The 547,374-nt window shown below is 40.9% G+C and overlaps 55 protein-coding genes, 3 long non-coding RNA genes, 192 other non-coding genes and 8 pseudogenes across 266 annotated transcripts; 229 read left to right on the top strand and 29 right to left on the bottom strand.

Moving 5' to 3' along the window:
• Positions 1-2,289: 2,289 nt before the first annotated feature.
• On the bottom strand, positions 2,290-4,992 carry LOC108081512 (mucin-2). The gene is made up of 2 exons (XM_041777150.2): positions 4,927-4,992; positions 2,290-4,867 (listed from the first exon to the last, which is right to left on the bottom strand). Exons 1-2 carry the CDS (start codon positions 4,934-4,936, stop codon positions 2,424-2,426), a joined length of 2,454 nt encoding a protein of 817 aa, XP_041633084.1. The 5' UTR covers positions 4,937-4,992; the 3' UTR covers positions 2,290-2,423.
• An 18,638-nt stretch (positions 4,993-23,630) lies between these two features.
• On the bottom strand, positions 23,631-26,678 carry Muc96D (Mucin 96D). Its single transcript, XM_041777029.2, has 3 exons — positions 26,609-26,678; positions 24,154-26,544; positions 23,631-24,123 (listed from the first exon to the last, which is right to left on the bottom strand). The coding sequence occupies exons 1-3, from the start codon at positions 26,622-26,624 to the stop codon at positions 23,696-23,698; spliced, it is 2,835 nt and encodes a 944-aa protein (XP_041632963.1). The 5' UTR covers positions 26,625-26,678; the 3' UTR covers positions 23,631-23,695.
• Positions 26,679-54,434: 27,756 nt separating this feature from the next.
• Positions 54,435-59,384, top strand: LOC138928152 (arginine-glutamic acid dipeptide repeats protein-like). Its single transcript, XM_070284702.1, has 2 exons — positions 54,435-54,991; positions 57,106-59,384. The coding sequence occupies exon 2, from the start codon at positions 57,506-57,508 to the stop codon at positions 59,204-59,206; it is 1,701 nt and encodes a 566-aa protein (XP_070140803.1). The 5' UTR covers positions 54,435-54,991; positions 57,106-57,505; the 3' UTR covers positions 59,207-59,384.
• A 16,289-nt stretch (positions 59,385-75,673) lies between these two features.
• LOC108086193 (uncharacterized) lies at positions 75,674-177,644 on the top strand. Of its 2 annotated transcripts, none has more exons than XR_011444652.1 (2): positions 75,674-76,315; positions 176,194-176,388. XR_011444652.1 is itself a non-coding variant. In XM_041777031.2 (2 exons), exon 2 carries the CDS (start codon positions 176,743-176,745, stop codon positions 177,547-177,549), a length of 807 nt encoding a protein of 268 aa, XP_041632965.2. In that variant the 5' UTR covers positions 75,674-76,315; positions 176,543-176,742; the 3' UTR covers positions 177,550-177,644. The 2 variants fall into 2 exon arrangements, 1 of the variants encoding a protein (XP_041632965.2); XM_041777031.2 differs by lacking the exon at positions 176,194-176,388 and adding an exon at positions 176,543-177,644.
• LOC121503023 (5S ribosomal RNA) lies at positions 78,408-78,526 on the top strand. The gene has a single exon (XR_005991216.1). It is a non-coding gene; the product is annotated as a 5S ribosomal RNA (ribosomal RNA).
• Positions 78,880-78,998, top strand: LOC121503035 (5S ribosomal RNA). The gene has a single exon (XR_005991220.1). It is a non-coding gene; the product is annotated as a 5S ribosomal RNA (ribosomal RNA).
• LOC121503046 (5S ribosomal RNA) lies at positions 79,347-79,465 on the top strand. The gene has a single exon (XR_005991231.1). It is a non-coding gene; the product is annotated as a 5S ribosomal RNA (ribosomal RNA).
• LOC121503057 (5S ribosomal RNA) lies at positions 79,818-79,936 on the top strand. The gene has a single exon (XR_005991242.1). It is a non-coding gene; the product is annotated as a 5S ribosomal RNA (ribosomal RNA).
• On the top strand, positions 80,289-80,407 carry LOC121503069 (5S ribosomal RNA). Its single transcript, XR_005991254.1, has one exon. It is a non-coding gene; the product is annotated as a 5S ribosomal RNA (ribosomal RNA).
• LOC121503074 (5S ribosomal RNA) lies at positions 80,760-80,878 on the top strand. Its single transcript, XR_005991259.1, has one exon. It is a non-coding gene; the product is annotated as a 5S ribosomal RNA (ribosomal RNA).
• LOC121503075 (5S ribosomal RNA) lies at positions 81,227-81,345 on the top strand. Its single transcript, XR_005991261.1, has one exon. It is a non-coding gene; the product is annotated as a 5S ribosomal RNA (ribosomal RNA).
• LOC121503076 (5S ribosomal RNA) lies at positions 81,694-81,812 on the top strand. Its single transcript, XR_005991262.1, has one exon. It is a non-coding gene; the product is annotated as a 5S ribosomal RNA (ribosomal RNA).
• LOC121503031 (5S ribosomal RNA) lies at positions 82,161-82,279 on the top strand (annotated as a pseudogene).
• On the top strand, positions 82,632-82,750 carry LOC121503018 (5S ribosomal RNA). The gene has a single exon (XR_005991211.1). It is a non-coding gene; the product is annotated as a 5S ribosomal RNA (ribosomal RNA).
• Positions 83,101-83,219, top strand: LOC121503022 (5S ribosomal RNA). The gene has a single exon (XR_005991215.1). It is a non-coding gene; the product is annotated as a 5S ribosomal RNA (ribosomal RNA).
• LOC121503008 (5S ribosomal RNA) lies at positions 83,570-83,688 on the top strand. The gene has a single exon (XR_005991201.1). It is a non-coding gene; the product is annotated as a 5S ribosomal RNA (ribosomal RNA).
• LOC121503077 (5S ribosomal RNA) lies at positions 84,042-84,160 on the top strand. The gene has a single exon (XR_005991263.1). It is a non-coding gene; the product is annotated as a 5S ribosomal RNA (ribosomal RNA).
• On the top strand, positions 84,512-84,630 carry LOC121503078 (5S ribosomal RNA). Its single transcript, XR_005991264.1, has one exon. It is a non-coding gene; the product is annotated as a 5S ribosomal RNA (ribosomal RNA).
• On the top strand, positions 84,980-85,098 carry LOC121503079 (5S ribosomal RNA). Its single transcript, XR_005991265.1, has one exon. It is a non-coding gene; the product is annotated as a 5S ribosomal RNA (ribosomal RNA).
• On the top strand, positions 85,451-85,569 carry LOC121503032 (5S ribosomal RNA; annotated as a pseudogene).
• LOC121503080 (5S ribosomal RNA) lies at positions 85,922-86,040 on the top strand. Its single transcript, XR_005991266.1, has one exon. It is a non-coding gene; the product is annotated as a 5S ribosomal RNA (ribosomal RNA).
• On the top strand, positions 86,394-86,512 carry LOC121503033 (5S ribosomal RNA; annotated as a pseudogene).
• LOC121503019 (5S ribosomal RNA) lies at positions 86,865-86,983 on the top strand (annotated as a pseudogene).
• Positions 87,336-87,454, top strand: LOC121503021 (5S ribosomal RNA). The gene has a single exon (XR_005991214.2). It is a non-coding gene; the product is annotated as a 5S ribosomal RNA (ribosomal RNA).
• On the top strand, positions 87,805-87,923 carry LOC121503015 (5S ribosomal RNA). The gene has a single exon (XR_005991208.2). It is a non-coding gene; the product is annotated as a 5S ribosomal RNA (ribosomal RNA).
• LOC121503081 (5S ribosomal RNA) lies at positions 88,274-88,392 on the top strand. The gene has a single exon (XR_005991267.2). It is a non-coding gene; the product is annotated as a 5S ribosomal RNA (ribosomal RNA).
• On the top strand, positions 88,746-88,864 carry LOC121503020 (5S ribosomal RNA). Its single transcript, XR_005991213.2, has one exon. It is a non-coding gene; the product is annotated as a 5S ribosomal RNA (ribosomal RNA).
• LOC121503029 (5S ribosomal RNA) lies at positions 89,213-89,331 on the top strand. Its single transcript, XR_011444728.1, has one exon. It is a non-coding gene; the product is annotated as a 5S ribosomal RNA (ribosomal RNA).
• On the top strand, positions 89,680-89,797 carry LOC121503082 (5S ribosomal RNA). The gene has a single exon (XR_005991268.2). It is a non-coding gene; the product is annotated as a 5S ribosomal RNA (ribosomal RNA).
• LOC138928249 (5S ribosomal RNA) lies at positions 90,151-90,269 on the top strand (annotated as a pseudogene).
• LOC138928231 (5S ribosomal RNA) lies at positions 90,622-90,740 on the top strand. Its single transcript, XR_011444727.1, has one exon. It is a non-coding gene; the product is annotated as a 5S ribosomal RNA (ribosomal RNA).
• On the top strand, positions 92,721-92,842 carry LOC138928251 (5S ribosomal RNA; annotated as a pseudogene).
• LOC138928250 (5S ribosomal RNA) lies at positions 93,195-93,316 on the top strand (annotated as a pseudogene).
• LOC138928230 (5S ribosomal RNA) lies at positions 93,665-93,783 on the top strand. Its single transcript, XR_011444726.1, has one exon. It is a non-coding gene; the product is annotated as a 5S ribosomal RNA (ribosomal RNA).
• On the top strand, positions 94,136-94,254 carry LOC138928246 (5S ribosomal RNA). Its single transcript, XR_011444744.1, has one exon. It is a non-coding gene; the product is annotated as a 5S ribosomal RNA (ribosomal RNA).
• On the top strand, positions 94,607-94,725 carry LOC138928229 (5S ribosomal RNA). Its single transcript, XR_011444725.1, has one exon. It is a non-coding gene; the product is annotated as a 5S ribosomal RNA (ribosomal RNA).
• On the top strand, positions 95,078-95,196 carry LOC138928232 (5S ribosomal RNA). Its single transcript, XR_011444729.1, has one exon. It is a non-coding gene; the product is annotated as a 5S ribosomal RNA (ribosomal RNA).
• LOC138928228 (5S ribosomal RNA) lies at positions 95,545-95,663 on the top strand. Its single transcript, XR_011444724.1, has one exon. It is a non-coding gene; the product is annotated as a 5S ribosomal RNA (ribosomal RNA).
• Positions 96,016-96,134, top strand: LOC138928227 (5S ribosomal RNA). Its single transcript, XR_011444723.1, has one exon. It is a non-coding gene; the product is annotated as a 5S ribosomal RNA (ribosomal RNA).
• Positions 96,486-96,604, top strand: LOC138928226 (5S ribosomal RNA). Its single transcript, XR_011444722.1, has one exon. It is a non-coding gene; the product is annotated as a 5S ribosomal RNA (ribosomal RNA).
• Positions 96,957-97,075, top strand: LOC138928225 (5S ribosomal RNA). The gene has a single exon (XR_011444721.1). It is a non-coding gene; the product is annotated as a 5S ribosomal RNA (ribosomal RNA).
• On the top strand, positions 97,428-97,546 carry LOC138928224 (5S ribosomal RNA). The gene has a single exon (XR_011444720.1). It is a non-coding gene; the product is annotated as a 5S ribosomal RNA (ribosomal RNA).
• LOC138928223 (5S ribosomal RNA) lies at positions 97,896-98,014 on the top strand. Its single transcript, XR_011444719.1, has one exon. It is a non-coding gene; the product is annotated as a 5S ribosomal RNA (ribosomal RNA).
• On the top strand, positions 98,365-98,483 carry LOC138928222 (5S ribosomal RNA). Its single transcript, XR_011444718.1, has one exon. It is a non-coding gene; the product is annotated as a 5S ribosomal RNA (ribosomal RNA).
• On the top strand, positions 98,833-98,951 carry LOC138928221 (5S ribosomal RNA). Its single transcript, XR_011444717.1, has one exon. It is a non-coding gene; the product is annotated as a 5S ribosomal RNA (ribosomal RNA).
• On the top strand, positions 99,302-99,420 carry LOC138928220 (5S ribosomal RNA). The gene has a single exon (XR_011444716.1). It is a non-coding gene; the product is annotated as a 5S ribosomal RNA (ribosomal RNA).
• Positions 99,771-99,889, top strand: LOC138928219 (5S ribosomal RNA). Its single transcript, XR_011444715.1, has one exon. It is a non-coding gene; the product is annotated as a 5S ribosomal RNA (ribosomal RNA).
• LOC138928218 (5S ribosomal RNA) lies at positions 100,243-100,361 on the top strand. Its single transcript, XR_011444714.1, has one exon. It is a non-coding gene; the product is annotated as a 5S ribosomal RNA (ribosomal RNA).
• LOC138928217 (5S ribosomal RNA) lies at positions 100,712-100,830 on the top strand. The gene has a single exon (XR_011444713.1). It is a non-coding gene; the product is annotated as a 5S ribosomal RNA (ribosomal RNA).
• Positions 101,181-101,299, top strand: LOC138928216 (5S ribosomal RNA). Its single transcript, XR_011444712.1, has one exon. It is a non-coding gene; the product is annotated as a 5S ribosomal RNA (ribosomal RNA).
• LOC138928248 (5S ribosomal RNA) lies at positions 101,653-101,771 on the top strand. Its single transcript, XR_011444746.1, has one exon. It is a non-coding gene; the product is annotated as a 5S ribosomal RNA (ribosomal RNA).
• LOC138928245 (5S ribosomal RNA) lies at positions 102,125-102,243 on the top strand. Its single transcript, XR_011444743.1, has one exon. It is a non-coding gene; the product is annotated as a 5S ribosomal RNA (ribosomal RNA).
• LOC138928215 (5S ribosomal RNA) lies at positions 102,596-102,714 on the top strand. The gene has a single exon (XR_011444711.1). It is a non-coding gene; the product is annotated as a 5S ribosomal RNA (ribosomal RNA).
• Positions 103,068-103,186, top strand: LOC138928244 (5S ribosomal RNA). Its single transcript, XR_011444742.1, has one exon. It is a non-coding gene; the product is annotated as a 5S ribosomal RNA (ribosomal RNA).
• On the top strand, positions 103,539-103,657 carry LOC138928214 (5S ribosomal RNA). The gene has a single exon (XR_011444710.1). It is a non-coding gene; the product is annotated as a 5S ribosomal RNA (ribosomal RNA).
• LOC138928213 (5S ribosomal RNA) lies at positions 104,011-104,129 on the top strand. Its single transcript, XR_011444709.1, has one exon. It is a non-coding gene; the product is annotated as a 5S ribosomal RNA (ribosomal RNA).
• LOC138928212 (5S ribosomal RNA) lies at positions 104,482-104,600 on the top strand. The gene has a single exon (XR_011444708.1). It is a non-coding gene; the product is annotated as a 5S ribosomal RNA (ribosomal RNA).
• On the top strand, positions 104,950-105,068 carry LOC138928211 (5S ribosomal RNA). Its single transcript, XR_011444707.1, has one exon. It is a non-coding gene; the product is annotated as a 5S ribosomal RNA (ribosomal RNA).
• LOC138928210 (5S ribosomal RNA) lies at positions 105,416-105,534 on the top strand. The gene has a single exon (XR_011444706.1). It is a non-coding gene; the product is annotated as a 5S ribosomal RNA (ribosomal RNA).
• Positions 105,888-106,006, top strand: LOC138928209 (5S ribosomal RNA). The gene has a single exon (XR_011444705.1). It is a non-coding gene; the product is annotated as a 5S ribosomal RNA (ribosomal RNA).
• LOC138928208 (5S ribosomal RNA) lies at positions 106,357-106,475 on the top strand. The gene has a single exon (XR_011444704.1). It is a non-coding gene; the product is annotated as a 5S ribosomal RNA (ribosomal RNA).
• On the top strand, positions 106,826-106,944 carry LOC138928207 (5S ribosomal RNA). The gene has a single exon (XR_011444703.1). It is a non-coding gene; the product is annotated as a 5S ribosomal RNA (ribosomal RNA).
• LOC138928243 (5S ribosomal RNA) lies at positions 107,298-107,416 on the top strand. Its single transcript, XR_011444741.1, has one exon. It is a non-coding gene; the product is annotated as a 5S ribosomal RNA (ribosomal RNA).
• LOC138928206 (5S ribosomal RNA) lies at positions 107,770-107,888 on the top strand. The gene has a single exon (XR_011444702.1). It is a non-coding gene; the product is annotated as a 5S ribosomal RNA (ribosomal RNA).
• Positions 108,241-108,359, top strand: LOC138928205 (5S ribosomal RNA). The gene has a single exon (XR_011444701.1). It is a non-coding gene; the product is annotated as a 5S ribosomal RNA (ribosomal RNA).
• Positions 108,713-108,831, top strand: LOC138928242 (5S ribosomal RNA). The gene has a single exon (XR_011444740.1). It is a non-coding gene; the product is annotated as a 5S ribosomal RNA (ribosomal RNA).
• Positions 109,933-110,051, top strand: LOC138928204 (5S ribosomal RNA). Its single transcript, XR_011444699.1, has one exon. It is a non-coding gene; the product is annotated as a 5S ribosomal RNA (ribosomal RNA).
• Positions 110,404-110,522, top strand: LOC138928203 (5S ribosomal RNA). Its single transcript, XR_011444698.1, has one exon. It is a non-coding gene; the product is annotated as a 5S ribosomal RNA (ribosomal RNA).
• On the top strand, positions 110,872-110,990 carry LOC138928202 (5S ribosomal RNA). The gene has a single exon (XR_011444697.1). It is a non-coding gene; the product is annotated as a 5S ribosomal RNA (ribosomal RNA).
• On the top strand, positions 111,341-111,459 carry LOC138928201 (5S ribosomal RNA). Its single transcript, XR_011444695.1, has one exon. It is a non-coding gene; the product is annotated as a 5S ribosomal RNA (ribosomal RNA).
• Positions 111,809-111,927, top strand: LOC138928247 (5S ribosomal RNA). Its single transcript, XR_011444745.1, has one exon. It is a non-coding gene; the product is annotated as a 5S ribosomal RNA (ribosomal RNA).
• On the top strand, positions 112,278-112,396 carry LOC138928200 (5S ribosomal RNA). Its single transcript, XR_011444694.1, has one exon. It is a non-coding gene; the product is annotated as a 5S ribosomal RNA (ribosomal RNA).
• LOC138928199 (5S ribosomal RNA) lies at positions 112,747-112,865 on the top strand. The gene has a single exon (XR_011444693.1). It is a non-coding gene; the product is annotated as a 5S ribosomal RNA (ribosomal RNA).
• On the top strand, positions 113,216-113,334 carry LOC138928198 (5S ribosomal RNA). The gene has a single exon (XR_011444692.1). It is a non-coding gene; the product is annotated as a 5S ribosomal RNA (ribosomal RNA).
• On the top strand, positions 113,688-113,806 carry LOC138928196 (5S ribosomal RNA). The gene has a single exon (XR_011444691.1). It is a non-coding gene; the product is annotated as a 5S ribosomal RNA (ribosomal RNA).
• LOC138928195 (5S ribosomal RNA) lies at positions 114,160-114,278 on the top strand. Its single transcript, XR_011444690.1, has one exon. It is a non-coding gene; the product is annotated as a 5S ribosomal RNA (ribosomal RNA).
• On the top strand, positions 114,632-114,750 carry LOC138928194 (5S ribosomal RNA). The gene has a single exon (XR_011444689.1). It is a non-coding gene; the product is annotated as a 5S ribosomal RNA (ribosomal RNA).
• On the top strand, positions 115,099-115,217 carry LOC138928241 (5S ribosomal RNA). The gene has a single exon (XR_011444739.1). It is a non-coding gene; the product is annotated as a 5S ribosomal RNA (ribosomal RNA).
• Positions 115,570-115,688, top strand: LOC138928193 (5S ribosomal RNA). The gene has a single exon (XR_011444688.1). It is a non-coding gene; the product is annotated as a 5S ribosomal RNA (ribosomal RNA).
• On the top strand, positions 116,037-116,155 carry LOC138928192 (5S ribosomal RNA). Its single transcript, XR_011444687.1, has one exon. It is a non-coding gene; the product is annotated as a 5S ribosomal RNA (ribosomal RNA).
• On the top strand, positions 116,509-116,627 carry LOC138928240 (5S ribosomal RNA). The gene has a single exon (XR_011444738.1). It is a non-coding gene; the product is annotated as a 5S ribosomal RNA (ribosomal RNA).
• On the top strand, positions 116,980-117,098 carry LOC138928191 (5S ribosomal RNA). The gene has a single exon (XR_011444686.1). It is a non-coding gene; the product is annotated as a 5S ribosomal RNA (ribosomal RNA).
• LOC138928190 (5S ribosomal RNA) lies at positions 117,451-117,569 on the top strand. The gene has a single exon (XR_011444685.1). It is a non-coding gene; the product is annotated as a 5S ribosomal RNA (ribosomal RNA).
• LOC138928189 (5S ribosomal RNA) lies at positions 117,919-118,037 on the top strand. The gene has a single exon (XR_011444684.1). It is a non-coding gene; the product is annotated as a 5S ribosomal RNA (ribosomal RNA).
• LOC138928236 (5S ribosomal RNA) lies at positions 118,387-118,505 on the top strand. Its single transcript, XR_011444733.1, has one exon. It is a non-coding gene; the product is annotated as a 5S ribosomal RNA (ribosomal RNA).
• LOC138928188 (5S ribosomal RNA) lies at positions 118,854-118,972 on the top strand. The gene has a single exon (XR_011444683.1). It is a non-coding gene; the product is annotated as a 5S ribosomal RNA (ribosomal RNA).
• LOC138928235 (5S ribosomal RNA) lies at positions 119,320-119,438 on the top strand. The gene has a single exon (XR_011444732.1). It is a non-coding gene; the product is annotated as a 5S ribosomal RNA (ribosomal RNA).
• On the top strand, positions 119,787-119,905 carry LOC138928187 (5S ribosomal RNA). The gene has a single exon (XR_011444682.1). It is a non-coding gene; the product is annotated as a 5S ribosomal RNA (ribosomal RNA).
• LOC138928186 (5S ribosomal RNA) lies at positions 120,258-120,376 on the top strand. The gene has a single exon (XR_011444681.1). It is a non-coding gene; the product is annotated as a 5S ribosomal RNA (ribosomal RNA).
• On the top strand, positions 120,725-120,843 carry LOC138928185 (5S ribosomal RNA). Its single transcript, XR_011444680.1, has one exon. It is a non-coding gene; the product is annotated as a 5S ribosomal RNA (ribosomal RNA).
• Positions 121,196-121,314, top strand: LOC138928239 (5S ribosomal RNA). Its single transcript, XR_011444737.1, has one exon. It is a non-coding gene; the product is annotated as a 5S ribosomal RNA (ribosomal RNA).
• Positions 121,667-121,785, top strand: LOC138928233 (5S ribosomal RNA). Its single transcript, XR_011444731.1, has one exon. It is a non-coding gene; the product is annotated as a 5S ribosomal RNA (ribosomal RNA).
• Positions 122,139-122,257, top strand: LOC138928184 (5S ribosomal RNA). Its single transcript, XR_011444679.1, has one exon. It is a non-coding gene; the product is annotated as a 5S ribosomal RNA (ribosomal RNA).
• LOC138928183 (5S ribosomal RNA) lies at positions 122,610-122,728 on the top strand. Its single transcript, XR_011444678.1, has one exon. It is a non-coding gene; the product is annotated as a 5S ribosomal RNA (ribosomal RNA).
• LOC138928238 (5S ribosomal RNA) lies at positions 123,083-123,201 on the top strand. The gene has a single exon (XR_011444736.1). It is a non-coding gene; the product is annotated as a 5S ribosomal RNA (ribosomal RNA).
• LOC138928182 (5S ribosomal RNA) lies at positions 123,554-123,672 on the top strand. The gene has a single exon (XR_011444677.1). It is a non-coding gene; the product is annotated as a 5S ribosomal RNA (ribosomal RNA).
• Positions 124,025-124,143, top strand: LOC138928181 (5S ribosomal RNA). The gene has a single exon (XR_011444676.1). It is a non-coding gene; the product is annotated as a 5S ribosomal RNA (ribosomal RNA).
• On the top strand, positions 124,497-124,615 carry LOC138928237 (5S ribosomal RNA). The gene has a single exon (XR_011444735.1). It is a non-coding gene; the product is annotated as a 5S ribosomal RNA (ribosomal RNA).
• Positions 124,968-125,086, top strand: LOC138928180 (5S ribosomal RNA). The gene has a single exon (XR_011444675.1). It is a non-coding gene; the product is annotated as a 5S ribosomal RNA (ribosomal RNA).
• Positions 125,435-125,553, top strand: LOC138928179 (5S ribosomal RNA). Its single transcript, XR_011444674.1, has one exon. It is a non-coding gene; the product is annotated as a 5S ribosomal RNA (ribosomal RNA).
• Positions 125,906-126,024, top strand: LOC138928178 (5S ribosomal RNA). The gene has a single exon (XR_011444673.1). It is a non-coding gene; the product is annotated as a 5S ribosomal RNA (ribosomal RNA).
• LOC138928177 (5S ribosomal RNA) lies at positions 126,377-126,495 on the top strand. Its single transcript, XR_011444672.1, has one exon. It is a non-coding gene; the product is annotated as a 5S ribosomal RNA (ribosomal RNA).
• Positions 126,848-126,966, top strand: LOC138928176 (5S ribosomal RNA). Its single transcript, XR_011444671.1, has one exon. It is a non-coding gene; the product is annotated as a 5S ribosomal RNA (ribosomal RNA).
• LOC121503028 (5S ribosomal RNA) lies at positions 127,319-127,437 on the top strand. The gene has a single exon (XR_011444734.1). It is a non-coding gene; the product is annotated as a 5S ribosomal RNA (ribosomal RNA).
• On the top strand, positions 127,790-127,908 carry LOC121503030 (5S ribosomal RNA). Its single transcript, XR_011444730.1, has one exon. It is a non-coding gene; the product is annotated as a 5S ribosomal RNA (ribosomal RNA).
• On the top strand, positions 128,262-128,380 carry LOC121503084 (5S ribosomal RNA). The gene has a single exon (XR_005991270.1). It is a non-coding gene; the product is annotated as a 5S ribosomal RNA (ribosomal RNA).
• LOC121503016 (5S ribosomal RNA) lies at positions 128,733-128,851 on the top strand. The gene has a single exon (XR_005991209.2). It is a non-coding gene; the product is annotated as a 5S ribosomal RNA (ribosomal RNA).
• LOC121503085 (5S ribosomal RNA) lies at positions 129,205-129,323 on the top strand. The gene has a single exon (XR_005991271.2). It is a non-coding gene; the product is annotated as a 5S ribosomal RNA (ribosomal RNA).
• Positions 129,676-129,794, top strand: LOC121503012 (5S ribosomal RNA). The gene has a single exon (XR_005991205.2). It is a non-coding gene; the product is annotated as a 5S ribosomal RNA (ribosomal RNA).
• LOC121503086 (5S ribosomal RNA) lies at positions 130,147-130,265 on the top strand. The gene has a single exon (XR_005991272.1). It is a non-coding gene; the product is annotated as a 5S ribosomal RNA (ribosomal RNA).
• LOC121503087 (5S ribosomal RNA) lies at positions 130,619-130,737 on the top strand. Its single transcript, XR_005991273.2, has one exon. It is a non-coding gene; the product is annotated as a 5S ribosomal RNA (ribosomal RNA).
• Positions 131,090-131,208, top strand: LOC121503088 (5S ribosomal RNA). Its single transcript, XR_005991274.1, has one exon. It is a non-coding gene; the product is annotated as a 5S ribosomal RNA (ribosomal RNA).
• LOC121503089 (5S ribosomal RNA) lies at positions 131,557-131,675 on the top strand. Its single transcript, XR_005991275.1, has one exon. It is a non-coding gene; the product is annotated as a 5S ribosomal RNA (ribosomal RNA).
• On the top strand, positions 132,028-132,146 carry LOC121503090 (5S ribosomal RNA). Its single transcript, XR_005991276.1, has one exon. It is a non-coding gene; the product is annotated as a 5S ribosomal RNA (ribosomal RNA).
• On the top strand, positions 132,499-132,617 carry LOC121503091 (5S ribosomal RNA). Its single transcript, XR_005991277.1, has one exon. It is a non-coding gene; the product is annotated as a 5S ribosomal RNA (ribosomal RNA).
• Positions 132,970-133,088, top strand: LOC121503092 (5S ribosomal RNA). Its single transcript, XR_005991278.1, has one exon. It is a non-coding gene; the product is annotated as a 5S ribosomal RNA (ribosomal RNA).
• LOC121503093 (5S ribosomal RNA) lies at positions 133,441-133,559 on the top strand. The gene has a single exon (XR_005991279.1). It is a non-coding gene; the product is annotated as a 5S ribosomal RNA (ribosomal RNA).
• Positions 133,912-134,030, top strand: LOC121503095 (5S ribosomal RNA). Its single transcript, XR_005991281.1, has one exon. It is a non-coding gene; the product is annotated as a 5S ribosomal RNA (ribosomal RNA).
• Positions 134,383-134,501, top strand: LOC121503096 (5S ribosomal RNA). The gene has a single exon (XR_005991282.1). It is a non-coding gene; the product is annotated as a 5S ribosomal RNA (ribosomal RNA).
• Positions 134,854-134,972, top strand: LOC121503097 (5S ribosomal RNA). Its single transcript, XR_005991283.1, has one exon. It is a non-coding gene; the product is annotated as a 5S ribosomal RNA (ribosomal RNA).
• Positions 135,322-135,440, top strand: LOC121503098 (5S ribosomal RNA). The gene has a single exon (XR_005991284.1). It is a non-coding gene; the product is annotated as a 5S ribosomal RNA (ribosomal RNA).
• Positions 135,789-135,907, top strand: LOC121503099 (5S ribosomal RNA). The gene has a single exon (XR_005991285.1). It is a non-coding gene; the product is annotated as a 5S ribosomal RNA (ribosomal RNA).
• Positions 136,261-136,379, top strand: LOC121503100 (5S ribosomal RNA). The gene has a single exon (XR_005991286.1). It is a non-coding gene; the product is annotated as a 5S ribosomal RNA (ribosomal RNA).
• Positions 136,728-136,846, top strand: LOC121503101 (5S ribosomal RNA). Its single transcript, XR_005991287.1, has one exon. It is a non-coding gene; the product is annotated as a 5S ribosomal RNA (ribosomal RNA).
• On the top strand, positions 137,199-137,317 carry LOC121503102 (5S ribosomal RNA). The gene has a single exon (XR_005991288.1). It is a non-coding gene; the product is annotated as a 5S ribosomal RNA (ribosomal RNA).
• Positions 137,667-137,785, top strand: LOC121503103 (5S ribosomal RNA). The gene has a single exon (XR_005991289.1). It is a non-coding gene; the product is annotated as a 5S ribosomal RNA (ribosomal RNA).
• Positions 138,138-138,256, top strand: LOC121503104 (5S ribosomal RNA). Its single transcript, XR_005991290.1, has one exon. It is a non-coding gene; the product is annotated as a 5S ribosomal RNA (ribosomal RNA).
• LOC121503106 (5S ribosomal RNA) lies at positions 138,605-138,723 on the top strand. Its single transcript, XR_005991292.1, has one exon. It is a non-coding gene; the product is annotated as a 5S ribosomal RNA (ribosomal RNA).
• Positions 139,077-139,195, top strand: LOC121503107 (5S ribosomal RNA). The gene has a single exon (XR_005991293.1). It is a non-coding gene; the product is annotated as a 5S ribosomal RNA (ribosomal RNA).
• On the top strand, positions 139,548-139,666 carry LOC121503108 (5S ribosomal RNA). The gene has a single exon (XR_005991294.1). It is a non-coding gene; the product is annotated as a 5S ribosomal RNA (ribosomal RNA).
• Positions 140,020-140,138, top strand: LOC121503109 (5S ribosomal RNA). The gene has a single exon (XR_005991295.2). It is a non-coding gene; the product is annotated as a 5S ribosomal RNA (ribosomal RNA).
• LOC121503110 (5S ribosomal RNA) lies at positions 140,497-140,615 on the top strand. Its single transcript, XR_005991296.1, has one exon. It is a non-coding gene; the product is annotated as a 5S ribosomal RNA (ribosomal RNA).
• LOC121502952 (5S ribosomal RNA) lies at positions 140,964-141,082 on the top strand. Its single transcript, XR_005991144.1, has one exon. It is a non-coding gene; the product is annotated as a 5S ribosomal RNA (ribosomal RNA).
• On the top strand, positions 141,435-141,553 carry LOC121502953 (5S ribosomal RNA). The gene has a single exon (XR_005991145.1). It is a non-coding gene; the product is annotated as a 5S ribosomal RNA (ribosomal RNA).
• On the top strand, positions 141,902-142,020 carry LOC121502954 (5S ribosomal RNA). The gene has a single exon (XR_005991146.1). It is a non-coding gene; the product is annotated as a 5S ribosomal RNA (ribosomal RNA).
• Positions 142,373-142,491, top strand: LOC121502955 (5S ribosomal RNA). The gene has a single exon (XR_005991147.2). It is a non-coding gene; the product is annotated as a 5S ribosomal RNA (ribosomal RNA).
• Positions 142,844-142,962, top strand: LOC121502956 (5S ribosomal RNA). The gene has a single exon (XR_005991148.1). It is a non-coding gene; the product is annotated as a 5S ribosomal RNA (ribosomal RNA).
• Positions 143,316-143,434, top strand: LOC121503034 (5S ribosomal RNA). Its single transcript, XR_011444700.1, has one exon. It is a non-coding gene; the product is annotated as a 5S ribosomal RNA (ribosomal RNA).
• LOC121502958 (5S ribosomal RNA) lies at positions 143,789-143,907 on the top strand. The gene has a single exon (XR_005991150.1). It is a non-coding gene; the product is annotated as a 5S ribosomal RNA (ribosomal RNA).
• LOC121502959 (5S ribosomal RNA) lies at positions 144,262-144,380 on the top strand. The gene has a single exon (XR_005991151.1). It is a non-coding gene; the product is annotated as a 5S ribosomal RNA (ribosomal RNA).
• On the top strand, positions 144,735-144,853 carry LOC121502960 (5S ribosomal RNA). The gene has a single exon (XR_005991152.1). It is a non-coding gene; the product is annotated as a 5S ribosomal RNA (ribosomal RNA).
• LOC121502961 (5S ribosomal RNA) lies at positions 145,207-145,325 on the top strand. Its single transcript, XR_005991153.2, has one exon. It is a non-coding gene; the product is annotated as a 5S ribosomal RNA (ribosomal RNA).
• Positions 145,680-145,798, top strand: LOC121502962 (5S ribosomal RNA). Its single transcript, XR_005991154.2, has one exon. It is a non-coding gene; the product is annotated as a 5S ribosomal RNA (ribosomal RNA).
• Positions 146,153-146,271, top strand: LOC121502963 (5S ribosomal RNA). Its single transcript, XR_005991155.1, has one exon. It is a non-coding gene; the product is annotated as a 5S ribosomal RNA (ribosomal RNA).
• LOC121502964 (5S ribosomal RNA) lies at positions 146,621-146,739 on the top strand. The gene has a single exon (XR_005991156.1). It is a non-coding gene; the product is annotated as a 5S ribosomal RNA (ribosomal RNA).
• LOC121503025 (5S ribosomal RNA) lies at positions 147,088-147,206 on the top strand. The gene has a single exon (XR_005991217.2). It is a non-coding gene; the product is annotated as a 5S ribosomal RNA (ribosomal RNA).
• Positions 147,559-147,677, top strand: LOC121502965 (5S ribosomal RNA). The gene has a single exon (XR_005991157.1). It is a non-coding gene; the product is annotated as a 5S ribosomal RNA (ribosomal RNA).
• LOC121502966 (5S ribosomal RNA) lies at positions 148,030-148,148 on the top strand. The gene has a single exon (XR_005991158.1). It is a non-coding gene; the product is annotated as a 5S ribosomal RNA (ribosomal RNA).
• Positions 148,498-148,616, top strand: LOC121502967 (5S ribosomal RNA). The gene has a single exon (XR_005991159.1). It is a non-coding gene; the product is annotated as a 5S ribosomal RNA (ribosomal RNA).
• Positions 148,970-149,088, top strand: LOC121502969 (5S ribosomal RNA). Its single transcript, XR_005991161.1, has one exon. It is a non-coding gene; the product is annotated as a 5S ribosomal RNA (ribosomal RNA).
• Positions 149,443-149,561, top strand: LOC121502970 (5S ribosomal RNA). Its single transcript, XR_005991162.1, has one exon. It is a non-coding gene; the product is annotated as a 5S ribosomal RNA (ribosomal RNA).
• On the top strand, positions 149,915-150,033 carry LOC121502971 (5S ribosomal RNA). The gene has a single exon (XR_005991163.2). It is a non-coding gene; the product is annotated as a 5S ribosomal RNA (ribosomal RNA).
• LOC121502972 (5S ribosomal RNA) lies at positions 150,392-150,510 on the top strand. The gene has a single exon (XR_005991164.1). It is a non-coding gene; the product is annotated as a 5S ribosomal RNA (ribosomal RNA).
• On the top strand, positions 150,865-150,983 carry LOC121502973 (5S ribosomal RNA). The gene has a single exon (XR_005991165.2). It is a non-coding gene; the product is annotated as a 5S ribosomal RNA (ribosomal RNA).
• LOC121502951 (5S ribosomal RNA) lies at positions 151,339-151,457 on the top strand. Its single transcript, XR_005991143.1, has one exon. It is a non-coding gene; the product is annotated as a 5S ribosomal RNA (ribosomal RNA).
• On the top strand, positions 151,812-151,930 carry LOC121503063 (5S ribosomal RNA). The gene has a single exon (XR_005991248.2). It is a non-coding gene; the product is annotated as a 5S ribosomal RNA (ribosomal RNA).
• Positions 152,280-152,398, top strand: LOC121502974 (5S ribosomal RNA). Its single transcript, XR_005991167.1, has one exon. It is a non-coding gene; the product is annotated as a 5S ribosomal RNA (ribosomal RNA).
• Positions 152,748-152,866, top strand: LOC121502975 (5S ribosomal RNA). Its single transcript, XR_005991168.1, has one exon. It is a non-coding gene; the product is annotated as a 5S ribosomal RNA (ribosomal RNA).
• Positions 153,219-153,337, top strand: LOC121503026 (5S ribosomal RNA). The gene has a single exon (XR_005991218.2). It is a non-coding gene; the product is annotated as a 5S ribosomal RNA (ribosomal RNA).
• On the top strand, positions 153,691-153,809 carry LOC121502976 (5S ribosomal RNA). Its single transcript, XR_005991169.1, has one exon. It is a non-coding gene; the product is annotated as a 5S ribosomal RNA (ribosomal RNA).
• Positions 154,165-154,283, top strand: LOC121502977 (5S ribosomal RNA). Its single transcript, XR_005991170.1, has one exon. It is a non-coding gene; the product is annotated as a 5S ribosomal RNA (ribosomal RNA).
• LOC121502978 (5S ribosomal RNA) lies at positions 154,633-154,751 on the top strand. Its single transcript, XR_005991171.1, has one exon. It is a non-coding gene; the product is annotated as a 5S ribosomal RNA (ribosomal RNA).
• Positions 155,105-155,223, top strand: LOC121503027 (5S ribosomal RNA). Its single transcript, XR_005991219.2, has one exon. It is a non-coding gene; the product is annotated as a 5S ribosomal RNA (ribosomal RNA).
• LOC121502980 (5S ribosomal RNA) lies at positions 155,577-155,695 on the top strand. The gene has a single exon (XR_005991173.1). It is a non-coding gene; the product is annotated as a 5S ribosomal RNA (ribosomal RNA).
• Positions 156,049-156,167, top strand: LOC121502981 (5S ribosomal RNA). The gene has a single exon (XR_005991174.2). It is a non-coding gene; the product is annotated as a 5S ribosomal RNA (ribosomal RNA).
• Positions 156,527-156,645, top strand: LOC121503001 (5S ribosomal RNA). Its single transcript, XR_005991194.2, has one exon. It is a non-coding gene; the product is annotated as a 5S ribosomal RNA (ribosomal RNA).
• LOC121502982 (5S ribosomal RNA) lies at positions 156,995-157,113 on the top strand. The gene has a single exon (XR_005991175.2). It is a non-coding gene; the product is annotated as a 5S ribosomal RNA (ribosomal RNA).
• Positions 157,466-157,584, top strand: LOC121502983 (5S ribosomal RNA). Its single transcript, XR_005991176.1, has one exon. It is a non-coding gene; the product is annotated as a 5S ribosomal RNA (ribosomal RNA).
• Positions 157,933-158,051, top strand: LOC121502984 (5S ribosomal RNA). Its single transcript, XR_005991177.1, has one exon. It is a non-coding gene; the product is annotated as a 5S ribosomal RNA (ribosomal RNA).
• Positions 158,404-158,522, top strand: LOC121502985 (5S ribosomal RNA). Its single transcript, XR_005991178.2, has one exon. It is a non-coding gene; the product is annotated as a 5S ribosomal RNA (ribosomal RNA).
• Positions 158,875-158,993, top strand: LOC121502986 (5S ribosomal RNA). The gene has a single exon (XR_005991179.1). It is a non-coding gene; the product is annotated as a 5S ribosomal RNA (ribosomal RNA).
• Positions 159,347-159,465, top strand: LOC121502987 (5S ribosomal RNA). The gene has a single exon (XR_005991180.2). It is a non-coding gene; the product is annotated as a 5S ribosomal RNA (ribosomal RNA).
• On the top strand, positions 159,821-159,939 carry LOC121503083 (5S ribosomal RNA). The gene has a single exon (XR_005991269.2). It is a non-coding gene; the product is annotated as a 5S ribosomal RNA (ribosomal RNA).
• Positions 160,292-160,410, top strand: LOC121502988 (5S ribosomal RNA). The gene has a single exon (XR_005991181.1). It is a non-coding gene; the product is annotated as a 5S ribosomal RNA (ribosomal RNA).
• On the top strand, positions 160,764-160,882 carry LOC121502989 (5S ribosomal RNA). Its single transcript, XR_005991182.1, has one exon. It is a non-coding gene; the product is annotated as a 5S ribosomal RNA (ribosomal RNA).
• Positions 161,236-161,354, top strand: LOC121502991 (5S ribosomal RNA). The gene has a single exon (XR_005991184.1). It is a non-coding gene; the product is annotated as a 5S ribosomal RNA (ribosomal RNA).
• Positions 161,709-161,827, top strand: LOC121502992 (5S ribosomal RNA). The gene has a single exon (XR_005991185.2). It is a non-coding gene; the product is annotated as a 5S ribosomal RNA (ribosomal RNA).
• On the top strand, positions 162,181-162,299 carry LOC121503094 (5S ribosomal RNA). The gene has a single exon (XR_005991280.2). It is a non-coding gene; the product is annotated as a 5S ribosomal RNA (ribosomal RNA).
• Positions 162,652-162,770, top strand: LOC121502993 (5S ribosomal RNA). Its single transcript, XR_005991186.1, has one exon. It is a non-coding gene; the product is annotated as a 5S ribosomal RNA (ribosomal RNA).
• Positions 163,123-163,241, top strand: LOC121502994 (5S ribosomal RNA). The gene has a single exon (XR_005991187.2). It is a non-coding gene; the product is annotated as a 5S ribosomal RNA (ribosomal RNA).
• Positions 163,594-163,712, top strand: LOC121503105 (5S ribosomal RNA). Its single transcript, XR_005991291.2, has one exon. It is a non-coding gene; the product is annotated as a 5S ribosomal RNA (ribosomal RNA).
• Positions 164,066-164,184, top strand: LOC121502995 (5S ribosomal RNA). Its single transcript, XR_005991188.2, has one exon. It is a non-coding gene; the product is annotated as a 5S ribosomal RNA (ribosomal RNA).
• On the top strand, positions 164,540-164,658 carry LOC121502957 (5S ribosomal RNA). Its single transcript, XR_005991149.2, has one exon. It is a non-coding gene; the product is annotated as a 5S ribosomal RNA (ribosomal RNA).
• Positions 165,013-165,131, top strand: LOC121502996 (5S ribosomal RNA). Its single transcript, XR_005991189.1, has one exon. It is a non-coding gene; the product is annotated as a 5S ribosomal RNA (ribosomal RNA).
• LOC121502997 (5S ribosomal RNA) lies at positions 165,485-165,603 on the top strand. The gene has a single exon (XR_005991190.2). It is a non-coding gene; the product is annotated as a 5S ribosomal RNA (ribosomal RNA).
• LOC121502968 (5S ribosomal RNA) lies at positions 165,957-166,075 on the top strand. The gene has a single exon (XR_005991160.2). It is a non-coding gene; the product is annotated as a 5S ribosomal RNA (ribosomal RNA).
• Positions 166,428-166,546, top strand: LOC121503017 (5S ribosomal RNA). Its single transcript, XR_005991210.2, has one exon. It is a non-coding gene; the product is annotated as a 5S ribosomal RNA (ribosomal RNA).
• On the top strand, positions 166,900-167,018 carry LOC121502998 (5S ribosomal RNA). The gene has a single exon (XR_005991191.2). It is a non-coding gene; the product is annotated as a 5S ribosomal RNA (ribosomal RNA).
• LOC121502979 (5S ribosomal RNA) lies at positions 167,371-167,489 on the top strand. The gene has a single exon (XR_005991172.2). It is a non-coding gene; the product is annotated as a 5S ribosomal RNA (ribosomal RNA).
• Positions 167,843-167,961, top strand: LOC121502999 (5S ribosomal RNA). The gene has a single exon (XR_005991192.2). It is a non-coding gene; the product is annotated as a 5S ribosomal RNA (ribosomal RNA).
• Positions 168,316-168,434, top strand: LOC121503009 (5S ribosomal RNA). The gene has a single exon (XR_005991202.2). It is a non-coding gene; the product is annotated as a 5S ribosomal RNA (ribosomal RNA).
• LOC121502990 (5S ribosomal RNA) lies at positions 168,788-168,906 on the top strand. Its single transcript, XR_005991183.2, has one exon. It is a non-coding gene; the product is annotated as a 5S ribosomal RNA (ribosomal RNA).
• Positions 169,259-169,377, top strand: LOC121503000 (5S ribosomal RNA). Its single transcript, XR_005991193.1, has one exon. It is a non-coding gene; the product is annotated as a 5S ribosomal RNA (ribosomal RNA).
• Positions 169,730-169,848, top strand: LOC121503002 (5S ribosomal RNA). Its single transcript, XR_005991195.1, has one exon. It is a non-coding gene; the product is annotated as a 5S ribosomal RNA (ribosomal RNA).
• Positions 170,197-170,315, top strand: LOC121503003 (5S ribosomal RNA). Its single transcript, XR_005991196.2, has one exon. It is a non-coding gene; the product is annotated as a 5S ribosomal RNA (ribosomal RNA).
• On the top strand, positions 170,668-170,786 carry LOC121503011 (5S ribosomal RNA). The gene has a single exon (XR_005991204.2). It is a non-coding gene; the product is annotated as a 5S ribosomal RNA (ribosomal RNA).
• On the top strand, positions 171,140-171,258 carry LOC121503004 (5S ribosomal RNA). The gene has a single exon (XR_005991197.2). It is a non-coding gene; the product is annotated as a 5S ribosomal RNA (ribosomal RNA).
• LOC121503010 (5S ribosomal RNA) lies at positions 171,608-171,726 on the top strand. Its single transcript, XR_005991203.2, has one exon. It is a non-coding gene; the product is annotated as a 5S ribosomal RNA (ribosomal RNA).
• On the top strand, positions 172,079-172,197 carry LOC121503013 (5S ribosomal RNA). The gene has a single exon (XR_005991206.2). It is a non-coding gene; the product is annotated as a 5S ribosomal RNA (ribosomal RNA).
• LOC121503005 (5S ribosomal RNA) lies at positions 172,551-172,669 on the top strand. Its single transcript, XR_005991198.1, has one exon. It is a non-coding gene; the product is annotated as a 5S ribosomal RNA (ribosomal RNA).
• On the top strand, positions 173,022-173,140 carry LOC121503006 (5S ribosomal RNA). The gene has a single exon (XR_005991199.2). It is a non-coding gene; the product is annotated as a 5S ribosomal RNA (ribosomal RNA).
• On the top strand, positions 173,494-173,612 carry LOC121503014 (5S ribosomal RNA). The gene has a single exon (XR_005991207.2). It is a non-coding gene; the product is annotated as a 5S ribosomal RNA (ribosomal RNA).
• On the top strand, positions 173,966-174,084 carry LOC121503007 (5S ribosomal RNA). Its single transcript, XR_005991200.1, has one exon. It is a non-coding gene; the product is annotated as a 5S ribosomal RNA (ribosomal RNA).
• LOC108086249 (uncharacterized) lies at positions 174,934-175,783 on the top strand. Its single transcript, XM_070284780.1, has one exon. The coding sequence runs from the start codon at positions 175,196-175,198 to the stop codon at positions 175,562-175,564; it is 369 nt and encodes a 122-aa protein (XP_070140881.1). The 5' UTR covers positions 174,934-175,195; the 3' UTR covers positions 175,565-175,783.
• Positions 177,645-179,666: 2,022 nt separating the features above from the next.
• On the bottom strand, positions 179,667-181,459 carry LOC108086181 (ctenidin-1). Its single transcript, XM_070284490.1, has 2 exons — positions 181,370-181,459; positions 179,667-180,490 (listed from the first exon to the last, which is right to left on the bottom strand). The coding sequence occupies exons 1-2, from the start codon at positions 181,448-181,450 to the stop codon at positions 179,846-179,848; spliced, it is 726 nt and encodes a 241-aa protein (XP_070140591.1). The 5' UTR covers positions 181,451-181,459; the 3' UTR covers positions 179,667-179,845.
• An 8,989-nt stretch (positions 181,460-190,448) lies between these two features.
• B4 (imaginal disc development protein B4) lies at positions 190,449-234,876 on the top strand. Of its 5 annotated transcripts, none has more exons than XM_017183159.3 (7): positions 190,449-190,566; positions 192,305-192,571; positions 205,913-206,031; positions 221,269-221,743; positions 224,217-224,572; positions 224,681-225,152; positions 230,725-234,876. In XM_017183159.3, the coding sequence occupies exons 4-7, from the start codon at positions 221,461-221,463 to the stop codon at positions 232,929-232,931; spliced, it is 3,318 nt and encodes a 1,105-aa protein (XP_017038648.1). In that variant the 5' UTR covers positions 190,449-190,566; positions 192,305-192,571; positions 205,913-206,031; positions 221,269-221,460; the 3' UTR covers positions 232,932-234,876. The 5 variants fall into 5 exon arrangements, with proteins under 5 accessions (XP_017038648.1, XP_017038641.1, XP_017016316.1 ...); XM_017183152.3 differs by having other exon boundaries at positions 221,266-221,743; XM_017183166.3 differs by having other exon boundaries at positions 190,465-190,566; positions 192,175-192,571; positions 221,266-221,743.
• Positions 198,352-199,293, bottom strand: LOC108070391 (uncharacterized). Its single transcript, XM_017160844.3, has one exon. It carries the CDS (start codon positions 199,291-199,293, stop codon positions 198,361-198,363), a length of 933 nt encoding a protein of 310 aa, XP_017016333.1. The 3' UTR covers positions 198,352-198,360.
• Positions 199,459-200,173, top strand: LOC108070412 (uncharacterized). The gene is made up of 2 exons (XM_017160868.3): positions 199,459-199,747; positions 199,826-200,173. The coding sequence occupies exons 1-2, from the start codon at positions 199,459-199,461 to the stop codon at positions 200,137-200,139; spliced, it is 603 nt and encodes a 200-aa protein (XP_017016357.1). The 3' UTR covers positions 200,140-200,173.
• On the bottom strand, positions 200,157-201,549 carry LOC108070401 (uncharacterized). Its single transcript, XM_017160856.3, has 2 exons — positions 201,090-201,549; positions 200,157-200,726 (listed from the first exon to the last, which is right to left on the bottom strand). The coding sequence occupies exons 1-2, from the start codon at positions 201,379-201,381 to the stop codon at positions 200,221-200,223; spliced, it is 798 nt and encodes a 265-aa protein (XP_017016345.1). The 5' UTR covers positions 201,382-201,549; the 3' UTR covers positions 200,157-200,220.
• LOC108070427 (uncharacterized) lies at positions 205,226-205,869 on the top strand. The gene has a single exon (XM_017160894.3). The coding sequence runs from the start codon at positions 205,361-205,363 to the stop codon at positions 205,679-205,681; it is 321 nt and encodes a 106-aa protein (XP_017016383.1). The 5' UTR covers positions 205,226-205,360; the 3' UTR covers positions 205,682-205,869.
• Positions 206,996-207,619, bottom strand: LOC108086171 (uncharacterized). Its single transcript, XM_017183036.1, has 2 exons — positions 207,233-207,619; positions 206,996-207,175 (listed from the first exon to the last, which is right to left on the bottom strand). Exons 1-2 carry the CDS (start codon positions 207,617-207,619, stop codon positions 206,996-206,998), a joined length of 567 nt encoding a protein of 188 aa, XP_017038525.1.
• Positions 207,823-221,267, bottom strand: LOC108086160 (uncharacterized). The gene is made up of 4 exons (XM_017183025.2): positions 221,136-221,267; positions 208,442-208,525; positions 208,056-208,373; positions 207,823-207,987 (listed from the first exon to the last, which is right to left on the bottom strand). Exons 2-4 carry the CDS (start codon positions 208,499-208,501, stop codon positions 207,823-207,825), a joined length of 543 nt encoding a protein of 180 aa, XP_017038514.2. The 5' UTR covers positions 208,502-208,525; positions 221,136-221,267.
• On the bottom strand, positions 209,072-209,704 carry LOC108086151 (uncharacterized). The gene is made up of 2 exons (XM_017183016.3): positions 209,307-209,704; positions 209,072-209,245 (listed from the first exon to the last, which is right to left on the bottom strand). Exons 1-2 carry the CDS (start codon positions 209,682-209,684, stop codon positions 209,072-209,074), a joined length of 552 nt encoding a protein of 183 aa, XP_017038505.2. The 5' UTR covers positions 209,685-209,704.
• On the bottom strand, positions 210,351-210,959 carry LOC108086143 (uncharacterized). The gene is made up of 2 exons (XM_017183004.1): positions 210,573-210,959; positions 210,351-210,506 (listed from the first exon to the last, which is right to left on the bottom strand). The coding sequence occupies exons 1-2, from the start codon at positions 210,957-210,959 to the stop codon at positions 210,351-210,353; spliced, it is 543 nt and encodes a 180-aa protein (XP_017038493.1).
• LOC108086134 (uncharacterized) lies at positions 211,455-212,226 on the bottom strand. The gene is made up of 2 exons (XM_017182991.3): positions 211,669-212,226; positions 211,455-211,610 (listed from the first exon to the last, which is right to left on the bottom strand). The coding sequence occupies exons 1-2, from the start codon at positions 212,056-212,058 to the stop codon at positions 211,455-211,457; spliced, it is 546 nt and encodes a 181-aa protein (XP_017038480.2). The 5' UTR covers positions 212,059-212,226.
• Positions 212,494-214,311, bottom strand: LOC108070422 (uncharacterized). The gene is made up of 3 exons (XM_017160880.3): positions 214,171-214,311; positions 212,799-213,199; positions 212,494-212,717 (listed from the first exon to the last, which is right to left on the bottom strand). Exons 2-3 carry the CDS (start codon positions 213,177-213,179, stop codon positions 212,550-212,552), a joined length of 549 nt encoding a protein of 182 aa, XP_017016369.1. The 5' UTR covers positions 213,180-213,199; positions 214,171-214,311; the 3' UTR covers positions 212,494-212,549.
• A 7,456-nt stretch (positions 234,877-242,332) lies between the features above and the next one.
• Positions 242,333-244,424, top strand: LOC108086256 (granzyme M-like). The gene is made up of 5 exons (XM_070284381.1): positions 242,333-242,795; positions 243,433-243,639; positions 243,693-243,744; positions 243,808-243,953; positions 244,012-244,424. The coding sequence occupies exons 1-5, from the start codon at positions 242,333-242,335 to the stop codon at positions 244,422-244,424; spliced, it is 1,281 nt and encodes a 426-aa protein (XP_070140482.1).
• Positions 244,425-249,199: 4,775 nt separating this feature from the next.
• On the top strand, positions 249,200-250,742 carry LOC138928093 (serine protease grass-like). The gene is made up of 5 exons (XM_070284380.1): positions 249,200-249,662; positions 249,730-249,948; positions 250,007-250,058; positions 250,122-250,267; positions 250,327-250,742. Exons 1-5 carry the CDS (start codon positions 249,200-249,202, stop codon positions 250,740-250,742), a joined length of 1,296 nt encoding a protein of 431 aa, XP_070140481.1.
• A 3,493-nt stretch (positions 250,743-254,235) lies between these two features.
• Positions 254,236-256,105, top strand: LOC138928092 (G-protein coupled receptor Mth-like). The gene is made up of 7 exons (XM_070284379.1): positions 254,236-254,278; positions 254,363-254,807; positions 254,880-254,998; positions 255,068-255,244; positions 255,326-255,577; positions 255,647-255,812; positions 255,877-256,105. The coding sequence occupies exons 1-7, from the start codon at positions 254,236-254,238 to the stop codon at positions 256,103-256,105; spliced, it is 1,431 nt and encodes a 476-aa protein (XP_070140480.1).
• A 6,570-nt stretch (positions 256,106-262,675) lies between these two features.
• LOC108086222 (uncharacterized) lies at positions 262,676-353,590 on the bottom strand. Its single transcript, XM_017183092.3, has 8 exons — positions 353,284-353,590; positions 316,010-316,206; positions 290,519-293,120; positions 267,991-268,098; positions 267,162-267,360; positions 266,920-267,098; positions 265,372-265,531; positions 262,676-265,265 (listed from the first exon to the last, which is right to left on the bottom strand). Exons 3-8 carry the CDS (start codon positions 291,710-291,712, stop codon positions 264,160-264,162), a joined length of 2,946 nt encoding a protein of 981 aa, XP_017038581.1. The 5' UTR covers positions 291,713-293,120; positions 316,010-316,206; positions 353,284-353,590; the 3' UTR covers positions 262,676-264,159.
• LOC108086213 (uncharacterized) lies at positions 308,840-309,396 on the bottom strand. The gene has a single exon (XM_017183079.3). The coding sequence runs from the start codon at positions 309,287-309,289 to the stop codon at positions 308,942-308,944; it is 348 nt and encodes a 115-aa protein (XP_017038568.1). The 5' UTR covers positions 309,290-309,396; the 3' UTR covers positions 308,840-308,941.
• Positions 311,250-312,050, bottom strand: LOC138928066 (uncharacterized). The gene has a single exon (XM_070284347.1). The coding sequence runs from the start codon at positions 311,713-311,715 to the stop codon at positions 311,380-311,382; it is 336 nt and encodes a 111-aa protein (XP_070140448.1). The 5' UTR covers positions 311,716-312,050; the 3' UTR covers positions 311,250-311,379.
• On the top strand, positions 312,459-314,385 carry Hsp60D (Heat shock protein 60D). The gene has a single exon (XM_017183068.3). The coding sequence runs from the start codon at positions 312,574-312,576 to the stop codon at positions 314,263-314,265; it is 1,692 nt and encodes a 563-aa protein (XP_017038557.1). The 5' UTR covers positions 312,459-312,573; the 3' UTR covers positions 314,266-314,385.
• Positions 317,417-318,953, top strand: Hacd2 (3-hydroxyacyl-CoA dehydratase 2). Its single transcript, XM_017160920.3, has 4 exons — positions 317,417-317,586; positions 317,661-318,012; positions 318,080-318,425; positions 318,498-318,953. Exons 1-4 carry the CDS (start codon positions 317,506-317,508, stop codon positions 318,835-318,837), a joined length of 1,119 nt encoding a protein of 372 aa, XP_017016409.1. The 5' UTR covers positions 317,417-317,505; the 3' UTR covers positions 318,838-318,953.
• Tehao (tehao) lies at positions 326,467-331,021 on the bottom strand. Its single transcript, XM_017160907.3, has 2 exons — positions 329,809-331,021; positions 326,467-328,640 (listed from the first exon to the last, which is right to left on the bottom strand). Exons 1-2 carry the CDS (start codon positions 330,855-330,857, stop codon positions 327,299-327,301), a joined length of 2,391 nt encoding a protein of 796 aa, XP_017016396.1. The 5' UTR covers positions 330,858-331,021; the 3' UTR covers positions 326,467-327,298.
• Positions 336,321-337,298, top strand: LOC108086243 (uncharacterized). The gene is made up of 4 exons (XR_001771117.3): positions 336,321-336,459; positions 336,908-336,964; positions 337,036-337,096; positions 337,185-337,298. It is a non-coding gene; the product is annotated as an uncharacterized lncRNA (long non-coding RNA).
• A 2,492-nt stretch (positions 353,591-356,082) lies between the features above and the next one.
• Positions 356,083-356,507, top strand: LOC108077376 (uncharacterized). Its single transcript, XR_001770800.3, has 3 exons — positions 356,083-356,146; positions 356,226-356,283; positions 356,347-356,507. It is a non-coding gene; the product is annotated as an uncharacterized lncRNA (long non-coding RNA).
• Positions 356,508-357,555: 1,048 nt separating this feature from the next.
• On the bottom strand, positions 357,556-357,954 carry LOC108077380 (uncharacterized). Its single transcript, XM_017170674.3, has one exon. It carries the CDS (start codon positions 357,790-357,792, stop codon positions 357,556-357,558), a length of 237 nt encoding a protein of 78 aa, XP_017026163.1. The 5' UTR covers positions 357,793-357,954.
• An 8,693-nt stretch (positions 357,955-366,647) lies between these two features.
• LOC108077377 (uncharacterized) lies at positions 366,648-367,478 on the top strand. Of its 2 annotated transcripts, none has more exons than XM_070284273.1 (2): positions 366,648-366,806; positions 366,868-367,478. In XM_070284273.1, the coding sequence occupies exons 1-2, from the start codon at positions 366,706-366,708 to the stop codon at positions 367,421-367,423; spliced, it is 657 nt and encodes a 218-aa protein (XP_070140374.1). In that variant the 5' UTR covers positions 366,648-366,705; the 3' UTR covers positions 367,424-367,478. The 2 variants fall into 2 exon arrangements, with proteins under 2 accessions (XP_070140374.1, XP_017026160.2); XM_017170671.3 differs by having other exon boundaries at positions 366,688-366,806; positions 366,865-367,478.
• Positions 367,479-367,701: 223 nt separating this feature from the next.
• On the bottom strand, positions 367,702-368,791 carry Flad2 (Flavin adenine dinucleotide synthetase 2; the record flags this gene model as incomplete). Its single annotated transcript, XM_017170620.2, is given in 2 exon segments — positions 367,702-368,431; positions 368,433-368,791. Coding segments are annotated over 2 exon segments (825 nt in total), but the record flags the coding sequence as incomplete, so codon positions are not given.
• Positions 368,792-370,803: 2,012 nt separating this feature from the next.
• On the top strand, positions 370,804-371,308 carry Vm34Ca (Vitelline membrane 34Ca). The gene has a single exon (XM_017170656.2). It carries the CDS (start codon positions 370,862-370,864, stop codon positions 371,222-371,224), a length of 363 nt encoding a protein of 120 aa, XP_017026145.1. The 5' UTR covers positions 370,804-370,861; the 3' UTR covers positions 371,225-371,308.
• A 1,157-nt stretch (positions 371,309-372,465) lies between these two features.
• Positions 372,466-381,054, bottom strand: LOC108077442 (ciliary rootlet coiled-coil protein 2). Of its 4 annotated transcripts, XM_017170761.2 has the most exons (7): positions 380,919-381,054; positions 380,423-380,853; positions 376,136-376,267; positions 375,592-376,019; positions 375,451-375,523; positions 373,062-374,303; positions 372,466-372,966 (listed from the first exon to the last, which is right to left on the bottom strand). In XM_017170761.2, exons 2-7 carry the CDS (start codon positions 380,849-380,851, stop codon positions 372,835-372,837), a joined length of 2,436 nt encoding a protein of 811 aa, XP_017026250.1. In that variant the 5' UTR covers positions 380,852-380,853; positions 380,919-381,054; the 3' UTR covers positions 372,466-372,834. The 4 variants fall into 4 exon arrangements, with proteins under 4 accessions (XP_017026250.1, XP_070140126.1, XP_070140127.1 ...); XM_070284025.1 differs by lacking the exon at positions 380,919-381,054 and having other exon boundaries at positions 380,423-380,860; XM_070284026.1 differs by lacking the exons at positions 380,423-380,853; positions 380,919-381,054 and adding an exon at positions 380,155-380,260.
• A 915-nt stretch (positions 381,055-381,969) lies between these two features.
• RpL24 (ribosomal protein L24) lies at positions 381,970-382,813 on the top strand. The gene is made up of 3 exons (XM_017170712.3): positions 381,970-382,103; positions 382,159-382,234; positions 382,302-382,813. The coding sequence occupies exons 1-3, from the start codon at positions 382,099-382,101 to the stop codon at positions 382,686-382,688; spliced, it is 468 nt and encodes a 155-aa protein (XP_017026201.1). The 5' UTR covers positions 381,970-382,098; the 3' UTR covers positions 382,689-382,813.
• A 353-nt stretch (positions 382,814-383,166) lies between these two features.
• On the bottom strand, positions 383,167-394,807 carry LOC108077332 (general transcription factor 3C polypeptide 1). Of its 2 annotated transcripts, XM_041777162.2 has the most exons (6): positions 393,238-393,416; positions 392,618-393,170; positions 388,746-389,487; positions 386,597-388,666; positions 385,115-386,511; positions 383,167-384,186 (listed from the first exon to the last, which is right to left on the bottom strand). In XM_041777162.2, exons 1-6 carry the CDS (start codon positions 393,320-393,322, stop codon positions 383,223-383,225), a joined length of 5,811 nt encoding a protein of 1,936 aa, XP_041633096.1. In that variant the 5' UTR covers positions 393,323-393,416; the 3' UTR covers positions 383,167-383,222. The 2 variants fall into 2 exon arrangements, with proteins under 2 accessions (XP_041633096.1, XP_070140650.1); XM_070284549.1 differs by lacking the exons at positions 392,618-393,170; positions 393,238-393,416 and adding an exon at positions 394,697-394,807.
• Positions 393,643-395,487, top strand: Ing5 (inhibitor of growth protein 5). 2 transcript variants are annotated; one of them, XM_041777164.2, is made up of 5 exons: positions 393,643-393,799; positions 393,874-394,230; positions 394,288-394,454; positions 394,733-394,891; positions 394,957-395,487. In XM_041777164.2, the coding sequence occupies exons 1-5, from the start codon at positions 393,763-393,765 to the stop codon at positions 395,056-395,058; spliced, it is 822 nt and encodes a 273-aa protein (XP_041633098.1). In that variant the 5' UTR covers positions 393,643-393,762; the 3' UTR covers positions 395,059-395,487. The 2 variants fall into 2 exon arrangements, with proteins under 2 accessions (XP_041633098.1, XP_041633097.1); XM_041777163.2 differs by having other exon boundaries at positions 394,288-394,496.
• Positions 395,488-395,556: 69 nt separating this feature from the next.
• loqs (loquacious) lies at positions 395,557-400,019 on the bottom strand. 2 transcript variants are annotated; one of them, XM_017174534.2, is made up of 5 exons: positions 399,858-400,019; positions 398,963-399,749; positions 398,622-398,907; positions 396,965-397,102; positions 395,557-396,214 (listed from the first exon to the last, which is right to left on the bottom strand). In XM_017174534.2, exons 2-5 carry the CDS (start codon positions 399,691-399,693, stop codon positions 395,966-395,968), a joined length of 1,404 nt encoding a protein of 467 aa, XP_017030023.1. In that variant the 5' UTR covers positions 399,694-399,749; positions 399,858-400,019; the 3' UTR covers positions 395,557-395,965. The 2 variants fall into 2 exon arrangements, with proteins under 2 accessions (XP_017030023.1, XP_017030024.1); XM_017174535.3 differs by lacking the exon at positions 396,965-397,102 and having other exon boundaries at positions 399,858-400,018.
• Positions 400,020-402,461: 2,442 nt separating this feature from the next.
• On the bottom strand, positions 402,462-408,317 carry beta'COP (coatomer subunit beta'). Its single transcript, XM_017174537.3, has 4 exons — positions 407,830-408,317; positions 407,047-407,666; positions 406,383-406,965; positions 402,462-403,912 (listed from the first exon to the last, which is right to left on the bottom strand). The coding sequence occupies exons 1-4, from the start codon at positions 408,182-408,184 to the stop codon at positions 402,720-402,722; spliced, it is 2,751 nt and encodes a 916-aa protein (XP_017030026.1). The 5' UTR covers positions 408,185-408,317; the 3' UTR covers positions 402,462-402,719.
• Positions 408,318-408,971: 654 nt separating this feature from the next.
• Positions 408,972-411,124, top strand: LOC108079985 (protein disulfide-isomerase A5). The gene is made up of 3 exons (XM_017174551.3): positions 408,972-409,801; positions 409,860-410,471; positions 410,615-411,124. The coding sequence occupies exons 1-3, from the start codon at positions 409,138-409,140 to the stop codon at positions 410,875-410,877; spliced, it is 1,539 nt and encodes a 512-aa protein (XP_017030040.1). The 5' UTR covers positions 408,972-409,137; the 3' UTR covers positions 410,878-411,124.
• An 847-nt stretch (positions 411,125-411,971) lies between these two features.
• On the bottom strand, positions 411,972-413,985 carry LOC108079986 (stAR-related lipid transfer protein 7, mitochondrial). Its single transcript, XM_017174553.3, has 2 exons — positions 413,010-413,985; positions 411,972-412,938 (listed from the first exon to the last, which is right to left on the bottom strand). Exons 1-2 carry the CDS (start codon positions 413,661-413,663, stop codon positions 412,306-412,308), a joined length of 1,287 nt encoding a protein of 428 aa, XP_017030042.2. The 5' UTR covers positions 413,664-413,985; the 3' UTR covers positions 411,972-412,305.
• A 165-nt stretch (positions 413,986-414,150) lies between these two features.
• Positions 414,151-416,742, top strand: Bdp1 (transcription factor TFIIIB component B'' homolog Bdp1). The gene is made up of 3 exons (XM_017174549.3): positions 414,151-414,317; positions 414,403-415,845; positions 415,932-416,742. The coding sequence occupies exons 2-3, from the start codon at positions 414,526-414,528 to the stop codon at positions 416,673-416,675; spliced, it is 2,064 nt and encodes a 687-aa protein (XP_017030038.1). The 5' UTR covers positions 414,151-414,317; positions 414,403-414,525; the 3' UTR covers positions 416,676-416,742.
• A 1,170-nt stretch (positions 416,743-417,912) lies between these two features.
• Positions 417,913-418,659, top strand: ND-B22 (NADH dehydrogenase (ubiquinone) B22 subunit). The gene is made up of 3 exons (XM_017174543.2): positions 417,913-418,100; positions 418,179-418,318; positions 418,384-418,659. Exons 1-3 carry the CDS (start codon positions 418,003-418,005, stop codon positions 418,578-418,580), a joined length of 435 nt encoding a protein of 144 aa, XP_017030032.1. The 5' UTR covers positions 417,913-418,002; the 3' UTR covers positions 418,581-418,659.
• A 153-nt stretch (positions 418,660-418,812) lies between these two features.
• LOC108079980 (DET1- and DDB1-associated protein 1) lies at positions 418,813-419,658 on the bottom strand. 2 transcript variants are annotated; one of them, XM_017174544.3, is made up of 2 exons: positions 419,504-419,658; positions 418,813-419,426 (listed from the first exon to the last, which is right to left on the bottom strand). In XM_017174544.3, exon 2 carries the CDS (start codon positions 419,408-419,410, stop codon positions 419,087-419,089), a length of 324 nt encoding a protein of 107 aa, XP_017030033.1. In that variant the 5' UTR covers positions 419,411-419,426; positions 419,504-419,658; the 3' UTR covers positions 418,813-419,086. The 2 variants fall into 2 exon arrangements, with proteins under 2 accessions (XP_017030033.1, XP_017030034.1); XM_017174545.3 differs by having other exon boundaries at positions 418,813-419,455; positions 419,504-419,632.
• A 2,645-nt stretch (positions 419,659-422,303) lies between these two features.
• On the bottom strand, positions 422,304-423,679 carry Tap42 (immunoglobulin binding protein Tap42). The gene is made up of 2 exons (XM_017174542.3): positions 423,454-423,679; positions 422,304-423,397 (listed from the first exon to the last, which is right to left on the bottom strand). The coding sequence occupies exons 1-2, from the start codon at positions 423,586-423,588 to the stop codon at positions 422,366-422,368; spliced, it is 1,167 nt and encodes a 388-aa protein (XP_017030031.1). The 5' UTR covers positions 423,589-423,679; the 3' UTR covers positions 422,304-422,365.
• Positions 423,680-430,577: 6,898 nt separating this feature from the next.
• LOC138928108 (uncharacterized) lies at positions 430,578-431,556 on the bottom strand. The gene is made up of 2 exons (XM_070284487.1): positions 431,483-431,556; positions 430,578-431,421 (listed from the first exon to the last, which is right to left on the bottom strand). Exons 1-2 carry the CDS (start codon positions 431,541-431,543, stop codon positions 431,168-431,170), a joined length of 315 nt encoding a protein of 104 aa, XP_070140588.1. The 5' UTR covers positions 431,544-431,556; the 3' UTR covers positions 430,578-431,167.
• A 1,827-nt stretch (positions 431,557-433,383) lies between these two features.
• Positions 433,384-435,217, bottom strand: LOC108079969 (zinc finger protein Paris-like). The gene is made up of 2 exons (XM_017174533.3): positions 435,066-435,217; positions 433,384-435,005 (listed from the first exon to the last, which is right to left on the bottom strand). Exons 1-2 carry the CDS (start codon positions 435,173-435,175, stop codon positions 433,643-433,645), a joined length of 1,473 nt encoding a protein of 490 aa, XP_017030022.1. The 5' UTR covers positions 435,176-435,217; the 3' UTR covers positions 433,384-433,642.
• A 482-nt stretch (positions 435,218-435,699) lies between these two features.
• On the top strand, positions 435,700-438,939 carry Sec61alpha (SEC61 translocon subunit alpha). The gene is made up of 4 exons (XM_017174541.3): positions 435,700-435,857; positions 436,074-436,141; positions 437,022-438,113; positions 438,210-438,939. The coding sequence occupies exons 1-4, from the start codon at positions 435,851-435,853 to the stop codon at positions 438,471-438,473; spliced, it is 1,431 nt and encodes a 476-aa protein (XP_017030030.1). The 5' UTR covers positions 435,700-435,850; the 3' UTR covers positions 438,474-438,939.
• Positions 438,940-439,881: 942 nt separating this feature from the next.
• Positions 439,882-442,492, top strand: LOC108079984 (transmembrane protein 115). 2 transcript variants are annotated; one of them, XR_001770894.3, is made up of 4 exons: positions 439,882-440,701; positions 441,060-441,416; positions 441,623-442,188; positions 442,265-442,492. XR_001770894.3 is itself a non-coding variant. In XM_017174550.3 (3 exons), the coding sequence occupies exons 1-3, from the start codon at positions 440,178-440,180 to the stop codon at positions 442,080-442,082; spliced, it is 1,341 nt and encodes a 446-aa protein (XP_017030039.1). In that variant the 5' UTR covers positions 439,882-440,177; the 3' UTR covers positions 442,083-442,492. The 2 variants fall into 2 exon arrangements, 1 of the variants encoding a protein (XP_017030039.1); XM_017174550.3 differs by having other exon boundaries at positions 441,623-442,492.
• Positions 442,493-444,685: 2,193 nt separating this feature from the next.
• Positions 444,686-450,671, top strand: mmy (UDP-N-acetylglucosamine pyrophosphorylase mmy). 2 transcript variants are annotated; one of them, XM_017174546.3, is made up of 3 exons: positions 444,686-444,818; positions 446,229-446,615; positions 449,178-450,671. In XM_017174546.3, the coding sequence occupies exons 2-3, from the start codon at positions 446,279-446,281 to the stop codon at positions 450,290-450,292; spliced, it is 1,452 nt and encodes a 483-aa protein (XP_017030035.1). In that variant the 5' UTR covers positions 444,686-444,818; positions 446,229-446,278; the 3' UTR covers positions 450,293-450,671. The 2 variants fall into 2 exon arrangements, with proteins under 2 accessions (XP_017030035.1, XP_017030036.1); XM_017174547.3 differs by lacking the exon at positions 444,686-444,818 and adding an exon at positions 445,710-446,030.
• A 677-nt stretch (positions 450,672-451,348) lies between these two features.
• HemK1 (HemK methyltransferase 1) lies at positions 451,349-452,836 on the top strand. The gene is made up of 3 exons (XM_017174539.3): positions 451,349-451,772; positions 451,840-452,360; positions 452,418-452,836. The coding sequence occupies exons 1-3, from the start codon at positions 451,587-451,589 to the stop codon at positions 452,656-452,658; spliced, it is 948 nt and encodes a 315-aa protein (XP_017030028.1). The 5' UTR covers positions 451,349-451,586; the 3' UTR covers positions 452,659-452,836.
• Positions 452,837-452,952: 116 nt separating this feature from the next.
• Rchy1 (Ring finger and CHY zinc finger domain containing 1) lies at positions 452,953-463,319 on the top strand. 2 transcript variants are annotated; one of them, XM_070283695.1, is made up of 6 exons: positions 452,953-453,100; positions 454,402-455,385; positions 460,994-461,155; positions 461,949-462,107; positions 462,416-462,694; positions 462,756-463,319. In XM_070283695.1, exons 2-6 carry the CDS (start codon positions 454,729-454,731, stop codon positions 462,873-462,875), a joined length of 1,377 nt encoding a protein of 458 aa, XP_070139796.1. In that variant the 5' UTR covers positions 452,953-453,100; positions 454,402-454,728; the 3' UTR covers positions 462,876-463,319. The 2 variants fall into 2 exon arrangements, with proteins under 2 accessions (XP_070139796.1, XP_017030027.1); XM_017174538.3 differs by having other exon boundaries at positions 452,964-453,100; positions 454,595-455,385.
• On the top strand, positions 458,276-458,770 carry LOC138928168 (uncharacterized). Its single transcript, XR_011444656.1, has 3 exons — positions 458,276-458,379; positions 458,481-458,514; positions 458,574-458,770. It is a non-coding gene; the product is annotated as an uncharacterized lncRNA (long non-coding RNA).
• Positions 463,320-464,145: 826 nt separating the features above from the next.
• Positions 464,146-466,490, bottom strand: frj (membrane bound O-acyltransferase domain containing farjavit). The gene is made up of 6 exons (XM_017174554.3): positions 466,187-466,490; positions 466,004-466,124; positions 465,744-465,939; positions 465,471-465,622; positions 465,042-465,418; positions 464,146-464,851 (listed from the first exon to the last, which is right to left on the bottom strand). The coding sequence occupies exons 1-6, from the start codon at positions 466,396-466,398 to the stop codon at positions 464,431-464,433; spliced, it is 1,479 nt and encodes a 492-aa protein (XP_017030043.1). The 5' UTR covers positions 466,399-466,490; the 3' UTR covers positions 464,146-464,430.
• A 29,683-nt stretch (positions 466,491-496,173) lies between these two features.
• On the bottom strand, positions 496,174-496,429 carry LOC108081328 (large ribosomal subunit protein bL33m-like; annotated as a pseudogene).
• Positions 496,430-517,547: 21,118 nt separating this feature from the next.
• LOC108081848 (phospholipase A1) lies at positions 517,548-519,097 on the top strand. The gene is made up of 2 exons (XM_017177088.2): positions 517,548-517,736; positions 517,799-519,097. The coding sequence occupies exons 1-2, from the start codon at positions 517,691-517,693 to the stop codon at positions 518,929-518,931; spliced, it is 1,179 nt and encodes a 392-aa protein (XP_017032577.1). The 5' UTR covers positions 517,548-517,690; the 3' UTR covers positions 518,932-519,097.
• Positions 519,098-519,237: 140 nt separating this feature from the next.
• LOC108081861 (dynein light chain roadblock-type 2) lies at positions 519,238-519,789 on the bottom strand. Its single transcript, XM_070284300.1, has 2 exons — positions 519,771-519,789; positions 519,238-519,679 (listed from the first exon to the last, which is right to left on the bottom strand). The coding sequence occupies exon 2, from the start codon at positions 519,677-519,679 to the stop codon at positions 519,386-519,388; it is 294 nt and encodes a 97-aa protein (XP_070140401.1). The 5' UTR covers positions 519,771-519,789; the 3' UTR covers positions 519,238-519,385.
• A 1,922-nt stretch (positions 519,790-521,711) lies between these two features.
• LOC108081855 (uncharacterized) lies at positions 521,712-522,387 on the top strand. Its single transcript, XM_017177096.3, has 3 exons — positions 521,712-521,894; positions 521,954-522,126; positions 522,184-522,387. Exons 1-3 carry the CDS (start codon positions 521,844-521,846, stop codon positions 522,302-522,304), a joined length of 345 nt encoding a protein of 114 aa, XP_017032585.1. The 5' UTR covers positions 521,712-521,843; the 3' UTR covers positions 522,305-522,387.
• A 940-nt stretch (positions 522,388-523,327) lies between these two features.
• LOC108081860 (uncharacterized) lies at positions 523,328-524,129 on the top strand. Its single transcript, XM_017177099.3, has 4 exons — positions 523,328-523,539; positions 523,593-523,849; positions 523,908-523,975; positions 524,043-524,129. Exons 1-4 carry the CDS (start codon positions 523,462-523,464, stop codon positions 524,087-524,089), a joined length of 450 nt encoding a protein of 149 aa, XP_017032588.1. The 5' UTR covers positions 523,328-523,461; the 3' UTR covers positions 524,090-524,129.
• Positions 524,130-539,081: 14,952 nt separating this feature from the next.
• Positions 539,082-540,336, top strand: ttm3 (tiny tim 3). Its single transcript, XM_017177092.3, has one exon. The coding sequence runs from the start codon at positions 539,178-539,180 to the stop codon at positions 540,198-540,200; it is 1,023 nt and encodes a 340-aa protein (XP_017032581.1). The 5' UTR covers positions 539,082-539,177; the 3' UTR covers positions 540,201-540,336.
• Positions 540,337-547,374: the final 7,038 nt, after the last annotated feature.

Genomic DNA, 547,374 nt, shown 5'->3' with positions numbered 1-547,374 from the left:
TACCCGCTTCCTTCCGATCCTTGGTATAGAAAATTAATAACAACATTATGAAGGATATGGTATAGCCCATTGAGAGGTTTTATTTAATACGAATCGGTTTTTAATGATTTTAGAAAAACTCGTTCGGTTACATGCTGGTCTGTCATACGACTACGGGAGTCACTAACAACACACTTTATGGCAGAAGCAAACCGTTCAGATGAAACCGAACTACCAGTAGTGATCAGGCAACTTAATGCCACCTTCGCTAGCATGGACATAGTTGTCATTTGTGAGATCCAGAATTCCATAGGCTTTGTTTCCCAACTACAAAATGGCATACTAAAGAAAAGCTGCTTCCTTTCTTTCGGAACTCTTGACTACAGAGTCTCGAAATTCTATAGTTCTGTTGTGCAGATCTAGAAAACTTTCCTGTATGCTTAAAGCGATTATATCCTCTTCTCCGCAATCCATTTCTCGTTCAGGCGAAGGCAGTATTTCTGTTTGTTTATTTTCAAGAGGCATATCGAAGTACATTTTTTTTAACGAGGATCAAGCATCGTAGCTTTCATCAGTATGTGAAGCAGCAAATCTCAAACTCAATCGCTTTTCTGATACTTTTAGAAGGGTATCTTATGTTAGGATGCCTTTAGCAGTAACCATATTAGAAATTTTTTACCGAACTCATTTTAAGCACATCCATCTTTTCACTTTCTGGCTTAAGATTGACCAAACATAAAATATCGGAAATATCATCTCAAAAATATATCACTATCGCCTATTTTTTTGTAAAAAAAATATCGCGATGATAATATTTTTTTTATCGCGATGATAATATTTTTTTTAAGACAAAAAATGTCGATATATTCATATTTTTATATATTTCCGACATCCCTACTGCGGACTCATTTAGCTGTGTAATTTCAACAATACGGCGACGTTTTGTCCTTTGGGAGCATTCTGCATAATTAATCCTAGGCCGACCTCGATTTTGAGATGCTGCTGTTTGCAAGCTTAAAGAAATGTCATCTATTTTGGAAAGCCAATCCGAGTATTTCCGAGCAATATAGTTTTTATTCCGTCAACATTTGTTGTAAAACGAAGAAATTCTTTTTAAATTACATTTGAGTAAAGTTTTTGCTAATTAAAAAAAAAATTTCATTGGAGGGCGAAGTTGGCAAAACAACTTTTACCTTCTCTGAAAATTTATGTTTTTTTAGGCTAGAAACGAACAATAAGGGTTAATACACATATATTGTTAAAACATTTTTATTAAAAAATTTAATAAAAATTACACAAAAACAACGTGAATACCTTCAAATTTTATATTAATTTTAGTTTAATCAATTTATTGTTTAAATACTGAACGTCTTAAGTTTATGATGCGCACGCTTGATGTTTATCACTTGGTTTGCGCTCGCTCTTTACCCGCTATTTTCTTCGCGAATGTGAAAAGCTTATCAAAACAAATAATCGATATTCAAACGGTAGTTTATTGATAACTAAGTGCGGGAAGTTTGAACTCAAAATTCAAACATTAAATTTTCTATTTTTGGCCTATGGGACCGACCACCGACCAAGCCAGCATCGTTGTAGGCTTTCATTTTTCCCATTTCTTCGTCGGCATTTTATTACAAATGCATTAAATTGTTAATAGAAATATACAAAAAATTATTTTAAACCAAACCCTTCTCTCCACCCGAAATTATTTAAATGTGTCCTGTAGCAAAAAACTGGATTTTCTGCCTTTTTTTTATCGTTACTTGAAAATGCAAGCTCCAATCAGAGATAATAAAAAATCATATTTTACACAGAATTCATTAAGCTTCAATTCCGCATACTTGATTTTGTTTGTAATAAGCTGACTTACCTACGAGGGTCAAAACTAAAATCTTGGGGAGTATCGTATAATTGTATAGTCGTCTGATTTTTATAAATTGAAAATTGAAATTCGGAAATAACAAAAAAAAGGACCATATCTCGAAGTAATGAAAATATGTTGAAAAACAGCGATGTTATAATTTTGTTTTCTAAACATTTTTCTGAGGGGACTATTTGTAAAGTTCATTCAGAAAGCCCCAAAACTGAGGTACTAGTTTGCATAGGTACGGACAGATGGACCGACATGGCTAAATCGAGGTGGCTGTGATCAAGAATATATATACTTTATAGACCCGGAAATATCTCTTTCATTCTAACTCCTTCACTTCTAACTAAAATTGTAATACACTGCAAGCGTATACTACAATTTTGTATCAACGGAGTATGGTATGACCAGTTTAAGGTTTAAGCAGGTAAAAAAAACTTCACTCCAAGGCCATAAAATATTTAATACTTGTTAATATTTTAATGCAGTTGTTTATTGATTATGTGGTTACTGTTGGTTAAAAATAGAAGTTGCAATGCAAGCTCTGGCCTTAATCCAGTTAAATCAACTCAGCGCATCAGTTACGCTGGGCCGGGCAGTTCAACACCAAGTTGCGGGCACGGCACTCTCCTGCCTCCGAATCGAACCAGAGACCAGCACGACACTTGCGCAACAAGCGGCGACCGGAGCGGCACTCATAGTACCTCCTGCAGTGGTTCGGGTCCTGGACAATGCTTCCCTCAGCGCGACCACGACACATTGGGCTGGTTCCGATCACAGTAGGAGCGTTGGTGGTGGTGCTTGAGCCTGTGAAAATTTCCTTGATGTGAGCAATAATACCATCATTCTGTTGTTCAGCTCCACAAGCCGGTGTGGTCGTTTCATCGCAAGGAGCTGGAGTGGTTGTTGTGCGCTTGCAAGGTGGTGGATTGGTTGTTGTGCACTTGCAAGGTGGGGGAGTGGTTTTCTTCGGCTTGCATGATGGTTTTCGTGTTGTGGTTGTCGAACAGGTTGTTGTAGTGGTTGTCGTCGTTGTTGTTGTAGTCGTTGTTGTTGTAGTCGTTGTTGTAGTTGTTGTTGTTGTAGTCGTTGTTGTTGTTGTAGTTGTTGTTGTAGTCGTTGTTGTAGTTGTTGTTGAACAGGTGGTTGTCGTTGTTGTAGTGTCTTCATCAGGCTGACAAGGACTGTCCGGAGCTGGGGTTACTGGTTTCTCCGGGGTTTGGGGCTCATCAGGCTGGCAAGGACTCCCTGGAGTAGGAGTTACAGGTTTTTCTGGAGTTTGGGGCTCATCAGGCTGGCAAGGACTCTCCGGAATAGGAGTTACTGGTTTCTCCGGCTTTGGGGGCTCATCAGGCTGGCAAGGGCTCTCCGGTGTCGCAGGAGTGGGGGTTATGGGCTCTTCAGGCTGACAGGGCTTCTCCGGAGTTTGAGTTGTTGTTGTTGAACAGGTCGTAGTTGTTGTAGTGGTGGTTGACGTTGTAGTAGTGGTGGTAGTTGTGGTTGTAGTAGTTGTGGTTGTAGTAGTTGTGGTTGTAGTAGTTGTGGTTGTTGTTGTGGTGGAACAAGTGGTGGTTGTAGTTGTTGTTGTGGTGCTTGTCGTAGTAGTGGTAGTTGTGGTTGTTGTAGTCGTCGTTGTTGTTGTGGTGGAACAAGTGGTGGTTGTTGTTGTAGTAGTAGTGGTAGTTGTGGTTGTTGTTGTTGTAGTCGTCGTTGTTGTAGTTGTTGTTGAACAGGTGGTTGTCGTTGTTGTAGTGTCTTCATCAGGCTGACAAGGACTGTCCGGAGCTGGGGTTACTGGTTTCTCCGGGGTTTGGGGCTCATCAGGCTGGCAAGGACTCCCTGGAGTAGGAGTTACAGGTTTTTCTGGAGTTTGGGGCTCATCAGGCTGGCAAGGACTCTCCGGAATAGGAGTTACTGGTTTCTCTGGCTTTGGGGGCTCATCAGGCTGGCAAGGACTCTCCGGTGTCGCAGGAGTGGGGGTTATGGGCTCTTCAGGCTGACAGGGCTTCTCCGGAGTTTGAGTGGTTGTTGTTGAACAGGTCGTAGTTGTTGTAGTGGTGGTTGTCGTTGTAGTAGTGGTGGTAGTTGTGGTTGTAGTAGTTGTGGTTGTAGTAGTTGTGGTTGTAGTAGTTGTGGTTGTTGTTGTGGTGGAACAGGTGGTGGTTGTAGTTGTTGTAGTAGTGGTAGTTGTTGTAGTGGTAGTTGTGGTTGTTGTTGTGGTGGAACAAGTGGTGGTTGTCGTTGTAGTAGTAGTGGTAGTTGTTGTAGTGGTGGTTGTCGTAGTAGTGGTAGTTGTGGTTGTTGTTGTTGTAGTCGTCGTTGTTGTTGAACAAGTGGTTGTCGTTGTTGTAGTGTCTTCATCCGGCTGACAAGGACTGTCCGGAGCTGGGGTTACTGGTTTCTCTGGAGTTTGGGGCTCATTAGGATGGCAAGGATTTTCCGGAATAGGAGTAACTGGTTTCTCCGGCTTTGAGGGTTCATCAGGCTGGCAAGGACTTTCCGGTGTCGCTGGGGTAGGGGTTATGGGCTCTTCAGGCTGACAGGGCTTCTCCGGAGTTTGTGTGGTTGTTGTTGAACAGGTCGTAGTTGTTGTAGTGGTGGTTGTCGTTGTAGTAGTAGTTGTGGTTGTTGTTGTAGTAGTTGTTGTTGTTGTGGTTGTGGTAGTTGTAGTTGTTGTAGTGGAACAAGTCGTTGTTGTAGTTGTTGTTGAACAGGTCGTAGTGGTTGTTGTAGTTGTAGTAGTAGTGGTAGTTGTAGTCGTTGTTGTTGTTGTAGAACAAGTGGTTGTTGTAGTTGTGGGAGTAGTTGTTGAACAGGTTGTTGTTGTTGGAGTGGGCGTTGTAGTCGTCTTTGTGTCTTTTTCACAGAGTGGGGGCGGAGTTGTTGTCCGCACACAAGGAGGCCTGGTGGTTGAGGCTAGGCATGGCTCCTTGGGAGCTTCTGGTTCAGGCCTGCTGATTCTGTGGGCAGATCCGGCGCTAACAGCGACCGATGCCACAAGGGCCAGAAGGAAGAGGCTTGCTACAATGATAGTCGTTAGCGAGTGTAGGATATTTAATACTCCATAGGAGGACACTTACACAGATTCATTGCAAAAGGATAACTAACTACTGTTGGCTACTTTATCACTTTTGCTTCAGTGCTCTGACAACTGACCCATCTGCTGCGTCTTTTTATAGCTCTGGCGTATTGGTTTTCAAGTGGCTGGCATGTTTTGGACCACCAGGTTACAAGGAAGTTACCTTATTTCTCCGATATATTTAACTAATTTAGAAAGTGCAGCTTCAACTACCTACAATAAACGTTCAAAAAGTTTTCAGATTGTAGAATGCTACACATTCTCCGTTATCGTCATTAAAGTATTGTACAATCTTTAAACATTTTGAACCACGGTTGTCGTAAGCAGTAGAAGCTGCACTTTGTCAATTAGAAGTTATCAGGGGAATGACGTAACTTTCTTGTAACACGGTTACCCAGAACATGCTAACCACTTGAACACCATACGGCCGGCCAGGCTATAAAAAGTAGCTGCAGATGGGTCAGTTGTCAGACCAAATTCGTCAATGAATAATAACGATACATAAACCACAGATCTGCGACGGGTATGATCGAATCATCTTGACCACCATGCAAAAATGTTTGCTTAATTCAATTGACAGCTCTGTTGTAATATGATCGTTCATGATGCATACCCGAAGCTAGAGCCGAATAATAATCAGGAACGAGTAAGAACATTGATTGCCTGCTCGTAGATCACATCGGATCGTTTCGGAACGATCATTTAGAGCTTCGTGAACGAGTACAAATAATGATCGTAGCTAAGAGCGCGTCGTCCTGAAAAGAGCATACATGTTTTAATTTCTGTGTGTGTTGCGCAGGGATTGATCGTGCAGTACTCGAGTTCATCGGTCTCAAATGAGCTCGAATTTATGGATTTTGTGTGTGTTACGCAGGAATAATAAAGTGCAATACTTATATATTGAAATTACATCATAAGGAATAATAAAAACTTATTTTGATTTGTTTATTACTGTTTATTAGCTATTTAACAAAATTCATATTCTCACTTTTTCATAGCGAAACGAAATTAAAATTAACAATTCTTCATGGTTAAAGACGTTGCATGGGAGATCGAGTTAATGTTCGAATTCTTTTCGTCAACTGTTACATTAAAAGAAAAATTCGAGGTCGTAAAAAATAAAGGTGTGGATATACATAATGATCCACCTTCTACAAGAAATGGAGCGTCGGAGTTATGCGAGAAGCGCATTTTTATAGACGGTGGGTAAAAAAATATGAGCTTTTTCTACATGTCCAAACTTGCGATTCAATCATCAATTTTTTAGGAACATTGCTTTTTAAAATCGAAATTTATCTTCCGCGTTTGGCTTGCAAACAGTTTTTATTTTTTAACATAAAGACGGAGAACTGCAAATTTGGAATTTTTAATTATAATTTCGAAGGTCTCGCACATTGAAACATTGAATTCTATAAAGAGACTGTCAAGTTTTTTACGTAAATGTCGCTTTTTTAAATCCATTGCTTCATCTATTTCAGAAACGAACCTAAATATACACTCAGCTGCATATCTCTGCGTACACCCGATACAAATTTTAAATTCAAATTTCAAACACAAACCCTTTGACCATTTTCCAACATTAAAAAAAAGTTATTTCTTTAAACATACAAAGTATGTTTTTTAAACATCAAAAGTATTTACACAACGAACAATATTTTGCTTATCCAAACATATTTTAGTTGTTATTCTTTTTGTTGTTGACCGATTTCCCTGAAATAGTTTTTATCGCGTAGCTTAATCTACGCAGAAGCTGCCAGAATGATAACGCTACATGGGACAATGATAACGCAAAAGAGTAGAAGCATGTAAATTGTCAAATGTATTTTTTTGCGTTATGTTTACACATAAATTGTTTTCTTTTAATTTTAATTCTGGTCAATTTTAATATTCTTTTTAGCTAATATCTCGTAAGTTACTCTAATAATATTTAGAAAAAGAAAGGAAAATAACTTCGGCACGCCGAAGTTTGTATACCCTTGCAGATTGGTTTTGATGTTTATATTATGGATTTAAATGCTGAAAACAAACAGAAAACGGAGTTTCATTACATTTTACCTATTCTTATTATGTTTACAGTTTGGCAGTTACAGTTTTACATTCCCAGCTTTACATATTTTATACATTTACCGATCGTTTCTATGGCAGCTATATGATATAGTTGTCCGATTTTCATAAAATTTTTACCAAAATTCTGAAATAATAACAAAAGCTCATATCCCAGAGTATAGGAAAATACGTTGAAAAACAACGCAGTTATAATTTAATTTTCTATTAATATCCCGATCGTTCCTATGCACTATGGGCAAAAAATCAGAAATGTTGGCATTTAAAAATTTTTTTTGTTGTTTTGTATTAAACAAAAAACTATTTCACCTGATTAAGAATACTTTCAGGACCCCAAATATAATTTTTAAACATTTTTAAAAGTTATTTTTTAGTACTTTTAACGATGTCGAAAGATTAACATCTGGTCACACCTTAAAGAAAAATCGCGAAAACGTTGTTTATCTTTGCAGTTTAATAACTTAACAATTCTGAATTAAATTAAAACTGTTTAATATGGAATCTAATAGTCATGGTATGTCAAAAAAGTTATAAGCTCGAAAATTTTGTTATATTTGTTGTTTTGTCCAATATTTCAGTGTGTTGTTGCTGTGTTTTTATGTCCCAACTAAAAAATGTAGATGTGTGTTTCGTGGAATGAAACTTACAAGTTGACGAGGGTTAGCGCAAGGTGGAAGCTGAAACTTAACAAGTAATATTATCTGAACACAATAACATAAAGCTCTTTTGCTCCTTTTTGTTCCATTTCGCAATAATTTGATATGTTGCCGTTGCATTTGAGTTTTGCCATTCACGTTGCTTGATGTATGGAATGACAACAACAGGCAACAAGCTCCAGTATATAACCTTATAATGGAAAATTTGAACGAAATCGTTTTAAACGATGCTCAGTGCAGATTGATTAAACAAAAACTGAAGCAGATCAATCATAAATTGGCGAAATGCAACAGAAATCTAGACCGCTTCAAATCAAAACATCCACAGTGGCTCGCGTCAAATTTAAAAATTGTTGTAATGAAAAAGAACGTGACCCATGATAAACCTGGCCGAAAATTCTTGACGTATGCTGTGCCAGGTCCAAGACTGAAACGAAAATTACCATCTGAATTCGCCAAAGAAAAAGAAAATGTGCCATTATTGTCGCATGCTGCTTCAGTCTCGGCAAAAAAAAAACCAAACAAATGGATAGTGCACTTTCGCTACGAAACGAAAATATTTGCGGAAATGTAAAGAAACCTAAGCAGAATGCTGTTATAAAAATGAGTCTTGATAAGGCAATACATTAACTTAAAAGCCATATCTCAGCATCATGGATGCGATATCTATTCACCGTATTCTGCGCTTACTCAAATAAAAACAAGAAAGGAAGCTAACTTCGGCACGCCGAAGTTTGTATACCCTTGCAGATATTATTTCTTTAAATTTTACCTATACTTATTGTTTAGAGTTTGACAGTTACAGTTTTACATTCCCAGTTTTACATTTTCTCTACATCTACCGATCGGTTTATATGGCAGCTATATGATATAGTTGTCCGATTTTCATAAAATTTATACCAAAATTCTGAACTAATAAAATGAGCTTATATCTCAGAGTAGATAAAAATACGTTGAAAAACAACGAAGTTATAATGTTTTTTCTATCAATTTCCCGATCGTTCCTATGGCAGCTATAAGATATAGTCGTCCGATTTTCATGAAATTTTTACCAAAATTCTGAAATAATAAAAAATGGCCATATCTGGTGCATGGTGCAAAAATGTTGATAAACAGCCAAGTTATAATTTTTTTTCCAAAAATGTATCGCTCATTTGTATGGGAGCTATATGATATAGTTGTCCGATCCGGCCCGTTCCGACATATATAGCAGTGAGAGTATATAGAAGACTATATGCAAAGTTTCATTCAGATAGCTTTAAAACTGAGGGACTAGTTTGCGTAGAAACGGACAGACGGACAGACGGACAGACGGACATGGCTAGATCGACTTGGCTGTTGATGCTGATCAAGAATATATATACTTTATAGGGTCGGAAAGGTCTCCTTCACTGCGTTGCAAACTTCTGACTGAAATTATAATACCCTGCAAGGGTATAAAAAATATATATGAAAATAATAGATCCCTTCTCAGGGTATTATTAACTTAAACGTATTAATTATTATGATTTCAGTTGCATTAAAAATTTATCATTGATTAATTCAAAGAGCTTTATCTCGGGCTTTCTACATAGGCATTAAAAAGGCTCTTTATCCAGCTCGACTTGACGCGACAATGGGTCACACAAACAGTCTTTGAAAACGGGAAACTGACCACAAAACAATTGTCGCCAGCTGCCAGGACCAGACGGTCTTTTAAATTTGTTGGCCAAATGCCCAATAGCACAAAGAAATTGCTGTTAATATTGGCAATTCCGTCTTTCCCTTCCGCCTTTAAGATGATTGTTATTTATTTGATGTATCGAAAATATTTGCAAACAAGAAAGAAAGCTAACTTCAGCAACCAAGTTTGGATACCCTTGCAATTTTCAATTGGATTATTAAGAATCGAGCAATTCTAGTTCAATTAATAGAAGAAAATAAAAGGAAATATATAAAATTTGTACATTTATACATAGCATATCATAATTTGGTTTTGATATTCATATTATAAATTTAAATGCTGAAAAAACACATAGCAGAGTTTCATTACATTTTACCTATACTTTTTCTTTTTACAGTTTTACATTCCCAGCTTTACATTTTCTTTACATCTACAGATAGTTTCAATGGTAGCTTTATGATATAGTTGTCCGATTTTCTTAAAATGTATACCAAAATTCTGAAATAATAAGAAATGCCCATATCTCAAAAATTATTAAAATATGTTGAAAAACAGTCAAGTTGCAAGTTTTTTTCTTAAAATTTGTCGATCATTTGTATGGGAGCTATATGATATAGTCGTCCGATCCGGCCCGTTCCGACATATATAGCAGTGAGAGTATATAGAAGACTATCAGGCCTGCTCCGGTAATCGAAAACGGCAAGAATTTTTCGTTTTCGTTTTTGAAAACGAGAAATTGGTGCTCCGGTAATCGAAAACGAAAGATTTTTTCGATTTGAAAAACGGGCACCTTTTTCTGGCCGGTATGAAAAGTAAGTGGCTTTTTTTATATGAAATCAGATCTTATTTACAAAAGGAAAAAAATAGTTTACTCAGTGGTCTATTGATGTTTATTCCACACCACCATAAGATCATTCTGGCAGGTAGTTATTTTATAAAAAATTTATTTCTGACCCCACCTCAGATTTGACAACAAAATTTTTGCCGTGTTCAGCCAGTTTTCTCGGTTTGGCGATAGGTCGATAAGTTCACCGCAAAAAGTTATCGCCAAGGTTGCCATATTGTTGGTGGAACGAAACATTCAGTTAAAAATACTTATAAAATATAAATGAATACATTAATAACTTTAAAGGACCGCCAAAATGGTTGTTTATAAATAATGCTATTTAATGTGATTACTTAAATGGTCCAAATTAACCAAATAATTATTTGAGACCACCGGAATTAAAACTGTGAAAAGTGTGGCAGCATCTTAGGTGCCTGGATTTGCTTAATTCTACCATTTTTTGCCTTTTTCTGGCTTAGAAAAAGGGCAATTGTAAATATAATAGGCAGTACTTTACGTTGTTTTCGTATTACCAACAACACAAGTTAGCTGCTTGAGCAGTGAGAAACGATGAGAAAACGAAACATCCGATAGCAGAAATTTGCCGAAAACCGGAGCAGCTAAAAACGAAAACGGTTCGTTTTCGCCCAAAACGAAATCGAAAAAATTTTACGATTACCGGAGCAGGCCTGTATATGCAAAGTTTCATTCAGATAGCTTTAAAACTGAGAGACTAGTTTGCGTAGAAACGGACAGACGGACGGACGGACAGACGGACGGACAGACGGACAGACGGACATGGCTAGATCGACTCGGCTGTTAATACTGATCAAGAATATATATACTTTATAGGGTCGGAAAGGTCTCCTTTACTGCGTTGCAAACTTCTGACTGAAATTATAATACCCTGCAAGGGTATAAAAATTATAGCTTCGTTGTTTTTCAGCGTATGTTTATCTACTCAAAAATATAAGCTTTTTTTATTATTCTAGAATTTTGGTATAAATTTCATAAAAATCGGAAAACTATATCATATAGCTGCCATATAAACCGATCGGTAGATGTAGAGAAAATGTAAAACTGGGAATGTATAACTGTAATTGTCAAACTGTAAACATAATAAGTATAGGTAAAATGTAAAGACACTCTGTTTAGTGTCTGTTTTCGGCATTATAATTTATAATATAAATATGAAAACCAATCTGCAAGGGTATAGAAACTTCGGCGTGCCGAAGTTAGCTTCGTTTCTTGTTAAACTATGAAGAACTCCTGAATGATCCCAATATATTCATTTTGTATAAAACAGTTAAACCTATTACTTAAGAAGATTAAAATATTAATAAATATGTAAAATATATATATATATATATATATATATATATATATATATATAAATGTAACTAAATGACGTATAAAATGATGTTTGGAGTGCATACCGAATGAAAATCAGTATGCATGTGTTCCAGACACCTACAAGTATGTTATTTTTATAACAATTTAACTTTAAGAAAAATGAATTTACTCGTGTATATGGCTGTGGCGATTATGCAAATTAGCGAAAACAAGTGTTAGTCACACCAAAGTTGCATCAAAAATCGCAATGCAGCCCTACTATTTCTCCGGCGTCATTTGTGATTGTGTTTTGCGGAAGTGAATTAAAAAAAAAAGGTATGTTTAACTAAAACTATATATTATTATAAGTTTAATATGACCTACAGCTAATCTAATATATGCCTTAAACATTAACAATCACTAGTAGTTATTACAATACTGTATTCAACTGTCATTGCGCCATCGACACCTACGGGGCTACCAATACCTGAGCATGTCGTATAATTCTGTTGCAATGGCAACAAGCATTCCAAATTTGCACTTAGCAACCTTAGATTTTAATGAACCTACCTGATTACCTATTTAATATTTATATTCATTTATTTATAAGATATGGACCGTTCATTTTCACTGGAGGCTCATGGGATATCATGCCCTGGTTGGAAGAAGCATGCATGTAAGTATAAAAACTATAAAACAAATATATATTTAAGAACAAAATTTTTAATATATACATGTCGGAGATAACCGTTATTTAATTTAACCGTAGTCGAGCCAGCGAGTTCTGTCCGCCTGCGCACTCAAAACGTATCTGACTTCACGTCACTTTTCCTTTAGCCTTTTCACATTTACTTACTTTTCACTCAAACGTCAATCCTAGACAATCTCTAGCTGTCTCTTTCACTCTTTCCTATTGTTGCGACAGACGAACAGACCTCACTCAGTAACAGACAGTCTACTGTCCTTTTCCTGTTACCGACTCAACTGTCATTGCGCCTGCGCGCCAGCGACACCTACAGGCTACCAATACCTGAGCATGCCGACTAATCCTGTTGCCATAGCAACAAGCTTTCCAAATTTGCACTTAGCAACCAACTCGCCGACACGGCCATCCTGACATTTCACGCGTCCTCGCGTGACGTGTCTTCTAATAGCTCTAAACATAACTGTCATTTTCATTTATCATTCTCTCTTGTTTCTCTCTTTGGTCTCAACTTAACATTTCATTTTATCTGTTTTATTCATGTCAAATAAGCTTTACTTTTATTTCTTCTCGCCACTTCATTCTCTTCTCGTACCAAATCTGTATCCTCTTTCTCTACTCGTACCACAACTCTTACTCAACATCTCTTCATCAATTTATACAGGCTCTTGCTGCACACTTTGCAACGCTCACACGCACCTCTTGCGTCACGGTCTCTCTGGACCCTCATAGCCTTATAAATGATTCCACCAACAAGAAAGGAAGCTAACTTCGGCACGCCGAAGTTTGTATACACTTGCAGATTGGTTTATATTATAGATTTAAATGCTGAAAACACTCACAAAACAGAGTTTCATTACATTTTACCTATACTTATTATGTTTACAGTTTGACAGTAACAGTTTTACATTCCCAGCTTTACATATTTTATACATTTACCGATCTCTTCTATGGCAGCTATAAGATATAGTTGTCCGATTTTTATGAAATTTATACCAAAATTCTAGAATAATAAAAAAAGCTTATATCTTAGAGGAGATCAAAATACGTTGAAAAACAATGAAGATATAATTTTATTTCTATTAATTTCCCGATCGTTCCTATGGCAGCTATATCATATAGTCGTCCGATTTTCATAAAATTTTTAACAAAATTCTGAAATAATATAAAATGGCCATATTTAATTGTGTAAAACTGTTTAAAAACAGCAAAGTTATAATTATTTTTCTATAAATTTATCGAACATTTGTATGGCAGCTATAAGATATAGTCGTCCGATCCTGCCCCTTCCGACATATATAGCAGTGAGAGCATATAGAAGATTATATGCAAAGTTTCATTCAGATAGTTTTAAAACTGAGGGACTAGTTTGCGTAGAAACGGACAGACGGACAGATGGACAGACGGACAGACGGACATGGCTAGATCGACTCGGCTGTTGATGCTGATCAAGAATATATATACTTTATAGGGTCGGAAACGTCTCCTTCACTGCGTTGCAAACTTCTGACTAAAATTATAATACCCTGCAAGGGTATAACGAGTGCCTCAGTCGGCGATCTCTCGCTTACACTTCTAGTGTCTTCAAATGTTAGTTTAGCGGGATAACCTTTCGAAACCATAGAGTACAAGCTCTCTTCCGCACAAATCCAACATCTTCAAATGTTAGTTTTGCAGGATAATCTTTCGAACCTATAGAGTACAAGCTCTCTTCATATTTCAAAAGGCTCCGCTTCACATATTCTGACCATAGGAATAAAGTAGGCCCTGTTTCATGTGATCCGACACGGCCTTCCTGACAAATCACAAGTCCTCGTGTGTTAACTTTAAATCACAGTATTCTCAAATTTCGGTACTCGTTACATTTTATTGTTAACAAACATTTCATCATTTCATTAATTTTCTAAACATAAGTATTGAGGCATTTAGACAAAATAAGCATATTGGTTTCATGATAACATGATAACATAACAAATTACATCTTCATTTTAATCATAATTTACAATTCAGACTTCTCTAATTAGATAGCTTTATCAACTGGTGTATTTCCTTTTACACCCACATACTGACCCCCGCCATAACAATTCCTTCTGTTATGGTGCGGTCTCCACTGACCCCCGCCATAACAATTCCTTCTGTTATGGTGCGGTCATTATATCCCCTCTTGGGATTCCAAGGCATCAACCGTGCCATCCATATCATCATTCCCCATATGGGAATCAGACGCATCTCCACTTGAGTCATCTAAACCTTTATCAACGTCAATGCTTATTTGTCTATTTGGCAATGCCCTCAAAAACTCATGCGCATACTTATAAGTTCTTTTGCTTGTTAAGGATTTTAACATGTACCGATCTCCATCTTCATTTCTTTAAATCTTTTTCTTTCTCTTCTCTCTCATTCGTAACAATTTCAATTTCCAATTTATCCATTTTAAGTTAATCTTGCCTTAACATAATTTGTGCTCTTCCTTCTATAATTTTACCGAACCGGCATAACGTAACTTTAAATTTCTTTCTCTATACTTTTCTCTGTGTCATGTGGTGGTATCAAGCCCAAAGGGTGGGTCGGATTGGCATCTCTTAAGGGCTTGCATTGGTTGCACTACTAACTGTGCAGTTCGCCGCAAGTTGCACCCCGCCAAGAGCATCTTGCCATCACCTCTGCGGTCCTGGTATCCAGCCAGATGACTACTTTAAAACTTTACACATGATACAACCTTCAACAATCTTTAAACTCAGTCATTTCCAACAATATTGATAAATCTTGCTGAGTCTATTTTTTTTTCCACTCAAATACATAACGGATTTATAACCTTGATTAATAATCAACCAAATTTAAGGGACACTACTGGCAGATAACATTGCCTCACACCTCTCTGTGTACTTCAATACTCCTCTTCGTAACTCAATTTAATTTCAATTATCTTCAGTTGTTTATAAACTATATCAATAAATTCTGAATCCTGATGTTGATCAGTCATTCATTTGAGATTTCTATTCTAAGTTCACACGTTTTTCCGTCACTTTATTTTTATTTATCGGAGTTGAAATCAATCACGTGAATTCTGCACACAAAAAGAATTCTACATTTGCCTTGCGCTTTCTCTTCCTCTACTCTATTTTAAAATCATACGATTTCAAGTATGTCCATCAATGTTCAGATAATTTTTTTTTTTGAAATGATTACATTTGCAATAAATATAGACTAAAAACTCTCATCTGAATGAAAAAATGCCAATAAATTTCAGAATAATTGCACGCCAACCAATATTTCCAATTCGTATAAAGATAGATATCAAGACACATAATTCTCCCAATATATCCACAAGAGCTTATATCTGTTTCAAATTTTATCGGATGTTGCGAACCAACAAATAACGATTACAGGCTCACTTGTAATAATATTAAAAACGTTCGTTCCAATTTCTGAATATCGTCATTTCACTTAAAGATACTTGAAGCCGAAGAATATGTCTCATGATCTGAGAAAATCGAGGCACACGTTTTTGAAAATAAGGCACCAATTCAATAAATGGTCTTACGACGGTCTCTTAATTGCACCGATTAAAAGGACGGACCTTTAACGTAAGGATTTTCTAGGAATTGGGTCTGATTTCTCCACCGCACACCTCATAGCTCAGATACTGCGTAGTAGGTTCAAGAAACCCACATTTGGTAACGTTAAATGACAACCCTGGTACAGTCAACACATTTAATACAACCTTCAGCCTTCTTCCTTTTCTTCCGAGTTTGCCATGATTAACACGTCATCTATGTAAACTATCGCAAATAATCATGATAAATTCCAAACGCCTTAACAATTGCATGATGAAGGTAGAAGATGCACTCTTCAAACCAAACGGCACGGCAGACCAAACAGACGGCAACTCGTAATTTTTTAAATTAATTATTTTTCAACAGAAACATTTTTCCTTCACAGGTCTGACATAAGCGGCAAAGGCCACTGTCCGAAACCATTTTCAAATATTGCTCCCGATAGTCTAAGCACATCCTATCGCATTACACAACATTGCAATCAAACACTTCTCTATTCCCATCTTTAACCAACAACTTTATGTCCAAACCATGTGTGTGGGGACACTCTGCACTATTCATGTCTACTAGGCGAATTTCTAAAGCACCAGTATATAAGCACGCTAAATTTTGGAACTCGACACATGAAGCCATACACAAAACTGTTTAATATTTCCTTCAGGCAACATACAACTCGCTGTTATTGTTAATCACATATTCCAGCTTTCATTTCGTATTTTATTAATTACTTCAGCCCCTCAGAGAGCAAAGCGCTTGCTTGAATCAACCAGCCACTACTCGTAGGCAATCTTCAATAATTACATGAAATAGAATCCTCAAGCTGAATTTAGAAGTCTGTATTTTTGCCAACTTTTGCAAATTGCTCTCAACCGAATTCAGCTCCCAAATCAAAGAATAGTTGGAAAGGGCTCACCCGATACTGTCAATGTTAAATCACACAAATCAACTCGCTTCTACATGCAGCTGCCGCTGCCGCTCGCAGCCGCTGATACCCATCTCGTGCACAGAGATGCAATGTGACCACTGTTATCACGCCTGAAGCGCGTCACTCCAGCTCTTAGCACTTCAGCCGCAGTTCCGCCAGTGTTCTGGTGTTGTTGTCTTCCATTCATCCCCAAATTTTCTGGCCGACAATGATGACACTTGCAACCGTCTGGCTCAACACGCGACCAGTGCATTTGACTGCCTATCACGACTCCGGTGTCTCGCTCCACGCGGCTGCGCAACCTTTCGATGCGCTACTGAATTTAATATCGACCGAAAATCACTTTATCAGAATGTCCGCGAGGCTATGGTGAATCCCACTTCTGATGTCGGAGATAACCGTTATTTAATTTAACCGTAGTCGAGCCAGCGAAGATTAATAAATAAACAAAAAAATATAAGAAACTAAACTAATTTTACTCTTCTCGAGATCTTGTTAAGTCTGGACTCCTCTTCCGTTCTCTATAATGTTAAGATTGGGACTTTGGGGTCGCCAATCTAAAGATTTTAGTTCCAGCCAATTAAATCTATAAACAATAAATTCGGCAACTCCACTCTCTAGCGATGTTTTCGAATTCATTTCCGAGTGGAAACTTTAACAGCCCTGAATGTCCTCTCAAGAAATAGCCAGATTGGCACCATTTGGATTAAGAGTAGGCAACACCGGACAAAGGACGATGGTGTTTGCCAGGCTCCTGGACAAAATGGAGTCTACATCCACTGTTACTAAATTTGAGCGACTTAACTTAAGTGTGCCATTTTTTGTAACTGTTGATGCGCTCCATTTCCATAAAACCATTACAAACTTTGCTTCCTCACTGATGGCGTTTTCCAACACTTCATTATTAATAAACACGTGAATAGATATGGATTTGAAAATGTTTCATGATGTCCATGACCCTACTATGAAAACGCTAGAAAATGTAGTGTTAAACGTTTTGGTAAGTTTGTTTTTGAACTGGCCACGACCAGTGACGATATCCCAACTGGCCTTCCTTGCGATCGATTAAGGAGATCTTACAATCCACTAATTTTATTTTATTTATTACCAATAAAGGGCCAACGCCGCTTCTCCTGGCTCTCTTTTAATTTCATGAGATCCTGTGATTGCTTGTCCAAAGTCGACATTAGCCGTTGTTCCGAAATGGCAGCTCTCAATGAAAATGCTGGAGGCCACTCAAACCTTGCTGGTTGAGGTTAACGAAGAGTTTTCCAGGGAATCAGTGGAACTGAATGCCCAAAATAACGCCCACAAAGAAACCATTTCTAGCCTAATGTCGACTTTGGACAAGCAATCACAGGATCTCATGAAATTAAAAGACAGCTAGGGTATCGTTCGTCATAGAGTTTAATTTGAGGACCATGGCCTCAAGTTTGGACCCTCGGGGCTCTATTAAACAAGGTGGAATGGTATTTCGATATAAAAAAATTTCCATTTCCGCACCAATTATCGGGGACACCACCGTTCCGGAGCACACCGCCCAGTCCGGCCAACCAATGTCGAACAACGGCCGAACATCTATGGTGTGGCCCTCTTTATATAGGGCCTGTCGAGGTTTAGTGTGGCCGCCACTTTTGTACGCAATTATATCTTCTCGGTGTAACCGTCGCCAGCTTGAGCAAGTAAGATCGTAGGCGGGCGCGCCCATCTGATTTGAATTTGTGTGGGAGAATTTAATTTTTAAATTTCTCAAAATCTGTCGGATAGAATTCAATAAGATTTAATTTGAAATTAGAGCAACATTTTTTCCCTTCGATTAGTATACCGTGCAGTTGGCACATTTGTTGAGCATTGCAAACAAATTTTTGAAAGTTAGCGCCGAATTTAGATGGTGGGTTTAGTTACCAGGAGTGCGTAGTAATACCGTCTTCCTCCCCATAGAGTATAAAAATTGGATTTTTGACGGAATTTCCCCTCCCAAGAGAGTATAACAAATAGGATGTACGAAGACGCCGTCGCTGCTCGGGTGAGGAAGAAATTCTCGCCTTTTGATGGAATACTTCCTCCCCAGAGAGTATAAAAAATTTGATATTGGAAGAAATTCTTCCTCCCCAGAGAGTACAAAAATAAATAAAATAAATCATTAAAACTTGTTTACAAATAAATTTTGTTTTTATTTTTAATTATAGTTTATAGGAACGCGTTTTGTTTTTATACATATTATATAAAATAAGGAACGACATTCAAATCTTAAAATAAATTAAAACTAAAAAATAAGAAAAACACAAAAAAAAAAAATCAAAACTTATTCCGAGTTCGGGATGTTGGGCTAAAATTTTTTTGCATTCGACGTGGCCTGTTTGGCTTTTGCGAAGGCGTCGGGTTCCTTTTTATTCATAGTCGCCAAAGCTGCGGCCCTCTGAGCTAGAAGATTCTACAAATGACAAAAACACCATTTATAAATAAATATAATTAATAAATTCATATAAAGATAGTTAATACGTACCAAACAACGCGTCGTTTAAATGCGAAAATTCTGATAACGCAATTTTATCCGGACCTCCTGCGTAGTTCATTTTCTCTGGCAAAAAATCGCTCCAGATTTTTTACGAGTCCTTCCGGTCCCACCATTTTCCTAAAGGCATCGATCAAAAAGTAAATATTATTTAAAAATTTGAAACACACTTAATTTATTATTATACTTACATAATTGGATAGAGTCTCCTTAATTTTATTAATCAGCTGGGCCATTTCCTCCTCAGTTTTGAGGGGAACACCATTTTCGGAGACACCAAATGAGTACGAATACCCTCTAAATGGGAAAGTATCCTGGCATTCATAGCCGTCGAGGTTCCTAAAAAAGAAAGTTTATTAGATCTGGTAAACGGTGGAATATTTTTCTATACTAGCTGCCATAGGAACGATCGGGAAATTAATCGAAAAAAATTAAAACTTCGTTATTTTTCATCGTATTTTAATCTAATTTGAAACATGAGCTGTTGGTATTATTTCAGAATTTTGTTATAAATTTTATTAAAATCGGACGACTTTAATTCCGGTGGTCTCAAATAATTATTTTGTTAATTTGGACTATTTAAGTAGTACAATTAAATAGCATTATTTTTAAACAACCATTTTGGCGGTCCTTTAAAGTTATTAATGTATTCATTTATATTTTATAAGTATTTTTAACTGGATGTTTCGTTCCACCAACAATATGGCAACCTTGGCGATAACTTTTTGCTGTGAACTTATCGACCTATCGCCAAACCGAGAAAACAGGTTGAACACGACAAAAATGTTGTTGTCAAATCTGAGGTGGGGTCAGAAATAAATTTTTTATAAAATAACTACCTGCCAGAATGATCTTATGCTGTTGTGGAATAAACATCAATAGACCACTGAGTAAACTATTTTTTTCCTTTTGTATGTAAATAAGATCTGATTTCATATAAAAAAAGCCATTTACTTTTCATTCCGGCCAGAAAAAGGTGCCCGTTTTCAAATCGAAAAAATCTTTCGATTTCGATTACCGGAGCACCAATTTCTCGTTTTCAAAAACGAAAACGAAAAATTCTTGCCGTTTTCGATTACCGGAGCAGGCCTGTATATCTTATAGCTGCCATAGGATCGATCAGGAAATTAATAGGAAAACAAATTTTAACTTCGGTGCTTTTCAACGTATTTTCATCTACTCTGAGATATGAGCTTTTTTTATTATTGTAGAATTTTGGTATAAGAGCGATCGGTAGACGTAGAGAAAATGGTGAATGTAAAACTGTAACTGTCAAACTGTAAACATAATAAGTATAGGTAAAATGTAATGAAACTCTGTTTTGTGTGTTTTAAGCATTTAAATTTATAATATAAATATGAAAACCAATCTGCAAGGGTATACAAACTTCGGCAAACCGAAGTTAGCTTCCTTTCTTGTTTATTTTGAATTTATTAAAGCACTGATTTGAACAAAATAAAGTACCAACATGTAAACGATTAAATTTTCTAATGATTTCTATTGGTTTTGGGGGTATTAGAACTTTCGATCTATTAAAAAAAACCTTTGAAGAATCGCGTTTACAGTTTTCTTCATATCTTGGCTCACAAAACGTGTTCCGAAATCTTTCAAAGGTACTTGATACACTTGAGACTACTACGTGACAAGTATATTCTAAAACATCAGTGACGATATCATTATTCCAATAACTTATGGTTTTTCACATACTTTGGAGTCCATAAAGTACGGACTGAAGTCTAGTGACAACATTATAACTTATGAAAACTATAATTGATTATATAATTGACCCTAGGTTAAACAAACAATCAGGCCTGCTCCGGTAATCGTAAAATTTTTTCTTTTTCGTTTTGGGCGAAATCGAACCGTTTTCGTTTTTAGCTGCCCCGGTTTTCGCAAATTTCTGCTATTGGAATGTTTCATTTTCTCATCGTTTCTCACTGCTCAAGCAGCTAATTTCTGTTTTTGGTAAAAAGCAAACAACGTAAAGTATTGCCTATTATATTTACAATTGCCCTTTTTCTCAGCCAGAAAAGGGCAAAAAGTTCTAGAGTTCAGCAAATCTAGGCATCTAAGATGCTGCCACACTTTTCACAGTTTTAATTCCGGTGGTCTTAATTAATTATTTCGTAAACTTTGGCCATTTAAGGGGGTGTTCTTATTCAAAACCCGTTTTGGACCCTTTTTAAAAAAATTCTTTTTTAAAAACGGAAAAAATAATTGTAAACTTTTTTTTTATTTATTGTATTACAAAAGGTTCAAAGTAAATAAAGAAAATTGTTTGTTCAAAAAGTAATGAGACTTCAAAGTTGGTGGTGGAACAAGAGGTGTCGTCACGGCGGCCACGATTCCGGGTCTCCGGGGCGTTTGAAATGAAAAAAAACTCGGCAATAATTTTGTAATTTTTTTTGACAAAATGGCGGCCATTCACACAAAAAATTCAATTTCGGGCTTTTTTTTGTAGTTTAGTGTAAACAAAAAATAATAACATTTTTTTTTAAATTAAAATCTTCTGTCACCCGAGAATGGTGACAAATCTGCGTCGATTCCACTTTGTTTTATGAAAATCGGTTCAGTTGAACTGGAGATATCATGGCCGCCAATTCGAAAACTCGGATATGGTTTTAATATCACCCAATGATAACGGAAGTGGAGCTGTCGGTGATTCAAGGAGTACTTTACCAATGTAGGCGTTTAGATTTTTAATTTAGATTTGATTTTTTCATTAAAAATGCGCTCTTCCACTTTGTAGCCACTTCTTGAAAAACACCCAATGAAATTGGTACATTTTGCGGCTTTTTTAATTTCGCAATTACATTAGTGCTTGATTTAGAAAAGGATACTCTAAGTTTACATTTTATTAGTATTTAATTTAAACTTGGCAGCTTCAAAACTTCTTGAAACAGATTTTTGTATCACACAATGTGTGAAGAATAAGAGCTGTCGTTGGGGGCACGGACGGAAAATTTCTTAGCCAGTCGTCCTTTCCTGAGACTTGCCAGTGAAAGAATTGTCGAGACCAATTTGAAGAACTCAGAAAAAAAAAAGCATGCGGCAATGATGATGGCGGAGGACTCTGCTTTAGGAAGACAGAAATAAACATAAAACAAACAATTAAAATAATAATCTATAAATTTAAAATGTATATGCAAATCAATAAGTATTTATTGGAAATGTACGCACAACGCTTGCCTAAAGCGTTCAGCACTTTCGCTTGCATTTCCTATACAAGTTTCTTGATCAGGTTGTTCTGTTCCTCCTTATTCTTTTTACATATACATAAATGGCTTTTTGCGGGCGTCTCGACAATTGAAGTTGTTCTCACCTAATACTCTGCGCACTGTATCAGCACTACATTTCTTGCCCATTTCGTGCTTTATCTCACCGGAAATTTTGGAGCAGATGGTTTGGGTTTTTCTTAACTTACCGAACAATACGTCGCGCCTCATGTTCGTTGTAAATCTTATTCGGTGCATTTCGACCCTTATCTTCAGCCCGATATTCCCAGATACACCGGTTGGATTTATGTACTGTACTTGGACTGAAGGACACAATTTCCGCAGTAACACGTTGACTCTATCCCTGTTTTAAAATAATTAAGAACTAATTCTCGTTGCTCAATTGTTCGCGGTTTTGTAAAATTATTGTTTTGTTTTTTTTTTTTAATTAAGAAGATAGGGAGGGGAAGTTTGGTATCCTCTGTTGCTGTCGTGTTATTTACGTTTGTGTCGCGTTATTTACGAGTTTTCAGGTATGTCGACTTGACATTTTTAATTTAACGCAAAGGAACTCCTTCGGTGAATGGTGAGGCACGTGTGCCTTCGGCACAGCGACGGTAAGGCACAGCCTTTGGGATTAAGCAGGCATTTTATGGGCAGGCACAGACATCGGTATCTAATCCGAGGCCAAAACTAGCTCCAATTTTTCCAGTAGGCTCCAACCCTTCGATAAGCCTTAAAGCGCATTGTGGTCAGCTTTGGTGCCTGCTGTGCTCTGCATCACATTGGTTTTGGGTCCAGATCTTGACTTTAATGGGATGTGGGGGTCTAAAAGGAGTCAAAAGCCCAGGTGTCTTTGAGCCGAATATTATTGGCAGATATGGTTTGGATATATGATGATGATATATTTATACCAGGTGCGCAAAGGAGACAAGTGTACAATTCCTCAAACCAAACTAGGAATGTAACTAACAGGCAAAGGATATCTTTAGATCCACCAGATGGCCAATGATCTGCAAGATTCGAACGACACGAACGCTTAAGGTTAGGGAAAGTCGACGTGACTTTAGGCAAGACCTTCTTGACCTTCTCATGCACATTTCCCTTGTTTTTACCCCGTTTTGATTCTTTTTAAAATTTAAATTTAAAATATTTCAATTTTTATAGCTTGTATTAGCTTTTGCATCTATTATGACATTTATAAGATATAATATTTTAGGACTCGATCGGACACGCAAGTCAAGGTGGGGTCGGAGGCTCAAATCGTGGTGTTTCTATCAGGGAAGTCGAGCAGAGTTAGAATCTGTTCTTTCCTTAGGCCTGGGGCTGCACGCATCGGGTGTTCTCGGGCAGATCGCAGATTCCCTTGAGCGCGTTGAAGTACTTGTCGCCGCAGCTCACCTGCAGGGGTTTTCCGTAGCGGCAGACGTAGTAGTCGGAGCAGCTCTTCAGCGAAGCCAACATGAAGCCGTTGGGCTTATTGCGGCACACATACTTAGTGTAGGTGGCGATGCTCAGCTCCTGAGGTTGCTGGGCAGCCAGCTGTGCGGCCTCGAACAGAGTTAATTTAACCGGTCGGATAGGTCTAGCAGGGCGCACCTTCATGGAGGAGACTTGAGCCTTAGCGGCAGAGCTTCCGCTGCAGGCAGTGGTTACTTCCACACAAGTGGTGGTAGTTTCTGGAGATTGGGCACAGGTTGTTGTAGTCTCCGGAGATTGAGCGCAGGTTGTCGTAGTCTCAGCTTGTATCGGAGTGCAGGTTGTTGTTGTGCATGTTGTTGTTGTGGCGGTTGTGGTAGTGCACGTTGTTGTTGTAGCGGTTGTTGTTGTGCATGTTGTTGTTGTGGCGGTTGTGGTAGTGCACGTTGTTGTTGTAGCGGTTGTTGTTGTGCAGGTTGTTGTTGTGGCGGTTGTGGTAGTGCACGTTGTTGTTGTAGCGGTTGTTGTTGTAGCAGTTGTTGTTGTGGCGGTCGTGGTGGTGCACGTTGTTGTTGTAGCAGTTGTTGTTGTAGCAGTTGTTGTTGTGGCGGTCGTGGTAGTGCACGTTGTTGTTGTAGCGGTTGTTGTTGTAGCAGTTGTTGTTGTGGCGGTCGTGGTAGTGCACGTTGTTGTTGTAGCGGTTGTTGTTGTAGCAGTTGTTGTTGTGGCGGTCGTGGTAGTGCACGTTGTTGTTGTAGCAGTTGTTGTTGTAGCAGTTGTTGTTGTGGCGGTTGTGGTAGTGCACGTTGTTGTTGTAGCGGTTGTTGTTGTAGCGGTTGTTGTTGTAGCAGTTGTTGTTGTGGCGGTCGTAGTAGTGCACGTTGTTGTTGTGGCGGTCGTGGTAGTGCACGTTGTTGTTGTAGCGGTTGTTGTTGTAGCAGTTGTTGTTGTGGCGGTTGTGGTAGTGCACGTTGTTGTTGTAGCGGTTGTTGTTGTAGCAGTTGTTGTTGTGGCGGTCGTGGTAGTGCACGTTGTTGTTGTAGCGGTTGTTGTTGTAGCAGTTGTTGTTGTGGCGGTCGTGGTAGTGCACGTTGTTGTTGTAGCGGTTGTTGTTGTAGCGGTTGTTGTTGTAGCAGTTGTTGTTGTGGCGGTCGTGGTAGTGCACGTTGTTGTTGTAGCGGTTGTTGTTGTAGCAGTTGTTGTTGTAGCGGTTGTTGTTGTAGCGGTTGTTGTTGTGCATGTTGTTGTTGTGGCGGTTGTGGTAGTGCACGTTGTTGTTGTAGCGGTTGTTGTTGTGCAGGTTGTTGTTGTGGCGGTTGTGGTAGTGCACGTTGTTGTTGTAGCGGTTGTTGTTGTAGCGGTTGTTGTTGTAGCAGTTGTTGTTGTAGCGGTTGTTGTTGTAGCAGTTGTTGTTGTTGCGGTCGTGGTAGTGCACGTTGTTGTTGTAGCGGTTGTTGTTGTAGCAGTTGTTGTTGTGGCGGTTGTTGTTGTAGCAGTTGTTGTTGTGGCGGTCGTGGTAGTGCACGTTGTTGTTGTAGCGGTTGTTGTTGTAGCGGTTGTTGTTGTAGCAGTTGTTGTTGTGGCGGTCGTGGTAGTGCACGTTGTTGTTGTAGCGGTTGTTGTTGTAGCAGTTGTTGTTGTAGCGGTTGTTGTTGTAGCGGTTGTTGTTGTAGCAGTTGTGGTTGTGGCGGTCGTGGTAGTGCACGTTGTTGTTGTAGCAGTTGTTGTTGTAGCAGTTGTTGTAGTAGCGGTTGTTGTTGTAGCAGTTGTTGTTGTGGCGGTCGTGGTAGTGCACGTTGTTGTTGTAGCAGTTGTTGTTGTAGCAGTTGTTGTTGTGGCGGTTGTTGTTGTAGCAGTTGTTGTTGTGGCGGTCGTGGTAGTGCACGTTGTTGTTGTAGCGGTTGTTGTTGTAGCGGTTGTTGTTGTAGCGGTTGTTGTTGTGGCGGTCGTGGTAGTGCACGTTGTTGTTGTAGCGGTTGTTGTTGTAGCAGTTGTTGTTGTGGCGGTCGTGGTATTGCACGTTGTTGTTGTAGCGGTTGTTGTTGTAGCAGTTGTTGTTGTAGCAGTTGTTGTTGTAGCGGTTGTTGTTGTAGCAGTTGTTGTTGTGGCAGTCGTGGTAGTGCACGTTGTTGTTGTAGCGGTTGTTGTTGTAGCAGTTGTTGTTGTGGCGGTCGTGGTAGTACACGTTGTTGTTGTAGCGGTTGTTGTTGTAGCGGTTGTTGTTGTAGCAGTTGTTGTTGTGGCGGTCGTGGTAGTGCACGTTGTTGTTGTAGCGGTTGTTGTTGTAGCAGTTGTTGTTGTGGCGGTTGTTGTTGTACAAGTGGTAGTAGTCTCGGCTGGTGTTGGAGTACAAGTGGTAGTAATCGTCTCGGCTGGTGTTGGTGTACAAGTGGTCGTTGTCTCTACAACGGAAGCACAAGTAGTAGTCGTTGCCTCGGCACAGGGCGATGCAGAATCTGCAGCAACTGCCATCGAGGATGCAGACTGAACCTCAATGCAGCCTGTGTTATAATTGACACATCCCTGGACCTTGGCATCGAAGAAGCGGGAGCAGGTGTTCACCACGGCCACTGCGGACTGACACTCGTAGTACTGGGAGCAACTTCCCGGAACGAGGACACGGAATCCATCAGGCTTGTTAGCGCACACATAACGCCTGTAGAGCTGATTGTTGATTGTCTTCGCAGCGGGCTGCAGACTGGCTGCACTGGTGCTCGCCACCAAAATGGCGACGCAGGCAAGCACTGGAAGAGGGAGACGGGTTAGTCTTCGTTCGACCTGGAGGGTCCGAGGTCCTTGAGTTCATACCTATTGCACTGTTCATTCTGTTGGCAGCTATTCCTTCGTGTTGCTTCTGGAAGCTGCGGTAGACTTGTAGGGAGCAATGGGCTCGAATGACGGTTTCGCAAGAGTCGCCAGTTTTTATATGAAAGCCTCTCTCAGTTGATATGGATGTACCTCTACTCCATTTACTGGCCTTATCAGTATTTCTGTTGTATAGAAAGTGCACTTACTCTGCCTTTGGCGGCGACCTTGATTTTGGCTGGGATGCTGATTTGATGGAGTGCGTTATCTCTTGGATACTGGTGCCTGCCCGAAAGGTTTTAATTTCTTTAATTGTTTGCGCACGTCGGAACTGGAAACATTGATCATGAGATTGCAGTACGGTTTGTCCCAGACCAATAACATGGCAGTTCGCAGAACTCGTGCAGTCTCGTCCAAGGATGTGGGAAGAAGCTCAAGCTCCCTTCACGCAAACTCCACCGGACTCGAGTTCCCCCTTCCCTTCTCTCTATCATGCGTGTTTGTGTGCGGTCAGGCCTGGTGACGTTAATTTGTCAAGGGAATTTACAATTGTTTAATTAATTAGATGCCTAATACAGGTGTACAAATGCCTTTAATGCATAGTCAGCGTACCAACCAGCAAATAAGCGAGCCATGTTTTCATTTGCACATATCTGACATCTCTGTCTTGCGTCTATTAATAGGAATGTACCACATTTCATTCCCTTTTCAGCAATCAGTTTTAATATACTAATGAGTATTTATCAACTTTTTTTACTATCAGAAAAATGTTTCTCTGAGCTAAATTGTAAATTCCTAAAAATAGCTGCTAAATATTACATATACATGTGGGATTGGAGTAGTGTAGAGTATTAGGGACAGCCTTAATAAACATGGAGTGTACACACTAATTCCTATTTCACCATAACCGCCACTATTTCATCAGCAAAGGAGTGCAGTATTGTTGTCCCACTCCAAACTTTGATCTGCCATCACTCTTTCTTTCATAATGTCCATAACCCTAAATTCGTAGAGTCGAAATGAGTCGCTGTAGAAAACTGAACGAGGCAAGTCGAGTGCGTCCATAGTGCGGAAGAATAATTTTCCATAAATAATTTAAACATTTATAATCTTGTGAACTTTACCCTAAAATAAAATAAACTTAATTTGTAGTAACCCTACATACATATGTCGCAGATTATTTTGTTAATTCAAATTATAACGATTTTTGTGGGTACACACTTGTTTAATTTATTATTGACTCTCTGTTCTTTCGTGCGAGGCATACACTGTTTTGCCAACGTAGCCTGGGCGTGGGTATGAAAGAGACGGATATTGTTTTCTGAGAACTCACCACACCTGCGTGTGTGTTGCAAGGTAAAGAGGAGTTGAAAATGAATGACACAGCGTTTTTTGAGTGGCAAGCAGATTGGTTGAATAATTGAGGAATCATGCCACGCGCCAGGAAACGTTTCGCAGAAAGTCCAGTTGAGGACTCCGATGCTGGATCGTCGTCATCAGAAGTGGGATTACCTCCGCGTCCAGCCAATGATGCAAATCTTCTAACAATTCTGGAGCTGCAAAACCGTAATTTCGTCGAGTTAATAAAACAAGTACAGTGCTCTCGAAATGAACCAAAAGACGCAAAAACCATTGTGCTGCCAAAGTTCAACCCTGATCGGGCAGGATCAGACGCGCTGTCCTGGTGTTCAACAGTCGACTACATATTGTCTGAAAACCAGCTCGTGGGGAGCGCTCTTGTAATGGCCCTCAGCAATTCATTGGAGGGCACCGCATCTCACTGGCTCTCGCAGACATGTTTTCCCGGCATTACATGGACGCAGTTTCGAGAATTATTTTTGCAATATTTTTCCGGAACTGAGACTTTGGCCGCGACTGTTATGAATTTGCTAAACGCACGCCCAAATGAAGGAGAGTGCTTGTCGTTATATGGGAGCAGAATGGTCACCTCACTAATGGCCCGCTGGAAGTCGCTCAGCGTTGAGCAGATTGCAGTATCCGTCACGTTGGCACATGCAGCTGGCATAGATACACGGTTGCGCCGTTTGGTTTTTACGACGGACATCAAAAGCCGAAATGAGCTGCATCAGGAACTCAAAGCCTTTTCGTTTGACGCCGGACAGAGACAGCATTCGAGTGACAACGTATCGGCACCAGAAGGAAAAAGAGACACGTGTTACAACTGTGGCAAACCCGGCCACAAGAAGGCGGAATGTCGCTTTAACAAAGAGACAACTCATTTGGAGCAGCCCCGCAATCAACAATCTGGATATAAAGGAGCAAAAGATCTATCATCCGTGATCTGTTATAAATGTGGAAAATCTGGACATGTTTCTACGGTATGCCCGGATCGTCAGAAGCGTTAACTGGTCACGAGCAATACAATCAAAGATGCGAACATATGCACCGTACTTGACCCATAGGAACGTTGCTGCAGTTTGGTGAGTCGTTCCAATTTTACTTCGACTCCGTGTGTCCGCTCATCGAAGAGACTGTGTTCTCGAGATTATTAAAAATAAACAACAACAATATGTTTTGATTTGTGAGCGTTATTTTGATGTCTTATTTTACGTAGCTCTACGTAGTTCATATTAAGTACGACGCTCCGATTGGTTGCGAAATTTTGAGTAGGGGCATCGGTGTAACAATTACATCAAGCGCACTTATGGTTAATGAAAAAAAAAATAGGAAGAGGACCGTTTTAAGTGACAGAAATATTAGGAGATTGGTATAGACTTGAGGAATTAAATAATAATTATTGAGACATATGCCTGAGAAGGGGATTACCACGGAATTTGGTGGTGATGAAGAGAATTGGATGAAGGTGGTGATGGAGAGACCACGGAATTGAATGATGAAGGTGGTGATGAAGAGACCACGGAATTGGATGATGAAGGTGGTGATGAAGAGACCACGGAATTGAATGATGAAGGTGGTGGTAAAGGTGCCACAGATCAAGCCGGTGAGGGCTGTGATTTTGAAGTAGATTGAAGACGTGTCATGACACGCTCGAATAAGTTCCAGGTTTCAGAACTTTCTGTGCAGGTGGGTGCCCGAGTTATGTGGTTCGCCATTTGTTGCAGGAAGGCTGAAATTTTGGTAACGTTCGATGAATTGTTATTTGGCCGGCCTGTGGGCTAAATTCCGAGCTATTTCAGATGGCCGGTTTGTCAGGATATAAGCTGTGGGCTAAAGTAACTTAATAATTGACTGGCCAGTTTATCTTGTGGATGACTGTGTGCTAGTGGTTGGCATGATGTTTGAAAACGAATGAATTGTTTGGACTTAAGTTGGTGGTAATCCGGATCTCATGGCATAAGTTGTTTAAAAGTAAGAAATAAGAAGTCTAAGAGAAAACTTTAAAATAGTTTGTTTGATTCTGATTCTGAAATGATCTAAGAAAATGTAATGAAGAAAAAAGAAGAAATGTAATGAAGAAAGAAACTTGAATGAAGATAAGAGAATGAATTTGTAAAACCGTTATGTTATAGACTCACGAGGACGTGAGATATGTCAGGAAGGCCGTGTCGCAGATTATTTTGTTAATTCAAATTATAACGATTTTTGTGGGTACACACTTGTTTAATTTATTATTGACTCTCTGTTCTTTCGTGCGAGGCATACACTGTTTTGCCAACGTAGCCTGGGCGTGGGTATGAAAGAGACGGATATTGTTTTCTGAGAACTCACCACACCTGCGTGTGTGTTGCAAGGTAAAGAGGAGTTGAAAATGAATGACACAGCGTTTTTTGAGTGGCAAGCAGATTGGTTGAATAATTGAGGAATCATGCCACGCGCCAGGAAACGTTTCGCAGAAAGTCCAGTTGAGGACTCCGATGCTGGATCGTCGTCACATATATCTGTCTGATCAATGGATCGAAATTGCTTGTAACATTTAATGTATTAAATCTGCTATAACCTTTTCCTCTACGAATGACGGGTATAAACAGCTGACTATCGACAACAATCAATGTAGTACGCATAGACACCAAATGTACATATGTATATATTCACGAAACCACATTTAATTTTGATAATGACTCAAGTTTAGTGCACGAATTGATCATATCAGTTTTCTGCCGGAATCCGTTGTATGCATTTACAAGCCTTCTAAAAAGATATACAATTTCAGAAGTCAATAGCTTCCAGGGTTGACATTGACTATAAATTATTCTTTTGAATAACTAAATTATATACCATATATTTTTAATATTAATAAAAATATTAATAAATATTAATATTAACATTTACTATTATTATTATAAAATATTACCTTTTATTTAAGATTTTAATTAATTATAAAATCAGAACAAAAAAAGTTTTTGTGCTAATATTTTTTAATAAATTAATTCTATATTCTGCATTTCTTTATGAAACGCTAATTACTTTGTTGGGATGGTAAAGAAGGGAGGTATTGCGGTGAAGATAAACAATGCGATATATTTTTTAATTTCAAATTAAAACTAATTCCTCCCAACTCATAACAAGATAATCCTGTAGAATAACATTATAATAAACAATAGTAACAAATTTGTTAACCTATAGGTCTTAAAAATTATATAAAATTAACAAAATAAAATCAGTAGCATAAATATACTATATATTACTTGTTTCAAGACACTTTTTCCGCTGAAATGTTCAGTGCTAAGCCAATTTCCTACCTTGCACTATGGTCCAGCCGACCACTTTCGTTGGCCAAAATTAATAACTTCTAAACGGAACAAGATTTTTTAATTCGGTTTTTTGTTTTGGGTAGATATAACATATAGAAAGTCAAATTATGAAAAAAATGGGTGTGGCACCGCCCCTATTTTTAATAATGCGCTTTAAAGATACAAGTGGTAAATTTAATTTTTTAGAACATTTCTATTATGATCTATTTTTTTGTGTTCATATTCTATTTTATGATTGTGAAAAACAAAATAAAAGTAAATTATAAACTTTTCAGCATGAAATTAAATATAAATAACAATAAAACCAAGCCATAAAACATAAATGGTGACGCATGCTAAGTCGCTTTTCTCGTGGGAATCTGTAAAATAATATATTAAAATTAAGCCCAAGTTTACTGAAAATGCTAAACCATTATAAACACACTTATATGTGTTCAATCCTCTAGCTCCTCACTTTCTAGTTCCATTTAATTGCCATCCCAAATTAACTTCAAAGTCATCAACATCATCGTATTCAAAGTTTTCTTCTAAGGGGCTGACTTCGCTTGACAGCATTTCTAAAACTTCTTTTGGGAGTTGCATTTGCTGTTGCCTCCGAATACGCCTTTCTAGGTTTACCGACGAGATAATAGGGTCAGATGTATCCATTGCTCGGTGGAAAACATTTGCAAAATATTCTACACGTTTAAATTTACGTGCATGATTTAACCTATCAGACTTATATAGTTTATTTCGAGCTTGCTATATTTATAGGCAGTTTGCACGAAAGACATATACATAAGTATAATTCTTAGATTTTGTATAAGCTGCTCATCAATGCCCGTTATTTCCGAAAATCTTTTCGGTTCGCTAAAAGCACGTCGAGCTGTATTGCCATCGTTTGTACTTCCAAAACCGCTAGTTCTCGGCCGATTTAAAATTAAAATTATTTTAAATTATCCCAAATCGGCGAGAACTTTTCGCCGGAAAAATTTGTATTGTTTAAAAAATGCATAAGAAGTTGCACCACATATAGGACAGGCATATGTTGACTTTGTGCCTGTCAAGGAATTCAGAACTATGTCATCGACGACAATGAGGTATACATACATATACAAAAAACGATTCTAAGTCGATTAACGTAGGTGTTTTTTTTTAGCTTCAAAAGTAATGTTTCATTTAAAAATTTAGTGAGTCTCTAGAACTCTTTTGTGTTAGAAAATATTTATGAGTGTTGAATCGAACTTGAATGGAAGTAATATAAAAATACTTGTTCCAGGGATTTACGCATCTTTAATTTGCTACTTTTGTTCTTCAAATATAATAAATAATTAAATGTTTCTTTTTTAATCACTAACCCAAAAACCACTGAAAACTCATTAAACTCTTTTAAAGCAAAGCACGTACGTCGTGCTTTGCTTTCCAAGATCTGCGATGCGATCTCTAGTCTATTGTGATGGAGATTTATCTGCGTTGCCCCACTTTATTGGTATCGGATTGATTTATAAGATATCAGCAGATGGACAACTGACCCGACGGCTTCATATTCTCCTTTTGCTGATATGGCGGAGTATTTTAATTAAATAGAGAGCTCCAAGTTTCCAAGAGTCTTTGAGTCTCCGGTTACCAAATGCCACACACACAGAATATATCAAACTTGGCCACTGGACTCCTCGCTGACACCGCAAAATATATGTTTTCCGGCGTCTATTGCTTCAATTTGCTCTCCCGGCAATTGGTGGCAACTGTGTTGTCCGCAAATATTGTAGCCACATCGATCGATTGTAGCACAAGGCCAGCCTCCTCTTCGGTTTTCAGAATGCCATACAATAGCTCCACATCCAAGACATTGGAAATGTTCTGGATGAAAAAGGGATTATGTTAGATTTATCCTTAAAAGTGGTAGCTTGAAAACCTCTCCCACCTTGCCTGTATTTTTGATCAGCAATTTATACAATTCCAGGTTCTCCTCGTTTAGTTTCTAGAGTTCCGCCGGCGGTGCCTTGTAGAGCTTCTGCAAGATGTGGTCATACTTCAGACAGGGTTTCTTTTGGGCCAGCAACTGTAATGGAAATATTTAACTATGTTAATGATGATGACTTTCACTCGTTTTATGGATATATTGCACTTACAATATCGTCATTTCGAGCCAGCATATTCACGGCCACCGGCTGCCAGGGTATGGGCAACACATTATTGTTCTCCAGCGGCGGCATCATGCCGGTCAAGACGCTCTGGGCGCTCATCTAAAAGATAACAAACAAACGGCCAATTGATTAGGACTCCCCCATCGCGGACAGATAGCTACAGCTATGGAATCTACTAAATATGCTTTTATAGTTATCGGAACGATTGATATTTTAATTTAAATAGTTACTCGACACCAGCTGCAAATTTAATCACTCCATGGTAGAGGTGGGCGCGGGCCGGCCTTTTTTTCGTGGCCCGCGGGCTTACACAGGCCCGGACCGGGCCGGGCCGGGCCCGGGCCTTTAAATTAAGATTCGTGCGGGCTTCGTGCGGGCCCGGGCCTTAACAAAAAGGCCCGGCCCGTAAAAGCCCGTAAAAGCCCGAAATAGGCCCGAAAACAAGTTTGATTTGTTCGCGATATTTTTGTTATGCTCAAGTTAGAAACGCCATTTATCGCATTTTAATTGTTTATCGATACTACTATCGATGTGCTTACACATATTTTACTTGCTTGGACACCACTAATTCAAAGTTGGCGTCTTATTGTGAAATTGATTACTTTAAAATATAAAATATGTCGCGAAAAACCATTCAGGACGCTGTAAATAAAAAAAGTGAATGTGTAAAGCTAACACAAAACGGAAAGGGCAGGAGTGACGTATGGAAGCTGTTCGATTGCGTTAATTATAATGGCAATAATGTCGATTTTGTGTGCTGCCGAAGCTGTAAGCAAGTGCTGGCGTATAATTCAAAACAAGGCACGGGCACCCTCAGCCGCCACAAGTGCACGTCTCAACAAGACGCGCTTAAGTCACAGCCCACATTGGACAGGTTCGGCAAGAAAGTAGTTTCGACGCGATTTCGGGATTCGTTAGCTCGAAAGCAGCTAGCCTTAGTTGCAAAAGACTTGCACCCTTTCAATATTACCGAAGGTAAGTTCTATTCCCATTGCACGTGTTTATTGATTGACTCTTTTTTTTTTTGTGAATTGGTAGGTAGCGGCTTCCGTGAATATAGCCAAGCGCTTCTCGACATAGGAGCAGAATTTGGAAGTCAGTCTATTAATGATTTGGTTATATCCCGTAAAGTGTTAAGCACTACCATTATGGAGAAAGAGTACGAATCTTTGAAAATTCAACTTATCTCAAGTTTGAAAGACCAAGAACTGGCATACACGACCGACATGTGGAGTGACGACTACACGCAGCGAAATTTTATATCGCTGACTGCTCACTATGTGGATGATGACTTCCGACTGAACGTCGCTCTTTTAGGTACTAATATAAATCAATTTGTATATATTTATTTATTTATTTAATGCTAACTAATAGTTATAAGCTAAAAGTTAACAAAGGATAATGAGCAATGGCTACCGAGGCCTTCCGCTCTACAGTGTATTAACAAAGATATGTGTGTGGAATATGTTATAATTAAATTTTATGTATGAGATTCATTTTGTGTAGAAAGTATATAATTTTATTTGAGTTTGCTGCTGTTGGATTCGCAAGGAGATGGATTGGGTTATCATTGGAAAAGCAAATTGTTCTAACATGTGAAAGTGCAGTGCAGTCTATTAAAATGTGTTGGATGTCTATCGCTGAGGTGTTGCAAAAGGGACAGATACTTGTTAGGGATCTATTCATATAATGGGCGTTTGTGAGTTGTGTGTGTCCTAGTCGTAGTCTATTTATTATAATTTGTTGTTGTCGGTTGAGGTTTGTGGTTTTGAAAGAGAAGTTTGCTGGGGTGTTTAGTAAGATCTGTTTGTACCATTGGGTAGTTTGTGATTGAAGACTGTTCAGTTTATCGGTATAGTGTTTTTTAAGGAGTTGTGTGATGTCTTTGGTGTTGAAGTTGTCTGTAAATATTAGAGGGTATTTGTGTGTTTCTTTAGCTGCTGTGTCTGCTCTCTCATTGCCTTGTATACCTATGTGGCTAGGGATCCAAATTAGTCTGATTTTGGGAAAGAGTTTGGTAATAAGTGATCTTATTGTATTAGGGTAGTAAGAGTAATTGTTTATGTTTGAAATGGATTTGATTGAGGAAAGGGAGTCCGAGCATATAGCATATTTGCCGGGTGAACCAGAGCAAATTTTTATAGCTTCATGGATTGCAATTAACTCACTAGAGATTACAGAGGAGTACTGGGGAAGGAGGCCATATTTGATTATGTCAGTATTGTTGGTTACACTGTAGCTTACAGTGTCATTTGTTTTTGAGCCGTCTGTGTAAATGAATTTGTGATCGTGTAGGGAGTTTTTAATAGAGTGGAAGAGCTGGTGGTATGTTATAGGTGAAGTTGTGTTTTTGTTGTATAGGGAAAGGGAGGTGTTTGTGGCTTTAAGAATTATTCCCGGATTGTATTTTTTTGACGTGTAGAATTTGGCGGGAGAGAATGGAAGGGAAAATGATTTGCAGGAGTCGATGATTCTGTCTAATGTGCTAGGGTATCTGTAGTTTCTTTTTGTTTTGACTATGGATTTGGATAGTTTGCCTATTGGGGAGTTATGAGAGAGAATAAGTTTAGTTCCGAGCTTGCTTGTTAAAAGTTTACATCTGTTTTCTAGTGTATTAATTTTAGCTTCAATTAGCAGGTTATAAATAGGAGTTGTTCTAAAGGCCCCGAGGGCTGCTCTTATAGCAGAGTTTTGGGTCGATTTAAGGCAGTTTAAGATGGTGGTGGGAGCTTTCCCGTATATAGGTAGGCAGTAATCAATTTTTGAGATGAGGATAGAGTTTACAATTTGTATGAGGGAGGTTGTGTTGCAGTTGTATTTTCTTGAGGAGAGGTGTTTTATGATATTTAGGGGACGGGAGAGGGATGTTTTCAGGTTAGTAATGTGATGGTTCCAACTGTATCGTTTGTTTATCGTGAGTCCTAGGATTTTTGTATGATCAGTGGTTGGGATGTTGATGGAACCAGTGATGATGTTTGCACTGCAACTTCTTTTCCGGCATATGTGGAGTAGTTGACATTTATCAATTGAAAGTGAAGAACCTGAGTAAGAACACCATTCTCCGATTTGATGGAAAAGAGTTGAAAGGTTGACTTGGGGATTGTTGTTACGGTTATGTTGCAGTATTAGATGAAAGTCGTCAGCATAGGCTGTAAAAGAAAGATTATTTGGGATGGAGATAATGTTAGTTAGGGAGTTGTAGGCGATAAGGAAGAGGATAACGGATATAGGGGATCCTTGAGGGATACCATTATCTAGTGGGAAGTTTATGGAGAGAGATGTGCCGTTTTTAACTATTATTTTTCTGTTCGTCATGAAATTCCATACGTATTTTATAATTCGGGGACCAAGTTTCCATTTTTCTAGTTGGTGAATGAGAGAATGAATGCCTATTTTATCAAAAGCTTTTGCAAAGTCGAGAGAGATAATAGAGATGTGTTTTTTTAGAGACAATGATCTTGTTGCAAGGTGGTCCACATAAAGTAGACTGTCTAGAACTGATCTGCCACGCTTAAAACCAAATTGATTATTATGAATTAGTTTATTTGAAAGGACAAACCACCACAATCTATTTGCGACGACTTTGTCTAGGACTTTGGCTAAGCATGGGTTAAGGGAAATGGGACGGTAGGAGTTGGGGTTGGTTTTGGGTTTATTGGGTTTAAGGATTGGTAACACAAGGCTGAGTTTATAGGATTGGGGGATGTGGGAATCAAGAATGTCGTTGAAGTGTTGTAAAATTCTAAATTTAAATGAGATGGGAGTGTTTTTAATCATGGAGTAAGAAATACGGTCTAGTCCTGGTGTGTGTCCCTTAAGTGAGTTAATGGCAGAGTTTAGTTCTATTAGATTTATGTTTTTTTCTATTTCTATGGCTGTTGGGGTTGGGGCATATGTATTGTGGGGAGTAATAAGCATTTTGTTAGTGCGGAATTCTGGGGAGAAGTTGGAGTCTTTTGCCTGTTTTGACCATAGGTCTCCGAGTGTGTTAGCTATCTCAGCTGGGTCTATTGTTGTTGTTAGTGTTATGGGGTTGTGGATGCTGTGTATATGTTTAGTTGGATAGATACCGCAAAGTCGTTTAATGTTTGCCCACATTTTTGCAGGATCAGAGTTAGGCTGGATTTCGGAAGTGAAGTTTATAATAGAGGCTTTTTTAGCATCTCTAATTGACCTCCTGAATATGGCGTTAGCTCTTTTATATTCAATCATGTTTTCTGTATTGATATTGTTTCGAAGGTTTCTCCATTTGAGGTTTTTTAATTTTTTTAAGAGGGTTAGGTTTTGGTTCCACCAGGGAACTGTACGCGGGAGAGAGAATGTCGTGTTTTGTGGTATTGATAGGTGTGCACTTTGGATCAGTGTTTTTTTAATATAAGCTGCTTCTTTGTTTGTGTTGTTACTGGAACGTCTGAGTGGGGATAGTTTTGTAATGTGCTCTCTAAAGAGGTCCCAATTTGCATTTTTTAGTTTGAATGACGGTTTGGATATGAATGTTGGGGGGGAAGGGTTTGGGAATATTGAGATTAGGATAGGGAAGTGGTCGCTTCCGTGTAGATCGTCTAGGATTTTCCAAGAGATCTCTGGGGATATGTTGGCTGTGGCAAGAGAGAGGTCAATATGAGTTAGTGTGTTGTGTGTTGAGTAGTGTGTAGGGGATTTGTCATTTAGTACGGTATAGACTGTTCTGTCAATGAATTTAGCTATTGTGTTGCCTCTGGTATTGGCTCTAGGGGAGCCCCAATATGGATGCCAGCTGTTGAAGTCGCCAAGGACGATAGCATATGGGGTAGATGGGGCTAAAACATTTTCAAGATTTTTTAGATTAAATTGTTTTGAAGGAGAGATGTATGCTGATATGAGATCTATATTTGTTTTTGTTTGAATTGAGATTCCAACGGCTTCAAAGTCCGTGTTGAGAGTTTTTTGTGAGTGGGAGATAGAGTTATGTACTAGGAGGGCTGTTCCTCCGAAACTATTGGTGGTATTGCTGCAGTATAGGGAAAAGTTAATGGGGATTGTTAATGAAGTTAAATTGTTAAGGTGGGTTTCTTGAAGTGCTATGATTTGTGGGTGGTATTGATTAATGAGGATTTGTAATTCTGGGTAGTTGTTTCTATAACCTTTGATATTCCATTGGATAATTTTTAACATATTAAATTAAAGATAAATGAGTTGGATGTAAATTACGAAATGTCCATCTCCTCTGAATCGCTTGAAGTGTCAGGGTTTAAGAGTGTTTTGAGTTTTTTTGCGTCTTTTTTTATGGAAGTTATTCGTTTTGATATGTCTAGTGATAGTTTTTTGGTGGTTTTAGTTGGGGAGTTCCTGGTTGTTTGTGGAGAATTGTTGTCGGTTGAGGTTTTCCTGGTGCTAGGATAAAGGTCCGCATATGATGTGGGAGCTGGTCTGGAAGTGGATTGATCATGATTGGAGTTACCGGGTTCGGGTCCTTTGAGTAGATGAGGTCCTGTTGTATTGTTCGATTTTTGAAGATTTGAAAGCTCTTGGTGCGTTTTTCCGGGTCCTTTGAGTTGTTGAGGTCCTGTTGAATTGTTGAGTTTTTCAAGAATAGATTGTTCATGGATTGAGAGTCTGGGTTCTTTGGGTTGTTGAGGTTTTGTAGAAATGGATTGTTGGGAATTTGAATTCTTGGCGATGGATGAGTATAATTGTGAAGTTTCCTTGGAGAATCGAGCGTTGAGGATTGTATTTGCCGTTTTGTTGTCACATCTGTTCGTAGTTTTAATGGCTTGGAGTTCTTGTTGTTTCAGAAATACGGGACATTTCTTGCTGGTGGAGTTGTGAGGGTTTGCTAGTTGTTCAATGTTGCAGTTAATGCATTTTTGCGGTCTATTGCATTTGATGTTAGAGGTCGGGTCGATATGGTGTTCTTCTCCGCAGTTGTAACAAATTTTATTATTTTTACAGAATTTGTGGAGATGGCCGTATTTGAAACAATTGTTACATCTCATGGGCAGTGGGATATAAACTCTGACGGAAGTCCGCTGGTAGCCGATCATTATGTACTCAGGAAGATTGTGTGTGTTGAATGTAATAATTAAGAGTCCTGTTTCCTTTAGTGCGCCGTTGTCTCTTTTAAGAATTTTACGAACTTCTGTTACTTTTTGGTTTGCTAGTTCTTGCACAATAACGCTTTCTTCTAATCCTCTTAGATCATTAGAGTAAATAACTCCTTTAGATGAGTTTAAAGAGTTATGTACAGAGACAGTAACGTTAATGTTGGGAGCAAATGCTTTAAGTTTCATTAGTTTACAAGCTTGAACAGCAGTTTTAGTTTTAACTAACAGAGTGCCATTACGAAGAGTCTTGCATTCTTCTATTTCACCATCACACGTAAAGTCGATTTGTTTTTTAACAAGGAATGGATTGATGTTATTCAGGTCGAGTCCAGGGTCTGTTCTGGAGATGGTTAGATATTTTGGTCCGGGAGATGTTAGTATTTGGTCTGTTATGGCTCTTAGTGGGCCACGGTCAGGGGGGTCCCCCATCACTACGTTGCAATGCTGATCTTCTTTTTTATTTTTATTTGAACTTGATATTAGTAATGAACGGTAAGGGTGAAAAGGGTTAAATTTTGTCCAGAATAAAATGTGGTTCTTTGGAAAACAAATTTATATACTTTTCAGAGAGCGAAAATAATTTTTATTATTATTTTTTTTTTCAGAGAAAAAATTTCAGTACACGACTAGTCCGTATGACAGAAAATTCGAGACGAATTTGTATATATATTTGTATGTACGATCACATGTAATGTATATTTTTATACATACATATTTACATATTTATTTAAAAATGTTTATGAAGCTTTTAACTTATTTGTGTATCTTTTACAGGAATCAGGGAGTTCTTGGATGAGAAGAAAACTGGAGAAAATATTCTCAAAAATGTTCAGGACATTTTGCAGGATTTCAACACACTTGAAACTATCGATCGAGCTGTTTTTGTTACGGACAATGGTGCAAATGTCGTTGCGGCATTTAAGAGCTTCAAGCGCCTATCTTGTGCTTGTCACAATCTAAACCTTGTCATGGATGACGTCGTTGAGAAAATCCTCTTGCGGAAGTTAAGGCTTTAATCGATTGCTGCAAATCATTAGTTAAATATTTTAAACATTCTCAGCTTAACAGTAAGCTCTCAAAAACGCTGAAACAGCAAGTTAAAACACGCTGGAACTCTACATTTTTTATGCTCTTGAGTATATTTGATGTAAAAGAGGAAATAAAAACTCTTTTACTTAAAAAAGATGAGCTACAGCGAATTAGTAATTTAGATTTTTCATTACTTGAAAACATTTTATGCTTCTTAAAACCTTCAATGCAAATATTTGCATTGTGGTCAGAAAAATTATGTAAACTTTGCAGAACTAGCACCCTTGATTCCCAAATAATAAGTGAGTTTAAAACAATGACACTAAGCGCATTAGAAAAAAGGTTTCTTCCGGCAATCGCTCATTTGGTGGGGCTTTTCTTGAACCCTCCTTATAAAGAGATGAATTTCCTCTCAGAGGAAAAAAGAGATACTGTTTTAGCTACGGTAAAAGCAATGCTCTCCAAATTTATAGGGAATCATGATTATAGTAGCTTTGTTGACTCAACTAATAACATAAGCCCAAATAATTCCGACAAAGGAATGTTAGCCGAATTTTTAGATTTAAGCTATGTAAAAAATCGAAAAGTTGAGAAAAACCCTATCGACATAGAGATTGACAAATATTTGGCCTATCCAGCAGTTCCTGGCACACATATTTTAGAGTTTTGGAAAAATGCAACGGACTTAAAATACCTTTCCAAATTAGCTCGAACCATTCTGGCTATTCCCGCCAGTTCGTCTACGAGCGAAAGACTATTTTCAACATCGGGCCATGTTTTAAATGAAAAACGAACTAGGCTAAAAAGCTCAAATTTGGAAAAAATTTTATTTTTAAATAAAAATATGATATGATTTGATTTATGATTTACCTTAATAAATATGTACTTATATATACCTATAAATTGCATGTCTTTTAAATTTTCTTATATGTGTAAATAAGTTTCGTGCGGGCCGGGCCGGGCCCGGGCCTTGGTGGAAAAGTTTCGTGTTCGTGCGGGCCGGGCCTCTTAAAAAAGAGTTCGTGTTCGTGCGGGCCCGGGCCTCAAAATACAGGCCCGCGCCCACCTCACGACCGTCCACTGTGCACTGGCCCAAAAAGAATCTGGGCACACCAAATGGCAAATTCCTCCCAGTCGTTGGTCACACTTAACCTCGCCAGGGCCCTATATAAGACGAGCCCCAGCCCTTGGGAGCTCATTTAGTTTCGGCCGGCGATCAGTCAAGTCCTCCAATGGAGCAAGGAGCCATCATCAGAGGAAGCGCCGAGACAAGTAAGATATCCTGGTAAAGTGGTAGTACCTCCTCGGACCCCGAACATATCTTACGTCTCCAACCCATTTCTCATTATTGGAAGACCTTCGGGTCTCTACCCACTTCTTATTACTTGGAAGAACTCAGGGCCTCTGCTAACCCTCCCCGCTAACTGGAACAGAGACAGGGTCTCTGCTAACTGGTAGACCTTAGGGCCTCCACAAGCTGTTCTCACTCTAGGAGATCTGAGGCGCATACGCGCATCGGCGTTTTACCGACACTGTCGACTCGAGCGAGAAGGATATACGTGACCTTTGAAGTGCGGCGTTCCAGAGCGGCTACCGGCAGCAGCAGACTACGCACAATCTTTCTAAACCGTTGCAATATTCGAGACAATAAACATATAATTATAGTTACGGCATATTTCTCGGCGTTCTACTCTGGGACCGGGTCGGCATCTCTTTCAGCAACATCCTCTAACTAAAACTACAAATTTCTGAGACGAACCCTGGCCATCCCTGAGCCACCGGAAACGACAAACCGTCACAATTTTTAATACAAACTCGAAAAAGCGGTTCCAAGCATGTAAAGGACTGATTCCACATTGAAGAGCGAGTGCCTTAGCCATAAAAGCCCTCCAGTTTATGTCATTAATGTTGCGCAATTGTTTTGGCTTCGCTTTACAGATTGGGCAAGACTGCCAAGAGTTGGGGCCTGTCAATATGTTTAAGACTTTACCATCTATTAGTGTCATGTAACCAATATTCTCGATATCTATTTTTTTCTTTAAACTTATACAAATATATTTGCTTGTTGCGAATCTGGGCATCCAAATTTTCATGTTCTTTTAATATTTGAGAGGTAGTTTCCTTAATGAATTCAATCTTCAATGGGCGGCAAAATCGAACAGATTGCTGAGCCCTATTGAGCCAAATAATTTGTTGCGTTTCATTTGTCAATTTCAATGAGACAATTGCAGTAACAATCAAATTGAAACAAAATGCTAGTTGCCCAGTACCTATATTACCCAGACCAATTAAGTTACAGTTATGTGTTTTTATGGTTTGATGTTTTGTATTTTGTTTAATTTATATTTGATTACTTTGCGCACACGACCAGCCACGTTGAAATCAAAAAGTTAGAGAGAGGTCTAGCCAGTGTGACCGTACACTCCTTATAACAAAATCCTTATATGATCATTTTTGTTTAACATAACATTAGATATGGATTTAGCTGTTATATCCAACAGTTTTAATTTAGAATTAAGAACGGCCGGGTATATATCACATCCGTGTTTTTTTGCATTTTGTTGTATATTTATATACTGACGTTTTGTAAATCCATTTTCCATTAAAAATGCAAGGGCACTGTCAGCTGACATTTCTTTTGGGATCATCTGCAAAAAGCTTCTTTTTTATATCATTAATGCTCTCAGAACTCGCAGTTGCTTTTAAAACAACAGCAAAGTCTTTTTCGTTCGAATTTTAAATGAAACTGAGTAAGGCAGATAAATTGTTATTCTCCTCTGAAAGTTCCGCGTCGAATTTTCTTTTCAGACGAGGACCAGCGCTTTCGTAATCACATTTTGGCGACCCACTTTATTTGCCAATGCATTATGACCAATGATTTCTATGAACATGCTTTTCCCAAGCCATTTTGCGTGCTTTTCCTTAAATCCTTATTTAAATAACTGACAAAGCCTTTCACTTTGTCATTAATCGACTTTATGGTTTCGTTATATAAATGTTTTTGTGCGATCACTCTCAATATGTGCTGTTGTACGGCGTATCCTGAGCGATTATTGTTGCTCCCAATGTCAACCAGCTCAGCACGACTGAACACATTGAAAACGTGTCGATTCGGACTAAAGGGGTAAGTTTCTCATTAATCTGCACACTTTGGTTAATAATTTTCACTTACAACTTTTTGCCATGCTCTCCAAATGATCCCATAGATGCTCTATGGGATTCAAATCTGGCGACTGAGGAGGCGAATGCAACTGGTTTTTCGTGGTGTAGAGCAACCATAGCTTTACATTGTGGGCTGTATTATCTTGCTGGAACCAAAAGTCCCCAGCTAACCCTAATTTTCTGGCGCTTTCGTGCAAATTATCCTTTAAAATTTGCAGATAAGACTTGTGATCCATGGTCGACTCGATAAACACGAGGTTTCCAACTCCACTTGGCGCTATACACCCCCATACCATCACACCGCCACCACCATGCTTTACTGTCGGAGCAACAGCACGTCCAGCGCGGTACCGCTCTTACGCCACATAAGTTTTCGCCCTTTTATACCCAAAATGCAGAATTTACTTTCGTCGCTGAATAGGACATTGTTCCAGAACACTGCAGACTCCCAGACAAATTTTTTTGCAAATTCCGTTCGCTTTCTCTTGTTTGTCGGCGATATTAAGGGCTTCTTCCGCGTCCTTTTTTTTTAAATCAGGTAGGAGTATATTTTTGCACTGATCGGAGACAACATACCATAATAATAAAAAAACATTACTTTCTACTATGATCGACACCGGCAGCGCCATTATTTTTATTCCAGCGCATAGCTATACCCTACAATGAGCTTAATGACGTATTGACACCGACAGAATATTGTGGTGTTAATGGAGCTCAAATCGAAAATTTTGGAAACATTTTTATTAGACTTAACATAGAAGAAGAAATTGCTTTATTTGTTGTACCCGACAATTCCGTCGTAACTAGTGTTCTCTTAGGGCGTAGGTTTTTTTAAAAGTTTGGAATAAAATTGATTTTTGAAGATAAAATTAGAAGAGAAGAAGAAATTATTCTATTGAATATTGATAGTGACCCATTGAATATTGATATGGGTGAATATCGATAGTGACCCTAAAGAGATAGTGATGACAGCTTATCATTCATATATGTATAGTATTGATGTATTAAAGGATGATGAAAATTTGGACATTGATCCGAAGTTAAATGATAACAACCGTGAACTCAATAAAATAACAAGGTTAAATTATTTGGATTTATCCAGTGATCCAACATGATTATGAAATGAGGCTGAGACTTAAGTCGGAAGAACCTGTACGTTCTGTTCCAATAAGACTTTCATAGGAGGAAAAGAGGAAAAAAAAAAGTAAAATTGATGATCTGTTGAAGGAAGGATTTATAAGATAAAGTAATTCGCCTTATAGTTTAGCTAACTACAGATAACTATTCGTAACTATAATATTTCATACTTTTAGATTTAAAATGCGGATATCACCAGGTGAAAGTAGCAAACTCAGCAAATGAAGACTTCTTATTTGGAGCTCTTTCAATTCGATACGAAAATTTAGAATATTGAGAACCCAGAACAGATTGTAATGCAGTAGTCCTATGTTTAGGAAAGGGACGCCTTAATTCGAATATTGCCAGATGGGCCTTAGAATTAGCGAATTATAACTATACGCTTAAGCATCGTAGTGAAAAATATATGACCCATGTTGATACGTTAAGTAGATAACATTCAGCCCTTAATCATTTTTTTTTTTTTTTTTTTTTTTTTTTTTGGCATAACTTTAAACGTTGATCAACCAACCTAATGGCTATAAAACGTTGGTTATAAATATGAACAAAACAATAACATGGCACTTAACAGAAACGGAAACAAATTAACAAATTTTTAATGACAAGTGGAAAATGCTAGTTACTGCTTTAATACTCGCGAGATATGTCTTCCTCTTGTCCAGAGATCGGCGGGATGTCTACGTTTGAGCCTTCTTCTGACTGACGTGTTGGCCAATGAAGCCGCTAGGCGATTGGTGTGAGCCGTGAGACGTTCGTTATACCGACTTGAATGCCGGTTGATCTGCTCCCTGATAGAGGGAATGTGGAGGTCACTTGCCAAGGCTTTATTTCTAACGTACCAGGGGGCAAGCCCTTAATCAAGATTTTGAATATGAACCAGTAGTAACAATACACGAGTGTGACAACAAAGATAAAATAGTTTCAGTGATTGATAGTAATGACATAAACCTTGAGCTTTAGACAACGCAAAATAGAGATAGCTTCATAGTAAAGTTAAATGAAAAGTTACAATTGGGATCTGTAAAGAAGTTTGTATTAAGCGATGGAATCGTTTATAGATTGGGAGATAATGATATCGAATTGTTATATGGGCCACCTGAAATGGAAACCCATGTAATAAGGAGAGTTTACGAAAGTTTATGTCATTTAGGTGCAGACAAATGTTTAAATGAAATGAAATGGTTTCCGGATAAGGTAGAATCGTTTATTGGAAAATGTATCATGTTATTATGCAATGATTATAACGCTGCGCAAGCACCTGTTCTTTTAGAAAGTGAGCTTGTCATTGCAGCTCAGCAAATCGCGAAACCCATTGTGGAATTGGAAGCTACAACTTAAAAAAAAAAATTTTATTTTTTGATTTTGTTGAAATGAAAGCAAATGAAAAAACCACCAACCGAAGTGATGTGGACATCGAAGTGCTTGTGGAGGACAAGGAGGACAGTCGGTGGGTTGCAAGTGACCTATGTATGTACATCCACCACGTGGAACCCCAATGCGCTGCGCAAGGTGTACTTCCGGCCGTTAAGCTCACCGTGTCCTATTGGCGGGACCACAAGTCGGAGCTGTCCCAGCGACAGCTCAAACAGGACTATCGGTGAGTAAAGAAACATAACCTGATTGATCGTTGTAGTTATAAATTAATTCCAAGAAGATCTACGTGCTTTTTTTAATTAACTAACTTTCTTCCTTCAATAAATAATTTTTCAATTAATGCATTGGTATGTAAACCCCTTAATTTTCTTTCTTGAAATTTATTTATTTATTTATATTATTTATTTATTTAATGCTAACTAATAGTTATAAACTAAAAAGTTAACAAAGGTTAAAGAGCAATGGCTACCGAGGCCTTCCGCTCTTTTATATATTTATACTTATATATTTATTATTATTACTTATATATAATTAGATACTTGCGTTATTCATAAGTTAAAAAATTATAAACTTTATTTAACTGAATATTGGTTTTACAAGTTATTTTTATTTTGAAGAACACCAACCTAAATCTTTTAGGTCTTAAACTGAACTCTGTTAATTGATCTGGATAGATTGACGTTCAAGCCTCGGTCTTGAGCTTTTAGATATGGATTTAAACTTTAAAGTTCTGGAGAGGATTTAGGAGAGAGCTTGGAGTTGATAATTAATCTTCTCTTAGATTCAAGTGCATTCGCTCTTGGATATAAGTGCTCTTTGATTTTCGATTGTTTATTGAAATCTAATATTTTTGTTTTCGACTTTGGCGAGTCCGAACTTTGAACGTGGGAACGTGTGATGACTTAAGTCATAATTGTTTAGTCTACAGAAGGGACTGTCTGGAGTTTGTTTAGAGTTTCAGATTGCATCCTTTGTGTAAAGCCTGGGTTTATTCCGCTAGTTTTGGCTTTGGAATTCTTATAAACATCCGGCGGTTGCTATCTGATGTGTATGGATATAAGCTAGGGTAGCAAAGGGTGTATTGGGCAAGTGTGTATGTGTTAAAGGGTATTACAATATTGTGTATTGTGTGGTGTGTAAAGTAGGCGTAGACAGAGTCTATGGGACTGTGGATATGTCACTCCCCCAATCGTTGAATTTTGCCTGTCCTCAGGAATTTAAATTTGGGTACATTAAAATATTTTCTGAAGCTAATGGTTCGGTACTGATTTGGTTTGGTGTTTCCTCAGGTTTGGTGTATTTTACAATTAACTTCTTAGGAATATTCTTAAATTTATAAATTAAATACAGGATAAGACTGGTTACTGTAATTACAAATGTGGTTATGCATATTATTTGGAATGTTGGGTAGTATTTTACATGGTTGTCAATTAGTTCTTTGGTCTCCAAATAAACTAATGGTTCTATTTTGGTGATATTGTTGTTTATATAAATTGTTTGTGTAAAATCAGCAAAACTGTTGGAAATTAAAAATTCATCAATCTGGATAGTACAATTTTTAATTTTGATCAAGTTATTTCCTATTATTGTGACTTTACTGTTGGTGCAATCTTGGTTTACAATAGTTTGTGGAAGATTCCATGTAATTAAAATATTGGGTTCAACGTAGTTGAGTTGGAAATTCTTCTGTGTTTTAGTGTATTTGCACTCTGTGGTCTCTTGTTTAACAATTCCAATAATGCATTTGTCAAATATTATTTGCCCTGTATTCTTATTATAAACCTTATCATCATAGATATAAAACTTATCGAATAGATGTTCCGTCAGGATATAATTATGTTCGTCTGGGTATGGAATGATTTCGAAAACTGGCACTTTCGTAATATCGTTGGGAATATGTGAGATAATCAAGATTTCGTTAGTATCTGTTTTAAGCCAGGTAGAAGTTTTAATTTTTAGTATCTTTTCGGAATTAACTTGTTTTAGGTAATCGTGTTTTAGTAGTTTTGGGTTAAAGATTCCTAATCTGGTTAGTTGCATGCCAAGTTCTATGTCTTCGATATATTCCGTGAACTGTTGTATATTAAACATCAAAATAGCTAAATGCTGATCCCTTTCTTTCTCCTCTTTGAGCTTATTAATAATGTCTATCCCACTATTGATAACATCAATAATCATGTTCAAGTCATGGTTTTGGACTGAACTTTCTGACAAATTATTAATTCTTTCCTCTAGCTCTTCTCTGTCATTTTGGTCTAAAGTACCGAATAGATATTTATACGCCGTACCTACTACATTAAGGAGACCTCTTTTGTTACGCTTGATAATTTTTATACCGGTTATTTCCCTCTTTAATTTTTATACCCTTGCAGGGTATTATAATTTCAGTCAGAAGTTTGCAACGCAGTGAAGGAGACGTTTCCGACCCTATAAAGTATATATATTCTTGATCAGCATCAACAGCCGAGTCGATCTAGCCATGTCCGTCTGTCCGTCTGTCCGTCTGTCCGTCTGTCCGTCTGTCTGTCTGTCTGTCTGTCTGTCTGTCTGTCTGTCCGTCTGTCTGTTTCTACGCAAACTAGTCCCTCAGTTTTAAAGCTATCTGAATGAAACTTTGCATATAGTCTTTTATATGCTCTCACTGCTATATATGTCGGAACGGGCCGGATCGGACGACTATATCATATAGCTGCCATACAAATGTTCGATATATTTGTAGAAAAAAAATTATAACTTTACTGTTTTTCAACATTTTTGCACCATTTTTTAGATATGGCCATGTTATATTGTTTCAGAATTTTGGTAAAAATTTTATGAAAATCGGACGACTATATGATATAGCTGCCATAGGAACGGTCGAGAAATAAATAGGAAAAAAAATTATAGTTTCGTTGTTTTTCAATGTATGTTTATCTACTCTGAGATATAAGCTTTTTTTATTATTCTAGAATTATGGTATAAATTTCATAAAAATCGGACAACTATATCATATAGCTACCATATAAACCGATCGGTAGATGTAGAGAAAATGTAAAACTGGGATTGTAAAACTGTAACTGTCAAACTGTAAACATAATAAGTATAGGTAAAATGTAAGGAAACTCTGTTTTGTGAGTGTTTTCAGCATTTAAATCTATAATATAAACATCGAAACCAATCTGCAAGGGTATACAAACTTCGGCGTGCCGAAGTTAGCTTCCTTTCTTGTTCAACTAAATATTGTATTTGTAAAATACTCGGGAACTCTTTTGCTTCATTTAACAGGTTGTCGAATATTAGCATGGTCTTCGTCAAATTTATACTCAAGTAGTGATATTCGTAATTTATTGGGATGTCCGTGGTTCCTGTTTGGAATACCAGATATCCATTCCTTGCACTTATTGGGTTTATTTCGATGTTACTCCCTTGGACCATATGAATCATGGGAATCATACATATCAGCAAGATTGGAAGTATTAGCCGTTTACATTTCTTCGTCGGGTCTGGAAGTATCGTATTTGCTTTTGTTAAAATTCTTTTGTCTTTTGAATTTAGATTTATAATGAACGATTTTCCTGCCGCGATTAGTTACTTCGAAATGTTTATCATCCACTTGTTTTATCTGTCCTGTCTTTTTGAACGGATTAGTGACTTTACTTTTTACAAGTGGGGCTTGCCTATACTTTGTATTAACCTCAAACTCTTTTCTTTTCTCGTTGAGCTTGTTAATCCGGTCAATTTTATTTTGTTGGGTATTAAAGTCAGGGGTTCCTGCATAGAGAAAGATATCTGCTGGGGTTCTCTTGGTAGTATTATGTTTTGTTTTGTGATTATAAACATATAAGATGGACTCGAATTTCGTGCACTTGTCCTCTATGTTCGTTTCACTACCAATGATCCTAAGTTTTTCATTAACAGTTTTGTGGAATCTTTCTATGTCAGACACTCCGTTTTTGCTTGTGGTTACAGAAATATTTACACCTTCAGATTTTAGCCAGTTCTGTAGTGCAATGCACATGAATGCTGAATCTTTGTCTGCTTTGATTTCTTGGTGTTTTCCCATATCATTGAATACCTTCATAATGGCCCTTTTTGCTTCAAGCCAGTCTCTACTTTTTACTTCGACGAGCGTCGCAAATTTCGAGTAGATATCTATGCAAGACAAGAAAATCTGGTTTCCCGTAAGATAAAAATCAATTACGTATTTTTCACGAGCGTTCAATATTTCTGGTGTAGTTTCAAACAGCAAATTTGTATTTCTATGTTCGGTTTTGGCAACATTGCAGATTTCGCATTCGTTGATTATATTTTGAATCAGCTTCTGACTATCCGGATAGTAGTATTCTTCTTTAAACCAGTTGATAGTTTTTTCTATTCCGGGATGTAGAAACTCCTTATGCTTCTTGAGGATCAAGTCTTTAAATTCAGCATAAGTTAAAACATCAATCAATTTCCTAGTACATCTCAACAATTTGGTTAAACTGTTGGGGCTTATAATTTCGGTATATGCCCTTTGAAATACTAAGAAATCCTCGTCATTTGGGAATAAAAGGGCGCTCTTCTTTGTGCACACATATTCTTTAATGAGGGATTTAGCTAATTCATTAGTCATTTCTTTATATGTTATCTTGATTTTTAGTTTTTGAAAGAAATGATTAATTTCTGCCTTTTCTATCTCGATCTGTCGAGAATAGAAATTCAATGGTCTCTCAGAGATGGATATGTAGTTCAAATTATCTTCCCCTGCACTATGGATAGTGGCATCATTGCTGTTTGCAATTTCACCGAGCATTACTTCCTCAATTTTTGTTCTGGAGAGGGCGTCTGCTACATAGTTTTCTTTTCCGGGTAGATATTTTATTTTGTAATCGAACTCATTCAATTTAATCTTCCATCTTTGGAGTTTCATGTTAGGTTCCTTGATATTGTTCAGCCATACCAGTGGTTTATGGTCACTTTGTATTTCAAATGGCCTGCCAAATAGGTATGACCTGAAGTACTTAGTTGCCCAAACTATTGCTAGCAATTCTTTTTCGATTGTAGCATAGTTAATTTCATGCTCATTTAGCGTTCTACTGGCATAACATATGGGTTTGTGATTTTGGGATAATACTGCCCCTATCGCTAAGTTACTTGCGTCTGTTGTAAGGGAAAAGGGTTTTGAAAAATCAGGGTAGATCAAGATCGGCTCTGAGGTTATCAATACTTTTAACCTTTCAAATGACCCAATGTAATCTTTGCACTTGGTATCGATTACAGCTCCTTTCTTCAACTTCATCGTCATTGGTTTGACGACCTTTGCGAAGTTGGGAATGAATTTCCTATAGAAGCCACAAAGTCCCAAGAATGATTTAATCTGTTTTGGGGTCTTTGGCAATGGAAAATTTACAATAGCATTGGTTTTGTTTGGATTAGGTTTGATACCGTCTGTCGTGACAACATGTCCCAGAAACTCAGTTTCTTTTTTCATGAATTCGCACTTGTCTAGCTGCAACTTCAAATTAGCATCCCTTAACTTTCCGAAGACTTTCCTAAGTGATAAGATATGCTCCTCCAATGAAGTGGAGTAGATAATTATATCATCTAGGTACACTAAGCAATCTCTGTAGATCAAATCTTCAAGAAGATTGTTCATGCATCTCTGGAATGTTGCAGGTGCATTTTTCAAACCAAAAGGCATACGTGTGTATTCGTAATGCCCATGTTTGGTCGAAAAGGCTGTCTTTGCAATGGAATTGTCATCCATTTGGATTTGATGGAATCCTTTAGCTAGGTCAATCGTGGTGAAATACTGGCAACGACCAAGTTTGTCCAGTATCTCATCCATTCGTGGAATGGGAAATTTGTCATTTACAGTGATCTCATTTAGATTCCTGTAGTCGACGACTAACCGAAATTTCGGTTTCCCTGAGGCATCAGCCTTCTTGGGGACTACCCAAATGGGAGAGCAGTAAGGAGATTTCGATTTACGAATTATTCCCTGCTCAATCATTTCTTTTATTTGTTTATTTACCTCCTGATCCACGCTTTGGGGATACTTATAGGGTTTTCGGTAAACTGGGTCCTCATGTTGAGTTTGGATAACGTGTTTGATAGTACTTGTGAAAGTCAAATTTTCACCTTCTTTGTACTGAATGTCCCTATATTCATAGAGAACCTTCTTCAAACACTCAACCTCTTCAACATTTAGGTGTTCGAGTCTATATTTATTGCATATATCGTTGTCAACGGACTTAGGGTCAATTTTGTTTTCTTTCTGGCCCTTTAAGTCTTTAACTGGAGTAAGGCACTTTGATGGTGCGGTCTTCTCCTTCTTTGATTTGGATTTTGCTCCTTTTGTAGGTGCAATTTTATCCATGAGCTGTTCTGCAGATGCAAGCTAATTTTTAAGTTTTGGGTCGAGGCATTTTGTAGATGCGGTCTCGCCCTTTTCTTCCTCGAAACAGAACTTATAGGTTTTGGACCCCAAAGTTACTGTCTCCTTCTCGTAATCAATTTTTGCTTTGGTGATTTCTAGATAAGGGCGACCTAACAGGAAATCATAATTTTCGGAAAAATTGTGCACATAAAATTTTTGTTCGGACGGACACACAGCACTGGGTTTTAATTTGATGCTTTTTACCAATTTTATTGGCCCCATTATAGTGTATACCGATAATTTTTCTGTACTTTCTTTTACTTTTGCAAAGTTTTCCTTTATGATATTGATGGAAGACCCTGTGTCAACCATGCCCTTATAAAGCTTATTTTCATATGTAATTTTTAAAAATGGACCGACCCTTCCTCTTCTAATTCCTGTGTCTCCGAGGCAGCTTGATGAAAATTTACGTCCATGCGGCTTTGTCCGCTTGAACTTTCCCTCTGCCTCTTGACACCTCCGCTATTATTAGCGTTGTTAGACGTTAAAGGTTGGAAATTAAGGGGGTTGTTCTGCCTAGCCTGAGTTAAACCATCTCTGCATGTATTAAAATTTCCCCTTTGATTTGGTGGAATAGTTTGGTTACTCGGGTTAGTATTACGAGAATTGTTTTGATTTTGATTATTCTGGTTAGTGTTTTGTGTAGAATAATTTTGGTTAGTAGAATTGTGATAATTACTGGGGTGATTATATTTATTATTATAATATCTTTGATTATTCTTCTGATTCTTATTCCCCCCGCTTTTGCGACCTTGCCAGCTCAATTTCGAAAAACTATCCATTGGATTTGAGTCGTAAAGACCCAACTCCATTGTGGCTTGTTTTAATTTAGGAATGGTATCTATGTCTTTTCTTGCTAGTGACATGTACATCCTGTCCGGAAGTTTTCTATCGATTGTCGTTTTTATTGTGGTTTTTAGCATTTCTGAATAATTGGACTTTGCCACAGGGTCACTCTCCAATTCTAGCTTATCAAATATATTTCTAACCTGACTTTCTAAACGTTCAATAAACTTACTAATACTGCCTGGATAGGTAGTCTCCTCCAGTTGTTTAATCAAGGTTACGTATGGACGATGATCCTTGAATGATGTCGCCAGGGCTGTCCTCATATCGGTCCACGCTGTTGCTCCTGCTTGAGTTATTGCCTCTAGTGCGTCATCAACGATGACTCTCCTGATTGCTCCGTAGATTACGTGTGCTTGGCGTGCATCTTGAGTAGGGTAAAGCGACAATAACTGGTCCACCTGGCTAATAAAGCCAGACAGCTTTCCTGGAGTTCCATCGTAGTAATGTAACTCCTTTATTTGCGCCAGCAATTGATTTAGGTGTACTTATATATATATATATATATTTTGTTGGTTGGTAAGTTTATTGATTGGTTATATTATTTATTTGCAGAATTTATTTTCTGACCTCACGGGATTTTCAGTTTTTCTCACGGAATTAAATAATTGTTGATTTTATTTTTCCGACCGCACGGGATTTTTTTTTGACACTTTGAATCACGTAGATTCTTCTGCGGATCACTAATTTTTAGAATCACTATTAAAATTCGCTAGTGTTAGGACTGCTAGTCATATAGCATATCCTTTTTAGTTACACCAGTACCGTATTTTAAGGACTCTTTTATTTTAGGATCCTACCGGCTGCGCCAATTAGATACTTGCGTTATTCATAAGTTAAAAAATTATAAACTTTATTTAACTGAATATTGGTTTTACAAGTTATTTTTATTTTGAAGAACACCAACCTAAATCTTTTAGGTTGTGACGAAGTCACAAAACAGATGTAAATAGTGTAAATATATATAATGTAATTAATATTAATCCTAGAAGTTAGCATATTTTATAAGTTAGAATTTAAGTACATACACCCACACACACCACACACCACACACACACCGCACACACACCCACACACCGCCGGAGTTATTTTGCCCAAGAAGGGCCAAATTATATTTAAGACTGCAACGAACGTAAACATTTTTCAAAGACAGACTGTAGGGACCACGCTGAAGACATTTCCCCTCTCCGCTGCCGACGCGAACAGCGGCAGAGGCAGCGACATTTCCCCTCCGACGATCGTGCGTGTTTACGTTTTGATCGTGCTTATTTACATGCCGATCAAAACATAAACAATAACAATAACAAAGCCGACGGCCGAAAGCTGCGCTGCCCGGACATTTTTGGCAGAGACGAGGTGACAAGGGCTTTGCAAGCTGCGACCGCGATCTCTTCTCTGGCAGCTTCGAACGCGATCGTTACACATCTCTCCCGCCGCGGGCGGCAAGTCCTCAAAGGACACGTGGTTTTCCCCAAACGACTAAGTCCCAAAAGGGACACGCGAGTGCCCTTGCATATCCTGGCTGCAGGACACGTGTCCCAGTCCACCGATAACAGCGGGTGAGCCGGCTGCGAGCCATGTCAGAGTAGCGTTTACTGGAGTGTGGCGTAGGGCCAGGTTAGGGACGGCAGTCATAGGTTAGGAAAACGTAGACAATAATTAATTAATGTAATAAAGCACAGAAAATGAATTCAGAAATTTCATCGTCTTTCTCCCTCGCACCCACTTAAAACTCCGCGTTGTTAAAATTAATTTCTTATCGTGACGCGCGCCAAAGGGTTCCCCTCCCGCTCACTCACTCGCCGAGCTGGTGGCTGGGTTCTCCCGCACCAACTCCGCGTGGTCGCTGGGCAAGCTCCGGGCCAGAGCAGCGGGACGGGAGCGGGATTTGTCGCCGCTGGGTTCTCCCGGGCACAGATCTGGCGTAGGGCATCGGGGCTGCTGGGCTTTTCCCGAGCTACGAGTTCATCGCCGCCGGCACGTGTTCACAGATTTCCCCCTCTTCCCTCTCCTTTCCCCTTCCGATCTGCATTTTGCCCGCCATAGCCGCTGGGTTATCCCGGGCGGCAGAGATTTTGCCGATCGGAAGAGTCGCCGCTGCTGGGCAACCGGGCAGGCGCCGGAAACGGAGGAGCACCTGGCCATCGCCAGGGTGATCGCGCGTTTTGTAGGTTTCCCCTTCCCCCTCTCCCTTTCCCTTTCGATCTGCATTTTTGCCCGCCCTCGCCGCTGGGTCATCCCGGGCGGCGGAGATTTTGCCGATCGAAAGAGTCGCCGCTGCTGGGCAACCGAACGGGCGCAGGAAAACGGAGGAGCACCTGGCCATCGCCAGGGTGACCGTCCAAGATTCCCATTTTCCCGAAGCCAGAGTTCCCCTTTTGAAAACGAGCCCCTTTTCGCTGCCATTTTGCCCCTAGAAAATTCAATAAAAATTCGGCGTCCATGTCCTGGCCGTCTCTAAAATATAAATATTTCTGGAGAGGAATCCTGGGCCGCTGAGGTTTACCCCGGCCTAAGACACATCCTTACAGATGGCGCCCGAACAGGGACCGGTCAGGACAGCTAGGATAATTTTTTTCAGTGGATTAAAGCCCCACTGGCCGAAAACCAGAATTTTCTAGTAGGAAAAAAAAATATAATATAAATTTTTCGCGAAGGCAAAAGCAGGGAAATTTAGTTTTCTAAAGGACGAGGATAGAAAATTTAATCAGGAAATATATTACATAAACATATTTCTCGATCAGCGCACATTTGTTTTGCGAGTGTAAGAAATTTTCGTCCCACGTGTCGCGACATACGGTCGCCGGCAAAAATCAGCAAAGTACAGGAGAAAAGGGAATAGAAAAAAAAACGCGTGGTAAATTTCCATCGGTGCATACGCATCGTCGCCAAAAACAAGCGGTACAGTCACGCCAGAATTCGTAGGCAACGTCACTGCCAGCGTCAACGCCGGCAGAGGGACGCTTCGCGCAAGCACACACACACGTGGCCCACACACATCTCCAGTTCTGCTCTGCCCGCGGCAGCAGCGTCGGCTAGCTTAGGCAGCAATATATACAGGGGACCCTCGCTAGGAGGGACACTCCGCAAGATCATCTCATTACATACACATCGCTCGTAGACACTTCGGAAGATAAGCTCATAGAATACACCTCGCAGAACCACCTCGTTGAACCCTTTGAAATCAACTCGTCGCACTCATCGTCGTATCCTTTTACACATCGGGAAGATTTTCAAAATCCTTCAACCACGTCGAGGACACCCGCAAACCCTCAAAGAATCCTGCCGCCGAGAACATAATAAAAATTATAAAAATAATAAGGATTCAAATAAATAAATAATCCAAATCATAACCCGAAATAATAAAAATTAAATAAGCCAAAATATAATAAAAATTAAATAAACTCAAATATAACAATAATTAAATAAATCCAGACAGGATAATAAACCAATAATAAAATAAATCCAGGAATAATTTTATTTGAATAAAATAAAATAAAAAAACAATAAAAATTAAAATGAATCAATAAAAATTAAGATAAATCAATAAAATTAAAATAAATCGAAATAAAATGAATAAAATGGGAAAAAAAAAAAAAAAAAAAAAAATCAAATTTAAATAATTCCAAGTAAAATAATCAAATAAAATAAAATAAAATAAATACAAATATAGGGCAGACCCTCCGACTGCGAACGCTCTGACCAGCGAAGACCAACAACAGAGCCACGCTCTGACCAGCGAAGACCAACGACAGAGCCACGCTCTGACCAGCGAAGTCCAACGACAGAGCCACGCTCTGACCAGCGAAGACCAACGACAGAGCCACGCTCTGACCAGCGAAGACCAACGACAGAGCCACGCTCTGACCAGCGAAGGGAGCCACGCTCCAACCCACGGGACCAGCCCGCAGAGCCACGCTCTGACCAACGAAGAACGACGACGGAGTCACACTCCCACCACGAAGAGCCATCCCCGGCACATCACTCAGAGCCACGCTCTGAGCAACGAAGCACATCGACGGAGCCACGCTCTGCCCAGCGAAGTACAACGACGGAGTCACACTCCAACCTCGATGAAGAGCCACCAATGGCCCACCATGCAGAGCCACGCTCTGATCAGCGAAGGACGACAACGGAGTCACACTCCAACCTCGACGAGAAGCCACAGACGGCAGCCCAAGGAGAGCCACGCTCTACCCATCGAGGGCAGCCAAGGGAGCCACGCTCCGAACTCGAAGACCAGCCAAGTACCTCACCTCGAGCACAGTTTCGAGACAGCATCACCAGCGACGGAGAACCAGCCGCCCTGTTGGAGACAGGCTTTGCCCGTGGCAGATGCCACAGCCGCGCAACGGAATCCCTTCCGTACCTCCACAAAACGTGTCCGCTTCCAGGATCACGTCGAGGAAACGCCGGAGCCAAGCCCGCCCCTATGCGGAACCGTCAATTCGGTGAGTCACCCCACAGAGGATCAAGTCTCATTCCAGATAGAGGAATCCGAGACGCCGGATTACCCCGAGCCTTGGGTGAAGGAGTTCCTGGACCAGGAACTGGCCAAATTTGATACTCTCTCAGGGGTATCACACATCGCAGAGCATCGCATCTTCATGCGCACCGATCGACCCCTCAAACAGCGACAACCGCCTTCAGCCCGCCTACCACAAGGCACGACGAGCCACGCGCTGCACAGATTCCGCCCCCACCGAGGCCCACCAGACGATGGACGGACAAGGCCATCCGCCGACTCCCGCCCCGGCGCCACAGGACACCGCATGGATGTACGGTGCGGGCGACGAGCTCCTACAGGCGCTCCACGGCGCCGGCCAAGCCAGCCGCTTCCCAGCGACAGCCTCGCCGACCCCTTCCGGCCACGGGCTCTACCCATCGAGGGCACCACCATCGACGACGACAACGTGGAGGAGGCGAACACCGGCAACCACGCCGGGCCCCGTCGGCCCTCTACCGAGGGGATGCCACCATTGGCGTCCCAGCACACCAGCCCCATCGGGCCATCACTGCTCCCTCTGGAAGTCGCCCACCACCGTGGCGATGAGGAGGAGGGAGTGAATCCGGATGAACACGCTAGACTACGGCCATCATCCGCAAGGGGAATGCCGCCCCTAGTGTCCAGGCACATCGGCCCCATTGGGTCACAACAACCCCCTCTGGAAGTCGCCCACCACCGTGGCGATGACGAGGAGGAGGTCCACCCGGGCGACACCATACCGCGTCCAGCACCCTCAAGGGGCATGCCGCTCCAGGCACCCCTGCGCACCGGCCACATCGGGCCGCAGGCACCCCTCCGGAAGTTACCCCTCCTAACGGCAATGATGAGGAGGAGGTGCCACCTGACCACCGCTTCGGACCCCTGCGGGTCAACCTCACGCCGCCCCAACGACGCGAGGCTCCATCCGGAGACCACGCACCCGCCGCCGACGCCGAGCACGGCGCCGGAGCGCACCATGGGCAGACAGCCCGACCAGTTCGTCCGACGAATCATCGCTGGACACCGACGAGGGAGCCCTCAGCCCTCCCCGCTGGGTGCCTGCCCCGGCGGGGGGGACCACGCCGAACGGCACGTTGCCGGCCGCCCTGCTCCACCGGATCCAAGGCCGACTCGAGACTCCTCGACGACGGACGATTCGAGTTCTGGAGGAGGATGTGAATCAACGCTTCCGCGTCCAAATAAATCGGAACGGCAAGGTGATCGCCACTCTCCAGCCCTCCCGAAGATGGGATGGAGTGTGACGAAGTCACAAAACAGATGTAAATAGTGTAAATATATATAATGTAATTAATATTAATCCTAGAAGTTAGCATATTTTATAAGTTAGAATTTAAGTACATACACCCACACACACCACACACCACACACACACCGCACACACACCCACACACCGCCGGAGTTATTTTGCCCAAGAAGGGCCAAATTATATTTAAGACTGCAACGAACGTAAACATTTTTCAAAGACAGACTGTAGGGACCACGCTGAAGACATTTCCCCTCTCCGCTGCCGACGCGAACAGCGGCAGAGGCAGCGACATTTCCCCTCCGACGATCGTGCGTGTTTACGTTTTGATCGTGCTTATTTACATGCCGATCAAAACATAAACAATAACAATAACAAAGCCGACGGCCGAAAGCTGCGCTGCCCGGACATTTTTGGCAGAGACGAGGTGACAAGGGCTTTGCAAGCTGCGACCGCGATCTCTTCTCTGGCAGCTTCGAACGCGATCGTTACACATCTCTCCCGCCGCGGGCGGCAAGTCCTCAAAGGACACGTGGTTTTCCCCAAACGACTAAGTCCCAAAAGGGACACGCGAGTGCCCTTGCATATCCTGGCTGCAGGACACGTGTCCCAGTCCACCGATAACAGCGGGTGAGCCGGCTGCGAGCCATGTCAGAGTAGCGTTTACTGGAGTGTGGCGTAGGGCCAGGTTAGGGACGGCAGTCATAGGTTAGGAAAACGTAGACAATAATTAATTAATGTAATAAAGCACAGAAAATGAATTCAGAAATTTCATCGTCTTTCTCCCTCGCACCCACTTAAAACTCCGCGTTGTTAAAATTAATTTCTTATCGTGACGCGGGCCAAAGGGTTCCCCTCCCGCTCACTCACTCGCCGAGCTGGTGGCTGGGTTCTCCCGCACCAACTCCGCGTGGTCGCTGGGCAAGCTCCGGGCCAGAGCAGCGGGACGGGAGCGGGATTTGTCGCCGCTGGGTTCTCCCGGGCACAGATCTGGCGTAGGGCATCGGGGCTGCTGGGCTTTTCCCGAGCTACGAGTTCATCGCCGCCGGCACGTGTTCACAGATTTCCCCCTCTTCCCTCTCCTTTCCCCTTCCGATCTGCATTTTGCCCGCCATAGCCGCTGGGTTATCCCGGGCGGCAGAGATTTTGCCGATCGGAAGAGTCGCCGCTGCTGGGCAACCGGGCAGGCGCCGGAAACGGAGGAGCACCTGGCCATCGCCAGGGTGATCGCGCGTTTTGTAGGTTTCCCCTTCCCCCTCTCCCTTTCCCTTTCGATCTGCATTTTTGCCCGCCCTCGCCGCTGGGTCATCCCGGGCGGCGGAGATTTTGCCGATCGAAAGAGTCGCCGCTGCTGGGCAACCGAACGGGCGCAGGAAAACGGAGGAGCACCTGGCCATCGCCAGGGTGACCGTCCAAGATTCCCATTTTCCCGAAGCCAGAGTTCCCCTTTTGAAAACGAGCCCCTTTTCGCTGCCATTTTGCCCCTAGAAAATTCAATAAAAATTCGGCGTCCATGTCCTGGCCGTCTCTAAAATATAAATATTTCTGGAGAGGAATCCTGGGCCGCTGAGGTTTACCCCGGCCTAAGACACATCCTTACAAGGTCTTAAACTGAACTCTGTTAATTGATCTGGATAGATTGACGTTCAAGCCTCGGTCTTGAGCTTTCAGATATGGATTTAAACTTTAAAGTTCTGGAGAGGATTTAGAAGAGAGCTTGGAGTTGATAATTAATCTTCTCTTAGATTCAAGTGCATTCGCTCTTGGATATAAGTGCTCTTTGATTTTCGATTGTTTATTGAAATCTAATATTTTTATTTTCGACTTTGGCGAGTCCGAACTTTGAACGTGGGAACGTGTGATGACTTAAGTCATAATTGTTTAGTCTACAGAAGGGACTGTCTGGAGTTTGTTTAGAGTTTCAGATTGCATCCTTTGTGTAAAGCCTGGGTTTATTCCGCTAGTTTTGGCTTTGGAATTCTTATAAACATCCGGCGGTTGCTATCTGATGTGTATGGATATAAGCTAGGGTAGCAAAGGGTGTATTGGGCAAGTGTGTATGTGTTACAGGGTATTACAATATTGTGTATTGTGTGGTGTGTAAAGTAGGCGTAGACAGAGTCTATGGGACTGTGGATATGTCACTATATATATGTCGGAAAGTACAGAGGTTGATAAGTGCAAATTTGGAATGCTTGTTGCCTTGGCAACAGAATGATTCGGCATTCTCTGGTATTTGAGTCCTGTTAGCTTGACAGGTGTCGCCGGCGCGCAGGCGCAATGACAGTTGAGCATGTAACAGGACAAGGACAGAAGACAGTCTGTTACTGAGTGAGGCCCGTTTGTCTGTCGCAAGAGAGAGAGAGAGAGACAGGTAGACATTGCCTAGGATAGTCGTTTGAGTGAAAGTTAGAAAAAGGTGAAAGGGTAAAAGGAAAAGTGGCGTGATACACATTCTCTTGGAGACGGCGAAGACGAACGGAACTAACTAGCTCAACGATGGCTGAGGAGATTATTCGTTCTCCGACATATACTATTATTTTAGTATATAAGCATGAATAGAAGGCATAAGTAGAATCCTTAATAGAAAGCAAGTGTGCCATTTTAAGTAACTGTTGATGCGTTCCATTTCGGTCAGGAGCAATGCCTCACGGTAATGGTCTTCAGCTGCTTTATGATCCTTCTCGTGCTCGAGAGCAATTAGCTTGGTTTCCTTGTTCTCGAGGTCCTCTTGCAGGGCGATCATCTTATTCATGTGCTCCTTTAGTTCATCCTCGTACTTTTCCTTAGCAGCTGCCAACTGATTGCCCATCTGGTTCTTCTCATCCTTGAGGCTGGTATTAACCTTCCTAAGCTCATCAAGTTCAGCCACAAGACTTTGCATCTTCATCTTCGCTTGCTCAGCACTCGATGCTCTGTTCCTGTGTTCAAGTGCAGTTTTGAGGGCAGTTATATCGGCCTGATAACGCTCTTTTTCGCCATCCAATTCAGTTTTTAGCCCCAGACTTTCGTGGGTGGCCTTGGCTAGCTTTTCCTGCTCAGCCTGCAAGGCTTGACCTTCATCCTTCAGCATGTGTTGCAAGCTTTTGATTATTTCCTGCAACTCCAGGTTTTGAGCCTCGCACTTTTGGAGCTCTGCGCTGTGCAGGGAGGCCTGCTGGAAGTTTGCAAATTCGAGCTTCTCCTGGCTCTATTTTAATTTCATGAGATCCTGTGATTGCTTGTCCAAAGTCGACATTAGGCTAGAAATGGTTTCTTTGTGGGCGTTATTTTGGGCAATTAGTTCCACTGATTACCTGGAAAACTCTTCGTTAACCTCAACCAGCAAGGTTTGAGTGGTGAAGAGCTGGTGTTGTTGAACAAGGAAATGACAGCTCTCAATGAAAATGCTGGAGGCAAACTTGCGCCCATGGGCCTCAAATTAAACTCTATGACGAACGACACCCATTATGTGGTAAGAGACGTTTTTTTTTTTTTTTTTTTTTTTATATTCCATTTATTAACAACATTAAATCCTTAGTAATATACAAATAACAACAAACAGAAAAGAACGAAGACTGCAAATTGTTTGATTGAAGGCTGCTTTGATTTACGGTGTAGAGGGCCTTGGTCGCGCGGTACCGCCGCTAGGCATTGCTTCGCGCGAGGTACGGGCCACCTACTCTGCACGCATCCTTCTCTCCGTCTCCAGAGTTCTCAGCGTTTTCATGACGCTTGCCACAAAAGTGGCAGTCGCGTCCCAGGCCTTCTGGCTGCCAAGCATAGTGGGGACCAGAATGTCAGCTCCGATGGCAGCGCCCACAACTTCCTCCAGTGCCAGCCGCTCGTGGTGAAAACGATGGCATTCGAAAAGAACGTGGTGAGCGTTCTCTTCGACTCCGGTCCCGCATTCCGGGCAGTGGTCCTCTGGGTCGTGGCCGAAACGTTTTAGGTAGCTCCGAAAACAACCGTGCCCACTGAGCGCCTGTGTCAGGTAGAAGTCTACCTCGCCGTGCTTTCGGGTGATCCAGCTTTGGATATCAGGGATCAAGCGGTGAGTCCAACGGCCCTTTGTGGAACTGTCCCACCGGGACTGCCACCGGGCGATACTACTGCTTCTGGCGCTGCTCCTGACCTCACGCCTCGCCGAAGAGTTTCCCGGCTCGCGTGAGAGGCGGGCTTCCTGGGCTTCTCGAACCAGCTCACATATCGGCACCTGCCCCGCTATGACTAGGGCCGCGTCGTCGGAGACAGTCCGGAAGGCGCACGCTACTCTTAGAGCGCATAGGCGGTACACCCCTTCTACACCCCTCACATAGCTCCTGACTTTCACAGCCTCCGCCCAGGCTGGGGCTGCATAGAGGAGTTGCGACGTGACGACGCTCATGAGCAGCTTCCTCTTGCACTGCTTGGGCCCCCTGGTGTTCAGCAGGATCCTGGAGAGGGACCTTGCGGTTTCGCTGGCCTTTTTATGAACATACTCTAGGTGTTCTCTGTAGCAGAGGCCTGTGTCCAGGATGACGCCCAGGTACCTCAGTGCACGCTGGGAGGTGATTGGAAGTCCACCTACCCGGATCTCCGCCGTTTCCACTCGCTTCCTGCTGGAGATCAGGACTGCCTCGGTCTTGTGCGAGGCCAGTTCGAGGCCGGCGACTGCAAGCCAGGACTCGACCGCACGGATCGCGCTATTTGCCGCCATCTCCGCATCTGCCAGCTCCTTCGCCACTACCACCAGCGCCACGTCGTCGGCAAAGCCAACGATAGTGGTGTTCGAGGATAGCGGGAGGTTTAGCACCCCGTTATACATCGTGTTCCAGAGCAGTGGTCCCAAAACGGAGCCCTGCGGGACTCCGGCTGAGACCTCGTGCGTTCTGGTACCCTGGGACGTGTCCACGATGAGACTCCTCTCGCTGAGGTAGCTGCGGACTATCCTCAGCAGGTAGCCCGGGATGCTGAAGGCTTCCAGAGCCTCCAGTGTCCGCCTCCAGTCCGCAGAGTTGAATGCGTTCCGGATGTCAAGAGTAACAACCAGGCAGTATTCCTTGGCGCCTTTTTTCCATCTCGCGCCAGCGATAGCGTTCGCGGCCAGGTTTGTGACCGTTTCAATGGCATCCAGGGTCGATCTCCTCTTCCGGAAGCCGAACTGGTTTGGCGCGAGCCCACCAGCGCGCTCTATCGCTGCCTCCAGCCTTACAACAATCATCTTCTCAAATACCTTCCCAATCGTATCCAGCAGACAGATGGGTCTGTACGAAGATGCCTCGCCCGCTGGCTTCCCCGGTTTCGGGAGAAGAAGAAGCTTCTGGCGCTTCCATCTCACTGGGAACGAGCCTTCCGCCAGGCACTTGTTGAACAAATCGGCGATCGCTTTGGCGTGCAGTGTGAGCAGCAGTTTGGCCGCCCTGTTAGGGATTGAATCAGGGCCTGGCGCCTTCTTGTTTTTGAGCGTCCTCGCTGACACTAAGATCTCCTGCTCCGAGACCGGGCATATCTCCATGGGCTCCCTGCTCACATGGAAGTTGAGCGGTTGCCCAGTCGGAAATAGCACCCGGACTATGCCTTCGAGAGCCTCAGGGTCCGTTGGCGCCTTGCTGCCAGCGCTCACTCGCTTTACGACTTTCTGGTAGGCCCCGCCCCATGGGTCCTTCTCCACGTCGTCGCATAGCTTAAGAAAGCACTCTCTCTTACTGGACTTTATCGCCTTCTTTAGGGCCGCCCTTGCGGTTCTGTAAGCCTCGCTGCGGGCTGGTAAGTTCGGAGAGCCGCGCGCTCTCTGGACTTTCCTCCTGGCTCGGAGGCAAGAGGAGCGGAGGTTTGCGATGTCATCGCTCCACCAGTACACCGGTGCGTGATGCTTCCGGAAAGATTTCCGCTTCTGCATACTTGCATTGCATGCACGCTCGACCGCGGCCGCCAGTTTGAGCGCAGCGTCGTTAGCGCTGTCCGTTTCGTCTGTGGCTAGGCCCGCTAAGGCGCTCGAGAACGCTTGGGCGTTGAGCGTGTCTTGCCGATATGCCTTATTTGCGCTGGGCGGGATCGTCCTGCTCGGTGAGTTCTCGCCGAGGGAGACGAGGATGGCCTCATGATCGCTGGCTGTATAGATCTCGCTGATCCTCCACCTGGCTAGGCAGGCTAGTGCACTGCTAGCGTAAGTGAGGTCTATAACGGACCCTGCTCCCGCTCTGTTGAAGGTATGCTGGGTACCCTCATTCAGCAGAGCAATATCCAGGGAGGCGAAGGCCTCCAGGATGATGCGGCCTCTGGCGTTGGTTGAGGGCGCCCCCCAATCCTGGGCCCAAGCGTTGAAGTCGCCGCCCACTAGTGTGTTGCTCCGTCCGCGGATGTCATCGCTGAGCTCGTCGATGATGCTGCTGAAGGCCTCCAGGGTGAGGCTTGGTGCCAGGTAGCAGCTGTACACCCACACCCCGCCTACTCTACCGCGAACGAAGCCATCCGCCGATCTGACGTCGGACATGTGAGCGGGTTCCCGCCCGCACATCCACAGCGCAGCTTTGCCAGTCCGGTCCATGGCCCAACCATGTGTGCTTGCAGCCTTGTATGGCTCGCTGAGCACCGCCACATCCACGTCCAGGTCGCGCACCGTCTGCATCAGCAGATCATGCGCTGCCCTGCAGTGATTCAGGTTCAGCTGAATCAACTGCATGGCGCGTTACGGGGGAAGGCGCCACTGCTACTGGAGCTCCTGGACGGGCAGCTTTTGCTGCCTGCCTGGTGCCTCGTCTCCTTCTTGCCGGAAGCAGCGCAGAGGAAGCATTTCGCCTCGTTGGGACACTTAGCGGCTTTGTGTCCCCTCTCCCCGCATTTTATGCAGCAGCCGCTCCGGTCGGTCGCGCTTCTGCAGTTTGCGGCCAGGTGGCCAGCCTCGAGACACCGGTAGCATCTTGGGGGGCCTGTCCTCTCCCTGATCGTGCAGGAAGTCCAGCCTATGCGTAGAGAACCTCTCTTAAGCACCGCCTTTGCCAGGGGGCACGGGAGGCTAATTACTGCCGTCTGTGACTCGGCATAGCCAGGGCGGAGGCTTCGCACTTTGACCTTGGCCCCATCCAAGCTGAATTGCTCCGCGATCGCGGCCACAATCTCGGGCTCTTTGGCTAGGGCGTCCAGCTCTCGGATCTCGAGCACAGAGACCTTTGAGTCCTCTGACATCGCCCGAACCTCCGCCGTTTCACCAAGCACCTGCGCTATGCTCGTTCGCATTGACGCTGCGCTCTCAGCGCTATTCTTCGCCACCTCTAGCAGAAGGTTTCCGTTGGTGGTTCGTCTAACCTTTTTGACGCAATTACCCAGGCCTGCAAGCTGGCTGTCGTCCCTTCTGGTGACCATGGCCAGGATTTCACTGTATGTCTTCCCTTTCGCAGCTATAATGACTGCGTCCGGGCGGGATCGATGAGGAGCCTCGAGTTTCTTGCGCCGCTTTTTCCTCGTGTAGGTTTTCCAGGCGCCTCCCTCGGCTTCTGGGCCTTCAGTCGCTGGGCCGGTTGGCTGCGGCGGGTTGGGTGCCCTGGATTTGGGCGCGCTGGCCGCGGGTGTCCCTCTTGCGGAAGTTTTCCCCTGCTTAGCAGCTTCAGCCGGCGTGGGGGCGCGCCGCAGGTTCTTCGCGCTCGAGTTGGCCGCCGTTACTTGCGATTTCTCTGTAGTGGTGGTCGGGGCTCGCCGCGCCTCCGTCTGTGTTGCGCCGTCCTTGCTCCAGACCTTGGGCGTCTGCTGTGCTGCGTCCCGCCTCTGAGTGCTCTCAATCTTGTTCCCGCCCTGGGAACAGTTGTGGCATGCTACTGCAGTTTCGGGTCGGTCCGTCTCCTCAGGTTTCCGAGCAGAGTTGAGCCACTCCCCTATGTCGGCTTGCAGGTCCTTCACCCTCGCCAGCTTGGTCTTCATAACCAAGGTTATGTGTCGGACCTGCTTGTTATTGATGTCGTCGAGGACATCATCCAGGATCTTTCCCAGCTCCGCAATGTTTTTGAGACACTGCGATTCCCTGCATCTCTTAGGTGGCGTATCTCGCTGAGAGCCTGCTGGGCTGGCGGCGTCCCGTGCCCTTTTGGGAGTTTGGGAGTCCGCATTCTCTCCTGCTGTCGGTACCGGAGCCTTGCTCGCTGGGAGGAGCGGGGATCTTAGAACCCTGCTGCTCCTTCTAAAGGCCATTGGACCGTCATCTTTCTCGTCGTCTTGGCTTGGCGTATTAACTACCGTGGCGGCCAAGTCAGCCACCGCCACGTCAGTGCTTGGGGGAATGTTTTTTAGGGCCTCCAGAATCCTTGCCCTGGCCGCGGGTTCTCCCGCGGGTGGATTTCCACATGTGTGGCTGCCACCTGGAGTATTCTCGTTTTGCGAAGACATTCCAATTTTGTTTGCATTTTGGCCCAATGCAAGGGCTGCATTTTATACCTCCTGCCAGGTATGTTTAACTGCCGGCCAATGTGGCTCAGACGCAGACCAGGTAGCCGCCCAATGTGGGTCAGACGCTGCCTGGGTTTGGGAGATTTGATGCAGCTAGAGCCTGCTGCCAGGTTTGTTCTTCTGCCGGCCAATGTGGCGCAGACGCAGATCACATAGCCGCCCATTATGGGACAGACGCTACGTGGAGGAGTGTGGAGGAAAGGCGAGTGCACTTATGGGGTCCCTCGATGGTCAGGGGTTTCCCCGAGACTTAGCAGGTGGGGGTTATACCGCCCCTGCTCGGTCGCCAGAGCCCCGATTTTAAAGGTGGACCGCAAAGCGGAGGGGTTGGCTGATGGTCGGCTCCTTGACCTTTACCACCATTTAATCCCCTGTGCGGGCCTTGATCACGAGTTCCGTGATGATCCCACTTCCTCGAGCCAAGGATCAGGAGCAGCAGCCCTAAAAGGTATGCTACCTCCTGGATCGGTGTTTGGCATGTACGTGCTGTAGCATGCAGCTTTCGTCAGCTAAGGTTTGCGCACCAGCGCCAACTGCTGGGTGGATCCTCTCAGCGCCACCTGGCGGCGGCGATGGGTTGCCAGACCGCTGCAGAACTGGGGGCTACCCAACACTGGATCGCAGCTGATCTGTCCATCAGCTGGCGTGACTGGCATGTGCTGCGGGGGCAGCCACATTTGCCGTGGAAGGAATATTGCACTGGACTGGAGGAGGCAACAACAATGGGGCAAGAAACTGGAAGGAATGCTCTCACCACTCTCGCCGCCGGCCCAAATCACAGGATTTGTAATTCGGATTTACTTGGTCATCCGTGGACATCCAAGGCTTGCCGCTGCAGGTGAGTGTTCCCCACTGCCTCACTCGTCCGGCCTGCACCCAGGTTCGTTGGGGACATGCCGCAGCTCACACACAACGCGGATTACGCGGGAGCGCCTCCGCGGTGCATCCGTACTCGGCAACTTCACTTTTACTCCCCCTGTGGTAAGAGACGTGACAGAGGCGGTACGGGTATGGACCCTCGGGGCTCTATTAAACAAGGTCGATATAAAAAAAATTTCCATGACACCACCGATCCGGAGCACACCGCCCAGTCCGGCCAACCAATGTCGAACAACGGCCGAACATCTATGGTGTGGCCCTCTTTATATAGGGCCTGTCGAGGTTTAGTGTGGCCGCCACTTTTGTACGCGATTATATCTTCTCGGTGTGACCGTCGCCAGCTTGAGCAAGTAAGATCGTAGGCGGGCGCGCCCATCTGATTTGAATTTGTGTGGGAGAATTTAATTTTTAAATTTCTCAAAATCTGTCGGATAGAATTCAATAAGATTTAATTTGAAATAAGAGCAACATTTTTTCGCTTCGACCGTGCAGTTGGCACATTTGTTGAGCATTGCAAACAAATTTTTTAAAGTTAGCGCCGAATTTAGATGGTGTTAGTTACCAGGAGTGCGTAGTACTACCGTCATCCTCCCCATAGAGTATAAAAATTGGATTTTTGACGGAATTTCCCCTCCCAAGAGAGTATAACAAATAGGATGTACGAAGACGCCGTCGCTGCTCGGGAGAGGAAGAAATTCTCGCCTTTTGATGGAATACTTCCTCCCCAGAGAGTATCAAAATTTGATATTGGAAGAAATTCTTCCTCCCCAGAGAGTACAAAAATAAATAAAATAAATCATTAAAACTTGTTTAACAATAATTTTTGTTTATATTTTTAATTATAGTTTATTAAGGAACGCGTTTTGTTTTTATACATATTATATAAAATAAGGAACGGAATTCAAATCTTAAAATAAATTAAAACTAAAAAATAAGAAATACAGAAAAAAAAATCAAAACTTTTTCCGAGGTAAAAACCGGAAAAAAAATTAAAACTTATTCCGAGGTCGGAATGTTGGGCTTAAATTTGTTTGCCTTCGACGTGGCCTTGTATACCCGCTGTTTGGCTTTTGCGAAGGCGTCGGGTACATTTTTTCATAGTCGCCAAAGCTGCGGCCCTCTGAGCGAGAAGATTCTACAAATGTCATTATCTTGCTGAAACCAAAAGTTCCCAGCTAACCCTAATTTTCTGGCACTTTCGTGCAAATTATCCTTTAAAATTTGCAGATAAGCGTTGTGATCCATGGTCGACTCGATAAACACGATAAACACCATCACACCGCCACCACCATGCTTTACTGTCGGAGCAACAGCACGTCCAGCGCGGTACCGCTCTTACGCCACACAATTTTTCGCCCTTTTATACCAAAAATACAGAATTTACTTTCGTCGCTGAATAGGACCTTGTTCCAGAACACTGCAGGCTCCCAGACAAATTTTTTGGCAAATGTACGATTACCGGAGCAGGCTTGATAGTCTTAATCAGGAAGTTCCTATAATATGGAACAGCGCGTATTATATAATAGACAGGATTTTGAAAACGCTATCGGCAAAGTTTTTCTAAATACATCAAAAGCACCACAACCTTTTACTGTGGACGAATTAGAAATCCTTTTGGATCTAACAAAGTTACTTGCCCCATTTGATACTGCTACGTGACAAGTATCTTCTAATACATTACTCCCCAGCCTCAGGTCGTGCATGGACTGGATCAATGTGGAGTCTTTGTACTACAGGGAGGAGCACCTGAAGTGCCACAAACAAGTTCTGGAAGCCATGAACAAGCATACGCGTTATAATGCAGGCCACGGCCACTATATCCCCGCAGTTGCTGAGCCTCATACTCAAACCCTTCCTGCGCTTTCGCCAGACCTGCTCGGTGCCTGTAGTGCTCAATAAAAACGTGGCCAGCAATGGCTACCTGAGTCCCCAGAAGCTGCTTGCCAGGCTCAAGTCCAACAACGAAAGCGAATGCAAGACGGAGCTGCGCAGCTGAGTTTTTCCGACAATGGCCTGGCTTCAATTCAGGAGAAGCGCAACTATCAGGAGCAAATTAAGCGCTTGGAGTGGAAGTACCTGGAAAATAAATCAGCTGTCCTGGAGGCAGCTCTAACTGCCTACGAAAGCAAGCTTTAGGAGCTGCAACGGCTCGAAGTGGCCGCAGTGGAGCACCACCAGCCCACACAGCACAATGCCATGTGGAACAAGGTGCCAGAAAATAATGATAAAGGAGCTCGAGGCAGGGGCTTTGGCTTCTGAGGGTCTACTTAAAAGTAAGTAAAAACAAGAAAGGAATCAAACTTCAGAGTATTTTTTATGTTTTCATTGGGTCGCTTGCTCCATGGTCTCCGATTGCTGCGGGGGCTCTGACGGCTCCAGGGGTTGAGGTTGGGGCTGCGGACGAAGCGCCTCCATCACAGACCGGCGGACTGTGCGTTGTTGGTCCACCGGGTAATTTCTCGCCACCAAAGCCACCCCCTCCCGCCGATTGGGGCCCTGTCCGCGTCCTCCCTCCTGGCCGCCACGACCAGCTCGGCCGCCACGGTCACGTTGGACGTCACGACCGCGATTTCCGACACGACCACGTTGGCCACCTTGGCCGTCACCGCCTTGTCCACCAATTGTTCAAAATTTTCATCTTAAAGAAATTAAATAAATAAAAATATCTTACCTTCGCTAGTAGGTAAGATTTAACGGCAACAGGAGTTTTGGAATGTTGCCAGAGCGGCGACAATTACACTTGTCGATCAGTCAGGGCTGCAGAAGGATATGAATAAAATTGGAAATAAAAAACAAATTTTCTTAACATCTACTGGCCTAATAGGGTCTTCCCACACAACATTAAAGCGCATTTAGCATCCGTTGAACAAATGCTCCATAAGGTTTTGCCGTTCCGAATTTTCCCAAATGGGCCGGCGCACAGTAGCGCCTCTCGAACGAAAGCTGTTGCAAAAATCGAAAAACTCATAATCTCCAAATCGATTTAAACCATAAGAAATCGACAGAGAATTTCCCAAGGATTCCGAATCTGTAACCAAAAAAATTTTCAAATTTTTTTTGAGGAAGATATGAGCATTCAAAGTCGAAATTGTTTTCCGTGTATGCGTCATACAACACTATGACTACGCACTGCGTGTATCTTTCCTGAATCAGAATCCGTTTAGAAAGTCTGCGTCCAGCTGCGACTCTGGCATTGCGAAGCAAAACACTGAAACAACTCAGGGTAAAATATACCAAAATACGGACACAATTTCATACAAACCACACTGGTCCCAAAGTCCAAAATTTGTGCAGTAATTAGAAAAATGGAGATATACGCTTGAAACTTGGTACAGTTAATGGTTGTTGGATATAAAAAGCCTGTGGAAAAATTTTTTGCGATCGGGCCACGCCTTCCTTACCTCCCCTTATAAACAACAAAATTACTCATACGTCCGTTTGTCAATTGATATTGCTTTCAGTTTTACATGGCTTATATTTTAGTTTCTTATCAGAAAATAAATATTTTAAATGAAAAAATAACTAAAATAGGAAATGAGGAAAGTTTTCGGCTAATTTTATTTATTTTTTTTATCACATATATTTATTAAATTAATCATTTTCTACATCTAAATCAAAAGAATAGTCATTAGTAAATTCAGTTGTGTCCAAGTCATCTCCATCATCAAATCATCAAATGTATCTGGTATACAATCTTCAAAATATTGTTTGTACAAACTTTGGCCAGTTGAACCGTCAAATCCATAACTGGCAATTAATTTCATATTACAAATATTTGGATAAACATCAAATATGTCTTTTTGTAATTGTAATATACGTTCGACAGTGTGATTAAGCATGTTTTGTAGTGAAACAGAAGCGACAGACTCCGTAATATTTATTCCTTTAGGCCTGCACTTATCTTTTGCAGCGATAATTTTTTTGTAGCTCGGATAAATGTCGCAATTCCTGCATTTACTTTGCAGCCTCATGCTCATATACTGTTTTTTTGTAAAGCCGTTTTCAATTAAAAAGTCTAAGGCTTCTTCTGGAGTGAACGGTACAGGCTCTGCTTTGGAAGATACTTCCTCATCGGTCAATCGCGCCTATTTTGCAGCCAAGTTTGCTGCATGAGCAAGAAGATTAACGTCGTTATTATTTTTAGATGAAAGATCGGCAGCTAATCTTTGCTTTAATCGGCAACTTCCTGCATCATAGTTTAGTCGTGGGCGTCCTGCATTTTTGGGGGCCTCTTCCATAAAATCAGATGGTAATAATTTGATTTTGAAACGTAATGCGAGCCAATTTTCATGCTTCTTCTTAAGTCTTGAAACATCCCGGTTACAATTGTCTAACCGTGTTTTTAATGCAGCAAGAAAGTTTGCTATTTTCTTGTCTATTGAGTTCTTTATATGTTCCTTTAATGTTTTAATAATATGCTGCAGCACAAAATCATAAATACTTTTATTTTCACGACCATTTGCCAGCCAAACCTCTACCATTTCAGCATAGCTCAAATCGATGTTGTCTGTCAAAAAACAATATTTCATGGAATCGGGCAAAAACGGGCAAAAAAAATTAGTGTAATCAAAAAATATATATGTTAAAGATAACATCTGTATCAATAGTTTCTTAAATACGATTAAATACTATATACCTTTATTCCACGGAACACGACAAAAGTTAGTTATTAATAAAGAAATTACACATATAACAAATATTGCAATATTACATAATATTTCACATACTTGCACAATTATCATCCATTTTTAATTATTGCAATCGAGATATTAGATTTTACACAATTTGTTTTCAAACTTTGCATTAATTTCACGAGAAAGCAATGCCAAAGTTTGCGGTAAACGATTAGCTGATTTCCAGGGCTGCCAGCGATCGCAGGGATGCAATTTCAATTGAAACTCTATTATTTTCAATTGCCCTGAATATTACTCTATCGCAATAAAATATTGTTTTTGCCCAACTCTTAAAAAAAAAAATTGGATTCTTGCACAAATTTTGTACTTTGGGACCAGTGTGCAAACCAACAAAAAAAAAAACTAACTGTAGCGCTCACGGTTCTGTGGCGGTTAAACATAGAACAAAAAAAAATTTTTTTTTTCAGTTTTCAAATTATTTTTATTTAAGCAAATATATTAAAATAAAGATAAAAAATTAAATAAAAAATATTTTTAAAAAATTGTCTTCATTGAGAAAAAAATATTTCTTCACTTTGATACCCTTTAAAAAGGCGAATGAGTGGGCGTGGCAGATTTTCCAATACATATGTTAATTTTACAATAATTACCTATAAAATGGCGTTTAAATTATTTAGTTATCTTGTTTTGTTCAAAAGTTATGATTTTTGCAACGTAAAATGAGAAAAGGCGCTACTGTGCGGCGTTAGTTCAGCATTAAAATCTAACCACGGTTTGTTTGGCGATAGTTAGGCGATAGTTCTTCGGTGCAACTCTGAAAATTTGACCATCACTACGAAAATGTATACACACTTGGCGAGAAACAAATGAGACATGGAATTTAAAACGTGGCGCCAAAGCTAAAAGCATGCCCAAAATAGATGTTGGCGTTTTTTCTGTATATTCTTGCCCCAATATGTCCCCAATTGTTACTATTTAATATAAACCGCCTACCTCTACCTAATTTAAAGATTTTGGATGCCTATACCACCTATAGACACTCTTCGGGGAATTTGCTCTTTGTTAGAGAAAAATCATTAGAAAAACTAAAATTCCTTGTCATTTAATTCATTTAAATTTATTGCGGATAAATTCTGACGCAATCTGTGCCTTTTGCTGTTGTACAACAGCCAAAATAGTTGGTAAATGCTCCGTTTCAAATTTGCAACTGCCAATTCGACCGCCTTTGTTTACGTTTTCATGAGCCACAGCTGATCGATCAGTTGTTCGGATGCTAAATGCGCATTAATGTTGTGTGGGAACACGAGTTTCACATTTGTGAAAAATCCCAAACGTTCCTCACAAATGCGCTGTGTGGGAAGACAGTATAAACGTTTGGATATTTTTACCAAAATTACTTTAGAATTTTCGCTGTGGCTCAGTGTACAGTGTGTGTTGGTACACGCCCAAAAAAAGCGCTACTTGTACCCAAATAATAATCGAAAAAACAAGAAAAATGGATTTTGTGCTAAACGACCGAACGGATTTTGATGAAATATGGATTAAAATATTTAGAAAAACGATGTCGTTTATGAAACAATCTTCCTTTTGCATAAGTCGTACTCGTACCATAAATATATAATCAAATTTAATGATATATAGGCAGCCAGGGCTGCCGTATACATATATTATTCGCTTGGTGCATATATGTAAATAAATAGAAAAAAGGGGTTTTCTCCTGAACGACTGAAGGGAATTTGATAAAGCACATACCAATTTTTGTAGAATGACAATGTCGTTTATTGAGCATTCATAATTAATACTGTCTTCCCACACAGCGCATTTGCAGAAACGGTAGGCCTCACAAAATCTCTAAAATAAAGCAGAGGTAGGCGTTTTATTTAAATAGTAACAATTGGGGACACTTTGGGGCAAGACAACTATTTTGGGCATGCTTGTAGCTTTGGCGCCACATTTTAAATTCCATATTTCATTTGTTCCTTGCCAAGTTTGTTTATAGGGTCTTCCCACACACCGTCAAAGCGCATTCACCGTCCGTTGAAGTAACTGCCCATAAGGTTTTGCCGTTCCGAATATTCTCAAATGGACCGCGGTTAGAACGCATTAAAATCTAACCACGGTTTGTTTGACGATAGTTAGGCGATAGTTTTTCGGTGCAAATCTGATTTCTTCTTCTTAACTGTGCAAATTTGACCAACACTACGAAAAATGTAAACAAAGTTGGCGAGGAACAATTGAAAAATCAAATTTAAAATGTGGCGCGAAAGCTACAATCATACCCAAAATAGTGGTTGGTGTTTTTCTGTATATTCTTGCCCCAAAATGTCACCAATTGTTACCATTTAATATAAACCGCCTTCCTGTTCCTTATTTTAAAGATTTTTGATGCCTATACCACCTATACACACTCATCGGGGAATTTGCTCTTTGTTGGAGAAAAATCATTAGAGAAACTCAAATTCCTCGTCATCTAATTCATTTTAAGTTAGTGCGGATAAAATCTGACGCAATCTGTGCTTTTGCTGTTATTAAACAGCCTAAATAGTTGATAAACTATTCATTTTACTCCCACATCGTCCGCTTTAGCCATCTTTGTTTACTTTTTCATGAATTGTAATTATTGGGAATTTATGGGAAATTTAAAAAAATTTCTTGTTCATGACAAAATCCATAATTTCAAATGTGCCAAGAAACTTCAAGAGAGAGCGAAAGGCAAACAGTCGAGAACTTTTTTTTGTATTCCGTCTAGCACCCCGCTCAGGAAATACTAAAAGTGTGCCCTCACATAATCCCCTAACGCCATGTTATTTTCTAGTATTTTATTTTTGCGTCTCCGTACAGACATTTAAATCAGTGCTTACGAACAGCTGATTCTCGCTCTCTCTCACTGTTTTAAGACAGTGTTTGGTCCTCTTATACCGTGCTTAAAACCAAAACATCTAGATAAACCAAATTAAGGGGAAATTTAATCTTTTTGAGATTTTTTAGGAGGAACCCTATTTTACATCTGACAACACTGGGCTCAACGCTCACTGGGTTATTGTGCAGTCTCGTAAAAAATAACAAGGAACAAAAAACAAATTGGTCAAACTTGGACTTTATTGCTTTGCAAACCAGATGAGGTATGTGGAATGTGTGACCTTGTAAACAAGTTTCCAGCAAAAGAAAACCAAAACGTTGTGGACATGGAAGTGCTTTCGTCGATCACATAAGGAGACTTGGGGTAAGTCTGTACATATGTACATATGATTTTTCATACATACGTATGTACATACATGTATGTATGTAGCTTGAACAATAATAGTAAATGGTGTCTTATTTTGTGATTCCTTGAAACTCGAATCGCATTGATTTCTTTTAACAAGTTGTTGTGTGTGTGTCAATTGGTATTCTGCCAGTTTTTACAATTAGATAAACTTATATTTTTATTGGATTAGAGAAATAGTGCATATGCATGAATTTCTAGAATTTTCTTTTAATAGTGTATGTTTATATGTACAGTGGTTTACAGCTTATTATACCTACACCTAATTTCCGATTTAAAAACGCTATAACTTCCGAGCCATAAGTGCAATTGACAAAAATGGTAAAAATATAGTTAAGTGTTAGTTAGTTATAGTGGTAAAAAATATAGTTTCATTTATTCATTTTGGCCAACAACTTCTAAAATAAATAATAAAAACTAGGAATACTGCTTATTTCAATGTCACAGCTTTTTTGTGCCAGGTCTTTGATTAATTAATAGAAAATTATACAACGTTTTTTTTTAAATTTTAATATTTAGTATGTCCGCCCTTTTGATCAACAACAGATCTAAATCAATACAGAATTGATAAATTTTTTTTTTTTTTTTTTGTATTCACTGTGTACATAATTCTAAATTAGGCTTTTGGTTTCTGATGGGATTTTAGCCCGTTCCTCAAGTAAAGCCGTTGTTAAATCATTTCTTTTTTTTCAAATTTTACGTTCCCGAATTTGGAGTCCATTGTAGACTTGCGATGATCTTATGAACTGGCCAATTCACTTTTCAATTACAATTTTCTTCATTATGACATTAGCGTATTAATTAGAGATTTCATTAAGGATTTGACAGCGCTATAGCGTTTTACACAACTGCGAGCAAGATGACTATATGTCACTTTAATGCATTAGTCGGACGACTATATCATTTAGCTGACATAGAAACGATCGGAAAATTAATAGAAAAAAATTATAACTACGTTGTTTTTCAACGTATTTTAATCTACTTTGAGATATGAGCTGTTGGTATTATTTCAGAATTTTGGTATACATTTTATGAAAATCGGACAACTATTTATATCTGCCATACAAGCGATTGGTAAATTTAGAGAAAATGTAAAGCTGGAACTGTAAACATAATAAGTATAGGTAAAATGTAATGAAACTCTGTTTTGTGTTTTCAGCATTTTATTTATCCTATGTATAGATATACAAATTTTATATATTTTCTTATTAATTATTAAACCAGAATGGCTCGATTCTTAATGATCCAATTGCAATCTGCAAGGGTATACAAACTTCGGCGTGAACAAGTTAGCTTTCTTTCTTGTTTAAACCAGCGATGGGCACGAGATCTAACGGTTTGAGCAGCAGCTCGCTGAAAAAAAAAAAAAACAACAACAACCCCCAGCGTTGCGAACCGTCGCACCCACGCGACACACAGAATGTGCGAGCCGAGAAAATACACTGACAAAAACTTTTTGAGTAGATCAATATCTTCAGCCATTTTTACGTGCATTTATGTCCGCCTAAGAAAAACGACTGCAAAAGAAATCCAAACTTTTTTCTTTAGTGCAGAAGTCAACGCCAGCCGCGCAGGTCCCTTTAAAATTGTTCTTGTTTTTGGGACGATGTGCGAGTTCGGGTCGCTTGTGTTTTGTTGTTGCAAACTCGGGATCGCGGCGATGGGCTCGCTACCTGCGCCAAAGGTCAGTGTGGTTGTTTTTGTAAATCTTCACGGTTCGCTGGTCGCGAGCACTGCACTTGTGCGTCTGCAATTGTGCGACATGCTGGCGCCTCCGAAAAAAGATAACGGTTTGAGCAGCGTGAGCAAATTGAGCCACTGCGTGCCCATCGCTGGTTTAAACCATAAAATATTTTTGCTCTGAGGGTGAAATATACATTTTGGTTAAGCAGCAAGCAAAACAATGAATTTCCCCCTATCCCAAAGCAAAAGGGCCACCCCCAGCCCTGTGTGTGAGATACTTGTCTTAAAGGTGCAGATACAAATAAATCGCCTTCGAGTAGCATGGCCGAAAGGTGCCATAAGGGTCCAGTTAAGACCTGCGACTTTCGCCAACGACCATACCACGCTGAATACATCGGTTCTCGTCCGATCACCGAAATTAAGCAGCGTCGGGCGCGGTTAGTACTTAGATGGGGGACCGCTTGGGAACACCGCGTGTTGTTGGCATCGTCAACAACTTTTTGCCTTTTGCCGCTTCTCCGCACTTGCGCTTTTCCCTCGCAGGGAGTATCTTTTATTTGTATTTTTCTAATTTATACCAATTTCTAAATATTATTTCGCAACAAAAAAAAAACATTTTCTTTGCCATAATCCATAAAATATTTTTGCTCTGAGGGTGAAATATACATTTTGGTTAAGCAGCAACCAAAACAATGAATTTCCCCCTATCCCAAAGCAAAAGGGCCACCCCCAGCCCTGTGTCTGAGATACTTGTCTTAAAGGTGCAGATACAAATAAATCGCCTTCGAGTAGCATGGCCGAAAGGTGCCATAAGGGTCCAGTTAAGACCTGCGACTTTCGCCAACGACCATACCACGCTGAATACATCGGTTCTCGTCCGATCACCGAAATTAAGCAGCGTCGGGCGCGGTTAGTACTTAGATGGGGGACCGCTTGGGAACACCGCGTGTTGTTGGCATCGTCAACAACTTTTTGCCTTTTGCCGCTTCTCCGCACTTGCGCTTTTCCCTCGCAGGGAGTATCTTTTATTTGTATTTTTCTAATTTATACCAATTTCTAAATATTATTTTGCAAAAAAAACATTTTCTTTGCCATAATCCATAAAATATTTTTGCTCTGAGGGTGAAATATACATTTTGGTTAAGCAGCAAGCAAAACAATGAATTTCCCCCTATCCCAAAGCAAAAGGGCCACCCCCAGCCCTGTGTCTGAGATACTTGTCTCAAAGGTGCAGATACAAATAAATCGCCTTCGAGTAGCATGGCCGAAAGGTGCCATAAGGGTCCAGTTAAGACCTGCGACTTTCGCCAACGACCATACCACGCTGAATACATCGGTTCTCGTCCGATCACCGAAATTAAGCAGCGTCGGGCGCGGTTAGTACTTAGATGGGGGACCGCTTGGGAACACCGCGTGTTGTTGGCATCGTCAACAACTTTTTGCCTTTTGCCGCTTCTCCGCACTTGCGCTTTTCCCTCGCAGGGAGTATCTTTTATTTGTATTTTTCTAATTTATACCAATTTCTAAATATTATTTCGCAACAAAAAAAAACATTTTCTGTGCCATAAACCATAAAATATTTTTGCTCTGAGGGTGAAATATACATTTTGGTTAAGCAGCAAGGAAAACCATGAATTTCCCCCTATCCCAAAGCAAAAGGGCCACCCCCAGCCCTGTGTCTGAGATACTTGTCTCAAAGGTGCAGATACAAATAAATCGCCTTCGAGTAGCATGGCCGAAAGGTGCCATAAGGGTCCAGTTAAGACCTGCGACTTTCGCCAACGACCATACCACGCTGAATACATCGGTTCTCGTCCGATCACCGAAATTAAGCAGCGTCGGGCGCGGTTAGTACTTAGATGGGGGACCGCTTGGGAACACCGCGTGTTGTTGGCATCGTCAACAACTTTTTGCCCTTTGCCGCTTCTCCGCACTTGCGCTTTTCCCTCGCAGGGAGTATCTTTTATTTGTATTTTTCTAATTTATACCAATTTCTAAATATTATTTCGCAACAAAAAAAAACATTTTCTTTGCCATAAACCATAAAATATTTTTGCTCTGAGGTTGAAATATACATTTTGGTTAAGCAGCAAGCAAAACAATGAATTTCCCCCTATCCCAAAGCAAAAGGGCCACCCCCAGCCCTGTGTCTGAGATACTTGTCTCAAAGGTGCAGATACAAATAAATCGCCTTCGAGTAGCATGGCCGAAAGGTGCCATAAGGGTCCAGTTAAGACCTGCGACTTTCGCCAACGACCATACCACGCTGAATACATCGGTTCTCGTCCGATCACCGAAATTAAGCAGCGTCGGGCGCGGTTAGTACTTAGATGGGGGACCGCTTGGGAACACCGCGTGTTGTTGGCATCGTCAACAACTTTTTGCCTTTTGCCGCTTCTCCGCACTTGCGCTTTTCCCTCGCAGGGAGTATCTTTTATTTGTATTTTTCTAATTTATACCAATTTCTAAATATTATTTCGCAACAAAAAAAAACATTTTCTTTGCCATAAACCATAAAATATTTTTGCTCTGAGGTTGAAATATACATTTTGGTTAAGCAGCAAGCAAAACAATGAATTTCCCCCTATCCCAAAGCAAAAGGGCCACCCCCAGCCCTGTGTCTGAGATACTTGTCTCAAAGGTGCAGATACAAATAAATCGCCTTCGAGTAGCATGGCCGAAAGGTGCCATAAGGGTCCAGTTAAGACCTGCGACTTTCGCCAACGACCATACCACGCTGAATACATCGGTTCTCGTCCGATCACCGAAATTAAGCAGCGTCGGGCGCGGTTAGTACTTAGATGGGGGACCGCTTGGGAACACCGCGTGTTGTTGGCATCGTCAACAACTTTTTGCCTTTTGCCGCTTCTTCGCACTTGCGCTTTTCCCTCGCAGGGAGTAACTTTTATTTGTATTTTTCTAATTTATACCAATTTCTAAATATTATTTTGCAAAAAAAACATTTTCTTTGCCATAATCCATAAAATATTTTTGCTCTGAGGGTGAAATATACATTTTGGTTAAGCAGCAAGCAAAACAATGAATTTCCCCCTATCCCAAAGCAAAAGGGCCACCCCCAGCCCTGTGTCTGAGATACTTGTCTCAAAGGTGCAGATACAAATAAATCGCCTTCGAGTAGCATGGCCGAAAGGTGCCATAAGGGTCCAGTTAAGACCTGCGACTTTCGCCAACGACCATACCACGCTGAATACATCGGTTCTCGTCCGATCACCGAAATTAAGCAGCGTCGGGCGCGGTTAGTACTTAGATGGGGGACCGCTTGGGAACACCGCGTGTTGTTGGCATCGTCAACAACTTTTTGCCTTTTGCCGCTTCTCCGCACTTGCGCTTTTCCCTCGCAGGGAGTAACTTTTATTTGTATTTTTCTAATTTATACCAATTTCTAAATATTATTTTGCAAAAAAAACATTTTCTTTGCCATAATCCATAAAATATTTTTGCTCTGAGGGTGAAATATACATTTTGGTTAAGCAGCAAGCAAAACAATGAATTTCCCCCTATTCCAAAGCAAAAGGGCCACCCCCAGCCCTGTGTCTGAGATACTTGTCTCAAAGGTGCAGATACAAATAAATCGCCTTCGAGTAGCATGGCCGAAAGGTGCCATAAGGGTCCAGTTAAGACCTGCGACTTTCGCCAACGACCATACCACGCTGAATACATCGGTTCTCGTCCGATCACCGAAATTAAGCAGCGTCGGGCGCGGTTAGTACTTAGATGGGGGACCGCTTGGGAACACCGCGTGTTGTTGGCATCGTCAACAACTTTTTGCCTTTTGCCGCTTCTCCGCACTTGCGCTTTTCCCTCGCAGGGAGTAACTTTTATTTGTATTTTTCTAATTTATACCAATTTCTAAATATTATTTTGCAAAAAAAACATTTTCTTTGCCATAATCCATAAAATATTTTTGCTCTGAGGGTGAAATATACATTTTGGTTAAGCAGCAAGCAAAACAATGAATTTCCCCCTATCCCAAAGCAAAAGGGCCACCCCCAGCCCTGTGTCTGAGATACTTGTCTCAAAGGTGCAGATACAAATAAATCGCCTTCGAGTAGCATGGCCGAAAGGTGCCATAAGGGTCCAGTTAAGACCTGCGACTTTCGCCAACGACCATACCACGCTGAATACATCGGTTCTCGTCCGATCACCGAAATTAAGCAGCGTCGGGCGCGGTTAGTACTTAGATGTGGGACCGCTTGGCAACACCGCGTGTTGTTGGCATCGTCAACAACTTTTTGCCTTTTGCCGCTTCTCCGCACTTGCGCTTTTCCCTCGCAGGGAGTATCTTTTATTTGTATTTTTCTAATTTATACCAATTTCTAAATATTATTTCGCAACAAAAAAAAACATTTTCTTTGCCATAAACCATAAAATATTTTTGCTCTGAGGTTGAAATATACATTTTGGTTAAGCAGCAAGCAAAACAATGAATTTCCCCCTATCCCAAAGCAAAAGGGCCACCCCCAGCCCTGTGTGTGAGATACTTGTCTTAAAGGTGCAGATACAAATAAATCGCCTTCGAGTAGCATGGCCGAAAGGTGCCATAAGGGTCCAGTTAAGACCTGCGACTTTCGCCAACGACCATACCACGCTGAATACATCGGTTCTCGTCCGATCACCGAAATTAAGCAGCGTCGGGCGCGGTTAGTACTTAGATGGGGGACCGCTTGGGATCACCGCGTGTTGTTGGCATCGTCAACAACTTTTTGCCTTTTGCCGCTTCTCCGCACTTGCGCTTTTCCCTCGCAGGGATTATCTTTTATTTGTATTTTTCTAATTTATACCAATTTCTAAATATTATTTCGCAACAAAAACACAATTTCTGTGCCATAAACCAGAAAATATTTTTGCTCTGAGGTTGAAATATACATTTTGGTTAAGCAGCAACCAAAACAATGAATTTCCCCCTATCCCAAAGCAAAAGGGCCACCCCCAGCCCTGTGTCTGAGATACTTGTCTCAAAGGTGCAGATACAAATAAATCACCTTCGAGTAGCATGGCCGAAAGGTGCCATAAGGGTCCAGTTAAGACCTGCGACTTTCGCCAACGACCATACCACGCTGAATACATCGGTTCTCGTCCGATCACCGAAATTAAGCAGCGTCGGGCGCGGTTAGTACTTAGATGCGCGACCGCTTGGGAACACCGCGTGTTGTTGGCATCGTCAACAACTTTTTGCCTTTTGCCGCTTCTCCGCACTTGCGCTTTTCCCTCGCAGGGATTATCTTTTATTTGTATTTTTCAAATTTATACCAATTTCTAAATATTATTTCGCAACAAAAACACATTTTCTGTGCCATAAACCAGAAAATATTTTTGCTCTGAGGTTGAAATATACATTTTGGTTAAGCAGCAACCAAAACAATGAATTTCCCCCTATCCCAAAGCAAAAGGGCCACCCCCAGCCCTGTGTCTGAGATACTTGTCTCAAAGGTGCAGATACAAATAAATCGCCTTCGAGTAGCATGGCCGAAAGGTGCCATAAGGGTCCAGTTAAGACCTGCGACTTTCGCCAACGACCATACCATGCTGAATACATCGGTTCTCGTCCGATCACCGAAATTAAGCAGCGTCGGGCGCGGTTAGTACTTAGATGGGGGACCGCTTGGGAACACCGCGTGTTGTTGGCATCGTCAACAACTTTTTGCCTTTTGCCGCTTCTCCGCACTTGCGCTTTTCCCTCGCAGGGAGTAACTTTTATTTGTATTTTTCTAATTTATACCAATTTCTAAATATTATTTCGCAACAAAAAAAAAACATTTTCTTTGCCATAATCCATAAAATATTTTTGCTCTGAGGGTGAAATATACATTTTGGTTAAGCAGCAAGCAAAACAATGAATTTCCCCCTATCCCAAAGCAAAAGGGCCACCCCCAGCCCTGTGTCTGAGATACTTGTCTCAAAGGTGCAGATACAAATAAATCGCCTTCGAGTAGCATGGCCGAAAGGTGCCATAAGGGTCCAGTTAAGACCTGCGACTTTCGCCAACGACCATACCACGCTGAATACATCGGTTCTCGTCCGATCACCGAAATTAAGCAGCGTCGGGCGCGGTTAGTACTTAGATGGGGGACCGCTTGGGAACACCGCGTGTTGTTGGCATCGTCAACAACTTTTTGCCTTTTCCGCTTCTCCGCACTTGCGCTTTTCCCTCGCAGGGAGTATCTTTTATTTGTATTTTTCTAATTTATACCAATTTCTAAATATTATTTCGCAACAAAAAAAAACATTTTCTTTGCCATAAACCATAAAATATTTTTGCTCTGAGGTTGAAATATACATTTTGGTTAAGCAGCAAGCAAAACAATGAATTTCCCCCTATCCCAAAGCAAAAGGGCCACCCCCAGCCCTGTGTCTGAGATACTTTTCTCAAAGGTGCAGATACAAATAAATCGCCTTCGAGTAGCATGGCCGAAAGGTGCCATAAGGGTCCAGTTAAGACCTGCGACTTTCGCCAACGACCATACCACGCTGAATACATCGGTTCTCGTCCGATCACCGAAATTAAGCAGCGTCGGGCGCGGTTAGTACTTAGATGGGGGACCGCTTGGGAACACCGCGTGTTGTTGGCATCGTCAACAACTTTTTGCCTTTTGCCGCTTCTCCGCACTTGCGCTTTTCCCTCGCAGGGAGTAACTTTTATTTGTATTTTTCTAATTTATACCAATTTCTAAATATTATTTTGCAAAAAAAAACATTTTCTTTGCCATAAACCATAAAATATTTTTGCTCTGAGGTTGAAATATACATTTTGGTTAAGCAGCAAGCAAAACAATGAATTTCCCCCTATCCCAAAGCAAAAGGGCCACCCCCAGCCCTGTGTCTGAGATACTTGTCTCAAAGGTGCAGATACAAATAAATCGCCTTCGAGTAGCATGGCCGAAAGGTGCCATAAGGGTCCAGTTAAGACCTGCGACTTTCGCCAACGACCATACCACGCTGAATACATCGGTTCTCGTCCGATCACCGAAATTAAGCAGCGTCGGGCGCGGTTAGTACTTAGATGGGGGACCGCTTGGGAACACCGCGTGTTGTTGGCATCGTCAACAACTTTTTGCCTTTTGCCGCTTCTCCGCACTTGCGCTTTTCCCTCGCAGGGAGTATCTTTTATTTGTATTTTTCTAATTTATACCAATTTCTAAATATTATTTCGCAACAAAAAAAAACATTTTCTTTGCCATAAACCATAAAATATTTTTGCTCTGAGGTTGAAATATACATTTTGGTTAAGCAGCAAGCAAAACAATGAATTTCCCCCTATCCCAAAGCAAAAGGGCCACCCCCAGCCCTGTGTGTGAGATACTTGTCTTAAAGGTGCAGATACAAATAAATCGCCTTCGAGTAGCATGGCCGAAAGGTGCCATAAGGGTCCAGTTAAGACCTGCGACTTTCGCCAACGACCATACCACGCTGAATACATCGGTTCTCGTCCGATCACCGAAATTAAGCAGCGTCGGGCGCGGTTAGTACTTAGATGTGGGACCGCTTGGCAACACCGCGTGTTGTTGGCATCGTCAACAACTTTTTGCCTTTTGCCGCTTCTCCGCACTTGCGCTTTTCCCTCGCAGGGAGTATCTTTTATTTGTATTTTTCTAATTTATACCAATTTCTAAATATTATTTCGCAACAAAAAAAAACATTTTCTTTGCCATAAACCATAAAATATTTTTGCTCTGAGGGTGAAATATACATTTTGGTTAAGCAGCAAGCAAAACAATGAATTTCCCCCTATCCCAAAGCAAAAGGGCCACCCCCAGCCCTGTGTCTGAGATACTTGTCTCAAAGGTGCAGATACAAATAAATCGCCTTCGAGTAGCATGGCCGAAAGGTGCCATAAGGGTCCAGTTAAGACCTGCGACTTTCGCCAACGACCATACCACGCTGAATACATCGGTTCTCGTCCGATCACCGAAATTAAGCAGCGTCGGGCGCGGTTAGTACTTAGATGGGGGACCGCTTGGGAACACCGCGTGTTGTTGGCATCGTCAACAACTTTTTGCCTTTTGCCGCTTCTCCGCACTTGCGCTTTTCCCTCGCAGGGAGTATCTTTTATTTGTATTTTTCTAATTTATACCAATTTCTAAATATTATTTCGCAACAAAAAAAAAACATTTTCTTTGCCATAAACCATAAAATATTTTTGCTCTGAGGGTGAAATATACATTTTGGTTAAGCAGCAAGCAAAACAATGAATTTCCCCCTATCCCAAAGCAAAAGGGCCACCCCCAGCCCTGTGTCTGAGATACTTGTCTCAAAGGTGCAGATACAAATAAATCGCCTTCGAGTAGCATGGCCGAAAGGTGCCATAAGGGTCCAGTTAAGACCTGCGACTTTCGCCAACGACCATACCACGCTGAATACATCGGTTCTCGTCCGATCACCGAAATTAAGCAGCGTCGGGCGCGGTTAGTACTTAGATGTGGGACCGCTTGGCAACACCGCGTGTTGTTGGCATCGTCAACAACTTTTTGCCTTTTGCCGCTTCTCCGCACTTGCGCTTTTCCCTCGCAGGGAGTATCTTTTATTTGTATTTTTCTAATTTATACCAATTTCTAAATATTATTTCGCAACAAAAAAAAACATTTTCTTTGCCATAAACCATAAAATATTTTTGCTCTGAGGTTGAAATATACATTTTGGTTAAGCAGCAAGCAAAACAATGAATTTCCCCCTATCCCAAAGCAAAAGGGCCACCCCCAGCCCTGTGTGTGAGATACTTGTCTTAAAGGTGCAGATACAAATAAATCGCCTTCGAGTAGCATGGCCGAAAGGTGCCATAAGGGTCCAGTTAAGACCTGCGACTTTCGCCAACGACCATACCACGCTGAATACATCGGTTCTCGTCCGATCACCGAAATTAAGCAGCGTCGGGCGCGGTTAGTACTTAGATGTGGGACCGCTTGGCAACACCGCGTGTTGTTGGCATCGTCAACAACTTTTTGCCTTTTGCCGCTTCTCCGCACTTGCGCTTTTCCCTCGCAGGGAGTATCTTTTATTTGTATTTTTCAAATTTATACCAATTTCTAAATATTATTTCGCAACAAAAAAAAACATTTTCTTTGCCATAAACCATAAAATATTTTTGCTCTGAGGTTGAAATATACATTTTGGTTAAGCAGCAAGCAAAACAATGAATTTCCCCCTATCCCAAAGCAAAAGGGCCACCCCCAGCCCTGTGTGTGAGATACTTGTCTTAAAGGTGCAGATACAAATAAATCGCCTTCGAGTAGCATGGCCGAAAGGTGCCATAAGGGTCCAGTTAAGACCTGCGACTTTCGCCAACGACCATACCACGCTGAATACATCGGTTCTCGTCCGATCACCGAAATTAAGCAGCGTCGGGCGCGGTTAGTACTTAGATGGGGGACCGCTTGGGATCACCGCGTGTTGTTGGCATCGTCAACAACTTTTTGCCTTTTGCCGCTTCTCCGCACTTGCGCTTTTCCCTCGCAGGGATTATCTTTTATTTGTATTTTTCTAATTTATACCAATTTCTAAATATTATTTCGCAACAAAAACACATTTTCTTTGCCATAATCCATAAAATATTTTTGCTCTGAGGGTGAAATATACATTTTGGTTAAGCAGCAACCAAAACAATGAATTTCCCCCTATCCCAAAGCAAAAGGGCCACCCCCAGCCCTGTGTCTGAGATACTTGTCTCAAAGGTGCAGATACAAATAAATCGCCTTCGAGTAGCATGGCCGAAAGGTGCCATAAGGGTCCAGTTAAGACCTGCGACTTTCGCCAACGACCATACCACGCTGAATACATCGGTTCTCGTCCGATCACCGAAATTAAGCAGCGTCGGGCGCGGTTAGTACTTAGATGCGGGACCGCTTGGGAACACCGCGTGTTGTTGGCATCGTCAACAACTTTTTGCCTTTTGCCGCTTCTCCGCACTTGCGCTTTTCCCTCGCAGGGATTATCTTTTATTTGTATTTTTCTAATTTATACCAATTTCTAAATATTATTTCGCAACAAAAACACATTTTCTGTGCCATAAACCAGAAAATATTTTTGCTCTGAGGTTGAAATATACATTTTGGTTAAGCAGCAACCAAAACAATGAATTTCCCCCTATCCCAAAGCAAAAGGGCCACCCCCAGCCCTGTGTCTGAGATACTTGTCTCAAAGGTGCAGATACAAATAAATCACCTTCGAGTAGCATGGCCGAAAGGTGCCATAAGGGTCCAGTTAAGACCTGCGACTTTCGCCAACGACCATACCACGCTGAATACATCGGTTCTCGTCCGATCACCGAAATTAAGCAGCGTCGGGCGCGGTTAGTACTTAGATGAGGGACCGCTTGGGAACACCGCGTGTTGTTGGCATCGTCAACAACTTTTTGCCTTTTGCCGCTTCTCCGCACTTGCGCTTTTCCCTCGCAGGGATTATCTTTTATTTGTATTTTTCAAATTTATACCAATTTCTAAATATTATTTCGCAACAAAAAAAAAACATTTTCTTTGCCATAATCCACAAAATATTTTTGCTCTGAGGGTGAAATATACATTTTGGTTAAGCAGCAAGCAAAACAATGAATTTCCCCCTATCCCAAAGCAAAAGGGCCACCCCCAGCCCTGTGTCTGAGATACTTGTCTCAAAGGTGCAGATACAAATAAATCGCCTTCGAGTAGCATGGCCGAAAGGTGCCATAAGGGTCCAGTTAAGACCTGCGACTTTCGCCAACGACCATACCACGCTGAATACATCGGTTCTCGTCCGATCACCGAAATTAAGCAGCGTCGGGCGCGGTTAGTACTTAGATGGGGGACCGCTTGGGAACACCGCGTGTTGTTGGCATCGTCAACAACTTTTTGCCTTTTGCCGCTTCTCCGCACTTGCGCTTTTCCCTCGCAGGGAGTATCTTTTATTTGTATTTTTCTAATTTATACCAATTTCTAAATATTATTTTGCAAAAAAAACATTTTCTTTGCCATAATCCATAAAATATTTTTGCTCTGAGGGTGAAATATACATTTTGGTTAAGCAGCAACCAAAACAATGAATTTCCCCCTATCCCAAAGCAAAAGGGCCACCCCCAGCCCTGTGTCTGAGATACTTGTCTCAAAGGTGCAGATACAAATAAATCGCCTTCGAGTAGCATGGCCGAAAGGTGCCATAAGGGTCCAGTTAAGACCTGCGACTTTCGCCAACGACCATACCACGCTGAATACATCGGTTCTCGTCCGATCACCGAAATTAAGCAGCGTCGGGCGCGGTTAGTACTTAGATGGGGGACCGCTTGGGAACACCGCGTGTTGTTGGCATCGTCAACAACTTTTTGCCTTTTGCCGCTTCTCCGCACTTGCGCTTTTCCCTCGCAGGGAGTAACTTTTATTTGTATTTTTCTAATTTATACCAATTTCTAAATATTATTTTGCAAAAAAAACATTTTCTTTGCCATAATCCATAAAATATTTTTGCTCTGAGGGTGAAATATACATTTTGGTTAAGCAGCAAGCAAAACAATGAATTTCCCCCTATCCCAAAGCAAAAGGGCCACCCCCAGCCCTGTGTCTGAGATACTTGTCTCAAAGGTGCAGATACAAATAAATCGCCTTCGAGTAGCATGGCCGAAAGGTGCCATAAGGGTCCAGTTAAGACCTGCGACTTTCGCCAACGACCATACCACGCTGAATACATCGGTTCTCGTCCGATCACCGAAATTAAGCAGCGTCGGGCGCGGTTAGTACTTAGATGGGGACCGCTTGGGAACACCGCGTGTTGTTGGCATCGTCAACAACTTTTTGCCTTTTGCCGCTTCTCCGCACTTGCGCTTTTCCCTCGCAGGGAGTATCTTTTATTTGTATTTTTCTAATTTATACCAATTTCTAAATATTATTTCGCAACAAAAAAAAAACATTTTCTGTGCCATAAACTATAAAATATTTTTGCTCTGAGGGTGAAATATACATTTTGGTTAAGCAGCAACCAAAACAATGAATTTCCCCCTATCCCAAAGCAAAAGGGCCACCCCCAGCCCTGTGTCTGAGATACTTGTCTCAAAGGTGCAGATACAAATAAATCGCCTTCGAGTAGCATGGCCGAAAGGTGCCATAAGGGTCCAGTTAAGACCTGCGACTTTCGCCAACGACCATACCACGCTGAATACATCGGTTCTCGTCCGATCACCGAAATTAAGCAACGTCGGGCGCGGTTAGTACTTAGATGAGGGACCGCTTGGGAACACCGCGTGTTGTTGGCATCGTCAACAACTTTTTGCCTTTTGCCGCTTCTCCGCACTTGCGCTTTTCCCTCGCAGGGAGTATCTTTTATTTGTATTTTTCTAATTTATACCAATTTCTAAATATTATTTCGCAACAAAAAAAAACATTTTCTTTGCCATAAACCATAAAATATTTTTGCTCTGAGGTTGAAATATACATTTTGGTTAAGCAGCAAGCAAAACAATGAATTTCCCCCTATCCCAAAGCAAAAGGGCCACCCCCAGCCCTGTGTCTGAGATACTTGTCTTAAAGGTGCAGATACAAATAAATCGCCTTCGAGTAGCATGGCCGAAAGGTGCCATAAGGGTCCAGTTAAGACCTGCGACTTTCGCCAACGACCATACCACGCTGAATACATCGGTTCTCGTCCGATCACCGAAATTAAGCAGCGTCGGGCGCGGTTAGTACTTAGATGGGGGACCGCTTGGGAACACCGCGTGTTGTTGGCATCGTCAACAACTTTTTGCCTTTTGCCGCTTCTCCGCACTTGCGCTTTTCCCTCGCAGGGAGTAACTTTTATTTGTATTTTTCTAATTTATACCAATTTCTAAATATTATTTTGCAAAAAAAACATTTTCTTTGCCATAATCCATAAAATATTTTTGCTCTGAGGGTGAAATATACAGCTGTGTTCACTGAAATAGCAGTGCGACAGAGGAACAACTTCAAAACGTTTTTTTGTACATATTCCTTTTTGCAAGCTGATCTATTGCACATTGTTTTTGTAAAATAGAACATAAAGATAAGAATCGAGAAAAAATTCCGTTAGATTTGCTCTATTTTTATGTTTTCTTGATATTTTTTCACATATGCAGCTCGTTTTGGCCGATCACTGAAATAGCAGTTTTTAATTTTCTTTCGCAAAAAGTGCCGAAATTTCTTTTAATTTTGTAAAAAATGACTTTAATTAAGGTCGTTATTATAGTTTATACTATAATACACCTTTACAACGCAAAAAAAATTATTTTAGTGGCCGCAGGACCTCACTGCTCCATGATAGAAAGATATCAAAAAATTTAGCCTAGAAAGAAGGGCAAAACATGTAAAGAGTCTCTAAATCTTTCAAATTGTTCTTTTAAAATAGTTTATAAGTCATAAAATATGAACCGAACCCAAAAAAACCGAGGTACGATTCGCAAAACCACAATTATACAGGCTCGACGCGTACTTCGCTTCAGCAAAGCTCGTCCTTTTGCATCCTCTAGGGATATATGAGCGGGAATTGGCATGGGAATCAGTCATGGGACCATTCACCGGGGACTTATTGAATAAATTTTAGTTTCGCGAAGTCCATGGAAAATGTCACTGCTTGGTTAAAGGCATATCAAGGCCAGATTGGAGTTCGCCAATAGCCACTTGAACTGCCACTATTCAAATGGCGTAATATCCTTTGGACAAATGACTCCAAACTGGTTTTATTTGGTGGAATAGGACAAGACAAGACCTCCAAATAGATAGTACCCCCCAAACCATACGCTGAAGACAGTAAAACACGGTGGCTTAAAAATCATGGTATGGGTATACTTTTCATACAACGTTCTAGGTCCCGTATATATGATCGGTGGGATCAAAGACCATTATGTTTATGTCGAAATATTGAAAACTGTCTTGCAGCCGTATCCTGATGAAAATATGCCATTAATTTGGACATTTCTGCAGGACAGTGACCCTAATCATACCAGCAAGGTGGCCAAGAAGTGGGTTCTGAAAGAAAAGGTGGATGCAATGCCATGGCCTGCACAGTCCCCGGATATAATTCCGATCGAAAACTTATGGGAGACATCAAGGGCTACGTATTAAAGAAGTTTCCGACTTCTAAGCCGCAGCTTTGGCGATTTGTGCAGGAGGAATGAGACCATAATCCCCTCAAGCGTTGCTAAGACTTGGTGGACTCCTTGCCACCCAGGTATGAGGCTATGATAGCTTCTAAAGGCTATTTAACAAAATATTAGATCATAGTCAATTAGAATTTAAGAAGAAATAGGTTTCTTATACGATATTTTTAAATTTATGAAGAATTTTAGTTTTTCACTGCTATTTCAATGAACGGCATAATATAGACCTTTTTTGTTGTTATTAGCTATATCTTCTAAAGGGTTTATGTTACCTAAATTAAATGATTGTGGTATTGTTAATAATTAAATATACTAAGCTTTTATGAAAAAAAAATTTATGAAAATAGTGTTTGTAACAGGATTTTCCGATCTTAAACGTGCAGGTCGTTGGGCACTGCTATTTCCGTGAACACAGCTGTACATTTTGGTTAAGCAGCAACCAAAACAATGAATTTCCCCCTATCCCAAAGCAAAAGGGCCACCCCCAGCCCTGTGTCTGAGATACTTGTCTCAAAGGTGCAGATACAAATAAATCGCCTTCGAGTAGCATGGCCGAAAGGTGCCATAAGGGTCCAGTTAAGACCTGCGACTTTCGCCAACGACCATACCACGCTGAATACATCGGTTCTCGTCCGATCACCGAAATTAAGCAGCGTCGGGCGCGGTTAGTACTTAGATGGGGGGGGACCGCTTGGGAACACCGCGTGTTGTTGGCATCGTCAACAACTTTTTGCCTTTTGCCGCTTCTCCGCACTTGCGCTTTTCCCTCGCAGGGAGTATCTTTTATTTGTATTTTTCTAATTTATACCAATTTCTAAATATTATTTCGCAACAAAAAAAAACATTTTCTGTGCCATAAACCAGAAAATATTTTTGCTCTGAGGTTGAAATATACATTTTGGTTAAGCAGCAAGCAAAACAATGAATTTCCCCCTATCCCAAAGCAAAAGGGCCACCCCCAGCCCTGTGTCTGAGATACTTGTCTTAAAGGTGCAGATACAAATAAATCGCCTTCGAGTAGCATGGCCGAAAGGTGCCATAAGGGTCCAGTTAAGACCTGCGACTTTCGCCAACGACCATACCACGCTGAATACATCGGTTCTCGTCCGATCACCGAAATTAAGCAGCGTCGGGCGCGGTTAGTACTTAGATGGGGGGGGACCGCTTGGGAACACCGCGTGTTGTTGGCATCGTCAACAACTTTTTGCCTTTTGCCGCTTCTCCGCACTTGCGCTTTTCCCTCGCAGGGAGTAACTTTTATTTGTATTTTTCTAATTTATACCAATTTCTAAATATTATTTTGCAAAAAAAACATTTTCTTTGCCATAAACCATAAAATATTTTTGCTCTGAGGTTGAAATATACATTTTGGTTAAGCAGCAAGCAAAACAATGAATTTCCCCCTATCCCAAAGCAAAAGGGCCACCCCCAGCCCTGTGTCTGAGATACTTGTCTCAAAGGTGCAGATACAAATAAATCGCCTTCGAGTAGCATGGCCGAAAGGTGCCATAAGGGTCCAGTTAAGACCTGCGACTTTCGCCAACGACCATACCACGCTGAATACATCGGTTCTCGTCCGATCACCGAAATTAAGCAGCGTCGGGCGCGGTTAGTACTTAGATGGGGGACCGCTTGGGAACACCGCGTGTTGTTGGCATCGTCAACAACTTTTTGCCTTTTGCCGCTTCTCCGCACTTGCGCTTTTCCCTCGCAGGGAGTATCTTTTATTTGTATTTTTCTAATTTATACCAATTTCTAAATATTATTTCGCAACAAAAAAAAACATTTTCTTTGCCATAAACCATAAAATATTTTTGCTCTGAGGTTGAAATATACATTTTGGTTAAGCAGCAAGCAAAACAATGAATTTCCCCCTATCCCAAAGCAAAAGGGCCACCCCCAGCCCTGTGTCTGAGATACTTGTCTTAAAGGTGCAGATACAAATAAATCGCCTTCGAGTAGCATGGCCGAAAGGTGCCATAAGGGTCCAGTTAAGACCTGCGACTTTCGCCAACGACCATACCACGCTGAATACATCGGTTCTCGTCCGATCACCGAAATTAAGCAGCGTCGGGCGCGGTTAGTACTTAGATGAGGGACCGCTTGGGAACACCGCGTGTTGTTGGCATCGTCAACAACTTTTTGCCTTTTGCCGCTTCTCCGCACTTGCGCTTTTCCCTCGCAGGGAGTATCTTTTATTTGTATTTTTCTAATTTATACCAATTTCTAAATATTATTTCGCAACAAAAAAAAACATTTTCTTTGCCATAATCCATAAAATATTTTTGCTCTGAGGGTGAAATATACATTTTGGTTAAGCAGCAAGCAAAACAATGAATTTCCCCCTATACCAAAGCAAAAGGGCCGCCCCCAGCCCTGTGTCTGAGATACTTGTCTTAAAGGTGCAGATACAAATAAATCGCCTTCGAGTAGCATGGCCGAAAGGTGCCATAAGGGTCCAGTTAAGACCTGCGACTTTCGCCAACGACCATACCACGCTGAATACATCGGTTCTCGTCCGATCACCGAAATTAAGCAGCGTCGGGCGCGGTTAGTACTTAGATGGGGGACCGCTTGGGAACACCGCGTGTTGTTGGCATCGTCAACAACTTTTTGCCTTTTGCCGCTTCTCCGCACTTGCGCTTTTCCCTCGCAGGGAGTATCTTTTATTTGTATTTTTCTAATTTATACCAATTTCTAAATATTATTTCGCAACAAAAAAAAACATTTTCTTTGCCATAAACCATAAAATATTTTTGCTCTGAGGTTGAAATATACATTTTGGTTAAGCAGCAAGCAAAACAATGAATTTCCCCCTATCCCAAAGCAAAAGGGCCACCCCCAGCCCTGTGTCTGAGATACTTGTCTCAAAGGTGCAGATACAAATAAATCGCCTTCGAGTAGCATGGCCGAAAGGTGCCATAAGGGTCCAGTTAAGACCTGCGACTTTCGCCAACGACCATACCACGCTGAATACATCGGTTCTCGTCCGATCACCGAAATTAAGCAGCGTCGGGCGCGGTTAGTACTTAGATGGGGGACCGCTTGGGAATACCGCGTGTTGTTGGCATCGTCAACAACTTTTTGCCTTTTGCCGCTTCTCCGCACTTGCGCTTTTCCCTCGCAGGGAGTAACTTTTATTTGTATTTTTCTAATTTATACCAATTTCTAAATATTATTTTGCAAAAAAAACATTTTCTTTGCCATAATCCATAAAATATTTTTGCTCTGAGGGTGAAATATACATTTTGGTTAAGCAGCAACCAAAACAATGAATTTCCCCCTATCCCAAAGCAAAAGGGCCACCCCCAGCCCTGTGTCTGAGATACTTGTCTCAAAGGTGCAGATACAAATAAATCGCCTTCGAGTAGCATGGCCGAAAGGTGCCATAAGGGTCCAGTTAAGACCTGCGACTTTCGCCAACGACCATACCACGCTGAATACATCGGTTCTCGTCCGATCACCGAAATTAAGCAGCGTCGGGCGCGGTTAGTACTTAGATGGGGGACCGCTTGGGAACACCGCGTGTTGTTGGCATCGTCAACAACTTTTTGCCTTTTGCCGCTTCTCCGCACTTGCGCTTTTCCCTCGCAGGGAGTATCTTTTATTTGTATTTTTCTAATTTATACCAATTTCTAAATATTATTTCGCAACAAAAAAAAACATTTTCTTTGCCATAAACCATAAAATATTTTTGCTCTGAGGTTGAAATATACATTTTGGTTAAGCAGCAAGCAAAACAATGAATTTCCCCCTATCCCAAAGCAAAAGGGCCACCCCCAGCCCTGTGTCTGAGATACTTGTCTCAAAGGTGCAGATACAAATAAATCGCCTTCGAGTAGCATGGCCGAAAGGTGCCATAAGGGTCCAGTTAAGACCTGCGACTTTCGCCAACGACCATACCACGCTGAATACATCGGTTCTCGTCCGATCACCGAAATTAAGCAGCGTCGGGCGCGGTTAGTACTTAGATGGGGGACCGCTTGGGAACACCGCGTGTTGTTGGCATCGTCAACAACTTTTTGCCTTTTGCCGCTTCTCCGCACTTGCGCTTTTCCCTCGCAGGGAGTATCTTTTATTTGTATTTTTCTAATTTATACCAATTTCTAAATATTATTTCGCAACAAAAAAAACATTTTCTTTGCCATAAACCATAAAATATTTTTGCTCTGAGGTTGAAATATACATTTTGGTTAAGCAGCAAGCAAAACAATGAATTTCCCCCTATCCCAAAGCAAAAGGGCCACCCCCAGCCCTGTGTCTGAGATACTTGTCTCAAAGGTGCAGATACAAATAAATCGCCTTCGAGTAGCATGGCCGAAAGGTGCCATAAGGGTCCAGTTAAGACCTGCGACTTTCGCCAACGACCATACCACGCTGAATACATCGGTTCTCGTCCGATCACCGAAATTAAGCAGCGTCGGGCGCGGTTAGTACTTAGATGGGGGACCGCTTGGGAACACCGCGTGTTGTTGGCATCGTCAACAACTTTTTGCCTTTTGCCGCTTCTCCGCACTTGCGCTTTTCCCTCGCAGGGAGTATCTTTTATTTGTATTTTTCTAATTTATACCAATTTCTAAATATTATTTCGCAACAAAAAAAAACATTTTCTTTGCCATAAACCATAAAATATTTTTGCTCTGAGGTTGAAATATACATTTTGGTTAAGCAGCAAGCAAAACAATGAATTTCCCCCTATCCCAAAGCAAAAGGGCCACCCCCAGCCCTGTGTCTGAGATACTTGTCTCAAAGGTGCAGATACAAATAAATCGCCTTCGAGTAGCATGGCCGAAAGGTGCCATAAGGGTCCAGTTAAGACCTGCGACTTTCGCCAACGACCATACCACGCTGAATACATCGGTTCTCGTCCGATCACCGAAATTAAGCAGCGTCGGGCGCGGTTAGTACTTAGATGGGGGACCGCTTGGGAACACCGCGTGTTGTTGGCATCGTCAACAACTTTTTGCCTTTTGCCGCTTCTCCGCACTTGCGCTTTTCCCTCGCAGGGAGTATCTTTTATTTGTATTTTTCTAATTTATACCAATTTCTAAATATTATTTCGCAACAAAAAAAAACATTTTCTTTGCCATAAACCATAAAATATTTTTGCTCTGAGGTTGAAATATACATTTTGGTTAAGCAGCAAGCAAAACAATGAATTTCCCCCTATCCCAAAGCAAAAGGGCCACCCCCAGCCCTGTGTCTGAGATACTTGTCTCAAAGGTGCAGATACAAATAAATCGCCTTCGAGTAGCATGGCCGAAAGGTGCCATAAGGGTCCAGTTAAGACCTGCGACTTTCGCCAACGACCATACCACGCTGAATACATCGGTTCTCGTCCGATCACCGAAATTAAGCAGCGTCGGGCGCGGTTAGTACTTAGATGGGGGACCGCTTGGGAACACCGCGTGTTGTTGGCATCGTCAACAACTTTTTGCCTTTTGCCGCTTCTCCGCACTTGCGCTTTTCCCTCGCAGGGAGTAACTTTTATTTGTATTTTTCTAATTTATACCAATTTCTAAATATTATTTCGCAACATAAACACATTTTCTGTGCCATAAACCAGAAAATATTTTTGCTCTGAGGTTGAAATATACATTTTGGTTAAGCAGCAACCAAAACAATGAATTTCCCCCTATCCCAAAGCAAAAGGGCCACCCCAGCCCTGTGTCTGAGATACTTGTCTCAAAGGTGCAGATACAAATAAATCGCCTTCGAGTAGCATGGCCGAAAGGTGCCATAAGGGTCCAGTTAAGACCTGCGACTTTCGCCAACGACCATACCACGCTGAATACATCGGTTCTCGTCCGATCACCGAAATTAAGCAGCGTCGGGCGCGGTTAGTACTTAGATGGGGGACCGCTTGGGAACACCGCGTGTTGTTGGCATCGTCAACAACTTTTTGCCTTTTGCCGCTTCTCCGCACTTGCGCTTTTCCCTCGCAGGGATTATCTTTTATTTGTATTTTTCTAATTTATACCAATTTCTAAATATTATTTCGCAACAAAAACACATTTTCTGTGCCATAAACCAGAAAATATTTTTGCTCTGAGGTTGAAATATACATTTTGGTTAAGCAGCAACCAAAACAATGAATTTCCCCCTATCCCAAAGCAAAAGGGCCACCCCCAGCCCTGTGTCTGAGATACTTGTCTCAAAGGTGCAGATACAAATAAATCGCCTTCGAGTAGCATGGCCGAAAGGTGCCATAAGGGTCCAGTTAAGACCTGCGACTTTCGCCAACGACCATACCACGCTGAATACATCGGTTCTCGTCCGATCACCGAAATTAAGCAGCGTCGGGCGCGGTTAGTACTTAGATGGGGGACCGCTTGGGAACACCGCGTGTTGTTGGCATCGTCAACAACTTTTTGCCTTTTGCCGCTTCTCCGCACTTGCGCTTTTCCCTCGCAGGGAGTAACTTTTATTTGTATTTTTCTAATTTATACCAATTTCTAAATATTATTTCGCAACATAAACACATTTTCTGTGCCATAAACCAGAAAATATTTTTGCTCTGAGGTTGAAATATACATTTTGGTTAAGCAGCAACCAAAACAATGAATTTCCCCCTATCCCAAAGCAAAAGGGCCACCCCAGCCCTGTGTCTGAGATACTTGTCTCAAAGGTGCAGATACAAATAAATCGCCTTCGAGTAGCATGGCCGAAAGGTGCCATAAGGGTCCAGTTAAGACCTGCGACTTTCGCCAACGACCATACCACGCTGAATACATCGGTTCTCGTCCGATCACCGAAATTAAGCAGCGTCGGGCGCGGTTAGTACTTAGATGGGGGACCGCTTGGGAACACCGCGTGTTGTTGGCATCGTCAACAACTTTTTGCCTTTTGCCGCTTCTCCGCACTTGCGCTTTTCCCTCGCAGGGATTATCTTTTATTTGTATTTTTCTAATTTATACCAATTTCTAAATATTATTTCGCAACAAAAACACATTTTCTGTGCCATAAACCAGAAAATATTTTTGCTCTGAGGTTGAAATATACATTTTGGTTAAGCAGCAACCAAAACAATGAATTTCCCCCTATCCCAAAGCAAAAGGGCCACCCCCAGCCCTGTGTCTGAGATACTTGTCTCAAAGGTGCAGATACAAATAAATCGCCTTCGAGTAGCATGGCCGAAAGGTGCCATAAGGGTCCAGTTAAGACCTGCGACTTTCGCCAACGACCATACCACGCTGAATACATCGGTTCTCGTCCGATCACCGAAATTAAGCAGCGTCGGGCGCGGTTAGTACTTAGATGGGGGACCGCTTGGGAACACCGCGTGTTGTTGGCATCGTCAACAACTTTTTGCCTTTTGCCGCTTCTCCGCACTTGCGCTTTTCCCTCGCAGGGATTATCTTTTATTTGTATTTTTCTAATTTATACCAATTTCTAAATATTATTTCGCAACAAAAACACATTTTCTGTGCCATAAACCAGAAAATATTTTTGCTCTGAGGTTGAAATATACATTTTGGTTAAGCAGCAACCAAAACAATGAATTTCCCCCTATCCCAAAGCAAAAGGGCCACCCCTAGCCCTGTGTCTGAGATACTTGTCTCAAAGGTGCAGATACAAATAAATCGCCTTCGAGTAGCATGGCCGAAAGGTGCCATAAGGGTCCAGTTAAGACCTGCGACTTTCGCCAACGACCATACCACGCTGAATACATCGGTTCTCGTCCGATCACCGAAATTAAGCAGCGTCGGGCGCGGTTAGTACTTAGATGGGGGACCGCTTGGGAACACCGCGTGTTGTTGGCATCGTCAACAACTTTTTGCCTTTTGCCGCTTCTCCGCACTTGCGCTTTTCCCTCGCAGGGAGTAACTTTTATTTGTATTTTTCTAATTTATACCAATTTCTAAATATTATTTCGCAACAAAAAAAAAACATTTTCTTTGCCATAATCCATAAAATATTTTTGCTCTGAGGGTGAAATATACATTTTGGTTAAGCAGCAAGCAAAACAATGAATTTCCCCCTATCCCAAAGCAAAAGGGCCACCCCCAGCCCTGTGTCTGAGATACTTGTCTCAAAGGTGCAGATACAAATAAATCGCCTTCGAGTAGCATGGCCGAAAGGTGCCATAAGGGTCCAGTTAAGACCTGCGACTTTCGCCAACGACCATACCACGCTGAATACATCGGTTCTCGTCCGATCACCGAAATTAAGCAGCGTCGGGCGCGGTTAGTACTTAGATGGGGGACCGCTTGGGAACACCGCGTGTTGTTGGCATCGTCAACAACTTTTTGCCTTTTGCCGCTTCTCCGCACTTGCGCTTTTCCCTCGCAGGGATTATCTTTTATTTGTATTTTTCTAATTTATACCAATTTCTAAATATTATTTCGCAACAAAAACACATTTTCTGTGCCATAAACCAGAAAATATTTTTGCTCTGAGGTTGAAATATACATTTTGGTTAAGCAGCAACCAAAACAATGAATTTCCCCCTATCCCAAAGCAAAAGGGCCACCCCTAGCCCTGTGTCTGAGATACTTGTCTCAAAGGTGCAGATACAAATAAATCGCCTTCGAGTAGCATGGCCGAAAGGTGCCATAAGGGTCCAGTTAAGACCTGCGACTTTCGCCAACGACCATACCACGCTGAATACATCGGTTCTCGTCCGATCACCGAAATTAAGCAGCGTCGGGCGCGGTTAGTACTTAGATGGGGGACCGCTTGGGAACACCGCGTGTTGTTGGCATCGTCAACAACTTTTTGCCTTTTGCCGCTTCTCCGCACTTGCGCTTTTCCCTCGCAGGGATTATCTTTTATTTGTATTTTTCTAATTTATACCAATTTCTAAATATTATTTCGCAACAAAAACACATTTTCTGTGCCATAAACCAGAAAATATTTTTGCTCTGAGGTTGAAATATACATTTTGGTTAAGCAGCAACCAAAACAATGAATTTCCCCCTATCCCAAAGCAAAAGGGCCACCCCTAGCCCTGTGTCTGAGATACTTGTCTCAAAGGTGCAGATACAAATAAATCGCCTTCGAGTAGCATGGCCGAAAGGTGCCATAAGGGTCCAGTTAAGACCTGCGACTTTCGCCAACGACCATACCACGCTGAATACATCGGTTCTCGTCCGATCACCGAAATTAAGCAGCGTCGGGCGCGGTTAGTACTTAGATGGGGGACCGCTTGGGAACACCGCGTGTTGTTGGCATCGTCAACAACTTTTTGCCTTTTGCCGCTTCTCCGCACTTGCGCTTTTCCCTCGCAGGGAGTAACTTTTATTTGTATTTTTCTAATTTATACCAATTTCTAAATATTATTTCGCAACAAAAAAAAAACATTTTCTTTGCCATAATCCATAAAATATTTTTGCTCTGAGGGTGAAATATACATTTTGGTTAAGCAGCAAGCAAAACAATGAATTTCCCCCTATCCCAAAGCAAAAGGGCCACCCCCAGCCCTGTGTCTGAGATACTTGTCTCAAAGGTGCAGATACAAATAAATCGCCTTCGAGTAGCATGGCCGAAAGGTGCCATAAGGGTCCAGTTAAGACCTGCGACTTTCGCCAACGACCATACCACGCTGAATACATCGGTTCTCGTCCGATCACCGAAATTAAGCAGCGTCGGGCGCGGTTAGTACTTAGATGCGGGACCGCTTGGGAACACCGCGTGTTGTTGGCATCGTCAACAACTTTTTGCCTTTTGCCGCTTCTCCGCACTTGCGCTTTTCCCCCGCAGGGAGTATCTTTTATTTGTATTTTTCTAATTTATACCAATTTCTAAATATTATTTCGCAACAAAAAAAAAACATATTCTTTGCCATAAACCATAAAATATTTTTGCTCTGAGGGTGAAATATACATTTTGGTTAAGCAGCAAGCAAAACAATGAATTTCCCCCTATCCCAAAGCAAAAGGGCCACCCCCAGCCCTGTGTCTGAGATACTTGTCTCAAAGGTGCAGATACAAATAAATCGCCTTCGAGTAGCATGGCCGAAAGGTGCCATAAGGGTCCAGTTAAGACCTGCGACTTTCGCCAACGACCATACCACGCTGAATACATCGGTTCTCGTCCGATCACCGAAATTAAGCAGCGTCGGGCGCGGTTAGTACTTAGATGAGGGACCGCTTGGGAACACCGCGTGTTGTTGGCATCGTCAACAACTTTTTGCCTTTTGCCGCTTCTCCGCACTTGCGCTTTTCCCTCGCAGGGAGTATCTTTTATTTGTATTTTTCTAATTTATACCAATTTCTAAATATTATTTCGCAACAAAAAAAAACATTTTCTTTGCCATAAACCATAAAATATTTTTGCTCTGAGGTTGAAATATACATTTTGGTTAAGCAGCAAGCAAAACAATGAATTTCCCCCTATCCCAAAGCAAAAGGGCCACCCCCAGCCCTGTGTCTGAGATACTTATCTCAAAGGTGCAGATACAAATAAATCGCCTTCGAGTAGCATGGCCGAAAGGTGCCATAAGGGTCCAGTTAAGACCTGCGACTTTCGCCAACGACCATACCACGCTGAATACATCGGTTCTCGTCCGATCACCGAAATTAAGCAGCGTCGGGCGCGGTTAGTACTTAGATGGGGGACCGCTTGGGAACACCGCGTGTTGTTGGCATCGTCAACAACTTTTTGCCTTTTGCCGCTTCTCCGCACTTGCGCTTTTCCCTCGCAGGGAGTAACTTTTATTTGTATTTTTCTAATTTATACCAATTTCTAAATATTATTTCGCAACAAAAAAAAAACATATTCTTTGCCATAAACCATAAAATATTTTTGCTCTGAGGGTGAAATATACATTTTGGTTAAGCAGCAAGCAAAACAATGAATTTCCCCCTATCCCAAAGCAAAAGGGCCACCCCCAGCCCTGTGTCTGAGATACTTGTCTCAAAGGTGCAGATACAAATAAATCGCCTTCGAGTAGCATGGCCGAAAGGTGCCATAAGGGTCCAGTTAAGACCTGCGACTTTCGCCAACGACCATACCACGCTGAATACATCGGTTCTCGTCCGATCACCGAAATTAAGCAGCGTCGGGCGCGGTTAGTACTTAGATGAGGGACCGCTTGGGAACACCGCGTGTTGTTGGCATCGTCAACAACTTTTTGCCTTTTGCCGCTTCTCCGCACTTGCGCTTTTCCCTCGCAGGGAGTATCTTTTATTTGTATTTTTCTAATTTATACCAATTTCTAAATATTATTTCGCAACAAAAAAAAACATTTTCTTTGCCATAAACCATAAAATATTTTTGCTCTGAGGTTGAAATATACATTTTGGTTAAGCAGCAAGCAAAACAATGAATTTCCCCCTATCCCAAAGCAAAAGGGCCACCCCCAGCCCTGTGTCTGAGATACTTATCTCAAAGGTGCAGATACAAATAAATCGCCTTCGAGTAGCATGGCCGAAAGGTGCCATAAGGGTCCAGTTAAGACCTGCGACTTTCGCCAACGACCATACCACGCTGAATACATCGGTTCTCGTCCGATCACCGAAATTAAGCAGCGTCGGGCGCGGTTAGTACTTAGATGGGGGACCGCTTGGGAACACCGCGTGTTGTTGGCATCGTCAACAACTTTTTGCCTTTTGCCGCTTCTCCGCACTTGCGCTTTTCCCTCGCAGGGAGTAACTTTTATTTGTATTTTTCTAATTTATACCAATTTCTAAATATTATTTCGCAACAAAAAAAAAACATTTTCTTTGCCATAATCCATAAAATATTTTTGCTCTGAGGGTGAAATATACATTTTGGTTAAGCAGCAAGCAAAACAATGAATTTCCCCCTATCCCAAAGCAAAAGGGCCACCCCCAGCCCTGTGTCTGAGATACTTGTCTCAAAGGTGCAGATACAAATAAATCGCCTTCGAGTAGCATGGCCGAAAGGTGCCATAAGGGTCCAGTTAAGACCTGCGACTTTCGCCAACGACCATACCACGCTGAATACATCGGTTCTCGTCCGATCACCGAAATTAAGCAGCGTCGGGCGCGGTTAGTACTTAGATGGGGGACCGCTTGGGAACACCGCGTGTTGTTGGCATCGTCAACAACTTTTTGCCTTTTGCCGCTTCTCCGCACTTGCGCTTTTCCCTCGCAGGGAGTATCTTTTATTTGTATTTTTCTAATTTATACCAATTTCTAAATATTATTTCGCAACAAAAAAAAACATTTTCTTTGCCATAAACCATAAAATATTTTTGCTCTGAGGTTGAAATATACATTTTGGTTAAGCAGCAAGCAAAACAATGAATTTCCCCCTATCCCAAAGCAAAAGGGCCACCCCCAGCCCTGTGTCTGAGATACTTGTCTCAAAGGTGCAGATACAAATAAATCGCCTTCGAGTAGCATGGCCGAAAGGTGCCATAAGGGTCCAGTTAAGACCTGCGACTTTCGCCAACGACCATACCACGCTGAATACATCGGTTCTCGTCCGATCACCGAAATTAAGCAGCGTCGGGCGCGGTTAGTACTTAGATGGGGGACCGCTTGGGAACACCGCGTGTTGTTGGCATCGTCAACAACTTTTTGCCTTTTGCCGCTTCTCCGCACTTGCGCTTTTCCCTCGCAGGGATTATCTTTTATTTGTATTTTTCTAATTTATACCAATTTCTAAATATTATTTCGCAACAAAAACACATTTTCTGTGCCATAAACCAGAAAATATTTTTGCTCTGAGGTTGAAATATACATTTTGGTTAAGCAGCAACCAAAACAATGAATTTCCCCCTATCCCAAAGCAAAAGGGCCACCCCAGCCCTGTGTCTGAGATACTTGTCTCAAAGGTGCAGATACAAATAAATCGCCTTCGAGTAGCATGGCCGAAAGGTGCCATAAGGGTCCAGTTAAGACCTGCGACTTTCGCCAACGACCATACCACGCTGAATACATCGGTTCTCGTCCGATCACCGAAATTAAGCAGCGTCGGGCGCGGTTAGTACTTAGATGGGGGACCGCTTGGGAACACCGCGTGTTGTTGGCATCGTCAACAACTTTTTGCCTTTTGCCGCTTCTCCGCACTTGCGCTTTTCCCTCGCAGGGAGTAACTTTTATTTGTATTTTTCTAATTTATACCAATTTCTAAATATTATTTTGCAAAAAAAACATTTTCTTTGCCATAATCCATAAAATATTTTTGCTCTGAGGGTGAAATATACATTTTGGTTAAGCAGCAACCAAAACAATGAATTTCCCCCTATCCCAAAGCAAAAGGGCCACCCCAGCCCTGTGTCTGAGATACTTGTCTCAAAGGTGCAGATACAAATAAATCGCCTTCGAGTAGCATGGCCGAAAGGTGCCATAAGGGTCCAGTTAAGACCTGCGACTTTCGCCAACGACCATACCACGCTGAATACATCGGTTCTCGTCCGATCACCGAAATTAAGCAGCGTCGGGCGCGGTTAGTACTTAGATGGGGGACCGCTTGGGAACACCGCGTGTTGTTGGCATCGTCAACAACTTTTTGCCTTTTGCCGCTTCTCCGCACTTGCGCTTTTCCCTCGCAGGGAGTAACTTTTATTTGTATTTTTCTAATTTATACCAATTTCTAAATATTATTTCGCAACAAAAAAAAAACATTTTCTTTGCCATAATCCATAAAATATTTTTGCTCTGAGGGTGAAATATACATTTTGGTTAAGCAGCAAGCAAAACAATGAATTTCCCCCTATCCCAAAGCAAAAGGGCCACCCCCAGCCCTGTGTCTGAGATACTTGTCTCAAAGGTGCAGATACAAATAAATCGCCTTCGAGTAGCATGGCCGAAAGGTGCCATAAGGGTCCAGTTAAGACCTGCGACTTTCGCCAACGACCATACCACGCTGAATACATCGGTTCTCGTCCGATCACCGAAATTAAGCAGCGTCGGGCGCGGTTAGTACTTAGATGGGGGACCGCTTGGGAACACCGCGTGTTGTTGGCATCGTCAACAACTTTTTGCCTTTTGCCGCTTCTCCGCACTTGCGCTTTTCCCTCGCAGGGATTATCTTTTATTTGTATTTTTCTAATTTATACCAATTTCTAAATATTATTTCGCAACAAAAACACATTTTCTGTGCCATAAACCAGAAAATATTTTTGCTCTGAGGTTGAAATATACATTTTGGTTAAGCAGCAACCAAAACAATGAATTTCCCCCTATCCCAAAGCAAAAGGGCCACCCCTAGCCCTGTGTCTGAGATACTTGTCTCAAAGGTGCAGATACAAATAAATCGCCTTCGAGTAGCATGGCCGAAAGGTGCCATAAGGGTCCAGTTAAGACCTGCGACTTTCGCCAACGACCATACCACGCTGAATACATCGGTTCTCGTCCGATCACCGAAATTAAGCAGCGTCGGGCGCGGTTAGTACTTAGATGGGGGACCGCTTGGGAACACCGCGTGTTGTTGGCATCGTCAACAACTTTTTGCCTTTTGCCGCTTCTCCGCACTTGCGCTTTTCCCTCGCAGGGATTATCTTTTATTTGTATTTTTCTAATTTATACCAATTTCTAAATATTATTTCGCAACAAAAACACATTTTCTGTGCCATAAACCAGAAAATATTTTTGCTCTGAGGTTGAAATATACATTTTGGTTAAGCAGCAACCAAAACAATGAATTTCCCCCTATCCCAAAGCAAAAGGGCCACCCCTAGCCCTGTGTCTGAGATACTTGTCTCAAAGGTGCAGATACAAATAAATCGCCTTCGAGTAGCATGGCCGAAAGGTGCCATAAGGGTCCAGTTAAGACCTGCGACTTTCGCCAACGACCATACCACGCTGAATACATCGGTTCTCGTCCGATCACCGAAATTAAGCAGCGTCGGGCGCGGTTAGTACTTAGATGGGGGACCGCTTGGGAACACCGCGTGTTGTTGGCATCGTCAACAACTTTTTGCCTTTTGCCGCTTCTCCGCACTTGCGCTTTTCCCTCGCAGGGAGTAACTTTTATTTGTATTTTTCTAATTTATACCAATTTCTAAATATTATTTCGCAACAAAAAAAAAACATTTTCTTTGCCATAATCCATAAAATATTTTTGCTCTGAGGGTGAAATATACATTTTGGTTAAGCAGCAAGCAAAACAATGAATTTCCCCCTATCCCAAAGCAAAAGGGCCACCCCCAGCCCTGTGTCTGAGATACTTGTCTCAAAGGTGCAGATACAAATAAATCGCCTTCGAGTAGCATGGCCGAAAGGTGCCATAAGGGTCCAGTTAAGACCTGCGACTTTCGCCAACGACCATACCACGCTGAATACATCGGTTCTCGTCCGATCACCGAAATTAAGCAGCGTCGGGCGCGGTTAGTACTTAGATGAGGGACCGCTTGGGAACACCGCGTGTTGTTGGCATCGTCAACAACTTTTTGCCTTTTGCCGCTTCTCCGCACTTGCGCTTTTCCCCCGCAGGGAGTATCTTTTATTTGTATTTTTCTAATTTATACCAATTTCTAAATATTATTTCGCAACAAAAAAAAAACATATTCTTTGCCATAAACCATAAAATATTTTTGCTCTGAGGGTGAAATATACATTTTGGTTAAGCAGCAAGCAAAACAATGAATTTCCCCCTATCCCAAAGCAAAAGGGCCACCCCCAGCCCTGTGTCTGAGATACTTGTCTCAAAGGTGCAGATACAAATAAATCGCCTTCGAGTAGCATGGCCGAAAGGTGCCATAAGGGTCCAGTTAAGACCTGCGACTTTCGCCAACGACCATACCACGCTGAATACATCGGTTCTCGTCCGATCACCGAAATTAAGCAGCGTCGGGCGCGGTTAGTACTTAGATGGGGGACCGCTTGGGAACACCGCGTGTTGTTGGCATCGTCAACAACTTTTTGCCTTTTGCCGCTTCTCCGCACTTGCGCTTTTCCCTCGCAGGGAGTATCTTTTATTTGTATTTTTCTAATTTATACCAATTTCTAAATATTATTTCGCAACAAAAAAAAACATTTTCTTTGCCATAAACCATAAAATATTTTTGCTCTGAGGTTGAAATATACATTTTGGTTAAGCAGCAAGCAAAACAATGAATTTCCCCCTATCCCAAAGCAAAAGGGCCACCCCCAGCCCTGTGTCTGAGATACTTATCTCAAAGGTGCAGATACAAATAAATCGCCTTCGAGTAGCATGGCCGAAAGGTGCCATAAGGGTCCAGTTAAGACCTGCGACTTTCGCCAACGACCATACCACGCTGAATACATCGGTTCTCGTCCGATCACCGAAATTAAGCAGCGTCGGGCGCGGTTAGTACTTAGATGGGGGACCGCTTGGGAACACCGCGTGTTGTTGGCATCGTCAACAACTTTTTGCCTTTTGCCGCTTCTCCGCACTTGCGCTTTTCCCTCGCAGGGAGTAACTTTTATTTGTATTTTTCTAATTTATACCAATTTCTAAATATTATTTCGCAACAAAAAAAAAACATTTTCTTTGCCATAATCCATAAAATATTTTTGCTCTGAGGGTGAAATATACATTTTGGTTAAGCAGCAAGCAAAACAATGAATTTCCCCCTATCCCAAAGCAAAAGGGCCACCCCCAGCCCTGTGTCTGAGATACTTGTCTCAAAGGTGCAGATACAAATAAATCGCCTTCGAGTAGCATGGCCGAAAGGTGCCATAAGGGTCCAGTTAAGACCTGCGACTTTCGCCAACGACCATACCACGCTGAATACATCGGTTCTCGTCCGATCACCGAAATTAAGCAGCGTCGGGCGCGGTTAGTACTTAGATGAGGGACCGCTTGGGAACACCGCGTGTTGTTGGCATCGTCAACAACTTTTTGCCTTTTGCCGCTTCTCCGCACTTGCGCTTTTCCCTCGCAGGGAGTATCTTTTATTTGTATTTTTCTAATTTATGCCAATTTCTAAATATTATTTCGCAACAAAAAAAAAACATATTCTTTGCCATAAACCATAAAATATTTTTGCTCTGAGGGTGAAATATACATTTTGGTTAAGGGGGGATATACATGTAAACCAAAATCTTTTGGGCAAATTTTTTTTTTGGTTTAAAAAATAGTTTATTATTTAAAGAATATAGTGTGTAAGTTTCATTATCGAATTCCAACTCTAAGTGCCTCAAATCAAGTATGCACGCAAGGTTCACAAGTGTTAACGTGGGCGCATCAAAAACTTTAAACGTCTTTTTCTCAGCTTCTAATTTTTGCACTTCTACCTATGCTATGGACACGATTCACAAAAAACTATGTAACATATCGGAGTGAATAAAAAATTATTATGATCAGCATGAAATTATCTTCTATTTGAACCTACATGGTTGTTATAAAACTGAGTATTACTATTTTTTAAGAGGGTGGGAAGTGAAAACTTATCACCTGAAAATGGCATTTTTTCCTTCAAATCAAAAATTTTTTTTTTGTCTTGATTTCTTTTTGGTTTTTTAGGTTCAAATAGAAGCTAAAGGTGGAATGAATACAAAAAAATTTAGTTTACGGATTTCGGACAGGAATTACGAGCTCTATCGTGTCCATAGCACGGCAACTCAAAGCTCGAGGCGCTACGGCATATGTTCCATAAGTCCGCCATTTTGTAAAATATTGTTTATAACTAATTTTTTTTTATCATCTCTGATTCTACTTTTAACTATATCCAAAGTTTCACGACGATTGCTTGACTATTTCTTATAAAAAAAAATTCACGAAAAATAGCCAAATTTTGACCGCTTACATGTATATCCCCCCTTAAGCAGCAAGCAAAACAATGAATTTCCCCCTATCCCAAAGCAAAAGGGCCACCCCCAGCCCTGTGTCTGAGATACTTGTCTCAAAGGTGCAGATACAAATAAATCGCCTTCGAGTAGCATGGCCGAAAGGTGCCATAAGGGTCCAGTTAAGACCTGCGACTTTCGCCAACGACCATACCACGCTGAATACATCGGTTCTCGTCCGATCACCGAAATTAAGCAGCGTCGGGCGCGGTTAGTACTTAGATGGGGGACCGCTTGGGAACACCGCGTGTTGTTGGCATCGTCAACAACTTTTTGCCTTTTGCCGCTTCTCCGCACTTGCGCTTTTCCCTCGCAGGGAGTATCTTTTATTTGTATTTTTCTAATTTATACCAATTTCTAAATATTATTTCGCAACAAAAAAAAACATTTTCTTTGCCATAAACCATAAAATATTTTTGCTCTGAGGTTGAAATATACATTTTGGTTAAGCAGCAAGCAAAACAATGAATTTCCCCCTATCCCAAAGCAAAAGGGCCACCCCCAGCCCTGTGTCTGAGATACTTGTCTCAAAGGTGCAGATACAAATAAATTGCCTTCGAGTAGCATGGCCGAAAGGTGCCATAAGGGTCCAGTTAAGACCTGCGACTTTCGCCAACGACCATACCACGCTGAATACATCGGTTCTCGTCCGATCACCGAAATTAAGCAGCGTCGGGCGCGGTTAGTACTTAGATGGGGGACCGCTTGGGAACACCGCGTGTTGTTGGCATCGTCAACAACTTTTTGCCTTTTGCCGCTTCTCCGCACTTGCGCTTTTCCCTCGCAGGGATTATCTTTTATTTGTATTTTTCTAATTTATACCAATTTCTAAATATTATTTCGCAACAAAAACACATTTTCTGTGCCATAAACCAGAAAATATTTTTGCTCTGAGGTTGAAATATACATTTTGGTTAAGCAGCAACCAAAACAATGAATTTCCCCCTATCCCAAAGCAAAAGGGCCACCCCAGCCCTGTGTCTGAGATACTTGTCTCAAAGGTGCAGATACAAATAAATCGCCTTCGAGTAGCATGGCCGAAAGGTGCCATAAGGGTCCAGTTAAGACCTGCGACTTTCGCCAACGACCATACCACGCTGAATACATCGGTTCTCGTCCGATCACCGAAATTAAGCAGCGTCGGGCGCGGTTAGTACTTAGATGGGGGACCGCTTGGGAACACCGCGTGTTGTTGGCATCGTCAACAACTTTTTGCCTTTTGCCGCTTCTCCGCACTTGCGCTTTTCCCTCGCAGGGATTATCTTTTATTTGTATTTTTCTAATTTATACCAATTTCTAAATATTATTTCGCAACAAAAACACATTTTCTGTGCCATAAACCAGAAAATATTTTTGCTCTGAGGTTGAAATATACATTTTGGTTAAGCAGCAACCAAAACAATGAATTTCCCCCTATCCCAAAGCAAAAGGGCCACCCCCAGCCCTGTGTCTGAGATACTTGTCTCAAAGGTGCAGATACAAATAAATCGCCTTCGAGTAGCATGGCCGAAAGGTGCCATAAGGGTCCAGTTAAGACCTGCGACTTTCGCCAACGACCATACCACGCTGAATACATCGGTTCTCGTCCGATCACCGAAATTAAGCAGCGTCGGGCGCGGTTAGTACTTAGATGGGGGACCGCTTGGGAACACCGCGTGTTGTTGGCATCGTCAACAACTTTTTGCCTTTTGCCGCTTCTCCGCACTTGCGCTTTTCCCTCGCAGGGAGTAACTTTTATTTGTATTTTTCTAATTTATACCAATTTCTAAATATTATTTCGCAACATAAACACATTTTCTGTGCCATAAACCAGAAAATATTTTTGCTCTGAGGTTGAAATATACATTTTGGTTAAGCAGCAACCAAAACAATGAATTTCCCCCTATCCCAAAGCAAAAGGGCCACCCCAGCCCTGTGTCTGAGATACTTGTCTCAAAGGTGCAGATACAAATAAATCGCCTTCGAGTAGCATGGCCGAAAGGTGCCATAAGGGTCCAGTTAAGACCTGCGACTTTCGCCAACGACCATACCACGCTGAATACATCGGTTCTCGTCCGATCACCGAAATTAAGCAGCGTCGGGCGCGGTTAGTACTTAGATGGAGGACCGCTTGGGAACACCGCGTATTGTTGGCATCGTCAACAACTTTTTGCCTTTTGCCGCTTCTCCGCACTTGCGCTTTTCCCTCGCAGGGATTATCTTTTATTTGTATTTTTCTAATTTATACCAATTTCTAAATATTATTTCGCAACAAAAACACATTTTCTGTGCCATAAACCAGAAAATATTTTTGCTCTGAGGTTGAAATATACATTTTGGTTAAGCAGCAACCAAAACAATGAATTTCCCCCTATCCCAAAGCAAAAGGGCCACCCCCAGCCCTGTGTCTGAGATACTTGTCTCAAAGGTGCAGATACAAATAAATCGCCTTCGAGTAGCATGGCCGAAAGGTGCCATAAGGGTCCAGTTAGGACCTGCGACTTTCGCCAACGACCATACCACGCTGAATACATCGGTTCTCGTCCGATCACCGAAATTAAGCAGCGTCGGGCGCGGTTAGTACTTAGATGGGGGACCGCTTGGGAACACCGCGTGTTGTTGGCATCGTCAACAACTTTTTGCCTTTTGCCGCTTCTCCGCACTTGCGCTTTTCCCTCGCAGGGATTATCTTTTATTTGTATTTTTCTAATTTATACCAATTTCTAAATATTATTTCGCAACAAAAACACATTTTCTGTGCCATAAACCAGAAAATATTTTTGCTCTGAGGTTGAAATATACATTTTGGTTAAGCAGCAACCAAAACAATGAATTTCCCCCTATCCCAAAGCAAAAGGGCCACCCCCAGCCCTGTGTCTGAGATACTTGTCTCAAAGGTGCAGATACAAATAAATCGCCTTCGAGTAGCATGGCCGAAAGGTGCCATAAGGGTCCAGTTAAGACCTGCGACTTTCGCCAACGACCATACCACGCTGAATACATCGGTTCTCGTCCGATCACCGAAATTAAGCAGCGTCGGGCGCGGTTAGTACTTAGATGGGGGACCGCTTGGGAACACCGCGTGTTGTTGGCATCGTCAACAACTTTTTGCCTTTTGCCGCTTCTCCGCACTTGCGCTTTTCCCTCGCAGGGATTATCTTTTATTTGTATTTTTCTAATTTATACCAATTTCTAAATATTATTTCGCAACAAAAACACATTTTCTGTGCCATAAACCAGAAAATATTTTTGCTCTGAGGTTGAAATATACATTTTGGTTAAGCAGCAACCAAAACAATGAATTTCCCCCTATCCCAAAGCAAAAGGGCCACCCCTAGCCCTGTGTCTGAGATACTTGTCTCAAAGGTGCAGATACAAATAAATCGCCTTCGAGTAGCATGGCCGAAAGGTGCCATAAGGGTCCAGTTAAGACCTGCGACTTTCGCCAACGACCATACCACGCTGAATACATCGGTTCTCGTCCGATCACCGAAATTAAGCAGCGTCGGGCGCGGTTAGTACTTAGATGGGGGACCGCTTGGGAACACCGCGTGTTGTTGGCATCGTCAACAACTTTTTGCCTTTTGCCGCTTCTCCGCACTTGCGCTTTTCCCTCGCAGGGAGTAACTTTTATTTGTATTTTTCTAATTTATACCAATTTCTAAATATTATTTCGCAACAAAAAAAAAACATTTTCTTTGCCATAATCCATAAAATATTTTTGCTCTGAGGGTGAAATATACATTTTGGTTAAGCAGCAAGCAAAACAATGAATTTCCCCCTATCCCAAAGCAAAAGGGCCACCCCCAGCCCTGTGTCTGAGATACTTGTCTCAAAGGTGCAGATACAAATAAATCGCCTTCGAGTAGCATGGCCGAAAGGTGCCATAAGGGTCCAGTTAAGACCTGCGACTTTCGCCAACGACCATACCACGCTGAATACATCGGTTCTCGTCCGATCACCGAAATTAAGCAGCGTCGGGCGCGGTTAGTACTTAGATGGGGGACCGCTTGGGAACACCGCGTGTTGTTGGCATCGTCAACAACTTTTTGCCTTTTGCCGCTTCTCCGCACTTGCGCTTTTCCCTCGCAGGGAGTAACTTTTATTTGTATTTTTCTAATTTATACCAATTTCTAAATATTATTTCGCAACAAAAAAAAAACATTTTCTTTGCCATAATCCATAAAATATTTTTGCTCTGAGGGTGAAATATACATTTTGGTTAAGCAGCAAGCAAAACAATGAATTTCCCCCTATCCCAAAGCAAAAGGGCCACCCCCAGCCCTGTGTCTGAGATACTTGTCTCAAAGGTGCAGATACAAATAAATCGCCTTCGAGTAGCATGGCCGAAAGGTGCCATAAGGGTCCAGTTAAGACCTGCGACTTTCGCCAACGACCATACCACGCTGAATACATCGGTTCTCGTCCGATCACCGAAATTAAGCAGCGTCGGGCGCGGTTAGTACTTAGATGGGGGACCGCTTGGGAACACCGCGTGTTGTTGGCATCGTCAACAACTTTTTGCCTTTTGCCGCTTCTCCGCACTTGCGCTTTTCCCCCGCAGGGAGTATCTTTTATTTGTATTTTTCTAATTTATACCAATTTCTAAATATTATTTCGCAACAAAAAAAAAACATATTCTTTGCCATAAACCATAAAATATTTTTGCTCTGAGGGTGAAATATACATTTTGGTTAAGCAGCAAGCAAAACAATGAATTTCCCCCTATCCCAAAGCAAAAGGGCCACCCCCAGCCCTGTGTCTGAGATACTTGTCTCAAAGGTGCAGATACAAATAAATCGCCTTCGAGTAGCATGGCCGAAAGGTGCCATAAGGGTCCAGTTAAGACCTGCGACTTTCGCCAACGACCATACCACGCTGAATACATCGGTTCTCGTCCGATCACCGAAATTAAGCAGCGTCGGGCGCGGTTAGTACTTAGATGGGGGACCGCTTGGGAACACCGCGTGTTGTTGGCATCGTCAACAACTTTTTGCCTTTTGCCGCTTCTCCGCACTTGCGCTTTTCCCTCGCAGGGAGTATCTTTTATTTGTATTTTTCTAATTTATACCAATTTCTAAATATTATTTTGCAAAAAAAACATTTTCTTTGCCATAATCCATAAAATATTTTTGCTCTGAGGGTGAAATATACATTTTGGTTAAGCAGCAAGCAAAACAATGAATTTCCCCCTATCCCAAAGCAAAAGGGCCACCCCCAGCCCTGTGTCTGAGATACTTGTCTCAAAGGTGCAGATACAAATAAATCGCCTTCGAGTAGCATGGCCGAAAGGTGCCATAAGGGTCCAGTTAAGACCTGCGACTTTCGCCAACGACCATACCACGCTGAATACATCGGTTCTCGTCCGATCACCGAAATTAAGCAGCGTCGGGCGCGGTTAGTACTTAGATGAGGGACCGCTTGGGAACACCGCGTGTTGTTGGCATCGTCAACAACTTTTTGCCTTTTGCCGCTTCTCCGCACTTGCGCTTTTCCCTCGCAGGGAGTATCTTTTATTTGTATTTTTCTAATTTATACCAATTTCTAAATATTATTTCGCAACAAAAAAAAACATTTTCTTTGCCATAAACCATAAAATATTTTTGCTCTGAGGTTGAAATATACATTTTGGTTAAGCAGCAAGCAAAACAATGAATTTCCCCCTATCCCAAAGCAAAAGGGCCACCCCCAGCCCTGTGTCTGAGATACTTGTCTCAAAGGTGCAGATACAAATAAATCGCCTTCGAGTAGCATGGCCGAAAGGTGCCATAAGGGTCCAGTTAAGACCTGCGACTTTCGCCAACGACCATACCACGCTGAATACATCGGTTCTCGTCCGATCACCGAAATTAAGCAGCGTCGGGCGCGGTTAGTACTTAGATGGGGGACCGCTTGGGAACACCGCGTGTTGTTGGCATCGTCAACAACTTTTTGCCTTTTGCCGCTTCTCCGCACTTGCGCTTTTCCCTCGCAGGGAGTATCTTTTATTTGTATTTTTCTAATTTATACCAATTTCTAAATATTATTTTGCAAAAAAAACATTTTCTTTGCCATAATCCATAAAATATTTTTGCTCTGAGGGTGAAATATACATTTTGGTTAAGCAGCAAGCAAAACAATGAATTTCCCCCTATCCCAAAGCAAAAGGGCCACCCCCAGCCCTGTGTCTGAGATACTTGTCTCAAAGGTGCAGATACAAATAAATCGCCTTCGAGTAGCATGGCCGAAAGGTGCCATAAGGGTCCAGTTAAGACCTGCGACTTTCGCCAACGACCATACCACGCTGAATACATCGGTTCTCGTCCGATCACCGAAATTAAGCAGCGTCGGGCGCGGTTAGTACTTAGATGGGGGACCGCTTGGGAACACCGCGTGTTGTTGGCATCGTCAACAACTTTTTGCCTTTTGCCGCTTCTCCGCACTTGCGCTTTTCCCCCGCAGGGAGTATCTTTTATTTGTATTTTTCTAATTTATACCAATTTCTAAATATTATTTCGCAACAAAAAAAAAACATATTCTTTGCCATAAACCATAAAATATTTTTGCTCTGAGGGTGAAATATACATTTTGGTTAAGCAGCAAGCAAAACAATGAATTTCCCCCTATCCCAAAGCAAAAGGGCCACCCCCAGCCCTGTGTCTGAGATACTTGTCTCAAAGGTGCAGATACAAATAAATCGCCTTCGAGTAGCATGGCCGAAAGGTGCCATAAGGGTCCAGTTAAGACCTGCGACTTTCGCCAACGACCATACCACGCTGAATACATCGGTTCTCGTCCGATCACCGAAATTAAGCAGCGTCGGGCGCGGTTAGTACTTAGATGAGGGACCGCTTGGGAACACCGCGTGTTGTTGGCATCGTCAACAACTTTTTGCCTTTTGCCGCTTCTCCGCACTTGCGCTTTTCCCTCGCAGGGAGTATCTTTTATTTGTATTTTTCTAATTTATACCAATTTCTAAATATTATTTCGCAACAAAAAAAAACATTTTCTTTGCCATAATCCATAAAATATTTTTGCTCTGAGGGTGAAATATACATTTTGGTTAAGCAGCAAGCAAAACAATGAATTTCCCCCTATACCAAAGCAAAAGGGCCGCCCCCAGCCCTGTGTCTGAGATACTTGTCTTAAAGGTGCAGATACAAATAAATCGCCTTCGAGTAGCATGGCCGAAAGGTGCCATAAGGGTCCAGTTAAGACCTGCGACTTTCGCCAACGACCATACCACGCTGAATACATCGGTTCTCGTCCGATCACCGAAATTAAGCAGCGTCGGGCGCGGTTAGTACTTAGATGGGGGACCGCTTGGGAACACCGCGTGTTGTTGGCATCGTCAACAACTTTTTGCCTTTTGCCGCTTCTCCGCACTTGCGCTTTTCCCTCGCAGGGAGTATCTTTTATTTGTATTTTTCTAATTTATACCAATTTCTAAATATTATTTCGCAACAAAAAAAAACATTTTCTGTGCCATAAACTATAAAATATTTTTGCTCTGAGGGTGAAATATACATTTTGGTTAAGCAGCAAGCAAAACAATGAATTTCCCCCTATCCCAAAGCAAAAGGGCCACCCCCAGCCCTGTGTCTGAGATACTTGTATTAAAGGTGCAGATACAAATAAATCGCCTTCGAGTAGCATGGCCGAAAGGTGCCATAAGGGTCCAGTTAAGACCTGCGACTTTCGCCAACGACCATACCACGCTGAATACATCGGTTCTCGTCCGATCACCGAAATTAAGCAGCGTCGGGCGCGGTTAGTACTTAGATGGGGGACCGCTTGGGAACACCGCGTGTTGTTGGCATCGTCAACAACTTTTTGCCTTTTGCCGCTTCTCCGCACTTGCGCTTTTCCCTCGCAGGGAGTATCTTTTATTTGTATTTTTCTAATTTATACCAATTTCTAAATATTATTTTGCAAAAAAAAACATTTTCTTTGCCATAATCCATAAAATATTTTTGCTCTGAGGGTGAAATATACATTTTGGTTAAGCAGCAAGCAAAACAATGAATTTCCCCCTATCCCAAAGCAAAAGGGCCACCCCCAGCCCTGTGTCTGAGATACTTGTCTTAAAGGTGCAGATACAAATAAATCGCCTTCGAGTAGCATGGCCGAAAGGTGCCATAAGGGTCCAGTTAAGACCTGCGACTTTCGCCAACGACCATACCACGCTGAATACATCGGTTCTCGTCCGATCACCGAAATTAAGCAGCGTCGGGCGCGGTTAGTACTTAGATGGGGGACCGCTTGGGAACACCGCGTGTTGTTGGCATCGTCAACAACTTTTTGCCTTTTGCCGCTTCTCCGAACTTGCGCTTTTCCCTCGCAGGGAGTATCTTTTATTTGTATTTTTCTAATTTATACCAATTTCTAAATATTATTTTGCAAAAAAAAACATTTTCTTTGCCATAATCCATAAAATATTTTTGCTCTGAGGGTGAAATATACATTTTGGTTAAGCAGCAACCAAAACAATGAATTTCCCCCTATCCCAAAGCAAAAGGGCCACCCCCAGCCCTGTGTCTGAGATACTTGTCTCAAAGGTGCAGATACAAATAAATCGCCTTCGAGTAGCATGGCCGAAAGGTGCCATAAGGGTCCAGTTAAGACCTGCGACTTTCGCCAACGACCATACCACGCTGAATACATCGGTTCTCGTCCGATCACCGAAATTAAGCAGCGTCGGGCGCGGTTAGTACTTAGATGGGGGACCGCTTGGGAACACCGCGTTTTGTTGGCATCGTCAACAACTTTTTGCCTTTTGCCGCTTCTCCGCACTTGCGCTTTTCCCTCGCAGGGAGTAACTTTTATTTGTATTTTTCTAATTTATACCAATTTCTAAATATTATTTTGCAAAAAAAAACATTTTCTTTGCCATAATCCATAAAATATTTTTGCTCTGAGGGTGAAATATACATTTTGGTTAAGCAGCAACCAAAACAATGAATTTCCCCCTATCCCAAAGCAAAAGGGCCACCCCAGCCCTGTGTCTGAGATACTTGTCTCAAAGGTGCAGATACAAATAAATCGCCTTCGAGTAGCATGGCCGAAAGGTGCCATAAGGGTCCAGTTAAGACCTGCGACTTTCGCCAACGACCATACCACGCTGAATACATCGGTTCTCGTCCGATCACCGAAATTAAGCAGCGTCGGGCGCGGTTAGTACTTAGATGGGGGACCGCTTGGGAACACCGCGTGTTGTTGGCATCGTCAACAACTTTTTGCCTTTTGCCGCTTCTCCGCACTTGCGCTTTTCCCTCGCAGGGAGTAACTTTTATTTGTATTTTTCTAATTTATACCAATTTCTAAATATTATTTTGCAAAAAAAACATTTTCTTTGCCATAATCCATAAAATATTTTTGCTCTGAGGGTGAAATATACATTTTGGTTAAGCAGCAACCAAAACAATGAATTTCCCCCTATCCCAAAGCAAAAGGGCCACCCCAGCCCTGTGTCTGAGATACTTGTCTCAAAGGTGCAGATACAAATAAATCGCCTTCGAGTAGCATGGCCGAAAGGTGCCATAAGGGTCCAGTTAAGACCTGCGACTTTCGCCAACGACCATACCACGCTGAATACATCGGTTCTCGTCCGATCACCGAAATTAAGCAGCGTCGGGCGCGGTTAGTACTTAGATGGGGGACCGCTTGGAAACACCGCGTGTTGTTGGCATCGTCAACAACTTTTTGCCTTTTGCCGCTTCTCCGCACTTGCGCTTTTCCCTCGCAGGGAGTAACTTTTATTTGTATTTTTCTAATTTATACCAATTTCTAAATATTATTTTGCAAAAAAAAACATTTTCTTTGCCATAATCCATAAAATATTTTTGCTCTGAGGGTGAAATATACATTTTGGTTAAGCAGCAACCAAAACAATGAATTTCCCCCTATCCCAAAGCAAAAGGGCCACCCCAGCCCTGTGTCTGAGATACTTGTCTCAAAGGTGCAGATACAAATAAATCGCCTTCGAGTAGCATGGCCGAAAGGTGCCATAAGGGTCCAGTTAAGACCTGCGACTTTCGCCAACGACCATACCACGCTGAATACATCGGTTCTCGTCCGATCACCGAAATTAAGCAGCGTCGGGCGCGGTTAGTACTTAGATGGGGGACCGCTTGGGAACACCGCGTGTTGTTGGCATCGTCAACAACTTTTTGCCTTTTGCCGCTTCTCCGCACTTGCGCTTTTCCCTCGCAGGGAGTATCTTTTATTTGTATTTTTCTAATTTATACCAATTTCTAAATATTATTTCGCAACAAAAAAAAACATTTTCTGTGCCATAAACTATAAAATATTTTTGCTCTGAGGGTGAAATATACATTTTGGTTAAGCAGCAAGCAAAACAATGAATTTCCCCCTATCCCAAAGCAAAAGGGCCACCCCCAGCCCTGTGTCTGAGATACTTGTATTAAAGGTGCAGATACAAATAAATCGCCTTCGAGTAGCATGGCCGAAAGGTGCCATAAGGGTCCAGTTAAGACCTGCGACTTTCGCCAACGACCATACCACGCTGAATACATCGGTTCTCGTCCGATCACCGAAATTAAGCAGCGTCGGGCGCGGTTAGTACTTAGATGGGGGACCGCTTGGGAACACCGCGTGTTGTTGGCATCGTCAACAACTTTTTGCCTTTTGCCGCTTCTCCGCACTTGCGCTTTTCCCTCGCAGGGAGTATCTTTTATTTGTATTTTTCTAATTTATACCAATTTCTAAATATTATTTTGCAAAAAAAACATTTTCTTTGCCATAATCCATAAAATATTTTTGCTCTGAGGGTGAAATATACATTTTGGTTAAGCAGCAAGCAAAACAATGAATTTCCCCCTATCCCAAAGCAAAAGGGCCACCCCCAGCCCTGTGTCTGAGATACTTGTCTTAAAGGTGCAGATACAAATAAATCGCCTTCGAGTAGCATGGCCGAAAGGTGCCATAAGGGTCCAGTTAAGACCTGCGACTTTCGCCAACGACCATACCACGCTGAATACATCGGTTCTCGTCCGATCACCGAAATTAAGCAGCGTCGGGCGCGGTTAGTACTTAGATGGGGGACCGCTTGGGAACACCGCGTGTTGTTGGCATCGTCAACAACTTTTTGCCTTTTGCCGCTTCTCCGCACTTGCGCTTTTCCCTCGCAGGGAGTATCTTTTATTTGTATTTTTCTAATTTATACCAATTTCTAAATATTATTTCGCAACAAAAAAAAACATTTTCTTTGCCATAATCCATAAAATATTTTTGCTCTGAGGGTGAAATATACATTTTAGTTAAGCAGCAAGCAAAACAATGAATTTCCCCCTATCCCAAAGCAAAAGGGCCACCCCCAGCCCTGTGTCTGAGATACTTGTCTCAAAGGTGCAGATACAAATAAATCGCCTTCGAGTAGCATGGCCGAAAGGTGCCATAAGGGTCCAGTTAAGACCTGCGACTTTCGCCAACGACCATACCACGCTGAATACATCGGTTCTCGTCCGATCACCGAAATTAAGCAGCGTCGGGCGCGGTTAGTACTTAGATGAGGGACCGCTTGGGAACACCGCGTGTTGTTGGCATCGTCAACAACTTTTTGCCTTTTGCCGCTTCTCCGCACTTGCGCTTTTCCCTCGCAGGGAGTATCTTTTATTTGTATTTTTCTAATTTATACCAATTTCTAAATATTATTTCGCAACAAAAAAAAACATTTTCTTTGCCATAATCCATAAAATATTTTTGCTCTGAGGGTGAAATATACATTTTAGTTAAGCAGCAAGCAAAACAATGAATTTCCCCCTATCCCAAAGCAAAAGGGCCACCCCCAGCCCTGTGTCTGAGATACTTGTCTCAAAGGTGCAGATACAAATAAATCGCCTTCGAGTAGCATGGCCGAAAGGTGCCATAAGGGTCCAGTTAAGACCTGCGTCTTTCGCCAACGACCATACCACGCTGAATACATCGGTTCTCGTCCGATCACCGAAATTAAGCAGCGTCGGGCGCGGTTAGTACTTAGATGAGGGACCGCTTGGGAACACCGCGTGTTGTTGGCCATCGTCAACAACTTTTTGCCTTTTGCCGCTTCTCCGCACTTGCGCTTTTCCCTCGCAGGGAGTATCTTTTATTTGTATTTTTCTAATTTATACCAATTTCTAAATATTATTTCGCAACAAAAAAAAACATTTTCTGTGCCATAAACTATAAAATATTTTTGCTCTGAGGGTGAAATATACATTTTGGTTAAGCAGCAAGCAAAACAATGAATTTCCCCCTATCCCAAAGCAAAAGGGCCACCCCCAGCCCTGTGTCTGAGATACTTGTCTTAAAGGTGCAGATACAAATAAATCGCCTTCGAGTAGCATGGCCGAAAGGTGCCATAAGGGTCCAGTTAAGACCTGCGACTTTCGCCAACGACCATACCACGCTGAATACATCGGTTCTCGTCCGATCACCGAAATTAAGCAGCGTCGGGCGCGGTTAGTACTTAGATGGGGGACCGCTTGGGAACACCGCGTGTTGTTGGCATCGTCAACAACTTTTTGCCTTTTGCCGCTTCTCCGCACTTGCGCTTTTCCCTCGCAGGGAGTATCTTTTATTTGTATTTTTCTAATTTATACAAATTTCTAAATATTATTTCGCAACAAAAAAAAACATTTTCTTTGCCATAATCCATAAAATATTTTTGCTCTGAGGGTGAAATATACATTTTAGTTAAGCAGCAAGCAAAACAATGAATTTCCCCCAATCCCAAAGCAAAAGGGCCACCCCCAGCCCTGTGTCTGAGATACTTGTCTCAAAGGTGCAGATACAAATAAATCGCCTTCGAGTAGCATGGCCGAAAGGTGCCATAAGGGTCCAGTTAAGACCTGCGACTTTCGCCAACGACCATACCACGCTGAATACATCGGTTCTCGTCCGATCACCGAAATTAAGCAGCGTCGGGCGCGGTTAGTACTTAGATGGGGGACCGCTTGGGAACACCGCGTGTTGTTGGCATCGTCAACAACTTTTTGCCTTTTGCCGCTTCTCCGCACTTGCGCTTTTCCCTCGCAGGGAGTATCTTTTATTTGTATTTTTCTAATTTATACCAATTTCTAAATATTATTTCGCAACAAAAAAAAAAACATTTTCTTTGCCATAAACCATAAAATATTTTTGCTCTGAGGTTGAAATATACATTTTGGTTAAGCAGCAAGCAAAACAATGAATTTCCCCCAATCCCAAAGCAAAAGGGCCACCCCCAGCCCTGTGTCTGAGATACTTGTCTTAAAGGTGCAGATACAAATAAATCGCCTTCGAGTAGCATGGCCGAAAGGTGCCATAAGGGTCCAGTTAAGACCTGCGACTTTCGCCAACGACCATACCACGCTGAATACATCGGTTCTCGTCCGATCACCGAAATTAAGCAGCGTCGGGCGCGGTTAGTACTTAGATGAGGGACCGCTTGGGAACACCGCGTGTTGTTGGCATCGTCAACAACTTTTTGCCTTTTGCCGCTTCTCCGCACTTGCGCTTTTCCCTCGCAGGGAGTATCTTTTATTTGTATTTTTCTAATTTATACCAATTTCTAAATATTATTTCGCAACAAAAAAAAACATTTTCTGTGCCATAAACTATAAAATATTTTTGCTCTGAGGGTGAAATATACATTTTGGTTAAGCAGCAAGCAAAACAATGAATTTCCCCCTATCCCAAAGCAAAAGGGCCACCCCCAGCCCTGTGTCTGAGATACTTGTCTTAAAGGTGCAGATACAAATAAATCGCCTTCGAGTAGCATGGCCGAAAGGTGCCATAAGGGTCCAGTTAAGACCTGCGACTTTCGCCAACGACCATACCACGCTGAATACATCGGTTCTCGTCCGATCACCGAAATTAAGCAGCGTCGGGCGCGGTTAGTACTTAGATGGGGGACCGCTTGGGAACACCGCGTGTTGTTGGCATCGTCAACAACTTTTTGCCTTTTGCCGCTTCTCCGCACTTGCGCTTTTCCCTCGCAGGGAGTATCTTTTATTTGTATTTTTCTAATTTATACAAATTTCTAAATATTATTTCGCAACAAAAAAAAACATTTTCTTTGCCATAATCCATAAAATATTTTTGCTCTGAGGGTGAAATATACATTTTAGTTAAGCAGCAAGCAAAACAATGAATTTCCCCCAATCCCAAAGCAAAAGGGCCACCCCCAGCCCTGTGTCTGAGATACTTGTCTCAAAGGTGCAGATACAAATAAATCGCCTTCGAGTAGCATGGCCGAAAGGTGCCATAAGGGTCCAGTTAAGACCTGCGACTTTCGCCAACGACCATACCACGCTGAATACATCGGTTCTCGTCCGATCACCGAAATTAAGCAGCGTCGGGCGCGGTTAGTACTTAGATGGGGGACCGCTTGGGAACACCGCGTGTTGTTGGCATCGTCAACAACTTTTTGCCTTTTGCCGCTTCTCCGCACTTGCGCTTTTCCCTCGCAGGGAGTATCTTTTATTTGTATTTTTCTAATTTATACCAATTTCTAAATATTATTTCGCAACAAAAAAAAAACATTTTCTTTGCCATAAACCATAAAATATTTTTGCTCTGAGGTTGAAATATACATTTTGGTTAAGCAGCAAGCAAAACAATGAATTTCCCCCAATCCCAAAGCAAAAGGGCCACCCCCAGCCCTGTGTCTGAGATACTTGTCTTAAAGGTGCAGATACAAATAAATCGCCTTCGAGTAGCATGGCCGAAAGGTGCCATAAGGGTCCAGTTAAGACCTGCGACTTTCGCCAACGACCATACCACGCTGAATACATCGGTTCTCGTCCGATCACCGAAATTAAGCAGCGTCGGGCGCGGTTAGTACTTAGATGAGGGACCGCTTGGGAACACCGCGTGTTGTTGGCATCGTCAACAACTTTTTGCCTTTTGCCGCTTCTCCGCACTTGCGCTTTTCCCTCGCAGGGAGTATCTTTTATTTGTATTTTTCTAATTTATACAAATTTCTAAATATTATTTCGCAACAAAAAAAAACATTTTCTTTGCCATAATCCATAAAATATTTTTGCTCTGAGGGTGAAATATACATTTTAGTTAAGCAGCAAGCAAAACAATGAATTTCCCCCAATCCCAAAGCAAAAGGGCCACCCCCAGCCCTGTGTCTGAGATACTTGTCTCAAAGGTGCAGATACAAATAAATCGCCTTCGAGTAGCATGGCCGAAAGGTGCCATAAGGGTCCAGTTAAGACCTGCTACTTTCGCCAACGACCATACCACGCTGAATACATCGGTTCTCGTCCGATCACCGAAATTAAGCAGCGTCGGGCGCGGTTAGTACTTAGATGGGGGACCGCTTGGGAACACCGCGTGTTGTTGGCATCGTCAACAACTTTTTGCCTTTTGCCGCTTCTCCGCACTTGCGCTTTTCCCTCGCAGGGAGTATCTTTTATTTGTATTTTTCTAATTTATACCAATTTCTAAATATTATTTTGCAAAAAAAACATTTTCTTTGCCATAATCCATAAAATATTTTTGCTCTGAGGGTGAAATATACATTTTGGTTAAGCAGCAAGCAAAACAATGAATTTCCCCCTATCCCAAAGCAAAAGGGCCACCCCCAGCCCTGTGTCTGAGATACTTGTCTTAAAGGTGCAGATACAAATAAATCGCCTTCGAGTAGCATGGCCGAAAGGTGCCATAAGGGTCCAGTTAAGACCTGCGACTTTCGCCAACGACCATACCACGCTGAATACATCGGTTCTCGTCCGATCACCGAAATTAAGCAGCGTCGGGCGCGGTTAGTACTTAGATGGGGGACCGCTTGGGAACACCGCGTGTTGTTGGCATCGTCAACAACTTTTTGCCTTTTGCCGCTTCTCCGCACTTGCGCTTTTCCCTCGCAGGGAGTATCTTTTATTTGTATTTTTCTAATTTATACCAATTTCTAAATATTATTTCGCAACAAAAAAAAACATTTTCTTTGCCATAATCCATAAAATATTTTTGCTCTGAGGGTGAAATATACATTTTGGTTAAGCAGCAAGCAAAACAATGAATTTCCCCCTATACCAAAGCAAAAGGGCCGCCCCCAGCCCTGTGTCTGAGATACTTGTCTTAAAGGTGCAGATACAAATAAATCGCCTTCGAGTAGCATGGCCGAAAGGTGCCATAAGGGTCCAGTTAAGACCTGCGACTTTCGCCAACGACCATACCACGCTGAATACATCGGTTCTCGTCCGATCACCGAAATTAAGCAGCGTCGGGCGCGGTTAGTACTTAGATGGGGGACCGCTTGGGAACACCGCGTGTTGTTGGCATCGTCAACAACTTTTTGCCTTTTGCCGCTTCTCCGCACTTGCGCTTTTCCCTCGCAGGGAGTATCTTTTATTTGTATTTTTCTAATTTATACCAATTTCTAAATATTATTTCGCAACAAAAAAAAACATTTTCTTTGCCATAATCCATAAAATATTTTTGCTCTGAGGGTGAAATATACATTTTAGTTAAGCAGCAAGCAAAACAATGAATTTCCCCCTATCCCAAAGCAAAAGGGCCACCCCCAGCCCTGTGTCTGAGATACTTGTCTCAAAGGTGCAGATACAAATAAATCGCCTTCGAGTAGCATGGCCGAAAGGTGCCATAAGGGTCCAGTTAAGACCTGCGACTTTCGCCAACGACCATACCACGCTGAATACATCGGTTCTCGTCCGATCACCGAAATTAAGCAGCGTCGGGCGCGGTTAGTACTTAGATGGGGGACCGCTTGGGAACACCGCGTGTTGTTGGCATCGTCAACAACTTTTTGCCCTTTGCCGCTTCTCCGCACTTGCGCTTTTCCCTCGCAGGGAGTATCTTTTATTTGTATTTTTCTAATTTATACCAATTTCTAAATATTATTTCGCAACAAAAAAAAACATTTTCTGTGCCATAAACTATAAAATATTTTTGCTCTGAGGGTGAAATATACATTTTGGTTAAGCAGCAAGCAAAACAATGAATTTCCCCCTATCCCAAAGCAAAAGGGCCACCCCCAGCCCTGTGTCTGAGATACTTGTCTCAAAGGTGCAGATACAAATAAATCGCCTTCGAGTAGCATGGCCGAAAGGTGCCATAAGGGTCCAGTTAAGACCTGCGACTTTCGCCAACGACCATACCACGCTGAATACATCGGTTCTCGTCCGATCACCGAAATTAAGCAGCGTCGGGCGCGGTTAGTACTTAGATGGGGGACCGCTTGGGAACACCGCGTGTTGTTGGCATCGTCAACAACTTTTTGCCTTTTGCCGCTTCTCCGCACTTGCGCTTTTCCCTCGCAGGGAGTATCTTTTATTTGTATTTTTCTAATTTATACCAATTTCTAAATATTATTTCGCAACAAAAAAAAACATTTTCTGTGCCATAAACTATAAAATATTTTTGCTCTGAGGGTGAAATATACATTTTGGTTAAGCAGCAAGCAAAACAATGAATTTCCCCCTATCCCAAAGCAAAAGGGCCACCCCCAGCCCTGTGTCTGAGATACTTGTCTTAAAGGTGCAGATACAAATAAATCGCCTTCGAGTAGCATGGCCGAAAGGTGCCATAAGGGTCCAGTTAAGACCTGCGACTTTCGCCAACGACCATACCACGCTGAATACATCGGTTCTCGTCCGATCACCGAAATTAAGCAGCGTCGGGCGCGGTTAGTACTTAGATGAGGGACCGCTTGGGAACACCGCGTGTTGTTGGCATCGTCAACAACTTTTTGCCTTTTGCCGCTTCTCCGCACTTGCGCTTTTCCCTCGCAGGGAGTATCTTTTATTTGTATTTTTCTAATTTATACCAATTTCTAAATATTATTTCGCAACAAAAAAAAACATTTTCTTTGCCATAATCCATAAAATATTTTTGCTCTGAGGGTGAAATATACATTTTAGTTAAGCAGCAAGCAAAACAATGAATTTCCCCCTATCCCAAAGCAAAAGGGCCACCCCCAGCCCTGTGTCTGAGATACTTGTCTCAAAGGTGCAGATACAAATAAATCGCCTTCGAGTAGCATGGCCGAAAGGTGCCATAAGGGTCCAGTTAAGACCTGCGTCTTTCGCCAACGACCATACCACGCTGAATACATCGGTTCTCGTCCGATCACCGAAATTAAGCAGCGTCGGGCGCGGTTAGTACTTAGATGAGGGACCGCTTGGGAACACCGCGTGTTGTTGGCCATCGTCAACAACTTTTTGCCTTTTGCCGCTTCTCCGCACTTGCGCTTTTCCCTCGCAGGGAGTATCTTTTATTTGTATTTTTCTAATTTATACCAATTTCTAAATATTATTTCGCAACAAAAAAAAACATTTTCTGTGCCATAAACTATAAAATATTTTTGCTCTGAGGGTGAAATATACATTTTGGTTAAGCAGCAAGCAAAACAATGAATTTCCCCCTATCCCAAAGCAAAAGGGCCACCCCCAGCCCTGTGTCTGAGATACTTGTCTTAAAGGTGCAGATACAAATAAATCGCCTTCGAGTAGCATGGCCGAAAGGTGCCATAAGGGTCCAGTTAAGACCTGCGACTTTCGCCAACGACCATACCACGCTGAATACATCGGTTCTCGTCCGATCACCGAAATTAAGCAGCGTCGGGCGCGGTTAGTACTTAGATGGGGGACCGCTTGGGAACACCGCGTGTTGTTGGCATCGTCAACAACTTTTTGCCTTTTGCCGCTTCTCCGCACTTGCGCTTTTCCCTCGCAGGGAGTATCTTTTATTTGTATTTTTCTAATTTATACAAATTTCTAAATATTATTTCGCAACAAAAAAAAACATTTTCTTTGCCATAATCCATAAAATATTTTTGCTCTGAGGGTGAAATATACATTTTAGTTAAGCAGCAAGCAAAACAATGAATTTCCCCCAATCCCAAAGCAAAAGGGCCACCCCCAGCCCTGTGTCTGAGATACTTGTCTCAAAGGTGCAGATACAAATAAATCGCCTTCGAGTAGCATGGCCGAAAGGTGCCATAAGGGTCCAGTTAAGACCTGCGACTTTCGCCAACGACCATACCACGCTGAATACATCGGTTCTCGTCCGATCACCGAAATTAAGCAGCGTCGGGCGCGGTTAGTACTTAGATGGGGGACCGCTTGGGAACACCGCGTGTTGTTGGCATCGTCAACAACTTTTTGCCTTTTGCCGCTTCTCCGCACTTGCGCTTTTCCCTCGCAGGGAGTATCTTTTATTTGTATTTTTCTAATTTATACCAATTTCTAAATATTATTTCGCAACAAAAAAAAAACATTTTCTTTGCCATAAACCATAAAATATTTTTGCTCTGAGGTTGAAATATACATTTTGGTTAAGCAGCAAGCAAAACAATGAATTTCCCCCAATCCCAAAGCAAAAGGGCCACCCCCAGCCCTGTGTCTGAGATACTTGTCTTAAAGGTGCAGATACAAATAAATCGCCTTCGAGTAGCATGGCCGAAAGGTGCCATAAGGGTCCAGTTAAGACCTGCGACTTTCGCCAACGACCATACCACGCTGAATACATCGGTTCTCGTCCGATCACCGAAATTAAGCAGCGTCGGGCGCGGTTAGTACTTAGATGAGGGACCGCTTGGGAACACCGCGTGTTGTTGGCATCGTCAACAACTTTTTGCCTTTTGCCGCTTCTCCGCACTTGCGCTTTTCCCTCGCAGGGAGTATCTTTTATTTGTATTTTTCTAATTTATACCAATTTCTAAATATTATTTCGCAACAAAAAAAAACATTTTCTGTGCCATAAACTATAAAATATTTTTGCTCTGAGGGTGAAATATACATTTTGGTTAAGCAGCAAGCAAAACAATGAATTTCCCCCTATCCCAAAGCAAAAGGGCCACCCCCAGCCCTGTGTCTGAGATACTTGTCTTAAAGGTGCAGATACAAATAAATCGCCTTCGAGTAGCATGGCCGAAAGGTGCCATAAGGGTCCAGTTAAGACCTGCGACTTTCGCCAACGACCATACCACGCTGAATACATCGGTTCTCGTCCGATCACCGAAATTAAGCAGCGTCGGGCGCGGTTAGTACTTAGATGGGGGACCGCTTGGGAACACCGCGTGTTGTTGGCATCGTCAACAACTTTTTGCCTTTTGCCGCTTCTCCGCACTTGCGCTTTTCCCTCGCAGGGAGTATCTTTTATTTGTATTTTTCTAATTTATACAAATTTCTAAATATTATTTCGCAACAAAAAAAAACATTTTCTTTGCCATAATCCATAAAATATTTTTGCTCTGAGGGTGAAATATACATTTTAGTTAAGCAGCAAGCAAAACAATGAATTTCCCCCAATCCCAAAGCAAAAGGGCCACCCCCAGCCCTGTGTCTGAGATACTTGTCTCAAAGGTGCAGATACAAATAAATCGCCTTCGAGTAGCATGGCCGAAAGGTGCCATAAGGGTCCAGTTAAGACCTGCGACTTTCGCCAACGACCATACCACGCTGAATACATCGGTTCTCGTCCGATCACCGAAATTAAGCAGCGTCGGGCGCGGTTAGTACTTAGATGGGGGACCGCTTGGGAACACCGCGTGTTGTTGGCATCGTCAACAACTTTTTGCCTTTTGCCGCTTCTCCGCACTTGCGCTTTTCCCTCGCAGGGAGTATCTTTTATTTGTATTTTTCTAATTTATACCAATTTCTAAATATTATTTCGCAACAAAAAAAAAACATTTTCTTTGCCATAAACCATAAAATATTTTTGCTCTGAGGTTGAAATATACATTTTGGTTAAGCAGCAAGCAAAACAATGAATTTCCCCCAATCCCAAAGCAAAAGGGCCACCCCCAGCCCTGTGTCTGAGATACTTGTCTTAAAGGTGCAGATACAAATAAATCGCCTTCGAGTAGCATGGCCGAAAGGTGCCATAAGGGTCCAGTTAAGACCTGCGACTTTCGCCAACGACCATACCACGCTGAATACATCGGTTCTCGTCCGATCACCGAAATTAAGCAGCGTCGGGCGCGGTTAGTACTTAGATGAGGGACCGCTTGGGAACACCGCGTGTTGTTGGCATCGTCAACAACTTTTTGCCTTTTGCCGCTTCTCCGCACTTGCGCTTTTCCCTCGCAGGGAGTATCTTTTATTTGTATTTTTCTAATTTATACAAATTTCTAAATATTATTTCGCAACAAAAAAAAACATTTTCTTTGCCATAATCCATAAAATATTTTTGCTCTGAGGGTGAAATATACATTTTAGTTAAGCAGCAAGCAAAACAATGAATTTCCCCCAATCCCAAAGCAAAAGGGCCACCCCCAGCCCTGTGTCTGAGATACTTGTCTCAAAGGTGCAGATACAAATAAATCGCCTTCGAGTAGCATGGCCGAAAGGTGCCATAAGGGTCCAGTTAAGACCTGCTACTTTCGCCAACGACCATACCACGCTGAATACATCGGTTCTCGTCCGATCACCGAAATTAAGCAGCGTCGGGCGCGGTTAGTACTTAGATGGGGGACCGCTTGGGAACACCGCGTGTTGTTGGCATCGTCAACAACTTTTTGCCTTTTGCCGCTTCTCCGCACTTGCGCTTTTCCCTCGCAGGGAGTATCTTTTATTTGTATTTTTCTAATTTATACCAATTTCTAAATATTATTTTGCAAAAAAAACATTTTCTTTGCCATAATCCATAAAATATTTTTGCTCTGAGGGTGAAATATACATTTTGGTTAAGCAGCAAGCAAAACAATGAATTTCCCCCTATCCCAAAGCAAAAGGGCCACCCCCAGCCCTGTGTCTGAGATACTTGTCTTAAAGGTGCAGATACAAATAAATCGCCTTCGAGTAGCATGGCCGAAAGGTGCCATAAGGGTCCAGTTAAGACCTGCGACTTTCGCCAACGACCATACCACGCTGAATACATCGGTTCTCGTCCGATCACCGAAATTAAGCAGCGTCGGGCGCGGTTAGTACTTAGATGGGGGACCGCTTGGGAACACCGCGTGTTGTTGGCATCGTCAACAACTTTTTGCCTTTTGCCGCTTCTCCGCACTTGCGCTTTTCCCTCGCAGGGAGTATCTTTTATTTGTATTTTTCTAATTTATACCAATTTCTAAATATTATTTCGCAACAAAAAAAAACATTTTCTTTGCCATAATCCATAAAATATTTTTGCTCTGAGGGTGAAATATACATTTTGGTTAAGCAGCAAGCAAAACAATGAATTTCCCCCTATACCAAAGCAAAAGGGCCGCCCCCAGCCCTGTGTCTGAGATACTTGTCTTAAAGGTGCAGATACAAATAAATCGCCTTCGAGTAGCATGGCCGAAAGGTGCCATAAGGGTCCAGTTAAGACCTGCGACTTTCGCCAACGACCATACCACGCTGAATACATCGGTTCTCGTCCGATCACCGAAATTAAGCAGCGTCGGGCGCGGTTAGTACTTAGATGGGGGACCGCTTGGGAACACCGCGTGTTGTTGGCATCGTCAACAACTTTTTGCCTTTTGCCGCTTCTCCGCACTTGCGCTTTTCCCTCGCAGGGAGTATCTTTTATTTGTATTTTTCTAATTTATACCAATTTCTAAATATTATTTCGCAACAAAAAAAAACATTTTCTTTGCCATAATCCATAAAATATTTTTGCTCTGAGGGTGAAATATACATTTTAGTTAAGCAGCAAGCAAAACAATGAATTTCCCCCTATCCCAAAGCAAAAGGGCCACCCCCAGCCCTGTGTCTGAGATACTTGTCTCAAAGGTGCAGATACAAATAAATCGCCTTCGAGTAGCATGGCCGAAAGGTGCCATAAGGGTCCAGTTAAGACCTGCGACTTTCGCCAACGACCATACCACGCTGAATACATCGGTTCTCGTCCGATCACCGAAATTAAGCAGCGTCGGGCGCGGTTAGTACTTAGATGGGGGACCGCTTGGGAACACCGCGTGTTGTTGGCATCGTCAACAACTTTTTGCCCTTTGCCGCTTCTCCGCACTTGCGCTTTTCCCTCGCAGGGAGTATCTTTTATTTGTATTTTTCTAATTTATACCAATTTCTAAATATTATTTCGCAACAAAAAAAAACATTTTCTGTGCCATAAACTATAAAATATTTTTGCTCTGAGGGTGAAATATACATTTTGGTTAAGCAGCAAGCAAAACAATGAATTTCCCCCTATCCCAAAGCAAAAGGGCCACCCCCAGCCCTGTGTCTGAGATACTTGTCTCAAAGGTGCAGATACAAATAAATCGCCTTCGAGTAGCATGGCCGAAAGGTGCCATAAGGGTCCAGTTAAGACCTGCGACTTTCGCCAACGACCATACCACGCTGAATACATCGGTTCTCGTCCGATCACCGAAATTAAGCAGCGTCGGGCGCGGTTAGTACTTAGATGGGGGACCGCTTGGGAACACCGCGTGTTGTTGGCATCGTCAACAACTTTTTGCCTTTTGCCGCTTCTCCGCACTTGCGCTTTTCCCTCGCAGGGAGTATCTTTTATTTGTATTTTTCTAATTTATACCAATTTCTAAATATTATTTCGCAACAAAAAAAAACATTTTCTGTGCCATAAACTATAAAATATTTTTGCTCTGAGGGTGAAATATACATTTTGGTTAAGCAGCAAGCAAAACAATGAATTTCCCCCTATCCCAAAGCAAAAGGGCCACCCCCAGCCCTGTGTCTGAGATACTTGTCTCAAAGGTGCAGATACAAATAAATCGCCTTCGAGTAGCATGGCCGAAAGGTGCCATAAGGGTCCAGTTAAGACCTGCGACTTTCGCCAACGACCATACCACGCTGAATACATCGGTTCTCGTCCGATCACCGAAATTAAGCAGCGTCGGGCGCGGTTAGTACTTAGATGGGGGACCGCTTGGGAACACCGCGTGTTGTTGGCATCGTCAACAACTTTTTGCCTTTTGCCGCTTCTCCGCACTTGCGCTTTTCCCTCGCAGGGAGTATCTTTTATTTGTATTTTTCTAATTTATACCAATTTCTAAATATTATTTCGCAACAAAAAAAAACATTTTCTGTGCCATAAACTATAAAATATTTTTGCTCTGAGGGTGAAATATACATTTTGGTTAAGCAGCAAGCAAAACAATGAATTTCCCCCTATCCCAAAGCAAAAGGGCCACCCCCAGCCCTGTGTCTGAGATACTTGTCTTAAAGGTGCAGATACAAATAAATCGCCTTCGAGTAGCATGGCCGAAAGGTGCCATAAGGGTCCAGTTAAGACCTGCGACTTTCGCCAACGACCATACCACGCTGAATACATCGGTTCTCGTCCGATCACCGAAATTAAGCAGCGTCGGGCGCGGTTAGTACTTAGATGGGGGACCGCTTGGGAACACCGCGTGTTGTTGGCATCGTCAACAACTTTTTGCCTTTTGCCGCTTCTCCGCACTTGCGCTTTTCCCTCGCAGGGAGTATCTTTTATTTGTATTTTTCTAATTTATACCAATTTCTAAATATTATTTCGCAACAAAAAAAAACATTTTCTGTGCCATAAACTATAAAATATTTTTGCTCTGAGGGTGAAATATACATTTTGGTTAAGCAGCAAGCAAAACAATGAATTTCCCCCTATCCCAAAGCAAAAGGGCCACCCCCAGCCCTGTGTCTGAGATACTTGTCTCAAAGGTGCAGATACAAATAAATCGCCTTCGAGTAGCATGGCCGAAAGGTGCCATAAGGGTCCAGTTAAGACCTGCGACTTTCGCCAACGACCATACCACGCTGAATACATCGGTTCTCGTCCGATCACCGAAATTAAGCAGCGTCGGGCGCGGTTAGTACTTAGATGGGGGACCGCTTGGGAACACCGCGTGTTGTTGGCATCGTCAACAACTTTTTGCCTTTTGCCGCTTCTCCGCACTTGCGCTTTTCCCTCGCAGGGAGTATCTTTTATTTGTATTTTTCTAATTTATACCAATTTCTAAATATTATTTCGCAACAAAAAAAAACATTTTCTGTGCCATAAACTATAAAATATTTTTGCTCTGAGGGTGAAATATACATTTTGGTTAAGCAGCAAGCAAAACAATGAATTTCCCCCTATCCCAAAGCAAAAGGGCCACCCCCAGCCCTGTGTCTGAGATACTTGTATTAAAGGTGCAGATACAAATAAATCGCCTTCGAGTAGCATGGCCGAAAGGTGCCATAAGGGTCCAGTTAAGACCTGCGACTTTCGCCAACGACCATACCACGCTGAATACATCGGTTCTCGTCCGATCACCGAAATTAAGCAGCGTCGGGCGCGGTTAGTACTTAGATGGGGGACCGCTTGGGAACACCGCGTGTTGTTGGCATCGTCAACAACTTTTTGCCTTTTGCCGCTTCTCCGCACTTGCGCTTTTCCCTCGCAGGGAGTATCTTTTATTTGTATTTTTCTAATTTATACCAATTTCTAAATATTATTTTGCAAAAAAAAACATTTTCTTTGCCATAATCCATAAAATATTTTTGCTCTGAGGGTGAAATATACATTTTGGTTAAGCAGCAACCAAAACAATGAATTTCCCCCTATCCCAAAGCAAAAGGGCCACCCCCAGCCCTGTGTCTGAGATACTTGTATTAAAGGTGCAGATACAAATAAATCGCCTTCGAGTAGCATGGCCGAAAGGTGCCATAAGGGTCCAGTTAAGACCTGCGACTTTCGCCAACGACCATACCACGCTGAATACATCGGTTCTCGTCCGATCACCGAAATTAAGCAGCGTCGGGCGCGGTTAGTACTTAGATGGGGGACCGCTTGGGAACACCGCGTGTTGTTGGCATCGTCAACAACTTTTTGCCTTTTGCCGCTTCTCCGCACTTGCGCTTTTCCCTCGCAGGGAGTATCTTTTATTTGTATTTTTCTAATTTATACCAATTTCTAAATATTATTTTGCAAAAAAAACATTTTCTTTGCCATAATCCATAAAATATTTTTGCTCTGAGGGTGAAATATACATTTTAGTTAAGCAGCAAGCAAAACAATGAATTTCCCCCAATCCCAAAGCAAAAGGGCCACCCCCAGCCCTGTGTCTGAGATACTTGTCTCAAAGGTGCAGATACAAATAAATCGCCTTCGAGTAGCATGGCCGAAAGGTGCCATAAGGGTCCAGTTAAGACCTGCGACTTTCGCCAACGACCATACCACGCTGAATACATCGGTTCTCGTCCGATCACCGAAATTAAGCAGCGTCGGGCGCGGTTAGTACTTAGATGGGGGACCGCTTGGGAACACCGCGTGTTGTTGGCATCGTCAACAACTTTTTGCCTTTTGCCGCTTCTCCGCACTTGCGCTTTTCCCTCGCAGGGAGTATCTTTTATTTGTATTTTTCTAATTTATACCAATTTCTAAATATTATTTCGCAACAAAAAAAAAACATTTTCTTTGCCATAAACCATAAAATATTTTTGCTCTGAGGTTGAAATATACATTTTGGTTAAGCAGCAAGCAAAACAATGAATTTCCCCCTATCCCAAAGCAAAAGGGCCACCCCCAGCCCTGTGTCTGAGATACTTGTCTTAAAGGTGCAGATACAAATAAATCGCCTTCGAGTAGCATGGCCGAAAGGTGCCATAAGGGTCCAGTTAAGACCTGCGACTTTCGCCAACGACCATACCACGCTGAATACATCGGTTCTCGTCCGATCACCGAAATTAAGCAGCGTCGGGCGCGGTTAGTACTTAGATGGGGGACCGCTTGGGAACACCGCGTGTTGTTGGCATCGTCAACAACTTTTTGCCTTTTGCCGCTTCTCCGCACTTGCGCTTTTCCCTCGCAGGGAGTATCTTTTATTTGTATTTTTCTAATTTATACCAATTTCTAAATATTATTTTGCAAAAAAAACATTTTCTTTGCCATAATCCATAAAATATTTTTGCTCTGAGGGTGAAATATACATTTTGGTTAAGCAGCAACCAAAACAATGAATTTCCCCCTATCCCAAAGCAAAAGGGCCACCCCCAGCCCTGTGTCTGAGATACTTGTATTAAAGGTGCAGATACAAATAAATCGCCTTCGAGTAGCATGGCCGAAAGGTGCCATAAGGGTCCAGTTAAGACCTGCGACTTTCGCCAACGACCATACCACGCTGAATACATCGGTTCTCGTCCGATCACCGAAATTAAGCAGCGTCGGGCGCGGTTAGTACTTAGATGGGGGACCGCTTGGGAACACCGCGTGTTGTTGGCATCGTCAACAACTTTTTGCCTTTTGCCGCTTCTCCGCACTTGCGCTTTTCCCTCGCAGGGAGTATCTTTTATTTGTATTTTTCTAATTTATACCAATTTCTAAATATTATTTCGCAACAAAAAAAAACATTTTCTTTGCCATAATCCATAAAATATTTTTGCTCTGAGGGTGAAATATACATTTTGGTTAAGCAGCAAGCAAAACAATGAATTTCCCCCTATACCAAAGCAAAAGGGCCGCCCCCAGCCCTGTGTCTGAGATACTTGTCTCAAAGGTGCAGATACAAATAAATCGCCTTCGAGTAGCATGGCCGAAAGGTGCCATAAGGGTCCAGTTAAGACCTGCGACTTTCGCCAACGACCATACCACGCTGAATACATCGGTTCTCGTCCGATCACCGAAATTAAGCAGCGTCGGGCGCGGTTAGTACTTAGATGGGGGACCGCTTGGGAACACCGCGTGTTGTTGGCATCGTCAACAACTTTTTGCCTTTTGCCGCTTCTCCGCACTTGCGCTTTTCCCTCGCAGGGAGTATCTTTTATTTGTATTTTTCTAATTTATACCAATTTCTAAATATTATTTTGCAAAAAAAAACATTTTCTTTGCCATAATCCATAAAATATTTTTGCTCTGAGGGTGAAATATACATTTTGGTTAAGCAGCAACCAAAACAATGAATTTCCCCCTATCCCAAAGCAAAAGGGCCACCCCCAGCCCTGTGTCTGAGATACTTGTATTAAAGGTGCAGATACAAATAAATCGCCTTCGAGTAGCATGGCCGAAAGGTGCCATAAGGGTCCAGTTAAGACCTGCGACTTTCGCCAACGACCATACCACGCTGAATACATCGGTTCTCGTCCGATCACCGAAATTAAGCAGCGTCGGGCGCGGTTAGTACTTAGATGGGGGACCGCTTGGGAACACCGCGTGTTGTTGGCATCGTCAACAACTTTTTGCCTTTTGCCGCTTCTCCGCACTTGCGCTTTTCCCTCGCAGGGAGTATCTTTTATTTGTATTTTTCTAATTTATACCAATTTCTAAATATTATTTCGCAACAAAAAAAAACATTTTCTGTGCCATAAACTATAAAATATTTTTGCTCTGAGGGTGAAATATACATTTTGGTTAAGCAGCAAGCAAAACAATGAATTTCCCCCTATCCCAAAGCAAAAGGGCCACCCCCAGCCCTGTGTCTGAGATACTTGTATTAAAGGTGCAGATACAAATAAATCGCCTTCGAGTAGCATGGCCGAAAGGTGCCATAAGGGTCCAGTTAAGACCTGCTACTTTCGCCAACGACCATACCACGCTGAATACATCGGTTCTCGTCCGATCACCGAAATTAAGCAGCGTCGGGCGCGGTTAGTACTTAGATGGGGGACCGCTTGGGAACACCGCGTGTTGTTGGCATCGTCAACAACTTTTTGCCTTTTGCCGCTTCTCCGCACTTGCGCTTTTCCCTCGCAGGGAGTATCTTTTATTTGTATTTTTCTAATTTATACCAATTTCTAAATATTATTTTGCAAAAAAAACATTTTCTTTGCCATAATCCATAAAATATTTTTGCTCTGAGGGTGAAATATACATTTTGGTTAAGCAGCAAGCAAAACAATGAATTTCCCCCTATCCCAAAGCAAAAGGGCCACCCCCAGCCCTGTGTCTGAGATACTTGTCTTAAAGGTGCAGATACAAATAAATCGCCTTCGAGTAGCATGGCCGAAAGGTGCCATAAGGGTCCAGTTAAGACCTGCGACTTTCGCCAACGACCATACCACGCTGAATACATCGGTTCTCGTCCGATCACCGAAATTAAGCAGCGTCGGGCGCGGTTAGTACTTAGATGGGGGACCGCTTGGGAACACCGCGTGTTGTTGGCATCGTCAACAACTTTTTGCCTTTTGCCGCTTCTCCGCACTTGCGCTTTTCCCTCGCAGGGAGTATCTTTTATTTGTATTTTTCTAATTTATACCAATTTCTAAATATTATTTCGCAACAAAAAAAAAACATTTTCTGTGCCATAAACTATAAAATATTTTTGCTCTGAGGGTGAAATATACATTTTGGTTAAGCAGCAAGCAAAACAATGAATTTCCCCCTATCCCAAAGCAAAAGGGCCACCCCCAGCCCTGTGTCTGAGATACTTGTCTTAAAGGTGCAGATACAAATAAATCGCCTTCGAGTAGCATGGCCGAAAGGTGCCATAAGGGTCCAGTTAAGACCTGCGACTTTCGCCAACGACCATACCACGCTGAATACATCGGTTCTCGTCCGATCACCGAAATTAAGCAGCGTCGGGCGCGGTTAGTACTTAGATGGGGGACCGCTTGGGAACACCGCGTGTTGTTGGCATCGTCAACAACTTTTTGCCTTTTGCCGCTTCTCCGCACTTGCGCTTTTCCCTCGCAGGGAGTATCTTTTATTTGTATTTTTCTAATTTATACCAATTTCTAAATATTATTTCGCAACAAAAAAAAACATTTTCTTTGCCATAATCCATAAAATATTTTTGCTCTGAGGGTGAAATATACATTTTAGTTAAGCAGCAAGCAAAACAATGAATTTCCCCCTATCCCAAAGCAAAAGGGCCACCCCCAGCCCTGTGTCTGAGATACTTGTCTCAAAGGTGCAGATACAAATAAATCGCCTTCGAGTAGCATGGCCGAAAGGTGCCATAAGGGTCCAGTTAAGACCTGCGACTTTCGCCAACGACCATACCACGCTGAATACATCGGTTCTCGTCCGATCACCGAAATTAAGCAGCGTCGGGCGCGGTTAGTACTTAGATGGGGGACCGCTTGGGAACACCGCGTGTTGTTGGCATCGTCAACAACTTTTTGCCTTTTGCCGCTTCTCCGCACTTGCGCTTTTCCCTCGCAGGGAGTATCTTTTATTTGTATTTTTCTAATTTATACCAATTTCTAAATATTATTTCGCAACAAAAAAAAAACATTTTCTGTGCCATAAACTATAAAATATTTTTGCTCTGAGGGTGAAATATACATTTTGGTTAAGCAGCAAGCAAAACAATGAATTTCCCCCTATCCCAAAGCAAAAGGGCCACCCCCAGCCCTGTGTCTGAGATACTTGTCTTAAAGGTGCAGATACAAATAAATCGCCTTCGAGTAGCATGGCCGAAAGGTGCCATAAGGGTCCAGTTAAGACCTGCGACTTTCGCCAACGACCATACCACGCTGAATACATCGGTTCTCGTCCGATCACCGAAATTAAGCAGCGTCGGGCGCGGTTAGTACTTAGATGGGGGACCGCTTGGGAACACCGCGTGTTGTTGGCTGGCCATCGTCAACAACTTTTTGCCTTTTGCCGCTTCTCCGCACTTGCGCTTTTCCCTCGCAGAGAGTATCTTTTATTTGTATTTTTCTAATTTATACCAATTTCTAAATATTATTTCGCAACAAAAAAAAAACATTTTCTTTGCCATAATCCATAAAATATTTTTGCTCTGAGGGTGAAATATACATTTTAGTTAAGCAGCAAGCAAAACAATGAATTTCCCCCTATCCCAAAGCAAAAGGGCCACCCCCAGCCCTGTGTCTGAGATACTTGTCTTAAAGGTGCAGATACAAATAAATCGCCTTCGAGTAGCATGGCCGAAAGGTGCCATAAGGGTCCAGTTAAGACCTGCGACTTTCGCCAACGACCATACCACGCTGAATACATCGGTTCTCGTCCGATCACCGAAATTAAGCAGCGTCGGGCGCGGTTAGTACTTAGATGGGGGACCGCTTGGGAACACCGCGTGTTGTTGGCATCGTCAACAACTTTTTGCCTTTTGCCGCTTCTCCGCACTTGCGCTTTTCCCTCGCAGGGAGTATCTTTTATTTGTATTTTTCTAATTTATACCAATTTCTAAATATTATTTTGCAAAAAAAACATTTTCTTTGCCATAATCCATAAAATATTTTTGCTCTGAGGGTGAAATATACATTTTGGTTAAGCAGCAACCAAAACAATGAATTTCCCCCTATCCCAAAGCAAAAGGGCCACCCCCAGCCCTGTGTCTGAGATACTTGTATTAAAGGTGCAGATACAAATAAATCGCCTTCGAGTAGCATGGCCGAAAGGTGCCATAAGGGTCCAGTTAAGACCTGCGACTTTCGCCAACGACCATACCACGCTGAATACATCGGTTCTCGTCCGATCACCGAAATTAAGCAGCGTCGGGCGCGGTTAGTACTTAGATGGGGGACCGCTTGGGAACACCGCGTGTTGTTGGCATCGTCAACAACTTTTTGCCTTTTGCCGCTTCTCCGCACTTGCGCTTTTCCCTCGCAGGGAGTATCTTTTATTTGTATTTTTCTAATTTATACCAATTTCTAAATATTATTTCGCAACAAAAAAAAACATTTTCTGTGCCATAAACTATAAAATATTTTTGCTCTGAGGGTGAAATATACATTTTGGTTAAGCAGCAAGCAAAACAATGAATTTCCCCCTATCCCAAAGCAAAAGGGCCACCCCCAGCCCTGTGTCTGAGATACTTGTATTAAAGGTGCAGATACAAATAAATCGCCTTCGAGTAGCATGGCCGAAAGGTGCCATAAGGGTCCAGTTAAGACCTGCTACTTTCGCCAACGACCATACCACGCTGAATACATCGGTTCTCGTCCGATCACCGAAATTAAGCAGCGTCGGGCGCGGTTAGTACTTAGATGGGGGACCGCTTGGGAACACCGCGTGTTGTTGGCATCGTCAACAACTTTTTGCCTTTTGCCGCTTCTCCGCACTTGCGCTTTTCCCTCGCAGGGAGTATCTTTTATTTGTATTTTTCTAATTTATACCAATTTCTAAATATTATTTTGCAAAAAAAACATTTTCTTTGCCATAATCCATAAAATATTTTTGCTCTGAGGGTGAAATATACATTTTGGTTAAGCAGCAAGCAAAACAATGAATTTCCCCCTATCCCAAAGCAAAAGGGCCACCCCCAGCCCTGTGTCTGAGATACTTGTCTTAAAGGTGCAGATACAAATAAATCGCCTTCGAGTAGCATGGCCGAAAGGTGCCATAAGGGTCCAGTTAAGACCTGCGACTTTCGCCAACGACCATACCACGCTGAATACATCGGTTCTCGTCCGATCACCGAAATTAAGCAGCGTCGGGCGCGGTTAGTACTTAGATGGGGGACCGCTTGGGAACACCGCGTGTTGTTGGCATCGTCAACAACTTTTTGCCTTTTGCCGCTTCTCCGCACTTGCGCTTTTCCCTCGCAGGGAGTATCTTTTATTTGTATTTTTCTAATTTATACCAATTTCTAAATATTATTTCGCAACAAAAAAAAACATTTTCTTTGCCATAATCCATAAAATATTTTTGCTCTGAGGGTGAAATATACATTTTGGTTAAGCAGCAAGCAAAACAATGAATTTCCCCCTATACCAAAGCAAAAGGGCCGCCCCCAGCCCTGTGTCTGAGATACTTGTCTTAAAGGTGCAGATACAAATAAATCGCCTTCGAGTAGCATGGCCGAAAGGTGCCATAAGGGTCCAGTTAAGACCTGCGACTTTCGCCAACGACCATACCACGCTGAATACATCGGTTCTCTTCCGATCACCGAAATTAAGCAGCGTCGGGCGCGGTTAGTACTTAGATGGGGGACCGCTTGGGAACACCGCGTGTTGTTGGCATCGTCAACAACTTTTTGCCTTTTGCCGCTTCTCCGCACTTGCGCTTTTCCCTCGCAGGGAGTATCTTTTATTTGTATTTTTCCAATTTATACCAATTTCTAAATATTATTTCGCAACAAAAAAAAACATTTTCTTTGCCATAATCCATAAAATATTTTTGCTCTGAGGGTGAAATATACATTTTAGTTAAGCAGCAAGCAAAACAATGAATTTCCCCCTATCCCAAAGCAAAAGGGCCACCCCCAGCCCTGTGTCTGAGATACTTGTCTCAAAGGTGCAGATACAAATAAATCGCCTTCGAGTAGCATGGCCGAAAGGTGCCATAAGGGTCCAGTTAAGACCTGAGACTTTCGCCAACGACCATACCACGCTGAATACATCGGTTCTCGTCCGATCACCGAAATTAAGCAGCGTCGGGCGCGGTTAGTACTTAGATGGGGGACCGCTTGGGAACACCGCGTGTTGTTGGCATCGTCAACAACTTTTTGCCTTTTGCCGCTTCTCCGCACTTGCGCTTTTCCCTCGCAGGGAGTATCTTTTATTTGTATTTTTCTAATTTATACCAATTTCTAAATATTATTTCGCAACAAAAAAAAAACATTTTCTGTGCCATAAACTATAAAATATTTTTGCTCTGAGGGTGAAATATACATTTTGGTTAAGCAGCAAGCAAAACAATGAATTTCCCCCTATCCCAAAGCAAAAGGGCCACCCCCAGCCCTGTGTCTGAGATACTTGTCTTAAAGGTGCAGATACAAATAAATCGCCTTCGAGTAGCATGGCCGAAAGGTGCCATAAGGGTCCAGTTAAGACCTGCGACTTTCGCCAACGACCATACCACGCTGAATACATCGGTTCTCGTCCGATCACCGAAATTAAGCAGCGTCGGGCGCGGTTAGTACTTAGATGGGGGACCGCTTGGGAACACCGCGTGTTGTTGGCCATCGTCAACAACTTTTTGCCTTTTGCCGCTTCTCCGCACTTGCGCTTTTCCCTCGCAGAGAGTATCTTTTATTTGTATTTTTCTAATTTATACCAATTTCTAAATATTATTTCGCAACAAAAAAAAAACATTTTCTTTGCCATAATCCATAAAATATTTTTGCTCTGAGGGTGAAATATACATTTTAGTTAAGCAGCAAGCAAAACAATGAATTTCCCCCTATCCCAAAGCAAAAGGGCCACCCCCAGCCCTGTGTCTGAGATACTTGTCTTAAAGGTGCAGATACAAATAAATCGCCTTCGAGTAGCATGGCCGAAAGGTGCCATAAGGGTCCAGTTAAGACCTGCGACTTTCGCCAACGACCATACCACGCTGAATACATCGGTTCTCGTCCGATCACCGAAATTAAGCAGCGTCGGGCGCGGTTAGTACTTAGATGGGGGACCGCTTGGGAACACCGCGTGTTGTTGGCATCGTCAACAACTTTTTGCCTTTTGCCGCTTCTCCGCACTTGCGCTTTTCCCTCGCAGGGAGTATCTTTTATTTGTATTTTTCTAATTTATACCAATTTCTAAATATTATTTCGCAACAAAAAAAAAAACATTTTCTGTGCCATAAACTATAAAATATTTTTGCTCTGAGGGTGAAATATACATTTTGGTTAAGCAGCAAGCAAAACAATGAATTTCCCCCTATCCCAAAGCAAAAGGGCCACCCCCAGCCCTGTGTCTGAGATACTTGTCTTAAAGGTGCAGATACAAATAAATCGCCTTCGAGTAGCATGGCCGAAAGGTGCCATAAGGGTCCAGTTAAGACCTGCGACTTTCGCCAACGACCATACCACGCTGAATACATCGGTTCTCGTCCGATCACCGAAATTAAGCAGCGTCGGGCGCGGTTAGTACTTAGATGGGGGACCGCTTGGGAACACCGCGTGTTGTTGGCATCGTCAACAACTTTTTGCCTTTTGCCGCTTCTCCGCACTTGCGCTTTTCCCTCGCAGGGAGTATCTTTTATTTGTATTTTTCTAATTTATACCAATTTCTAAATATTATTTCGCAACAAAAAAAAAAACATTTTCTGTGCCATAAACTATAAAATATTTTTGCTCTGAGGGTGAAATATACATTTTGGTTAAGCAGCAAGCAAAACAATGAATTTCCCCCTATCCCAAAGCAAAAGGGCCACCCCCAGCCCTGTGTCTGAGATACTTGTCTTAAAGGTGCAGATACAAATAAATCGCCTTCGAGTAGCATGGCCGAAAGGTGCCATAAGGGTCCAGTTAAGACCTGCGACTTTCGCCAACGACCATACCACGCTGAATACATCGGTTCTCGTCCGATCACCGAAATTAAGCAGCGTCGGGCGCGGTTAGTACTTAGATGGGGGACCGCTTGGGAACACCGCGTGTTGTTGGCATCGTCAACAACTTTTTGCCTTTTGCCGCTTCTCCGCACTTGCGCTTTTCCCTCGCAGGGAGTATCTTTTATTTGTATTTTTCTAATTTATACCAATTTCTAAATATTATTTCGCAACAAAAAAAAAACATTTTCTGTGCCATAAACTATAAAATATTTTTGCTCTGAGGGTGAAATATACATTTTGGTTAAGCAGCAAGCAAAACAATGAATTTCCCCCTATCCCAAAGCAAAAGGGCCACCCCCAGCCCTGTGTCTGAGATACTTGTCTTAAAGGTGCAGATACAAATAAATCGCCTTCGAGTAGCATGGCCGAAAGGTGCCATAAGGGTCCAGTTAAGACCTGCGACTTTCGCCAACGACCATACCACGCTGAATACATCGGTTCTCGTCCGATCACCGAAATTAAGCAGCGTCGGGCGCGGTTAGTACTTAGATGGGGGACCGCTTGGGAACACCGCGTGTTGTTGGCCATCGTCAACAACTTTTTGCCTTTTGCCGCTTCTCCGCACTTGCGCTTTTCCCTCGCAGAGAGTATCTTTTATTTGTATTTTTCTAATTTATACCAATTTCTAAATATTATTTCGCAACAAAAAAAAAACATTTTCTTTGCCATAATCCATAAAATATTTTTGCTCTGAGGGTGAAATATACATTTTGGTTAAGCAGCAAGCAAAACAATGAATTTCCCCCTATCCCAAAGCAAAAGGGCCACCCCCAGCCCTGTGTCTGAGATACTTGTCTTAAAGGTGCAGATACAAATAAATCGCCTTCGAGTAGCATGGCCGAAAGGTGCCATAAGGGTCCAGTTAAGACCTGCGACTTTCGCCAACGACCATACCACGCTGAATACATCGGTTCTCGTCCGATCACCGAAATTAAGCAGCGTCGGGCGCGGTTAGTACTTAGATGGGGGACCGCTTGGGAACACCGCGTGTTGTTGGCCATCGTCAACAACTTTTTGCCTTTTGCCGCTTCTCCGCACTTGCGCTTTTCCCTCGCAGAGAGTATCTTTTATTTGTATTTTTCTAATTTATACCAATTTCTAAATATTATTTCGCAACAAAAAAAAAACATTTTCTTTGCCATAATCCATAAAATATTTTTGCTCTGAGGGTGAAATATACATTTTAGTTAAGCAGCAAGCAAAACAATGAATTTCCCCCTATCCCAAAGCAAAAGGGCCACCCCCAGCCCTGTGTCTGAGATACTTGTCTTAAAGGTGCAGATACAAATAAATCGCCTTCGAGTAGCATGGCCGAAAGGTGCCATAAGGGTCCAGTTAAGACCTGCGACTTTCGCCAACGACCATACCACGCTGAATACATCGGTTCTCGTCCGATCACCGAAATTAAGCAGCGTCGGGCGCGGTTAGTACTTAGATGGGGGACCGCTTGGGAACACCGCGTGTTGTTGGCATCGTCAACAACTTTTTGCCTTTTGCCGCTTCTCCGCACTTGCGCTTTTCCCTCGCAGGGAGTATCTTTTATTTGTATTTTTCTAATTTATACCAATTTCTAAATATTATTTTGCAAAAAAAAACATTTTCTTTGCCATAATCCATAAAATATTTTTGCTCTGAGGGTGAAATATACATTTTGGTTAAGCAGCAAGCAAAACAATGAATTTCCCCCTATCCCAAAGCAAAAGGGCCACCCCCAGCCCTGTGTCTGAGATACTTGTCTTAAAGGTCCAGATACAAATAAATCGCCTTCGAGTAGCATGGCCGAAAGGTGCCATAAGGGTCCAGTTAAGACCTGCTACTTTCGCCAACGACCATACCACGCTGAATACATCGGTTCTCGTCCGATCACCGAAATTAAGCAGCGTCGGGCGCGGTTAGTACTTAGATGGGGGACCGCTTGGGAACACCGCGTGTTGTTGGCATCGTCAACAACTTTTTGCCTTTTGCCGCTTCTCCGCACTTGCGCTTTTCCCTCGCAGGGAGTATCTTTTATTTGTATTTTTCTAATTTATACCAATTTCTAAATATTATTTTGCAAAAAAAACATTTTCTTTGCCATAATCCATAAAATATTTTTGCTCTGAGGGTGAAATATACATTTTGGTTAAGCAGCAAGCAAAACAATGAATTTCCCCCTATCCCAAAGCAAAAGGGCCACCCCCAGCCCTGTGTCTGAGATACTTGTCTTAAAGGTGCAGATACAAATAAATCGCCTTCGAGTAGCATGGCCGAAAGGTGCCATAAGGGTCCAGTTAAGACCTGCGACTTTCGCCAACGACCATACCACGCTGAATACATCGGTTCTCGTCCGATCACCGAAATTAAGCAGCGTCGGGCGCGGTTAGTACTTAGATGGGGGACCGCTTGGGAACACCGCGTGTTGTTGGCATCGTCAACAACTTTTTGCCTTTTGCCGCTTCTCCGCACTTGCGCTTTTCCCTCGCAGGGAGTATCTTTTATTTGTATTTTTCTAATTTATACCAATTTCTAAATATTATTTCGCAACAAAAAAAAACATTTTCTTTGCCATAATCCATAAAATATTTTTGCTCTGAGGGTGAAATATACATTTTGGTTAAGCAGCAAGCAAAACAATGAATTTCCCCCTATACCAAAGCAAAAGGGCCGCCCCCAGCCCTGTGTCTGAGATACTTGTCTTAAAGGTGCAGATACAAATAAATCGCCTTCGAGTAGCATGGCCGAAAGGTGCCATAAGGGTCCAGTTAAGACCTGCGACTTTCGCCAACGACCATACCACGCTGAATACATCGGTTCTCGTCCGATCACCGAAATTAAGCAGCGTCGGGCGCGGTTAGTACTTAGATGGGGGACCGCTTGGGAACACCGCGTGTTGTTGGCATCGTCAACAACTTTTTGCCTTTTGCCGCTTCTCCGCACTTGCGCTTTTCCCTCGCAGGGAGTATCTTTTATTTGTATTTTTCTAATTTATACCAATTTCTAAATATTATTTCGCAACAAAAAAAAACATTTTCTTTGCCATAATCCATAAAATATTTTTGCTCTGAGGGTGAAATATACATTTTAGTTAAGCAGCAAGCAAAACAATGAATTTCCCCCTATCCCAAAGCAAAAGGGCCACCCCCAGCCCTGTGTCTGAGATACTTGTCTCAAAGGTGCAGATACAAATAAATCGCCTTCGAGTAGCATGGCCGAAAGGTGCCATAAGGGTCCAGTTAAGACCTGCGACTTTCGCCAACGACCATACCACGCTGAATACATCGGTTCTCGTCCGATCACCGAAATTAAGCAGCGTCGGGCGCGGTTAGTACTTAGATGGGGGACCGCTTGGGAACACCGCGTGTTGTTGGCATCGTCAACAACTTTTTGCCTTTTGCCGCTTCTCCGCACTTGCGCTTTTCCCTCGCAGGGAGTATCTTTTATTTGTATTTTTCTAATTTATACCAATTTCTAAATATTATTTTGCAAAAAAAAACATTTTCTTTGCCATAATCCATAAAATATTTTTGCTCTGAGGGTGAAATATACATTTTGGTTAAGCAGCAAGCAAAACAATGAATTTCCCCCTATCCCAAAGCAAAAGGGCCACCCCCAGCCCTGTGTCTGAGATACTTGTCTTAAAGGTGCAGATACAAATAAATCGCCTTCGAGTAGCATGGCCGAAAGGTGCCATAAGGGTCCAGTTAAGACCTGCGACTTTCGCCAACGACCATACCACGCTGAATACATCGGTTCTCGTCCGATCACCGAAATTAAGCAGCGTCGGGCGCGGTTAGTACTTAGATGGGGGACCGCTTGGGAACACCGCGTGTTGTTGGCATCGTCAACAACTTTTTGCCTTTTGCCGCTTCTCCGCACTTGCGCTTTTCCCTCGCAGGGAGTATCTTTTATTTGTATTTTTCTAATTTATACCAATTTCTAAATATTATTTCGCAACAAAAAAAAAACATTTTCTTTGCCATAATCCATAAAATATTTTTGCTCTGAGGGTGAAATATACATTTTGGTTAAGCAGCAAGCAAAACAATGAATTTCCCCCTATACCAAAGCAAAAGGGCCGCCCCCAGCCCTGTGTCTGAGATACTTGTCTTAAAGGTGCAGATACAAATAAATCGCCTTCGAATAGCATGGCCGAAAGGTGCCATAAGGGTCCAGTTAAGACCTGCGACTTTCGCCAACGACCATACCACGCTGAATACATCGGTTCTCGTCCGATCACCGAAATTAAGCAGCGTCGGGCGCGGTTAGTACTTAGATGGGGGACCGCTTGGGAACACCGCGTGTTGTTGGCATCGTCAACAACTTTTTGCCTTTTGCCGCTTCTCCGCACTTGCGCTTTTCCCTCGCAGGGAGTATCTTTTATTTGTATTTTTCTAATTTATACCAATTTCTAAATATTATTTCGCAACAAAAAAAAAAACATTTTCTTTGCCATAATCCATAAAATATTTTTGCTCTGAGGGTGAAATATACATTTTAGTTAAGCAGCAAGCAAAACAATGAATTTCCCCCTATCCCAAAGCAAAAGGGCCACCCCCAGCCCTGTGTCTGAGATACTTGTCTCAAAGGTGCAGATACAAATAAATCGCCTTCGAGTAGCATGGCCGAAAGGTGCCATAAGGGTCCAGTTAAGACCTGCGACTTTCGCCAACGACCATACCACGCTGAATACATCGGTTCTCGTCCGATCACCGAAATTAAGCAGCGTCGGGCGCGGTTAGTACTTAGATGGGGGACCGCTTGGGAACACCGCGTGTTGTTGGCATCGTCAACAACTTTTTGCCTTTTGCCGCTTCTCCGCACTTGCGCTTTTCCCTCGCAGGGAGTATCTTTTATTTGTATTTTTCTAATTTATACCAATTTCTAAATATTATTTCGCAACAAAAAAAAAACATTTTCTGTGCCATAAACTATAAAATATTTTTGCTCTGAGGGTGAAATATACATTTTGGTTAAGCAGCAAGCAAAACAATGAATTTCCCCCTATCCCAAAGCAAAAGGGCCACCCCCAGCCCTGTGTCTGAGATACTTGTCTTAAAGGTGCAGATACAAATAAATCGCCTTCGAGTAGCATGGCCGAAAGGTGCCATAAGGGTCCAGTTAAGACCTGCGACTTTCGCCAACGACCATACCACGCTGAATACATCGGTTCTCGTCCGATCACCGAAATTAAGCAGCGTCGGGCGCGGTTAGTACTTAGATGGGGGACCGCTTGGGAACACCGCGTGTTGTTGGCTGGCCATCGTCAACAACTTTTTGCCTTTTGCCGCTTCTCCGCACTTGCGCTTTTCCCTCGCAGAGAGTATCTTTTATTTGTATTTTTCTAATTTATACCAATTTCTAAATATTATTTCGCAACAAAAAAAAAACATTTTCTTTGCCATAATCCATAAAATATTTTTGCTCTGAGGGTGAAATATACATTTTAGTTAAGCAGCAAGCAAAACAATGAATTTCCCCCTATCCCAAAGCAAAAGGGCCACCCCCAGCCCTGTGTCTGAGATACTTGTCTTAAAGGTGCAGATACAAATAAATCGCCTTCGAGTAGCATGGCCGAAAGGTGCCATAAGGGTCCAGTTAAGACCTGCGACTTTCGCCAACGACCATACCACGCTGAATACATCGGTTCTCGTCCGATCACCGAAATTAAGCAGCGTCGGGCGCGGTTAGTACTTAGATGGGGGACCGCTTGGGAACACCGCGTGTTGTTGGCATCGTCAACAACTTTTTGCCTTTTGCCGCTTCTCCGCACTTGCGCTTTTCCCTCGCAGGGAGTATCTTTTATTTGTATTTTTCTAATTTATACCAATTTCTAAATATTATTTCGCAACAAAAAAAAAAACATTTTCTGTGCCATAAACTATAAAATATTTTTGCTCTGAGGGTGAAATATACATTTTGGTTAAGCAGCAAGCAAAACAATGAATTTCCCCCTATCCCAAAGCAAAAGGGCCACCCCCAGCCCTGTGTCTGAGATACTTGTCTTAAAGGTGCAGATACAAATAAATCGCCTTCGAGTAGCATGGCCGAAAGGTGCCATAAGGGTCCAGTTAAGACCTGCGACTTTCGCCAACGACCATACCACGCTGAATACATCGGTTCTCGTCCGATCACCGAAATTAAGCAGCGTCGGGCGCGGTTAGTACTTAGATGGGGGACCGCTTGGGAACACCGCGTGTTGTTGGCCATCGTCAACAACTTTTTGCCTTTTGCCGCTTCTCCGCACTTGCGCTTTTCCCTCGCAGAGAGTATCTTTTATTTGTATTTTTCTAATTTATACCAATTTCTAAATATTATTTCGCAACAAAAAAAAAAACATTTTCTTTGCCATAATCCATAAAATATTTTTGCTCTGAGGGTGAAATATACATTTTGGTTAAGCAGCAAGCAAAACAATGAATTTCCCCCTATCCCAAAGCAAAAGGGCCACCCCCAGCCCTGTGTCTGAGATACTTGTCTTAAAGGTGCAGATACAAATAAATCGCCTTCGAGTAGCATGGCCGAAAGGTGCCATAAGGGTCCAGTTAAGACCTGCGACTTTCGCCAACGACCATACCACGCTGAATACATCGGTTCTCGTCCGATCACCGAAATTAAGCAGCGTCGGGCGCGGTTAGTACTTAGATGGGGGACCGCTTGGGAACACCGCGTGTTGTTGGCCATCGTCAACAACTTTTTGCCTTTTGCCGCTTCTCCGCACTTGCGCTTTTCCCTCGCAGAGAGTATCTTTTATTTGTATTTTTCTAATTTATACCAATTTCTAAATATTATTTCGCAACAAAAAAAAAACATTTTCTTTGCCATAATCCATAAAATATTTTTGCTCTGAGGGTGAAATATACATTTTAGTTAAGCAGCAAGCAAAACAATGAATTTCCCCCTATCCCAAAGCAAAAGGGCCACCCCCAGCCCTGTGTCTGAGATACTTGTCTTAAAGGTGCAGATACAAATAAATCGCCTTCGAGTAGCATGGCCGAAAGGTGCCATAAGGGTCCAGTTAAGACCTGCGACTTTCGCCAACGACCATACCACGCTGAATACATCGGTTCTCGTCCGATCACCGAAATTAAGCAGCGTCGGGCGCGGTTAGTACTTAGATGGGGGACCGCTTGGGAACACCGCGTGTTGTTGGCATCGTCAACAACTTTTTGCCTTTTGCCGCTTCTCCGCACTTGCGCTTTTCCCTCGCAGGGAGTATCTTTTATTTGTATTTTTCTAATTTATACCAATTTCTAAATATTATTTTGCAAAAAAAAACATTTTCTTTGCCATAATCCATAAAATATTTTTGCTCTGAGGGTGAAATATACATTTTGGTTAAGCAGCAAGCAAAACAATGAATTTCCCCCTATCCCAAAGCAAAAGGGCCACCCCCAGCCCTGTGTCTGAGATACTTGTCTTAAAGGTCCAGATACAAATAAATCGCCTTCGAGTAGCATGGCCGAAAGGTGCCATAAGGGTCCAGTTAAGACCTGCTACTTTCGCCAACGACCATACCACGCTGAATACATCGGTTCTCGTCCGATCACCGAAATTAAGCAGCGTCGGGCGCGGTTAGTACTTAGATGGGGGACCGCTTGGGAACACCGCGTGTTGTTGGCATCGTCAACAACTTTTTGCCTTTTGCCGCTTCTCCGCACTTGCGCTTTTCCCTCGCAGGGAGTATCTTTTATTTGTATTTTTCTAATTTATACCAATTTCTAAATATTATTTTGCAAAAAAAAACATTTTCTTTGCCATAATCCATAAAATATTTTTGCTCTGAGGGTGAAATATACATTTTGGTTAAGCAGCAAGCAAAACAATGAATTTCCCCCTATCCCAAAGCAAAAGGGCCACCCCCAGCCCTGTGTCTGAGATACTTGTCTTAAAGGTGCAGATACAAATAAATCGCCTTCGAGTAGCATGGCCGAAAGGTGCCATAAGGGTCCAGTTAAGACCTGCGACTTTCGCCAACGACCATACCACGCTGAATACATCGGTTCTCGTCCGATCACCGAAATTAAGCAGCGTCGGGCGCGGTTAGTACTTAGATGGGGGACCGCTTGGGAACACCGCGTGTTGTTGGCATCGTCAACAACTTTTTGCCTTTTGCCGCTTCTCCGCACTTGCGCTTTTCCCTCGCAGGGAGTATCTTTTATTTGTATTTTTCTAATTTATACCAATTTCTAAATATTATTTCGCAACAAAAAAAAACATTTTCTTTGCCATAATCCATAAAATATTTTTGCTCTGAGGGTGAAATATACATTTTGGTTAAGCAGCAAGCAAAACAATGAATTTCCCCCTATACCAAAGCAAAACGGCCGCCCCCAGCCCTGTGTCTGAGATACTTGTCTTAAAGGTGCAGATACAAATAAATCGCCTTCGAGTAGCATGGCCGAAAGGTGCCATAAGGGTCCAGTTAAGACCTGCGACTTTCGCCAACGACCATACCACGCTGAATACATCGGTTCTCGTCCGATCACCGAAATTAAGCAGCGTCGGGCGCGGTTAGTACTTAGATGGGGGACCGCTTGGGAACACCGCGTGTTGTTGGCATCGTCAACAACTTTTTGCCTTTTGCCGCTTCTCCGCACTTGCGCTTTTCCCTCGCAGGGAGTATCTTTTATTTGTATTTTTCTAATTTATACCAATTTCTAAATATTATTTCGCAACAAAAAAAAAACATTTTCTTTGCCATAATCCATAAAATATTTTTGCTCTGAGGGTGAAATATACATTTTAGTTAAGCAGCAAGCAAAACAATGAATTTCCCCCTATCCCAAAGCAAAAGGGCCACCCCCAGCCCTGTGTCTGAGATACTTGTATTAAAGGTGCAGATACAAATAAATCGCCTTCGAGTAGCATGGCCGAAAGGTGCCATAAGGGTCCAGTTAAGACCTGCGACTTTCGCCAACGACCATACCACGCTGAATACATCGGTTCTCGTCCGATCACCGAAATTAAGCAGCGTCGGGCGCGGTTAGTACTTAGATGGGGGACCGCTTGGGAACACCGCGTGTTGTTGGCATCGTCAACAACTTTTTGCCTTTTGCCGCTTCTCCGCACTTGCGCTTTTCCCTCGCAGGGAGTATCTTTTATTTGTATTTTTCTAATTTATACCAATTTCTAAATATTATTTCGCAACAAAAAAAAAAAACATTTTCTGTGCCATAAACTATAAAATATTTTTGCTCTGAGGGTGAAATATACATTTTGGTTAAGCAGCAAGCAAAACAATGAATTTCCCCCTATCCCAAAGCAAAAGGGCCACCCCCAGCCCTGTGTCTGAGATACTTGTATTAAAGGTGCAGATACAAATAAATCGCCTTCGAGTAGCATGGCCGAAAGGTGCCATAAGGGTCCAGTTAAGACCTGCTACTTTCGCCAACGACCATACCACGCTGAATACATCGGTTCTCGTCCGATCACCGAAATTAAGCAGCGTCGGGCGCGGTTAGTACTTAGATGGGGGACCGCTTGGGAACACCGCGTGTTGTTGGCATCGTCAACAACTTTTTGCCTTTTGCCGCTTCTCCGCACTTGCGCTTTTCCCTCGCAGGGAGTATCTTTTATTTGTATTTTTCTAATTTATACCAATTTCTAAATATTATTTTGCAAAAAAAAACATTTTCTTTGCCATAATCCATAAAATATTTTTGCTCTGAGGGTGAAATATACATTTTGGTTAAGCAGCAAGCAAAACAATGAATTTCCCCCTATCCCAAAGCAAAAGGGCCACCCCCAGCCCTGTGTCTGAGATACTTGTCTTAAAGGTGCAGATACAAATAAATCGCCTTCGAGTAGCATGGCCGAAAGGTGCCATAAGGGTCCAGTTAAGACCTGCGACTTTCGCCAACGACCATACCACGCTGAATACATCGGTTCTCGTCCGATCACCGAAATTAAGCAGCGTCGGGCGCGGTTAGTACTTAGATGGGGGACCGCTTGGGAACACCGCGTGTTGTTGGCATCGTCAACAACTTTTTGCCTTTTGCCGCTTCTCCGCACTTGCGCTTTTCCCTCGCAGGGAGTATCTTTTATTTGTATTTTTCTAATTTATACCAATTTCTAAATATTATTTCGCAACAAAAAAAAAACATTTTCTTTGCCATAATCCATAAAATATTTTTGCTCTGAGGGTGAAATATACATTTTGGTTAAGCAGCAAGCAAAACAATGAATTTCCCCCTATACCAAAGCAAAAGGGCCGCCCCCAGCCCTGTGTCTGAGATACTTGTCTTAAAGGTGCAGATACAAATAAATCGCCTTCGAATAGCATGGCCGAAAGGTGCCATAAGGGTCCAGTTAAGACCTGCGACTTTCGCCAACGACCATACCACGCTGAATACATCGGTTCTCGTCCGATCACCGAAATTAAGCAGCGTCGGGCGCGGTTAGTACTTAGATGGGGGACCGCTTGGGAACACCGCGTGTTGTTGGCATCGTCAACAACTTTTTGCCTTTTGCCGCTTCTCCGCACTTGCGCTTTTCCCTCGCAGGGAGTATCTTTTATTTGTATTTTTCTAATTTATACCAATTTCTAAATATTATTTCGCAACAAAAAAAAAACATTTTCTTTGCCATAATCCATAAAATATTTTTGCTCTGAGGGTGAAATATACATTTTAGTTAAGCAGCAAGCAAAACAATGAATTTCCCCCTATCCCAAAGCAAAAGGGCCACCCCCAGCCCTGTGTCTGAGATACTTGTCTCAAAGGTGCAGATACAAATAAATCGCCTTCGAGTAGCATGGCCGAAAGGTGCCATAAGGGTCCAGTTAAGACCTGCGACTTTCGCCAACGACCATACCACGCTGAATACATCGGTTCTCGTCCGATCACCGAAATTAAGCAGCGTCGGGCGCGGTTAGTACTTAGATGGGGGACCGCTTGGGAACACCGCGTGTTGTTGGCATCGTCAACAACTTTTTGCCTTTTGCCGCTTCTCCGCACTTGCGCTTTTCCCTCGCAGGGAGTATCTTTTATTTGTATTTTTCTAATTTATACCAATTTCTAAATATTATTTCGCAACAAAAAAAAAACATTTTCTGTGCCATAAACTATAAAATATTTTTGCTCTGAGGGTGAAATATACATTTTGGTTAAGCAGCAAGCAAAACAATGAATTTCCCCCTATCCCAAAGCAAAAGGGCCACCCCCAGCCCTGTGTCTGAGATACTTGTCTTAAAGGTGCAGATACAAATAAATCGCCTTCGAGTAGCATGGCCGAAAGGTGCCATAAGGGTCCAGTTAAGACCTGCGACTTTCGCCAACGACCATACCACGCTGAATACATCGGTTCTCGTCCGATCACCGAAATTAAGCAGCGTCGGGCGCGGTTAGTACTTAGATGGGGGACCGCTTGGGAACACCGCGTGTTGTTGGCTGGCCATCGTCAACAACTTTTTGCCTTTTGCCGCTTCTCCGCACTTGCGCTTTTCCCTCGCAGAGAGTATCTTTTATTTGTATTTTTCTAATTTATACCAATTTCTAAATATTATTTCGCAACAAAAAAAAAAACATTTTCTTTGCCATAATCCATAAAATATTTTTGCTCTGAGGGTGAAATATACATTTTAGTTAAGCAGCAAGCAAAACAATGAATTTCCCCCTATCCCAAAGCAAAAGGGCCACCCCCAGCCCTGTGTCTGAGATACTTGTCTTAAAGGTGCAGATACAAATAAATCGCCTTCGAGTAGCATGGCCGAAAGGTGCCATAAGGGTCCAGTTAAGACCTGCGACTTTCGCCAACGACCATACCACGCTGAATACATCGGTTCTCGTCCGATCACCGAAATTAAGCAGCGTCGGGCGCGGTTAGTACTTAGATGGGGGACCGCTTGGGAACACCGCGTGTTGTTGGCATCGTCAACAACTTTTTGCCTTTTGCCGCTTCTCCGCACTTGCGCTTTTCCCTCGCAGGGAGTATCTTTTATTTGTATTTTTCTAATTTATACCAATTTCTAAATATTATTTTGCAAAAAAAAACATTTTCTTTGCCATAATCCATAAAATATTTTTGCTCTGAGGGTGAAATATACATTTTGGTTAAGCAGCAACCAAAACAATGAATTTCCCCCTATCCCAAAGCAAAAGGGCCACCCCCAGCCCTGTGTCTGAGATACTTGTATTAAAGGTGCAGATACAAATAAATCGCCTTCGAGTAGCATGGCCGAAAGGTGCCATAAGGGTCCAGTTAAGACCTGCGACTTTCGCCAACGACCATACCACGCTGAATACATCGGTTATCGTCCGATCACCGAAATTAAGCAGCGTCGGGCGCGGTTAGTACTTAGATGGGGGACCGCTTGGGAACACCGCGTGTTGTTGGCATCGTCAACAACTTTTTGCCTTTTGCCGCTTCTCCGCACTTGCGCTTTTCCCTCGCAGGGAGTATCTTTTATTTGTATTTTTCTAATTTATACCAATTTCTAAATATTATTTCGCAACAAAAAAAAACATTTTCTGTGCCATAAACTATAAAATATTTTTGCTCTGAGGGTGAAATATACATTTTGGTTAAGCAGCAAGCAAAACAATGAATTTCCCCCTATCCCAAAGCAAAAGGGCCACCCCCAGCCCTGTGTCTGAGATACTTGTATTAAAGGTGCAGATACAAATAAATCGCCTTCGAGTAGCATGGCCGAAAGGTGCCATAAGGGTCCAGTTAAGACCTGCTACTTTCGCCAACGACCATACCACGCTGAATACATCGGTTCTCGTCCGATCACCGAAATTAAGCAGCGTCGGGCGCGGTTAGTACTTAGATGGGGGACCGCTTGGGAACACCGCGTGTTGTTGGCATCGTCAACAACTTTTTGCCTTTTGCCGCTTCTCCGCACTTGCGCTTTTCCCTCGCAGGGAGTATCTTTTATTTGTATTTTTCTAATTTATACCAATTTCTAAATATTATTTTGCAAAAAAAACATTTTCTTTGCCATAATCCATAAAATATTTTTGCTCTGAGGGTGAAATATACATTTTGGTTAAGCAGCAAGCAAAACAATGAATTTCCCCCTATCCCAAAGCAAAAGGGCCACCCCCAGCCCTGTGTCTGAGATACTTGTCTTAAAGGTGCAGATACAAATAAATCGCCTTCGAGTAGCATGGCCGAAAGGTGCCATAAGGGTCCAGTTAAGACCTGCGACTTTCGCCAACGACCATACCACGCTGAATACATCGGTTCTCGTCCGATCACCGAAATTAAGCAGCGTCGGGCGCGGTTAGTACTTAGATGGGGGACCGCTTGGGAACACCGCGTGTTGTTGGCATCGTCAACAACTTTTTGCCTTTTGCCGCTTCTCCGCACTTGCGCTTTTCCCTCGCAGGGAGTATCTTTTATTTGTATTTTTCTAATTTATACCAATTTCTAAATATTATTTCGCAACAAAAAAAAACATTTTCTTTGCCATAATCCATAAAATATTTTTGCTCTGAGGGTGAAATATACATTTTGGTTAAGCAGCAAGCAAAACAATGAATTTCCCCCTATACCAAAGCAAAAGGGCCGCCCCCAGCCCTGTGTCTGAGATACTTGTCTTAAAGGTGCAGATACAAATAAATCGCCTTCGAGTAGCATGGCCGAAAGGTGCCATAAGGGTCCAGTTAAGACCTGCGACTTTCGCCAACGACCATACCACGCTGAATACATCGGTTCTCGTCCGATCACCGAAATTAAGCAGCGTCGGGCGCGGTTAGTACTTAGATGAGGGACCGCTTGGGAACACCGCGTGTTGTTGGCATCGTCAACAACTTTTTGCCTTTTGCCGCTTCTCCGCACTTGCGCTTTTCCCTCGCAGGGAGTATCTTTTATTTGTATTTTTCTAATTTATACCAATTTCTAAATATTATTTCGCAACAAAAAAAAACATTTTCTTTGCCATAATCCATAAAATATTTTTGCTCTGAGGGTGAAATATACATTTTAGTTAAGCAGCAAGCAAAACAATGAATTTCCCCCTATCCCAAAGCAAAAGGGCCACCCCCAGCCCTGTGTCTGAGATACTTGTCTCAAAGGTGCAGATACAAATAAATCGCCTTCGAGTAGCATGGCCGAAAGGTGCCATAAGGGTCCAGTTAAGACCTGCGACTTTCGCCAACGACCATACCACGCTGAATACATCGGTTCTCGTCCGATCACCGAAATTAAGCAGCGTCGGGCGCGGTTAGTACTTAGATGGGGGACCGCTTGGGAACACCGCGTGTTGTTGGCATCGTCAACAACTTTTTGCCTTTTGCCGCTTCTCCGCACTTGCGCTTTTCCCTCGCAGGGAGTATCTTTTATTTGTATTTTTCTAATTTATACCAATTTCTAAATATTATTTCGCAACAAAAAAAAAACATTTTCTGTGCCATAAACTATAAAATATTTTTGCTCTGAGGGTGAAATATACATTTTGGTTAAGCAGCAAGCAAAACAATGAATTTCCCCCTATCCCAAAGCAAAAGGGCCACCCCCAGCCCTGTGTCTGAGATACTTGTCTTAAAGGTGCAGATACAAATAAATCGCCTTCGAGTAGCATGGCCGAAAGGTGCCATAAGGGTCCAGTTAAGACCTGCGACTTTCGCCAACGACCATACCACGCTGAATACATCGGTTCTCGTCCGATCACCGAAATTAAGCAGCGTCGGGCGCGGTTAGTACTTAGATGGGGGACCGCTTGGGAACACCGCGTGTTGTTGGCCATCGTCAACAACTTTTTGCCTTTTGCCGCTTCTCCGCACTTGCGCTTTTCCCTCGCAGAGAGTATCTTTTATTTGTATTTTTCTAATTTATACCAATTTCTAAATATTATTTCGCAACAAAAAAAAAAACATTTTCTTTGCCATAATCCATAAAATATTTTTGCTCTGAGGGTGAAATATACATTTTAGTTAAGCAGCAAGCAAAACAATGAATTTCCCCCTATCCCAAAGCAAAAGGGCCACCCCCAGCCCTGTGTCTGAGATACTTGTCTTAAAGGTGCAGATACAAATAAATCGCCTTCGAGTAGCATGGCCGAAAGGTGCCATAAGGGTCCAGTTAAGACCTGCGACTTTCGCCAACGACCATACCACGCTGAATACATCGGTTCTCGTCCGATCACCGAAATTAAGCAGCGTCGGGCGCGGTTAGTACTTAGATGGGGGACCGCTTGGGAACACCGCGTGTTGTTGGCATCGTCAACAACTTTTTGCCTTTTGCCGCTTCTCCGCACTTGCGCTTTTCCCTCGCAGGGAGTATCTTTTATTTGTATTTTTCTAATTTATACCAATTTCTAAATATTATTTCGCAACAAAAAAAAACATTTTCTTTGCCATAATCCATAAAATATTTTTGCTCTGAGGGTGAAATATACATTTTAGTTAAGCAGCAAGCAAAACAATGAATTTCCCCCTATCCCAAAGCAAAAGGGCCACCCCCAGCCCTGTGTCTGAGATACTTGTCTCAAAGGTGCAGATACAAATAAATCGCCTTCGAGTAGCATGGCCGAAAGGTGCCATAAGGGTCCAGTTAAGACCTGCGACTTTCGCCAACGACCATACCACGCTGAATACATCGGTTCTCGTCCGATCACCGAAATTAAGCAGCGTCGGGCGCGGTTAGTACTTAGATGGGGGACCGCTTGGGAACACCGCGTGTTGTTGGCATCGTCAACAACTTTTTGCCTTTTGCCGCTTCTCCGCACTTGCGCTTTTCCCTCGCAGGGAGTATCTTTTATTTGTATTTTTCTAATTTATACCAATTTCTAAATATTATTTCGCAACAAAAAAAAAACATTTTCTGTGCCATAAACTATAAAATATTTTTGCTCTGAGGGTGAAATATACATTTTGGTTAAGCAGCAAGCAAAACAATGAATTTCCCCCTATCCCAAAGCAAAAGGGCCACCCCCAGCCCTGTGTCTGAGATACTTGTCTTAAAGGTGCAGATACAAATAAATCGCCTTCGAGTAGCATGGCCGAAAGGTGCCATAAGGGTCCAGTTAAGACCTGCGACTTTCGCCAACGACCATACCACGCTGAATACATCGGTTCTCGTCCGATCACCGAAATTAAGCAGCGTCGGGCGCGGTTAGTACTTAGATGGGGGACCGCTTGGGAACACCGCGTGTTGTTGGCATCGTCAACAACTTTTTGCCTTTTGCCGCTTCTCCGCACTTGCGCTTTTCCCTCGCAGGGAGTATCTTTTATTTGTATTTTTCTAATTTATACCAATTTCTAAATATTATTTCGCAACAAAAAAAAAACATTTTCTGTGCCATAAACTATAAAATATTTTTGCTCTGAGGGTGAAATATACATTTTGGTTAAGCAGCAAGCAAAACAATGAATTTCCCCCTATCCCAAAGCAAAAGGGCCACCCCCAGCCCTGTGTCTGAGATACTTGTCTTAAAGGTGCAGATACAAATAAATCGCCTTCGAGTAGCATGGCCGAAAGGTGCCATAAGGGTCCAGTTAAGACCTGCGACTTTCGCCAACGACCATACCACGCTGAATACATCGGTTCTCGTCCGATCACCGAAATTAAGCAGCGTCGGGCGCGGTTAGTACTTAGATGGGGGACCGCTTGGGAACACCGCGTGTTGTTGGCATCGTCAACAACTTTTTGCCTTTTGCCGCTTCTCCGCACTTGCGCTTTTCCCTCGCAGGGAGTATCTTTTATTTGTATTTTTCTAATTTATACCAATTTCTAAATATTATTTCGCAACAAAAAAAAAAACATTTTCTGTGCCATAAACTATAAAATATTTTTGCTCTGAGGGTGAAATATACATTTTGGTTAAGCAGCAAGCAAAACAATGAATTTCCCCCTATCCCAAAGCAAAAGGGCCACCCCCAGCCCTGTGTCTGAGATACTTGTCTTAAAGGTGCAGATACAAATAAATCGCCTTCGAGTAGCATGGCCGAAAGGTGCCATAAGGGTCCAGTTAAGACCTGCGACTTTCGCCAACGACCATACCACGCTGAATACATCGGTTCTCGTCCGATCACCGAAATTAAGCAGCGTCGGGCGCGGTTAGTACTTAGATGGGGGACCGCTTGGGAACACCGCGTGTTGTTGGCCATCGTCAACAACTTTTTGCCTTTTGCCGCTTCTCCGCACTTGCGCTTTTCCCTCGCAGAGAGTATCTTTTATTTGTATTTTTCTAATTTATACCAATTTCTAAATATTATTTCGCAACAAAAAAAAACATTTTCTTTGCCATAATCCATAAAATATTTTTGCTCTGAGGGTGAAATATACATTTTAGTTAAGCAGCAAGCAAAACAATGAATTTCCCCCTATCCCAAAGCAAAAGGGCCACCCCCAGCCCTGTGTCTGAGATACTTGTCTCAAAGGTGCAGATACAAATAAATCGCCTTCGAGTAGCATGGCCGAAAGGTGCCATAAGGGTCCAGTTAAGACCTGAGACTTTCGCCAACGACCATACCACGCTGAATACATCGGTTCTCGTCCGATCACCGAAATTAAGCAGCGTCGGGCGCGGTTAGTACTTAGATGAGGGACCGCTTGGGAACACCGCGTGTTGTTGGCATCGTCAACAACTTTTTGCCTTTTGCCGCTTCTCCGCACTTGCGCTTTTCCCTCGCAGGGAGTATCTTTTATTTGTATTTTTCTAATTTATACCAATTTCTAAATATTATTTCGCAACAAAAAAAAACATTTTCTTTGCCATAAACCATAAAATATTTTTGCTCTGAGGTTGAAATATACATTTTGGTTAAGCAGCAAGCAAAACAATGAATTTCCCCCTATCCCAAAGCAAAAGGGCCACCCCCAGCCCTGTGTCTGAGATACTTGTCTCAAAGGTGCAGATACAAATAAATCGCCTTCGAGTAGCATGGCCGAAAGGTGCCATAAGGGTCCAGTTAAGACCTGCGACTTTCGCCAACGACCATACCACGCTGAATACATCGGTTCTCGTCCGATCACCGAAATTAAGCAGCGTCGGGCGCGGTTAGTACTTAGATGGGGGACCGCTTGGGAACACCGCGTGTTGTTGGCATCGTCAACAACTTTTTGCCTTTTGCCGCTTCTCCGCACTTGCGCTTTTCCCTCGCAGGGAGTATCTTTTATTTGTATTTTTCTAATTTATACCAATTTCTAAATATTATTTCGCAACAAAAAAAAACATTTTCTGTGCCATAAACTATAAAATATTTTTGCTCTGAGGGTGAAATATACATTTTGGTTAAGCAGCAAGCAAAACAATGAATTTCCCCCTATCCCAAAGCAAAAGGGCCACCCCCAGCCCTGTGTCTGAGATACTTGTCTTAAAGGTGCAGATACAAATAAATCGCCTTCGAGTAGCATGGCCGAAAGGTGCCATAAGGGTCCAGTTAAGACCTGCGACTTTCGCCAACGACCATACCACGCTGAATACATCGGTTCTCGTCCGATCACCGAAATTAAGCAGCGTCGGGCGCGGTTAGTACTTAGATGGGGGACCGCTTGGGAACACCGCGTGTTGTTGGCCATCGTCAACAACTTTTTGCCTTTTGCCGCTTCTCCGCACTTGCGCTTTTCCCTCGCAGAGAGTATCTTTTATTTGTATTTTTCTAATTTATACCAATTTCTAAATATTATTTCGCAACAAAAAAAACATTTTCTTTGCCATAATCCATAAAATATTTTTGCTCTGAGGGTGAAATATACATTTTAGTTAAGCAGCAAGCAAAACAATGAATTTCCCCCTATCCCAAAGCAAAAGGGCCACCCCCAGCCCTGTGTCTGAGATACTTGTCTTAAAGGTGCAGATACAAATAAATCGCCTTCGAGTAGCATGGCCGAAAGGTGCCATAAGGGTCCAGTTAAGACCTGCGACTTTCGCCAACGACCATACCACGCTGAATACATCGGTTCTCGTCCGATCACCGAAATTAAGCAGCGTCGGGCGCGGTTAGTACTTAGATGGGGGACCGCTTGGGAACACCGCGTGTTGTTGGCATCGTCAACAACTTTTTGCCTTTTGCCGCTTCTCCGCACTTGCGCTTTTCCCTCGCAGGGAGTATCTTTTATTTGTATTTTTCTAATTTATACCAATTTCTAAATATTATTTCGCAACAAAAAAAAAACATTTTCTTTGCCATAATCCATAAAATATTTTTGCTCTGAGGGTGAAATATACATTTTAGTTAAGCAGCAAGCAAAACAATGAATTTCCCCCTATCCCAAAGCAAAAGGGCCACCCCCAGCCCTGTGTCTGAGATACTTGTCTTAAAGGTGCAGATACAAATAAATCGCCTTCGAGTAGCATGGCCGAAAGGTGCCATAAGGGTCCAGTTAAGACCTGCGACTTTCGCCAACGACCATACCACGCTGAATACATCGGTTCTCGTCCGATCACCGAAATTAAGCAGCGTCGGGCGCGGTTAGTACTTAGATGGGGGACCGCTTGGGAACACCGCGTGTTGTTGGCCATCGTCAACAACTTTTTGCCTTTTGCCGCTTCTCCGCACTTGCGCTTTTCCCTCGCAGAGAGTATCTTTTATTTGTATTTTTCTAATTTATACCAATTTCTAAATATTATTTCGCAACAAAAAAAAAAACATTTTCTTTGCCATAATCCATAAAATATTTTTGCTCTGAGGGTGAAATATACATTTTAGTTAAGCAGCAAGCAAAACAATGAATTTCCCCCTATCCCAAAGCAAAAGGGCCACCCCCAGCCCTGTGTCTGAGATACTTGTCTTAAAGGTGCAGATACAAATAAATCGCCTTCGAGTAGCATGGCCGAAAGGTGCCATAAGGGTCCAGTTAAGACCTGCGACTTTCGCCAACGACCATACCACGCTGAATACATCGGTTCTCGTCCGATCACCGAAATTAAGCAGCGTCGGGCGCGGTTAGTACTTAGATGGGGGACCGCTTGGGAACACCGCGTGTTGTTGGCATCGTCAACAACTTTTTGCCTTTTGCCGCTTCTCCGCACTTGCGCTTTTCCCTCGCAGGGAGTATCTTTTATTTGTATTTTTCTAATTTATACCAATTTCTAAATATTATTTCGCAACAAAAAAAAAAACATTTTCTGTGCCATAAACTATAAAATATTTTTGCTCTGAGGGTGAAATATACATTTTGGTTAAGCAGCAAGCAAAACAATGAATTTCCCCCTATCCCAAAGCAAAAGGGCCACCCCCAGCCCTGTGTCTGAGATACTTGTCTTAAAGGTGCAGATACAAATAAATCGCCTTCGAGTAGCATGGCCGAAAGGTGCCATAAGGGTCCAGTTAAGACCTGCGACTTTCGCCAACGACCATACCACGCTGAATACATCGGTTCTCGTCCGATCACCGAAATTAAGCAGCGTCGGGCGCGGTTAGTACTTAGATGGGGGACCGCTTGGGAACACCGCGTGTTGTTGGCATCGTCAACAACTTTTTGCCTTTTGCCGCTTCTCCGCACTTGCGCTTTTCCCTCGCAGGGAGTATCTTTTATTTGTATTTTTCTAATTTATACCAATTTCTAAATATTATTTCGCAACAAAAAAAAAACATTTTCTGTGCCATAAACTATAAAATATTTTTGCTCTGAGGGTGAAATATACATTTTGGTTAAGCAGCAAGCAAAACAATGAATTTCCCCCTATCCCAAAGCAAAAGGGCCACCCCCAGCCCTGTGTCTGAGATACTTGTCTTAAAGGTGCAGATACAAATAAATCGCCTTCGAGTAGCATGGCCGAAAGGTGCCATAAGGGTCCAGTTAAGACCTGCGACTTTCGCCAACGACCATACCACGCTGAATACATCGGTTCTCGTCCGATCACCGAAATTAAGCAGCGTCGGGCGCGGTTAGTACTTAGATGGGGGACCGCTTGGGAACACCGCGTGTTGTTGGCCATCGTCAACAACTTTTTGCCTTTTGCCGCTTCTCCGCACTTGCGCTTTTCCCTCGCAGAGAGTATCTTTTATTTGTATTTTTCTAATTTATACCAATTTCTAAATATTATTTCGCAACAAAAAAAAACATTTTCTTTGCCATAATCCATAAAATATTTTTGCTCTGAGGGTGAAATATACATTTTAGTTAAGCAGCAAGCAAAACAATGAATTTCCCCCTATCCCAAAGCAAAAGGGCCACCCCCAGCCCTGTGTCTGAGATACTTGTCTCAAAGGTGCAGATACAAATAAATCGCCTTCGAGTAGCATGGCCGAAAGGTGCCATAAGGGTCCAGTTAAGACCTGAGACTTTCGCCAACGACCATACCACGCTGAATACATCGGTTCTCGTCCGATCACCGAAATTAAGCAGCGTCGGGCGCGGTTAGTACTTAGATGAGGGACCGCTTGGGAACACCGCGTGTTGTTGGCATCGTCAACAACTTTTTGCCTTTTGCCGCTTCTCCGCACTTGCGCTTTTCCCTCGCAGGGAGTATCTTTTATTTGTATTTTTCTAATTTATACCAATTTCTAAATATTATTTCGCAACAAAAAAAAACATTTTCTTTGCCATAAACCATAAAATATTTTTGCTCTGAGGTTGAAATATACATTTTGGTTAAGCAGCAAGCAAAACAATGAATTTCCCCCTATCCCAAAGCAAAAGGGCCACCCCCAGCCCTGTGTCTGAGATACTTGTCTCAAAGGTGCAGATACAAATAAATCGCCTTCGAGTAGCATGGCCGAAAGGTGCCATAAGGGTCCAGTTAAGACCTGCGACTTTCGCCAACGACCATACCACGCTGAATACATCGGTTCTCGTCCGATCACCGAAATTAAGCAGCGTCGGGCGCGGTTAGTACTTAGATGGGGGACCGCTTGGGAACACCGCGTGTTGTTGGCATCGTCAACAACTTTTTGCCTTTTGCCGCTTCTCCGCACTTGCGCTTTTCCCTCGCAGGGAGTATCTTTTATTTGTATTTTTCTAATTTATACCAATTTCTAAATATTATTTCGCAACAAAAAAAAAACATTTTCTGTGCCATAAACTATAAAATATTTTTGCTCTGAGGGTGAAATATACATTTTGGTTAAGCAGCAAGCAAAACAATGAATTTCCCCCTATCCCAAAGCAAAAGGGCCACCCCCAGCCCTGTGTCTGAGATACTTGTCTTAAAGGTGCAGATACAAATAAATCGCCTTCGAGTAGCATGGCCGAAAGGTGCCATAAGGGTCCAGTTAAGACCTGCGACTTTCGCCAACGACCATACCACGCTGAATACATCGGTTCTCGTCCGATCACCGAAATTAAGCAGCGTCGGGCGCGGTTAGTACTTAGATGGGGGACCGCTTGGGAACACCGCGTGTTGTTGGCCATCGTCAACAACTTTTTGCCTTTTGCCGCTTCTCCGCACTTGCGCTTTTCCCTCGCAGAGAGTATCTTTTATTTGTATTTTTCTAATTTATACCAATTTCTAAATATTATTTCGCAACAAAAAAAACATTTTCTTTGCCATAATCCATAAAATATTTTTGCTCTGAGGGTGAAATATACATTTTAGTTAAGCAGCAAGCAAAACAATGAATTTCCCCCTATCCCAAAGCAAAAGGGCCACCCCCAGCCCTGTGTCTGAGATACTTGTCTTAAAGGTGCAGATACAAATAAATCGCCTTCGAGTAGCATGGCCGAAAGGTGCCATAAGGGTCCAGTTAAGACCTGCGACTTTCGCCAACGACCATACCACGCTGAATACATCGGTTCTCGTCCGATCACCGAAATTAAGCAGCGTCGGGCGCGGTTAGTACTTAGATGGGGGACCGCTTGGGAACACCGCGTGTTGTTGGCATCGTCAACAACTTTTTGCCTTTTGCCGCTTCTCCGCACTTGCGCTTTTCCCTCGCAGGGAGTATCTTTTATTTGTATTTTTCTAATTTATACCAATTTCTAAATATTATTTCGCAACAAAAAAAAAACATTTTCTTTGCCATAATCCATAAAATATTTTTGCTCTGAGGGTGAAATATACATTTTAGTTAAGCAGCAAGCAAAACAATGAATTTCCCCCTATCCCAAAGCAAAAGGGCCACCCCCAGCCCTGTGTCTGAGATACTTGTCTTAAAGGTGCAGATACAAATAAATCGCCTTCGAGTAGCATGGCCGAAAGGTGCCATAAGGGTCCAGTTAAGACCTGCGACTTTCGCCAACGACCATACCACGCTGAATACATCGGTTCTCGTCCGATCACCGAAATTAAGCAGCGTCGGGCGCGGTTAGTACTTAGATGAGGGACCGCTTGGGAACACCGCGTGTTGTTGGCCATCGTCAACAACTTTTTGCCTTTTGCCGCTTCTCCGCACTTGCGCTTTTCCCTCGCAGAGAGTATCTTTTATTTGTATTTTTCTAATTTATACCAATTTCTAAATATTATTTCGCAACAAAAAAAAAACATTTTCTTTGCCATAATCCATAAAATATTTTTGCTCTGAGGGTGAAATATACATTTTAGTTAAGCAGCAAGCAAAACAATGAATTTCCCCCTATCCCAAAGCAAAAGGGCCACCCCCAGCCCTGTGTCTGAGATACTTGTCTTAAAGGTGCAGATACAAATAAATCGCCTTCGAGTAGCATGGCCGAAAGGTGCCATAAGGGTCCAGTTAAGACCTGCGACTTTCGCCAACGACCATACCACGCTGAATACATCGGTTCTCGTCCGATCACCGAAATTAAGCAGCGTCGGGCGCGGTTAGTACTTAGATGGGGGACCGCTTGGGAACACCGCGTGTTGTTGGCCATCGTCAACAACTTTTTGCCTTTTGCCGCTTCTCCGCACTTGCGCTTTTCCCTCGCAGAGAGTATCTTTTATTTGTATTTTTCTAATTTATACCAATTTCTAAATATTATTTCGCAACAAAAAAAAACATTTTCTTTGCCATAATCCATAAAATATTTTTGCTCTGAGGGTGAAATATACATTTTAGTTAAGCAGCAAGCAAAACAATGAATTTCCCCCTATCCCAAAGCAAAAGGGCCACCCCCAGCCCTGTGTCTGAGATACTTGTCTCAAAGGTGCAGATACAAATAAATCGCCTTCGAGTAGCATGGCCGAAAGGTGCCATAAGGGTCCAGTTAAGACCTGAGACTTTCGCCAACGACCATACCACGCTGAATACATCGGTTCTCGTCCGATCACCGAAATTAAGCAGCGTCGGGCGCGGTTAGTACTTAGATGGGGGACCGCTTGGGAACACCGCGTGTTGTTGGCATCGTCAACAACTTTTTGCCTTTTGCCGCTTCTCCGCACTTGCGCTTTTCCCTCGCAGGGAGTATCTTTTATTTGTATTTTTCTAATTTATACCAATTTCTAAATATTATTTCGCAACAAAAAAAAACATTTTCTTTGCCATAAACCATAAAATATTTTTGCTCTGAGGTTGAAATATACATTTTGGTTAAGCAGCAAGCAAAACAATGAATTTCCCCCTATCCCAAAGCAAAAGGGCCACCCCCAGCCCTGTGTCTGAGATACTTGTCTCAAAGGTGCAGATACAAATAAATCGCCTTCGAGTAGCATGGCCGAAAGGTGCCATAAGGGTCCAGTTAAGACCTGCGACTTTCGCCAACGACCATACCACGCTGAATACATCGGTTCTCGTCCGATCACCGAAATTAAGCAGCGTCGGGCGCGGTTAGTACTTAGATGGGGGACCGCTTGGGAACACCGCGTGTTGTTGGCATCGTCAACAACTTTTTGCCTTTTGCCGCTTCTCCGCACTTGCGCTTTTCCCTCGCAGGGAGTATCTTTTATTTGTATTTTTCTAATTTATACCAATTTCTAAATATTATTTCGCAACAAAAAAAAACATTTTCTTTGCCATAAACCATAAAATATTTTTGCTCTGAGGTTGAAATATACATTTTGGTTAAGCAGCAAGCAAAACAATGAATTTCCCCCTATCCCAAAGCAAAAGGGCCACCCCCAGCCCTGTGTCTGAGATACTTGTCTCAAAGGTGCAGATACAAATAAATCGCCTTCGAGTAGCATGGCCGAAAGGTGCCATAAGGGTCCAGTTAAGACCTGCGACTTTCGCCAACGACCATACCACGCTGAATACATCGGTTCTCGTCCGATCACCGAAATTAAGCAGCGTCGGGCGCGGTTAGTACTTAGATGGGGGACCGCTTGGGAACACCGCGTGTTGTTGGCATCGTCAACAACTTTTTGCCTTTTGCCGCTTCTCCGCACTTGCGCTTTTCCCTCGCAGGGAGTATCTTTTATTTGTATTTTTCTAATTTATACCAATTTCTAAATATTATTTTGCAAAAAAAACATTTTCTTTGCCATAATCCATAAAATATTTTTGCTCTGAGGGTGAAATATACATTTTGGTTAAGCGGCAAGCAAAACAATGAATTTCCCCCTATCCCAAAGCAAAAGGGCCACCCCCAGCCCTGTGTCTGAGATACTTGTCTTAAAGGTGCAGATACAAATAAATCGCCTTCGAGTAGCATGGCCGAAAGGTGCCATAAGGGTCCAGTTAAGACCTGCGACTTTTGCCAACGACCATACCACGCTGAATACATCGGTTCTCGTCCGATCACCGAAATTTAGCAGCGTCGGGCGCGGTTAGTACTTAGATGGGGGACCGCTTGGGAACACCGCGTGTTGTTGGCATCGTCAACAACTTTTTGCCTTTTGCCGCTTCTCCGCACTTGCGCTTTTCCCTCGCAGGGAGTATCTTTTATTTGTATTTTTCTAATTTATACCAATTTCTAAATATTATTTCGCAACAAAAAAAAACATTTTCTGTGCCATAAACTATAAAATATTTTTGCTCTGAGGGTGAAATATACATTTTGGTTAAGCAGCAAGCAAAACAATGAATTTCCCCCTATCCCAAAGCAAAAGGGCCACCCCCAGCCCTGTGTCTGAGATACTTGTCTTAAAGGTGCAGATACAAATAAATCGCCTTCGAGTAGCATGGCCGAAAGGTGCCATAAGGGTCCAGTTAAGACCTGCGACTTTCGCCAACGACCATACCACGCTGAATACATCGGTTCTCGTCCGATCACCGAAATTAAGCAGCGTCGGGCGCGGTTAGTACTTAGATGGGGGACCGCTTGGGAACACCGCGTGTTGTTGGCATCGTCAACAACTTTTTGCCTTTTGCCGCTTCTCCGCACTTGCGCTTTTCCCTCGCAGGGAGTATCTTTTATTTGTATTTTTCTAATTTATACCAATTTCTAAATATTATTTCGCAACAAAAAAAAAACATTTTCTGTGCCATAAACTATAAAATATTTTTGCTCTGAGGGTGAAATATACATTTTGGTTAAGCAGCAAGCAAAACAATGAATTTCCCCCTATCCCAAAGCAAAAGGGCCACCCCCAGCCCTGTGTCTGAGATACTTGTCTTAAAGGTGCAGATACAAATAAATCGCCTTCGAGTAGCATGGCCGAAAGGTGCCATAAGGGTCCAGTTAAGACCTGCGACTTTCGCCAACGACCATACCACGCTGAATACATCGGTTCTCGTCCGATCACCGAAATTAAGCAGCGTCGGGCGCGGTTAGTACTTAGATGAGGGACCGCTTGGGAACACCGCGTGTTGTTGGCCATCGTCAACAACTTTTTGCCTTTTGCCGCTTCTCCGCACTTGCGCTTTTCCCTCGCAGAGAGTATCTTTTATTTGTATTTTTCTAATTTATACCAATTTCTAAATATTATTTTGCAAAAAAAACATTTTCTTTGCCATAATCCATAAAATATTTTTGCTCTGAGGGTGAAATATACATTTTGGTTAAGCGGCAAGCAAAACAATGAATTTCCCCCTATCCCAAAGCAAAAGGGCCACCCCCAGCCCTGTGTCTGAGATACTTGTCTTAAAGGTGCAGATACAAATAAATCGCCTTCGAGTAGCATGGCCGAAAGGTGCCATAAGGGTCCAGTTAAGACCTGCGACTTTTGCCAACGACCATACCACGCTGAATACATCGGTTCTCGTCCGATCACCGAAATTTAGCAGCGTCGGGCGCGGTTAGTACTTAGATGGGGGACCGCTTGGGAACACCGCGTGTTGTTGGCATCGTCAACAACTTTTTGCCTTTTGCCGCTTCTCCGCACTTGCGCTTTTCCCTCGCAGGGAGTATCTTTTATTTGTATTTTTCTAATTTATACCAATTTCTAAATATTATTTCGCAACAAAAAAAAACATTTTCTGTGCCATAAACTATAAAATATTTTTGCTCTGAGGGTGAAATATACATTTTGGTTAAGCAGCAAGCAAAACAATGAATTTCCCCCTATCCCAAAGCAAAAGGGCCACCCCCAGCCCTGTGTCTGAGATACTTGTCTTAAAGGTGCAGATACAAATAAATCGCCTTCGAGTAGCATGGCCGAAAGGTGCCATAAGGGTCCAGTTAAGACCTGCGACTTTCGCCAACGACCATACCACGCTGAATACATCGGTTCTCGTCCGATCACCGAAATTAAGCAGCGTCGGGCGCGGTTAGTACTTAGATGGGGGACCGCTTGGGAACACCGCGTGTTGTTGGCATCGTCAACAACTTTTTGCCTTTTGCCGCTTCTCCGCACTTGCGCTTTTCCCTCGCAGGGAGTATCTTTTATTTGTATTTTTCTAATTTATACCAATTTCTAAATATTATTTCGCAACAAAAAAAAAACATTTTCTGTGCCATAAACTATAAAATATTTTTGCTCTGAGGGTGAAATATACATTTTGGTTAAGCAGCAAGCAAAACAATGAATTTCCCCCTATCCCAAAGCAAAAGGGCCACCCCCAGCCCTGTGTCTGAGATACTTGTCTTAAAGGTGCAGATACAAATAAATCGCCTTCGAGTAGCATGGCCGAAAGGTGCCATAAGGGTCCAGTTAAGACCTGCGACTTTCGCCAACGACCATACCACGCTGAATACATCGGTTCTCGTCCGATCACCGAAATTAAGCAGCGTCGGGCGCGGTTAGTACTTAGATGGGGGACCGCTTGGGAACACCGCGTGTTGTTGGCATCGTCAACAACTTTTTGCCTTTTGCCGCTTCTCCGCACTTGCGCTTTTCACTCGCAGGGAGTATCTTTTATTTGTATTTTTCTAATTTATACCAATTTCTAAATATTATTTCGCAACAAAAAAAAACATTTTCTTTGCCATAAACCATAAAATATTTTTGCTCTGAGGGTGAAATATACATTTTGGTTAAGCAGCAAGCAAAACAATGAATTTCCCCCTATCCCAAAGCAAAAGGGCCACCCCCAGCCCTGTGTCTGAGATACTTGTCTTAAAGGTGCAGATACAAATAAATCGCCTTCGAGTAGCATGGCCGAAAGGTGCCATAAGGGTCCAGTTAAGACCTGCGACTTTTGCCAACGACCATACCACGCTGAATACATCGGTTCTCGTCCGATCACCGAAATTTAGCAGCGTCGGGCGCGGTTAGTACTTAGATGGGGGACCGCTTGGGAACACCGCGTGTTGTTGGCATCGTCAACAACTTTTTGCCTTTTGCCGCTTCTCCGCACTTGCGCTTTTCCCTCGCAGGGAGTATCTTTTATTTGTATTTTTCTAATTTATACCAATTTCTAAATATTATTTCGCAACAAAAAAAAAACATTTTCTGTGCCATAAACTATAAAATATTTTTGCTCTGAGGGTGAAATATACATTTTGGTTAAGCAGCAAGCAAAACAATGAATTTCCCCCTATCCCAAAGCAAAAGGGCCACCCCCAGCCCTGTGTCTGAGATACTTGTCTTAAAGGTGCAGATACAAATAAATCGCCTTCGAGTAGCATGGCCGAAAGGTGCCATAAGGGTCCAGTTAAGACCTGCGACTTTCGCCAACGACCATACCACGCTGAATACATCGGTTCTCGTCCGATCACCGAAATTAAGCAGCGTCGGGCGCGGTTAGTACTTAGATGGGGGACCGCTTGGGAACACCGCGTGTTGTTGGCATCGTCAACAACTTTTTGCCTTTTGCCGCTTCTCCGCACTTGCGCTTTTCCCTCGCAGGGAGTATCTTTTATTTGTATTTTTCTAATTTATACCAATTTCTAAATATTATTTCGCAACAAAAAAAAAACATTTTCTGTGCCATAAACTATAAAATATTTTTGCTCTGAGGGTGAAATATACATTTTGGTTAAGCAGCAAGCAAAACAATGAATTTCCCCCTATCCCAAAGCAAAAGGGCCACCCCCAGCCCTGTGTCTGAGATACTTGTCTTAAAGGTGCAGATACAAATAAATCGCCTTCGAGTAGCATGGCCGAAAGGTGCCATAAGGGTCCAGTTAAGACCTGCGACTTTCGCCAACGACCATACCACGCTGAATACATCGGTTCTCGTCCGATCACCGAAATTAAGCAGCGTCGGGCGCGGTTAGTACTTAGATGGGGGACCGCTTGGGAACACCGCGTGTTGTTGGCATCGTCAACAACTTTTTGCCTTTTGCCGCTTCTCCGCACTTGCGCTTTTCCCTCGCAGGGAGTATCTTTTATTTGTATTTTTCTAATTTATACCAATTTATAAATATTATTTCGCAACAAAAAAAAACATTTTCTGTGCCATAAACCATAAAATATTTTTGCTCTGAGGTTGAAATATACATTTTGGTTAAGCAGCAAGTAAATCCGGAATTTAATGAATTTCAGATTGTGGATTCATTCCAAAATAATAAATGTTGTTTAGATTTTAATTGTCATATTTCTGATGCCACATAACAAGTGAAGAACTGCAAATATAATGTAAGGAACAATACTATGAAATAAGATGATTTTAAATATTTTAAATTTCGAGATATTTTTTTTATATAGTATTTCGCGGGATAGTTCTGTTGATATATCATATCTTCGTTCGTATTCCCCAGTGTGCAGTAGCTCCAAGGTCACGTGTAACTACTTTGAGTCAAATAAAGTGCCCACTCGGATACTCGAGACGAACATTCTATTTGTTTAAATGTTTGTTGCTTTACTCTCCGATCTGGTGGGCTCATTTGTTGTTTTGTTTTGTTTATTTTTTAATTTATTTTGCGGAGAAGTTCACATTTAGAATTTTCTATACCCTGTAAAAAACAACAAACAACTTTGGTTGGTTAAGAGAGAATACTTTTGGGAGCTCCCAGCTCTCCCGCCATTGACGGCGCCTAAAACTTTCATAGACAATTTTGTATGCAGCTGCTTTGTAGAAGATTCAGTTTGAATTTTTCCCTATGATACTCAAAAAGTACCCTAGAACTTGGGAGGCTGTGAAAGTGCAAGGCAAATAATATTACAAGTGATAAATGACACAGACACATGGCTCTTAGCAGTATTTATTAATTGCTTTTGGCCAAGATCAAGTTCATTGTTGGAAGCTCTGCCGGTTTCCTATGCTGCAGCATGACTTGGCTATATCGGATCCCCGATCCAAATCCGTTCCGACGTCGACTATATAAACTGGAGCTAGGCCCTGGATAAGACATCAGTTTCTTCGGAGCCAGTTCCTCTGCAGTTACAGTTTCCACTCTCATCAAAAAAAGTCAACTCAGCAGCTTTACATCATGCGCTTCGCTCTGCTGGCTATCTTCCTCTTCGGCGTCCTCTTCGCTATCGTGTCCGCCGGCGGCAATGGCGGTGGAGGTGGTGGCGGCGGCCAAGGAGGCTGGCAAAAGAATGGAGGTGGAGGAAACGGAGGCGGAGGCCAAGGAGGCTGGCAAAAGAATGGAGGTGGCGGCGGAAACGGAGGCGGTGGCCAAGGAGGCTGGCAGAAGAACGGAGGAGGAGGTGGAGGCGGAGGCGGTGGCAAGCACGGAGGTGGTGGAGGAGGAGGTGGCAAGCATGGTGGTGGTGGCAACGGAGGTGGCGGCAAGCATGGTGGCGGTGGCGGCGGCGGCGGCAGTGGTGGCAAGCATGGTGGCGGTGGCTGGTAAATTCTAGACATCCTAGAGAGACCTAAAACCCAAACCCGAACCGAAGATACTCCCAGCAACTGCCCCTGGCTCCAAGATCTGGATGCAGTGTGTTCCTTCCGAGAAACACTGATCCCTCCTTCAAACATTCTACAACCTCCTGTCTTAAAAACATATTTCTCCTACATTGTTTTTATTTAAATAAACATCCTTTACTCTTGCAAACTAAACAACAAAGATAGTTTATGATTTGAAGGACATTTCTAAACCTTAATGAAGGATTAGGGACTAAGAGCGTAAAGCAAAGTCTTGGATGTTATAAAGCTCTGGAGGCTTCATAGTACAAACGCCCGAGCAATCTTGAAATCCGGATCTTTAATCTCTCAGGAATTTCTGGGACTTCCACCAAAGTGATTTCAAGACTTCCTTAATAAATTCTTCTCGTTTTGGCGGGGATTTTTCAATTGACTTCCCACATACTGATGAGCTTTGTAAGCCAACAAACCAAGTTATCAGCAAAGCTTGTGTATATTTCATTTACATATTTATAGTCGTTACTTGTAGTGAGATATCTGTTGTGAGTTATGACGTAATTTGACCCCAAATGCTTAGCTTTAAAAATCGTTTGCTTTGCCTCTTTTTAATTTTAGATCTCTGGCATCCATCATTCTCCCTCTCTCATCTTTGGAAGATGAGTAAGAGGGATTTTCCAGCAGATGTCATGCATGTAATTGCCGTTACCCTATGGGAAATAGGGGTATTATTACTACATCACTCGGACACTCACATTAATATGGAGTTATCCAGGCAGGGCGAATGAGTGATATTTGTATACATATCCTAAAATTTCAAAGTATCACGCATTCCACTATATGTTTTTTTTTTTTTGCGATCACATGCAAAGTTTTTCGACATTTAAAATTTTTAAATATACGTAGTTTTAATATGATATTGAGGCGATATTTATATTGGACTTTTACTTTCGATATTTATCTCTAGTCAGAGCATCAACGAGTCAGGTCTCCCTGCGTAGCAGCCGCTGGGCCATCGAGAGTAATTAATGTTGTGTAACTCCCCCGAGCTTCCCACGAGAGCAGTCCCACTTCGATTCTATACTATCCATCCCCATACCTATCTATACCCGTTCCCAAACAAACAATGGGGTGGATCTTATAAATCTGAAAGCCCACCGCCGACCAATGATGTTGATCACCAGCCGCGACATCGAACTAAACCTGACGAGAATCGAATCCAAGTGCAAAGCCAAGCCGATCGGAACCGGAACTAAGATGAAACTTTGGCAAATGTGCAGCCTGTCGCTGCTAGTCCTGGCCAGCTGTGTGGACTTTGCCCAGCCCTCGCTGCTGGGTTTGAAGAAGAAGCTACTTTTTGGTGGTGGTGGCATCGGCGGAGGCTGGGGAGGAGGCGGCGGCGGTGGATTCGGCTGGGGTGGAGGCGGAGGAGGCGGCTTTAACGGCGGAGGTGGTGGCTATCACGGAGGAGGCGGTGGTGTTTATAATGGAGGAGGCGGTGGTGGTTATCACGGAGGAGGCGGTGGTGGTTATCACGGAGGCGGCGGAGGAGGCTATCAAGGAGGAGGCCAAGGCCACGGAGGTGGCAGCACTATCGATGTCTACATTGTAAAGCCCGTCTACAGTGGAGGAGGAGGAGGTGGCCACCAGTGGGGTGGTGGCGGCGGTGGCCATGGCGGAGGAGGCTACCACGGTGGCGCAGGAGGTGGCTACCACGGTGGCGGTGGAGGTGGCTACAATGGAGGTGGTGGTTACCATGGAGGCGGCGGTGGACAACCCACACAGTGGGGTGGCGGCGGTGGTGGATCCGGCGGCAGTGGCTCCTATGCCAGCAGCAGCGCCAACAGTTGGAGCTACGGAGGAGGAGGTGGCAACAATGGCGGCGGCTGCCACTCGTGTGGAAACGGTGGCGGCGGTGGAGGTAGTGGCGCCTATGCCAAGGCCTCGGCCAATGCCTATGCAGGAAACTGGTAACCCCTGGAACTCTCATCTCTTTCTCTTCTTTGTATTTGTGCCTAGTAAAAAACAAAATAATCGATATCGAGGCGATTAATGTGATAAAAAAACAACTTTGTTCTTCGATTTGCATGACACACTTGGATTGGGGTAAAGAAGCGTCCGTCGACCTTGACTGCAGAAGGTGATCTTATCTCGGGCAGCTCTCAAGTATGCAGAATTAAAGCTTAATGATTTCTGCATATGAACAAATGGGAATGTTGCTTATTACTTTAACTATGCAAAATACCAAAACAGTATTCGTCATGGATTATTATTTTTTAGTAATAACAAACGGCCAGATACCCGGGGATAGACGATGCTTTTTATGTTTTTGCAACGAGCCCTCCTCAGCAATAGGTCGCTTAGTTAAAAAGTTATTGCAATTCAATTTTTATTATCCATTTTTTAAATAAAAGTTATAGTCAATTTTTATTTTCAAATTAACTTAAGAGGAAAATGACAATTTTAACTAACAACTTCAAAATCCGTACGACAGGCCGTATGTCTGTTTCTAAGCAAACTAGTCCCTCAGTTTTGAAACTACATACATAACTGAATGAATCTTTGCGTATAGTCTTCTGAATACTCTCACTGCTATATACATACATATGTATGTCGGAACGGGCCAAAACGGATGACTATAACATATACATAGCTGCCATAGAAACGATTAACAAATTTTTAGAAAAAAAATAACTTGGCTGTTTTTTTTAGATATTGCCATTTTTTATTATTTCAGAATTTCGTTTTTAATTTTATGAAAATCGGATGACTATATAGCTGCCATAGGAACGATCAGGAAATTAATAGATATTATATGCTATGTATAAATATACAACTTTTATATATTTCCTTTTATTTATTTTTTTTTTTTCATAATATAACTAGAATGGCTCAATTCTTCATGGTCAAATTGCAACTTTATACAAACTTCGGTGTGCCGAAGTTAGGTTCATTTCTTGTTTATTTTTTGCATATAAATAAAATAAACTTTAAAAGCACTTAACCAATATTCTTTCTTGGAAAAAAGAAAAGAATTGGTAATATGAAAACTTGTAACTTTGCTGTTTTTCAACATATTTCCATCTTCGTTGAGATGTAGTAATTTTTTAATATTACAGAATTTCGTTTTTATTTTATGAAAATCGGAAGACTATATGTAAATATAATAAGTAAAAGTAAATGTAATGAAATTTGATGTTACTGTTAAAAACATTTATATTGTTTAATATATTAGTTATTTAAAATCTAAAATATACTTATTTAATACGATTAAATATTTAATTTTTAGTTGTAATACGCTATGTAAAAATATACAATTTTGATATATAATATTTCCTGTTATACAGGGTATACAAACTTCGGCATGCCGTAAGTAAGCAACCTTTCTTGTTAAAGATAATTTAGATAAATTTTAACAAATCTTAGTTTTTTAAATAAATAAATATTTAAATGATTAAATTTAAGCGTTGGTTGATTTGCACGCGCTCAACAGCCTCAGAACACAAACGTTTTGTCAAAATACTTATTCCAACCAACAAAGTTGTTCGAAAAAGTCTATTCTATTCAAAAAATGCACAGAGTAATATGTGCTTATTGGTCAATAGGCCTTTTTCTTGCCTAACTTTCCCACATACCACTCGCTTCATCATTCGATTTTTTAGCAAAATATTTAATACCAAACTGGCTAGTGCTTGCACCGATTTCGATGCAGTTGTAAAGTATGCAACTTTTGGAATGTTTAGACGTTTTTCCTCTCGGCTTGACTAGTTTTTTAATTTTTGATAAACGCTTATGGCGCCTTGGACTACGTTAGTTAAGATTCAGAATGGGTCCCTAATCTTTTCTAGCCATAAATATAGCCTATTTAACTTATGGTGAAAGTAGTTTCCCATTGGTAAAAGACTATTATTACTATTTCATAGGAATGATAAATTTATATGGCAACGTAGGTAGATTTTCAATAAATGTTTTAAACCTCACCTCGATGACAATTCTTCTTAACTTCTGATTAAAAAAAATAACAATTCTTCTCTGCAGAAAAATAATTCAAAATTAATTTGTAACAGTTTTTGGGTACATTTATTGTGTTGACCGCTTCTCGCGGAATATAATACAAATTTGTCAGGCTTTATTATTCAACAGTTCTGGGTTGGGGGTCAGGTGATCAAAGTAACAAAAACAAAATGAAATACGAAGAGTCTACGGAATCTACAGAATCGAAAATGTACAGTATTTACAAGAGTGAACGAAGTTCGGGTTGTGTCCTTGTTTAGGCCCAACCACCGGCTGGCTGCCAGCCGCCACCGCCGCCTCCTCCTCCCGAGGACCAGCCACCGCCGCCTCCGTGTCCACCGCCGCCTCCTCCGCCGCCGCTGCTCAGCTTGATGATCTTGATGACCTTGGTGCCGCCTCCTCCGCCACCTCCATGACCACCTCCTCCTCCCGAAGACCAGCCACCGCCGCCTCCGCCTCCATGGCCGCCGCCTCCGCCTCCATGGCCACCGCCGCCTCCTCCGGATCCCAGGCTAATGATCTTGATGAGCTTTACGTCGCCGCCGCCGCCGCCACCACCTCCATGGCCACCGCCTCCTCCACCCGATGACCAGCCTCCACCGCCGCCGCCTCCGGATGACCAGCCACCGCCTCCTCCTCCTCCTCCCGATGACCAACCTCCACCGCCGCCGCCTCCTCCTGAAGCCCAACCGCCGCCTCCGCCGCCACCGCCGCTTTCCGTGATCACCTTGATGATCTGCACGTCCCCACCGCCGCCGCCTCCATGGCCACCGCCTCCTCCTCCGGACGACCAGCCGCCGCCGCCACCACCTCCTCCTCCAGAAGACCACCCACCGCCACCGCCTGGCTTGGGCTTGGCTGAGACACTGGCTACTCCGATGAGCAGGAGACACACAAAGGCCTAGAAGGTAAAGGGGAATTGGATGAGAAACACGCGAAAACCGAAACAAGTAAGAGAGCTACATTCAAGTTTTATCGAATGTGGAATCCCCAGTTTTTAACGATTGCATAAAATAAAATATAAATCCGATTTTCAGGGCTTATTTTAAAAGACTCGAAAGGATTACACCGAAGCGCTCGAAAATACTTTTCTAGAACATAAAAGCAAGACAAGAAAGGAAGTGTAAAGTCGGAAAGCCGAAATTCCCTTGCAATTTTAAACTGAACACTCAAAAGTTGTTATTTGAGTTGTAACAACAATAAAGGTAAAAATTTATAGAATCGATAAAGAACATTGTTCAGTATCCTTTGTTTTCTGGCACTTTTAAGGGACCTTGTAGGAATATTCGGGAATTGCGAAACTATAAATCTCAGGATGGATACTTATTCAAAATAAATTCGGTTAGTTTCTATGACCGTCAAAGGATACGGTGTCCAGATGAGGCCCATATAAACTGCAATAGAAAGAATATCCACAAAGTCTCTTTCATAAAATCGAGAGACTAGTTTGCTCAGAAACGAATAGACGGACATGGCTAGATCAATTCGGCTGATACTCATCAAGAATGAAGATTATTATTTGCGAAGTTATAAAAGGACATACGAAACTATTATTTTAGTTGGCCACAGACGGAAACAATATTATAACTTGGTGATGGGATTAGAAGGATTTCATGTTTATCATCCGATTCAGATCAATATCTCCTCCGCACAGATTTTATTATTTGATATTAATTAACTTTAGGCCGAAATTCACCAATATATCTTTGTTATGGGTTTTCATTATTTGCGACAGAGCGGCTCACGCTGCGCAGTGAGTATCTTTACATTCTTGACGTACTTTCATTGCGAGGAACGCTCCGCTTGGGTTAACTCGTTGTCTATGGCGCTTTACGGAACGCGGCGAATCCACAACTGACATGACCACCGATAGCGGTCGCCGCTTTTATACGAAACCAAGGAGCAACATAACACCACTACACCACAGATATTAACCGGAAAAGCGCTGCCTGGTAAGAGAAAAAGCCAACAGCAGCATGAGGAAAAACCATTTTCCACGCGCACCACCGCCGCAGATGTTGGAGATGCTGCACTGGCCGAAAAAACATATCATTTATCTTACTCAATATACAGATCTTCAGTCAGAAGAGCTCGCAAAATATCGCTCGTTTGGTTCACACAGTTGTGCTGAGGTGTGTCCTTGCAAATCAAGCAAATTTATGAAATTACATATTTTGTAAAAGGATAGGATAAATAGATACTTGCCAGGCATACAAATATGATTATATTCCATGAGCATACCGAGCATTTTCTCCCAGTGCAAGCAGGGTGAGGAGCCACCCAACAGACGCGCCGCAATGTGGGCCAAATGCTGCTGCATCATCGCGCCATTAGTCAGGGGGAGCAATCAGGGAATGGGCATGAGTCTGGCTTTCGATTTGCGCTTCCACTGGCTATGGGCATGGGGATGGCAGCAGACGAAAGTCATAACTGCAACATCGTTCGATTGTCGCATCTGCAACAGTTTGTGGTTGTTTCTGGCCCAAAGAGATTAGTTTGCACAGGCATCGGCGCAGGCGCATCCCCCAGACTGTAAACTGCAGACTGGTCGCCGCTGCACCTTTTTCCCATTGCATAATCCCGTCACGATCCGCAACAGCAGTAGTCGCAGCAGCAGTCGCAGCAGCATCAGGCCAACTTGCAACTTGTGGCGCTGTAAAAATTGATGCCATTATTTGATTTGCATTTCAGAGGGGAGTCATCCCCAGACCCAGTCCAGTCTGTCCGCCTGTAATCGATGAAACCGATGACAAAGCTGGCAGGCTTCGGCTCCATTCCTCATGCCGATCCATCACTACCTTGGGCGTGACGCCAGACGAAAATGTATTCCAAAAAACATGGCCAAAAAAGCGCTTGCCGATTGGCCAAGGCCTGATTCGTCACCGACCATTGAGGATCAGGCAAGGGAAATGGCCAGTTACCTGATGCCATATGCCAGTCGGTGTTTCCCAACCAAGGCGCCTCTGGGGCACAGCAACAATATAGCCCAAAAAATATAGCAATAATAAATCACAATCTCAAAAGCTAATAACGTTATTACTGGCATATCATCAAAAAGTTGGTACTTATTTTTTGTAATTAAGAGTAAGTAGGTAAATAATACCTACAAGAGCCAGAAATTTTGGGATTTTCGATATATCAAAGTTCAAATGTAAAAGGATTAGACTAAGAAAAATATAAAGAGATATACACTTTATATAATTGAAATAGTACGTGCAGTAATATTTAGTGTTAGCCATGATGTTTAATAAACACCTGGTAGTAAAAAAAAAAAAACATAATAATAAAAGGAAAGAATATAATTTTTTGTTATGTTTGATATTTGGGATATTAATTTTTTTATTTTATTGTTCAAAATCGAAGACGTTAGTTGCCTGTACTCATCGACAAAACCCACGAATTGATCGGTTAATAAATATAGACCAGATTCCTCAGCTTCTAGTTCCTCAGTATTTAGACACACTTTATAGCAAATATTTTTTTTTATGATAAAGGTATTATTTGTGTTTATTACATCAACGTCCTATGTGGTAACTCCAATCAAGCTCGCAATATGCTTTCTTCAGGTCATCGTCATCATCACCACTGCTGCTTCTGTTTGTTCAACACAAAAAATTCGTACCGGCTTCACTTTTTATACCCTTGCAGGGTATTATAATTTTATTTTGAAGTTTGCAACGCAGTGAAAGAGACCCTTCTGACTTTATAGGGTCATGTATATATATGTATATTCTTGATCAGCATCAACAGCAGAGTCGAGCTAGCCGGTTCTCGGAGGTTCTCCGTTTCTCCACAAACTAGTCTCTCAGTATTAAAGCACTCGGAATAAAACATTACAAACTACTTTACAAAGCTGACATAGAAAAGATTGGAAAAATTAAAAAAATATATATTAAAATAAATATAATTAATCTTTGTTTCAATACAGTCACATTACAGGTGTTCCAATTGATCAATATTGACAGAGTCTAGCATATTCTAAAACATATTTCAAAATATTCGAATAAGAATTCGAAAAAACGCGAGTTTTTATTATTTTGGTGAAAAACTCCTAAAAATGGCCGTGATTTTTTTATAACAACTTTTAAACGAGAGGCGTTAAGTAAAGTGTGTTGGAAAAAATTACAATTTAATATAAAAAGTTTATATTTATATTTATATTTAGTTGTCCGATTTTGTTGAAATTTATACCAAAATTCTAGAATAATAAAATAAGCTTATATCCCGGAGTAGATGAAAATACGTTGAAAAACAACGAATATATAATTTTTTTTCTATTAATTTCCCGATCGTTCCTATGGCAGCTATATGATATAGTCGTCTGATTTTCATAAAATTTTTATTAAAATTCAGAAATAATATAAAATGGTCATATCTAAAAAATGGTGCCAAAATGTTGAAAAACAACAAAGTTATAATTTTTTTTCTAAAAATATATCGAGCATTTGTATGGCAGCTATATGATATAGTCGTCCGATCCGGCCCGTTCCGACATATATAGCAGTGAGAGTATATAGAAGACTATATGCAAAGTTTCATTCAGATAGCTTTAAAACTGAGGGACAAGTTTGCGTAGAAACGGACAGACGGACGGACGGACAGACGGACGGACAGACGGACGGACAGACGGACAGACGGACAGACGGACATGGCTAGATCGACTCGGCTGTTGATGCTGATCAAGAATATATATACTTTATAGGGTCGGAAACGTCTCCTTCACTGCGTTGCAAACTTCTGACTGAAATTATAATACCCTGCAAGGGTATAAAAATCAACAAATGTAACAGAAATGCCTATATTTCCATTTTGTATTATTTCAGAATTTTAGTTGTTTATAATTTTATAAAAATCGGAAGACTATATATATACATAGTTGCCATAGGAACGATTGGTAGATACAGAGAAAAAGTTAAGGTGTCGAACGTAAAATTGTCAAACGGTAAATATGTATAATATGTATAGGTAAATAAAATGAACTTGATAATTTGTATTTCATTAGTTATTTCACAAAGAAAGAAAAAAAAAAGAAAAGAAAAAAATAAATAAAATAAAAACAAAATGATAATAAGCTATCTTCAACTTGTTGGTTTTTCTATTAATTTGACCTGAATGGATCGGTTCTTAGTGAACGTATTGCAAACTGCAAGGGTATATGAACTTCAGTGTGCTAAAGTTAGCTTCCTTTCTTGTTAGTCTTAATGCCTTAAGCTCTTGCACATATGTAAACAGCATTTGCATATGTGGCTTCCCTTAGTATTTGCACTGGGAAAGTGCTGCCATGGAGGCGGTTTTCAGGGGCGTGGCGACACTTCACTAATTACAGATGCGATCGCTACTCGCCACCTACCAGCCGAAAGTGCAATTTAAGCGGCCCCTAATGCCATCATAAATCCCGCATCAGCACCTCTTACACAATCCCTACCGACGGGAGAGACGGGAAAGTCGGCTTCGACACAAACAAACTAAACAAAACTGGCGTCAATTGCAAGCGACCCAGACGCAACAAATTTCCAAAACATTGCCGCCACCAGGTAGTGGCTGTGACAAGCACTCAGTTACCAGTTTCCAGCTTCCACTTGTTGCCAGCTGAAGATGCAACACGCATCGGTGTCTTGATGTCTCCAAGCCACGAGGCGACAGCAGTTTAAGACGCGATCTACGAGGAGGAGGCCACAGGGACCGCAGTCAATGGCAAGGCGGGAAGCGGGCTCACACTTACCATGGGCTGGATAGTGAGTTATAGTTGGGTATATTGTGTGAATTTAGTGTAAAATAAATGACTTTTAACCCCTCTTTTTCGAATGAATGTTCTTAGAAAATAAATAAGACATAATTGTTAAAAACTTTAACTCTTGCTATCAACTCAGATAAATAACATTTTTCTTACGGAATTTCCACTGTGCCTGTGTCTGAGCCCGACTATAATAGGTAACGCCAACAGCTAGCAACATGCAACGAGGAAGCGCCACAACCTCGACCTATGGCACATGCATCAATGCATGCTTTTCCAGCTGCTCCAGAGACAGAGCCAGAGCTTCCCCCTTGGCATTTGTAGTGTAGTGGAGCAGCGGGTCAACGTTCCAGTGCGGTGGCTTTCACTTAAATTACTAAGCAGCGAGGAGATGGAAAAACGAGTTTTCCGAACTTATGATACCTTTCACAGTGTGCTTTGCCCGCCACCTCTTGGCCATTGTTTCTCAGAGAGGAGCGGCAACCTTCCAGCAATTTCCGGATTCGTTGCATCACCCTGGGTTTCCTGTTTCGATGGGCTGCCAGTTCAAGAGCCGCATCCTATTGCTGATCTCTCAGTCCTTTCTCCACTAATTTATTTAATAGAGTTATGTATTAAAGGGTTCGATAGTTGCTCTCTAATAGTAAGATAATTATTAAATTTAATTGTTTAATTTGTTATCTCTGCGGTCTTTTTCACTAAGTATTTTTTTACGTATAAATATGTATAACATTAATGTAATAGCAAAACCGCAGTTTAACTATTCATAAAACAATAAAAAATAAAGAAAAAGCAATTAAACAACAACAAGTTTTAAAAATGTGTATGTGACAAGTTAAGTTAAACAAAAAAGGATGCTAACTTCGGGAAGCCGAGATCGCACAGTGGTTGCGCCCATAGGCCAAAAATAAAAAAATTTATTACAACAAAAATGTACGAAAAGTAAACAGATCGTCTCTTAAATATCCAAACTTCTTTGTGGCATACCAGATTTTTTTTTAAATCTAACAGGACTTTCTAAAAATTAAATTAAAGATGTGAAGATGTGTTAATTTGCAAAGCGAAGCTACGCGCATCGCGAGTGTTTCACAACCAAACCGAACTTTGAAGTGGGCCGATTATTAATTACGTGTCCAAATTAATATTTTTTGTAATAGATTTTGAAGTTCAAGGTATTTTCTATAAAATGAGATATAATTTAATATATTAAAAATAATTATTGTTTTCATTATATTCATGTGAAATAATCATGTTTCTAGTCTATATTTTAAACGTATTTTTTATGTTTAGCTAAAGTTATAGTTGTGACCCCACAATAATCTACAGTTCATATGTATGCCAATGTGTTTGTCGCGCTTTTAAGGTGACAAATAGTAAAAAAAATTTTGCCGAAATTTGCCTATGTGCCTATAATCTTAAAAATACTAACACAGGTTAGGGTAAGGTTTTTAAATTTTTTTTTTGGTATTTTTTTTTTTTTTTTGTTAAATAAAGGTTTAATATCCTTAAAATATTGTGTAAAAGTTTTACATCGATTATTACAACATTGACGAAGTTATGGGTAGTTGAACGGAAGTCGTTTGGTGTTTGATGTATGAAAATCACAAAGTTTAAAGCGTTCTCCTGAAAAATGCCATTTTGAAAATCGGTGTACTCTATAACTCAAAAACTACTTAACCAATCGGTTTGAAATTTTGAACATAACTTTGAAATTTAATTGTACAGGTACTCACGTAAAGCTTTTTAAAATTTTTAATGTTAATATAAATATTTTTTTAAATTAACTTAATTTTTTTCCAATTTTGATAAAAAATCGGGGAAAATTTTTAAAAATAAAAACGTCTCTTAAGTACCTTGGGGCACTAATTCTTTAAGGAATGCAATACATTTTTTTGATATCGGACGTTTTTGTGGAGTGTTAGGATGTACACCGAAAACCAACTTTTATTTGTGGGGACTCAGGAGATTAGCAATATAGCGTAGGCCTGTAAATATTTTTTAATACAAAAATTTAAAAAAAATGGCTCAAATGTTTTGTTAATTTATGGTATTTAAATCATTAAGCTAACTTTAGCCGTTTCGCCAAAACATTTTTTTGAACAGTGGGCAGTTTTGCACCGAATTAGCCTTACCCCCCTTAAGCTGTGTACATTTGTTGCTAAACAAATAAAATACACAATATATAAGTTAATAATTTTTTTTTTACTTTTGGACACTTATATTTCACCAACATTGTCATTAAGAGATAAAAAATTAATTTTAGCTCTTGGAAAAAAATAATTTTATAAAAATTTTGTATGGGAGCTATAAGATATAGACATCCGATTTTAACCAAATTTGGTAAGAATGCATAAACCTGTTTCAAACATATTATCTGTGAAATTTGTTAAGATATTTTGAAAAACAAAAAAGTTTTTCATACTAAATGTTGATTTTTAACAGATTGTTCCTATGGCAGCTATATGATATAGACGTGCTACATGGCCAATTTTTTGGACATATACTTAAAACATTTTTCTTGATTTTTGGTATTAATTTCGTAACGATACATCAACTAGAACTATTTTTGGCCGTGTCTCCATACAAGCCCAACCACTGTGGATCGGTTTTCGGATTTAGGTTAAATGCAAAAAACACCCTAACATGCATGCTAAGTTTTAGATAAGGTCAGCATATTTTATCAAACCCATATATTATGTTCTACGACTTAGAAATAAAAAATAATCAACATTAAATTACATGTATTGCTGCCATAAAAGCGATCGGCCAATTTAAAAGAGAACAAAAAGTAGGGTGCTTTCAGCACGCCAAAGTTTGTATAGCCTTATTATAGTTATAATAATCATTAAGAACCGACAGAAGACATAACAGAGCGTATATACAAAAATATAAATAAGATATAATAAATTAATATAAGGAACCCAATTAAACAAAATTAATAAATAGATATGTATCTTAAACAACAACAAAATTGCCATATCTCAAATTAGGTTAACGTAGAAACGGAAAGACGGAGATGGCTAAATCGACTCGTCTAGAAGTGACAAATAGAAGTAGCAAAAGAAGAAGCTTTGGATTTAAAATAAAAAAAAAAACAGCTGTTGACATGGAGAGACATGTTTTTAATAATCCCCGGCTGATCGTAGAAATGCGTTTCAATATTCAGCAAAATTGCTAGGTCTTGTTCTGATTGGCAAAGAAGATCAATTTTCGTCTGCTGTAGAGTCGTGACAATTAGGAGTCAAATAATAATAATATAAATTAGTTATGCAGATTCAAAATATTCGTAGCGGTTTCCAAAAAAGTAATACGCCACGCAAAGGAAAAGCTGTTTTTTATGCCTCGTGTCTTCTAATATTTTTTATACTCTTGCAGGGTATTAAAATTTTAGTGAAAAGTTTGCAAGGCAGAGAAGGAGACGGTATCGACCGTCTGTCAGTTTTAAAAGTAAATATAAAATAAGCTACTCTATATTTCTGATTAATATTAAACGCATGACAATTCGCTAAAATTAGCGTTTAAACAACTCGCCGCAAAAGTGACTTCTACATATATTCGTCTCGTCCGAATTCTTTCATTTTTTTTTTTTCAATTTGTCAAAATTGAGTAAGTGGTTAAATTCACTTATAGGCTTAGGCAAGAACTATAATGTAACCTTAAAAAAATGAAACATACGTTTTTGTTTTAGTTTGAATTCGTATAAATGTCGCACTTTATGGAATAGAAATGCCCATATGGTAATTTTGAGATATGGTAATTTTGTAATAATTTAATTTATATAAATAATACATAAAGCTGTAACTGTAAGCCTGTAAAAATAAAATTATATATGTACATAATTATGATCTAATTGAAAACTGCAAGGGTGTAGAAACTTCGGCGTGCCTTTATTATTAAATGCACTCCCATATGGAAAACCGCAAATCAATAATTCCAACACTTGTTAATTGCTCAAGCATCCCCTACTCAACTCACTGGGATTTTGCTCTCAATGAGCTTCCCTAAGATGCTTCCCTAAGGTGCTGCTGTTTCTGTGTTTATCAGAATGTTAGGAAATTATAATTTAAGTTAAATAATAAATAAAGTTTTTATTTTGAAATTATTTGTTCCAGACTCGGCTTGTTTGTTTACAAACTCAATAAAACACACACTTCATTGGACTTTTAAATAAATTTCAGCCAATAATTTAGTTTAAAAAAAACCGCTCACTAGTGATGGTAGTTTTTGCCTCAAATATGGAACGTAATAATCGATAGTTGTTGCTGCATATCGAAATAGCGATAAGCCTGTTTATTCATCAGGTGTGGTTCGAATATAAGATGCGGTTCGAGTATCAGATGTGGTTCAAATATAAGGTGTATTTCGAATCTATCAATATATCGACGCATTTTCGCGAAAGTATCGTATGTCGCTTTTTTTCGAAATTGAGATTTTAATGCAAAATTGTTAGGCACCTAATGTCTCACTACCCTGTGAAATATTATAACTGAAAACCCTATAGTTCCGATAAAAATTAAGTTTCAATTTTGTCTTTTCTATAGTGCTTCCTAAGAGATTAAAGCACAAAAAAGCTTCTCCTGTAAAATTGGATTTTTCGACATACGAGACTTTCGCGAAAATGCGTCGATATCGATGTTTTTGATACATCATTAAAATACATTTCTAAAGTGCATTAATAATTGTACTTTAAGGTTATTAGATATTAAACTGATGGTTTAGGTAACGTCGGTGAATGTGTGGCGATGGGGAACTTCCTAAACCGTATGTTTTCATAGAAGTAAGTGAAGTTTGATTGAGACCTCTGGCAAATTCTAGAACTACAAATTCTTGCAAATAAAAGTTATTGCAACGGCAAACCAAAAGGAAGCACGAGACTTTGAAAGAATGTCCGCGTTTCAATGAGAATAAAGCTTTAGTTATTTCTTTTTTTAATATCGACGATACATCGATGTTTTGCTTTAAAATATCGAAAAACATCGATGCCCGGGAACCTCTATATCAGATGTGCGAATATAAAAAAATATCGAGATTGGGGGACCCCCTAGATTTTTTAGGCGGAAATTTCAACTACTTAAAATTTTTCAGGGAGAGAGCCGAATTTTCATCTGGCCACACTGTTCTCGGTTACCGTTACCCGCTGCAGTCCGCGTCCCCAACCAAGTGCGTAAATGTGGCCGATGTGTGTTTGTGTGCTTTAGTCGCGTGTCGTCGCCGCTTCCATGTAAACGAAGATTGTGCAAAAGGTAATAGCAACAAAAAAAGCAACACGGCAAAACGGTAGCACAACGAGCGAAAAAGTTATATCGACAAAATAACAAGTAAAACGAGCAAACAAAACTTGTGAAATACTTCTTCTGGCCTGGTGGCAAGTGGCAGATACAATAAAAAAAACAATTCTCAACAAAAAACAGGTTTACTAGGGCCCCAAACGGAAAAAGAGGGAGAGCGATTGAGAGTGTTGTTGTGCGAGAGGGGGCGCGAGCGAGCGAGAGAGGGTACAAACAAATACTGCAAATGCGAATTTAGATTCTGGCTAGTGCCGCACAGTGGTCACTTGAGCTTGCCCCGCGAGAACTTGTTTGCTACTCAGCTTCTTATTCCCATTCTGCCTCCTCCTGTCTTCGCTTCGCGCTAGGCTGATACCCTTTTCATAGGCTGCTTTGTATTAGCATGCATAACTTGTGCGAGTCTCAAATGCAGTTCAACGAAATCAATAGGAAATACCGTTTCCCCGAAAGAGCCGTTACTTTCGGGAAATTCCAGCCCCTTCCCCTCACCAGAATCTCTTCCGAAAAACAGCCAACAATCAGCTGGCTTTGCAGTCGACGCCGATCTGCCGGCGTCGGCAGAGTCAGCGACTGCGAGTGGCAGCACCGGGCGCCTAGCAACAGCGGTTAGCCTCAGAGTTCAGGAGCGGATCCGCGTGAAAAATTCTCGGGGGACGGGAAATTGCGGTTATTTATTTAAATTTAAAGCATATCTGATAGGGTTTTTTTTATATTCGTTCTTATTTTCAACCATTTTTGGTTAAGGAAGATAACAATATTTTTATTTGTGCCTACATGTTTCCCGGGGCCCCGTCCGAATCTAGCTGGCTCCGTCCCCGTGGCCCGCTGCCGTCAGCTGTGCGGGCAGTGCGCAGGCGCCACACACGAACACCAGCTCAGCTCGACACACTCACACCGACGCTAGCAGGAGCCACAGGCAGCAGCAGGCTGGTCGCTGGTTAACTGCCTGACTTTGGCCCGTAAAATTGCATTGCTGGCGTCCCGCTTGCACGCACTTACTTTGCCAGTAATGCCGGAAAATGGGGAAAACGGGAAAATTTGGTCGGTTCACAGTTCGCAGTCGGCAGTCGGCTTTACATAAGCTGTCGTCAGAGGCAGGCGGCCGTTCGGTGCGCTCCTGAAGCTCAGTGCCCGGCTGCAGGTCCTTCGCTCTGGTTGTGTGGGCGCGCTTTCCGTTTTCCAGGGATCAGCTGCTGGCTGCTTTGCAACGGGTTCGACGTTGACGTTGGTTTTCCATTGGATTTTCGATTTACCTTCCATTCTATTACTTTTATTATTATTTTGTTTTTGTTCTTTTTGGCGGTGGAAACCGGCTGGCCAAAAGGTTCGTCGACAGTGTCAGTCTGTTTTTTCAGCTGTTTGGCTGCTGGCGAAAAAAGTGGTTAGACATCTTTTTGATTACACTTTAATTTGTCTTTTTCGCTATTATTCATCTCATTTCTCAACTATTGCTATTTGCTGCCTGCGTGGGCCACTTTCAAAAGCTTTTTTGGGGCTTCCGTTGTTTTTTATTTGTTGGCTTTATTTATTTATTTCTTTTTTATTCGTCGTTCAATCATAAAGCCAAAACTTGATTTGTGCGCACGGCCAGCAGTAAATCAATTTAACAATATCAATTCGCTCGTAAAACCGTTTGAGAAAACACGTTGTATAAAACAAAACATAAATTTATCCACATTCAAACCATATGCAGCTGAAGTGTTAATCGAAAAGCTACAATAAAGCCAAAGAGAAACAGAAGCGGACTAAAAAAAACATCATGTGAGGCAGCTGAGGAGATGTTAGCTCTGCCACTTGAAAAGATGGCCGTCAGGATGTGCAGCATCGCTCCCATCGCCGTCATCTAGCTGCATCAGCAGCAGCAGCAGCAAGCTTTCCTCACTCACAGATACACACGCACACCCATGCCGCTGGCAGCCAGACTCTTGCACACAGATACGAATGCCAGCAGCTCTTAAAGGTGAGTCCGTACTTAAAGTTTTACATTTTAAATACTCTGCAGTCGTAAAATTGGGTGAACCGAAAGTCCCTTGAATTTTCTGGCCACCAAAGACGATGCGAGTGCGAAAAGTTTTGCAAGTTTAATGATTTTGATGTGAAAAGCTTTCGAGGTCTTAAAATCCAATTATATAAAAGAGTTTTTGACTTTATTAGTAAATAAACTACAAATACGGAGAGGAACTACTCAATTATGGGAATTTTATAACAGTGAATTAATTTTTTGAAAACTCTGGCTTGTATGTAAAATATAGGTAATTAATTACAGACTTAAACTATAATACTCTGCAAGGGTATAATAACCTTGCAGAGTATTATTATTTAAGTCAGAAGTTTGCAACGGAGTGAATGAGACATTATAAGACCCTATAAGGGTCGTTCAGACATTCTTGATCAGCATCAACAGCCGATTCGATTTAGCACTGCCCCTCCGTCTGCGATATATGTATGTCGGAACGGACCAGATAGAAAAATTGTTGAATACAAATTATAACTTTGCGTTTTTTTTTTTTTTTTTTATAACAAATTTTCATATTTTTTGATGATATGGTAATTTTGTATTAATTTAGAATTTTGTAGATGTAGGTAAATATGTGAAAGTGTTATCAAAAACAAATTGTAACATTGTGAAATATATATATATTTTATATATCCCCTATTAGTTTTTCTTTTCATTTGAGCAAAAAAGAAGCCGAGCCATTCTTGTTCTTTTTGTACAACTATTTGCTTCCATTGTATACTGTATTCATATATTTCCAGAAAATTCATGTATACCAAATTTTCATAATTGACTTAAGAAATTCATTAGATTTTTCTTATAATTATGTTAATTACCTTCCTCTTTTATCAAAATATCTCTAAAACCTGTAATCTATGACACCGGTTTTATCTTATTTGGTTTGGTGAGATGAAGTTTACATAGTTGTTCCTCTAGAAACACCTTTTCCACAATTATAAGCAAAATTCCAATAAGGAGTATCACTACAAATGGCAAAGAATATTATTTTGTAATTGTTCTATAGTCTTTATTAAAACATTTATGCATTATTGTAAACCAACGATGGATTCCCAGCTATTTACAAAATATGTCCTTAAAGTAATTTTAATGTTCTAGCATATTGTGTTAGAAGTTCTAACCGTTAGGACCTCTTTATTTTTTGCGTCTCTTTATTATTTTTGAATTCCAATATCTCTAAAAACAAACGTATTTATTATAAATAATTGTTTATTCTCCATCAATCCGAATACGATCCATTTTATCCTTAATTATTGCCCTCCTTTTAAGATAATCCTCAATAAATGTGTGTATTTTGAAACCCTCGCCTATGAAGCCAATGAAATGTCCAATCAAGTCGAGAATCACATGATGAATGACCTCGGTATTCCCATCAATCTTGCACAATTGCCTCCCCCCGCTCGCCATCGCATTTTTTCCGAAACTTCTTTGATATTTAGCGACTCTCCTTTTCAAATGTTTATTTTTTGGGCTTGCGTGCGTAGAGCATCTCAAAGTTTAACATTTCATTTCTCATTTACCGTGAATTTTTATGACCGCTTCGAGTCGGAATTGGAATCGGACTCGGACTCGAACTCGGGACGAAGCTGGGATTTGGTCAGAGGAGAGTTCAGCCAAAGTATAAGGCTGCTCATTTTATTTTGCTGTTGGTCGCGAGCCCATTGAAAAAGCCCGTCAAACCAGTCGCAGTTTTTATTTTATTTTTGCCGATTCCTAGGCCTGGGCAAACTGGCCCCCGTTGATGACTTTTTACATGGGCCGTTGGCCCGAAGAGATACCGACTCAGATACGGGAGACAAGAGAGGAGCTAGCCAGCCAGCCAGCCAGCCATCTCCACTAACAGACAAAACACACGTATCTAAACTTGTTTGAAACGTGTTACATTTTAAGAACGTTCGCCGCCAGCGGCAAGTGGCAATAATCCTTTCCAACTTGACAGGGCTGCCATGTCCAAAAATGCCAAGGGCCGACCCCAGTGGGAGTGGATGAGCCGCCAGTTTTCCTCTTTTTGCATAGTCGCGTACTCGCTGAGAATCGGGCTATATATAGTTGTGCCAGTGAAAAGTTTTCCGAATATAGAACAAAGATATTATTTTGACCAGCCGCAAAAGCAATGAAAATCGAAGGCTAGGTCTCAGGAATAAGACTTGAGAGAGCACTGATTTCTCGTTTAGTCTAATAAAAAGTATTGGCTTTAATTACAAATTTTCTTCCATATTGAAGGGTTAATATTTGTTGAAAATAGTTTTTAATTCTTTGGTCTGCTTAATATTGCATGAGAACTCAACGTTCTGTTTCTTATTGCCTGACATAACATAAAAGTCAATATGTAAATATACATACATATGCATAAGGTGGCTCTCTGCCTAAATTTTCCTACGTTTTTTTAACATTACTATTATTTACTGTCGGCATTTTTCTCTCAACAAACAATTGCAAAGGCTCCTTACACCCATATCCATCTCAAACACAGAAAATAATAATAAAGAACGACAAAAAAAAGTGAAATTGATATATTTTCGCAGAAATTGCCGTTAACACGGATTGGTGAGGGTGGTGTGATGCCAAGGCAACGAGAAATTTGCCTGGTAAAATTTGGATGGAAATGTGCAGAAAAAATTGTTGGACAAAATAAAAATAAAAATGGTTAGGTGAAAACGGGAAATTGTTTACCGTGGTTCCAAAATGATGTAATTTCGCGTGTTCGTGCAATTCAATTTCCTGCCAGCGGAAGCCCGTGTCGCTCTGTTCCCCATTTGAAGTCAAACATTCGTTCCCGGTCCATTGCGAACACCCACACCCTAGTTTTAAGCTAACATCAGTAGCAGGCAGCTCTTACAATTTTAAATATTGTTAAATAGTCCCTTTTCAATTGTATAAAATAATTTTAATCAATATTTACAGTATTACGTAGAATATTACTATCTGAAACCTTAAGTACAGCTTAATTTGTGTACATATGGGCAATTCTCTGATGTAGTCTGCAACTATGTGCGCATTTAAAGTGAAAAAACATGCGACATGACTTTGTTTTAATTTTACAAAATCTGAAACTTGTAGCTTTTGGTTAGCACTATTGTTGGTGCTAAATTCGACAATAATAAATTGGACAATTGTTCGTTTTCAAGATATTTAGAAAAATGTAAATCGCGTTTGCTCAAATTCACATTCTAATATTTCGAAATTTGTATCATTTGTTAATTTAACTACATACATATGTTGATAAAATCGTTTTATAGAACTTTTAATTTTTTTTTTTTTTTTTTTTTGAGAATTACCCTTATTATACCCTTGCAAGGTATTATAATTTTAGTCAGAACTTTGCAACTCAGTGAAGGAGACATTTCCTACCCTATTATGTATATATATTCTTGATCAGCATCAACAGTCGAGTCGATCTAGCCATGTCCTTCTGTCCGTCCGTCCGTCCGTCCGTTTCAACGTAAACTAGTCCCTCAGTTTTATAGCTATCTGAATGAAACTTTGCATATAGTCTTCTGAATACTCTCACTGCTATATACATATGTCGGAACGGGCCGGATCGGACGACTATATCATATAGCTGTCATACAAATGATCGACAAATTTTAAGAAAAAAACTTGCAACTTGACTGTTTTTCAACATATTTTAATAATTTTTGAGATATGGGCATTTCTTATTATTTCAGAATTTTGGTATACATTTTAAGAAAATCGGACAACTATATCATAAAGCTACCATTGAAACTATCTGTAGATGTAATGAAAATGTAAAGCTGGGAATGTAAAACTGTAAAAAGAAAAAGTATAGGTAAAATGTAATGAAACTCTGCTATGTGTTTTTTCAGCATTTAAATTTATAATATGAATATCAAAACCAAATTATGATATGCTATGTATAAATGTACAAATTTTATATATTTCCTTTTATTTTCTTCTATTAATTGAACTAGAATTGCTCGATTCTTAATAATCCAATTGAAAATTGCAAGGGTATCCAAACTTGGTTGCTGAAGTTAGCTTTCTTTCTTGTTTGCAAATATTTTCGATACATCAAATAAATAACAATCATCTTAAAGGCGGAAGGGAAAGACGGAATTGCCAATATTAACAGCAATTTCTTTGTGCTATTGGGCATTTGGCCAACAAATTTAAAAGACCGTCTGGTCCTGGCAGCTGGCGACAATTGTTTTGTGGTCAGTTTCCCGTTTTCAAAGACTGTTTGTGTGACCCATTGTCGCGACAAGTCGAGCTGGATAAAGAGCCTTTTTTATGCCTACGTAGAAAGCCCGAGATAAAGCCCTTTGAATTAATCAATGATAAATTTTTAATGCAACTGAAATCATAATAATTAATACGTTTAAGTTAATAATACCCTGAGAAGGGATCTATTATTTTCATATATATTTTTATACCCTTGCAGGGTATTATAATTTCAGTCAGAAGTTTGCAACGCAGTGAAGGAGACGTTTCCGACCCTATAAAGTATATATATTCTTGATCAGCATCAACAGCCGAGTCGATCTAGCCATGTCCGTCTGTCCGTCTGTCCGTCTGTCCGTCTGTCCGTCTGTCCGTCTGTCCACCTGTCCGTTTCTACGCAAACTAGTCCCTCAGTTTTAAAGCTATCTGAATGAAACTTTGCACATAGTCTTCTATATACTCTCACTGCTATATAGGTCGGAACGGGCCGGATCGGACGACTATATCATATAGCTGCCATACAAATGATCGATAAATTTTTAGAAAAAAAATTATAACTTGGATGTTTTTTAACATTTTTGCACCATTTTTTAGATATGGCCATTTTATTTTATTTCTGAATTTTGGTAAAAATTTCACGAAAATCGGACGAATATATCTTATAGCTGCCATAGGAACGATCGGGAAATTAATAGGAAAAAAAATGATAACTTCGTTGTTTTTCAACGTATTTTCATCTACTTTGAGATATAAGCTTATTTTATTATTTTAGAATTTTGGTATAAATTTCATAAAAATCGGACAACTATATCATATAGCTGCCATAGAAACGATCGATAGATGTAGAGAAAATGTAAGGCTGGGAATGTAAAACTGTAACTGTCAAACTGTATACATAATAAGTATAGGTAAAATGTAATGAAATGATATCTGCAAGGGTATACAAACTTCGGCGTGCCGAAGTTAGCTTCCTTTCTTGTTTTCTTGTTAACACTAATCAATCCATGTATGTATGCAGTATAGATGTAGAAACAACAACCAGAATGTCAGAAGCCCGATATATAAACAAAGAAAAACGTTTAATTGAATTGGGGTACAAATATAAACACATGAAATTAATACATAGACGCCCTTTGAAACTTTGAATCAAAATCGGTTATACGATAAAATCCCCACAAAAATGTTAATCTATCTATATCGTCTTAGGTGGTTATTTGACCGACAGAACAGAACAGACAGAACAGAACAGACCGAACAAAAGGTTCCATAAAACAAAAATATTGAAAATATTTTTTAAATTTCTTCCCCTCACAGAAGTTTTACCAAGAAAGAAAAAAAATATAATAGTATATTGAATTACATTAAGCTGGACATTGAAATTCCAGTGTCAATTAATTGACAAAGCCATGGGTACCGGGTATTTAACAGTCGAGCACACTTATAATAGCTTTCTTACTTGATATATTTATTATAGTGTGGAATTTCTCTGGAAAACTATGAAAAGTAGATTGAATGTGTAATATTGGCTAACGACAAACACCGAATTATGCATACTAGGACAAGTTACGTTGGTTTTTATTGTAGATGTAATAGTAGCCGCCACTAAACCTCAGAGGGGTCAACTCATATTGCGGGCTTCCAGTCATCGGGATAGCAGTCACCCGAGACACTGACGGCTTAAAGTTGATCGTTCGATAAAAGAATGCTGTCAGGAAGCTAACACTGACCACAAAGGCCACAAAGAAGCCCAGGCAGAAGATGCAGTCCTTGTTCACCTGCAGACACAGACAGAAGGCGGCGAAGAAATCTCCCAAGGAGCGACATATACGGCCGCAGAATGTTTGCCGTTGGACTGCCTGACGTGGTGGCAGGTTGTTGCCGGCGATTGTGATCATATGGTAACTACGTTCGCAGGGAGGTCGACTATCCGGTTGATGCCGGGCCGGACTCGATCTCCGGGTGGTGAGATCCACACGCAGCCTTCGCGAAGTGGCGACCTCACCGGTCTGGGTGCCCAGTTCGCAGTATTGCTGCGGCGCTTGCAGCCGTTCCTCAATGGCGTCCAAGTTGTACGAAAAGCGATGAAGTAGGTCCAGTATGTTCCGCATTCGTTCCGTTTCCGTATTCATACCATCCGAATTATAAGCCCTGCGAGCCACCGTCGAAGCTGGGTAAGTTTCTACCGTAACCGCGGCTTCGTTCTGTGTGTTTGCTGTGCAATTACGGCTGGTGCTGGGCTCACATTGCACTCCGAAAGAAACAGGCTTAGACTCCATTTCGTTGTTTTGAGTGGCATCCGAATTGGTTCGATCCGTTTTACTGCAGTCCACTGAAGACTCTGTTATAGACTCATCCAAGTTCGCATCTCGCAGATACACAACTTGGGTGTGATCAACGGCAGGGTGTTGTCTTGTTATCAGTTGATCCTCAGATTGCAACGGTGCTTGCTCGTCGCCTCTTTGGTTTTTATATTTTTCATTTTCCATTTTATTTGTTTTTTAGAAACAGAAAATTTTTAAATTCGTTTGCAAATCTGAGAACTGTTTACTTTCAGAGGTGGTGACACTAGTTAAATGTCACAGATTTGAGTTTGGGGATCAGAACCTTGTTTAAAACATTTCCAAATTTGAATTGTGAACGCTATAAACTACATGGCGAGCAGGGAGCCTCCACAAACTGCGATCGTCATTAACTTGCTGATCGGCGACTTGGTTCAAGATGCCGTAAACGAGCCGCTCAAGTTGTCTAGGCAGAAGGACACCTGCCAGCGGCTCTTCGACATTTTGGGCTTCCAGGCCGACGACTCATTCGAGAACATGAACGGCAGTGAAGTCCTGGATACACCAAGCGCTTGCACCCTGCAGAGTAGTCCTAAGCAGGGATCGGTCGATGTCAATCGAAGAACGTGGCACAGTTGGCTAAACAAGGCATTGGAGGAAGGTAATGTCCTACCGACACATACCACAAAACCCGTGTTCGATGGGGGTAGTCTCATTCATTCGATATAATCACCCGCAGAATGTTCAGAGGACGAAGATGAAATCTTTAGGAAGGATACACCGCTTAAGAAGTTTGATTCCACCTCGGTGCAAACGGAACAGCCTCGTTTCCACATACGAAGCCGTGTGGATCGCCACCGTCTGCCTCCACTCGCTCCCTGCGAGCTGACGCGCCAAACGATCTTTATTGACGCGGTATCTGTGCCTTTTCCGAACGTGATAAGCCGGCCACCACTAGCGGATCGCGTCTGCTACATGTTGACCGACTTTGCTTCAGCGCTATATTGTAGCCTCGCAATCATGTGTTGTTGCACACCGAATATCTTGAGATGAATATACCAGCGGCTTAGTTATTTGCTTTACCAAATCAATACTTTATTTCATCAAGAGTAAAACGAAACGATTTATACAAATCTACTTGGGATTGGGCCGTGCCAAGTCCTTCTTCAGGTTGATCTGCTGGTTAATATTAGTCGGCAGAGAGCTGTAGTAGTGGCCCATCAGCAAATAGAGGCACCAAAGGCACAAGACGACGAACAGGACATAGGTGAAGTTTTCGCCGATCATGTAGGTGCAGGCGACGATTGAGTCGGATGTCTGGGTCAAAACGTTCCACATCCTCTGGCGCAGCGGAGGCCGCTGCATGTCCGTGGCGGAGGTGACCGATTCCACCTCGATGTGGATTGTGTGCTGCAAAGTCTTGCTCGGCTTTTCAGCTCCATAATCCACACTAGCACTTCCACCAATGCCAGCCAGCTGTGTCTCCAAGTCCTTAATGTCGACTTGCCTTTGATCCACGGCACTCCAATAAGTCTGGCTGCTGACGTCGCAGGTGGGGGCCTGCCTACATCTGGCCTTAATAGTGCAATCTGATAGCTCCGTTGCACTCGATGCTCGACATGGCTCATCATTTTCATTGTCTGAAAATATGTAAAATATTAGTAACTGTTTTCGCTTATAGTGGCAATACGCGTTAAAAACAACATTTTCTTTCCATATACCTTACTAATTCGCCCCACTCGCACTTTTGCGAGCAACAGGTTTTAAGGATTAAAATTATTCTCATTGAACTACAAAAGGATTAAATAAATTAATAAATTATGGCCCCCAAAATTATTGAACAATATTGTATTATTTTCCTTCGAAACAACCTTAAGCACTGTCATGTACCAGTTATAAGGTTACCCTTTTAGATATACTCTTAGCTCCTGTACTAGATTCTTAAAATTTCTTATTTCTTTAATTCGAAACCACTTTAGATTCATCTTTATATGATACCTTACCTTCATTTAGCACAAGATCCGACAGCACTCGTTTCAGATGGAACGGAACGTTAACTCGCTCATGCTCACTTTTTAGAATTTTTGTATAATCTTCAAACAAGTTGAGCAGATCCCCGAATCGTCTGGTGATCTGTTGGTGGCTAAGGTGGACCTCAGACAAGTAACTGGGCACCGTAGAGTCGCCATTCTTATGGATGTTCCAATCAATGGGCGGTCCTCCAGTTGCATTAGTCACATCGCCTCCCACCTGTTTGCTTTCATCTTTGAGGTTGTCTCCTTTTGGACTCAGCATTCTAGTCGGTTCTTCCCTTTATGATTTTGGGTGTTGTTTGTGTATATAAAAAGCATGTGTTTGCGAAGGTACATTTATATACTTTCGAATGAAACAGAGTAAAAATTAAATATAATTTTACTTTGCTTTTGACCGATGTGATTCCAAAATGTTCCATCTGAAGTTTAAATGAAGGGTTGCTTGTTACCTTATCTACTTTAATCATAACTGGCCAGCCGGCAGTTGACCAGTGGTTAATTTTTGCGCTAAATTAAGCAATTTTCCGTCATGTCTGGGTGGCAAGTTGGGATGCTTCTGCCACAATTGACACTTCAGGCTCTGGTCTATGGATTTCCCATCTAATGGGACAATTATTTCAGTCTAGCGCACTAATAAATGCATTTATGAACGGAGCTCAGAAAAGAGGGTTTCAGGGATAAAGCTCAGATTGAAATTTATGCTAACACAGATTGCTAGTGCATAACATAAGATTCATTTCTAATTTTCTAATTTGATAGTGATAACTAAAATTCATATTAATTGCCTTTCTTCCCACATAAGCTGTAATATTGTCTAATCGTTTTCTGTTCATATTTAAAGATTTAAAACAATATTTCTGTTCTAATGCAAAAATATGTCTCCGCATATTTTATATTTTGTTTTGAGAAACTTCGAGGAAACTCTATTAAAGCAGGGCATAATAAATTCACGGAATATTTCGGATGCTGGGAGTATGGGAGTTGAAACTTTTACCACTGGCGTCGCACTAAGTCCTCTGGCGTCCAGTCCACACCTGCTACTCAGTGGGCGTGTCTTTTGGGGCGGGATGGATTCCTTGGCCTGGCCATTGTTATCATTTAAAAGGCTTAAGTGCGTCGAAGATTTATATTTGTATTTGAAAGGGAAGGGAATATACTCATAGCGACACTGTTGTCGAGCGAGGAAGACGAATCCCAGTCCCATGGAACTACAAAATAAGATAAACGTACATTTTATTGATTTTCCTCTCGCCTGTACTCTGGGCTGTGTGTTTGCCTTTGGATTCTGTTGCCATGGACTGCATTTTCCAGCCCCATCGCAATTTTGTCGCCGGTCCAAAAAATAAGGGAGTTGCGAGTGGGCCGAGGGCTTAACTGGGCAGCCAACGCCTGCGCTTGATTCATCTGCCAGTTGATTGCTGTTTGTGCAAAAGTGTTGAAGCAGAACAACTGGGATCGAGTGGGCCGCCATCCATTATCTTCCACTTCACCCTTTGCCTGTAAGCTCTACGTTAAAGATGTAAAGCTGGCTGGGCCAACCATTTGATCTGGCTTATGTGACTTATTCAAGCGGATCACAAGGTTTCATTGATTTTATATATTTCTCTACATAAAAGTTCAACGGAAGAGTAATGACAAGTCAGGAATGTTCGCCATAATACGTGTACCAGGCCAGAGAAAATATTTAAAACTGTTCGAGTTCTGCTGCTTGTCGATTTTTAAATCATTTATTAAGAAACATTGCAGGATCAGCCATTAGCTTCAGAAATAATCTGAATTGGGAAATGGTTAAGCACTATCTTAAAACATATTTGATCAAAATTATTACAACAAATACTCAGAATTGCTATAGTAAAGGTATATGTAGAATCATTTGAATTTAAGGTACAGATTCCTTTCGCTTTGGGTTTTTGGCAGACTTCCTGATTACGCTGCTAAAATTGTTTCCAACTCTTTCTATGATTTATGAGGTGTTGCTGATTATTCTCGGTGGCGCACAATAAATATTTTCATATTTTCAATTGGGCAACTGGAGTAGGCGTCTAACCGTTGCCAAAAGTGATAGTCGCCACTTTGGGCTTGGCCATCCCATAAATATTGTTTGTTTAGGGATATTTTTGCTTAAATGCTGGCTTATCATCTTGGCACAAACCGTCATGGGTGAATGCTGCAATGTCCCAGCATGCATTCAATTAGCCTCTGGCAAGGATTTGGGTTTTCAATGGATATAAAGGATAAAAGAATCAGGACTACTATGGGAACTAATAAACCGATCAAGGATAGTTTGTTTGGCTTTCAACTTTGTTTAATTTTTAAAGTTAATGAAACAATTAATTAATATTCAGAGTTGAAAATATTTTAATTAGCAACAGTCAACATTAAAAAGGTTGTACTAGGAAAAACATGAAAGTGTAATAAGTTTTCTATACTTTCTATTCTTGAATTCCCATTTTATTTCTACCTACTGTAGTTAAACTGAAACACAGACTTACACCAACCAGAGTTTTCAAAGCGTTTTGAAAACTCTTGCCACTCCTGTCTGTGGCAAAAGGTAACTAAAATTTCCGCGTGAATCACCAATCATGTCATCCTTTCGCACCTGTGACAATCAGTAGCTGTGCATTTTTTCACCTGGCCACCGGTGATGGTTAGTTGGCGTTTAGTGGCATTTGACTCTCTTCACGATTCAAATGAAAAACAGTTTACAAAGAAAATACAAAAAAGAAGAGTGAAAAGGCGTAATGCAATATTGCTAGGAAAATCAGTACAAGAAATATAAATATTATATCCATTTTCTCTTTAGAATGATATCTGTAACAAATATATTTTCATTTAGGCAAATTTTAATTCTGTATACATCACAGTTTAAAACCTTTTGGTTTTCTATCTGGGGGGGCTTATTGTTTGTTTTGCATCGATGACTTTGTTGTTAACAAACGTACGCAGTTTACACAACAGTCAGCGGCTTGAACAGTCGGAAAAAAACATCTATCTGGCTAGCACAAAGTGAGCCCCTTTATAATTACATAATAAAACACAACCACTAGATAATATTTGTAAAATAAGAACACAAACATACTGGTCCCGATTGTAGTGCATTTAGCATTGGACCGACGCGATGCCGAGTTTCAGTCATGCCTTATACTGAAGGATCTTTTTTATTTTGTGGTCAAATTAATGCAGGGGCCATGGTGCGAGCAGCCAGCATGTCTGGAACTCGGTCCCGGTGCATGTATTTTTAATTAATTGCGTGCCCCGAGCCTCCCTCTTGCACAGCTGGGTCAGTCGAGTACAAGTTGTGTTAGTCTGGCCATTGCCTACCATGACCTCCCATGTGTATGTCGTCCTTCTTCCGGTTACGTTCCTCCAGCTACTGTTTTCTATAAGTAACTTATATGAGTGAGTGGTTAGTGTGTGCAAGGCACGGCAGAAAATATCGATATATCGATGCTGAATCGATATTTGGCTGAAAAGTCGATAGATAGTAAAGCGTATTTTAGCATTGCGATAAATGTGCAGTTAATAGAAATTATGATAAATATATATCGGCTTAATATTGCCATAAAAAGACACAAATAATTAAGCCATATTATTCAAAATCGATCAATTTAATTCCGATATATTTCGATATGTTAAATTTCGATATATGAAAGCTAATAGTATATTTACACCGACCTGAGTTACCTATCGAAATCGAAATTAACGCATTAACGCAAGACGCTAGTTTATACTACAAAAGTTGCGTTATTGCGTTAGTTTTTGACAGCTTGTTTGAAATTTTTTTCCATATGATATGTTTATGTCAGCTCTGTTTGGAGCACCCTGCACCTTAAACTTTCTCTTCTGACAAAAAATAAACGCTTTGTGTTATTTATGTATAATTTCTTGGTGCTACAGTCGAATTTAAGTTGCTGTTTTCAACGTGTGCCCGATTTGACCACAAACCGCCGTCACCAGCAGAGCTGCATCATTTGCGGTTAATTGTAGTTAAAGTTCAGTGGGGTGCTGGAACTTAGTGATGTGTGAGGCCTTCTGCCGCCCAGCTCTCTTCGTGGCCAGCACCGCATAACGAAACACAGTACACATCCTGTGCGAGCTCAGCAGTTCGTGTTCATTATGTCATAAGTAAAGCAAACAATTCGAAATTATTCGGTACGCCAAGCTCCCAGGGTTCTCAATTCTTGCTAATTTCGAAAAACAAAATTGTTTGTTGCATTAATTTGAACGGTTGCGCCCCCACAATGCCGGAAACAGAATCCAAGTTGGTATGCAGCCCCAGCAATGGTCTGCATCAAGAGGAAAATGCGGCCGTCATTGAAGCCGCTAATCGATTAGTGATCCGACCACCAACCCACAGGCGCCCTCAGCGCCAGCGCCAGCCCCAAGGCCGACGAGATGCCACCGGCTTTACGGCCAACCAGGAGGTAAAGCTGAAGGCCGGCGACATGCGTATAGCCCAAATGCAGATCTGTATCTCCCAGCTTCGCACCGAAATGGAAGAGTCGAGCAAGCAGCTGCAGGACCTATGTAAAGCTATGCTTGTTGATGCGGAGTCTGGCTAAAATATTCAAAAAAAAGTAGAAAGTCTAATTGTTTTTAAGTAATGGAGTCCAAATTAGTGGTTACAAATATAAGTCTTAGGGAAAAGAAGTTTTTGATGTCGCATATGGAACAATTATTTAATAATATTATAAAGATAGATAAATAGATTGCAATTTTAACCCAATTTTGGGATGTTAAACACTGTAAATGTACAATATTATTTTAAATGAAACATTTCATATTTGTTTCAGGCTGGATGGATCCCAATCGAATTTCATTTTTGAGTATTAGCAATAAAGCCACCCAAGCTTTTTCGAGGCCCACAAAAAGCACTTGGTTGTTGTTTCACAGGACTTGCAAGGAAAGACAGGTACATACATAAGTTGCATTCATATGTTAATACATTTAAACCCGCCCTTAAGTCCACTATGCCGTGGTTTTAATATCACGACCCCAAATCCCTTTGGCAATCGGTCGTTTGGAGAAGGAGGGGCGCATGATGGCTTGATTTAAATTAAAAATTTATTGCATATTTTTTGCCCAACCCACTGTTGCATATTGCCACTGTGTTTGGGCTCAGAAAAAAAATGTATGGTATACATACATTTGCATGTGTTGTGTATAAATTAAATTTGTGTGTGCTCGTGAACGCGCACAGGGCCAACAACCGGTAGCATGCCATGAACTCCAATTTCCAGCGCCAACGGGTTAAGGATGTGCTCGCCCGGGAAAACTGAAAGATAGAAAGGCACGGAGCGGACTTCGCTGAAAGGCAGAGGGAGCCACGGTGGGTGCTTTGGTGAGTTAAGGGTCTGGCACTTCAGCAAGCGTTTTGAATACTCGCATGTTTTCGCGTGCAACTAAATTAGCGCACGTGTAATCAAGTTCCTTGCGCTGAAACACAACAAAAAGTAAGGAAAATACGAGTATATGTGTGTACATTCAAGCTCATATGAAGGTTCCGTTCTTTTTGCACACAAAACCATCATAAATTAACTCTGTTCCATCGACTCGGCGGGGCTCATATTTTGTTTTGCTTTTACGTTGTGTCGGCAGGACATACAGTAATTGATGTCCTCTTGGATGGCATACAGTACTGAGCTGAAGAGTGCATTTCAGTTGACAAATCGTGCCAATCATAGAGGGAATAAAAATGTTCCGTATTCTAAAACTTAAAAAGATGACGATCGCATCTTGAAAAGTTGGAATTTCTGAAAGAGAATTTTGTGACAATCTTTATAGTAACATTTATAAATTTACACAAGTTCAACGGGTTCTTAATTCGGGAAGGAGCTAGCTCCTTGAGAAACAGGGTAACTTTACAAAACAATCTACTACTTTGAAATCTTAAAAGGATCCGTTGAATACGAGATAATTTTTCCGTTTACAAAGACTCTGGAACTCAATTTCTGATTCACTGAGTATTCGATAAGAGACCGAAATTTTCCAAGGGGTACAAACGATGGGAAGTCCTGTTCGTTCATGGTCATATTCCTTACTGCGTAGAGAACGTTCTGAAGAAAAACGGAAGTCAGGCGCTTATCTACGAAATTCGGAAACATTTTACTTACAGCTTGAAACGGACACTTGAAGCTGATGTTGGAATATTTTTTTAGAGTTTTCGCATAAATGTTGAACAATCGGTTCTTATGAACATTTTGTAAAAAATGGCATCCGTCGAACTCAAGATCATAGAGTGTCATTTTGGGACTCTTGGCCTTCCAGAAATCAAGGGCGGCATGCACCTTTAAGTCTGTTACCGTCTCCTTAAAAATGTGACTCGTATCCACGAAACTCCGATTGTTGATCTGGTAAAGTTGGCAATCAAACTTCTCAAAGACTTCCGGATCAACATTGCTAATGCTGATGTTATCAAAGATAACTCGAAAGTTCCGTCCCTCGGATATCACAAATTTAAATATTAAAAACTGCCAGATCAACCTAATCCAAAATCTCATGGCTGCTCACTGCTGATGTATCTCCAAGTCTGCGCTCTGTTGTTTTTATATTGCCAAAAAATACCATTTTTCGCCGTATGTACAAATAATTTTAATGGTTATATTTAGATATTTAATGGTACATATAATTTTTCAAAATATATACCTTAATCTATACAATTAGTATGTGTAAATAATTAGGCTTGCTATATAAAAAATCATTTTTAACGACTCGATCGACGTCGAACAACACGGCCATGGATAATTAACCGAAGAGCTTTACGTTTATTAAGGCTTATGAGGCAGTCCGATTTGAAGTTAAGTTCTGGGGCATAGCTGGGTATCATTTTAGGGTTGATTGTATATCTATTAATGTAGTATAGTTTTTTCTTTAGAAAAAATAGGAGAAATTAACAGTTACGTTTGGCATTAGTAGGGTTTTAAAGCATTTACAAACCATTTTAAAGGGACACTGTAGTGGAAAGTTGGCCGACCTACGCAGCTCATCGGCAATCATTTTAAGTAAAAAATTTGACTGTAAAGATGATAATGCCTGGCAGTAATCCATCTCTATTGCCGTATAGTTGTTTATGGTTGACCCTCTCTTAATAGAAAAAATATATGTGCCTTTTATATCCTTTACATCCTTGGCCAAAGTAAGATTTACTGAAAATGTTCCATTGGATTGGGATGACCGGTCTAAATGGCAGCTGAGGTTGGTTACTAATTCCGGTAAATAATTTGGGCATTCAATTGCAGTCATATAAGCATCCATCTTGATTTAAAAAGAAACAGTTTTATTTTTTAATGAATTTTTTTTTGTAATTTGTTGTCTTCACTTACCCTTGCCCGTACACAGCTTACAATCAACGTGAGCAGAGCCAAAATTCTTTCGACGTTCATGGCAGTGGAATAACTGAATCAGAACTAAATTATGTTTGAAATATACTTATTTTTGTATCGAAAATGTATATTTGATTGAATTATAATAATCCTACAGAATTTTGGTTTTATTATAATAGCTAGTGTAATCGATAATGAGACGTAATTGAAAATTCCTATTAAAAAACCATACATTTTGAACAATTGAACAGTGCTCCATCAACTCGGCTGTTGATGCTGGATTAGAATATATTATATATACTTTATAAGGTCGAAAATGTCTCTTTCACTGCGATGTAAACTTTTGACTAAAATTATATGTAATACCCTTTAAGGGTATAAAAACGTTATTGTGAGAGAATCTCCAAAGAAAGACGATTTGATTATTTCTTCTACATCAATTTCCCTCGCACAGGAACTATCCTCATATGATAAGTCGAGTCTCAACCCTAGGCCAATCCTAAATGAAACCATTTAGATCCTGTTTCTACCTTCCCTGTCAAAACTTCGCAGTCGGCTTAAGTCCCAGTAACTTATGATTTTATTAAATTTTAAAAGTTATAGTTTTGGTCCGCCTTTACGAGAACCGGATTAAGGAGCTGCTGAACGCCTCGGTAAAATCTTTCCACGGACTATAATGCGTATGGCCTTGCTCATACTGTCGTTAAAGGTAAACTCTGTGTTGCATCGGAAACTTCCGAGAGGAACAAATGCTGGAAAGTCTTGCTCATCCAAATTAAGTTTTTCCAAGGTATAGGTGAAATTCTAGAAAGAATTTTCTAATTTAAGATGTGTCTATTCAAAACATTGCACATTTTGTACTTACCGGTTTCAGAGGACACTTCAGGTTTGAATATTTTTTTAGGGCTTTTGCGTAGATATTAAAAAATCGGTTTTTATGCACGCTTCCCATGAAGAGGCATGCATCCAATCGGGCATCGAACAGCTTCATAGCCTGACCATTTGGTTTCCAAAAGTCCAAGATAGAGCGTGCTTTCAATTGATCAACATATCTCTTTAGCACTATTTGACAGTTGACATAGCTCTTGTTGTCAATTTGTAACACCTGGCAATCGAACTTTTCGAGTAGTTCTGCATCAAAAATCTTAATGCTGACATCGTCGACGGCGATACGAAAGTTTCGAGGCGCTGAGCCCACGCACTTAAAAATTAGAAGCCAGCGTACCCAAAGCCAAGTTTTCATGGTTAGAGCTAAGCTTATAATGCTAGATCCCAGCTTAATGAGGTTTCAACTGGATGAGCAAGTACATAATTACAAATGACGTTATTTTTCAATTATTTTTCTAGTCATTAAATTTCTTTATTTAGCTGATTGCACTTCTTGATATATGTATACCATATAGTTTGGTTAGAATATTTGAATTTTTGCTCTCAAATTTTGATGGAACATTGAGATTATTTTTGATTTTAACTATGTGAGTAAAGTCTTAGTTAAAAATATTCGGATGTTTTGTGGGAAATAAGGCATAAGGTTAAAACAGTTTTTTTAACCGTTTTTTAAATAATTTTTCCTGAAGAGCGGTTAAGACTTAGCAATTTAAATTTTTAAAAGTTTTTTTTAAGCTTCTAAGTAAAGTACAAAGTATTTCTTAAAGTTTTTTTATGTTGAAATATTGCCATATTTCCAAGATATAGGGTGATGAAGTACTACACCTTAAGTATATTTTTTAAAACATTCAAGAATTATAAACTACTTGACCTATCAAAAAGATCCTAGATTATGAGATGTCCGCCTGTATATAAAAAAAATCCTTTAAAAACACATATAGTACATATGTTAAGGAAGCGATTTCAATTATTTGAAACCGTCACATTTTTACTAGACTTCGATTCCTCCTAATGACTTTCTCTACTTGTTAATGACAACTTTTCCTTGAGTGACTATCCGAAGTGCCAGGCGCTGTTGCGTAAAGTACTCCGTGATTGTTCTAAATTTTCCAAATGGTACATAGGGTGGCAGGTCCTTCTCATTCATATGCCAATTTCTTAAGCTGTAGTTGTAGTTCTGTGGAAAATCATTATAATAAGGCACTGTTCCATTTCTATATATAAATTTATGTCTTAGACTTACTGTCTTTAAAGGACAATTCAGATCTGCTTTTGTGTGTTTTTTGAAGCTTTTGACGTATATGTTGAATAGGCCATTCCGGTGAGCAGTTCTCAGAAATTCGCAGGCGTCCAATCGGACGTCATACAGTTTTATTTTGTTTTGATTGTTCGCTTTCCAAAAATCCATAGTGGTGTGCATATCAATGTCTCTTACAACACACTTCAGCGTCATCTCGCCGTTGACGTAGCTCCGATTGTTAATTTGAGCAATTCGAAAATCGATATGTTCAATCAAGTCGCGTACCTTGTATCTCACGGAAAATTCATCTAACTTCACTCTAAAGCCTCGTTCTTCAGTATTTACGCAAATAAATAAGTTAAACCAAAGAAGTCGGAAAAGAGGACTCATGATCGAAGCTTTCGGTATAATGACAGTGGATTACGGTCATGAGGTCCAAATTATTATTGGACACGTTTAAGCTTTAACTATGCATAATAGACGTGATATGGACCATGGACAAAGGCCCTAATTAGGAGTCCGTTCTAAAATAATTACATTTTGATAATTGTATTTTTTTTGCTCTGGTGAAAGGTATTATAATTTTAATCAGCAAATTGCAGCAAAACGTACCCGGATCTGTTAACTATAGTAGACATAAATCAATCGGCTTAAATGTTTATACTTTTTCCGTTTTAACCAACTTTTCGCTAGTTCAATGGCATAATTAAGAGACCTCGTATATAAAGGATAAATTTCTGTCTTTAAAGTTCAAAGCATTGTACATTTTATTACTCAGATTTGTAAAGATAATTTTGTAAGTGCTTTATTGATGAACTTACTATAGTTCAATTTATATTTCTTCAGTGTTATATAATCTTTATCCTCATTATTTGCATTTAATAGCTACACCTTGGCCGATATTTCCCCACTAGTCACAATACGTATAACCATTTTTTTTTGCGAATAATATTCTGTAAGGGTATGAAATTGACCAATTGGTGCAAATGGCGGAAGATCCAGTTCGTCTAAATACCAATCCTCCAACTTGTAGCTATAGTTCTGCAAAAAAATAAAATTATATTAGAAACTTTTCAATTTAAAAGGACATTTCACACACCGCTTTCAAAGGACAGGCTAGGTTAACATTGGCGTGCTTTTTAAAGCTCTTCACGTAAATGTTAAACAATTTATTCTTATGGACACTTCGCAGGAAAGAGCATCCATCCACCCGAACGTCGTACAACTTCAGTTTCTTTTGGCTGTTCGGTTTCCAGAACTCCATACTGGCTCGCACGTTTATGTCCCCAACGTTCCGTTTGAGAATCATCTCGGCGTTCACGTAGCTGCGATTATTTATATGATATAGCCGACAATCCATCTTGGCGAACAAGTCCGGCACCTTATACTTGATCGCGAACTCCTCAAAATGAATTCTAAAGTTGCGCTCATCTGTAGAGGCAATGTCCATAAAGAAGTATAATCCACAGATCAAATACACTGTGTTCATGACTAAAGCTTAGTTTATAATGATGAGGAGTACATGGCAACCGGATCTACAGACTCTTGTGATGTAAATTATTAATATAGTTATGTATATAATTAAAGATGGCATGCTTTGATATTGCTTTAAATGTTATGAAACAGACTAGCACGCCTATACGTAATTATTATGATCATTCAATCGGAACTGGATTAGACAAAGTTTGGGCTAACTGGATGGGTTTTCCTGCTTTATACATTTATTTTCTAGGAATATACAATTCTATTTCAAGTGCTTTCTTCTCTAGGGATATATTTGTACCATTATTTCTGTTACCTAATAGTTCCTTATCATTATTTTTTTTGCTAAGTGCACACCCCTAGTTGACTTGCCCACAATTAAAGTAGTCATTGAACCTCCATAGCCCATGGCCCAGATACTTCAATAATTACCAATGAATGATAATCTTTGGTTCTTAATTTTATTGCTGAATTTTATGTGCACAGAATACAAGAACTTCAGTTTGACCTTCCGACTTTGGCGACCAATCGTCCATCGAGTTGCATGTGCGCCAAGGGCTTTGACTTCTGCTCAAAGGAAGCTCTGAAGCGATAGGTGCATTCTGGAAGGAGATCTGGTAGTAAGTCCTCGTCGACGAAGGCTCTTGTCAATGAGTAGTTGAAGTTCTAGTACGGTAGAGAAAAGTTAAGGTATTTGAAATTACAACAATTTGTTAAAAAAAAAACAAATATTCCCAAGCAACTCACCGGCTTTAGTGGACATTTCGGTTTGGTATTAAGAAAGCCAGCATAATTATTGTAGAGCAATCTAATAAACTTATTTTTGTAGCCATTATTAAGGACGGAGCAAAAGTTGAGCTTCACATTATAGAGACGCATTTCCGGCCGCCGAGGCCGAATTATGTCCATTGACGAAGTTAGTGTGATGTCATTTACAAGCCGGTTAATCATCATGTGTCCAGAGAGGTAGCTGCGATTATGCTCCTGCTCTAGAACGGCACTCTGGGACAGGAACAGGGCGTGATCGTCGACGGTGAACGTGAAGCGATCCAAGTGCACTACCTGGGCACTAAGACAGCGTTCGGCCATCCAACTGAGAACCAGAAGCTTCAACTTGAGCAGAGACATTCGAAAGGCGGCTTGCTTGGCTACTGGATAACAGACAAACTATGGACTAACTGCTAATGGGGGATTCCATTGTTCCTGGCTGAGCATTCCGTCGGCAGATTTGGCCCTAATGGCTTTTTAAATGGTGCCGTCTGGTCTAAATTGCCGCAATATCTCAATATGTCAACAATACGTATTCATATACGCATACAAATTTGTTGTTTACTGTTTTTTTCTCTAACTTTCAAAAGTGAAAACAAACTGCAGACCGAAGTAAACTAAAAATTGTTCACGTGCAAAGATCAAGCGGAGTAGGTGGTAGTATTTACTTTATGTAAAGTAATAGGGAAAACAGAATCAAGGCAAGAAGAAAGTACAAGAGATTATACAAAAAGGGCTTAATAATAAAGTTAGTTAACATTAATCAGAACTAAAATATTTTACAAAATCGGGCAGATTCTAAAAACAAAGAAAGCAATTTTGAATATATTTTGTATATATAGTCAGTGGACGCACAAACCTAATCCTTGAGAAACTGTTGTTTATCGTATTAAAAATATTTCAGATTTAAAATATTTAATATAATCTTAATCATAAATATGCTGAACAATAGCAAAATGAATACATTTTTAATGATCTAATTGCAAAGTCCAAGGGTATACAAACTTCGGCGTGCCAAAGTCAGCTTGCTTTCTAGTTTTGTAGTAATTTTTATTTTATTCATAAGTCTTATTTACGATTCTCAGCTTGATTCAAAACATATTATTTTGCATAATAAACAAATCAAACGCTCCACTGTGCGTCGTGTTATTCAGAGCAAGATGCAGCTCTGTGACTCTAAGGATGCTGATGCGAGCTCATGCGAGGGAATAAAGGATGCAAAGGGTTTTGGCTGCGAACCGAGGCATAAACAGTAGCCGTACTGTTGTAAGTACGGCAAAGAGGAGTGCCGTAAAGTAAAGTAAAGCAACGCAAGCGGCCCAGTCGAGTGTAGTTCAAACATAACACCTACCGTCTGGGATCTGGAGAGTCTCGACTCGTCTGCGGATGCTGTTGCTGTGGTCCGTATTATGTAAACATTGGCCGGGCTTCAATCTTTATTACTTCCCCCTCAGAGCACCTCAGGTTCCTGGCTCTACGTTTTGTGGACTTTTGTCTCGACTAGGCTCTTAATCGAAAACGTGTGTCAGCTTTTACCACATGACACATCACAACATTTCATTTTTAGCCAAGCAAACAATTCAGTGCAGTAGTTTCGATATTTTATCAGATGGCAAAAGGTAACAAACTTTTCGTAATAAATTTATTACCCAGTAAATGAGTAATCAAACTCAAAGAAATTATTAAATTTTTGATTAGTTAAACTTTGTATTACCTAGCAGTAGCTATCATCTACTCTAAATGTCACGTAAGTTGACACTTATAAGAACATTATTAATAGAATGACAACTTTATGTGCGTGGTGAGCTTAAATATTTTTCTGCCAAGCAAGAAAACAAACTAATTTTCCCATTTTCATACGCACGCCAATTTTCCTAAGTGACCAATTTGTCCGCGTGCAATTAACACAACCTATCTGTGTATATACAGGACCAGGAAAGAAGCATCTAATGGGAACGGTACCAAACTGCATTGCATTTTAAATATGAAGGTGTATATATTATGCAAATCTGTGCAATTTTCATTCATGCCCCCATATATGATTGGACGAGCCACAAACCGAGCACTGAGCTGAGCCACAGCGCCAGGCCTTAATTAGACTTTGTGAGCGTGTGAGGCTCATTTCATATGCAAATTGCAGTCGATTGGTTTCGCATTACATAATTAATAATTCAATGGAAAGGCATGTCAATCACACGCACGAATACGCCCGCCAAGGAACCCACACAAAGGACGTGTGCATTTCTATCGGGCACTGTCCAAAGGTCTTTAAAAGCCTGAAATAGTTGCATTTCGGGTGTGAATATTGGCTAGTTGCAGAAACGGTTGGATCATTGGTTCAATGAATTAATTGTGAGCTAAAATTCCTTTGGATTATTATACGAGTTGGAAGGGCTGCGTTGCTAACTTTTGAATAAAATTTTAACACTCTTTGCAAGGGTAAGAATAAATATATCTAGATGTGCAAAATAAATTTAACCCAGCCAAAATCGCTAAATTGGGTATAGGCTTTATATAAACCGAAAAGATTGGCGCTGGTTTGAAATAGCCTTATGGTAAATGCGCCTTTATCGATGTATACAACATGGCTGGGCGGGCCTATTTGTGCAATCAATAAATTTTACAGTCGATTGCACAGATACTGCCAGTGACAATTTACGAATCTAGTGGGCGGATGCAATGGCAACAAAGTGGGAGTGCCAGTAGAAGAGAAACAACTCGGATTAGCAACTCACTAAATTAAGAATCCTAAAAAGCTCTGCTTAATTTGATGCCACGAATTTTGGTTAACGTTTAATATTTATTATTCAATTACAAAGGCGACGGCACGGTAAAGCTGTTGACAAAATTGTTTCACAGCTGCACTGTGCCTTGTCCCCTCCTTCATGAAAATCTGCGAGTCTGCAAAAACTCGTTAAAAATCACTTAGAATTCAATCATCATAAATTTGTCAAAAATGTACTCTATCATTCAGTCACTAGCTTTGAGCGAAGCTTTAACGTGTTTGCTTTAGTGCCCTTTTTTGTCCACTGTCATACACCCTTTTTTTCATAAACTTTGTACTCGTTGCCTTCAAGGATATACTGAGATCTTTGCTTTTGTATGTTTGGGATGATTTCTCCTTCAGAACCACATGAAAGTCTCAATACCCTTGTTGAGGCATTATCATATTAGTCAAAAGTTTGCAAGAATTGTCAAATTTAAGCTGTGTTTTTAGGAATTATTCAGAATTAAAATAATTTCGACGTTAAATACACAAATATATATTACATGCATGCATATCTTTTGTTTTGTGCATTTAATTTTTGAAAAGTAAAATGCCAAAGCCGAAAACTGCAGCAGGACAAACGAGTTTGCTTTAAGACCGTTTGCCGTGGAAGTTTTCTTATGACAGCCTTTGGTTTATTACTTATGGTTTATGTTTTCGTCAGTTGACCAAATGTTTAGTTTAGCGTTGGTCGCAACAGCAGGGTAGACTTCCAAGGACCCGTTCGTCCCCCAAACCCGCAAATACCCCGAAGAAAAGCTTTTGTGGGAAGGTCTTCTAAGCCGTAGCTCCATGGTAGCTTCCATTTTTGGCAACAAAACGCAGCTAAAAGTTTCTGCAGCGGTAAAGAGGAGAGAGAAAAAAATAAAACACCCAAAGAAATTTCGGCTTGGGCAAAAAAGCAATAACAAAATATTATTATCAAAATCGTTCATCATGTGGCTGCAGGCAATAAATTTTGGACTCACTCCCAAAAGTAGCAACAAAAATGGCGGTGCGGAGGAAGAACTACAATTACTGTGGCAGTTGTAGGTAAAGGTCTCAGCTAACTGTTAATAAATCGCATTGCCAGATATAAGCGAGTTGTTACTGTTGGAAGGCAGTGTGGCACCGCCGCAGACTCACTCCTTGACACCTCTATCTTGCGCCTTTAACTTTAAACTAAACTAATTTTAAGATTTTGTGCAGTCTTAAATTAAAATCTTAATATGATATCGAAAACTCTAGAAATGGGATTTTTGGTTCAATCACAAAAAAATTCTTAAAACAATTGTAACGGTTTATTTATTTGTCAAAGTTAGAAATTTTCACAGTATCAAGTCATTTGATCAATATTGTGATATAAGTACATATGTATGTAAGTGGTTTTTTACCCTTTTAACACTTTTTTATTAAGTAGGTTTTACAATTTATTTAACTAATAGTTATACTATTAAATACGGTATTTCTGCGGATGACAAATTTTGATGATAATAATAGCCCATTCAACTGTAGCTTTCTTGCTCAACACTTTAATGTTCACCTCTAATATTTAAGAGCACGTAAATAAAATACACAAAAGTCTTAAAATGTTAGCATTAAAACTTCTTGTTACACATAAAACATTTTTTAAATATACCCATAACTCCAGGGTGTTTCTTCACCATTAAGAAAATATCATACTTAATGCAGAAAATAAATAACAACTGATTTAAATATAAAATGTACTTACATATATATTTATATAATGTTATACTACACAAAGGAAATAAATTAATATATATGTATATGTATATATGACCATGTTATCGAACTGTTCTTCACATGCTAAATACCTATATTGGCCAAATGTGTACAGAATGTCCTCTGCCAGCTTTGGGAGAACAGGAGCTGACATCGCGGGGGCGTTACCCCGGCAACTGATTCCCAATATTTGTGTAGCCGAGGCGGCTTTTGGGAGCTACGGACAAGCGAAACGAATTAACCGGCGATTGCTCATTTGCTATCGCCGGGGAGTGCCTTTGTCGCATTCCACCCAACGGAGGACGGAGTGTCGAGAACGGCCATGAATTTTGCATTTCAGCTTGCCTGTATATTTAGCTGGGTCTGCTATTGGGCAGAGGCCTGTGATTCATCAAAAGAGCGGCGACAGCTGACAGGCGACAGCTACGCATAGAAATGAATTATACAAAACCAGATAGACAATGGGGCAATACAGTCACAGTCACCTCAACCCTTGGGGAAACACCTGAGGCGGTGGCTCCGACTACGCGAAATGACTACGCTTATTCTTTATTAGTCAAACCCCAGAGAACCAGTCGACAAAGGCAATGAACGCTGCACAGTGGGGCAACCCGGCGCAAAACGATGACACTTTTCAATATATTTTCTTTATTAATTATACTCATGATTAAAATTAAAACATAATTTCAAGTAATTAAATCCATCAACTTAATAAATTAATTTGAAAAAAACAATACATTATATTTCCTAGTATACAAGTTTATATAAATAAAATAAAAAAAAATAAAAATTTAATATTTTAATTATGTTCCCAACGGTTTTAAAACGACACTTTTTTTTAAATAAATAATATAATAAAATAAATAAAAAGTAAAGCTATACTTAAGTGTGTTTGACTTTGAAATATAAAACAATTATTTTAAGCGACTTTTAAATATGAAAGAAAATTGTTGTACAAAAAAATTGTTTGCTGTATAAAATTGGTGTAGCCTGACATAAATTTATATTTTGCAACCTAATTTGTTTCTACACGCTTCACTGTACACAATCTGAGTTATCTTTTTCCTATCTCAAAGATATTTTTTAAGGCGTAATAAAATCTTACCGTTACATATGTTGAGTTATATTTAGTATTACCTAGATTGTACCTATTTATATTGGAAATGACAACTCAATCAATTGATATTAAAAAAAAATGTAATTTGTATTCTTTTCTGCTAGGAAGGAATATACAGAAAAAGGTATTTATATGCAAAGATTAAGCTTAAAATTCAAAATTTTACTCTCTAGAATAATATAGAAGATATTCGATTTTTTTAAGCGTCGGGTATCTCATAGTCGAGATACTCGACTAAATTATTCTTTCGTTTTTTTATATTCTATGCACATCTGCCTCCGATTATATGTACATAAGTACTCTTGTATGTCGTATACAGGGTACCCACAATCCACATGTACATTCTATATGTACATATGTTCGGTTATACAACATTTTGCGGATCGTTCAACTTAATTTGTATAGTTTCGCTTGGCATAGCAACACTGCAAAACCATACATTGTAAATATGTACATACATATCGACGCATTTTTGCGAAAGTATCGTATGTCGCTTTTTTTCGAAATTGAGATTTTAATGCAAAATTGTTAGGAACCTAATGTCTCACTACCCTGTAAAATATTATAACTGAAAACCCTATAGTTCCGATAAAAATTAAGTTTTAATTTTGTCTTTTCTATAGTGCTTCCTAAGAGATTAAAGCACAAAAAAGCTTCTCCTGTAAAATTGGATTTTTCGACATACGATACTTTCGCGAAAATGCGTCGATATGTATACATACTTAGATCATTTGTTATGCCTCATCATTCTGATCAGAAAATTTACGCTTACATACATTTATACACTTAAAAAAATCGGTAGAATATAATTTTTAGATCAGCTGAGTTCTTATATGTAAACATCTAAGGGCAATCAATACAATTCTTCAGTCTTTCTTATTAGTTGCAAGTAATAAACATTTTGACTGATAATTGAGTTATCCGTATAAAACAGACAAACCCAAATCTCAGTGTCCTAAACAAATATTCCATTTCGACTTTAAGAACATCGCGTAATAATCGAAATATTTTTTTTTTTTAGAAATTGCAGGCGGTTAAGAAATTACACAATATTTTTAAACTCAGACGTAGATCGACAACCTAAAATTAAGGAGAAATTAACCACATAGAAAGGACCGATTTCTTGTTTCACTGTTAAAATTTCAGGGACAGATGAAGTGCCTACTGTGTCACAGCTAGAACTGAGATTAACTAGGAGCTAGACTTCCTGTTAATTAAGAAAATTGTTTTGATTGCACCTTGCTGCACATTTCAGTTCCTAAGTTCGTTCATATGCACGAAGAATTGTTTATCTTTTTGTTCTAGCTATCTGATCAAAAAGATAAACAATTCTTCGTGCATATGAATGAAAAAGTTTATCTAGGCCTTTAACATTCTGACGAGAATTTTTAAATTAAGATGATTCAAATTTACCCTTCTCTTGTAAAGTAATTAAAAATGTAGGAAAGTAATATAAAATTTCAAGAGATTCATTTATCTTAAGTTAAATTTTCAGTGTATGTAGAAGCACATGCCCACACGCTTGCCACATTTTTTTTGTTTTGGCTTGCTGCCTTTTGGCATTTGCCTCTGCCGGTCGAATTGGTTGCCAACATTATGACAATGTTATGATACTCTTTCCTGGGAAAGCTCATATGTATGTATGTACATAAAAGAGCCAAAAGCGTGTAGCAAAACTCAAAACCAAAGCCAAACCGAAAACGTAAACTCTCAATATAATGAGTGCCATATTTATGGGAGCAGAGCCGGCCGAACGGGGTACAGATCTTTGTAAATAACTTCATCATCTTAAAACCTTAAACGTAAAATTTGATTGAAAATACGAGAAAGGGGCCTTAAACTGTTAAAATTTAAATGTGCAATATAGGTTTTTTTTAAATTAATTTAAAAATTATTAAAAAGTATGAACTTTCTTCCTTTAATGACTAAAAGGTGTACACAAAATAGTACCTTTATGCTAAGCCCCTCTTAATAATTTCCATGTACACCCATGTAGCAAACAAACACTGCTGCCCCACTCGCTTTTCTAACAACAATCACACCGATTACGTTGTCGTATAGCTTTTGAAGATGACGCGTGCTAGTTGTTTTTGCTGCCACCGCCAGACGTACTGGCTCTGCTTCGCTTTCCACACTTTCGCAGGGAGGGGGTGGTGGTGAAGAGTGGGAGAGTGAGAAGGTGCGGCGACATTGAACAAGGCAACGAACGGCAAGAGAGCCGCGCGTTTGCCTTTCTGATAACGTCGTCATCGTTGCGTTGAGGCAATTTTAATTTATGCACCACACGGATACAGAAACACACAGCCGAAGCAGAAGCGGTGGCACCAACAACAATCAACTCTCAATTGCGCTGTGACTGAGTTTTTTTAAGCTCAACATCTTTTTTGCACTTTTAGCCATTGTTGTTTCTACACTCTTTATTTCAGAGTATATGAACTAGAAAGCAACGTTTACACAGCAAGATCGTTACTTACAAAACCAGCCAGGAAAGTGGTATTATAGGGGCAAACATTTTTGATTAATTAATTAAGTTCATTAGCGACGATGGTCTAATAGATGTATGTACATAGTTTTAAATCGTTCCATAACACATATCGCTATAGTTAGAATATCAACAAAAAGTAAAGTTGGACCTCAATAGCATAGTAAACGCTAGCAACTTTTCCCCATTAAAAAATCAATAAGTACACAATCAATAAGTTCCACCAACCGATAATTGTGAGAGTGTCCAGCTGTCGAACTAGGCCACTGTGCAAGTTCCTCCTCCTCTCTGTTCCTCGCTCTCTTATGTAAACGCTGTCTCACGCTCTCACGCTCTCTTTTTGGCTCTCTCGTTTCAGCAGCAACGATCGGCGCGGGCGCTGCAGTTGGACGACTCGTTGTAATACCCTCTGAAAGGGTAGGAAAAAGCTCAGTCAGATTTTGACAGTTGACATCGCGCGACGCTCGGGCGCACAGTAGCAAAATCGACTCGACGGCGACGCGTCGCTCGTTGCAGCCGCGCTGTCGCGTTTTCTGTGTGATTGATTGCGATTATGAGCGAGACCTTCAAGCTGTCCGGAATGCAGCGCAGCAATATCGAGTTGGAGCGTCGGAGGCACCTGGCCAACTGGCTGTTGAACAGCAGCCCGCACATGGCAGCCGCAGCCGCATCTACAGCAACACCCACTGCTGCAGCAGCAGCAGCACCCACTGGTTCGGCACAACCAACAACAAACACTGGCTCAACAGGAGGAGTTGCAGCGGCAGTGGGCGGTGCAGCAGCAGCGGGCGCACCCAGCAACAGCGTCGCAGCTGCATCAGCAGCTGCATGTAACGGTAAGCTCTCGGGGGGAGGGAAACGGTGGTGTCGTCGAGCGGGAGAGGGAGAGGGAGAGTCACAGGCACGCGCTGCAAACAAGCGAGCGAGAGCCAGAGTGAAAGAACGTGAACGAGCAAACGAAAGAGTGAGTTTTCTGTTTGCTCATTGACGTCGCGTTGTTAGCTTTTGTATGCCCTTTCTGGAAGGTATTTCGATTTAGTATGCCGTTTGGGACAGCATATAGATTTATCTGCTACGGATGAAGAAATCATAATCAGGCTAAAGAAACTGGATTATATATAGTAATATAGTTATATAGTAATAATATACGAATTTTGAATTTTTTTTTTTCTTTCGTATAATTTTGAAATGCAATTTTAAGATTTCTTGATTCAATGAAGATAGATCACCTCTAAATTTGAGTTTTTGAAGTTTGGCTACAGATAGATATGTATGTACATATAATAATATCAAGTTCAGATCGAGAATTTAAGCCATTTTATGTTACTCAAAATTATTAAAAATAAACAAATCAATCAAAATTATAAAAAATTCAATTAAAATAAATTACATATTTAGGTACTGTACCATAAATTTGCATGAAGAATTAATTTGTAGTTTTCATTAAATCTTAATTCATATATGTAGTTTTTATTCTAAACCCTTCATCGACATATAGTTATTGTCTTGTTAGGGTATTTATATGTAACTAGGAAACAAAGTTTTTTTCCTGCCCTACTGATTTATTGCGAATTGAAGCGAATTTTGATGCCTAGGCGCGCGTCTTTCTTCGCGTAATTTCACACGAAACGTGACGATGGCACACCCGCCACCCAATCTGCCCCCTATGTCTCTGTGCCTCTCTCTTTTCCGCCCATGTTCTCCGCAATTGATATTTCACAAAAGATAAGCGCAATTTCACAAAACGTTTTAGCTCCTTCCCGGCGTTATGCTGTGATTTTTGCCCTCGTCTGCACTTACTATATTCAATGTGTGCGTGGGGCAGAAATTAAGCCAAATGTGCGCAATTAAAGTGAGTAATGCGCCGCCGACCACCAATCAGCGGCAGCAGCGCACAGTGGTTCGTTTAAAAATCGAAATTCCCAGCAGAGATTATATATATTAATATAATTTGTTAATAATTTTCAATAAACTATTGGCATCAAAGGATACTGATGAAGAAAGTGATTCCTTCAAAATCAGCTGGAAATATATCTTTGTATATATTTGACAAGATTTTTGTGTGTTAATGAAATGAAATAAAGTCGCTTTGTTCAAGCCGGGGTTGGAGAAAAGGAGCTACTGCGCAGCGGGTTTAATTCGCACCATGGGCAGCAATCAAACAATAACCAATCAAAAACCGCGATATCTATATTTGATTGCAGCGCTTGAAGTTCACTCACACCATTTTGAAAGAAGGCTGAGTGATTTCATGACAGACAATTACTTTTTTGGATTTCGATATGAAAACAAAAATAAATATGTACGTTATCTGTTATCTTTATTATTGTGTCTGGGGAGCGGTGAATAGGTATTAATAGCTTCCAGTTGTTACCGATATCCGATCCAATTTTATTTTTGCGGTTGTTTGTCATACAATTCCAGTCAAGTGTCTAAGCTCGAAAGTTCTTCCTCAATATTAAACTGAGTGCATTATAAAACATACAAGTTGAAATAAGACATATCAACAAAAACTACTTTTTCTACGGTTTTCATTAGTCAATGAAGCCAAATTTTAAAGACGTCATAAATCAAACAAGCTCTTATATTGCTTTAATGAACCATTAAATTTCGTCATAAGCAAGAATTTTAATACCTCTTAACTGATAATTGATAATTGATAATTGGCATATTCTAGAACACAAGATGCTTTGTGTGTACTTCGTTGTTTTTAATTCAACTGATTTTTAAATTAAAAGCTATTTTGGTTCAAATTATCTATTGTGAAATTGTACAACTATAATCTAGTAATATATGGGTTTTACAATATGACACTTCAAACTAAAAGTAAATCCCTTTGAGAATTAAAAATCACATTTAATTCTCCTTAAAATGAAGCATTTTAAAATTATTTTTGTGTAAAAATCCAAGTATTTTGTAGGCATTGCTTTGTTTAGGCTTCTATATTCACATTACTTTAGTTTTTCGTCGTTTGTTCTTCTTAATTTTGCGGTTACGCTTTGTGGCCATATTCGCCCACTGTGTGTCATCGCCTCGTTGACCGCTGACTGAGAATTAGCTGCGCTTAGCAACAGTTTTGAACCACTTGCCTGCCGTTGCGTCACGCCAACTGAATTTCGCTTGGGGTCTACAGAGGTGGCTGTAGATGTGGTGGAGGCGATACTACTTACTGTATGTGGGTTTTTCCCACTGCAGACTTCGGTGGCAATTAAACACTCACATGTGCATACATATGGGTGTGCATTTATATTTATGGGATTGCCTCACTGATGCACAATGCTCTACTCCTCGTTGCGTTTTTTATTGCAGGTGGTACAACGACGGGCCCCCATCACGGCCACCACCCTTTGGCGGGTGGTGCCGGGGCGCGCAAGCCCAAGCTGCGGCGCTTTAACTCCCACGATACCAGCTCCAACATGTTCTCCGTGGCGGAATTCGAGAACGCTCGCCTGGCCCGACGCAATGAGATCGAGCTGAGCCAAAGACTGGCACGACGCCTGCGTAGCAGCGCCAAGTGGGAGCTGGGGGCAGCAGCAGTGATATCCGGATCGGGGTCAGGACCTAGAGCAGCAGCGGGAGGTGGCTACTCGGGATTCTGTGGCGGCCTCAATGGCAGCGGCGATTACTCCACCGGGGACAGCAAAGCCTCCAAGGGCAGCAACGAAGTATGTTTTCATTAGTATTTTATTACCAGGGGTGCCATTAAAATGATTATTTTATATTAAATTTCTTGAAATACTTTAATCAGACTAAATGTTGACTCTTATTTCTAGTCCCAGCAGGAAGCATTGCCCGCCGATGTATTTCTTGAGCGGAATACCCTGCCTCGTGTGGCCCGCATCTTGCACACGAGCAAGAACTCCAACGAGACGCTGCAGTCCAGCTCATCGCACGGCTCGTCTACGGCAGCTTCAAGCAGCTCCTCCGTTGAAGTTAAACCGGTGGTCAGTGGTGCTGGAAACATTTCCAATGGCCGCATCGACACCTGCACAGGTACCGGCAACCATTCATCGTCCAGCGGAGGAAGTGTCACCGGAATCGGAAGTGGCTCTGGTTCTGTTCTTGCTCCTGGCCAGCAAACCAAAAAAAGTCAAAATAGCAGCCACGGTGGCATACCGCCCGGCCACGACGAGCTCTTCTTGCTCTATAGGCTGGTGCGTCAGCGGAACATCTACCACGGACACAATGCCAAGTCCCAAGCAGCGCAGCGAAAGAAGACGGTGCTCATTCCACAGGAGTTTTCTGGTGAGTTAGTGAACAAAAGTGACATTTATAAACAGAAGAGTAAAAGTATGAAAACGAACTTATGTTATTGTATTATCGGAAAGAAAAATAGTTTATATTATATTTCACGTAGGGTGAAACACGCTGGAACTAATATTTAAATATATATGTACATATGTATATATTGTATGTAGTTAGTTGCCAACAGCTTAGCCAACCTGTGACCCCGTGGCTCGGGTGATTAATATTCGCACTCCTAGTTACATACCACTCACTGATACTTTTGTTCTCATGACGAATGCAGTTGGACACACAGTAGTGCCAGATTATATATGGTCTAGTCGTAACTAACTCATTTGGTGACTCATGCAGGTTAACTATAATCTCTTGATGGGGTTACCTAATACTATCTCTGACTGTATTGCGTGACACAGTCACAGTTCAGCAATGAAAAGTAATCGCAACTTTTGTTCATAAGGCGTTATGTAATGAGCTCAATATTAGGGGTACCTGTGCCGGTGCTAGTCAACCAGTCAACAGTTGTGTCTTCTTCGGGGACCCACCATCACCCACATCCTCCTCCCCTCCCCAAACTGCGGCCAGCCATTGTTTCAGCGTGCGCTACGCCATGTGACTTTTCACAGCCACTTGGCGAGGCGCAAAGTAAGCCGAATGTGTGCGAATATTATGCAATTTGCCAATTTATAGACTTAGTGCGCTCGGTATTATCATTTTTATACCTGGTACCGAATGTGTTATGTATAATCAAATGTATTCTTAATTTTATACCCTTCAAAAAATATGTTCACATTGTACAACACACATTCTATCCTATCTGGCAACCTTGCACTTCTTCAGTATACTATTATAAAGAATATGAATAAACAGTTGGTAATAAGCACTCGACGTGATCGCTTCTGTCTGCTCGCTCCCAAACATAACAGAATGGGTGGTAGGGTATTATAGCTTGGTGACAACGGAAAATGCAGTACCAGGCAGAATCTCCAAACTCATAAAACGTGCATATATTCTAGATCTGCTTAATTAAAAAAAAATATTAAGCTATGCGAACAAAGTTTATAGACAAAGCTACCCAGATTTTAGTGCTATTGGGTGCTTGAAAATATAGTTAATTTAAAATTATGATATATTTTGATGTTGCTATTATAAAATTTGATTACAATTGGATGATTTATCCATCTATTTCGGCCGAATTTCGGATTTATCTTTGATTTTCCAACATTTATAGAATTATTATTCCGACGGTTCATATTAAGTAGTCGATTGAAAAGTTACAACCCACTTGATAATGAAAGTATTTTTATTTAAAAAAGAAAAACAAAGTTTTGTACAGGGTAATTAGTAGGCCGAAAGACTGCAGAATATTTTTCTAATCAATTTTTTTTCTGATACTTCAAAAAATTTGTAATACTTCTTGATATATTTTAAGCTATAAACTATATCCCAACTTACATTATTTATTTATTATTATTTAAAGTAATAACATTAAAGCAAGCACTATTGCACTAGGTAACAACTTTCAAATGTTTCGGTCTCTTGGATTTGACTTTTTATAGGTTAATTGTTCTTTATTATGCGCTTGATAACATGACAGATTTTTATAATTTATGCCCATTTTTTAAATTAAAAATTAGGTCGAAAATTACCTCTTATAGTGTTATCTACTATAAATTTTTGGTATTGTATAATACATTTAATTTGTTTTTATAACAACAATTTAAGTGATTCTATTTTCGCATCCATATGTTGGACTTTCCTGTAGGCTTTAATCTTTTCAACATTTTTTCATTATTCTTTATAATTTTGTAAATACGATGTTCTTCAAATGTAATTAGTAGTTTACAATATTGGAGCGCATATACAAAAATATATATTTGAACAATATACATACATATACATACATATGTGTGAGCAAAACAATTTATTAATGGCATCAGTACGTCATACTATTTGTATTATTTGTATTGTGCTCATTTTTGGATACAAGAAGGGGGAATGTACTGTGCATTATATTCAGTGCATAACCTTCAGCTGTCGAAAATAATGGATTTTAGATTTTAGCAAACAAGCAAAAACCAAAATAAATGTCCTTGTAGAAAGTGTTTTCAAAATTTGATTATTATTGGGAAAATATTCCACAATGTTGATGTAATGTATGGGGTAAGGTATTTTTGTAAATTGTTATATTTTTTAATTTAAAGGCCCGATGTCTTAAGAATTTTTTCTCCAAGTTTTACAACGATCATAACAAAATTAAAAAAAAAAAAGTTATGCTGAGTTGATTAAAGGTTGTTTGGCGTTCAATTTATGAATATCATAATTTCCGGATTTCCGACACAAATTACGAGCTCTATAGCCGGGAAACTCAAAGCTCGAGGCGCTCCGGCATATTTTTCATAGGTTCATAGGTCATCTCCGATTCTACTTTTAACTATCTCCAAAGTTTCACAAAGATTGACCATTTCCTACATTAAAAAATTCACGAAAAATGCTTAAATTTTGATCTGACGCTCTAGCTATTTGCTGGTCGTAGAACAAAATCCTAAAAAATCCCTAAAAACAGGCTGTTACATGGGATGACCTCCTTAAGTATAAGTTTTCGGGAGTGGTTTTATTAAAATTGATATTTTAATGTTAAATGCAATATCTATCAGGCCTGCTCCGGTAATCGAAAACGGCAAGAATTTTTCGTTTTCGTTTTTGAAAACGAGAAATTGGTGCTCCGGTAATCGAAATCGAAAGATTTTTTCGATTTGAAAAACGGGCACCTTTTTCTGGCCGGAATGAAAAGTAAATGGCTTTTTCTATATGAAATCAGACCTTATTTACAAAAGGAAAAAAATAGTTTACTCAGTGGTCTATTGATGTTTATTCCACAACACCATTAGATCATTCTGGCAGGTAGTTATTTTATAAAAAATTTATTTCTGACCCCACCTCAGATTTGACAACAACATTTTTGCCGTGTTCACTGAACACTGTTCAGCCAGTTTTCTCGTTTTGGCGATAGGTCGATAAGTTCACCGCAAAAAGTTATCGCTAAGGTTGCCATACTGTTGGTGGAACGAAACAGCCAGTTAAAAATACTTATAAAATATAAATGAATACATTAATAACTTCAAAGGACCGCCAAAATGGTTGTTTATAAATAATGCTATTTAATGTGATTACTTATATGGTCCAAATTAACCAAATAATTATTTGAGACCACCGGAATTAAAACTGTGAAAAGTGTGGCAGCATCTTAGGTGCCTGGATTTGCTTAATTCTACCATTTTTTGCCTTTTTCTGGCTTATAAAAAGGGCAATTGTAAATATAATAGGCAGTACTTTACGTTGTTTGCTTATTACCAACAACACAAGTTAGCTGCTTGAGCAGTGAGAAACGATCAGAAAACGAAACATCCGATAGCAGAAATTTGCCGAAAACCGGAGCAGCTAAAAACGAAAACGGTTCGTTTTCGCCCAAAACGAAATCGAAAAAATTTTACGATTACCGGAGCAGGCCTGTATATCTTATATATACAGCTGTGTTCACTGAAATAGCAGTGCCCCACGACCTGCACGTTTAAGATTGGAAAATACTGTTACAAACACTATTTTCATAAATTTTTTTTTCATAAGCGCTTAGTGTATTTAATTATTAACAATACCACAATCATTTAATTTAGGTAACATAAACCTTTTAGAAGATATAGCTAATAACAACAAAAAAGGTCTATATTATGCCGATCATTGAAATAGCAGTGAAAAACTAAAATTCTTCATAAATTTAAAAATATCGTATAAGAAACCTATTTCTTCTTAAATTCTAATTGACTATGATCTAATATTTTGTTAAATAGCCTTTAGAAGCTATCATAGCCTCATTCCTGGGTGGCAAGGAGTCCACCAAGTCTTAGCAACGCTTGAGGGGATTATGGTCTCATTCCTCCTGCACAAATTGCCAAAGCTGCGGCTTAGAAGTCGGAAACTTCTTTAATACGTAGCCCTTGATGTCCCCCATAAGTTTTCGATCGGATTTATATCCGGGGACTGTGCAGGCCATGGCATTGCATCCACTTTTTCATTAAGAACCCACTCCTTGGCCACCTTGCTGGTATGATTAGGGTCACTGTACTGCTGAAATGCGCAAATTAATGGAATATTTTCCTCAGGATACGGCTGCAAGACAGTTTTTAATATTTGGACATAAACATAATGGTCTTTGATCCCACAGATCATATATACGGGACCTACAACGTTGTATGAAAAGTATACCCAAACCATGATTTTTAGGCCACCGGGTTTTACTGTCTTCAGCGTATGGTTTGGAGGATACTATCTATTTGGAGGTCGACGGACATATTGTCTTGTCCTATTCCACCAAATAAAACCAGTTTGGAGTCATTTGTCCAAAGGATATTACGCCATTTGAATAGTGGCAGTTCAAGTGGCTATTGGCGAACTCGGATCTGGCCTTGATATGCCTTTAACCAAGCAGTGACATTTTCCATGGACTTCGCGAATCTAAAATTTATTCAATAATTCCCCGGCGAATGGTCCCATGTCTTATTCCCATGCCAATTCCCGCTCATATATCCCTAGAGGATGCAAAAAGGACGAGCTTTGCTGAAGCGAAGTACGCGTCGAGCCAGTACAATTGTGGTTTTGCGAATCGTACCTCGGTTTTTTTGGGTTCGGTTAATATTTTATGATTTATAAACTATTCTAAAATAACAATTTGAAAGATTTGGAGTCTCTTTACATGTTTTGCCCTTCTTTCTAGGCTAAGATATCTGATACCTTTCTCTCATGGATCAGTGAGGTCCTGCGCCCACTAAAATAATTTTTTTTGCGTTGTAAAGGTGTATTATAGTATAAACTATAATAACGACCTTAATTAAAGTCATTTTTTACAAAATTAAAAGAAATTTCGGCACTTTTTGCGAAAGAAAATTAAAAACTGCTATTTCAGTGATCGGCCAAAACGAGCTGCATATGTGAAAAATATCAATAAAACTTAAAAATACAGCAAATCTAACGGAATTTTTTCTCGATTCTTATCTTTATGTTCCATTTTACAAAAACAATGTGCAATAGATCAGCTAGCAAAAAGGAATATGTACAAAAAAACGTTTTGAAGTTGTTCCTCTGTCGCACTGCTATTTCAGTGAACACAGCTGTATATTCTCGCCAAAAAATTAAGTTCTCAAAAGTAATTTTGATCAACATAATTACATTAAAGAATGTTCAAATTGATAAATTAAATTAAATTAAAAGAATTTAGCATTTTCTAAAACCGATTTAAAAATATTTAAGGGAAAATTTGATAAAAAACGTTTCTTTGTTAAACAAAAAGGAAGCTAACTTCGGCACACCGAAGTTTCTATACACTGGCAGTTTACAATTAGAATAGATTGTAAAACTAAAACTATCATACCATATGTATAAATATATAGAACGAGCTGCTAGGGCCATCGACTATAAAGAAGTTTATTTATAACTAGCGTTTATACATGCTTTATTTTTTAAGAGAAACTAACTTGAAATAATTTTATTAAGTAATTTTTCCCATTTTTTCTTGCCGCAGGTTATTTTTCGCTGCTGAGCGAGAAGGGCTTGCCCACGGCCACGCAGTACGGTTCGCTGATGCAGCTGGTGCGCGAGCGTGTGTACAAGTTTGCTTCGGTGGACAATATGCCGGCGTTTACGGAATCGTCAACCAGCACTAGTGCCACTAGTCCAACCCACGAGGGTTGCTTACCCATCATCATTAAGGGACGACCGCAGTATATAAAGACGACGGCGAGGGGCGGACAGGTATTTCGACTTCTGGCCGTGTTTGAGGATGGAAAGCAGGAGCAGCACCACGCCAACCTTTCGCAGCACTGCAACGCTTCCAATGCATCCAAGTCCCACAGCAGCGGTGGCTATTTGGGCCGCGAAAAAGAAAAGAATCGGTATGCCCAACTGCTGAATGACAACAGGCAGGTGTTTTACGTCCCACTGTCCACCAAGGGCAAGTTCTATGAGATTGAGCCGGGCATACCGCAGCTGCTCCAGAAACTGGGCGATGCGCAGCGCAAGTTGAATCCGGAGTGTGTTCATCGGTTGGGCGCTTTGGTGGCAGCGGCCAAGCAATTGCCGCTAACCCTTCGCTATATTTCGGGCCCAGGGTCGGGTTCCGAGATTCCCGAGCAGCTGTGCATCAGCCAGGTGAGCAAGGAGGACGTGGTCATCGGATGCTCAATCGAGGATGTGGACGCCCAGACTCCCTTGCAGCTGAAGAAGTTCTACCCCAGTCGGGATGTGCAGCTGGTTAAGAGTTTTTTGGGATTCGATACCGAACAGCGGATGCTGGCCAACACGAATGTGCAGAATATGCTCAAGTTCTGCCAGTTTAACTGCGATTCCTTCCTTAAGCTGGTGGAGATCGATACGGCTCAGCGGGCGGATCGTTCGGGTTCTAAGAGCAGCCGAGAAGGTCTTCGAATCTTGAAGCCGCTGCATTTACCCAAAATCTTAAGACGCGAGAAAAGCTCCATGGCGGCGGGCCACGAAAAGGAGGATTCGATAATCTTTCTCAGCAAATCCGACCTGGAGAATCTGGAGGAGGCCAAGGAGGCAGCCAGTGCGAATCGTATATCCGAGCGCATGAAGGTGTTCCAGTCCACCAAGAAGAAGTGGTTCGGCAAGAACCAACCCCAGCACCAGCAACATCTTGAGAAGCAGCAGTCCAATTTGGATCTGGACGAGCAGGCCAAGAGAATGAGTATGGAGCGCTACACGGACATGTCGAAGCTGCTGCAGGAACGGTTCGGCTCGGAGCATCCCGACCAGCCAGACAAGGATGATGGTATATCCCTCAACAGCACTGGGGCTTCTGATACAGAGACCACAACCCTGACCACCATGGAGCACAAGTCGCTGGACACTCTGTTGCAAAAGTCAATGTCGCTGCAGGATATTGAATTGTTGAATGGCGGCCAGCGCAAGTCAGCACGACCAGATTTGCTGGTAAGTCACTCGCACGCCGATGTCGATGCCATCAGCGAGGCGGGCACCGAACTGGACGATGTGGAGAACCAGACACCGCCGCCGCAGTCCTTCATTACGGAGAAACTGTACAACGAGTTCCACGTGAAGACACGGCAGTACAGCAAATCTTCGTCAAGCCTACACCAAATGCGTCATTTCTCGCTACCTCAGAAGTTGCAGCTTCACGAGGCGGAGAGAGAGAAGCGTCACTTGATGCAGCTCAAGGCGAAGCAACTGTCGTCGGCCAAGGAACCAGTCGCCGGGCGAAGGGCAGCGGGTGGTGTCTGTCTGCTGGGAGGAGGACTCAATCAGTTGCCGGGCTCGCCCTCGCCCTTTTCGTTGGTGGAAGATGATCTTCCCTATTCGAGTGTGAGGGATTCCCTGGTTACCGCCGGCGACGGCTGCCTGCGATCCGCGGAGATTGCCACTAGACCTAGATCAACGCCTGTCGTGGACTACACCAAGGAGAATATTTACGCAGAAATCTGTCCACCGCTGCACACCGTTGGGACCCCCCCGTTCAACGGCGCGCCGGACGATGACGGTGATTACGCGTCGCTCAAGTATCCGTCGGCCAGCAGTGGTCCGCAGTCCGTGAGTCGGATCGAGGTGAATGGCGATGCGACAAAGAGTGGCGCCGCCATTAGCTATCACACCGTGTACCTGGGGGAGATGCCGCTGGGCGAGAGGCACACTGCACAACACATTACCACTGTGGAGCTTGCGGGAGAGGATAACATTTACAATACGCTCAAATGATGACTCATGTGATTCCGGCGACGTAAGTTTGTCGGCGCCAAGGGCTTATTTTAAGGAGACGCTTTTGGTCAAAGGGGGCAAAAGGGAGAGGAAAACAAAAAAACTCCAGTCACACGATCTAAAACGTACTCGAACTCTATCGAACAATTATCAATTTATCGTCCTGTACAATACAAAGAAGGAATCCCTATTATTTCTTGTATATTTCTTTTGAAGGTTCAAATCACCTAACTTGTCCTTTTCCTTAATTTCAATGTAAGACAGTTTTGAGAATATATTTCTTTTTCTCTTTTTATTTCCTTCTTAATATGTTTCTTCTAAAATAAAGTTTTAAGTAAAGAGTAAATTAAACTTTCTAATCCAATTAATTGCCACAATAGTTCAAGTTGTAAGCTAATAAATAAACACGACTAAAACAGGGAGCATTTGAGCAACTATTTTCTTAAAGATAGGTGATTGAACAAGATCTGTTTTATTGAACTAGAGGATAGAAAGAAAGGCCCACAATCTGATCTTAAATGAATTTATATTTTATTAAATTATATAGTAAGTTTAACGAGCTCGGCAAATGCCAGCAGTCACAGCTTTCGATTTAAGGAAAATATTAAAAATTGTCGGCCCTTTGACCATGGTCTAGAGTTTAATATTAATATGAAAAACCATATATACCATAAATATATGGTGCTGATGCACAAAACAAAACAAAAAAACACAAATGTAGAAAAGGCTACAATCAAGCAGAATTTGTGTAAATTCAAACAGAATTTGAATCTTTGTTGGTAAACAGCTAAGGAAATAAATGAAAATGATAATCTCTGTCGTATCACAACACACAAAAACGTGCGTGTATTTGTAGAGCGTAGTATTTTAGCATACCCAAAAACCCAATATCGACAAGTGAAATTTTAAAGAATACGTTATATACCAAGTGAAGACAAGCAATTTGTATTGTACATAATCTACTTATATAAGGGCGGATCTTCTGCGCCGCCAGTCCACGACCCGCCCGCTCCCCAGAAATACAACAACAAGAATCATATGGATGAAACTGAACATTTGGAAATTGCAATATTATACAATTGTATACATTACTTACATATACATATAGCTATATATATACACTTACTTACATACATATACATTATGGAAATCTTAGTGCAAACCTAAGGTATTATTAGCTCGTAGGCAATCAACAAAGTCAAATCAAACCATAAGCAAAAAACATACATATACACACCCATAAAATATATATATATACTGTATATTTGTAACATAGAACTTTTAGGGCAATATGCCAAACTTTTACACGATCTCTCGTATACTTTGTCGTTTTCTCTATTGGAAACCACCCATTAACTTGGTTTTGTTGACAATTCCAAGTTGACCACACAAACAACACGATTACACTAAAGTGCAAGCATGTCCATATCCCATTACTTACTTATTTCAACGTGTCTGCTTGTCCGCCCCATTTGGCGTCATTCAATGGCGATCCTAGACAGCTCTCCTTTAATACACACATTTAGAGATAACGTATCGAGCCACAAATCAAAGTGGGCTCGAAGCAATGCTTAGAGTTTAAGATCGAAATATAATGGTTCTAGTCTTAATTTTGAGAGCAAATGTGTAGACATGCCGAACTTTTATTTTTTGTAATGGAAGAGACTTCGGAGGTCCGAAGAATTCTACAAAATATACCTTTAATACGGTACTACCATAAAAACTTGTAATAACAAGATGAGTAACGCCATTCGATTAGTGCTCTCAACTCTCTATTTCACTCTTACATATGGCATCTTGTTATTATACGGTTTTTGGTACTCCACGCTTTTGTAAATGTGAACATTTAGGAGGAATTTATGATTTTGTATTTAATTTCGTTTGTTACCACAATCAATACAATACAATACAATACAAGAAATACTTTTGATTTGAAACGAAACAATTGTTTTTTATTTATCCCTCCCAACACAACACAGTATTCAGTCTAAGTAGTTGGAAGCAATTGAATACTAGGATAAACTAGAAATCCCTGTAAAAATGAAGCAATACTCACAAAATAGCTATGATACTAGTTGTAAATTCTCTTCTGACAAAGCAACAAACAATGCGGCCGCGAAGCAGGTTCAGTCAGTGAGTGTGTGTGATAGTAGCAAGGTAACGAGGGGTACTTGCTAGATGAATATCGGTATTTTGTACATAGTTACGAGCGAGGCCTCAGGCTTTTAGCATTACATACTAAGAGTACTGTGTGGCGTTTACGTTGCATTTCATATGTACTAGTTGCTAGGCATGTAGACAAAAGGCTTCACTGAAGCGCAAAGGTGATAAAGTGCTAGAATTGATTAATACAGTCTATGCATATGTGCATAATTCCCTCTCTTTATGGACGATGATGATCAGCTTTGTACTATACATATATGTAGAATACATGTGTAATCAGTGCTTGCAGATAATGATAAAGGTAACGATTACTTAACGAGCAACTACCCGCCAGCGTATATAAATTGGTGTGATAAAAATGTTTAACAGAAAACAATGTGAAATGGAAATGCTTTTATAGCAACACAGACAAAATATCTATCATGAATAGTACGTAAGAGCAATGACATTTTAAACGTCTTAACGGTGAAAAACAATAAATAAATACGTCACAAAATATTTATTTTTAGCAGCTTAAAGTACCAGTCACACTCCGGAGCGAATGCAAACTGCTAGGCATTATCAGGAGCTATTGTGAAAATGCATGCGGGAGAAAGCAGAGATTCCACCAAAGTGGCTAGCAATCTAATCTAATCCAAAATATGGCCCCAACCACAGAACAGGCCTTTAATGTTTTTCGGAAGAGCTAGAATCCTAACAATAAGAAATTAAATAAAAACTGGATAAACGGAAGGCGAAAGCAAGTCAACTAAGTACTCATGTTTTTGGTGTCTATGTTAATACCTAGAAATTCTATCACGATTAATCAATTAGAGAACTCAATGTCAAACAGTAGTAGAGCCCACATAGCAGCATGCATATGAAAACTGCCCTGTCCCCGTTTCCAATGTGGTGCAATCTTGTGAAATCTGATTTGATCAGGAACAATACAATATTAGACATTCGTTTGCTATCTTTTCAGAAGCTGGAAACTGTACATTATACCAAAAACTGATCTGGCAATTTTTGATCAGATTTGGAAGCGGGAACAGGAGTTCAGGAGAGCTAAAGAGAAATATTCAACAATATGTACTCATAAATTTAAATTCTTTGTAACCTTGTAGTACTTTTAGTCTCTTAACAAACAAAGCCCCAACTTTAGGTATTTACGGGAAGAGATAAGATGTTTTTGGAATCGCTGATCGATATTTTAGAAGAGCCCTGCTTTGCGCTGGGCAAGACTGAATTGATAGATGAGAAAAAAATTGAAACGAATTGAACTCTATTGAAAAATTTGGTAGTGGGTACACAAATCAAACACAAAATTAACACACACACAAACACATAAGGAAATCTACTAAAATATTATTGTTATTGTATAACTTTTTTAAGCGCTGACCGTGGAAAATATACAAGAAGTAATTCAAAAGTCTCTCCTCGACAGTAGCTTACCTCAGCAAAGGCAGCTCGTTTCAACAGATCAACACTAACAACTGAGGCCACCCAATCAACTCTAGCATAAAAATTTATATTTCACGTTGTACTTATATTTAACTAGATTAAAAAGGATAACAACATACATACACACGGACAACCATTTGGAAAACACGTTTATACCCATACAAGTGAAATAAACTAAAAGATACCTTTTGAAATTCTGGAAATATTTATTTTGGAAAAGGGTTTCTACATCTACATATATGAACGGGTGTCAATCTGATTAGATCTTAGAACTGATCTTTGAAATACTTTTTAAGAAAACTCTGTTAGGCTTCTCACAAATCATTCTAAACCAAGTAGGAAAGCTAGAGTCAACAGCATCGGTGTAAATATACTCTTGCTGGGTATTGTAGCTTTAGATAGAAGTTTGCAACGCAGAGAAGGGGTCATTTCCAACCCTATAAATTATATAAATTCTTGAACAGCATCAACAGCCGAGTCGATCTAGCCAAGTCCGTCGTTTCTACACAAAGTAGTCCTTCAGTTTTGGAGCTATCTGTATAAAACTTTGCAGATAGTTTTATTACTACTCTTACTACCATATACGTCGAAACGGGCTTGAACGGACAACTATATCATTTAGCTGGCATAGGAACGATGGGAAAATTTTTTATAAAAATAATTCTAATTTCGCTGTTTTTCAACATATTTATATTACATTGAGATATGGCCACTTTGTATTGTTTTAAAATTTCGATTTTAATTTAATGAAAATCGGACGATTATATCATATAGCTGCCATAGGAACGATGGGCAAATTAATGTAAAACAAGAAGAGAAGTTAACTTTGGCACACCGAAGTTTGTATACTCTTGCAGTTTGCAATTAAATCATTAAGAATCGATTCGATTTGGTTAAATGAAAAGAAAAAATAACAGGTGATATATACATATTATTTATATAATAAAACCAATTTGTTTTTGATAAAGTTTTTTATTTTAAGTTTGAAATATCTAATATAATATAAATTATAAAAAAATATGTTATAATATAATATAATATCATATATGTATATAGGTAGATGTAATGCAACTTGATATTCCTTTATTTATTTTTTAGCATATGTATGTATATATTTATAATTTATATTATATATTATTCAAAAATATCAATCTTAAAATATGGTTATATATAAAATTTAAAAAATATGTTACATGCTATTTATAAATATAAACATTTTGTGTACATAACCTGTTTTTCTTTTCATTTGACGAAATCGAATCGATTTTAAATGATCAAATTATTTTGGTAATTTTTTTGTTTTAAATAAGCAATACACTATAAAATTTAAGCTACGGTTTTTCATGATTTTTAACAGAAAGTTTATCTGAGTAAAAGCGCTTTGGTTGTTTTTACAATATCTTGTAGCTCTCATTCATATATAGTAGTATCTGAGATCCAATGTTTGCATATTGAATGGCTAAATCTACTTGTCTGCTGATAAATAATATATGTATGTTTATACTTTATGGGGAGGAAATGACTTCTTTTTCTTTCAAATTATATGAGAATATAGTGAAATTACCAAATGTTCGTTGCTTTTACATATTACATATCTGCTATGAGTTTCTTGTTTAAACCGAAACGAACCGGATGCCGACGATCCGCTTGCAAACAGCAGATGCTACCTTTCCTCTTTTTTCTAACATTTTTCGAGTATCAATGGCTATGGCTATTTCGATTTGGCCCTTGATGTGGATAAAGAAATTCCTAATAAGAATATATAAGTTTATTGGGTGATATAATAACCTTCAAGGGCTTAAATAAAATATAAAAATACGATTATATTAATATCATAGTTTTAGTTTTTACTTGTGCCGATAATGGTTATTAACTACATCAGTTTTAATAGCTCTATAAATCGTTGAGGTAGCCAAAGGTGTGCCTCCACAACATAAGCCCAAGCAATTCCATTACAGTTAAATGTAAAAATGTGGTGACACTGACAATGCCAAGTATGTACGATAAGTTCTCAGGTTCTGTAAAGCGCCGTTGCCTGTAGAAAATATTCTGTGTAGAATCCAATGTCAAATTTCGGAACGAAGACTTGTACTAAGTCCACAAAAAGCAGAGCCATAATAAGGTACCGGTGCCTCAGAGGGAGAAATTAAGGCTTTAAGCCCGGCCACTTTTTACATAATACGGACACAGCAATACCATCCGCAATCAAGACTTTCAAGATCCCAGGCCCTAGGCCCTAGGCTTTATGTTTAATTCACCCCACTGCCATACTACAAGTATTGTAAGACTACTGCTTATGCCTCGGACAATGCCAATTGTGGAGCTGCAGCTTGCTTCGAACAAGGCGACGTTGATTTGTTTTTTATACAAAATAATAAGTTTTTAACCAAGCGAGTTTATTGTTAAATTTAAAGAAGAAATCGTTTTTTTTTATGCAAACAAATAAAATAAATAATAGTAATACTCTGACCAAAAAGAAACGCTTCTTGTTCAATTACTCCTGGGCTTCTGGAAGTTATTCAACTGGCAAAGAATGACAATTAATTTGGTACTCATACCTTTGTTAACAATACAGTAGAATCCGGCTATAACGACTTCGCTTATAGCGTCCGTCCGGTTATTACGACGAAAACTCGATGGCTTGGTTGGTCCCCATACAAACTTATATGAAAGGGCCTCCGCTTAAAACGTCTTCGCTTTTAACGACAAGCCGCTTATACCGACGAAATTTTTCACAATTCAAAATACAGCGAAATAATTTAATTTTTAATTTAATTTAATTTAAAGCAATATGGATGAAAACAAAGATGAAAATTAGCCGAAAATTACCGTCCTTGATGCCATTTTAATGATAAATAATGCATGGCAACAACTTTCGCCATTAACAATTGCGAAGTACTTTAAGCATTCTGGGCTTGCCGGAGAAAATTTAGATGGTCCCAGCAGCTCATTCTCAAACGATATTGACATCGAGGATGGCATTCCTCTATCGGTTTGGGCAAGAGCTCTAAAAAATCAGCTACCGATTTCGAAGGAAGAACTCGATGAATTTGTTCTTATAGACAATGGTGTGGCGATTAGCAAGAAACCATCTGAAGAGAGTATGGTTAAGAACATATTAGATGACGAACAGGACAGAGTCAGCGCCTAGCGTTTTGGAGGCACTCAAGGCCGCAGAAATTTTGAATAAATTTGTCCATTCCAATTTTAATGACGAGACATTAACTCACAGCATTTCTCGCCTAAATAATGCTGTGCGCGACTCTTTTTATAAGTCAAAAACAACACAATCAAAAATCACTGATTACACAGGAACACAAAATTAAATAATTATTTAAATTAAGTATAAAAAGAAAAATAAGATTAATACTTTATTATGCCTATGAATATGCATTATGTCTGTATACGACTTATTATGAAGTTTATGTTATTGAATTAAATTTGTTTTGTTTTGATTTAAAAAATTAATTTGTTTTATTTTAAAAACTTATTACAATCATATCAAGCAAAAATAAACAAAAAAAAAAATTGTTTTTTGCTACTTTCGGTTAGTGCGTCTTCCGGGTATAACGACGTAAAATCGTCGGTCCCTTGAAAGTCGCTATAACCGGACTCTACTGTATTTTATGGAGTCTTGGTTTAAAAAAAAAAAAAAAAAAAAAAAAAAAAAAAAAACACACACATAATCTCGTACGTGAGGGTGACTGTAATTTACTGTCATATAAACTGCCGTGCAGTCACCAAATCCAACAACAAAATACATGGAAAGTAGCTTTACTGTAATTCAACCAACAGAAATTGTTAATTAACCCCCCCAGAATTTTTTAAATTTTTTTGATATTTATATTATAAATTTAAGTGCTGAAAACACCCACAAAACAGAAATTCATTACATTTTACTGATGTATAGGTATTTACCTTTTTAAATATACATGCATATACTTACAATGTTAATTATAATATTAATAGCCATGATTTATTATTAAAAAATGTGTAGTTTTGCGTTATTTCAAAGATATTCTTATATGTTCAAATTTCTTTAAAGTTTGTTACCGATCGAGCGCATTCTATTATAGCTTTTGTTTATATTACTAAGTGGACCTATTCCTCGAATTTCGTGTTAAAAGTTAAATAAGGTAAAGGTGACACATAAATATTGACCATGGAATCAGAAATGCCAAATTTTAAAACGCTGATAAGTGACTTTTGTTCGCTTTGATTAGTCTCATCGCACTCATCGCAGAAAGATGCTGACGTTATTATGGCCGAGTTTGATCTTCGGGTTCCTGATTCGATGCAGTTCTACCTGTCTATTGCCCGACCGTTGCGGAAATGTATCAATTTTGAGAATTTCGAATGGCGAGAATGTTGAACCGGAGGCTGCTGCTTGGATGGCAGGCATACGAAATGAATTATCTCTAAATGAAAATTATCTCTAAAATGTCAAAATTTCGTTATGGCAGACGGATTTCGTTGGCTAGAGAGGTTTGATCTCGATTATTTAAAATAAATTTTATTGTTCCAAGTATTTATATTAACAAATTCTTTTTATAACATTAATTTGATTGATTTTTTACTTTTACATATTTTTACATTACATATTTTAGATTGAATATAACGTTTTTGTTTGCTTATGTTGTGAATGTAATTTTCGATGTTTCAATAGACGTTTAGAAAAGTTACCCCACTATCCCTCCTTTAATAGGTATATCTAGTTTATTCATCAATGTTTAAAGGTAATGAAAACGTTAAGTTTAGCTGCTGATACTTGCTGTTTTGTATATATGTATTTAATAATAAACTCAAGCTGTCTCAAGGTAACGTTTTCGAAGTCGATTCTCATTATTAGTCGAGCCATGCGGAACTTCCTGAGTAGGAGAATTATGAGTGGTAACAACGACAAACCGGAGGCTCTTGCTTTAATTTCAGGCGTACGTAACGGATTTTCTATGTGGCGGTGCTGTAATTCACAGACGTCAGTACATATATGTATATATGGTATATATGTACACATACATATAATTTAAAAAAAACCTACTTAAAATAGCTCATTGACCTATTGAAAGATCGATAAGGCAAGGTGAGACAACAAAATTGTTCATAGAATCAGAAATGCCAAATTTGAAAACGCTGATAAGCGGTTTATTCACACTTTTATTTTGTCGCATCGCACTCAGCTCGATTTAGTTTCATCCAGCTGCCAGAAAGATGCAGACGTTATTTTGGACGAGTTTGACCATCGGGATCCTGATTCAAAGGAGCTCTGCACGACTCTTGGATGACCACTGCAAAACTTCAACGGGAATGAGAGTTTGGAATGGCGAAAACGCTGAACTGAAGGCTGCTGCTTGGATGGCAGGCGTTCGTAATGAAACAAATTTTCTATGTGGCGGCACTGTAATTCACAAACGTACATATATATACTATATACTAATATATATATATATATATATATATATATATATACTATATACTAATAAATAAATAATAGAAAATTTTTTTGTTTCTTTCAGGATTTGTGTTGACCGCCGCTCATTGCATTAAAGATCAGGGCAATCTGTAAGCACACTTAAGCTCACTATAAAAAATATTAATAATAATATAAAAAAATAATTTGACAACAGATTCGTGAGATTGGGAGCATATAACCTATTGCTCCCTGTCGTAGAGTACAGTGTCAGCAATGCGGTGATTCACAGAGAATACTTCTCCGAAACAGGCCAAAATGATATTGGCCTGCTTCAACTACCTCTCAATATTGTGTTTACTGGTAAGTCTTAACTGGTTAATCGCCCCTAATGGAGCTAAGTTTGCTTTTCTTCTCCGCAGGGCAAATCTATCCAATCTGCATTGATTTAAATCCCACGGAGAAAAGGGAAGTGGAGAATGCTAACACATTGGATGCCTATGGCTGGGGAAAAACGAGGACAGCCAACATAAGTGAAATTCTTCAGAGAGTAACACTTCAGCACTACAATCCCCGAAGGTGCAACAGGATAGCTCGTGCGCCACTTACCTTAAATCAGATTTGTGCTGGGTCCTTGGATAGAGACACCTGTAAAGGCGATTCTGGCGGTCCGCTGATCCAAAAACTTAATTATAATGGCACTCGACATCTGACGCAGTTGGGAATTGTAAGCTATGGTTCAGAATCATGCAAAGGACTGGGGGTCTATACCGATGTCACTAGCTATGCTGAGTGGATTGATGAGCAGATTAAAGCTCTATTTTCCAAGTATTCTAGGCAGTCTTCCCCCACTGGTAAGAATGTCGACAAAATGTAAAATGTTTTCTCCATCCTACATACCTGTCGAGAGAGGCTCTAAATGAAACGAGCGTCTTACGTTTTTGAGTGGATATTTCAAACTGATTTTATTTTATTCAAATCCTAGCTTATATAGCTAACATGAAAATGTATTTTGATCTTAGTTTTAGACCCACGCATCGGACAGTTCCCGATCGTGGGAAGTACTCTAAGTGCGATAAGGGTGCACATAGTCAACCCGATAGCACATATCTTACACAAACCCAGACCGCTCACAGGAGGTCATATTTCGGGTTGCTTGTATTTTCATAGGCCCAAGTGGCGGTTGTTCTTATAGATAGACAAGTGTAGGGAGTTAATCGCTAAAAGATGCTTCTTATCTACGTGTTCATGTGTGAACATTCTGCCAAGGGCCAGCAAGTTGTAGGTGTACATTTAAATTAGTTGCAATATTTATTCGATATTATTATTTTGCAACGGCCTCTGTATCATTACTTAATATACAATTACATTTTCATTTCTTTTAATTTTTATTTCATTCATTTATCAAATTTAACAAAATACAATACAATTCAAATACAAACATAATTTCATGTTCATGTGTGAACATACCATTATGTTTTTAATTGGCAGCCATCTCCCTTAGACCTCCTACTGAAACATCTGTTTTCCGTGCCGAGAACTTTGGTCAAGCCCGATTATTATTCGAACCATGCGGAACTTCACTGAGTACGAGAATTGTGAATGGTGAGAACGCCGAACCGGAGGCTGCTGCATGGATGGCCGGCATACATAGTAATGAAACTGGCTTTGTATGTGGCGGCACTGTCATTCACAGACGTGAGTACTTATACTTTTATATACATTATTTATTAAATTTTTTTTTATCTCAGGCTTTGTATTAACCGCCGCTCACTGCTTAATAGACAGACAAGAAGAAAACCTGTAAGTATCTTAACATGTTTTCGATTCAATATAGAACTTATAATAATTTAGTACTGTTTGCAGAATTGTGAAGCTGGGAGCCTACGACATACGGCGTCCAACATTGGTGTATAGTGTCAGCAATAAGATTATTCACAATGAATTCGAACTAATCCAAAAAATTCATAATATTGGCCTTCTCCAACTATCACGTGATATTGAGTTTAGTAGTAAGTGTTATCTAGATTTCTGCTCTTATAGGAGTTCACCATGTTTTCCTGTCCGCAGGGCATGTCTATCCGATCTGCATTATTCGGAATCTGGAAGCTAAGAGAAAAGTCGAAAGTGCTAACACATTCGATACCTATGGATGGGGAAGAACAAATAAGAGGCAACTAAGCAACATCCTTCAGAAAGTCACCGTCGATCGATACGATCGCAGTAATTGCGAAAGTGTATTCTTTTCACTTCATTCAAGTCACATCTGCGCTGGAGCTTCAGTAAGAGGCCCCTGTAATGGCGACTCTGGCGGTCCCCTGACAAAAAAGGTCATTATAAATGGACTTCAACGTAAAACGCAGTTCGGTATCTTAAGCGGTGGCACAAGTTCTAATTGCTATGGAAATGGAATTTATACCGATGTCACAAGTTATGTTGACTGGATTGTGCGAAAGGTTAGGGGGCTACGAACGACTATATGATATTGTTCCCATAAGAATCATTGAAGAATAAATAAAAAATACGCAAAGTTGTTTAGTTTTAAATTATGCAAATATATATACAATATATATATATACAATATATATATATATACAATGGGAGGTACTCCGGCCGCTGTGACAGCAGCATCAGCTCCTGGAATTAACCCCCGGACCCCATAACAAAGTTCCCAGCGGAGCCAAGAAGGCCGTGCATTTGCAGGAAAGGAATCGTACTTACAGGTTCAATAAATAGTCGCTGAGGCCCACGTTTAGGGAGTTCAACGCAGGTAAAGGTTAGACACTCCGATTTTGAATTTAATCTAAATGGAATTTTCAAACCGCTGATAAGCGGCTTTTGTACACTTTTCGTTAGTCTTATCGCACTCATCGCAGAAAGATGCTGGCGTTATTATGGTCGAGTTTGATTTTCGGGGTCCTGATTCAAAGCAGTTCTACCTGTCTATTGGAGACCGTTGCGGAAATGTAGCAAATTTGAGAATTCCGAATGGCGAGAAAGTTGAACCGGAGGCTGCTGCTTGGATGGCAGGCATGTTTACATGTTTCCTCCATCCTACACACCATTATGTTTTTTATTGACAGCTATCGCCAAACAATGCCCGTAAGACCTTCAATTAAAAATGCTGCTTCTAGATCATTCGATGGATTGGGGATCTACATACATATACCCATTCTCGGCAGCTTTTTCCCACAGTGGTTGCGTCCATAAGTAAAAAATAAAAAAAAGTCACCAAATATTTGCGAAAAGTAGCCAAATTGTCTCTAAATTGTCGAAATTTCTTTGTCCGGATATCTAAAATATAATGCGAAGAGAGAGAGAGCGTTCATGTCCATGTTCAGCACAGCGGAGTTCTGTTTTGCCTTGAATCGTCAAATTTGATTATTTTAAATGAATTATAGACGTTTAGGTATTTACTTTTATAAATTCTTTTTATATAGTTAATTTGATTAATTTTTTACTTTTTGTGTATTTTAGATTTATTATACCTTTTTTGTGTATTATGTAAACGTAATTTTCGATGTTTTACTAGACTTTTATAAATGTTACCCCATGATCCCCCCTTGATAGGTTTATTCAGTTTATTCATCAATGATACTTGCTGTTTTGTATATATTTATTAATAAACTCAAGCTGTCTTACTGTTTTCATGGTAAAATTTTTGAAGCCATCTAAAGCTATTCCTTTGTTATTGTGGTGTATCTTTTGTCTTTTCAGAATTTTGACAATTTTGCTTAATATTTATGACTCAATTTTAATGTTATCGTTTTCTCCAGCTCATTTTTTGTAACTGCGAATTTTTACGCATGGAAAGCATTGATCTTTTGTGTATACAAGGAAGAACGAACTCGTACCGTGATTCGTTTGGTAAATAAAATCATTAAAAACAAACCGAATTCTTAGTTATATTTGTAAAAATATAATTAATAGCCGAACCATGTGGGACTTCCCTGAGTATCAGAATTACGAGTGCACAGTGGTTGCGCCCATAGGCCAAAAATAAAAAAATTATTACAACAAAAATGTACGAAAAGTAAAAAAATCGTCTCTTAAATATCCAAACTTCTTTGTGTCATACCAGATTTTTTTTTGGAAATCTAACAGGACTTTCTAAAAATTGAATTGAAGATGTGAACATGTGTTCATCTGCAAAGCGCAGCTACGCGCATCGCGAATGTATCACAACCAAACCGATCTTTAAAGTGGTCCGATCGTTTATTACGTGTCTAAATTAATATTTTTTGTAATGGATTTTGAAGTTCAAGGTATTTTCTTTAAAATGAGATATAATTTTATATATTAATAATAATTATTGGTTCCATTATATTAATGTGAAATAATCATGTTTCTGCTCTATATTTTAAACGTATTTTTTATGTTTAGCTGAAGGTATAGTTGTAACCCCACAAAAATCTACAGTTCATATGTATGCCAATGTGTTTGTCGGGCTTTTAAGGTATGTGAAAAAAAATTTTGCCGAAATTTGCCATTTGCCTATAATCTTAAAAATACTAACACAGGTGAGGGAAAGGTTTTACAATTTTTTTTTTCGTTTTTTTTTTTTTTTTTAATAAAGTTTTAATATGGGCATTTCCATAGAAATGTCAACCGCGGCCAAAAGACTAAAACTTCTCTAAAATATTTTTTTTCCAACATAGTAACATTAGGAAAAGGTCAATTGATTAAATTTGAAGGGCTTTATCATATTCTAAAACAAATTTCGAAATATTCGAATGCATATTCGCGCAAACACGATTTTTCATTATTTTAATGAAAAACATCATAAAAATGGGCCTGTTTTCTTTTGATAATTACATCCAAACCGAGGCATTATGCTTTGACTGTTGTTTACTAACATCACAAGAAGAATGCAAAAAGTCGAAATAAAATGGATATATGCTCTTCTAATTTACTTAAATAGTAAAAAATTACATGCAAAGTATGATGATAAAAACTGTCGCGTGCGACCTGTCGCGTGCGACACCTTATTAAAATTAAATAAAAAATAAACTACGCTAAATTTCTGATTGTAAATAAAAGCATATGAAATTGACATTATCGCATAACATTTTAAAAATTGTTTCATTAAAATATTCCCAGCCGTTTCGCTAAAATCAGTGTTTAAACAGCTCGCCGCGTAAAGTGACTTCTGTTTTTGTCGCGTGCGAACCCTTCAATTTTTTTTAATTTCTTAAATTTGAGCATACACTCAAAATCAATAATAACACCAATTATAGCCCTTGGCAAGAGCTATAAATTAATATTTTTAAAAGAAATAAAAATAAAATTTACCATACTTTTTTTTTGCTTTGAATGCGTACGAATGTCGCGTGCGACACCATGGAAATGCCCATATCTTAAAAATATTGTGTCAAAGTTTTACACAGATTATTACAAAATTGACGAAGTTATGGGTAGTTGAACGGAGGTAGTTTGGTGTTCGATGTATGAGTATCACAAACTTTAAAGCTCTCCTGAAAAATGCCATTTTGAAAACCGGTCTACTTGATAACTCAAAAACTACTTAACCAATCGGTTTGAAATTTTGAACATAACTTTTAAATTTAATTGTACAGGTACTTACGCTTTTTTAAATTATTAATGTTAATATATTTTTTTTTACAAATTAACTTAATTTTTTAGTTGAAAATCCGGGTTTTGACTTCCAATTTGGATAAAAAATCAGGAAAAAATTTAAAAAATAAAAACTTCTCCTAAGTACCTTGGGGCACTTATTCTTTAAGGAACGAAACACTTTTTATACCCTTGCAGGGTAATATAATTTCAGTCAGATGTTTGCAACGCAGTGAAGGAGACGTTTCCGACCCTATAAAGTATATAAATTCTTGATCAGCATCAACAGCCGAGTCGATCTAGCCATGTCCGTCTGTCCGTTTCAACGCAAATTAGTCCCTGTTTTAAAGCTATCTGAATGAAACTTTGCATATAGTCTTCTATATACTCTCACTGCTATATATGTCGAAACGGGCCGGATCGGGCTACTATATCATATAGCTGCATACAAATGTTCTATACATTTTTAGAAACAAATTATAACTTGGTTGTTTTTTAACATTTTTGCATAATTTTTTACATATGGCTCTTCTGTAACTGCATCAGGTACATATATGATATAGACGAACGATATGGCCAATTTTTGTATTATATATTTAAATTTCAGTACAATGTAACACTGGCAATGTAGCTATGGTAAGAATTTTAATAATATTTCAAGACTTCCATCCCACACACCACCATGTTTTTTATCGGCCTATAAAATCGGTCTATAAAAGTTCTTAATAGAAAACAGTCGATTCTCACTATTAGTCGAGCCATGCGGAACTTCCTGAGTAGGAGAATTATGAGTGGTAACAACGACAAACCGGAGGCTCTTGCTTTAATTTCAGGCGTATTTAATAAAACGGATTTTCTATGTGGCGGTACTGTGATTCACAGACGTCAGTACATATATGTATATATGGTATATATGTACATATACATATAATTTAAAAAAAAAACCTACTTAAAATAGCTCATTGACCTATTGAAAGATCGATAAGGCAAGGTGAGACAACAAAATTGTTCATAGAATCAGAAATGCCAAATTTAAAAACGCTGATAAGCTGTTTTGGCACACTTTTCGTTTGTCGCATCGCACTCAGCTCGATTTAGTTTCATCCAGCTGCCAGAAAGATGCAGACGTTATTTTGGACGAGTTTGACCATCGGGATCCTGATTCAAAGGAGCTCTGCACGACTCTTGGATGACCACTGCAAAACTTCAACGGGAATGAGAGTTTGGAATGGCGAAAACGCTGAACTGAAGGCTGCTGCTTGGATGGCAGGCGTTCGTAATGAAACAAATTTTCTATGTGGCGGCACTGTGATTCACAAACGTACATATATATATATACTATATACTAATAAATAAATAATAGAAAATTATTTTGTTTCTTTCAGGATTTGTGTTGACCGCCGCTCATTGCATTAAAGATCAGGGCAATCTGTAAGCACACTTAAGCTCACTATAAAAAATATTAATGATAATATTATATAATAATATAAAATAATAATATTGCCCACAGATTCGTGAGATTGGGAGCATATAACCTATCGCTCCCTGTCGTAGAGTACAGTGTCAGCAATTCGGTGTTTCACAGGGAATTCTCTTATAGAACGGGCCAAAATGATATTGGCCTGCTTCAACTGCCACTCGATATTGTGTTTACTGGTAAGTCTTAACTGGTTAATCGCCCCTAATGGAGCTTAGCTTTGTTTTCCTCTCCGCAGGGCAAATCTATCCAATATGCATTGATTTAAATCCCACGGAGAAAAGGGAAGTGGAGAATGCTAACACATTGGATGCCTATGGCTGGGGGAAAACGAGGACAGCCAACATAAGTGAAATTCTTCAGAGAGTAACACTTCAGCACTACAATTCCCGAAGGTGCAACCAGATAGCTCGTGCGCCACTTACTTTAAATCAGATTTGTGCTGGGTCCTCTGATAGAGACACCTGTAATGGCGATTCTGGCGGTCCGCTGATCCAAAAAGTTAACTATAATGGCACTCGACATCTGACGCAGTTGGGAATTGTTAGCTATGGTTCAGAATCATGCAAAGGACTGGGGGTTTATACCGATGTCACTAGCTATGCTGACTGGATTGAAGAGAAGATTGAAGCTCTATATCCCGAGTATTCTAGGCAGTCTTCACCCACTGGTGAGAATGTCGACAATATGTAAAATGGTTTCGCCATCCAACACACCATTATATTTTTCATTGGCAGCTATCGCGAAGCAAGTCTCCCTAAGACCTTCTACTGAAACATCTGTTTTCGGAGTCGAGAACTTTGGCCAAGCCCGATTATTATTCGAGCCATGCGGAACTTCACTGAGTACGAGAATTATGAATGGTTACAACGCCGAACCGGAGGCTGCTGCTTGGATGGCCGCCATACTTATTAATACAACTTTTCTTTCATGTGCCGGCACTGTCATTCACAGACGTGAGATACTTTTAAATACTTCATTTAGGTAACAAATGAATTGGAATTTTTATCTCAGGCTTTGTATTAACCGCCGCTCACTGCTTAATAGACAGACAAGAAGAAAACCTGTAAGTATCTTAACATGTTTTCGATTCAATATAGAACTTATAATAATTTAGTACTGTTTGCAGAACTTTGAGGTTAGGAGCATACGACATACGGTATCCAACTCTGGAGTATGGTGTCATCAAGAAGATTATTCACGATGGATTTGACCTAAGACAAATGACTCATGATATTGGCCTCTTGCTACTATCACGTGATATTGAGTTTAGTTGTAAGACTTATCGAACCCTATCGCTTCCAATAGAGCTTAATATGTTTTCTTCTCCGCAGTGCATCTCTATCCGATCTGCATTATTCTGAATCCGGAAGTTAAGAGCAAAGTCGATAGTGCTTATACATTCGATGCCTATGGATGGGGAAAAACAAATGAGAGCCTACTAAGCAACGTCCTTCAGAAAGTCACCCTCGATCGATACGATCGCAGTGAGTGCAACAAAGTATTTGGATTTTCACTTCCTTCAAGTCAGATCTGTGTTGGATCTAATGTTGGAGGCAGCTGTGACAGAGATGTTGGCGGTCCCCTGACAAAAAAGGTCATTGTAAATGGGCTTCAACGTCATACGCAGTTCGGGATCTTAAGCTTTACAACATTTGAATGCAGGTTAGCAGGAATTAATACCGATGTCACAAGTTATGTTGACTGGATTGTGCGAAAGGTTAGGGGATTAGAAGATATGTTTTATTGACAAATAAATACAAAAATATTGCAAGATAGTTTAGCTTTAATATATACTGTACATATAGGTATGCGAAGTCAATTAGAGTCAATTTGTTTATATACTTCGGTTTCCCGAATTGTTTAATACTATTAAGTGGTAGCATACGACTGCTTTTAATGAGACAACTGGTCTCAGTGCAGCGAGGCTGACTTACCACTTGCCATCTCTTTCCCAATCCCATCAAGTATACGCACTGTGACTCCGGAACTGTCTCTGGAGAGCAAACGCAGTGGCGGGCTGCTCAGGTGCTTGAGGAAGGCCACCGGCGCCATTAGCGCTGTGACAGTAGCACCAGCAGCACCATGGTCCCCTGCGAGTGGCTGACGTAGTGCAACTGCCTCTGTCCCGTCCGCGCCAGCACGTAGTCAACGGAGGCGGGCAGGTCGCAGATGCCAATCTCGTGCTAGCTGAACTGCCAGAAGCGGGCGTCACTTGTCGCGATGCCCACGGGAGTAGTGGTGCCCCTGGCATTGCCCATCCAGGCATCGAAGCAGCTCCAGTGCCAAGGACATACCCCGTCTCCCCGTAACAAAGTCCCAGGCAGAGTCGAGGAGGCCGTGCATCACCAAGAAGGGGCGCAGCTGGAGAGAAGCACACCGGCACTTGGCACTTGAGCTGCACCGCCTGGCACACGGGATCGATCAGCGGCGATGCCTGACCCGCGATCAAATGTATCCAACCGATCAACACTATATAGACCGGGCTAAGCTTCATGTCAGACTTCGAGAGCGGCCTTTAGGATATGATTGTTATTTCGTGACGTTTGCGTATACGCAATGTGGCCTGCCTGTCCTATAAATAACTATAGAGTGTGGGCTGGAGTATACTGTAACGAAAGCCGCCCAAATAGAGCTTTCGATCCTGAAGCCAGTTGGCAGCGCGAGCAGCTGCGCAATAAGGCACAAAACTCAAAACGAGCTAAGCTGCGCAATCCCGAGAATCTGACAGCCAGGATGCCTGGTCTCTCTGATTCTCTTCTTGTTCTTCGCCCGACTTCCTGGAAAACAACACGCCGATTGGGTGCAAAATAAAGTCAAGGAAATAATCCCGCAATCCTCGTGTGATCACTGGGTGGCTCCGACGGGGCAATTGGCACAGCTGAGTTCTTGGCAGCCACACCTTTAAATAAAAGTTCCGCTCGGCTTTCCGTAGCGAACTCGGCCGGCACCTCTACTCCCGGCCGAAATTCGTTACAATACGTTCACTGTGAATGGAGGCTATAAATAAATGCATGCAAACATCATAAGCTAGGATTTTTTGGATGGGTCGAGTAGTTTTTTTGTACCCTCCAAAAAATACTAAACTAAGTGCGTTAAAAAAAATTAAATTTACGAAAAAATGTATTCTTGAATGGTTTCAAAATATACTAGTTTCCGCATTAATCGGCACACACAGTTCGGCAGAACTTTTTTTCAGTATAGTACATCGCCAACCAATATTTCGGAAATTTGGCAATATTCTACTTTACTTAGTAACTGTTAAAACATTCAACTTGCTAAATCTTAAGCGCTCTTTAGGAAAATTTATAAAAAAAAAAAACCAAAAAGGAAGCTTACTTCGGCACGCCGAAGTTTGTATACCATTGCAGTTTGCAATTGGATCATTAGGTACCGATCCATTCTGGTCAAAATAATAGAAAAAATAACCAGAGTTATAGAAAAATTGTATATTTATACATAGCGTATAATAATTTGGTTTTGATAAAAAAGAAAAAAATGTTTAATCGTATAAAATAACTTTATTTTAAATTTGAAATATCTAAAATAATAAACATTATAAAACATTGAAACAAAAAAGTAATATCAAGTTTTATTTTATTTACCTACATATATGTACATACATATCTACTTATTGTGTTTACAGTTTGGCAGTTACAGTTTTACCTTTTCTCTACATCTACCGATCGTTTCTATGGCAGCTATGTACTTTTTCTGGTAAGGGAGGGTACTCCGCCAATTGCATTTTTCGATGTCGGTGAAAATAAGTATGAGGAAGAAATCTTGATTATTGGGAATGACCTATGGACCATGCATGCGTCACGGAAATAGTATTGTGGCTTAAAATTCATATATATGTAAGATGGGTTGGTAACCCCGCTTAGCTGGTTCTTTATTATAGTATTTATTTTTTTTAATTATATTTATTTTGATTATTGCAATTTTTGCGTCTTTTCTGCTTTTTTAATTTTCAGCTTTTGTTATGGTTCTCTCTGCTGTCGTATCTGCTGAATTTTCAACCGATTGCTGAACTCCACAAAACACAATGAATATTTCTCTCCCTGTTCCTACTTAGCTGCCGTCAGTTCGAAGCTCACCGCCTGCTTCGATCACTCCCCTTTTTACATATATATATGTGGGATTGGTTTCCTTTTTAAATGAGAAGTCCCACTAGTTTTAAGTTTTATTATAGTATTTAATGATATTTTATAGTAGATAGTTTAGTTAAGTATAAAGTGATCGTTTACATGTATTTTAGAATAGTTTGAAATAGGTTTTAGTCGTTTTTAATTTGTTTTGCCACCGTCGTAAGCTCGCACGTCTTTTCGTCGTTGTCTCTCGTTCCGAACTCCTCGCTTTTCACCTTCCGTCTCTCCTTCTCCTGTGGTGTGGTGGGTTAGGTGGAACGGAGATGCCAGACCCATTCCCACATATATATATACCATATAAGGCAAGACGTTTTCATCCTTGACTGTGGAGTAATCATCTGGGGCAGACCTATTTAATATATAGTCCCAAATGGCTACTTTGATAAATGCATTTCAAAGCTCGTTGTATAATAAAATTAATTGAGTTTGAGGCGGCCCAATAATGCCTTAACTTACATTCGTTACATTTTCATTAAAATAATAAAAACATTTTAAAACGATACAAAAATATAATTGTCTTGTATATGAAAATATGTTGAAAACCAGCGAAGCTATAACTTTTAATAATAATTTCCCGATTCTTCCAATGGCAGCTATTGTTATAGCCGTTTGATTTGGCCCATTTTGAATATTTTACTTATTAATTAATTATAAATTTATATCCTTACCTCTGACTCATTGTACCAATGAGAATAAAAAGGTGGCGATCTGCTAAGATTTATTATACATAGCTCCAAAACTAAGACGGACAGACATGGCTAGATCGCTCAGCTGTTGATGGTGATCAAGAATATACATTCTTTATTCATTGCATTGCAGATTTCTAGTTTTAATTTAGTACCCTGCAAGGGTATACAAATTTAAAATGGATACATATATACATACAGACATAGTGCAATAAAATACAGTTTGGGTAGTATAGTAACAATTATGGTTCTGAATTCAAGAATAATACAAATAATTTCCCGATATGCATCGCCAAGGGAAAATAATATAAACTAACTTTGTGGTAGATCCAATTCCCAAAAGAGTGATAATAATTCATTTGATTTTGTGTAAGTATTTTCAAAGTAGTTCCTTTCCAGAAAGCTATAAATGTCCGATCATCAAGCTGATTGGGAATTAGTCGAGAACTCTTGTTCGTTGACTATGTTTCCAAGTAAAAGCGGGCTTTACTCTTTTCTTTTCGGAGCATTTCTTAAGCTTGTTATCCCGCAAACAGCGAGAGCGTATATTCCCAGATGCGACTTCTTACAAACAGTGAATATAACGTTAAGTCAGAGGCTACAAAATGGGGCTTATATATACCAGGACCTCGAAGTGCCTGCCAAATGGACTGGCGAATTTGATTACATAACAACGCAGAATAACTATTTTGAAATTACGGAGAGCCACTTACGAGGGTGTGTCTGCCGCCTGAAGCCTTGCATTTGGATCTGTTGTCGCTTTAAGGATTGGGATGCATCCAATGGCAAATGTACCGATGGCCTGATGGAAGAGCTGAGTGAGATTAATCCCTTCCTTAAAGTGACACTCCGCAATGGAACCGTTGTGAGAAAGAACTTGCTAAAGGATTTTATCGTGTTGAGAGATCGAATGCGGTGGCAAGATAATTGGGAAGAAGTTGAGTACTCATTGTTCGAGGTTCGTCCATCTTTCTGTTCTATGTTTTCATAACTAACATGACATCCTTAGGACGGAAGTGTATCGCCTAATCGTTCCAAGACTAATACCTTCAGGGGATATGACTGCATGCATCCAAATCAGTTCACTTCAGGCAACACAGAGTCCTTTGTGGCTGTGTTCCATGAGTACTTTTATCACGAACACGTAGAACTGCGACCAGGACAAAAAGAGCGTAAGAATAGCTACCAAATAGCGACTTGAAGGTCAAGTTGTCCCCTTACTTTTCCTTTCCAACCTGCAGTCATGTTGCTTTCATGGGTTTTTTTGGTTATCACAATCGCAGTGTACCTATACGTAAGGAAACTCCGGAATCTGCACGGAAAGTGCTTCATCTGTTACATGATAACTTCGTTTATATGTTTCATAGATCTGTGGCTGGGACCTGTTGAAACCCCTTTGGAAATATGTGCTCTACATGGTAAGTTGTAATACAAAGTGTGCAAATTTAGCTAGTCAAGAGATATATATTTAATTTATAAATATATTTTTTAAATTGCAGGTTACTGTTCTTACTTTTTAACTATGGCAAAATTCACTTGGCTCCTTTCCCTTAGCCATCAGATGTGGAAGGGCTTCACTTCGGTCAATCGAGTTGAATCCCAACATAGCTTTCTGGCGTACAGCGTCTTTGCCTGGGGAACAGCGGCTCTCCTGACGGGAATCATTTTCCTGATCGATTACATTTGGGGGGCCGAGCCCAGCAAGGTGAACTGGATACCCGGCGTTGGTTGGCAGAATTGTTTTTTAAAGTGTAGGCTTTTATTTGAGCCAAGATTACCTGCACCATGACTCCATAAATCTATTTTTTTGCTATTCACAGATGACATGATGACTGCATACTATCATGGTCCTTGCAATACACTAATAGCAGTAAACACGGCCCTTTTTATATGGACAATCTTCAGCATAATAAGAGTAAAACTCTCTCTGAGGCACTTCTCCGACCATGGAGAAAGGTCAAGGAACCTCAGCTCGAGAATGCAGACGTAAGATAAGATACTCACTGATATTAGTTTTTTGGTAAAAATAATTGTTATAACCTATTCACAGATATGCAATGTTTATAAGACTTTTCGTCGCGATGGACATACAGTGGACCCTGCGCATAATTTCTTTCTTTACTAATTGGCGGTATATTAATCTGATATGTATCTACTGCGATTATTGCATGGGCATCATTATGTTCGTGTTGTTTATCCTAAAGCGCAGCACAATTCGGCTTCTTATAGAAGAGGTGAGTGATCCACGATTGTTGCAGTATTCGTTTAACTCAGTTTAACTCTACACAGTATTCGCAATGAGAGTCAATAGGATAAATGTAGCGATCGGTGCTGAGTAAAAGGACGAGATATTGCAAATACATTTCTGATATTTAATATTTTATAAACCGAAATATTATATTTCCTATATCGGAGGGCTAAGATGGAAACTCAAGATAGAGGACACAAGAGTTTTGGACAACCAGAAGGAATCGTAAACATTAATTTAGGAAGAATAAATTAATAAATAAAATAATTGACTAATCTTTGCCATACTGGATTCTGACATTTTACAATTTTACGACTGAAGCCGTCACCAAAACCAAATGCCAAATATGTAAATAAATTTTTTTCAATACAGCAACATGCCCATAATGACATGATAATATATATATTATATATGCCCAACACCTCAACATCTACCATACATCGACGGCTTCAAGATGGAAGGAGGAGTTCAGATCTCAAATCTCATGTACAAAGATAGACGCTCAGCATCTACCACGAAAGGACTGAAGGATGTTAGAGGCAATTCTCACAAGCCACTGCCTGGCAGCGACGCATGCAGTCAGACTAGGTATCACCGACAACGGCAACTGCAGAAAATGCGATGAATCCGAGGTCACCGAACCTTTGGAGCATCTAATCCAAGTGACTGGCTCTAGCGGGAGTAAGAATAAGATGGGCGCCCCGGTATTGGCATCGCTAGAGCATGCCTCCAAGAGGACGCCAGACGAATTACTTGCATTTGCCAAAAAGAATTCGATCCTAAAGGATTTTGAAACCGCGTAAAAAATCTCCAGTTCATACGAAAGAAAACATGATCGATTTTTGCAAAATGAATAGTACAACTAAGAAGAGATGTATATTTATGCATAGCGTATTTTTTTCGTGTTGATAAAATTTCAAAAACAAAAAAAATTTATATCCTATAGGAAATCTATCAGGCATGCTTCGGCTTTTACTTTTACTAAGATCTACCGTATTCGATTTTGAAAACGAAAAAAGGTTGTGAGGAGGCCTCACAACCAGGGGCAGTTTTGTAGTGTTTAAGATCATTTCCATTTTGTAGTATCTAAGCTCATTTCCTTCTTAGCACGTAAGACCATATACATTTAGTATTAAGCATTAGAACATAAGCGACCAAAAACAAAGACCCACGAAGGCCACACTAACTAGGGACTTAGGAGTAGGGAGTTAAGAGAAAACGCGCTCGAGACTTAGATTTAAGAGAGACGACGAGCAGCCGAAGAACCACGAACAGCCGAAGAAAACAACGAGCGGCCGAAGCCGGCAGCCGACCGAGCCGAAGGACGGCCAGCCGAACCGTCTTAGGCAAACACCCGAAGGCAAGGCCCGATCAGCCGAATCAATGGCGTCGGCACACACGACAGGGCCCGAGCAGCAGATCGGCGGCCATGACACCAGCCGAAGCTCACCCGAAGCTTCCCGAAGTCGGGAGTAAAACGACGCTACCGATCGCCGGCGGCCTATAAAAGGGCCTCGGCAAGCCGAGCCCGGCCTCTTCTCTCGGAATACCAGCAACAGACCAGACGTGCCACGGAGCTAAAAGGAATACCATTGGAATAAAACCACGCCGCCGGCCACGTGCCCAAAATGGAGTTGGAGTAAACTACTGGTGAGCTGGCCAAGGGCCAACCCCTGCGGGAGAGAACTCGGAGTGCAATAGGAAACAGCTAGGTTTGCCAACATTGTAAAATAAACTCTGGACATATAAACGAACCCAACGGCGGAATATTATTTACCCTCTTAGCGCCCCATGATTTCTGGAGAGCAAGGGCCACCGGCACATGGCCAGCGTGGTCAGCAACCCTTCGCTTCTCCTTCCTTAGAGGAGGGGCCGGTACCCCGGCATGCGGGATCGGCCTTTTTCCTGGTTAGGCATCCACATTATCTCTTCCAAGGCGGCGAAGCGGTACTTGGCCTGCGGGACCGTCTCTCCGTTTTGGAGCCCTTCTTCCCGACACTCAGGGCGACCGGCACATGGTTTTGCGTGGCCGGAAGCCCTCACTTGGACCCCGTTTTGTTCGGACATATCGGGGAAACTAGATCTCGGCTTGCGGGACCGGTCTCCTCCGATTCCGGGCGGCCCCATCTCACCCAGAGGCGGCGGGGCGGTATTCGGCCTGCGGGATCGACTCGCCGTTTCGACATCCCTTCTCGGGAACCCAGGGCGGCCGGCACATGGCACTGCGTGGCCGGTAGCTCTCTCTTCGGGCCGCTCATTCGGAGATCAGGGAACACCGGTACCCCGGCTTTGCGGGATCGGGCCGACTTCGGAAGATGCGCCTTCGTCCCGGATCTGGCAATCGGACTACGGCTTGCGGAGCCGGTTGCCCGGATTTCGGGGTTTTCCTGACCATCGCCTGCCCCTTTTTGCACCCAAATAAACATACCGGCCTCCGGGCCCGTCCTTTCTCCTGCCTGTCTCCGCAAAATTATAAATATTTTCTGTAGAGGACTCCTGGGCCGACTGAGTCATTATCCTGGCCATAGCATCCTTACAGAATGGCGCCCGAGCAGGGACTAGGCAGGATAATTCAAGGATAATTCCATCTAAAGTGGCTTAAAGCACCACCAGGAAAAAATTCACGTCGAAAGGTCGAGGTTAGGGTCGAAAACTTAGAAAAAAACATTTCTGTTGCTAGGCCGCAGAGACCGAAGCGGGAAAAGTAGAAGAGAAGTATACGGCAAAAAAATGGGCGAGAATTTAGAAAAAAAAAATGCCGCATAGCAACAGCAGACAAAGCCGCCGCCGTAAAAGTACAGTCAAACGCAAAGCCACGTGGAAGAAAAGTTTAACGAAGCCAGACGAACAAGCCACGAAGAAATTTTACGACGCCTGACGAATATGAATACGAACCACACGCTAGGAACCGACCAAAGCACACGACGCAAAGCACACAACGCAAAGCCGAGACCACGATTCCACGACGTCAGACGAGTACACACGAGAGAAAAGCCAAACACATGTCCAGAGAGAGAGAGCCGCCGAAGCGGAGTACAACACGTCGTCGACGCCGCAGCCGGCGTCCACGAGAGCAGAAAACTAGCCTTCCTATCCCGACGCACGAAAGGTTTCTCTTACCGGCAGGAAGCCCGAAGTCAGCCGAACTTCAAGTATATAAATCTTCGCTGCCACGCCATCGAGATCAGTCGATCACCAACGCTACGAGAGCTAACATCAAGGAGAAAATTAAATCAACGCTACGAAGGACAACGCCAGCATCCTGCAAGGACATAGCAAAGGACAACGCCAGCATTCTGCAAGGACATAGCAAAGGACAACGCCAGCATCCTGCCAGGACATACCAAAAGGATACTTCAGGGATCCTTCAAGGACATACGACAGGATACGCCAGGACCCCCACTCGACTCCAAGGAAACCTCAAGGGTCCTTGAGCATCATCAACAGGGTACTACAACAGGGATACGCTCCAGGATCAGGGTTCAGGACCCTCAACCATCGCTACGAAGCTAAACCAAGCCACTCAAGGACCTCGGCCGTGCATCTCCGCGCTTCAGGGATACGCTTCCCTTCCCGCGCCTTCGATCTTGATACGCGAACGGGCTTCCCGATCTTCCTTCGCGATCGCTGCCAAGACACGCGTCGAACAACATTTCTAGCACCAGACGTGCCGCGAACAATTGGCGAGCCGCCTCAGCCACGTGTCCAGAATCGGAACCCCGTTCGATTATCGTCGTTTACGCTACGACAGATTTCGCGACCGGTAGCATACGCCGCGGAGATTCAACCGCCGGTAAAATGGGTGTCACCTGGATATCCTACCGGAAGAAGCACGAACTCGACGCCATCCTGCTCGAGTTTGGCTTAGAACGCGCCGGTACGGTTGAAGAGCAGCGGGCGCGACTCATAGCTTTCGCGCGACAACCAGAGCTCCCCGACGCAGTTCAGGTTCGACTCGACGAGATGGAGCTACGCTACGGAAACTCCCCGACGGGAGACATAAAGCCGAAGTCACCATTGCCGCAAGCTCATGAGGCATTTGCCGGAATCTTCGCCCCACCCGTTCAGGCCACGAATCATACTTTAGCAGTGCCCCGCAGCACGTCGCCAGCACCAGTATCACGCGGGAAATCCGAGGGATCTCCACGCGGTGGGACCTCCCAGTTCGACGTGAACCCCAGCTCCATGCTGGTGGACAAGATCACCAAGTGGGGGCTGTCCTTCGATGGCACCTCGGACTCGCTCAGCTTCGTGGAACTTATCGAGGAACGGGCAGACACATACCGGATCGATAGGAAGCATTTATCCAACGCCATCGTCGTGCTTCTATCCGGCAGAGCGGAGAGCTGGTTTCGCACCAGTGGCCTGCAGGGAGGAACCTGGGCACAAGTACGCCGAGAGTTCTTGGATTTCTTTCTACCGCCTAGGTACTATCAACGCCTCGGCGACGAAATCCGAGCCCACTTCCAGAAGCCGAACGAGCCGTTTAAACAATACCTCGTCGATCTTCGCCTGAAGATACGCCGAGCAGGGTTCTCACCCGAGCAAGAGCTTGAGCGGATATATGAGAACATGCTGCCAGAATACCAGATGTTTACGAGCCTCCATGACTTCAGGACCTTGACCGAGCTCACCCACCTGGTGGTGAACTTCGAAGTCGCCTGGAGCCGAGGAGAGCGAGCGACTCGGGGATACTCATCGAACCGACGGGACGCAGACCAGGATCAGGACCATCGACTGCTGTCGGAACCAAGCGCCGGGAAACGAGCAAGGGCCTCGAGTATCCGGGAATCACTCGAGGAGCCCACCGACCTCCCCGAGCCAGTAAACAACGCCATCATCCAAGACCACAGCCGTATTCGCGCCCAAGTCACCATGGAGGGACGACCCTTCACCGCGACGTTGGATACGGGAGCCTCCCATAGCTTAATAAGCAGGCGCCTGGCACAAGAGCTGGACGACGGGAGGAACCATCGCGCAGTACGGACACAAGTAAAATTAGCAGACGGAACCGACAGGGAGCTTACGCATGCTCTACGAACCACGATCCAGCTGGGAGAGACCCGCGTCCGCATCTCTGTTCTCATCATGGCAGATGTGCTGGATGGCCTCCTACTCGGACTTTCTATGTTACAGCGGGGCTACACTACAGTGCGGCGGCCAAACTCTCAAGCTCCAGCCACCCACTCAACCCAGAGCCACGGAGACCAGCGCAGCAGACTCGGCACTCAGCGAGTGCGCAACCACATTACCACGGAGCAGCAACATGGATACACACCCCACAGACACCGTGGCCCGAGCACCCGCACCCCCGAGCACACGAACCACGGACGCAGAGGAAACGGCCGGAGCCACCGCCAGGGTGCATCCTGAGCCGCAGCCCGCATCGCCACCCAGGCTACCACCAGATACACAGCCGGAAGACCCTCCACAAGAACACCACGCCCAGAGGCATCGCATGGCTGCACACCCACACGCTCGCCCAGAGAGCACCCAATGCCAAGCCCACGCAGACGCGGGCACAGCTCCAAGCTGGGCAGGAATCCTGCCACACCCCGACGCATCTGCTGTCCGCCGGAACCCCTTTCGCCAAACGGGCAAGAGAGTTCGGTTCCGGGCCCGTCTTTTCTCCTGCCTGTCTCCGTAAAATTATAAATATTTTCTGTAGAGGACTCCTGGGCCGACTGAGTCATTATCCTTGCCATAGCATCCTTACAAGGTGCTCCCGTTTTTACTTCTTTATTATTTTTTTAGTTCGAAAACGAGCACTTTTGACGTGTCAAAATGAAAATAAAATTACTTTATGTGTGAAAGCAGTGAGTAATAACCGTACTGCTAATAACGAAATCACGTGAATCATCTCAAAACTTGAACGAAATAAAAAAAATTAAAACCAGAGTATGCCTGTATATTTTTGGTTAGAAATAATATAATTTAAATTAAAGATATTTAAGCTGAACAAAAACAATGTAATATGAAGTTTTATTACATTTACCTTTTATATTTACAGCTGTACAATAACACCTTTAGATTTTTCTACCGATCATTCTAAAAGCAGATATATGATATAGTCGTCCGATATTCATAAAATTCCAATTGAAACTCTAAAAATAATACAAAATGTTTGAAAAACATCGAGAGTATAATTTTTTTCTAAAGTGCTTTCGATCGTTCCTGTGGTAGCTGTCATCCGAGCCGGTTCGAGCCATGTCTAAGTGAAACTTTGCTTATAGTTTCTGACTGTTCTCACTACTATACGATTATGGTTTAATAAATATATGGGCATTTCCATAATGTCGCACGCGACATTCGTAATGAAAATAAATGTTTTAATTATCTCCTGATAGATTCCGTAATTCGTAATGATCCAATTACAATCTGTGGAACTTAACTTTCTTTCTTGTTTTTATATGAAGTCTTGCCGCTTACAAAATGTTGTTTATGTTTAAAATTTTACAAAAACTAAAACTATAGAAATATTTGTATTAAACCATTTAATAACAATAATGATTCGTTTAAGTTTATTTTACCTAAGTCATTAAACTTTTAGTAAAGTCATTCTTTACCATCCCCAAATAATATACACGAATATCTTCTTTTGTATTTAATTTTAATTTCTGCACATATAGTATACATTCATACATACTAATTCATAATTTTTTTCTCTTGTTCTATGGCTTTCTGCTTCTTTGGTTGCTGTACCTGCACCTTACACATTTCCCTTTAAGGATGTTACATCTGCTTATTTGCGGTTCTTTTTCTTGTAGTTATATGGCCATACCTAACATTATGGTTCCGGTTATTTTATTTTTATTCTTTTTATTAGACGTCGTAATTTTCTGGGTGACTTTCCGGTTCAAGGAGCAAGCGCTTACATTAATGAAATATTTTAAATTGTTCGTTAAATTTGTTTAAAAATGAGAATTTTAAGTCGACTTTCACTCTAAGGACAATCATTTGTGAAGTGTTTAAGGGTTAGTTTGTTATCTCAAAATAATCTGAAATGTCATAAGGTCCAAATTGACTTTTATGATAAAATACTTTAATTTTTATTTATTTGAACTTGTTCCAAATTTATTTTGATAGCTAAGATAAGCTCATTTTCAAAAAAACAGGACACAACAATAACAAAACATAAGAGCTGGTAATTTATTTATTAACGGGTTTTCAAGGCTTGCTTCAAGGACGCGGGCACCAGTACCTAATACTTTTTGAACTTTGTGGACTTATGATTGGAATTAGTTAAACAGAAACACGCTCCCATGCATACTGGTACATTTATATTTGGGTATTTAGCTGTCTGACATTGCTGGTGTCTAGTGGACGCATACATCGTTGGATATATATCTAATTGGTTTTGTAGCCATATTCTTTCGATTTTGTTTTTGGTTTTCTTTGACAATTCGGACGCGTGCCGTCTTCGCATTAGGTTTCTTGTTTGGCTCTTTATTACATTAAGTGTTACATTGGTTTATGTATTTCGTTAACGATATGTTTGGAATACAAACTTTATAATACCCTGGCTATGATTTTGGTATAGCTGTATTTGCTGAGCACTTGGGCGATGGTTATGCCACCTGAAGCCTGAGGAACAGGTCGGACAGTCGGAAGTAATAAGCGGGTAGCTGCAGAGTGGATGGAACATCCGAAAAACGTACTGAGGAATCTGGGGATAAGCGATAACATAGGTAAGTCCTAGGGGGAGTTTACAGGTACACAGACAACTTTGTTTAAAAAAACAACAATAAGTCATGTTCTGAGCCGAGAAGTGGACTTTTGATGGTTTCCACATGGGATTCATGCATCATAATCATGATTTTGTAGGGAACTGAGTCAGAACATGACCCCCTTTTTTTAGAGTTTCGGTTTTGGGCGTGGTTTTAGTTCTCTTAGTTTTTCTAGTGGCACATTTAAAAGATAGCTTTGGGCACGCCTCTCTCGTTCCCGTCCTACGTAATACCCTTTCACTCTAGCACACACATGGCACAGACACCCAGTCAGTCGCACTCACACTCGCGCATAGAACCTAGACATGTACATGACCTGGCGGCTAACTAAGTAAGATCGAAACTAATTCCCATTATTCTATTGGCCTAGCTTAGCCGGACTGAGCACCAGTTCAGGCTCGAGTTTGCTTGTCGACGCCGCTGTCCCTATCGCTGAGGGCGGTGCCTGCAACCTGCCGCCACGCCCCATCGTCGACCCGGCGGATGAGGGATGCGACTTGTGCTCCAGTTGTGTGCTGAACGATGCCGTCGACAGGCCGGACGCCGTGGCTGGTCGCAGCGCCGGCATGGGTTGCATTAAGCTCAGACTCAGACTCTTGGCTCCGCTGGTTTCCGGCACCTGGCCGGGAATGCTGGCCGCCGCCATTGTGGTGGTGGCCATCGTCGGCGGCGCCGGAAGCGGCAGCAGACTGATCGTTGTGGTGGTGGGCGGCATGGCGGCAGTGGCGCCCACCTTGCTGATGGGCATCGCGTACGCGGAGCTGCTCATGGACATGCCCAGCGGTCCGCGCACTGTTGCCGATGCGGAGTACGTGTGCGGCAGGGCCGGGGGCAGGTCGTAGCTGATGGGGTGCGACTGCGACGTGGGCAGCCGCGCCGTGATGGTGGGCGAAGTCGTCGTTGTAGTCGTCGATGGCGACGTCGACGTTGTCGATGTCGTAGTCGTTGTCGTCTTGAGCGCTCCCGTGGACTGGCCCGTCCGCGTGGGGTATCTGGGTATCGCTCCAGTGCTGCAGCTGCCTGGTATCACAGCTGGAGCTGCAGCAGATGCCGCTGTGACATTGTTGCCGGCATCTATCAGGGATGTTTCCTCCTCGACCACGACGCCGTCCAGCGAGTCCCTGATTGTGGAAGAGGAGGACAGCGACTGCGACTTGGAGATATGGTCCGGCTTCTGCTGCTGCTGCGAGCGTTGTTGTTGCAGGGTCACTCGCTGCCTCACCAGCTTGCTGTCGGGCTTCTCGTCTACGGTACTCAGTGTGGTGGCTCTCGTTACTCTCGAAGGTGCACTTGCTCCTGCTCCTGCTCCTGCTGATGTCGGGTCTTTGGTGGTACTAATCGTTACGGCAGTTGTGGCTGTTGTAGGTTTGGCAATCTGCTGCTGCTCCTCTTGGTCATGCTCCTCGTCGCTCATCTCGCAGGCATTGAGAGCTGTCTGCAGTTTCTTCATCTCCAGTGGAGCATCTGAACAGAAAATGAGAGCTGTTAGTTAGTATTCATGTCGTATTTAAGGGTAATTTTAAGTATTATATATATAAAGTTTCGTGCTTAGTACTAAGCTTGCTTTTACCACCGCTCTCCGGCTCATTGATGATCGGTACTACGCGATTAATGGCAGTCTTCTGCTCATTCTGCATAAACAATGATGTGGTGGCAATTTGACGGAGTGCCTCCATTCCCTCGTTGAGCATTTTGCTCTGGCTCCGTTTGTGCGCTATTGGATATTTGGCCTACATAAAGTATAGATAGAGAAGGATTTGGTGAAAACTTGTATGAAAGGTATAGTATATATAGTATTTATGTATTCAAAACTAACTTATTCAGCGCTGAACCTATAAGAATGTGGTCAACTTTATTGGAACAATGGTCTAAGCACTGAACAACGTCAGTTTATTCCACTGCCGGACCTATGGCGTCACATCAACAATATAACCGTTCGTATGCCTTCGGAAAAGGTCGGAATTAAGGCCAGTCCAGGGCTGCCAAATTGTCATAACCCCTATTTAGACCATTGCTCAGAGACATTGTTATCAAAAAACCAAGAATCATTACTTATCTTAGCTTAAGAATAAAAATTTTAAACCAGTTTTTAGTGATAATAACATCAATGACTATTTAACGCCCTTCTAAATATATTCAGGCCTGCTCCGGTAATCGAAAACGGCAAGAATTTTTCGTTTTCGTTTTTGAAAACGAGAAATTGGTGCTCCGGTAATCGAAATCGAAAGATTTTTTCGATTTGAAAAACGGGCACCTTTTTCTGGCCGGAATGAAAAGTAAATGGCTTTTTTTATATGAAATCAGATCTTATTTACAAAAGGAAAAAAATTGTTTACTCAGTGGTCTATTGATGTTTATTCCACACCACCACAAGATCATTCTGGGAGGTAGTTATTTTATAAAAAATTTATTTCTGACCCCACCTCAGATTTGACAACAAAATTTTTGCCGTGTTCAACCAGTTTTCTCGGTTTGGCGATAGGTCGATAAGTTCACCGCAAAAAGTTATCGCCAAGGTTGCCATTATGTTGGTGGAACGAAACAGCCAGTTAAAAATACTTATAAAATATAAATGAATACATTAATAACTTTAAAGGACCGCCAAAAAAATTATAATTAATGCTATTTAATGTGATTACTTAAATGGTCCAAATTAACCAAATAATTATTTGAGACCACCGGAATTAAAACTGTGAAAAGTGTGGCAGCATCTTAGGTGCCTGGATTTGCTTAATTCTACCATTTTTTGCCTTTTTCTGGCTTAGATAAAGGGCAATTGTAAATATAATAGGCAGTACTTTACGTTGTTTGCTTATTACCAACAACACAAGTTAGCTGCTTGAGCAGTGAGAAACGATGAGAAAACGAAACATCCGATAGCAGAAATTTGCCGAAAACCGGAGCAGCTAAAAACGAAAACGGTTCGTTTTCGCCCAAAACGAAATCGAAAAAATTTTACGATTACCGGAGCAGGCCTGAATATATCCCCTGAGCTTATCGAAAAACATTAATTTACTTAATTTAATTCCATCGCTTAAATTTTAACTTTATCTACCGACATACTTAGTTTAGAAAATCAAATCTTTAAGACGCTTTAGAACTTCATAACAACTCCCACCTGAATGCTGGGTCCCCTCGCTATGGATACCCTTTTGCTTTCGTTCCTCAGCAGCGAGGTGGTGTGATCCGCATCGATTTTGTTGAAGTTTTTCTTGCGCGTCTTCTTGCTGGATGAGATGCAGTGCGATGGGCAGATGCAGAAGAGGATGCGTAAAATGCAACAGATCAGACCCAATCCTACAGAGAAAAGATTTCTTAGTACAGAAGAATACTGGGAGATTCAGTCAACAGTTTTATTGCCTATGAGAGAGGGCCCTATAAGTCTTAGTTCCACGGTTTTGAAGCCTTTCTCCCCAGTGCCCACGAATGCGATGACCAAGCCCAGCGCCACCGTGCCCAGGCCCACGTAGAGAAAGGCGTTCGCAAAGGTGCTGGGACCGCGTAGAACGCCCAGGAAATCCTCGTCGTCCGAAGAGCCGCCCAAGGAGGCGTCTTGTATCTGCCAATGGAAGGGGATATTATCAGTAATCAATCGAAATATAAATGGTTTTCAAAGTAATATTTGTTTTAATCCAACTTCAAAGAAGCTGGAATGTTTATATTCCTAGAATGGTACATTTCGGAGGGTTTGCATTAATGTTCGGAAATATTTAAATGGTTTTCTATTAAGTTTAACTAACGTTATAATCGTTTTTATATTAGAATAAAAAAGCTTTATTCAAAATCGCATTTGATAAAAGAGTCTTTAAAAAATAATAGAAGTTGCGTTACGTTTTGGGAAAAATGCGTTCCTGTTTCTGCCTTTCAAGAGTTGTGTTCCTATGGAGGCTTCAAGGCTCTTACTTCGATCAATAAATACTTTTAAATGTCGCAGTTTAAAGTAAAAAATTTACATTCTGGGCTGCTACTGCTACGTATAAACTTTCTGCCTGCTTCGCCTGACAGAGAATGCGCTGGACACTTGAAAAGTGGTGCATGAAAGAGTGGTGAGACGGTGATGGGGGGTAGAGAGGTACAGGTACAGGTGAAGTTGGTGAAGGTGAAATGCCGCTGGGCCTGAGATTCGGGTTTGGTAGTATGTACAGGCGGGAGACTTGTCCTGTGAGGTTTCCTACGTGGTGGCACTTACTCGGTTGCGCTTCACCCAGCGTCGGTGGCAGGTGGCCTGCTGCTGCTGCTGATCCTGGACGCTGCAGCGTCGGCCCCGCTCCAGCCAGGCGGCCCGTCCCTGGGCGCACTGTTGGTCGGGTCAGTTCGGGTTGGGTCGGGTCGGGATCGTAATCGGATTCGGGATCGATACCGAGTGACAACGACGACATGATAGCGCAGAGACCAACACCAAGCGACGACGACAACAACACACAGTGGTCGCGGTTGCGGTGGCGATATTGGGTTTGATTGTTTTGCGGTGACGGTGGGGCAGATGCATAGAAAATATATACAGTTAAGTGATTAGTTGGGCTGTGTGAGATCGTCTCTCGTTTGCGGGTAGGGGTACACGTATTTAAAGATCTTAAGTTTTCAAAAGCATACAATACAACTCATCACAAGAGTAACGTCTAGTGTAAAGCAATCAAATTTCATTTTTAACTGAATACTGAATTTACCGCTGGCTCCGGGAACCGGTATTCTAGCCATCAATTACAACATCAATGGGAAACATAATTGGCATCCAATCGGGAAAATAAGTTGGTTAGGTAAAGGCATAAACACACTTCGAAGTTAAACAGTTAACAGTTAGGATAATGATATCAAATATGGTTAAACATCAAGTAAGAGGGAAAGATATATATAGAGGGGCGGATAGAATTGGGAGCGGGAATATGGAACATCAACTGAAAAACAAGAACACTGAAGGGAGTTAAGCAGAAAGAGAGCACACTTCAAGACACAAGTCAAAAGTATTCGGTTATTTTATTCCCAACAATATCACGCGGCATGCCTCAGTTGAAGGGTTAAAAAATCGCAGCATAGCAAATCACTTGTTTAGCGCAGCCACATGCAGTAAATAAAATAAGTCCAGTATCGGTATATTTATAAAGAATATGTTCGATTTATGACTTCAAAAGGAACCCCCTTCGTCTTAGGAAAATCTTGAGCATTCAAGCTGTTATCATGACCCTTCCCCATGACCCTTTTATTGAACTCCTAAGAACTATTTTAAGATGAATAACTATTAATTTTATTTAATGGTTAATCAAGATCTTATCTTCCTAAAGTGTATTTTAAGATTAAAATCTGAATATTTTAGATTGGATTTTTAAACGTTAAAGTCATACAGAATCTGTTATACTTTAAAATTATTTTTTTGGAAGCCTGGCTGATAAGACTTTGCTATGTTCTGTAACATACATCTGTTCAATTTACTTTGTTCTAAAAAATTATGTCTAATATTTAATGAAAATTTAACAAAATTTATTGCTTATATAGCTCGATATATTTATACTAAGAAATATGTGAAATCTTTAAATTATCCGAAAATATTGTTATAAAGTCAATGTTATTATTTTTATATCAGAGCATTGTGGTAAATCTAAATACACTATTTTGTGTATTGTAAAGAAAGACTAAATTTTTCCGTCTGATTGTGAGTCCCTAAAGAAGGTTTCTAAACACCATTTTGCCAATAATTTAATTAAATACTAAAAATCTCGAAAAACCTTTTTAAATCAAATGAATCGATTTTGACTCGAAACTGCAAGGGTATAAAAACTTCGTCATTCAGCTTTTTTTTCCTGTTTTATGTATTTAATTGTATTTAATTTTTAAAAAAAATAATTTTTAATTACTGCGGTATAATCACAAAAAAGCCCTAAGCTGTCGGATAGGCGCATATATTTGCAATTGGATATTTCAATTAGTTATAAAAATTAGAATATTAGTAAATATAACCAAAACGGTTGTTTGAAAGACCAAAGACCCAAAAGACCAAAACATTTTAATTTTTATGCTAGACTTATGGACAGCACCGATGTTTTATAAATTTGATAAGTTTGCAATATTATTTAGAATTAGAATTTCCATCTAAAAACTTAGAAGCTGTGTCTAAATGGACTTCTCTGTAGATGCTGATCACCAATTAAAAGACCCTTCATAAACTCAAATCTGATACTAATGTCTATGAGTGAGTTTAGAGAACAAATACCAGTTTATTAACCACATAATCCGTAGGTATATAAAACTAGAAAATAGATTCTGTTAAAACAATTTTAAATATTAAAATGTAGTTAGTACATTTTCCATTCAAAGCCCCACTTAAGCTCTTAAGAAAGGTCGTAGCATTACAAATCAGTAGTTTTCCCCATTTGCCAAGTTGACAATGTCCAAAGCGACGTGTCGTATACTTCATGTTGGCTCACTTTTATTTGCCTTTTTAAGGAAAACTTCGTTCGTTTCTGCCTGACTTGCCGCAAAGCAAACAAACACAAGTCAATGTCAGTTCAAGTTGCACAGACACAGGGGCACCGCGATGGCCCACGCAAACAGGTGCACACCCACAGCCCCATTTGCATACACACGAGGACTGGCCAGCACGTAGACAGGCTAATGAGTGACTCGACTTGGCTCGACCCGGCAGGGGCGGCGCGGAGGGTTCACGGCTCCGGGAGGCCCGATTCCGATTCGGGTTGCGGAGCCATCCAGCTCCGTAGAGCTGCGACTATAAACAAGGCAATGCCACTAAGCCAGCTACTAAATATGCTGCGTGTCAGTAATAAGGCAAATAAAGCGACAAGCACACACACACATACATATACCCGCTGGGTGGCCTATATACCGGGGAGGAAGGAAATCCAACAGATATATATGACGGTATAGTTGGCGTATATATAAGTGAACATGATGGACTCTGTATGTAGAGCCACGTTTTCTGGTTTCGTTTGCTTTTCGTGTGCAAAATCGCAGTCACACAAAGCAAGGGCCAGAAAGGACAAGGGGGAAGCGGGTAGGAAGTATCGATCGGCTGCTCCACATAACTGAAACTGTAACTGTTGTCCTGCCCTTGACTTAATGTAGGTGTAATCAAAAATTTGCGACGCTGATTGACGGAGAGCCAGGCGTCTCGTCCACCGAAGGCCGCCAGAGAGTTGAGAGTGGCAAAGTTACACGTGGAGCAGCGCCTCCACTGGGAGGCTCTCGAAATATTTCGTTGGCTCTCCACCAAAGGTCAGGTGTTTGGCTAAGTGGTGGAGTTTCTCTAGATCATTGGAGGTCAAATGGGTGAAAAAAAACATGCTGATTTCACCTAATATTTAAGAACCAACTGAGAAATGTCTTCGCTTAATGGTGGCGAAACAAAAAAGGTAAGTATTTAAGCTACTATTTTTAAGACTTTGTGATTTTGGAACCGATTTTTATGTACCTCAAGTGGTGGGTATAATAAAAGCTTAAACTTCAAGGTCCCATATATATGGTATAATTATCTCACGGCATACTTATGCGTACTCTTGTACTTAATTTTCAAGAAAGTTCAATGACACTTTAAAAGATACAAGTTATTCTACATCACCTTGAAAAGCCAACGTTTTCAGAGGGTATAGAATGTCTTAATGTTAGGGATTTCTCGGCAATTGCTCTTGAAATATCTAAATATATATCTATACTTATCTAAGCAATTTTTAAAGCAATTAATTTCATTTTTTTAGATAAACTACTACTACTACTAACAACTCCCTCTGACCTTGACGTTCGGCTAATCCTGACAACTTGATCCGGCTTTCTACTGATGAAGTTGGAAAATATTTGCCATTTTATTTAATGGAAATATTTTTGCGAATACGCACACGCCAGGTGTTCATTAAACTTTCACCTTTTGCCATTGTTGAATATTTCGCAGACTTTTCCGCCGGGCCAGCCGATATCTATGGCCAATCGATGAACTCGCTATTTATAAGAGCGTTGGCACCCCTGCTTCTTCTCCCATGGTAAAAACAGTGGCCTAACCTTTGCCAATAGTAAAACTCACGCAATGCGAGCAAACGAACAACAAATAGGAAAATAGAAATGTTGTAAAAATTACAACAAAGCGTCGGAAATGCTCTCAATCGGGTCTGGCGCATGGAGGCGACAAAACGCTAATGAACACAGGACACGGAAGCCAATGCAAGGAAGTAAGTGAGCCGCAAGGCTGTTCTCCGATTTCGGCTCAGAAAAGTAAGCCAAATATGCTTTTTTAATGGCAAATCGAAAGAAGCCTGCAAACGAGGCAGCGTATGTGAGTATAACAGTGCCGAGAGAAGAGCAACTCCGATATGTTCATTGTAATATTTTTTACCTCAACCATGTAACCATGGTTAATAATGTCGCTGGCGCAATAATTCCCATTTAATTAACGATAATTACTGCGTAAACCCCCTTTCGGCAGAGTGGCTATGGGCTTTGTTAGGATTCAGCCTTTTCCATTGTGATAATCGCCATTGATTTCGGTTTTCATTGTGTAACAATAAATTGTTTTGCCGCAATTGGCCAGCGGCGTCGAAAATTAACATGTTCTCGTCGACGATTTCCCAGAGGCGAGTCGGAGAAATAGGCCATTATCGACAGCCATTTATTCGAGCTCATTAATTGTTTGAGAACTGATTGTTTTGTGTTTGCCCAAGTGCTATATTGGTTTTTTTTTCTGCCCAGGGACGATGTTAAACTGTGGTTAACGGTTTAAAAATGCGTTGAAACAAGTAAGCCGTATTCATGGATAGGAATTGAGGGTTGTTTTTCTCATATTTGTTTCTTCCTTGCAGTATAACCTTGATTCAGTTTATTCGGTCAGCTAGCTTTATCAATCGAATAAAATTATATTCTATTCCCCAAGTCTTGGCTCTTTGCAGCACCCTGAAATGTTCAGCTCGCATCTTGATCTTTCCGTAAGCAATTGAAAACAAATCTGTAAAGTTCCCTTCAGCATACATGGCCAAGGAGGCAGATGGCAATGGACCAGTGATTTGGCCCGTGTACAACCTGATTATGCCGCTGCAGGAGAACGACTACAGTTGCGCAGCATCAAAGGCGAAATGCACTTGCGAAATCAACACCAAGGATGGCAGGGTAGTCCTGGCACTCGGCGTTCGGACAGGTGGGCCAAGAGCCAAGGAGCTTGGCCAGCCAAGTAAGAGGTGCGCAGGCTAATGAAAAATGCAGGAGCAGCCGCAGCTGGAGCTGACACACGACCTGGTCGTAAAGAACAGAGGGAAAGCTAATGCTGTGCTGTGGTTAGACAATGCAGCAGCAAGGAAAAATCGAGGGCCAGGGCCAGGGACAACCCAGGGACAGGGGCAGGCGCAAAGACATTACAGGCAATTTCACTAATCGACACTGAGAGGACAGCCTGTTTGGCCCCGCCAGCTTTGTATCCCATTGCACGCCAGTCGAGTAAGATTTTTTTGTTTCCGGCTGCTCTCCGTAGCCCAGGGACAGCCAGGCTCAAGGTACTCCACGGCCTATGCGGCATGGCCAGCGCACGCTGGTCCCGAAACTGGCACATGGCCAGGGCCACGGGGCGAATGTGAAACGGCTTTGCAGTACATCTTTGGTACACAAATCAGCCTTAAACGGTCGGGCCGAAGAAGTTCATTAGGCCAACGGGCCTCCTCATCTCTGGACACTATCACAAAAAATCGCAGCTTGAAAACCCAAACGACAATAGGACAATATACGACTATATAGCGTTCGATTTATGCATTCAACTTCTGCCTCGTTTCAGTGATATTTTGATTCCCCTTTTTGCAAAATAATGTTATAATTGAAATGTTAGTACCAAAGGGTATTATATCTTAGTACCAACCGAGAATGTAGGCAATACGCAGAGGGAGCATATCCGCCCCTAATAAGTATATTTATTCTTGATCAGCATCCTCAACCTTGCCAGTTGGTCCGCTGGTGCGTTCCGGTGAAACAACCGACCTCAGGGGAACAACATTCTTATCTGTTGCCGTATATCAAGTTTGTTTTAAAAGTTGATCACGCCTACTTCCCCCTTCACAAGTCAGAAAAAAACCTTGCTAAGATATAACCGTTAATTTTAAAAGTAAATTGATTTCGAATCATAGCAGCTGTAGATACTGGATATATGTTACTCTGAGGTATTTTGAACAAAATCGGATGATAAACGTAGAAGTTATTACAATAAATGTATTCTAACCCCACCAAAAAGTTCTTGTATATCCATCTCTCTTGCACTCGCACTTATTAGACGAGTTTCGAACCATGGTTTCTATCTGGAGACACTTTTGTATGTTTCTTCTTATTTCTAGAAGTCCATCGGGGAAATCAATCTGGACTGTAGCTTTCATACTTGTTTGGTATTCTTTATGATTTAAGTAACCTGTACCTAGTTTTCCTGCAACTTTCCAAAATCCAGATAGGTTGAGTATTATTATTTTCTTTGCAATTTATCGCCTTTATAATAAAGCGGATGTGATTTTAAATTCAATTGCCGAAAACGCACAAAATCAATTGGAGCACATGCAACACATGGGGCAGAGCGAAAAATCCCCATTCAAGCATCCCAGAAACTAGAGAAAATCGGAAAGATCTGCCCGACTGGCGGCCAACAAAACAATTTAAAGGCAAAGCCACAAAGACCAGTGGGTAAGTTTCCCAAACGGAACCCGAGGAACCGAAAAAGTTAGCATTTAAGCTCAGATTGTGTAATGAAATCGGACTACCCAGGGGGCTGGGCGGAGGAGACCAAAGGGGGAAGGCGCCAGTGGCACCGCAAATTAAAGTCGTTTTGCGGCTAAATGTGAACTGTGTGGCTGTGTGTGCGAATGCCGGTTTGCGGACTTCAAACGGAAGCAGACATTTCTTTCGGGTTTTCTTTTTGAAGCCGGATATCCGGCCGTGAAATGTAAACGTCGCACAGCGGAGTTTCTTTGGCTTTGTTTGCCTAATGAAAATGTCAAACGGTCCCGCAGTTAATTGAACGCATGTCGCCGCCCCCTTGACTGCTACTGAAAGCGCAAAAAATAACGCATAACTACGCATCTAGCAAAAGCCATCGATCAGGTCTGCTCCGCGCTCGATTTCACATTTGGCGACGACACAATAAATCAGCCAAACTGCTGGCAACGGCTGTGGGAAGTAGGGATGGCGCTAAAAAATATGCTCCATAATTTGCTCGCAATAAAATCTTTAAAGTGCTGCGCCCAAGCACAGACCTCCTCGACAGCTCTCGGGCGGAAAAACAATGGAATGGAGTGGGCTAAGGGGTGGGAGAAGAGGGAAAGGAAAATGCATGTCGCTGGCTTTCGGTTCCGTTCGATTGCATTTCATTGCATTGCAAAGTTTTGCCTTTCCGGAGCTCTTACGTCGCTTCCTTCCTTCAAGCGCCTGCAGCCGTTGTTGCTCTTGGCCGGCACATTGGGGGGAAATAGTCTATGGCATCTGAAACTTTTTGGCCGCAAATGGCAGTAAGTCAAGTTGACAGAGAAGAAGCTGGGTTTAAGCCGAGCCCTTCAAGTGCTCACACGAGTCCTGACCGCAAATTGTGCAATTCTCGGCTGCCCTGCCCTCCTCTCAAGGCTTTCATCAGCCACCGAAATTGATTTAGTCCTGGTCGGTGTGGAGGCGTCATATATTACCATTGATTACTTACTGCGACCTTTCTTGGCTAAGCTTACCACACGAATGTATACAGGTTGCGAGCGAGAAGAATCACATCGAAAAGGTTTTGGGGAGTTGTGTGCAGTTTGATTTCAGGGGTGGAAGACTGGAGCTAGGCGATAAAGATACACTCTGGGCCTGGTAAGTCTTAGTTTCTATAGTCAACCTAGTAATTCAATTTGAACTTAAAAACAGAGCCAATGCTTTTGAAGGACCTTACTGGCCTAAGGACCGACAAACTACTGATTTTTTTCCCAGGACAGGATCCAAGAAACTTTGCCAATACCACAAGCCATTAGATACATGTAAGAAGAGATGTTGTATTAGTAGTATATAGAGGCGTTGCGTGGGTTAGTCATGTTAGATAATGAATACTTGCGGTGCTTCTTTCAAATATACAGTCACGGACAAAAGTCTACGTACGACCCCTTTTTTTGGGTTTTAGCCACTCCTATAGATATGACAAGAAAAGTAATGATGCAGTCTTGTTTTAAATGTTATTACTATACTACAACTAAAATTTCATTCGAATTCAACATTAACTTCTAAAGTTATAAACAAAAAACGAAAAAAAGACAGTGACAAAAGTGTACGTACGATTGCTTACTATGCACTTTTATGATATAATAATGATATAAGGAACAAAAAATAATATATTTTTGGATTACCATGGACATCAATAACTGCTTGTAAATGTCTGGGCATCAAAGCCACCCAATTATCCTGCTTCCTCTTCCTTATTTTAGTCCACTCCTCTTGTAGCCTCTATTTAAGGATAGGAGCACTACTTATTGCGTGTTTTCGACCTTTCTGCTCAACATTTTTCCCAATATAATATATAATATTTAAGTCCTAAGTCCTAAACTAAAAAATAATTGCCGGGGACCATAATACATCAGCGAATCCCTCACGATCTGCGCCGTACGCTCGTCCTGTTTGAAGATCTAGCTCGTAACGGGGCATAATTTGTCCAGATATAATGTCCAACAATGATCGAATGTGGTGTTTTCCTACAAACAATTCATATTACACTCGATAAAGGCCTAAATTCCTATTCCCGAGGCGTTAACTACGCCCCAAACCATGAAACCCCCACCAAGCATCTTATTCCTATGTTATTCCTATGGAAAAGCACGGTGGTGGGAAGTTTCGTGGTGTCGGTAGCAGCTACAGCCCCGGAAGTTGAAAATTTGGTCCTTGTCGAGTGTAATATGGATTGTTTGTAGGAAAACACCACATTCGATCATTGTTGGACATTATATCTGGACAAATTATGCCCCGTTACGAGCTAGATCTTCAAACAGGACGAGCGTACGGCGCAGATCGTGAGGGATTCGCTGGTGTATTATGGTCCCCGGCAATTATTTTTTAGTTTAGGACTTAGGACTTAAATATTATATATTATATTGGAAAAAATGTTGAGCAGAAAGGTCGAAAACACGCAATAAGTAGTGCTCCTATCCTTAAATAGAGGCTACAAGAGGAGTGGACTAAAATAAGGAAGAGGATGCAGGATAATTGGGTGGCTTTGATGCCCAGACATTTACAAGCAGTTATTGATGTCCATGGTAATCCAAAAATATATTATTTTTTGTTCCTTCTTTCATTATTATATCATAAAAGTGCATAGTAAGCAATCGTACGTACACTTTTGTCACTGTCTTTTTTTCGTTTTTTGTTTATAACTTTAGAAGTTAATGTTGAATTCGAATGAAATTTTAGTTGTAGTATAGTAATAACATTTAAAACAAGACTGCATCATTACTTTTCTTGTCATATCTATAGGAGTGGCTAAAACCCAAAAAAAGGGGTCGTACGTAGACTTTTGTCCGTGACTGTAGCTTATAGAGTTTTATAAAATTAGTCTTGTGCTTTTGCGAGTAGCTTGTTGAATTCACAAAGCAAGTTAACGGGAGTAGCATTGTTTTTTACAGTTTACGGAAATCGTTAGACCGCCCATCGACGCTTCGAGAAACACGAGACATGCAATGGATCGGAATACCCAAAAATGTGTACAAAATAAAGCAAACAATGGCAAATAAATAAATCGAATTCAAATGGACTTCTTGCTCGTAATTAAGCGCATGCGAGTAACACCGAGACTGAGTACGAGTATATTAAGGATATCGGTCTCGCTCGACCGACAGAACAATTAAAATGCACGCGGCGGAACAACAAGGTTTGATTACATTCCATATATAGGGATAAAGATAGAGTGATACGAATGGAAGGCTAGAAATGACGAGCAAGCCAATGCAAGCATGCAAGCAAAAAATGTGTAAAAGTTATACGATAGATATTGCTTGTTTGCTGTTCAAATTCCGGCCGTTTTTACATACGTCCAAATATGCTAGAGCTCACATACACTCAGTCACACGCGCACACACTCACGGTAGATATGGCTATTTATATTATATATATTAAGCTACTAATCCTAGCACGCTACTAAGTTCATTTTGGTTACATATATAGCACGGGCCACAGCACAGAGAGAGAGACAGAGACAGAGAGATACATTGTATAAATGAGAGACAAAGAGAGAGAGAGAGCATTGTGGTTACGATTTTAGACACCGATACAGGAGGAGAGATGACAGTAATTTGAATTCTTCCATTTTTAGACTGTACCTAATTGGACGATCTGAGTCTATCATTTGAATTCATTTAGCAAGCGTTGCATACTTTTGGGCGGATTTCTTTTGGGTGAAAGAGACAGAGCATGATACATTTTGCAATTGAATGTCGCGCACCTGCGTTTGAAAGAAATTAATCGAAAAATAAGTGTTTAAAAGGAGTACGGGTGGTGTGTGTGGAGGTGTGGTGGTTTCTCGAGTGGTCATTTCGTAAATGTGGTGCGTGCTTCGCATTGAGTTAGAAGGAGAGAGAAGTAGCGGAGAGGATCGAGGACACAAACCATAGGCAGTTGGTCCCTTGTGTGTTATCGAAAAACAGGAAGAAGGGCTTACGTTTAAGGCTAAGTAAATGTTCAAAGCAACGATTGAAGCGCACAGCGAAAATATTCCCAGAAAAGTGCCACGTGTGTCGACATAGATAATAAAACAAACCAAAATATAATTGAAACGAAATGAGTTGGCGATGTAGACCCTAATGAGTTCCGGTTTGGCTCCATGGCATACTTTTAAGGGACTCGAATTTCCTTTCAAGCCCTCGTCTGCCCCAAAAGTATGCATAGAATATATACTTGTAAAATTGCTCATTTTTTGGCAGCAAATAATTATAATCGAGTTTGAATGAATCCTTCTAGTTTTGCATGGCAACAAGGTATGATCAAATGCGCTTAATTGGCTTGGTGGGTTAGGCTTTTTTTATAGTATTATGATGGTCATATTCGGTTGGGTATTTGGCCGGCATATTTAGCTAAATTGAAAGGCTTTCTAAACTACGGAAAACAATTTCCTTACGCTTTATATATATATTACATATTTGGTATAGATAACACGCCAACTCTGACTTACCCAGGTCGCTGGAAATGTATTTGTAACAGAACTTACAGAACAACAATTTTCCCACCCAGAAAAACCTTTCAACTCACAGCCAAAATTGTATTGTATACACTCCTTGGTATTTACTCTGTTTTTTTTTTTTTTTTTTTGCTGCCGTACTGCCTTATTTGCTTTGTATTCTCTTCTTGTTGTTATTGTTTTAGTTTTAAGCGCTTGCTTCAACATGTGAATGTTCCACAAAAAAATGGTTTCGGGCCGAAATTAAAATGTGCATTTCAATTTGAGGCAAAGTTTTCACTTTGGCAGCCGGCTCGACCGAAATCGGTCGGCGCTGGCATTGTCAAAGGGAACATTTTTTCATTTTCATTTTGCCGTTTTTGTAAAACATTCAATTGAATTTTTTCAACACAAAGGTATTGTGTGATTTTTTTTTTTATTTTGCAAAGCGTTTTTTGTTTTCTTCTTGATTGATTTGACTTTGTGGAACAAATTTCGCAATTGAATCAAGTTGAGCTCCTAGATCGAAAACGGGAATGAGAGGCAAGTAAGCTTTACAGAATCTTTTGGGAAAACTTGATACCATTTTGTTTATTTTATATTAATGCATTTTTTTGAGTGTTTTGGCGTTTGATTGTTTTGTTTTGTTTTGTTGTTGTTGTTGCTTGGGTGGTCTGTTTTTGGTTGTTAGTTAATGTTGCATACTTTCTTTTGGTTTATCGTTTGATTGTTTCATATGTCTGTTGTTCTTTTTTTGTTTTTTGATGACTACAAATTAAAAACTAAAGCCAACGAAACGAGTAAAAAACGAACTGAAAAATTGCCGAACTCATTGCTAATTGATACATGTAATGTATGTGCGTAGGGATGGAAGGAGAGCGCACAAATGGATTTTCTATGTAAATTGAGTTGAATTTGCGGCTTCCAAAACTTGTTGAGTTTCCCCAACTGATTTATGCTAATCACATCCCGATGGTATGTTAATTAAACCGCTTGAAATTTACATGGGAAAATAATTGCGTTAATTTACGATTGACTTTGCTCCAAAGTGGCGCCCAACGTGGGGCCGAGTTTAACAAATGTGTGATGTTATTATGGGCTGGGTTAGGTTAGTCCATTTCGTAGGCACTCCTTCGCTGCCCATGCATGATGAATGATGTGGATGGGCTGGGCACTTGTTTCGCACGTTTGCTCAAGTTCAGCTGGCAGTTTAGGCAGCACAGCCGCTGCTCGCTCTCTACACAAAATGGTATTGAGGGGTCGTTCAAATCAAAGCAATGAAAATGCTTGTAAATATTCAATGCAATCTTTTTTTTGTGTCGGCAGGATCATTTTCCTTCGCTGGCCCTGCTTTGCAGTTAATAAAATATTTAAAATATTTTATTGGCTTTGGCATAATGCTCAATGCTGTGCCTAAGCAGCGGGCCAAAAAACACACCGATGCACACCAAGAAAAATATTTTTAATATTTCATGTGCAAATGCTTACTGGGCGTTCTACGAAACTTAATAAGGGGGAAGTTGAAAGGAAGCGTTTAAAGGGAAAAGGAAAGGCATTACGATTTAAAACAGAGAAATATAGCAAAAGGGAGCGGGAGGGGAGAAACAAGAGATCAAGTGCAAAGCAAGGGAATTATTTACAAGCATTTTCATTGTACTTTAAGTTTACAACCAACTGCAACATGGCAACGTAAGCGGCACAGCGAAATTGCATTATGGCAATCACGCACGTGGTCATTACGTTACGCTTAAACAAAGAAGAAACGCGGGAGGCGCTTCACGTGATGAACAAACGACAGAACGAAAAAGTTTGACTTGGTAATTTGGTTTCTGGTTTTGTAACTCAAGCAGTTACGTATGCAAATGTATGGTTTCAAAATGGATGCTTTGACACTTACTTCCGGCGGTGGCGGAGGCGGCTGCGGCGGCGCCGGTGGAGTTGTCACGTATGTGTTTTTCTAGTTTTGCAAATGGTGGACGACAACGTTTCGGTAAGGGATTAGCAATTACATTGACGGAGGCGCAAGTTGTAAACCAAAAAGTTTAAGACATAAGACACATAATAATTCGAGTGATGTGTGGCGTAGGACATATGTATGTATGTGTTTTTAATAGGAGAAAGTTATGGGACAAAAGCAAAAGAGTATCCAAAGGAATGACAGTGAGCGACAGAGATAGATTTGAGTGAGAGTAGTAGTGTGTTGTAATAGAGCGTGTTTTGGCGAAAATATAACCTATGTAATCTATGTATAATCGGCTTGACCCTTGGACTCGTGTGATACAGAGTTCCATGAAGCAAGGCCTTCAAACTAAACATAAAAAATATGGGTATTTATGTGGTGAACCCTCGTACACTTTCGCTTAACTAAGCCTTGGGACTAGGGGAAAAAACTTGATTACTGAAAGTTGTTTCCCCTAATGAAAGGACTTTCAGGTCAACGAAGTGTTACTCTAATCAAATAAGCATAAATGTGTTGAAAATTATAGATCGGTTGATGTGCTTTATATTTGTTATGTGGGTAATTTGTATTTGATATTTCATAGCTCGTTTTTGGTTTGCTTTATCTGAGTTTGGTTTAGTGGTAAATAGTTAGAAGCACTTGCTTTGGATACTTTTGAGTACTACTCGACTAGTTTAACAGGGTGCAGCGTGTAGTTGGGGAAGAGCGCATTAGATATGTCTGAATTGGTAGTGGTTGGTACTGTGGGTGAAGATCTACACACGTCTTGGGTTATACTGATTCTTATTTATACGATACATAGAGTTTAAGCAAGTGCACAATTGGCAGGGGTTCGGTTGTGGGGTGGTGGGGGTTGACTTGGAAGTGTGGTCTGTGCAATGTTTCAACTACAGTTGAAGCTAAGTGTGGGACTGGGTGACAGACATAGAGTAAGTTATTGGTAAGAGCGTTTATAGAGAGTTACATTTAGTGGGATAGAGACAGAAGGCAGAAGAGGCAGAGAGCTAGACAGACAGATAGTTAGATAGTTGGATAGTTAGATAGCTAAAGAGAGAGAGAGGTAGAAGTAGAGTTGAGCAAAAGCACTAATAGTTTGCTGAGAATTGAATAAAGGTGGATAAGCTAGTTGTACAGCGCATTTAGTTATTGGCTGGCAGAGCTCTTAGAGTTGAAAGGAATAGTATCTATGGTCATATCGCATATTATAAAACTTCTACTGAGTTAACAGTTAATAGTAAGATACGTTCCAAAGCGGCTCTATGTTCTAGATTCGGGGCACACGCTAGTTTAACTGCAAGATCCAGTAAAGAGATGGAAAGTTGAAATCTATTTTTCCTATGAAAGAGTTGCCACACTACTTAAGGAAACGTATGCTCTGTTGGTAAGTAGTTAACTCTGGGGCGTTTCTAAAATCAAAATAGAGTTTGTGTCTTGGGCTCGGAAAGATGGAGACACTAATATAAAAGGGGTGAAAAGTAGACAGGTAGTTATAGAGATAGATAGGGGCGAGAAGTACAGATTGGAAAGATAGTCGGATAGTGAAGAAGGGGCTAGGGGGCTGGGTTTCAGGTTGGATTGGGGGTAGAAATTAAAATTTCATTTTAGCTGATGGTATTCATTTGTCGACTTATTAGATATTAGCGCTCTTTGCTTTTAGTTTGCTTTTAGTTCTTAAGGGGTCAAAGTTTAAACTATTGCTTTACTGCATTTTCGCACTTTATGTTCTTTGTGGGGGCTGAGCTCTTCGGTTCAGAAGGAGACAGAGAGAGATTGAAAGAATGTGGTTTAAATTTAACTTGGTATTTGGTTGGTATTTTATATTATTACCCATGACTCAGGTGGATAACGAGGAAATGGAGCTATTTCTTTAGTTGCTACATTACTAGGCAACTCAAGTCTTCCACCTAATTTTCGTAGCTTTCTTCTTCTCGCCACCCGAGATTTCGATCTTAGCATCAATGCGGCCTGCATCTTGGTGTTGTTTTTTTCTTTTTGTTTACTGTTTTAGTTTATTTTTTGGTTGCTTGTTTGTTCCGTTCAACGGTGCGTATGCGTCACGTCAGTAGGTACGTATCCGTTGGTTTCAAGGTTGCGTGGGAGTAGTCGAGTTGTGGTAACTAATTAATTAACAGTTCGAAATCAATGGGATGACACAGGTTACGTTTAGGAGCTTAATAAAGTCAACGTCCATGCTGAAGGAGTCACGTGAGTCGAAACTTTCTCAACCTTCTCAACAACTACGAGAACGTACTGAGCGCACAGTTTCGATAGGCACAAAGAGGAGGAGTATAGAAATAGAAGCAAAGAGTAATATTTTAAAACAGATTCTATGTGTGGTGCTGTAGTTCTTGTGGTGGTTCTTGGGTTTTCTGTAGCCGTAGCTGTAGCTGTTGTTAGGAAGCTGCGTCAGCCCTGTGAGCTGGCGCAACTGAGTGGCGGGCTGAGGATGGGCTGCGTTGATCGCCAGTGGTCGGCTGCTTGTTCTAGCTCCGTTAATTCGTTGTTGTTGTTGTTGTGGTTTTTGTTGTTGATGTCGGTGTTGATAGTGTTGTTGTAGTTTTTGCTGTTATTGTTCTTGGTGGCTTTCCAGCGATGGTGCTTCTGGCTGCTCTGATGTATCGTCCTGCGGCGCTGCTGCTGCGTTTCTCGATGACGACGTAGTTGTGCGCGCGAAAATCGCAACTGGCGATTCATTAACGGCTTTCGACGAGTTGCAATCGACAATCGATAGGCGATAGTGGGTTATCGGAAATTGGTGTTTTGTTGGTGTGTTTGTGTGTGACGGATCCTCGATTGGCTCTGGCGGATCTCTGTTACGAAGCGTAGCGTAACGCAACGCTCGGCGTGTTGCTACGTAACGTTGACGTTATGCAGCATTGTATTCGTTGGCGATTTCATTTTCGTTTGAATTTTGGCATTGAAAGCTATAAACATTTATTAATATCTATGAATCGACGTTGACGTAGCGCGGCACAAACGTTAGCGCACTGTGACGTGAATGAATGCTCGGACTGGTCGCCTTAGTCTATGCATTGCCTATTCCTATCATAATACTTTGCACGTAGAAAATGTTCGAGTTGGGCTTTTATTCACTCGGCTAATTGCTGATTCGGATTGCAGTTATGGCTAATAATTAACGATAGTTGCTACGTCTACGTAGTTGACTTTCAGTGTTCGTTTCGTTTAGGCTACGATGAGAGAAGGCAATGTGTTGTAGAATTTTATTGTTGAAGTAACTCGTATTTGGTTGCTCAATAAATTATTTCGGTTCGATCACATTTGGTGCAATTAATTTAAGTTTTATTAAGTAGAAAATATATGTAAAGCTTTATTGTTGATTTAGTTTTTGTTCGTTTTCGTCGTTTTTGTAGCACTGAATGTCATTATAATAACTATATAAAAGTCAAGCCCACACAATATATTCTCATTTTGATTTATCGTTGCCAGTTCTCTGCGGCCGTTCTCCGTAGTTTAATTAACGTTGATTTAGAATATACTTGAATGTTGGTTTAATTAGTTTATATCACATATGTTGCAGTTTCCCATTTGACGACTACGGATTGTTTTATCCCTTTTTGTATAGTACGATTATAGTAACTGTTGTGTTCTTTGCTGCTCCACTCAAAAATTGCTGTTGGATATGAAAATAATTATTTTTTCCAGTATAATTACGCAAGCAGTAGGTTTATATTTGCAGTTTCAATTTTTTAATTGTTATCATACATTTTCAAAGCTTGAATTCAAAGGCCGTGTCTATTAATATTTGATTGATTTATTTATATTTCAGTTTGACTTTATCGCGAACGTTTGATTTACTTTTGTACATAAAATAATGTGATGGTTTTTGTTCAGTTATTTATTTAATTTATTTCATAGCCGTTTCGTTTCAATTGGTTTTTGCCGCAAGTGATTTAAGCGCAGCATGCCAAGTCAATAAACCAAATTATTCATTTATGAAGTTAGCTCCCCTTCAACGCACTCACATCTTCGACTTGAATCAATGCAGGCCCCCGCCTCTGAAGTCTTAAAAGACAAGTCGAGTGCACAGTTTCCAGGCCGTTGCAAATCACTTGCAAAAATCTGGTGAGTAATGCAAACATAGAAAATATTTATGGCATATAAGCCATGTTGCTGGCCTGCAATGCCATAATTCAAATGGCTGTGGAAGGATGAGGACCGAGCCGGGCCAGGCCAGGCACTGCTCCCCGAGATGTTGGATGGAAGGCCGTGGAAAAGTTACGGAAAGGCGGCTCCGGGCTGCAGCTGCTGGAATTCGAATTCATATGCAAATGCTGCAGAGGAGGCCGCGCCGCATCGGGGAAGCCTTTGTTAGGCAAGTGGAACAGCGACCTAAGCAAAACTGGCAACTGCGAACCGAAAATTTCAATAATTCAACAGCGCAAAGCGGAAAAAGTCACTCGTTGAACGATGCAGATGAAATTTTAATGAAATACAGATTCATGCAAAAGCCACACACGCTTGCAGTCCCAGGAAGCACACACAGTTTACATTCGCATTCAGCTGTGGTCATTCAAAGAGGACACCCAAAAAAAGTCCAATATTCCATATCAAAAAGGAGGTTTTCAAATATTTTTATTGGAAGAAATGCCTACAATTAGTCGAATAAAATAACTGATGACCTGAAAACGTCAGACTTCTGCTAGCTCTGGCATTGAAACGAAATTAAAGAATATTTCTAGACACATTTTATACCGAAAATCGTTCGGATTGAGGAATGCTATTTATAGTATCGTATCTGTAAGGGCTCACGACGTATGACGCTCGATGCTGTAGAGTATAAAAACATGGCTCACACGCAGCGGCAGTGGCTGACATAACAAAAGCTCGCTGTCTGACTCTGTCGCTGACTGGATGTAACGCCTAAAAGATTGCTACATTTTCGCAATTAAACACAGACGCACGCACACCGACACACTGCATCCGCATCCTCATTCTCATCCTCGCCGACTGCGACTCGGAGGACTGTGTGCGTTGTGCAGCTACACATGTTGCTATTTGGCAGCTATTCCCCAGCAGCGGCAGCAACAATGTCATGCTGACAACATAAGCGCATAAAACTATAGTATGAAAATTAATTTGTGCGCCACGATTTCGCAAAAGAGACATACATACATACAGAAATAAAAAGAAGAAATGTAAGGAAGGGGCAAAGGGTCCGGATGAGTGGAAATAATATATGACGGTTTGCTGCAAATTTCATTAACACTGAATTGCCCCATTCTTTTGTGAGAAATTGTCTGCTGGGCACCATGCATTTTACGGCCAATTGTGTCGAGTGCATTATATGGAAATTTATGCAGCTCTCAGCAGCTCGCAGTAACCATTAAGCGGATATTTAAAGGATTTATCCCAAGGGCACTTCAATTCCATCAGCGGTCCAATAATAGATGGTCGATAAAATCCAAAGTTAACTATAAATCGTTGAGAGTCTATCATGGCAGAATGAGAATCAAACTGAATAATTAGCTTTAAGTTTACTGCAAAATATCAGTTCTCTCTTTTTACTAGAAATATCTGATTAAGAAAGGCGCAGTGCAGGCAAGTTTTAACCTTTTATGACTGCCGGTACCTTATACTACACGTATGGGGGTTTCAACCTTCACATTTAAACGTAGCGACACGCTGTTGAGATTTCTGGTAGGTGGCACTCGCTGGCGAATCAATATCGTGGCTAATACCATCCACGACTGTTGCTCAGGTGGCACTGGAGAGTGCATATATCTCGGGTTAATTAATGTGAATTGCAGAGGCCCCGCTGCGATCTCCTCCCCGCTGGCCAATTTTTGGCACAACGCCCGCTGACTTGTTCACCTGTCAAGGGTCTCTCGGCGGGCGCCTTGTCTACAGGTAATTAAAGGCGAGTGGCGGCTCCCCTCGACGGAGAATTTGCATATGGCAAATGGCATATGCCGTGAGAAATGGCAACTGTCCTCGTTGAGAGTCGTGTTATTTGATTGTTGACAGCCGTCGTGGCGACGGTGTGCGCGTCGTTTGTTCATAGTTGTTCAGTGGCGGCTTCCCCGATGAATTTCGCAGGCTAACCACTAACCAGCGGTAATTTAGCGGAACTTATTGGGGTATTTCAACGCGTTAGAAGGCTTAATCGGTGAGCAATTTGTGCTACATTTTTTAGTTGGTGCCCAACTGTTTGCAATAAACAGGCATAACTTTAATCAAGGCATTTATCCCTCTGAAAACGGATTCCGCTTTCTCCTTTGTGGTCTAAAGTGCATCTCTGGGACTGCGCGTCCATAAAACTGTCAGAGCCATCTCGGAACATACCCAGGACAGAGAATAATTTGTGTCTTTTTAAATGATTTTTATTGTCGATGCGATGGCAGCAGCGTCAACAATCCTGCTCACACACACAGACACAGTTGCTGGCCAAATATCGAAGATAAATATTGGCTTGGTGGGAATAAGCCAAGGGAGGAAGAGAACGAGCCAAATCGAAAATGAATTTAAATGTGGCTTTGTAATAAACGAGAAGAGTTACTCTTCGACCGAATGAATTATGCAACAATAATTCAATGAAGCCGCGCCAGAGTATGCAATAAACCAGGAGCTGTCGTTGGTCTGGTCATGTCCTTTTTCGGGCAAAGCGATGATTACCACTTTATATGCGGCGGGGCATGGCTCTGGGCAATGGAGGTAGTCTCGTGCAATACGTCTCTTGCAATTACCAGAACAACTCAGGACCGACGTGCCTGACAAACAATTACCGAGCCACCGCCACGGCGAGAACTGGGAAAAGTGGGCCACAGAGATGTCCCGCCTCGGGGAGGCCGGATCCGGGCGACAGTTTGAGTAATTATTGAGGCTGCACTCGGAGGCAGCAACAATCGCCAATCGCCGTCCTCTCGCACTTTTTGGCAGCAGACAACTTGTGTAATTGGAAATTAAATTACGACGTCTCCTGCCAGCGAGAGGCTGTAAATCAAGGCATTCTGTTCATTTGGGCGTAAGCTATTGCATTCATCAATCTAAATCGCAATCGAAAGGCGCCGATGCCTGATTGGAGCAGAAAGCTGATTCGCTTTGGATCTAATTGTCTGGCCTTGGTGGAGGATTTCGTTGAATGTGTTTGCTATAACTTAGGATTTCTCAATATATTTGAGGCATAACCTTGGGGCAAACCTAAGAATACTCCATTTTAAAATGAATATAACCAATCTCTGTGTAAAGCAAAATTCCACAATAGCTATTATTTTACTTGAATCCATATCAACCATATCAACTCTAGACTTCTGCACTCTGAAATGTGCAGCCCTAATGCAGTTATTTATCTCAATGTCGCCATTCTGCTTATTCATAAGTTTCCCTTTCCGACAGATCCCTCTACCGACGGCCAGTTCATCGTTTAATTCCACCTTTATTACTATTTTTTGCTCTCTCATTTTGCGACTTTTGAGGGTGGCGTGAGCGGTGGGCGTTGGGCGATGATGATATTTTTCGCATTTCTGGCGTCCGCCATTTTGCCGCATACTTTTTCTTTATTTTCCAGCTAATTTACTAGCTCTTGTTTTTGTGCACGAGTCGTTCGGGGCTGCATACATAGGCACGGAAACGAATACACATAGAAATCCATGTCTCTCTTAGCGACTCGAGTGGCAGGAAAAGCGGACTGGGAATGACGCGGGCGTGGGTTCCTGAGAATATAATACATTTTAGACGCCGCCATTCGCGTTTGCTGTTTGCTTTCTCCGTTTTGAGCACTTTTTTCCAACAATTCTGTCCGAGAACACGGGGTATTCAGAGGTACTATTGTGCGACTGGACCGGCAACGCTACAATTGTCCTGCATTTATTGTGAAGAATTAAAAAAAGTACCTGATAAAATTGTAGCTTAATGCAATAATGCTACCAGATCACTCGGAGTTAATCACTAAAGCGAAACTCCTTTCAAGTTATTAATCGGAACTTGCTCTAAAATATTTAATAGTTCAAGTCACAAACTAATTTGTCATTATAACATAGTTAATTGTCTTTTAGTGAAGAAAACTTTGGTTACCTAATGAGAATCGTAGTGTCGACCAGAGCAGCGTTCTCGCTTCGTTGAAACCATCATTGTGGACCGAGCTCCGTCTTAGAGAGAGATTTTGCTTTGGCCACGTTCTGTTTAATTTTGTGCAAGTTTTGTGTTTTATTTCGCATAAAGACTTATATAACGCCATAGTTGATTCGCTGCTTATGCTAGCCAAATAACAGCGCAGTGCTAAGTTTTTTAATTTGCCGCCCCTCAGCCAGGGCTCATTAAGTGGATCGTGAGCCGAATTACGAGTGTCTGCGGCGGCTTAAAGAGGCAGCTTAAAGGCGCCTCGCGCCCTCCGCCATCTTGCATTTTTATGACACACATTCCGTGTTGCCATTAGCCTTTTACACAACATTTGGCAAGCGGCGCCAGTCGGTGGGGGCGGCCTGTGGCTGCCAAGCTTTTTCGGGCGGCGCATTATCAGGCCGATACAAAGGCACATTATGCGCTTCCGATTCTCGGATTTTCGTTATGCCTGCACTGCTTCTCTGGCATTTCCCTGTCGCTGCGCCGTTATGGCATCGCCTCGAAACGGGGCTAGTCGAAAGGAAAGTGCCACGACCATATCGAGCCGGCTGACTCCTGCCAACAGCACAACTTGTCCTTATTAGAGATGCCATTCGAACACTGGTGTATGGGTAGCTCTTGACACAGAGCAAGATGTCCCTGCCTGCCCCCCCTGAGTTTTGGATACACATTTTAGATGTATGAAAAAACCTTGTTCCCAAATATAAAGCTTAAATTGGTGATTGTTAAATGCTTATTCCGTGAGATTTTTAGAAACAGAGATCAAATTTGAGACTTAATAGCCTTAAAAAATAAGAAGGAAGGAAGAAGAAAGGAAGGTTGAAACAGTAGTACTAATCAATAATATAAATACGTTTGAGTCGGGATACTTATGAATGTCGAGTTTCAAAGTTTGGCCTTAATGCTTATACCTTAAAATTTAAGGTTTAAATAATGTAAATACCTTGTCAGATTGAATATTTAATATGTCTCTTAACAACATATTTGTAGACGTTGGAAAACCAATACCTTGGCTTGTCACTAATGTTAGCGAAATATGTGTAAAGAAATAATTCCAAGGGGACTATCTAGACTATCATAAATCTGTAGCAATATTTCTTATGCTAAGGTATTTTAATATAGATAGTAAAAATATGAAAATATTGAGCATACGTAGAGGTTTACCCATATATAGGATTTCGAAATACTTTTAAAGACCTTTTCGAACTGCTTTAACAAACTTATAAGAGACCGTAAGGATTTATGTACTACTAAAATTAATATTGATCGCCTTACAAATATTCTTTTTATATACTTATAGAAACCTATATCTTAAGACCTATGTAAGTATGTTTGAATAGGTCTTGAAAATACCGATGTATCACTATACAATCATGAAACATTGAGAGACTCCCAAACATATAGAGATTATCATAGATACCAAGCTACAAGCATACACTTAAAATACAATCCTTAAACATGCACAAGACATATATAATACATAAAGTAAACAAGCTGAGACTGAAGCGGACGTTAGGAACACCGTCAACTTCCGGAAGTGGGCCAGGTTCAGCCCGGAATTACCTCGAGATGCTCGCACATGCAGATGCCCTCCTCGCAGTAGGCGCAGATCTGTAGCTTGCGTCCGTTGGCGCCCAGTCCCTTGAAAAGCAGCTGAGGCTCGTCGGCGAGCAGCGGCTCGTACTGCGTCTGCTGGGCGCCGGCGCTGAACTGCAGCTCCCGCAGCTGCCGCTTGAGGCCGCTGCCGGTATCCTGCTCAAAGGCGTCACTCCTGCGCATTCGGTAGACACTACACTTGCGCTCCAGCTGTCCGGGTGGCGGGTGCATCGGCTCCTCCTCGTCGTCCGCCTCGCCGGCGGTCAGGGGCTGGCGCTCCGCAGACGCCTCGAGCAGCTCCTCCGGCCCCGGGCGCCGCAGCTTGGCCACGTGACCAGGCGAGGCCATGGGCGTGGCCGGCGTTACAATGATGGCATCATGGTGGGGCACAAACATGGCGGCTGCGCCAGCTAACTCTGCCTCCGCCTCGGCCTCGGCCGCCAGGGCGGCAGCCGCGGCAGCGGATGTGCTGGCCAGCGGAGGAGACGTAGGCGTGGCTGTCTCCAACGAGGTCACTGTCGTTTTAACGCCGGCCACCGCCGATGGCGTCGCTCCCGCTCCTGCTTCCGTTTCCGCATCCGCTTCCGTTTGCATGTGCAGCGGCAAGGTCGCCGTGGCGGACTTGTGCAGCTGGCCGGCCGCGAAGACCGGCTGGAAGCCGGCAGTGCTGCCGGTGCCGGAGTGCCGGTGTACCAGCTTCGGTGAGACGCGTCCGTGCGAGGAGGCGAACTGTTGGTAGGGCGTCTGGTATGGCTGCGCCTGCGCGTGGGCGTGGGCGTGGGCAGGTCCATGGGAGTGCGAGTGGGCATGGGCGTGGGCGTGCGAGTGGGAGTGCATGCGCAGCTGCAGCACCGACTGGGTGTCGCCCTCGTCGATTGGCAGTAGGAGCTTCGATTGCGTCGTGTAGGTGGCGCTCAGCTTGCGGCCATGCGGCTGTGGCGCCCGCAGGTAGTTCGTCGGCAGCTGGTGGAACTGGCGCGACTGGCCGCGGGTGGGCGTGGAGGCGCCCTCGGCCGCGGCATGATCGCCGGACACGAGACCGAGCCCGGCGGCCTTCGGTGGATGTAGTTTCGCCTGTAGTTGTTGGTTCTTCTTCTGCTGGCGCTGGCGTTGGCGCGCCTGGCGAGAGGCCAGCGAGGCGCCGCCAGCAGCTGCATACATCTTGGTGGTCGATTTGGGTCTCGGGGATCGGGGAGCTTTACTCTAGTTGGAAACTAATCCTAGGAGCTGCAGGGGTTACATTCGGGGTGCGGGGTGTGCTGGGACCTAAGCTAGCTGGAACCTGACTTGCTGAGCCTAGTGAATGCTGTGATATAGGGATCGTTCCGACCGAACTGGCTGTACCGCCTCTTGTTGTGTGGCTTTTCCGAGTCCACTAGCAATATCTTAGAGCTGGTGTAAAACGAATTAAAAAACTCTTAGCAAAACTCCTGTGGTATCTCTGTTACTACGCTGTCCCTGTAAAAATTACTCTGTGACAGTGCCCCCTTGTATCTTGTGTCTGTAGCTCGGAATCGTCCAGCCAGCTTCTGGTGTGTGTGGTGTCCTGTTTGACATAAATGATTGTACTTTGGATTACTTGCTTAAGCTTCAACCGAACGGCGTACGCATACAAAACGGCTCAAAATAACTTCGTGAAACCATCGAAAGTAAACTGTTCAATTTCCAACTGAAGGGTCTGTTACAGGTTTAACTTAGGCTAGGGTTATCTGAGAGCTACATGTTGCGTGCATGGTCGCAGTGTTCAACTCTTCCTATTCGTATATAAAAAAATATATTTCAAAAAATTTGTATCGCTGTCTAGAGTTTTGCTTTGATTTTTGTTCTCTTTTGTTTTCGGTGTCTATTAAAATATGTTTTACAAATATTTCAATCTCTGCTTATAAACATTTAAAAAATATTACATCTCCACAATCAAATTGCATACATTTGGGCGTATTGTCTGTGTGTATCCATCGACATGTTTCTAGTTTTAGCTGGAGCTGTGCTGGTATCTTAGTGGTAGTATGGCAATATAAACGGAATACTTTGTTGAAATATACGCACGTTCTGCTTAAGCCGTGTTGTTTCTGAATTGCATTGCATATTTTGTCGTTTACCTAGCTAATAATGTCCGTTTCGGTTATCAAAAAGCGCCTAAATTCGAAGCACACTCATCTATATATAAACATCCATTCAATATTATTTCTATTAATTTCTTTTGCCTCCTGGCTAACTCTTCCAGCTCCCTGGTTACGCAAGTGAACTGTTTTCGCTAAATATACTCTGTTGTGACCTGCTCTGCACTCTGTTGCTGGCTATCATACATCCATCGACTAAATCAGGTTATCATTTCCTACCCTACCCTACATCTGCCTTTCAATCTGGGTTTCCTCCTGGTCGAAACTCGTGTTTGCCCTCGTTGTTACTGGCCCATTGCACATTATTCTCATGTAGATTTCGGCTGCATCTAAACTTAGCCTAAAAGACGGATTTACTGCAAGGAACATGTGAACAACATATTATGCGTAAACGGACTTAAGATTAATGCATATTGATAACACCGAATATTACAATTTATTTGCTAACGCTGTAAGAAAAAGAGGTATGATTGCATAATGGTTATAAGTAAAATATGTTAACTTGAAGACATAAACACCGCAGTTGCAAAGTTCTCAAGGGCGCATACAAGTTGGATACCTATCAAGTCAACATCTTGTGAGTAAAACCACTGTCCCAGAATCAGAGGAAGTAGAAATATGTAAGGTTTTCTAATTTAAAACCACTTACTTTAAGCTTTTTTTAAATATTATTTACATTTTAAAGAACATGAAATACAAAAGTTATACACAAAAGTATTTTTAACCCATTTGTCCTATGTCATAATTTATTTAAGAAACGAAGAATTCTTCTCCCATGTGAATACTTTGCTTTCATTCTTGTGCCAGCATATAATTTTGTATTAATTTGTAGGAAAGCCTATTTCTCAGTCAAGGGATTTTAAACAAAAGTAAAAATATTCGTACATTCGAAGCTTAATTTAAAATTTTTGGTTATTGGCCCTACGATACGCATTTTAAATATTAATGCCAAAAAAAACAATTTCATCCCAATTGAAATATGTATATCATATTAAAAGAAAACCCCAATATTTGCATAATAGGGGCCATTTTCGTGTTTTCACACAGAAAGCGTTGGAAACTTTCCGAACTGACGTTTAGTCACTTTCTACGTATGACAGCGCTTATTAAAAATTAGAAAATAGCATAAAAAATACCTATAAAGTAAAAATATATTTAATACTTAAATTATATAAATACCACCTAATAAAAATCTATAGCCGTAAACCTCTCAACCATATAATTTAGTTCTCTGACGACTTGTAACCTTAACTTTTACCATGGCGACTCCGTCTGCATGGGCGGGTATAAAGCGCAAAGGCTTCTGAAGTCCTCCAAGCAACTTCCTCCACTTCCCCTAATTTCATTTCCGCTGCCATTTCAACACTTTTCACTCGGTGCCGTGTTCCACTAGTGCTGGGTTTTTCTGCACTACACCTTGGGCAACTATTTTCCCTGTGACCTGCGTAGTTTCATGTTGGCCAACTTCATTTGGTGGCGACAATGTTTTAGGCCCTTAAAACAGTTTGTTGGGCGTGTGTATGTGTTTATATAACAATTTGTACGGCTTTTGGCTCAGCCCAGCACGCACTCAAGGCTAATTAAAACTCAACCACGGCAACGCCCCAAAAAGCAAAATGGTAGCTAAAAAGCAAAAATATAAGGAATATAGGGGCCGACAATGCCAGCTGCCAGGTATATACTACTGGCAACATCGCGATACATTTGCACCGAAGTCGAAAGTTGGGCCAAATGTGCTGACGCTGACGTGTTGCTTGGCTCTGCATTTTATTTTATTTTTGGCACAAACAAAATGGCCAGCAATGGGAGCAGACACTCGTGTACGAAACAAACACGCTGACGAGCTTGTTTAAATTGGCTTCCTTTGCGATTTAAGATTTCCGAGCGTTGCTATCGGATATCGCATTTTTTATTCTACTCAACATTTACCAGAAGGAATTTAACGTATATATTAAGTTGTCAATATACAACTTTAAAGTCTGTCTTAGGTATAAAGGTAGTGCAAGTACAAGTAAGACAATAGAACCTGCTGAAGATGTAGGAGTATAAACTTTCAGGGAATTGCCTCTCAAAATAAACATTTATAGTTATAAAATATATCTCCATATATCCTAAATACGAATTGATAACTGTTTAGGTTAAATTAAATGCATTCTGCTGTGTAATAAGCTTTTAAGCCTTCACAAACCAACACAAGGCCAATTAGGCTTTCGTTACTAATTGACACATTTACCCAGCCGCCATTTTATTTGCCAGCCTATTTGCATATTGACCATTGGTAAGCAAAAATGTCAACACACGCATGTTGCTTTTTTAAAGATATTACGCATGCAGACCGCAAATTAAACTGGGCCAGGAAATATGAGTTTAGATGATAACCATTAATGCTGCTCCCCATTCGGGACGAAGGTCGCAACGCCCTCAGAACAGAAACAATGAAAATCGATAATACATATTGCAAAATAATAATAAGATAAGATAATAATAAGATAATAATATCACAGAAACGGAGTTATTTTGTACACCTTGGAATAGAAAGTACATTATACGGTACATTCCTATAAAAATACAGAAAGTCGAAATTTTAATACCCTTTCCATTTTCTTTAGATCATGGAGTACATAACCTACAGTCGAGGTCGAGTGTCACCCACTATGTGATACACGGTACCCAAAGCTTATGGGTAAATGGAGAGATATGCTGATAAGAAAACATGTTGCTTACTCCCAGATAAAAGTAAATGTTGCTAATAACTTACTCCAAAATACAGGTACATGTTGCTAGAAACATGTTGGGCAATACCCAAGGATGCTTCCAAACGAAATGTAGATGTTGCACAACGTCAACATACCTAGAAATTTCATTGTATGATACCTCCCATGCATGATAGAATTATACAAGGTAGTCCACTCGGCAAAATCATAGTCCCCTGATGTAAGTGCGAGTGAAATAGCATTCAATAGTTAGTGTGAGTGAAATGGCAACATAGTGCTTCGATTAACCCGTACACGGTGCATGGGACTAAAAGTTTCCTTAGTTATGACAAGAGTGGTATTGTTTATAATTTTATATTTATAAGTTTTGAATTTGACATAATTCTTTGTTTTTGTTGTTTAACAGCCATTCTCTTGTTTAAGCTCTTAATTCCAAAGTATATGCGTATCTTAAAATAAATAATAAATAATAATACATATAATAAAATAATAAATATAAATTCGAGTTGATTTATTTTGTTTTTAAATGTCGATGATGGTTTCATCAGACCTCCATGCGAAACCTCATCTACGTATGTAAATGTAATTTTTTTCTTGGCCACTTAAGGGTTAAAGCTCTGAAAAAAAAAAGCCGTCCACACACAACCTTTCAGTTCGACAAGCAGGCCATGCACTGACATTAATGGACCAAAACCCGAACGACTTCGGCAGTCGAGTGGACTACCTTGTATAATTCTATCATGCTCCCATGTGTATTAACCGACTTTACTAACATTTTCGGTCTAATTTTCTATAAAATTGTTTACATTAAGCCAAATTGGACTATGATACGGGTTTTTTGGATTGGTGAGAGTTTGGTGGCTGTAGTTCTTACAGTCTCAGATCCGTTGGTTTATATGGACAGACAGAAGGGCATGGCTAGATCAATTCGGCTACTGATGCTGATTAAGTATATAAATACTTTATAGAATTAGAAATAACCCTTCAGTGTAAATTCGCACTTACTTGCCATCTTTTATATTTACATTTCATAAAATGCATACAACTGTAAGGAAGTGCAGTGGCGCAGTACCGAAATTTTTGCGATTAAGTCATTTGTACTTTGGTTTACCTTAGTGCGCGATGTGTGCACACCCCCGCATGCACATTCGACGCACAAGCAGCAGTCAAAGGATCCAGAGAGGCCAAGGGACCACCCACTTGCACACAGACACGAAGTGGCAGCTGCGGCTCTGGAAGTTGTCTACGCAGCAGTGGAAGGATACGCGTAAAACGGACGGTTAGCGAAGGGATGGCACACGGGATGAGCTGGGAAAGGACTTTCCCCGCCACCGCAACCGCTTGCTTTTGTGTAGCACTGACGAGCGGGTAGACTGAGATTGAAATTAAAAATTAAATTTATTTCAAGTTGACTTTTGTGGCGTGGCCAACAGATTGAGTTTTTGTTTGTCGTTTTAAGTCCGCTTTGTTGCTTTATTTTTGCTCAGCAGTGACCGTGTTTTCTCAGGGTAACTAATGAATGTTTTTTGACAATTAAAAATGTTTCTTTTATTAAAGCACTTTTTCATTATAATGCAGATGTTAGTGTAGGTTAAGGTTTATATTCGATATATTTGAGTGTTTCAATAAAGACAAAGTTCGTCAGATTTCGACAACATTGCCATGCAAATTTGTCAATAAAATAATTTTCCGCAAGTGCGGAGCTTTCGCACAGACAGGGGCATATTGGGGCAGATACCAAAATCGAATTGAATTCGCAGATGTATGCATATGTATTACGTACATAGTGTAGGAGAGAATTCCGGCCAGAACCGGAAATACTATTGATTATCGCAACAGCGAGTGCCAGTAAATGTTTATTTTCGTTCATTATTCTCTTTCGATTTCAATTTCAATATTATCTACAGTGTTTTTCCGCGCGGGGAAAACATTTATGTGCCATCGCTTTCGCTTCCTTCCTCTAACTCTTGCTCTGTTTTCCGCTTTCCCTTTCGCCGTCTCCATATTTTCTTGGCAAGAAGCCGTCGCTTGATGTCTTATATAAGTAAGTGGGGCGGCAGTGAAAGTATTCGTTCTTTTTTATTCGCGTTTCAATTCACTTTTGTCTAATAAGAAGTCATCGGAGCGCCAAAAACCCCTTGCCTCTACTGCACGCAGAGGGATGTGTGTGTGCTGCACAGCAGTGGCAGTGGCATTCATAACTTTTTAATTTTCGCCTCGTTCCGGTTTTTTAATTAAAGTGTTACGCGAACAAACTGACACTAGGCTCGTGTACTTGATTCACGGACATGGACTGACGTGCAGGGGTCGCCGTCTTGGCATCAGACACTTGCCCAAAAGCCAAAAACCCATTGGAAACCTGCATGTCAGACCAAGTTCATAGAGTTCTCTATGAGTGTCAGAGTTGTCAGTTTATAGCGACGATTGAACTTGAACAGCGAAACGTTTGAATGTTGGGTGTTAAAGACCTTTACAACGATTTTAAAGAATTACGAGATTCTAGTTTTAATAGTATCGATTCTGTTCTGATAAAAACGTGACGATTCCTAATTGTTTGAATAGATTACATCTGAATTATCTACAGGATAGCAGAAACACAATTAAAATTCGAAACCTCTAGTCAGAAAAATTTATATCAACGAAAGTACTTAACTTGACCCTTAGTTTAGTACTCATCTTATATTCTACACACATCATATTGCCATTTTTTCTATGCTGAACCTGTAACCAACCAGCCATTACGCAGTTTGAGCGTATGAAATAAATTCTGCTTAATTGCGGCCCTTAAAGCCGGGAGGGAGCGCAATGTTGCGTAGAATGAGTCTCAGATTAAGACAAAGCACCGAAGCGAGCCGATGCACCGCAGGCAATAAGGCAACAGGCTGGCCCAGTCCCAGTCTCAGTCCCAGTTATAGAACCCCACTGCCACATGAATTACAAAAAAAAAGAAAAGTGCACTGGCTGGAAAAAACTTCAATAAAGTGCTGTGCTGGAGTTGGCCTGGACGCCATTGGCCATTACACTGGCCCTGGGTAATGGCTACAATGAGGTTGAAGCAAAAACCGGGAGGGTAAGGGGAGGAGCGGCAAAGCCAGGACCATTCGTCCGATTTAAGCGCGCATGGAAACCGAGCCCGGTGCAAATGACATAAAGTGCAAGTGAAGCCCGTCGTGTTTATTGCTTTTTATGGTGCCGCTTAATGACTGCATTTCCATATAGGTTTACGGGCCAAGGGATTTTTTTGTAAAGGACGTTTTGCTAAGACTTTAAACCTTATTTTTCAGAGGTTTGTATTGCTAAGTAAACAATCCAATATTATATGTTTATCCTATCTTTTTGCGGATGGAAATGAGCTTATTCTGGCCAGTTAAAAATAATGTTAATTACAAAGCAGTGTCTGATTTATAAATTCTCCATAAAGACGCTACATAGTCTCGGCTTGATTTCTGATGAAGCGATTGAGACCCCCTCCTAACCTCGGTCGCTCAGATTATTTATCTTGGCTTATGCCTTGCTGCTGTCCCTCCAGAGTGGTTCCAAATTATAATGGCAACTTTTTATTTACTCGCAGCGCTTGTCCTCGAAGGCCATAAAATATCACGCCTGGCCTTTTTAGACTCTAGCCGAGAAGTTTGCAACCAAGCTGACCACGCCCCCTCCCTCCCATTTCCCCCTGGCTTCCACTTGAAACTTGCACTGGCAGTTTGCTACATAGTTTCCTGCTGCTCTATCTCTCCTGCACTCGCCGCATTACTCAGCTGACCTCTTTGTGCGCGGGTGTCGAAGTCTCTGAATTTATTTTTGCATCTTTGCATTCTCAACAATTTCACAATTTATTGTTTTCCCAGCATTGGGGTCATTTTGTTGGAGGCAGGCCCTGCTGTCCTTAGCTGGCCCCTCGTCGGGCAAAAACAGCAGCAACAGCAAACAAAAAGGGCAGCGAAACGAGGTTAGTTTTGTTTAGACAACCTGACCTAAGGCCCAACTCGTGGCAGGGAGAATGGAATATCCGTATAGAAAACAATATTAAGATAACCCAAAGACAATGGCTGGGTCTGCATAAAATGCCCGACATATTGACACACTTGGCGTATGATTGATTTTTCCCGATTTCCCCGACTCCCTCGTGGGCCCCTTTAAACTTGCAACCTTGTCATTTACAAGCCTCCCCTTTCACCAGATAAACACGTAAGGCAGGAGGTAGGGTACTTGTTGATTCAACGGCCGCAGGGGGCGGCTCCCACTGACACAATCAAATCAGAAAACAAAGGTCCCGCCCCCTAGTTCCGACCCAATGATAACAGCCCATTATGGTTGTTGTTTATTGGGGAGGGCAGGGGAAAGCAGTCACCTCTGCGATATAACACACAAATATGGCTGTGTAAATACATCGAATGACACAGTAACAACCACTGCAAACAGCCATCAGCCATAAGCCCAGTACCCCGACTCGTCACTGTCATTGTTATCGTATCTACTCAATGTGTCCCTCGACCTTTCCCACGGACCCAGTCCCTGGTCCCTGGTACCTGGTCCGACGACAATGGCAGTTGGCTGTCACAGACCAGTCAGCCAGGTGGAAATCGGAAGAGCAGCGCGTTATGCAAATGCAGGCGGGAAATGGAAAATGTAACATGCACACAATGCCTTGTTGACACCGCACCTCGCAGCTTGCACCTCAGTCTGATCAAACGGCTGGTTAACCCGATTTGGAATACAAAAACCTCACAAATAAAGTCGTATTCCACTCGAAATCAAAGTTAAATGTATTTTGCTGTGCAGATTTATTCATTTATCCAACCAATTTTTAAATGACAATTAAAATTAAACCAAAGTTAATTCATTTAATAGTTGGATATGTTTAATTGGTATTTTTAAAACAGAACCCCATATTTGGTTACTAAAACATAGCTAAAAAGAGTTCCCAGAAGAAGGTCTTTTTAAATATGACAGGTTTCTTCTTTGTTACTTCTTTACTTTAAAATCTTTCGTAGAAACAATTTAAGCTCACCACAAAGTTGTATTTTATTCAGTTGCTTATGGTGACAGTGTTTCAAGGATGCCTACAACTAGTTGACAGAGGTAAACCCAAATATAATACCATCAGAAAAATCCCATTTTTAGAACAAACCTCGTAATTGCAATAATGCACTTCCTAATAATACATTTACAGATACTGCCTGATTCCGATGTCCAAGGCCGACCACAAAACAGTATGGACAATACGAATTTCGGTCAACGAGGCCAGGGTTCCACTAAATTATGCAGTGGCCGCTGGCCAGACACAGGTAGGTATCCGGCAAATGTGTCTGTGCATCTTGTAGATGGGCGTAAACAGCTGAAAGCAACTGTTAGGAACCGGATTTGTATCCCAATCCGACCGTTGTTGCCACTTGCATCGCCTCGCCCCACACCAGTGTGTGGTGCTGCAAATGAAGTGCAGTTTAAGAGCCATCAACGTCAGGGGCGATGGGCTTGTTTGTGGACAAAGGACATCGGAGGAGCTGCGGCCCCGGCCTGAGCCGGACTAAGCTGGCCTGACAACGAGCATCTGGGGAGGACATAACCCAATTAGTTTTAGACTTTTGCCACGACACATGCCAATTCATTTGACTCCGACACCGGACAGGGCCACCGCTGCTCCTGCCGGTCGCCTTCTCATTTGCATTCGCTTTTGCGTCACAATTTTTAATTATTTTAAAGCGCATTCGTTTGGGGACAACGACTAGAATGCTAAATGCTAAATGCAAAATGCTAAATGCAAAAAAGGACGCCAGTCTTGCGAATGCAAATGAACAAATGACCCTGGCAGGTATTTTCGAGGACAGCCACTCGAGCTCGAGCTCGAGCCGGAGGCGAAGGCGGTGGCGGAGGCCCGAGGCACTGCAGCAGCCTCCAGATGCGAAAACAAAGCCGTACAAGCGCCGCCGAGAAAGCTGCCTAAGTAGGCGTAGAGTGTTTGCTTCCTGGCGCACGGCAGCAACAATAACCGCACACAATGTCAACAGCTCGACGAGTCTGGGCCTGAGCTCGAGGTCCTTGCAAAGAACAGCTTCCTCACTCGCAGCGGAGACGAAGGAAGGCATGGCATGGAAAACAGAGCAACACTTAAAAGTTAAAGCAAATGGAAAAGTGTGCTGGGAAGGCAAGCAGGCAAATCAGAAGGTAGGGAAAAGAGACCCAGGATCCAGAGTCCAGGGGTTTTTCGAGAGCTCTCCTATTACCAAATTAGCCACTCAGTCATTCGGGCCCTGTTTGTCCTGCCTGAGTTAAGGGTTAGTCGGAATATACTCGGGATCTTGATAAAGCTCTGTGTTTAAACATCTTTAAGACTGGGCGCAGCACTCCGTCGTTACAGCATGAATATGCTATGCTTAATTTGTTGTCCAGGCTGATGTTTTCTTAGGCTGCCTCTCGGCATCGCCTCGCCCGAGCAGCTTAATGCAAACTCTAGTTAATAAATGACAGGCCTATCGCCACACAAGCTGAGGCCATAAACAACCTTAAACCGGGCCAAAGCTGATGGCTGTAACATGGCCCCCTCTGCCTCTCCCCTTCCCCGGCCTGTCAATAAGCGTAAATTTGCCAAATACAAATAATCTTTTTTGTTTGGGCTCACTCTTTAATCTGCCCGACTTAAAATCTCAGCAGAACCTGGCAAATACCGAGTACGTTTGTGTATATTCTAAACTGCAAGATGTGCTGTACAAATCGTGCGAAATCAACGACTAACGAAAGTGCATTCAGCTGCCAAGTTGTCTAAAACTGCGTGCTGACCCTGCAAGTTGGCTGAAACTTTACAGATTGGTTGCCTCCAAATTACGCTAATTATATCTCGACACTGCCAAGTGTTGCTCCATCATTATGTAAGAAAAATAAGTAGATAACTCAAAGGATCATAAATTTGAATGCATGGAAAGTCAAGTATTATTACTTTGTTTTATAATACCCTGTAATTATATTTACTGAAAACATTATACCTCATCAAAATTTCAGTAATTGTAAAAGGAATGTTAAAAGACACATCAAGGGATATAGGATACTTTGCAACGAATTAGATTGCATCGAGTTAGACAGGCAACAAATCTGAGAAGTTAGGCAGCTCGAAACCCAGGAGCCAGCCAACTGCGCCGTGCTTATCTCAACCGTAAAAATGTCTGCCATATTCCATTTCAAATGCAGTACCTGCAGCCAGACAGGCCCAGGCCTCGTCCAGGAAAAAGGAAAGTATGTACGCACATGCTCGCACACATAAAAAATGCTGAAAACGAAATGTCAACGACGAAAAGTTCAGGACAGAAAAAATCGGAAGGCAAAGAAAAAAGAGCAGGATGAATCGCCAAAAGGCGGTCGACCACAGGAGCCAAGATCCCGAGCAGTGCCAGCTGTAATCAGCAACATCAGCATAAACTTGGCTAACACAAACACACGGCCGCGATAGCACACTGTTAGAAAATCCAGGCTAAAGTTTTCCAGCCCCCACAGCTGCAGTGGGGGCGTGACTAGGCCGGAAGGCTGCCCCAACAAGACACATCTAATAACATTAAGTAGTTTGCGCGTCGTTTGAATTATGGCCACGTTCGCTGATGGCAGCCTGTGCGATGAGTGGCACCACCCCAGCTGCCACCCGTTGGGCCTCTTTTTCGCAAGCATTTAATTCGCATGCGTTTGCTGGTTGGCCACTTTGCACTACTCTCGCTTCCTTGGCTTGGCGAAAACTCAATTTTGAAAAATTATTGCTAGACACGAAAGGTAACCAAGCAAACGGGGCCGAACGCTCCCTGAAGGTCAACTACGGGAATAAGGAAAGGTCCTTGCCCAGCATGGACTTAGACCACACCGGGATGGAAATAAAAAAATATTTAAATTATTATTTATCAAGTGTGCTGCAATAGTAACTCTTTAGTTTTACTTTACACGCTCAGATATATATGTATATGTCGGCTTCCTATGGAGGAAGCACATTCATTTTCCCATTTGTCCTGCTCTAAGAAATAATAAAGCGAAACACGAAACAAAAACGAGCTAGCTTTAATGTATTAGAAATACTACATTAAATGTATCCCAGGGCGATTAAATGGTGTTTAAAATTTAAATTTTATCATAAAAACCATAATAAGAAATATTGTTAAATTTACTGCGAATATATAATAGACAAGTTAGGCATTATGATTACCTAAAAAGTAAATGACTAAACTCGCTCCATCTATTATATTGGAAACTTTCCAATGGAAAGCAAGAAATACTTATAATTTGGCTATATTTGATTATCTATAATAAAAATGTACGTTAATCCTTTAAGAAAAAAAAATTATAATAATTCTTGAAAAAAAAGTATACTAAAAACATTGGAAAATAAATTAACAATAAATGAAGCTAATTTCTTCACACCGCAGTTTGTTTGGGTCATTCTGGTCAAACTAATAAAAAACTAACAGGAGATATATAAAAATTGTATATTTATACAAAGCCCATAATTATTTGGTTTTGATAAAATTTAAAAACTGTGTTTTTTATTTTAATCGTGTAAAATAACTATGAATTGAAATATCTTATATAATAACAAGAAAGGAAGCTAACTTCGGCACGCCGAAGTTTGTATACCCTTGCAGTTTGGTTTTATTATAGATTTAAATGCTGAAAAAACTCACAAAATAGAGTTTCATTACATTCTACCTATACTTATTATGCTTACAGTTTGACAGTTACAGTTTTACATTCCCAGCTTTACATATTTTATACATTTACCGATCGCTTCTATGACAGCTATATGATATAGTTGTCCGATTTTTATGAAACTTATACCAAAATTCTAGAATAATAAAAAAAGCTTATATCTCAGAGTAGATGAAAATACGTTGAAAAAAAACGAAGTTATAATTTTTTTCCTATTAATTTCCAGATCGTTCCTATGGCAGCTATATCATATAGTCGTCCGATTTTCATAAAATTTTTACCAAAATTCTGAAATAATATAAAATGGCCATATCTAAAAAATTATGTAAAACTGTTTAAAAACAGCAAAGTTATAATTATTTTTCTATAAATATATCGAACATTTGTATGGCAGCTATAAGATATAGTCGTCCGATCCTGCCCCTTCCGACATATATAGCAGTGAGAGCATATAGAAGATTATATGCAAAGTTTCATTCAGATAGCTTTAAAACTGAGGGACTAGTTTGCGTAGAAACAGACAGACGGACAGACAGACAGACGGACAGACGGACATGGCTAGATCGACTCGGCTGTTGATGCTGATCAAGAATATATATACTTTATAGGGTCGGAAACGTCTCCTTCACTGCGTTGCAAACTTCTGACTGAAATTATAATACCCTGCAAGGGTATAAAAATTATGTTGAAAAACAACAAAGTTATAGGTTCTTCTATCGGATCGTTCATATGTTCATATAATCATAGTCCTATTTTCAAAATATTTTAAACCGAAATTCTGAAATAATACAAAGTGGGTATATCTCAAAGAAGATGATGATAATAAATATTGATTTACTTTAAAATTTGTTACAGTTTCAATAATCTATAAGGACCTGCAAGTAAATCCCCCATTCTAGAACCATAAAAAAGGACTTTAAGAAAATGGTTCTCCCAAATGACAAAATATAATATATTTATATTAAGAAATTGTACATATATTCCCTAATATAACGCAAAATATCTACTTATATCTTTTTTCAAAAAAGTAATTTGTAATCGAATGCTCATGAAAATGACAGTTGTACCAATTTCCAAAGCTTTGTATGTCACTAGTAATACCCTTGCTACTTACACACACAACATTTAAAGGATTTTAATTTTTTAAAGTTATATCTCGCGTAAAACTTTGCAATATAACAAAGATAATTTGATATATTTCCGAAATTATATCATATATTTTTTAGCTGCGAATGCCTGCCAAAAACAAAGTGCAAAAGGTCAAAGGTGGGAAGGACTGCCGCGGCACTCCACCGAAAACACGAAAAACGTGTGCCACAAACAACCAACAACACCTGAACAAAGTTGTCTCGACTGGCAGACAGCGGCGACGGCAACGATGACGACGCCACTGCCAGAAGCGAAATTCAAAAAGCGAAACTGGAAAACTTTCGCAGGGAAACTCAAACTTTTTATTTGCATTTTTTCATATTTTCCAAGATGCGAGGCGAGATACTTTCGCTGCGGAGCCAGCAGCCTGCATGTGTGCGAGTGTCTGTGGGCCCGGCCTAATTTAAACGATTGTGGTGTTGATGTAATTGCTCGCAAATGAGTAGTGCTCCTGTGGCACCACCGAATTAGCAGCACTTCACAGGTAAACAACGACGGCAGGTAAGTGGTCGGAATTAATCGGCACGAGAACTATGTATTGTGGCCGTCAAAGTCCCCTTTCAATTAACATTTCAGCCCCAATAAATCGGCTGATTGTATTTATTGAGGATGTGCACTCTCACACACAAGAATAGGCGTGTGTATAATCACTTTTCACGTATGCTAGGCGGCTGCTGCCATTATCATTTTTCATGCTGTCTGGCCGGATTGTTGTTGGCCACTTATTGCTAGCATCTGTCATACATCGCAGACATCCTCGAATGTGTGTATACAAACATCCTTCCATTTTGCCTCGTTTGTTTACTCCAGCTTGGCAGTCTCAGGTTTCCTTTTCTTATTTGTTATTATCCATAATTCAATTTATCATTATGTGTTCGTTATGATTTCTTTGAGGTTATATAAAGGCTTCTTCAGATTGGCATTGGCTGGATGATTGTTGTTGTTGGCCAAAGTTTTATGGCTGAATTGATTATTTAAATGCCTTCGTTAGGGGAATTTAGTGGTGATGATTCTAGAGTGTGATTGATTTAATTATTTATATTTTATTATTATTATTTTTGGATCATTTTATTATTTATAGTATATTTCTTTTTTTTTTGCTCTACTTTTATATATAATTTTATTTAGTTTAGACTTTATTATTTGATTGTTAAGAATATGGTAATTTTTTAATTTCAGTTTAATTTTTTCGGCCTTTGAAATTAGCTTTGAAATGCACACTTCTTGCCAGTCAAAGTAATTGACGGTAAGATTTAAAAGGTTCGGCTTTCGATCGGATTTCTTTTGATTATTGATTAATTTTATATTGGGTTGTTGTTTGCGTTAGTTTTGCACATTTGCAGTTGTCACTCAGGACGAGTCCACGGTCCGCTGCTCCTCCCTTTGGCTCCTGGATTCCTTACCTGCAGGGCTTGGGCTCGGGCACGGGCATGTCCGAGTGACAATTGCAGGACCTGGGATCGGATTGTTGTGGTCACCTTGATACGGCTGTGATTGCAATTCCATATTACATTTGCACTGTAATTTTTGCCTTATTTATTCTGCACGAAACACCCACCGCACCCAGCCAGTTGGGAACGGAATCAATTATTAACCGCATTCCCTCTGCACACAACTATCTTGGGTGGGCGTTCAACTCGAGTTTTCGCCCTGCGTATCGCCTGTTATTATTTTATTCTCTATTGGTATTGCTGCGGACGAGTAGAAAAATGGTAGAAATTCATATTTTATAGGCGCGGACGCGTCGCGGACTGCAGCTCCCGAGCTGTGCTGGGCTGTCGGCTGTCGAGCGACGGGGGCGACGGAGGGCAGGAGCCAAGCCAGCAGGAGCCAGCAGGAGACGCGCACTGACGGGCACAACAAAAACACGACTGAGGCCGCCCAGCGGCCACCAACGAATAACGAGGCGAAATTGAAAGCGAGCGCCGCCACCGATGGCGAATGCGAGTGCGAATCGGACTCGTTTTCGGCTGGCTTCAGTTTCAGTTTTCCGCATTCAGGATTCAGGTTGAACGAAATTGAAAGCGCCTCTGCCGAAGTGGGTCTCTCGCTCGTCCTGCCCACAGCAGCAGCAGCAGCAGGAGCGCCCAAGAGTTCGCGAGCAGCAAGCGCAGCTGAAGGCATGTAAACAAAGCCAGGACGAAGCTCGGCCAGGTAGGGAGCCGACACGAGGGGACACAAGCCGAGCGAGCCGAGACGAGCCGAGTGCAGAGCCAGCGAAAGCTCTCTCTCGCTGCCGCTCAGCTGTGCGTGGGCGTTGCAAACAGCTGATAGCAGCTGTCGCTCTCTGAGCGCCTCTCTTTTGGCCTAATTTGCTGACATTGCTTAGACACGGCAAGAAATTGGTGTCGACCGAAAGGGGGAAACCCAGCTTCGAATTAGAAGATCAAATTCTTTTTTAAATCAAAAAAATAAAGATAATTTGGAACTAGATAAAAAATAGTTCTAATGTATTTTTAAATTTTAATTTCAAAGTTTTTTTTTAGGAGTGATTTACAAATTTCGCTCAGTGTAAAAGCTCGCTGACTCGGACACACACACTCAACTGCATTCTGTCGTTATCCTAGCTGACATAGTAAACATGACCAAAATGCATGTTCCCCAAGGTGCCAGCGTATCTGTGAGTGGGTGTGTGTGTGTGTGTGTGCGAGTGTGCGGGGGTAAAGCCGCATTTGACGTGCCAGTGCCACATTCATTTGCATATTTGAGAGCGTTTTCTGGCTTACGCGTGAAGCGGGCGTGTGTCTGTGTGCGGGAGCAGGAGGAGGAGGCGGAGGGCTGGACCGCACACGCCGAAGTCTCATGTGTAAGGCATAGATAAGTTCAACTTAATTAAAGTTTCAGGCGGGACAAAACGTCGGCTGCTTGGTTTTTCGGCTCTTTGTTACATAAATTATGACAATTGGCCATGCGACTTACAGATGCACCCGAGACCTTGCTCATTTGCCCCATCATCATCAGGGGGTAATCGTTAGGCAGCCCCACTGCTTTATTATTAATGCCACCCACATCGTTTGTAAATAAATCTCTGTAAGCTCCAATGTAATTCTGAATTTTAGATCAGGGCTTCGGGCATTGGTCAGGGGAAGTAAGTGTGCAAGTGTGCATAATCCGAGGAATAGTTTAAACGTAATTAGCTCTCAAATCCCCCAGGGCTCAAGAGCTGTACATAGTTACTCGGGTCAAGTTTAGCCTCTTTTAAAATGAAATGAAGGAAGTTTTTATCGCATATCTCAAAAGTAGCCTAGCTGCTTACTTTTGATTTTTAAGTCTATAATTTAGTTTGAAAATATTTCCTTACGGAGTAATGTTGCATTTATAACTTGACTGCCTGCCATTAAAAGAAACCTGGAAGAATTGTAGCATACTTATGCGGGTGAGTCGGAATAGTCGAATATTATGTACTCAGGTATACACAAATACAAGACAAAGTAAAAGGTTTACAAACTCCTATTGCGGATTCACTTTCAGTTTCCAATGATAGTAATCAAGCAGAAACTTCTATACATTACAATTGATCTAATATATCCATATTAATTGCCAATAATAAACTAAAGTATAGATCAATTTGAAAAATTAGGCCTAAAGAACGCTTACAAATCTAGTAAATACATGTACTCAGAGTTGGATGCATTTCAGTCATTCCGTTGTTTATTCCATTGAATAGTTTGATCAATAATAAGTTTCTCTTTTAATTCAGTCCACGTATGCACTCTATATAATTGGTGCAGTTAGAAAGCCTCGTTGTCTTCGTCATTTTCACTATTGTTCTCCAACGAAGCGGCCAAGTCCAGCAGTGCCTTGACCTCCTCATCGTCGACCATTGGTTCCCTGATCAAATTGTGGGGGAAGGGATTTATATCTCGACGCTTGACTAATTCTTGGTCCGCGCGCTGCTTCATTGCAGCTATAACTTGATTGCGAATCCGGTCCTCGTGCTCTTTTTGGGCCAAAAGGATTATGGATTTCATTTCCCATTCACAGCGCTGCTCAGGAGTCAGATGAAGCGATGGATCCTGCTGGCGGCCATCTACTTCCTCGTAAGCAGCCACATGACCGATCGAATATACTGCAAACATTTTTGAGGGAATTTCAATGAAACCAAAAATAACGTTATGCTTGCCGGGTAATCGAGGACTAATGCTTTTATTTTATTATGTACCTAAGGCACATTTATCAGAGTCTACTCAGTCGTTTCTAGTTTTTGTATATTAATGTGACTTTGTTTTAATGCCGCTTGAGATCTCTTTCTCTTCTTCCCAAAAATCGCTGCAGTTTAGCCATCTCATACTCCTTGGCTGCCTGCTTAATAATTTCATTCACCTGCCCCCCAGTCGTGGGGGCCTGTACAGGATCCATGGTCGTTCGGTGAACCTGACTACCGTTGCCGATTTCAACATAGGCGGCAGTCACAAAATCGGTGCCCGATAGCATTGCTTTCCCTAAGATCCCAGAGAACTCCAAGCAAGACGGCTGATTGCCGGCAAGAAACTGAAAAAAAGTATTATATCCCCCAGGCCAGTCATTTGTCTTGAGTATCAATATCAATATTCAATGAAAACGTGCAAAGATATATAAACAAAACGGTAGAAAACATAAACAAGCCGAGAACGCGTCAACAAGTTGGCCAGCAGTGCCAGTCAAAGTTTGGGATGTCTGTGTAGCAAAGGGGTAAACTTTACATTCGGAAAATGAAACGGAACCATGTTCATATATAGCTTTAAGTTTTCTTTTAATCGGAAAAGCCGGGCTTTTTTTGAAAGCTGTTATTGCAGGCAGCCTACGATGGCCAGTGAAAGCTGAAGGCAAAAGCTTTCTTGGTTCATGCCTTCATTATGGTGAGTTTCCTTTGCTCTATTTTATTTTGATATTCTATATTCCCCACTCCAGAAAATATAATTCATTTATTTATGACCAATATGAAATGTACATATGTACCTAATAAAAAAAACCAAGACCACGCTCCTCAGCTATTTCTTCAGTGTGTTGTTTTGCTTATTTTCACTATTAGATTATCATTAGTATAGAAGGAACTATCAGTGCTTTCTGCAATATCCGTAAAATTAGCCAACTCGAAATGTGCTAATTTGACTCCCTTCTATTAATACCATGTCAAGGCTGTGCATTAGGACTTATTGATTGCTGTAAGCGGTGTCAGCACCGCCACCCTCATTCAACCGATGCAATTAATAAATTATGAACTTCTGCCCGCCACTGGTCAGCGACCAGTTCGTCACGCATCGTAACACCGGAATAATGAAAGGTGTCACTCGGTCCGAGAACGAAAACAAAGCCAGCCCAATAACCAGTCCTATTCAATTATGGCCAACACCAATGCCGGGCAGGAATTAAAAATTCCATTTGCGGTCTGCGGTCAGGTAGAGGGGCGTGATGAACCGTCTATACTTATATTTAGCCCAGCTCGTCACTTAGCTTTCTATTAATCAAATCCTGGAGTTGGTTCAATTTACTTTAATTGCTTTACCGAAATTACGTGGGTGGATACCGAAAGCATAGTAATGGAAGTTTATAAACACGTGTAAACAACCAAAAGCTTATCTCTTATATCAAGGCTAAAATTATGGTATAATAATGGCTTATTCCCTATTATAATTTAAATTTTTCCTCTGTTTAAAATATTTGTTTTTCAATTGTCTATAAAATTGACAGATTAATTGTTTCTGACTATTTGTTTAAATTTGTATTTATTTAGTCAGCAGAAAGCAATTTAACATTTTGGTTAACCAATTGTGATTATTTACATTAAAAAAAAAACTAAAAAACATGCTAAAAAGCCGAGGTTTGTATACCCTATCAATTGTCACATATTTTTTAGGAACGATTGTTTAAGTTCATTTGTAATTTGCAATATTCACTTAATATTTTTTGTTTTATTGAAGAGCACAAAAATAAACCGTTTCTGTGTTTATACTAAAAAGTTACATTTTCATTTGGAAGTAAACTAAAGAAAATTGTTGCAAAAACTTCTTAGTCGAATTCTCCACGCGGTTGCGTATTTAAATTCGTATTTGACAGTCACTCACTCACTTAAATATTCGTCACAGACACGCGTCGTATACATAATATAGGGAACCAACATTCCTAATCCCAACCATGACCAAGAACAACAAAACTTAGCGGCATAAAGTTGGCGCCAGTCGGAGGAAAGTCAGACAGCCAGCCAGGAAATGGGCGGGCGCGACTGCCTCCCAATAGGAATTCCCGTTTTCCACTTTCCATTTTTCCACGCTTTTGCACACTGAACCTGAACGTTGCACCGACTTGTTGCACTCACTTTTCCACCGCCGCTGCCATCTACGGCTGGTTCCAGCGGATCCGGCTGCAGGTTTAGTTGCGAGACCGCGGGCGTGGGCGGAACCACATCGCCGCCGTAGTAGTCCGCCACGCTGGGCACCAGCAGCACGCCCACCTTGTTGCGGGCCACTTGCTGGGTGCTGCGACGGTGCCGCGCCGGCAGCATCATCCTGTGGGCCACCAGAGCCATGATCGACGCTGGAAGGCTTTAGGCGATTTTTCGAGTGGAGCCCTAGGGGTATTTAAGTCAAATCGAAGTCCTGGCGCACGCGGAACACTCGCGGAGGGCAAATCAGAGCCGCGTTTGCCTTAAGGAAATGCTCGCTGCCAACTGAAGGACCAAAAAAAGGAAAACAAGCCGCAAACGAAAAACGAGCGGCGAAACTTTCAACGCACCGGAAAGAGGCGAACGACGAAAGGAAATGGGCGACAGCGCTCTCGCTCGCTCTCGCACACACACACACACAGCCAGTGAGTGTGTGTGAGTGTGTGCTTGCGTACTAAACGCCGCATGTTTGATGAGCGTTTTGTTGTTGCTCCTTTAACGTTAATATTAATGTCGGAATCACATTGTCTGCGGAGGAACGCGTCTGTGTGTGAATGGCGACTGTCGTGTCTGGTGTGCGACTCGACGAGAGTCCTGTCTGTGCGGTGTGTGTGTGTGTGTGTGTGTAAGTTTACCAACACGTGCACGCCACATTTAATAAACGAAAGTCGAAAAACAAGCAGGAAACATGGCGCAGATGTAATATTTGTTGTTAAAATAAAATGACGAAAAGGAAAACAAGTTGTAACATAATAAAGCATGAAAATGGCTGGCACGACTTTCCAATACCCTTCGTGTTTTTATAACCCTTTAGGTTATTTATCATAATTTTTATGTAAAATTTCCAAAAAAAACAACATTATATCATAAGCTAGTCACATTTTCTGTTTCTGTTTCCAAACATGCTAGAAAGCGTACTTACTGATCAAAAGGTCATTTTAATTTTTAATCTATTTGGAACATTCTCAAAATTGATGACCCAACACAGTGGAATTGAGAATTATGTTCAGGATGCTTAGTCGCATAATCCTGAATCGGTGCATCTGTGCACGCAACTACGCGAAGGACGTAAGGTTCGGAAGGGAGGCCCGCAGCCTGCTCCTGCGGGGTGTGAATATTATGGCCAATGCTGTGGCCACCACCCTGGGACCGAGGGGCAGGAACGTGCTCATTGAGCAGCTACTAATCTCTCCGCGGATCACCAAGGACGGCGCTACGGTTGCGAACAATGTGCAGCTGAAGGACCGACGCTGGAACCTGGGCGCCCAGCTGCTTCGTCAGGCGACCAACGATACCAATAATGAGGTGGGCAACGGCACGACCCTGGCCACGATTCTGGCCCGCGGCATGGCCTGTCAGGGCATTCAGGCGACCCGCGCAGGTCAAGTCAACGTCCAGCTGCTGCGCGAGGGCATTCTGGAGGGATCTCGGGTGGTGTGCGAGGCCTTGAGCGAGATGTCCGAGTCGGTGGTGAACATCGGGCAGGTGGAGGCCGTGGCTAAGATGGCTTTGAATGGCAACGAGCGCCAGGCCGAGCTGATTGGCGATACGATCCTGGAGCTAGGCGAGGACGGAGTCATCCTTCTGAAGGAGTCGCACGGCAGCGAAGACGAGGTTAAGATTCAGGAGGGCGTGTGTCTGCCCACCGGATACTGTTCGCCCTTCTTTGCAATGTCGGCTAATGGCGATACCCTTGAACTGGGCAACTGCCTACTGTTGCTCACGTTGGCCAAGATAGATGAGGTTAGCCAGATTCTGCCAGCCTTGGAGATGGCCAAGGTTAGGCAGCAGCCTCTCCTGATTATAGCCCCGCACTTCGCCAGCGAGGTGCTGAGGGTTCTGGTCCACAACCTCCTGCAGGGTCGTGTTCAGGTGTGTGCCGTTAAGGCCCCCGGGTTCGGCGAGGAGCAGCGAGAGCAGATGCGAGATCTGGCCGTGGCGATGGGTGCCAATCTGCTGGAGGACGCCACCTGGCTGGCAAAGCTCACAGAAGAGGACCTTGGGGAGGTTGTCTCCGCGATCGTAGATGCAAAGAAAACGCACATTCTGGAGCCGATTAACGCAAAAGAGGAAGATATGGAGGGCCGGATCGAGCATATCCGTGAGCTAATCGAGGAGGCCGTCACAGACCAGGAACTAAACCAGCTAAACACGCGTTTGGGCCGCCTGCAGGGCCATCTGGCCACCATCTATGTGGGCGGGAGCTCTGAGCTGGAAGTAACCGAGCGGAAGGATCGCTTCAAGAACGCCCTGCTAGCAGTTCGAGGGGCCATTCGAGATGGCGTTGTTCCCGGTGGCGGTTGCGCCTACCTTCGCTGCATTCCCGCCCTCCAAAAGCTGCCATCGGCGCAAGTGCCGGAGCATCAGATGGGCAGGGAGATCGTAAGGGACGCGCTGCGCTTGCCCTGCTACACGATTGCCCTCAACGCGGGGGCGGATCCCGACGAAGTTGTCCGGAGAGTGCTCGCCGGAAGTGGAACCTTTGGGTTCGATGCGGCCAACGGGGATTTCTGCGATCTTGCTGCCCGCGGGATTGTCGATCCCACAAACGTGCTGCAAGCCGCCGTCGGCGTTGCGGCGGGAATAGCCTCCCTGCTGGCCACCACCGAGGTGCTCATCACCGAACAACCAGTCAAGCGCAAAATACCGAAAAATCAAGTTACTCGGGATCTGGCAAAACTTGTTGGAATGTAAATAGTTGGTGGCAAGCCTTATATCTGTACAATTTCAAATTATGTGGTCAACTGTTTCTAGAATTTTTTTTAGTTCATGGCGTCGCGACGTTAATAAAGTAGTGCAAATATAAGACTTCTACGATATTGCATTTTATGGTGTAAGGTGTTTATTAAATGGTATATTTATAGTTAGCAAATCAGTTTCCAATATACTTTCCGAAGAAAGCGATTGAGAAATCATTAAAGTATCCTTGCATCGGAACATGAACTTCTTGATGGCTTGTTTGAAGACTCGCCAAGCTTTTCAGATTGCTAAATTTTTTTAAATTTTTTTAAAATTTGGCGTCAGAGAGGAGCAATCCAGAGTTGGAAACAAAAAATTACATGCGTTTTGCGGAACACAGATCTTTAGATCAATAATATTCCGCCAACCTAAATATTTAATGTCCATAATAAAGGTAGAATTTTTGTTAAAACTATGAAGACATGTTCAAAATAACCTTGTCCTGTTGTAAGCTTAAAGCACTATCCTGGCTTATGTTACAGAGCGCTCTATGAGATTCTTTTCCTACACTCATTCACTCTCGCATATGGACATATCACTATTATTGCTCATGATCGTCCACACCGCTATTCAAAGCGAAGATTTCGCCTTGACCTATTTAAACGTGGGACACTTGTGCAGCAGTTTGTCCTTCGGCCCTTGTTTTTTTTTTGCTTTAGGGCCTCGATATCGCTATTGTAAGTCTTTTTTCGAAGGAAATCTAAATCTAAATAAATCTAGGGCTTCCCTAGTAGCTAGTAGTCGTTAAAAAGTTTTCTTTTACGATGTTCTCCTTCTGTTGTTTAAGAAATAACAAAAATTATGTATTATATAGTCCCTTGATTGATATTTCGATTACAAATATTTTTCATTTTGTATATTCATAATCCTGGTTAGACAGCCCATAGAAAAAGCTCAAACCAAAATAAAGGCGAGCAGTGTACTCATATTTGTGGTTATTTTATGGCTTGTCTCCTTGTCGAATCCATAAAATGAACTCATACTAGCACGCGTGCCGCCGCGCTTGATAGACACAGAGAAAACTCCTGGCCTGGCCCGCTCCACTCGATGTCCTTCGCCTCCTGCTCGCTCACTCGACTCACGTCTAGCTTGACCTTAACCATTTGCTGCGTTTTGTTTGGGCGCCGGCAGCAAATACATATGGAAACGGACAACAAACAAGGTGGAGCGGGGAGGAGAAATGTCAGCAGCCGCACTTTTATTTATCTTGATATATATGCCCACATACACATATGTATGTAAGTATGCACGGGTTGAATACGTCAGTTATGTAAGCCTGTAGCGATGTCATTAACGGTGATTAGGGACAATCAAACGGAGGAAGTGCGGGAGCATTACAACGGCGAGCACAAAGCACGCATACGCTACAAGGGACTGACAAGCCGAAACATCTGTTTATTGAGGAGGTTGACCTTCCCACACACACATGCACCCACACTGGCACAGCCAAAGGGCACAGTCAGGACATGCATAATTAAGGAGCCTGGGATACTTTTTTGGGTCACTGCCATCGGAGGGTCGTTGTTCGTATTCGCCGGCTACAAAATTGCACTCTTAATAATGCAACAGTGACTCCTGGCAGTGAATCGAGGATTATGGCCGAGACAGGGAAGTCCAAGCTGATTGGGGCGCCTGAGAACTTTGCAACTCTAACGGTGTTTCAATGCGGGGGAAACATGGGGAGCATAAGTGGACTTACCTTGACACGAAGATACGGATACAGATACGGATACAGCTAAGCATATACACATATAGAGAGATGGGCGGTTCGATGTCGGAGCCTGGACAGACGCCGGGGCTAACGATTCTTGAGGAAGCGCAACATTTTCCACCGCTTCCCGCCGATTCTGTGCCGATGTCTGGGTGCAAAGTGATATGAAATTGTGCTGGTGATGGCTGCGAAAGAGATAATACAGAAAATACTCATTGGGATTAGCGATTGCAATTTCTCTAGTCTATCCCTCATCCTGCTGACACACGTATGCTCCACTGTCGCTGCTCCAGTTCGTAAATACAAAATCCAATGACACAAAACCAGCCTGACAGTTGTCGCCTCTTGTTTTAGCAACGCCCCCGGAAGGGACAACGGCAGCGCTGCCATGTCTGGCGGGTCCTTCGCGCGGCAGAAGGATACACAGCGCGAAGACTCGTGTCAGGGCCGAGGGGTTTTCTAGTTTCTGTTTGGTTTTTGCTCCGTTGTCTGACAACTTCCGACTTTTGCGGTGGCGACTCATGAATCAAAATGACCGAGACGTTTCACAAAATAGTAAGCCGAAGAAAGAAAAACCCAAATAGGTAATTTTCGTTAAATTTATCAGCAAGTCCCACAAAATTAAATGTCTATTTAAGCTCAATCATTTATTTTTAAAATGATTAATTAATACTGCTTTTTGTAAGAAAATTCCCATTTTACACTTGAATAGCGTACAAGCAATACTGAAGCAATATGTTCAATAAATTTTGTTGGCTTCCTCTGGGGTTTTATTTATTAATATATATTTGCAAATTCGTTCTGCTGTATGACAATTATAATATTTCTCACACCCTTTTCAGTTTTTGAAATCCGCGCCTCGCAGAGCTGACTGCTGTAAAACAAAGTACCGCATCATTCAGCCTATAACAGCAAACAACATTTTTACCAGCGATGTCACACCAAAGGTTGTAGTATCAGGTGTGGAATTTTTACATAACCGATTCGTAATTCCACCCCGTTTTACATACCTTCTACCCCATTGCTACATTTGACACAGTTGGTTACATTTGACACATTAAGTTAACCGCTAAGCCAAATTTCGCCTGGCCACACTGTTTGCCTAACAACAATAACAAAAAGTCAGTTACTAATCAGTGTTGCCATTTTAGCTATTTTATTGCTGAAATGCTATTAGCTAGAAATCTAGCTTTGCCAATTTCAAGGTATTGAAATACTTCATTAAGGAAAATATTGAAGCAATTAGGTTGTGTTATGAAAAAATTCATTTCGTAAAATTGGAAAATACCAATAAATCAGTAACATTTTTGACCTCAGGGGTCATCAGTTTGAATTTTTTTTTAGCTATTTCTAGCATGTTTTTTCTTTAACTTTAGCTATTTTAGTCCATGCAATTCTGCCAACACTGTCACTTATATTACTGCCGCCGATTTAGTTAGCTCTAGTTATTATCAGGAGATGTGTTTTGACTTTTGGCCGTTAAAATGACGAACCTAAGCCCATTCGTCTACTGGTCACAGACCAAACAGACCCTGCTGCTCAAAGTCGACCTCAAAGATGCCAAGGTATGTGTGCTTGCCGCTCCGGCCCGACTGGAGACTGCGAAAAATCAATACTAATGCTCCGAGCGTTGTCTCAGGGCGCTATCGCGGACTTTTCGCCGGTTTCAGTGAACTTCAGTGCCAACGGCTACGGAGCCCGCGGGGTGAATGCATACAAGTTTCAACTCCACTTCTACTCCCTGATTGACGACGAGACGGCGGGCTTCGTGGTCAGCGACAACAAGATCGAGCTGCAAATCCGGAAATTGGAGCCCGCCTGGTGGCCGCGTCTGGTGGCCACCCCCCAGAAGCCCCACTGGCTGAAGATAGACTTTGACCGCTGGCGAACGGAGGACGATGCGGAGCTGGAGGACAAGCCGCGCGACGTGCGCGAGGACTACGAGAAGGAGTACGCCGAGCTGCAGAAGCGAGAGCTCGGCTACATCAAGGGTTAGCCGGGGCATCGATGTCGATATGCAGAAGTGAAGCCTAATTGAGAAATTGTATTCCGTTGCAGAGAAAACGAAGAAGGTCTACATGATTTTCTACAACCTGGCCATGTTCGTGGGCTACCTATACATGGTGGCGGTCATGGGCGTGCTCTACTATCGCGATGGCGCCGAGAGCATCGGCAAAATGTACGCCAATGTGGGGAATGCATTTAAGTTCGTCCAGTTGCTGCAGTATCTGGAGGTGATGCACCCGCTCTTCGGCTACACCAAAGGCAGCCCGGTAGTGCCATTCTTCCAGGTGTCCGGGCGCAACTTTATTCTGTTCCTGATGATCGACATGGAGCCACGCATGCACGCCAAGCCCGTGGTTTTCTATGTTTTCGTCATCTGGTCCCTAGTGGAGCTGGTGCGGTGAGTCAGTTGTGCCTCTAACCCTGAAAGGGACATTTGTGCAATCTCGATATATTCTTGTTTCCCCGACAGCTATCCTTTCTATCTGGCCCAGCTGCTGGGCCGGGAGGTGGGCCTGCTCACCTGGCTGCGCTACACGATATGGATCCCGCTGTACCCCATGGGTATCCTCTGCGAGGGCATCATTATACTACGTAATATTCCCTACATCGATGAGACAAAGCGCTTCACCGTGGAAATGCCCAACACTTGGAACATCACCTTCGACATGGTGCTCTTCCTGAAAATATACCTTCTGCTGCTCATTCTGCCTGGTAGCTACTTGGTTATGTCGCACATGGCCAAGTTGCGGGCCAAGAAACTTGGACGGGGCCGCGCCAAGCGTCGGCAGCAGCACCTGCATGCCGACTAGTTCAGAACAAGGTTCTTTTGTTTTCCTATTTTCATTTAACTTAAGCAAAAAGTCCAAAGATTACAAAACATACTATACCACACTGACTTTCATTAAAACTTTTCTTAGTATTGCAATTGTGTACCGACTTCATTTCGTCAAAGTCGCTTGTGTTCGTTAGCATTTATATCGCCACCTGCAGATAAGAAATATGGGGCGGAAATCGCTGTTTTATCCAGCGAGATAGAATTTCCCTTTCTACAGTCTTTATAAGATTTCACGATATGTCAAGTATATATATGTCAAGTAAGTATATTAAACTAGGAAAATAATAGTTAACATTTTTATGCATTAAATTTCTTGTAATAAAATAAAAGTATTAATCTAAAATCACAAATCGTAACAGAAAATTGTCATATTTTTAAATTATTAGACAACATTACAAGTATTTTGTGTTAACATGTCCCACACTTAGAAACAATTTAAATTTGTCTTTATTTGTTTGACTGAAGTCCCGCAATATGTTCGCAAACGGACTCAGAAAAGAGCGTTCAGAGATCCAAAAAATGTATGTATGTATAATTCCCCATAAGGTTAATTCGGTGCAAAACAGCTCACATTTCAACAAAAAGTTGTGGCGAAACGACTAAAGCTAGCTTAATAAATTAAAAACCATATAATTCCACATTTGAACAATTTCTTTTTTAGTATTTGTATAAAAAATATTTAGAGGTCTAGGAGCAATGGGGACTCTCCTCTTAAAAAAAAGGTTGTTTTCGGAGTTGCAAATTTTAAAAATTTATTTCTTATTTTTAGTTCAAATTGGAAGACAAAACCCCGATTTTTTACTAAAATATTAGGTTAATTTCCTAAATAAATAATTTAATAAAATTTAAAATTAAAAAAGGCTCGACGTGAGTACCTGTAGAATTATCTAAAAAAGTTATGTTCCAAATTTCAAACCGATTGGTTGAGTAGACTTTGAGTTATCGTGTACACCAATTTTCAAAATGGCATTTTTGAGGAGACCGCTTTAAACTTTTTGCACACCAAACGATCTTCAATCAACTCAGCATAACTTCTTCATAGCAATATGATTGTTGTAAAACTTGGACAAAATATTCTTAAGATATTGGGCCTTAAAGACAAAAATCAAATACCTTTAAATAAAGTATGTAAACTTGTATATGTATTGAAAACTTCGGAGTCCCAAAAAAATTATATTGCACTAGTAAGCCAGGCGAACTCCGTTACGCTACCTTCGGCAAATTATCTGTTTAATTGAAGTGCTTTTTGGTAAACCACATTTTTTGTGATGTGTTGTGGTTAATGAAATTATTTAGGGACCAAATAGCCCCTGGGATGTTAAAATCACCAAGAACTACTAACTAAGTGGTCCCTATCCGAAATTCTTTTAGAGACCAACTGAATAGCGGAAAAATGGTTTCAATAAATAGGAAGTTCCGACAATGTAGGAATGTAGGAACATGTCTGATAGGCCGATCTAGCTGGTATACTGTGAACACAGCTTCAAAAACTTCGGAACTCAGAATCTCCGGCTTTAACCAGGTTTCTGTAAACACAACACTTGGGAAGCAAATGTGACACTATTAGAGTACAATTTAGGAAGCTTACTGCGTAAGCCTCTAGCATTCTGATAGGAGATACCTTTTTTGGCATAACATTAAACAAAATTGTATTAACGTTGATCAACCAACCTAATGGCTATTAAACCGTTGGTTATAAATATGAACAAAAATAACATGGCACTTAACAGAAACGGAAACAAATTAAAAAATTTTTAATGACAAGTGGAAAATGCTAGTTACTGCTTTAAGACTCGCGAGATATGTCTTCCTCTTGTCCAGAGATCGGCGGGATGTCTACGTTTGAGCCTTCTTCTGACTGGATAGGAGATACCAAGGAAATTTGTTAGTTTCTTGGGACGGAATTGGAAGACGTAGAAGGCGCATTGGTCAAACCGGGCCTAGGAAGAGTAATTTCAACTGTCCTTTTTTCTCTTTCTTTGCTTCGAATTCCTTGACAATCACATGCTTTGGTCAGATTTGAACAAAGCACAGTTTGCCAAAGAATTTCTCAGGAACATTTATTTTGAAAGATGAAACTGTCTCGTTGGTGGTATTTCCATAAGGGATTTTTTCAAGGCAGGCTGATTATACGCCTTACCAATTTCGGCAGGTAGTCCGGGCCTGACACCCTGGTAGGGAACTGGCGCTCTGAGAGGACAACTGTTGGGACCCTGCAGTGGACAAAACGGATATGGGCAACACCGGGGGCACGGTCTCACCCGCGACACCTTCGGATAACGAATCTTTTTCTAGCACTCTATCTCAGGATTCTTGAAATTTGTCCTGAGGTCGATGGCTATGTCGGGGGAGGCTGCTGTTAGGAGCCTGCCACGCTGGTTGGGATCCTCTTAGATGCTGCACACCAGTTGATCTTCGTGTGCTCACGCGTTGTCTCAATCGGGCATTTTCCCTTACTACATTTCGTCTCTCCTCGCTTAAGTTCTGTGAACACACTTGTTGCTGGCATGCATGATCAAAGCGTTGGTGAACTATCCGGGAAATTGTGGTCTTGATCAAGGACTATGGGCAGAGAGGTTAATTTACCCTCAAGTCCACATAATTTACACAGTTCAACTTACCACCCTAAATACAAATGCTGGTTTCCAATTACACTGATATGAAACGAATAACTTATTTTCCTCAAAATAGAACACAATCGGTTTGTCATAAAATAAACTGAGTAGAGAATTATGGCATGCTATGTGTAAGTGTTGGCGCTTTATGCAAAAATGACTTTCCCGCTTTTCTGTTGCAATTTTTCCTGAATTTTCTTTACTGCAAAAATCACAAATTCCGAGACCTTTCCAACGAATGCAAAACCGTGGAAATCGGTTCGTGCGTTCTGGAGTTATAGGATCTCCGCAGAAAACTCGACTTATTTTTATATAATAGATTAGGATAAGTCTATCGAGGTAACGCCGCTTTATATTTGTAAAATTGGAAGCCAGGAAAACGGGTATTTTGTTACTGCTCAAATCATTATTACTGAAAAATTCAATACTTGGAGGACTAGTTAACAAATTGGAAATTATCCAAACGATTTCACTTTTTAAAAGATCGTTTAAAAGTTTGAATTACCATCTGGTGGGTATATTTTAAATGGACACTTTTTTGTTAGATATGAGTAAAGTAAGTTTATTTGTATGTTTAGTGTTTATTTTTTTGTTGAGTATTTTAATTAAAATAAATTTTCACATATTATTTAGTATAAAATAATGTTTTCATTATAAAAAATTTAAACTTCAATTGATCAACATTGACAGAATCTAGCATATTCTAAAACATAATTCGAAATATTCAAATGATATTTTGGTGAAAAACATCAGAAAAAACGACATGTTTTGATTTGATAACAACTTTTAACACAGAGGCATTTTGCTTTGAGTACGACATCAATTTAAATTCAATAAAAAAAAATATTTGTAAGTCAAGAGAAATACATTATGAAGATTAATCTATGCATAATACATTCAAATAGATTGCATTAACATGTTTCATAACATTTCGCAGAAATCAGCAATAATTTTAGATAGTGCAAACCAAGAAATATATTAAAATAAAGTCTTGGCACATGTTTTTTTTTCAGTTTGAATGCGTACAAATGTTGCTTTCGACATCAGAGAGCTTCCAATGTTTTACATTTTATATCCAAGTTGGGTTATAATCGGAGTACCATATATTTACATAGCCACCATATAAAAAATAGTTTTATTAGTTTAATAGTTAAATAATAAAACAATTGTTCGTCAGATAATTTGCATTCATCACATAAAAAATAGCTAAAATTCCTAAAGAGTTCACAAAGCTTCGGATACCTGTATTCTTCATGGCAGAACACTTAACGGTAGCTTTCGCAATTGTATACAGATAGGATATTCAAAGGTTTAGAAAGTCCAAGTCGGGTCAGCAAAAGTACTTGTTTCTATTTAGGACAACGTTTGTTAAGGGATAAAGACTCCTTCGACATGCTAGTTTCCCTACTAGCTTTTGGCAACATTACATCACATCAAAGAGGCAAAGGCGATTGTGTTACCATGTTCAATATAAATATAAGTCGACATACCAAAAGGCCCCGTGCACTGAGCGTTAACATCCTGCCTGATATTGGCTCCTTTATTTCCCTTGCCGTTTGTGAGGCTGTAATCCTGTTTGTTCGCAAGGACGATGCACGACTTGCTGCTGATCCACTCGACCCGGAACTGGATTGGAATCCTAGGTGGAGCTCACTCCCGGTCCCAATTATTTTCCTTCTTTGCGTGAGGAACTCACACATAAAGGCGGTCATTATTTATGAAACGTAGTACATGTGGATAGGGACTTAATTGCGTTCGGTTTCCTTTCGTGTTCAACACATCAATCGGATCTGTTTTGTGGAAAAGGTGTGCTATAACCTTCACTTCACTTAGCTTGGACAAAGTGGAGCACTAATGGATTTGAGGATAGTGCAGCCGGCAATTGTCACCTGCTGGGCGAGATTAATGGCTCCGGCCCGGGCCGCCGATTCATCCAACAGGCCTGCGAAATGTCTTCCCATCAAGTTCCATTTCGCGTGAAATATTCATTGCAATTTGCACTCCGTCTCGGTTTTCCCGTGCGCTTTTTTTGGACCGGCGCCCGAAACTGAACCGACCCGGGGTTAACGCTCAACTAATCACCAGCCGTGGCCAGCCGGCAGCTAATAAACCTCCGGGAGAGAGGCCTGCCCACTTGCTGATAAATGGGTTTTTGATTAATGCCGAGCGCGATTGATTTTCGGCCACGGAGCAGCTGAGCCAGCGGTTTAGCCCGTTTCGGAGGCGGAAAAATGTGCGGATGTATGCCATCTGACACCCGTCTTTGGGCGATGGCGGGTGTATGTGGACGAGGACGAGGAAGTGCAGGCATCAGCAGTGGCCTGCATTCATGATTTACCGCCTGGTGTAGCTTCCCGGTGGCTGGAGCTCTCCCTTTCCCGGCGGTCATTTATCAACCGCCCACTGGGGAAGGTCAAAAACTATGCCATGCGCCCGAGTCTAAAAGTATGAACAATTGGCCTGGCTTAAATTGCACGCAATCAAAAATAAGTGGGGAAAAGACCAGATCCCACAAAATGGTTTTAGGCAATTATTAAATTAGGGAAAAGCTCAGCCAGTTTGCTGAAAAATAAAATGTAAGTCGAAGAAATCCTTTTTAAGCAGACTAACCAAGCGAATCGCTAGGCTGATATATGTTTTTTTCCCAAATATATATATAATATGTACGTAAGGATATCCAACGCCATAGCACAGAAAACCAAACCACATGCCAACCATGCACTTTCTAGCCCAGCCTTATGCACTAGAGTATGCAATAAAACTCTCATTAATTTCTCAACACAACCGCAATGATGTTGCTGCCACATAGCACACTTAAAAGTGCTGGAAGTTGATTTTATTATTCCTAAAGAAGGGTGAACATGCTTAAATAAAAACAGTAACTTTTAACAATAGGCTTTGAAGTGAAAAATATACATAGAAGTGACCATAATGGCTTATTGTGAAGAGTTCCAGCCAACTAGAGGGATAGGTACTGTAGCCTTTTATACTTTTAAAACAATAAATAACGTAAACGCAGCTATCAGTTTATAAACCTTCACAGTCTGCAATTATTTAACATATAAATAAATAAATGAGTTTGTCAGGGTATTCTAAGCTTCGCTTTCAAAAGACAGATGTTAGTCACCATCCAATGATTTTTTAATTTTATGAATTGTTTACATAGACAATGTACTTGGAAAATATTCTATTAAAATTAAATTTTCTTTGAAATGATGACTTCCAGTAAAAAAAAGAGCCGAGCGCTGGAACGGAGAGGCAATAAAATCCAATGTAATAAAAGCCATACATAAAATCTATGAAAGGGCGTAAGTATCAGCAAACATTGTGCGCAATACACTCGCAAATTGCGCTTGCCAAGATTTGTGTGCTCAAATGGCTGGAGACGTCGTCAATGGAACCACCAAATCTGACTCTGGGCCAGCAACAATCTTTGCATTTTGCATTCGCCTTCCATTGCGACTGCTGCTGGCGCCAGAATCGAGGAGCAATCGATGCCATCCACATAGTCCGTCCTAACCCCCCGAGAACCACACATTTTTTTTATAGCTACTAAGTAGTTCAACGCCAGGGAATCCCTTGTTTGAAATTCGGCTGGAGAAAGTGAGGCGACTATTGGGCATAGGGTCACGTAGTAACCGAAATCCTCGGGATTGGGCAGCATTAGGACCTTCCGGCAGCCCAAGCCGACTTTTTTATAGTTTCTTTTGCCATAGTTATGATAAATGAAAAGCCGTTGCAAACAGATGTTTGTGATAACTACTCACACCCAGCTCAGATTCGTACCGGACTCCAGCTCAGTCAGCTTCAACTATAAGTTTGTGAAAAATGAGTCCAGATGATTATTTGATGGAAGCTTCACCGCGTTAGAGCTGCTATCAGAAGCCATTACTTATACTCTTACAAAAGAGTATGAAGGGAGATCCAAATAGAAGTCAACTCTTGAAACCAACTGAATTGAAACTAAATTGTAAAGAAGCTAAGACTTCTTGATATGTAAAGCATCTCAAGTGTAGCTTAGGCACATTTCCTCTATTTATGTGCGGGCCTCGCGGAAAACTCATTTGGGAACTGAAATTACACAAATTGGAAGGCATAACTTTTTAAACTGGGTCCCACTTCCATGATGTTCGATTCTTAGGCGCCTCGCCCACAAAGCAATAGCCGACGGGCTTGCAATGAACCTTCAAAGACGCTTTCAAGAAGATCCTAACCGAGGGTAGCCGCAACAACACCCACTTCGGGGGTGGCGAGGTTAAGGACAGACAATCGAGTGGCGGGAAAGGGCTGACGGCGTACAACGCGAGGCCTTTCCAAATATTCCCGCTATTCCCTCGTCCTCTTTATTATTTCATATATTTTCACTTATTTCTGGCTGAAAATTGGCCTGGCCAGGCACTTTGAACTTAGACAGACAGCAGGGCGGGCCATGGCTCAGTCCTCGGCGCAACTGAACAATGAAGGCCAACGCAATTACTGAAGTGGATAATTAGAGTTTGACGTGGGCTGCAAGGAGGCGATGAGGGCTCGCTTAAACATGTGACTGAATAAATATTGAGGCAAGTTTATACAACAGAAAGCAATTAAAGGCACCTCATTCGGACTGCCAGTATGCTGGCCTTTTTATGCCCCCGAAGATGATATGTACACACCCAAACGGAAGCAATTCATTTTCACATCCGCATGCATTCCAAGTTTAATAATTCTTAAGCTGTGAATGGCATCTCATCCTAACCTTGCGGGTCTGTAGAATGCCTTGAGATTTAAAATTTAATTAAAATTTCACAAGCAAAGTGACAGAATCATTTTCGGCATAAAACTTTGAGGCAAAACAAAAGGCAGAGCGGCGCCCTTATCCCAAGTCAGCCAAAGAATAAGCCCACTGGGATATTTAGTCCAGGCCTACGGCATTGTCCACTTTGTTAGTCCCCTCGCAGATTAATAATTCAAAGGGAATGAAAAGCAATTTTAAAATGATGAATTTGAAATTCTTAAATCTTATTAAACACATTGTATTAGACTTGGGTTTGTTTAGGGATCTTTATATGTAAGCATTTCATATTCATATCATTTCGATTTGAATAATTTATCTTCTAAACTGAAGATGATGTTTCTTTCTTGTCTTTAAGTTTTGTTTCTAACACAAACTTCTTACGATATAAATAGCAACTTCTTAATAATGTACAATGCGGCTGCTTTAACTAATACATATTATTGATTCGGTAAAAAATTGCAAGCAACAATTTATAGTTTCATTTAAAATGATCTTATTATCTTATTTTATTGTAATATTATGATACAAAACTACATTATAAGCAAAAAGTATTTTAATTAATATAAATATCATGTGGTTTATTTTTTAAATAAATAGGCAATTAAAAATCACATAGTAAGGACTAAACACTGGCAACCTTTACTGACTACCTTGACAATTCCAACGTAAAGGATGCATATTGATGAATTAGCAAACCAACCACCCTATCAAGCCTATGCCAGCTTTATTGACCGAAAGGACCCATTCGGGAGATTTCCAAACCTTAACTCGATTAAGTAAGTCCTTAAGAAGCAGACGGATAGACGGTAAGGTCTACTTCGAAACTCCTGGCCATGTTCAAGGCTCAAGAACATTCTTCATACGATCAAAAATTTCTCGCGTAATGCGGTAGCATTTCAAATCAAAATTATCATACCCTGCAAGGACAACGGCTCATTTAGTAAGCAATGGCAATACATTTTTCAGGAGTTCCACAGGAGTGCACCTAAAAAACCGAATGGGGCTAGTCTTGAGTATAATTCCGAATACCTGCATAGGCATGTGGCTCAGATGAGGGGACCGGCGTGCTTCTTCTGGCCCTTAAGCACCCTCCGATTGTGGGGCATTGCATAGCACAGCTTGCTCCAGAAGAGCGGATCGCCCCATTTGAGGTAGGTGTTCAGCTTGAGGTACGCCCGCAGCTCACTGTCTATGCCGTTCATGTGCTCCAGTTCGCGGTAGAGGATAATAATGATGCGCTTGCGCTTGTCCTGCAACGTGGCCTGGTAGGCGATGCGAAACTCCATGCGGGCCCACACCGAGTCGATGAAGTGCTGCGACAGCACAATGATCACACGCTTCGAGTCGTCCACGGTGCGGACAATCTGCTCCGGAATGCAGTCGCCCACCAGCCAGTCGCGGTCGTGCAGGCAGAGGCGGAATGGGTGCGGACCGCTCTCCAGCTTCGGTAGGAGCTTACTGATCAGCTCCTCGTCCTTGTGCGAGTACGAGATGAAGGCGTCGTAGGTCTTGTCCTTGTCCAGTTCCTCCTCTGACACCCACCACAGGCACAGGTTGTTGTTGTACATCCAGATCTTCAGCTCCTGCTGGAACATCAGGTAGAACACCGTCAGCAGGCACCCAATGATCACCAGGCCGCCGATCACGCAGCTGATGAGCAGGACGTACGAGGGACACAGCTCGAAGGCCTCCATGCGCTGGAGAGCCTTCTTCTGCTTCGTGCACATCACATCCGCGATGTCAATCACCCGTTGGGGATTGGTCCGCACAAAAAACAGGAGAGGCAGGGCGGCGCAGTCACAGGAGATGGGGTTCCCCGAGAGCGACAACGTCATGGTGTTGTTTGCCTGCTGCAGGAACTCCACGAACTCCTCGCTGACTTCGTTGATTAGGTTGCGACGCACGTCCAGATGGGTGAGGTTGTCGGGGAGCTGGGCACCAGATCCCAGACTGGTCAGCTGGTTGTCCGAGAGAAAGAGGCCACTCACATTCGCGTAGCCCCTGTGCTCCCCGACAGTGGGCAGCCGGTTAAGGCTGTTGTTTCCCACCTTGACCACTGTGCTGACCAACGTGGTGCGCGGCAGGACCGGGAGCTCCTCGATGCTGGTGCCCCGGCAGTCCACGATCAGGTTTTTCACGTTCCGCTGCACCCAGCAGATGCAGCGAGGGTCGCACTGCCACTCCGCCGACTTGTACTGGCATGTCTCGTCGTTGGTGCAGACCACCGCCTCGTAGCTCATAAGGAGAGTGGCCCCGTAGAACTGGGTGTTCACCATCTCGATGTAGTTCAGACTGGGCACGTCCCGGAAGACGTTGGGCGACATTGCCGTCAGGGAGTTCTTGTTGAGCCGCAATACATTCAGCGAAGCCAGCGCTGCGAAAATTGTGCTGCAGGTTGGAGGTCAGAATAATTAGAAAGCGTTTAGGTCAGGGCGAGTGGGGCCATCGAGATCTATCAATATTGGACTAACTGCAAGCTGCTGTACATTTTAAGGGTATCTACATATCTGAAGCTATTTTATTTACATATTTAAATGTATTTCGCGACTTTTTTTTATAGTATTTCTAAATATGCCCAAGGTAAAGATGAATTCAAAGGGATCTAAGGAACCAGGTTTTTGATATAATATAACAACGATACAATTTTGAATTAATTATACAGAATGTTACCACGGTTTTTATGTCTAAAATATATATATGGGCATCATGATACAAAATATAAAAATATACTACAATTTTTAAAGAAAGAAACTAAGTAGGTAAGCTTGAGCTAAAATGGGTTTCTCATATGACCATAAAAAGTTGAATTGTTAAAATAAATGCAACGCTTTACGCAAATTTCTGTGAGCTAATTAAAAAGTCAATTTTGTATATCATTAAGGTGTGTTAGTGGTTTTACAGCGAATAGTTATTCAAAAAACTCAACAATTACTGTCGTTTTTGAAACTAATAAACACCGAGCTTAAAAGTAAGCTATGTAATTTCTTAGTAACCGGATTCCGCGGTACTTTTTTCTTTTGTTAAATCTTTTAGTCTAAATGTTGACACCTGTTTAGCGTTTACCAAAATCCCAGTGATTGCAGAGATTGTTTTTCATTGCGATTTCAGTAAATAGTCAAAGGAGAATCACGAATATACACACTATAACAGATTTTACGACATTGTGTATGAGAACAATAACTAGTTGGTAGGGGATTAAAGTGCTCTTGCCATAAATAATTATTAATGTTGGGCGTACACAATGTTTGGTTGCTTGTTTGCTAAACACAAATCAGTTATTATTCTGCAATTAGTATCCAGGTGATGGAGCGCTGATAACCCCACTCGGCTGTCGTTAGAGACACGGAACGCTCGTTGAGCTTTCGCCCGTGCCGGAGCTCGCAACTGATAAGGAAAGCAGCAGCCGCACCACAGCGATAAGGCAGAGAAGACTCGGTGGAAATCGATTAATTACTTTGGCCGCAACTTCTCGAGTCTCGAGTCGGACCCTATCGCGAGGCGGGCCATCTTTTAATCAGCGAAAGCAAGCGAAAACAATGGCCTCTCGCTCACTCACCTTGATAAGTCAGTCAGTTTATTTTTGGAGAGATCCAAAAGAGTGAGATTGCCCAGGCCCAGGAAGGCGTCATCGTGCAAGTGGCTGAGGGCGTTGCACGACAGGTCGAGGGTCTGCAGATTGAGCTGGTCGCGGAACACCTCTCCCGGTAGCTCCAGCAGGTCCTCGTTTCCATTTATCTTGATGAGCTGCAGCTTCTCGGTGCCCTTGAACATTCTCCGGTTGACCTCTCCCGTGGCCCGTGCCAGGCGCACCTCCACTAGCTGCTTCATGGCCCCAAAGAAGTGCGGCTGGAACTGATCGTTCCGGCCGCGTTGTGGGTCGGTGAGGAGCAGACTCAGGTTCCGCAGCTGCTTAAGTTCGCTGAGCAGTGGATAGCCGAACTTTACCATGCCCGGACTTTCGATGGTCAGGGTTTCCAGGGTCTCACTCACTGTGGAGAGCAGGAGATGAGGTAGCTCCGATACCTCCACTCTGAGCAGCACTTCGGTGAGGCTGTCGAATCCGTGAAAAATGGACTCCTGTAGCACCTTTACGTCGCTGTAGAACTTGAACTTCTTCAGACCGGGCAGGGCTCCAAAGTGCCAGGTGGAGATGTTTCCGGGCCGACCAGAGTTCTGGTACCCGCCGGCCGCATTATGGACGTCCCGCGTGACCACTGTCTCTGCGGTGCGATCTCGAAACAGGACCGTCTTCACCTTTGTCACCCCCATGGTGTGCAGCAAGTCCTCTAAAAACGTTTCCGGCCAGAAGGAGTAGGCATCGAACTCGATCTTCACCAGTTCGCTGATGTTGAAGCGTGGCAACCAGTGCAGCTCGCCGGCGGCGTAGTAGCTGAGGTACAGTGAGGCTCCTGGCTCGGAGACCTCCAGCAGCATGGCGTACTCATCCGGGCAGTGAAAGCGCACCACATTTGCCTCGGCGGCACAGGTGCACGGCTCCCTGGCGCCCTGGCAGAAGGTAGGCAGTGGAATAATCTGGCCCGTAGCCTGCTGCACCGGCAGCGTACCGGCCCAAAGGAGCCACACCACCGGCAGAAGGCTTAACATATCTCGGTCACTTCACTTGGCCGTTTTATGGGCTTATTATTTATAACCGCGAAGAGTCGAGTCTGGTTTGGCGGCGTGCGGAAATCGAGTACGGACGAACGCGACGTGGAACGGCAAGTGAACACGGCAATGTTTCGGCTATGACTGAATCACAGCTGGTGGGGTTCCTGCTAGTCAGGCAGCTAGCAGCCAGTTCCGATAACGAGCCAATTGGCTTTTTGCGTCGACGCCTTTGCTTTTTTTCCTCCTTATCTCTTAGCCGTATCGGAGCGGATAGCTCCGTTGACATGGCAGCCATGTGAGGCGCCATTATCAAATTAGTGGTGGTAGGTAGGAGCGAAGGGCTGTGGAAAGCTTCCTTGTTTCTTAAGCTTTGGCCTTTAAATAGTCCTTAGAGCTTAAGCTAGTTTTTCACAACAGTCCTGTCATCCCATGAGTGAGATGTTTGCCAGCACAGATATTTAAGATGCTATTCTATTTAGGTAATAATTTAATTATATGAAATTGCTTAACCTATTTCAAGTTTCTCTGAATTTTAAAGTCGGTCAAATCCTTTAAATTCTTAACTAATTCTTTATTAACCCCAGTCAAGCCTAAGACGCATCACTTGTTTATAAAGCCACTATCTTACGGAATTTATTTATGCCCAAATGTCATAATGTTAATTGGACGCTTGTTTCTGAATTCGTTCCGGCGATAAGAAGTGTTTATATATGGGCTCTGCTCTACACTGACAACTGAGTAATTTTTTATCAAAGAAAGCGGCAACTTTCAAGTGTTTGCCTATGAGTCAACAAACGAAAAATAAAGTGGGAGTCACACAAGCTTAGTGCAAATATTTAGCATAATTTTAGGCCCTACAATTATATGGTACTTGTATTAATTGATTAGTATTTGAAGTGGTTTTAAAGAGGATGCTATAAATTGCATACAATAAAGGGATCACAATTAAGAATCACGTTTGAAATATGATCAAATTAGAGGCCATCGATTTCAAATAAAATACGAATAATGTAGTAAACTTAAACATTTTTTTATATTTTTGATATTCGTCTGTAAGTAAGTAATATTAAAACTTTGAACTGTGAAGTAAGTTTAATTCAGCAATTTACCTAAATTCTCCCCATAATTATAAACTAATCTGGATTTAAACAAAGTCAGTTGCCTTCTACATTTCTAATGCATTATTTTATTTCTTATTTATTATTGGGTTTTATAATTGAAAGTTTCAATTGCTCCTCTATAATTTTGTAGGTGCTGCCTAACGCACGTCTAGATTTATGGTAATTCGTAACTCAGAAGTCTGTGTCGACTTTTTATGCATGAAAATAAAATCACTTATGGAAATTAAACGAAACTTCGTCCATCAAAAAGAGGCCTGCCATGAATATTCGATGAAAGCGCTCAATATATCGGCCCAAGCCGCACCTCGAACTGTCACGCATTGAATATATCCGCTTGACAGGTGTGTGACAGCCCACGCTTGAGCTCTTGGAGCCATCCGAGAGTGGGCCAGACGAGGGGCACTTACTCAAAAATATATACGGTCGGCTGGGACAAGTCAATCACTTAAATAGGCGCCTTATGCGGCGACCTTGACAGCGCCAAGAACAGCCGTCATTATGGACTTCTGCACATTATCGAGTTGCCAAACTTGCCACGCTTCAGCTGAGCCGACTTCATTATAAGATTTTCATCATTCATTTCGCGTCAATTAACAGTTTCCCCTCCGTACAGGGCCATTATGCCAAAAACTTTCGAACGACGTTTTAATTGGGTCTGCCAGGCCCCGGCAAGTCATGCAGTGCAGCATCGCCACAGGACACACATCAAAAGTGACCTTTTCGGGGCTGGCTAAATGTGAAATGGCAAACACAATTACACGGCCAATTACACTCATGGCAGGCACCAATGGTCCAAGGTCCCCGGCAGTAGGCATTGTTGTTTGCAACATTCTCATACGCACTGTTGGCCGTATAACGCATGCAAACACGCAGAAGCACTAATGAAGCTCCGTAGTGATTACAATAGTTTCTGATGTGTAATAGCTTGTTGATTTCTTTAATTAGGATAAGACTGTTAGGAACTTCATGAAATTCACAACATACACCTTTAATTTATTCACAAGCAATGAGTACGATTGAATGCAATTTATATCCCACCTATCAGTCGTCTCTGATGGCCGACATGCAGCCTATCTGTGCATATGCATCTTGACCACTGGGCCACGCAGCCATCTAGCTGCAGGCTAGTAGCGATGGGAAACCAAATTACGCCTGACTTTTGACTTTTTGACCCCATTTCCCAAGCCAAGCAAAGCTGAAAAGAGTAGCTGCTTCGCAGGGGAGATGAGTCGGTGGAATGGAGCCCACATCAATCTAAGCTGAACCCGGCAGCATTTAAAGGGTCATTTCTCATAAATGTCAACACTAAATTAACGCACAACTCACACACAGCCGAGGGAGAAGCCATGTTTTTTGGGTGTTGGCAGAAACAACGTTTGCAATGGCCTGTCAACTGTCAGCCATGACAATTGTGCTGGCAGCCATGCGGCCCAGATTGGCCCTAACCTATTTGACATTTGGCAAATTGCATGCCAACCCAAAAGGAAAATGCACTTTGAGTAGCGCATTGCAAATTAAATCAAAATACACACAGAGCCCTGACAACAGCTAAGCTCTCCGCCACATCTGCCAAATTGTGCTCCCCCCGGTCCCCCAGCTCGGCAACCGCAGATACATTTCTACAGACGAGTGGCTTTTGTGTGTCAGTGAGCCAGTGTGAGTGTGAGTGTGTACTTGAAAAATCTAATCAAATCCCATCCCAGGGAGGAACGGATGAGAAGAATAGCATAAGAATGGAGCACAAGATCAAATTTGAGCAACAAATCAATAAAATGTTGTGTTTTGTGAGCATGCTTCTAGCCGGACCGCATCCGCTTTCATTGCCTCCCTTTGGAATGCTCAACCCTGAGTATACGCAGTGTGGGCCCTTGCGGGAGGAGCATAATTTGGTTTGTTACAAGGGATTTAGTGTAAGTGCTACACAGAATGCACCTAAGTAAGGCGAAGTTGTGAGAGAATCGGCCTGAAAATTGAATTCAAACAGTTGCAGGATAACTAGATTTTCTGAGAACCTATTACCCTCGTTCTTGCGGTTCATCCAATGTGTTCTATAGAAAGGACAGCACTTTATCAGTCGGAAACTGCTCAATATTAAAATGCATCATTATCCAAACTTTTATCTAAAATTATGTTTTTGTCCTTAAATTAACCAAAACTCTGCTTTGTCCTCCAAAAGTAATCATTTTTCGTTTCGTCATGTGGGTTGTGAATGAAGACAAGACACCAGATGCACGAGTCATTATTCTGCAACACCCTTTACTCAGGACCTACAGTTTGCGCCACATTAAATGGCAAAATTGTCAGAATGCCGCAACAAATGGTGACCGTGGCACGTCCTGTTTTTGTTTTTGTCTTGTTTCTCCATCATTTTCCTTACATTTCTGTGGCCACCGTCTTTTTGTTGTAGGTGTTGCTCCCTCTAACTAAATACTGAAAAACGGAGAAGGCGTGGCTGCTGCCATGTGTGGGCCCGTTGGCGATTGTCGTTCCAGTTTGCTGGCTGCCTCTGTTCTTCCTGCAGCTCCGCCATTGTTGTGTGCAACAGCAGAAAATTTCGTCGACATTATTGTCAGAATTTCTTGCAACCCGCCGCATGTGTGTCCTTTGTCTTAGTCAGTATCTTTCGCTGCGTGAAAAGGAATACTGTCCATTTTTTAATCATTCCTGGGCAATACATGTTGCAATTTGTGCGCTCCATTAAATGTATCTTTGGCTCTTTTTCTTAAAACACTTCTTTCGGATTTTATATTTGCAAATTTCTAAGAAAACCGATATTTCTTGCTTATATGTTTACTTGAATTAAATATGTAAGTATTTAAAAAGTGTTAATTAATGTTAAATTTGTGTATTAGGGCGCAGATTTTCAATGATCTATAAAAAAGCAATACATTTTAGACAGAAAATATCCCAAGGACACTAACCTATTCACAAATTTTGCTGTGAACAAAGATATTGCATTTTTTTTCTTTTTTTGAGGTAACAAATCCCCCTGCAAGGTTTCATAGAAATTAAGTAGATGCAGTTTGTGCCCTCGTATGTCCTCTGAAATTCAGGATACTGTCAGCTGCTGCTGCTTTTTTCTTATTTTTCGATGCAGATGCAAGCCAGGGCGACACTGCAAGTGTTCAAATGCATCGGGGCATGAAGCAACTACGACAAAATGGAGAAAAATTCAACTGAAAATGTTGCAGTTAGGGTAGAGCCAGGCACAGGCAACAGCAACAAATTCGACAGCCAAGTGCGCGAAAAACGACGCAAAAGGGGGAATAAAACAATAAAATTAAAAAAAAAAATCGGTCTGAGTCCTCCCGACTTTGAGATACCTGCTACTAGCTGTTCATAGCCTACGAAGTTTCCTAGAACCTTTAGTCTCTGTAAAAACTAATGACAAATCAGGGTCATTTCAATTAATTTCTGCAATGAAAACGGTATTTAAATATACTTTATGTAAATTTGAGAGGGATTTTCAAGCTGTCATGGCTAAATCTAAATATGAACTAGGACCCATACACATACACTCGATGCATACAATATACCCCTAACGTGGCAAAAAAAAAGGCTATAGAACAGAAACAGCACGAAATGCCAGGGCAACAAAGTTGCAAGTTGAGTTCAGCAAACTGCGCGCAGCAGGCAGCTAGCTCTATGTAGTTCACATTTTTTTTTTATACAGAAGTATTCGCATACACACTTGTATCTTTGAGTTTTTGTATCTGGGCATCCGTGCGCTGCCCTCCTCCACCTGTGGCGCCCTGATGATGGAAGACGGAGGTGGACCTGGAGAGCTGCAACTGGGAAGCTGCAACTTTTTCAAGTGCTCGGCTGTTGAGTTCTCTATCCTCGTCCTTCACCCTCCTGCAGTTCTTCACTCTCCCCCTCCCGTGGTTGCATTTTTTGGGGCCAAGTTTAAACAACTGCATGGACAGGCTGTGCCTCGGTGGATAAACTTTCTACTTAAAATTCGACAGGCAGAAAATTATAATAATAATAATATTGTGCTTAAGCATTTGCAATTTTCGGACAGCCAAAAGGTCCTCAGAAAGTATGAGATGGAAGCAAAAATGCAAAAGAAGATGAAAAAGAAGAAAAGAAGAAGACTGAGATGTCTAATAATTAAAGTTCTTTTGAGCCAGTACATTTCACACAGTATGGCAGGTAGATTTTTTATATTATATTATATTGTTGGGCTTTACACGGATTTATAAATACCTCTACCTATATTATGATCTAAATATTCGACTGGAAATTTGACAGTTCTATAGAACTGGTATATTCTGGTATATATTTCTAAACTTCTAGTATATTGCAAACGTTTCTTGAAAAAACGATTTCGGGCACACTTAAAAAGCGGCGTCGGTTTCGAGAAGTTGTGCAGCGAAAAGTGAAGTGAAAAAGTTAAAAGTAAAAGTTATGAGTGATATTGACCTTCCTTCTTCTGGAGGAGTGGGATTTCAGAGACTTATTGCCCACATTTCTCGGTAAGTTCCCAAACAATCATTTAAAGATCCGCAATTGGCGAATGTACATATGTATGTATATGTATTTATGCATACATATACATATATGTATGTATGTACATATGCAAGTACACGTACGCCGCTGATCGCAAGAAGTAACGCTTTTAAAAGTAAAGTTAGTGTACAGATTAAAATATATACATATGTACATATATGCATATATGTAAAATCTTATATTTGGCACTGATCTTTGATTGCCTCTCTTTATTTTACAATTTAAATAGCGATCAGCGGACATGTACATGCATGCAAATGTATTTTTTGGCTTCTTGTTGACTTGCGATGGCAACCATCTCAGGCGAGTGCGAGCAAGATAGCTGGCACTGACATCCAAAAACCGTTTGTTTTATATCTTATTATGATATACATATATAATTAAATCTTTTATACTTTTCTATTTTGTTTTCAGGTGAGAGTATACACATGTAACTATAAAACATAACTATGTAAATGGAATCAACAAAATGTAAGTAAAATATTTGGCCGTTTTCTATTAATTTTAATAAACAAATTTACTTAAATCAATTTTTATTTCAGAAAAGCTATAGTCGAGACAAAAGTACCAGTTCGGATGTGAAATATGGACTAATATATATTTGTGAGTATTGATAATCATCGTTTGACTTAATATTTATTTATTAATAAATTTACAATTTTAATATTTAATTTATTTATTCATCATATAGGAAATATATATATATATAAGTCCATAATATTATTAATTAAGACCCTCTGTAAATATTTTTAAAGAATAAGTAATTAAAAAAATATTATTAATTAAGACCCTCTGTAAATATTTTTAAAGAATAAGTAATTAAAAAAATACTATTAAAATTTTAAAATAATTTTTGGTTTTATTTTGGTGGTAATATGAACTGCAATTACTGTAGTCGGGGGTAGTCTACAGTAAAATAGTAAAATAGTGTATTTCACAATTTTCGTGGTTTGGCGCTATTTAACCGCAAAATCGTGGTTCCATTTACTGTAGAGCAGTACATGTTACGTAACGCGTTACGTCGTTATACTGCAGCGTACAGTTCATGGAACCCAAGATTTTGGTTGTTACCTTTTAACCCACGAAATGGTTAGATTTACCCACGATAATTTTTTCTGTGTATTCAAAAGCATTTTGTATCTTAAGTTACTATTTAAGATTTCGCTTAATATAAACCAAAATCTATTTTTGGACTTAAGCAAGTCTGTTATTTAAAAAATTATCCCAAGCAACTCTAAATTAAGTCTGAACAGATTTGGAGATTAACAAAAAATAAAAATCGTTCTGTGGAAGCTGACATATTTTTCGATTTTATTGGTGTTAATTTAAACTTTATCAATCTTTTCTCAAACTTTTTTGTTGGTATAAAAAAGATCTTGACATTATAACAATATACTTAAACTATAAGCAAAATAAGCTTTCACTACTTTTTGAACCAAATTAGTACGATTTTCCATTTTTATCAATGCAGTCCAAGTTCCAACACATCTTCCCTAACGACAATGCAAAACCCCTCACTTCCTTCAAATTCACAAATATTTTCATTCTGTTGGTTTCCTTTGTGAATTTTTGAAGGAAACCTTAAGAAAACTTTCCACCTGCTTTTTGGCAGACGGATTCCAATCCGCAAGATTACAAATTAATTATTTTGAAGTCCTCATTTTATTGCTTTCATGTTTCAGATAAATTACTGCATAATCGATAAAGCTAAAGATACTATGTATGATGGAATGCTGAATGATTATACGGAATGCTTTTGCAATAAGTGCATTCTCCTTTCTATTTTACAACAATTTAAGTTTTCGGAGAGTAGGTAAATGGTTGTATTAGGATATATCTAAAAACCCTTTAGGATGTCGAGTGTATTTATTTTTGTTAAGCCCACTGTGTGCGGACATCGAGTTGCCTTTTCGAGCGCACAAAGATTACTTTTTGCCCGCTGCTCAAAACAGCTGCAGTGCATAAAATATGCAAGTTCTCTCATATACACGTGGAGCTGGTGCATCTTCTGCACTCTTATTTGCATAAGCCGGAGCGAAATCTGCCCGAGAATCGGTGCGTGGCCCATTCCTGCAGGCTGCTCGCTGGCCCGTCAGTCATTCCATACTTCGCATGCGCTCAAGTGTAAAGTAAACATACAATAAATTATAAGCGCCGCCCACACTGCACTTGGAATGCCAGTGGAAATTAATGAGACGTGACGAAAGGTGCGCTCGGCAAAAACGCTTCAATTTATGCAGTTTAGCTGCAGCATCATTCGATTCAGCGAACCGCAAAATTTCCATAGGGGGAAATTCACATTTGACTTTTTCCCTTCCAACTGCTGGGTGGTAAGGGAATTGCCTATCTCAGTAAAACGCTGTGCTGCCAGAGTAATAATTTATAAAAATTCGCTTTAGGCAAAGTAATTCTTGCCAGCTCAAGGTTCTGCAGTGTGTTTGCTCACACAGCCTGCTAATTGGCAAATAGATTCTAACGTTTCGATCTATTACCAGTTATATTAAGTGGATGCATTGATCTTTTTTGTAGCAGGCCAATTGCCATAAGTGGGGTCTGGGCACACGATTCGATGAGTTACGCTCTCTGAGAGAGCAGGTTACTCTCTCTCTCTCAGAGAGCGTCGCTACTGGTTTTCGGGGTTGAAGAGAGCTGCCTACGTGCAGCAAGATCACTGTCATTCGAGCGAACAAATAGTAAAGACGTGTGTGTGTAAAAGAATTAAATAATAAAGAAATAATTAATAAAACATCCTGTCACAAACTTCAGAAGTGGGATTTGGGAAAAAATTTCCCGGCAAACCAAAAACGCCAGTGCGATAAGAATAAATCGACAAATTTTGCGGCCAGAAGTGGAAGAGTCGCGTGGTTCGGACGTGAAAAGCGGCAAGGAGATGCAGAGCGAAGTTCAAACTCTGGAAAATGTGCGTGTCGAAATTGCAAAGGCACAGAAGAAGCGTGAAAATTTGAATCGCCAGATCGGCAACGGAGACACGGAGAATGAAGGAGGCGAAAATGCGCAACTGAAGAACAGAGACGGCAACAGCAGTTCCGAGAATTTGGAGCAGAGCGTTAGAAGCTTCGAGAACACACAGCGTGGCGATGACAGAGACGGCGAGATAGGCGGCGGTAGAAGCGGCGGCAGCGGCGAAGACAGAGACGGCGAAATAGGCGGCGGCAGAGGTGAAGGCAGAGATGGAGATAGAAACGGCAACAGACGCGAAGAGCGAGACGGCGATAGAAGCGGCGTCAGAGGCAATTATGGTGAAATTGATGTGCAGCAAAACGGAGGCAGATTTGAAACTAGCGGCTTGTTGTCACCCGGCTTTAACATGGCCAGGGAAATCTTAATGGATTTCACTGAGAAAGTGTCTGTGCGATCGTGGATTGCGCAATACGAGAATATATCAGCGTTATATTCTCTGTCAGACATGCAGCGACGTGTTTTGCTCATCAGCAAATTGAAGGAAAATTCTGTGGAATGGATGCATGCTGATGCAGGGCGGTTTGCGAAGCCTGTTAATGAGTTGCTGGAACAACTCAAGTTGGCGTTTGGAGGCATCGAGTCCAAGTCTGCACTACGGCGCAAGTTCAAAGCACGTAGTTGGTCTCCAAATGAGCAGTTTGCCACATACTTTGGCGAGAAATGCAGATTGGCTCGAGATGTCGCAATGGACGAGGAGGAACTACTGGATGGGCTCGTAGAGGGCATTCCGGTACTAAGCTTGCGTACACAGGCCAAGCTCCAATGTTTTGATGGCCCGGAGAGGATGCTGAGGGCGTTTGCGGACATTAGGCTCCGAGCAAGGGGGCATACCATGGCGAAATTGGCGGCAGCGAAGGCGGTTCCAGCGAACAGCGAGACTCGTTGCTTCAATTGCAACGCGAAGCGGCACTGGAAGAGGGAGTGCACTAAGCCAAAAAGATCGCCAGGCTCGTGCTACGGATGCGGCGCAGAGGATCACCTGATTGCGGAATGTCCCGGATATATGAAGAAGGCAGAAAATAATTATGTAAGATTGTTGAAAATTTTTTGCGTTGAAAATCCTCGCCAGCCGATTATTACAGAGTGCCAAATAGATTCGGGAAGCCCAGTTTCATTTGTTAAGCTTTCATATGTACCAGCAAGAATTAAATTAGAACCTCAAAAAGAGAGTTATTTTGGAATTAACAGAAGCTTATTGAAAAGTTACGGAAAAATATTATGCTTTATATTAAAGAAAGAGATAAAGATTTGCTTTAAATTAATTGTAGTGGCTGATGAATCTATGGTGTGTAATGTTGTGCTGGGTAGAGATTTCATGGATGCTTGCGATTTAAAGATTGATTTAGAAACATTAAAAATTGTTACTGTAGAGTGTGTTGAAACCGATGTCGAGAAAAAAGCGGAAAAGTTTTCCAATAATTGTATGGAAATTAGTAAAACTGAAAATATTTCGGAGAGGAAATTCGAAAATGGAAAAAGAAAATTAGGCGACATAAAGTTAGGTACAAGATTAAGAGATAGTTATTTGGATGAACAGTTAGGTGAAAAGAGTTTAGGTACAACTTTAGGTGAAAAGAGTTTAGGTACAACTTTAGGTGAAAAGAGTTTAGGTACAACTTTAGGTGAAAAGAGTTTAGGTACAACTTTGCATGGAAAGAATTTAGGTACAACATTAGAGGGAAAGAGTTTAGGTACAACATTAATTGGAAACAGTTTAGGTACAAGCTTAGGTAAACAAAGTTTAGGTACAATTTGGAATGAGAATTTTGAAGGTACAGTTTTGAATAAAGATTCATTGTGGAATGAAAATGAGGAAGATGTTAGGATAAGTGTAACAAAAAATTTAGATGAGCAACTTTTAGGTACAAAAAAGTTAGATGAACCAATGGGAGTGTTGGAGGAAAATTTTGAAAAGGAAATGATGCAAATAAATATGTTAGAGCATGAAAATGAAGAAAGGGTTTATGATATTGGAGAACAGGTTAGTTATACAGACAAAATGAAATTAATTAAAGTATTAGAGTCGAATTATATACATGTTCCGAGACCTGAATTGCCGAAAAGTAGATGTGAAATTAATATAATCCTGGAGAACTCAAAACCATTTAGTTGTGTACCTAGGAGGCTGTCGTATAGTGAAAAGGAAGCGTTACAGAAACTGTTGGATGAATACTTAGAAAATGGAATTATTCAGAGTAGTAGGTCTGAATATGCTTCTCCAATAGTATTAGTGAAGAAAACGAGTGGCGAGCTTAGACTATGCATCGATTTCAGAAGGCTAAACAAAATTATGGTCAAAGATAATTATCCAATTCCTTTAATTGATGACTTATTGGATAAATTGGTTGGAAAATCGGTATTTACCAAATTGGATTTAAAGAATGGGTACTTTCATGTGTTCGTGAACAAAGATTCGGTGAAGTATACATCTTTTACAACGCCATTAGGACAGTTTGAGTTTTTACGTATGCCAATGGGTTTGAAAACAGCGCCTCAGGTATTTCAAAGATTTGTGAATGATATTTTTTCTGATATGATTCGAGAAAATAAGGTTATAATATACATGGATGATATTTTAATTGCAAGTCACGATATCAAAGAACATTTAGAAATATTAGTAGAAGTATTTAGGAGATTAGTGGAGAATAAATTAGAGCTAAGAATGGATAAATGCAAGTTTCTACAAGATAAGGTAAAATATTTAGGTTTCTTAATTTCAAAGGAAGGAATAAAAGCTGATGAGAAGGGATTGGAAGCAATAAATAATTTTCCAATTCCGAGTAAAGTGCAAGCTGTACAAAGTTTTTTAGGGTTGTGTTCTTATTTTCGACGATTTATAAAGGACTTTTCGATATTGGCAAAACCTCTATATGACTTGTTGAGAAAAGATAAGACGTTTGAGTTTGGGAAAGAAGAGTTGGATTGTTTTACACTTTTGAAGGAGAAATTAGTAGCAGCCCCAGTGCTGGCTTTATATGATCATAGGGATGATATTGAGCTTCATTGCGATGCGAGTGCGTTAGGTTTTGGAGCTGTACTGCTTCAGAGGAAGGAAGATAAGAAACTGCATCCAATATTTTATTTTTCGAAAAGATCCACACCAACTGAGGCGAAATATCATAGCTTTGAGTTAGAGACGTTAGCTATTATTTATGCACTTAGAACAGCGATGGGCACGAGATCTAACGGTTTGAGCAGCAGCTCGCTGAAAAAAAAAAACAAGAACAACCCCCAGCGTCGCGAAGCGTCGCACCCACGCGACACACAGAATGTGCGAGCCGAGAAAATACACTGACAAAAACTTTTTGAGTAGATCAATATCTTCAGCCATTTTTGCGTGCATTTATGTCCGCCTAAGAAAAACGACTGCAAAAAAAATCCAATCTTTTTTCTTTAGTGCAGAAGTCAACGCCAGCCACGCAGGTCCCTTTAAAATTGTTCTTGTTTTTGGGACGATGTGCGAGTTCGGGTCGCTTGTGTTTTGTTGTTGCAAACTCGGGATCGCGGCGATGGGCTCGCTACCTGCGCCAAAGGTCAGTGTGGTTGTTTTTGTAAATCTTCACGGTTCGCTGGTCGCGAGCACTGCACTTGTGCGTCTGCAATTGTGCGACATGCTGGCGCCTCCGAAAAAAGATAACGGTTTGAGCAGCGTGAGCAAATTGAGCCACTGCGTGCCCATCGCTGACTTAGAAGGTTCAGGATATATTTACAGGGGAAACCTTTCAAAATCGTTACAGACTGTAACTCGTTAACATTAACTCTGAATAAGATAGACTTAAACCCAAGAATTGCGAGGTGGGCTTTAGAGCTACAGGAATTTGATTATGAATTGAAGCACAGAGCAGGTAGGCAAATGCAGCATGTTGATGCACTTAGCAGATGTAATAATATTATGATAATAGATGCAAATACTTTTGAGGATAACTTAATAATTTGTCAGGCAAGAGATACGAAGCTAAAAGAAATTAGGGAAATTTTAGAGAACAGAGAACATAAATGGTTTGAGATGAGGAATGGGGTTATATATAGAAAGGATAATAACAATAGATTACTGTTTTATGTACCAAGTAGAATGGAGCAACATGTTTTGTACAAGTATCATGACGAATTAGGGCATATAGGACGGGATAAGATGTTAGACGCTATTAGTAAAAGTTATTGGTTCCCGAGCATGAAAGACAAGGTTTGTGAACACATTCAAAACTGTTTGAAGTGTATAGCGTTCTCTCCTAAAGTAGGTAAGGGAGATGGATTGCTACACAGTATACCGAAAGGCAATAAGCCATTTGAGGTGATACATATTGATCATTATGGCCCAGTAGACAATAGCAGATCAAAGAAGCATATATTAGTGGTGATAGATGGATTCACGAAATTTGTTAGGCTTTATACTACGAAAACAACAAACACAAAAGAAGTTTTGAGCGCATTAGCAGACTATTTTCGGGCGTATAGCAGACCAAGGTGTATTATATCAGATCGAGGAAGTTGCTTCACATCAACGGATTTCGCAAATTTTGTTGAGGAAAGGAATATAAAACACATAAAAATTGCTACGGGGTCACCACAAGCAAATGGTCAAGTGGAGCGAGTAAATAGAAGTTTAGGACCGATGATTGCGAAACTTTCAGAACCAGAAAGAGGACTACACTGGGATGTAGTAGTAGAGAAGGTAGAGTATTCGTTGAATAATACACTGCATAGCAGCATTAAGCAGTTTCCCAGTGAAATTTTATTCGGAATAGCCCAGAGGGGAGAAGATTGTGATGAATTTAAGGAAAAGTTAAAAGAGGAAGAAAAACTTAGAGAAACGTTAGAGGATGATGATGCAATTATTGAGGAAAACAGAAGAAATTTGGAAAAACTAAGAAGAAAATTAGAAGGTGAAGAGGAAATTAGAGAAAATTTAGAAGGTGATGAAGAAATTAGAGAACATTTAGAAAGGGAAGAAATCATTGAGGAAAATAGGAAAAATTTAGAACAACTTAGACAGAAAGCAGAAGAAAATCAAATAAAGTCGCAGTTAAGAAACGAAACCTATTACAATTCGAAAAGAAAGCTGAATTCTGAATACAGAGAAGGTGACTATGTAATGGTAAAGAATTTTGATAGTACCGCAGGAGTTAGTAGGAAGTTAATACCCAAAAACAAAGGACCGTACATTATTGGAAAAGTTTTGAGAAATGATAGATTTTTGTTAAAAGACATCGATGGGTTTCAATTATCTCGAAATCCATATCAAGGAGTTTGGAGCGCTAATAATATTCGGCATTGGATGAAAGATGATGGTAAATCTAGATAAATAAAATTGAAAGAGAATGTTAAAGATAAAAATCAAGAAAATTGTAAACTAAAAGTGAAAAAAAAATTGTACAAACTATATGAAATTGTTAACTAATTCTAAGACTAAATTTAAGATATTCTTAGCCGAGATAGTGGGCTATCTCAAGGTCAGGACGGCCGAGTTGTAGCAGGCCAATTGCCATAAGTGGGGTCTGGGCACACGATTCGATGAGTTACGCTCTCTGAGAGAGCAGGTTACTCTCTCTCTCTCAGAGAGCGTCGCTACTGGTTTTCGGGGTTGAAGAGAGCTGCCTACGTGCAGCAAGATCACTGTCATTCGAGCGAACAAATAGTAAAGACGTGTGTGTGTAAAAGAATTAAATAATAAAGAAATAATTAATAAAACATCCTGTCACATTTTAAAGTTGCCAAATGTTCAAAAACTCCTTGCTAACTCTATATATGTAACTCGTTATAGCCTCCACTAATCATTTATTCCTCATATTTTGGTAACATATAAGAACTATAAATAACTTTGTCAAAGGTTTCAGTAGGAGAAAATCACCAACTAAAAGCTACTCAGCCTAATCATTGTTAAGAAATCATTATCATCCGCAGCAGTATGCCAGCGGCAACTCCAAATGCAATTAGCTGCACAACTGGAAACTTTTCAGCTTTAATTTTGTTTGCACCGCCCACCCAAAACGCCCGACGGCCTAATTAGGAACTTTTTCCAAGCAACGGAGGAGGTTCTGTGAGCAGCAGCATAGCTGCTGTCATCATAACAGGAAGTTGCCTGTCAGCAGCAGCAATACATCCATACCTCCGCTGGCGTCTCCAGTATCCGGATCCGTTATGTCGAGAGCGCGGAAGCTGCAGCGTCGATTATGCCATTCGAGCGGTGCTCCAACGCCCCAGAGATATACAGATATGGATGTACTAGCACGCCGCTATATATTTGTGTACCGCCATAATGCATGTCTTATCTGTCGCATCCACATCCACATCTGCAGCAGCCCAGCCACAGCGACCCTAAAACATCAAAACGTTTGCGTGCTCCTTGCTGTTGGTATTGGCTTATGAGGCACTTGGCAGTGCTAATCGCAGAGTGGCACAGGTGGCTTGGTCTGATATTCTTGGGATTGACAGCTTAATTAACAGAACAGGTTGAACAGATGATTGAAGAAAGCCAACTGAAGAAGATGAAGATGTGCTGCGCACAATTTGATCATTTACATCACAATTTGGTTTAAAACATATTATTTCCCAATCATCAGACATATAGCAGGAGGGTAAGAAATCGTTTTGCTTTCATAGTAGTGTTGGATAGCTTATAAATGAGTGATCAAGGGAGAGTTGTTCCCTTAAACTGGCTATTTTCCTTTCAAATTGGTTAAATTTACCTTACTTCTTTTTATACCCTTGCAGGGTATTATAATTTCAGTCAGAAGTTTGCAACGCAGTGAAGGAGACGTTTCCGACCCTATAAAGTATATATATTCTTGATCAGCATCAACAGCCGAGTTGATCTAGCCATGTCCGTCTGTCCGTCTGTCCGTCTGTCCGTCTGTCCGTCTGTCCACCTGTCCGTTTCTACGCAAACTAGTCCCTCAGTTTTAAAGCTATCTGAATGAAACTTTACATATAGTCTTCTATATACTCTCACTGCTATATATGTCGGAACGGGCCGGATCGGACGACTATATCATATAGCTGCCATACAAATGTTCGATAAATTTTTAGAAAAAAAATTATAACTTGGCTGTTTTTCAACATTTTTGCACAATTTTTTAGATTTGACCATTCTATATTATTTCTGAATTTTGGTATAAATTTAATGAAAATCGGACTACTATATCTTATAGCTGCCATAGGAACGATAGGGAAAACGATAGAAAAAATTATAACTTCGTTGTTTTTCAACGTATTTTCATCTACTTTGAGACATGAGCATTTAGTATTATTTCAGAATTTTGGTAACGATATTATGAAAATCGGAGAACTATATCATATAGCTGCCATAGAAGTGATCCGTAGATGTAGAGAAAATGTAAAACTGGGAATGTAAACTGTAACTGTCAAACTGTAAACATAATAAGTATAGGTAAAATGTTATGAAACTCCGTTTAGTGTCTGTTTTCGGCATTATAATTTATAATATAAATATGAAAACCAATCTGCAAGGGTATACAAACTTCAGCGTGCCGAAGTTAGCTTCCTTTCTTGTTTGATCATGGTTCATGCCAGATAGGCGATTAATTTCAAGCTACAAAGTCAAACCACATTGCATCCTAATTCTTTAACATATCTTTTTTCCTCACAATTTGCGTTTGAGCTATCTAGCTTACGTTATATTAGTTAGTTCTGATTTATACTAATAACAACTATTTATACATTCGACGCACATCGCGTAAAAGGCCAAAAGTTTTTAGGTGTTATTTATCGAGTGCGACTTAAAGTTACAGCGGTCCCTCCGAAACAATGGTCTTACGAGCCGGATTCTTTATTCACCAGCAGCTCCGGTAGCTTTACAACTCCACACAAGATAAGTTATAAATGATTACTCTTTTTTGATCAGTTTTTTTTTATTGCAGGGTACTATCATTTAAATCAGAAGTTTGCAACGCAGAGAAGGAGACGATTCCGACCCTACACAGTATATATATTCTTGATGAGCATCAACAGCCATGTCCGTCTGCCCGTTTTTCCGTTTCTGTGCAAACAGTTTAGTAGGTCGGATCGGACGATTATATCATATAGCTGCCGTCTTTAACATTACAAAATGAAGTGAGCTTAGTTAGTCAATGCAAATATAAAAAATATATGAGGTTTGAATGGTTGTTTATGAACAGGGAATAAAAAGGCAAATGAGCAATGAATAGTGTATAAGGGAGCTAATATGACTGAGATGATTAGCAACGGAGAAACCCAACACTATTTACACTATTTATTTATTTTTACGGGCAAATATCTATTACGGGATTTAACGTTGAGAGTTGAAACCGGCCTTTAGTCATCAGATTTTGACCAAATTCTACTCAGAACATATTAAACAAAATAAGTTATGGGCTACCGAAATCACAAGGGTTTTATAAAACTTGAAAATTTTGCATAGTTAAAGAAAATCAAATTTACAATGATTTTAACCATTTTTAAACGTTTTAAAAATCCCAGTGAGCATCCTGAAGCATCCATAAGAGTCTTAATTAGCATTACCAGTCGAATTGACTCAGTCATCTCTCCTTCATGTTGTTGTGTTCCTCTCTCAAAAATAAAAACAAATTCTGTGGTAAATTAATTCCACTTAGTTCTCGTTATTGTCTTTGAGCCCAGCATGAATGACGCCACCCGACTGAAGGCCATTCGGACGGTCATCTATAGCTGGCAACGGCATTGGGCCATAAATCGGCTTATGTAGTGGCTCTCATACCCAATGACATTAAATTAGGGCTGACATCGCTATTACTGCCATAAACAAATATCAATTAAATTTGAATAAAAATGCAATGCATATAAATTCGGTTCGGTGTGGAAACAAGCCAGCCAGCGAGTCCAGTCCGGCCATCGAAAATAAAGATGCATGGAGTGCCAAATGAGGCGCAACCACTTATGCCATTCGGCCGGATCCGGCACTCACTTCGCACTCACTGACACGCATCCTGTCACGCATTATGAGTTTATTATGTGCTATTCGACCCCGCTGCATTCGCTTCTCGTTTTCGATTCTGGCGCCGACCAGAGTCCCGGATCCGACTCCGGCTGCATCATTGCCATTCGCTTTTATGCTGAAATAAATGTGCATAATTTGTCGACATAAATCCTGGCGACTGCTGGCCGGATTGGGGTCTTATTCCGGCATGGCTCTTGGATCGAATTGGATCGGGGATTGGCTGGCTGTAGTTAATTTGCTGCCTAATTGAGCGAATTGCAAGTGAGATTGGTTCTGTGGGTTATTGTACCAGAGCATTATTTAAAAATCCGTCAAAAAACAACGATTGAGCCTTTAACTAAGACACAAAAACCACATATTTATTTAAAAATCCTCCTATATTCCTATAGTTATGTAAGATATCCCATATTTTGTAACACTCAGTTACCTAAGAAGTAAAAGTTTAAATAACCATTTAAAGTTCTAATGAAAACTTTCATTTACATTTGGCTTGCCTTGCGTGGCTCGGCGAAGGCTAGCTGGCATTCGTTAGCTTCGTAAGAGTTAACTTCCAACATGCTCTGGCGGGAAACACCGCACACACCTCACACCATGACGTCCTGTCAGGGACAGGAGTGGCCTTCAAATGCCAACCAAACCCCTATCAACAAACTAAACCAAACCAAACCAGAAATGCAACAGTTCAAGCCATGGCAGGAGAAAAACTTTATGTTTTGCCTAATACCAGGGAAAACTCGCATGCACCAGCTGACACGCCCCCCAGGATCGGGACTAGGGGATCAGGATCAGGATCAGGGGCAGGAAAAACATTCATGGTGCAAGTTTCTGATGGCAGGATACGAGTTAGATCAAATGCCCCAGCGCTTCGCATGACTGCCACACAATGCCACACATGAGTAGATTAGAAATGGGGGCTGTGGGTGGTAAGTGGGCGGCTGGTGGGTGGCGTGTGCGATGTGTGATGGCGATGGGAGATGGGAGGGCCACGAGACGCCAACGCGTCCTTGAGCGCACTTTTCTGCCACTTGCCTTCTATTTGTAATTTTAACGAGCTTGCTTTCGTTTTAGCCCTTACTTTTGTTTCGGCTGCCGAGCTGATGTTGCTGCTGTTTTGCCTACTGTTTGTGCAGCTCGACGAGTGACGAGCACTTGTACAATATTTGCAGCAAGCGGCTCAAAGGCCCTTCCAATGCCCTGTGCGCCTGTGTGTTCTTGTTTTTGGCAGCATTTCTCCATTCCTTTCAGCTGTCTCAAAAGAAAATGAATTTCCTTCAGCATTTCCTGGCTGCCTTGCTGTGCATTTGAAGGAGATTTGATATGAAAAGCACACACACAAGCCGAGAGAACTACTTCTCGCTTATTTTCCCTTTTTCTCGCTGTGCTACCCCAGCAATTTCCGGCGGAAGCGCGAAAACTTTTGCAGGTATTTAAGTGGCCTCTCTGCTTCTGCCTTGCAAGTTGGCAAAAATATCTAAGCCAACTCTTACTGGCCAATTCGCCACAGTGAAAAGGTTGGCGTCTTTGGCACACACCGTTCTTCAATGTGCACACTTCCGTTTCCGGAATTGGGACAAGCTTCAAATAAGCGACATTGCTATTGCAACCATTTCGGGATGATAGTATTCGTAAGCCTCAATGAAGATCTTAGCACAGATGTATCTTCATTTTGTTGCCTACTCATTGAAATTAGCACAAATAATATGGTGACAAAATCTATGTTTACTGCTTCCTAAAAGCATGCAATGATACGTAGCACTATGGTTCAGCCGACCACTTTTCTGAGCAAAATTAAATAACTTTGTAAATTTAAATAATATCAACTTGAAGCTTTGCCAATCGAGATATTTTACATCTAGGATAATACTAAATCAAAGTTTTCCAGATCAGGAAACTGTGTCCTATAGCTTTTATTCGACGATCAAGATATTTTAAATATACATTCATACAATTTTGTAATTTTAACTACATTTTTAAAAATTGTATTAAAATCGGATCACGATGTCCAATAGTTTTCATAAGAAATTGTGATTTTCGTAAGCATAACATTTCATGGGAAATTTATTATAAAATCATTAAACAATTCCAATTTGTTATAACTATAACGATATTCTATACATTTTCTTATACATTTATGAGTATTTATAACTATAAACACATTATTAAAGCTATTTAGTTTACAGTTTCATTCAAAAAGTTTTGATCTTTTATTACAAATTTAAAGAAATGTGGTCTAACGTGGCATATCTCACTTTCTACAAATAAGCAAGTTAAAAATTCCCTACAAACCCGACTAGATGGGACTCACTTTGTACACCTATAAAATTACTAAGATATCACAAGTTTAAACATTTCAAATTACAAAACAAGTAGTTAAGCTTTTTAGAATGAATACGTAAGGATGTTGGTGTGTAGTAAGTAAATTTTAGCATTGCTCTTAAGAGCCTTCTGAAAGTAACTATTTTATTGAATACTCTAATTATCAAATACTCTTATAATTCATTAAGTAATGGCGGCAAGGTAACCAAAATTGCCGCAACTCAGTCAGGCAAAGCAAACCTACTTTCCTTATACAGTGTTAATGCATACAGGGAGATGTACAAGCCAAAACATTCAGGCAAACATTCCTAAGTAGAGACTTTGGTAATGATTTGCATATGTCTTTCGGCTGTCGAGCCACGGAATGAAATACGATTTCGTATTTACTTGTACACCAAATTGCTTTTAGTGGCTTCTATTGGACGCGCCTAAGAAATTATGTAAGCGTTTTCGATGTGTTTTCCCTGCGAGTGTTTGCGGTCAGGGCTTCTGATTTATGAACAGGAAGAGTCTCAACTCACTAAAATAAACCGGAAAACAATACCATCTGCAAGTCACCGTCTTGTAAGCCAATTTTAATTAAACCAAAACCTTTAAGGAAAACGTGAAAATGGGTAAAGAATGCAAAGATTGGCAGGAATTGGAAGTGAAGTGACCCGGAAAATGCGGAATTTGCCTGTGGCAGTCTAAAAAGTGGAAGCGGAAAGAACAGGACGCAATATTATTTGAATACCTTTGCGTCAGTATCAAGGTGGTTAAGCTTAAAGTAAAGAGAAATTGTACATAAAAATAGTGTGGTTCTTGAAAAATTAATGTAATATCGAATATATTTTGATGTCTTTCCTGATGTAATAAAACAGCAAAGTTTTAAAGAAGTTCTAAAAAATACTTCTGACTGGATTTGCTTGTTCTATTTTAATGAATTGTTAGCCAAGACCTATTACTCCTTTAATTTTTAAGGGAATATACTATAAAGTATACACATTAAACCAGGTTATACATAAGTGGGCTTGCTGGCAGACGAAACAGGAAACTTAAATTTAATTATATACGTTTATACATATGAATATGTACAAATTGTATGTAATTACAGTATTTGTAAAATGTTTACGCGCCCAAAAATGCCATCGATTTCGACAAAAGACTCTGTGGTTCCACAACGAACAAAAAAATAAAGAGAACACAAATCGATTTTTTCCCAGCCGCGGCGGTCATTAAAGGTGTGTTCTATTCTGCTGGAGGGACGGACAGGTGAGCGTGACCGGGCAAATTACTTAATTAACGCACTTCTCTGACAGAGGCAAACTTTTGGTCTCTGTCAGTCAAGCTGGGCGAGAATTCTGCATTGTGGAACCTCGACCTTGTTGTTTGCAGACTGAATTGTGTGCGAGTGTCATTGAGTTTGGCATTTAGCTGGCAACTTGACCTCTTGACCTCGCCGCGCAATGCCGCCAGGCGGTTTAAAAGCGTCGATGGGGGAAAAATCAATGGATTTCGGGAAACTCTCTAATCACAGACTTCGGCTACCTTTTGCTTTCGAAGCTGACAGGTAACCATTAGATTAATCAAAAATGCAGACATAGTTATTATAGGAATTTTTCATGTGGCCAACCAGTATCTTAGCCCTGAAAAGTGTCAACACGGCTCACACACGTTGGTTCCCCGCCCGGTCCTACATGTAACGCAAAAACAGTTTTTTGCCCCATAATCTTGATCTACTTTTCATGTACCGTGCAACGAGCTCTTTGGCTTATTATTTATTGGCTTTTTGATAAGCCAAATTGCCAAGTGAGCGTCTTTTTTCCCCACCTTTCTTATGGCTTTATTATGCCTGCCCTGCGCGTCGTGGCGGCATCCCCATAAATCTTGCGGCTTTACTCCGTGTTGTTTTGTTTCTCAGTTTGATTTGTTTGTGAGTCCTTCGAGTGCCATAAAACAATTACTCGGACCTCTTTAAAATCGTATTTGGTATTGGCCGTGGCAAGCTGGAAACGGCAAACTGCCGGATGTAAGCACACAATCACAGGACCCGCAATTTTATTGTCGATTTGAAACAGTCTGTGCCCAAGCCCTGGGGACAGTTCTCGCATGTCTGTCAACATGCTCCACAAACTTGCTTTCCCATTCAATATTGGTATTTGTTAAACACTCTCAGCCATGAGTCGTGTTGATTAAAGTGCTATATAGGCGGTAATACATATTACGCATACATCTATGAATTTCGACAACTTGCTGGAAAATGTAGGACTAAAGGACCTTCCTAGTTTACAGTAATTTACCAGGGCTACAATGGAGCATACGTATGAAACTATTGATTGATTGAACTATTGGTAGTTTAAAAAAAGTTCTAAAGGGATCTGAACAATGAATTCCAACGAGGCAGTATATGTTTTTATAGATACAAATAACTAGCTAAATTATTTGGCAATAAAATTAAAAGTTTAGTTTCAAACTAGTGTAAAAGCTAAGTATTTTTATAAAAACTTCAATTCTTGTTGGAAAATTGTTCGAAATTAATAATATACATTTGTGTACTTACTTCACTTCAGTATTATGTTCATAAAGTTGTCCATATGCTTGGCATTTTTCAATTTGTCGATTTCATTGCTGTTCCAGGTTAATAATTTTTGTTTTTAGCTGTCGTTTGGTTGCCGAAATCTTCACTACAATCTATATTCTTTCGTATAAATAAAGGTTACACTAATTCACTGAAGCAAACTTCTTCTTAGCTCGTTAGTTTGTTAAACTTGAGAACTTTTAACCACTTTAAGCTATACATTTATATACTTATATTTGACTTGCACTGACACACACTCTTAACATGTACGCATGTACGTATATAACAGATGGACTATATTATATAGACACCAATCGGAGCTGTAAGTGGAAAGAGAAAAGGGGAGATTAGCTTTTGGAACGAGTTACAAGGTCTCATAAACATTTTGGTCACATAAACGCGTTGGATCCCATCGCATTACAACCCTTTATCTAATTTCCCAAAAAGCCATTCCGTGACCTTCCCGAAAGCATTACCAACAAACTCCCACAAATAATTGGTTGTAAATGCAAACGTAAGCGCCGCTAACCCAAAAGCACCGCCCACGGAACAATTTGATTGCACAATGGCTAGGCACAGGCACAGACACAGGCTTTGGATGAATGGCAAGGGATACTCAAAGGGTTCACTTACGCTCACAAACACCACATATACATAAATAAATAAATCATGATGTATGGATCTTTTCATGGTTAATATATGTAAGTATGGGTATAAACAGTACCAAGAAAAGTCGGATGGTTTTAGATAAATAACATTGTTTTGGAAAAAAATAAAAATAAATAAATGTGTCTTAGAAAGTCTACCAGTCTGTACTCGTAGCATAAGGAGAGGATCCAAAGAGGGAATTTCGCAATCTGTTTTAATTTAAATAGTCAGCGTTAATACTTAGTTACTTTGACTTTTGCTAGCAGAAAAGTATGCTATAATTTGCTTTATCCGTACTCCAAAGTTGGAATACCTTTTACGTCTTTTATCGACCGACACTCACGGGCCAACAGGGGTATTATTAATATATACCAATGTTTGTTTGATTTTTAAAAAAAGATTTTAAAATATTATTGACCATAAACGAAGATGTTTAATATAATTTCAAGAAAAATTTGTTCTTTAATGTTTGAAACACGATTTCGGCTTAAATATAAATAAGAAATTCAAATTATTAAGCACGTTTGAGCCGTCTCCTTGTGAAATAAATTGTTATATTTATTTACATATTATTTTTTATTTTATTTGTTTGTTTTTTAATCCAGCTCTAAATAATTGAACATTCTTAAATGCCAAAGACATGCAGCAGCATTTTATTAAAATATGATAGCCTTAGAAAATTTGTAGCCAAAATGTATGTACATATGTATATTCATATGTGTATTCATTCCTTTAATAAAATATTACAGCAATATAAAGACTGGACAGACATGAAGCTGACTCTTGTATGCCGAAATGTGTATTCTCTTGCAGTTTGATTAAATAGAAAAATACGCTTCTCTGAAGAAATATCAAAAATATTTACATAAATTTATATACTATAAATAATAGAGGGTTTTACCTATTTTAACGATATTTTTCCATATTAATAGAATGATCGTTTCTATGACAGTTTTGTGATTTAGTTGTTCGACTTTGATCAATTTAAGAGCCAATTTTTAAATTGTAATTCAACTTGTACAAAATTAAAAAACCTATTTGAAATTTTCATATTATTTTTCTTTATGCCAATAAACATTTGTAAATTAAATCTCTAATATGAATTTGAATTCACCTGATTTCGGAAGAGTTGCTTTCAGGTGATAGGTACATTTGATTAATGTATGGAAAATAACAATTTATGTTTTAATAAAGGGAATTACAATTTTTGTGTGAAACTTAAGTAATTCACTTTGTGATTGTGAGCTGGTGATTATTTGCATGCTGCATTTGCTGCAGTCCCAATCGCAATTTATTATTTGTGAAAACAATCAGACTCCTTTCAATCTTTAAAACCACATTTATTTATTCACACGGAAAGTTTTAAAATGTTTGCGGGGTGCTCTGGATTAATTAATTCCTTGGCAGTAAACGAATTTGCATGCCAAATAAATTATGACCACTGGCCATATTTCTCTTCTTTTTATAGGAACCTGTAGCCCTCCAAACAACAAGAAAAACCCCAAAACCTCACCCACATAAAGTGAAAATGTAGGTCAGCAATGTGAATTGAAAATCACAAAACAAATAACACACATATATGTATGTACCCTTCAGTTCCAGAATTCCTCGCCCGTCCAATTCCTCGCGGTATGTTCGAAAAACAAAAACAAATTACATGGGCCTCGTTCAGTGAAGTTCGAAACAAAATAGCCGAAACAAATTCTACCTACGTTCGGCTACTGCCGAGGGCTTCACGAAGTTCGTTCTTTATATTTGTTATTGTTTTCGATCTACGTTCGGAGTAGCGGTTGCGAGAATTCGTAAATTAGAGAGAGATGGAGATGGAAGGAAGGGAGGAAAGAAAATTGGTGTCAAAAACAAAGAGTATTGCACCGACGTGAGAATGACCTTTTTAAAATAAGTAGAGTTATTTAAAAATATTTAAGATTATATTTAATTAATTTTTACGAATAAAATCGTGTGGGATATAAGCACGTAAGAAAATGTGCTTTAGACATGGCCGAAATGTTCATGTTTGATTATTGGCCCTTTGTGAATCTAATTGCAAGGCATTGCCTTGTCGGCTATACCCTGACACGCGCGAGAATTTTCGGTGTTCGGTTTTGTCTTCTAATTCTCTTTGCATTTTGAGTTGACTGCTGTTGCATTCAGAAGTGTTTTGCGTATTAGTTGCGTAAAAATGAAATATTATAAGGTAAGTGGATCTTATTTGCATTCAATTATTAATTTTAATTGCGGAATTGACGATTAAAATGGATGCGACTTCAACCTAGACGGTGTGAATGGGATTCAGTACGGAATTACAAAGTTTTTTTTATCCAGTTTAAGTTGGTATGTACTGCAATTTACAATTTGATTCAAAAATATGTATGTACTTATGTATTTAATTTACAGATAAAACAAGTTTCTTAAAGGACACAGCAGCCGACAAAGGAGGCCCGTGACACGCACTTATGTATGTACATATGTATATATATGTACATGTTTAATTTTGCAGAAAAATGTAATGCTACCAAAAAAGTGAAGATAAATAAAAATATGCAATCCATAAATAAATAAGAATTAAATTACATCGGATTTTTATAGGAAGGGGGGATTTTTCAGGAATTTTCTATAGGTTTTCATCTGGGATTCCTCGACGATTGCCGCCAGCGATTCCTGTGCGATTCCTCGACGATTCCTCTAGCGATTCCCGCAAGATTCGTCGACGATTCCCCCAGCGATTCCTTGACGAATCGTGCACGATTATCTTTCGAAATTCCCGGTGACTTTCCCTGGCGATTCGTGGCGGATTCTTGGCGAATTTCGAATTCGTGGCTGGGATCACCTTTTGTATGGAAATTCCTCGAAGTTTTGTATGAACGTTCCCTGACGATTCGTCAGGGATCTATTTCGGTTCCGTGAGGAATCGTAGGGGAATCGTTGAGGAATGGAACTGAAGGGTATATACATATGGCTGGGCCATGTGTGCGTACTTTGGGCTTTGTCGCAGTGTAAAATCAATTTTCATGAAATGTGCCACGCGTCGTATGAGTAATCAGCGGGGACAAGCCAAACAAACAAAGCCTGGCAGGAACAAAGAGCCCAACGTATGCGTAATTCGTCTATTGACAGCAGTAACATATTGTGGTATAAATCAATTTGGCGCTAATTTCAATAAACCAGACAGGCTATAAAGTACGAAATGAATTAATTCGATAAGTATAAAAGATGGCTGCTAAAGACCACAGAAAACTATTTATAGAGGACCTTGCCGGTTGGCCAGATCAGAAATTATAAGGTCCAACATGTGGTTTGTACTTTATTGCTAGTAATCATCTAGTTAAATAAAGGTTACATGTCTTTGACTTACGTTTTAAAACTAATATAACAATAATATTTACATGGAAGTCTTTACATAACTCAAAGAATTCTTTTCATATGTTTTTGCTCATTTTCGGTAAATGGAAACTAAATAAAAACTCAAAAGTACAAAGGGATTTGTCAAATGCTTAATTTTAAATTTAATTTTTCCAGAAATAGTCAAGTAATAAACAAACCAAAAGAGTTCCTTTTATTCACCCAAAATGTTTTTTAATTTGAAAATGGTTTTTGCATACCTTTTTAAATCATCAGGACCATGATAATTAAGTAGCAACAACACATAATAATCCTGAAGTTGGGAAACTTAGATCCTTTTTGCCTTTGCTTGTTGAGCTTGGACTGCAACTGCAGCTGTAATTGAAAATACTCGTGGCCGGAGGACGATGCGTGGATGACGTTATTCTTTCCACCTTCATTGCCGATTTCTCCACCTTTGCAGTTCCGGAATTTGATGTCTTCGCAGTTTTTTATGCACATTTTCTATAGCTGACCTTTGCTTTGAGTTAATTTATTGTACGAACTTATTTGATTACGGTTTTACAGTTTCACAATCTCCTCTCCTTGATCTGATTTCTTTTCGTAGATTACATATACACGCTCTTTGTTACCAAAGTCAAAGGTTTTCATGGTCGCGAAAGTTTGCCAGTAGTTAGCCCCTCCTTCGTGAAGGCAATTTCCATAAAATATACAAAAAGACCAAATGAGAACATCGGTTAAAGTTGGTCAAACATTTTCTGTCCGAAAAATCTAAGAGGTAATAAACATAAAACGGAAGGACCCACTCAAACTGAAGGCGAGTGCGATTATTACTCGTTGAGGAGGGTCAGCAGAAGGAAAACTCATTGAGAAGGCATCCTGTTCTGGTAGAGAAAAATTAAGTGGAACTACATGTATTTGTAGTCTATATATTAGCCGAAATTTATTAGTTATCCAAGTCTCCCAAAGCTATGAGCTACAGTCCTCGATTTTGGTCAAAAAAATGCTCTCCCTTCGTATGTACTACACCTGTTGAAATAGGTTTTCTGATTGAATAGTTTTACAATTTCTTCAAGCCCATATTTTCCTGCCATAAACCTCCTTTGTTACCCAAGGAGCTAACTTAATCACGCGCCCGTTTCAATCAAAAGAACAGTGTGGAGTGGCATAAAAGTTTGTTATGGCCAGGAGTGAGGATGCTCCAGGGAGTCTTTGGCTTTAACGGAGACAAACGCGTTTAATTCAATCTCATTGGGAAATATCACACATATGTATGCCACGTGCGGCCAGCCCGGTGCCCACCTGAGCTAGGGCTGGGGAATTATTTTGCACAAGTTTGCAACTTTCACTTTTCACCTCATTTGACGCGAACTTTTGGCGCTGTGATACCGTTGCTGTGCCACCGCTCTTGGCCGTGTGACGAACGCCTCGCTCGCTGCCGTTTTGTATACTAAAGGAGCTCGGTGCCTGGCCACTGGATGCCAAGCAGCTGCGTCCTCAGTTCCTGTGGGAAGACAACTCTCTCTCGACTCTCCTGCTCTCTGTGGAAATGCGCGCGCAGGAGCGTCCAGAGCGCTGCCAAGTTGGCCAGTTCTTGACTTGTTTATAACAACAACTGTGGCGGCCAACAACAGTTGGGGAGCAAGTATAATATGGCCAGAGGCGTCGATTGCCGTTGGGCTCGACCATGTCCATGTTTTTCAGCTGCGTGTTTACTGTTGCTATTGCCCAGTGCACTTAGCCTGAACTTTTGGGGCTGACTTGTCGAAAAAAAAGTTGGCAGCAAGCGACTTCAAGGCAGTTCTAAAGATCTCGCCTGACGCTGACAGCCAGGCGTTGGCCGGGCCAAAACACTACGACATGCTCTTGCCCACACACACCCATGTGTGGCTGCTGCTCCTTAGCCATATCCTTGCGCGGCTCGCACGCCCACCAACCGACTTTGAAATAAATTCACGTTGGCCTTTGGCTTTGGCATTGGCCACTCTCATTAAAGCCAAAAGTTATAGTCTTGCTTGGCATAAATATGTACATACATATGTACTCAAGATGTATAGCCCATCAAGTTGACTAATTTGGTGCTCTCAGCTTACTGTCTGTCAATGAGTCTATAATGGCTCCCAAATAAATGTCCAAAATGGGATGGCCCTGCCAGAGGAAAATTAATCTCTTGTTCTATAAAACAAACACAAATATTTACATATAACTCATTTGCAAATTAGATAAAAATCTCTAAGATTATCTGTAGCTGAGTAAATCTATTTTTCCAATTTGTATTCATATATTATTCTCCAACACGTGAACATTAAGCTCTTTGTTAATCACAGGAAGCTAAGTCGAAAGTTGCACTTTTATTGAGAGATATCTTGAAGAAGCCATTTCAGTTGGAGTACTGTTGAAAAATTGATATCTTAGCCTAGGCATGGCCCCATAAGCGGCTAAATATGGAGTAAAAATTTATAAATATTTAGTCAAATTTAAACATGTTTATTTTCATGTTAGGAAAACTTAAAATCTTTAAAAATGGAAAGCTAAGGCGTGTGTAGGTTGACCAATGTCACTATCTTTTCCCAATCTGTCGATGCATATAGGAACTGGTTCGCTCTAGCTGGGATTTTGCTTAAGATATACACAACTGTTTTGCATATCAACTGAGAACTAAGTCCTCCCCGCACCCCATTTCGCTTGCCCGTTCTTGGTGCACAGAGTCGAGGCTGACTTGGGTATTCAACGAAATTATCATGCCGCCGTGCACGCCTTGCCCCGTACGTGCCGTCGCCTGTATCCTGTACATCTGAGTCCTTGATCAGCGGGCACAGAGCCGTGGGGCTGCTCCTATCCAACCACTTCTACTTCCACGGTCAAGCTGCTTATCTCACACAAAACACTGGTTGCTTTGGCAAAAGAAAACGACGCGACTTGCCAAACATGAACTGAGGCAAAAAATTACAAAAGTGAAATATCGAAATCTTTTCTATTCAAAGCAGAGAACGAAAAAATTGGTAAAAATTATACAAAACTTTATAGCGTGCCAAATCTCGTAGGTTTTCCTATTCAATTGTGTATCCTCACTCTGCCTCAACAAGTTTCTCGTTGGAGATTGCCCGCTGGCCTGGCTAAAAGCCCCTCTAGGTAGGGGTCGTAAAACAATTGGGGAAAAGGAAAAGGAATTTGCAATGCCCTCGGACATGTATAAAAACAGGGCCGGCGACTGATGGGGAGGAGTTGCCAAGGCAGTTAAAAGGCAGTTTTATATTCATTACAATCCAAGCTGCCGGAGCAAGGAACAACAACAGCCGGCAGCGTAAACTACCAACAACCAGCCACAGCAACATCAACGATTTACGACTCCATACCGAGTAGGTCGACATTTTTATTATTACGAGTGCCACAGCTCACCTCACACAGGCGGTGTGTGTGCCCCACATCATCTGCGCACGCATATACTTACCACCCACATAATATCACAAAATGGCCGCTGGTCGCCACAGCACAAATACAAAGAAGGGAGATCGGACTGCGCCGCCCGAGTGCCTCATCTATGAGATTCCCGGAACTGACTGTATTTGAATTATCTTTGCACCTCTCAATGTGCATTGTTGTGACGATATAGAGTGTATACATATATATAGAATATCCGATTTATATCTGGACTATAAAAGACTAGTCGGCAGCTTGAAACAGATGTTCCATACAAGCTGCTCTTTCGATATATTTATTTTATGAAACAAACATTAACGAGCAACAAGCTAACTTCGGCATGCCGAAGTTGGCAATGAAGTTGGCATTGCAGTTGTCACCTGGATAATTAACAATAGATCCAAAAATAAAAGGAACCATATAAAAGATATTTATTTAAACATAGCATATCATTATTTGGCTTTAATAAAATTTCAAAAACATTATTTTTAAATCGTATAAATAAAAATTTTACCACTGTTGAAAAATGTATTATAATTTAAATGAGAAATGTATATACTGAACAAAAACTAAGTAAACTTTCAATTATATTTACAGTTACAGTTTTGGATTCACAGCTTTACATTTGATAATATGACAAAATCGTTCCATTTCCATACAATTAAAACCAAATGTCGACCGTTCCGACATTTATAGTAATAGAAGTAGAATAGTCAAAAGATTATCTGCAAAGTTTCATTTAGATAGCTTCAAAATTGAGGGACTACTTTGCGTAGAAATGGACAGAGGGAAATAGCTAGATCGACTCGGCTGTTGATGCTAATAAAGAATATATACTTTATACTTTATGAGGTCGGAATCGTCTCCTTTTCTGTGTTACAAGCTTCTAACTAAAATGGTTTTCATAGCGATATGTTTATACCCTTGCAGGGTATTATAATTTCAGTCAGAAGTTTGCAACGCAGTGAAGGAAACGTTTTCGACCCTATAAAGTATATATATTCTTGATCAGCATCAACAGCCGAGTCGATCTAGCCATGTCCGTCTGTCCGTCTGTCCATCTGTCCGTCTGTCCGTCTGTCTGTTTCTACGCAAACTAGTCCCTCAGTTTTAAAGCTATCTGAATGAAACTTTGCATATAGCCTTCAATATACTCTCACTGCAATATATGTCGGAACGGGCCGGATCGGACGACTGTATCATATAGCTGCCATACAAATGTTCGATATATTTTTAGAAAAAAAATTATAACTTTGCTGTTTTTCAACATTTTTGAACCATTTTTTAGATATGGCCATTTTATATTATTTCAGAATTTTGGTAAAAATTTTATGAAAATCGGACGACTATATGATTTAGCTGCCATAGGAACGATCGAGAAATAAATAGGAAAAAAATTATAGCTTCGTTGTTTTTCAACGTATGTTTATCTACTCTGAGATATAAGCTTTTTTTATTATTCTAGAATTTTGGTATAAATTTCATAAAAATCGGACAACTATATCTTATAGCTGCCATAGAAGCGATCGGTAAATGTATAAAATATATAAAGTTGGGAATGTAAAACTGTAACTGTCAAACTGTAAACATAATAAGTATAGGTAAAATGTAATGAAACTCTGTTCTGTGAGTGCTTTCAGCATTTAAATCTATAATATAAACATAAAAACCAATCTGCAAGGGTATACAAACTTCGGCGTGCCGAAGTTAGCTTCCTTTCTTGTTTTCTTTTTTATTTGCATTTTACATTAGTAATTTTAAATGTTCCTTGCTGATTTTAATATAAATTATTTATTGTTATTAGAAAAACCAACATAAAAATAAGAATTTAAAATAATACATTAAATATAAAAATAAACCTTTTTAATTTTCAGGTCTTTAAAGAGCTTCTGATAAAGAAAATCTAACAGCAGAAAAATTGAAGGACGAATCAGCACACTCAAGTACACACTCATCCATATATTTATATACACATGCACATACATATACCTAAAAACCCATAGACACACCTAAGGTGAAGCCCCGAGCTCACATAGACAACAGCGAAAGCACGAGCAAAATATTGCAGCAGCGTAGAGGGGAAGAGAAAAAGTGAAAGTAATGGGCAGGCTGAAAACTTTTTCTTTCGCTTAAATAACCTGACTGAAACTCTCTACCCAGCTCAGCTATTTCTGAAGGACTTTCGGTCCGCAGTTTTTTGTTTCTGCTTTGGCGATTGCTTATTTGTTTTGCGCTAAAAATTAAGCGGCCACGAAAAGTTTGTGGGTATGGTGAATTACTTTACACGGCACTTGAACACGCAGGCAATGAGCAAACCAACAAACGGAGAAGCCAAATTAAGTTTAATTAAATTAAAGTAATAGATAACATCTAACAATGGATAAACTTTTAACTTTCAGCTACTTAAAATTATAAAAAAATGTTTAAGAATGTGTCATTATGACTTATAAGGCAATATTTTAAAAGTAGTTAATATAATGTAAAACCGATTATAATATTTAATATATGTCATATTAATGTTAGGAACGATTCAGCACTTAACACAATTTTAAACTTAAAAGCCATTAATGGAAACATTGTTTTATTTCCATTAATAAATTGCAGAAATTTCTTCGCAATTACGTTTCTTTTTTCGAAACTTTAGTTAAACCCTTACCATTTCCCCTCTCTGGCTACAGTTGGAGCTGGCAACCCATCAATTATAATAACGATTGCCTTCCAATAAGAATAAGTGATTGTTATCAGGCACCGGACACTGCAATTACTCTGCACATAAACTAGTCGTGTAACCCACGACTGATACTTCCCAACTGATAAGTGACAACTTATTCAACGAGTCGCCCAAATAAAACAGGATACAGAAAGTAAAGACAGCCAATTTGGCCGCGTTTCAAATGAAAGCATTTTATCAGGCAATTCCTGGCTGTTTGCCACTAAGGGCCACGCATAAACGAAGCTGCCTGATAAGAGATACATTTTTTACGTACTTTCGGTTAAAGTTCGAGCGACGAAAGCCAAAGCAACAAGACGAGGACGAAGGAGTCGGTCGAGAGGTGGCACTAGCACTAACACGCACGTTGACATTGAATTTTAATTTATGTTTGTTGATTACATTTAGTTTTTTATGCGAAAAAAAACAAACGAAATAGCACGAATTCAGCCGAGCTCTTTAAAGTGTGGCTTGTTCTATTTTGAAAGTGTTTATTCTTATGTACACATATTACTTTTTTATTTTTAATATATGCAATGTAGCTACTGTTGCTGTTGGTGGCTTTAGAGGAGTTTCTTCTGTATATTATTGGTTCGGTTAAGGGTGCTGTGAGTGTGTTAACGAAATAAGGAAAGATTGTCTACTGAGTGTGCGAGTCTTGTCCGAGTCCTGTCGAACCAGGGCTCGCCTTCGCCGTACCACCGTGCGTATGTGTGATATGCGTTTCGTGTTCCATCTTCCTCTTTCCTTTTGTTTTAGGAAAGTGCGCGCGCAAAATGCCTATGGCAGGCGACACAACAGCTGTGCTGTCTCAGCTGCTGCTACCGAGAGAGAGGAACGGAAACGGACCGAGAGAGCGCAGACGAGAGCAGGAGAAAGTTGGCGCTCGGGCGCACGCTCGCCGAAGGACGCCGAGCCCGTGCTCGGGTGCAGGTGCGGGAGCGGGTGGGACAGATGTTAAAGTGAAAGTAGTCTTGTTGATTACCATCCTTCAGAGTTTGCCCACATTGGAAAGGTCGCCAATTTCACTGATAATACGAATCCTTTTGTGCTGGCAATGCCGTCACAGCTGTTGGCACAGTATCCGAGATAGAGAGAGCGGAAATACAGGGAGCGCACCGGAAGTGATTTTCCCAAGTGACTTTCTCTTGGTAATTTTTAAAATGTGGCGAATATTTTTTATATTAAAATGAGTGAACTTATTTTCTAAAATCACTGAGACTATGGAGAGGTTAACTACATTTTATGTACTGAAAATCTATAATCAGCTTATAGTAAAATTAGATATTGATATTAATCAAAAGGTATAGCTTTAGTAAATTTTTTTGCGTACTTGGATTTTGATAAATGCTATTGAAATAAAAAATTAATATTATTCTAAACCCTCAGAAAAAATGTAATTAGTTTCGTTTTCTGCACTGAGCTGCAGGATATCTAGCCTGAAACTAAAGACTTCCATTAGCGTATAGAAATTTAAGCTAATCAAATTGTTGTTAATTTCTGATCTGGCCTTGTCTGTCTACCTGTCCGTTACAATACGAACAAATCTAAATAAAACTTTACAGATAGACTTACATTTTTACGTATTTAAACTACAAAGAAAATGTGTCAAGACTTTATATTAATTTTACAACATTTGAAACATAGGTTTTGGTTAGCACTATAATTGGTGCTAAGATCGATTTTGGGGAATTTTTAAGGAATTCTCATACGGCACAGACAGAATTCATTTTTTTGAAAACCAGTTGTATCACTGATGCAAATCGCGATAAGAGATTATAATGCAATTAATTTATATAACATATATCAGCTCTTAATAATAATAATATATTTTGAGTTTAAAAAAAAAAAGTGTTTAATTGAATTTTAATTCGAATTTTACTTTTTTCGCACAATTTCTTTCATTATACTAGTATTTAAGTAGTTTTTTTACCATAATAATGGGAAAACCTTTCTAAAATTAAGTGAAACATTTTTTTTTTTTAAGTTAGGGTCATTTTTATTGAATTCAGGGTAATTAACGCAAATTGCATTTATTAATAAGCAATAATAATATTATTTTTATTGTACCATATAATAATAATATAATAATAATAATAAGAATATTGTTTTTTTTTATATTATTATAATGATAATTGTTTAAGGGGGGACATCTGAGTAACTTTTTTTTAAAATCGAAAATTTTTTTTTTGCTTAAAACAACATTAAAAATAACATACCAAAAGATAGAGTCCGGCAAAAGTTTCTAAGTGTCGAAATTTTTTATTCTGCGGCGATGCCTCTTATGTAAATATATACGATCTTAAAACTTTAAACGCGTTTTTCTCAAAACCACTTTTTTTGAGTTGGCCGAAAACATAACTCGAACAAATCTTAACCGATCGATCTGAAATTTTGACAGTATATCCAAAATACCTATGGCTATCGACACACGTAGGATTTCTTTTTTTTTTTTTTGCTTACTTTTTTTTTATCAACAATTTTGTGACGTTTTTTTTCATGAAAATTGAACATTTTATTTAATAACTCACCATTTTGCTAAAAATCAAAATATCGAAAAAATCCTACGTGTGTCGATAGCGGTTGAGATAAAGTAACTAACGAAATTTGATTTTTTGTTCTAGATCAAAAATTAAGGATGTTAGGTTTTCGGCCATGGACCCCTTTCAAAAAAATAGGGCCTACGAAGACATGCTGCACAGCCGCCATTTTGTTTTCGATTTATTAAAAAATATTTTGTAGTTCACATCTAACAATATCAAACCTACTTTAAAATTTTTCGATTGGCTTTTTCATTTGGCTAAAAAAAATTCTAGAAAATGGGCTTTTTTTTGCCAGTTACTCAGATGTCCCCCCTTAATAAACAATAATATATAATATATAACTGTATACAAATTTGTGGTTTCTTTTTCTCAAAAATATCTAGAAAACCAATGGCCATTCCATTAAAATTTACCTATATATGTACATATGTGCATGTCTATCAGTTTAACGCCTAAGTATTTATTTGCTTATTGTATCAATATATTACAATATTACCATGTCTAATTTCACGCTTTCTAAAAGATTGGCAAGTGAACCATAAACGTGACGTTCTATCGCGAGCATTAGATATCTGAGTACTTCCGTTTGGCGACTCAAAGCAATTATAGCTTCATTTACACGGCAGTTTTTACAGCGAACCTGAAGCCCCAGCGATTGAAAAGAATCTCGATGCGAAAGCATGAACTATCGGTGCACTATATAACCCAGTGAAGTTGAAAAAGTTGTCGCACTCAGCGAAAATGGAAATGTGGAACACACCCCCCCATATGGATATTATTCTCATCTTATGTCTGGTGATGGCGAGCGGTGGATCTGCCATGCCCAGATACAGCCAATTGGGGTAAATATTTCAACTAACAGGCTTTGAGCATTAAAATGTCACAGTTCACAATATTCAGTAGACTGGGACCACTATCGGCAGGCAATAACGGCAATATGACCACCATTAAATACCCCGGACTGCAGACGGATAGAACAACCTCGGCCACTCCGGTCTTCGAGTACTCCCTCTTGGGTGAGGACCCAAAAGATCAGCACTGGTATCGTGTTAGCCTCACTCCCAAGGCAAACAACTCAGCTTACCGGGCCCAGTTCGCCACTCGTAAGCATCCGCCCTTTGATGAGCAGTTGGCCCACCGGCACGATAAGACCATTCAAGACTTGCTTAACTGGCTGGACCGCTCCGAGGATCAGAATCTCTGGCAAACCTACCGAGATCTCTTAGAGTACCCCTCGCTGGAAGCACACTCAGAACGAAATGGCAACGAACTTGAACATAAGGAGCAGGTGCCAAGAAAAGTGTGCGATAGACGAGATCATTTGTTGTTGGTGGGGGATGAGAGAACTACCACTTCCACACAACCAACTCCTATCGAAGGCGAACTCAAGAGTGGGGATGGCTTTGTGTATTTCGTTAAAGGTCTTAAGCCATCTACTGAGTCTGTGGTTCATCATTGAATTATGCTTTTTTAGTTCTGAAAAATTGTATTGCATTTTAGGTAAATAAATGGAACATTCAAAAATATATAGTAACTTCAATAGCTCCTTCTTTTGTTTGTATATAAAAGTTGCTGTTTTCAACAAATTTGGAAGGGTTAAAATTGGAAAATTTTCCTTAAATAACCTGTTTGAAAATGCATAAGATACGACCTGAAATTAATTTTAGGTAAACAGTTGGAAAGATTTATATGTTGAATTACAGACAAATAATTTTATATTTATAATAAATAAGCATATTTAAAAGGAAAACTATAGTTTTTAAAAAGCTTTATTGGTGAAAGCTCCTCCTTAGCTCTTGTTTCGAAAAAGCTTTCCAAGCCAAGCCTCCACCCAAAAACTTCTCTTATACTCAAACAAAACAAAAGGTTGAACTGGGCTGCTTAGGTTGCCAATTTGTCTGGAGATGTGGAACAGCCGAATGGGGTCTTGCCCAAGAACCTAGTTAGCTGACACTTGCTGCTCCACGTTGGCTTACATTGAGTGGAACGCAAAAAATGAATTTAAATAAACATGTCAAGAGCAATGCAAGCAAACACTTTTGGCTTGAGCTCAACGACCAGGGGCTGCTTGTTACTTGGACTCTCCAACAGCCTCCTGACCATGACCGCACCCAGTATCCCTACTGGCCCGTTCCTTGCTGGGGTCCGATAGACCAGCTTGTCCTGCTTCTTGTCATAGGTTAGCAGACTGGAATTTAAGTCTGTTGAGCAACGATCCCCCAGAGATGTATAGCCATGATCGTAAAGGCATCAGTACGGCAGAACGTTAACCCGCAAGTAGTTCCAGATATCGTGATAGGTCCACTCGAGCAGCGGGAAGATACGCATGAGCGGCGGCCGGCCGTTGTCGCAGGGCAGCTTCTCGGGAAACATCCCGCAGCCGGGATCAGTGCGCCGGCAACCGAGGAACACGGTTTGCACATGGGGATCCTCTCGCACTAACTGCTCAAAGGCCAGCCTCATTACTCTCGAGTCGATGCAACTTCAGTCCATACCGCTGGGCACAGTTATCGATAAACCGTTCCAACTCTTCAAAGGGATCCGCGGGCTTAATGTACACAGCCCGCAGCGTCCCTAAAGGAGGCTTTACTTTGGCCACCATATCTAACAACACCGTGCAGTCCTTGCCCCCATTGAAGCATAGCAGTCGCTCATTGGGCCTATACAGGGTCATTGCGCGTTTTATCAACTCTCTGGAGCGATCCACTTTGTCCCGCAAACTCAGACTTGGCTTGGTCTTGTCCACGAAGTCTGTTGCCGGTGAAATATGAAGACTCGATATTTTATGTGATGCCGACGCACGCAGAGCGATAAACGCGCGGCGGAATTAATTTTAACAAGCTTAACACAAATTTCAACCATATGACAATTTAACATTGAAAACTAAATATTTTGAAAAAGTGTGTAATTTGACTTGTTCTTCGTAGTCTTTTACTATTTAAAAAGCTGCTTTAAAATTCATATTAAAAAGTGTTCTAATTGATCAACATTTACAGAATCTAGAATACTCTAAAATATATTCCATTATTTTGGTGAAAAACGTGATAAAAAATGTCATGTTTTGCTATGATAACAACTTCTAAAGCAGAGGCATTATGCTTTGGCTTTCCTTACATAACTCGAAGAATGCAGGAATAGAAATAAAATACTTATATGTTTTTCTAATTTACCTAAAGTAACCAACATCAAACGTAGGGAAAAATTGCCGCGTCCGATAGAGATTAAAATTGAATTTAAAAAACACTACTTCATAATTTTAAGTGAAACCAAATACATAATGAAGATTAAACTATGCACAATACAGTCAAATTAATTTCATTAAAATATTTCATTTCCCAGAATTCAAAAGTTTTTTGAAAATGTGAATTATATTAGGTCGGGCACGAATGCCTCACATTTTTGTAATTATCCTGAAAACGAACCGTTATCCAAAATCGATCATAGCACTAATTATAGCGCTAACCAAAAGGTTTAAGTTTCAATATTATTAAAATTAATTAAATATCAATTAATTAATTCTTAAGTCTTGCCACATGCTTTATTTCAGTTTGAATGCGTACAAACGTTGCTCGTGTACAAGTAGTTTGTCCATATGGCAACAGACGAATATCCGAAAAATTAGACTTATCGTTAAACGGCAAAGCTCTCTTTAGAATTTAACTTTTATTTTCAGGTTCAGTACAAGCAAACAGAACCCATACTTCAATTATTTAGAATTTGTAAAAACCACTTATATGGTATATATGTATGTACATATATGATTAAAGTTAGAAAAGAGTATTTACTGAAATAGATGCTGAAGTACCTATCGACAGAAATGCGGCTTATGATAACAAAGGAGTACCTCATACCTTCCCTAAGTTATGAGATCGAAATATTCGGGAGCTGTGATGCTGCCTTATCTTTAACAACATTGCAAGTTACATATTCAATGTTAAACGAGGTGAACCCATTACGGTAATGGCCAATAGCATATACGGTCTTAACTTTAAAACTTGGAGCAATACCAGAAATCTAATTCTTTTGTATAAGGTAATATATACCAGAGAACCCAGTTATCTCTTTAAAAAATTAAAGTTCGTAACATCAGCAAGAACCAATAATTTAATTCATTTTCGTCATAAGCTTTCATCTTCTCGATTTCATTTTCTTTTTCACACTATTCGCTTGTGAAATGTACTACCTTAAAATGTAAAAGCCATAAAAGAATGAAAATATAAACCAGGCATAAATAAATAAAATGTTGAATGTTAAAATAATGATATGCAAATTGTTAGAATAAGAAATACAGTATTACAAGCTTGTTTAGTTTTAAGAAAGATATTCAAATTTAAAGAACCAATTTTTTAACTTGTAGCGTTAGGAATATAACATATTCACCAATAAATTAAATTAAATTAATTATGTCCGAAATAAATCGAAGCATTGCAGGCATGTTTTTAAATACATTGAATTTTTAAACGGATTACCTTTTTATATAATAGAGTAAATTATGCATGTAATATTTATCTTCCTAAGGCTAATAAAGTCTCGGATTTGTTATTACATACATACATCTAAATAAGTTCTCTTTTTAATAAAGTTAAGTGAAAACTGGTTTCCGTTTTCTTTTTTATCAATTTGCAATTTCTTTTTAAAGATTCGGCCAACGACAAATCGTTTACTCAACAAGTTCAGTGGCCTAAAAAATAGTAGAAGAACGGTTTGGTCTTTTCCATTTATGTTGGCCATGCAAAAAAGCCCCCTACACATTGACTTCGAGACCGAAAACTTGGTCAGTGCTTGCTCGACAGTTTTGGCTGCAGTGCTTCTGAGTATATAAAGCCGGTGAGCCGAAGCCAGAGACAACGCAGTCTGTTCTTTAGTCAGTCTAACAAATCAACAACCTCACCTCAACATGAAGTGCATCGCTATCATCGCCACCGTCGCCTGCCTGCTGGCCGTCGTTGCCGCCGACAAGGACGACAAGATGCTCGGCTCATCCTACGGAGGTGGCTACGCCAAGCCTGCCGCACCAGCATCTTACTCTGCCCCCGCTCCTGCAGCCTACTCCGCCCCAGCTCCAGCTGCTTACTCTGCCGCTCCTGCTACCTACTCCGCCCCCGCTCCGGTCTCCATCCCGGCCCCGCCTTGCCCCAAGAACTACCTCTTCAGCTGCCAGCCCAACCTGGCCCCAGTCCCTTGCAGTGCTCCAGCTCCGAGCTACGGATCCGCCGGCGCCTACTCACAGTACGCCCCCGTCTACGCCCACCAGTGGTAAACATATCCATGGAACCACATTTCGACCGATCGACACGACACTTGCAATGATCTACAAAAATATAATTTATGTTAAAGCATACAACTTGGTTGATTTTCGTTTTCGGGTGGGTTTTGGGTTAATGAGTAGGAGAGATCCGCATTATTTACGCAATTTAATGTTAAATTATAACTCCCAATAATACCGTTATTTTAACGACGATGATGACGATGACGACTTAATCATATTGAAGGTCATCGCGTAAAGCTTAAGAATCTTTAATGACTATAAGCATCCAAGTTACTACCAAACTGGTCATATAATTATCCATTTATAAGTAAATAAAATACATAATCAATAAAAATAAAAAACCTGGCGAAACCAGATTGGGTTACAAGTTGTGTACTTTCGAAGAAGCAGTGTTAGGTACATAATAAATTAAATTAAGAGAAGAGACAACGACCACCACCGTAGACATGATGTAGACAAGATATCCGGCCAATACACAGGGTTTGTGTTTGTAATCTCCAGAGAGCCGTTTCATTTTTAGTTGTTTTTTGTAGCATAACAAATAAAATTGTATTAAAGTTGATCTACCAACTAAATGGCTGTAAAACGTTGAGTATGACGACGAACAATATAACATGGATAAATAACAGAATGGAATTAATAAATTTTTATAACAGGGAACAATAACACCACTAGGTTACTCCTTTGAGGACTCCTCTTGTCCAGATGATGGCCAATGAAGCTGCTAGTCGATTGGTGTAAGCTGCGAGGCGTTTGTTATACCGACTCGAGTGCCGGTTGATCTGCTTCCTGATGTGGGAATGTGGAGGTCACTTTCCAGGGCATTGTTTCTAATATTCCAAGGTGCATTCGCAATCATATGCAGCGCTCGGTTTTAGACTCTTTGGACTTTTATGGCATTAGAGTCTGACGCCATGCCCGACAATTTGATGCAGCTGTCATCGAGGGCACAACAATTGTTTTAAACAGCAACATTTGGTTGGCAAGGATGAACTTGTTCGTTGGTCTAAGCAACCAGTTAAGCTTCCTGAGCTTATCACGACAAGTAGCTGTGAAGAGCATTTTAGAAAACCGACACATTGTTGCTCCATTTTACCGGCTTTTTCAAAACCAATTTTGACCACTATCCCATTTGACCTCAGGTAAAGGTTTTCTCATCCTCTAAATATGTTATTTTTATCCAATAATCCAATCCCCTGAATAAGTGGACCAAATTACGAGAACAACTAAGATTTATAAACGAGTTTCCAAACAGATTGTTGGTATTTATTTAAAGGTTTAGAAACTTAATGAAATGTAGAGGCAAGTTTGTCTTAATAATTTTTCACTTAACACTTTCCTTTCTTAATATATCCATAAAGAAAATAGAATTGAAACGTTAACAAACTTTTAAGGCTTATGAAATAAAGGAGAAGCACTAGGAATTAGCTTAGTGTAAAGCTATAACTCAATTTAAGGTTTCTTACAAAACCAAATTCGAGTCAAATGAAGAAGACTTCGGAGAGAATTAAATTCGTTTTTGCATGGATGTAAACTTTTTTGAAATTCCGAAGGTTGAACAAACATTCTTTGCAATTTTCAGTAAAACCTGTCGTTGAGTTTCAATAATCGTCCGGATCAACGATTGCATCATCAAAGAATCTCGCAGCCTGCAATTGTTTTCGGATGGCTCCCACCTGGGTTAGGATTTTCGGCGATGAAGTAGAAACGGTGAACTTTTGCACGGCGGGTACCTGTGAAAAGATAAAAATAAACTTAAATCTTAGCTCATCTCCAGGTCGCATCTGACTTCATACAACCCCTTGGGGTATACAAGTCTATTACGTACCTCCCAGCGCTTTTTAAGGTTGTCCATCTTTCGTTGCCCGTTCTCTGCTAATGGGGCCAACGTCGTTTCCTGCCGCGTCATTTTTGGCATCTCGCGCAGCAACGGCATTGACAAATTGTGGCCCGCCGCCTCTCGCAGTACCACATCCCTTCTGGCTAACGACTGTGGCGTGGTCTGCGTGCCCCGGTGGCGCGAGTCGCTCTTGCTCCGTTGCAACTCCGGCTGCTTCTGCTGCTGCTTGGTGGCAAGATCGCCATAGTTCCGAAGGTAGCGGGACAAGCGCTGATCCGTTTGGCGGCGCACTCGCTCCATGGATTGCTCGTCGGCACTGTCCATTTCAAAGCTGGTGTTGGCACTGCCCGAGGCTGCTGCCGGAAGCTGATCAATGATATTTGCCTTGAATGGCGTGTCCTTGTGGTCGTCGTGGAAAATCGAATTGCGTGCGATATTAATGGAGTACGGAGGCGAGAATGCATCGGTCGAGTCCTTAGCTGGCGGCACCGAATAGTTTAATTCCAGGACTTCAAAGGCATTGTCCGACGAAGGCTCCGCCCTGTGGCTTTCCTTTTTTTCGTTGATATGCGTGCGTTCCGTGTCCCTGCCGCAGGCGATTTCTTCCAGGCAAAAGGAGCACAGATTTCGACGACAGTTCATGCAGACATTCCGCTCTCGCTGACACGCGCGGCAGACATCGCTTTTGGCCAAGCAATCGCCGCACATGGCGTACAAGCGCTCGCACTTGTGGCACACCAAGGCATAGCTGCTCTGGCAATTGTGCTCGTTGGGATCGTCATCCTCGCTATCATCTCTCTGGTGCTTGGCCTCCTCGGAGCCGCCTTCGGCCGGCTTTTCTTCTTTCGTGCCATTCCTGCGGTTCGGTTCACTTTGCTTCAGCTTTAGCGCAAGCTTTCGTTGACACCGCAGGCAACAGCTCTCGTAGTTCTTCAGCGGCTCGTCGCAAAGGGGGCAGATCTTCTCGCACAAATGGAAGCACTCGCGTTCGATCTTAGCCATTTGCGGCACTTCAAACTCGAGATCAACGGCCGCGGGCAGGGGCTGGCCACGCCTGTACTCGTGGTGTGCCGAGTTACTGAAGTATTTATACACTTTGTTGGCGCTGTTGCTTGTTTCGGCTAGATTGTTGGTTCCTTTTCCCTTGTCCTGCAGCAGCTGGGCATCCTGTTCCAGTTTGGTCAGCAACTGTTCGCGCATCAAGCGGTTCTGTTCCGAGTCAAAGCGAGCCTGTGAGTACAGTGAGCGAATGTATAAAAGATTAACACAATTACTTGGCCCCAGCACATTTGCAATTATCTTTCATTACTCGGGTAATAGTTAAAGACCGAAATAGTCCTATCAATTACATTACACTTTCGCTGCCGAACGGTTTTTATGTTGACAGCAAGTATGGGTCGTGTTATAGTAATTCAAATCAATAGCTATTAAGGCTTGTCGCAGTTTTTGGCGTGTAATCAATATCTAGTTATATAAAAAAACCCAAGGTTCATATTCGATTTAATTCCCGCTTCCACCGATAGCTGATATTATTTCTGGGCTTTGCAATGGATAATCACTAAGATGCATTGCCCGTTATACCTAATTTGCCATAAGCAAGCAATTTGGGAGCGTAAAAAGTGCGTAGAGATCTAGAATACTTGAGGATAGTCGGCGACTGTCGCTATTCGCATAAAACGCAAGAATATCGTTCATCTTCTTGCTATATTGGTCTTTGTTTAATTATTATTATTATTACATTACAATTAATAACAAGAAACAAGTGCAAAACTGCTCACTTTTCAAAAAATGTTGTGGCGAAACGGCTAAAGTTAGCTTAATGAATTAAATACCACATAATAACACAACATTTGAACAATTTTTGTTTTAATTTTTGTATTAATAAATATTTAAAGATCTACGAGTAATAGGGAATCTCCTGAGTCAACTCAACAAAAGGTGGCTTACGTTGTAAATCCTAACTGTCCACAAAAACATCCAATATGAAAAGTCAAAACCTTGCTTTTTGACCAAAAACTTAAGTTAATTTGTTTAATAAAAACAATAATAAAATTTCAAATTAAAAAAGCTCGACATGAGTACCTGAAGAATTTGTTAAATAAGTTATGTTCCAAATTTCAAACCGATTTGTCCAGTACATTTTGAATTATCGTTTACAGCCATTTACAAAATGTCATTTTTCAGGAGAGCGCTTTAAAATGTTTCATACATGGAATACCAAACGACCTTCTTTAAACTCTGCATTACTTCTTCAATTCTCATATGATCGATGTAAAACTTGGACACAATATTCTCAAGATATCAAGCATTAAAATTGACGAAAGAGATAAATAAAACAAAAAAACCATAAAAAAAAAATTACAGCTGTTGACTTTACCTTTTCAGCCCGCAGACGCTCCCTTTCCAGCTGCTCCTCCAGCTTTATTGTCTTGAGTTGTGCTTCCAACCGTCTAGAATTGAATATATTATATTAATTATGTATAAATAATGAATTGGCTGTGTTCAACAAAGGTTATACCTCGTCAAGGCCTCCTCTTGGCGACGCTCCTTTTCCCTTAAGAGCTCGATGGAACGACGCTTATCGTCAATCTGCTGCATCAGATCGCGCTGGTAATCCTTTTTTCGAGCTGTTTCCAGCTCAGCACTACGCAGATTTCGTTCCATAATGCCATCCCCAGTTACAATATTGGAAAGTTCCACATGGCCCAGATCCTGGAGCAGCTTTTGACGTGTTGTGCCAGGCCGAATCTTAGGCGGCACATAGTTGGGATTACTATTTACAATTAACTCTAGGTCAGTCTTATCAGTTGTGCTCTGGTTGGAGATGCTTGTGCTAGATTGGCTGGAGGAGCGGGGTTTCTCCGGGGCAGGGGCAGGAGCTGGCTGTGATGTGTTCTTTACGTGACCCTGTCGTTGGTGCCTGTTTGTGACTGGCGGATGGAGCATCTAGAACAAAAGCAAACAGTTATTTGTCAGCTCATAAATTTCACACTGCTAAGCGCATGCCAGTGCCTAGCACATAATTGGAATAAATATTTTTATGGTAATCTCCGGACACTTGCCTGGTGCTTGAGAAAGTTCTGCTGGTTCTCGCGCTGTCGCTCACGCAAATAAGTTTGCCGCTTCTGATTTTCATTGTTAAAGCCGGGAAAGTAGGAGTAAAATGTGTCCGTAACCCATTGCTCCATATCATCCTGCGTGCGAAAGAGAGTTGTTGTATATACATATTTATTATATATTCCTTATCGCGCTCCTTCTTTTTCCAGCTCTCGTGTTCCGCTCGGCGACACTACTAACCACCATCAAGAAGCTCGTATACATTTTTACATATAAGCGTTGAGGTGAGGGCAACAAATTATCCATAAGCTTTTTGGGGTCAGCAGCACCAGCACTTCGAGCTACACAAGCAGAAGCAGAAGCAGGAGCTGCTCCGCCAAACACTCCACAATGCCTACTGCCATTTTTGCACATAATTTTGTATGCCGTCGACGCGACGTCGCAAATCGCGTGCACCGATGGCATCAACAAAATTATATACAAATCCACACAAATGTCAGGGATCAAGAGCTCGACTGAGGCCATGCCCAGTACTGAAGAGTAAATTATATAAAATCGAAGAAAGTAATATAGATTTTAATAATTCAAATACAAATTGTGATATCTACATCCTGAATGGACTCGTAAAACTTTCAGGGCCCTTTCCATTATGTAATATATTTCAAGTGTACTCCAATTTGCCTCCCGTTTTATATGCCTCTCTTCAATAAAGGGGTAACAAATAATAATATAAAGGACGAGGACCGTTCCTGAAGTTAGCAGGCGCCTTCAGCATTGGGCTGAGACGTTTTGCCACGCCAATTTATCAACAAGGCCCAGCTGTTCTGCCATACGGGGACGTTGCCTGCATGCATTACGCTTCACTCTATATTAGCAATGATGATGTGCACCTTAATTAAAGTACGTCTTAACGTTTTCATAACTTAAGGTGAGTGTGAGTGCCGAGATCGAGGTGTGAGGACATTCGAGTAGCTCTTTGAGCCCTTCCTAATTAGGTGCAATTAACCGAGAGATTGTGAAAGAAGATTAATAATAGTCTTACAACGAATGTTAAAAAAGCCATAACATTCCAGCAATTCAGGTCAAGGAAACTATCAAAATAAAGACTGCAAATAAAACGGGAAAGTTAATGAGGAGGAAGCTTAGCTATATGGTCACGCAGCTCATCTCAGGTGGGGGAAATGTGGCAAGTCTGCTGTGAGCTTTATTAAAGTAGTTTATCCGATAGTCCGGCTAAGTACAGTGGATAATCAGGGAATTAGTCCTTCTTTTGATAAAACTATGGATTGGGCGAAAAAATTAGGCAAGTTTCTGCTGAAAACCCAGTGAAATGAAAACAAAGCTAACCGATCAAGATCAAGATTTTAAGATCTATGGCTATTTGACAATTGTACGGATACTAGGAGAAACACTCTTATATGCATGTCTTCTATATAACATTTCGTTGTCATTGATCATTTTTTATATTGTCAGATTTCAATCGATACAAAGACCCCATCTTTATGTGTATCGACAGAAAAAGTCCGTTATGATACCTACATACATATATCAACAAATATATCGCTCTGCATACCGTCAACAAAATATCGTAATCCTTGATACATCGATTTCTAAATTATCAAAAAATATATTTCAAAATTCCTATCGATGTTACCAAGAAATATAATTGAATTTTTTTTATCCGATACAGAATATCGACAAATATATCGACAGACCACGGTTTAAACATAGAAACCTTTCGAAATATTTATTCTATACATCCTATCTAAGCGCACCACTGTACATTTTCGAGCCATTTCTGTGGTGCTGTTTACTAGGCCCATTCATCGAATTGTGTTGCGTGTTACATCGAAATTGGGTTAACTAAGTGCCTGTTAGGTTTTACATACATATGTAGGTACTAAATGTGCGAAAATTAATGAAAATGCGACGTGTGAAAGCTGAACGGGAATGGACGCCTTTGTTGTCGCTACGCATCAGTATAAGTTCAAGGGCAGCAGGGCGAAATGAAACACAGGGACAACGGACCTCAATCGAAAGTATTTGAACCGCTTCTCGTTGGTAAAAGTAAGTATTATGGTTGTAAGTTGGTATGAAAAAATACAAATACAATTTGGTTGCCAAGGGTTGACTATAACTGAACTATTTCATTAAAAATTGATGTGCGTTGTTGACATTTGGGCGAGCCTAACACTTGCACACACACACATTCATTTATAAAAAATTAAAATATGTATTCAACGAAGAGGGATAATAGATATGTATTTCTAGAAATCATTCAATATTTGGTTTACGTCATTTGATTTTTGATTTAAGTTAATTAGAATGTGCCTTGTTCATTTTGTTCCGTTGGTTGGTTTTGATTTGCTGGCAATCAGGGACACGCCCCGGCACTCTACATTCCGCTTACCTCATATACATGAGATGGGTTGAGGGATTTAGAGTATAGCAAAGTAAATTCAAGTTCAGGCCCAAACAAAAGCAAGCGCAACAAACGAGCTTCAAATTACAACTGAGAGCGCTGCCAGCAATTTCATTAAACGAATGGCTCGCGCGTTCACAGCAGAGCCGGCAGAATGCTAACTGGAGCACGGAATGTACTAACTACGGTAACAATAGCCAGCACCCAACAACAGCGAGTACAGTGGCTACAATGAGCCATGCAACATTGATAGCGGAAGGAATCGAGGCCACAACACTACGAAAACGCAACAAAACACGGAATTTCAAAAGCCAGAATGTAAATAATTAAAATCCCGGACTAATTTGGCCGCCGAGCGAAGCTTCAGAAGTCGGGTGACAATATCTCTGGCAGCATGGCAAGTACATAGAACAACAAATTAATTATTAGTAAGTATGCAACCGAATGCATAATTCAAATATTAAAAAGTGAAAACAAAAGAATGCAAGAAAATAATAAAAGCTGACTGCCCTTTTTCACAAAATATTTCTACTATTAAATTAAATTTTTTGAAAAAAATTAAATGATAGTTAATGTTTGAATTTCGATACGATTATGTGTCATTTCTTACTATGGTAGGTAACTTTGATTGCAGTTAGGACTCTAAGTTTAATTTCAAATAACCGATAAAGATCGCATGTTCTTGATTTTATTATTTTTCTTATTTTTCAACTTGGATCACGCCAGTTATTTATTGTTCCTATTTGTAACCGTAAAATTAATATTTAAAAAATTTACTTCAGTGGAAAGCAGGACAATTTCTTTCAGTATTTAATAATTTTGAATTAAAAAGGAAAAAAATTCGCCCTCAACGCTAAAGTCGCTTTAGCTATCCGAAAAAGAATTTCAAATCATATTTACAATAAATCGATTTTGTATAAATACACATAATATTTACAACCGTATAAATCAAAATGCTTTATTAATTGCATGATTAATTTTAATATTTCGATGATTTTGAAAAGTGACCAATCCTTTTACTATTACACACTCAAAAATTTATCAGGATCAGCTCTTGAATATATTCAATATATATTAGACATAAAAAAGTATAACCAGCTAAAATTATTGTTGCAGAATAATTTGAATTTATTTATTTTAAAATAATTTAATCTATTCAGAATGTTTCAGATTTGCAAGGTGTTAAGATAAGGTAATATATAAAAAAATGTTAATTTTATTATTTTACTAATTTACTTTAAAATTAAAACAAAACATGGAAAAATTCAAATTAATTTATAATTTTGAATACTAACATTTTCACACAAAGGTGCCGCCAAAACATACATTTTAAAGAGAAACACTAGAGTTTGTTGTTAAAAGGATTTGACATCCTGGGGGAAACAAAACAAAACAGACTAGTGTTTTTTGCATTTTTTAGGCGCGTAAAAGAACATTGGTTTTTATAGTTACACTAATAAAGATGTACGACTTTTACCGATAAAAATAGACATATGAATGTATTAAATAGGAAAGTAGCATTAAAAACTATTTCAGCAACAGTTTTTATAATTTTTTTTTTTATAATTTTTAAAATTCCATTTCACTGGGAATGGGACTTACCCAAAGGCGCACGGCAACCTCTAGGGAAAATAACTCAACGAAATCTTTGGTTCAACTGAGGCAAAGATTTTAAGACATAAAGACTTAAGTCTTTTGGAAATGGTTAAAGACAAAAAAAATTAGCTCAATGAGGCGTAGAATAACGAATTTTGCACATTTATGGCCTGAGAAATTGGCGATACGGTGCGCCAATGAAGCGCAACGTAACGCACATTTTAAAGCTCCAACGTATGTACACATGTACATACATACATATGTTAGTACTCACCGACCGACGGATTGGCAAGCGGTTCTCACTTAGCGGCCGCCCGCTTTCCAAATTGCGCCGCAGCGACACATTTGGCGACTTGTACTGACGAGCGCTGCCGACAAGCAGCTGGCGCTGATTCGCCAATTCCTTGGTAGATTTAGATGGGCTGACGTCTGACACGGCCTGCCCGCCATCTTCCCCATCCACCCGTTCCAGACTTCCTAAGTCCAAGTCCACAAGAAGTTCTTCGTGATGGCCGCCGGTTGCCAAGGAAGGAGACACAGCGACGGGTTCATTGGACTCCTGTGTCCTGCGACATTGCACTTTGAAGTCGGCGGCTTGCATGAGGAGAGCTGCGGGGCATGTTTGCGGTTTTTCGATGGCCAACCGCTCCCGATCCTTCTGCAGTTGCTGACGCTCCAGTGTAAGGAACTGTTGCAGGTCCATAGCTGGAAGAGAGATAGTACCAGAGGTTGAAGATTATAGGATCCTTTGGCATTGGCTGGACACTCACCATTTCGGCTTGCAACAGTTTCTTTTTTCAGATACCTAACGCCATCAGAATAAATGCGCAACTTTTAATCGTATTATTTTGAGTTGAATGTTTTCCGCGTTCTAGAGCTGGAAGTAGAGCTGGGTCGACCATTCCGATAGTAATTATCGATGTTTTAAACTATTTGTATTGAAACTATCGATTTTTAAGGTTTCAGTGAACTATTGATAAAGTTCCGCCACTATAAAATATTACCCTTTTACATACAATGTGATGATGCGTTTCCACTGAAACATATATTCACATTCTCCGTTTTGTTTTATGTTTTTATATATCGACGCATTTCCGCGAATGTATCGTATGTTGAAAGGTCAAATTTTACAGGAGAAGCTCATTTTTGATTTGATCTCTTAGAAAGCACTGAACAAACAATAAAATTGAAACTTAATTTTTATCGGAACTATAGGGTTTTCAGTTATAATATTTCGCAGGGTAGTGAGACATTAGGTGCCTAACAATTTTGCATTAAAATCTCAATTTCGAAAAAAACGGCATACGATACTTTCGGGGAAATGCGTCGATATAAAAGAAAATATTTGGTCAGGATCAGCACTGAAATCATCTACATACAATAAGGGTATTTTGGGTAGTTCCTCGACGATTGAAATACTAAAAATATCACCTATGTATCGCGATAGTACGCCGATATTTTCAACTGAAATCAGCTGTTCCCATACGTCATACCAACAGTCCGACGGCGCTAAAAATATCGACTGAATATCTGAAATGCCAATTTGAATTTCATTGAGTTCAAAATAATCACAGATAATCTGTGAGAATAAGAGAATACAAGAGGTATATCCTAGCCTTAACGCCTGAAAATATCGGCGAACTATCGCGAGATATCGCCCATATTTATGTAACAGGTGTAATTTTAAATATAAAATAGTTTAAATTTATATATATCACATGGTAAAATGAATAGAAAACTATTACTCAAAATGCACTTCTAGTGGGAATGGGCCGTAAAACTGAAATATCGATAGTGTTTCCATCGGTAGTTTCTCCCAAACACGCAATTATCGCTACTATCGTTCGCGGTCGCCCAGCTCTAGCGCACTCTTCCTCTTTCTTTTCGTTTCGTTTCCGGAACATACACACACGTGGATTTTGTTGAAATTGCAATTAATTTGCCAACAAAATGAAGTAAGCACTGGGAAAATAATGTGTTTTCTTCATCTAATATAGTATGCGTTTTCAGGATCGGCTTGTGTTCATTCAGCGGGTACAAAATCTACCCCGGCCATGGCAAAACCATGGTTAAGGTTGATGGCAAGGTATGTGTGTGTGTACAGAATGCTCCGCAGACATGATAGCTAAAGCCTGCTTTATTCGTTCTCCTAGAGCTTCACCTTCCTGGACAAGAAGTGCGAGCGGTCCTATCTGATGAAGCGCAATCCCCGCAAGGTTACGTGGACTGTGCTGTACCGCCGCAAGCACCGCAAGGGCATTGAGGAGGAGGCCTCCAAGAAGCGCACTCGCCGTACCCAGAAGTTCCAGCGCGCTATCGTCGGCGCCTCGCTGGCCGAGATCATGGCCAAGCGCAACATGAAGCCGGAGGTGCGCAAGGCGCAGCGTGACCAAGCCATCAAGGTGGCCAAGGAGCAAAAGCGCGCCGTTAAGGCCGCGAAGAAGGCAGCTGCCCCCGCACCGGCCAAGAAGTCTGCGCCCAAGCAGAAGGCCGCTAAGGTCACGCAGAAGGCCGCTCCTCGCGTCGGTGGCAAGCGGTAAATAATACCTGCCCCCCGCCGGTAGTGATGTGCTAAAGTTTTAATAACAGGATCTAAGAAACCAGAAGTGAAACAAAAATTAAAACGCCACAAATGCAAATTTGTGGTTGCCAAAAAAAAAGCAAACGTGTTGTGTTTTTGTTATTCCAAATATTACAAATTGTGCACAGAGAATGGATGGGTACTCCGAAATGTGAAGTAAACAATAGTGAAGATTAGAACCTGAATATCCGCGTACACAAATCTTCGTTGTGACGATATTAAATTGAACTTTATAAGTTTGCAACGCAGTGAAGGATACCCAAACGACCCTATTAAAGTATATATATGCTGGATCAGCTGGCCGTCTGTATAGGTAGGAACGACCCTAGGAAAATAACGTGAAATATAAATTTTAATACTTTAAAATATCACAAACGGCATTTGAAATAAGTAAATTCAATCCATCGAATGTTATAAAAACGCGAAACACTCAAGAGTTGAAATGTTTTAATACATTTTTATTCGGTTTATCTTATTTTTTGTTATACAATACCTAAATGAATTCAGTATTATATTTTTTTTGACCGATAAAGTTTGTGAGACGACCAATTGCATCGCTGTGCACTTTAACATAAGTCTGTATCGGCTCGTAGATTTCCGTAACTGGTTGCTCTTCGCCTTCTTGGTCGTCGGTATCTAGAAGCATTTCCACATGCACCTTCTGAGGCCGTATTTCCATTAGGTTTATGCAGCCTAGATCCCCTAGAAGCTCCAAAAGGAACATAATATCCACGGGTACCATATGCGAGAATTTCAGAAACAAACTGTGAACGGTACATCCGACGTGTGAAATACATTCGCTGAGAACAGCGCCCAGCCACCGATCAAGCACGCGACGGTTAAGCGATGCGTTCACCCTGATCCATGGTTGCGGTCGCATCGCAATGGCGTCCCGTGAAGATCCCAAAGATGGATTAGTAACTTGTTCAGCGATTACGTCTGCCTTTCGAGAAGAGATCCTTGTGGATCGCTTGATCTTCGGTCCTTCTGCTTCATCATCGCTCTCGCTTCCTGTGCTGCTTATCTGCTCCACCAGCTTCATCTTCTTTTCAAGAGGCATTGTAGTGTCGTCCGTACCCAATGCGCCCAAGTTGCGTTTTTGACCAATGACGACTGGACTAGTACCCTGGCTCTGGATCCGCTCCCTCTGCAACCGCGTCAACTGGAACGTGTGCACCACCCAATTACGGATATGTTTTTTGTGCACATACATGTGACTGGACACGCCCACACGCTTCACCAGATCGTGATCAGCCAACAGATGCAGTGTCTCCAAGAGGAATTCACCAAGGGGAAAGATACTCCGCAACTGCAGGGCCTGCACACCGAGTTGATGCTGTTCAATGTAGTTGAGAATGTCCTCCATGTGGCGGATGGCTTGGGAGTCATAGTTCCGCTCGTGGAGAATCGGTTGAAGGGTATTGAATGTGTTCTCGGTGTACTTCCAGTAGGTGGCTCTATACAAATAAATTAAAAAAAAAAAACATGATTGTCAATAAATAATTTCTGATAATATTATGAAAAGAAGGGAAATTGCGATCGACTGTGGGATAACTTTTACCAAAAGTCTTTGTAAATGGTATAGTAATCCAATTTTGATCAGATTTTAACTTAATTTTAAAATAAATAACTATTTTTCAGTGTTTATGAGTATATACATATACAGGTATTCAAAAGTATTTACACAAATGAACAATTATTTGCACATTCCAACTTCTATCACTTGTTTTTCATGTTGTTGATGACCCAATTATCCTAAGTGGAATGCTAAAAGCAAATGAAAATATGATCCTTTATTATGGCCATAGCTTAATAAGCTGAATTCCAGCCAAAGGAAAGCCTTCGTCGATTCAGAAGCAACATTTCTTAATTATTTATAAATAAAATTACGAGATTTTTGCTTAAAACATAATTAAAATTGAACAGAATTAAATTTAGGATGAAAACAAAATATCTGTACGACACTACATTCACCTATTCTTTTGCTTTGACAATGTCCTGTTGTATCTTGAGTAAACCTTTAAAAACATACTCATTATTATTGCAGGGTATTATTATTTCAGGTCAGCCCCTATATAGTATATATATTCTGTATCTATCTAACTATTCTGAGCTATCTAACTTAAACGACTGACTATTCTTCGGAACAGACGGATCGACCGACTATATCGTATAGTTATAGCTTCGCTGTTTTTCAGTATATTTTTTTTTTACTTGTATTATTTCAAAATTTCGGGTATACAAACTTCGGCGTGCCGAAGTTAGCTTTCTTGTTTTTCCTTGAAACTAAAGACTTTTTTAAAAACTTTATCGTTAAAACACAAGCTTAAAGCTTAGTAAATTCAGATACATACATATGAAAAATTTCTTAGAAATTGCACTTACTTTTCTACTTTTTTTAACACCAAATTTCGCAAGGTGTCCGACTGCAAGTTAATCTGCTGTTGCAGTTCCCTATGCTCGACGAGCTCTATGCCAATGGTGGGCAGATGGACCACGAATACATCTTGAGCCCGGGCACGCTCTTCCTTGTTCAACGCTGGCTCATACTCCTGGGAGCGGTCCACCTCCCACGAATGCGGTTCATCGTCGTCTAGCAGCTCGGCACAAATGGACCGCCAGTCAGTAAGATTATTCATGGTTCGCTCGGCCAGGACCTTTCCGAGATCCTTTAGCTCTAGCGCCTGCTGCTGCCGCCGCCAGTGCGTCTCCAGCTGCTGGGCAAAGGGCAGGAGATTGGAGGTGGTCACTGTGAGGGCAGTGCCTGCCGGATGGGTTTCCAATTGAAAGTGCTGTGATGACGGCAGAGCATCGGCCACAAGCTGCCGTAGAATTGGTCGCTGCTCGTGAGCAATTCGGTCCACAGCGTTCAGATAGTTGCCGCTGCGCATGATGCAGTTGGCGAACGGACAGTCGCCCTGCTCCAGCCGGGTCGAGCTGATAGTGATAGCCTCGCCCAAGGCATCCAGGGCGCAGAAGAAGTGCATGGCGCGCATCGGGAGCTTGGACAACTGGTTGTATGCACTGGCAGGAAGGCGGTAGCTCATATTTGCCGGATGGAAGCGAACCCGCGAGACTTGTCGGCTGCTACTGCTGCACTCACCCTCCAGCCTCTTGGCGTACTCTGTCTGCGGGGCATTGTCAAATATGCAGCTGTAGTGATCCAAAATACGGTCTGACGGGCAGCCGCTCTGCTTGCCCATGGTGGAGATATCCACGGTTAGGATGTTGGCGGGCAGCTGCAGTGAAAGTCGCAGCCTCTCGCCCACCAGCCACTCGCCAATGAGGAGCAGTTGGGCAAAGTGCGGTGAAGCCAGTTGCTGCTGGTCTTGGTCAGTTCGCAGTTTCTGGGCCAAGGCAAAGAAGGCGTCGTACACAAAGTGTGTCAGCTTGGTGTAGATCAAGCGGTACTTGTATTTGGAGCTGAGCAGGTGGCCTGGCCTCGTGATTTGGCGACTGGACGCCGACTGTATGTTGCGTCGCTTAACAGCCACTAGCATTGAGTCTGATCGCGCCTTGTTGAAGGCAGCGTTCAGCACCTCTTCGGAGAAGTGTTTGTAGATCTCGAAGGTTTGCAAATTCAGCAGCGTTTTGTCCTTGACACAGCAGACAGTGCTATGCAGCACGGCGTGGGCGACGGCCACCTGGAGATCCGTCTCGCTGGCAGGGTCCTGGTGGATCAGTTGCTGGTCTTCGTGCGTGAAGTGCAGTTCGTTTAGTTGTTGACTGCTGAAGATGTCCAAAATGTCAGGCAATAGAAACTGTCTGCTAGGACAACCTTGCTAGAGGGGAAAGTACATGTGTCAAAGTCAAGTCATCTCATCTTCCTTTCTATCATCGTAAACTAAGAACCAATATTCCACTCACCGATTTTGCGGTCATCCGCTGAAGTTTTCCCATCAAAAGGGCAAAGTGAGTCATCAACGCCCCTTGGAACTCGCTCTTGTTCGGATACTCCCGCTTCAGTTGAGCCAGGAAGGTGTCGTTGTATACCGTGTGGACCTCCGGCTGTGTCTGCATTGCATGAATCATGCTGGGCACATCCGGGATATCGCGCTTCATCTTCACCATGAACTGGACTCTGCGCACGCAGGCCTGCGTCGTTTTGTTGCAAATGCCCAAGAAGCGACGGATCAAGTCGCGGCAGACGAGACCCAAGTCACACAAGGCCAAGGTCACCGTGGGTGCATCAATGAACATGTACACAGCACGACCCATCTTCAGCAGGCGATCCTCCTCGGGCGTCCACTTGACACGAAGCGTACGCATGTTTCGCAACGCATCCCGATCGATATCGTCGCGCGGCCCACTTGTTTTCTTCTTGGTCGAATTTTTCACGCTGCTCGGCAGTCCGCCTCCGTGCCTTCGGCTAGTCAACCGCGGACCGATCTTCAAGCGTGCGAAGGTGGTACGCTTTCGTCCCGGGACTGGCTTTCTTAACTTTTCCCGAAGAATTCGCCTCGACTTTCCGCCGCCTCCGTTTTGGTGCTGAACCCACGTCCAGTGGCGGAATTGGTGGGCGAACAACTGCGAGCCCAAGCCAGCAGCACCAAGATGGTCGCCGGGCACCGTTCCTTTGTCCATCTCCAAGGCCTGGTCAAAGTCCACGCTGGGCAAAAACGTCAGGGCCTTCAGTCGCAGGGCGCTCTTCCTATTCTGCGAAGTCAAGACCTTGCGGTAGCCCAGTTTGGTGTAAATGCAGATATGCTGCAGCTTGGCCCAGTAGTGGCCCACCTGCTCCGCGCTGGAGAACTCGAAGCTAAGCGGCGTGTACGAGCGATCGGTGCTGACCTGCATATAGTTCTGCTCGGTGCTGGACGTGGTATCCAGCAGGCAGGTGCGCTGATTTAGATACACCCAACGCTGCAGTACGTCGCGTCCCAGCTTGCCCTCGCTCACCTGGATGAGACCCATGTTATTAAGCAGCCGCAGAGTTCCTACGTAAAGCTGTTGCAGTTTCAATCGTGGCACTGCCGAATCCTGCTTGAGTTGAGAGAGCAAGTAGTGCTGACGCACGGGATGCTGCAGCTGCGGACGCAACTGATCGTTGGCATCGCGCTCGATGCGGCAAATGCGCTGGAAAAGCGACAGCGGCATCCTCTCCATGGCGTCGGTGAAGTAGATCCAGCCCTTGGGCTTATTCTCGTACGCCGGCAGTGGCGGAATAAAGGTCCGCCAGGTTATTTCCTCGGTGTAAGGCGGGATGTTTCCCTCCTCTTTGGCCTCGGCTTGCCACTCTTCCAGAAACTGGCGGGGCTGGAGCTCCGGCTCAGACTTCTGCCATTCTTGCGCTAGTTCGGCAGTCATGGCCAGTGGTTTTTGGTCCGGCGGAATCTCGTGCACCAGATAGTACAGGAACTCATGCAGCGTCCGGGCCAGCAGTAGCTTGGGTGCCTGGATCTTGCTTATGGCCGATAAGCCAGCAGGTCGCTCCGAGTCCAGTTTTCTCCGAGCGATCACCTCACTGCGCTCCTTTGGCTTGAGGTCGGAGAGCCGAGTCATGCGTTCCTCGGATATCAGATGCAAGTTGCTCTTGAGCTTAAGGATCTCGCGCTGCATGAGCGCATGATCCAATCCGATCTTTGGGTGTGTGGCCAAGCGAAAGACGCGGACACGCTCCTTGTACTGCATGGTGATCTCGAACACGTTCACCACATGGGCATCCACTAAGGGCCGCAAAAGACGCTGCAGCGATCGCCGGCACAGGTTGTCCGTGTAGCCGGCTGAGCGCTCCTCCTCTTGCAGACACTTCTGCAGCCGATGCAGGGGCACCACACAGTGCTTGTCGATCAGGCGAACAATAACCTTTCGGCGGTTTATGTGGCGCAGCGTCTGGTTTCGTGACTTGGTGCTTTTTACAGTGAACACCATCGGTCGCGAATGGGTAACTATATCCGGTATATCCTTCAGCGGAATCTCTGATTGCTTGGGGATGTTCTGAAAAGAAGATAGTGGAATATGTATATCAAGAGCACCCTAAGAAGCCCCTATGCTAATCGTAGTTCTGTTTTCTTACCGGCTCATCCGCGCACCTTATCGGTAGCTCTTTGTGCTTCATTGCGTCTTTAAGCTTGACATCCTCCTCAAACTGGCTTGTGGCCATAAAGCGAAAATGACGGCTCTTGCCCACCTGATCCGAGTACATTTTGATCTGTCCCGACTTCTTCAACTGCTTGACGAAGTGGCGCATTGTGAGGGCATTGATGCCCGTGTACTGGGACAGTTCGTGACTCGTCAGTCCACGTTTGCCAAATCGAGCCACGGCCCGGTACACCTCTTCCTCTGGTGGCATGTCCAGGTAACAATGGCGTAGGTCAAGGAACTCGTCTTGAGTCGCCTTTTCCTCAATTTCGTCGTTCTTATAGAAATCCCTCAGCTGCAGTTCGGGGTTGCGCAATTGTGCGACGGTTACCTTGCGCATTGTGGTCTTGGACGGCTTGCCCGCTTTGGTCATTACTGGCACAGGCATTTCCACCTGCTTGGTCTCAAAGAACTTTCGGAAGGTGTGTGTCACCAGCAATTTCTTCACTTTGAAATGGGTGGGGTTGCCCAGCAGTGCTGCGATTTGGGAAACGGGGACTTGGCGACTGCTCGTTTCCATAATCGCCAGGTACAGCTTCCCAAGACACTCCAGTGACTGGTTTTTGTAGATGCGGTAAAATCGCGGCAAGTGCAGCAGAGAGGACATGAGTGCGCGGCCATTGTTAATTTCGTGGTAGGCCTGGGAAGTGATTAGCTGTTGGCTCAGTAGCTTGTTTCTGGCAAGATTAAACATTAAGTAAACAAAATAAGCAATTATTAAAAGGTTAAGTGAAATACTGAAGCTTTATCTGGATTGCCTTCTAACGATTTTCTGAAGGTAATAAGCCTATGTATTATTTATTATCTAGAATTATAGAATTTTATCAATTCACTGTGATTCTATGTGTACAAAAATGCTCTATAAAATGTTACGTCTTTATTTTATAAAGATTTTAAGTTAATTTCAAATTTATCCAGTTATATTAATGACACCCCATAATAAGGTAATCAAACCCAAAACCGTACAGTAATAAGATGCATAACCTTGATACAGCCAACAAATTAATAGTTCTCTAATTTTTTTATACCCTTGCAGGGTATTATAATTTCAGTCAGAAGTTTGCAACGCTGTGAAGGAGACGTTTCCGACCCTATAAAGTATATATATTCTTGATCAGCATCAACAGCCGAGTCGATCTAGCCATGTCCGTCTGTCCGTCTGTCCATCTGTCCGTCTGTCCGTCTGTCTGTTTCTACGCAAACTAGTCCCTCAGTTTTAACGCTATCTGAATGAAGCTTTGCATATAGTCTTCTATATGCTCTCGTTGCTATATATGTCGGAACGGGCCGGATCGGACGACTATATCATATAGCTGCCATACAAATGTTCGATATATTTGTAGAAAAAAATTATAACTTTGCTGTTTTTCAACATTTTTGCACCATTTTTTAGATATGGCCATTTTTTATTATTTCAGAATTTTGGTAAAAATTTTATGAAAATCGGTCGACTATATGATATAGCTGCCATAGGAACGGTCGAGAAATAAATAGAAAAAAAATATAGTTTCGTTGTTTTTCAACGTATGTTTATCTACTCTGAGATATAAGCTTTTTTTTATTATTCTAGAATTATGGTATAAATTTTATAAAAATCGGACAACTATATCATATAGCTGCCATATAAACCGATCGGTAGATGTAGAGAAAATGTAAAACTGGGAATGTAAAACTGTAACTTTCAAACTGTAAACATAATAAGTATAGGTAAAATGTAATGAAACTCTGTTTTGTGAGTGTTTTCAGAATTTAAATCTATAATATAAACATCGAAACCAATCTGCAAGGGTATACAAACTTCGGCGTGCCGAAGTTAGCTTCCTTTCTTGTTCAGCTTTCGTTTTGTTTTTTTGGTCTTAATTTTATTTAAAATAAGAAAGGAAGCTAACTTCGGCACGCCTTGCATACTTGTATACCCTTGCAGATTGGTTTTCATATTTATATCATAAATTATAATGCTGAAAACGGACACTAAACAGAGTTTCATAACATTTTACCTATACTTATTATGTTTACAGTTTAACAGTTACAGTTATACATTCCCAGCTTTACATTTTCTCTACATCTGCGGATCGCTTCTATGGCAGCTACATATATGATATAGTTGTCCGATTTTCATAATATTGTTACCAAAATTCTGAAATAATACTAAAAGCTCATGTCTCAAAGTAGATGAAAATACGTTGGAAAACAACGTAGTTATAATTTTTATACCCTTGCAGGGTATTATAATTTCAGTCAGAAGTTTGCAACGCAGTGAAGGAGACCTTTCCGACCCTATAAATTATATATATTCTTGATCAGCATCAACAGCCGAGTCGATCTAGCCATGTCCGTCTGTCCGTCTGTCCGTTTCTACGCAAACTAGTCCCTCAGTTTTAAAACTATCTGAATGAAACTTTGCATATAGTCTTCTATATACTCTCACTGCTATATATGTCGGAACGGGCCGGATCGGACGACTATATCATATAGCTGCCATACAAATGTTCGATAAATTTTTAGAAAAAAAATTATAACTTGGCTGTTTTTCAACATTTTTGCACCATTTTTTAGATATGGCCATTGTGTATTATTTCAGAATTTCAATAAAAATTTCATGAAAATCGGACGACTATATCTTATAGCTGCCATAGGAACGATCGGGAAATTAATAGAAAAAACATTATAACTTCGTTGTTTTTCAACCTATTTTTATCTACTCTGAGTTATAAGCTTATTTTATTAGTTTAGAATTTTGGTATAAATTTCATGAAAATCGGACGACTATATCTTATAGCTGCCATAGGAACGATCGGGAAATTAATAGAAAAAACATTATACCTTCGTTGTTTTTCAACCTATTTTTATCTACTCTGAGTTATAAGCTTATTTTATTAGTTCAGAATTTTGGTATAAATTTTATGAAAATCGGACAACTATATGATATAGCTGCCATATAAACCGATCGGTAGATGTAGAGAAAATGTAAAACTGGGAATGTAAAACTGTAACTGTCAAACTGTAAACAATAAGTATAGGTAAAATTTAATGAAATAATATCTGCAAGGGTATACAAACTTCGGCGTGCCGAAGTTAGCTTCCTTTCTTGTTTTTTTTTTTTTCAACATAGTTACATTAGGAAATGTTGCCATTTATCAAATTTTAAAGAATTTGGCATATTGTAGAAAGGATTTCGTAATATTCAATTGCAAATTCGCGAAAAAGCTATATTTTATTATTTTGTTTTAAAAGAAGAAAGAAAGCTAACTTCGCCACGCCGAAGTTTGTATACCCTTGCAGTATTCAATGATCATAATTATATATTTACATTTTTATAGGTTTCAAATTTCAATTTTAGATTTACAGCTTCAAGTTTTTCTCTACATCTGCCGATGTATGCCAACTACATGATGCAGTCGTTCAATTTTAAAAAAATTGGTAAGGGTAATTCGGTGCAAAATGGGCGACTTTTCAAAAAAACATTGTGGCAAAACGGCTAAGTTAGCTTAATGAATTAAATACCGTATGTATTGCAAAATATTTAGAGGTAGAGAAGTCATAGGGAATCTATGACATTTCTTTTCGGGTTGCTTCTGCATAGATCAAGCCACGCAATGAAAATTATTTCAGGGAAATTTGTCAACAACAACAAGAATAACAACTAAAAGGATCTGCAACAATTGGTTTGTCGTGTAAATACTTTTGACTACCTCTGTATTTGAGAAGCTGATGTTTTGAGATTAACTACTACTTAATTATGGAATTATGAAAAAAAAATGATATAGACATGAAAAATAAATAGAAAAGACCTAATTATCCTCTTACTTGATGTAAAACACAATGCCAGGGTCTTTGGTGTAATTAATGAGAGACCAAGGACCCGTTGTGGTTTGTCCGCTGTGACGAGAACGGCCAATGGCCTCCAGGAAGACGTAGTATGCCAGGGGCATGTTATGAGGCATCATCATGTGCGCTGGTGTCAACGCCGCCTGGCGAAGCTCCTGCGAAGCGACAATAACGAGCTTGCCGCCCCAATGCTCGGTGGCCTGAGCCGCGGTCAGAGCTTTCAGATCACAAGACGGGATTGGTTTACGGGTTTTGAAGTCCGTACAATTGCCCATAACGCCGTCCTCCTGCACGAAAGCCGACGGATATAACATAAAGGGGCACTTGTCGGGTACCACAGGTATGCCCGACTCCGGGTCTATGTCGTTTTGGCGGTCATAATACGGCAGAAAAGGTTGCGGTTCAGGTAGCTCGAAGAACTCGACCTTTTGGGGCTGGGAGCGAAGCAGTAGTGCCCATGCCTGCTCGCGCACGCGGTCGGGCAGCGGCGAGGAGGGGCCGCACAGACGCCTCTCTAGCAGTTCCCACAGATCTTAAAAGCCAACGAGAAATGGATTAACAATTGCATTTATCGATGAAGGTCGGTGTAATCGTCATACAAGGCAATGTCACTCCCTGAAGGCCTTCAAGAGCCACCTCATCGAAGATAGCACAGATCCAGGAGCCTCCAGACGTAGCGCTCATTTTCAAATCGTTTTAAAGAATTTACTAAATGTATCAAAACAAACTTCTTATTCTTTTGCTGCGGCGTTCACAGAAATCGACTCAACCATACGCGTTTACCAACACTGTTACTGGCCAGAGATGGCATAATATATTTTTTTTTCCGCAAAAACCAACATGGATGGCTCGCCACTAATACTCGTTTTTCGTCGCAAACACATAAATTTGCCGAGATGTAGGCGAATAACTGTAAGCCTTTATAGTACTGGTCTTTGGAAATTTAAACCACTTTCGATTCATAAGAACTGCGCTTAATATAAGTTTTTTAGCGGCTATAAAATGGCTAATTTCCTGCCTGAAAAACGCTTAAGTGACAGCACTGTGGTATGTACCAGCAATTGTGCTACGGTCACACTTTTGCATTCTCCTACATCTGTAAACATTAATTTTGGTTAAACAAAATGTCTTCTGCCATATATTTAGAGAACTATTTGGACGGTAGGTCCACAATTGCTGCTCACCAGAGTCGCGCAGAATCTCCTACATGTACTCACAATATCATTCACCCCCAGGCTTGGAAAGTCTACCAACCGAGTTGGAGCGAAATTTTAAGCTTATGCGGAAATTGGACGATCGCGCTCAAACGGCTATGAAGAGCATAGATAGCCACGCCAAGGACTTTATGCGAAAGCTGGGTGAGAACGGGGCGCTGGGCGACGAGGATCGCAAGGAGCGACTGGAGGACATCAAGGCATTGTTCGGAAAAGCCAAGGAATACAGCGACGACAAGGTGCAGCTGGCCATTCAAACGTACGAGTTGGTCGACAAGCAGATCCGACGACTGGACAATGACCTGGCACGGTTTGAGGGCGAGATACAGGAGAAGGCCTCCTCTACGCGAGCCAAATCCGAGGAAGTGGTGGCCAAAAGTAAGTGCCAAGCTGCATTCTGTGTCACACCCACCTTAAACTTCGTATTTCTTGCAGAGGGTAGGAAAAAAACTAAGGACAGCAAGGCGACAACCGGTAAAAAGAAAAAGTCTGCCTCCTCGGACGAGGAAACGGCTCGTGGTGGTAGTAGTCAGACCAATGTAAATACAAGCCTTAATTCGACCACCAACGCCGGCCAAGGTACCAAAAAGAAAAAGTCCAAGGTAAATCAAGAAAAAGAAACTCGCAAGGGGGGCGCACAAAAGGTAAATCATCTTCATTCCTCATCTAAATGTAGCCTTGTTTTTATTGAGATCTTATTTCATTGCCCTACCTACATATGTTCTTTAGTTATCGTTGCTCCAGTTTGGTCTCAAACCCGGTAATCCGTTACTTTTCCGTAGATTTCCCCAGTTTCCTTTCTGCTATCATTTGTATGTCACAGCTGCTTAAACTCTATACTTACGCTCCCATCTATTCTCTTCGTTATCCTTATGCACAGAAGGCCGCAGAGGTGGATGATTCGGAGAAGGAGTCCAGCCATACGGCCGCAACACATCCAAGCGATGTAATGGACATGCCTGTGGATCCCAACGAGCCAACGTATTGCCTGTGCCACCAGGTGTCATATGGAGAGATGATTGGATGCGACAATCCCGACGTGAGTATCCATTTGTAATTGCCATTTCCGTTAAGACCTAATGACTGACTTTCACATTTGCCTAGTGCCCCATCGAGTGGTTCCACTTTGCTTGCGTCGGCCTAACTACAAAGCCCAAGGGAAAGTGGTTCTGTCCTAAGTGTACACAGGATCGTAAGAAGAAATAGTTTTAATGGTTGTTAGGGGAACATGTAATATAAGTAAGCTAAGTACTATAATTAAGTTTCGACACGTGTCGTTCTATATTTTTTATTAAACATCTCTAAAGTCCGTCATCATTCAGTTTTTAACCAAAGTCCTTATAATAACATTATAGCTAGCGACCATTCATTTTAATTTCTAGCCACTCTATTCTAGAGCTAGCACAAAAAAATGCAAGTTCAAAAAATTGTATGGCCGTTACTCACCTTGTTATAAAGTCTTTGCCCTCAATTAGCGAGCAGACCCGCTTGGACAAAAGTTAGTCACTGCTGTAATGCTGATGGGACCTCAACGTGCTCTAAATTTTGTTTCGTTTTAAGTTATCAACTGAACTTGTAAGAACTGTTAACTGTCATGCACCCTTCAATAAAACTCGGGACAATGCGATTACCGAATATGTTTCTGTATTTTGAAGCCTCGTCACCGCCACATTTCAATTTTTAAACAAAAAAATCAATCCTATGTCTAGTTAGCCATTTTACTTTAATTTATTAACTTTTTATGTGGACTTCGTTTTTGGTTTTTTTTTCACAATTTCAAAGCGACTAAGATTTCCAAGTAGATTACACACTTGTCTGTATATGCAGGTGTACGTGTTACCATATACACATACATGCGTCGGCATGTGTACATGAACATTTACATATGGATATATACTGGATATAGGCAACTGTCTAATCGAAGAAACCGAGAAGGAAACGAAGAACAAAATAAACTTCAGGCGAAGACGCGGCAATCGTGGGTAGACGTGGCTGGAAAGGAAAGCCTTGAGGTTGGATCGCCATACACATATGTATACTGGACTTGTCGTCGTCGTGGTCGTGGTCGTGGTGTGCGTTCAGATTTTGCTATGCAGTTTGGTCAGCTGCCAGCCTACTTCTTCGTCATGATCTTCAGATACTCGAGGGCGTTTTGAGCAGCATGCCGCTGGGCATCGGAGACCGACGGACCGGTGCCATGGCAGACGCCCACAGGCAGCGTGGACAGCTGCACCAGGCACTGGAACTGTCCAGTGTATGTCTTCTCCTCGATGTCCACGTAGGTAACTTCAAACTGGTTCTCAGTGGCGATCTCGCCCAGAAGCTTGATGTAGTCCATCTTGGCACTCTTCAGGCAGGTCTTCTGAAAGAAATCATGGAGAAACCTTGCGTTAAAAGCGGGTCAGATTGCCAGTGAACCTTGATTTACAGTACAGAAAATATGCATATGCACGTAAGGTACAATTGATATAACACAAACTGTTCTCGCCTTTAATGTTTTAGTTTTAACTAAATATTTTATTAACGGAATATTCTTCTTGGATGAGGTCACTCTATTTGATTTAAAACAAATAAAATTAGCTTTGGAAAGCTGAAGTTTGCACACCGACTTTTTTCTCAAAGACCTTAAATAACAAGATCGAGATACTCCGTAGAATTTTTGATCAATCGAGTTTTTGGAATGGCTTCAGAAAAGAAAGAACGCTCAAAAGGGTGCAGAAAATGCATGGGTGTTATGCATCTTGTTATTATGTGGTCTTTGTTAGGACTCCTTCAGTATAGAGAAAATGTACCGCTTCCGTGCAAACTGAATGACTGAATGCTTCCGTTTGAAAGTTCAAGTCGATAATAAATTTATTTGTTTTTATATAACTTATTGAAATTAAAGATAACTAAATGAAGATAGTTTTAACAACGCTCACTGAATTTTTTGTAGTGTACTGAAATAATAGTTTCAAATTAAAAGGACAAGAACCTCAAGTTCGTTAGAACCCTTTACAAAATGCGTATATTAAAAATAAAAAAATGTAAGCACTTCAAACATCTTACAAATGTCAAAATTATTGGCAAATGAACAAAATGCATCTGTGAAAATAGGGACAGTAACATTTACCTGTAACTTTAGTAGTTTTTTACCAGTCGCATTTTTCAAAGTCTTATGGAACTGGGACACTTTGTTACTGTGCTGCGTGGTCAGTGTCGGCACAGAGATATCTTTCAAATCACCATAATAATTATCGCTACTGCGGGGCTGTAAAATAAGAGCGCAATGTGTTTCGTGTTTTCTTATCCATTTCTTTATTTTTATATTGCATACACAATCGAAAACTCCCACGCTAAATGGTGAGTTGAAACATATCACTTTTACTTCGAATTTTAGTTTGTGCAATGAGGTACTTTGGAGGGCAGAGCTCTATTTGACCGCTAACGAATTGTTAAACATACCAAAAGCAAGAAATAGTTCTTAATTTGAATTGAAGAAATAATTGGCATGCCGTAATATGAATTATGTGTATTGATAAAATAAAGAAAGCCAAATTCGGGCACCCGAATTATTTATACCGTTGTGGTTTTTGATTTAATAAACGTGTGATAAATGATATATAGTATATATATATATATATATCAGGGATTATCAATCAATTTTCTTTAAACAAAAAAATTATCCACTTGGAAAAGCCACAAAAAAAATCGAATTATACCAATCGGCTACACTTTCAAGATAAGCTTAAATATGGAATTTTATATATAATATTAAACCAATTTAAATAATTAATTTTTTAGTTTTTTTTTTTTTTAATTGCTCAAAGAATACTTATTATTATTTTAAGCGAAAAAATATTGATAACAAATAATGATTATTTTTTGAGCGATATTTTTGCGCTTAGAATTTCGCTCAATGTGTTATAACTTCGTTCTAAGAGGTTTTATTAAGAGTTATTATTATTAAAAAATTTTTTTTTTTATTAAATTATCATATGAATTGCAAACAGACGAACCCAAAAGCACATTCGAAGCGAAAAAGGCAAATTATATTAAAACCAATAGATAATCATTAAACATTGATTTTTATTTTTTAACTTATTATTGATTACGTGCTTTGATAGAAATACATGTACATAAAATATTATATATTTTTTTAACAAATAAAAATATATAAAATGCTCTATTCAGATATATCGAAAACTATAGACTACGTTTACGTAAAGCGGACAGAGGAACATGGCTAGATTGACTTGGATGCTTTAGTTGATCAAGAACATATACATACAATTTAACCCTAAAATAATAAAAATCGAAACCCAGGAAGAACATGTAACCAAAAATGTAACCTTTGCCATAAAAAGTATTCAATGTGAGAGTTTGTTATTTATTTCTCTGCTCAATTGTTTTTTCTTATTAACAAAGATTTTAACAAGGCTTTGATTAGAGCCCCTGTACTTCAGAAATATTAGTAATCAGACCCAAGCTACGATAGAAGAATATATACAACAACGATTACAATCACAATTTGAGTAACAAGTTCAAAAACCACAAAACCCTTTGCTCTTTGGTAAAAAAAAGTAATTATTGTAAGTATAAACTTCACATAACGACATGCACGCAACAGCTAAAAGGATACAACAACTTTATACAGGTCTGAGTTATAGAGTGGGATTCAGTGGACTCTATCGGAGGAGACGCAACTAAAGCTCTAGCAACTCAAAATCTTTGGTAACGCGATCATAGCGATCGCTCATCGTGCTGCTATTTAGCGATGGTGTACTCACTTCGCCCTCCAACTCGCCGCATATGCTTTCGCTTATCTTGGCCGAATCGATGGGCGCCTCCTGCAGGCGCATCCACATCCGGTGCGCCGCTAGTCGCTTGGCTATCTTCTTGCTCTTGCCCTTGCCCATTTCGCGGTAGTTGAGGATCGAACAGGCGATCGTGAAGAGCCGCTCATGGGGAAGACCGACTTCCGTCTCCGTTTCGTACGACGGTGGTGGCCACCGACGTTGCATACACATCTCCTGTAGCCAGCCAATGGGATTGCCGACGATCTTGTCGCCGGCGCTGTGGGGTAAACAGATTAGGGATGCAGCAGGCCGAAATACACCTGCCTACTTACTCGCCCCCTCCAGCTGCATTTGCGTTGCCATCGCCGCTACCACATCCAGCCCCGAGGCCAGTAACTGACGCTGACGGGCCGGCAGAGCTGCTGGGCGATTCCGGCAGCTGCACGCCTATGAGCTTGTCGATGAGCGCACGGGCCGCCGCATGCTTGGCCTCCTTCTTTGAGCGTCCAGCTCCCATGGCCGTAAAGGGAGTGTCCTTGTCTTTGAAGGACACGCGAAATCGAAACGTCGGCTCGTGAATGGCGCCCTCGATCTGCACCAGCTCATAGCCAGGGGTGATGCCGCGCCGACTGAGCAGCTCCTGCAGAATGCTGACTGGAGTCTTCAGCGCCAGCCCGTTGGCGTCAGTCTCGCTAACAAACTTGAGGGCCTCATCGGCGGGCAGGAGACCAGCACCTCCGCCCGCTAAAGTTTCGGATATCTCCGTCAGCTGTAGCTGGCCCGGAAGTCCAACCTGTTGAGGAATCGGCCCCGTCGCCGTCTTCTCCTTCTTAGCCTTGAGGGGCCGCTGCATCATCGGTGGGCCCTTGATCGGGCTCCCGGCGGACGTGTTGCCATTACCCAGGCAAGCGGGGCCAGAGCCGGCCAAGTTATCGTACTGGCGCCGAGGAGCAAATCCAGTCTGAACGGGAATCGGCGGCTGGGGCTGCTGGTGATGCAGATGCTGTAGCTGCTGCGGCAACGGCATGTTGTGGGGAAGTGGAAAGTTTTCCTGCTGCTCCATAGCTGACGTGGTGGTTCCTGGTTACTGGCGGTCTTTGGAAACTCCTTGGTGTGTATCTGATTTGGGGAAAAATCAATAACACCGCCACTCTGCAGCTGAACGGGATGCGGGATGCGGGTTTCGCATTCCGCTTCCGTTCTCGGGAGGGAAACGGATATACTCACTGATGATTCGCGGTTTTTAACTGTTTTTTATTTAATAATAATTTATTAATGGTTAGTTAATAATTCATTCTTAAATAAAAAATACAGCAAAATCCAGACGCACACACGAATTATACAGATGTAAGTATGTATACGATTGACGTCGTTGCCAGACAGTTTACACTGGCCTACTACTTATCGATAAAACCAACGTTTCCAATTGGACTACCTGCTCGATTCCAACCCAATAAACTCGAACGTTGTTTCGAATTGGAACGCTTTTAGAATATAGAAAATATAGAATAGCCCGATCAAAGTACAAGGTTTAATAGATACATGTGTATATAAAAGAATTTTTTATCATTATCATCCAAAATAAAGTCTATAGGTTTAAATGATCGTTTTTAAAGATTTGTGTTAGTGAATATTTGTATTATTTTATTTACCCATACAGCCCAATACAGCTTACAAAAATCCGGTACGAGTATATATTATTTTAAAACAAGAAAAGAAGCTAACTTCGGCACGCCGAAGTTTGAATACCCTTGCAGATTGGTTTCGATGTTTATATTATAGATTTAAATGCTGAAAACAGTCACAAAACAGAGTTTCATTACATTTTATCTATACTTATTATGTTTACAGTTTGACAGTTACAGTTTTACATTTCCAGTTTTACATTTTCTCTACATCTACCGATCGGTTTATATGGCAGCTATATGATATAGTTGTCCGATTTTTATGAAATTTATACCATATTTCTAGAATAATAAAAAAAGCTTATATCTCAGAGTAAATAAACATACGTTGAAAAACAACGACTCTATAATTTTTTTTTCTATTTATTTCTTGACCGTTCCTATGGCAGCTATATCATATAGTCATCCGATTTTCATATAATTTTTACCAAAATTCTGAAATAATATAAAATGGCCATATCTAAAAAATGGTGCAAAAATGTTGAAAAACAGCCAAGTTATAATTTTTTTTCTACAAATATATCGAACATTTGTATGGCAGCTATATGATATAGTCGTCCGATCAAGCCCGTTCCGACATATATAGCAGTGAGAGCATATAGAAGACTATATGCAAAGTTTCATTCGGATAGCTTTAAAACTGAGGGACTAGTTTGCGTAGAAACAGACAGACAGACAGACAGAAAGACGGACAGACGGACAGACGGACATGGCTAGATCGACTCGGCTGTTGATGCTGATCAAGAATATATATACTTTATAGGGTCGGAAACGTCTCCTTCACTGCGTTGCAAACTTCTGACTGAAATTATAATACCCTGCAAGGGTATAAATATTATAAAACCGAGCTCTGTGGCAAATATTTTCTTCAAATAGTCAATTTTTTTGGTTATATGTTGAGGTTATTTTGAGTAAAGTTTTTTACTTTGAATATTTGTTTACCAAATACACGTATACATATATTTAAAAATTATAATTATTTTTTTTTAAATAATTTGCAGACTTTGCACTAAATAACTGTAATTCAATGTACATACAATTCACAATTTTGCATTTATTTCATTCCTGATCTTGAACTATTTTAATCTTAAATCGTGAAAATTGTAATATCCGTTGGGCTGCAAGGAGTCATCTCCCACCCTATAATAGTCTCTCCGTTTTTAAGCTATATAAATGAAATTTAACAGATAATTTTCTGATTATTCTTACTGCTATATATGTATGTTGGAACGGGCTGGATCGGACGACTAAATTATATAGTTACCACAGGAACAGCCGGAAAATTTTAAGGAAAAAATTAACTTCTCTATTTTGAACACATTTTCATCTACTTGAGAGTTGCTCATTTTGTATTATTTCATAATTTCGCTTTGAATTTTATGATAATCGGGCAACTATGTATATTATATAGCTGCCATAACTATAATATATATTTCAAATCAAAAATAGTTATTTTAAAAGATTTATTCCTAATGAGCAAATTGCAAACTGCAAGGGTATACAAACATTAACGTACCGAAGTTAGCATTCTTTCTTGTTATTTTTGCGTTTTGATAATGGTTTTCACAAAACGAATTAACTGCAGTGGATTACAAAAACTTTGAAATGATTTGGATCGTTGTGAAATACCCGTTTAATTATACCCTGCAGTACCACATTTCATCAATAGGCCTTTTCATCAACATGATGATGAAATGTTGATGAATTGCTGTTGATGAATGCCTAGGACATACCCATGTTAAATTCATCAATAGTTTGTATGGCAATTCATCGATGAATAATCAACAAAACCCCTTCGGCTATTGATGAAACGTTGATGAAATGTTGATGAATGGAACTGCAGGCTCTTTATGAGTACATACATATGTATGTACGTATGTACATATATATTGTTAAAGTCCAATGTATTGCACAAATTATGGATATAACCCTGTTGCTTAAAAACAAACAAATTAAGCGATGTAATTTACATATGTATGCATTCATTTTGAACAGATATTCAATGTGGGATCTTTATTCAATTTAATTAATTTTACCTAATTGTGTTTTGTCTCAGCTAACTCAAGACACTTGTACACTTCCTGCAATATGCAGCCACGGCAACCATTCGTATGATGGTGAACAAAAAAGTAAAGCCCTGCTTCAATTTGTTGTATAAGTATTTTATTGCATTTCTTGCTCCATTACTGTTGTACATACATATTATTAAGATATATATTTATAATTTTAGACTTGTATAGGTAATGCACGGGAAACAAACATTCAATCAGATCAAATGCGAATGCGAATGTATGCACGGAATTTAGTGGATTGAAATGCTGGACATTTGGGACTTCCCAAGCAATAAACGAAGGTTTTTATGGTATTCTAGATATCTGGCATCTGTCTCTGATCTCCGTCCGTCTTAATCGTCGCTCAGAAAGTCGTCATCCAGGTTAACGTCATCTGTCGTATCAATGTTGTCATCCAACGTGATGCCATCGATTTCCAGGTCCAGGTCATCGTCGTCATCAGCAGCTGACGAAGGCTCGGCGGCTACCGGGCTACTAAGAGCGGCAGCCCGGACAGGGTTAAAGGCAGGCTTTGCCTTCTCCTCCAGCTGCTGGCCTGATCCGCCCTGCTCAGCGGCAAACAGTTCCTCGAGGGGATTGCGCTCACTATTCAACGGAAGCTGACCGGCCAAACGTGCCGGGGCCTTGCGAGCTCGCTCTCCTTGCAGATGTTGTTCCACGCGCAGTGCATCGGCCAGGCCCGGAAAGAGATTTGTATACTGGGCCGGATCTGCCAACGACTGGCCGGCCTTCTCGTTAACCTTGCCCAACTCTTCGCGCCAGAGCTCCACCACCCTCGACATTTGGCTGGGCAAGTAGGTGCGGGCAAAGAAGGCAGCCTCCGGCAGGCGGTTCGTCGCAATGAGAATCTCCAGGCAGCGTTGCACGTCTGAGCGCAGGAAGGCAGCCAAAAAGGCGATGTTATGACGACCCTGTGCGGAACCAGCCTCGCCGACCTCCTCTAGCATCTGAGCATCGCCGGAAGCGGTAGAGAGCAGCAGAAGGCCGCTGAAGTCGTTTGCCTTCTGCATGCACTCCTTAACCAGGGACATGTTATTCTTGCGCGCCGCCACATCAGCCAGCTGTGACCACTTTTGCGCATTTTCAGCCTCGCGAGCCAGCTTCAGAGCGATATCCAGCTCCCCGGTTTGTAAGGCCAAATCAAATTTATGGTCCGCATCGGTGGACACCTGCAGAGCCTGTGTCTTGAAGCCCTGCTTCTCCAGGAAGTGTGCCACTCGCGTGCGGTGCTCCTTGGGAATGGTGGGCAGAACGAGGTCCGCTCGCTCAAAGTCTAGTCGCATTACAGCCGTCTGGTACTCCAGCACAGACAGCTGCAGGCAGAAGCTGATTACGTTTAACTCCTTGTCCCCCAAGTACAGGCGGTTGTCCTTGGGTACATAGCCGAGTAAATACATGGTCCGATCCAAATGGGAGACTGTCACGATCTCGCCGCCCACATAATAGTTGATGCGATTTACCGAGTTAGTGTAAATAAAGCAGTCGCCGACCCACAGGCCCGTCTTTACGGATTCAGAGACCTCTCCTGCAGCGAAAAAAATATATAATATAATTATATTTCCATTTTAATAATGAAAAAAATTATTTGGATTTCCCTTGATGAGTTTTGAAACCATGCTCTATTTAAAATAAACCCCAGCTTATAGATTTATATAAAATGGCTTGATTCACTCGCCTGGATATTTAAAGAAAATATCAGAAATTGTTTTTTAAGGCTTAAATTATTAAAAAATAACATTTTTGTAAAATGTTTCTTTTTATACCCTTGCAGGGTATTATAATTTCAGTCAGAAGTTTGCAACGCAGTGAAGGAGACGTTTCCGACCCTATAAAGTATATATATTCTTGATCAGCATCAACAGCCGAGTCGATCTAGCCATGTCCGTCTGTCCGTCCGTCTGTCCGTTTCTACGCAAACTAGTCCCTCAGTTCTAAAACTATCTAAATGAAACTTTGCATATAGTCTTCTATATACTCTCACTGCTATATATGTCGGAACGGGCTGGATCGGACGACTATATCATATAGCTGCCATACAAATGATCGATAAATTTTTAGAAAAAAAATTATAACTTGGCTGTTTTTCAATATTATTGCATCATTTTTGATGATATAGCCATTTTTTTTATTCCAGAATTTTGGTAAAAATTTTATGAAAATCGGACCACTATATCTTATAGCTGCCATAGGAACGATCGGAAAATTAATCGAAAAAATTATAACTTCGTTGTTTTTCAACGTATTTTAATCTTCTTTGAAACATGAGCTTCTGGTATTACTTCAGAATTTTGGTATAAATTTTATGAAAATCGGACGACTATATCTTATAGCTGCCATAGGAACGATAGGGAAAGTAAAAGAAAAAATTATAACTTCGTTGTTTTTCAACGTTTTTCGTAACGCCGAAGTTAGCTTCCTTTCTTGTTTATTATTATATTTGTGATGATCTACTTCACTACATTCGAAGTATAACATAGTTGAGACCGCAAAACACATTCTTTTAGGGAGGGGTTCTGCAAGATCTGCCGTAACAACTTCAAGTACCGTTATATTTATAAGTGCGACATTTGCAAATACTATTTAGAGTTACCAAAAAATTTGTTACAAGCGTTGCGTAATTAAAAAAAAAAAACATAAATAATATTATGCGAAGATTTATATTTATTATTTAAGGGGTTTGACTAATGGGATGGTTTTAAAAAATTTTAAAAATTTGTTTTGGACAAAAAATAAGTTCGCTTAAAAAAAATTTAAGGAGCTCCAAATTTTAATTTTTCAGTATTTTCAAAATATCCTAGTTCACATTCATTCAGATCACAATGGCATTAAAATTTTTGAAATTGCCCCCCAATTTTGCCAGAATCTGAGTTAGTTTGACTCGGAAATTTGACAATATTTCGACTTAAAAAAATTTTAACAAATACTTTCCACTTTACTTAATAACTTTTAAAGATTTCAAATTGATGAGTCTTAAGCGCTCTTCAGGAAATGTTTTCAAAAAACGGCCGTCACATGGGTCAACTCCCTTAAGGGGTTATCCGGGTTTTGAAATTTCAAAAAATGAATTTTTTTCAAACTTTTTTATATAATATTACAAAGTGTCAGAAATGTTGTCCGAAAATTTCAAGTCGATCGAAGCAAAACTGTAGGAATAGGAGAAATTTAAAGCCCAGTGCGTCGTATGAGTCACAACTGGCAATTAAAACTTTAAACGCGTTTTTCTCAAAACCACTTTCTTAAAGTCGGTAGTCAAGATTTCTCTAAAACTATTGCACCGATCTACTTCTACTTTTGCACACTTCTTCTAGACATGTTTTTGTTGTCGTTGAACGAAGGATTTTTTATATCTTCAATTACAACCGATTTTATAACCCAAAATATGGCCAAAATTTAAAAAGTGACATAATTTATGAAAAACTCTCCCATAAATTCAATTTTTAATTTTTTAAAAAATCCTTCGTTCAAAGACAAGCCAGACACATAAGCTAACAGAAAAATTTTTGGTTTTTTGATTTCAAATAAAAATTGACGGAGAAATCCTGCCTACCGCAAGGACATAATTTTTTTTAGGGTTAAGTTCAACCCTCCCTCAACGGCTCATTTGTAAATATTTCTTGTTCAAAATTTTACAGAATTTAGTTCAAACCTTATGTATTAATGTAGAATAAATGAAATTTGCAAAATTGTCATAGGATCTTTTTAAAAAATTCTGGAAAATAGGCCTTTTTTTGTGGTTCTAAACCCGGATAACCCCTTAAACTAAAATGCTATATTTTTGCTACAGCTAACTTTGCGTTATAAAATGATGTCGCTGTATATCAGACTTTAAACTCAATCTTTATACATCCCCATACTAAAGCATCCGTGCCAAATCAGATGAATATAAATATTTCTTGAGAAGCTTTCCCAATATGTCATATCTTACATATGTATCTTATCTGTTTGATACTTATCTCTTCTTGTCATCGCTTTTCCGTATCCGAATTTCCACTTACCCAAAACATTAAATGCGCTCTCCACACCGTCGTCTTCCAGGCCCTCCTTCGACTCCACAGCATTCGCCACCTGTGCAGTGTCCACACCGAGCACAAAGTAGGAATCATCTGTTGCTAGGCAGACCAGGCTGCCGCTCTCGTTCCAGAAGACGTTCTTCGGTTGCACCTCGATGCGGCGAACCAGCTGCAGGGTCTCCCAGTCGTAGAACGCCAAGCCAGAAGAGGTCTTAACGCCGAAGTAGTAGCCACCGTAGATGCTTTCCGCCCCGTACTCGGGTGTGAAGCTCTTTCGCTCCTTGAAATTGCGAAACAGTCGAACCGTGCCGTTGTTCTCTCTAATGGCATACTCGTTGCTCTCCAACGCCCACACGAATTCCTGGGCGGAGCCGAAGGCCTTGTTACGCAGCGCCATAGACGTGTAGATGATATATTCGCCGTCGCCGCAGACAACAACGAAACGGCCATTCGGATTGTGTGCAATGGTCTGCGGGTAAATTTCACAGGCTCCCATATCCTTAACAGCCACGGGCAAGCGCTCTCCGTCCTTGATCTCAGTGCCATCGGCAATGGTCTTCAAGTTCACCTGAAAAAAAAAACAAATTTAATGCAAATCTTTATAAAAGGAAACACGGCTGCTTCCAATACAGTTATTCTCCGCTCTTACCTGCTGCATTTCGGAGTGCTTAGCCCAAATTATTTTGCCACCGACCACATCCATAGACATCGCCGGCTCCTCGCGGCCCACCTTGATGATGATGGAACCCTCATCGTAGCCCAGGGCCACATTGTTCGTGCCCCGCATGCTGGAAATAGTCCACACACGCTCGAACCCATAGTTGAGGCAGGTCTCCAAGCGATAAGTGCCAGAGTGCCAGATCCGCACGGTGCCGTCCTCGGAGCCCGTCAGAACAATCGGCAACTCAGGGTGGAAACACACAGCAGAGATGTTCTGTGCGTGGCCCTCCAAAGTCTGTACGCAGGTCTTGTTCTGGTAGTCCCAAATCTTTACAAGGCGGTCGTCGGCGCCGGAAATCAAGTAGGGCTTATCGCCGCCATGGTAGTAGTCCACACAGTTTACCCCCTTCTCGTGCCCCTCCAGCGTGAAGTTAGCGAAGTTCGATCCCAGCTGCCACACCTTCACTGTACGGTCCAGCGAGGCCGAGGCGAACGTGTTATTGTCCTTGGGGTTGAAGACGATCTGCATGACGTAGTGGGTGTGTCCTTCGAAGACCCGCTGACAAGCCCACATCTTTTCCCAGTTCCACAACTTGATGAGCATGTCGTCTGTGCAAAAAAGGAAGACACGAACGGGTGAGACCAAAACTAAAGCATACTTCCCAGCGGGGCCAAGGTAAATACAAGCGTTGGGTGTTGGGTGTCGGGTGAAGGAAATCGGAACAGAGATAATCCCTCAATCCCCACTGCCCTGCCAAGCCAACTCACTCACCACTGCTGGTTAGCACGAGCGGCTGTGTGGGATGCACGGCGATGCAGCGCAGGTAATCCGAGTGCGCCTCATAGGAGTGCACCTTTTCCAAAGTGTTGTAGTTGAAGACACGGATTTGCATGTCGTCAGACCCAGTGAGTATCCAGTTTTTGCGAGCAACGAAGCGAGCGGACCGCACTGGGACATCGCAGACCTCGAAGTCCTTTACCATTTGCTGGTTCTCGTAATTCATGATGTGTACGTGGCCATTGTAAAGAGCGCACAACATCCATGGCTCCGCCGGATGCAGATCAACGCACTTGACTCGGTCCGAGCGCGACGTCAGCCGGCGCTTGATGTCCAGTTTGAGAGGCATCTTCTTTCACGGCTCTGGCGAACTAGGGCTCTTCTACAATAACTATAATTTGATTCCGGCAACACGATCAGGAAAAACTTTGCTGCTGCCCCGAATTGGATACTCTTCTTCTTTCCCCTCTTGTTAATGTGTCAGAGCTGGCCTAGGGTTGTCGCGTGCCACGTACAATTGGCGGCAGTGTTGCCAACTGTCGGGCAGGCCAAGTTAAATAGCCAAAAATAGCTAAAATTCACAAATAATATAAAATAGAGAAAAAAAAAAGGAAAACATATCGTTACCTATTTCCCTAATTGCTAATCTGAACATTTGTCCTGTGATGTTTTGTCCGGACATGACATTTCACGTGCAAAACGGCTTTGTCTTTGGGTTTGGAGAAATACCTTAAAAATGACCAAAGCAATATTATTCAGTCATTTGAAGTAGACAATTCGGTCTCTTTCATAGCTTAAAAATAGTTAAAATTCAGTTAATTACAGCTATTTAATTTACTACTTAAAAATAACTTTGAAAAAGCAAATTTATTTTACAAAATAGCCAAGATTTCTAGTCTAGAAAAATAGCCAGATCTGTCTCGAAAATAACCAAATTGGTGGCTAAATAAACCAAACTACTTCATTATTTTTTTCACAGATTTTATGCATGCCAAAGTTTTCATAATGTAACGTTATGTACGTCCAGAAACAAAAATTAAAATAAATTGATTTCTTTAAATTAAGCGGGATTCTTGGATTTTTTAACGGGAAATGTACACTTTGCAAGATTTTTTAGGAAGAAAGCCAAATTGCAATCTGGCAACACTGGGTCCACGTCTTCTTTACAGCGTTTTTTTTTGTTTGCGAAGTTGAAATGTTTCAATAAATCTGTATTAAACATGCAATTACTTGGTGCCGGTGACGAAGTATAAAAGTAAACAGAGCTTTCTCTTATCGCCGGCTTAAAATCCTAGCTGCCAGATGGGGACCGCCGGACGGTTTGCCTACGTGCTCCTCCTGCTAGTGGCACTTGTTGCCGCTCAAAAAAAATCCTCGGCGGTGCAGGAGGACATCGTCGAGTACAAGGACTTCAAGAAGTTGCTGCGCACCAAAAACAATGTCCTGACGCTTTTTATTAGCAGTACAAAAGCTGCCGCCTCCGAGTTAAAAGTTTTTCGGGAAGCTGCGGAGACGATACGAGGAACCGGCACAATGCTGCTCCTGGACTGCGCCCAGCAGGATCGCAAGAAGCTGTGCAAAAAACTAAAAGTCTCACCGGATCCGTACACGATCAAGCACTACAAGGATGGCGACTATCACAAGGACTACGACCGGCAGTTGAGCGTCGGTTCCATGGTTACGTTCATGCGCGATCCCTCCGGGGACCTGCCTTGGGAGGAGGATCCGGCTGGAGACGATGTCCTGCACTTTAGCGACGCTACCACATTCACGAAGCACCTACGCAAGGACATTCGCCCCATGCTGGTGATGTTCCACGTGCCCTGGTGCGGTTTCTGCAAAAAAATGAAGCCCGACTACGGGAAGGCAGCCACGGAGCTGAAGGCCAAAGGCGACTATCTAATAGCTGCCATGAATGTGGAGCGGCAGGAGAACGCTCCCATACGGAAACTTTTTAATATCACTGGTGAGTTCGTGCATCGTTCGTATCAAAAGCATCTAACGAACAACACACTTCGTCACAGGATTCCCCACACTAATTTATTTCGAAAATGGCAAGCTGCGCTTTACCTACGAGGGAGAGAACACCAAGGATGCTCTGGTCGCTTTCATGCTGAACCCAAATGCCAAGCCGACCCCAAAGCCCAAGGAACCGGAGTGGTCAGCCGATACCAACTCGGAGATTGTCCATCTCACCACCCACGGCTTTGAGCCGGCATTAAAGGACGAAAAGGCCGCTCTGGTCATGTTTTATGCTCCCTGGTGCGGACACTGTAAACGCATGAAGCCCGAATACGAAAAGGCCGCCCTGGAGATGAAGCAAAATAAGATTCCCGGACTGTTAGCCGCACTCGATGCCACCAGGGAGCCGACCATTGCGGAAAAATACAAGGTCAAGGGCTATCCAACAGTCAAGTTCTTCTCGAACGGTGTGTTCAAGTTCGAGGTCAACGTGCGCGAAGCCTCGAAAATTGTCGACTTTATGCGAGATCCCAGGGAGCCGCCGCCGCCTCCGCCACCTGAGAAGAGTTGGGAGGAAGAGGAGGATAGCAAGGAAGTCTTATTTCTTGATGACGAGACTTTTAGTTCTACGCTAAAGCGGAAAAAGCACGCTCTGGTCATGTTCTATGCTCCATGTAAGTTGAAAAACCACTGACTTCCAAATTTTCGTGATAAAGTATTCTCCACGTCTTAAGAATATGCTGTTCATCATTAATAACAGTAACTTTAAGACTGAATTTTAAAAAAGATTCTTTCATGTTTGTTTCTGATTTTTAAGGGTGCGGACACTGTAAGCATACCAAGCCGGAGTTCACAGCAGCCGCCACAGCTCTGCAGGATGATCCGCGCGTGGCTTTCGTAGCAGTCGACTGTACAAAGCATGCCGCTCTTTGCGCAAAATTCAATGTTCGCGGCTATCCCACCATTCTGTATTTTTCGTACCTCAAAACCAAACTGGATTATAATGGAGGACGCACCAGCAAGGATTTCATAGCCTACGTAAACAATCCGCCGAGCACGGCCGAACGCACTGAGCTGTGATACGCTGCCGCCTAGTAAAACTAATGTTCTCTCTAAACTTAACAATCTCTTTTTGTATTCAACTATGAGACCTTTGATAACCCTAATTTCGTTTTATTAAGTGCATTTATATAGGTTAATTTTTAATTACCGAACAATTTCAAGAACAGTGTAACCTTAATTTGTATTAATCGGACTGTAAATCTACCATTAATTTCATAACAAAGTCGAATAATAAAATGAATATTACGATTACCCAACTAAACAAGTATTGTTTCAATAATTCAAGCCCCAAATATAACGCCCCTGAGTTGTCATCTCTATAAGTTATCTCATAAGGGTATATATAGAGATATTAGATTTGCGGATATTATTATAGCAAATGTATGTGTGTATCGTTGCAAGTCCTTTTAAGTGAACAATGATTTCCATAGCCTATTTTTGGAGACTAAGAAAATTTAGCTAATAAAATCAATACTGGTAAATAAATAGAAGTACGGTCTTTGCTTGCTCAAACGATTTTTTTCAAACACAGAGCGTTTGGAACGAGGAGTTTAAAGTTTAAACTTGTTTTTGCGATTGTTTACGCTATTTAAATCCATAATAAAATGTAAAATAATGGGCATCAAACAATGTTGTTTGGGAGAAAGTCAACTTGAAAATATATACATATGGTGGACATTTCCACAGAAAGGTTCTCCAAAATCTTTTTTTGAAATATAGTTACAGTAAGAAGTGTTCCAATTGATCAATCAATTTAGAAAGAATCTAGCATATTCTAAAACAGACTAAAACAAACTCTTTTTTTGATGAAAAACATCATATAAAAGGGCATGTTTTGTTTTGTTTTGATAATAACTTCTAAACCAGAGGCATTAGGCTTTCATTTTTGCTTTCTAACATCACTCGGAGGATGCAAATAAACGTAAAAGGAAATATGCAATTACAAATAACGGTACCCTTTTGATTTGCATTGTCGCTTCCTTTATGCAAATCTTCTTCAAATTGAATTTTAAAATCGAAAAGGAAATTTAGATTCGAACAAAAACTTAGAAAAACTAAACATCCCCTACACATAATTCGATTCAACCGATTGAAATGTTATTCGCCTCCAATTTTGATGTTTATTTTGCCTTTTTTATTGTACTTTGTAATTTCAATAATTTCTAATTTCGTTTAAAACAATTTCTAAACTTATATATTATGATTTATATATTAGTTATATAGATACATATCTTTATATTTTAAGTTCCTTATGCATGTGGCACACATTCCAAAAGCTATTGCACACTTGCTCTGGTATTCTTAGGTTTTTATCTCACTTATTGCTCGAAATGGGTTTTCCTCGCCAAGTTCAAGGAGGAACGAGGTGTAAAAGTGGACTTCAAGGGATCGGGTGTGAATAGGAGCGACCATTGGGCAGGCGATAGATAACACTTATTGACCATTTCAGCGCTCTGATTTAGAGTCACCAGTCGTCTTAGGCAGACGGCTCAAACTGCCCAACCAGCTGCCCCGTTGCGCATTGGCCGTATACTCGTCGTTGATCAGGGCGAAGCCATTAAACATGTCCTTCATCTTAATGGCCCGCGAATAGGAATAGTTCTTGGTCGCCAAGTACATTTTGGTTAGGAAGTCAGGCATCTGTTTCTGCGTCACCCAGGACTTGATGTTCTGCGGTATGGGTATGCCTGGATCGTCGTAGTACGTCAGCACAAAGTGTAGTCCCGGCTCCTGGAAGCCACGGAACGGCTTGATTACCATCAGGCTCCAGTAGTCAGTCACTCTCACCTTTCCAGGCAGTGCCGGGTACTTGCTGTGAGTGGCATTACGGTTGCAAATGAATATAAAATTTTTTTTATCGTCCTTGATGAATCGCCGGCAATAGACGTAGTCACGATTGGCAAATAGTCGCGGCCACTGCATCTCCCAGTAGATGAGATGCGAATTACTGCCCGGCACGGGATCTTCACTGATTAGTTCCAATCTCAGTGCCGTGTCGTCCCACTGGCGGCGGTAGTCCAAATCAGTTTGCACATGAAGAAAATCATCGGCCGTAACGTCATCATATCGGGCATACACCTGCGGTAAGAAAGTAGGAAATGGAACATAAGACTACCATATTACATAAAGCCCCGGCGTAATAAAATTACCTTGTAGGAGTACATGGATGATCGCTCCTCCCGCCGCCATATGCTGAACTCATTCTTGCTGAAGTAGGGCTCCCACTCGTGCTCGTCCTGAGACTGAATGCAGACCGTGCCGGCCGGGGCGTCACGAACGTTGATATCTAGGGATCGGTCGCAGATGTTGGCGCTGGCCCCCGCATCTGCATCCTTCTTGGTGGGGGCGCTCGGCGTCGCCTTTGTTTGGCTTTTGCGGCATCGCAGGTTGCCCAGCTGGCAGTAGCAGTATTTCATCTTTTTGGCTTGGCATCGCTGACAGAGCTGGTTGTGGGGCAGCGTGTTAATGAACTCAATGTCCCGGCGGCACAGGTCGAAGTTCGAAAGGGCCAGGCGCTCTTGGTTCCAGTCGAAGCCGTCGCCGCCCAGCCTCTTGATGTTCAGGCCAATAAGGCCCACTGCACTCAGCACCATGCCCCTGAGCGGAGGATGTAACTCCCGACGGTAGTAAGCGCGCCACAGTTGTTTCAGGCCCTGGGTGCCGTACACCGACTGGTAGAAAGTTAGGAGCTGCTGGATGCGGCGTGACCGCTGCGCGAAGATCGACTCGCATTGATAGCTCCAGGCGCGCAACGTCTCCCTGGACTGGTTCTTGATGGCCAGCACAAATCGATTGAGCAGCATACCGGCTAATTCAATTTAGTAGGTGCCTGCGTCTGCCGTTCCGTCCGGTCTGCTTGCATAACAACGGCACTCTCAGGCAGGTGCGGCGGCGGCTTCACTGTTAGTAATGTTCCTCTGCTATTACTGTAAGTTCTCACACACTTGTATTTTTCATATTTGTCGCCTTAGAACTTGGAGAATTTAGTATTTCGAGGATCTGCCTATCGTTTTGACGGAAGTTTAAGGCATATGTGTTATGTTCTGGCCGGGCTTATCATGTTTGAACAAAAAAACGTGCAACCTGCAATTGCCTTCTGGTTATGTTGTTGCTGCGCTGCTCTCTCTCGTTGTTGTGATGATTGTGTGCCGACAGTGTGGGAAAACGTGCCGATAATAGTCTCGGGAACGGAACCTTATACTTATTGTACCGTGATCCCTAGTTTCCTTTCCAACTTAAATCCTGCTAGTGAGCGTTTAGATTGACCGAGCTATTAAGCACTATGTATTTCATACTTATAAATGTGACACAGAACATTCCCTATATTTTTTTTAATATTCATTGTTTCTTTTAACTCATGTGTTAAGAGTATAATGCATTTTTTAAACCACTCATGAAAGTGTCGAGCCTATGCTAAAAATCAAACAGGGATTTTGCATTTCATTTGTTAACTTTAGGTAAATATTCGATTATTTTATTTAATTTTAACATTTCACTACAGTTCTCCAACTTTTCCCCACTGTGCCTTCTGATTGACGTTAGTCAACACTTGCCCGAGAAACTCGTGGTGCCCGAGCTAATTGTTTTTCTGCGGATATTTTCTGTTCGATTTAATGTGTGAAACTGCACTTAAGGCTGAAAGGTATCTAACAGAAACCAAGCAGGATGTCTATGCGGCGCCAGCGCATCAAGGCCCCGGCCAATCTGTCGCTGATCAAGCGGAAGCCGCGGAAGGAGGAGCTCTCAACGCTGAAGGTGGAACCAGAGGAAAGGGCGGTGGTTGAACAACCGCCCACTGCGACCTTTGCGGAGCCCGAGGGCGCTGATGCAACCGCCTTCAAAATGCCCGTCAGCTCTGCCGGCCATCTGGAAGAGGTACTTCACTCGGACATCGAAGATAACGTAATTCAAATGGACTTGCAGAAGACAACCTGTGGCTTTCCCATGTCGCCGGGCAAGGCTCAGGCTCGTCAGCGTGTGCGTCCCACCCCGGTGTTTGGCCAGCGTCGCAACAGCTTTGTCGGCTCCCCGATGGCCGGCGACTACGACGGTGAGTACCAATCGCCAGCTACACCGACACGGCGGGAGCGTTACCTCAGCGGTTCATCGGCGGGCACTCCCCAGCAGCAGGTGGCTTCGCCCATGCCACCATCGCCGTTTAAGTACTTCCCGCCTGTTATGAGTCCGGGGGTGGGACGCGTTCGCACGGAATCAACTTGCTCAACGTACTCGGAGGGTGGCGGCGGTAAACAGCGGAAGGGGGACGCTTCCCAGAACCAGAACGCCCAGTCCGGGCAGAGAGTAAACGCGCGAAGGGACTTTGAGACCAGATTCAACAAGGGCGTGCCCGATAAGTCAACATTTAAGATGTTGGACATGATCTTTTACAATCCGGAGAACAATCCAATGGTCCCAAAACAGTCGGTGACTATGATTAAGGATGAATCCAACGGCGAAGATGCAAAACCCTCAACGGATCAGCTTTTGGAGCCGAAGGGAGAGGCCGCAAACTCAATGCCAGTGCCGCAGTTAAAGCTTGATGCCAATGGTGAGATGATTATTGATGAGAAGACGTTGGAAATAGAGACCACAGCCGAGGTGGAGGCGCGAAAGGTGTTGGCCAACTCTTCCCTTATCTTAATGGATGAGACAACAGGCGACAACGGATTCTATAAACGGCACAAGCGCACATCCTACTGGACGCCCGATGAAACAGTCCGCTTCTATCAATGCCTGCAGATAATCGGTACGGATTTCTCGCTAATGTGTCAGATGTTTCCAAAGCGTTCGCGGCGCGACCTTAAGCTTAAGTACAAGAAGGAGGAACGCACCAACGGGCGGTTGATTAACAAGGCTTTGCTCTACCCAAAAGCCTTCAATATTCAGGAGCTAAAGGACCAGCTGGAGGAGGAGGATCGCGAGCGAGAGGAAAATGAGCGGCAATGGAAAGAAATTTTGAACGCGTCCCCAGGAAATCCAAAAAAGGTTTGTTGTTTCTTGTGACCCGCAATATGTATTATTAAAAATCTTTTGGAATTTATTTATTTATTTTCGATTCCACTTTTTTCTAGCGCCCGAAAGCACAGAAACAAAGCAAGGCATCACGTTCAATGAACGATGCCGATATTGTTTACGAGAACGAGCATGTGACAAATAAGAAGCTAGGAAAACAAGCCTGGTCCAAAAGGCGGAGGGATTTGGAGGCGGACGAGAATGAGAATGAGGGGAATACCGCCGCTAAGCGAAAACCAAAATCGCGACGGGAAGGGCTTCAGGCGACTTCCGTGGAAGAACCCATAAAGCAAGAGAACGCTATAAAAACAGAACAAAATGGATGCCATTTACCAACAAAAGGAGAACTACAGGCTGAGCTGAATCATCTTCTTATGGATGAACCACCAGCGGCGTTAGAAGTAGATGTAAGCAAGTCACGTGATAAAACCATCATCAATTTGGATGACGGAACCCTGTCCTATGTTAGAGACGTTGAGCCCGGAAATGAAGCTACCAATCGCCAGCCGGAGACATATTATATTAATTTTATTGAAGACGGACACTGTCCTGAAGTCATAACGCCGGATGACCACGATCCCATTCCGCCTTCAACAGGCGACCCAGATATCGAACAAATACTAGCCGAGCTGGCAGAGGGATCCTTGGCTCTCGTGTCGTCTTTGGATCCGGAGCATGAGGATCGAGTTCTCAACGAAATCTACATGCTGAACAAAAAGACGGGCGAGTTGTGCGAAACCCCATTAGATATACCCGAGCATATTGTAAAGTGCATAATGAATGTTATGCAGCTGGAGGACTAACACACCATTTTCTATTATTAGTTTAAGTTTTGTTATAAAATATACAACCCTTATTAAAGCATTTTGATTGATGCATTTTAAAAAAGTTTGATTCAGTGTTCTCTGACCGCATTGTAGGATTGTTGTTTTAAGAAAACTGAACTCTTTCAACAAGCTATAGGGAAGCGTTTTGGAAATAATTTTCAATAATATATGTACTCTACAAATTAGAAGCACAGTTCCAACATTTTCATATTGGTAATATCGGATAGCACCTACATACCTTAATATGCTGAAAACAAATTATTGCTTCTATTTTTTGTATAGCTTATATAGTATTTTGTCAACGTGTTTTTTACAGGGACCTTAAAACTTAAGGCTTAAATAATGATTTTCAATGTCTTCTTTAAAAAAAAAATCATCCACTTGGAAAAGCTGCAGAAAAACGAATTATACGAATTTGAACGCTCTTTAATGATTGCTGAAATCTAGATTTTTATATATTAAGCCACTTTTAATTATAAATTTTTTAGTTTTATGTAATCGCTCAAAGAATAATTATAATTATTTTAGAAAAAAAATAACATTAAAAAAATAATCATTATATTTTAAGCGATATTTTATCGCTCAGAACTTTGCTCAACTGCAATATCTCTTTTTAAAGGGTTCTTTGACAAACAATTTTACATGATCCTGTGAAGCGAAAACAGACTGTTTTTTTTTTATCTGACAAAGAACTTAATATATTGCACTTTCAGGGAAACTCTAAACAAAAAAATAATTATTATTTTTTGAGTGCTATATTTTTTTGTTTAAAATAATAATAATTATTCTTTGAACGATTAAGTAAATATAAAATTAAATTTATCAAAGGTAAGGAAAGTATACTAAAATATATAATAAAATAAAATATAATCATTAAACATTGTGGTATTATTTTTCCACTTATAATGATTACGTGCCCTGGTTTTTTTTAGAATGACAAATTATAACAATTATCCAATTTGGTAGTGTTACTTATAAATCCGCCAAATAAAAAAAAAAAAACAATCATTAAGTACTCAGCAAACAAAATTGTGCTGTTTTTTTTTTTAATATTTTAAACTTTTTCAGAATTGTTTTAATACTTAGCATTTGAATTTATTATACACAACATTTTCAAGAGAAAATTTATAAATATTTATTTTTCCCAACCACAGTTCCGACGCCTTGCAGCACTAAAATGTTTGTAGTATTGAAACTGGCGACTTTGCAGCACTGGTCGTCTGACAGCTGACAGCTGTTTTTGTTGGCCGAGGCACTAGCAGCTATTTTATAAGTCTAATATCACATATTGGCAAAGCTAGCCATGGCCCAAGTTCCCTTGGCAATTGTCTCCCACAAGCGCCAGGTGTGCAGCTTGTACAAGCGTGCCCTGCGCAACCTGGAGGCCTGGTATGACCGACGGTAAGTGCAGCTACCAAGGAACAGCCCATGGTTATATAATGACGAAGTGCATCTTGGCCGTGTCTTACTCCCAATTAGCAATGACTACCGCTACCGTGCTGTTCAGCTACGAGCTCGCTTTGACGAAAACCGCAGCAAGGATTTGGGCGAGGGCATTCGACTGCTGGCCAGCGGCCAGAAGGAACTCTTCGAAACGAAGCATTACCAGCCCAGAAACTGTAAACAAAAGTCACTTTTTGTGGTGCATTCGGATACTAACATAATTTCACTCTTATTTATGTAGTTGCCAACAGCGCTGGCGGTTGCGCATTCGAGCGTGAAGTTATCCCGCCGGACTGGCTGCTGGACTATTGGCATCCCCTGGAGAAGGCCCAGTACCCCGAGTACTTTGCCAAACGGGAACAGCGCAAGAAGGAGTACGTGACTTGGTGGGAGAAGCAATATGGCAAGCCGGATCCTAAGGACCTTGGACACCACTAACCGCCTAGCCCTTAAAAGTACTGTAGTCAAAAATCCAATCTTTGTCCTAAAGAAGTAAATCTATTGGAGCTCCTCAAAATGCTTTTTGGTTTGCTAGCAGGGTGTCATCAAACTTGCCAAAACTTGGATCGAAAAATATAGTATTTATTTTTCTTTTAAAAAAACCGAATATCCATTCAGGAAGTCAATGTTGCAGTTGCCTCAAATATCCAATAACTTCTCCAATTTAAAATTCATGAGAAATGCGAGATATTTATTATATATGTACATGTAACATGTTTGCATGTGTACATATGTAGTTACCATACAAAAATCTAAGTTTAATTCTGTAACTCGAACTCTGAACGATTTAGATTGCGATCCGAGCAAAGTGAAAGTTAGACGACGAGTCCTATATACTTATTAATAATTTTATTTAAACATATGTATGCATATATGAGGAGGGATTAGCTCGTGCTAAAAGTGTGTGGGGCGTGTGTACTGTGGGGGGACGTCCTTCAATTGTCTCAGTTCAGCTCATTGGGGTCCAGCCGCGGGCGCTTTTTGCTGTTGCCATTGCCGATTGGTGTCGAGCTATTGTTGCCATTGGTGCCATCACCACCGTGCTCTCGCTTCCGCTGCAACGTCTTCTTGTCCCACTGCTGTGTGAGATAGCGCAGCAGCACGCAGCGCTTATCCATTACGATCAACTGCTCAGAGGCCACCTCCTCGGTGGGCAGGTAGACGGAAGCCCGCTTCTGCGATGTTCGGATACCGTGCTCGTTGCTCAGGTGAGTGAAGTTTTTTGAGTCGTGGGTGGGCAGGCCTTTGATAAAATCACTCACTGACATTCTGCTGCGAAGTTTGCTGTCGAGCGAGTAGAGAAAAGAAGATTTCTAAGACACTCTAATAGTCAGTGTGCAGCCCTATCGTTATTAGCTTACAGTGCTCTGGCTTAACTTTGATGATTGCAGGGAATTCCTTTTTTCTTTTTATTATAATTTCTGCCCTCAGGCCTTGGAATCTTTTGTTGTTTTGCTGGTGGTGGAATAGGAATGTGACACTCAGTGCTGTGAATTGAGCGGGGACTGCTGCAACGCTTTCCAACACTGATAGCCAGTGCTGCCAAGGTAATACCAGCATAAAATAGATTCCTAGGCAAAAAAAAAATTTTAAAGTTTTAAATTGGATTATTAAGAAACGATCTAAAACTAACAGGTGATATAAGGATACATATTTACACATAGCATATAAATATTTCATTTTAAGAAATCGCAAAAAAAAACAATATTTCAGATATGAAATAATTAACATTACTTAAATTATAAATAAACTATAATACTTTTTGTATATTAACCAATACAAATATTTACAGTTTTATAGTTGCAGTCTAACATTCACAGCTTTACATTTTTCTGTACATCTACCGCTGATTTCTGTGGTAGCTATATGATATAGTCGTCAGATGTTCATAAAATTAAGGCAGAAATTATGAAAAATGGCAATGTTTTAGAGTAGATGAAAATATGTTGAAAAACAGCGAAGTTATATAATATTTTTTTCTAAAAATATTCCTATGAGAGCTATATGATAGTCGTCTGAATTGGTCCGTTCCATTATAAATAGTATTTATTCTTGTAAAGTTTTTAACTAAATTGAATTTAAAAAACCGCCGTATGCTTTAATTCTATCACATAATGTAAAACGGGAGATAGAACAATAAAGAGCACAAAACCCAGAGTTTATCGTAGTAGTTTTGTTCATTAAAATGGTAAAATGGTACACTTAAAACACGTTTGGTCTGGAAGGAAATATGTATGTCCTTAAATTTTTTTTATAGAATTGTAATTCTACTTTATCCAAATGAGCAATATTTAAGTTTCAACTTTTTGAAGCTTATCCATTTTCAAATGCTAGATCTATCCAGAAATAAGCTAATTAGACAACACTGCTTAAGGCTCCAATTTTCAAATTCTTACTTATCTGAGGGTTTAGTTAAGTCGAGATCTTATTGGTCGTCACGATTTTATAATTTAAACTTGGTATTACTGAACGCTCATACAGCTGTGTTCACGGAAATAGCAGTGCCCAACGACCTGCACGTTTAAGATCGGAAAATCCTGTTACAAACACTATTTTCATAAATTTTTTTTTCATAAAAGCTTAGTATATTTAATTATTAACAATACCACAATCATTTAATTTAGGTAACATAAACCCTTTAGAAGATATAGCTAATAACAACAAAAAAGGTCTATTTTATGCCGATCATTGAAATAGCAGTGAAAAACTAAAATTCTTCATAAATTTAAAAATTTCGTATAAGAAACCTATTTCTTCTTAAATTCTAATTGACTATGATCTAATATTTTGTTAAATAGCCTTTAGAAGCTATCATAGCCTCATACCTTGGTGGCAGGAAGTCCACCAAGTCTTAGCAACGCTTGAGGGGATTATGGTCTCATTCCTCCTGCACAAATTGCCAAAGCTGTGGCTTAGAAGTCGGAAACTTCTTTAATACGTAGCCCTTGATGTCCCCCATAAGTTTTCGATCGGATTTATATCCGGGGATTGTGCAGGCCATGGCATTGCATCCACTTTTCCATTAAGAACCCACTCCTTGGCCACCTTGCTGGTATGATTAGGGTCACTGTACTGCTGAAATGCGCAAATTAATGGAATATTTTCCTCAGTATACGGCTGCAAGACAGTTTTTAATATTTAGACATAAACATAATGGTCTTTGATCCCACCGATCATATATACGGGACATAAAACGTTGTATGAAAAGTATACCCAAACCATGATTTTTAGGCCACCGTGTTTTACTGTCTTCAGCGTATGGTTTGGGGGGTACTATGTATTTGGAGGTCGACGGTCATATTGTCTTGTCCTATTCCACCAAATAAAACCAGTTTGGAGTCATTTGTCCAAAGGATATTACGCCATTTGAATAGTGGCAGTTCAAGTGGCTATTGGCGAACTCGGAGCTGGCCTTGATATGCCTTTAACCAAGCAGTGACATTTTCCATGGACTTCGCGAATCTAAAATTTATTCAATAAGTCCCCGGCGAATGGTCCCATGACTGATTCCCATGCCAATTCCCGCTCATATATCCCTAGAGGACGCAAAAGGACGAGCTTTGCTGAAGCGAAGTACGCGTCGAGCCTGTACAATTGTGGTTTTGCGAATCGTACCTCGGTTTTTTTGGGTTCGGTTCATATTACATGACTTATAAACTATTTTAAAAGAACAATTTGAAAGATTTAGAGACTCTTTACATGTTTTGCTCTTCTTTCTAGGCTAAGTAATCTGATACCTTTCTATCATGGAGCAGTGAGGTCCTGCGCCCACTAAAATAATTTTTTTTGCGTTGTAAAGGTGTATTATAGTATAAACTATAATAACGACCTTAATTAAAGTCATTTTTTACAAAATTAAAAGAAATTTCGGCACTTTTTGCGAAAGAAAATTAAAAACTGCTATTTCAGTGATCGGCCAAAACGAGCTGCATATCTGAAAAAATAGCAATAAAACATAAAAATAGAGCAAATCTAACGGAATTTTTTCTCGATTCTTATCTTTATGTTCCATTTTACAAAAACAATGTGCAATAGATCAGCTTGCAAAAAGAAATATGTACAAAAAAACGTTTTGAAGTTGTTCCTCTGTCGCACTGCTATTTCAGTGAACACAGCTGTATATAAAAAATTATTATAAATGTTATTAAAAAACCACAAAAAAACGACCTTATGGTGATATCTATTTCTATAATTTAGAAAAATACAAAATATATACGAGTTTTTTAGCTCCGATTGTGGCGGTTTCCATCGCCGCGTCGCACCACATCTTTATACTCGTCCATGCGCCTCATACGGTCCAGATATTCCGGATCGTCCTCCTCCACCTGCTGTTCCTCGACGGCCTTTTCTTCGTCTTCCTGTTCATTGGGATCGCGAGCTGCAGCGATTGCCTGTGCCTGGTTCATTTTGGCCACTTTGTCCTCGTCAGGGAATATTCCTTCGTCGACGCGCTGCTGGTAGAACTCGTCGACGGTCATAATGGGCAAACTGGGATAGCCCAAGCCAAACACCGCTTTTTGCGCGGCATTGCGAGTTATGATAAATGGCTGCAATGGCTCCGGCTTGGGTGCTTGTGCCAGCTGATGGTTGTGGTGGTGTCCGGGACCGTGGCTGTGCCCATGTCCACGCGAGGTGGGAAATGACGACGCGGAGGGCTTTGGTTGTTGAAAGTGGGAAGTATCAACTTCATTAGCGGCTCCGCCACCGGACATACGAGCAAGGCGCATTTTAGCCAGCTCCTTCATCATCTGCAGCGATTCCAATTCCTGCTTGGAGTCAATGATGCTCTTGTCCAAATACTTGAGGAAGAACTCCCGTCTGACCTCGTCGTCAGCCGTTTTGTTTTTGATGGCGGCTTGCATTTTCCCTATATACTTGTTTATCTCCTGCACTCGGCGGTATTGGGCGATTTTGTCGTTACGATTGAAAGCTGCCTCCATAAGCTGTCGTTGCTCACTCTTTTCGCTCGCCTGCTTGTCCTGTCCCTCCTCCTTCGATTTGGGAGTGTCGCAGAGATCGTACTCCTGGCAACGCTGCAGGTGGTCCTTGAAATATATCACTCCCAGGTCCAAAGCATTCGTGTCGTTGGGGTTGTTGATCTTTGTGGTTAGCTTGGCCAAAAAGTAGGGCAAAAGCATGAAGGGCAGCGAGTCCGTTGAGACTTCATCGATCAGCTCGTTGGCACTGAACATGCTAACTTGGTTCACGATGACAGTGGCCTCCTCGAAAAGGCCCATTGCCGTCTTGACCTTGCTCTGTTCAGGAAGTAGAAGTGTCAGTTACTAGCAAAGTCTTTGGCGTACTTCTTTACCTGGAACTCGCTGCTGTTAAAGGGCAGCTCAGTAACTTCCAGCTCATCAAGTATATTCCAGCCGCTTAGGAAGATATCTGAAAGCTTCTTGTCTTCGCCCCCAGCTGCACCATCAGCTGTATTACCTTCAGCCATATTTAATATCTATATATCAACAATAACAATTTACGAAAGGTGATATAGCGCAGAAAAATCTAGCAGGCCGCGAACTACAGCTGAGCTAGAAAGTATAATCGATAAGCCGATATTTGAAATTGTGCGATACATCGATATACATTTTTTTTTAACGTATCGAGATAAGTTCTAATCGTTAGAATCGGTTAAATACGCAAGATAAGGTTACCACAGAGCTTGCATCTGCATTCACCGTCCGTAAGGTTTTACCGTTCTGAAATTTCTCTTTTTGTACCGCATCCGAGTGCATCTAAATTTAACCACCGTTTGTTGGGGATAGTTAGGTGATAGTTTTTCGGTGCAACTCTGATTTCTTCTTCTTAAAAGTGAAAATTTAACTATACACCACGAAAATGTAAACAAAGATAGCGTGAAGCAATTGTAATATGGAATTTAAAAAGTGGCGCCAAAGCTACAAGCATGCCCAAAACAGTTTTATGTTGTTTTTTGTATATTCGTGCTCCAAAATGTCCCCATTTGCTACTATTAAATATAATCCGTCTACCTCTACATAATTTTCTTCGTCGTCTAATTCATTTTAATTTAGTGCGGATAAAATATGTAGTTTTGCTGTTGTTAAACAGCCCAAATAGTTGATAAACTATTTATTTTACTCCCACATCGGCCGCTTTAGCTATCTTTGTTCAGATTTTAGAAGGGGCACAAGTGATCGATCAGCTGTAATTGGATGCGCATGCAAATGCAAGCCATGTGGGAACACGAGTTTCACGTTTATGAAAAATCCCAACTGCTCCACACAGATGCACTGAGTGGGAAGACAGTATTATACGATATTTTTAGTTATTTAGCAACTCAGTCAGTAAAAATATTACATGGGATACTACAAAAGTTGTATCCATGTCTTGCGATTACGTGTTGGTTGATAATTTAGCGTGTGACATTTTTGGGTCGTTCCCTTGACGGCTAGAAATATCGGCGATATTTTAGGTAATCCAGTCACTCAGTCGTCAAGGGAATATCCAGATTATATTAAAACAAAGGAAGAACAAAAGGAAAAACAAAAAACAAAAAAGAAATCAAAGGAAATCGATTGACATATTACCATATATATTATATAATGGAATGATTTAATACATCTTCCAAATGTTCTTCTTCTTCATACGGATAATAATCACGGTGGACTTATTGCTTTTTAATTACGAATTTAAATATACATGTAAATATCGACCTTATACTTAAAATGGTATGACGCGCGACGCGCTCAACAGATAAACATATAAATAATAATAATAATTGTAAAGCTGTAAATATAAAATATGGAACCAGATAAAAATGAAAAAAAGGAACCGAATGTAAAAAAATAAAAATGCCAAGCTACAACATAATTTATATTCAAATTAAATGGGCGTACTCCGGACCGAACGGCAAATTAATTTCCAACGGCGGGCACACTAATCCTCGCCAAGCCCTATATAAAGAGGCCCGCAGCCCTTGGCAAGGCACTTGCGCGACGCAAGTCCGACAGATTCGCTGTCACAGCGTTCAAGTGAGGCAAGTCTTCTGGCACTCATCGGCAGTTTCATGCATTTGAAGAACGTGAATAGACTTAGCTACAGATTTGTTTACAAACAAAGATTGACGTCATTTTTCCAGAATTTTACATTTTATTTTTAATTTTTTATTATATTCATTTATTCATTACTTTTATTTTTCTATTATCTCGTAATAAATCGGTTTTTTTAAGTTATACCATCTGCCGAGGATGCCATCATCCGCGTATAAGACGAATTCGTTTTCTGAAGCATGGACACGTTTGGCGTTTGGTAAGTTTTCTGGTAGACATCTGCCCGAGGATAAGACGGATAGGTTTTCTGAAGCGTTTGAGGCGTTTGGCAGTGGTCTTCTTAAAAGGGGCTCCTTTAATATATTTCGCCACGTTGTAGATGCCTGAAATATAAATAAATTAATATAAATAAAATAATAAACTTACTACTTATATCCGGAGCAACTGGTTTATGTGATTTAGACTGATGAAATGAAAGACCAACATGAGATTCGAATGCCCTATTACACAACCCACAGACAAATTCTTCTCCTACGCACACATGTTTCAGAAAATGTTGGTGGCATTTGACTCTCACCCTACAGTTGGGGCAGACGTAGAGTGTATTTTAAGCATTGTGCGCTTGCCTTTGCTCCTGCTGGCACGCGGTAGAACGGGCGTGGGCGGTAAGACTTCTTTGATGTCTGAGAAGTCAGAGACTCCGTCTCAGACTCTGTCTCCTCGTCTGACAGCTGCTCCTGTCCGGCAGGCCCAGGGCGTTCCACCGGCAAAACAGGCCGCTGCCCTATCGGCAGCTGCACCCGCTCGGCCGGCTCCTCCGGATCCTGCTAAAGGATTGCGAGGTGCTCCTCCTCCAACTCTGCCGAAGAGATCGCCAGAGACTCTGTCTCAGACTCTGTCTCCTCGTCTGACAGCTGCTCTTGTCCGGCAGGCCCAAGGCGTTCCACCGGCAAAACAGTCCGCTGTATTGGTGGCATTGGTATCTACCAACCTGTCAAAGAAGGCAGACAAGTCTCTACGAATTTCGCCCGGGCCTGCATTGGCAATCTTTCGCATCTCTTTAATTTTAACACAATTTTCCATTGTCAACCCTCCCGCTTGCGCAAGCGCAAAGCGAGAGGCAAACGCACATGAAGTTGTTCCAAACCACTCACAAAGACACTATTTTGGAAGAACAAATTTTCAAACGGAAAAACAATATAATTTTTAGGAAAAAACAAATTTATATACTTTTTTGGAGCACAAAAAAGAAACACGTCCAATCACTATGACAGTTAGGTCAAGGATATGGATGCACTGAATGACATATTATTATTAATAATATTTCTGGTACTGGGAGTACTATAATTTGTTTCTTTCATTTGCCGTGGATGTCATATTAAAACAAAAAAAAATCAATTTTTAAAGATGTCGGGTACGCAAGCACCCTTTTAAATAAAAGGTAAAAATTTAAATTAATAATGCCGTGGCTCGAAAACCGTCCTTCTAATTGGGATAGAAGGTGCCGGCAGAGGAAAGGTTATTCGGACTTGAAAATCGGGACCATATCGAGTTATCAATCCCTGGAAAAAAGTGACTTCTGCCTACTGTCTACTGTTAAGCTTTACAACTAGTAAGGAGATTTTCTGCACTAATCGAACTTCTTCGTTCAATTAATATAAAGTGTAGGGCTGAGAATGCCCGTTCGACGGACACTTGCGTTGCAGGTGTAGCCAGCACAACCTGCGCTAGTGCACTTATATGCGGAATCTTAAGTTCACGATCAATTCACGATCGCAGCTAAACGTTTAACGATTTGCTTGCCTATGCATGTGAGTGTATACCAATACATACCCAAAAGACTTTCTTCACTGACCACGGTCTTGGAAAAACAGAAGATAAAAAAACGAGTTAGCTCTGAGCGCGAGCGAGCTCATTCAAGAACCCATGAAATGGTTGCTCTCAGAGTCTTTTCGTAGAGTCAGAGAGAGAGACAGTTATTTGCAAGCTCTGACTGTACCTAACCAAGCGCGGTCGGTCTGAGCGGCAAGCTTTGGGCTGCAACCCGCTTTATACAGGGCCGAGGGGCGAGGATTAGTGTGCCCGCCGCTGGCAATTAATATTCCCGATTAGTGTTGCCATTCTGTCCAGTGTGACCATTTGCTCGCGACAGTTTGCGCGCACACGTATTCAAATTAATTCACAACTTGTATGTTCATTTCTTATATCATTTAATTCTTGATGATAACATACCTCAGTAAAATTGATAAATGTCCATCGTCTTTTTCTTGATGTTCTTAACTCCTTCATGTATACCCTTGCAGGGTATTATAATTTCAGTCTGAAGTTTGCAACGCAGTCAAGGAGACATTTCCGACCCTATAAAGTATATATATTCTTGATCAGCATCAAAAGCCGAGTCTATCTAGCCATGTCCGTCTGTCCGTTTCTACGCAAACTAGTCCCTCAGTTTTAAAGCTTTGAAACTTTGCACATAGTCTTCTATATACTCTCACTGCTATATATGTCGGAACGGGCCGAATCGGACGACTATATCATATAGCTGCCATACAAATGTTCGATAAATTTTAAGAAAAAAAATTATAACTGAACTGTTTTTTAACATTTTTGCACCATTTTCGAAATATGGCTAATTTATACTATTTTAGATTTTCTGTTTTAATTTTATGAAAATTGGACTACTATATCTTATAGCCGCCATAGGATCGATCGGGAAATGTAGAGAAAAAGTAAAGCTAGAAATGTAATAATGTAACTGTCAAACTGTAAAAATGTTATGAAACTCTGTTTTGCGTGTGTTTCAGCATATTATTTATGCTATATAAATATACAACTTTTATATATTTTCCTTTATTTTTTTCTAATTATTTAACCAGAATGGATCGATTCTTAATGATCCAATTGCAATCTACAAGGGTATACAAACTGCGGCTTGCCGAAGTTAGCTTAATTTCTTGTTCTTTATTATTAAGGGGGTATTCTCATTCAAAACCCGTTTTTGGACCCTTTTTAAAAAAAATCTTTTTTGAAAACGCAAAGAATAATTGAACACTTTTTTATTTCTTGTATTAATAAAGGTTCAAAGTAAATAAAAAAATATTTTTTCCCTCGATACGAGGGCAGTTTGAAAAGTAATGCGACTTCAAACTTGGTGGTGGAAAAAAAGGTGTCGTCATGGCGGCCACGATTCAGGGTCTCCAAAGTGTCCGAAATGAAAACAAAACAAGAAAGGAAGCTAACTTCGGCACGCCGAAGTTTGTATACCCTTGCAGATATTATTTCATTACATTTTACCTATATTATTATGTTTACAGTTTGACAGTTACAGTTTCGCATTCCCAGCTTTACATTTTCTCTACATCTACCGATCGGTTTATATGGCAGCTATATGATATAGTTGCCCGATTTTTATGAAATTTCTACCAAAATTCTAGAATAATAAAAAAAGCTTATATCTCTGTGTAGATGAAAAAACGTTGAAAAACAACGAAGTTTTAATTTTTTCTATTAATTTCCCGATCGTTCCTATAGCAGCTATAAGATATAGTCGTCCGATTTTTATGAAATTTTTATTGAAAATCTAAAATAATATAGAATGGCCATATCTAAAAAATGGTGTAAAAATATTGAAAAACAACAAAGTTATAATTTTTTTTCTAAAAATGTATCGAACTTTTGTATGGCAGCTATATGATAAAGTCGTCCGATCCGGCCCGTTCCGACATATATAGCAGTGAGAGTATATAGAAGACTATATGCAAAGTTTCATTCAGATAGCTTTAAAACTGAGGGACTAGTTTGCGTAGAAACGGACAGACGGACAGACGGACGGACAGACGGACAGACGGACGGACAGACGGACAGACGGACGGACAGACGGACATGGCTAGATCGACTCGGCTGTTGATGCTGATCAAGAATATATATACTTTATAGGGTCGGAAACGTCTCCTTCACTGCGTTGCAAACTTCTGACTGAAATTATAATACCCTGCAAGGGTATAAAAACGGGGTTATAATCAGTATAGATGTCATTCTCGGGTGGCGGAGGGAAATAATTTTGTAATTTTTTTTGACAAAATGGCGGCCATTCAAAAAAAATTTTAATTTCGGGTTTATTTTTTTGTTCAGTTCAGTGTAAAAAAATAGTAAAAAATTTTTTAAAATTAAAACCTTCCGTCACCCGAGAATGGTGACAATTGTGCGTCGACTCCATTTTGTTTTATGAAAATCGGTTCAGTTGAACTGGAGATATCATGGCCGCTAGTTCGAAAAACGTGGTTTCGAGATAAACGCGTTTGAAGTTTGAAAATAGCTCATTTTGCGAAGACCTTGCTTCTAAAGTATTTCGAATTTCTAAAAATCCTTTTGGGGACATATACACAACATTCCAAGCTATAAATAAAAAAAAAAAAAAATCGAAAAAGTGGCTCAATGAGAATACCCCCTTAATTTAACTAAAAGGGCTCGATTCTTAATGATCCAATTGCAAACTGCAAGGGTATACAAACTTCGGAGTGCCAAAGCTAGCTTCCATTACAAGTGGATTAAACCACTGTTTCCCAAATATAGACTTATTCTTAGTAATAAGTTGTCAAAATGACGCAAAAAAAAAATAAAATTTGTCTTGTTAGTGATCAAAATATTTTTATTTTTTTGATCAAAAAAACTAAAATAAATCATAACAATTATAAAACTTGTTTTTCAAAATTGGTTTTCATAGGAAGAAATGTATAAAAAAATAAATACACATATACATTTTACAACATTTACCTGTCAAATGCCGTTTGAATTATTTGATTATCTTATTTGGTTCAAAAGTTATGATTTTTGCCCCTAGTTTCGCCAATGTATTCCGGGTTTACGGCATTTCTAAAAACTTGTTCAGATCGTTTCATTAATAGCAATGGATTTAAAACTGGTTCCTATCTAGAAATCGTTGAATAATGTCTAAAATCCATATTATATTATTGTAACGGTCGGCAAGATTTTAGTTTGTAATATTTTTATATATACACCTAAATGCTGTAAGATTATTAAAGAAACTAAATGTTCTTGACGAATTTCGGGGACTTTTTATATTCATATCGATATCTGAAGAAAAAGAACCACGAACCGGAATATATGCGTTTTCCCTACAGAAATCTTCTTTTGAATTTACATCGTTATTTTTTCAAATATATTGTATGTAAAAATTTTTGTATATGGAGAGCAATTATCAATTATCATATTTTAAAAACTTTAAGAAGACGTAATGATTGATTTATAAAACAATAAACGCATCAAAAGCACCCCAAAAAACACTTTTTTGCACTTTTAAATTTAAATATTAAAGAAAACCTTACCTTAGATTACAAATAAGTTATTCATTACACTGATAAAGATTTTAATTATATAATAATTACTAGCGGACCCGGCGAACTTTATCTCGCCCCAACTTCGACTGATTAAAACAAATTAAATTGAGACGTTCCGTTTCTACTTTGACGTACATGTCGAAACAGTACTGTTGAAACATCATCAATCGATACGCATAAAAATTCATAGAGCTGACCTTATTCCTATCTTCTCCTAAAAATTTTAGGATAAAATTTGAATTCAAAATTAGTTGAGAATCAAAAAGAAGTGATGACTTTTAAACAAACCTGTCGTTGGATTGACAAATTTTTTGACTTGAAATCTGTGGAGAGCGATCTGATAAACAATATTTTTTGTTTTGTTATCCGGTGTAAAAATAAATAATGATGACGGCTTTCCCACACGCGAACAGGCTACGTATAGCTGGCCATGTGAAAAATATGGATATTCTAGATTTATCCCGCAGACTTCCAACGATTGGCCTGGCGATTTGTTGATGGTCATCGCAAATGCCAATCGAACTGGGAACTTAGTCGTCTTGAATTGGAATGGAAGATCTGTTGGAATAATAGGAATTCGTGGGATAAGAACTACCTCTCCTTTAAATTTGCCCTTGCATATGGCGCGGACTTCCAACATAAGTAGCTGGGAGATTGGTCAAACAACCGATGTTGGCCGCGTGTCCTTCAGTAGCGATAGCGTCACGCAAGTGAATGTACTCGTCTGACCGAACTTCGACTGATTAAAACGAATGAAATTGAGACGTTCCGTTTTTACATTGACGTACATGTCGACACAGTACTGTTGAAACAAACGGTGGTATCTTAACAGATGATTGTCAACATCTAGTCGAATCATCAATCGATACGCATCAAAATTCATAGAGTTGACCTTCTTATTCGTTTCTTCTCCTAGAATTTGAATTCAAACTTAGTTGTAGAATCAAAAAGAAGTGATGACTTGTAAACAAACCTGTCGTTGGATTGACCATCTTTATGTTGAAGTGATACCCATCTTCACCACGACAGAACATTAACGGATATTGAAGAGCATCATGTGACCGATAAGTCTCATAAACTCGCTGCACTTGGCCATTATCCCGACGGTTAAAAACAATATCGCGTTATTCCACATTCTCGCCAACAATCACCACTGCGTGTTCATTGATAGTGGGAGCGTTAAATTGTCTTGCATGGCTACCAGTGGGTCTTTGGTCAGCGCTGATAATGATTTTGTGTTCGTCATAATGCATTATATCCAATGCAGTTTTGAACAATCTGACCAATTCATTATGCTCATAGAGAAGATTTTGCAATTGTTCGATAATTTCACGTTAAGTTTCAGTAAAAATTGCACAGCGGTGATTTAGTTCAACTGCCGAATCACCAATGAAATAGATCTGAAGGAATTTAAGATCTTTGTTTTGTGGTGATAACAAAGCGCCCGCTCGGTGGTGAATTTGCCCTTGAATCTGAATGTTGGGATGCAATTTCGAAAAAATGTGAGTTGTTAATTTTGATAATAAAGAGACGTCATTACCTAATAACTTGGATTGTAGCCTGATTGATGAAAAACCTCGACTCCAAATGACGTAATTGGAAAGCATCCGTTATATTTTTGTGCAAGCTTTAGGAAACTGTTTGATTGGGCTGAATTTCTATATAGTAGCGAATACAATGGCCCTGGTGGATGAGCCAAAACGGGCAATTTAATTTTGCCACCTGCACAGCATAAGCCGGGGGTTTCCAACCGAAACTTCAGTGCATTGCAATCCTAGACAATGAACCAATAACAACGCAGGTAAAATCCTTGTAAGATGTTTCAGGATTGTATGCGAATGCAGCGCGATTCAAGTTTTCATTTGCGGCTCGTCTTTCTCTATTATTATGTCGGGCTTGAGGTGATCTTTGTGGAGCGAGAAGCTGTGCCATTTGGGCACGTATCGATGCATTTATTTCTGTACGTTCCTCTTGCGTCCGACTATTACGGGAATTCTGAATACTTATTGCATTGCGTGAACGCCGTCCAAGTCTTGATCGTCTAACAGCAGGCAATACTTCCAATTGGTAATGCTTCGTTAGCTCGATTTTTTTGTTTAAATATTTTTTTACCGAGTTCATTGATACACAATTTCAACGCAGCTATGATCTTTGTAGGGTGTTTCAGAATTTTACATACAACAGTGTGTCCATCTGTTGAGCCGCTAGCGACTTTTCCGGAAGGACTTCCCAAAATTTTCTTACCTTCTTACCTTCTTCTGACAATTACAAACAACTGAAAAAAACTTGAGCCAAATCGGCCCAGCCGTTCTCTTGTGATGCCATTAGTAACATTTTTTGTCTCCATTTTTATATATATAGATTATATGCAGAAAAAAACAAAGTAATGCCAACTTTCAATAAATAACCCTTATATTACATATTATATTTTACTGTTTACAGTTACAGTTTTACATTCACAGCCTTACATTTATCACTACATATTCTAACTATTTTTCTTATGGCAGCTACATGATATAGTCGTCCTATTTCCATCAAATAAATACAGAAATTTTAAAATTACAAAATGCCATGTTTTTAACTATGTGAAAATATAAATATATAAATATGCCAGCTTCGGCACGCCGTAGTTTGTATACCCTTGCGACAGAAGACAGACGGACATGGCTAGATCGACTCGGCTATTAATGACGACCAATAATACAAGGTATAAAATTATGAATTCCAAGCTCTTCTGAAATATTAATATAATAATTTGTAGTAAATAGGTGCTGGTCATTTTAATCTTATTTATATTTATTATTTTATTTTTATTATCTAACAGGACAGAAATACCGAAAAGTATCGATTATTAACGAAATTTTCTAAGATCCTTCTCTAACCATTCACTAACTTGCACTCGATATTGTGATCACACCTGGATAGACTACATAAAGACCATCCAGAGAGGCTATCTGAATAGATTATCTAGGGATCGCCATTAGGGAATGTATATACATAAATGTACAAATTTAAATTTATGTTTTCTTTTGTAGTTTTTTTGTATTATAATAATTACGTCTAGTAAATAAGCCGACGTTTACTCTCTAATTTATATCTGCAAAAAGTATTTGCACATAGTTTATAGTTTATGTTACGCCCGTTCCCCAGTGTGGGTGACCATATGTATATTAAGATTCTGATTTCGTGTGAAAGACTTCTGGCAGTGGCTACACTTGTAAGGGCGTTCTCCTGTATGGCTCCGAATGTGTCGCTGAAGACTTTCTTTTCGTGCAAACCTATCCGGGCAGTGGGAACACTTGTAAGGTCGTTCTCCTGTGTGTATACGGATGTGCAGTTGTAGAGTTCTGCTATGTGAAAAAGCCTTCTGGCAATGGGAACACTTGAACGGTCGCTCCCCTGTGTGTGTCAGAATATGCTCCTGTAGAGTTCCTTTTCGAAAAAATGACTCCTTGCAGTGAGAACACTTGTAAGGTCTTTCTCTTGTATGGGTCCGGATGTGCTGATCAAGAGTTCTCTTTTGGGAAAAAGTCTTTTGACAGTGGGAACACTTGAACGGTCGTTCTGTGTGAGTATGAATGTGTTCCTGGAGAGGTTCTTTTCGAGAAAATGACTCCTGGAAGTGGGAACACTTGTAAGGTCGTTCTCCTGTGTGGGTGCGGGCGTGTAGTTGAAGGGTTCTCTTTTGGGAAAAAGTCTTTTGACAGTGGGAACACTTGAACGGTCGTTCTATGTGAGTATTGATGTGCTTCTGGAGAGGTCCCTCTCGAAAAAATGACTCCTGGCAATAGGAACACTTAAAAGGACGTTCTCCTGTGTGGCTGCGGTGGACGTGTAGCTGAAGTGTTCTATTGTGCGAAAAGGACTTCTCGCACTGGGAACATTTGAATGATCGTTCTTTTGTATGGGTCCGAATGTGTAGTTGAAGGGATTTGTTTTTTGAAAAGGCCTTTTGACAGTGGGAACACTTGTAAGAAAATGCTTTACGGGCATTCTCCGCATTGCCTTGGTCATCAGATTTTTTGTTGAATTCTTCACATTTTATTAGGAAGTTTGAGTGATTAACTTCAAAATCAATAATACTGAGATGATCTTCCGTGAATATGTCTTCTTCAATTGGCTCGTTTTTGACTTGATTGCAGAACTGCTCTTTCATTACTTCGACGTTATCTTCATTTGTATACACACTTTCTCCTTTATCCACCTTTACAGCTATCGTACCCTTGCCGAAACTAGTACACTTATTTCCAGATATTCCATTTTTCAACTGACAGAAGATCCGGTGGCTCTTCTCGTAACGTTGCTTTATCTCAAATGCATTTTGTGCATCTTTAAAGCAATCGCTGCAAATGGTGTCGGGGAGCGAATCTCCTATAGAAACGTCAAAGCCAGTACAATCAGAAATCATTTCCGCAATGGAAACGCTTCCTCCCGTCATTCCATTAAATATATTGACCATGTTTTCTGACGTTCCCAGGCAAACCCGACAGATTTCCCTGTAATGGAAATGAAACCAATGAAACAATTTTTGTTAGCGAAACTATATTGAAGCTTACATTGTTATATTATTCCATATAATATGGTTGTGGGGATCTGGCGGTGGATTGTCTAAGCACTGGCAGCCAGTTGGATATTTATTGCTTGCGGCCAATTCTGAAGGCTCCATTTCATTCCAGATGTGTTTAATTTTTGTTGACTGCCGAAAAGTATGCCCGTTTCTAGGAAAAGAACATTGTCAAAAGAGTTTTTTAAAATATTTAGTATAAAAAATATCAGAAAATACTAATCATAGTATTTCTATATTTTTATAAAAATCTAATAACACTTCTATGACTTAAAAAACAAAAAAAAAAAAAAAAAAAAACTCAGGTTAGACAAAATATTAAAATTAAATATAAATGTATATATAAAAAAAAAACATATTTTGTTTACTTTTCGGATTACTTAACATATTAGTTTCCGATCGTTATTTCTCCAAGTCTGAAAAGTGTAATTAGATTTTTAAATTGGAGGCTCATAAACATGCTTAACATCATTATTACACACTATAAACTGTGCTATTCTACTTTTACCAGAATAGAGTTAGATAATTAACCGAAAATAATTTTTAAAAAAATCGAGGTGCGTGTACATGATAAGAACATTTCGATAACGCCTTGCGGTATCGTTTGACAGCTCAGATGCAGTCACTCTAAATTGGACACGTCGACGTCGGCTGCTTGGTCGTTTCTTTCATTCGGTTTATGAAATTTGAAGCGTTCGATACGCAAGTGAGACTTTCTAATTTGTGTATAGAAAGTGCAGTAATTCAAGTCCCACACACTAAATCAGGAAAAACACAATGGGAAGTAAGTAAATCGACGAAGAGCAGTGGCAATCGGGAAAGAGCAGCAGAAAAAGCAGTGAAAAAGTGCCGCCTTTACAATGCCGCTTGCACCCCCGTCACTCTTTGCTTACGTATACAAAAAGATTTCGGCGTGCGCCCTTAATTGTGCCTAAACCGTTGGCTGGTGAAAGAAAACAAAGCCCGTCTAATTCAAGTTCATTTCATCCACCATTTGCAGTAAAATTCCTGGAAGTAATTAAACCCTTCTGCAGTATACTGCCGGAAATTGCAAAGCCCGAGCGCAAGGTGTGTATAAATCTGTAATTTAATATAAGACTTATTCTTTGGCTTAAGTAAGGAGTTCCCTGAGTCTGCGTTGAGTAAATAACCACATTCAATTAAATAATTATGCACTATTTTCTTGTGATTTGTAATAATTTTCTACGAGTTTCCCCTACATGCATCTGCCAGTGTTGCCAACACACGCGTTTGGTGGTGGCTTTCACTTGTAGAAAAATGTGAACATCGCCACGCAAACAGTTTGGGTTTCATTTCAATCAAACCACCACTCTTTTTAATGAACTGCAACCAAAATGTGTTTTGATGAGTCCACGGTATTAACGTGGTTGCCCTAATGATTTTCTTTTTCTATTTTATAGCGACTTTCATTCATAATTTTTGACATATTCCACTTGATTTCTTCTACTACTTTTCTTATCACCTTGCTACTTGTTGCCATACTCCTATTTAACGCACACACACACACACATATGTCGGCATAGTGACAAACAAACGCTACGTGGAAATGTCAAACTTCGGCTCCCGAAGCTGACAACCCGAAGCACTGTCGACGTCAGCTTCGTTTGTTTTTGTGGCTCGCCATATGATGTGCCGACAACGAAGAAGTTAACTGGATTTGTTTAAAAATTAAATACATACATACAAGCATATGTATTATATGTAGGTCAATGAAGTGGTAATTTTACTTTTCGTGTCATCTTTTAAGTGAGTTATAACATAATATTCTAATTTGATCCATTATTCACCTAAAATATTATGGGACAAAGCGTATATTTTTTATTAATAATATTCAATATAATTTAAGATAGTTAACATACAAAAAGTAAAAAGAAAACATTTGCTTTTTTTTTTATAAGTTTATAATTAAAACAACACTCTTTTCCAGATCCAATTCAGGGAGAAAGTGCTATGGACTGCGATCACACTGTTCATTTTCCTGGTATGCTGTCAAATCCCGCTTTTTGGCATCATGAGCTCAGACTCGGCGGATCCCTTCTACTGGATCCGCGTTATCCTGGCCTCGAACCGTGGTACCCTCATGGAGCTGGGTATTTCTCCCATCGTGACCTCCGGTCTGATCATGCAGCTGCTGGCCGGAGCTAAGATCATTGAGGTCGGTGACACACCCAAGGATCGGGCCTTGTTCAACGGCGCACAGAAATTGTTCGGCATGGTGATCACCATCGGCCAGGCTATCGTGTATGTCATGACCGGCATGTACGGCGATCCGTCCGAGATCGGAGCCGGTGTCTGCCTGCTGATCATCATCCAGCTGTTCGCTGCTGGACTGATTGTCCTGCTGCTGGACGAGCTGCTGCAGAAGGGTTACGGTTTGGGATCTGGCATTTCTCTCTTCATCGCCACCAATATTTGCGAGACGATCGTGTGGAAGGCGTTCAGCCCTACCACCGTTACGACAGGACGCGGCACAGAGTTCGAGGGCGCTGTGATTGCCCTGTTCCACCTGATGGCCACCAGAAACGATAAGGTGCGCGCCCTGCGTGAGGCCTTCTACCGCCAGAACCTGCCCAATCTGATGAACCTGCTCGCCACCGTGCTGGTGTTTGCTGTGGTCATATACTTCCAAGGCTTCCGCGTGGACCTACCCATCAAGAGTGCCCGCTACCGCGGCCAGTACAGCAGCTACCCCATTAAGCTGTTCTACACCTCCAACATTCCCATCATCCTGCAGTCCGCGCTCGTGTCCAACTTGTACGTTATCTCCCAGATGCTGGCTGTTAAGTTCCAGGGCAACTTCTTCATTAACCTTCTGGGTGTGTGGGCCGATGTCGGTGGTGGCGGACCCGCTCGTTCTTACCCCATTGGAGGACTGTGCTACTACCTGTCGCCCCCAGAGAGCGTGGGTCACATCTTGACAGACCCAATTCACGCCCTGCTGTACATCGTCTTCATGCTGGGCTCTTGTGCATTCTTCTCCAAGACATGGATCGATGTGTCTGGCAGTTCTGCCAAGGATGTAAGTAGATCGTTCAAAGCCTTACAAAATATTATTTTAGTTCGTCAAAAATTGAGTCTGATATTAATATTTATTATTATAATTATCATTCTCTAGGTTGCCAAGCAGCTGAAGGAGCAGCACATGGTGATGCGCGGACATCGCGAGAACTCCATGATCCACGAGCTGAACCGCTACATCCCGACGGCGGCAGCCTTCGGCGGCCTCTGCATTGGAGCCCTGTCTGTGATGGCCGATTTCCTGGGCGCTATCGGCTCCGGAACGGGTATCCTGCTGGCGGTGACCATCATCTACCAGTACTTTGAGATTTTCGTTAAGGAACAGTCCGAAATGGGCGGCATGGGCACGCTGCTGTTCTAAGCAGTGGATAACACTCCCGATCCAATCAATTCATCATAGTTCTTTCACAAGCTCGCACTCGCTCCCATTAAAAAACAAACTAAATTTTGCGTTTTGTTTTTCGTTTTCTGTCATGTTTTTTCTGCGTCCTCCAGGCCCTCGCAATAAGCGTACATTTTTAGGCGTTTGGCTGCTATATTCATTTTCCCCAAAACAAACAGAAGAAGCGTACATAAAAACTTTATTTTGAATAGTCTGTAGTTGTATTCAAATGTGAGACTACGTTGCTTAAGTTCAATATTTCTGTGAATTGATTGAATTTTAATGCAATCGCTTGTTTTAATTTTAAATCAATTTAATTATATTTAAAGAAAAACAAAACATGAATGGCGACAATGAAATTATTAAATCGAAAGTGTACATCAAACGAACACATGCATATAAATTGTCATAATAAAAAGTAAATTAGATACCTTTTTTAAATGAACTCTTTGTTTTTTATTTGGATTTGGCGTGGGCTTTGTTTTCGTTTTATAACAGGATCACGTCTGTATTCAAGCCCGAATTTTAAATTGGAGAGCTGCTAACATAAGCTTAAGATATAAAATCCGCAATAAACCGTGAGTAACTCCGAGTTTTATCTTATTATAACGGTTAGTAATTTTTATATTTTATTATAAATTTTAATTCAAAGGTCAGAATTTCTTACATTATTGTAATTATCTTGAAATCTGACAATTGCCCAACATCGATATTAGCACCAATTGTAGTGCTAACCAAGAGCTATAAGTTTAAGTTCTGTAAAATCGGTGATCGGTGTAGGATATATAGATACAAGATGCAGAAAGATGGAAATAGACGAATCTCATTCAATCGGTTGTTTATCAAGAAATGGGAGAGGAAATGTTGTGAGTGATATAAAATCAATAGAGGGACTTTCTAGGATTTTAGGGAGATTCATGGAATATTGATTCATATGCGTATTGATCTATTTAATAATTAAATAAAAGTTAAAAAAATAAAGTCTTGGAACATGATTTTATTCAGTTTGAATGCGAACAAGTGTCGCGTTCAACATCAGAGAGCTGCCCACATCAATTTCGACTAATTACAATAAATACAAGATTATAACTTGTCGCACTAGGAAAAATATATTAAAATAAATAATTACTTACATATATAATTTATAATAACATATATTTCAATCTTTTGCTTTTGATACCAGATCGAATTAGTTTGTTGATTTTTTTTACCTTTAAATATAGTAACCAAAATAACATAATTTTATACTTTTAATGTTAAGCTTAGTCTGAACTGCAAGGGAAAATAGAGTTTATATTCGTAAAGTTGGCTCTCCCTTTTTATTCAATATTATTTTTTAAAAACCTTCAATAGCGATGAGCAATTCAAATATCGATTGTCGATTACACAATCGTTCAGTGTGACTGTGGGTGGTAGCAGAGCAATGGTATTATTTTTGGATCAGCGACTGGTCCTGCTGGGGCAACAACAAAATGAAAAGCAAAAGCGAAGCAAACCGTAAATATTAGCAAATGAGCCACTTTGACGCTCATCCAACGTGTTGAGTTGCAAAGGCACAGAAGCCCCGAAGTGCATTTAACCCCGGCCGCAGCTTAAAGGTGACTCGGATCGACGAGGACGAGGAGATAAAACCAGTGTGCAATCTGCAGCAGAAGCCGCCGCCTCACTGCGACGACTGCTGCCATGTCAGCTCCCCTGGCCAGAAATTGGCCGTACATATGGCAGCAACTGAACGCCCTGCTGCACAACACTTCGCCGGTGATCACGCTGATCTGCGTAGTCACCACGTTCGGCTACTTGCTCTCCTACTCGGAGACCGCCATCCTGCTGCTGAGCGTCACCCCTGGATATATCCTGCCAAACGGCAAGTTCTGGATATGGACTGCCTTCACGTTCTGCTTCATTGAGCTGCACTGGTGGGAGGTGGCGGTGGACGTGGTCACCGTTGGCCTCTGCGGCAAGATGCTAGAGCCGCTCTGGGGCCAACTGGAGATGTTCAAGTTCTTTGCATTGAGCAACTTTGGCGTCTCGCTCTTGACCACCGTCTACTACCTGTTCTACTACATGGTCACCAAGAATCCCACTATCCTCTTCGATGTCCACATACACGGCCTGGCCGGCTATGTAGCCGGTATCTGTGTGGCCGTCCGCCAGATAATGCCCGATCATCTGATCTTCAAGACGCGCTATGGACGTCTGACCAATAGGTGAGAACGCAGCTCCTTGCACTATTATGTTAGGTTTTTCTATATGCTTAATCCCGGGAAGTCAAAAGGCTATAGCGTTATACTTAAATCAAATAAGATCGTTACAGAATATCTAGTAAGCAGCTAAGTCCCCTGACAAATATAATATTTTTGATCAATTAGATCTTCAGTTCTACAACCGCGTATTCATTAAGTATTTGTTCTTGATCAGCGTAAGAATCAGAGTAAATTTATTCACGTCTAAGTCAGATTACTTTATGCAAACAATATATATGTATGTATGTTAAAGTAATTAGACATTAACTAATTTAAATGGCACTACAAATATTCTGTATAATAATTTTCATCAATTTCATAGGAACGTCCCCCTTACTGTGCTCATCATGGCTATTATCTTGTGGGCAGTCAACATGTTAGATGGCACATACCCGGCAATGTTCGCTTCCGGATCGCTTGTGTCCTGGATCTATCTGCGCTTCTACCAACACCATCCGAATGGGCGTGGTGACAGTTCGGAGAGCTTCACATTCGTCAGCTTCTTCCCGAACGTCGCTCAGCCGTTTATCAGTATACTGGTTAATCCCATTTACAATTGCTGTTTGCGGGCGGGTGTGGTAAAAACACCCACGCCGCTACGGGCGGTATCTGCCTCTAGCCTTACATCGATCTCGGTGCAAATGCCAGGAGTTGATCCGCACGATATTGAACGAAGACGGTAAGTAAAATTAAATTGGGATAACCATAACAAGAAGCGTTTTTGAAGATACATATATACATTCCTTCTGTACAATTAATATAATTTGGAAAAGGTATTATAACTTTTGTCAGATGAAAGTATTCTTTGATGGAGTTTATTATTTTTTAATTTATTAAATAATTTTTTTATTTTAATTAATTATTAATTGATTTCTTTTTTTGTAGACAAATCGCTTTGAAGGCTTTGAGCGAACGATTGAAGGCCACGGACGCAACCCGACATTCACAGCTGCCCAAGTCCTTCCCACAGCAACAGCAGTTGCAACACCACCAGCATCAGCATCAAAATCCCCCGCACCAGCAGCACAAGTTTCATGCCCATGGAGCTGGACACAGTCACAGTCACGTGGCAGGACATGGTCACGGTCACGGTCACAGTCACGGTCCTGGGCCTGCTCAGACGCCACAGCCAGACTTTCTAAAGTCTGCAAACAGCAGCGGCAACCAGTTGCCCATCACAAAATCGCGGGCAGAGCCGCGCATGATCAGCACTATGAGTAACATCGCAATTCCGATGCCGGCACCACCGCCTAAAGACGGTGGAACCGACGTCGATCCCTCAACCGGTGGTGCGGCTCTACTTATCAATCTAGATGATGTCCCATCCACGTCTTCGACGGCATAGACAGTGTTTCTAAATCTAACAGCAAACATGAATTTTTTGATATTTAAACGAATGATCTAACGATTTACTCCTCCCATTTTTTGTATGAGTAACCAACCATGTTCAAGTACGTAACCAGTAACCTTTCTTCCCCAAACCATGTGCCCCTTTTGTAAATGCCGCTTCGTGTGTTTCCTTTGTAGTGTCTGAAGATTTACGCTTGCTTGCGGCGTACTCCGCCGGCCCTGCTCCTGGAATGTATAATGATGTAACAATAATGAGCAAAATATAAAGAGAAATACCTTCCAGGCAATTTGAGAATAAGTAGAGAGCCTTTACATAGATGAATACTTTCTGTTGTAGTCCTTACATCTAATTGAAAATGATGCTTTATTTAGTTAATAACTGTAAATATAAATATTTAAAAAGTCGATTGCTTGTCTTCTTATTGCCTAGAAAACTAGAGGGTGTGGCAGCGGCTGGTAGATTTCATAATAATTACAAAAAATCATGCGGGCCCCTACTATGGCTTACAGTAGTAAAATTCCAAAATCGACATCTGAAATCATGAAAAACCCTAACACGAAAGTGCAAGAAATCAAATCATATCAACGAAATTTTTATAAATAATTATTAGTCTCCGAGATATCGTCTCTTCGTAAAAATGATTTGGAAGGTCAAACAGTACGTCTGCTAAAATAGAAGTCATTTTCGCAGCGAGTTTTTGAAACACCGATTTTAGCGAAATGCCAAGAATTATTTTAATGAAACAAATTTTAAATTGTCATGTGGTAATGTACTTTTTTGTGCTTTTAATTTTAATCAGAAATAGAGAGTAGTTTATTTTATATTTAATTTTATCCCTGTCGCTCGTTACATTTCTTCACCATATATGTTTTTTATTGATTCAGTAAACTTGAAGAGCATATTTGCATTTTCGTTCGACTTTTTGAATTCCCCTAGGGATGTTAGAACAATGTCAAAGCATAATATTCTGATCAAAACAAAAGATGATATTTATATTGTAGGGCATTATAATTTTAGTCATAAGTTTGCAACCCTATAAAGTGTTTACATATATTCTTGATCAGCATCAGCAGCCGAGTCGATATAGAAGTGTATCTTCTTCATTTTTGAGATATGGCCATTTTGTTTTATTTTAGAATTTCGATTTTAATGTTTTGAAAATCTGACGACTATATCTTATAGCTGCCATAGGAACGATCAGTAGAAGTACAGAAAAATGTAAAGCTGTGAAAGTTTAGGTAAAATGGTGTGTGCATTTAAAGCATAAACAATGATGTTTATTATATTAGATATTTAAAATTTAAATATAGTTTTTTTTATATTTCCTTTTAATTTTTTCTATTAAATTAACCGAAAAGGATCGATTCTTACCAATCCAATAGCAAACTGCAAGGATATACATATGTATGTACAAAGCTTCCTTTTTTCTTTTTGTTATGTTTTTCACCATTATAAGGAAATATATTTATATGCAAGATTCTGTCAATGTTGACCAATGTGACTATATTAAAAAACAATGATTTTAGAGAAGATCAACTATTTCAGGGTGTCGCTAAAGATGTTCCAAGCCACTTATGCTTTATTTTGTTGGTGAACAAAGTATGACTAAAATTATGAAATACCATTTTTTTACGATAAATGCATTTTAACAGAACTAATTTCGTTCTAAATTATAGTTATAGTTAGTTATAGTTTTTTTTAATATTTTGTTTTAGCTACTTCAATATCCAATTTCACCGCAAGCAAACATTGTAATTTTTTTTAGCTAAAGATTATTGGAGACTGTTTGCATTTTTGAATTAGTTTTTGGCGAGATCAATATTGCTTTTTGTTTTTCGGGATCTATGTGAAAAATAAGCATATAAAATAAAATGTTTTTTTTTTGGGTAGTATGTCCTACTTACGATGGCGAACGGTACCAATCAAATCGCTTTAAATCTGTCTTCAGACTAAAATCACAAACTTTATTTAACAACAATACATTTCCAAGCTTTTAGTCCGACTGCATTTCAGTAATGACAAAAAAACTAGTATGGGATCGCGCACTACTAAAAAATTAATATTTAATTAACGGCTTGCTCATCTCTCTTTCTACTATCTTATTAGTTTATTGTTGATACACAAATTTTAAGACAAGAATGAAAACAAAAAACAAATATGTGATAAATAAGAACGAAAATCAAAGCCAGCACTACTTAAAGTCGCGAACAGAGGAAAATCTTACCACTGAGCTTGGGCTTTAATATTCCAAAACGAAAACAAAATATGCCGGGAGTTGATTATATTTTTTAAATTTGCATATACTTAACAATATAAATAATTAATAATAAATAAATAATAATTAATTAATATTACGATTACTATTTATATATCTTTTTTTTACCTGGCTGTAGCAGCTGTATATATATATAATATAACGGTACGTACAGCTGCTACAGCCGATCTCACGGAACTCCTCCCAAAAAAAGGCATTGAGTGGTGAGCACTATATCTCTTAAGTTTAAAAAACGGATAATAGATATTCACTGTATTCAAATTGCCTTAAAAATTAAAATTTCTTTTAGTATATTTTCTCAGAGACCTGTGGTATATTTGAACGGTCCAGAGATGGTCGCTCTGCCGCCAGCTGGTATTATCGTCTATCGGTATCGATTCTCTGCTCGCTTTTTGGGGCCCCAAAAAAGTAATTTCGAGTTTTATTGTCGCTTACAGAGCGGCGCCATCGGAATGGTTAGTAGAAAAGGCCCCTGACCAATTACTGGTAGTGATAAACAGCCAGAGACAAGCGCTGCGATAAGCAGTCAGAGCGGAAAGCCCAAGAAAACAGAAACAAAACGAGCAAGTGTCTGTAAACAATGTACATACATATGTCTTATCGCAGTTTCGTTTCGTTTGTGGGAGCGCGCGCCTGTCAGTGTGTGTGTGTGTCTGGACGTATTTGTGTTGTGGCTCAAGCTTTGGCGGTATTTCTGCCAACGTGTGAATAGCAGCTGTCGAGCTTCGAAGCGAAAACTGAAAACCAAACAAACCGGCCAAACCTTTTTTTTTTTTTTGTCAATTCTTGGCTTATTTAAATGCCATAACCTTTCCAACTACAACGATAACTAGTTTGTAAGCTCAGGAGCTAAACCATACGAATACAAGTAGGTGACGCCCTTAACTGGTTCCTGGCCAAGAGTCTGCCAGTGCACCTCTCACTTTCACTAAAGCTAAAGTCCGTGTTCAGGGCCGCTTGCTTAAGATTTGGGCTTTTGCTTTTCTATATTGTACTATATTGTAGTTAAAACTTCGCTATACCAACTTCTCTTGTACGCGTTTCACATTCTTACCTTTGTAAATAACATTTAAAAGCAGAGCAGAATGGCTAGCATGGCTAGATTGTATCGTCTGGTACAGAGGCTAATTAATATGCTCTGAAGATTATTTAAAAAACCCCCGCAATATTTATGTTTATATAAATATATATGTTATCTTATAATGTTTACCCACAATAACGGTACTTTCCTAAATTGATTAGGAAGCCAATTTAGTGATTAGCTTCATTATGAGCTTAAAATGTCATTTTGGGACTTGACACAGCAAGTATTTGCAGGGTAGCAGGGACTCAACAACTTACATGGCCACGTTTATTGCGCCTGCAGATACTTAAAGACCTCAAATAAACCAATATAACCAACACACTTGCAACTGCCATTCAGCGAGCGACAGTCAGACGGACAGAGACAGATGGAAGCAAAGACACAGATGGAAGCGGAAGCGGGGTACGTGAAACAGCTCCACTTTTGAGCAAGAAAAACCACTGACGTGATCGCTGGGAGCTCAGTTGCGCTTTAGTTACCGCATATAACGGTTGGTTCGCAATAAAATTCAGACAACCTCAGACTGAAACACGGTATTTTTATCGCATTCGCTAAATAAATATCTGTGAGCGGTTAGAGAAAGGTAAATACACACCTGACTGATAGGCACTGTATACGTGTTGCTAAAAAAGTAAACTACTTCCCAAAACGTACAACATGTTATGGTGTTCTTATTAACTGTTTCCGAAATATAAAACTATGCTGAATTACATTAAATATGGATCTAGTGTTGTGTTATTTGAGTGATATTTAACAAAGTTTTCCTCTATTTATTCCTCAGCTGGCGGTGCCACAGCAAAGTCACCGAAAACAATCAAGTCTATTGCCATAATGACGGACTATCAGACGCTGCACTCGCGCCTCGCCCAGGTGGGACAGGAGCACTTGCTTAAGTTCTGGCCGGAGCTCTCACAAAAAGAACGCGCCGAGCTAGTGCGTGACATAGAAGAGCTGAATCTGGACGAAATCAAGCTATACTTCGACAAAGCTATAGTTTCTATTAACGAAAATGGCATTAAGCTAGACGACCGCCTGCAACCGCTGCCCGAGGGCAAGCTGATATCCATCGATAGAGCTCCTGCTGAAAAGTTGGCCGCATACCGAGCCGAGGGTCTCCGACAGATCAGCAACGGCCATGTCGCTGTGCTGCTAATGGCGGGAGGACAAGGTAGGTAATGGCTGTACATATATCGAGAGGAAAATCACCGGTATATATTGTTATTTCCGAATTTAAAATATAAAGAAATAAGCATTTAACCTTAAAATATCGACATTATCGAATGATATAACTTATTAGTCTTTCTTCGATTATATTGGTCTGATATATCAAACAGGAGATCAATTTATATCACATATGTATCACAAGAAGAAAATTGAATACTGGTCGAGTGTGCCAACAACAAAATACTTGTTAATGAAATACTAAAAGCCCTATTTTTGCTCTCTGCTTCTGAGTAATCTGGTTGAAATCAAAAATGCATGTTACTTATTCGGGTCAAACTGATAGATTCGACTTATTGATCTCTTTAGATTATGCCTTTGGTGTGTAAATAATGTTTTCGACTGTACATTGCGTTATAATTTGATAATTACTCAATCATTACAATCCAGTGTGAAACATCGACACTTTACAACAACTTCATTATTACAAGACCAACAACGTTGCATTGTCTGTGTGTGCGTGTTCTTTTATAAAGCGCATTTACTTGATATACAACTTGATATGTACAACGACACTGCTCCATCGAGCACACTCAAACTCAATTAGCCTTAACTTGTGCAGCAGCTCGACTGTTGTTGTAACTCGAAGTGTATTTCCGTGTTCAAGGCAAAAAAGTAACGAAAGACACGCCCAGCCAAAGAGTTAAATCCATTTACTTTATTTGTTGCACCCGTCAGACATAGAGTTTATATGTATAATTAAGATCTGATAAATAAGATCAATAGATTTAGCCATTCTCTATTCGAGAAATAGAGCTAACGGATCACGAAATAATATAGCCATCCTATGATGGGTATTATTAAATATTAAGATACAACTTGAAACAAAAATATATTTTATTATTATTATATTAACAACAGAAATGAAATTATATGATTAAACGATACAGGTATAGTGTTCAATCTGTTTGTAGCTTCCTTCTTTTAGTTCGAATTTAGAGCAAAGTATTACCATTGACATTTCTTTAACTGTTTCACGATTAAACTGCACTGAAGTCAGTCAACTCACGTATTGACCCTAATAGAAAGAGCAGGGGAGTACGAAACCTATTAATTTAAATTAATATTTTAGGCACGTTTAACAAAAGGGTAGGCATAAGAAGTCAAAGTATTTCGAACGAAAAGAACGTTCGGAAAAGAGGTAACCAAAATCTCCTACATTTACTCGGGAATTTTAATGCTGGGTTATTTGAAAAGTCAAGTTTGGCCATAACAAATAAAGGATGGATTACCAAGAAATATCATTTACTAGTCGTTTGTTAAATATTGCTCGTAACAAATATTGCTAATAATACACTTTAACTTTATATTTATGGCTTCTTTTTTAGACGTATTCAAAGTTATCATACCGAAATAACAGATGGCACATCTCGTATATTTATACGTAAATGTACATATACACTAAACTTTGGTATTGGTTCTGACCTTAAGTCAAACCGCTTTTAAATGTTAACATCAACGCAGACAAAAGAGAAAAAAGTAAAGAGCGAAACGGTGGCCGAACTTGTTTTTAAGGTCGACTGGATGAGATATCAATATGCGGAATTTTCTGTTGTTAATTAGTGATTATTTAATGTATGAGGCAGGGCAGAATCCGTGTCTGTGGGTATTCTCTGCAGAAGCACTGAATATTTTGTAAAGTTAACGAACGGTTGACGGTTCCTGCTTGTATTTCTTTCGTTAAATAATACCCAAGGGTGCTTGGTATAAAAAAAAAAAATCAAAAAAGGAGGCTAACTTCGGTACGCCGAAATTTGTCTGGCCTTGCAGTTTGCAATTGGACCATTAAGAATCGATCAATTTCGGTCATATAAATAGAAAAACTAACAGGAGATATAGAAAAGATATATGTATATATTTATACAAAGCATATAATTATTTGGTTTTAATAAAGTTTCAAAAACATTATCTTTAAATAGTAAAAATAACTATATTCTGAGTATAAAATATCTAATATAATATTAATTATAAAACTTAATTACCTATACATCGTTCTGCCATAAAGTCATATAGTCTGCCATATAGTCATAAAATGTTCATCAAATTAAAACCAAAATTCTAAAATAATACAAAATGTATGGCCATCTCAAGGTAGATAAAAAATAAAAAAAGCATCAAAGTTATACATTTTTTTTCTAAGAATTTTCCGATCGGTTCTATGGCAGCTGTATGATATAGTCGTCCGATCCGGCCGGTTCCGACATATTTATATAGTAGGGAGAATAGCGAGAACACTATCTGAAAAATTGTATTCAGATTGAGGGACTAGTTTGGGTAAAAAATGACAGATGCACATGTCTAGATCGACTCGGCTGTTGATGCTGATCTAGAATATGTATACGTTATAAGGTAGGCAGAGCCTCCTGCGTTGCAAACTTCCGACTAAAATTAAAATTCCCTGCAAAGGTTGCAAGAGCAAGCTGCTGTTTTGAACCAATTTCCTTTTAAATAGAATCTCGCCACTATTTTGATATTTTATGTTATATTTTTCAATCTTCTGTTATTGCAGGCACACGACTTGGGTTTGATCATCCAAAGGGAATGTACGACGTGGGATTGCAGTCCCGAAAAACGCTATTCCGCATTCAAGCTGAGCGCATCCTAAGGCTGGAGGAACTGGCCCAGGAGGCGAATGGCGACCATGGTCACATCGTCTGGTACATAATGACGTCAGAGCACACAGTGCAACCCACTTACGACTACTTTGTGGCCAATAAGTTTTTCGGTTTGAAGCCAGAGAACGTTCTATTGTTCGAGCAAGGATCGCTGCCGTGCTTCGAATACGATGGACGCATCATTCTGGATAAGAAACATCGGGTGGCGCGCGCACCGGATGGCAACGGAGGCATATACCGGGCGATGAAACGCCAAGGCATCCTGGACGACATGCGGAAGCGAGGTGTCTTGTACCTGCACGCCCACAGCGTGGATAACATTCTTATCAAGGTGGCGGATCCCGTCTTCATTGGTTACTGTGTGCAGGAGAAGGCCGACTGCGCCGCTAAGGTGGTTGAGAAGGCAGCTCCCAACGAGGCTGTCGGAGTGGTGGCCATTGTTGATGGGAAGTATCAGGTGGTGGAGTACAGCGAGATCTCAGCCAAAACAGCCGAGATGCGTAACTCGGACGGCCGGCTGACCTTCAGTGCTGGGAACATATGTAACCACTTCTTCAGCTCGACCTTCCTCCAGAAAATCGGTAGCACCTACGAGCAGGAGTTAAAGCTCCACGTGGCTAAGAAGAAGATCCCTTTTGTCGACAACGCTGGCAAGCGGCTAACGCCTGACAAGCCCAATGGCATTAAGATTGAAAAGTTTGTTTTCGACGTTTTCGAGTTTGCCCAGAAATTCGTTGCAATGGAGGTGCCGCGTGACGAGGAGTTTAGTGCCTTGAAAAACTCCGATGTAGCGGGAAAGGACTGTCCCAGCACGGCCCGATCGGACCTCCATCGGCTGCATAAGAAGTATATCGAAAAGGCTGGCGGCATAATCCACGGCGACGTCTGCGAGATCTCACCGTTTCTCACTTACGCCGGGGAGAATCTCGCCTCGCAGGTCGAGGGCAAGTCGTTCACCAGCCCTCTATACCTGCGAGACACCCGCGACCCCCTGCCCGGACACCTGTAATTCGTGGAGGGGACAGCATCGAAGCATAGACTGATCGACGGATAGTAGTTGTTTCGATTATATTTGTACATTTTCCTTTTAGAGTGTTTAGATCGTAATGGTTTCCCCGACTTTAGAATGCCGACATGAAAATTTAAAGAATTTCAGTACTTAAAAGGAACGCCTTGTCTAACTGTAACCCCATTATACCCCTTTATGCCCGTTGTTTTTTCGTTTTGGCAATTAATTGTGCAATTGTAATGTGAATATATACAATAATATGCATATATAATATGAATATTTTAATATGTTGTAAAATATAAAAATTGTAAGTACATCCAACAAACAGTGAACCATTTCTTATGAAAATATTATGGAAATACATACGAGGGAGGAAGCACATACATATTGGAATAATTTCGACCCCAATGTCAAATGATTTACGCCAATTTTGTTCTCGAAGTAATGAAAACTTTAGGGTCATATGTACAATATGTACATACGTTCAGAAATCCTGCCTCTTGAAGTCTACGGCGATCCTTTCCGGATGAAATTTCGTTGTCAATTTGGGCTGAAATGGCCTTGGGTGACATGAAAGGGTCCCTTGATCAAGAGTGACAATCTGCATAACGGCTGCTTCTTCCGACTATTAACACGAAGCTAGCTTTCATTAAATTATTCTGGGTATTCTAATCTCTTGACGACTGAGTTACTGAAAATATCGACGATGTATCGCGATAGTAAGTCGATATTTTTAGCTGGCTCTACAATCTTAAGACATTTTATGTAGCAGTCCAAAACTTTGATTTATACGAACTCGAAAGCGACTGAAAAACGAATTACTGAATATATCGGTGATATATGGCGATAGTTAGCCGATATTTTCAGAAATTTTTATTGGAACAGCTGTTTTCAGTTGGAAATATCAGCTAATTATCGCGATTCATCGTCAATATATTCAGATATTCGTCATTCAGTCGTCAAGGGAATACCCCGAATACAAATTTTAGAAAAACGGGGTTAATGTTCAAGTGCTACTTACAAATGCTCTAACGCGTCGTTTAGACTTTGAGTCAAACTTCAAATAAACTGTCGAATTGACTTTAAGACATGTATATTACGAGAATACATTTTCAAAATTGATTTTTGAAAATTCCGGGAGACAAGACGAAATGCAGTCCTAGGTGGAAACAAGAAATCTGGATTTTCGTGCGATATTCAATTGTGTGTTATATCGATACCATCGATAACATCGATCCGGTCAGCGGGCGGTCGGAATTTTGTGTTAATAAACAATTAGGTAATAAGTAATATTATGCTTAGGAATCTGTCATTGCGGTCGCTGCGCATAACACGCGCACTTACGCATTGCAATTATGCGACCAATGTTCCCGTAACCACGGCCTTGGAGGGATGGCCGGCCAAACTCAAGGCCGCCGGAATTGAGGACACGGAGTTCAACATCAAGTGCATTGTTTCGCACGTTCTCAACCGGAAATTCGTATGTACCTCCGCATGCAATGAGTGTAGACAGTTTAACTGACTGCCCTGGTTAACTTTGTCCACAGAACACGGTCCCCGATTCCCTCGCCCAGCTGAACTTCAATCCAACGCAGCTAGCGGACTTCGAGCGTTTCCTGGAGGCGCGATGTGCGCGAATGCCCCTGCAGCACATCATCGGGGAGTGGGACTTCATGGACATCACTTTGAAAACGGCTCCCACTGTCTTTATACCGCGCCCCGAAACGGAGGAGTTTGTGCGCCTTGTTATCGAGAACTACAAGGATGCCAAGCACGTCAACATGCTGGAAGTTGGCTGTGGCTCGGGTGCCATGTCCCTGTCTATGCTGCACACCCTACCACAGGTGGTATCCACTGCCATCGAGAGGAGCAAGGCGGCCACAGTTCTGGCGGCGGAGAATGCCAAGCTGTTGGGTCTAGAGGGTCGCTTCAGTGTGCACAACCACACCATGGAGGAGGACAAGTACATGCCGGAGGAGCTGAAGGACCAGAAGTATGACTTAATCATTTCCAATCCGCCGTATGTCAAGACGGACGAGTTTCAGTACCTGCATCCAGAGGTCGTTGTGTGAGTAGTGGAGTGCAGTTGCATGAGATGGCCGGTTATTGGTTTCCATTATTCCAGCTATGAGAATCTGAATGCCCTGGATGGGGGTTCCGATGGTTTAAGAGTAGCTCGACTGGTCTTTGAGCTAGCCTGCTGCCACCTGCACCCGGGTGGACAACTGTGGCTCGAGCTCGGCAACGAACATCCCCCGCTGGTCAAGACCATTATGAACCTGAAGTATGAGGGCCGGCTCAAGTTTCTGTCCAGCTACTACGATCAGTACAAGCGCGAGCGATTTGTCCAGATTGAGAGAGTTTAGAAGGTGTATTCCCTATACATGAAACGCTGCCCAAGTAGATACGACTAGCACAATGCAATTAGCTTTTAGGATGCCCATGCATTTAGCTGTGATTTGGAATCATGACCACAAGAACTGCAAGCTGCCCAGAGGCTAACCCCCTTATTTATGCAATATAAATATACTATTAGTGCTCGAACTTGATTGTTGTATTCAAATCTTCAGGGGAATATGGCGAAGCTTGAGAAAGCTCCGAGAGAGAAAGCTCCGGCAGGCAGCAACAAGTGGAACAGCCTCCATCCGCTCAGTTGGAAATCGCAGCTCACGCCGCTCGATTCAGCGGAATCCACAGATCCGTCTCCGCGAGTTAAACGCGGTTTCGTCGTGGCCGTCGCCGTGGCTTTTAATTCAATTGATTTCGATTTCGAGCTCCGGCCAACGAATTTCTCCATGCGGCTGACTGGTGTGTGTTGTTTTACTTTCCAGTTTAGGTTTCATTGATAATAAATTATAATTAACGAACGGGCAAAATTAGTAATTAAAGTCTCAGTTTCTATGAAAATCACAGCGGAGCTGATAATAAAAGCGAAGAAGATGTAGAGGATACAACAAAAATAAGCACAAAAAGTACAAAGGCAAAAGAAAAACACGTTAATCAAGAAATAAGTTAAATAAAACCCATATAAAAATTAATGTGGATACATACGAACAACTATGTACATATGTATGTATCTAAATGCGTTAATGAATTTATCGGTGCGTGCAAATTAAACCCAAACTTCATTTCGAAGGCGGTTCGGATTTTGTAAAGTTTCAGAAACCGATTACCCAGATCGTGACATTATTTTATGCAGTTTGTCTGCTCGACTGAGTGCAATTTGGATCTGTGTGCGTGTCAGCAATCGAATGCTCAATATTAATTGAAAAGCAAAGTCACGTTCATTTTTGGGCGACTGGTTTTCCGCTGGAGCCGTGTTTATCGCCTTACTTACGCTTGTAATTTGAGCACACTCTCAATATTTACTCAGAACGTGCTCGCCACATCCTCCTCTCTCTTTAATAATTGCGAAAAGTAATCTGAATAAACAAGGTTTCGGGCAAAGATTTATCTGCTGGCTATTTGCCTAGAGCCGCTTCGAAAAGTAAGAAGCAACCACCAGGCCGAAAGCTCATCCGATCCGATCCGCTTTTGTGTGTTGTCATTGCTTTTGCTGCAACATCAATTACCAAAGCAACAGGAGGAGCAGCAACACCTGCAAAGCCAATAACCACTGAGCGAAAGTTTCGCCGAGTCGCACGCCGCGCCGGTTATGTTAACAAGTGTGGGTTGTTTTCTTTTGCAACCCTTCTTTTTTTCCATTTCATTTCATACGCACCGTGGGCCCAGGCAGCGAAAATATTCATGTGTTACTTACTACTTATTATGTGACACAGAGACTTCGGTTACAATGCAGAACGACCTATAAAGTCACTACTTGAGGGGAATTATGGTTTCAATATAAAAACATCTCATTAATTCAGTTATTTATACTTCATTAAAGTTAAAAATAGATTTTTTTTGATTGGAGTTTAATTGTTCATTGTTACTGATTATTTTTAAAGGAAAATGGCACAAAACATTATTAGTGTTGTGAATTATTAAGATAGTGAAAAGAATATGGTTGATGCCTCTGGCTTTTATGTATACCAAGTTAAAACAATTGGTGTGTTAACAATATGAAACCCAAATAACTCCTACCAAACCCTTTTTTTCATCGCTCTCAGCCCAGTGTCACATTGGGCAACCGAAATTTGGACGACAGCCTATGAATACATGAGGAAATAAATACATACATGAAAGTTAGTCCCGAAAATGAGAGTTCGAGCTGGGGCGAGCAGATAGAGTTTTTAATTAAAGCTTGTCGCGTAGACGATACAAAGTCTACATACATCGACAAATTATTCAAATGCTTCTCAGGCGCACTTGGAGAGGAGGCATCAATTAACAGAGAGACCACTGCAACGGAGCAGGAGGAGCCGACGCGAACCAATACTGGAAAATCACATACCCATATAAGCAACAAAATATAGGCATTTAGCTCCTGCAACAAAATGAAGAAGCGTCAGCTTCGGCCGCGCCGAATATCGCTAAATGAAAACCACAAAAAATACTTGGGCAGCGGCCACAATGATGTACAAATATTTACCAATACAAAAGAACCCAATCAAGTCAATTTAAATTCATCGTCAAAGCCGCTGCTGACAACTACAGCAGCGGCGACCTCAACGGAGGCTGACGCTGCGGCTGAGGCTGGTATTCTGGCTGCTCTTCCCGCTTCGCCTCCAGCAGCCGCTCAGATAGCACATCAGAAGCAGCAGCCAGATCTATATGTAAGCGCACAGCGGCCGCAGCAACAACACCAGTCTCGCCAGCAGCAAAGACAGCAGCTGATTATGTCGCCTACAATAATGGCCGTTGATTATTTTCCACTGCGCTACAAGCTGCGAAAATCCAAATCGACGCCGAGTCTTAATTTTGACGGGACGAGGTGCCCCATGGAGGAGGATCAGTCCGACTGTCACAGCATATCCACATTTTCACCCCTGAATCCCGCCTCGGAGGCTACGCAAGTGCAGGACCAACATGAACAATTTTCACGCATCACCAGCCCCAGCCATAAGAACAGCAACAATAGCAATGCCACGCCACCAACAGCGGAGTCATTGCGCTTCGGCTGCTCCCACTACAAGCGTCGGGCCATGTTTGTGGTAAGTACAATTTAAATAATTTGTATACCTTAGCCTTTGGCTTAGTAGTAACTACAGCGACGCAGTCGTTATCTGAAAATTTGAATAAATGTTGGATAATAATAATGGAAGTTATCAGACAACATGTTTGTAGCAACATTTTACCCTCATAGCTTGGGGTAAAGGGTATCCCCCCTTCGGTCACTCTTGACTGTAGCTTTCTTACTAGTTTTTTGTGTGAGGTTACCCCGGGAAAGATTTTGGTTGCTCGAGAGGTTGGGTTATCTTCGGTCTCTCTACGTGCTACCACGAAAGGACTGCAGGATGTTAGTGTTAGTTAGGCCACTGCGACGCATGCAGTCAAACTTCAAGAAATACGATGAATCCGAGGCCACCGAAACCTTGGATCATTTAATCTGCAAGTGCCGGGCTCTATCGCGTTCAAGATGAAGACACTTTGGCGCCCCAGTGCTGGCATCCTTAGAAGATGCCTCCAAGAGGACACCAGGCGAACTAAGTGCCTTCGCCAAGAACACATCGATCCTCAAAGATCTCGAAACTGCCTAATAATCTACAGGTTCATACGTTACAAAGACGGACAACTAAGGGCCATTATGGCTTATGGCCCCAAGAGGACCGTCCAGTTTAACCTAACCTAACGCCACAGGAACGATCGAAAAATGAACAGAAATAATGTATAACTGTTTTTCTAGATATTTACATATACCCTGAATTTATATAAAAAATAACAAGAAAAAATTAGTTGTGCCGCAATATCATTGGAAAACGAACAAAACCAATTAAACGTTACCATATTATACCATAATCATTCGTAATAGATGATATGCGGGTATCCCATATGTTTTTGGGAATGCAGATGAGCATTCGAATTTATTTCTTTATAATTTTCATCACACCAAATGCCATTTAATTGCCTCTTTCAAGTATGTACGTTTGTAGCAATTACTGATCTCTTGGAAGAATAACCATTCACCATTGTACATAATTTGTAATAAAAATATGGAAGAACCCTTCTTAAATGTTTATGGATCCATCGATTTTGTTGAAATTATAACGGCGCCAAACGGAAGCCATTTGGTATACGTCCATCTTCTTATTCTTTCTCGCCTGAATGGGCATTTAAACTTTATTTATTTGTTTTTAAACAAATGATCAAATAAAGTGTCTGAAGTCTAAACAGATACATTCCACGGTCAATGTTTTTTGTGCTTGCTGTAATTTTCATTATTGGCACGAAATGTTTTTCCAGGGTACAAATAGAGTACCGAAGTGCCACGTCCATGACGACGACTAGTAAATAAAGCCCTAAATTAAAAATCACCTTTATAATGTGATCGAAAGGTACTGTAAAGCTCTTTGGAACTGCTTACTTTTCAGAAGCGATCTATTGATGCCTTACTTAAAAAATAATATAGAGATACATCCCGTACTTATCACCTTCCGATAAATATGTCGGTCGCTCCTAATTGGCAAAGTAAATATCTGTATATAGTCTGGGAACGATTGCTCTATATGAACACACAGTTTCGGGATAAGATAAACGCATTGTTTGTTCACATCAAGGGAAAATGGAAGTGTTAAATGGCCACTCGCCTCTGGGGCAGCTACCCGAAAATGCGTGCGTTGTGAATAAGAAGCGGAGCAAAGCCAACCGTGCCCGTGTTTGCACTTGTATCCCGGCGGAGCTGTTTATACAATTAAAAATAGAAGTGAGAAATCTAAGGACGAGAGCAGCCAAATATTACATGGTATTAAAAGAAAGACGGACATGGCTAGATCAACTCGGCTATTGATGCTGATCAAGAATATATATACTTTATAGGGTCGGAAATGTCTCCTTCACAGTATTGCAAACTTCTGACTGAAATTATAATACCCTGCAAGGGTATATAAATTGTATTTGCCTTGATTTTATGTTGCCCATAAATTTATGTGAACTTTTTCTTAATTCTATAATCTGTTTCTTAGTTTTGGGCCAACTTTTCATAAATGCAAATATCGTACATATTTTTTTAGCTTAAAGAAAGTGTTATAACTACTCTTAAATATAGTCCAGTCCTGTAAAAAATCCTCTCGAATTTAAATTGGGACTTGAAAAATATGTTTTGGTTTGTAGAAGAGTATATATTTTTAACTGCTTTGCTTGAGGAGGTCGCATTACTGTTGAATCAGGTGGAGATATCATGAACTCAAATATTTATTTTGGCTGTACAATGCAAGAAATTAAATTATATATAGTATATAGGTACCTGTGGACTTAAGCTCAATTTAAAATGAAACCCAATGTGTCGCAATGTCCGACATTTTTTAAACTCTCATTTGCATTGTGTGTTCCAAATAATATTTTTTTTATTTCTCATCGACGCCTAAATTTGACGTTTGTTTTTGCTCATCTGTTCTGTGCAATGAAATTAATTTGGTTAGTCTGGAGTTAAGGAATTACAGTAACAAAAAAGGTAAAAAATAATCTTAAATTAAGCGCGTCAACAAAACGAGGGGAAACACAAAGAAACCGGATTCGAAGATTCTTCTCCACAGTTTCTGTTCCTCAAATGCTATCAACACAGTGGAGTTAATACCCTGCAGTACCACATTTCATCAGTAGGCTTTTTCATCAACAAATCATCAACGCGCCGACTGCGACGCCGACAGAATCGACGCTCTGCCGACTGCTACTTGAACCCGAACTCCCTTCGGAGACCCGAACTCCCTTCGAGTCCGATTTGTCGGTGCATGCAAAAAAAAACAAAAACAATTTGCATGGGCTTCGTTTTTTGAAGTCCGAAACAAAGTAGAAGACGCAATTAAAATAGATTCTCGAAGGTTCGACTCCATATTTTCGGAGCAACGGTTTTCGATTTGTCTTGCTTCTTCTTATTCCCTTTGCATTCGAAGTTGAAGTGCTCTGCACTGCAGAAGTGTCGTGTGTTTCATTAATTAATAAATATATTATTAAATAAATTCGTTCCGGGCCTTATTGGAATATATAAAAAGGTGAGTAAAGTGAAGTGTTTTTAATTAAATAAAAGCCTATGTGTATTATTTTAATTATTATATATTATATAATATATTATTTTTTTCTTTTCTGATCGCAGTAATGGCCAACATATTGAAACGAGGATCTTTTGGGTAAATTCTATTTAATTGTATTATTATTATTCCCTTGATTAATTATTATTTTTTTGTAGATGCAATTGCCCAAGTGGATAGAACTGAGCCTCCAGAGAAGTTACTGCGCAAAAAATTTGGTCTACGTCAATAAAAAGTGGAAAACCGAGTAGCAAACAGACCCTGAGGCCTTTCAATATATGGATTTAATGTTAATTGTTTATATTTGTGTCTTAGTGTTGGTTTAGAATTAGTAAGAATAAATAATATTAATAAAATCTCAAGAATTTAATATTATATATGAAAAAAAAAAATCATCAATAATTCATCGAAGAATCATCATCATTTCATCGATCAAATATTGATGAAATGTTGATGAAATACTGATGAAATGTTGATGAAATAGTGATGAAATGTTGATGAAATACTGATGAAATGTTGATGAAATACTGATGAAATGTTGATGAAATGTTGATGATTCATCAGTATTTCATCAGTATTTCATCAACATTTCATCAGTATTTCATCAACATTTCATCAGTATTTCATCAACATTTCATCAGTATTTCATCAACATTTCATCAGTATTTCATCAACATTTCATCAGTATTTCATCAGTAATTCATCAGTATTTCATCAACATTTCATCAGCCTTTCATCAGTATTTCATCAATAATTCATCGATGAAATGATGCTTAAATGTTGATGAATTGCTGTTGATGACAGCCTATGACATGCCCATGTTAAATTCATCAGTAATTTGTATGGCAATTCATCGCTTAATCATCAACAAAACGCTTCGGCTATTGATGAAACGTTGATGAAATGTTGATGAATGGTACTGCAGGGTAAATACTTATACTTATACTTATAAACATATGTACATGTGTATGTACGTATAAAAAGTGTTTTTAAGTTATAAATAATTCTGAATGATAGTAGAGACGGATATAGGCGTTGTGTACCCAGATGATACAAACTCATACATACGTGCATATGTAACTATACCTGGACTTATTTTGTTATTTGTTAATGTCCTGAATTTTGAAACACACTTGATCTTTGACAGATGATCGGCACCATATGTGATAGCTCTAGTCTCTGAGATCCGTTTCTTTCATACAGACATCCGAAAATGGATAAATCGACTTAGCTGGTAATGCTAATCAAGAATATATACCCTTTATGGGGTACAAGATGTCTCCATATGTTTCTTACATCCTTTTTTTGTTTGGTAATGAACTATTATACCCTTTTACCCTAAATATCGGGTATAACAAGGATTACATTATAAAATTGTATGTTCTAAATGTTAAGTCTATTGCTTAGGAACAGACATTAAGGGTGACCCTATCTTATACATTCGTGTATGAATTCAACTAAAAAATTCATTGAAAGATTTCGAAAGCAATTCAGAATACCACTTATTTTTTGTTAAACTTTTTTAAACTGTATATAATTAATTACATTAAAAAAGATCAAAGGAGACAACTATCTTCACATGCCGAAGTTCATACATCCTAACATTAATGGGATAAATAGGGGCGGAACATTTTTCAGTAGTAATTTTCTCTTTGATCCTTCTTTAGGGACCTTACGGGAAAATTCTGTAATTTAGAGAACATTTACAAGTGCCATATTTCGGAATAGATAGGTTGAAAACGATAAAGCTATACTTTTCCCCCAATGTGATAATAAAGTCCAACCAGACTCATCCGCCATTTATATTTTAAGTTTTACTCAGATAGCTCCAAATCTGAGAGACTAGTTAGTCACAATCAATGTAGATTTAGTAATAAACACTTGGATTAAACAGCAAAACGTGTCTCTTATGGAGCGGATTTAAATATAAGGATTTATTAAGCCTAAAACCTGAAACCAAGTACACATTACGCAATGAATTTAAAAATAGGGTTCCACTAAAAACTAAACCTCCCCCGTGAAAATGTATTGGCCCAAAAACCGAATCGATTTGATACAGATTCAGTCTGTATTTATCATAAGCTAATTTTGATAATATGAAATACCAACGGGTGAAGCATTTAACATATATTTAATGAACCAACCGAGTAGCTTTTTAGATCTTTACAAGCGGATTTAGTGCTACCAGCTGATTTAATTAGTATCCGAATTCATAGTTCATATAAATTTTTAGTCCATTCATTCGTGTGTTGTTTATAATATTGCTAACTTTGACTCCAAGATCTGACGTAAAACGAAGAGGCTCTGAGGGACAGTCTCGTCGCTCATCGTTTACTACCATTTGTCTTGGGCGGTTTCCCAGCAGATTTCGTTAATTAGCAAATCCATTTTGAAATTAGGGGCCGTGTCAGCGTGGTCTGCTAATGAAATATGCTTTTTAGTCCATATTCGACAGTCCTTGTCTGGGGAAGAAAGACGTAGTAAGACTTTAGCGTAGCCCATACTTATGTCGAATTTAAAAAAAATCACATTTTGTTCCATTACTAATTTATGTTTTGTGTTTTTTATTTATTAATAGACGCCCTGCTGCAACAAATTCTACAAGTGCCGCTTCTGCCATGATGAGAACGAGACACATCACTTTGATCGCAAGACCCTCACCGAGCTGATCTGCTCCGAATGCAACACACGGCAAACAGTTCGGGAAAAGTGCGAAAATTGCGGCGTCCGATTTGGCAAGGTAATATTTCTTCCAACACAGCTATCTTATATTATATTAGAATAATTCTGAACTGCGATGATAATATGACAGAATCGAAAATCTGCTACAAAAGCCCGTATGAAAAGGGATTGATTTAACTAATAGTTTTCCGAACGAGGTTTTCCACATACATATACAGAATCTTTAAACAGTTTGACAACATTCAGTACATTACACACCTGAAATGAACTTCTGTAAATATGCTTATTAAAAAACTGAAAACTTTCGAGAAAATCATTCTTAAAGTATACTACAATACACATCTTACCTTTAAATATTATCATCAGCAATATTTTTCAGCTATTCATCACTTTTCTGTAAACCTTATTTTTGAGAGAGGAATGAGATCGCGAGAGAGTCTGTTTTGACGGGATTGTTGTTAGCTCGTTAATGAAAAGCTGTTGAATTTGTGGCAACTTTCTAGATTTGATTCTTTGGGAGAAATATAAAAATACTTTGATTAATTTTGGTGAATAGATTATTTAAATACTAATATATACATGTTAGTGCCCCTTTTGCTAGTACTCAGTAAATTGCATAAGCTTTAAAATTGCATATTAGATTTAATTCTGTTAAATAAATAAATAATATATGTTAGTTTTTTATTACTGACTCTGAAATCACAATAGTCTTTTTATCCATTAAAATAATGTCAAATATAAATATTTAATATCAATTTCCAATAGATTTCAAATAATAATTCGAGGTGTCAAAATTGCACTTATGATCTTACGGACTAATACAAAAATGTAACGCATTCCATCTCTTACAGTACACCTGTCTGATCTGCAACCTTTTCGATGATGCGGACAAGAAGCAGTACCATTGTCATGGCTGTGGAATATGTCGCATTGGAGGAGCTGAGAACTTCTTCCACTGCGAGGTCTGCAATATGTGTCTGCCCATCCAGCTGAAGATCGATGGCCACAGGGTGAGTGTAGTGGACACATTTTCTTACTTTTGTAAGTGGGTATCGACCTCCAACGCGACTTGAAAGTACTCAAAGAAATAGCAAATCCGTCCGAAAATATTAATTTTATGTCAATTCATTATCCAAAACCGGTTACCCAAATATTTTTTGTAGCCATTCGCCGATTCGCAATCCAGTTAAGTGGCTATGGATGTCAAAACTGTTGGAGGGATAGCTTGCTTAATTAGGGGGGAACCTCGTAGCTGGCACCGAAAAACCAATCGAATTTACATAAATAACTGAATGTGAAAACTCCTATTTCCCCGCAGTGCGTGGAGAACATCTCTCGATCCCATTGCCCGGTCTGCCTAGGTGACATTCACACGTCGCGCATTCCCTGCCACATTCCCGATTGCGGCCACCTCCTACATAAGATGTGCTTCGACCAACTGCTAGCTTCGGGCCATTACACCTGTCCCACCTGCCAGACCTCTCTAATCGACATGACTGCACTGTGGGAGTACCTGGATGACCAGGCCCAACGAATGCCGGTGGCGCTGAAATATGAGAATCAGCGAGTGCACATTTTCTGCAACGATTGTCACAAGGTATGTTTTATTGTTTTAAAGCTAAGAACAGCGATGTATTGTTTTCCCTCCTTCATCACAGACTTCCAAAACCAAATTCCATTTCATTGGGCTCAAGTGCGTGCACTGTGGAGCCTACAACACAACGCAGGATGTGAAACGTCGCCTGTCCTTGGTCACCGATGAGCCCTCCTCGGCGTGACGTCCACCGATTCACGCAACGTTAACAGCATTATGAGCCGCATCTGCAACAGGAAATCTCTCTTGCCATGCTCAACACGTTTGAATACACAAAATTGCTACATTTACACACAACTGAAGTCGAAACGCATTGAATTTAGATCAAATTCGAGCTGGTATCGAATAGAAAAAAACCACAAACAAAGACAAAGGCTTAATAGGTAACTCTTGGTTGTGCTCAGGGAATTCCTAGAGACTTGAAAATATTTAGCTGAAATAAATTGTGATAGGTCTTTGAAAAGTGGCATCTTAACTATTTGTTGTCTCTAGGGAATCCCCGAACTTTAACCGCTTTACTTTTGCACTGAACTTTCTGAAACAACAAAAACCTACACTTCACTCGAATTTTAAGTATTCTATCCGCGATAATAAATGTTGGTAAACTTCTAGTTTGCCCAAGTGGAAATACCTGTAGTGGTAAAGAATGTTTTTTTAATAAAGAGAACTTGAAAACATGAACAAATTAGATTCTTAGATTATTTTTCTTTACTTTAAAGCTGAAATTTAAGTATGGTTTTTCCTTTAATTTAATGGAAGTGGATCGATTTCTAACTATCCAATTTCAAGGATTTTCAAACAGTAGCGCTCGAATATAGCTTCCCTTTACTACTTTTGTTGAAAATAAAGTTTTTAGCAGAGTTAGTACATTGTGATCTTGGGCTGGTATCCTCAGAGTATCACAAAATAAGTAAGGCCATAGAGGGTTTTCCTGGCTACAAAAATGATATTTTTATGTCCTTACAAGTTGCAAAAGGGTATTATGGGAGAGTATTAATACATTTCTAAAACAAATTTCAGTATTACTCTACAAAAGGCGTGTCTTTAGTAAAAACAATACATAATTGTAACTAAATATTTAATTTTTATATTAAAAATTTGTTTGTAGGATAGACCTTCTTTTTTTACGGTACTTGGAGGAAAGTTGGAGTGGTGATATTGATGGGTTAGGTTTCCAAACGACCCGCAGTTTTTAGATAAGTAAGGGAAGGGTCCCGAACTTTGTACCCTCGGTCTTGGAGTTCTCAATACCCGGGACCTGTCTGTGTGATCTTGGGTGCAACATTTTTGGCGTTATATCGTGTTAGACGTTTCCTCTAAACATGCATCCCAAACGATTCTTCCAAGCTAGAAATTAGAAAATTGATACCTTGATATTTGAAACATATGTATTTAACAGTTCAGAAGCAGTTCCTGTTGCAAACCTTAGAAAAATAATTGGAATATCAAGAACATTCTTCAACCGAAAGCAGATTTATTTCTCGTGTACTTACTTACATTCCCAATTAAACAAGTGAAAAGTGAATATAATTATTGTTAATAACTGTAGGTAGGCTCGGAATAAATACGCACCACTTTGGTAAACCCTTAGTATAGTAATTTATACAGAGATGTAGATCTCTCGGAAGATATCAGATATACAATAGAATTAGACTAACTTTGAAAGAGCCATTTAATCTTGATAGACGGATTCATGCAGCTCCTACATCTATTGACCCATTTTGGAATGATCCTGCTGATTACTGGGCTTTCTCTTTTTCCACCTCAGTACGGACTCCGTCTCCGCCAGGTCCAGCTGCATTCTCTGCGGCTCGTTTCTTTCTCCGCTCGGCAGCCTTCTTCTGGCTGGATAGAAACAGCCCGAGAGCAATCATGGCTGCCCAACTGATGTAGCCAATGTGATAAACAGAGCTGTAGAAACGCCAAATGTTGCCGAACGATGAGAGCAGGAAGGCCTCGCCTAGATAGCTAAAGGCAAACCACTTGAAGAACCAGAATAGCACGTCGATCACATTTCGTCTTGGTCCAGTGGTGTCCTTCCGCACCAGCTTGTGCCACATGTCCTCTAAGGAAACATAGAACGGAGCCCCCATGATGCAGAAGTAGTGTCCCGGCCGGAAGCCGTGCCAGTAGGCGGAGCACAGTAACGTGGCGCCAGTTCTAAAAGGAGTGAGTTAAAGGAGTTAATTCGTTAAATGTGAGAATAAGAACAGCGTAAAGACGAGCTATAAACTACGGAATACCTGCCAACCCTACGGATCAGTAGCAAGGATAGCAAAAGGAACAATACAAGATATAATAATGGCAATACTACTTATATATACTTTTGTTTTTGTTTCTTGAAACACACCTGTATTTTTTGCTTGGAAATAGCTTGTAAACGTTGACAGCCAGCCAGTACTGCACACAGACATTCCAATGCTTCATTCCCTCGCGGAAGGTCCAACAGCGCTCCACCTCCAGAACCCTTGTATTCACAATTGTTGTAAAGTTGTATGTGTGCTTCTCCGCGTCGCGTTTTAGGTGCTGATAGCGCTTACGCGGTCCCTCTCCATTGTTCGGGTCCGACTCGTCCGGGTAAGCCCCAAAGCCGGCCATAGTGCAGACGCATTCGCTCAAGGTCAGACCCGTATAAATACGGGCACGGAATGTGAAGAATGTTGGCCAAACGTACAGCAGGCGGTAAATGAAGGAGCGATCGTTGTAGAACTCATCGCTCATTGCGTACTGCGGATAATGCGATTACTTAAGTTCAGAATATGCCTAGAAATGCACCTACATCCAGTGGCCAAAGATAGTTGGTGGTCAGGTACAGAGCGCAGTAGAAAACGGCATACTTCAGTTTTTCCAAAGTGGCCTCAATGCTGGGGGCATGCGTCTTGAAGGGCATCTCAAAGTAATCCCTGTATGTGCGATACCGGTAGTAAGGTCCTGAGAGAAAATAGTTAAGCCGATTATTCAGAAATTTCTGCTGAGTACCTACGAGTGGTGTTACCATCTGAAGCCGAAAGTGGACTTTGCTCGGCAAATAGATTGACCAGCAGCGTCTTACCTGTAAGAACTCCTATATAGTTAAAGCTGTAGTGGACAATCTCAGCGGCAGTCAGCGTCTGCAGATCCTCGTCGTAGTCCGTTATCTCTACGAGGCTCTCCTGGTTCACATCCCGCTGATCATCGTTCATCTTCTGTTCGTCCCGTGCCTGCAGCCGCTTCCAGGACGCAGTTTTCTCAAAGGCAATGCCGGAAACCTGTACACATTCATTTTGAATTCAGTAACGGCCCCAAAAGACAGACGCTCGTTGTGCAACTGACCTTCAGGGTGAGAATCATTTGGATCATGTTGGTGTGGCCAGGGATGCCCAAGTAGAAGTCGAACAGTCGGAAGAACACCAAGTAACCAAACATTACAACGAAAGTCACCAAGTGGCATTTGCTAAACGGGAGGTTGAGGTGTTATTAGGTGCTGAGAAGGGATTCTTACCGCTAGATACTCACCTTGGATGCACTAGGAGCACGCACGCCGTGCCCAAGGCCAAGGACGCAAAACAATGCAGGCTGTGCAGTCCCGAAACAATCACAACAACAATCACCCCCAGAGCGGTGGACACCAATTTCCGGTGCTCCTCATTGGTAATCTTCCTCACAAAGCTCCCAGCTCCGATGCAGGCCAGTAGGCATATCACGTAGATTACGTCGTCGATACTCATCTTCCCATCGGCTATTGATTTATATTTTAAATCGCCTTTTATTTATATTTTTGGCTACTAATGACTAAATCAATGTGATTGCACTATTGATTACACTATATACCAAACAAGTATTTTAGGTATGACCACCACTTAAAATGTTCTTCAGCATTATTGGGAGACGAATGATACGGTCACACCTTCCAACCGTCGACCGCCACACATATAAATTTAAATAAACATTAAAAAGACGCGGCACCGGGAGCCATTATACCGTGCCCAAGGCCAAGGACGCAAAACAATGCAGGCTGTGCAGTCCCGAAACAATCACAACAACAATCACCCCCAGAGCGGTGGACACCAATTTCCGGTGCTCCTCATTGGTAATCTTCCTCACATAGCTCCCAGCTCCGATGCAGGCCAGTAGGCATATCACGTAGATTACGTCGTCGATACTCATCTTCCCATCGGCTATTGATTTATATTTTAAATCGCCTTTTATTTATATTTTTGGCTACTAATGACTAAATCAATGTGATTGCACTATTGATTACACTATATACCAAACAAGTATTTTAGGTATGACCACCACTTAAAATGTTCTTCAGCATTATTGGGAGACGAATGATACGGTCACACCTTCCAACCGTCGACCGCCACACATATAAATTTAAATAAACATTAAAAAGACGCGGCACCGGGAGCCATTACACTCATGAGCATTTTTTTTGTTTAAAATCGCCCTAAAGCTAAAACTTTTTTTTTTTAATTAAGGAAAAGTTTCAATGGTTAATTTAGATATTTTCCTCAGACTTAGGGAGACTTTTATACCCTTGCAGGGCATTATAATTTCAGTCAGAACTTTGAAACGCAGTGAAGGAGACATTTCCGACCCTATTCTTGATCAGCATCAGCAGCCGAGTCGATCTAGCCATGTTCGCCTGTTCATTTCTACGCAAGTTTCCTCAGTTTTATAGCTATCTGAATGAAACTTTGCAAAAAGTCTTCTGAATACTTTCACTGCTATACATATATTATACGGAACGGGCCGTATTAGACGACTATATCATATACATAGCTGCCATACAAATGACCATAGAATTGTTAGAAAAAAAATTATAACTTAATTGTTTTTCGACATATTATTATTAATTTTGAGATATGACCATTTTTTATTATTTCAGAATTTCGGTTTTAATTTAATGAAAATCGGACTACTATATCATATAGCTGCCATAGGAGCGATCGGTAGATGTAGAGAAAATGTAAAGGAAAATTTAGGGGAATGTAAAACTGCAACTGTCAAATGTAAAATGTAATGAAACTCTGTTTTGTGTATGTTCTTAGCATTTAAATTTATAAATATCAAAACCAAATTATTATATGCTATGTATAAATATACAACTTTTATATATTTCCTTTAATTTGTTTCTACTCATTTAACCAGAATGGCTCGATTCTTACTGATCCAATTGCAAACTGCAAGGGTATACAAACTTCGGCGTGCCAAACTTTTATTCGTTGAGTTTCTTTCTTAATATACGGGCAAATTCCATTGTTTTTATGATCAACTAGAAGACCCGGACACGCGTTGCTGTGGCTAACAAATGAGTATATTACAAAGTTCTTAGTAAATAACATGGACACTTAAACTTATGAATATGGTAGGTCTTAAATCTTTAACAGTAATATTTATTATTTGAATTATAAATACTTTTAATTTCAATTTGATTTAGCTCTAATTGGTGCACAATATTTTTGGTTAACCTGTCCTTAGGAAACACAAATCGATTCGACGGTTTTCCCACACGTGAACATGCAACATATGGTCATTTCCATAGTGTCGCACGCGACATTCGTACGCTTTCAAAGCAAATAAAAAGTATGGTACATTTTATTTTTATTTCTTTTAAAAAAATTAACTTATAGCTCTTGCCTAGGGCTATAATTGGTGCTAGTGTTGATTTTGAGTGTATGCTCAAATTTAAGAAATTTAAAAAAAATTGAAGGGTTCGCACGCGACAAAGACAGAAGTCACTTTACACGGCGAGCTTTTAAACACTGATTTTAGCGAAACGGCTGGAAATATTTTAATGAAACAAATTTTAAAATGTTATGCAATAATGTCATTTTCATATGCTTTTATTTACAATCAGAAATTTAGCGTAGTTTATTTTTTATTTATTTTTAAAAAGGTGTCGCACGCGCAGGTCGCACGCTACAGTTTTTATCATCATACTTTGCATGTAATTTTTTACTATTTAAGTAAATTAGAAGACCATATATCCATTTTATTTCGACATTTTGCATTCTTCTTGTGATGTTAGTAAAAAACAGTCAAATCATAATGCCTCGGTTTGGATGTAATTATCAAAAGAAAACAGGCCCATTTTTATGATGTTTTGTATCAAAATAATGAGAAATCGTGTTTGCGCGAATATGCATTCGAATATTTCGAAATTTGTTTTAGAATATGATAAAGCCCTTCAAATTTAATCAATTGGACCTTTTCCTAATGTTACTATGTTGGAAAAAAACATTTTAGAGACGTTTAAGGGTTCATTCTGGTTGTTAAAAAAATTCTATTTTTTTTTTTTTGCATTTTTCGTTAGCTTTAAGTGTGTAGAATATCATACTAAAAGGGCAAATCGAAATACGTAATAGTTTAAAAGTTTGAGCCTACAGGAGCTACAGAGCAAACATAAAACTTTAAACGCGTTTTCTGGAAAACTACATTTTTCGGGCTGGCGACCATAATATCTCAGTCAATTTTTAAGGGGTATTTACAGTTGTACCGCGCAAAAATATGAAGTTTTGTCGATTTTTTTTGACACCATAAAGAATATTTATTAAAAATGTTTTACCGGCGTTGTTTAGTAAATCTTTCTGGGTAATTATTAAATTTTTTTTTTATAAAAAAATATTAACTAATAAAAAAGTTATGGCCGAATTCAAATACCCTCTTTTTCCGATAGTGACTTGCGGCACTAACCATACAACATATAGACTGGTCATTTCATACAACGAAAATGGACACAAAAATTTCTTAGCGAGCGGTCCCATGTTAACTGTTTGCTGTTAGCGACAGACCGTCTGTTAGATTTTAGCTGTTAGCGCCCGGTCCCATGCTAGCTGTCAGCTGTTAGCGTCAGGACTTTACATGTATGCGTGTTCATGCATTCACGTACACGGGTGCATGTGTGCGATCATTTCATTTCGGGCCAGCAAGAATATTTGGTCTTTTGCTACTTTTCGCGCTAGGTACCCTAACAATATGGGCATATTCGCTATTGGGTTAATGATACAAATAAGAGTGTTATATGTTATAATATTTCTTAATGTTTCAGCATTCATTTCATATTTGTTTACAATTCAATTCAGTGGCAGCAGTGAAATGTGTTGCATATATGTTCATATGTATTCGAATGAATAAAAATCCATCTACTGAGATAGGAACAGGGCATATTGTTAAATCGCATCCATAATTGTTTTTAAGCTTGTTTACAAATGATCAAAAGAGTAAGATAATAATACAAAGAAGTCGGATTCTTTAAACCAGCGATGGGCACGAGATCTAACGGTTTGAGCAGCATCTCGCTGAAAAAAAAAAAAAACAACAACAACCCCCAGCGTTGCGAGCGTCGCACCCACGCGACACACAGAATGTGCGAGCCGAGAAAATACACTGACAAAAACTTTTTGAGTAGATCAATATCTTCAGGCATTTTTGCGTGCATTTATGTCCGCCTAAGAAAAACGACTGCAAAAAAATCCAATCCTTTTTCTTTAGTGCGGGGATGTGCTCCTAAATTTCCTGTCGAATAAGTATGGTTAAAATCGTTTTTGCGAACATGACATTTTTGATTTTTGCAACGCTAATTGTTCGAGAGGCGCTACTGCGCGCCGTTTCAATCGAATCTCAAAACAGAAACAGGAAAAATGAGTAACAAAATAGAAGCTTTGTTTGTTGTTTGTCAAATTCACAGATAAAGACTTAAATACAGTCATTGACGTCTTTTTTAATTCCTCTGATGGAGTAACCAAACTGCAGAACAATTCAAAAAGGAGCGGGCAGTTTGAAAGCAGAATTCCAGTTCCTATTCGGCCAAGTCCTGGTCCTGGTGAGTCTCCGGCGGGTGCGTCTTCTGGCTTTCCAAGTCCTCGTCCTCCTTCCCCTCTCCCTTTCGTTTCCCCCAGTCCGAGTCCCAGTCCCCGTCCCATTCCGGCTCCTTCTAGTTCCATTCCTCGTCCTCGTCCTCGATCGTTTTGCCCTGCTCCCAGAGTTCCGAGCTTTCCTCCCCCTCCCCCTTCCCCCATCTGCGTAGCCAGTCCAATTCGCCCGGCTCCTGGAGCTGCGAATCGGATTCGCCCTGCTCCTGCTTCCCTTTCCCCACAAGTTTTCCCAACCCCCAATTAGATTCGCCCGGCTCCTGCAATCTCGAAATCGAATTCTTGGATTCTTTCGATTCGCCCACCCAGTCGGACTTTTCCCTAAGAAAGGAGTACTATTTTCTCATAGAAACGGGCGGAGGGATTCAGTGGCCGTTTGTGTAAAAGTCTAATTCGCTTTAATACATGGGAACTGAACTGAACTGAAACAAAAGTTTAAAAAATATACAAATGTCTAAAAAACATCTAATGGAAAAAAAATTTACTTACCATCTTGTCCCGGTGGTTCCTTTCGCTTATTGTATATTTTATATTTGTGAGAATTTATGCCCCTAATTGAAGTGCTTTTAAATTGACACTCTGGAATGTCGCAGTTAAACTTCACGTTCACGCATTTGAGATTCCAAACTCTTTGAAGGTTCTAAAATGTGTGTAGCACACGGAACACATATTTCTCCTAGAGGAGTCAAGAGACTTAATATATTCTCTATTTTCCACCTCTTCCGGAAGAAACTGCTGTACTGTAATGAAAATACGTTCTTAAAAAACGAAGTTATAATTTTTTTTCTAAAAATTTATCGAACATTTTTATGGCAGCTATATGATATAGTCGTACGATCCGGCCCGTTCCGACATATATAGCAGTGAGACTATATATAGAAGACTATGTGCAAAGTTTCATCAGATAGCTTTAAAACTGAGGGACTACTTTGCGTAGAAACGGACAGACGGACATGGCTAGATCGACTCGGCTGTTGATGCTGATCAAGAATATACAGTGGCTCACAGCTTATTTGACCCACACCTAATTTCCAACTTAAAACAGCTATAACTTTTGAACCATAAAAGCAACCGACAAAAATGAAACGCAGAATAGTAAGCTGACATTTTAACTTAAAAAATATAGTTTAGTTTATTTATTTTAACCAACAACTTCTTAATTAATGAACAAAAACAAAAAATACTGATTATTTTCACGCCACAGCTTATTTGACCCAGCTCTTAGATTAATTAATAGAAAATTATATACGATTTTTTTTTTTAATTTTAATATTTTGTATGTCCGCCCTTTTGTTCCACAACGGATTTAAGGCGATTTGGAATCGATTCCACCAATTTCCTTGTGGTTTCTGGTGGGATTTTAGCCCATTCCTCAATCAAAGCAGTTTTCAGGTCATTTTTGCTTGAAATATTCCGTTCACGAATTTTTGAGTCCAGTATCGACCACAAATTCTCAATAACATTGAGATCAGAAGACTGTGCTGGCGGTTTCATGACGTGAGGACAATTGTATATAAGCCAATACTGCACAATTCCAGACTTATGTTTTGGGTCGTTGTCCTGGTAGAATCGAAAATGTTCTTTTATTCCCAATTTCTCGGCACTTTGGAGTAAATTGTCCTTCAGGATATCAAGATAAACATTTTTATCCATCGTGCTCTCAATAAATTGAAGGGTCCCGACTCCTGCTGCGGACATACAGGCCCATACCATAACATGGCCGCCACCATGCTTAACGGTTGGTTTTAGGTGTTTGTCTTGCAGCTCTGTATTTGCTTTCCGCCATACGTAAGTGCGACCATCGGACCCAAAAATATTAAATTTGGACTCATCCGCGAAAATTACATTGTTCCAGAACTCAGAGTCCTTGCTGATGTGCTCCTTTGCAAATTTCAAACGCCAATCTCGATTTTTCTTATTTATAAACGGCTTCTTCCGTGCAACTCTACCGTGTAAATCGTTATTTCTGAGAATTCGACGGATGGTTTCTGGACAACAAGACTTCCCGGTCATTTCCTGCATCTCACTAGCTACTTTTGGTGCCGATATTTTGGGATTTTTAATGATTTTTTTAACAATGAATCGTTCATCGGAGGCACTAAAAATTTTGTTCGGAGCTTTTCTTCCTTTATTTTCGATGCGATTTTCAAAAACAAAACGATGTATAATGGCTTTAACTGTGCCATCAGGTAAATTAACCATTTCAGCAATTTTCCGGCGAGAATGTCCTGTTTTGTAATGATTTAGGACCAACTCACGTTGTTCTATAGTTGTGCGTTTTCCCATGGTCGTAACACGTGCTTTCGCGATCAAATCTTACTCAAAGTGAGGAATACGCATAGGTTGCGAATGCAGTCAACATAAGCAACGACAAAAACCGTAATTCTGACTAACCGGACAACGCAATCGTTCTTGGAATATTATGGGTCAAATAAGCTGTGGCGTGAAAATAATCAGTATTTTTTGTTTTTGTTCATTAATTAAGAAGTTGTTGGTTAAAATAAATAAACTAAACTATATTTTTTAAGTTAAAATGTCAGCTTACTATTCTGCGTTTCATTTTTGTCGGTTGCTTTTATGGTTCAAAAGTTATAGCTGTTTTAAGTTGGAAATTAGGTGTGGGTCAAATAAGCTGTGAGCCACTGTATATACTTACATTCTTCCGGCGCAGCGAGGGACGTCGACGCCTGGTCGTCATCTAGCTCTAGCCATCCTCCGTCTTGTTGAGACGCAGCGAGGGACGTCGACGCCTGGTCGTCATCTAGCTCTAGCCATCCTCCGTCTTGTTGAGACGCAGCGAGGGACGTCGACGCCTGGTCGTCATCTAGCTCTAGCCATCCTCCGTCTTGTTCCGTTGCTGGACGAGTCGGCACCTTCGGCGTTGGTATTGGCCCAATTTGGGCTGCTGGCTCCGTCGCTGGACGAGTCACTGGACGAGGTGGTAACCACGGCAGTGGTATTGGCCCAATTTGGTCTGCAGTGGTATTAGCCAACTTCGGGCTGCTGGCGTCGTTACTGGACGAGTCGGCACCCTCGGCGTTGGTATTGGCCCACTTCGGGCTGCTGGCTTCGTCGCTGGCTCAGACGGACCGGAATTTTCCGCCTGAGCAGCTAATTCTATGATAACAGAATTTTTGGTAACTGAAATCTTCGCGTGAAACATGTCTTCAAACGCGCCACACGCACAGACTTGTCGGCGCCAGATCTTCTGGCCATAAAAAAGCTCATTGAAAAATACTGATACCGATACTATTAAAATTATAGCTAGAGATAGTCCAATCGCTAAAAAAAGGTTGCCCAACAATTTTAAAGTAATTTAAAAAAAAATAACAAAATCAAAACAATCAAAACAAGCAAAGCAAAATGTCTAGTGAAAGTGAAATGCAGAATTCAGAAATAAATGAACAACAGTGCCTTGACCTTGTTAAAGACATGGACATTTATCAGCGTTCTGACTTTCGGCAGAGGGTAGCAAACTATATGCAAATGGTTCGGGACGGTAGGGTGAATAGTTCCGTCAACCTGTTGCATACAGTAACTGAAAAGGCCTATGAGAAGCCGTATTACCTCCTGGTGGATGGCTTACATTTGCCAATAGTAAGTACCCATACATATACAATATGTATGCATTTTAATAAAACAAAACAAAAGATTTTTGATTGTACTTATTTAATTTAAGAATTGTATGTTATTTTTTAATTAAAAACAAGAAAGGAAACTAACTTCGGCACGCCCAAGTTTGTATACCCTTGCAGATTGGTTTTCATATCTATATTATAAATTATAATGCCGAAAACAGACACTAAACAGAGTTTCATAACACTTTACCTATACTTATTATGTTTACAGTTAGGCAGTTACAGTTTGACATTCCTAGCTTTACATTTTTCTACATCTACCGATCGCTCCTATGGCAGCTATATGATATAGTTGTCCGATTTTCATAAAATTTTTACCAAAATTCTGAAATAATAAAATAAGCCTATATAAATACGTTGAAAAACAACGAAGCAATAATTTTTTTTTCTAAAAATGTATGCCATTTATTATATTTTATTATATCCTAATCCTTTTCAGCAATCTCAAAGACGACAACGACGAATTGTACCAGACGTTTTTGCCCTGTAGTCCTGCGATGGACTTCGGTTCCAAATCGTGTACCTCGATTTGTCCAAGTCGTCAAGCGTAAATTTTAAATATGTGATCCACAGAATTTTAACCAAAATTACAAAATTTAAAGGTGGATAAAAATGTAATAGCCATTGTGGCAGACGGCTTTACGCAAAGTTACTCGATGTATAGTAACCCAGATATCCCTATGCTGTGGGACGCTTTACATTATAAAGCAATTTTGCAGAAGCAGATGCCCAACAATATTATACAAATTAATTATGTCTTCAACAAGATGTACACAATTTATAACCGATCGTCATTAGTTGAAGACATAAATAAATTGAAATCAGAGTTGAGAAATTTCTTCAGAATGGAATGAAGATGCAGATTGAGAAGATACAAATTGTTTGCGAAAAATATTTCCTTTCTTGCCCAGAGGAAAATGTCTTCGACATTAGATTCGCAAACAACGATGTTTTGGAGGCAATAGGGCGCAAGTGGCAAGATTTATTGCGCGAGCCCATAAAGACAATCCCGAATGCAAGCAAAGAATTTTTAGCATTCTTACTTGATCTAATGGCTTGCTTCGAATGCCTAAGCATCACTCCCGCTCCCGTGAGTGGATAGACCAATAAAAGTGGAGTAGGCCTCCTGGGGAAACCAGTAAAAAAAAAACGCGCCAAAACTCTCACCTCCTGGGTTGGCGTGGAAGAGAGATATCCTGCCTACCGCAAGGACACAATTTTTGGTGGGGTTAAGTTCAAGCCAATTTTTTATTATTTGTTGTTCAAATTTTTACACAGTTTAGTTTAAACCTTGTACATTAATGTAGAATAAATGAAATTTACTTAGTTAGTTCTCCCGCAACGCATCCACTACATTCATTCCTTTATAACCATTCTATTATTATAACCTAGACATTTATTCTACGACAAATAAAGCGATAAAAAACCAAAGTTAAATAAAAACAAAAACCAAATTACGTGTTGTTATTAATTAAAGGCTTCTATGGGCAATGTTCCCAGATGGGGTATATCAGCGTACTTGGCCAGCTCAGAGCCTCCGTTCGAGGAGAAGATGTTTGTACAGCAAGAACAACTCGGGCATACAAATCTGAGAGAATTCAATAAACGATATGATAGAAATAACAATGTTAGAAATCTTTGTATAATAGTTCCAAGTAAAAAATTCGACTCACCCATCATATTTTCAATGATACCCATGATACCCGCACAGATCTACGTCCAGTAATCCCACCTACAGGGTTTATCGGAAAATCAGTTTGTCATGTTTTTGTAATGAAATTAATTGTCACTCACCATATCCCATATTTCGCAGGGCCAGCGCCAATTGTGAGCTTACAGGTGGTGGCTATCAGACGAGTATCGGCAAATATCTTTTTTATCTGCTTAAATGGACCCATCAGGAAGCATGTACTGAAATAAGGCACATAATTAATATAGAGCTTAAGTAAATAATAAATCTCCGTGTATTTCCCGCAGCAGAATTTCCTCGCGCAGCTGAGAAAAGTTTCAAGAGATTTGAGTTCGCATTGGAATCTTTAGGGAGAGAGAGAGCTTACCTTGTGGTCTTGTACGATCTGATGAAGTCTTATATTTTGTTCGCTGAGGCCGTGAGCCGACCATCGGGCCAGGATATGGTGAACTGTGCTCTCTCCTGAAACGGTGTCGGGGGCAATGAAATTAAGCCGGACGATGGATATTGATGGTGTGTGCTGAAAGTATATAGTGATAGAATTTCATTATTTATATTTATTATTTATTGTTTACGCCAGGAGGCCCCTGCTCCCCCTCTGCCCACCGAGCGTCCAAAAGCTCAAGCGCTTCCAGCTTAGCAACGCTCGCCCGCTCTCCGCTCCTCGGTATTCCCGATCGCACGCTCCCGTGTTCCCGATCGTCGCTCGCTTCTAGGGACGGCTGCGCCGCTCCAATTCCCGGTTCTCCCGCTCTCGCGCCGTTAAGCTGGGCTTCTCGGTCGGCAGCGGGCCTTAGGCTAAGCTCAAGTTTAGTACCGAATCGAATGCAAAAATATATGTATGCTACGGGCACTCCGCCGTTGTCACTTTTCGACCCCCGAATTTTCTGCGTTTTTTCTACTTCGGGGGATAACCTTTTATTGATCCTTTTGCGGAGGATTGAGCAGCCACCCCACTCCTAAACATGGTCCTTCGAGCCGGATAAGGATATCGTCCTGGAATCCTTTTTTCCCAGCAGCTTTGGTGGTGCCGCCGCAGAAAAGATAAGTAAAAAGTTTCCGCCCGTCTCTAATTGCCGGTCGTCAACAGTTGTCCGAAATTTAAATTTCGCTCAACCTGCGGACGATTATTTGTCAACTCCTCGTCCGAGTTTTCCGACACCACGGCAATTAGACAACTTAAAAATCATTTCCAAAGCCAATTTTCTCCACTTCCATTTGCCTGCACTTCGTTCTGCAACGGCATAATTATCGCCGCTTTTTACTCCACTTCTTCGGCCCGTTGTACATTTCTCCGTACATACACACATACGTCCCTATATTCGGCCGTACATCAACGAATAAAACGGTCTTGACATACGGACATACATACGTATGTAAATCGGCGCGCATTACTCCGCGAGTTGGTTGGTCACTTACTTAGAGTGGTAATTGACATCCTCAACCTTCAGGCGAACAATATATAAAAAAAATTATAATAATAAAATAAGTGAACGTGTGTTTCAAGTCGAGCGCCGCGGCAGTGAAAATTCTACAGTGAATATTTCGTGTTGCCGAATTCGGCCCCCTACCCGAGATTTTATTCTCATATGTATATTCGGTCACTGTGTGTTTCCCGCCGCCTCGATATTTTCTTGAACACAATTCCTTCAACTTCAAATAATACAGTCCACTTCTCGACGCTCTACTGTACTTATGCCAATATATAAATTGTCACGTAGTTCTCTGGCCGGGATAGAATCTCAGTCGGGGCCAAGGAACCTATACAAGAAAATTTATATAGAGGGATGGGACCTGTAGTAGGAATAGTATGGGGGTGGCAGAATACCGAGGAACGAGGCACACCATACGTAGGAAAACGAGAGAAAAGAGATCGCAGCTGGCGTATCCGGGCTTAGGACCACGTGGTTTAATGCCAAGAGCCACTGTACTGCCTCATCCGTATAGCCGCCGGTAAAAGGTGGGTCTCCAACACCACCTGTCGGGCGAACGGATGAGACTCCGAACGAGGCTTGAGGCTGGCAGAAGTCAGAGAGATTGTCGTTGGCGCCCCCTGGTGGGTGAACGCGGGTAGCGCCGGCTGCCGGTCAGGGCCGATCCCACCGTAGAGGTGAAATTCGGGTGGGGTGGGAACGGTGATCGTCCCAAACTCGGAGAATAGCGCCCTCTGACGGGTGTCACGCCGATCGTGAGGTCACCACTCACGCCGCTAGGTGGCGTTGTAGGCCGAAGCGCGTGTTGGTCGTGAGGGGGACTCGGACCAATAGGTGGCGTTGTAGGCCGAAACGCGCGTTGGTCGTGAGGGGAACTCGGACCAATAGGTGGCGTTGTAGGCCGAGGATGTATGTGGGTCGCCGCAGCGGCTCACGGCAGCGGAATCGGGGCTGAGGGGGGAAAGCGGGGGCTACTACTCCGGATGGACGCGGAGTCTACGGAAACACTACTACTCCGGATGGACTCGGAGGTTACGTAAAATCTACTACTCCGGATGGGCTCGGAGTCTACGTAATCTACTACTCCGGATGGACTCGGAGTCTACATAATCTACTACTCCGGATGGACTCGGAGTCTACAAAATCTACTACTCCGGATGGACTCGGAGTCTACGGGAGATCGACTTTAGTTGGGGCATGCAAGGGGAAGGGGGAGAGGGGGAACTCTCGGCCGAAGCTTCGTCTTGTGAGTGGGAAACCAGACACAAGCGTCGGTCTCGGTCGAGGTGGAGGAAAAGGGTGAGGAGCAAGGACACCACAAACTACGAAAGAATAACAACGAGGTTTCACTTTGGGGTTTTTCTGGTAGTTTATTATGCGAATTGTGCTGGCTGTCGGGCTTGCTGCTGCCCTTACAAATAGGGAAGAAGGGGGAAAAGGGCTTACGTGGCTCCTGGCGACGCGGTTGTCGCGATCTGGCGCGCGGTGAAGGGGCAACACGCGTGGCAAAACACTCGCGGTGCCGACGTTCGGCGATCAGGCGCGGGTCGCGGTACGCGATCTGGCGGGGTTCCGATGCGACGGAACACGGATGGGTTTTTCGGGCTGAGATCTCTTCTCGTCCTATACGGGCACGTGCGCGGTGACAAGGAGGCGGCGGTCGAGCACACGTCTGGTCTCGGCGAGTTCTCGAAACGGAAGAGGATGAGTGAAAAACTTAGTGCTCGCACTTCAACGACATGCCGCGCTTATCGATTGGCCGGGTCGCTTATCGAGTGGCCGATCGATCGCCGGTAGTGCGATAGTAACTTCAGGGGTCTCTGCGTGGGTCGCGTCTTGACTAACGTAAGGTTCAGGGGTTGCCACCTAGCTCGTTTCTGGGGTTTGTTTCTCCACTACTAATTAATTATTGGCCGCTTAGTTTAGTTTTGTAAGTTTATACTGAGAAGTTATTAATATTTACAAGAATGATAATGAACTTAACCTAATAACAAGAATGATAATGAACTTAGCCTAGTAATAATGATGATAATAAGGAACTTAATCTAGTAACAACAATAATAAAGTGAGGGTGACTCCGAGCTCTCTCTCGGCACGCAGTGGGCAATGATGATGACGATGATGATGGAATGTGCGTCCCAGATTTGGGGCGTTACATCCCCTCCCTACTTCGGGGAACAAAAGAGACCGTTCCCCGTCCGCTGGGCCGGAGGGTGATCTGGTACGACCCATCCCCAGTCCTTACTCGTAGGCGTTGGCGGGCGTACTGGGCGGCGGCGAGTCTGGCGGAGATGGTCCGCCACACCACGGCAGGCACCCGGCGGTCTGGTAAGTTGTGTTCCCACCCGTCCGGAAGCGGATATCGCTCGCCTTCCGGCGGGTCCTGGCTGACGCGCACGGGACTCCTCTCTCGTCCGTCAGTGGCGTCCTGTGGCGGGCTAACGAGGCCGTCGGGGTTCCAACGTTCTGGAGCAGCCCAAATCAAATCCTCAACCCCGGCTGGGATCTGGTCCAACAGTTGTCCGATGGTCCCGGGTGACATGCCTAGGGCGGCACTGAGGGGACTGGACCTCGGGGTCATCGCAGGGGGTGTGGTGGCTGCGGTGGGTTCGGGGACGGCGCTCGGGGTGGCACCCTCGGGTGATCGGTTGGCCACGGCTGCGGGTGGTGCACGGCCGGCGCGCGAGGTGGTAGCCTCGGGCGATCGGGTGGACATGGCTGCGGGTAGCGTATGGACGGCGCTCGATGTGGTAGCCTCTGGCGATCGGGTGGGCATGGCTGCGGGTGGTGCGTGTAGGGGCAGCGGCTGGCAGGGGACCGGATCCCTGCGTCGGAATCGCTGGCCTGTGTCCTCCTCGTCGTCGCTAGACTCCGACTCCCATTCCATCGCTTTGCCCGTGGGGTGGTATGGACGACTGGGGGGGTCCATGGTGCTGGGCTCAGCGTCCCGCCTCCCGATGTCCTGCGGTAGGGCGTCGTCTCGCATCGATGTCGCAGACTTCGAAGTCGTCGGGCCCGGGTTCTCTGGCATTTCGCAGTCGTTGCCTGGGTTGGCGAACGAGGGTACGGCCCTGTCGTCGACGCCAAGTATGCAGAGATGTTCCGGGGACTCTGGGAAGGTTACATACGGGCTCTCTGAAGGCCGCCACGGGACTTCGACCTGCATGGTCTCGTACGTGGTATGGATTAGGTACGCCCACGACCCTCGCTGGTACCAAAACCTGTCTTCTCCAGTGTGTAAGATGTGCTGCGCTCCCTCGGGTGGGACGCTGTCATCTTCCTCGCCTTCCTGCCGGTCATCTGAGCTCTCGGAGTATGTAGGCCGGGGATCGTCCTCGTCATCCGTGACGTCCTCGACGTAGGCGGCCGGCGGCTCGTCCTCGTCGTCCGGATCATCACTGGCGGACTCCTGTTCGCTCCCTACGGTCTCACGGTCCTCCGAACTCGATCGGTAGTCCGACTCCCGTTCGCAAGGGTTGTACACCTCTGTGTCGGACGACCCGGATGGACTCGGGCGGCCCGGGCGCGGGGCGTATTCCTGGCGTTCGGGGAAGGCGTCCGCGAAGTACTGGGTGTACGGCCGGCGCTCGAATCCGATGGTGGGGCCGTCTGGGACGCGACGCCCGTACTGGTCGGAGTAGTGCGGCGATGTGCTACGGGTTGGAGGGGTAGCGTGCCGGCCATCCTCCCGGCGATGTGGTGATGCGCAGCTCGACGTGGCCCGGCGGGGTCTTGTCCGAGCGCTGGAGGTTTCCGGTGAGGGTGAGGGCTCTCGACCGGAGCCTCCCGGCTGGCTCATACCCGTCGGGTCGGACCGGGTGGACCTCCCAGCGTACGCCGATCCTGGGCGTAGCCGGGGGTCCCGAGAGGTCGTCGGCTGGCTGGTGGCCCTGCTGCTGGGTCCGGGCTCTCCTTCGCTGTCACTCGAAGACAGCTCGATCGTCTCCATGGCTCCGGATGTGGCTCCTGATCTGTGGAAGATACAACTACACTAGCTTAATCTGAGGGGCCCTATGAAATGAGACCTAACGGGCAGCAGCGATAAATCCCTAATTGGTAAGTATCTTTAAGTTTAACAAGGGTTCTTAGGGATATTGGGGCACAGAGTAGGTTCGGGGTACTTATAATCACCCCTCGCTGATAGCAGGGGTCGGTTGACCTCGGTGAGACGGCCCGGGTTGGTCTCCGGCGCCCTCTTCGGCACAATCGCTGTCTTCGTCCTCGGGATCACCTGTGGAAGAAGAATGAAACGCTTTTAAGTCTCCAATATTGGCAAGTCGTCCCTTCCGCTGGCCTGGCAGGCGGATTCGGACGACGTTGGGCGAAGGAAAAGCGACCACTTTATAGGGCCCGTCGAATTTTGGGGCAAGCTTCGCTGCGAATCCCTCTGCTGCTTTGGAGAGGTGATGTTGTCGCACCAAGACGAGCGATCCCATGGCTGGCTTCCAAGTACGGCGGCGCATGTTGTAGTGCCTACCCTGCTCCCGGCTGGCTCTTTGCAGGTTGTTCTGCACTATTTGGAACACCTCTTTCAAGCGATTTGCCCTCTCTGAAGGAGTCTGCGGCGAGGAGGCTGTTCCCGGGGTCACACTGTCGTACCATGACCCGGGTAGTCGTGGCTCGCGGGCTTGGAGTAGAAATGCCGGACTAAACCCTGTCGACTCTGAGACGCTCGTGTTGATTGCCAGTGATAGCTCCGGCAGCAGACTGTCCCACGTGTTCTGCCCATGTTCCACGTATTGAGCGATCATGGTTTTTACTGTGCGGTTGGCACGTTCGGTCGGGTTCTCTCTTGGGCAATAGGGTGCGGTGAACTGCAGCTCGACTCCCGTCTCCTGAAGATAGTCCTTGAATGCCTTACTGGTAAACTGCGTCCCGTTATCGCACACCATCTTCTTCGGAGCTCCGAAGCGGCTGATGATGCGCTCACGGAAGGCTCGTATGAGGGTGGCCGTCGTTGCCTTTCGCAGAGGTACCAGCTCGACCCATTTGGTAAAGAGGTCGAAGAACACAAGGAGCATGGTGTTCCCCTCTTTCGAACGGGGTAATGGTCCGACGAAGTCTGCACACAGTATCCCGAAGGGCTCGTTCACCTGTCTGGTCAGCATTTTCCCGGCTTGCTGTCGTTGTTCCGACTTGAACTTCTGGCAGGGGACACATTGTCGCACGTACCGGCGTACGTCTCGGAACATCCCTGGCCAGTAGTACTTCTGGGAGATCCTGATGATTGTCTTGCGTATCCCCAGATGTCCAGCTGTTGGTGCGTCGTGGCACTCCTGCAGGATTCGTGCTCGATGTTCCGCGGCGACACAGAGCTTCCATGGGATGTAATCCTGGTCGTCTGGGCGGTGGCCGAGATGCCGGTATAGCTCTCCGTTCTCGATGATGTAATCCGGGAACTTCTGTGGGTTCTCCCGGACGTCCTTCGTCTTCCTTTGAAGCCACTTGCATTGGTGTTCTCCTTGTGCGAGTATCTGCAGATGTTCCAGCGGTTGTCGCGATAGAGCGTCGGCAACCACATTGTACTTCCCGCGTCGGTAATGTACATCGTATTGGTATTGCTGGAGCTCCAACGCCCATCTGGCAATCCTTCCGGTGGGGTTTTCTATCTGGTCGAGCCATTTAAGTGCCAGATGATCGGTGATGACATCGAACCTGTACCCTTCAAGATAGCATCTTAGCTTCCGGATTCCCCAGACAATTGCTAAACACTCCTTCTCTGTGGGTGAATAGTTCAGCTCGGCGGCGTCAAGCTTCCGGCTGACGTAGGCAATAACTCGCTCCTGGCCATCGATTTCCTGGGTTAGGACGCCCCCGAGCCCATAGTTACTGGCGTCCGTTTGCAAGGTCATCTTGACCGAAAAATCCGGACATGCTAACACGGGCGCGTCTGTTAGCAGGGTCTTCAGTAGGTCGAATGCCTCCTGCTGCTCTGCTTCCCACTTCCACCTCTGATTCTTCCGCAGTAGGTTCGTCATGGGTTGCACTACTGAAGCGAAGTTTGGCACGAATCGCCTGTACCACGAGGCCATCCCGAGGCATCTCCTCAGCTCCCGTAAGCTCGTAGGAGGGCTCAAATTGCGCACTGCGGCTACCTTATCTGGATCGGTATGGATACCTTGATCGCTGATCACGTGTCCCAGGTAGGCTATCTTCCTCTTGAAGAACGAGCACTTTTCTTGATTGATCCGCAAGTTGGCTCTCCTTAACCGTTGGAACACTTTGCGTAGGTTCTCCGTGTGTTCCTCGAGACTCGCTCCAATGACGATGATGTCGTCGAGATACGCAAATGCGTGTGGATCGAGGTCAGGCCCGATCACACTATCCAGCGCCCTCTGAAAGGTGGCCGGAGCCGAATGCAGTCCAAATGGCATGACCCGCCATTGAAATAGGCCTCTTCCAGGCACAGTAAACGCGGTGCATGCTCGGCTGTCAATAGCCATAGGGATTTGCCAGTACCCATTGCGCAGATCCAAGGTTGAGATGTATTTAGCGTTTCTCAGACGCTCTAGAATGTGGTTGATTCGCGGTAACGGATATGCGTCCGGAATGGATTTAGCGTTAAGTTGTCGGTAGTCGACACACATGCGCCATTGGCCGGTTTTCTTCCGCACCAGGACTAAGGGGGCACTATGTGGACTACGCGACGGCTCGATGCAGCCCTGCTCTAGCAATGCATCCACCTGTTCGTCGATTATCCGTTGCATGGCGGGGTTCTTCGGGAAGTAGCGTTGTTTAATCGGTCGATCATCCCGCATCGTGATTCGGTGTTCGGCGATGTTGGCTACTCCGGCCATTCCCTCGAATTGAGCTAGTTGCTCGCAAAGGAACGCTTGTACGTGCGGATGGGTCTCGCCGTCGTTCTCTGGGGGTTCGTGGTTTGGGTGTCGGTGTTCTTGTGTCGGGGCTTCCTCGTTGTGTTTTCCTGGTGTATTCTCGTTGCGTTCCTCGTCTTTCTGCTCCCGTTGATACCCCTCGGTGTCGGTATCCTCGCGTGTCTCTCGATGTTCTCTGTCGTCGTTCTCCTCGCGTGTTCCTGGCGTGCGTTCCCCGACGTGCTGCCCGTGTGTTTCCAGCTCGTGGTCCGCCTTTCGCCTTACTTTGTTCTCCTCGCTTTCGTCTGTGTTTCTCTCTGTCTCGTTGATCTCGATTGGTGCTGTGGTCTGGTTTTCTCCTCTTGTTCCTCCGCATCCTTGAGGCTCTGGGCCATAGGATCTGGGTGGCTCTACATCATGGTTGGCTATGCCTAGCCGAGGTTCGGTTGGTGGTGGGTCCAATGGTCTCAGGGTACCTGCGGGTCCTAGCGTCACTCGTGTTTGACTCTGGGATCCTGATGTCGATGGATGGTTGCGTTGATCGGTCTGACTTGGGCCATTGGGCCTGTTGTGGTCGAGTTCTTCGGGTCGGTGTAGAGAGAGCGTGAGGCTGGCCGTCCCACAGCGGAGTGTGGTGCCAATAGATGCCAGGAAATCCATCCCGAGGATTAGGGGTTCCAGCATCGCTGGCATCACGAGTAGGGGAACCTGAATTGATTTCCGGTCGAGAGTCACATCAGCCAAAAGCAACCTTGACACTTCAACCCGGGATGTGTCGGCGAGGTTGATCTGTGTGCGGATTTCCCTGAACTGATGGGGTTGCCCCACTACGTCGGCGACATCCTGACTGATGAAACTTCGCGACGCCCCTGTGTCAATGGTGGCTAGACGCAGGTGTCCGCCGATGTCGATCTCAGCAGCGATCCTCCCTCTCTCTATCCTAAGCGGTGCGGTTACTGGTGACTCCCGGGATTGGGTCCCGACGGACTCCGCCGGTCGAGGGGACCCACCCCGTTTCCCTGTGGTTGCCGTCGGCAACACTCGACGGTTCGGACGTCTCGACGTCCGCAATCCCAACAGAAGTATTGCCGGGCGTTCCGACAATCACGGCTGAAGTGTCCTGGCTCCCCGCAGTTGCGGCATGCGTCTCGGACGTCAATTCGCCGATCAGATGCTGTCACCCGATTAACCCTGGCGGGCACGGGTGCTCGGGGCTCAGGTTGTGTGTGCGATATGTTTCCCTGACTGGGTCTCATCGGAGACGGAGGGCGGATCTGACGTGGGGGAAGCGGATTGCGAACAGGGGTATTCATGGCGATAGGGTTGCCGTGTTGTCGCTCGCGGCTCCGCTTTTGAACGGCCTCGAACTCGGTGGCTAATTGGGCTAGTTCCCCGATGGTTTGAAACTCGCTACGCCGGATATACATTTGATACTCCGGCGCGACGTTTTCGTAGAGCCGATTCAGCTCTTGGGTTTCGTCGTAGCCTGCGTGGCGCATGAGGACGCGAAGGTCTATCATGAAATCTTTGAAGGTTTCCCCCTCCAACTGCTCGCGACCCCGAATTCGGTCATCTAAGCGTTGGAGGTACCTGGGGGGAAGGAAGAACTCCAGAAATTCTCGTCGGAAAGTGGTCCAGTCGGCCCCTTGGAGGCGACTCGTCTGGAACCACTTGTCGGCTCTGCTCGTCAGCAGTTCCGCCATTGCTCGAGGGAGAAGTCCTAGGTCAATCCCGTAGGACAACGCTCGGCCTTCGACCTGCTCGATGAATGCTAATGGGTCGGAATACCCATCGAACTGAAGCCCCCATTTCCGGATTCGCTCCGGAACGCAAACGAAGTCTCGACGGTGCCGGTCGTGGCTCGGCTCAGGGTACATTTCCCGGGGAATAGTCGAAGAAGAAGGGGCGGTGATCGCAAAACTCGGGGCAGGAACAGTGAAGCTCGGGGCCGTCATAGTGAAGCTCTGGGGGGTAGTAATAAAACTGGGAGTGGGACGCGGCCGTCCCGCAGGAGAGACTCCGGCATTCGATCCTGCGTTTTGATTCGTCGACAGACCACTGGGTCCCGGCTTCTCTTCTCCAGGAGGCACAGGGCTCGGACCCCGAGTGGTATACCGCCGTTCAAGGTCGGCGAGTCGAGTCCACACCTCCTGTGGTTGCTCGGACTCCTTGATGAGGGCGACAAAATTTCGCCGTAGGTCGTCGACGACTCCCTCAGGGGAGAACCCAAACTCTTCGGCGAACGCTTGCAGTTCTGTCTTCAGGCGGGAATAAATCCACCGCGTGGAGACCCCAGGATTCTTAATTGTACGTGGAACGAACTCACCGGTGTGTTTTTGGTCGGGATCCATAGCCTCAGCGGGTTCTTCGGTGTTGTCTCCGGGTATTCTCTGCTCGTTTTCCAGGATATCGTTGGGCCACTGGGGCTCTTGGTTGGAGTCTATGGGTTTTCTTTTCACTGTCACTCGGTCGCGTAACTGTTCGAGTTCGCGAGTAAGCTCATGGGCTTAGTAAGGGGCGCGCGCACGGGTTCGATGCCAATGTGTTCACGGTCGCGGGCACTTTGTATACGTTTCTTTATATATATTTTTTTTCTCTAGTTTTCAGGTTATGTCACTCGTTCCGGGGTTACACACTCCCCATACAGGTGGTATTTTTCCTGGTATTTTCTCCCTACGGTCCCTGTTCGGGCGCCACTTGCCACGTAGTTCTCTGGCCGGGATAGAATCTCAGTCGGGGCCAAGGAACCTATACAAGAAAATTTATATAGAGGGATGGGACCTGTAGTAGGAATAGTATGGGGGTGGCAGAATACCGAGGAACGAGGCACACCATACGTAGGAAAACGAGAGAAAAGAGATCGCAGCTGGCGTATCCGGGCTTAGGACCACGTGGTTTAATGCCAAGAGCCACTGTACTGCCTCATCCGTATAGCCGCCGGTAAAAGGTGGGTCTCCAACACCACCTGTCGGGCGAACGGATGAGACTCCGAACGAGGCTTGAGGCTGGCAGAAGTCAGAGAGATTGTCGTTGGCGCCCCCTGGTGGGTGAACGCGGGTAGCGCCGGCTGCCGGTCAGGGCCGATCCCACCGTAGAGGTGAAATTCGGGTGGGGTGGGAACGGTGATCGTCCCAAACTCGGAGAATAGCGCCCTCTGACGGGTGTCACGCCGATCGTGAGGTCACCACTCACGCCGCTAGGTGGCGTTGTAGGCCGAAGCGCGTGTTGGTCGTGAGGGGGACTCGGACCAATAGGTGGCGTTGTAGGCCGAAACGCGCGTTGGTCGTGAGGGGAACTCGGACCAATAGGTGGCGTTGTAGGCCGAGGATGTATGTGGGTCGCCGCAGCGGCTCACGGCAGCGGAATCGGGGCTGAGGGGGGAAAGCGGGGGCTACTACTCCGGATGGACGCGGAGTCTACGGAAACACTACTACTCCGGATGGACTCGGAGGTTACGTAAAATCTACTACTCCGGATGGGCTCGGAGTCTACGTAATCTACTACTCCGGATGGACTCGGAGTCTACATAATCTACTACTCCGGATGGACTCGGAGTCTACAAAATCTACTACTCCGGATGGACTCGGAGTCTACGGGAGATCGACTTTAGTTGGGGCATGCAAGGGGAAGGGGGAGAGGGGGAACTCTCGGCCGAAGCTTCGTCTTGTGAGTGGGAAACCAGACACAAGCGTCGGTCTCGGTCGAGGTGGAGGAAAAGGGTGAGGAGCAAGGACACCACAAACTACGAAAGAATAACAACGAGGTTTCACTTTGGGGTTTTTCTGGTAGTTTATTATGCGAATTGTGCTGGCTGTCGGGCTTGCTGCTGCCCTTACAAATAGGGAAGAAGGGGGAAAAGGGCTTACGTGGCTCCTGGCGACGCGGTTGTCGCGATCTGGCGCGCGGTGAAGGGGCAACACGCGTGGCAAAACACTCGCGGTGCCGACGTTCGGCGATCAGGCGCGGGTCGCGGTACGCGATCTGGCGGGGTTCCGATGCGACGGAACACGGATGGGTTTTTCGGGCTGAGATCTCTTCTCGTCCTATACGGGCACGTGCGCGGTGACAAGGAGGCGGCGGTCGAGCACACGTCTGGTCTCGGCGAGTTCTCGAAACGGAAGAGGATGAGTGAAAAACTTAGTGCTCGCACTTCAACGACATGCCGCGCTTATCGATTGGCCGGGTCGCTTATCGAGTGGCCGATCGATCGCCGGTAGTGCGATAGTAACTTCAGGGGGTCTCTGCGTGGGTCGCGTCTTGACTAACGTAAGGTTCAGGGGTTGCCACCTAGCTCGTTTCTGGGGTTTGTTTCTCCACTACTAATTAATTATTGGCCGCTTAGTTTAGTTTTGTAAGTTTATACTGAGAAGTTATTAATATTTACAAGAATGATAATGAACTTAACCTAATAACAAGAATGATAATGAACTTAGCCTAGTAATAATGATGATAATAAGGAACTTAATCTAGTAACAACAATAATAAAGTGAGGGTGACTCCGAGCTCTCTCTCGGCACGCAGTGGGCAATGATGATGACGATGATGATGGAATGTGCGTCCCAGATTTGGGGCGTTACAAAATATATTTTCGGCCTCCAATATTTTCGTATGCCCTCACAACTCCAGTCCAGTTATCGGGTTTCCACTGTACAAAATATATTTTCTGCCTCCAATACTTTTCGTACGCCCTTACAACCACAGTCCGGTTATCGGGTTTCCACTGTCCAAAATAAAGACAACTCATCCATACATATTCTGCATGCTTATCAAACTACATACATACATATGTATTTATATTCGCTGCCCGTCCATACAGCAATTAAATTACAATAACAAACAAAATAACCAAGATTAAATATTCAAGTGCAAGTGTTTATTTCTCCAAATCTGCACAACCGCCCAGCAGACGTGTTGTTTTTGTCGCGGTTCTTTGGGTTACGTTTTTGTTCTCTCTCCTGAGCCTCACTTATGCACTGCTTTGCCGACGGTATAGCCCAGTGAGTTTTTCCCAAGTCAAAGCCAAGGTTTATTTTTAATTCCGCCTTTCCGGCTCCGTATTAATTACGTGCAAATACTTAAATAATTCACATTAATTATTTCCGACATTAATAATTTTTGTTATCACGGATTATAATTAATAAATTAATTTTCCAATATAGACATCTCTGCTTCCTACTCCACCACGATCACGGACAGTACGGTCTACGTTCTGGTTCCCGACTCTGCTTTCCACTTCGAATCAGGCATCCTTCGCTCAGGTCAGTCGACAACCGCTGATCCGCCGAGTCCCAAATTGAGTTTGTCTACGGGAAACAACAAAAAGCCACTGCCAACCCAAGGGCAAAAAGCGACAAGTCCGTCGATTCTGGTCCCGTTCCTTCGCCAAGACTCACTCAGTCGGTTTCCAAAATGGCTCAAAATGTCCTAGACATCGCCCTGCGAAAGTTCATTTCGACGACAGCCCGTGTTAGCCAATTCGAAGCTAACATTCACATTCCGAGCGCTCCTGACACGGAGAGATTTTCCCCTGCCATGTGCAGAGTCCATCGGGACCAAATCCGTGCCCTGTGGGACAAGGTGGAGAAAAGCTATGAAAGCTGCTCCGATCTTCTTTCCGTGTCCTCCGACAGTACAGCCACTGCCACTGAGCTTGAATCCAAGTACAGTGAGTGCTACTCCGTATATTCGAGATGTCTTGTACAGCTGCAGGAAATTATCGACAAGGCCGCCTCCCAGTCCATTCAGGCTTCCGCCCCTGCGCCCACACCCCCGTCCATGGGTTGTCGATTGCCACCAGTGGACACCGAGGTCTTCACAGGCGATTATCTTCGGTGGCCCACCTTCCGGGACCTCTTCACGGCGATTTACATTAATAATTCCCGACTTACGCCTGTGGAGAGGTTATTCCACCTACTTTCGAAGACAAGCGGCGATGCTCATGCCATCGTTTCAAAGGCCCCTCTGACCAACGAGGGTTTCGTCTCAGCATGGAGCAGCCTTTCCGACCGCTTCGAAAATAAGCGCTTGTTAGTCAACAGTCAGTTAAAGATTCTTTTTAACATCCAGGCTGTTCCTCAAGAATCCGGAGTCGCTCTAAAAGAGCTCCAAGGCACAATTCAAAGCTGTTTGACCGCGTTACAAATGTCCTCCATTGAAGTCGAGGCGTGGGACTGCCTTCTTGTGTATATGGTCTCCTCGAAGCTTCCCAAGATTACGCTTTCCTTGTGGGAGCAATCAATTCACAATAAGGCCGAAATTCCAACCTGGCGTGAGTTGGACGCGTTTCTGACCGAGCGCCATCGCACTTTGGACGCCATCGACGACGTCAGGCCTAGCGGCTCTGGGCATTTTCCGCCAAGGTGAGCAAATTCCAATCCCCCGGTGCGCAGGCTCAATTCATACGAAGCTAGGGTGGCTCCAACACCTAGAAGGTGTAATCTATGTTCCAGAGAAGACCACCCTATCCGTATATGTCCGCTTTTCCTAGACATGAATGTCAATGAGCGGACAGACTTCATCCGAAGAAAGCAACTCTGCTTGAATTGTTTTTCGCGAGGGCACCAGCAACGGGACTGTACTAGTGCCCATTCCTGCTTTACGTGTCACAGCCGGCATCACACTCTGCTGCACCGCGACAATCCTACTACTAATGTTCCAAGACCCTCCGCTCCATCTAGTCCTCGACCTGCACCCACCCAAAGAATTTCCTCGTTCTCCACACGAGTGACCACTTCTGCCGATTCCTCCAAGTACTGGGTTCCGTACGAAGACAGCAAGAGCAGACGTTCCCGAGGTATTTTATCCTACCAATGCCGAGTCTGCCAAGGGAACCATCCGCTCCGGAAATGCCAACAGTTCCTCAAACTCTGCGCTGAGAAGAGGCTCCGAGCGGTTCTCGACCACCGTTATTGTTCCAACTGTTTGGCCCACGAACATTCCGAGGGAACCTGCCGCAGCGGTGACCGATGCAAGACGTGCAATCAGCACCACCACACTCTCCTGCATCCGCATGACCGTCCAGAGCATCCACTCCGCTCGCAGCATCGGTCACCCCCATACTTCTAGTTCGCATTTACTTGACCATCACTCATCTCCTGTCATCTTCTTTCATCCAGATCACATACGAGGGCTTCATTTCCATACACCGCGATCGCTCTGGAAAGCAGACGTACCCGAGGTACTTACCTACCGTAGCCGAGTCTGTCAACGTTCATCCGCTACGGAAAGTCCGACGTCTTCTAGCGCACAGTGATGCGCTATGATCCTGGTCACGGCCTTCGACGCCTCCGCCTTGTTCAGCAAGCTCCTTGCGACAAGCTCCCGCCTCTCCATGGCAATCATCTGCCTCTCCTTGGCACTCATCCGTCCTTCATCGCTCCTCGTCGCTCCAGCATCAACGATCTACGCGGCGCTCTGACGCCCCTCCATACCATCGTCCTGTACGGGTTTATTGCAACCCGAGTGATTGCAAGGGGGGGAGAATGTTTACGCCAGGAGGCCCCTGCTCCCCCTCTGCCCACCGAGCGTCCAAAAGCTCAAGCGCTTCCAGCTTAGCAACGCTCGCCCGCTCTCCGCTCCTCGGTATTCCCGATCGCACGCTCCCGTGTTCCCGATCGTCGCTCGCTTCTAGGGACGGCTGCTCCGCTCCAATTCCCGGTTCTCCCGCTCTCGCGCCGTTAAGCTGGGCTTCTCGGTCGGCAGCGGGCATTAGGCTAAGCTCAAGTTTAGTACCGAATCGAATGCGAAAATATATGTATGCTACGGGCACTCCGCCGTTGTCACTTTTCGACCCCCGAATTTTCTGCGTTTTTTCTACTTCGTGGGATAACCTTTTATTGATCCTTTTGCGGAGGATTGAGCAGCCACCCCACTCCTAAACATTTATAAATATATATATTTTTGTTTAATTTGTATTTTTTTTATATTTTAATATTGGAAATAATATTAGAATGAAATATTTGAATATTTTAACATTTAAATTTTTGAATATTTATATATTTCTACATGTATATGTATATTTATATGTATATCTTACCTGCCGTGAATTTCAGGCGACCCAGGTCGCGACTATAACTTGACCCGAAAGTACCCCCACCGCCCACCACCGAAGGTACATCGAATGGTGAGGAATGGCCAACGAATCTCTGAAGCTCCGGCGACATGTACAAACTTTCATCAGCTACCACTGAGCTTCCATTTACATTCGCATCCTTGCTTAAATTCTCTGGCTTACAGCGGACCGCGTTGTGTGCATTCTGCCTGGACACAGACATTGTGGAAACTGGTCTCCGCCTCGCTGCCGTGCGACGGTCGGCTTCATGTGAACCCGCGGCAAATTGTTATAGCTTTGACTGATTTTACTGCTTTGGACGCCGCCACCATCCACCGATTTCAGTTTTTTATCGCCGCTGTCATCAGTGTTGTCCGGTGCATGCATGGTTCTCGCCATTATTTTCGGTTAGAAACAGGGTATCGGTGCTGGTTTCAACTGTTCCATGCCACAACAGGGCATGGTCAGAGCCTTCTGATTTTGGAGGAGCTGGCTGCCGATCTGTAAGCAGTAAAATTGGTCCATAAATGTGATATTTGAGCAAGGAGTTGGTAGTTTTAGCTTACCTAAGGCTGTGTGGACTGTGGATCGGTCAGATCCAGGAGGGATCGGTTGCTGCGCTGCTTCCTTATCCAATTTATCACGGGCAGAAGGGGCCTCTGGTATACTTTGGTCGCTATAGAACTGTCGAATGCTATTATCTGCTGGGCCAGCTTGACCTGTTTCGGGCGTATCCGTAACATCTACACCACGTTCTTTGGAGTCTTTTGCATTGCTATCCTCGACATTTGCACAAAAATCTATTGTCCGTCTGCTCGGATCGAATGTCGAACATGGAGTTGCTATTGTTCAATCTGTGACACTGCAATTATTTATAAATAATTATGAAATATATTTTCTGAGGGTCAATAAAGATGACACTTACATGGATTCAACTGTGAGGTTCGGATCGCTTGATCTCCTCGAAATGGTGCTTTGTCCCAGCTCATTCGTTGTCAAGTCTTCCGAGGATCTGGTCTTTGTCATCGTAACTGCGTTTTATTTGGAAATTAGTTTTTATATATTACCAATAAAAGTCGGGCGAAAGCTAGACAACACTCACCACCGTTGTGGACACTGCCAGTCTGCTTGTCCAATGTGCAATGATGACAGATCAGTTCCATTTTTGTTGCCTAAACTACCAAGGTAAACGTCCGACCAAAAATAAAAAACTGTTAGGGAAATAGCCAATGTTGTAGCAGTGATTGTACGACATGGTTATTAAATTACTTATATTAATGTATAAATCTTATTAAAAGCCACTTAAACTTACTTTTCTTAGTTCCCGGTCGGGATTTGAACCCATGTCTCAGAAATCACAGACCGTCCGCTTACCAACTGGGCCACTGAGTCAAATCAAAAGCTAATGTCGGAAACGCGAATACATACAGTTTCAAGGAAAGAGCAAAAATATATGTATCCCTTCATCTCTCTCTCTCTCTCGCATTAAAAATAAAAATTCCCAAACGGAATTTTCGTTCGAAAAAAGCCCTCCCATTTTCACAAGAATTTCATCCTACCCTGTTCGCGTCCTCCCGAAAAGTCCGACTGGGCAGCTCCTCCAATTCAAAGTCCTGCTTCCCCGCCTCCTATATGCTCTAATAAGATCAACCCAGTTTATCATAAACTGTTTAAGCGCGAAGAAGGCGAGGGAGGAAGTAAGTACTGCACTTGTTTAACAAAATTTTTTTTTATTCAATATATTTTATGTAGGGGCGAGAACTTATAAACACGGCCGTTGTTCCGTCTGCCACAATCTTATGAAGAATAAAAAAGCCTTTTTGATAACACATGCCAGTTGAAAGGTTTGGACCACGGCATGAAAACAGCAGGACCAGGACCAGGTATTAAACTAAATACTTAATATATTTATGCAACAACTATAAATATTTTTAATTTTCTTTCAGTCAAGCTCTTTTCGGCCTTGAAAAATAGCAGTGTACGTGATCTCGACAAATAATAAAAAAATGTATATAATATGTAATTATGTAAAATAGCTTACTAATTTGTATACGAAATGTATAAACTATTCAAATTCATTTTATTTTAATTTAAATATTTTTATGTAAATAAAAAAGGTCAATAATTTTTGTACAAGATGTATAAAATTAACGTTTGTTTTGAATGAGAATGAGAAGAGCAAAACAAAAGCAAAATAAAAGCCATATGTATTAAATTAAATATTTAATATATTTATGCAACAACTATAAATATTTTTACTGACTAATTCAATTTATGTAAAACTAAATTTTGTAAAATATTTTTAATGTATATTTAATGCAAATTCGTTGAATTAAGACAATATTCAAATTCATTCATTTCAATTTGCTTAAATCAAGACCAAAACGGAAAATTCAAATTCAAATTCAAATTTTTGCATGAATTTGAATGAGAATGAAAAAATGGCGAGCAAATATTCGAAGTTAGAGCGAGAAAAATCGAAAATCGATTCCAGTGACGATTTTAATGTCACGCACTCGATTTTTATAATCGAATAAAAATCGAATATAATCGAATATTTTCATGAACGAAAACATGGGCAGCACTGTTCAGTCTCAGACACCGACTCAAAGGTGGCGCTGAGTTTCCTTGCGCCTATAGGTGGCGTTGTCTTACATTAAATACTAGTTTCCAGTGTGACTTGATTTTATTTCTTCTAGTGAAAGTCACGAGGGCTTGATTTAATTACATCTAGTGAAAGTCACGAGGACTTGATTTAAATACTTCCAATGATCACGCGGATTGATTTAAATACTTCTAGTGAAAGTCACAAGGACTTCATTCACGGGGACTTGATTTAATTACTTCTTAAACAAATTATCAATTCAATGATATGTAATCATTGACGATCCTGTGGATATATTTTTTTTTTTTATTTAAATATGTTACTAATAAAAACGACATTCTTTCTACCTATTTAAAAAAAAAAACTAGCATAGATTAACCTTATTAACCTTTTTAACTTTGAATATTTACCTTAATAATTTACTCTTTATTTTGTAGGACAAATTGAATTCTATATTTAACCATAAAACCCAAACATATCTCATAATTCCCTCCCTTATCTTATTAGGAATTCCATGTGGCCAACTCCTCAGGCTCTTCTGTTCATCCTATAAATGATGAATGATTTTATTCACGACTGCTGTTGGTAAATGTACGGGAACCAAAATCATCTGCGCATTTGAAAACTGTGAATGCCCATCAATGCCCATCATATCGAGAAGCATGTCAACTATTGGGTTTGCTGGAGAACGATTCTCATTGGGACTTAGCACTTGCGGATTCAATTGTTTCATCAAATACGTACCAAATCAAACGCTATTCGCAATTATCATCACATGCTTTCCTTCACAATCAATTCAGTTAAGGAACAAATACAAAGACGACATATGTGAAGTTATATAAAATAAAATAATTAAAATAAAATAAATAAATGAAATAAAATTAAATGACAAATTGTGACGGTTTGGTCATTCCGGTGGCTCAAGGATGGCCAGGGTTCGTCTCAGAAATTTATTTGTTGTCTGAGGTGGTTGCTGAAAGAGATGGCGACCCGGTCCCAGAGTAGAACGCCGAGAAATATGCCGTAACTATAATTATATGTTTATTGTCTCGAATATTGCAACGGTTTCGAAAGATTGTGCGTAGTCTGCTGCTGCCAGTAGCCGCTCTGGAACGCCGCACTTCAGGGTCAGGTTCATCCTTCCCACTCGGGTCGACAAATCTATTCCATATTCCATATTCATAGTTTTCTATTGTATAATCCATTATCATCCTTATTTTGTATATATCTTTGTGCGCGTCTGCGCGTCACAAAATTTAGAAAATCATTGTTTATCACATGGGCAGTTATACGTTGCGTGTTCACGAGTTGGGAAGCCATCCGCTTTTTTTTCGGTTAACAACTTGTTTTACTTTATTTGGACTAACTACACGAATTGGGAAAAAGAGAAGGGAAGTACATTAGGTGTTCTCCCTTAGGCTCTGCGGATTTTGTTGCGTTCGCGGTAGAGGCTCTCTTTCTGAATGTAGGGATCGAAGCGTATTATCTCCAATTTTTCGGCCAAACGATCACGAAAGGCATTAAACTGATGTCCGCTGACCGCACTTTCAAGCACAACCATGATGCGCTTGCTCTTCACTTTTTTTCAGTAAAACGTTGGTCAATCTCATTTTGATTCAGTAAACTTGGTAAACACACAAAACAAAAAGAATTCCGCAGATTCTAGTGCAAGTGTATAAGTCGAACGTTTGTATTCACGTCAGACCAAACAACAAAAAATGTGGTTTATCAAAGAGCACTTCAATGAAACGGATAATTCGGGGACAGTATTTACTTTAGATTCACTGTTATTTACTTAAAGAAGTTCAACTAAATAAAATAATACAATTAATACTACTTAAATAAAAAAAGAAAAACAAATTAGTTAATAGGAAAACAATTTTTTTTAAATGAAATTTTTTGTAACTAGCGTAAAGTAGAAATGTTGAAGCGCTAGGACGAAAAAGAAAATAATAGCATGACCTAGAGAATGTTTTTAAATCCATTCCAATTTATTTACAACTCAATCATGAAGTGCAATATGAACATCCGCAAGCATCTGTTCGCCAACATCGTGTTGTCTGGCGGCACCACCATGTGCCCGGGCTTCGCCGATCGCATCAAAAAGGAAATCACCGCCCTGGCTCGGTGATTCGGTGCAACTCTGATTCTTCTTCTTAATTTGACCATTCACCACGAAAATGTAAACAATTTGGCGAGGAACAAATGAGATATGGAATTTAAAACGTGGCGCCAAAGCTACAAGCATGCCCAAAATAGTTGTTGGCGTTTTTTCTGTATATTCTTGCTCCAATACGTCCCCAATTGTTGCTATTTAATATAAACCGCCTACCTCTACCTTATATTAAAGATTTTGGATGCGTATACCACCTATAGACACACTTCGGGGAATTTGCTCTTTGTTAGAGAAAAATCATTAGAAAAACTAAAATTCCTTGTCATTTAATTCATTTAAATTTATTGCGGATAAATTCTGACGCAATCTGTGCCTTTTGCTGTTCTACAACAGCCAAAATAGTTGGTAAATGCTCCATTTCAAATTTGCAACTGCCAATTCGACAGCCTTTGTTTACGTTTTCATGAGCCACAGCTAATCGATCAGCTGTTCGGATGCTAAATGCGCTTTAATGTTGTGTGGGAACACGAGTTTCACATTTGTGAAAAATCCCAAACGTTCCTCACAAATGCGCTGTGTGGGAAGACAGTATTAGAAAATATTCATCCTAATATTAATATTTTTATATATAATATAAATTTAGATTTATATTAAATAAAAAGGTCTTCCGAACATAACATTTTTAAGACAGCTTAGTAGCCAGCGATAATCCTTACATATTTAAGTTTAGTCAAAAAGAAAAAATTTATCTTAATATATAAAAATCTCCTGTCACTATGTTTGTTCGCTATAGACTCCTAAACCGCTTAACAGATTTCGTTCAAATTTGCAGGCAATATGCAGTTTGGTTCAACTTGAGAGATAGGATAGCTTAGATCTTTTACATCATGGCAGTTTCGGCAGAACAAGGAGGAATCTTCTTTTTTTATGCACTCCTCCGAAACGGCTTTACCGATTCTCATGAAATTTAGTGTGCTTATTATTATTATAACCAAATCTTTATGCTTTGCTCGGGCTATTTTGTTGATGAGTTTGCACAAAATTGGTCGAGCGGTTCTTCACGTATTACATATTTTGTAAGAAATTATTTCAATAAATCGCATTTCGTCAGATTGTTGTTTCTATTATTGTCATTTGTCATTCATATTTATTGTTTTGCGTTTATAAGTGGCGTGTCTCTAAATTCTCATTTTAAATACATTAAGAAGGTAAGATTTTATTTTCAGTAAAATGCCACCGAAAAGATCGAATCTCAACAACGTAAGCAGCAGAGTGGCACGACGCAGACGAAAGAAGCTCATCAGTTGCTAGAACAAGTCAATACAAGAAATAGAGCTCAAAGAATTAGGACAGCAGAAGGTCGTGCACAATCGTAATCGTGCACAATCCTAACTATATCGAGAAATGTGCCTTACCCCGAGAAGGATATCGTTTTCCAGCAGGATGGGAATCCGAAGCACACAGGATTAGAGATGGTCGGCATGGCCCATAAGGACTGGTACGTTGGTAATGAGGCCCGACATCGCTAAGCGGTACGTCCGTAAGGCCAAGCTTACCCACGTTCTCTTTTCTTCCGGATTGTCAAAGTATACAGACGTGTTTAAGTGCAACTCAAAATTAAAAAAAAAAAAAAAAAAAAACAACCCAGCGAGGGTTAAGTAATTAAAGTGCCTTAAAATACCCATCCGCCAGCCATCCATACGAAGAAAGGAGAAATATCATTCCCCTATTCGTGCCAGGCCTTTTTGGGTAATTATTTTTACAAAAAAGGGGCATTGTCAATATTTTTCCTGATTTTTTTTCGTTTTGTTACGTAGATCTGGCACCAAGTATTATGTGGCCCAAACTTAATGCCACCAATCTTTGTTTAATTGAGCAACAACTCAATAAAGAGGCCCCTCAAGTCATTAATTGATCATAAAAGATCAGTCGCCGCTGTAGCCAGCTCGCTCAGCACATCATACATAGACACCAAAACAACCTGTAGCAGTCAAAACCCGAGCCTCATCCCCCAACAACTTTAGTGCCCGAAAAAAGTGGAAACCTATCACGCGAAAAAACGTATGAAACTCGGTGCCAGAAAATAGTGGATACAGTGAGCGAAAAAACGTGTTGGCATCGCCGAAATCCCTCGGCAGAAAACCACGCGGTTTCAACATAACTCTATTTTCTTTCCGTGCACCAAGAAGAACCGCACGCCGATACAGCTCCGTGCTACAGTGCGAGAAATCTGTCTCTGGATTTTCACTATATTATTTTGTTCCTGATTTATTTTAAGTTTCCTTACTTTTTATATTTTATCCTTTATTTTCAAAGTATTATTTTAAATTTTTTGGTTAATTTTCAAAATTATTATTTTGTATATTTTTTGATTAGTTTTTTTTTCTTATTATTATTTTTATTATTTGGCGTTTTCCTTTCGTTCATCTTAACCTTTCATTTATTATTTTTTAATTTTTTTCCCTGAATCCAATATTCAATGAAAGATGCTGGATGAAAAAGATAAGCAGAAATAAATAACGTTCACAGCTTAACCCAAAAGCTCTAAGCTAGCAATAACAACAATAACATCAATAGCCCCAGAGATGTGAACAAGCGAAAATAATGAAATGAATTATTACGAGCATACCATTGTGAGCACGTAAAAGAGTATCGTTTTCAAAAAGTAGGCGTCGGTCATTTCAATCTTAAAGCGTCTGCCATTGTGATAATTCGCACCCATAATGCCGACGAAGATGAGCCGGAACAAGCGCGTGTTTCCCAACTCAATTTACATTAACATCTGCTCATACGAATGATCATTTTAAACGTTGTATGCTACAAACTACATCACTACTGCCCAAGAAATGTTGGACTCATTCGTGCTGAATTTTCCAGTCATTTTTGGAGAAAACAGTGTACCATACAATGTTCATGGCTTACTCCATGTAAAAGAGTCAATCCAGCAAATCGGTGACCCGGTTTCAGGCTCTTCTTACTTCTTCTAGAATTATTTACAAACTCTGACAGGTTAGTCCGAAAGCCCACCCAAATCTTAGAACAGATTAATAGAAGATAGTTGAGGATAGTGATATTCGGGTGGAATTAGAAATGGTACAGTTATTAGGTAGTGTTTAAAAGCCACAAAATCAAATATACATTTTTCGATTCTTTTTTTTAATACACACGACAGGATGTCGGAGCCACAAAAAAATACAAAAGATGGTGTACCATGTCAAACGTAATTAAAATAAAATCTAATAAAATATAATTGTTAAATTTTCACATAAATTCCTTCTTTTTAGGAGATGACTTCTTGGATGAATCTTTGGAGGCCAACACATTCCAGGTGTCGAAGCTGACTGCCATGCTGGAGGTCTTTCTTAAGGGAGGCTGAAGGCATGCCAGTCAACTTTGAATTCCCGGTCAAAGGGGACGAAGAGTTGGCTGCACTAGAGCTGGAGCTAAGACCGGAGACTATGTCCTCGTGCGCATTACAAATACTCTTTCTTGCTTTACAGTATACATAAATCCCTGAGCAAATGCAAATGAGTGTCGGATTCTGTAACTTTAACCCATTATATGGGAAGGGACGTGACAGAGGCGGTACGGGTATGGACCATCGGGGCTCGAGAAGTGACCTCCTCCAACTCCTTTGGCCAAAGATGTAAACATAAATAAAACTTTAATCATTAATTGTTTCTTTTATTATCTCTAAAAAAAACAAAAAAAAAAAAGAAGTGTCCATTTCCACACCGCCCAGCCTGGCAGACACCTGTCGAACAACAGGCGACTATCTATGGTATGGCCCTCTTTATATAGGGCCTGTCAAGGTTTAGTGTGGCCGCCACTTTGTATGAGATTATACCTTCTTGGTGTGACCGTCGCTAGCTTGAGCAAGTAAGATCGTAGGACGGCGCGCCCATCTGATTAAAATTTGTGTGAAAGAAGAATTTATTTTTTGATTTTCTCAAAATCTGTCGGATAAAATTTAAAACGATTTAATTCGAAATTAGAGCTCAATTTTGCCCTTCTATTGATATATGTTGGCACAAATTCGTTGAGGATTCAAAAAAATTTTTAAAATTAAGCCTAGTACTCTGATGACGAAAATCCGCTGTAACATTGTGTTCTAGAAGAATCGCCATATCATTTGCTCGGTAACAAGTGTGACCAACAAAATTAAGGAAAAGACATGAAACGCCATGAAAATGTACCTTTTTTTTTGGCGTTTAAGGCTTTTCTTTGGTTGCTCTGGACAGATGTTTGTAAACAAACGCAGCGTGACGCAGCAGATGAAAGTTGATTTTGGTCCAGAATAGATCCACGACGGTCGTAGTTATAGTTTAGAAGGCGGCTCAGCCCACCCAAAAAAGATATGGACTACTTTAGACAGAAGAAAAGGAAAAAGGTGGACACGTGGCAGGTAGCGATTTACCTGTGCAAGCCCAAACCCAAATACCTTTTTTTCGGATTGGCTTATTATTATTTAAGCAAAAACCATGACGATAGGTATTCTACTTTTTGTGTAATATTACCTATTTTCTATCAGGCCTGCTCCGGTAATCGAAAACGGCAAGATTTTTTCGTTTTCGTTTTTGAAAACGAGAAATTGGTGCTCTGGTAATCGAAAACGAAAGATTTTTTCGATTTGAAAAACGGGCACCTTTTTCTGGCCGGAATAAAAAGTAAATGGCTTTTTTTATATGAAATCAGATCTTATTTACAAAAGGAAAAAAATAGTTTACTCAGTGGTATATTGATGTTTATTCCACACCACCACAATATCATTCTGGCAGGTAGTTATTTGATAAAAAAATGTATCTCTAACCCCACCTCAGAGTTGACAACAAAATTTTTGCCGTGTTCAACCAGTTTTCTCGTTTTGGCGATAAGTTCACCGCAAAAAGTTATCGCCAAGGTTGCCATATTGTTGGTGGAACGAAACGGCCAGTTAAAAATACTTATAAAATATAAATGAATACATTAATAACTTGAAAAGACCGCCAAAATTGTTGTTTGTAAATAATGCTATTTAATTTGATTACTTAAATGGTCAAAATGAAGCAAATATTTAATTGAGACCACCGGAATTAAAACTGTGAAAAGTGTGGCAGCATCTTAGGTGCCTAGATTTGCTTAACTCTAGCATTTTTTGCCTTTTTCTGGCTTAGAAGAAATGCAATGGTAAATATAATAGGCAGTATTACCAAAAACACAAGTTAGCTGCTTGAGCAGTGAGAAACGATGAGAAAACGAAACATTGCGATAGCAGAAATTTGCCGAAAACCGGAGCAGCTAAAAACGAAAACGGTTCGTTTTCGCCCAAAACGGAATCGAAAAAATTTTACGATTACCGGAGCAGGCATGAGTATATTCAAAATACCTATGGCTATCGACACACGATAAACAATTTTGTGACGTTTTTTTTTCATGAAAATTGAACATTTATTTAATCACTTACCATTTTGCGGTTGAGATACAGAAACTAGATCAAAAATTAAGGACGTTAGATTTCCGGCCATGGACCCCTTTCAAGAAATGCTGCAAAGCCGCCATTTTGTTTTCGATTTATTCCAAAAAAATGTATTTTGTACTTCACATATAACATTATAAAACCTACTTTAAAATTTTTCTTTTGGCCAAAAAAAATTCTTGAAAATCGGCTTTTATTTTGGCCAGTTACTCAGATGTCCTGCTAACTTTCTGTGTTTTGTCGAAACCTGGACTCTTCCCCACGAAGAGTACAACTTAAGGGATTTCGACATTATCAGAAGAATTGATAGCAATCGGTTAAATGGTATTGGGAAAAACGGAATACTTATTTATGCCAAACAAAGTATTTCGTCAAATGTGCAGTTTCTTTTTGAGACAAAGAAATCGCCAACACCCAGAGCAACCTATCAATCGATTGCTTTTAAATATCTTGACACGTCATTTATAATTGTTTATAGGAGTCCCGGAAATCCTATTGAAAGATTTCGTAATGAAATTAAATCAGACGTTGAAAGTGTTCGAAGAATGGATATTAATAAAGTTGTTTTATTAGGAGACTTTAATATCTGCAGATCCTCAGCGGGCGATGTTTTGGAGGAATTTTTGAATGGACATAATCTTTTGCCATTAAATAACTCTGAAACAACGAAACAGCAAACTCAAATTGATTGGATATTTTCTGACTCCCGAGTTCCAGAAGCTGTTGCCCTGACATATAAAACACCCTATAGCCATCATGATGGAATTTTTTTTAAATATAGCTTTTGGAAGAGTATTCTTAAGTTATTTGATTAGGTATAAGTAGAATTTTTTTTTCCCCCTCGTGGATTGAGACCTTGTCGTGGTGAGGGGGCTTAGTACGTGAATTTTAAACAAAATATATCACTGAAACTAACCGCAATCCTTATATAAATCATTTTTTATTTTTTTACTTACTGCAAGGGTATTTAAACTTCGGCGTGCCGAAGTTAGCTTCCTTTCTTGTTTTTCTTAATATTCTTTGGATGTGTACGAATAATTTCTGTGCGTAAAATTATGACTTTTTTCGTTTGTTTAAGAAAATAACTAATGCTTATGTTAAAAGTTCCTAATTTTTTTGTTAAAATATATTCTCAGAATGTTAATCTTCACTATGAAATATAATTTGTTGGTTTTCGTTACGTATTTGTTGAGTTATTAATGAATCAAGTTGGAAATCAAGGGTGTCCGAATAAATTGTGTGTTGACTGTATTTACAAATCGATCATGAAGTGCAATATGAACATCCGCAAGCATCTGTTCGCAAACATAGTGTTGTCTGGCGGCACCACCATTTGCCCGGTCTTCGCCGATCGCATATTGTTCAATTGTTTCATCAAATACGTACCAAATACGAACGCTATTCGCAATTATCATCACATGCTTTCCCTCACAATCAATTCAGTTATGGAACAAATACAATAAATGAAATAAAATTAAATGACAAATTTAGAAAATCATTGTTTATCACATGGGCAGTTATACGTTGCGTGTTCACGAGTTGGGAAACCATCCGCTTTGCTTGTGTTAACGTCAGACCAAACAACAAAAAATGTGGTTTATCAAAGAGCACTTCAATGAAACAAATAACTTGGGGACACGTAGATTCACTTTTAATTAATTAAAGAAAGTCAACTAAATAAAATAATATGATTAATACTACTTAAATAAAAAAAAATACAAATTTAGTTAATAAGAAAAAAAAAATGTTTAAAAATGACATTTTTTCTAACTAGGTAAAGTAAAAATGAAGAAGAAAAAGAAAATAATAGCATGTTTTTAAAACCATTCCAATCGTAATCGGTTGCTGAGTGATTTCACCTGGCCTGTGGCCCGCTTTATATAGGGCCTGGCGTGGTGTGCCCGCCGTAGTGTGCCCGTCGCCTATGCTAGTTTCGCCCGTACTAGTGTGACCAGCTTCCGTTCGGTCCAGTGTGACCGTCTGCTCGTGATCTGTTGCGCGTGCGCGTACTCAATTCAAATCTTTCTCATCATTTTCTATGTCGCAAATTGTTCCTATGTTTTATTCTAGTTCTTATTACTATATTTTTGTGCGTATGCGCGTCATTTTATTTTATTTTATTTTTTGCTTTCGTTAAAGGAAGTTTGCGCTAAAGCCCCGTGCGGAGCAAAGCTAAAATTTGCCTGCGCTGTGAAATCTCTAATTAATGAGCTAGTATCATTATAGTGTAAACATGATACTAGCGCATTAATGAAAGATTTCATTAAAGATTTCACAACGCTATAGAGTTTTAAACAAGTGGAACCAGTAAAGATGACTGTATGGCACTTTAAGGGGGTCTTCTCATTGGGCAACTTTTTTTTTTCGATTTTTTTTTTTTTTGCATTTATTTATAGCTTGGGATGGTGTGTATATGTCCCCCAAAGGATTTTTAGAAATTCGAAATACTTTAGAAGATACGGCCTTTTTTGTAAAGCAAGATCTATGCAAAATGAGCTTTTTTCAAACTTCAAACGCGTTTATCTCGAAACCACGTTTTTCGAACTGGCGGCCATGATATCTCCAGTTCAACTCAACCGATTTTCATGAAACAAAGTGGAATCGACGCAGAATTGTCACCATTTTCGGGTGACGGAACAGATTTTTTTTTAAATTTTTTTAAATATTTTTTTTTTTACACTAAACTACAAAAAAAAACCCCGAAATCGAAATTTTTTTTGAATAGCCGCCATTTTGTTTAAAAAAATTTTAAAAAAAATCTGTTTCGTCACCCGAAAATGACATCTATTCTGATTATAACCCCGTTTTTATTTTTCATTTCGGACGCTCTGGAGACCCGGAATCGTGGCCGCCAGGACGACACCTTTTTTTTTCGACCACCAAGTTTGAAGTCTCATTACTCTTTGAACAACCCTCGTATCGAGGAAAGAATAACTTTTTTAGTTACTTTGAACATTTTTGAATACAATAAATAAAAAAAGTTTTCAATTATTCTTTGCGTTTTCAAATAAGAATTTTATTAAAAAGGGTCCAAAAAACGGCTTTTGAATGAGAAGACCCCCTTAACGCATTACAATAATGCGTTAGCTTACTTCATTGCTTCATTCTACATAAAATATACTAGATAATAGAAGAAAGTTGTAATTGAAAAGAGTAAAGAGGTCGAAACTCAAAGTTTATTTTTACTTCGTTTTGCACGTTTTGGAACTGAAAAAAAATATTAGAAAATTAGGAAAAATAATTTGTTTTCAGTGGCAAGGTTCTTGCGCTGTAAAATTACTTTAAATAATTTGTTTTGGTAATAATTACAAAATTTGTAAGAATTATAGGGTCAAAATATAAATTGAAAGGTTTCCGCATACATTTATGCGTGAATACTTCGACGAGGAATTGAGAAATTCATAGTAAAATGCTGCGAATTGCAACTTATTTCCGGTCAAGATAATTAGTTGCACACACTTAAAAGAATATCATTTACAACATTTTTAAGCTCAAAAAAACGCTTGACATGTGAAACGTGCTGTTCCATCTCTTGTGTGTATTTATTAACATTTTGTCTGTATGTTTTCGTAAAATTTTGAAAAATGTTACTATTTCCTTCACCTTGACAATAACTGAATTTATTCCATGACAGCTCGTGCAATTAGATTTAGTGTTTGGGCAAAACGCGGCATATGCTTTTTTCGCCCAAAAGCTAGGTACACAGCTTTAACCACATTTGCTTCGTTGTCGGCTGAAATTTGTTTGGGCTCATCCGCAAAAAGCTTCTTTTTGTATTCCATTAATGCTCTCACAACTCGCAGCTGATTTTAAAACAACAGCCAAATCCTGTTTGTTAGATTTTTTTAGCTGAAACTGTGGCAGCTTGTATGAGTAAGGGAGATAAGTTGTTATTATCCTCCGAAAGTTCCGCGGCTAATTTTCTTTTCAGACGAGGACCAGCACTTTCATAATTACATTTTGGACGACCAGTGATTTCTATGAATAAGCATTTCCCAAGCCATTGTGCGCGCTTTCCCCTAAATCTTTATACAGTTGAATTACATTTATTTAAATAATTGGCAAAGCCCTTCACTACTTCATTTATCGACGTTATGGTTTCGTTATCTAAATGTTTTTGTGCGATCACTCTCAATATCTGTTGTTGTACGCCGTCTCCTGAGCGATTGTTGTTGCTCCAAATATCAACCAGCTCAACACGACTGAGCACATATGGTACAGTACTAGACAAATTTGATTTTTTCGAAAACGTGTGGATTCGGACCAACGGGGTTAGTTTCTCATTAATTAAAATATGGAGAATTGAGAAAAGAGAAGTCATCTTTTGTCATCACAAGAGAGTCGAGAGAAAAAGGAGGAAGTTGTGCAATATATATAATATTATTTTAATATGTTATATCTCTCCATTTATTTTTATTATTTAAAAAAAGAAATATTTTATTGAATCGTCACTTGATTCAAATACTTTTAGTGCGACTTAATTAAATTACTTTTAGTTTTCACTGTTTAAATACTTGTAGTTTTCACTAGGATTTGATTGATTATTTCTAGTAATTACGAGGATTTGATTGATTATTTCTAGTAATTACGAGGATTTGATTGATTATTATGATTGTAATGAAAGTCACGATTTAAATACATTTAGTATTCGCTGCGACTTGATTTAAATACGTCTAGTTTCCAATGCGACTTGATTTTATTTCTTCTAGTGAATGTCACGGGGACTTGATTTAATTACATCTAGTGAAAGTCACGAGGACTTGATTTAAATACTTTCAGTGAAAGTCACAAGGACTTCATTCACGGGGACTTGATTTAATTACTTCTTAAACAAATTATCAATTCAATAATATGTAATCATTGACGATCCTGTGGATATTTTTTTTTTTTTTCTATTTAAATATGTTACTAATAAAAACGACATTCTTTCTACATATTTAAGAAAAAAACAAGAAAGGAAGCTAACTTCGGCACGCCGAAGTTTGTATACCCTTGCAGATTGGTTTTAATATTTATGTCATAAATTATAATGCCGAAAACAGACACTAAACTGAGTTACATACCATTTTACCTATACTTATTATGTTTACAGTTTGACAGTTACAGTTATACATTCCCAGCTTTACATTTTCTCTACATCTGCGGATCGCTTCTATGGCTGCTATATGATATAGTTGTCCGACTTTCATAAAATGTATACCAAAATTCTATAATAATAAGTAAAGCTCATATCTCAGAGTAGATGAAAATACGTTGAAAAACAACGAAGTTATAATTTTTTCTATTACTTTCCCTATCGTTCCTATGGCAGCTATAAGATATAGTCGTCCGATTTTCATAAAATTTTTACCAAAATTTTGAAATAATACCAGAAGCTCATGTTTCAAATTAGATTAAAATACGTTGAAAAACAACGAAGTTATAATTTTTTTGATTAATTTCCCGATCGTTCCTATGGCAGCTATAAGATATAGTGGTCCGATTTTCATAAAATTTTTACCAAAATTCTGGAATAATATAAAAAGGCTATATCTCAAAAATGATGGAATAATATTGAAAAACAGCCAAGTTAAAATTTTTTTTCTAAAAATTTATCGAACATTTGTATGGCAGCTATATGATATAGTCGTTCGATCCGGCCCGTTCCGACATATATAGCAGTGAGAGTATATAGAAGACTACATGCAAAGTTTCATTCAGATAGCTTTAAAACTGAGGGACTAGTTTGCGTAGAAACGGACAGACGGACGGACAGACGGACAGACGGACATGGCTAGATCGACTCGGCTGTTGATGCTGATCAAGAATATATATACTTTATAGGGTCGGAAACGTCTCTTTCACTGCGTTGCAAACTTCTGACTGAAATTATAATACCCTGCAAGGGTATAAAAACTAGCATAGATTAACCTTATCTTTACCTTTTTAACTTTGAATATTTACCTTAATAATTTACTCTTTATTTTGTAGGACAAATTGTATTCTATATTAAACCAAGCCTAAGGCCGAGGATGTGGTCGCGGCCGCGGTCAATATTGGATTAAATCATAGTACTCCCCGTACTACAAATAATAAGAAATGTAAAATTGAAAATTTTTGATTCACAAAAGTGTATGTTCTGTTTTGAAAATTGTAACTGGGCTTTTTTCATATGGTTTTGTGCGCCTTACTTTGCATTGGTGCAATTCTTGGAATATCAAACTTGAGTAGGAGCCACAAAAATGTCGCGTAAAGAGCTTACGGTTGAGGAAAGAAAAATAATTTTAAATTTACACGTAAAAGAAAGAAAATCCTATGCAGAAATATCCAAATTGATGTGTAGAAGTTGGGAAAAAGTTGTTATATTAATTTTTAATATTATTAATATTGTTGAAATAAACAACAATGCATCGCCTATCACTCACATCAGCCGTCAGCGGACGATTTTCCAGCACTACCACATGATCCACACTTATAATCAAACACTGCAAATTAACACTCATTTCCTGAATTGTGCCCAAGACGAAGAATAGTTTTTCTCCGACATCAAAATATAAATATTATGTTTTTATTTTATTTTCAGATGAACAATTTCAATATAAATTGTGTAGGAGCATGCGGTGGCCGCGGCGGCAGAGGAGCACGTGGTAGCGGCCACGGTCAATATTAGATTAAGTCATAGTACTCCCAGTACTATAAATAATAAGAAATGTATGTATTGCACATCATTCAGCACAAATGATAAATATGAATATACAAAACACTTAAAAATATCTCGCAATATTCGTACAAAGAGACAAAGAATAAAAGTGGAATATCAAAAGGCTATAAAAAATCAGCTGATCCACATGAAAAGTGCCCACATTGCAACTTCGTTTGTCGAAATAAGGGTGGAGTTTGGTAATGCATATCAAATATAGGCATACAATAAATGATGAAGAAATTGAATGCATAACAAAATGCTCACAATGTGATATCACAAAAACTAAGTCTATATTTTTAGAACATTTAAAATCTATCCACGTGATAGACTCAAGGGATATTAAAAGGGCATTGGAATAACAAGAAATTATAAACTCCAATGGTCCAAAATACTATTGTAAAATAGATATGTGCAATTATGTATCCAATAATCATAGAAGTATTTCAAAACCTATGAATTCATTCCATTCAGATAGAAAAGCAAAAATAAATCAAGGAAATTGATCTTAACACCTTAACAAGAGAAAGAATAAAGAAAGAAAAACAAGAAGCAATAAAAAAATCAGGTCGGCCGTGGTGGTTGCCTCGTACAATACGGTACGGCAATCTATCAGGAGACTTAAGAGACTACACCCCAATAAAATAATATATTTAAAAAAAAAAACTAAGGTGCGCAGACAACAAATTTCTTACCAGGAATCATATCCGAGGCTTTGTAATTGAAATAACATTTTAAATCCTGTAACAAGGACCAATTGGCGGTGATGCTACTGATCCGGAGCACACCACCATCGAACAACATGTTTATGTCCAAATATTAAAAACTGTCTTGCAGCCGTATCCTGAGGAAAATATGCCCTTAATTTGGACATTTCAGCAGGACAATGACCCTAAGCATACCAACAAGGTGGCAAGGAGTGGGTTCTTAAAGAAAAAGTGGATGCAATGCCATGGCCTGCACAGTCCCCGGATATAAATCCGATCGAAAACTTATCAAGGGCTACGTATTAAAGAAGTTCCGACTTCGCTTTGGCAATTTGTGCAGGAGGAATGAGGCCATATTCCCCTCAAGCGTTGCTAAGACTTGGTGGACTCCATGCCACCCAGGCAATAAAATACTTTTTAATTTAATTTTAAAAAATCAATATTCATTTTCTTTAAATTCTTCAGGCCTGTTCTAGTTTCCATTCGGAAGTGAATTTGATAACATTTGCGGATTTCCCTTTAACATAAGCGAATTTCCCTTGGTGATTTAAGGAAATTTTTTTTAATTTCCCTTAAATTCCCAAACAAAATCAGCTGGTCGCTTTCAACAAAAGAGATTCCCTTGTCTAAGATTTGCTAAAAGGGGCTGATCAAATTTTGGCCCGCTGTAGTCTCCAACTCATAGATAGTAATGAAGCACTAATTTAAATAATAAAATCTAAGGAATAAGCATTAAGACAGGAAATAAACATTTTGAAATATTTGTAATTGCAATCAGCTGTTCTGGTGGCAAAATGCTGGAAAGTAGAGTTGCCGAGGGTTTAGAAAAAATTCCCTTCGCATAAAATTTAGTTCAGTTTGTGGATTGAATTGGCTGGTATTTTAAAGAATAACACTTTTTCATATACTTTACCTAATAGCAGATATTTTAATTGTAAAACAACATAAAAAGTAATTGTTCGAAATTAATCTTAAATATATGCCGTTTTTTTTGAAACGCTGACAACCCTTAAATGGTCCCTCTCAAATACGACACAGCGGCAGCGGATTTGCAATAATGTTGAAGGCTAGAATCGAACCGAGTTTAAGGTGCACCCACAAAATAATTATTTATAAATTAAGTAAGTTAGTATTAGCTAATTCAATTATGCGATAATGTTCCCAAAACTTCAAGGAATATATTACAATTAACATTTGTAATATACATAATCGCATTGTATTTTAAAATAATTAATTTCTGATTTTGCGGATTTGAATCCGCCGGCCAAATGGCACACGGAAAGTTTCCGTGCGTTTCGTCTGCAAATTAACAGAGACTTAACAGAGGGAAATACGAATCCGTAAAAATTTTTCGGAAGTGAACACTAGAACAGGTCAGGGAAATCCGAATCCGAATAAATTTTACGGAAGTGGAAACTAGAACAGGCCTGCTTATCAGGCCTGCTTATCAGGCCTGTTCTAGTTTCCACTTCCGTAAAATTTATTCGGATTCGGATTTCCCTGACCTGTTCTAGTGTTCACTTCCGAAAAATTTTTACGGATTCGTATTTCCCTCTGTTAAGTCTCTGTTAATTTGCAGACGAAACGCACGGAAACTTTCCGTGTGCCATTTGGCCGGCGGATTCAAATCCGCAAAATCAGAAATTAATTATTTTAAAATACAATGCGATTATGTATATTACAAATGTTAATTGTAATATATTCCTTGAAGTTTTGGGAACATTATCGCATAATTGAATTAGCTAATACTAACTTACTTAATTTATAAATAATTATTTTGTGGGTGCACCTTAAACTCGGTTCGATTCTAGCCTTCAACATTATTGCAAATCCGCTGCCGCTGTGTCGTATTTGAGAGGGACCATTTAAGGGTTGTCAGCGTTTCAAAAAAAACGGCATATATTTAAGATAAATTTTGAACAATTACTTTTTATGTTGTTTTACAATTAAAAGATCTGCTATTAGGGTAAAATATATGAAAAAGTGTTTTTGTTTAAAATACCAGCCAGTTTAATCTAAAAACTGAACTAAGTGTAATGCGAAGGGAATTTTTTCTAAACCCTCGGCAACTCTTCTCTCGAGCATTTTGCGACCAGAACAGCTGATTGCAATTACAAATATTTCAAAATGTTTATTTCCAGTCGTAAATGCTTATTCCTTCGATTTTATTAATTAAATTAGTACTTCATTACTATCTATGAGTTGGAGACTACAGCGGGCCAAAATTTGATCAGCCCCTTTTTAGTAAATCTTAGACAAGGCAAACTCTTTTGTAGAAAGCTACCAGCTGATTTTGTTTGGGAATTTAAGGGAAATTAAAAAAAATGTCCTTAAATCACCACGGGAAATTCGCTTATGTTAAAGGGAAATCCGCAAATGTTATCAAATTCACTTCCGAGTGGAAACTGGAACAGGCCTGTATATTTTTTTATATTTTTTATAGTTGGTATTTAATTAATATTCAGCAAGAGTAAACGTTCATGTTAAAATGTCGAAATCAATCCTACACGCTAACAGAATAAAAGTGTAAAATTTGTTAGTTAACATTAGTTTGGGGTCGAATTCTCTTTTTTGGGGTAGAATTCTCATGAATTAACATATTTTCCCAAATTAAGAGCAGCCTCAGTGTGACCGCCACTTTTGTACAAGATTTTACCATTTTTGGTGTGGCCGTTGCCAGCTTGAGCAAATGATTTGAATTTTAATTTGTATGGAAGACGAATTTAAGGCCTAGTACTCTGACGAGAAAAATCCGCTGTCTAAATTTAGAGGAAAAAAAGTGGCATTGATAGGGGCTGTCATAATATGGAATTTAACCCACAAAGGAAATTTTTAATGCCATATTTATTAATATCTTAAATATTTTTTTTTTAATATTTGTTTACAAACAGCTGTCCAGTGTGACCAAAGAAAATCCTTAAACGCCATAAAAAGTACATTTTCGTTGCGTTTCAGGCTTTTCCTTAATTTTTTTGGTCACACTAGCTCGGTAACGAATTAAACAGCGATTCCGCTGTTTTAATTTAAACAGCGGATTTTTCTCGTCAGAGTACTAGTCTTAATTATTTATTTTCTCAAAAACAATAAATGTGCTTTATAGATAGGGTCTTCCCACATGTCAAAGGGCACGATGAGTCCTGATCGTCTTCCATCGCACTATGGGGCGAACGACCACTTTTTGTGGCATTAATTACTATCTCGAGAACGAAGCAACATTTTTAGGTTCCGTTTTTTGATATATGTTAATAATACAAATAGTAATATATTTTAGGAAAAATGGGCATGGTCCTGCCCTAAATTAAAGTTAAAAAAAATAACAATTTTCGGTGTATCCGAAAAATTGTTTTCCACCAAAAATTTAAAATATAATATCTAAATAATACAATAATGTAAAAACCAGAGTTGTCTTACCTTCTTCTTATATAAAATCGATGTTTTACTATTTCGATTCACAGGTTTTTTTTAAGAAACAATACAGAATGCTTGTTAAAATAATGTTTCCAACTAAAACCTGAAATTTAAGAAACTAGACTTGTTTTGTAATTAATATATTTATATTTCGCACCTATGGTTCTTCGTCATCGCCTTCGTTTTCCAGCATCAAATTCCATGAATATCCTAATAAGTTAGGGTCATCATCGTCCAATTCTTCTGTGCTGTTGAACTCGCAGGTTAATAATCTTGTTACCTCTTCTGGAAGGCAAAGCTTTTTTGTTACTCTTCTTTGGAGGCTTACTGAAGAAATTATAGGATATGATGTGTCCATTGCCCTTTGAAATACATCATAAAAATTATCCTTTCGACTGTTTTTTCTCGCATGGTGCAGCCGATCGGATTTGTAAAATTTATTTCTCGATTCGGCGCCCTCTTCTCCAAAGTAACCTACTGGAAGCACGGTGTTTTCACTTTATGTACCGTTAAGTCATTGGCAGCCAAGGATACTCATCAATAATAATTTCCGCAGTTTCATAGCAGAAGCTCTGAAACTTTCCAACATTAATCGGCAGCTGACATGAGAGGCAAATTAAAATTGTCCTTAGATTTGAAATAAGTTGTACGCTTATTCCTGTAATTTTAGAAAATTTTGTTGGGTCTCTGAAAGCACGACGAGCGGTGTTTCCATCATTTGTGCTGGCAAAGCCGCCAACTTTCGGTTAATCAACTTTCAGTGACATCTGTTTCCAAAACAAGGCTTGCACGTATGCTTTTCTTTCAGCAACTCTTCTCTTGTCTTCTTGGTTGTTTATTCTCCATTTTTTTACCTGGCATTTATAGCCTGCGTGCAATATGAATTCAAATAACCGAATCCAACAGTGCAAAGGACTTAATCCAAAGTTAAGGTTACTCAAAACTGGAAGAAACTTTTCACATTTAAAGTTCTTATTGTTCAAAAAAATCCTTTGGCTTAGATCCACAAATTGGACAAGCTTGGGATGAGTTCGTTCCCGTCAATGCGTTTAATACCTTCCCGTCGATAACTGTTAGATATAGTCGAAATTGTATGTACAAAACTTTTCCTTGACTTATGAGAATTTTACATGACTTTAAATTAAGTATCTCATTTTTCAGCGATTCATTTTCTTGAAGTATGAGTTCTTTCGACTCCTTCATGAAAGCTAATTTTAAGGGACGACAAAATCGAATTGATTGTGGTGTCCTGTTCTTCCACAACACGTTGTTGGATGCATCCACAAGTCTTAGTGGTGTTACAGTCGTAGCAAAAATACTTGAATCGCTAGTAATGGGTTGCTCTGACAAGTATCCTTGCTTGTAGTTTGACTGCCCAGAGCTGCCATCAAACCCATAACTAAATATAAGATCTGCAGTTAGGAATTCCGTGCCTTGAATAACGTCTTCTTGCAGGCATGTAATCCGAGATGCTGTGTGGTCAAGAAAATTTTGTAAAGGTACCTCTGCCTTTGTATCGGATATTTGCAAATCCTTCGGCCGGCAATCTTTTTTCCGATCAGCAACCTCCTTGTACGATGGAAACAAATTGTTTTTGGTTTGCTCCCTAATTGCGCAATATTGTGCTTTTGTAAGGTCCTGGTCCAAAAGGAGAGCTAAAGCCTCATTAGCAGAGACTTTTGTAGGGCTTGCAACTGGACGGCTTAATAAATGAATGAGAAAATTGTGGAAATATTTTTCAAGGAGAATTAACGTCATAAAGAGGAACAAACAATAAGCTAAATCATAAGATGTTTGAGCAATTAGAAATATTTCATATTTCATTAGAATATATCATATTTCTTTATTTTTGTGCGTTTGAAGTATTTTCATTCAAATGAAAAGAAAATTTGTTTGGACATACGATAATTTCGCGCGCACATTGAAAAGCACTGTAACATACGATAAAATTGAAACTTAAACGCTATCTGTGCGTTTCAGCTAGCTCAACAGAAGCAGAGCGAGTATTTAGTAATATAGTATAGTATAGTATTATAACCGATAGAGGTGCCGCTTTAAAACCCAAAACTTTAAATTAGCTCGTTTTTGCCAAAAAAAAAACCAGTGGCTAGTCTAGAATATTTATATTTATTTTCATTTTTATAATTTGAAAATATTTTCTTTTGTTTTTTGTGATCTGATTGTATTGATCTCATTTAATTTAATTTAATTTTTCTGGAAATAACCAGTAAATAATTGATTTGATTTTTTGTTTTTATAATATGAAAATATTTCGTTTCTTATTTTATGAACCTTTATTTTAAATATTTTTATTTAAACTAAGTTACATTATTTAAAATAAAGGCTTTGAATAATTTTATTTAAAATAAAGATTCATAAAATAAGAAACAGAATATTTTCTTAAAAAAAAATCAAAAATCAATTAATCACTGGTTATGGCCAGAAAATTTATTTGATTTATTATGAATACATTTTGGGTTTATTGTTTAAGAATGATTATGTAAATAAATTTAAGTTTTGGTTTTTTCTGAATTTATTTGAAGTAAAAAATAAAAAAGGTTTGTTTTCGATTTAATCGATTTTATTTTCAAAAAAATCGAAAAAATCCATTCGCTGAGAATCGATTTTTTCCCAGCTCTAGTGCCTAACAATTTTGCATTAAAATCTCAATTTCGAAGAAAAGCGACATACGATACTTTCGCGGAAATGCGTCGATATGATATGTATAAATATATATATTCTTTTTGATCAAATCAAAAACAAGCTTCAGCGTGCCGGAGTTAGCTTCCTTGGACATTAGGGTTTGGTACCACATTGCACAATTGCTTGAAAACAGGCTGGCTATTTTTGACAGACTAGTCCGGGCGCATCCAGGTAGACGGAAACCGATTACCAAACCAAAAGGGGTCGGTAAAATATAAAATTGAAACAACGCTAAGCTGGTCGTTACTCTTTGGCTTAATATTCCAGTCCATAACATGGTTCACGCAAATCACATTTATTAATTTTCGACGAAAACGTACATAAATAAGACATTGAATAGTTGAACAGTTACTATACAACGGCTTGTTACCAAGTATTTCCACTTACCAGGTCGTAAATTTTCGGCATTTTGGTTAAATTCTTTAAACTTTATCAGTTTTTGTAAGGTGTCGGAAAATGAAAACTAAACGTATCGCTTCTTTTTATAAGAGATAATCACGTAAATCGAGTACAATTAAAAAATATTGGTTCGATATCTTTAGATATTAAGAATTCATTAACCATAAATGTTGGTTATTAAATGCTTTATTTATTTTCAGAGTAAAATATATAAATTAATCTAAAATAATAATATAAAGCATATTGGCTTAAATATTTAATTCAAAAGCTATACAAGTTAATATTATACATTTATTTATTTATACTGCTTGATAAATATAGCTAAGATTTCTCTCCGTCTCAACTAAAGCTCTCGAAGGGTGAGGTAGGTTCTAAAATCAATAAACACACTTTGCTGAGAAACTAAAAGTAGAATCTCATAATGAATAAAGAAATATAATAATAATCTTTAAATAAATTGTAAATATCAAGGAATTTAAACAAAAATGACAATAGATATTTATTAAAATAGTTAATATAAAATTTCAGTCTCCTTTTGCATATGAATATTTTTAATTCAATACCCAAAGTACTAGAGTAACTTGACATTATTTTAAATGCATCAAGTAGAGTAATGAGAGTCATTTCCAACACACATCCCACTGGCATTTTCTAATTATCAATCTCAAGTGATATTTCCCGCCACAATTGATTTAATCGAGTCAATGAGGTGGGTCTGACCGCCTCCATAATTGGCTGTAAAAACGCCCAGCTTGTATCTGTGACTGCGTTCGCTCATTTGATGCTTTGCCCACTTTTTGCGCCTGCACTAACTTTTCGCCGAGATTTTCCCCAACGCGCTGCTGTCTGGGCAACATGATCATTTCTACGTCATCAAATGAGTATAGAACCGGTATTAAGAACATGTTTCCGTGGGAATGCCTCACATCAGCTGGGAAGGAAATTATCAGGGGCTCAGGGTGCAAGGCTTACAAGGGTCATAAACGATCGATTAGAATCAGGCATCTATATGTTTTAGCTTATCTTATTCTTATGTTATTTCATAGAATTCATATAAGGGAGCTGCTCATATGAACGATTTGCTTGGATAATCACTTAAAACCAAAAATATTCAACAGCTATTTATATAAATAAGGAGCTGTAGGGCATAATGAATTTAACATATAAAGTAAATGTAAAATTCCCACAATGCTGACCCCTTGAGAGCCCCGACAATGCTCAACTCAAATCGTTTAATCAGCACACTTTATTCGCGTGCTAATACCAGGTCTAGGAGTGACGTACTGAGTGCGTATGGAGAGAACTATCTGGGGAGAGAATGCATCAGTTAGTCGGCGGCATGGCATATAAAACCAGCTCGTAGCTCAGAACAGACCAACAGAGTGCATTGGCCAGTGGAATCGATTGCTTCGCTAGCTGCAGCTGATCCAATAAATCGACTTAGAATGAGGAGTCAACTATTTGTAGTGCTATTGTTGGTGGCAACCCAAGGTAAATATATTTGAGCTGACTTGGAAAATAAAAAGGCTAATCATTTTATACGCTTAAACCAGCTCAAGGGAAACCCAGTGGCAATGGCCTCGAGACCGACTATGATGCTGAGATGAGCGACTTTATGGATGGTCTGCCAGATTTGGATGATACTCCTTCTGGCATTGGCTCGCGATCGGATATTTCAGCAGAACCAGAGGCGGACGATATTCTGGCCCACCTGGATGATGAGTACGAAGGCGCCGAGCACTTTGACTGGAACAAATGCGACAAGGATCTCAGCGAGTCGCGGGGCATTGGAAAGTTCCTGGACCTGCCCTTCATCAAGAAGATAGCCAGCAACCTGAATCCGTTCTCCAGCAAGAAACTCCGTATGCAGTTTTACCTGTTCAAAAGGGAGTTCCCCGAGTGTGGAAGGGAACTGGATTTCTCGAACGAGCGGAAATTCAAGAAGGCTGGTTTCAATGCCTCGCTGCCTACCAGGCTGATGATCCACGGATGGATGAGCCAGTCGCGGGGCTCCTTCAATCGGGATGTCAAGAACGCCTACTTGAAGAAGGGGGAGTACAACGTGATCGTGGCCGATTGGAGTGCGAGTTCCGCCAACATCAACTACTTCTCGGTGGTCAAGCTAATCGAGACTTTCGGTGCTCAGCTGGCACAGTTCACCAGGAACTTGAATCGCCAATTTGGAGCCGATTTTGATAGCATTTACTTCATTGGTCACTCCCTGGGAGCCCAGATAGCTGGCTCGGCTGGAAAGCGACTAAGCCCGGACAAGATAAACACCATTTTCGCTTTGGATCCTGCGGGCCCCAAGTTCCGACATCGCAGCGCCGAATTCCGCATCGATCCAACGGATGCCAAATATGTCGAATCCATGCACACGAGTGCCAACTTCGGATTCCGACGGCCCACGGGCAGTGCCACCTTCTACCCCAACTACGGAGCCTACCAGCGCAGCTGCTACTATCTGGGTTGCTCGCACATTCGATCCTACCAGATGTTCGCCGAGTCCATTAATTCGCCGCTGGGATTTTGGGGGACTCCTTGCGTCCGGGAGAACGGCAAGTGGCAGTGCGATCAAAGCAAGCGGCAGTCCATCAGGATGGCAGGCGAGCCCTCGGCCCATAAGGAGGGTATATTCTACGTGAAAACCTCCTCGAGCGATCCCTTCGCCCTCGGCAAGCAGTGATTCCAGAAATTAGTCAAATAGTTTTATTTAGAAACCTTTGAAAATGTGATTCAAGTTTACCAAAAATAAATGTAATTTTTCCTTTTTCAACATATTTAAATGTGCAAAGCCATATATTTGTAGAAAATTATGATTTATATAATAAATGCACCATAAAATTCATCAATACTTCTCCGATTAAAAACTTGGAGCTGTGGTTGCTTTCAAAGAAGGAACATATTGGTTACGTTATGACACCTCTCGTGCCTGGTATTTTCGTCTGGTATTAGATAATGGTTAAGGGTTAAGGTGGTTAAAGGTTATATATTCATATTGCTAACTTGCGATTTATTAATTCCAACATAGTTCTATAATTTAAAACCCTTTTAGACTTTGATTAACTTTTTCAAGTACTTAAAATTCACTAAATTATATCAACCATAAATGCATTAGGTTGCTGGATTGTGCTCGTGGGTTAGGTTCCGGGTTTCTGGATCACAATGATGATGTAGCTCTCCGAGGGCACCACGATAACCTCGTGGTTCAAGGTGCGCATGCGCAGGTTCACCAGCTCGTTGCTCGAATCCAAATTAGTGACCATCTTGGCCGCCTTGAAGGTCAGGGTGCTTATCAGGGCCGCATAGTGAACGGTCAAAGTGTAGTCCATTGTTGTCTTGATGGGTATGGCGAACGGGTCCAAAACGATAATGCCAACAACATTTGGGTAGTTTTGGTAGCGTTTCAACAGTTCCTCAATTTCGGCCGACATCTTATGGAGAAAATATAAGAACGGATATATTGAAATTGAATATTGAAACCAGGCACACTATTTTAAACGACAATCCTTCTGAGATGTTTACATTAGTTTCTTGTTTCTTTTTTAAATTCTTCCCAAAATTGGTAATCCCAGAAAATATATATAATAGTATGCTTTTAAGCACCGACTTGTATTGCATAGTTTACTCAAGCTCAAAGCCGTGATCACCTTTTATGTACTTCAGTTGGATTTCTAAAGTCTGCTGTATTTTTACCGACCCAAAAAAAACTTGACAGGAAATCTGGGTCCCGCGAGATAAAAACAAAGCTTCTAGCATGGATATCTGTGACTTTTGGACAAACAATTCAAAAACAAATCAATTAATGTTAAGTTACTTTGGTGTAGATTTAAATCAAACTATTAATTGTTAAAAAGAAGACTATTTGGGCATCGAACTTGCATTTTTCCAAAAATTAATTTCAGTTCTTGTCTTAATTCCAATTGGGGGGGTGTCTGGCCCAATGGCACTTCTTTGGCGATGTGAAATATGCGAACCTGCGCTGGCTTGGCGTTAATTGCTACCAGATAAATATATGCGGCGTCGCCATAATTACGAAGGACAGATTACGGGGCGCACTTAATTGTCCGCCGTAAAGTGTTTGCCGGTATCTCTAATCCGGCCAGCGAAGAAAAACTCTTCCACCGTCTTGGAAGAGCAGTTCCTGCTCGATTTTAATTATTCGGCTACGTTCTCACTCTTAGCCTTTTGCATATTCATTGGTTCTTCTAGGAATGCAGGGCTTGCAATGCTTTGATTTTCATTGCACAGTAGTCCAAAGGCTCATAATTTAAAGAGTAAAGGGATTTTTTTTGCTGGGATTTTAAGAAAATTAATTCCAGTTATCTACAGAGAGGGAGAGAGTGTTCTGGCTCAATATTTCGTATACGTGTAAATTCATGCTCTGGTGTTGAAGGTGTTTCCGTATCGAAAACCGATGTCCTTATGTTTTTTTGTTGAAAACCCGAAAACTCGCGTACTTCAAGAGGTCAATTATATGTAAACAACTATTATTACCGGGAAAAATACATCTTTATATGGGTTATTCTCCTGAAGGACAATAGTGGCCAAATAATTAAAAGTTCTCTAAAAAATACTTCATATTTTTAAGTCGAGCCAAATACATTATTAAAATAAATCTATGAATAATGAATTAAAATGATTGCATTAAAATATTTCATCACTTTTCGTTAAAGTCAGTGCTTGAACAGATTTTTTTTGTAATTGTCTTGAAAATTAATAATTTGATTTTAGTGCTTAGTGATAGCCAAGAGCTATAAGTTTAAACATTTTATTAAATTGCAATAAGGTTTTGGCACATGCTTTTTTAATTTTAATACGTAAAAATGTCGCATTCGACCTCCGAGAATTGCCCTTATGTCTCTTAGGGGCAGTAACTTAAATTCGAATTAACCGCGTTGTCTATTTTTCTTGGTCTGTTCCATTTAAATCAAACTACAGATGCTATTATTGAGACTATTCTCTATAAATATACCTAATTATTATGGTTAATTATTGTTAAACTTTTTAATTTTTATATAAATTATTTGGATTATGAAGTAATATAATTTTATGCAAAATAGTTTGCATTTGGACCACAGTGTTTACTGGCAATCCAACACATTTGTTACTCCCTGACTGCAGAAACTTTGGCTGCAATGTGGTTGGTCAGATAAGCTATCCTCCTAATCGGTTATAAAAATGGCCAAGGAGGACGGCAATAGGTTTATAAAGATTTTAATATTTTAGCAATGTTCTTAGAGAAGGAGGAGTAGACTTACTTTGCTTTTTGGAAAAACAAATCATGAATTCAAAAATGTTTATTATTATATTGAGCTTCAAGTTTCTCGCGGCATAAATTTATCTCATAATATCTTAATTCTGCAGTTACTCTGTTTTGTAAATACGAACATTTTTCAATCAAATTATCCATGATGAAAAATGTCAATTGAGTTTAGGACCTTTTCGACTGCCTAGAGGCTATTTTCATTTATATTTCGGGTTTCGGACTGTAAGGAACTATAAAAGACAAAAAAAATCTCAAATTTGTATTTTAAAAATTTCAAAATTTTAGTAGTGGTACATTTCTTTGAACAAATTTAAAAATAAAATAACATCATGGAGTATGGAAACGGAATGCAATACTGTGGTTATGGCCAGGGCGGCGAGGTAAGTTTTCAACTTTTCTTAAGCTCATATACCTATGTCTCATTGTAAATATTTCATAGGGCTATGAAATGAACTATAGCACTATGGGCCAGGCCCAAGGATATAACCAGCAGCAGGGTGGACAGGAGTCTAGTAACCAAAACGGAGCCGCTGCCCTCGGTGGTCCTGGCTATCGCAGTCCCCTGCGATACAGCAAGTTGCTTCGCGAGATGAATTCCCGAAACGGACTATAGTGAGTCGATCCAACAGGTATTCCTCTTCCCATAGAGCTGATGTGTTTTTGCCACAGTTCACCCATGGATCAGCAGCGAGCAGGTGCCCATGGAGATTTCTACAACTCTTTGCCGGGCATTGGTGGCGCGGAGGGTCAAATGTACCAGTCGCGTGGCAATGGAAACTCGTATTACTGAAGCGGTGATGTGTCCAATTCGTTGACATCAAACTTGCATTTTGAAAGCGTCGCACTCCAATAAAACTTTCATTGAAATGTCTACATGTACAATTATTGATAATACTGGGATTTAATGCTAAGCCGATATAATTACATTGTGGGAAACCTTAACTGAGGGTGTTGATAGGTTTGTGCTTATAAGACTGTAAGATCGCACGTTAATAGATACATCGAAGAAATTATATCCATGGCTAATTAAAGGTTTGCCTGTTGATTATAATTAAGTGCCTTTAGTATAGCACTATGATAGTTGTCCTATTAAGTGGATGATTAAAAACATATTGGTCTGGTTAAAGGAACAAATGAAGAAAAGAATATCGTATTACTACTATAAAGGTCGACCGATAATATCAAATGAAATCGATTAGCGCGGCAACAGTGCAATCTGATTCATTCATATTTGGATCCAAAAGTATTGTACAAGAATTTTTTAAACGGCACACAAATATATTTATTCTTTTAGAAGAGTGGTGGAGCAATGTTATCAAAAGGTAGATTTTCAGTGTCCTAAACGTGCTTATGCCTTTAAAAGCTTATTTTCCTTGACAGAATTTATTGATAGTATTTCATAACCAATGTTCTGAAAATTCGCATTAAAAAAAAAGAAAAAAGAACGATCACTCAGGACCCATTTAAGTGGTAAAGGCACCTATTGTTAATGCGTCCTGACACTTATTAACTAAAAATAAATGGAATTAATTTAGCAGAATTCGTTGTTGGCACTACGCTGCAAAAATATCTAAACAGGAAACAAAACACTAATCCAGCCAGCCGACGAAAATGATCTGCAAGGCTTTTTTTAGATAGTTCAAAACCTGAGGGACTAGTTTGACCAGAAACGGAAGGACGGACAGAAGGAATTAGCTTGATCGTTTCGGCTGCTAATGACGATGAATAATAACAAGAATGAATATTAATGTTTTGGCTATCTAGTGTGATTTTATTTTGTTATCAGCAGATATGTATTTTAGAATCATTTTTGTTTAGGTTTCATAAAGTAACAACCAGAAAAATTTGTATATCTTGCCTAAATTATTGTAGTGTTGTCACAGAATTAAAAAGAACAAAAATTAAAATAAAAAAAAAAACTAATTAGAAAATTAAACTTTATTAAAAATGGATATGGACTACTCTACATATGCACAGCTATTTGGCTTTCCTTACATGCCCACTACGGAGCAAAGCTACCCAGAAGTAAGATCCCCAATAGAAACCCAGTCCAGATATTGATCAAGTTCTATATGTAGATGAGGGGCGGTGAGCAGCGACAGATGCAACAGAAGCAGTGCGAGAATTTTCAACAGGTATACAACCAAGGCATTCAGGCCTCGTCAGTTCCTGACTACGATCCATATCGACGCGAAGGGCGGGGAATGGAAAATAGGTCGAACAACTTCCAAGACAATCCCTACAATTCAGGGCATCAATTGACTAGTTCTGAATATCGTTGCGTGGCGCGGGAACAAAAACGAGCCAAGGAAATGCAGTCCCGCAATGGGTTATAGTAAGTAAACATCTCGTACTCTTCGCATCGATTACACTATAGCTTTCCTTTAATGTAGTTCGCCTTTTGAGCCCGCTGCTCGCTATACAAGTGGCGGGGATGCCAGCCACTACCCCAATTACGCAGGTGGGTAACCTTATTCCTTATACCCATACGGAAACACCTACCTTTCCCTACATTTTTTATTCCCCAGATGGTGGCAGGCGAATGAAAACCCAGAGCATGAATCCATATTGGTAATACTGAAAACCTGCTAAATTAAATTTGTCTAAAATATCTATGTTAAAGTTTATCACTACTTATTTATGGTAAGGGAACACTTATAATCACACTTGGATATGTTTTCAGTCTCTTAAAAGCAAGGCTAGCCTAAGAGACTGAAAGAATCTCACAAAAAAATATAAATAAATTAAAGCACTCGTCCAAAGTCTATAGTCTGCCTTTACAAAGTCATTCTTAGACCTAAAGTCAGCTGGGAAGCCAAGCTGGACAACGGCTTTTTGCGGTATACGATCCAGCGGAAAATGAGGTAAAGACGATCCGTGGTTTTCAGAAGGGGGAGCTACAATGGCTGGATATCCCATTTAAGGATGGCCCATTCGCTCATATTTAGCTTGTCGCCTCTTATAGAAAGCGGTGGTGTCATAAATTAAAACTTAAACTTTTGGAAATGTCAAGTATAAAACGGTAAATCTCTGCACACACACTCGTCCTTCTGCTGGAAATGAATGGCACCAGAAAGGGTTGGCCGGGGTGGCGGAGCAGTGGGTGGTGAGGAGGCTCGCCCATTGAATGCGCATGTTTTAGTTGCGGGCAGCGTTTTTCACTTGCTGGCAAAGATATACGGAGAGGTGCAATACAACAATATATAGGGAAAACTCCACCCACTTGGCCATAAATCTGGGCACAAGGCAAACTTACAGATTATCCGCATTTAGTTGTAAAGGTTCCCCCACAAAATGTATTTATTTCATTTTTGGCTCCACCGAAGACGAAAGTTTGTCTGGCTCTTCCTTGGCCTGTCGATGATTTACATTTAAGTTACTTTCGTCGGGCACTGGACCCCCGAAGATTCCATACTCCCCATTCCGTGGCTGCTCATTTACAATAAATTGTCATCGCTGGCGCTAAATATCTAATTTCTAATCATCATAAAATCTGATTATCATTTTCATAACTCTGCTAGATATTGGCCACAAAAAACTTGACACATTAAGCGACCATAAGAACAAATTTACAGCGGCCAAAGAGCACAACTCTTAAGTAAAATTTATGAAAATTAAAAACTTAGAACAACTTTCCCCCCGGTCATTTGAATAATTTAATTGATCGCATAAATTTCTAGGTGGAAAACAACACCTTAAGCCTTCAAAGGGAGGGTGCCCAGGACCAAGGGATGGTGGTGGAACGACATTGGGACGAATGAAGTGTAACCGCTAATATAATCAAATTGGCTTCGGCCACGCCGGAAAATATACGATTCCTCCTTGATTCTACCGAGCATCTAATCATACTTTGTTTTGGTTTTTCTTTCACAAATTTTGCTTGAAATGTGCCATCTTAATTTAAAAATTAGCTTCATTGCTGGTTTCTTTTTTGTTTGACTAATTTTTCAAGGTACCACAAGAACAACAGTCCAGGGAATTGAGATACTATGTGTTGAGTATACCTTTGAATTCTGATCAAATGTTGAAAACAGAGACCACAAAATAAATCTATTTAAATTATAATTATCGAATTTAGTTATTGAATGTAATTTTACTGTCTGCAGTTCCTCAATCTCATCATTTTCAATTTACTAATGACATAAGCGAAGAACTGACATTTTTTCACAACCCAGACTTTATATGAAGACTAAATCCCTGGGCTTGGTCACAAAACCCACTGCCTTTCCAACAGTCAAACGCAAACGCAAAGATGATGAATTTTGACGTTTTGCGTGCACGGAAAAGTCCCTTGCTTAAAAGTTATTGCAGATTAAGGAGAAGAGGCAAATGTGCAGGCAGAATTTGCTTCATTAGACTAGGAGAGCTCTCGTGGCCGAGGATTCGGACCAAGATCCATGTGTGGCGAGGCTGGAGGACTCGAGGCATCGACGGGCGTGCGAAAGAGTGCGATGTTTACTTACCTGTGGTGAAAGTTTCTGAAAATCCTAAAAGGAAATCACTTTAGACGCGTCCAAAGAGATGCAGTAAAGTTTCGTTAAACCATCTGGCCTCAAACTCCTTGCCCTGGCTGCCACCTCGACTCCATGAGCCACAAAAACCAAAGTTGCCAGTAGAGGAAGTGTGAACGATTATGAGGAGCTGATAGAAGAAATTCGAGAAGAGTCGGGCTCTTGCGCCGCCCATTTTGGAGTCTATCCTTGGATGATGTTTTAATGTTGCCCGCTGGAACTTTTGAGACATCTTAATTCCTTTCGAGATAAATCAGAAATTTTAAGAGGGCTTGGGCGCCAGTTAAAAATTTGTATTTTTATTTATATAATTTCTGGACTTGTGCATTTTTATTCGCCCCTCCCTCGCTCTCTGCTCCTTCCTCAAAAATCCCCAGTTGTATGTGTTTGAGCTTGGTTTATCCTTTCATAAATGGGACCAACGGCCAACTGATTTATGCCACCGCAAGCTGGAGCCGTTGTCCTTGGTCCTGCAGCGCCTGCAACTGTTCCACACCGGAGCATCCTTATGTCGACGGCGGTGGGCAAAAAATAACAAAGCAACAAAACAGAATTCCAGAAAACAACATAAAGCCGATTGATTTATTTTGACAATGCTACCATGCAGTGTCGTCCCCTCGGAGCCCCCCGAGCCCCACCATTGATGCCGCGATCCCCCGAGTGGTGCAAGTCCTGGTTCCAGTCTAGTCTGGTTGCCGTGGTTTGTCGGTAGCCTCCTTCTCGGTCCGTCTCTGGCAACATTTCTTTACTTCTCCCCCTCCCCCTGCACATCGACATGATTCGTCCGCATTTTGGACCATCACCCGCTGTCCCACTCTCCATTTCCATGACAAAAGTTGTCTCCATCGCTTTCCTCGCAATATATATATTGTACATTTCTCCTATTATAATCCTTCATTGCATACTGTTTGGGTTGGGTGAATAGGACCAACTGCTGTCCACCTCCCCTTTGTGGATACTACAGTGAGAGATGTAGAGATGTGGAGGGTGAAATGGGACGGATGGGTTGATGGTTGCGTGTGGCTATTACAAAAAATGCCTTTAATTACCCTGTAGCACAGTTAAGTGGTTAGCCTATTTATTTCTCTAACAATTTTGATTTCACTGAAATTACAATAAAATGGGTTCGCTGTTAGTAGCGTTTACGTTTATCGATAACAATTCCCTCAGTTTATATCTGCTATATAAGTCGGAAGGGGCCGGATCGGTCGAATTTGAAGGAAAAAAACAGTACTTTCAGATACTTGCACTTTTAGGTTGAAATAACTCAAAAACCTAACAGATAGGATATTCTCTGAGGCCGGATTCGAGTTCAGCGTATCAAAAACCTTCGGGGTTCTGCATTTTTTTTCAAATTTTGTTGACCTGAGTCATTGTATGTTTATTTTTGCCTTAGATGCAGACACGGACCTCTAATCTCAAGCCTAGTTGGTAGCTTTCTTTAAGATCAGAAACCTTAAAAAAGGTTCTGTATATTATTAAGTCGCAGCAAGTCCTAAGTATAAAAAGAAGAATGCCAGCTTTATTTTTGAGCTCGAAATTAACCAATAAACACACTGGACGCCGTGTCACCTTGTGGTGCACAAGTCTCACCTCGAGGCCCGCCTTCTCTGATGGAGGTCAGAGTTTCACGGGCCGCGATGTGCGCTGGAAAATGGTTAATAAGTACAGCCACGAGTTCTTGGTTTAAATTAAAAGTTATTAAAGAAGGAGGAGGAGATAAAGGCCACTGGGGCCAAACACACGGTTCTTGGATTCCAGGGCAGAAGTTGGCTTATGGGCCTGGCCTGTTGGCGGAAATTGTTACACGATGCTGGGATGCGAGAATGGCAACCACAGCAGCAGTTATTGCCACCACGCCCGATGTCGTTACTTTGCCTTTTTTTTTAAGGAAATAAGATTCGAAAAGTTTATGCAGTTGTTGTCACGAGGTGGTGGAAAATGAAGCCTGCGGAAGAGTACCCTCAACGACCCGGGCTTGATTCGTTGAAGGGAAAACTGCCTCATCCCATTTTTGAACTCTGGCTCCACTGTAAATATAAAAAAAAAAACGCGACAAACTGCCAAATTTATTCAATTCCTTACAAATATTAAAATATATATATATTTTAATTTTATCCCATCGGGTAATCCAAACGATAAAATACAACATAATAATTAGTCAAAGGATTTCTCGTTACGGTAACTAACGATAATGACATACTTCTTTACTAGATTCTGGCTTTTCGAATAAAAAAAATACTGAGCATCCTTTGTAGAACTAAATCTATGGTTTTAACTCTACCCGTATCCTTTCTTGTTTTATTTATTTTGTAAATATTTCGACAGAATGAGCATTACGAGCGGGTGAGAAAGGGGTGCTTAACTTAAAAAAAGAAGAGGACGAACGCCAAATGCAAAGCAGCGGCAGGCACGAACTGAAGATGAAGTTTATTTTACGACCCTGGCACTCGAGCCAAGAAGGATCTAGGGTCTGCCGCCAGATAATGTATCAGCCAAGTGAGCACGAGAGAGGTGTGGGCCCGGCTCCATTCCACACGTGTGTGTAATCAAATAATTTTGCAGAAATCGAGAAATTATTACGAGTAAATTTTTACAAATTCATTTTGCACTTTTGCCAGACCCGCAACACCCTTCTCCCCGCAAGCAGCTGAAAAGCATAGGAAAAGTTACTCGCACTGCATGCAAAGTGGCCCAATCCTTCACCCCCGATCCCCTCCAGCCAGCAGGATGTGTGGATTTTCCGGCATTTTGGCGGCATGGCCCTTTTGTTTATTTCTTTGAGATGCGGCCCCGAACAAATGACCTGCCCCCGTGCCGCCAGACTCCCCAGTTTTGATTGTGCAAACTTCTCGACTTCATTCTGCAGTTGCATTCCAAGGCAAATCGACGGGCAGGCAGTGGGGGAGAAGGCCTCCTCGAACACGTGTGGGAGCGAGGATCGTATCAATTGTGTGTGATGGTCAAAAGTCATTTCAACAGCACTAAATTATTATTATCTTTAAGAAGTTTCACATGCTCGACAATCATCCAAAATGGTCGGTCAACATGGTGGTTGGGGTTCCATGAGCCCGGGCCACTGCATCCCAGTGTGCTATCATAAGGGATTCTTTGGATTTGTGTAATGGCATGGAATGTTTTGATGTTTGCCTAAAACTTTTCACAGGGCCGCTCCTCGACCACTTTTTGTGGAAATATTTAATAATAAAAAGAGGAAAAGCATGGCTAAAAGCAAGATAGGATATTTTTAGTATTTACTGTATGTGTACATCGGTTCTTGCTAATCATATTTATTGAGAACTTGTTGTAGTTTTTAAAACAGACCGAAACCAGAAGGAACCCTGAATTCCCTTACATATTCTAGCGAAAGATTAATATATTCTTATAAAGTGGAAATCGAAAGAAGGAATATATGCCACAATTTTATTGTTATTTTTAGATGGGGTTTTTTAAAATTTTTTATCTCTATCTATTATCAACCTTTTCTGTATTCTACAGGTACTAAATGTTAGAATCTAAGCACATTTGTGTCTAATTACGCAACGCCTAATATAAGTTGAAATTAAGAAAGGGGCAAAGACAAAGAATTCTCTTTACGTAAAAGCCGACTCCAAGTCGGGCCAATTAAAACTCTAAACGAAATTTCAATTAGCGGCACTTAGCGTCAGCTGCCATAACCCAACCAAAAAAGGGAATCCCCAAAATAACATCCAATAAGAACTGAATGACATTAGCGATTAAATTAGCTTGAGCATTGTGAAAAAGTCAAGGAACACAAAGGCAAAAACCACAGCTAGAGAAGGGACCTTTTCGGCAAAAACCATTTTCATTTGCAAATTGCGTATGTTGTTTGTTTCGTGCAGCACTTTCAATTAGATTTTTACATTTCCACAGTTCCAATAGTTTTCTAGCGCAGTTTGGCTTAGAGATTTTCTTGCATTTAGTAATTACGTTAATTACGCTCTTCTTTTGGATTTAATTGAAACTGCAAATATGCAATTAAAATTGCTTAAAGTGTCGGCGAGTCATTTTGCGGCAGGCAACTCTGGATAATTTTCTTATAATATTACTTATATTGTTAGACAATTGTGTAACCCAGAAGTTAATTGCATTTAATTGGAAATGTATTCTCTGAATGCAATAATAACGGAATTTCAGTTAAAAAAAAAATAATAACACAATGTTTGTGAGGCAGGGAACTTAATTATTATAAGTGAAAAAATAATCAAGTAACAAAAAATCTAAAATTAATTATTAGTATTGTGAGCAAAAAATAACACTCACATAAAAATAACAATAATTATTATTTTGTTAGAGTTATTTTTCTCGCTTTCAATATCGGTCATAGTCCATTATCTTCTTTCTAAGAGGATTCTTCGAAAATATGTTTGCATAACTCTTTAAGGCGAACACCAAAATTCAAATTCTTATAGATTTTCAACTGGAAATTGATAATTACATCCCAAAGCTAGTGGACGTTAATATAGATATTAAGGCATTTTGGGAGACTAACAACTGTTATGTTTATTAATGCTGGCAAAAGAATTTCACGAAGTTCCACCAACTCAGCTCAGCATTGAATGATAGTTTTGGGTCCTTAAATTAGTGCTGACCGATTTAAGATGCAATCTTTCTGTAGAGTCGTTACAAAAGCAGCTTTATATAAAGTAAAATAAATAAATTTCTGCTTTATTAAGTGGTAATAGTATTGTTCTAAGAGTGGGGTTTTACACCAGATTATGATTTTCGAACACAGAGGAAATTATGTATACGTTCGGAGTAAAGAAAAATACCCTATAACAAGGATTACCCAAGCGCATTTCCATCGATGCTAACTTAGATCTCATCATTGAGCATTTTGTTAAGACCACTCTCCATACTTTAGAACCTTTTTTAACGATCTTGTCCCAAAGGACAAGGAGTGTGTATGAAGTGCGAAGCTAAATTCTATGGAGGATTGTAAAAGCTTTCTTAAAAATTATTGAATTTAGAGTTCTTTTCCTTTCACCCGATTTCAATTTTTGTGTAGAAATATAAAAAATGTCTAAACAAACTCGCCGGATAAGCTGATCAAGAATAAATGTACACCAATCAGTAGTCCTGAGTCTTCTTTTATAAAAAATAATGATTAATTTCTGTTCATAATTTAGTAATAAAATCTTGATGATTATTGTCACAAGCAGTTTACTCGTAAACAAAAGAGTCCATTAGTTTGGCTTAAGCTTTAGTTAAATCAACTGGTTCTTTCATTTGAATTTTTCTGGAAGCGAATATACAAAGATATGTGATATACGAGGATTTTTTGATATTTAAGCAGTTGCCTCAAAGATACCTTCCTTCGTCACGACTTGGTTAACCTGGTGGTTTCTTCTCTAACAAATGTACTCTGCTAATAAATGAATGGGGACACTGCACGAATGTTACCCGCCAGGTTAACTAAGACCCAACCAGGGCCACCCTCACATCCACCGGCCGCAGCAATTTCCTTTGTCAATATTCATTATAAGAGCACATACTTTCGGCCGCTTGACAAGCGTGGCCCGAGTCATAAAGTTGTCGAGATGTCTCATAAAACGTGACGATAATCATAATTGATGCTCGAGCCTAGTCCAAAACTGAGAATTGGGGTTTGTTGGTCCAACCAAATTGTAATTTAGTTTGCCAGCTCATCCCACTCGCTAGCCTTCCCTGTTTACTCTGCTTGATTTTGGCCAAATTAAGGGTAAAATTGTTAATTAAAATTTGTGTGTGAGAGATCCCGGGACGAGGCCTCGCCTCACCTCGTGAAGGTGGTGCGGAAGTTTGGCAACGAGTGTATCTATTATCAAGCTCTGTAGCAGGTGCAAGAGATTTCCATTCTGGCTGCCAATAATAAATCAATGCAACATACGGCCATGTTGCAACCACCTTTGCCACGAGTGCTGTAAATTTTAAATCAATGCTGCAGACGGGGGGAAAGGCCAGCTTTTTTCAATTTACCTCCTAGCTAGATTATCCTTGCGGCTTCTTCTAGGCCGTAAAGCGACGTCTTCGGCTCCCAAGGGGCGGCAGAGCCTCCGCACACAATCCATTACTGTATTAATTAACAGGAACAGGATCACCAATCAGGCGCTTGATTAATGATGTCACTCGACATCGTAAATCTCGATTTGAACATGTGCAAATTTTACGATGCAAATAAATGGGGCGATGGCGGAACGCCTCGTTGACCAATCCCAGGATCTCCCCTATCCTCCAGCTGCAGTGGTCCTTGTCTCCTTGGCGTATGCCTTGTGTTTTGAACATAATCATACATTAGTCCCAAAACAGTGGGTAGCATTGGGGCGGAGTGCGAAAGGCGGGGGGCCTGCAATGCATCCGGCTACTCGGCCATCCTTCCTCAGTGGCCACATTTTGGGCCAGAGCGGGGACGGGGATGGGGACGGGGACGGGACTAACTCTGCATCGGCGGATGCACTAGGATGTGATTGTGTTGCTTTCCCAACCGCCTGTTGATTCATAAGACGGCAATTTAAACGGAATTAATGTTTCGCTTGAGCAATTGCCATAAATTGCGTACCTCGGATTAAGTGTAATGTTCTTAGTAGCTTCCTGGTGTCGTGTCCGGATTAATATGAATAAGTTATATTGGTGAATCTGTACAAATCATATTATTATATATTGATAATACTGCTTATGTGTTTGAATTAGTCAATTATTAAACAAATCAAATGTTAAATACGTAACCATATAGGACATTTGTGCTTTGTCTTTTGTCGGTTATTTTAATTTTGCGGATAGAAAAAGCCCTTGCTTAGACAACTTCATTGTCTATCGTGTAACGTGTACTCAAAGAGTAGTTACTTTTGTTATAATTTGTGAAATGTACAACAATTAAAGAAATTTAAAAAGCAAAAGCACGAACATTTTAAAATATACTACATATTTGCCAATCACTAGCCAATCTATTTGATGCACAAGGCTCTATGTCAAACAGCTTTGATATTTTTTATAGAGTGATTGACCGTATGACCGCCCTCAATTTGTATTAATTTTAATGGCATGCAGAAGCATTTGTGGAAAATTGTAGATTTTGATTTAGCTAAACTGTTTTTGCGCCATTTGATCAATAAAGCAAAGTGGTTGCAGCCAAAATGGTCGCTCTGGACGACGGAATGGAGTGGGTGAACACCGCAGGTACATCTAATCTCATGTAGCCGCGATTATAAATTGTTGCGTACTTCATTTCGGCCAGAATAATAACATGAGTAATTAATTTAATGTGCCAGCCGTAAAACCACAACAACGTGGCGGTCCTGGCGGGGTTAGGGGGTGACAGAACGGGGGTCCTGGGTGCCGGGAGTGGGAGCTAATAGGATGCAGGAATTTCGCAGTGGCTACTTGGGTGCAGCACATTGCGTAACAAATGAACTAATGTTTATTGGAATTGTCGCGTAAATTACAATGCATTGGCAATGCCGAAATCTAGGCAGGGCCAGCTGCATTTAAAATCTGACAAATGGTTGAAATTATTTTGGTCGCGGTCGCTCCGGCGCTCCATGAGCCACCCCCAGCACCCCGGACTGGCGGGGGGTACCTGAACCCATTCGAAACGGAATGTATATTTAATTCGCAAGCGCTTTGGGTACCTGTATGAACAGAAGCCTCAGTCTCGATTCGGAGTAAAAGTCGATCCCACTTGTTGGCTGCCGCTGCGTTTTTGTGCCCCCATTAATTTAATTATTTTTACTATTGTTCGTTCGAATGTTCCTTGAAATAAATTCGTCCCTAGTTTATGGTGCGTGTTTAAATGGATGAGTGCGGCAGAACATTAATTTCATTATTTGAATGTCGCATCCGGCAAGGGAAACTGTATGGTTGGGGTGTAGGTTCTCGCAGCGAAGCTAATAAATACTGGTACTATGGCTCCGGCGAACAATTATTTTTTCCCTTTTTTTTACAATGTTTACTAATTCAATTGGAATGTCTTGTAGGGCTACATTTTTAACCCTAGACGGTCATGCTTCGTCGATTCGACGACGCAAAATCACAAAAGATCGAAAAATGGAAAAAAGGTCGTTTTTTATTTTTAGTTTTTAAGTATATTCTTAATATGAGAATGAATTATTATTTCTAATTTTGAACAGTTAAAATGTTGAATTAAACGATGTAAAATTTTTTTTTACAATATTTGTTTGTTTTTTAACAATTATACTTATTTTAAAATTGGCGTCGTCGATTCGACGAAGCATAACCTGAACGTAGGAAAAATAAGCATGACCGTCTAGGGTTAAATATTAATTTCCGACTTTACAGAAGCTATCCAATCGATTTTAAATGAAGCATTATGATTTTAAAATAAATTAATTTAATATTTATTTTTTATACAGATCTAATGTGGAAAATGTATGTAATACTGTTCGATCATTTATGTATTATTCGATCACAATTGTAAAAAAGTGGTTCGGTATAACTCCAGATCGGGTAAGCCGAATTTGAAGATGTTTGATTATACAAATTAAACCAAATTCACATATTAATTAATTAATTGATCAAAACGAAAGGATGTTCGTAAATTGACTTTATTTTTTGGTATTGTGAAGAGCATTAAAGATGGTTGTTGCCTTATTGACAACGTTAAATAGCCGTTATTTGCTTCTAACAAATTGTTTAAGTAGTTGAAAACAAAATTCAGCTGGGACGAAAGTGAGAAAATACAAACTTTCATTTTTTTTATACTGATTCTACTTTAATTGTTTTTTTTTTTTAGCGAAAGAGATACATTTTCATACTATTTCCAGCTCGAAAATAATAATTAGTTTTGAATACATTTTTCAATTATTAGTGTACATGACAGCTTTAAGATATGGTAGTCCGATGGGAACTTTCTACCTGCAATTGAACTAAATCTGTTTTGAAGGTTTTATTCAGATATGTAGCTCTAAATCTTATATAGACATACGGTCTTAATTAAATATACTCGGCTGTCAATGCCAATACATATATTATTATGTATTACCTTAAATACTTTATATGGGAAACTCTCTGAGAAAAAATGGGATTAAGACTTTAGTTTAATTTTACAACATTTTAAACTTATGTCTCTTGGTTAAGGAAAGCAAAAGTCGCTTTAGAAGTTGCTATCAAAACAAAAGATTAACTTTTTTATAATGTTTTTTACTAAAATAATACAAAATCACGTTTTCTTGAATTTTCATTTGAATATTGCTAAATTCTGTCAATGTTGAATACTTCTTAATATGACTTTATTGATTTGTCCGCGGTTGCTGTTTCTGGACAGTTACTCTTATGTTATATGGTCGGAAATATGACATATTGATCAATTTCTTAATCTTAATTGACTACTATGCCATTTTCATGACGTAATTACGATTTAATGCTGTTGAGAACTTCATGGCCTGTACCAACAACTATAAATTTACTATTAAGTAAGGTATTTGTATCCTCTGTTTCCGCGGATCTTTGAATTCAACTTGTGACCCTATGCCTTTCATTTGCGCTTTATGATCGCTCGTCGTCTCTCTTTGGGCGTTCTGAACCTTTCTCGTGGCTTAAATAAGTTCCAAACACCACATACAGCGTGTATTCAATAAAATGATTTGTGAGATACATAAAAAATACGCATACCAAAATGGCGTTCGGTATTTATGCACCAGCACATTGCAGCTGGTCCGCTCAAGGACCACTCTCCAATCCGGTCCTCCTGTGACCCTCTGGGAACGCCGGAATATATAGGGGGGCATAGGATAGGGAGTCGCACCGACATTTTCCAACACTTTAGCGCAAACAATTTATGACTGCTTTTTTCAGCTGCAGGTATGCGCTTTCCGGCCAAGCACTTAATTGATGTTGTGTCGCGTAAATTATAAACAAAACAAAAATTAAAGTGGACTCCATGGTGCTTCTTGGCGTTAGCTTCGCCGTTGGCGCTTCGGAAGATGCGGTGCCGGATGCGGAAATGCTTTCATTGCAAGTGGTGGTGAAGGGTCTCCCATAAAAAGCCAACGCACCAGCTCCGGACAGCGCAGGAGGGACACACACGCTGCCCGATTGCCCGCCCCCGCCAGCGGACGTCCTGGGCCATCGCTTCGCATCCCTTCCTGAACAAGAGGCTAAGCTGGCCGCCGTGAGTGAGGTCAAGCACGAAAGTGGTGCTACCTCCAACCGGATGTCCATCTGACTTCTATAAGCCCCCTCGCGCTCCTTCGCTCTTTTTGCCTAGCAGCACCCACCATGTTTTTTCCGCATAAATTTTCACCATTTGGCGTTGCGAGGAGCCCTCGAGTGTGGTAGTAGGAAGCTGCTTTGTGATCGCGTGAAGTTCACATGTGTGTCAACACTGTCTAATACAGATACTACAAAATATTAAACTATATATGTATATATTTACTTGATCAATATTAACAGACGAATCGATCTAGGCGACTGCATCTGTCCGTCAGCCTGCCAGAAGTCCTTCTGTTTTAGAGATATCTGATTGAAACTTTTTAGATTGTCTTCTTTCTATTGCAGGTGGTATATAATTCGGAACAAACGCTAAGTATAATTGTTTGCTAAATTTAAATTAAGAATTTATTTTATGTATAACAAATATTTGCCACATTAAAAGCAATTTGTTCTGTTTGTTTGTTTGAAAAATTAACGAAATCGTGATCCGATTTTGTCGTAATTTTCTATACTCTGTGAATAAAGAGTAAATATTTAAAGTTTCCAATATTTGATGGAAGTATCTTTTCATATAAAATCACTGCAGTTTCGTGAAATAACTATTAAATTAAGCAAACTATTAATAAAAAAGGAGGAGGTCTGTTTTCGACATGAATACTTAAAATATAATAAATTAGCAATTTTATTTAGTAAGCAAAAAGCTTGTTTAACAGTTCTATACAGTTAAGCTTATATTAAAAATTATTCTTAATATCATTAAGCGGTCCATTTCAAAACTGATTATATAATATTTTACTTATTTAAAACTTCAATTTGGTGAGAGTATTGATTGACAAGGTGACCACACCTTAGTATGCAGTCACATCTATGTACATATGAACGTTGATACTTTTTATACAGAATTGTGCCAAAATAAATTAGATTCCGGGTTTTATTTTTTGTTGTTTAATCTATCGCCATAACTGCAATATTTGCTAGCTGCCTTCTTGCCTGATAGAGTTCCCTAATTAATAAATTGATATTACCCACAAGTGCTGCTTTCGATTCGTTTAACTTGAAACCGACTCATATGTACATATACCTTCCTAGATCTGAAAAAACGATTAAATTTAACTGGGCGATGAGTTAAACTCGGAAATCAGAAATTATATGCAGTGCAGAGGACGACTGCCAGTGGAGGACAGACATAAAACAATGGCAAGGAAGCGGGGCAGAAGGTGGCAGGCGAAGAGTGCGGTAAATGCCAGTGGAACTGGAGCTGGATCCGGGTAAGGGCATTTAACTGCTGGCTGCGACTACTCAAAATCTGTGCGTCTGCACGCATTACACACGAAATACGAGACTCGTTGGGCAATTGCAGTTCATTGTTATTTAATATGTCGCCCAGTCAGTGGCTGGACGGGAGGAAGAAGCATCGGGGCCGGAACGACACGAGAACACGGGTGGGAAATTATACTTTATGTGGCCAGGACACTGAATTGCAGGATACGGAGCCAAACAGAAGCAGACGGCATGACACTGATTGCGATATAAACGATTGTCAACGTATCCAAGTGGATTATTACCTCATGCCAATTATCATATCAACGATACACAGGCGCAGGACTCGGAAAATGGCCATATACTCACACTGGCGCACACTCGAAATCGCAGGACAAGCCAGTACATGCCAGGACATGCCACATTGGCTGACGAGTGGCGGGCGGCAGGGGGTCAAGGTAATGAACCAAGCCCGGCACCCAGCGCCCACACACTTGACGAGGCGTTGATGGTGTCGGCATCTGTAGTTCGTCTCCCCGCCACTCCCACTGCTCTGGCCCAGCCTCCCTTCGGTCCTTGCCAAATTGCATGTACAATTTTAAATGGATTTTGATTGTTTATGACAATTCGACGAGCTGACTGGCCAGTCCGCTGTTGGCCACTGATAATACGGCATTTAAGTGATGATGGGCCGCTCCCACCTGGCCACTGCCCAAGCCACAGCTTGAAGCGAAACCAATGCAATTTGCAAAATTAAGCCCAAGCATTTTCACACAGGATTTAAGCATTGCATTTATAAATAAGGTTCTCAAATTGGTAGCATAAATACATATAGCGTCCTTACAACCGTGCAAATAATGTAGATATTTTGTAATCGGTTTTCTATGAATTGAACTTGTATGCGCCATGGAACGCTTTCTAAATTCTTTCTCTTTCTTTAGAATTTTAATATTTTTACTACTTTCTTACTATATAACAAGCTAGAAATAACAGTAAGGTTTCAAACAAGAATATCCCTAGTAGTCTCAATAGATTCAATCGAGAAAAAATCCGCAAAAAAGTAAGAAAACTGAGTTATTAGAGCTACTTATAAATAACTCGGGGTGAAATCGGTTAAATTGTTCTAAAAAAAATCTTTTTGCTGTTAATAATTATAATTTTAAATTTGATTAAATGGCCATTACTGTGCTAAACTTAGAAAAAATAAATGCCTTTTCAGTCATTGGGTGCGTAAAGCAGAGCAACTTGATCACTGATCACTGATGGATTTCTAACGATAGTTATGCTGAACGCGGATTTCTAACGATAGTTATGCTGAACGCGGATAATCACTGATCATGAGGCAAGATCCATTAAAAATGGAACGTAAGATAAGTACCTTTTCGCGAAACATAATTAAAAGTACGTAATTTGCTTGGAAATATAAATTATTTGTTATGAATTCTGTGGAATTCTTCTTAAATTACTTATTATTAATTATTTATTGATTTATTTTTGATTTATGATTTTATGTCTCGAGTGGTTCTTGCGGCACGCAAACTTGTCCATTTCAGATGTGTGATGTAAAATATCGTATGGGAACAGCTTTTTTCTGCTGCCGATATTTTCAGTCATTTAGTCGTGTAGGGAATCCCCTATTTGTGTTTGTACTCAAATTCAATAGTCAGATTTGATAATAATAAAAATATCCGTAATCATATAGGAACTATCCAACTAAAGTTTATCATGCTCAATTATGGCACATGGATGCGTAGAGTTTATATATGGATGGGAAACTGCGGGAAGGAGCAATGTTTTCTGAGGCCGCGGGAAAGGGTCGGCACCAAGATATTCCAGCAAAGAATGCAAAAATCTACCGATAACCCGAGACCCAACATTTTCTTGAGATCCAAAAGATTCTACGGATATAGCATTGTGATTGGGAGCCTTTTCGGCGCCGTCATGTGGGCTGTGTATGAGCTTGGAAAGCCCGTGGTGGACCATCGTGGTCCCGTCGATGATGAGTACAGTGAGCTGCCTTGGTTTCGTCAGTACTTCATGCGGATGTGGCACTCGGTGCAGTACTACCAGAAAATGATGGAAGCACCCGTGATAACGAAGTTGCTGCCGGATATCCTGCCTCCTCCCTATATACAGCCTCCGTATACGTTGGTGCTGGAGATAACGGATGTACTGGTTCACCCGGACTGGACATATAAGACTGGTTGGCGGTTTAAGAAGCGTCCGGGCGTTGACTACTTCCTCCAGCAGTGCAGCAAGAACTTTGAGATTGTAATTTACACTTCAGAGCAGGGCATGACCGCCTTCCCCCTTATAGATGCCCTGGATCCTTACGGTTACACCACGTACCGATTGGTCCGAGGGGCCACGAAATTTGTGGAGCGGCAGCATATTAAGGACCTAGACTACCTTAATCGGGACCTGAGTCGAGTCATTGTGGTGGACTGCGGTCGGAAGGCGACGCCCCTGCATCCGGACAACGCTTTTGTGATGACCAAATGGCAGGGCAACGATGACGATGTGCAACTCTTCGATCTGACGGCTTTCCTCCAACTTGTGGCAGAGCACCAGGTGCCCGACGTACGAGAAGTTCTCCATTATTACAGTCAGTTTGAGGATCCCATTGAGCAGTTCAAGGAAAATCAGCGACGACTGCAGGAACAAAATCAGGAGAACATTCAGATGATCCCTAGCAATCAACGAAAGTGGTCATTCGCTCTGATGGGACGCTCGTGGCGGGGCTCTTAGAGACGGGAATTCTATATCACTCCGTTCAACATATATAATTTATATCAATGTAACCGGAATGTGAGACTCTAACTGAAAACATATGTAATCTGATCAGGGATCCTTTTTTAAATTAAAATTTTTATTCAAGTCATAATTTAACCTTATTTACTCTCTCACTTTTTATAAATATTATCCACACCAGAATTCGGCATTAAATCTAGTTTAAGTCATAGTCCTCTCCCTCCTACCGCTAGCAATGATAGACAGATAGCGAGTGTGCTTCTGCACACTTCTGATGGAACAGTCACTGTAGCTGCTATATATCTTCCACCAGCAGAAAGTTGGACGCAATCTAGCTTTATATCCATGTTCGCCACCTTGGGTAATAAATTTATTGCTGGTGGCGATTTTAATGCCAAACATGCATGGTGGGGCAACTCAAGAGCCTGTACTAGAGGTAAACGCTTGCAAGAAGTCATCGCAAATGGGCATTACCAGGTTCTGGCTACGGGCGAACCTACGTTCTACTCCTACAATTCCCTATTAATTCCATCAGCGCTTAACTTTTTCGTTACCAATGAATTTGCTTCAGGCAGACTTCACGTACGTACTCTACATGAACTCTCGTCGGATCATGTACCTATCTTGGCTGAACTGTACTCCACGCCGTTGTGGAAACCTCATCGCCCACGACTACTTGCCCATAATGCTAACATAAACATTTTTAAATCCCATCTTGAACAGCTAAGCGATGTAAATTTAGAAATTCTGGAGGAGGTGGATATTGATAATGCAATCAGTCTTTTTATGACGAAATTATCTGAGGCTGCTCAGCGTGCTGCCCCCAGAAATCGACATGGAGTAGTGGGCCCTAGACCTCCCCAACTCCCTCCCAGAATTTTAGCGCTGCTTAGACTTAAACGAAGAGTTCGTAGTGAATATGCTAGAACAGGAGATCCTCGTATACAACAGATCCACAGAAGACTTGCCAATCGCTTGCATAAAGTTCTTGCTCGTAGAAAACAGACTCAAATAGACAACTTTTTGGAAGACCTGGGTCCTGATATGAGTGCAAATTACTCGCTTTGGCGTGTCACGAAACGATTCAAAACGCAGTCCTCCCCAAAGTCAGCAATCAGAAATCAGGCTGGGGGCTGGTGTCGCACTAGCTTAGAAAAAGCTGAAGTGTTTGCTGATAACCTTGAGCAGCGTTTTAAGCCCTTTGATTATGCCCCTGATAATTTGTGTCTTCAAGTGGAAGAGTATTTGGAGTCGCCGTTTCAAATGTGCCTTCCTACTAGCGCTGTCTCTTTGGAAGAATTCAAAGTTCTGGTAGCCAAGTTGTCTCCCAAAAAAACCCCCGGTGAGGATCTTCTTGACAATAGAACCATTCGTTTATTACCTGATGAAGCCCTGAAATTCCTTGTGTCTGTTTTCAACGGCGTTTTAGAAGTTGGATACTTTCCGAAAGTTTGGAAATCGGCCAGCATAATCATGGTTCTCAAGCCTGGAAAACCGCCATCGGATACAGGCCTATCAGCCTTCTCCCATCTCTGGGTAAAATTATGGAGAGGCTGGTTCTAAACAGGCTGCTCTCTTGCGAAGAAGTCTCTAGTGCGATCCCAAAATTTCAATTTGGTTTCCGCCTGCAGCACGGTACTCCTGAGCAACTGCATAGAGTGGTTAACTTTGCCTTAGAAGCCTTGGAGAAGAAGGAGTATGCTGTAGCTGCCTTCCTAGATATTCAACAGGCATTTGACAGAGTCTGGCACCCTGGGCTGCTGTTCAAAGCGAAGCGACTCTTCCCGCCTCAACTATACATGATTGTGAAAAGTTTTTTGCATGATCGCACATTCCATGTATCGGCTGATGGGTATAAGTCAAGAGTATAGACAATTGAAGCTGGAGTTCCGCAAGGAAGTGTTCTAGGTCCTACTCTGTATTCGGTATACATTACATGTTACAATGTGGTGTTCCTACTAAATTTAAAAGGAAAATGGAGGCCTCATTTACATTAAATGTGTAAGCTTAAGCCTAGTACTCTGACGAGAAAAATCCGCTGTATAAATTTAGACAGCGGCCAAACTCCATATAAAAAAAGCGGTGTCGAAAAAAGAAGAAGAAGAACTTGTAGCCACGTCGTTTTCGGTACTCTGACGACGAAAATGAAGCCTGCGAAAATTGAATGGCGTTGCCAGATCAAGATAGTAAACAGCTGATATCGCGCTGTCTAAATAATTCATTTGATTTATTTAGACACCCCTAATGGAGGGAAAGTTGAAGGAAAAAGGTGGCATTGATAGGGGCTGTCAAGGGGAAGTCCATAATATGAAATTTAACCCACAAAAGACATTTTAATGCCATATTTATTAATATTTTTTTTGAATATTTGTTTACAAACAGCTGTCCAGTGTGACCAAAGAAAATCCTTAAACGCCATAAAAAGTAAATTTTCATGGCATTTCAGGATTTCCATTAATTTTTTTGGTCACACTAGCTCGGTAGCGAAATAAACAGCGATTCCGCTGCCTAATTTAGACAGCGGGTTTTTCCCGTCAGAGTACTAGGCTTTAACTTAAGGGGGTCTTCTCATTGGGCAACTTTTTTTTTTCGATTTTTTTTTTTTTTTTTTTTGCATTTATTTATATCTTGGTGTGTATATGTCCCCAAAAGGATTTTTAGAAATTCGAAATACTTTAGAAGATACAGCCTTTTTTGTGAAGCAAGATCTATGCAAAATGAGCTTTTTTCAAACTTCAAACGCGTTTATCTCGAAACCACGTTTTTCGAACTGGCGGCCATGATATCTCCAGTTCAACTAAACCGATTTTCATGAAACAAAGTGGAATGGACGCAGAATTGTCACCATTTTCGGCTGACGGAACAGATTTTTTTAAATTTTTTTTTCTATTTTTTTTTTACACTAAACTACAAAAAAAACGCCCGACATCGAATTTTTTTTTTTTTTGAATGGCCGCCATTTTGTTTTAAAAATTTAAAAAAAAAATCTGTTCCGTCAGCCGAAAATGACATCTATTCTGATTATAACCCCGTTTTTATTTTTCATTTCGGACGCTCTGGAGACCCTGAATCGTGGCCGCCAGGACGACACCTTTTTTTTCGACCACCAAGTTTGAAGTCTCATTACTCTTTGAACAACCCTCGTATCGAGGCAAAAACAACTTTTTTAGTTACTTTGAACATTTTTAAATACAATAAATAAAAAAAGTTATCAATTATTCTTTGCGTTTTCAAATAAGAATTTTTTTAAAAAGGGTCCAAAAAACGGCTTTTGAATGAGAAGACCCCCTTAAAAAGAAAAATTCAACCTACACAAACTTTATTGTCTAATAACTAAAGTATTTTTTGGCCGATTATTTATATATCTTAAAAAAGCTAATTTGTTGTAAGTTTGAAGAAACTAAGAAATTTTAAAAGGTCTAGTTAAAATAAGAATAATATAAGGTATATAAATTTTATAAATTAATAAGAAGAAACAAGAATTACAAAATCATGTGGGCAATCAATCTTCCAATCTTTTATAGGTAACATATTGTAAAAGAGCATTAAAAACGGCCGCCATTCGCGGCGTATTTATATGAATTTCTGAAATATTCACGCATAAATAAATGCGGAAACCTTTAAATTTATGTTTTTAACCTATAATGCCTACAATTGTTTTAATTATTAATTATATATATATTCACGAATATATAAAATTGAAAATAATCAAACGCTTTGATATTATCTCCTTCCACATCGCAAGTCCTGTCATCGTATTAACAGGTTTTCGCAAGTGGTTTTTCCCCGATTCAATTGTACACAATCCACCAGAGCTGTGGGCAGGTGGGAAAAACCACTTTCTTTTCGAGGTCTCTGGGGCGTCGCATGCAAATCTACTTTATGTCGTGGGGCTGGGGAGGAGTAGAAAGTTATGCAAGCAGTCGGGATAGCGTGTGCCCGGCGCTTAAATCGCCGCTGAAAACCGCATACGTTACGGGAATTGCCGGGGAAGCTGGCCGAAGATTTCCGGGGAGGAGCACATGCGAATTAAATTTTTAACAAGCAAGGGTCTCGGCGCCTTCTTTACATTCAGTCTTGACATTCTGCGACGGGCGGGTCTGATGGAATCGCGGGTCGACCTCCGGCTTACCTCGGTTGTTGAAAAACTAATTTTGATTTTAATTAAATATTTATGACGCCGGGAGAGCGCCGCAGCGGCAGCATTTTATAGGGAAGCGAGGAAGTTCTCTAATAAAATAAGCAAATATCTGGCGAATAACTTCTGCTTATCAGTCAGATGGGCCGGCAGCGGTGAGAAAATTAGAGAATTATCCCCAGAGACTTGCAGACTCAGGTTGCGTGCCTAATTCGAGAACGGAACCCATTCCCGCCGCCCCTTCTCCCGGGTTTACTATGACCTTACCTATGGCCCTAACGGACGGGGGTTGGGAGTGCTTCTGGCCACCGGCTCGTTTATTCGATCAAAAGTTACGAGCTCATCTTAGATTGGACATTAAATGAACACTAAAATATTTTCCATCTGCACGCAGGGCCCGAAAGGCCGAAGCAGGGTTGGAACAAGCGAAATAAATGTCATGAAGGAACTCATTGACAGGCACATAAGGACACTGGTTTTATGGTCCACAGATATGACCAAAATATATGATTACCATGTGTCCGGCAGCAGGCAAGCTCGTAAATAGGCATTTTCTCTGCTGTAGTTTTCATGGACACATCATCTCCCCATCTCCCTGCCCGACAACCCGGGCGGGACCAGGACATCTCCGCTGGCGACTATTTTCTTTTCCAGCCGTGCTCTTTTATTTGTCCCCCCATCCATGTCTTTTGAACCTTCTTTCGCTGGTTATTTAGCAAGTGATCCAGGTGGGACTGCCAAAGATAGTCACAGCCCGTGGCTCAGTCGTAAAAATCAAAATAAAATTAAACTTATGCGTGATGTTTGGGTCTCTCTCATTGGATTTCTCCTGGCCGTTTTCCATGGTGTGGAGAACACAACACCAATGATAAGTTTTGCATTTAAATGGAATTTAGCAGGTTGACTGCAATTGGGTTTATATCCTCGTTTAGCATATTATAATATCAATAAAAATGTATCAACGTTGTGGGTAGTATTATATCCGCCATATATCTTCTGACATCTTATAACGCTTATAAAGGTTTTACTATAAGTAAATATTAATGACCAAACACACATTTATGCTTAAAAATAATATTATCTAAAGTCACCACCAATTAGGAAAATATTAACATCACAGGAATAGCACTGAAAGGTAAATAAGGTCAAAAATGTAAATTAATTGTAATTATTTAGCTGCAAACAGTACTTTACTATTTAAAGTGCCTAATTTTTTGTTATTGATTTTTAGTTGGATGCACCAAACATAAAGTTATTCAGATACTCAAAGGTAATGATGCAAGCAAATAAATCTATTGGCAACTATCTTAAAAATGTTCTGGCATCGCTAGAAGATGCCTCCAGGAGGAACCCAGGCTAACCCTTGCCTTTGCGAAAAACACCTTGATCTTCAAGGATCTCGAAACCCGCATAAATAGTCTGTAGGTCCATCCAGGAATTTCCCCGGATAACTAAGGGCGTGGCCCCATGAGGGCCGTCCGGATAAACCTAACCCATCTTAAAAATGTAAATTAGGAAAATATGCTTCGGGCGTAGCATCCTATTGAGAGACGGATTTACCGAGTATCTCACAGTAAAGTTCACTAGCTTTCTTAATGGTTCTTTATTCGTATTGGGGAAAATAACCAAAACCTACGCATAATCTGATATCCCCGTGTAATCTTCAAGTATAGGGTAAATACTGTGCTCTATTTTTCGATTTATGGAAACCAGATTGAGTCTGACATTTGCTTGCAAATTAGGCAATGAAATCGTTGCAATGCCGGACAACGGTTACTCTATCGCGTGTCAAGGATCTACTAAATAGCTCCGATGGCTTCAACTTCACCAGGACATGATGGCCCGATGGCCAGTGGGAGCTGTGAATTATGCCCCCAGCTGGTCCCGAGCCTCTTCATTTTGGTATAAATTCAACATTTATGTAGTCGCAGCCCTGAGTGTATGCTGATTTCATCTCATCTCGTTCGGGCGTTACGTGAGCTGATTACGTTAGTCACGCGCGATTGCAAAGGGGCGGAATGTGTCGGTGGGAGAGTGTTTTGGCCGTAATGAACGGTGCTGACAGGCTAGCTGATGCCAAACAGAATGGCTATTTTTTATAAAATGGCTAGAAAAAGAATTCCATTTTTTATTGTTTCTTTTTGATAAAAGAGGAGAATATTGGACAATATTCTTTTTAATACCAATTTTATTAGAATAGCTACTTTGGCATATGTAGGATTTTTAACTTCGATATTCGCAACGAATCGAAGACATATGTCAGTCCAATATTTTTGTATTGCTTCTATTCTTTGGGTTATATAAAATTAGTTTTTCGGGATCAATTGAAATATATTAACATTTCAAGTCGCAAGTATTTCTTACACTGAGTTACTTTTTCTTTAGCTTGTAGAAACCATAAAAACTTGAACTTTGTAACTGAGTGTTTAAAATCTTCAACAGTTTTCTAAGGATCTTATACAATCATATTTATATTTGGAAAACTATAACCGTAAAAACGACCTTTCTTATTAGTTTTTCCCGCCAAAACCTGTGCTTGGATATGAATACCCCGCAGCACTGGTCACAAGGACGGCGGCTCCTTCATCGACTATTGACTCCGGCTCATTTCGGTCCGGATTCAGTTGCTTAGCAGCCAAGTGAAACTGTGGCAAGTGGCGACTTCTTGCCGGATTTTATGACTCTGGCGAGGATGACGGGCAGTGGATGGCAGCAGAGTTGGGTCTGTGAGTTCCACTATATGATTTTGCATTATTTGTCCATTCGCTGCCTCTGTGGTTTCTTGCCCCGTTTTCGTCCGCTGGCTGCCATAAAAAGTCAATGCATGCGAAATTTTTCGTGACACGCTCAAACTAGTCCCAGAAAATTCAGGACCATTGCCAGTTGGTTATTTGTTTATTCATCGAATGGGGCGAATCGTAAAAATTATGTTGATGACTCATCAGTAAAGGGCATTTATTTTATTGCCGGTCGTCCTTTGTCACCTTTGTGGCTGCGAGCACATCTTCAATTATGACCCCAGTTGATTCCAAT

This window comes from Drosophila kikkawai, chromosome 2R (assembly GCF_030179895.1).
Source record: "Drosophila kikkawai strain 14028-0561.14 chromosome 2R, DkikHiC1v2, whole genome shotgun sequence".
Taxonomy (NCBI): Eukaryota; Metazoa; Arthropoda; class Insecta; order Diptera; family Drosophilidae; genus Drosophila; species Drosophila kikkawai.
Note: the sequence above shows the minus strand (reverse complement) of the source record. Positions and strands in the feature narration are given on the sequence as shown.

Coding starts and splice junctions, on each gene's coding strand:
- LOC108086171 (XM_017183036.1), bottom strand. CDS start 207,619: ATGAGATTTTGGATTAGGTTGATCTGGCAGTTTTTAATATTTAAATTT. Junction 207,176..207,232: donor TCAAGTGTCCGTTTCAAGCT/GTAAGTAAAATG, acceptor GTTTTTCTTCAG/AACGTTCTCTACGCAGTAAG.
- LOC108086143 (XM_017183004.1), bottom strand. CDS start 210,959: ATGAGTCCTCTTTTCCGACTTCTTTGGTTTAACTTATTTATTTGCGTA. Junction 210,507..210,572: donor TGAATTGTCCTTTAAAGACA/GTAAGTCTAAGA, acceptor GATTTTCCACAG/AACTACAACTACAGCTTAAG.
- mmy (XM_017174546.3), top strand. CDS start 446,279: ATGACGGACTATCAGACGCTGCACTCGCGCCTCGCCCAGGTGGGACAG. Junction 446,616..449,177: donor GCTAATGGCGGGAGGACAAG/GTAGGTAATGGC, acceptor CTGTTATTGCAG/GCACACGACTTGGGTTTGAT.
- Bdp1 (XM_017174549.3), top strand. CDS start 414,526: ATGTCTATGCGGCGCCAGCGCATCAAGGCCCCGGCCAATCTGTCGCTG. Junction 415,846..415,931: donor CCCCAGGAAATCCAAAAAAG/GTTTGTTGTTTC, acceptor ACTTTTTTCTAG/CGCCCGAAAGCACAGAAACA.
- ttm3 (XM_017177092.3), top strand. CDS start 539,178: ATGCTCAATTATGGCACATGGATGCGTAGAGTTTATATATGGATGGGA.
- LOC138928066 (XM_070284347.1), bottom strand. CDS start 311,715: ATGGCTCTGGTGGCCCACAGGATGATGCTGCCGGCGCGGCACCGTCGC.
- LOC108077442 (XM_017170761.2), bottom strand. CDS start 380,851: ATGGACCTGCAACAGTTCCTTACACTGGAGCGTCAGCAACTGCAGAAG. Junction 376,268..380,422: donor GCTTGCCAATCCGTCGGTCG/GTGAGTACTAAC, acceptor TTTCGCACGCAG/GATGATATGGAGCAATGGGT. Junction 372,967..373,061: donor ACCTTAAAAAGCGCTGGGAG/GTACGTAATAGA, acceptor ATCTTTTCACAG/GTACCCGCCGTGCAAAAGTT.
- LOC108079969 (XM_017174533.3), bottom strand. CDS start 435,175: ATGGAGCCTTCAGAATTGGCCGCAAGCAATAAATATCCAACTGGCTGC. Junction 435,006..435,065: donor ATATGGAATAATATAACAAT/GTAAGCTTCAAT, acceptor TTTCCATTACAG/GGAAATCTGTCGGGTTTGCC.
- LOC108086213 (XM_017183079.3), bottom strand. CDS start 309,289: ATGTTTGCAGTATATTCGATCGGTCATGTGGCTGCTTACGAGGAAGTA.
- LOC108079984 (XM_017174550.3), top strand. CDS start 440,178: ATGTCAGCTCCCCTGGCCAGAAATTGGCCGTACATATGGCAGCAACTG. Junction 440,702..441,059: donor TATGGACGTCTGACCAATAG/GTGAGAACGCAG, acceptor TCAATTTCATAG/GAACGTCCCCCTTACTGTGC. Junction 441,417..441,622: donor CACGATATTGAACGAAGACG/GTAAGTAAAATT, acceptor CTTTTTTTGTAG/ACAAATCGCTTTGAAGGCTT.
- frj (XM_017174554.3), bottom strand. CDS start 466,398: ATGAGTATCGACGACGTAATCTACGTGATATGCCTACTGGCCTGCATC. Junction 465,419..465,470: donor ACTATCTTTGGCCACTGGAT/GTAGGTGCATTT, acceptor CATTATCCGCAG/TACGCAATGAGCGATGAGTT. Junction 464,852..465,041: donor TTTCCAAGCAAAAAATACAG/GTGTGTTTCAAG, acceptor CACTCCTTTTAG/AACTGGCGCCACGTTACTGT.
- Muc96D (XM_041777029.2), bottom strand. Junction 24,124..24,153: donor AACCGCCACAACAACAACAT/GCACAACAACAA, acceptor CTCCGATACAAG/CTGAGACTACGACAACCTGC.
- LOC108077377 (XM_017170671.3), top strand. CDS start 366,706: ATGGAAATGTGGAACACACCCCCCCATATGGATATTATTCTCATCTTA. Junction 366,807..366,864: donor CCCAGATACAGCCAATTGGG/GTAAATATTTCA, acceptor CACAATATTCAG/TAGACTGGGACCACTATCGG.
- LOC108081860 (XM_017177099.3), top strand. CDS start 523,462: ATGGATATGGACTACTCTACATATGCACAGCTATTTGGCTTTCCTTAC. Junction 523,540..523,592: donor CGGAGCAAAGCTACCCAGAA/GTAAGATCCCCA, acceptor TTCTATATGTAG/ATGAGGGGCGGTGAGCAGCG. Junction 523,976..524,042: donor CCACTACCCCAATTACGCAG/GTGGGTAACCTT, acceptor TTTATTCCCCAG/ATGGTGGCAGGCGAATGAAA.
- Tehao (XM_017160907.3), bottom strand. CDS start 330,857: ATGTTAAGCCTTCTGCCGGTGGTGTGGCTCCTTTGGGCCGGTACGCTG. Junction 328,641..329,808: donor AAACTGACTGACTTATCAAG/GTGAGTGAGCGA, acceptor TCCAACCTGCAG/CACAATTTTCGCAGCGCTGG.
- Vm34Ca (XM_017170656.2), top strand. CDS start 370,862: ATGAAGTGCATCGCTATCATCGCCACCGTCGCCTGCCTGCTGGCCGTC.
- LOC108086222 (XM_017183092.3), bottom strand. CDS start 291,712: ATGTATGCAGCTGCTGGCGGCGCCTCGCTGGCCTCTCGCCAGGCGCGC. Junction 267,361..267,990: donor GCTGGGTGAAGCGCAACCGA/GTAAGTGCCACC, acceptor TTCCATTGGCAG/ATACAAGACGCCTCCTTGGG. Junction 265,532..266,919: donor CGAGGGGACCCAGCATTCAG/GTGGGAGTTGTT, acceptor TACTTTATGTAG/GCCAAATATCCAATAGCGCA.
- RpL24 (XM_017170712.3), top strand. Junction 382,235..382,301: donor TGGTTAAGGTTGATGGCAAG/GTATGTGTGTGT, acceptor TCGTTCTCCTAG/AGCTTCACCTTCCTGGACAA.
- ND-B22 (XM_017174543.2), top strand. CDS start 418,003: ATGGCCCAAGTTCCCTTGGCAATTGTCTCCCACAAGCGCCAGGTGTGC. Junction 418,101..418,178: donor GAGGCCTGGTATGACCGACG/GTAAGTGCAGCT, acceptor ACTCCCAATTAG/CAATGACTACCGCTACCGTG. Junction 418,319..418,383: donor GCATTACCAGCCCAGAAACT/GTAAACAAAAGT, acceptor TTATTTATGTAG/TTGCCAACAGCGCTGGCGGT.
- LOC108070401 (XM_017160856.3), bottom strand. CDS start 201,381: ATGCTGAGTCCAAAAGGAGACAACCTCAAAGATGAAAGCAAACAGGTG. Junction 200,727..201,089: donor GGATCTTGTGCTAAATGAAG/GTAAGGTATCAT, acceptor ACATATTTTCAG/ACAATGAAAATGATGAGCCA.
- Sec61alpha (XM_017174541.3), top strand. Junction 436,142..437,021: donor TTGCAAAGCCCGAGCGCAAG/GTGTGTATAAAT, acceptor ACTCTTTTCCAG/ATCCAATTCAGGGAGAAAGT. Junction 438,114..438,209: donor CTGGCAGTTCTGCCAAGGAT/GTAAGTAGATCG, acceptor ATCATTCTCTAG/GTTGCCAAGCAGCTGAAGGA.
- LOC138928152 (XM_070284702.1), top strand. CDS start 57,506: ATGAAGAGCCACCAATGGCCCACCATGCAGAGCCACGCTCTGATCAGC.
- Ing5 (XM_041777163.2), top strand. CDS start 393,763: ATGTCTTCTGCCATATATTTAGAGAACTATTTGGACG. Junction 394,231..394,287: donor CGAGGAAGTGGTGGCCAAAA/GTAAGTGCCAAG, acceptor TATTTCTTGCAG/AGGGTAGGAAAAAAACTAAG. Junction 394,497..394,732: donor GCAAGGGGGGCGCACAAAAG/GTAAATCATCTT, acceptor CCTTATGCACAG/AAGGCCGCAGAGGTGGATGA.
- HemK1 (XM_017174539.3), top strand. CDS start 451,587: ATGCTTAGGAATCTGTCATTGCGGTCGCTGCGCATAACACGCGCACTT. Junction 451,773..451,839: donor ACGTTCTCAACCGGAAATTC/GTATGTACCTCC, acceptor CTTTGTCCACAG/AACACGGTCCCCGATTCCCT. Junction 452,361..452,417: donor CTGCATCCAGAGGTCGTTGT/GTGAGTAGTGGA, acceptor CCATTATTCCAG/CTATGAGAATCTGAATGCCC.
- LOC108086249 (XM_070284780.1), top strand. CDS start 175,196: ATGCGCTTCGCTCTGCTGGCTATCTTCCTCTTCGGCGTCCTCTTCGCT.
- LOC108079985 (XM_017174551.3), top strand. CDS start 409,138: ATGGGGACCGCCGGACGGTTTGCCTACGTGCTCCTCCTGCTAGTGGCA. Junction 409,802..409,859: donor GAAACTTTTTAATATCACTG/GTGAGTTCGTGC, acceptor ACTTCGTCACAG/GATTCCCCACACTAATTTAT. Junction 410,472..410,614: donor GGTCATGTTCTATGCTCCAT/GTAAGTTGAAAA, acceptor CTGATTTTTAAG/GGTGCGGACACTGTAAGCAT.
- LOC108077380 (XM_017170674.3), bottom strand. CDS start 357,792: ATGTGCATAAAAAACTGCGAAGACATCAAATTCCGGAACTGCAAAGGT.
- LOC108081855 (XM_017177096.3), top strand. CDS start 521,844: ATGGAGTATGGAAACGGAATGCAATACTGTGGTTATGGCCAGGGCGGC. Junction 521,895..521,953: donor GTTATGGCCAGGGCGGCGAG/GTAAGTTTTCAA, acceptor AATATTTCATAG/GGCTATGAAATGAACTATAG. Junction 522,127..522,183: donor AATTCCCGAAACGGACTATA/GTGAGTCGATCC, acceptor TTTTTGCCACAG/TTCACCCATGGATCAGCAGC.
- LOC108086193 (XM_041777031.2), top strand. CDS start 176,743: ATGATGTTGATCACCAGCCGCGACATCGAACTAAACCTGACGAGAATC.
- LOC108086134 (XM_017182991.3), bottom strand. CDS start 212,058: ATGAACACAGTGTATTTGATCTGTGGATTATACTTCTTTATGGACATT. Junction 211,611..211,668: donor TAGCCTGTCCTTTGAAAGCG/GTGTGTGAAATG, acceptor ATTTTTTTGCAG/AACTATAGCTACAAGTTGGA.
- LOC108070427 (XM_017160894.3), top strand. CDS start 205,361: ATGCCGGAAACAGAATCCAAGTTGGTATGCAGCCCCAGCAATGGTCTG.
- LOC108070412 (XM_017160868.3), top strand. CDS start 199,459: ATGGCGAGCAGGGAGCCTCCACAAACTGCGATCGTCATTAACTTGCTG. Junction 199,748..199,825: donor AAACAAGGCATTGGAGGAAG/GTAATGTCCTAC, acceptor AATCACCCGCAG/AATGTTCAGAGGACGAAGAT.
- Hacd2 (XM_017160920.3), top strand. CDS start 317,506: ATGACGAACCTAAGCCCATTCGTCTACTGGTCACAGACCAAACAGACC. Junction 317,587..317,660: donor TCGACCTCAAAGATGCCAAG/GTATGTGTGCTT, acceptor GCGTTGTCTCAG/GGCGCTATCGCGGACTTTTC. Junction 318,426..318,497: donor TCCCTAGTGGAGCTGGTGCG/GTGAGTCAGTTG, acceptor TTTCCCCGACAG/CTATCCTTTCTATCTGGCCC.
- LOC108079980 (XM_017174544.3), bottom strand. CDS start 419,410: ATGTCAGTGAGTGATTTTATCAAAGGCCTGCCCACCCACGACTCAAAA.
- LOC108086160 (XM_017183025.2), bottom strand. CDS start 208,501: ATGAACGTCGAAAGAATTTTGGCTCTGCTCACGTTGATTGTAAGCTGT. Junction 208,374..208,441: donor TAAGCTGTGTACGGGCAAGG/GTAAGTGAAGAC, acceptor TTTTAAATCAAG/ATGGATGCTTATATGACTGC. Junction 207,988..208,055: donor TACAGTGTCCCTTTAAAATG/GTTTGTAAATGC, acceptor TTTTTTCTAAAG/AAAAAACTATACTACATTAA.
- LOC108086181 (XM_070284490.1), bottom strand. CDS start 181,450: ATGTCAGTTGTGGATTCGCCGCGTTCCGTAAAGCGCCATAGACAACGA. Junction 180,491..181,369: donor GAGCGTTCCTCGCAATGAAA/GTACGTCAAGAA, acceptor TTTACCTTCTAG/GCCTTTGTGTGTCTCCTGCT.
- B4 (XM_017183159.3), top strand. CDS start 221,461: ATGAGCGAGACCTTCAAGCTGTCCGGAATGCAGCGCAGCAATATCGAG. Junction 224,573..224,680: donor CCTCCAAGGGCAGCAACGAA/GTATGTTTTCAT, acceptor TCTTATTTCTAG/TCCCAGCAGGAAGCATTGCC. Junction 225,153..230,724: donor CATTCCACAGGAGTTTTCTG/GTGAGTTAGTGA, acceptor TTCTTGCCGCAG/GTTATTTTTCGCTGCTGAGC.
- LOC108086256 (XM_070284381.1), top strand. CDS start 242,333: ATGGAGCTAAGTTTGCTTTTCTTCTCCGCAGGGCAAATCTATCCAATC. Junction 243,745..243,807: donor GACAGACAAGAAGAAAACCT/GTAAGTATCTTA, acceptor TACTGTTTGCAG/AATTGTGAAGCTGGGAGCCT. Junction 243,954..244,011: donor ACGTGATATTGAGTTTAGTA/GTAAGTGTTATC, acceptor TCCTGTCCGCAG/GGCATGTCTATCCGATCTGC.
- LOC138928108 (XM_070284487.1), bottom strand. CDS start 431,543: ATGTTCTGTCGTGGTGAAGATGGGTATCACTTCAACATAAAGATGGTC. Junction 431,422..431,482: donor GATGGTCAATCCAACGACAG/GTTTGTTTACAA, acceptor TTCAAATTCTAG/GAGAAGAAACGAATAAGAAG.
- LOC108070422 (XM_017160880.3), bottom strand. CDS start 213,179: ATGTCTCTGCTCAAGTTGAAGCTTCTGGTTCTCAGTTGGATGGCCGAA. Junction 212,718..212,798: donor CGAAATGTCCACTAAAGCCG/GTGAGTTGCTTG, acceptor CTACCGTACTAG/AACTTCAACTACTCATTGAC.
- LOC108086151 (XM_017183016.3), bottom strand. CDS start 209,684: ATGAAAACTTGGCTTTGGGTACGCTGGCTTCTAATTTTTAAGTGCGTG. Junction 209,246..209,306: donor TGAAGTGTCCTCTGAAACCG/GTAAGTACAAAA, acceptor AATTCTTTCTAG/AATTTCACCTATACCTTGGA.
- loqs (XM_017174534.2), bottom strand. CDS start 399,693: ATGGAGCAGCAGGAAAACTTTCCACTTCCCCACAACATGCCGTTGCCG. Junction 398,908..398,962: donor AATGCAGCTGGAGGGGGCGA/GTAAGTAGGCAG, acceptor TTTACCCCACAG/CGCCGGCGACAAGATCGTCG. Junction 396,215..396,964: donor AAAAACTACTAAAGTTACAG/GTAAATGTTACT, acceptor GATTTCTTTCAG/AAGACCTGCCTGAAGAGTGC.
- LOC108077332 (XM_041777162.2), bottom strand. CDS start 393,322: ATGAGCGCTACGTCTGGAGGCTCCTGGATCTGTGCTATCTTCGATGAG. Junction 393,171..393,237: donor TCAGGGAGTGACATTGCCTT/GTATGACGATTA, acceptor TTGGCTTTTAAG/ATCTGTGGGAACTGCTAGAG. Junction 388,667..388,745: donor TAAGGTGCGCGGATGAGCCG/GTAAGAAAACAG, acceptor TCTTCTTTTCAG/AACATCCCCAAGCAATCAGA.
- Tap42 (XM_017174542.3), bottom strand. CDS start 423,588: ATGGCTGAAGGTAATACAGCTGATGGTGCAGCTGGGGGCGAAGACAAG. Junction 423,398..423,453: donor TTAACAGCAGCGAGTTCCAG/GTAAAGAAGTAC, acceptor CTTCCTGAACAG/AGCAAGGTCAAGACGGCAAT.
- LOC108081861 (XM_070284300.1), bottom strand. CDS start 519,679: ATGTCGGCCGAAATTGAGGAACTGTTGAAACGCTACCAAAACTACCCA.
- LOC108070391 (XM_017160844.3), bottom strand. CDS start 199,293: ATGGAAAATGAAAAATATAAAAACCAAAGAGGCGACGAGCAAGCACCG.
- LOC108081848 (XM_017177088.2), top strand. CDS start 517,691: ATGAGGAGTCAACTATTTGTAGTGCTATTGTTGGTGGCAACCCAAG. Junction 517,737..517,798: donor ATTGTTGGTGGCAACCCAAG/GTAAATATATTT, acceptor CGCTTAAACCAG/CTCAAGGGAAACCCAGTGGC.
- Rchy1 (XM_070283695.1), top strand. CDS start 454,729: ATGAAGAAGCGTCAGCTTCGGCCGCGCCGAATATCGCTAAATGAAAAC. Junction 461,156..461,948: donor GCGGCGTCCGATTTGGCAAG/GTAATATTTCTT, acceptor CATCTCTTACAG/TACACCTGTCTGATCTGCAA. Junction 462,695..462,755: donor TCTGCAACGATTGTCACAAG/GTATGTTTTATT, acceptor CCTTCATCACAG/ACTTCCAAAACCAAATTCCA.
- beta'COP (XM_017174537.3), bottom strand. CDS start 408,184: ATGCCTCTCAAACTGGACATCAAGCGCCGGCTGACGTCGCGCTCGGAC. Junction 407,667..407,829: donor GCTCGTGCTAACCAGCAGTG/GTGAGTGAGTTG, acceptor TTTTTTGCACAG/ACGACATGCTCATCAAGTTG. Junction 403,913..406,382: donor GAGCGCATTTAATGTTTTGG/GTAAGTGGAAAT, acceptor TTTTCGCTGCAG/GAGAGGTCTCTGAATCCGTA.
- LOC138928093 (XM_070284380.1), top strand. CDS start 249,200: ATGGAGCTTAGCTTTGTTTTCCTCTCCGCAGGGCAAATCTATCCAATA. Junction 249,663..249,729: donor TAGGCAGTCTTCACCCACTG/GTGAGAATGTCG, acceptor TTTCATTGGCAG/CTATCGCGAAGCAAGTCTCC. Junction 249,949..250,006: donor CGGCACTGTCATTCACAGAC/GTGAGATACTTT, acceptor TTTTTATCTCAG/GCTTTGTATTAACCGCCGCT.
- LOC108079986 (XM_017174553.3), bottom strand. CDS start 413,663: ATGCTGCTCAATCGATTTGTGCTGGCCATCAAGAACCAGTCCAGGGAG. Junction 412,939..413,009: donor CATCCATGTACTCCTACAAG/GTAATTTTATTA, acceptor TTCTTACCGCAG/GTGTATGCCCGATATGATGA.
- Hsp60D (XM_017183068.3), top strand. CDS start 312,574: ATGTTCAGGATGCTTAGTCGCATAATCCTGAATCGGTGCATCTGTGCA.
- LOC138928092 (XM_070284379.1), top strand. CDS start 254,236: ATGTCCGATCATCAAGCTGATTGGGAATTAGTCGAGAACTCTT. Junction 254,279..254,362: donor GGAATTAGTCGAGAACTCTT/GTTCGTTGACTA, acceptor TCCCGCAAACAG/CGAGAGCGTATATTCCCAGA. Junction 255,245..255,325: donor GGAAATATGTGCTCTACATG/GTAAGTTGTAAT, acceptor TTTAAATTGCAG/GTTACTGTTCTTACTTTTTA.